The sequence below is a fragment of the Ornithorhynchus anatinus genome, chromosome 4 (genome assembly GCF_004115215.2).
Source record: "Ornithorhynchus anatinus isolate Pmale09 chromosome 4, mOrnAna1.pri.v4, whole genome shotgun sequence".
NCBI classification, from domain to species: domain Eukaryota; kingdom Metazoa; phylum Chordata; class Mammalia; order Monotremata; family Ornithorhynchidae; genus Ornithorhynchus; species Ornithorhynchus anatinus.
The window spans coordinates 24,828,162-25,341,327 of NC_041731.1; the positions used below are offsets into that span (position 1 = coordinate 24,828,162).

At 48.4% G+C, this 513,166-nt stretch overlaps 15 protein-coding genes, 4 long non-coding RNA genes and 1 other non-coding gene across 35 annotated transcripts; 9 read left to right on the forward strand and 11 right to left on the reverse strand.

The window, feature by feature from the left end:
- Nucleotides 1-1,732: 1,732 nt before the first annotated feature.
- Nucleotides 1,733-18,021, reverse strand: LOC103170228. The gene is made up of 3 exons (XR_486037.3): nucleotides 17,869-18,021; nucleotides 2,586-2,650; nucleotides 1,733-2,073 (listed from the first exon to the last, which is right to left on the reverse strand). It is a non-coding gene; the product is annotated as an uncharacterized LOC103170228 (long non-coding RNA).
- Nucleotides 18,022-36,072: 18,051 nt separating this feature from the next.
- Nucleotides 36,073-70,560, reverse strand: LOC114811075. Of its 2 annotated transcripts, XR_003758772.2 has the most exons (7): nucleotides 70,290-70,560; nucleotides 49,260-49,438; nucleotides 47,516-47,664; nucleotides 45,212-45,293; nucleotides 44,424-44,514; nucleotides 37,522-37,609; nucleotides 36,073-36,343 (listed from the first exon to the last, which is right to left on the reverse strand). It is a non-coding gene; the product is annotated as an uncharacterized LOC114811075 (long non-coding RNA). The 2 variants fall into 2 exon arrangements; XR_003758773.2 differs by lacking the exons at nucleotides 45,212-45,293; nucleotides 47,516-47,664.
- Nucleotides 70,561-70,703: 143 nt separating this feature from the next.
- Nucleotides 70,704-140,104, forward strand: NIBAN2 (niban apoptosis regulator 2). Of its 3 annotated transcripts, XM_029062968.2 has the most exons (15): nucleotides 75,921-76,108; nucleotides 106,043-106,173; nucleotides 108,308-108,384; nucleotides 115,873-116,001; nucleotides 116,495-116,600; nucleotides 117,215-117,382; nucleotides 125,896-126,011; nucleotides 127,286-127,390; nucleotides 128,785-128,947; nucleotides 130,021-130,208; nucleotides 131,436-131,591; nucleotides 133,638-133,754; nucleotides 134,845-134,952; nucleotides 135,850-135,961; nucleotides 136,531-140,104. In XM_029062968.2, exons 4-15 carry the CDS (start codon nucleotides 115,921-115,923, stop codon nucleotides 137,190-137,192), a joined length of 2,082 nt encoding a protein of 693 aa, XP_028918801.1. In that variant the 5' UTR covers nucleotides 75,921-76,108; nucleotides 106,043-106,173; nucleotides 108,308-108,384; nucleotides 115,873-115,920; the 3' UTR covers nucleotides 137,193-140,104. The 3 variants fall into 3 exon arrangements, with proteins under 3 accessions (XP_028918799.1, XP_028918800.1, XP_028918801.1); XM_029062966.2 differs by lacking the exons at nucleotides 75,921-76,108; nucleotides 108,308-108,384 and adding an exon at nucleotides 70,704-71,008; XM_029062967.1 differs by lacking the exon at nucleotides 108,308-108,384 and having other exon boundaries at nucleotides 75,909-76,108.
- Nucleotides 140,105-151,156: 11,052 nt separating this feature from the next.
- Nucleotides 151,157-191,146, reverse strand: LRSAM1 (leucine rich repeat and sterile alpha motif containing 1). Of its 2 annotated transcripts, none has more exons than XM_029062530.2 (25): nucleotides 191,058-191,146; nucleotides 185,852-185,955; nucleotides 184,284-184,340; nucleotides 181,984-182,028; nucleotides 181,176-181,253; nucleotides 178,595-178,663; nucleotides 177,269-177,353; nucleotides 176,661-176,782; nucleotides 175,531-175,621; nucleotides 174,552-174,679; nucleotides 173,805-173,834; nucleotides 171,691-171,813; nucleotides 170,029-170,168; nucleotides 169,820-169,864; nucleotides 168,922-168,992; nucleotides 168,262-168,361; nucleotides 164,319-164,406; nucleotides 163,806-163,880; nucleotides 162,254-162,334; nucleotides 156,673-156,768; nucleotides 155,714-155,812; nucleotides 154,266-154,397; nucleotides 153,539-153,620; nucleotides 153,138-153,286; nucleotides 151,157-152,889 (listed from the first exon to the last, which is right to left on the reverse strand). In XM_029062530.2, exons 2-25 carry the CDS (start codon nucleotides 185,921-185,923, stop codon nucleotides 152,764-152,766), a joined length of 2,184 nt encoding a protein of 727 aa, XP_028918363.1. In that variant the 5' UTR covers nucleotides 185,924-185,955; nucleotides 191,058-191,146; the 3' UTR covers nucleotides 151,157-152,763. The 2 variants fall into 2 exon arrangements, with proteins under 2 accessions (XP_028918363.1, XP_028918362.1); XM_029062529.2 differs by having other exon boundaries at nucleotides 185,852-186,021; nucleotides 191,058-191,131.
- Nucleotides 191,147-191,275: 129 nt separating this feature from the next.
- Nucleotides 191,276-195,524, forward strand: RPL12 (ribosomal protein L12). Its single transcript, XM_001515138.6, has 7 exons — nucleotides 191,276-191,435; nucleotides 192,417-192,490; nucleotides 193,138-193,236; nucleotides 193,588-193,669; nucleotides 194,189-194,275; nucleotides 195,272-195,384; nucleotides 195,479-195,524. Exons 1-7 carry the CDS (start codon nucleotides 191,399-191,401, stop codon nucleotides 195,482-195,484), a joined length of 498 nt encoding a protein of 165 aa, XP_001515188.2. The 5' UTR covers nucleotides 191,276-191,398; the 3' UTR covers nucleotides 195,485-195,524.
- On the forward strand, nucleotides 193,947-194,077 carry LOC114811867. The gene has a single exon (XR_003759563.1). It is a non-coding gene; the product is annotated as a small nucleolar RNA SNORA65 (small nucleolar RNA).
- Nucleotides 195,525-200,429: 4,905 nt separating the features above from the next.
- SLC31A2 (solute carrier family 31 member 2) lies at nucleotides 200,430-213,159 on the forward strand. The gene is made up of 4 exons (XM_029063334.2): nucleotides 200,430-200,772; nucleotides 207,795-207,861; nucleotides 211,600-211,786; nucleotides 212,260-213,159. Exons 1-4 carry the CDS (start codon nucleotides 200,767-200,769, stop codon nucleotides 212,426-212,428), a joined length of 429 nt encoding a protein of 142 aa, XP_028919167.1. The 5' UTR covers nucleotides 200,430-200,766; the 3' UTR covers nucleotides 212,429-213,159.
- A 2,735-nt stretch (nucleotides 213,160-215,894) lies between these two features.
- On the reverse strand, nucleotides 215,895-273,569 carry FKBP15 (FKBP prolyl isomerase family member 15). 3 transcript variants are annotated; one of them, XM_029062499.2, is made up of 30 exons: nucleotides 273,464-273,569; nucleotides 266,534-266,643; nucleotides 265,025-265,115; nucleotides 264,277-264,346; nucleotides 261,019-261,093; nucleotides 260,540-260,638; nucleotides 259,437-259,586; nucleotides 250,625-250,693; nucleotides 250,182-250,325; nucleotides 248,947-249,092; nucleotides 247,701-247,749; nucleotides 245,928-246,035; nucleotides 244,730-244,832; nucleotides 244,479-244,573; nucleotides 242,917-243,031; nucleotides 242,049-242,158; nucleotides 241,768-241,875; nucleotides 239,639-239,733; nucleotides 237,752-237,854; nucleotides 236,475-236,528; nucleotides 231,124-231,295; nucleotides 228,856-228,992; nucleotides 226,564-226,719; nucleotides 226,014-226,166; nucleotides 224,600-224,683; nucleotides 223,554-223,679; nucleotides 220,927-221,034; nucleotides 219,920-220,644; nucleotides 219,557-219,653; nucleotides 215,895-217,118 (listed from the first exon to the last, which is right to left on the reverse strand). In XM_029062499.2, the coding sequence occupies exons 1-30, from the start codon at nucleotides 273,505-273,507 to the stop codon at nucleotides 217,041-217,043; spliced, it is 3,774 nt and encodes a 1,257-aa protein (XP_028918332.1). In that variant the 5' UTR covers nucleotides 273,508-273,569; the 3' UTR covers nucleotides 215,895-217,040. The 3 variants fall into 3 exon arrangements, with proteins under 3 accessions (XP_028918332.1, XP_028918333.1, XP_028918334.1); XM_029062500.2 differs by lacking the exon at nucleotides 236,475-236,528; XM_029062501.2 differs by lacking the exons at nucleotides 244,479-244,573; nucleotides 244,730-244,832.
- Nucleotides 273,570-302,508: 28,939 nt separating this feature from the next.
- SLC31A1 (solute carrier family 31 member 1) lies at nucleotides 302,509-310,634 on the forward strand. 3 transcript variants are annotated; one of them, XM_029062746.2, is made up of 5 exons: nucleotides 302,509-302,528; nucleotides 306,030-306,208; nucleotides 306,578-306,650; nucleotides 308,588-308,756; nucleotides 309,669-309,870. In XM_029062746.2, the coding sequence occupies exons 2-5, from the start codon at nucleotides 306,083-306,085 to the stop codon at nucleotides 309,868-309,870; spliced, it is 570 nt and encodes a 189-aa protein (XP_028918579.1). In that variant the 5' UTR covers nucleotides 302,509-302,528; nucleotides 306,030-306,082. The 3 variants fall into 3 exon arrangements, with proteins under 3 accessions (XP_028918579.1, XP_007665502.1, XP_001506031.1); XM_007667312.4 differs by lacking the exon at nucleotides 302,509-302,528 and adding an exon at nucleotides 305,307-305,374 and having other exon boundaries at nucleotides 309,669-310,634; XM_001505981.6 differs by lacking the exon at nucleotides 302,509-302,528 and adding an exon at nucleotides 305,428-305,446.
- LOC120638322 lies at nucleotides 308,318-309,674 on the reverse strand. The gene is made up of 2 exons (XR_005659922.1): nucleotides 309,599-309,674; nucleotides 308,318-308,932 (listed from the first exon to the last, which is right to left on the reverse strand). It is a non-coding gene; the product is annotated as an uncharacterized LOC120638322 (long non-coding RNA).
- Nucleotides 310,635-323,540: 12,906 nt separating the features above from the next.
- CDC26 (cell division cycle 26) lies at nucleotides 323,541-331,132 on the reverse strand. Of its 4 annotated transcripts, none has more exons than XM_029062982.1 (3): nucleotides 331,109-331,132; nucleotides 328,083-328,194; nucleotides 323,541-323,876 (listed from the first exon to the last, which is right to left on the reverse strand). In XM_029062982.1, exons 2-3 carry the CDS (start codon nucleotides 328,161-328,163, stop codon nucleotides 323,700-323,702), a joined length of 258 nt encoding a protein of 85 aa, XP_028918815.1. In that variant the 5' UTR covers nucleotides 328,164-328,194; nucleotides 331,109-331,132; the 3' UTR covers nucleotides 323,541-323,699. The 4 variants fall into 4 exon arrangements, with proteins under 4 accessions (XP_028918815.1, XP_028918817.1, XP_028918816.1 ...); XM_029062984.2 differs by lacking the exon at nucleotides 331,109-331,132 and adding an exon at nucleotides 331,066-331,084; XM_029062983.2 differs by lacking the exon at nucleotides 331,109-331,132 and adding an exon at nucleotides 330,328-330,346.
- Nucleotides 331,133-331,739: 607 nt separating this feature from the next.
- PRPF4 (pre-mRNA processing factor 4) lies at nucleotides 331,740-348,772 on the forward strand. The gene is made up of 14 exons (XM_029063852.2): nucleotides 331,740-331,839; nucleotides 333,479-333,659; nucleotides 337,155-337,341; nucleotides 339,307-339,394; nucleotides 339,672-339,751; nucleotides 339,976-340,069; nucleotides 341,153-341,247; nucleotides 341,669-341,727; nucleotides 342,072-342,195; nucleotides 344,339-344,428; nucleotides 345,057-345,179; nucleotides 345,596-345,703; nucleotides 345,861-345,979; nucleotides 347,667-348,772. Exons 1-14 carry the CDS (start codon nucleotides 331,813-331,815, stop codon nucleotides 347,858-347,860), a joined length of 1,569 nt encoding a protein of 522 aa, XP_028919685.1. The 5' UTR covers nucleotides 331,740-331,812; the 3' UTR covers nucleotides 347,861-348,772.
- Nucleotides 348,773-352,729: 3,957 nt separating this feature from the next.
- Nucleotides 352,730-354,408, forward strand: RNF183 (ring finger protein 183). The gene has a single exon (XM_039911968.1). The coding sequence runs from the start codon at nucleotides 353,800-353,802 to the stop codon at nucleotides 354,406-354,408; it is 609 nt and encodes a 202-aa protein (XP_039767902.1). The 5' UTR covers nucleotides 352,730-353,799.
- An 8,518-nt stretch (nucleotides 354,409-362,926) lies between these two features.
- Nucleotides 362,927-389,831, reverse strand: WDR31 (WD repeat domain 31). 5 transcript variants are annotated; one of them, XM_029062877.2, is made up of 11 exons: nucleotides 389,811-389,831; nucleotides 379,758-379,830; nucleotides 377,881-378,008; nucleotides 373,993-374,117; nucleotides 371,549-371,631; nucleotides 369,261-369,405; nucleotides 369,037-369,149; nucleotides 367,083-367,150; nucleotides 365,387-365,528; nucleotides 364,867-365,029; nucleotides 362,927-363,141 (listed from the first exon to the last, which is right to left on the reverse strand). In XM_029062877.2, exons 3-11 carry the CDS (start codon nucleotides 377,994-377,996, stop codon nucleotides 362,981-362,983), a joined length of 1,116 nt encoding a protein of 371 aa, XP_028918710.1. In that variant the 5' UTR covers nucleotides 377,997-378,008; nucleotides 379,758-379,830; nucleotides 389,811-389,831; the 3' UTR covers nucleotides 362,927-362,980. The 5 variants fall into 5 exon arrangements, with proteins under 5 accessions (XP_028918710.1, XP_028918709.1, XP_028918712.1 ...); XM_029062876.2 differs by lacking the exon at nucleotides 389,811-389,831 and adding an exon at nucleotides 388,586-388,680; XM_029062879.2 differs by lacking the exon at nucleotides 389,811-389,831 and adding an exon at nucleotides 388,586-388,678 and having other exon boundaries at nucleotides 369,049-369,149.
- Nucleotides 389,832-390,461: 630 nt separating this feature from the next.
- Nucleotides 390,462-406,748, forward strand: BSPRY (B-box and SPRY domain containing). The gene is made up of 6 exons (XM_029062710.1): nucleotides 390,462-390,713; nucleotides 393,783-393,881; nucleotides 395,625-395,855; nucleotides 398,362-398,387; nucleotides 400,844-400,968; nucleotides 404,953-406,748. Exons 1-6 carry the CDS (start codon nucleotides 390,462-390,464, stop codon nucleotides 405,477-405,479), a joined length of 1,260 nt encoding a protein of 419 aa, XP_028918543.1. The 3' UTR covers nucleotides 405,480-406,748.
- A 2,265-nt stretch (nucleotides 406,749-409,013) lies between these two features.
- HDHD3 (haloacid dehalogenase like hydrolase domain containing 3) lies at nucleotides 409,014-413,334 on the reverse strand. The gene is made up of 2 exons (XM_007667313.3): nucleotides 413,165-413,334; nucleotides 409,014-410,007 (listed from the first exon to the last, which is right to left on the reverse strand). Exon 2 carries the CDS (start codon nucleotides 409,985-409,987, stop codon nucleotides 409,241-409,243), a length of 747 nt encoding a protein of 248 aa, XP_007665503.2. The 5' UTR covers nucleotides 409,988-410,007; nucleotides 413,165-413,334; the 3' UTR covers nucleotides 409,014-409,240.
- Nucleotides 413,335-422,910: 9,576 nt separating this feature from the next.
- Nucleotides 422,911-428,422, reverse strand: ALAD (aminolevulinate dehydratase). Its single transcript, XM_029063299.2, has 12 exons — nucleotides 428,317-428,422; nucleotides 426,292-426,431; nucleotides 425,916-425,966; nucleotides 425,525-425,621; nucleotides 425,162-425,297; nucleotides 424,830-424,913; nucleotides 424,636-424,724; nucleotides 424,385-424,440; nucleotides 424,143-424,230; nucleotides 423,845-423,931; nucleotides 423,572-423,701; nucleotides 422,911-423,081 (listed from the first exon to the last, which is right to left on the reverse strand). Exons 2-12 carry the CDS (start codon nucleotides 426,402-426,404, stop codon nucleotides 423,020-423,022), a joined length of 993 nt encoding a protein of 330 aa, XP_028919132.1. The 5' UTR covers nucleotides 426,405-426,431; nucleotides 428,317-428,422; the 3' UTR covers nucleotides 422,911-423,019.
- A 6,254-nt stretch (nucleotides 428,423-434,676) lies between these two features.
- On the reverse strand, nucleotides 434,677-442,607 carry POLE3 (DNA polymerase epsilon 3, accessory subunit). The gene is made up of 4 exons (XM_029063305.2): nucleotides 442,480-442,607; nucleotides 441,160-441,245; nucleotides 439,466-439,584; nucleotides 434,677-436,824 (listed from the first exon to the last, which is right to left on the reverse strand). Exons 1-4 carry the CDS (start codon nucleotides 442,543-442,545, stop codon nucleotides 436,652-436,654), a joined length of 444 nt encoding a protein of 147 aa, XP_028919138.1. The 5' UTR covers nucleotides 442,546-442,607; the 3' UTR covers nucleotides 434,677-436,651.
- A 1,443-nt stretch (nucleotides 442,608-444,050) lies between these two features.
- On the forward strand, nucleotides 444,051-463,351 carry C4H9orf43 (chromosome 4 C9orf43 homolog). The gene is made up of 11 exons (XM_039911743.1): nucleotides 444,051-444,074; nucleotides 447,136-447,308; nucleotides 448,135-448,170; nucleotides 448,282-448,450; nucleotides 451,487-451,577; nucleotides 452,051-452,175; nucleotides 453,518-453,611; nucleotides 454,590-454,756; nucleotides 459,620-459,794; nucleotides 462,308-462,401; nucleotides 462,744-463,351. Exons 2-11 carry the CDS (start codon nucleotides 447,140-447,142, stop codon nucleotides 463,061-463,063), a joined length of 1,440 nt encoding a protein of 479 aa, XP_039767677.1. The 5' UTR covers nucleotides 444,051-444,074; nucleotides 447,136-447,139; the 3' UTR covers nucleotides 463,064-463,351.
- A 5,028-nt stretch (nucleotides 463,352-468,379) lies between these two features.
- On the reverse strand, nucleotides 468,380-469,740 carry LOC120638361. Its single transcript, XR_005659982.1, has 2 exons — nucleotides 469,656-469,740; nucleotides 468,380-468,841 (listed from the first exon to the last, which is right to left on the reverse strand). It is a non-coding gene; the product is annotated as an uncharacterized LOC120638361 (long non-coding RNA).
- Nucleotides 469,741-513,166: the final 43,426 nt, after the last annotated feature.

Below are 513,166 nucleotides of genomic sequence, written 5' to 3' on the forward strand. Positions count from 1 at the left end.
GTGCTTAGAAGAGTGCTTGGTTCATAGTAATCTCTTAACAAATACCATTATTATTATTATAAGCACTTAGTATAGTGCTTGGCACACATTAAACACTTAACAAATACCATTATTATTAATAAACCAGTAGCTCAACTTAATGAATGGTTTAAGTACCTCAGGCACTCTTGTACAATCAGAAATTCCCCAAGTATAGAATCCATGGCAACCAGTGATTCCTAAATGTCTTTCCATAAATTAAAATATATAAACTTTATATAGTAGGAATACTTCATTTAACTGGATTTTTAACAGCAAATCACTTCCTACAATGCACAAACCTGCATTTCTCCATATGAAAAGTTCTATTTTTTCCTCAATGAAATAAGTAGTCATTCCAACTCAATATATTTTAGTTAGCATCTTGGTCAGTATTAACAAAAGCTAGAATTAATCCCACCTATTGGTTTTTTCTAATTATTTCTAGACATCATTCAAATCCCGTGGTAAATGCAGTTGATATTTGCCACAGTCATTAGGGGGATCAGTTATAGTAATAGTAATAATAGTGGTATTTGTTAAGCGCTTACTATGTACCAGCCACTGTACTGGGTGGTAGCGCTGGGGTGGATACAAGCAAATTGGGTTGAACTTAGTCTCTGTCCCACATGGAGGTCACAGTCTTAATCCTCATTTTACAGATGAGGTAATTGAGGGTAAGAGAAGTAAAGTGACTTATCCAAGGTCACACAGAAGACACATGGCAAAGCTGGAATTAATAATAATAATAATGTTGGTATTTGTTAAGCGCTTACTATGTGCCGAGCACTGTTCTAAGCACTGGAGTAGATACAGGGTAATCAGGTTGTCCTACGTGAGGCTCACAGTTAATCCCCATTTACAGATGAGGTAACTGAGGCACAGAGAAGTTAAGTGACTTGCCCACAGTCACACAGCTGACAAGTGGCAGAGCTGGGATTCAAACTCATGACCTCTGACTCCCAAGCCCGTGCTCTTTCCACTGAGCCACGCTGCTTCTCTATAACAATATGTAGTGAACATATCCTAGGCCATTTTACACATATGTCATTCACAATTGATAGAGAACAATACACTACACTTACCTGCTTTTCACAATGTCCTCCTCTAAAACTTTCTATTTGAAGCATCCTGATTCCTCAACAAAACAACTTTCATCTTTCTCCTTAAAAACTTTTTCCACCTACCGTTCAGAACATTTTCTTTCAAGTCACTTTTCTCATTTGAGTTCAAGGAAAACACATTCTCTCAATTTGGGTATGGCAAAATGGAAAGCAGTAATGAATGCTGAATTGTACTTTCCAAGCGCTTAGTACAGTGCTCTGCACACAGTAAGCGCTCAATATGAATGATGTATTCAACGGGAGTATTATATTCTCCAAAGCACTCAGTACAGTGCTGTGCACACAGTAAGCACTCAGTATAACTGAATGAATGAATGATAGGTACTTAAGGTATAGTAAACTGACAACTGCAATCACCTGAATCCAGAGAACACTGGTGACATTCATGTCAATACAATAGGAAGTTGAGAGGCAAAATAAATTCCTTAGACAGAGTTATCATGATATCATAAGTGAATGCTGTTTTAATCCTGAATGTAAATAGCTAGGATGTCTAAAAGAGCTCGGCAAGTAGGTGTCTTAATCCTGGCAAGCTGGAATGAGCACATCCGACTCTGTTCTTAATTTATTTTTAATTCTGTAGACAGAAATGCAAATGTAGGCCATTTTATTCAAAGTTATATTTTACCAACAAAACAGAACCAATAAGTAGACTGAAGAAACCATACATTTTTGCAGGAATCAGCTCTGGGTGATCATCCCAAAGCAACTCCCTACATCACATCACACCCAGGCTCTGGGGCAGTAAGCGCCATACTCCGTCTGCAATTTCCACATGGCCCAATTGATCAGTGGTGTTTAGTTGCTCTGTCTGCACAGTTCGAGCCAGTGATAATCATTCCACAGATGATCTCCTTCCGCTGCCTTCGACAGCCATGAGTCTGATCTCTTTGCGTGACAGCACGAGACTCTTCACATCGTATTAATAGCACTTGGGGGAGTACAATAAATCACAAGCAAATTTAGTCATAGATTCATTCAATAGTATTTATTGAGCGCTTACTATGCGTAGAGCACTGTACTAAGTTCTTGGATTGTACAAATCGGCAACAGATAGAGGCAGTCCCTGCCTATTGATGGGCTTACAGAATGGATAGTTTGTATTTTTGTGGTAACTGTTATAACAAAACATACTGAACTTTTTTATGAGTGGAGGGCTGTAAACTGAATGATGTTTTAGAGAGCTAAACTATGAGTCAAGTTAAGGTATGACAGAGAGTTGGGGGGGCGGGGGGGGCAAAACAAGTGAGGATGCTGCTACAGTACGTTCAGGGTCCACACTAGGATGGTTGCCATTTTCATGAAGAGAAAGAGGTGGATCTGGGAAATGGGGTGGAGAAAAAAAGCATGCAGGATTTAGTCTCATGCTTTTCAAATATCTTAGAAGTGTAAAGAAGAATTAAAATGTGGAAGAGAAGAGAATATACCAAGAAAACTACCAACCATTCAATAAGCACTCCTTTCAGGACGTTCACCATTTTCTCCCGGTTTGGAAGACTGGATTCTGTCTAATGACAAAAACGAGGAGAGTGACTCAAAGTTATTTCAATCACTTTCTCCAACTTTCAATTGTCCTTTGGGGAAAATGAGTATGAAAGAAAGTTTAGCATGGTGAAAATATGAATCTTAAAAATAATTACTTTACTTCCAACTTATACCTTATTATAATCATTACAGTGGATAATCAAGAAGTAAAGTCCCAATTTGGAGTTTTTATATATACACACATAATAATAATAATAATAATAATGGTTCTTAAGTGCCAAGCCCTGTTCTAAGCACTGGGGTAGAAACAAGTTAATCGGGGTTATGGATTATTACACATATACACAAACAACTTGATTGCCAAGCTGTTTCACATACAAATTGCCACTATCGTTTCAATTACAAAGGAGAAGCAAAAACTTTCCTCTGTACATCGGCTAAATGATCAAAAAGAATGATATACAATCTTAGCTTTGGAAACCCCACGTGTTCCATTAACCATTTTTGAAATAGAAAATCCTAGAAAAGCCAAACTGTTCCCCAAGGGAAATGCAGTTGTTACATTTTAAATAGTCCAGGATCGGTTTACTCTCCAAAGCCTTACTGAAGGCATATCTTTTCCAGGGGCCTTCCCTGATTAAGTCCTTCTTCCTCTTCTCCTACTCCCTTCTGCATTTCCCTGACTTGCTCCCTCTGTTCTTTCCCCCTCCCAGCACCAAGCACTTTTGTACAGATCTGTAATAATTTATTTACATTAATGCCTGTCTCATTCAATAGTATTTATTGAGCACTTACTATGAGCAGAGCACTGTACTAAGTGCTTGGAATGTACAATTCGGCAACATATAGAGACAATCCCTGCCCAGTGACGGGCTCACAGTCTCCCCCTACCTCAGACTGTAAACTCTTTGTGGGCAGGGAATGTGTCTGTTTTTTGTTTCAATGTACTCTCCCAAATGTTTAGTACAGTGCTCCACACAAAGTCCTCAATGAATATGATCAAAAGCTTACTGTATGCAGAGCCTTGTAATAATAATAATTGTGGTATTTGTTAATTGTTTACTACGTGCCAGGCACCATATTAAGGGCCAGAGTGGATACAAGCAAATCGAGTTGGACACAGTCCCTGTTCCACATGGGGCTCACAATCTCACTCCCCATTTTACAGTAATAATAATGATGGTATTTTGTTAAGTGCTTCCTATGTGCCAAGCACTGTTCTAAGCCCTGGGGTAGATACAAAGTGATCAGGTTGTCCCACGTGGGGCTCCAACTCTGAATCCCCATTTTACAGATGAGGTCACTGAGGCCCAGAGAAGTTAAGTGACTTGCCAAAGATAACAGAGCAGACAAGGGGCAGAGCTGGGATTAGAACCCATAACCTCCTGACTCCCAGGCCCAGGCTCTATCCACTACACTGAGGGCTTGGGGAAGTACACCACCACAGTAAATGGTGATATTAGTATAGTGCCTGGCAGATGGTAAGCGCTTAATGAATACCATAATTATTATTATGAATAAAAACTATTAAGTGTTCCAGTGTGATACTGCTTCTCCCAAGGTCCCCCTTGTTGAAGCCCGACTAACAGGTGAGCCAGGCCCTTCATTCATCCATTCAATGGGATGACTTACTGTGTGCAGAGCACTGTACTGAGCACTTGGAAAACACAGTTCGGCAACAGATAGAGGCGATCCCTACCCCACAAGCACTTAGTACAGTGCTCTTCACATACCAAGCGCTCAGTAAGAGCCCGGGCTTGGGAGTGAGAGGTCTTGGTTTCTGATCTAGGATCTGCCACTTGTCAACTGTGTGATTTTGGGCAAGTCACTTCACTTCTCTGAGCCTCAGTTTCCTCATCTGGAAAATGGGGATTAAGACTGTGAGCCCCATATGGGACAAGTTGATTACCTTGTACCCTCCCAGCGCTTAGGACAGTGCCTGGCATATAGTAATAATAATAATGTTGGTATTTGCTAAGCGCTTACTATGTGCAAAGCACTGTTCTAAGCGCTGGGGTAGATACAGGGTAATCAGGTTGTCCCCCGTGAGACTCACAGTTGATCTCCCCATTTTACAGATGAGGGAACTGAGGCACAGAGAAGTTAAATGATTTGCCCACAGTCACACAGCTGACAAGTGGCAGAGCAGGCAGTCAAACCCATGAACTCTGACTCCCAAGCCCGGGCTCTTTCCACTGAGCCACACTGCTTCTCTAAGTGTAATATAATAAGTGCTTAACAAATGCCATCATCACTATCATCAATAAATACAATTGAATGAATGAGCGAGCTCACAGCCTAGAATGGATGGGAATATCCGGGGCCAACTAATGTCCACTCCGGTTCTTTTGGGGGATAGGCGGGGGGTTGGTGAATCCTACTTTCCATGCACTTACTACAGTGCTCTGCACATAGTAAGCACTCAATAAATATGATTGAATAAATTGAATGATTTGTTTTGTTTTGTTGTCTGTCTCCCCCGTTTAGATTGTGAGCCCGTTGTTGGGCAGGGATTGTCTCCATCTGTTGCCGGATTGTAAACTCCAAGAGCTTAGTACAGTGCTCTGCACACAGTAAGCGCTCAATAAATACTATTGAATGAATGAATGAATGATCCCTGCCCACGAGGACTTTACGAACAGTGGGGAGGAGGAGACAGACAGGAAAGTAAAGTGGAGAAACAACGTGGCCTAATGGCAAGAGCACAGGCTTGGGAATCTGAGGACGTGGGTTCTAATATCTGCTCAGCCACTTGTCTGCTGTGTGACTTTGAGCAAGCCACTTAACTTCTCTGTGCCCATGGTGACCTCATCTGGAAAATGGGGATGAAAACTGTGAGCCCCATGTGGGACATCCCGATTACCTTCTATCTCCCCAGGCGCTTGGCACATAGTAAGCGCTTAATACCATAAAAGATTTTTTTTTAAACGCTGAGAACAGTGCTTAGCACATAGCAAGCACTTTACAAATACCATAATTAGAATTATCATCCTTTATTATTATTAATAAATTATGGGAAGTAAGGGAGTAGATGGATATATTGATGAGGCATTTTTATCACCTAAACTGCTGGCAGTAGGATGTACCCATTCCATATTTATCCAATCTTGTTGGAGCCATGGCCCCCTCAGGTCATGGGACCGGCGGAGATGCCCAACGGTGTTTTAATGGGAAATATGTGCAATAGTCTCTCTCAAAATTACAGATTCTCATAGAGGCAGTCTCATCAACAGTGTTCCCTTAGGACTGAGAGTCAAGTCGGGATCATGCGCCATAAAGCTTTCTAGGAGGAAAGCAAGCTGTCACCAAGTGACTGTCCAGTAGCAATCAATGATTATTCTGATGTTGAACCAGAATATCAGAATGCAGATCCCTTATCTTTGTTAAGTTTTGCCTCGGGCTGAAACCTTCTAATGAATTCTTTCCCTTCATTAGAAACAGAATTAAAAGCACTGTTTATCTGAAATGTTTTACTGTCATTCGCTAAGCAGCATGGCATAGCAGATAGAGCACAGGGCTAGGAGTCAGAAGGTCATGGGTGCTAATCCCAGCTCTGCCACTTGTCTGCTCTGTGGCCCTGGCCGGATAGAGCATGGGCCTGAGAGTCAGAAGGTCACAGGTGCTAATCCCGGCTCTGCCGCTCTTCGGCTCTATGGCCCTGGGCAAGTCACTTCACTTCTCACTGCCTCAGTTACCTCCTCTGTCAAACGGGGATTAAGACTGTGAGCCCCATGTGGGACGCGGACTGTGTCCAACCCAATTTGTTTGTATCTACCCCAGTGCTCAGAAGAGTGTTATGCACTTAGTAAGCACTTTACAAGTACCATGATTAGGAGTAGTAGTATTTCCTAGGCTCAATTATAAAAAAGTGTTCTATGACTGTTTCCACAATGTGAATTAAGGATTCCATTTTTTGTAGCTATTCTCTAAGTCCCTAAATTTTGAATAGAGCTAAGAGTACAAGTGGGAAACAGCGTGGCTCAGTAGAAAGAGCACGGGCTTTGGAGTCAGAGGTCATGGGTTCGAATCCCAGCTCGGCCACTTGTCAGCTCTGTGACTGTGGGCAAGTCACTTAACTTCTCGGTGCCTCAGTTACCTCATATGTAAAATGGGGATTAAGACCGTGAGCCCCACGTGGGACAACCTGATTCCCCTGTGTCTACCCCAGTGCTTAGAACAGTGCTCGGCACAAAGTAAGCACTTAAATACCAACATTATTAAGTGGGGTTGCTTGAAAGTAGAGAGCTAAGCCTTGCTTAGTAAAGAGCAATTACAGCCATTTTTCCTTGGTAAAGTAGGCTGGTCTAGGCCCAGGTGGAACTCCTGAGACCTGCTGGTGTTGGCAGCAGCAAGTTTTTCTCATCTGCTCTACTCGTTTCTGCTCCCCTTCACCAGCTCTGAAGGCAAATGGTTGTGCATGTCTAGGCTGGATTGGGAAGTGGGAGGAATCTGTGTGGGTGCTGCATGTTTAGTGGTGCTGTGCAGCATGGGCAGAAACTTACAGGAGTATGTGTGAAGAAGTGTGGACCATGAGGGGAAAGGAAAGGGTTGCGTTAGTGTGTTAAGGAGAGTGGGTAAAAGGGAGCAGGGATATGTAGGTGGGGAGGGCAAGGGTTGTATAGCTTGGCAAAGGTGTGAAAGTGTGGTTTCCAAGCCAATAGGTACAAGGATGCGTGAGTTTTGGTTGCCTTATACTTGGCCCATTATTATCCCACGACCTCCAGTCCCCTCTAAACTGTAAGTTTGTTATGGGCAGGGAATGTGTCTGTCCTATGGGTACTCTCCCAAGCACTGAGTATAGTGTTCTGCACATAGGAGGGACTCCATCATTCCGATTGATTGACTGAAGGTGCAGAACTGCAGGCACACTGGATTGAACACAGTTTCTGGTACAATACCTGCCTTCTATCCTCCCAGCCCACACCGCTAGAACTCCATTTCAGGCAGGAATTTGCACAACTCTGCTTCTCAGAGAGAAATAGGGGAGACCCTGATCTCCTCCTGATATTAAAAACCACGAACTTCTACAATGAGTCCAAAAGGGTCTCTTCTCTGGAGAGTGAGGCTGTGCGGTGACTGCAGTCAGGACTGTAGTTCCAGAGAGGCTTGACCCGTCTAAAGAATTAAGGGCCCAGGGTCTTCTCAGTCCCAGGCAAATCAGACAGAACTAGCTTCCTGCACAGAGCCCAGGCCCCTGTTCTCCCTTGAGTGGCACCCACCTCATCACTCTTCCTCCCCCCATTATTCATACATACATACACACACACACACACACACACACAGTGCCTTCTCTTTGGGGTAGCAATGCAATCCATTCAGTAAGGGGGAAAAACTGGGAGTTGAGTCTGCCCATATTGTAAGAGAGATGATCCTCAAGGCCAAGGAGAAGTACTGAGCAACTGTTCTGGAGAGATGCCCCTGGTCCCTGGAACCAAAACCACTGTTGGGTCTGAGAGCAGCAGCCTGCCTGGTGGCACTAATAGGGATTCTGGACAGCTGTGCCTATCACTACGCCTGGTGGCAACAGGTATTGGCCTGGAAGGCTACAGTCGCCTCTCTATAACCCCCGGGTGGCACTCATCTTTTTTATGGTGTTGGTGAAGCTCTCACTATAATAATACTTATGGTATTTGTTAAGTGCTTACTTGGTGCAAATCACTGTTCTAAGCACTGGGGTTGATACAAGGTAATCAGGTGGTCCCACATGAGGCTCACAGTCTTAATCCCCAGTTTACAGATGAGGTAACTGAGGCACAGAGACGTTAAGTGGCTTGCCCAAAGTCACAGAGCCGATAAGTGGTGAGGCGGGATTAGAACCCATGACCTCTGACTCTCAAGCCCTTGCTGTTCCTACTTAACCTCGCTGCTTCTCTGTGCTAGGCACTTGACTAAACACTGGGATTGGAAGAAGCTTACCAGCGTGGCTCAGTGGAAAGAGCCCAGGCTTGGGAGTCAGAGGTCATGGGTTCGAATCCCCGCTCTGCCACTTGTCAGCTGTGTGACTGTGGGCAAGTCACTTCTCTGCCTCAGTTACCTCATCTGTAAAATGGGGATTAAAACTGTGAGCTTCACATGGGACAACCTGATTACCCCATATCTACCCCAGCGCTTGGAACAGTGCTCTGCACAAAGTAAGTGCTTAACAAATACCAACATTATTATCAGTTTGGACGCAGTCCACGTCCCACATGGGACTCACAAGTCTTAATCCCCATTTTAGAGATGAGCTAACTGAGGCGGAGAGAAGTCAACTGACTTGCCCAAGGCCACCCAGAAGACAAGTGGGCGGTGTCGGGTTTAGGAGCCAGGTCCTTCTGACGCGCAAGCCAGGGTTGTAGCCACAAGGCGGCGCTGCTTCTCTCCTACATGGTGATTCTGGGCGGCTGCGCCTCTCTATCGCCACCTGGTGGCGCTTTGCTCAAACAGCGCCGGCTACCTCCTTACCTACCTCCGTCTCCTTTAGGTCGCCTCTGATTCCCTTTCTACGGCTTCACCCTCGCCTGGAACTCCCTCCCTGTCCAGATAGGCCAGACCACCACTCTCCCTTTCTTCAAAGCATTATTAAGGTCTTAATTCCTCCAGCAGGCCTTCGTTGATTAAGCCCTCTTTCCCCAAAGCTTCTTGGCCCTTCTGCATCGTCAACACCCTTGGATGAGTAACCTTTAGATACCCGATATTTGCCCTGCAGCGTTTATGTGCATATATGTGCACTCTGCATTCAGAAGTGCAGTGGGTGCGAGCACCGAGGGGGTAGTTAATAGTAATGATAATAATGATGATAAATAATAACTGTGGTATTTCTTTAGCACTTAAAATATGCCAGGTACTGTACTAAGCATTGGGGTAGATAAAAAAAGAATGGGTTGGATGCAGTCCTTGTCCTACGTGGAGCTCACAGTCTCAAGCCCCATTTGACAAATTAGGTAACTGAGGCACAGAGGAGTGAAGTGACTTGCCCATGGTGACACAGCAGACAAGTGGTGGAGCCAGAATTAGAACCCATTACCTTTAAACTCCCTGGTCTGTGCTCTAATAATAATAATGTTGGTATTTGTTAAGCACTTACTATGTGCAGAGCACTGTTCTAAGCGCTGGGGTGGATGCAGGGTAATTAGGTTGTCCCACGTGAGGCTCACACTTAATCCCCATTTTACAGATGAGGTAACTGAGGCACAGAGAACTTAAGTGACTTGCCCACAGTCACACAGCTGACAAGCGGCTGAGCCAGGATTCGAACACATGACCGCTGACTCCCAAGCCTGGGCTCTTTCCACTGAGCCACGCTGCTTCTCTATCCACTAAAGAGAGAATTAGGTGAAAACACACTGGTGATTATTGAGCATGGACTGTGTGCTGAGCACTGTAGGAAGTGCTGGAAGAGTGCGATACTGCGTTTTATGCTATTTGTTAAGTACTTACTATGTGCCAAACACTGTTCTAAGTGCTAGGGTAGATATGAGGTGATCAGATTGTCCCACGTGGGGCTCACAGTCTTAATCCCCATTTTACAGATGACTGCACTGAGGAACAGAGAAGTTAAGTGACTTACCCAAGGTCACACAGTACACAAGTTTTAGAGATGGGATCAGAACCCCCATAATAATAATAATAATGTTGGTATTTGTTAAGCGCTTACTATGTGCAGAGCACTGTTCTAAGTGCTGGGGTAGATACAGGGTCATCAGGTTGTCCCACATGTGGCTCACAGTCTTCATCCCCATTTTACAGATATGGTAACTAATGCACAGAGAAGTTAAGTGACTTGCCCACCACATCCTCTGACTTTCAAAGCCAGTGCTCTTGCCATTAGGCCATGCTGCTGTGGGCAGGCAATGTGTCTCCAGAGTACTCTCCAGAGTGCTTTGTACAGTGCTTTGCACACAATCACTCTATCATGTCTGGCTTTGTGAGACCTGGCATTGTGAGATCTGGTCCCCGAAGACTTGCCTGAGTGAGTGATTATGTAGACACGAGTCTCCCCATCCTGCCCTCTGTCACCTGCTAAGAATCACATGTGTTGGACACTTCAAACTCCAAGTGAGCCATTTGTCTGATAGAAAGAGAGAGATGGGGGGCAAAAAAAGTCTAGGTTACAAACATGAGTCTTCCCAAAATGTGGATTGCTCAGTAGAAGTGAGCTTTGATAATTGCAGCTATGCCATCGTGGCTTAGTGGAAAGAGCATGGGCTTGGGAGTCATAGATCATGGGTTCTAATCCCAGCGCCCCCACTTGTCAGCTGTGTGACTTTAGGCAAGTCACTTCAGTTCTCTGTGCCTCAGTTACCTAATCTGTAAAATGGAGATTAAGACTGTAAACCCCACATGGAACAATTCAATTACCCTGTATCCATCCCAGAACTTAGAACAGTGCTTGGTATATAGTAAGTGTGTGGCTCAAGAGAAGCAGCGTGGCTCAGAGCAGCAGCGTGGCTCGGAGCAGTAGCGTGGCTCAGTGGAAAGAGCCTGGGCTTTGGAGTCAGAGGTGATGCGTTCAACTCCCAGCTCTGCCACTTGTCAGCTGTGTGACTGTGGGCAAGTCACTTAACTTCTCTGTGCCTCAGTTACCTCATCTGTAAAATGGGGACTGTGAACCCCACATGGTACAACCTGATTCCCCTGTGTCTACCCCAGCACTTAGAACAGTGCTCTGCACATAGTAAGTGCTTAACAAATACCAACATTATTATTATCATTGCGATTATCTCTCAATCTGTGTCACTTAGTGGAAAAAACACAGGCTTGGGAGTCAGAGGATGTGGATTCTAATATCTCTGCCACTTGTCTGTGTGTCCTTGGGCAAGTCACTCAACTTCTCTGGGCCTCTGTTGCCTCATCTGTAAAATGGGGATTAAGACTGGGAGCCCCATGTGGGACAACCTGATTACCTTGCATCTATCTCAGTGCTTGGCGCATAGTAAGCACTTAAATATCATTCTTATTATTATTATTAAGCAGACTACTACATCCTGCAGCTCAAAACGCTTAGCTAACCCCATCTTCATATTCCCAAGTCTGTTAGTCATTCTCCAGGGACTGGATGCCCAGGACAATGAAAGACTGGACAGAATTCAGTTCCTGCACTCCTGCTCTAGAACTGAAGTCCACACAGCTCTGAACCTCAAAGAGGAACAGGGGTGACATGCTAATGTCACCCTGTCCTACTCCTGACACTAGACTTCTCCCTCCACCCACCCTCCAGAGACCGCCACTGTCAAGGCCACAAGCACCCCTCTCTGGGTCTGAAGATATGCAAGATGAGTCTGCAGACAGGACTGAGGGCAATGGGAGGTTTGATCCATCTAGAGAATTAAGGGCCCCGGCTCTTCTCCGTTCCACAGTCAGATCAGAAAGAACCAGTTACCTGCACAGTCCCAGTTCCCATTTCCAGTACCAGCCTCTGTGCTGGGGGGTGGCAGCCCCCTCCTCTATCTCTTCTCCTCCAGAGATGAACTTGGAAGCATGGAAATTCAAACACAAACATATTCACCATCCACAAACAACACCTTTCCTTAGAGGTGGCGGTGAGATTCCTGACTCCATCTCTCCATGATGATTAGAGTTGGGAAATGCATTGCTTTGCACACGGAAGGGGTCCCCAATTTGATAGGAGCTACCACTATCACACATGGAGGAGGTCCCCACTTGTGGACAGGGGTGTGCAGGGCTCCAGGGCTGCTCAGTTGGTCAAGCCAAAGCCATCTCCCTGCACCGAGCCCCAGTTCATGAGTCCAGAACCAGCTTTCTTTCTGACTTTGGCAGCCCCCTCCTCATTACTCTCCCCAAAGCTAACACTATCTTTCATGCATGCAAGCACACACACACACACTCCTCTGAGTGTGAGTGAATTACGGAGCTCCATCTTGCAATGGTGGGGTGCATTTGGGAATTGATGTGACTACCCAAGTGCAGGGGGATAAAATTCAAGGGTGGGGAGTTGTGATGAGCTGCAACTGTAGAGAGAGCAATAGCCAGTAGGATTCTCCCCTTGGTCATCCAGCCCCAACCTGCAGAGTTCTGGAGGAGATCTGTGGGGCCTTCCTCCTCCCAGGGCTTAGGACCAACTGGGCCCAGAATCAGGGGTCTTGGAACTCACCATCAATGCCTTCTCTGAAGATGGGGAAGAGGATCCTCGGTCTCATGGGAGAGAGGCGACCCGGGAACCATCTATCCAGCTAATTCATTCAATAGTATTTATTGAGTGCTTATTATGTGCAGAGCACTATAGTAAGCACTTGGAATGTACAAATCGGTAACAGATAAAAGTCAGTCCCTGCCCTTTGACGGGCTTACAGTGTAATCAGGAATGAATTATGAATTCTAATGAATTATGCCAGTTAATTTTCCCTGCACTGCACTAATCAGGTCATTGGGGAATTCGATTCTGCTGCTTTGGACACTTCTGCCGAGAGAAGATGGGTTGGGAAACATCAGTTTTCTAAAATCAAACAGGCCCTGACTCTGCAGAGAACAAGCCATGAAAATCAGGAAAAGTCCTCTGGCATCAGGTTCAAGATGTGGGTGACCAGGTGATGATGCATAGACTCTGACCGTGAATTCATTAGTGATGAGTTCCACTAGGGGAGTACAACAGACTCACAATTCCCCCAGGCTTTAACCACTTGATCAATCAGATTGATGGAATTTATTGGGCGCTTACTGTGTACAGAGCAATGGACTAAGAGCTTGGGAGAGGACAAGAGAACAGAGTCGGTAGACATGTTTCTTGCCCACAACGAGTTTACAGCTTAGAAGGATGGTCTAGAGTCAATCAGTGGGGTGAGTGCTTACTGTGTGCTGAGCACTGGACTGAGTGCATGGGAAAGAAAAATACAACGGAATGGGTAGACTTGTTTCCTGCCCACAGTGAGCTTACCCAGATGTCTGTGCAGAAAAGAGGATGAGACATTACATAGAAGTTCTCTTCAGCAAGGAGTAAGACTCTCATACCACCTTTCTGAATGCTTTTTTCCAGTGGTATTTGTTAAGCCCCTTATTATGTGCCAGACACTGTGTTAAGTGCTGGGGCAGATAGGAGCTGATCAGGTTGGACAAAGTCCATGTCCCAAAAGGGGCTCACAGTCTTAATCCCTATTTCAAGCTCATTGAGGGTAGTGAATTCAAGACTGGATTACCACTATCTACCCCTGAATTTAGTTCTGTAGTTGTAGTGGTATTTAAGTGCTTACCATGTACCATCCACTGTTTTAAGCATGGAAGTAGATACAACTTAATCAGGTTGTATACAGTCCAGGTCCCACGTGGGCCTGACAGTCCTTGTCCCCATTTTACCAATTAGGTGACTGAGGTAGAGGGTAGTGAAGTGACTTGCTCAAGGTCACACAGCATAGAAGCGGCAGAGCTGGGATCAGAAGCCAGGTCCTTCTGACCCCTGGACTCGGCCTCTCTCCATTAGGCCACACTGCTTAGCACCTAAATTCCATTATAATAACAAGAATGGCATGGCTTCAGCTACCAAGCCACTATGAATGACTCCCAAATCCATCTCTCCAACCATCTGCCGCGTGAGAGTGGGAAAAGCTTTTTCATTGCGAACAGTATCAAAGTCATCAATTATGCTTCCCTTCTATTATTTCCCCACTCTATAATTTATATTAATGTCTGTCTCCCCCTCTAAACTGTTAGCTCGTTGTGAGCGGGGAACCTGGCTTCCAACTAAGATGTACTGGACTCCTCTAAGTGCTTCGTACAGTGCTGGGCACACAGTAAGCACTCGATACCAATGATTGACTGATCTTATAATTATAACCATTATAACACTTCCACAAAGATTTGGATAGATTCTCTGCAGCACCCAGAAATACCGGCATCCAAAAAAACTGACCATAATTGGGATGTTGTGCAATTCAAAATTGGAAAAAAAAAAGTAATAGGAAGTCATGATATTAGTTCCACATGGGACAGGTACTCTGTCCAACTTGATTTGCTTACTTCCACCCCACTTCCTGGTACAGTGCCTGGCACATAGTAAGTGCTTATCTAATGTCCTTATTATTAATAATGGAAATAATAATAATAAAATGGTAATTCAATACCTCTTCCCCCTTCTTTTTATATTATGAGTTCCATGTGGGACAGGGACTGAGCCTGACCTGATAATCCTGAATCTACCCGGGGATTGGTACAGTGCTGGGCACATAGTGGGCATTTAACAAATGCTGCCATTATTGTTATGCAGGTGGGAATGGGAGCCAGCTGGTTTCTCAACAGATATTTGTCCTCTCTCTCCTTCCCCTGCCTCGTTAATTAGAGGAGGGTGATATGGCTACACAGACTGGACCTTGCCAAAGAGGCCACATGGGAGATGAATCAATTGGGTTTATTTTTCTATAGAAATGTTCTGGACCTGTCAACCCCCTCCTCAAATATCCTCAGTGGTTTCCCATCCATCTCCGTATCAAACAAAAACTCCTCACTATTGGCTTTAAACCTCTCCAACCCCTTGCCCCCTCCTACCTCACCTCCCTTCTCTCTTTCTACATTCCAGCCCACACGCTCCGCTCCTCTGGTGCTAACCTTCTCACTGTACCTCCATTTCCCTTATCTCACCACGGATCCCCTGGCCCAGAACACTTTAGTATAACCGAGTGATTCACTTGATTGATTTGAGCACTCTCCTCAAATCTGCCAATCACTATTCCTCCCTTCTAAGCCCTACCAAAGCTGTACTTCCTCCAAGAGGCCTTCCCAGACTAAGCCCCACTTTTCCTCAACTCCCACTCCCTTCTGTATCACCGTGACTGGCTCATCTTTGCTCTTTCCCCCCTCTCCCTGCCCCACAGCACTTATGTACATATCTATCATTTTATTTATATAGATTGATGTGTATTTGCTTGTATTGATGTATGCCCCCCACACCCCTAACACACACACACACACACAATGAGCCTGTGGTGGGCAGGAACTGGCTCAGTTCCTGCCTCAATATAGGAACTGCTATATCGTACCTCCCAAGCCCTCAGTAAAGTGCTCTGCTCACAGTAAGCTATCAGTAAAAATTAACAAATGAATTTTATGCAGGCCAATTTACCAAGCGCTTAGAAGAGTTCAACGGATCTGGTAGACAAGATCCCTGCCTTCGAGCATCTTACATGCTAGTAGGGGAGGGAGACAGTAAAGGAAAATTACAGGTAAGCAGGATATCTGGGGCACAGGTGCATTTGGGTGTGAGCACGCATGCACCCATGAATGCTCTTGAGTGCTTTCTCTGCATGGGTGTGTACTTGTATATTTTGAGTTGTCTGTTTTGGGGTGCTTGCCTATGTATATGCCCATGTATGGTGTCTCCATTCCCTGTGTGTGTGCTTGGTGAGAATTCCTTCTCATGGACCTGGGAATCAGGTTAGTGGTTCTAATCCCAGCCCTAACCCTTGGCTGCTGTGTGACCTTAGGCAACTCACTTCACTGTGTCTTATCTGTTAAAACGGCAATTAGGACAGAGAACCCCATCTGGGACAGGGACCGTGTCCAACCTGAATTGCTTGTATCCCCCCCACTCCTCACACCACTTGGTAAAGTGCCTGGCACATGGTGGGCACTTAAATACCACAATTAACCTTAACTCTGCCACTTGTCCACTGTGTGTTCTAGGGCAGATGACATTTTTGGGCCTCACTTGCCTCATCTGTCAAATGGGGATGGAGACTGGGGGCCCTGAATGGGACAGGGACTGTGTCCAATCCCAATTGCTGTGTCTTTTACCAAGCTCGTGCTGCAGTGCCTGACATGCTAACTGCTTAGCAAATACCACAGTTATTATTACGACTGCTATTAAAAACCAAGTTAGTAGACATATTCCCTGCCCACAAGGAGTTAACAGACTAGAGGGGGAGACGGACATGAATATAAATAAATGATGGACTTCCTGGCACTTAAGCACTTAATAGTAAGCAGAATAAGTTTGGAATTATTAGAAAAGGGGGAGGAGAAGCAGACACCCACAGAGATTGAGGCACACCACTAAGTCACAGAGTAAGTCACCTAAGTCGCTTCAATATGACAGATTGATTCACTAGACTGACAGGGTAGTGGAACCTGGGATAACCTCCAATCTGAGCCCCTGCCCACCTCCAAACCATGCGCCCCCTCCTTGTATCTTGGGCCTAGAGGGTCCTGCCTTCCGCCCTAGCCCTGCCCACCAAAGTCAATAGGGGCAGGGAGAAATCTGAGACCCTCCAGCCCATGGGAGCCACATTCCTCTAGAGATCCTCAGGATGGGTAGGGGGAGAGAGAAGGAGAAAAAGAGGGTGTCGTCACCCACTCTCCTTCAAGTGCCAGGACCCCTTACGCTGCCTGGGTGAGACTGAAGGAATGAGATCTGGAGGGTGGGAGGGTGCTAGGTTGTCACTCCACAAGTTAGAAGCTGGTGACATCTTCCTGCTTGGAGTACACAGCTGGTACCCCCACATTACAACCCTTCTGTGGAGCGGGGCCAGTTGCCAGTGGCTCAACAGTGACAAAAAACGTATACACTCTATTCCAAACAAATGCATTTGGGCTTACAGAGCCCAGGCCGCCAAGGGGACAGAGACGGGACAAGGAGAGGAGGGGGCCGGACCGTGCTATTGCTGTTGGTAGGATGCGGGAAAAGCACTTGGCATCTTCCCACTCTAGCACTTGCTGCTAGTCCTCTCAACCCCTCTTTCTGCTCATCCAGGAGGGATGGAAGACACGAGGTAGTCACACCCACATACAAACACACACACACCCCTAACTCATCCTGCCCCTATGGCCCGCATCCCCAGGGGGACCCCCCTCATGCGAGAAAGGGAGTCTGTACTCTTGAAGCCAAAAGTTAGGCAGGAAACTCCCAACGGATGGATCCGGCTAGAAGGAGGTCACACTGACTATAGAATTAAGGGCCCCAGGGCGACTTCACTCTGACTCTGAGGTCCATCCACGGAGTACTGATGCAGAACTCTACACTTCTGTTTCCATTACCCTCTACCCATCCAGAAAGGGGCGGCCCCTCTCACCCTGCTCTAGTTCCGGCCCTTGCTCTCACACAACATCAACACAAGTCACTCCAGAACTGTGAAAAACAAACCATTTGCCCTACCCTCCTCAGCAGCACCAGGACCATTGGTATAAGTAGGTAGAAAAAAACAACTGGTGGGGGGGGGGGGGAGGCTCTTAATCCTTCTACATCAACTACCAAGTCAACAACTTCCATGGCTGAACAAAAGATAAGTTAACCAAAGGGGGCATCTCAGGCTCTACTCACCAAACCTCCAGACAAACACACTGCATCTCCTCTCCAGAGCCTATGGCAAGCGTAGCCCACTGGCCCGACTTAGGAAAAATAAAGACCCAACCACCTCTGGGGCTTTAAAGAGGCACTGTCACTTGACCCATTGAAGGGCACTTCATGAAGAGATTGGGTTTCTGGGGGTGGGGTTGTAGGATCAGAGGAGGATTTGCAGCTGCCCATCATTAAAAGGATCTGGAAAAACAGCCTTAATTATACACACCTGCAACCCATTCATTTACTCTTTGAGGATGGGGTCTAATTCTCATCCAAGGCTTTCCCAGAGTTTAGTACAGCGCTTTGTACCAAGGAGGAGAGTCAATAAATGAGAATGAATTAATTAATTGCTCATTAAATGAACACAAGCTCTTCACTGAGGCCTTCCCAGTCCCTACTGTCCCCTCCATTCTGTTTCTCCTTTTTGTTCTTTGTTTCCTTTCTAATGATATTTAAGTGCTTTCTAAGAGCCAGCCACTTTGCTGGTCGCCGTGGTGAATACAAGTAAGTCAGGTTGGATACGGTCCCTGTCCTGCATTCATTTATTCATTCAGTCATGTTTATTGAGCACTTACTGTGTGCAGAGCACTGTACCAAGCCCTTGGAATGTACAATTAGGCAAGATAGAGGCAATCCCAGCCCAACAAAGGGCTCACAGTCCAAATTCCCCCATTTTACACATGAGATGACTGAAGTCCAGAGAAGTGATGCAGCTTGCCCAAGGTCACACAGCAGATGGGTGGTGGAGCCAGAGTTGGAATCCAGATTCTCTGGCTCCCAGGCCTGGGCCCTTTCCACTAGGCTGCGCTGCTTCTCTCCTTCCTCCTTCTGTCCCGCTCAGTTTCTGGGGAAGGACTGTTGGTGTAAGAAGTAAGTAGAGGAGGTCATCATCAGGCGGGCTCTTCATCCAGGAGCTTGGGGAGAGAGGAAGGAAAAGGCAGGGAGTCAGGGGAAAGACAGGAAGGAAGGGCAGGTCAGCTTTAAGGCTGGTCATTAGGGAGGCCACTGATGGCCCTTGCAGATCTTGAACTAACAGAGAATAATAATGATATTATTATAATGATATTTGTTAAGCACTTACTATGTGCCAAGCATTGTACTATGTACTTACTATGTGCCAAGCTGATGCCTGGGGCGTCACATGTCTCATGGAACACATTTTTATGATATTTGTTAAGCGTTTACTATGAGGTTCGACATAGTCCCTGTCTTCTTAGGGGCTCACAGTCTAAATAGGAAGGAAAACAGCTCCACTTCTTGCCCGAGTTCACCCAGTGGGCATTTGGCAGAGTCTGGCTTGGAACTCAGGTCTTTCGACTCCCAGGCCTGGGCTGTTTCCACAAGGCCACACTGCTTCTCGGAAGTCCACCTGAATCTTGAGCATTTCTCCAGTGGTATTCCCCTCTACGGTCAACAGAGGAACGAACTCTGCTTCCAAGCCTCAGAACTCAGTAATCAGAGTAAAGGAGTGGAGGGATTCTGGGCACGGAAAATAAAAATGATGGACAGGAAGGCGTTCGGTACTGACTCGTACCATATTGCCAGGTCAGCTGTGAATCCAATTAGGTTAGAGGTCAGATTGGACAAATGGCCATTCTACTGGCCACCTTGTCTGCAGTCCTGTGACTCACCCGAACCCCATAGCAGGTCTGCTGTGGGGTTCTCTGGGCTCCACTCCTAGAATGCCTTGGGATTGAGACATGCCACCCAAGGCCCCTCAGAATCTTAGAACTATAGAACAGGTTCCACTTTGAGCGTGCAGAGGAGGGACCAAGATGTCATGTGTCTGCTCACTGCACTTCTCTGTGCCTCAGTTATCTCATCTGTAACTGGCCAGCCTCATTATTCATTCATTCATTCAATAGTATTTATTGAGCGCTTACTATGTGCAGAGCACTGTACTAAGCGCTTGGAATGTACAAATCTGTGACAGATAGAGACAGTCCCTGCCTTTTGATGGGCTTACAGTCTAATCTTGGTGAACTCATTCGCTCTCATGGCTTTGACTACCATCTCTACGCAGATGACACGCAGATCTACATCTCCGCCCCTGTCCTCTCCCCCTCCCTTCAGGCTCGCATCTCCTCCTGCCTCCAGGACGTCTCCACCTGGATGTCGGCCCGCCACCTAAAACTCAACATGAGCAAGACTGAGCTCCTCATTTTCCCTCCCAAACCCGATCCTCTCCCAGACTTCCCTATCACCATGGATGGCACGACCATCCTTCCCGTCTCTCAGGCCCGCAATCTCGGTGTCATCCTTGACTCGTCTCTCTCATTCTCCCCACACATCCTATCCGTTACCAAGACCTGCCGGTTTCACCTTTACAATATCGCCAAGATCCGCCCTTTCCTCTCCACCCAAATGGCTACCTTACTGCTACGGGCTCTCGTTATATCCCGGCTAGACTACTGTGTCAACCTTCTCTCTGACCTCCCTTCCTCCTCTCTCGCCCCGCTCCAGTCTATTCTTCACTCCGCTGCTCGGCTCATCTTCCTGCAGAAACGATCTGGGCATGTCACTCCCCTTCTTAAATAACTCCAGTGGTTGCCTATCAACCTCCGCTCCAAACAAAAACTCTTCACTCTAGGCTTCAAGGCTCTACATCACCTTGCCCCTTCCTACCTCTCCTCCCTTCTCTCTTTCTACCGCCCACTCCGCACGCTCCGCTCCTCCGCCGCCCACCTCCTCACCGTCCCACGGTCTCGCCTATCCCACCGTCGACCCCTGGGCCACGTCCTCCCGGGGTCCTGGAATGCCCTCCCTCCTCACCTCCGCCAAACTAATTCTCTTCCCCTCTTCAAAACCCTACTTAAAACTCACCTCCTCCAAGAAACCTTCCCAGACTGAGCTCCCCTTCTCCCTCTACTCCCTCTACCACCCCCCCTTCACCTCTCTGCAGCTTAACCCTCTTTTCCCCCCATTTCCCTCTGCTCCTCCCCCTCTCCCTTCTCATCCCCTCAGCACTGTACTCGTCCGCTCAACTGTATACATTTTCATTACCCTATTTATTTTGTTAATGAAATGTACATCGCCTCGATTCTATTTAGTTGCCATTGTTTTTACAAGATGTTCTTCCCCTTGACTCTATTTATTGCCATTGTTCTTGTCTGTCCATCTCTCCCGATTAGACTGTAAGCCTGTCAAACGGCAGGGACTGTCTCTATCTGTTGCCGACTTGTTCATTCCAAGCACTTAGTACAGTGCTCTGCACATAGTAAGCGCTCAATAAATACTATTGAATGAATATTGAATGAATAATCGGGAGAGACGGACAGACAAGAACAATAGCAATAAATAGAATCAAGGGGATGAACATCTCATTAAAACAATAGCAAATAAATAGAATCAAGGTGATGTACATCTCATTAACAAAATAAATAGGGTAATAAAAATATATACAGTTGAGCGGATGAGTACAGTGCTGAGGGGATGGGAAGGGAGAGGGGGAGGAGCAGAGGGAAATGGGGGGAAAAGAGGATTTAGCTGCTAAGATGTGGGGGGTGGGAGTAGAGGGAGTAGAGGGAATAGATATAGATAGAGGGAATAGTAGAGGGAATATACTATCCAGTGACTGCATACTCAGTGCGTCAGACATTCTTAAACAAAGCACAGGAAGTGAAATTGCTTTGAAGTTGGAAGGAATTTTCTTTCAAAGTTTTTAGGTGGGTCTATAGTGTTATCATCAGTTTGCGTTCATAAAGCCATTCATCTAACCATGTCTATGTTCAATGGAATGAGTGTTGTATAGGTTTATATGCCAATTTTATATGTTTGTGATTTTAATATTAACTTTTATTTTAAACTATTTTATTGGATTTTATTGTGCGGTCTGTAGTTGCATTCTACTTTATTTTAGGTTTTTATTTTATTTAGCTATTTTATTAGTAAGCGCTTAACAAATGCCATCATTATTAGTACTAATTGTAGTAGTATGGTATGGCACTAGGCTTGTTTTGGGAGGCTGCTTGTCTCTACTGTCCCATGGTGGTACTAAGCGTTGCTCTGTAAAGCTGCACCTATCTCTCTTACCGCCCCCGGGTGGCAATAATGGTTTTTTTCATGGTGTTTCTGGAGCATGTACTATGTGCTAGGCACTGAACTAAGCGCTGGGGTAAGAGAGAAGCTCATCGGGTCGGACACATTCTACGTTCCACATGGGTGCCACAAATCTTAGCCCCCATTTTAAAGATGAGGTAACTGAGGCTCAGAGAAGTGAGTGATTTATCCCAAATCACCCAACGGAGAAGCCGAGCGGCCTGGATCAGGAGCCAGGTTCTTCTGTTGCGCAGGCCCGGCCTGTAGCCACCAGGCGGCGCTGCTTCTCTCCCACAAGGTGATTGATTCTGGGCGGCCCCCCCTCTATCGCCACCCGGTGGCACTTTGCTCCTACTGCGCCGGCTTCTTCCCTCGGCCTCGAGCTCCTCTGTGTCGCCTCCGACTCCTTTCCCACGGCCTCCCCCGACCTGTAACTCCCTCCCTCTCCACATAGGCCAGACCACCACTCCCTGCCTCCCCTCCTTCAAACACTAACAAGGTCGCAACTCCACTAAGAGGCCTTCGCCAATTAGGCCCTCTTCCCCCCTGCTCCTTCTCCCGTCTAGTAATAATAATGTTGGTATTTTTTAAGCGCTTACTACTATCACTACTACTAATAATAATAATAATGTTGATATTTGTTAAGCTCTTACTATGTGCAGAGCACTGTTCTAAGATACAGGGTAATCAGGTTGTCCCAAGTGAGGCTCACAGTCTTAATCCCCCCATTTTATTGATGAGGGAACTGAGGCACAGAGAAGTTAAGTGACTTGCCAACAGTCACATAGCTGACATGTGGCAGAGCCGGAATTCGAACCCATGACCTCTGACTCCCAAGCCCGTGCTCGTTGCACTGAACCACGCTGCTTCTCTTATGTGCCAACCACTGTTCTAAGCACTGGGGTAATAATAATGTTGGTATTTGTTAAGCACTTATTATGTGCAGAGCGCTGTTCTAAGCGCTGGGGTAGATACAGTGTAATCAGGTTGTCCCACATGAGGCTCACAGTTAATCCCCATTTTACAGATGAGGTAACTGAGGCACCGAGAAGTTAAGTGACTTGCCCACAGTCATACAGCTGACAAGTGGCAGAGTGGGGATTCAAACCCATGACCTCTGACTCTAAAGTCCAGGCTCTTTCCACTAAACCACGCTGCTTCTCAGATACAACGTAATCAGGTTGTCCCATGTGGGGCTCACAGTCTTCATCCCCATTTTACAGATGAGGTAACTGAGGCACAGAGAAGTTAAGTGACTTGCCCAAGGTCACACAGCTGACAATCGTCGGATCTGGGATTAGAACCCATGACCCGTGACTCCCAAGCCTGGGCTCTTTCCACCGAGCCACCTTCTGCATCGCCTACACTCTTTGGTCATTTGCTATTTTCCCTACAGCATTGATATGCCTATCTGTAAACTATGCACTATGTGCACAGAAATGTGGGTGGGTGTGAGCACAGATGGGGTAGTTAATAATAATAGTAATAAAGATAATAATAATAATAATTGTGGTATTTGGTAAGCACTTAATATGTGCCAGGCACTGTACTGAGCACTGGGATAGATAGAAACAAATAGGGTTGAATAGGGCTGACAGTCAATATTTCCAGCCATTCAAGAAACCAACAATTTAAGCAAAAAGCCTTCAAGCAGTGGAATGGATGGTTAGCAGAGACCAGGTTTCCAACTGTGGCCTAGAGTTGAGAGCCTCACTTTGTGGAGCAGGGGATCGACTGACCGTGGGAGAGACCGCCAGGTTGAGGGGGGAGGCTGAGGCAGGGGACCAGCATATGCCTTTTTGAAGGTACATCTCCTCCAAGAAGCCTTCCCTGATTAAACCCCCCTTTCCTCTTCTCCCATTCCCCTCTGCCTCACCCTGATTTGCTTCCTTTATTCATCCCTCCACCCCCCAGCCCCACAGTACTTAGATCTGTAATTTTATTTATATTAATGTCTGTCTTCTAGGTTGTAAGCCCGTTGTGGACAGGGAATGGGTTTAGTTATATTGTAATCTCCCAAGCGCTTAGTACAGTACTCTGCACACAGTGAGCACTCAATAAATACAACTGAATGAACTGAATGAAGCATGGCACCATGTGAACCACCAAACAACTGCTCCTCTTCCTCAATACCCCCCATCCCCAGCACTCATGTCTCTGCTAAGATAACAGAAGAACAAACCTAGTGAGCTGGTGGTGTTGGCAGACACAGGGAGAAGTGGTAGACATCCCCTGCCCATAATGAGCAAGAGTCTGGTGGCCTGAGAACAGGAAGGGCTGGAATCTCTGCCAGGGAAAGACCCCAGGTGAAACCAACTGTAGAAATCCACAAGGCCTGTCGGGGAGGGCAATGACTGCTGCCAAGTCAGAACCAGAAGGCTCTTTAAATAGCCTGCTTTGGAATTTTAGAGTAGCCCTGTGGGTCTCAGGGAAGAAGAGGGAGATAGAACCAACTGAAGGTTGGCGGGAGAACTCCAGGGATCAGAAGTCATTGACTAGGGAAGCTTCATGGCCTAATGGAAAGACCCGGGCCTGGGAGTCAGAGGACCTGGGTTCTAAACCCACCTCTGGCACTCGCTTCCTACATGACCTTAGGCAAGTCACTTGGTTTCCTCGTGTATAAAATGGGAATTCAATCCCTTTTCTCCCTACATTATGTGCCAGGTACTGTACCTGAGATAGATTCAAGCTAATCAGGTTTACACAATCCATGTCCCCTATGGGATTCACAATCAATCCCCATTTTACAGATGAAGCAACCCAGGCACAGAGAAGTAGAGTGACTTACCCAAGGTCACACAGCAGACACGTAGCACAGCCGGAACTAGAACTCAGGTCCTTCTGACTTAGAGGCCCATGAAACTATCCACTAGACCATGCCGCTTCCCCCTCCCAGTCTGTGAGCCCCACACAGGACAGGGACAACCTGATTATCCTGTATCTACCTCAGTGCTTATTACAGTGCTTGGCACACAGTAAGCTCTTAGTAAATACCATTCTTCTTCCTATTACCTAGATTCCCAACCCCAGTATTATAGTCCGATAGGAGACCCTGAAGCGGAGGGTCTTCCCTGCCTTCTCAGGGTCAGAAACCCCTCCAGTTGGGCCTAGGATGGGTCGGTTAGGGCTAGTAGACTGTAAACTCACTGTGGGCAGTTTGTGTCTGTTCTATTGTAGTCTCCCAATTGCGTAAGACAGTGCTCTGCACACAGTAAGTGCTGAATACATATGATGGATTGGCAGTAAGCGGGACTGGGGTCTCTGGAACCCTGGTGTGGTATCTGTGAGATGGGATGCAGGGAGGGGCTGCTCACTGCCACCCCCTATCACCAGACGGGACTCGGGAAGGGAGCTCTGAATGCAAGACAGCTGTAGAAATGGTTAATTGTTGGGTTTTGCAGGCTCTGTTCTTTCCTTAGACAATCAAGGAATTTGGGGTTTCTCAGCAGCGACTCTTTTATCATAAGAAGATACATATCAGCCGTCTCCCTGAAACATCTCTGGCCCCAAGGTTCTCGTGGAAGTTGGGGGTTGGGAGGGCATGCAGGGGAAGGGGGGAGGTGGAGAAGAGCGGAGACCCCTCAGGCCCCTTCCCCAGGCCTGCTTGGGAGCAAGAGTTGGGCAGGGCCTCTGTGCATGGAGCCTGGACATAGAGCATAAGGGTCTGGGGAAAGTGCTGAAGGATGTCCAGATGGGGTGTGGGTCCAGAAGGGATAAGAATATCTCTAGGTTCTGGAGGCAGCTCCGACTCCCAAAAGCTCTAGGTTCCCGCGGTGGCCCTGGCATCCTGGGGCTCCGGTGCCCCGAGGCTCTAGGTTTCCCGAGGCGCTCTGGACTCTGGTGGCTCTAGATTCCTGAGGTTCTAGATCACCGAGGTCCTAGACTCACGAGGTTCTAGATCACCGAGATGCTAGATTCATGAGGTTCTAGATTCCTGAGGTTCTAGATCACCGAGGTCCTTAGACTCGCGAGGTTCTAGATCACCGAGATGCTAGATTCATGAGGTTCTAGATTAACTAGGTTCTGGACCGCTGGGGTCCCCGCTCCAGATCCTGGAGGCTCTGGGACTCCGACTCTCCGAGGCTCTAGGTTCCCGAGGCGGTTCTGGCCTCTGGGGGCTCTAGATTCCTCAGGTTCTAGATCACCGAGGTTCTAGGTCACCGAGGTTCTAGACCCGTGAGGCTCTAGGTCAACGAGGTACTAGACGCGTGAGGTTCTAGATCATCGAGGTTCTAGACTGCTGGGGTCCTGGATCCTGATGCGGCTCCAACTCCCAAAAGCCCTAAGCTCCCGAGACGGCCCTGGCATCCTGGGGCTCCAGTACCCGAAGCTCTAGGTTCCCGAGGTGGCTCTGGCCGCTGGGGACTCTAGATTCCTGAGGTTCTAGATCACTGAAGTTCTAGACTTGCGAGGTTCTAGATCCCCGAGGTTCTAGGCTTGTGAGGTTCTGGATCACCGAGGTTCTAGGTGTCTGAGATCCCCGCTCCAGGTCCCGGGGGCTCTAGGTTCCCAAAGCAGTTCTGGCATTCTGGGACTCCGGCACTCCGAAACTCTAGGTTCCTGAGGCGGCTGCAGTGCCCCGAGGCTCTAGGTTGCTGAGACAGCTCCGACTCCCAAAAGCTCTAGGTTCCCGAGGTGGCCCTAGCATCCTGGGGCTCCGGTCACCCGAGGCTCTAGGTTCCCGGTACAGCTCTGGCTTCTGGGGGCTCTAGGTTCCTGAGGTTCTAGATTCCCGCGGTTCTAGACTCGGGAGGTTCTGGATCACTGGTTTCTAGGTGTCTGCGGTGTCTGCTCCAGGGCCCGGAGGCTTTAGGTTCCCAAGGCAGCTCCGGAATCCTGGGGCTCCAGCTCCCCGAGACTCTACGTTCCCTAGACGGCTCTGACTCCCAAAAGCTCTAGGTTCCCGAGGTGGCCCTGGCCTCCTGGGGCTCCGGTGCCCCGAGGCTCTAGGTTCCCGAGGCGGCTCTGGACTCTGGGGGCTCTAGATTCCTTAGGTTCTAGATCACCAAGATACGAGATTAACGAGGTTCTAGACCACTGGGGTCCCCGCTCCAGGTCCAGGAGGCTCTGGGACTCCGGCACTCGGAGACTCTAGTTCCCGAGGCGGCTACGGCGCCCCGAGGCTCTAGGTTCCCACGACGGCTGCGACTCCCCAAAGCTCTAGGTTCCCAGGGTGGCCCTGGCATCCTGGGGCACTGGTGCTCCGAGGCTCTAGGTTCCCGAGGCATCTCTGGCCTCTTGGGGCTCTAGATTCCTGAGGTTATAGATCACTGAGGTTCCCGATCGCCGAGGTTCTAGACTCGTGAGGTTCTGGATCACTGGCTTCTAGGTTCCCAAAGCGGCTCTGGCCTCTGGGGACTCTAGATTCCTGAGGTTCTAGATCCTCGCGGTTCTAGATTCGTGAGGTTCTAGGTCAACGAGGCTCTAGACTCGTGAGGTTCTAGGTCATCGAGGTTCTAGACTGCTGGGGTTCCCTAGACGGCTCTGACTCCCAAAAGCTTTAGGTTCCCGAGGCGGTTCTGGCTTCTGGGAACTCTAGATTCCTAAGGTTCTAGATCACTGAGGTTCTAGACCCGTGAGGTTCTGGATCACTGGCTTCTAGGTTCCCAAAGTGGCTCTGGCCTCTGGGGACTCTAGATTTCCGAGGTTCTAGACCCGTGGGGTTCTAGATCAGTGAGGTTCTAGATCGCCAAGCTCTGGATTCCCTAGGCAGTTCTGTCCTCTGGGGGTTCTTGGTTCCTGAGGTTCTAGATCGCCGAGGCTCTAGACCAGTGAGGTTCTAGATCGCCGGGAGGGGTCTAGATCAGTGCGGTTCTAGATTCGTGCGGTTCTAGATCACTGAGGTTCTAGAACAGTGAGGTTCTAGAACAGTGAGGCTCTAGATTTCCGGGGGTTCTAGATCAGTGATGTTCTAGACTCGTGAGGTTCTAGACTCGTGAGGTTCTACATTGTCGTTGTTCTAGATCACCGAGATTCTAGATCGGTGAGGTTCTAGACTAGTGAGGTTCTAGGTCGCCGAGGTTCTAGATTTGTGAGGTTCTGGTTTCGGTGAAGTTCTAGATCGCCGAGATTCTAGATCGCCGAGCCCTAGATCAGTGAGGTTCTAGACTCGTGAGGTTCTAGATCCGTGAGGTTCTAGATCCGTGAGATCGCTGATGTTCTAGATAGCCGAGGTTCTAGGCTCGTGAGGTTCTAGATTGCCGAGGTTCTAAATCACTGATGTTCTAGATCAGTGAAATTATAGGTCGCCGAGGTTCTAGATCGCCGAGGTTCTAGATGGCTGAGGTTCTAGATCAGTGAGGTTCTAGATCAGTGAGGTTCTAGATTCGTGAGGTTCTAGATCGCCGAGCTCCTGAGGCGGCTCTGGCATCCTGGGGCTCCGGTACCTGAAGCTCTAAGTCCCCGAGGCGGCTCTGGCCTCTGGGGGCTCTAGGTTACCAAGACGGTTCCGGTATCCTGGGGCTCTGGCACCCAGAGGCTCTAGGTTCCCAAGGCGGCTCCATTGCCCCGAGGCTCCAGGTTCCCGAGGCAGCTCTGGCATCTAGGTGCTCTAGGTTCCTGAGGTTCTAGGTCTCCGAGGTTCTAGGTGCCTGTGGTCCCCGCTCTAGGTCCCCAAGGCTCTAGGTTCCCAAGGCTAGCTAGGTCCGGTATCCTGGGGCTCCGGCACCCCGAGGGTCTAGGTTCCCAAAGCAGTTCTGGCACCTCGAGCCTCAAGGTTCCCGAGGCGTCTCTGGCACCTGGGGGATCTAGGTTCCTGAGGTTCCCAAGGCAGTTCCGGGATCCTGGGGCTCCAGCACTCCAAGGCTCAATGTTACCGAGGTGTCTCCGGCGCCTGAGGCTCTAGGTTCCCGAGGCGGCTCCGACTCCCAAAGGCTCTAGGTTCCCGAGGTGGCCCTGGCATCCTGGGGCTCCGGTGCACCGAGGTTCTAGGTTCCCGAGGCGGTTCTGGCCTCTGGGGCTCTAGATTCCTGAGGTTCTAGATCATCGAGGTTCTAGACTCGCAGGGTTCTAGATCAACGAGGTTCTAGACCGCTGAGTTTCTACCTCATCGAGGTTCTAGGCTCGTGGGTTCTGGATCGCCGGGGTGCTAGGTATCTGAGGTCCCCGCTCCAGGTTCCGATGCTCTAGGTTCCCAAGGCAGTTCTGGCATCCTGGGACTCTGGCACTCCGAGGCTCTAGGTTCCCGAGGCGGCTATAGCGCCTCGAGGCTCTAGGTTCCCAAGACGGCTCCGACTCCCAAAAGCTCTAGGTTCCCGGGGTGGTCCTGGCGTTCTGGGGCTCTGGTGCCCCGAGGCTCTGGCCGCTGGGGGCTCTAGATCCCCGAGGTTCTGGACTCATGAGGTTCTAGATCACCTAGGTTCTGGACATTCTTGATCACCGAGGTTCTACCTTCCCAAGGCAACTCTGGCATCCTGGGGCTCCAGCACCCCGAGGCTCTAGGTTCCAGAGACAGCGCTGACTTTCAAAAGCTCTAGGTTCCCGATGTGGCTCTGGAATCCTTGGGGCTCCGGTGCCCCAATGCTCTAGGTTCCCGAGGTGGCTTTGGGGTCTGGGTGTTCTAAGTTCCTGTGATTCTAGATCACCGAGGTTCTAGGTTCCTGGGGCCCCAGCTCCAGTCCCGGATGCTCTAGGTTCCCAAGGCATGTCTGGCATCCTGCAGCTCTGGCACCCGAGGCTCTAGGTTCCCGAGGCGGCTCCAGCATCTGGTGGCTCTAGGTCCCTGGGGCTCTAGATCACCGATGGTCTGGATGAGTGAGGTTCTAGATCACCGAGGTTCTAGACTCGTGGGGTTCTAGATCACCGGGGTTCTCAGAGGGCCGGAGATGTGTCTGGTCTACTTTTCCAAGCAGTTCCAGCATCCTGGAACTCCGGCGCTCCTAGGCTCAAGGTTCCCGAGGTGGCTCAGGCACCCCGAGGATCAAGGTTTCCGAGAGGGCTCCGACTCCCAAAAGCTCTAGCTTCTCGAGGTGGCTGTGGCATCCTGCGGCTCCAGTGCCACGAGGCTTTAGGTTTCCGAGGCGGCTCTGGCATCTGGGGGCTCAAGGTTCCTGAGGTTCTAGATCACCGAGGTTCTAGACTCGTGAGGTTCTAGATCACCTAGTTTCTGGACTGCTAAGGTTCTAGATCGCCAATATTCTTGGCTCGTGAGGTTCTGGGTCCCTGGGTTCTAGGTGTCTGCTGTCCTCGCTTCGGGTCCCAGAGGCTCTGGGTTCCCAAGGCAGCTCTAGTATCCTGGGGCTCCGGCACTCTGAGGCTCTAGGTTCCCGAGGCGGTTCCGACTCCCAAATGCTCTAGGTTCCCGAGGCGGCTCCGACTCTTAAATGCTCAAATGCCCGAGGTGGTTTTGGGCATCCTGGGGTTCCGGTGAACCGAGGCTCTACGTTCCCGAGGCGGCTCTGGCATCTGGGTGCTCTAGGTTTCTGAGCTTCTAGATCACCGAGGTTCTATACTCGTGAGGCTCTAGATCACTGGGCTTCTCGGAGTGCTGGAGGGTGTCTGAGATTCCCGCTCCAGGTCCCAGAGGCTCTAGGTTACCAAGGACAGTTCTGGCATCCTGGGACTCTGGCACTCCGAGGCTCAACTGCTGAGGTTCTGGATCACCGAAGCTCTAGATTCATGGGTTCTAGATCGCCGAGGCTCTAGACTTGTGTGGTTCTAGATCACTGGGTTTTAGGTGTCTGAGGTCCCCGCTCCAGGTCCCGGAGGCTCTAGGTTCCCAAGGCATCTCTGGCATCCTGGAGCTCCATTCATTCAATAGTATTTATTGAGCGCTTACTATGTGCAGAGCACTGTACTAAGCAATTGGAATGTACAAATCGGTAACAGATACAGTCCCTGCCCTATGATGGGCTTACAGTCTAATCGGGGGAGACAGACAGTCAAGAACAATAGCAGTGAATAGACTCAAGGGAATGAACATCTCATTAAGACAATAGCAAATAAATAGAATCAAGGCGATGTACATCTCATTAACAAAATAAATAGGGTAATGAAAATATATGCAGTTGAGCGGACGAGTACAGTGCTGAGGGGAGGGGAAGGGAGAGGGGGTGAAGCAGAGGGAAAGGGGGGAAAAGAGGGCTTAGCTGAGGAAAGGGGAAGGGGGGTAGAGGGGGAGCAGAGGAAGCAGAGGGAAAAGTGGAGCTCAGTATGGGAAGGCCTCTTGGAGGAGGTGGGCTTTAAGTAGGGTTTTGTAAAGGGGAAGAGAGTTTGCGAAGGTGAGGAGGGAGGGCATTCCAGGACCGCGGGAGGACGTGGCCCAGGGGTCGATGGCGGGACAGGCGAGAACGGGGGATGGTGAGGAGGTGGGTGGCAGAGGAGCGGAGCATGCGGGGTGAGCAGTACAAAGAGAGAAGGGAGGAGAGGTAGGAGGGGGCAAGGTGATGGAGAGCCTTGAAGCCTAGAGTGAGAAGTTTTGGTTTTGTGTGGAGGTTGATAGGCAACCAGTGGAGGTTTTTAAGAAGGGGAGTGACTTGCCCAGAGCGTTTCTGCAGGAAGATGAGCCAGGCAGCGGAGTGAAGAATAGACTGGAGTGGGGGAGAGACGGGAGGAAGGGAGATCAGAGAGCAGGCTTACATAGTAATCTAGCCGGGATATTGGTTACCGAGGCGGCTCTGGTATCCTGGGGCTCTCGCATCCCGAGGCTCTAGGTTCCCGAGGCTGCTGTGTCGCCCCGAGGCTCTAGGTTCCCGAGGCAGCTCCGGCGTCTGGGTGCGCTAGGTTCCTGAGGTTCTAGATCACCAAGGTTCTAGGTGCCTCAGGTCCCCTCTCCAGGTCCCAGAGGATCTAGGTTCCCAAGGCAGCTCCAGCATCCTGGGGATCTGGCAACCGGAAGCTTTAGGTTCCCCAAGGCTGCTCTGGCTCCCCAAGGCTATAGGTTCAATGTTCCCCTTCAACATTGCCAAGATCTGTCCCTTCCCCTCCACTCAAACTGCTACCACGTTAATACAATCACTCATCCTATCCTGATTCGTTTACTGCATCAGCTTCCTGTCTGACTTCCCAACCTTCTGCCTCTCCCCACTTCAGTCCATACTTCACTCTGCTGCCTGGATGATCTTTCTACAGAAACGTTCAGAACATGTCATCCCCCCCCCCTCAAAAATCTCCAGTGGTTGCCTATCAACTTCCGTATCAACCAAACACTCCTCATTATCTGCTTTAAAGCACTCCATCCCCTTGCCCCTTCCTGCCTCACCTCCCTTCTCTCCTTCTATATCGCAGCCGGCACATTCTGCTCCTCTGGTGCTAACCTTTTCACTGGGCCTCAATCTTGCCTGTCTCACCACCTACCCATGTCTTTTCTCTGGCTTGGGACGCCCTTCCTTCTCAGATCCCCCAAACAATCATCACTCTTCCCGGCTTCAAATCTCTATTGAAGGCTAACCTCCTCCAAGATGCTTTCTGGGGCTAAGTTCCCCTTTTCCTCAGCTCCTCCTCCCTTCCACTTCACCTCGACCTTTGCTCATCCTCCCTCCCTACCCCACGACATTTATGTATATATCTATATATCTATAATTCTATTTATTTATATTAACGCCTGTTTACTTTTTTAATGTCTGTCTCTCCCCACCCCCCAGCACCCCCCGACTGTAAACCCGTTGTGGGCAGGGATTGCCTCTCTTTATTGCTTTATTGTACTTTCCAAGCGCTTTGTACAGTGCCCTGTACCCAATAAGCGCTCAATAAATGCAATTGAATGAATAAATGAATGAAAGAATAGTGGAGTTGCATCTCCCTCTCTCGCCCCCTGGTGGCGTCCATCGTTATACTGGGTGGCTGCGCTTCTCTATTGCCGCCTGGTGGCAGAAACATATAGTACTGCAGTTAGCTTATTCTGTAAACAACAGAAGCTGCGCCTCTCTAAGGGCTGGGATAAAAAGAAGTTCAACAGGTGGGACACAGTCCACGTCCCACATGGGACTCACAAGCATTAATCCCCATTTTAGAGATGAGGTAACTAAGGCTCAGAGAAATAAACTGACTTGCCCAAGGTCTCCCAAAGGACAAGTGGCAGGGGCTGGATTAGGAGCCAGGTTCTTCTGACGCGCAGGACAGGGCTGTAGCCACGAGGCGGAGCTGCTTCTCTTCCAGATGGTGATTCTGGGCGGCCGCGCTTCTCTATCGCCACCTGGTGGCATTTTGCTCCTACTGCGCCGGCTTCCTCCCTGGACCTCCATTTCGCCTACGTTGCCTCCGACTCTTCTCCCCAGGCTTCCTTCTGCTGGTCTGGACCCCCCTCCCGCTCCCATAGGCCAGACGGCCACGCTCCCCCCTCGTCAAAGCATTATTATGGTGGCTACTTCGCCAAGAGTCCTTCTCTGATTAAGCCCTCTTTCCCCATTCTCGCTCCTTCGCCTTTGTGCATCATCTACACCTTTGCATCTTGTGATCTTTGGACATTTGCTATTTTCCCTGTAGCATTTATTTGCCTATTTGTAAACTATAAATCTTTTGTACAGAAATGCAGTGGTTGTGAGCACAGAGGGCGGTAGTTAATAATAATTTTAATAATAAAGGATAATTGTGGTATTTCTATAACACTTGAAATATGCCAAGCACTGTACTAAGCACTGTGGTAGATATAAGAAAATTGGGTTGGACACAGTCTTTGTTCCATGTGGAGCTCACAGTCTCAAACCCCATTATACAGATTAGGTAACTAGGCACAGAGGAGTGAAGTGACTCACTCGAGGCCTCACAGCAGACCAGTGGCAGACACGATTAGAACCCATTACCTTCTGACTCCCAGGCCCAAGTTCCATGCACTAAGGAGAGAATGAGTTGAAAACATACTGATAATTATTGATCATGTACTATGTGCAAAGCACTATAGGATGTGCTGGGGAATTACAATATTGAGGTATTATTAAGGTATTTGTCAGCCACCTACTATGTGCCAAGCACTGTTCTAAGCACTGGGGTAGATCCAAGGTAATCAGGTTGACCCATGTGGGGCTCACATTCTTAATGCCTATTTTACAGATGAAGTAACTGAGGCACAAAGAAGTTAAGTGACTTGCCCAATGTCACACAGTAGACATGTGGTGGAGCCGGAATTAGAACCCATGTCCTCTGACTCCCAAGCCCGTGCTCTTTCCACTAGGCCATGTTGTCATGGGCAGGGAATGTGTCTGTCTTACTGAACTCCTCCAAGCACTTAGTACAGTGGTCTGCACAATGTAAGCACTCCATCAGTCCGATTGATTGAAAGTGCAGAACCGCATGCTGGATAGAATTAAATTTCTACTCTAATACCTGCCGTCTGTCCTCCCAGTCCACACTCCTGATGACTTGAGCTCAGGTAGGAGTCTGCACAACTCTGATTCTCAGAGAGAAATAAGGTAGAGACACTGATAGATACCCCATCCTCCTCCTAAGAGTGGATCCCACAAACTTCTGCATAGAGCCCAAACAGGCCCCTTCTCTGGAGACTGAGGCTGTGAATTGACCCTGCAGACAGGACTACAGTTCCAGGGAGGCTTAACCCATCTATAGAATTAAGGACCCTGGGTCTTCTGAGTCCCAAGCAAGTCAGACAGAGCTAGCTTGCTGCACAGAGCCCAGGCCCCTGTTCTCCCATGAGTGGCAGCCACCTCATCACTCTTCTGTCAGCTGTGTGACTTTGGGCAAGTCACTTAACTTCTCTGTGCCTCAGTTACCTCATCTGTAAAATGGGGATTAAGACTGTGAGTCCCACGTGGGACAACCTGATTCCCCTGTGTCTACCCCAGCGCTTAGAACAGTGCTTGGCACATAGTAAGCGCTTAACAAATACCAACATTATTATCTTCTTCCCTGCTATTATTCACCCAAATACACACACACACACACACACATATATACCCCTTTCCCTTTGACCTAGCCATACAACCCACTCCGTAATAGGGGAAATCTGGGAGGTGACTCTGCCTACAGTGTAAGAGAGATGATTCTCGAGGCTAAGGAGAAGTTCTGAACTGTAGCTGCTCTGGGAAGATGCCCCTGGCCCCTGGAACCAGAACCACCCTCGGGTCTGAGAGCGGCAGCCTGCCCCCTGGTGGCACTAATAGGAATTCTGGGCACCTGCTTCTCTCTATCGCCCCCTAGAGAAAGCAGGCTCCCTGGTGGGACTAGGTAACCTTCAAGTGGAGCTGCACCTCTCTCTCGCCCCCTCGTGGCACTCATCATTATACTGGGAGGCTGCGCCTCTCTATCGCCGCCTGGTGGCAGGATAGAATGGTACTGCAGTAGGCTTGTTCTGTGAAGCTGTGTGTGCTTCTCTATCAGCCCCTCGTGGCTGTAGGCATTGGTCTGGGTAGCTGCGCCTCTCTAGCGCCCTCTGGTGCCCCCTCCCCCGGCAGAGAATCAATCTTCTTTTCCCCCGGGGGGAGTGGGGGCGTAATAATCACTTGTCATCCTGGGGGTCCTAATAATCCATTTTGGCCCGCAGGGGTCCCAGTTGGCCACATGGGCTCCCAGGAGTCCCAGTAACTCACTTGGGTGCCCAATAAGCCATTTGGGGCCCTGGGGTCCCAAATAACCCACTCGGGCCTACAGGGACCCCAATAATTCAGTTGGGCACTTGGGGGTCCCAATATCCCACTTTGGTGCCCAGTGGCCTCAATACTCCATTTGAGGCTCCAAGAGCCCCAATAACCAGACCCATGTCACTCCCCCTGCCACAGGTGGCATAATAACACACCTGAGTGCCTCGGGGGCCCCAGTGACTCACTCCAGCCCCTGAGGACCCCAAAGAACCAATTGCCAACCTGCCCGGGGTGCATAATAAATCACTTGGGCCTCCAAGGGGTGAAATAACCTACTTTGGCTCCCAGGGGCCATAATTATCCAAGCCCCCTAGTCCCATGATCCACTTGTGGCCCCAGGAGCCCCAGCAATCAATACTCACCATTGCTATCTGGGCCAATCCATCATTTTTACTGAATGCTTACTGTATGCAGAGCACTGAACAAAGCACTAGGGAGAGTACAGCATAACAAGCTTGAAGCCCGGTGTGCGCAGGGATTGTCTGTCTTTATTGCTGAATTGTACTTTCCAAGAGCTTGGTACAGTGCTCTGTAAAAAATACTATCGAATGAATGACTGAATGAACAATCATGACACACAGTGCTCTCCCACAGTGAGCTTAATGCTAGAGGGGGGAGACAGATATTATAATAAATTAATAAAAAATAAATAGCAGATATATATAGGGTTTGGGTGGAAAGATAAAGAGTTCTATTTTAGGTATATTGAGGTGTGGGAGACTCCAGAGACGAGGGAGACATCAGAGGCGAAGGAGATCCATGCTGCACTGTGAAGGTCCCCGTGGCCGTGGTTACTCCAAGAAGTTTGCATCCAGTGGAACAGCCGGTGGATGGTCGGTCTTGACCTAGTCAATTCTTTAGACACCTGACCTCTCCTCTCAGTTCCCCTGTGAACACAAGCAATGATTTGTCTAAAAGGATGATCCAAATGACAACCACGGTTTTAGGGTGGAAGAGCTAGAGCCCTTTATCCTGGGTAGTCTGAGCCAATGAAATCAAGACAAGTCCTTCAGGAGATAACAGTCGAGCTGGGGAGACAGGTACCTGTCATATTCTAGGACTTCTTCATACTGTTCGGTAATTTTAAGTGTTTAGGTGCTTAAGGTTAGTGAATGCCCAAGTCTTTAAGCTATAAAAGCACTAAAGTGACAGTTTGGGGTAGGGGGGAATAGGGTGGAGAGATGAAAGATTTATCATGCCTTGCCTCCCAGAGAAGAAGTCATCTGTCATCTCAGAAGATCCTTAAAGATGGAAGGCAGTGTTCTGCTGTATGAGAAGGTCTGGAGTCAAAGTAAAAACAGTAAGCAGGAGGAGAGTGAGCGAGCATGAGTGTGTGAAAGAACAGGAGAGGTCCAGTGAGTAGGTCACCTTAAGAGTGAGGTGTGTGGACTGAGTTGTAGGGGGAGAAGAGTGAGGTCAGGTAGTGGGTATCTGTGGGACTACCTGAGGTCTAAGGGAGTGGACACAGCATGAGAATAAAAGAGGATCTGACCTTAGGCGTCACCTACTGGTAAGAAGAGGGAGGCAGAGGAAGTGTCAGAGGAAGAGCAAAAAAGAGAGGCCAGAGGAGGAAGGCCAGAAGGGGGCTGTGTTGGGGAAAGTGAGAGTAAGTAGTGTTCCCAGATGAACAGGGTGGCTCATGGTGAGAGAAGCAGCTGAGAGTTCAAGAAAGACAGGACAGAACAGCATCCTGACAGATTTGGGGAGGAGGAGAAGCACAAGGAGGAGGAAGAGGAAGGAAGCAGAATGGCCTAGTGGACAGAGCATGGACTTGGGAGTTAGAAAGACCTGGTTTCCAATTCCAGCTTATCCAAATGTCAACCTTGGGCTAGTCACTTCACTTCTCTGTGCCTCAGTTGTCTCATCTGTAAAATGCGGATTAAGACTATGAGCCTCATGTGGGACAGGAACTGTCTCCAACCTGATTAGCTTGTGCCTACTCCAGCACTGAGAAAAGTGCTTTACACATAGTAAGCACTTAAATACCATCTTTATTGCTATTATTATTACTATTATTATGAGGAGGAGGAGCAGGAGGAGGAAGGGGAGCAGGAGGAGGGGGTACCTGGCAATCTGTAGTCTCAAAGGAGTGAAGGTCCATTTTTGAGGGATTGAGAAGGTCCTCGAGTCCAAGGTGAAGTGTTGAGCAGCTTCTGTTTAGAAAGTAATAGCCGGTCAGTTTTTCTCCCAAATCATCCCACTGAGAGGAGGGAGGGAGAGAGGGGGAAGAGGGATGGGCGGAGAGGGGCTTGGGGGTGAGGGACCGGGTGTCAGAGAACCCATCGCACACACAACACCTTCCTTTGTGGGGGCAATGTGAACCAATGCTCCATGGTTTAGTGGTGGGCAAGTCTGAGAATTGATTTGCCTGTACCCACACTGCAAAAGGATGGTCTTCAAGTCCAGGATGAAATGTTGAGCTGCTTCAGTTTAGAAAGTAATAGCCGGTCAGATTTTCCCTCTAGTTATCCTACCCAGAGGTGAGCAAGCGAGACGGGGGAGAAGAGACAGCGGCAAAGAGAAATGGCCTCCTAATCTCTCTCTCTCTCTCTCTCTCTCTCTCTCTCTCACACACACACACACACAGAGTCAGTGTTGACACTAATGTCCCACTCCCCTGGGAGTATGCCCTAACAGAAATGAAAGGGTTCCTCTATGGGAGCTAGAGCTGTGCAAGGCATTTCCAATGAGAGGATTTTTCACTATTATGCTCTATTATGCCCAACTCTTCATACCGGAGCCCTCTTCCCACCTGAGACTCCTTCCTCTCCCTCTCCCTCCTCCTCCTCCTGCAAATATCAGGCCTGAAGTGCTGGTATTTCTGAGACCAGAGATATCAAGCACCCTTGAACATTGCCCAGAAGTCAATTTCTAATACACTGCCTGCATTTTCAGGTGCCCAGCCAGTATGCTTGAATGTCAATGCAACTTATCTATTGCGATAAGTTGCATTGTGCCTCACTGTGTCTCTTCTCACTGAAACCCATCTCCCATCCCCTAACTGGAGGGGTTCCTCAAGAGTCAGTTCTTGTCCCCTTCTGTTCTCTATTTATACTCACTTCCTTGGTGAACTCATTCGCTCCCACAGTTTCAACTATCATCTCTATGCGGATGATACCCAACTCTACATCTCCTCCTCTGTTCTCTCTCCCTCCCTCCAGGCTTCCATCTCCTCCCGCCTTCAGGACATTTCCACCTGGATGTCCTCCTGCCACCTAAAACTCAACATGTCCAAAACTGAGCTCCTTATCTTCCCTCCCAAACCCTGTCCTCTCCCTTACTTTCCTATCACTGTGGACGGCACAGCCATCCTTCCCAACTCACAAGCCCACAACCTCAATGTCATCCTTGTCTCCACTCTCTCATTTTTACCACATATCCAACTTGTCACCAGCACCTGCCGGTCTCACTTTCACAACATCGCCAAGATCTGCCCTTCCCTCTCCATCCAAACCACTACCACGTTAGTACAATAGCTCATCATATCCCAACTGGATTACTGTGTCAGGCTCCTTTCTGATCTCCCAACCTCCTGTCTCTCCCCATTTCAGTCTATACTTCACTCTGCTCCCCGGATTATCTTTCTACAGAAATGTTCTGGGCGTGTCAACCCCCTCCTCAAAAAATCTCCAGTGGTTGCCTATCAACCAAAAACTCCTCTCTATTGGCTTCAGAGCTCTCCATCACCTTGCCCTCTCTGACCTCACCACCCTTCTCTCCTTCTACATCCCAACCTGAGCATTCTGCTCCTCTGTTGCTAACCCTCTCACTGTGCCTCATTCTCGCCTGGCCCACCGTCGACCCCTGGCCCACATCCTATCTCTGGCCTGGAATGCCCTCCCTCCTCAAATCCGCCAAACTACTATACTTCCCCCCCTTCAAAGCCCTTCTGAAAGCTCACCTCCTCTAGCAGGCCTTCCCAAACTAAGCCCCCGTTTTCCTCTGCTCCCCCCCATCGTCCCAACTCACTCTTTTTCCTGAATCCCCCTCCCCGCCCCATAGCACTTATGTATATATGTACATATTTATAATTCTATTTATTTTAATTAATGTTGTATATATATATAATTCCATTTATTTATATTGATGTTATTGATGCCTGTTTACTTGTTTTCATATTCATTCATTCATTCAATAGTATTTATTGAGCACTTACTATGTGCAGAGCACTGTACTAAGCGCTTGGAATGTCCAAATCCGTAACAGATAGAGACAGTCCCTGCCCTTTGACAGGCTTACAGTCTAATCAGGGGAGATGGACAGACAAGAACAATAGCCCTCCCCTCCTTCTAGGTGCTGACCCCTTTGTGGGCAAGGACTGTCTCTATTTTTTGCTGAATTGTATTTTCCAAGTGCTTAGTATAGTGCTCTGCACACAGTAAGTGCTCAATAAATACAATTGAATGAATGAATGAATCTCCTACTAAAATCCACATAACAATTTCTCAGCAGAGGGTGAAGTAGAAAGTGGCAACCCATGCCTTATTCCTGACAAAGAACCACCTAAATGGCTTCCCCAGAAGCCATTGTCAGACACAGAGGAGCCCCTTCTTTGGGGAATGAGGATGTGGAGGGGTACTCTCAAGGCAGGACTTTGACCTGTCAAGAAAATTAAGGGCCCTGGGTCTTCAGTCCCACCATCCAATCAAAAAGAACCTGTGTCCTGCACAGACACCCAAACATCATTTCCAGGACCAAATTCTGCATCCATAGGGGCAACCTTTGTTTTATGAACCCACCCAGCTAGCAACCAACCCCTAACATCATTCATGAGCACGTGTGCGTGCGCACACGCACACACACGCCATTTAAAAAACTATCGAGTGCTTACTGTATGCAGAGCACTGTTCTAAGATCTTGGGAGGATACAATACAACTCTGTCAGTAAATATAATTCCTGCCAGTAAGTGCTTGTGCCTACTCCAGCTCTCAGTACAGTGCTGGGCACATGGAAAATGCTTAAATACCATAAAAACGCACTTAGTACAGCAGTCTGTACACAGTAAGCACTCAATAAATACTACTGATGTTTGATGAAGATGCTTACAGTCCAGAGGAGCATCTTACAGGGCTCAAACTAAATCTCCATCAACAACAAGAGGGTATCCCCTTTTCAAAACATACTAAATAAATAGCAGATGCAGCAGACATTCCTTGGATTTCCATTCATTTCTTCCTTATATTTATCCCCATTAGCCACAGCAATGGTGAACAAACACTGGCCCCTCCTGTTGCAACGCTCCACAGCTAGGAAGATGGATTCTTCCGGAAAGCCAAATGGAACAGCAGCAATGGAAATGGGCTCAAAGCTAGCCATGATGGCTCCTCTGGGGGATGGGAATTGTCTCTCACCCACCACTTCTGCCTGAGGAGATGCACTCCTCACACAAACCCCACATTCTCCCCAGCCTATCACTGAGGTTTACTTCAGTCAGTCAATTGTATTTGTTGAGTCCTTACTGTGAGCAGAGCACTTTACTAAGTGCTTGGAACAGTAAAATATAACAGTAAACAGACACATTCCCTGCCCTCAACAAGGTTACTTTTGCCACTTCCTCAATGGGCTTTAGTGCCCAAGCAGTCACTATCGTTCTAAGAGTTCCACTGTTCATCCTGCCCCACGACTATATGGGTCTTTTGCAGGTTGATGCAGGTTTCTGAAGCATCCAGCCATCCCACTGGCCTTCCTGATAGCCTATGGCCTTGGACACTACATGACCACCAGCCCGAGGCCGTGCCCCTCAAAATGAGGGCTTGGCACCAAATATAGCCTGAAGGCATCGACTTGGAGCTTATTATTGGTGGACACCATGTCGATCACTGGGGTAGGATAATCCCATCAGGTAAGTCCCTGTTCCACATGGGACTCGCATTCTAAGAGGAAGAGAGCAGACATATCTTGGCTCCATTTTACAGAAGAGATAACTGAGGCACAAGGAGGTGAAGTGACTTAACCAGGGTCATATGCCAGAGCAAGTGTCAGGCTCAGAATTCAAACCCAAAGCCTCACAACACCGAATTTTATATTTCTCACCACGCAAGCGCACAAGTCGGTCAGTTTCTTCGACTGGGTATCAGCCAAGAGCTTGGGACCATACAATCCATCTCAACTACATGGCTTCCACCCTCCAGCAGCCTACAATCGAACAACAAGATGATCATAGTAATGATAATAATTGTGGTATTCCTTAAGTACTTACTTTGTGCCAGGCACCACATTAAGTGCTGGGATAAATACAAGATAACTGTGTTGGAAATAGTTCTTGTCCCACGTGGGGCTTACAGTTTTAATCCCCATTATACAAATGAAGTAACTGAGGCACAGAGAAGTTAAGTGATTTGCCCAAGATCCTACAGCAAACAAGAGGTAGAGCTGGATTGCCACCTAGGTTCTTCTGATGTTCGGGCCCATGCTTTATTCACCAGGCTGCGCTGCTTCTCACACTCCTATCACACACTCATCTAGCTTTAACATCTAAAACTGCATTCTTCAACCCAAAGAGGGCTCGTCATTGTCCCTTTCATTTCCCGCAGCTAATTCTTGCTGTTGTAGGCAGGGAATGGGTCTACCAGCTTTGTTGCATTGCACTCTCCCAAGCCCAGCTCCATGACTTGTCTGCTGTGTGACCTTGGGCAAGTTACTTCACTGTGCCTCACTTACCTCATCTGTAAAATGGGGATTGAAACTGTGAGCCCCCTGTGGGGCAGGGGCTATATCTAATGCCAGTGCTTAAGACAGTGCCCAACACATGGTAAGCACTTAACAGATACCATAATTATTACTATTATTATTTCAGTGCTCTGCATACAGTAAGTGTTCAGTAAATCCTACTAATATGGTCTACCAAAGGAGCAGATCTGGGACATCTTCAGTGAATTCCACATTCCAGAAGTTTCAGAAGAGAGGGGCAGAACTGTGACGGGGTTCACCCAGAGAGCCCCCACCACCAACATCCCAACACACCTGCTGAGGGGCAGGTTGTAGTTCTGTTCCCTCCATCTCGATGTCTGGAGCAGAGGCAGCCTGGCCTAGAGGATAGAACCCAGGCCTGGGAGTCAGAAGGACCTAGATTCTAATCCTGGCACCATCACTTATCTGCTATGTGACTTCAGGCAAGTCACTTCACTTCTCTGGGCCTCTGTTACTTCAACTGAAAAATAGGGTTTAAGACTGTGAGCCCCATGTGGAACAAGGACTTGGTCCAACCTGAATAGTTTGTATCTACCCAAGGGCTTAGTACAATGCCTGGCACACAGTAATAGCTTAGCAAATACCAAAAAAAGAAAAAGAAAATAGTATGTAGGACTTCACTCCCCTGAAATAAGCAGCTATGATCACCTCTGAAAGACAAAAGGAGGCTCTACTCTCTAGAAATCCAGGGGTGCAGGAAATGAACTACTGTTGGGAAGTTAGTTTCCAGGAGTAGTAATAGTAGTTCATCAGATCTGACACATTCCCCTCTAGAATGAAGCTCTTTAAAGGAAGGGAACACGTCTGCTAATTCTGTTATATTGTACTGTCCCAAGGGCTAGTACACTGCTCTGCAGCATATTAAATGCTGAATAAATTCATTTGACAGAATGACAGAGTGGCTGTTCCACATCTGCTAAGGGCCCTTGGGTAGTGCCCAAAAGACACCTGTCTGGAAAAGTACTTTTGACTTCAGGTGTGATCAGCAGGGAGAACTAACTTACTGGATGAGAGTGCAAGCCTGGCTTCACAGAGGTATTCATTCGTTCATTCAATCGTATATATTGAGCAGTTATTGTGTGCAGAGCACTGTACTATGCACTTGGGAAAGTACAATATAATAATAAACTGACACATTCCCTACCCAGACAGCTTAGAGTTCTAGAGGGGAGACAAACATTAATATAAATACATAACTTACAGATATGGACATAAGTGCTGTGGGGCTGGGAGGGGTGATGCATGAAGGGAACAAAACAGCGACACAGAAGGGAGAGGGACGAGAGAAAAGGAGGGCTTAGTCGGGGAAGGCCATTTGGCAGAATGGTGGCAGGATCCTAAGCCTACTTCATGAGGGATGTGGCATTTAGACTCAATTTCTTTTTTTTTAATGGTATTTGTTAAGCACTCACTCTGTGCCAGGCACTGTACTAAACACTAAGGTAGATACAAGTTCATCAGATCTGACACAGTCCCCATCCCACCTGGGGCTCGCAGTCTTAATCGCTGTTTTAGAGAAGAGGTAACTGAAGCCCAGAGAAGTGAAGTGATTTGCTTCACTCATGTCACTCAGCAGACCAGCGGTGGAGCCAGGATGAGAACTCATGTCCTTCCGAATTCCAGGCCTGTACTCTAACCACTAAACCACGCTGCTCTAGACATGTCACAGAATGAAGCAGGGGTTTCCGGTATTTGAAGCTGATATCACATTCAGTTTGTTTCCTCCTGGAGGAATCCACCATGTTAGTACACACCCGCCACATGAGGAAACACAAAGGAGTTTCACATTTCAAAAGCTTAGCAAAGTCACTTCATTTCCTCCATCTCCTCACTTTAACCACATCTGGACATGCAGGAGAGCCCCATCAACCTTACAACCCAATGGCACTGGCATCACAGTTCCCTCTACAGCTGACTACTCTTCAACAGTTCTGTCACTGTGCAGAGTGACAATTAGAAACACAACTCAGTGTTTACCAAAGGCATGAACAATTTCTTTTTTCCTCAGGATTTTGTGACCTGAGTGAGATGCCTCTGGACCCATTTTTCCACAACTTGAAAAAAAAGTATAGCTTTAAGTCAAAAGAGAAGGATCCCATCCTTGATTCTAAGGCAAGATAGATGGTGTAGTAGTTGATGCTGCCTGAGAAAACTTTCAGAATCCTCTCTGAGGGTCACCCACCCTGAGGGTTGGGGGGTAGAATGGGGTTTGAACACAAGAAAGAATGGGGGTTTGGACACAAGAAACTGTGTGATAGGCGGTGGTGTCTGCTTACCTTCTTGGCCTCTTGGGCTCCCTCAGGGAAAGCAGTGTTACCAGAGAGCAATGCAGGTTATCTAGTGCAAGGAGCCTCAGGGTGGTGGCACCTATGAGACAGGACATCCACTTAACCCTTGCTAGAAGCAACAGGTCTGCCCTTGAAGATCCTCTTTGGACCCTGGCAGGGGTATAATACCTCAATCTTCTTCCTGAATACTCTTTGAGTTTATCTTGGAAGGTCTTCCTCAATCAATCATATTTATTGAGCGCTAATTGTGCGCAGACCACTGTATTTACTGTTTAGAAGAGTAGAGTATAACAGACTTGGTGGACACGTTTCCTGCCCAAAACTTTCATTCATGCATTCGTTCATTTCATTGTATTTATTGAGTGCTCACTGTGTACAAAGCACTGTATTAAGCACTTGGGAGAGTACAATATAACACTAAACAGACACATTCCCTGCCCACAAGGAGCATACAGTCTAATTTCTAGCCAGAAGCCCCGAGCTGGAGAGAGTCCCCCTATTTTCACCGCAGCCTGGTAGCCCTGGCTAATTCCCACAGCCGTGTGGGGCAGACTGGTGACTGGGAAGGGGCACTGGGGGGAATGGGGCACTCTCCCCACCTGAGTGGAGAGCCACTTATAAGAAATAGCAACCTAACCACAAATTGCAGATACTAAGGCAAGTGATGAGGTATAAGATAAATGGGGAATGTGGTGGGGTGTCTAATATATGAGGTTTTTAGATCAGGCCTAAATGAGAAAAATCTGTGTATCAAAGGGAAAAGAAAAACTTCTTACCTTTCAAGTCCAGGTAATTGAATTTTTTTACCTCATTTAGTGTAATTATTGGCTGGTTCAGGTCCTTCCCTCTCTTCTTTCCCTCCACGTGACCATTAAAGACATTGAAACAGGATTAAAATTCTTTGAAAATTTGGTGAAACCGCCCTCTTCTCATCATCCCCCTCTATTTGGAGAGTGGGAGTCAGTTGCAGAGAGAGAACATACCCTTGTCTCTGATAAATAGAAACAGCATGGCTGTGGACTGAACTTGGGTCTGGGAATCAGAAGGAGATGGGTTCTAATTCTGACGTGTGTGTGTGCGCATGTGTTGGGGGTGGGGAGGGAAAATGTAACCTTGTCTCTGATAAAGAGAAGCAGCATGACCTAGTGGACAGAGCCCAGATCTAGGAATCAGAAGGATTTAGGTTCTAATCTCTGCTCTGCTGATTGCATGGTGTGTGATTTTGGGCAAGTCACTTCACTTCTCTGGGCCTCCATTTCCTCAATTGGAAAACTGGGATTACTTGTTCTCCCTCCTACCAAAACTGGGAGCCCCGTCTGGTACAGGGTCTATGCCCAACCAAACTAACCTATACCCAAGCACTTAGTACAGTCTTGACACATAGTAGGTGCTTCACTAATACCACTGAAAAACACCCTGCTTTGTCCCAATCCAGGTGCTGGCCATCTCGATGGATGAGTTCATAGAAGTCGAGATCTTCCTTGATGTGCTGGAGGCAGCCAATAAACAGGGTGTGTTTGTCTCCATCCTTCTTGACCAAAATGGAGTGATGCTTTGCTGAAGTTTAGTGAAATGTGCAACAGGACTCAGATTGTGGACATAATAATAATTATGGTATTTGTTAAGCGCTTACTATGTGCCGAGCACTGTTCTAAGTGCTGGGGTAGATATAAGGTAATCAGGTTGTCCCACGTAAAGCTCACAGTTTAATCCCCATTTTACGGCTGAGGTAACTGAGGCACAGAGAAGTTAAGTGACTTGCCCAAGGTCACACAACAGACAAGTGGCAGAGTCAGGATTAGAACCCACATCCTCTGACTCCCAAGCCTGTGCTCTTTCCACTGAGCCACGCTGCTTCTCAAAATAATGTTGGTATTTGTTAAGCAATTACTATGTGCAGAGCACTGTTCTAAGCACTGGGGTAGATACAGGGTAATCGGGTTGTCCCATGTGAGGCTCACAGTCTTAATCCCCATTTTACAGATGAGGGAACTGAGGCACAGAGAAGTTAAGTGACTTGCCCACAGTCACACAGCTGACAAGTGGCAGAGTCGGAATTCGAACCCATGACCTCTGAGCCATGCTGCTTCTCTACCTCAGGTAGGCATGGTCGTCGGAGACTGCAGGGGCCTGTCCCCAACTCTGACACTACCACTTTTTTTATGGTGTTTGTTAAGAGCTTACTATGTGCCAGGCACTGTTCTACACACTGAGGAAGATACGCTCATCAGGTTGGACACAGTCCCTGTCCTATATGGGGCTCACAGTTTTCATTCCTGTTCTGTAGATGAGGTACCTGAGTCCCAGAGAAGTGAAGTTTCTTGCCCAGGGTCACATAGCACACAAGCGGCAGAACTGGGATTAGAACCTAGGTCCTCCTGATTTACAGGCCAGGGCTCTCTCAGCTCTCTCCCTCCAACTTTTCCTTTTTCTTCTCCCCATACATCCCAGTTGGCGTGTTTCATTCTCCTCAACTAGGTGCCTTCAAGGGAAGCAGTGTGGTCTAGTGGACAGATCCCGGGTCTGGGAGTCAGAAGGTCCTGGGTTCTAATCCTGACTCTGCCACTTGTCTCCTTTGTGTCTTTGGGCAAATCACTTCATTTGTCTTTGCCTCAGTACCCTTATCTGTAAAATCAATCAATTGCATTTATTAAGAGCCTACTTTGTAAAATGGGGATGAAGACTTTGAGCCCCATGTGGGACACGGACTGTGTCTAAGCTGAGTACGGTGTCTGGAATATAGTAAGTGCTTAACAAATACCACACCTTGTTCTGCGGGGACTGGGTATCTCCTGAGGAGATAACTCAGAGGCTTTCCCTGACTAAGCCCTCATTTCCTCTTCTTCCACTCCCTTCTGCATCACGGATTTGCTCCCATTATTCAGCCCTCCTTCAGCCCCACAGAACCTACGTATATATCCGTAATTTATTGATTTATATAAGTGTCCATCTCCCACTTTAGAATGTAAGCTTGTTGTGGGCAGGGAACGTGTCTACTGCTTTTGTTCTATTGGACTCTTACTAGGGCTTAGTACGGTGCTCTGCATACCGTAAACGCTCAATAAATAAGATTGACTGACTGAGCTGCAAGATGGCAAGAGTCTCCATCATTGTCCCCTCTTTCCTCGAGACAGAACATTTCCGGCCGGAGCGTGGCAGGAGAGGTATACTGTACAAAATCCGACAGGCAATTCTCCGGGCGAATCCAGGAGAAGTTCACCACCTGAAACTGGAGAAATGGCTTGTCTGGAACAAACAGGTGAGTTTTGATGCCCATCCTACACTTTGCACCTCCGCTAGCAGAGCAAGTCTGAAAGTGAGTGTGTGGTGTTCAGGGCATCTAGACTGGAAGCTCCTTGCAGACAGGGAATGTGTCTGCCAACTCTGTTGTACTGTACTCTCCCAAGCGCTCAGGACAGCTCTCTGCATTCAGTAAGCACTCAGTAAATGCCAGTGATTCACTGATTGATTATAGACTGTCCCTCTAGACTGTAAGCTCATTACATTTCCAACCCATATCTGCTAATTCTGTCCCAGTGTACTCTCCCAAGCACTTAGTCTAGTGCACACAGAAAGCACTTAATAAATTCCTCTGATTGATTGGAAACTATCTCCTAGAATTTTCCTGTTGACATCTGCTTCTGGGCAGGAATTCCCGATGGGATACTGGTTTTTCGGGGGAAACCATCCCTGAGAATTGGGTTGACCCTGGGAAATAATTGAAGGGCAGGGTGTGAGGAGGGACACACAGATCCCCTGCCCTTTCCCCAACCTTGAATTTGCTGGACTGTCAGCTGGACAGCTTTTGTGCTTGCTATTTGTTAGTAAAGCCCCCACCAGTTGACTCTGTCCTGAGAGGTAGGTATGAGCACAAGGATTGTAAGCTCGTTGTGGACAGGGCATGTGTCTGTTATATTGTTGTACTGGACTCTCCCAAGCTCTTAGTACAGTGCTCTGCACACCATAAGTGCTCAACACACCTCTAAACCTTCCCTTCTGGAGGACTGTACCACCCATGGCCCCATCCTGACAGCAGGGCTTGTCTGGGCATTGACCTCTGTCCACATTAGAGAGATGAGCCTTAAGGCTGGAGAGATGCAAAGAGCAGTTTATGTAGAATGAGTAGAGTCAGTTAGATTCTCCCCTTGGCCTTCCTGCACTGATCTGGATGCTGCCAGGGAGTTGAGGCTTTAAGGCTTTACCCTCTTTGTTTTGTCCTCCCATCTGCACCCCTGTTGACTTGATCTCAGCTAGTAACCCACACAACTCTATTTCTCAGAGAGGAATAGGATGGACAAACTGATTGACACATGGCCCTCCTCCTGACATACAGCCCCAGGAGCTGCCACTGTCGGTCACAGAAGGGATCCTCTTCTGAGGGCTGAGGATGTCCAGGCTGACTCTGCAGACAGGACTGTGGGCACTTGGAGCTTTGTCCCAGCTATAGAATTAAGGGCCCTGGGTCTTCTCAGATCCATAACCAAGTCAGACAGAACCACTTCCCTGCACAGAGCCCTGGTTCCTGTTCCCAAAACTGACCTCTGAGATAGTGGCAGCCCCCTCCTAGTTATTCTTGTCCCCACCCAACATTCTTTCTCACACTTACATGAACTTCCCTTTGCAGAGGCAGGAAGGCCTTCTCAGTTGTAGGGCAAGTCTGGGAATTGACCTCCATGAGCCTACACTTCAGTGGAAGAGTCCTCCAGGCTGGGGAGATACACTGACCAGTGTATCTACGTATGTCTGTATGTCTCCCCCTACCCTTGGTCAACCTGTGCACCGCTGGGGGCAGGGAGAAGAGAAAGAATAGGACTCATGACTCACCCCCAAGTTCTGCAGTAATCCTCATGTAGAGCAGTGGAACATGATCTTGAGAGATGACTGGATTACTGATCCCGAGGTCCAGGTTCTCCTATCCTGCCCTCTGGAAAACAGCTGAGGTCCATGTTTGTTACCTGACATTTCAGTCTCATAGCTGGGAAGGAGAAATCAGCAGTTCCGAGCTGGAAAGAGATGGGTAGGGGGTTATAGGCAGCCTAATTTGGGGCAAACACTAGACTCCTCATCCCCTAAGACACTGACACTAATTCCAAGAGAGAATGTTCACAGACAGATGTAGCTAAATTGACAGCTACAATTTCCTACTTAGTCTTGCCCTGCTCCCCTTTGCCCCCAGACCCTCAATCCTGTTACTCTAGGAACTCCAGTACCCTCTAGACTGTGTTTGTTGTGGGTAGGGAATATGTCTGTCCTAGTGTACTCTCCCAAGCACTTAGTACAGTGCACTGCACACAGTAAGAGCTCCATCAATTCGATTGATTGAAGGTGCAGAGCTGCACATTGGATAGAATTCAGTTTCTAGTACAATACCTGCCTTCTGTCCTTCCAGCCCACATACCTGTTGACTTGATCTCAGGTAGGATTCTGCACAATTCTGCTTCTCAGAGACATATAGGGTGGAGACACTGATAAACATCTGCCCTCCTGATATTAGATCCCACGAGCTTCCTCGTTGAGCCCAGAAGGGTCCCTTCTCTGGGGACTGAGGCTCTGCAGTGACCCTTCAGACAGGTATATAGTCCCAGGGAGGCTTGACCCATCTATAGAATTAGGGGCCCTGGGTCTTCTCAGTCCCAGGCAAGTCAGACAGAACTAGTTTCCTGCACAGATGCCCTGGCCCTGTTCTCCAATGATGGCAACGGTCTCATAACTCTTCAAGCAGCTCAGTGGAAAGAGCCTGGGCTTGGGAGTCAGAGATCATGGGCTCGAATCCCAGCTCTGCCACTTGTCAGCTGTGTGACTGTGGGCAAGTCACTTAACTTCTCTGTGACTCAGTTACCTCATCTGTAAAATGGGGATTAACTGTGAGCCTCACGTGGGACAACATAATTATCCTGTATCTACCCCAGCGCTTAGAACAGTGCTCTGCACATAGTAAGCGCTTAACAAATACCAACATTATTATTATTCACACACACACACACGCACACACAAACACACACAGAGCCTTCCCTTTGGGGTAGCAATACAATAATGGGGAAAATCTGGGAGTTGACTCTGCCCACAGTTTAGGAGAGATGATCCTCGAGGGCAAGGAAAAGCACTGAACAGCTGCTATGGAGAGACCCCCCCGGACCCTGTAAGCAGAACTGTCTTCTGTCCTAAGAAGCAGCATTGCCTAGTGGATAGAGCAAGGGCTGGGAGTCAGAAGTTCATAGGTTCTAATCCCAGCTCTGCCACTGTCTGCTGAGTGACCTTGGGCAAGTCTCTTCACTCTCTGGGCTTCAGTTCCCTCATCTGTAAAATGGGGATGAAGACTGTGAGCCTCGTGTGGGCTCTATCTTGTATCTACCCCAGTGCATAGAACAGTGCCTGGCACCTAGTAAGTGCTTTACAAATACTATTATTACCATTACCATTATTATGAAGCCTGAGAAAAGCAGAAATGATTTCAAGGGAAGCAGGGAGTGATCCATAAGGAGCACTATCTTTCTCTCAAAGGCTGGACACCCTACAGATTGTACACTCTTAGTGGACAGGGAATGTATCTGTTATTCATTCATTCATTCATTCATTCAATTGTATTTATTGAGTGTTTACTGTGTGCAGAGCACTGTACTAAGCACTTGGGAAAGTGCAATACAACAATAAAATGACACATTCCCTGCTCACAATGAGCCTACAGTCTAGAGTAGGAGACAGATATCAATATTAATAAATAACAGATCTGTACATAAGTGCTGTGGGGCTGGGGGAGGGGAGAACAAAGGGAGCAAGTCAGGGTGACACAGAAGGGAGTGGGACAAGAGGAAAGTGGTGGGCTAATCTGGGAAGGCCTCTTGGAGGAGGTGTGCCTCCAATAACACTTGGCAGGTTGGAAGAGTCACTTAGTACCATGCTCTGTACACAGTGCTCAATTAGTACCACTGATTAATTGAAACATGCCTGTCTCTTCTGAAAGGCAGAGATTCAGCATGGCCTAGTGGAAAATGCACAGGCCTGGGAGACAGGAGACCTGGGTTCTAATCCCAGCTCTGCCATTTGCCTGCTGGGTGGAAGCAAATCGCTTCACTTCTCGGGGCCTCACTTTCTTCATCTGTAAAATGGAGATTCAGTATCTGTACTCCCTTCCTCTTAGACTCTGACACCAATGTGTCCAGTCTGCATATTGTCCCAGGGGCTCAGTAGAGTGCTTTGCACGTAGTAAGTCCCTCACAAATTCACAATTATTATTAGTATTATTGGCATCTTTTTAATCTTTTAATCTTTTTAAATGGAGAAAGGGTGTGGACTTGAGGTTAGGGGAGCCACTGACAATGTGTTTCATGTTTAAAATTGTCTCCTCTGTGGGATTATTATTATATTTGTTAAGTGTTTATTCCATATTAAGCACTTTTCTATATGCTGGGGTAGATACACGTTAACCAGGGTGGGCACAGTCCCTGTCCCACCCAGAGTTCACAGTTTAAGCAGGAAGAAGAATAGTTACTCCTCATTTTATAATCAATCAATCAGTTGTAATTGTTGAGCACTTACTATGTGCAGAGCACTGTGCTAAGTGCTTGGGAGAGCACAATGAATTAGCAGTCACGTCCTCTGCCCATAGCAAGTTGACAGTCTAGAGGGGGAGACATATTAGTATGAATAAATAGTTTACAGTTCAGGAAACAGAGGCCCAGAGAAGAGAAGTAACTTGCCCAAGGTCCCACAGCAGGCAAGTGGCAGAACAGGAATTAGAACCCAGGTCCTCTGACTCCCAGACCCGGGCTCTTTCCACTAGGCCAGGCTGCTTCTGGGATCACCTCAGTGTGCAAAGACCAACATGAAAAAATGACTTGATATCTTGTTTAAAAAAAAAACGAAAACCTGTCATTGCTTTGGAGAAGAGAAACCCAGAAAAACTGAAGAGAAACGCAGGCCATATTATTCCCCAGAGGGTCACCCATCGGAACAGACTCAGTCATTCGTATTTATAGAGTGCTATATGCAGAGCATTGTACTAAGCGCTTGGGAGAGTCCAATATAACAATATAGCAGACACTTTCCCTGCCCACAACAAGCTTATACTCTAGAGGTGGAGAAAGACATTAATATAAATAAGTTACAGAGTTGTACATAAGAGCTATGGGGCTGGTGAAGGGGTGGATGAAGGGGGATAAGAAATGTCTTTCTTCTTTGCCTGAAGGTCACCCAGCCTGGCTGGGACTCACAAGTCACTAATAAGCCCCCTAATTAGCCATGTTTGGCCCTCGGTTTGTGAAGATAAGCATTTTCCTCTAAGGGTGATCTGTTGTCTCCCTATCATCCCCCCAGCCCTCCCTTAACCTTAGGGCCAGGAGGCTTTCCATTGCAGAAGGGGTGACCCATATCGAGAAACATCTGGGGCTATATTTAGACCAGAGAGGCTGCCTCTGACTCCTGTTCTAAACATGGTTTGCTAAGGCTGGGAATTGGAACTCGAATTAAAGCCCTCCTCTCCCCATATCACTCCATCCAGAGCTGGTCTGTGGGAATTTAGGGTCTTGCTGAAGGGCTCTGTCAGAGAACTGGAATAGATGAAAGTTAGGAAAGGTTACGTACTGGGGGAAATCAATCACTGTGATGGAGTGTAGGGGAGAATCTCTAACCAAAATGGAACTTTGGGATTAAAGCCATTAGCCAGGGCTAACTCCAAAACACTCTTGGAATGAGCACTGATTCCTTCTCCAAGTGGCCAGATTCTCCACTTCAAAATTATTGCTTCCCCTAGCCAAAATTCTTAAATATTAAGTAAGTTTGAGAATGAGATTATACATTCTTCAGAGCCAGGGGCAGTGCCTTTCACTGTTGTGTGGCCTAGTAGATAGAGCAAGGGCCTGGGAGTCAGAGGATCTGGGTTCCTAATCCTGGCTCCGCCACTTGCCTGTTGTGTGAACTTGGGCGAATCTTTTCACTTCTCTGGACCTCAGTTCCCTCAACTGTAAAATGGGAATTCAATTTTTTTTTAACAGCATTTGTTAAACTCTTACTATGTGCCAGGGACTGTTCTAAGCCCTGGGGTAGATACAGGGTATTGGGTTGGATGTAGTCCATGTACCACATGGGGCTCACAGTCTTAATCCCCATTTTACAGATAAGATAGCTGAGGCCCGAAGAAGTGAAGACACTTGCACAAGGTCACCCAGCAGCCAAGTAGTGGAGGTGACATTAGAACCCAAGACCTTCTGGCTTCCAGGCCTGTGCTCTAGCCATTAGGCAACACTTCTTCTAATGCCTAGTCTCCTTCCTATTCAGCCTGTGAACCCCGTGGCTTAGTGGGAAGAGCAATGGCATGGGAGTCAGAGGCCTTGGGTTCTAATCCTGGATCTGCCACTTGTCCGCTGTGTGACCTTGGGCAAGCCACTTTACTTCTCTGAGCTTGTTACCTCATCTGTAAAAATGGGGATTAATAATAATAATGATGGTATTTGTTAAGCGCTTACTATATGTTGAGCACTGTTCTAAGCACTGGACTAGATATAGGGCAATCAGAATGACCCACGTGGGGCTCACATTTTTTAATCTCCATTTTTACAGATGAGGTAACTGAGGCACAGAGAAGTGAAGTGACTTGCCCAAGGTCACAGAGAAGAGAAGTGGCTGAGCTGGGATTAGAACCCATGACCTCTGACTCTCAAGCCCATGCTCCTTCCACTAAGCCATGCTGCTTCTAGACCGTGAGCCCCACTTGGGACAAACTGATCAGTTTGTATCTACCCCAGCACTTAGAACAGTGCTTTGCACATAATAAGCGCTTAACAAATATCATAATTATTATTATTGTTACCTGGGACCTGATTATCTAATAGGCAAACCCCCGCACTTAGAACAGTAACTGACACATAGTAAGTGCTTCACAAATACCACAATTCTTATGATTGTCCTATTGTATATATTTAGTTGGGCGGATAACCTATCATATAACTACAATTCCATGTCTCTTGCCTCCAGAACATCTCTACCTGGATGTCCCACTGGCACTTCAAATTCAAAATGTCAAAAACTGCACTAAACCCACTCCTCCTCCCTTTCCCATCTCTGCCAATTAACACCTTCAGCCTCCCTTGAACAGAAGCCTGAAATTCATTCATTCAATAGTATTTATTGAGCGCTTACTATGTGCAGAGCACTGTACTAAGCACTTGGAATGTACAAATCGGCAACAGATAGAGACAGTCCCTGCCCATTGATGGGCTTACAGTCTAATCGGGGGAGACAGGCAGACAAGAACAATGGCAATAAATAGAGTCAAGGGGAAGAGCATCTCATAAAAACAATGGCAAATAAATAGAATCAGGGTGATGTACATCTCATTAAACAAAACAAATAGGGTGATGAAGATATATACAGATGAGCGGACGAGTACAGTGCTGAGGGGGTGGGACGGGAGAGGAGGAGGAGGAGAGGGAAAGGGGGGAGAAGAGGGTTTAGCTGCGGAGAGGTGAAGGGGGAGTAGAGGGAGCAGAGGGAAAAAGGGGGGAGCTCAGTCTGGGAAGGCCTCTTGGAGGAGGTGAGCTTTAAGTAGGGATTTGAAGAGGGGAAGAGAATTAGATTGTTGGAGGTAAGGAGGGAGGGCATTCCAGGACCGCAGGAGGACATAGCCCAGGTGTCGACGGCGGGATAGGAGAGACCAAGGGACGGTGAGGAGGTGAGCAGCAGAGGAGCAGAGCGTGCGGGGTGGGCAGTAGAAAGAGAGAGGGAGAGGAGGTAGGAAGGGGCAAGGTGATGGAGAACCTTGAAGCCTAGAGTGAGGAGTTTTTGTTTTGAGCGGAGGTTGATAGGCAACCACTGGAGGTTTTTAAGAAGGGGAGTGACAAATCACAATATCATCCTGGACTCTTTGTCTTTCCTCCTCCTTTGTCTAATATCTCCTAGATCTATCTCTTCCTCTCCACCCAAACAGCTACCATCCTGCTTCGAGTTCTTCCATACTGGACAGGGAACATGTCTACCAACTGAGTTGTACTATATTCTCCCAAGTGCTTAGTACAGTGTCCTGCACACAGTAAGCACTCGATAAATGCCATTGCTGATGATATTGCAGCCAGACTACTGCATCAGCTTTTTTATTGGTCTCCCTCCCTCCAATCAATTATATTCACTGAGTTCTTACTGTGTGAAGAGCACTGTACTAAGCACTTGGGAAAATACAATGGAGTAGGCAGACATGTTCCCTGCCCACTAGGAGATCACAGTCTAGAGGGGAAGAAGGACATTAATATAAATAAATTATGGATACGGACATAAGTGCTGTGGGGTTGAGGGAGGGGCGGAAAAAGGGAGCAAATCCAAGTTGCAAGGGCAATGCAGAAGGGAGTGGGAGAAGAGGAAATGAGGGCTTAGTTGGGGAAGGTCTCTTGGAGGCCTCCTCAGTCTCTCCTACTCTCGCTACTCGCTCCTCTCACTAGTTTCCTACTGCAACCCAGCCCACACACTTCATTCCTCTAATACCAACCTTCTCATTGTACCTCCATCTTGTCTATCTTGCCACCAACCTCTCGCCCACATCCTGCTTCTGGCCTGGAACACCCTCCCTTCTCATGTCCGACAACGATTCTCCCCATCTTCAAAGTCATATTGAAAGCACATTGCCTCCCCTTTCTCCTGCCCTCCTCAACTCCCCTACTCCTCCCTGTCTCTCCTGCTTCAACCCTCCTTCCTTAACTAAGCTCTCTTTTCTTTTTCTTCAACTCCCTTCTGTGTCACACTAACTTGCTCTCTTTATTCATCCCTTCTTCCAGCTCCACAGCACTTATTTACATATCTCTTTATTTATTTACATTAATGTCTATCTCCCCCACGCCTCTAGATTGTAAACTTGTTGTGGGCAGCGAATGTGTCTGTTACATTGTACTCTCCCAAGAGCTTAGTACAGTGCTCTGCATATAGTAAGTGTTCAATAAATATGATTGACTGACGGCTCCTCCCCTAGCCTCCTCTCTTCCCCCTTCTCTTTCCCTTTCTCCTGCTCTACCCTTCTCCCCTATTTCTCCCTCTCTCTCTTGCTCTTACACTCTTCTGCTCCTCTCCTCATTCCTGTCTCCTCCTCTTCTTTCTCTCTCATTCAATCATTCAATCATACTTACTGAGCACTTACTATATGCAGAGCACTGCACTAAGCACTTGGGAGAGTACAACACCACGATAAACAGACACATTCCCTGTCCACAATGAGCTTACAGTCTAGAGCAGGGGAGACACACATCAATACAAATAAATAAGTTACAGATATGGGCATAAGCGCTGTGGGGCTGAGAGCGGGGACAAATCAAGGGAGCAAATCTCCCCTTCCCCAACAAACCATTCTGGAGGGGAGCCCCATGGTTGGAATATTATGGTGAGAAGCAGCATGGCTTAATGTGTGGCTTAGTAGAAAGAGCACAGGCTTGTCAATCAGATGACGTGGGTTCTAATCCCAGCTCCATCACCTGTCTGCTGTGTGACCTTGGACAAGTTACTTTACTTCTCTGTGCCTTAGTTACCTCATCTGTAAAATGGCGATTTAAAGTGTGAGCCCCACTTGGGACAACCTGATTACCCTGTATCCACTCCAGGGTTTAGAACAGTGCTTGGCACATAGTAAAGTGCTTAACAAATACTATAATTATTATTATTTTAGTATTTTATTGTGCGCTTACTATGTGCAGAGCACTGTACTAAGCACTTGGAATGTACAAATTGGTAACAGATAGAGACAGTCCCTGCCCTTTGATGGGCTTACAGTCTAAATGAGGGAGACGGACAGACAAGAACAATAGCAATAAATAGAATCGAGGGGATGAACATCTCATTAAAACAATAGCAAATAAATAGAATCAAGGCAAATAAATAGAATCATTATTATCATTAATGGATAAAGCACGGGTTCTATCATGAATGTAGTGGGTTCTAATCCGGCTCCACAGGTGCCTCATTTACCTCATCTGTAAAAAGGGGATTGAGACTCTGAGCCCCACATGGGATAGGGACTGTGACCAACTTGATTTGCTCGTATCCACCCCAGTGCTTAGTACAGTGCATAGCACATCGTGAGCGCTGAACCTAGCACACTTGCCCCCTTCAGAGTCCTACTGAAAGCTCAGCTTCTCCAGGAGGCCTTCCCAGACTAAGCCCCCTTTTTCAATCACATTTACTTAGCGCTTACTTGTGCAGAGCAGTGTACTAAGCACTTGGAAAGTAAAATTCAGCAACAAATAGAGACAATCCCTGCCCACAACAGGCTCACAGTCTACAAGCGGGGAGACAGACATCAAAACAAGTAAACAGGCATCAATACAAATAAATATATAGAGATATATACACATCATGAATAGAAATAAATAGAATTATAAATATATACATATATACACAAGTGCTGTGGGGTAGACAGGTGGGGTAGAGCAAAGGGAGCGAGTTGGGGTGATGGGGAGGGGAGGAGGGGCAGAGGGAAAGCAAGGGCTCAGTCTGGGAAGACCTTCTGAAGGAGGTGAGCTTTCAGTAGGGTTTTGAAGGAGGGGAAGTGTGCTAATTTGGCGGATTTGAGGAGGGAGGGCATTTCAGGCCAGAGGTAGGACGTGGGCCAGGGGTCGACAGTGGGACAGGTAAAAACAAGGCACAGTGAGAAGGTGAGCACCAGAGGAGCATAGTGTGCAGGCTGGCACGTAGAAGGAGAGAAGGGACAAGGTGATGGAGAGCTTTGAAGCCAATAGTGAGGAATTTTTGCTTGATACGGCAGTCGATAGGCAACCACTGGAGATTTTCATGGGGGGCGGCGGGGGTGACTTGCCCAGCACTTTTCTGTAGAAAGATAATCCGGGGAGCAGAGTGTAGTATAGACTGAAGTAGGAAGAGAGAGGAGGTTGGGAGATGAGAAAGGAGCCTGATTACTCCTGATTGTTGGGACAGGACGACTGTACTAAGGTGGTAGAAGTTTGGATGGAGAGGAAAGGGCAGATCTTGGTGATTTTGTGAAGGTGAGACCGGCAGGTTTTGGTGACGGGTTGGATATGTGCAGTGAATGAGAGAGCAGAGTCAAGGATGACACAAAGGTTGGGGACTTGTGAGAGGGGAAGAATGGTAGTGCTGTCCACAGTGATGGAAAAGTCAGGGAGAGGACCGGGTTTGGGAGGGAAGATAAGGAGCTCGGTCTTGGACATGTTAAGTTTTGGGTGGTGGGAGGACATCTAGGTGGAGATGTCCTGAAGGCAGGAGGAGCTGTGAGCCTGGAGGGCGGGAGAGAGAACAGGGGAGGAGATGTAGATTTGGATATCATCTGCGTACAGACGATAGTTGAAGCTGTGGGAGCAAATGAGTTCACCGGGGGGGTGAGTATAGATGGAGAACAGAAGGGGACCAAGAACTGACCCTTGAGGAACCCCTATAGTTAGTGGATGGGATGGGGAGGAGGAGCCCACCAAGGAGGGTGAAATGAACGGCCAGAGAGATAAGAGAACTAGGAGAAGACAGAGTCAGTGAAGCCAAGGTTGGATAGCAGGTTGAGAGGGGATGGTCGACAGTGTCAAAGGCAGCTGAAAGCTTGAGAAGAATAAGGATAGAGTAGGAGCCTTTGGATTTGACAAGAAGGTCATTAGTGACCTTTGAGAGGGCGCTTTCAGTGGAGTGGGGGGGACAGAAATCAGATTGGAGGGGGTCCAGGAAAGAGTTGGAGAAGAGGAATTCGAGGCAGCGAGTGTAGATGACTTGCTCCAGGAGTTTGGAAAGGAAGGATAGGAGGGAGATGGGCTGTGGGGTCAAGGGAGGTTTTTTCTAATTCCCATTTTACAGATGAGGTCACTGAGGCCCAGAGAAGTGAAGTGACTTGTCTAAGGTCACACAGGAGACAAGTGGTGGAGTTGGGATTAGAACCCAGGTCCTTCTGACTCCCACACCCATGCTCTACCTGCTAGACTATGCTGCTTCTCTTCAGATAAGGCTTGCAGCACGCTGGGGGGGTCCCAGAACAGTGAGGAGCCTGGGGGTGGTCGTGGCCAAGGGCACAGGACTTCAGCCTTTTGTGCAGCCACCTCCACCCAAGATCCAGAAAGATGTTGGAGAGTTCCAAGATCATGCCCTACGTAGAGGTGAGGGGACAGAAGCAGTGGCAGAGGCCATAGGCTGAATGTCTCAGGGGAGAAACGGTGACCTCAATATTGAAGTTTCTAAAATGAACACGAGGAGAGTGAAATGGTGTTGGACTAAGGGAGGGCAACAAATACAAACTTTCCAGAGGTGCCAAGATAATTCAATACCTCTCTGCCCCACATACAGTCAACTTGGCCCTGCTTGGCCAGGACCTGATAGAGTGGGAGAAAGGTGACAAGGATGTGGCAGCTTCCAGATGAAGCGAGACTGAGCGAGATTGAAAAGGTTAGGACCCTTTGGTGTGGAAAAGTACAGTTGAGAAGGGGCAGGACTGATGTACAAAGGGAGAACCCTTCTCGACTGTAAGCTCTCTGTGGGTAGGGAATGTGTCTGTTTATCATTATATTGTACTCTTCTCAGTGCTCCGCACACAGTAAGTGCTCAGTAAATACAATTAATTTACCCACTGAAGCTTGAAAGTTACAGGATCAGAACAAATTGAAAGGAAATATGTCTTCACCCAGTTACATAGAGGAGTGTGAACAGATGGAATGTGTTTTCACAAGAAGTCGTGCAGCTGAAAATATCACTAAGTCCAAAAAGGGCTTGGCTAGATGAATGGGTGAAAGATTCATGATGGATTACTAGGAGGGAAACTAAGGGTGTTGGCTGGCTCATCAGTCAATCAATCAATGGTATGTATTGAGCATTTACTTTGTGCAGAGCAGTCTACTAAGCTCTTGGTAGAGTACCCTACAAAAGAATTGGTTGACCTGCTCCTGTCCACAAGGAGCTTACAGTCTAGAAGGGCTCAGCACTAACAGTATGAATGTGTCCATGATGGAGACCTTTATGTCAAGCGCTCTGTGGCTACCGCTGGAGATAAGAAACACTGGAGATCCTGGATCGATCTGGGCGAGTAGCATGGGTCACTGAATAGTAAACATAATCCCAAACTCTCACAATAAAAAAAAAATAGTTTCAACCTTCTTCCTCACCATTTTTGTCAGGGCTATTAAGAACTACAAAATGGAGCCAAAATAGTTGTCATTTGCCCACAGACTCATTGATGACGGCGTTGAAGATAGGAAGGGGCCATACGGCCTAGCAGGAAATAATGGGCAGTTGGTAGATGTTTAGGATGAGACCACATGGTCAGAACATCCAGAAAGGATTTGAATAAGGATAAATCCTCCACAGAGCTCCCACTCTGTGGATGCTTCAGCTCTATTGTACTCTCCCAAGCACTGAGTACACGACTCTGCACAAAGTAAGTGCTCAGTAAATGCCACTAACTGATTGACTGAGTTGCCCCTTGGTCTTGATTGCCTCTCCCTTTCAGTGAATTGCCTTCATGTCTTCATCCCTCTCCTCCTGTTTACTTCCCCATTTCCCAGGTCCTCCAAAGCACTAGAGCAGGGAAGACGAAAGGGTGAGAGGACTTCAAGAAGACACTTTTATTTTTTCAGTGATAGTTGTTAAGCACTACTATGTGCCAGGCACTATAGTAAGTGCAGGTGTAGATACAAGGTAAACAGGTTAGACTCAGCCCATGTCCCACATGGGGCTTACAGCCTTAATCTCCATTTTACAGATGAGGAAAACCGAGTCCCAGAAAAGTTAAATCACTTGCCCAAGGTTACAAAGCAGACAAGTGGCAGAGCCAGTATTAGAACCCAGGTTCTCTGACTCTGGGCTTTTCACTAGGCCATACTGCTTCTCCTCCAGCACCAATAGGGTGGAGGCTGGTGGGGCTGACTACCAGAACCACTGGGGGTAGAAGAGCATGAGGGCGGGCTACTGATTTTGTAAATCTAACTGCAAAATGGCTGCCCCGCCCAAAAACTAACCCAGACTCCTCCAGTCATGCTGGGGTCTTAATCACTGAGATCTATCTGGGGAAAGAGCAGAGGGGCTAGTAAGGGTAGTGTGCTTCATTTGGAAATGACTCTGAGTCACTAGCATGTGAATGTCAAACCAGTGACCACAAGCCTCCCTACAGGAAGCCAGGCAGTTTGTCTTTGAAAAATAATTCTCAACCCTGGAGCAGAAGCCTTTCCTAATCAGCTAAGGATGCTATCAGAAACGAGATTACCAGAGACCTGAGTGCCAGAAGAGTAGTAATAAAGCACAAGTCCAGGAGACAAATAAAACAGCAGGGAAACAAGAGAAGCTGGGCAAGAGATGGAACTCCACCCAATCAGATCTTCCTGATCCTTAACACCCATTGACACTGACTGTCAATAATGCCTCTGTTCTCATCAATCAATCAATGGTATTTATTAAGTATTTACGTTGTGTAGAGTACTGAACTAAGTGCTTGAGAGTACAACAGGGTTAGTTGACAGGGTCTCTGCCCATAATGAGTTTAGAGTCAACTCTCTCACCTCCGTTCCTTTGGTCACGCCCTCCCCTGTGCCTAGAAAATCCTTCCCTCCACATCCGGCAGACCACTTCTCTCCCCATCTTCAAAGCCCTTCTGAATCAATCAACCAATCAAATGTATTTATTGAGTGCAGAGCACTGTTCTGAGCGATATGACAGAGTTGATAGACATAGTTCCTTCCCAAAAGGAGTTTACAATCTAGAATCTGAAATCACATCTTCTCCAGGAGGCCTTCCCTGATTAATCTTTCATTTCCCCACCGCATTTCTCCCTCCACTGCCACCTCTGCATCACCTAATCGCTTGGGCACTCCTCCACCTCAGGGACTTTACACTTAGGTGCATACTGTTATATCCTATTCTTTCCTGCTACTCATAATTTATTTTAGAGCCTGCCTTCTCCACCAGACTGTAAATTCCTTGAGGGCAGGGATTGTTTCTACCAACTCTTTTGTCCTCTCCAAGACACTCTAAGCAGGGCTCCGCTCATAGCTAATGCTCAGTAAATACTCTCCATTGATTGTGGGCAAACCCTAGTCTCGGTTCTGTTCATTTGCTTTAAAAAAGACTCTGCCTCTTAGGAGCTTAGAATCTACTCAGCAGAAACTCTGACAGAGCAAGCAGAATGACAAAACTTGTTCCAGTGCATTCCATGTAGTTTTATATACTTCTGTTGTTCTTTGTTTTGAGGGGGATTGTGATGTGGGGAGAGTGGGGTTGGAGTTGGGGATACATGTGGGGAAGGGGAGAGGCAGACAATGGGTACTAGGTGCCCCTGCCCTCTTTCTCCTCTCCTCCAACCCCTCTGCTCTGCTCTGGGGGGCGGAGAGGGGCAGGCCGCTGAGACAAGTCTGCTCCGTCAGGCTGCTGCAGCCACTTCCTGCTTGAGAATAATAATGATGGCATTTGTTTAGTGCTTACCAATGACTCAGGGCTGTAGGTGGCAATTCCCTTACAGGGAAGGGAGGGGAATGGAGAAGGAGGGGAGAAAGGGAAAGGAAAGATAGCAACTCCCACTCCTCCCAGAATGGAAAACAGTTGTTTTCCTGGCTTCCACACCTAGAAGTTCCCAAGCTAGTGTCCAGGCCATCACCAGAAAGAGAGAAGGAGGAGTACTTATTCATCACCCACTTGGGGCAGTGCACAGTGCTAGGAGCTTGGGAAGGACAGAATAACAAAGTAACCCATTCCCTGCCCACAAAGCACAAAACCCTACTTAGACTTTGTTCTCCCACTTGGACTGAAATCCCCATATGGGACAAGGACTGTGTCCAACCTGATTATCTTTTATCTACCCTAGTGCTTAGTACAGTGTTTGGCACATAGAAAACACCTAAATGCTATCATTTTCATGATGATGAAGATGATTACTATTATTATTACACTCTATTGGAGGAGACAAACTTAAAAATATTTGCAACTAGAGAGGTCTCTCCTCTAGACTGTAAACTCATTGTGGGCAGGAAACGTGTCGGCCAACTCTGTTGTACTGAACTCTCTTAAGTGCTTAGTACAGTGCTCTGCATATAGTAAGTGCTCAGTAAATACCATTGATTATGATGATGATAGTAAATAAGTAAATTGAGAAGACAGATTGGAGTGCTAAGGAGGGTGTAAACAAGTTCATAAGTGCTAGATCTGGGTGATCGCTTAAGGTCATGTCAACAGAAAAAGTCCATCCTGCCTTATGCCCGCTACCTTATCGCTGAACAGATCTCCCTAGGCCACTCTGACTCAACTCTCTTTCCCCACAGGGGGACTTGGAGAGGAAAAAAGAAGGAGGAAATGTCTGGAGCATCTTTTCTTACTCACCTGGTACCCATTGTTACTATTCTGGGAGAGCAAGCAGGAGGCTATGTCTTTAGCTGGGCTCAGTGTTGGCTTTGGGATTTAGTGAGGGAACTGGGAAGAACAGCGTGAAGAAGGAAGCAGGGACCTACTGGGAACCAAGAGTTTGGCTGGACTAAAGATTTCAGCAGAATGAGGAACAGCTGAGTCCAGGAGATGGGCAGGAGGAAGCAGCTGCAGGATTCAGTAAAAATCCAAATTGGAGGGTTGCGGTTTGCTGAGAAATGTTAAGTTTGAGCCCATGGTTTCTCTGGAGGGTCGTGCCGTGCTGCTCTCTGACAAAGGGGTGGGGGGTGTGGAGAGGGATTTGGGGGGAACAGAAGCTCTTCTTTCTTCACTGCTCTGATTTATGCCATTATCACATACTGCCCTGTAAATAATATTGGTAACTGGACCTAGGGTAGCCAAAGGCCTAAATCAAATGGGCTAAAGGGGAGGCTGCCTTAGATCCTCCTACTCTTAGGGGACCCAAGAAATAATAATGAATAATTGTGATTTTTTTTAAGCACTTACTCTGTGCCAAGCACTATATTAAGTGTTGAGGTACAGAAAATCAGGCTGGACACAGTCCCAATCCCACACAAGGGTCACAGCCTAAGTAGGAGGGAAAGTAGGTATTGAATCCCCATTTTATAGATGAGGAAACTAAGGTACAGAGAAGTAAAGTGACTTGCCCAAGATCACACAACATGCAGTTGCAGAGACAGGATTAGAACCCAGGTCCTCTGACTGGGCCATACTGCCTCCCAAATAATTAGTCAAGGGGACTCATCATAGCCAACCCCCACCACCCCACTCCTCAGGCTGAGAGCACTGTTGCAAAAAGGTAGTTCCAGCAACACTGAGGAAGGAGGCCAGGAAGGATGGAAGGAACTCCAAGACATGAGAAGGACAGAATTTGGCTCTGGAACAATTATAGTAAAATTTGTTAAGCCCTTACTATGTGTCAAGTGCTGTACTAAGCCCTGGTCTAGACACATGGGGTTCATAGTCCAAGTAGGAGGGAGAACAGATATTAAATCCTCATTTTGTAGATGAGGGGAATGGGCACAGAGGGCACAGAGAAGTGAAGTGACTTGCCCAAGGTCAGACAGCAGGCAAATGGAAGAGTCATGATTAGAACTCAGGTTCTTGGACTCCCAAGCTCAGTCTATTTCCACTAGGCCTCACTACTTCCATGCTGCTTGGACGTCTTAGAAGTGAACAGTCATCAGACAACAGTGGCATGTGCCTTTTCACAGGGTTGGCAGAGCTGGATGAATAGATGTTTGTAAAGTGCTCCAAGATCCAGAGATGAAAGATGGATGGTAAGTGGGAACAAGTGCTTATTCTGGGGCCTGTTTTCTCAGCTGGCTCCACCAGTGCAAAAATAGAGCTGGGTAAATCACTAGACCTCTAGGCCTCTGCTTTCCCCATCTGTAAAATGGGGATAATAATCCCCAGCCTCTCCCTATCTCTCAAGGATTTGGAAAACAGGGCAGGGCCGGGCAGGGTTGGCAGTTGCTGCTGAATAAATGGCCCAGTGGAGCTGCAGACCAGAGATGGAGGTCTGTAAAACACATGCAAAGAGACAAGTTTGAGGTAGGCAGTAGAGGAAGGCTGAGAAATACAGCCCTCCTTTTAGTACTTAAGGATCTGGGATATTTAGGCATTGCCCAGTTGGCCCTGATATTAATTCTAGGAAGTCTCTCCAGCCACTAAACTCACTGTGGGCAGGGACTGTGTCTACCAACTCTATGGTATTGAACTCACTCAAGCACTCAGTAAAGTGCTCTGCCCACAGTAACCACTCAATAAATACCATTGTTGATATAACACTATGGAGTAGAGTGGGGAGATCTGAGGAACAGAAACTCTGTTGCTTCAACATGTTATTTTCTTAGCTGGTTTCAAGTGGTTCTTTGTTACAGCAAACTCTAAACAAGCAGAAGCTGTGACAGACATGGTCCCACCCCATCAGAACCAGATCGTTGGTTTTTATCCTGGGATCAACTGATTATTTGATTAATTGGGAGTCCAGGGGGCCAATTCAGCCCTGTGACTCCAAGTTTCTCCTCTAGATAAGATTAGTTTCCTGTGAATAAATCTGAGTTTCTGGGGGAAAAAAAAGCATCTTGTGCCCTCATTTCTTCTTCTCCCACTCCCTTCTGTGTCCCTCTTATACTTGTATTTACACACTTTAATAGCCCCATCCTCAGCCACACAGCACTTATGTACATAGCCATAATTTATTCATTCATTCTCTCTTTCAATCATATTTCCTGAGCACTTACTGTTTGCAAAATTAATGTCTGTCTCCTCTTCTAGACTATAAGCTCACTGTGGGCAGGGAACGTGTCTACCAACTCTGTTATACTGCATCCTCCACAGCTCTTAGTACAGTAATATGAATGATTGATTATCGTGAGCTAAGTCAAGATTCAGCAGGCAGCAAGGGGGAGAAGTAGGAATTTAAGAAAGGGGTGGTAAAGGAGAGTACTCCAAGAGTTAGGAATTCCAAAAATAACCGGGTCCCAAGGCAGGAAATTGTTGCTCTTTGGGCATACAGATCATATCTTTGGTTTCTGGTATACCTTTCAAAATGCTTAGTATAGTTCTTTGCACACATAAAGTGCTTAAAAATTGGGATTTATTGATTGACTGTGAAAGGGTAGAGGAGGAAATTGACTCCTTTTGTAGTAGGGGAGATGGAATTTCCCAAGGGAACAATCAGGTAGGGGCTGGTGGGATTGGGAGGGAAAGGGTATCAGAGCCAGAGAGTATCTGTCCCATTAAAACCAATCTGTTAATCAATAAGAAGCAGCGAGGCCTAGTGGATAGAGAATGGGTCTGGTAAATCAGATCCCAATCTAATTCCAGCTCTGCCACTTGTATGCTGTGTGACCTTGGGCAAGTCATTTCACTTCTCTGTGTCTCAGTGACCTCATCTGTAAAAAGGGGATTAAGACTATGAGTCTCATGTGGGACAGGGACCGTACTGAACCTGATTAGCTTCTGTGCACCCCAGCTCTAGGTACAGTGTCTGGCACACAGTAACAAATACCATAAAAAAGGTATTAAACACTTGGAAGAGTACAATACAATAGAGTTGGTAGACCTGATCCCGGCCCACAAAGACCTTACAGTAAAAGGGAGAAGTCCCAGGACATGAAGAGTCACGCTGGGAGAGATCAGGAGGCCTGCATTGGGGCTAGGGTGGACCGTCCCCTGGTTTCATAATGGACACAAGTTTTCACACAGTTTGTTCCCTGTCTGGTATAGTTTCAGCACCCAGGCTTTTATGTCAGGTATTTTTCTTTTCAGCACTCAGCTTCCCTCACCCATGGCTCCTGCTGCAAAATTCCAAGATTTGGAAAGGCACCTGTGATATCTTCATGGAGTGTCCAGGATAACACATGTGACATCACAGGTATCTCCTTGTCCAGAATTTGCGAGGTCCATCAGTCATTACTCTGGCCAAGGCACAGTACTCTACAGGGGAAGGGTAGGAGGAAGGGAAGTGTACCCTCCAAGATCAAGTCCATAGCATTATGTGAGGCCTGAGGGCATGTCCAGCATGGCATAGTGACAAGAGCACGTGGCTGAGTCAGAGGACCTGGGTTCTAATCTGAACCTACCACTTGCTTGCTGTGTGCCCGTGGACAAAACTCACTTAACTTTTCTGAACCTCTATTTCCTCATCTGTAAAATAGGGATTCAGCATCTGTTCTCCCTCCTGCTTCAACTGTGAGCCCTGTGGGGCAGAGGGACAGTGTCCCACCTGATCATCTTCTACCTACCCCAGCTTAGTACAGTGCTTGGCGCATAGAAAGCGAACAAATACCACAGTTACTATTATCATCCCCAGACTCTGCCCCAGGTTCACAGAGAGAGCATGTGTGCCCCCCGATTGTGGACCAACTCCCCAGTCTTTGGCAGTGATGGCAGCCCTTGAAAGCTGCTGTTTCCGGGGAGGACTGGGCCCTTTGACGGAGGTCCCCTTTCTTTCTTCTTCATGAGAGTCCTCTGACCTTTCCAAGTCAACCTTTTCCACATGCTCAGTCCTTTGGGATAATGGAAGGGTTTTTTTTAATTTTTTTTCTTTTTAAATTCTCTGTCGATGTTCAGTTGTTTGGAATGTGACCACCCATGGAGAATTACTCTTGATTTTTTGGTCTGTGGAAGGCTGCTTTCCAGAGGCAGCTGGGTTGGTCCTGGGGAGGGAGGATGAGGGGAGAAACTCAGGGGGACAAGTCTCATCGCCTTACCCTGCTGTGGGAGGGTGGGGGGGGTGATGTATGGGCAATCTATGGGGAAGCCCTTGAAGCAGGTCTGTGCAGACTGCCAACTGAACCTTGACTCTAAGACCTCTTTCTTTTTAAGGTGGAGGAGAGACTGCTCACAGATGCAGTGTGGTCCAGAGGGAAGAGCATGGGCCAGAGCTCTAAGCCCCACTCTGCCACTTGCCTGCTGCGTGACTTTGGACAAGTCACTTAACTTCTCTGGATCTGTCACCTCATCTGTTCAATCAGGATTAAATACCTGGTTCTTCTTCCTATTAGACTGTGAACTCCATGTGGGAATGGGACTGCATTCAGCCTACTTATCTTGAATCAACCCAGCACTTAGGACAGTGCTTGGCACATAATAAGCACTTAAATACCAGTTTTATTATTACCTGCTGCTGCATCACCTGCTCAGGTGTTCCAGGTTCAGCCACACCCAGAAAACAGCTCTTGAAAGGGCCAGCTCAACAGGGAGAACAGCATTCTGCCTCTTATGAGGCAGGGAGTTGGCATCAACTTTTCATGTCTAGGATTGCCAAAAATGAGCTCCTCCTTGTTAACTCTTTTGGATTGGGGTTGCCCTAAGTAGGACAGGGTCTCAGATGTTCAGCTGAGCCCTCAATAGCTTCTGAACATCACTGTTACTTTTCACTTATCAGACAAATCAGGCCCTTTGCCCATCAGAACACATGCTATGGAAAGTATGAGTTTGATCAAAAGGGCTTGAGAAAAACAAGCCTGGGGTTCAGAGAAGAGGGGGCTGGTGTTCACAGGTCCTGACTTTGCTTCCATTATCATTGGGCCACTTCCCCATTCCCCTTCTCCCTCCCACATTCCACCACCCTTTCTTAGATGGAATCCAAGATAGGAATCAACTAGATAGGAAGCTCCTTCAGACCATAACTCTCTACTCTATTGTACAATAGAGTACTCCCCCAAGCTCTTAGTATAGCCCTCTGCATAAAGTAACTGCTCAATAAATACCACTGATTGATTGATCAACTCTATCCCCACATGTCTCCCTCTCATTCCCTGCCTCTCTGCTGACCAGATGTGGGACCAGGAGGTACTAATCAGCAACTAGATGTGCAAATGGACGGGGCCACATCTGCAAATCACCCATCTAAACGTGGTGAAAAGGTGCAACTCTCCCCCGCCCCCAGTCCTCACACTAACCAACCCTTCAGGTGCCTCTTGCACTCATGTACTTATTTATGCCCATCCTCAGCACCTAAGTCAATATGTATATGAGTGAACATTCAATTTCATTTATGCTGATTCCACTGCTTGTGAATATTTCTGTGTATCCCCCATTAGAGTGCCAGCTCCTTGTCGGTGGAAAATGCGTCTTGAGCTTCTGTCATGCTTCCCACCCACAGAGCACAGCATCTCTCATTCAGTAGGTGCTTAATAGACAGCATTAGCACTGATACTGCTACTAGTGCAGAACCATAGTTATACTGGGAGATGTAGACTGTAAGGTTATTGTGAGCAAAGAATGCATCTGTTATATTATTGTGTTGTAGTCTCCAAAACGCTTAGTACAGTGCTCTGCACACAGTAAGTGCTCAATAAATATGAATGATTGATGTAGACTTAGCACCCGGACTAACACAGAGGAGAACTAGCAGCCCCAAAGGCTGGTTGGTCACTAAGAGGCCCTGAACGGTGTGGGCTGGGGGTCTGTCCGGCTGAAAACACACAGTTTCAAAAGTTTCAGTGTTGCGGTTTCACGCCTGGAGAAACCAGGCGTTCGATTGGGTCTGACCCAGATGGGGGCCGGTCCCCAAAGTTTGGGTTTCCAAATTGTCTCTTCAACATCCTTGAACCTAATCCCAGATCCGCCCTCCTTGAGCCTGTTTGGCCTCCCCAAACTCAGGGTGAAGAAAGTGTATGCTCCAGCAAAGGCAAAGGTGGCAGCTTTCGGTTTGGCACCCTCCCTCCCTACAAATCTGGGTTTTACAAGGCACACCTTGGGACCGAGGTAGGACAAAGGCCAGATCCCTGAATAGGGAGAGGCCCGGCCAGAGGAGGAGGTGCTGTCATACTTACTGGAGAAATTTTAAAAATAAATAAATACAGTACACAAAAGGCCAACAAAGAGCCGCTTGTGTTGATGGCACGAGGGCTTTGCCAGGAACGGCAGACTTCCAGGTACATGTTGGCAGACTCCCCGGGCTGATATGGGTGGGGTTGGGGGTGGGAGGAAGGAAGAGTGAACACAGGCATGTCCCCTCCCGCCCCCCAATCCCATACCCGAATTGCAGACTCATCTCACCTCATCTCAAATGCAGGACCCATCTCAAATGCGGGGTCCTGCTGGCTCCAAGCCTGCCCGGTCCAGTTAGTCAAGGGAGATCAGGTGGGCTGTAGGGACGGCACTAAGTAGGTCCTCAAAAAGGAATTGGGTCTCCCTCGGCTGGGTAAGGGGGTGGGGGATGAAGAAAGAATGGGGGACGCTGAGACTCTGGCTTGATTTAAAAGAGGAAACAACATCTTCAGCCGAAGCAGTTCCCAAAGCACCCGGCCTGCCGGGCCCTCTCTTACCCGCCGAGAAAGCAGGGAGAGCCGGGGAAGGGGAAGGGGAAGGGGCCGTCCTGGAGGGAAGGGGCGGGTCCTGGAGGAGGGGGAATAGGAGGGAGCCGGCGGGGAAGGGGTCGGGTCTTGGAGGGGAAGGGGCGTGTCTAGGCTGGCCTGGGCGCGTCCCGAGTAGTCAGTCACCGTCCTCGGAGCCTCCTTGGGTGAGGAGGCAGCGGCGGCGGCGCTGGTAGAGGGTTGCCCGGGACAGCAGCTCAGAGGCCCGGGCTCGGGGGCAGCGCGCACTGCAGCGCATCGCACAGCCCCGCACCGGTCAGAGAAGGCGGCTGTGCACCCCGTCCATCCCAAGCGGCGGCGTCGGGGCTGGTGGCCGGGGGGATCCGGCTCCCCGTGTCCGCTCCGCCATGGGGGACGCGCTGTCCACGCACCTGGACGAGGGCCGGCGCCAGCACATCGCAGGTGAGCGGGGCCCTGGGCCGTCCGGGCCCACTGCAGGGCGAGCCCCAACGGGCAGAGCCGCTCCTCGGGCGCGGGTAGGGAGCCACCCCGATCCCATCCCACCCCACCCCCGGCTTCGGTGGGCAGCGGCTCGGGCTCATGGGGGGCACGGGCACCCACAGGCCCGAGCTCATTGTAAGCGCTCCCCCGGAGCTCCCTCCGGCCGGTCCTTTCTGATCTCCGGACGTGGATCTTTGATTTGCGGCGGCTGGTTTGCGGTTGGAAAAGCAGCCCGATTCTCGCCCCGGCTGCAGTTTCGACTTTCCCCGTTGCCCGCTGGAAGGGAAGGTTCCCTAATAATGATGATAGTATTTCTTAAGTGCTTACTATGTGCCAAGCACTATTCTAAGCGCTGGAGTAGATACAGGGTAGGCAGGTTGCCTCACGTGGGGCTCACAGTTATAATCCCTATTTTATAGATGAGGTAACAGAGGCACCGAGAAGTTAAACGGCTTGGCCAAGGTCACACAGCAGACAAGTGGCGGATTCGGGATTAGAACTCACGTCCTCTGATTCCCAAGCTCGGGCTCTTTCCACTATACCACACCGCTTCTCTCTCGCCCGAGCACCCCACCCTGTCTGAACATGCATCTCTCACGACGGCCCTCGGTGGCCCTCCTCCTCCTTGCCCCCTCCTCCTTCTCTTTCTCCGACCTCCTAAACTTTTCTCTCCCCGGCCATTCAGAATGCAACTTTAGTCTGTTACTTGATTTGGGGGTTCTGTTCTTGTGTGCATGTGTGAAAGAGGGAGAGAGAGAGATCCAGCTCTCATCGGAACCGCCTGGAGGGCAGGGAGGGGGCTTGCCTCACCCTGCCCAACCCCACTCACTGCCTCTTCACAAGCGCCTGTGGTAATGATGAGTAGGGAAGATCTTCTGCAGTCCTGCTCTAGGGACAGGCTGCTTCCTGCCTTGTGCAATGCCCTTAAAAGTGGATGCTTTGGGGGTCTGGGTTGGGAAGGTCACTCAATCGTATTTAATTGAGCGCTTACTGTTATGCAGAGCACTGTATACTGTGTGCAGAGCAAGTGCTTAGGAGAGTACACTATAGCAGAGTAGGTAGACACGTTCCTTGCCCACTATGGGCTTACAGTCTAGATGAGAAGACCTCAAAAAACTGAGTCCAGGGGGTGGATTTCCTCATCCCCTCCTCTCTCCACCCCCTCGAGGCTTTAAGGCAGCCCAGGGCAGGGTGGGCCTGGGAGTAGTGCTTTTCAGAAAGTAGAACCATTCAGAGATGTTGGGATAATAAACATTCCATGCCAGGCCTTGTTGGGACTGTGAGAAGGCCCTCCCCTATCTACCCACCCCAAGAGAAATACAATATCCTGGGCATACCTTGCCACATCCAGCTAAAGTTGGTAAACCCCAAAGCTGGAAGAGCTCTTTGGTGTCATTCACCAGCAAGGTGGCCAATTTGGGGAGTCTTTCCTCTAAGTCCAGATACCCGCCCCCGCAGTCAGGGAGGCTGTTGGAATCCTGCTTTATTTGGGATCTTTCCTCCTCTTCTGACTCCAGATCAACTAGGAGGCCAACTATTTCTCTTTCTCCCACCTCCCCCACCCCCCTTTTTCTCCTCTTGACAATAAGGGCCTGTGGGGCACTGTTCTTCAAGTGCTTTGCTGCTATTAATAACACCCTTTCAAATAACTTAAATTCCTGGTCCCAGTCAGACCTGGGGGGAGATTCTGAAGAGGTTGTAGAGGGTTGGGCAAGCCAAACTGTTAGAAAAGCATCTTGAGTAGAGAAGAGGGTACAGTTTCACCCAGGAACCCCGCTGTTGACCCCTGGCTTTCCTGAACTCTACCCTGCCCAGGAGCTGTGGACACATCACACCAGTGATTGACAGTTAAGAGTCCGGGTCCCTCATTGCTGCTCTGCCATTCAGCAGAACACCAGCACTCAAACGATAGCCGATCCCCTCTGATTCTCACAGACCATCTTTTCGAACATCCTTCGCCGTAGTGTCTCCGGATAGGTTTAGGTATGGTGTTTTGTAGTTTGGCTTTTAGAATGAATCTGACACACGTGTGATTAAGCAGGTGGAAGCCAATTGCAAGTCCTAGCAAAGGTCAGCAGGTTTCAAACTGATATTAATGTTCTGTTTATTTAGAACCTTTCATCTGCTGGATTTCAAAGTACTCGTGCAAGTGCGGGCTTGCTCACCCTTCACCAGCACTTCTCCAAGTGTTTACGGAACCAGGGCTAGATGAGACTTCCAAATGGGCATTCCTCACTGCCTCTCAAGCCCCTCAGCCAACTGGTGCACTCCAAACTCCAAGATGAAATTGTGTGTGTGTGTGTCCCTCTATAATCCAAGCTCCTTAAGGGCAGGAGGTAGGAGTTGTATGTGTTCTTTTCCGCTGTACAGTTGTGTTTTCTGGTAGCTTTCTGGAATTTGATTTTCACCCAGGATTTAGAGATACCCCATGGAAAGGGCAAAATGTGACTGTGGCATCTGTGAGTGTATGAAGCAGAGAGCAGTGCCTTCAGCATCTAGTGGAGCAGTTGGGTTGGTACACAGTGGCTTTGCCACCTGCGGTCTTTCTGTCCCAGGGGGTCAGGTAAATCTTGCAATTCATTGGAGTCTTTCTGTGCCAAGCAACCTAAATGCAGACTGAGTTCAGAGTGAGGTGGCTGGTGGATATCACACATCTTTTGGGAAAAAGGAAGAGGTCCTAGCGCCCTGGAAGCTCTGGAGGTGTGCCCCGGCACAGAAGTCCGTATGCCCAGAGGGTCTGCGAAACTCCAAATCAAAAGGGAAACCAAACCTGAGCATATTCAGTACACCCCTTGAGAAACAGCATGGCCTAGTATGGCCCTGCTAGTCAGAAGGAACTGGGTTCTGGTCCTGGCTCTGTCATTTATCTTGGACAAGTCACTTCACTTCTCTGTGACTCAGTTACCTTATCTGTAAAATGGGAATTAAGATCGTGAGCCCTTTGTGGGACAGGGACTATGTCCAACCTGATGATCGCATGTATACCCCAGCTCTTTAGAGCGGTGTCTGGCACATAGTAAGTGATTAACAAATACCATAAAAAAAAAAATGGGTGACACATTCCTTGATCTAGTCTTTACAGAGCCCTACCACTGAAATATGGAATGAAGCAACCTCTGCTGCCTTGGAAAGGTGCCTTAGAGAAGCAGCTAGGTCTAGTGGAAAAGAGCATGGGCCTGGAAGTCAGAGGGCCTGGGTTCTCATTCCAGGTCCACCACTTGTTTGCTTTGGTATTGAATAGGCCTATTGAATAGGTATGGCAAGTCACTTAACTGTAAACCTGTTCTCCCTCCTACTCAGACTATGAGCCCCATGTGGGATAGGCAGTGTGCCCTACCTGACTACCTTGCATCTACCCCAGCTCTTAGTACAGTGTTTGGCTCGTAATAAGCACTTAACAAATATTATTTTATAATTATAGTAGTGGGAAAGAGAACTAGCCCCATTGCACTGAGTGGCCACCAGTTGTTTGTGGCCTGTGGGATTGTGGGCTGATGGTTACAGGTTACCCCCAATCCAACCGTCATGCTGGAAGGAATGTGGTTACACCCCAACATTGTGTGGGGCATGTGGTGCCCTCTAAGGCCCCTCTGCTCCAACATGTGGAATGAAGGGGTCCTAGAAGTTCTCAGAGGAAAACTCCCACTGGCTGAGTTGGATGGATGACCTGAAGAAAATGAAGGGGCTGAGTAGTGGGAGGGCGAGGGTTCCCTGGCCTCTCCAGATGACTTAAAAAAAATTCCCATTTGTGGTGGAGCTTCCTATTTGGGTCCAAAGTAGGGTCTGATGATGGAGATGGGTCTGGGACTGCAGTCAAATTGTCTGGGCAGCCACTCCAGCCTCTCAAAGGTTGGAGCAGCTCTGAGAACAGGGCAGAGATTTGTCCCAACACAGCCGTTACCCTCCCGGGGTCGTTATGGGTCAAGTGTCATTAATGTTGGTATTTGTTAAGCGCTTACTATGTGCAGAGCACTGTTCTAAGCGCTGGGGGAGATACAGGGTCATCAGGTCGTCCCACGTGAGGCTCACAGTCTTCATCCCCATTTTACAGATGAGGGAACTGAGGCACAGAGAAATGAAGTGACTTGCCCACAGTCACACAGCTGACAGGTGGCAGAGCCGGGAGTCGAACCCATGACCTCTGACTCCCAAGCCCAGGCTCTTTCCACTGAGCCACGCTGTCATTGCCGGGAGAGGGTGGGGCCTTGAGGCCCTAAAGCCACAACTCTTTTCTAGCCCTGATGCTTGGGGAGAGAAGGTCTCATCTACCCTCATTCAGATGCCTACTCGCTAGACAGAAACTGGGAGGTCAAATGGGAGGTCAAATGAGTGAGGCACTAGTAACAGAAATACCTTGGGCCAGTGGAGCGAGAGCCTCCAAATCATCCCTCCAAATCACATGGATTGCACAAATGTATCCCTGCTCATTCTGCTTATTCATGTCTGAAACTTACCAACAATCTCCCTTTGACCACTGATGTTTGCCTTTGACATTGCCCCTTCCCCCTCTGGCGTCATCTCCTCATGACTCATTTCAGCTCGGGTCACCCCCCCCCCCCCCCCCCCCCCCCCCGCTTCATCCCGCAGCTTCAGACATTCCTAAGCTGGGTTTTCATACTGTCTCTTTCCCCTTGGCCCTTCCGCTCCCTCCCTGCAGGAGGAGGGGCTCCTGCAGACCATCCAGCTCAGTGAGCAGAGAGGAATCACATGGGAAAGCCCGTTTAGTTAAAGCCCTCCGGGCCCTGCCAGTCCTTTGTGCAGTCCTCCCGGACATGGAGATGGTGGTGGCAGGTGGGCCACTTGCATGGCTCTGCCTCCATCAGCAGTGCCAGGAGTCAGGTGCAGGAGGTTCTGGGGTTGGAGCTCAGGATTTGAGACACACATGTACACCTTAACCAGTGGATGTAATATACAAAAATCCACTGGCTGGGCTGTACCGACCCTTGCCTCTTCTGAAAGAGGACTGCCTGGAGCTAGAGCCAGTGAGATGAGGGAAGGTCTCCTGGTTTCTCTGACCTGTCCAGGGAATGTGGATGGATGGTGCATTTGCAGAGGGCATTGGTGAGTAATGGGGTGCTGCACAGAAAAGGGGGAAGAGTCAGCCAGTGATTAGGAAATGCCCTGAGCCTCCTCCCTCCCCCATATCGAAACTGCGGGTGCCTCCTATCTGCACTCCACCCCACCGTAGCTAGCAAGTACTGCAAGGCTGACCTGTTGGGCAAGGGACAGTGAATAATAATAATAATAATGTTGGTATTTGTTAAGCGCTTACTATGTGCAGAGCACTGTTCTAAGCGCTGGGGTAGACACGGGAATCAGGTTGTCCCACGTGGGGCTCACAGTCTTCATCCTCATTTTACAGATGAGGTAACTGAGGCACAGAGAAGTTAAGTGACTTGCCCACAGTCACACAGCTGACAGGTGGCAGAGCAGGGATTCGAACTCATGAGCTCTGACTCCAAAGCCCAGGCTCTTTCCACTGAGCCACGCTGCTTCACAGTGAAGCAGACAGGAGCCCAGGCAAACATGAAAATAGTCTTCCTTGCTTGAAGGAGGTAGAAATTTTAAAAACCCACAACAAACTACCATGTCCAGTGTGTTTGTCTCCACCCAATGTGCCACTGGGCAATGCCAAGTGAGTAGCTAGATGGTTTATGCAAATTGCCTTGTACCTCTTCAGGGTGCCTAGCAGGGCTGGGTCAATACCGTAACCCAGAGCCCCTGTCCACAGGAGCCCACCAAGCCCCCTCCCCCAACACCCGGCACACTCTCCTCCCTACACTTGCTGCTGCTATGCTGGGCTAAAAATAGCCCCGGTTATCCTGGGAAAGGAAGTGAGCTGCTCACATGGTGGTGGAGGTGGGGGGCGGGGGATGGCCTTGTACATGTGAGTTTGTGTGTGTGTGTGTGTGTGTACACGCACGTGTTCGCACGTGTGCATGCAAGAGAGGGAGCCAATTGGATAAGCAATCCGGCCCATTGGAGCCCAAGCCGGCTGCCACCACCCTCTGGTCTGGGATCTAGCCTGTTCTCACCCCAGCCTCGATGCTAAAACTCTGAGCAGGTTTTACTTAGTACATGGGCTCTGCCACCGGGAACTTCCCCTGGATTTTGGCATGCACTTCTCCCAACTGGTCCACAGGCAGTCAGCCTAAAAACCAGCTCTGACCACTGTGTCCAGCCCTGTCCAGCCTTTCCCTTCTATGGCTTCAAGTAGGGGTTCTTCTTTAGCTTGGGGAAAAATGACTTGCAGTGGCCCTCGTAGGGAAGGGCAGTCAGCAATCCTGTCACTGCTAACGGTGGCTGGGCTATTGTCTCAGGGTTGTTTATGGGGCTGGATAATAGCAGTATTTGATAAGTTGTTTGTGTTAAACACAGGGGCAGATGCCATACAGTCAGATGGGACACAGTCTCTATCCCTCATGGGACTCACAGTGTAAGCAGGAAACAGAACTTATCATTTAGTCTCCATTTTCCAGGTGAGGAAACTGAGGCACAAAGAAGTTATTTGCCCAGTCACCAAGTAGGCAGGTGACTAAGCTGGTATTAAAACCTGGGTCCCCTGACACCCAGACCTGTACTCTTTCCACGAGGTCATGTTACTTCCCAAATAGTGGAGTGGGTGCCAGGGTTGGGGTGGATGTTCGTGGATCTGCTTCTGCCCTCCCCACCCCCGCTGGGACAAGCACCCTCTGCTGGAAGATTAGGCAGCTCGGCTCCTAGGTCCCAACCTGCCTGTGCATCCTTTCCTCCACATCAGACAGCACCCTTCCTCTGGGTTTCAACCACCCACAGATCCTGCGAATGGGTGTTCCAGGTGTAGTGGGAGGAGTAGGAGAAGGAGGAAAAGGATATCTGAAGGATTCAGCAGGCTTGGCCAGGATCAGGCCCGAGCTTGTTATGGGGCAGTCACGTGTCTGGAATAGAATGAGGATGCCACAGCTCAGTCTTACCTGGTGAGGGAGGCTAGGAGGGCACCAAAGAGTTAATGCTCCCTGGAGAAGCACCCTACCTTCCAGGTTGAGTGATCAGCCAATAAGAGCTCACCCCTGGGGCCAGTTAGGCTTAATTGGCTGAGTGGTTGTCTCTGTCTCTTCAGAACCAGGTGGAGCTTATATCCCACTAAACAGGTTCGGCTCTCCCCAGCTCCATTGTAGCCATGCTGGGCAGGGGTAGGTAAACTCTTTTGGCATTAGTCCTCTGGCACACACCGTCCTTCTTGGGGTCAGTCCCTTACAGCACTCACTCTGCCTGAGCTTGGAGCGTAAGAGTGCTGACCACTACCGTTGTCCCTGAATTGCTCTGGAAGGGTCTATGGGGAATAATAATAATAATAATGCTGGCATTTGTTAAGCACTTACTATGTGCAGAGCCCTGTTCTAAGCGCTGGGGTAGGCACAGGGGAATCAGGTTGTCCCATGTGGGGCTCACAGTCTTAATCCCCATTTTACAGATGAGGTAACTGAGGCACAGAGAAGTTAAGTGACTTGCCCACAGTCACACAGCTGACAAGTGGCAGAGCTGGGATTTGAACTCATGACCTCTGACTCCAAAGCCCGTGCTCTTTCCACTGAGACACGCTGAGCATCTGCAGAAATGGGCCCAGGGGTGACCCTGATCCCCAGGTGAAGCCTCAGACAACTTCTGCTTGTAACACAAGTTCAAAAAGCAGCCCCCCAACTGAGCTTTCCATATGGAATCAAGAGAAACTTTGTCCCTGCCCCCAAAGTCATCGGACTTGGGAGGAGGCAGAGCCGGCGGTGGTGGCCCTGTGCACGGACTGGGTGGGTCCCACATGCACAAGGAGGTGTCTGGTCAGATGCTGGAAAAAAAGCCGCTTTCTGGCCTAGCTGTTTTTCTTTTCTTCCATATTTAGGATCGGTGGTGGGATGGGAGGAAGGAGCGGAGACATGGGGAGGGTGGGGCCGGTGGGAGACTAGGTGTATTGAAGTTGCTTGTGCTTGGAGAACATTTTTTTCATCACTTTAAAAAAGGTACTTTCCCATGTGGCTTTCCCCCTTCTCCTGTGGTGAGGACTCCCCTGGGGTGAGAGGAGGAGGATGGGGTTTCTAGCCTGTCTTTGCTTGTCAAAGGAGTCTCAGGTCCCTTTGCCACACTGGGAGTCCAGCATAGATTGCCACCTGAGCAGAGTCTGGGGCAGGATTTAAGGGACTACTAGTCCCCTAGTAGTAGTAGTAATAAATAATAATAATTATGGTATTTAAGTGCTTACTATGTACCAGGCCTGTTCTAAGCGCTAGGGTAGATATAAGATAATCAGGTTGGACACAGTCCCTGTCTCACACAGGGCTCACCGTCTTAATCCCCATTTTACAGATGAGGGAACTGAGGCACAGAGAAGTGAAGCAACTTGCCCAAGGTCACACAGCAGACAAGTGGCAGAGCTGGGATGAAAACCCATGACCTTCTGAGTCCCAGGCCTGTGCTGTATCCATTAGGCCATGCTGCTTCCCCCAGTAGTAAGCACCTATTTTCTGCATTGCAATGTACTAAGCACTGGGAAGAAGAAAACAGGTGAGAATTAAACAAAGCTGCTTGCCTCCAACCAACTCACAGTTTCAGACTAAGGGGGAGCTGGTGGTAGACACATAAGAATAGATGAAGAAATATAGGTGGCAAGTACTCGTATTATTATAAGAGTGTTATGGCTGGAGGAACAGTTTCAGGCTCCTTAAGGCTCAATTCAACAGTTCCCCACTGCAGCCTCAGCTTTCCCAATGTTCTAAATGCTTCAGAAGATCTTATGCTGCTGTAGGCTCTCCTCCCCGTTCTGCTTCCAGGCCAGAATGGGAGCTGATGAGGTTCCTGGTGGCAAGAGGTTGGGAGACCTCTCTGCCCCCCGGGGTGCAGTCTGGCATTAAGGAATCAGTTGGGGCTCAGCCCCCTCTCACCAAGGGGAGGCCTGAAGTCAGGGAAAGAAAGGGAGAAATCTTCCTCTTAAAATTGGTGGGAGTGGAGGGCAGAGTCAGAGTCAGGGGCACTCCTCCTTCTGACCTTTTTGGCTTCCCCTGCTGTGGTTGATGATAATAAAAATAATGATGATAATGGTATTTTGTTAAGGACTTACTGTGTGTCAAGCACAGTTCCAAGCATTTGGGGTAGGTACAAGCTAACCAGATTGGACACAGACCGAGTCCTACATGAGGCTCACGGTCTTAATCCCCATTTTACAGATGCAGTATCCGAGGCACAGAAAAGTGAAGTGACTTGCCCAAGGTCATATGGCAGACAGGTGATGAGGTGGGATTATAACCCAGATCCTTCTGAGTCCTAGGCCATGCTTCAGAAAGCTCCTTCCCTTCTTTCTGGATTGAAAGAGAGGGAATTGGTGGTGGAGGGGTGGGAGGGAGAGTCTTGTGGATGGAGGGGTGCTAGGCCGTTGTGTGTAGTGTATGCTCTTGCACACAGCAACTTTCTCTGGCCATTAAAATGGAAGTTGCTTCCCTTGTAGCCCAGGAGAAGCGTGGCCAGGATCCTGGTTGCAGTTAGTGTTTCCAGGTTGACCAATCCCCTCTTGGCAGCTTCCCGGGGTGGGGCCCGCCCTGTGGCTCTGCTACTGATGCCAGTCCCACCATGGGCTCCCACCAGGAGCCAAGGGGAAGGTGGGGAGGGCAGCCTAAACATTAAGGATTTTAGGAAGTTTGGCTTGCTCATCTGGCACTTCTGGGTGAGGTGTAAAATCGTGGGCGAAACCTCTATTCCCCAGTTCAGGCCAGGGTGGGGCAGGAATTTGGGAGTTCTGTCATAAAAATAAGTGCCAGCCACCAGGCCTGAGGCCTTGTGAGATCTGGACGGGAAGGGCCAACGAGAACATGAGTCGGTGTCGCCTTTTTGTCGTCTTCCTGTGTCTTCCTTTGGGGTTTCCTGAGAATCTGTGTGTTGAGGGATGTGGGTGAAGAGTGGTCAGAAGAGGAGACTAGGAGTGTTGTTACAGGTGTGGGGACCAGATGGAGAAAGTGGGATTGCCCAGTGGGACAGGGTGGGGGCCAGTGCAGGGTGGAGCGGTAAATTTTACAAAACCAAATTAGTGTTAAGAAGTGGCTTTTGAGCGTCTCTAAGGCTGTCCCCACATAGTTCACATCCAGAAGGCTGCAGAAATTCCCCATCTTCTGGAGCAAAGCCAGATGTGGGGTGAGGGGTGGAATGTCTGGCGGGGCCTGCCCCTGAACCCTTCTCCCGTTTGCCTTTAAGACATGGTGTTCACGGGTGGGTTTGCCGAACATTGAGTGACAGAATTCTGACTCACTGGTATGTATTCCTTTGTTTGGCTCCCTGGCTGGATCTGGAGCCTAGCAGTGGGAAACCAGGCAGGGAAGGCTCTTAGGCTCTACTGTCCCCAGCTGGTGGTTTTCCAAACTTAGACCATAAGGTTCCAGACACACTTGCCCCTCGCTAGGGCCACAGACTCATTACCTATGGCCTCATACCTCATCTTTGAAACCACTAGCCCTAGCTGCCACTCACTCTATCGTACTTTCCCAAGCACTCAGTATGGTTCTCTGCACCCATTAAGTTCAGAGAAGCAGTGTTGTCTGGTGGATAGAGCAAGGGGCTGGGAGTCAGAAGCACCTAGGTTATAATGCTGGCTCCACCACTTGCCTGCTGTGTGACCTTGGGCAAGTCACTTCACTTCTCTAGGTCTCAGTTCCTTCATCTGTAAAATGGGGATTAAAACTGTGAGCCCCATGAGGAACAGGGACTGTGTCCAACTTGATATAGCTTGTATCTGCCCCATTGCTGACTACAGCGCCTTGCTCGTAGGAAGTCTTTAACAAATACCTTTTTTTTTAAAAAAAGGGCTCAGTAAATGCTGTTCACTGGATGCAGAAGGCGTCAGCCCTTTGATTCGGTGTGTTCCTGAGACTGTCCGGGGAATGTCCTCCTGGATTTAGGATTGTGCCACACAGGGCGAGTCCAGGAACTGAGCCAATGGGGCCATTCATTCATTCATTCATTCGTATTTATTGAGTGCTTAGGATCCTTCCTTCTTAGTCTAGAGGTCTGTTTCCCTTCCCTCAACTCTCAGCCAAGCCTGTCTGGACCTTGGGGATCGACTGAGGGAGGGCAGGACTGGGGGCTCCAACATCAGATCGGGCAAAGGGACCAACAGAAGGAGTCTCTGCTCAGAGGTATGGCATGTGGTGTAAGGAGACCGGTGTCAGCAGGTAGTACAGATTCTGACTTCCCCTGCAACATACCACTGAGTCTGTGGACCGACTAGTCACCCCCTCTGGCTGATTCTGCAGATGGCTACAAAGTATCCCAGCACAGCAGCTGCTTACTTAGCTGAGGACTGGAAAATGCCAGCATGAGAACTGTGTCGGGACCCCCAACCCGGCCTCCATGCTCCGGGTGAAGAGTTGGCCACCTGTAAACTCCAGGCCAGAGTGATGAAACCGATAAACTGAGGTTTAAATCTGATCCAGAGCCTAGGGAAAATAAATCAGAGTTAGGGCAAAACAAGGGATGCCTGTACTCTGTGCTCCCAAGAAAGATGGTGCCCCTTTCCTGTGCTCTCTGCCTACCCGCCTCCTACCCAAATAATCTAGTTAAGCTCTCAGTTCGTGGGGCTGGTGCTGCCTCTTGGACCACGTGAATCCGATGGCTCATTCTGGAATCTGGCAGTGCCGTCTGTGTCGAACATTGAAGGCTCTCATGTGGAGGCTCTTGGAACAGCTACAGTTTCTCCTTTCAGGACGTTCCCTTCTCCTCCCACCCTCGGCCACAGTTGAGCCTGGGCCAAAAATCAGAATGAGGAAACTGAAATCCTCTTTCTTTCCTCTCAGTGGTACTCTTCATTTTCCACTTCCCAACATACCTGTTGAGCCTGTTTTGACCCAGCAGCCATATTTACTGAGGATCTACTGTGTGTTGGGTGCTGGACCGGGCCCTTGGGAACATGCATCGGAAATAAAAGATGTAGTCTTTGCCATCTCGCTGCCTCTTGTCTTCCAAAGGCAAGGGAGTTGAGATCGCCAGGTTCTCTACTCAGATATTATTCTGCCTCTCCCAGGCCCCTTAAAGCACAGGATATTAAATGATTTTTTGTATTGTCTCGTTATGCTGTCTGCCATCCCATTTTACAGGTAACAGCACATCAAACCAGAAAACTGTTGTTCTGACAGCCGAACTTTTCACCCACTACCCCACCCCCCGCTCCCTTTCAAAATTGTGTTTAAGCAGATTTTGATCTTCATGGGGGAAGGAAGAGCAGTTATTCCTGCTTATGAAATGTGCTGAGTGCAGGGTGGTATTCAGAGTTCTGAGGGATTGTTCTACCAGGGGAGGTATAAGGATGTAGTCAAAACCACCCCCTGGCCCCAAGATGGGAGGGGGCACTGAAGAGCGTGGCCTACTGGGTAGAGAGGATGGGCCTGGGAGTCAGAAGTTCCTGAGGTCTAATCCCAGCTATGCCACTTGTCTGTTGTGTAAACTTGGGCAAGTCATTTGACTTCTGTCCCTGTTACCTAACCTATAAAATGGGGATGAAGACTGAGAGCCCAATGTGGGACAGGGACTTTGTCCAACCCAATTATCTTGTATTTACCCTAGTGCTTAGTACAGTGCCTGGTGCACAGTAAGCACTTAAATGCCACAGTTATTAAGACAGACCCTAGAGAAAGCTGTAGCGGGTGCCTCCAGTGTGAAGAGCCAACCCCACTGCAACAAGACGAGTAAGCAGCATCTGCCCCTGCCAGAGGGAACTGTCTGTGGGCTCCTGGCCGCTCCAGGCAGGCCCGGCCCTGCCCTGCCTCTCATAGTTGGGAAATTAGGCTTCTTTCAGCTATTCTGCTTCAGTGGCCCAGGTCTTTGCCCAGGTGATAATGGAGAGACCCAATCTGTGACCCAAACTGCTTGACTGCAGCCCCAGCTTCTACCCCTCTAGTGTAGCTCAATTTCAGGTGGTCTGGATCCATCAACCTGCTTTCTTTTTGAAACAGAAGCACTGGAGATTTAAATTACATACAGAGGGAGTCTTCCTGAAAGTTGTCAAAATTATGCAATCTACTTTTCTAATATTTTTTTTTTAAAAGAGGATATATTTTCCTATGAGATATCTGAAATCTGGCCTGAACTTGGATGGGGGGATGGCTTCCTGGGCTCCCAGCAGGCCTGGGGAACGGCCTGTAAAATACCAAAAACTGGGGTGTCCCTTACTGCTGTATCCTACTATTCCGATCTCCCTGGACAACCGGGAGTACCACCAATATCCTTGGATTCTCAGCCATTTACAGCTGGATTAGGGAGTTTGGAGGACTCAGGGTAATGCTCTCCAAGAGTGCCCCAGTAGTGTGCTACCACCATCCTGTAACTCACTATTCCCCTCTCCCCCCACCCATCTCAGATCATCATGGGACGTACCCCTCTCCCCCCACCCATCTCAGATCATCATGGGACGCATCCTGGGTTTGACAAGCTAGTCTGGCGTCCTAAAAGATGGATGCAGAGGCTTGGAGGAGGGGCAGTCCTCTCCCTGCCTCCTCAACAATGGTAGCAAGTCTCTAAATGAATAGGTTCCATGGCCAGATTAGGAGGACAGCCCTGTTTATGATCAGATAACCAGTATTTACTTCGATAAGGATTTCAGTGCACAGTGGTTGTACAGCTGTACATCAAACAGGATCCAAGAATAGCTGCCTAGCCCTGATTAGGCACTTATCCCTAACGTATCCCAGGGCTAATCAGCCCCTTGAGCTCACTGCTGTGCCTCCTGCAGCTGCTTCTCTGTGAGTGCACAGGCATCCCCCAAATCTATTTTCCCCAGCCATTCCCATGGCTATCCCTCAGTTTTCCTGGGGAACACCAACTTCCTACGGACGCTAAGATGGAGACCTCTACTCAGGAATCTGGGCTTTCTCCTCCTGGCCCAAATCCTCTCTTCATTGACTGCGTTCCAGCTGATGTAACAAGGCATGACAGCCTATGCAAATGAGTTTTCCTGGCCCTAGTGTGGGAGGACTGAGGAATGAGCAGCCCATCTTTTCTTCAAGAAACTCCTGGATGTTTTCCCATTAACTCTGCTTGGGGTTAGCCTAGCTCGGACCGTGTCACTTCCTCTGGTGGAATTGGACACAAGTTGGGGGTGGAATCACAGTGTGTCAAATAGGGCAGTTGGCAGGGGGAGCTCCAGGGACTTGGGGGACCTGTTCTTTCAGGGGTTGGGTGTGGTGGGAAATTAGAGGGTGGGGTTGTGGGTGATGGGTATTGTGCATGGAGGACATACCTAATAAGTGACTTCAGGGCTTCACAGAGTCCCATTCCCATCTCCCTGATAAGGCAACCTCTTCAATATTCAAGGACTGGAAACTACCTCACTGGAGGGTGCTGGGAGATGCTTGACTCTTGCCAGGATGCCCATTGTGAATGGACAGGTGTGTTGGCCCCCTTCCCGTACCCCATATCCCTTTGCCTTATTTCTCATTGTTGTTTTGGGAAGAGCCCTCTGCAGAGGTTTGGACCCAACTTCATCATCAGCCCTCCATGCCTTTCCTGCTACCCACCCAGTGGTCTATCTTGGTCTGTGTTGCTGTCCTTTCTGGGTCGTGTGTGGGCTAGCCCCCCTTGGCCCTGTCATCTCTGACTGAAGTTCTGCTCCTTGGTCAGAGGAGAATCACTGTTTTCAGTCCAAGTTGCATGGAAGGGCATCCCCATATCCAGGAACAAGCACAGGACTGGGAGTCAGGAGACCTGGGTTCCAATCCCAGGTCCACCCGTTGCCTGTGTGAGCCTTGGCAAATTACTCAGCCTCTCTGTGCCTCAGTTTCTTTATATGTGAAATGGGGATTATAGCTGTTCTCCCTCCCCCTTAGGCTGTGAACCCCATGTGAGATGGGGACTGTGTCCTACCTCTTTATATTGCACTTGTCCCTACGTTTAGCACAGTTCTTGGCCCACAGTAGGTGCTTAAATCCTACACATTATTATTTGGATCTGCTGTTGGCTCACATGTCCTGGAAGTATCTCCAGCTTTCAAGCTCTTGCTGTTTGTCCAGCCAGGCTTGGTTTGAGAGTTCTCTCTTTGATTGCTTTGTGCTGCTGGTTAGCCCTTCCCAGGCTGCTGCTACAGAAAGTAGGATACTGAGACTAGTCTCTGTGACTTGTGAGGTAGGGGCTGGTTTGGCCCCTGTCCGAGTTGAGTGCGGTGAGTGCCTGGTAAAGGCATTAAACCCAAGGAGGCCGGTCAAGAGGTTGGAGTGAGGGAAAAAGTATGAAGTTGCAGTTTTCAGTAGGGCTAGCAGATTGAATTACAGTTTAAGGAGCATTTTACACAAAGTACTTTATAATTCATTATTCCTCTCAACAAATCGGTGAAAGCTAGTATTATCCCTGTTGTATGGAAAAGTAAACTGAGGGTCCAAGAAGTCTGATAAATCCAAGGTCACAGTACAGGTCAGCAGAGTTCCTGGGTCCCAATTTATGTTACTGGTTCCTATCCCTCTTCTACCTGAGCCCTTAGATCCGGGCTGCAAACCAACAACTCCATCCGAGAGCTGACCTCCCTGCCTCTTGGCTCTCCCCTTTCCAATCCTTACTTCACTTTGCTGCCGGGATCATTTTTCTAAAAAAACATTCAGTCCATGTTTCCCCACTCGTCAAGAACCTCCAGTGGTTGCTCATCTCACTTTGTATCAAACACATTAGCTTTAAGGCTCACCAGGGCCTTATCTTACCTTTCTGATTTCCTACTACAACCCAGCCCACACACTTCTCCTCTAATGCAACCTACTCACTGTGCCTCGATCCCGTCTATCTCACCGCGGACTCCTTGTCTTCATCTTCCTTCTGGTCTGGAACTCCTTCCCCCTTCATGTCTGACAGACTACCATTCTCTTCACTTTCTAAACCCTCATTTTCCTACCCGCCCTTTCTTCTGCATAACCTATGCACTTGGATTTCTAAGCACTATCCTCTAAGCACTTGTGATTCACTACACCCTCTAAGCACTTTCATTCATTCATTCAATACTATTTATTGAGTGCTTACTATGTGCACAGCACTGTACTAAGCACTTGGAATGTACAATTCGGCAACAGATAGAGACAATCCCTGCCCATTGATGGGCTTACAGTCTAACTGGGGGAGACAGACAGACAAAAACAATAGCAATAAATACAATCAAGGGGATGTACATCTCATTAACAAAATAAATAGGGTAATAAAAATATATACAAATGAGTGGAGGAGTACAGTATTGAGGGGAGGGGAAGGGAGAAGGGGAGGAGCAGAGGGAAAGGAGGGGAAAAGAAGGCTTAGCTGACAGGAGGTGAAGCGGGGGCAGAGAGGGAGCCTAGGGAAAAGGGGAAGCTCAGTCTGCGAAGGCCTCTTGGAAGAGGTGAGCTCTCAGTAGGGCTTTGAAGAGCGGAAGAGAGTTAGTTAGGCGGAGGTGAGGAGGGAGGGCATTCCAGGACAGTGGGAGGATGTGGCCCAGGGGTCGACGGCAGGATGGGCGAGAATGGGGGATGGTGAGGAGGTGGGTGGCAGAGGAGTGGAGTCTACGGGGTCGGCAGTAGAAAGGGAGAAGGGAGGAGAGGTAGGAGGGGGCAAGGTGATGGAGAGCCTCAGAGCCTAGAGTGAGAAGTTTTTGTTTCGTGCGGAGGTTGATAGGCAACCACTGGAGGTTTTTAAGAAGGGGAGTGACATGCCCAGAGCATTTCTGCAGGAAGATGAGCCGGTCAGCAGCGGAATGAAGAATAGACTGGAGCGGGGACAGACAGGAGGAAGGGAGATCAGAGAGAAGGCTGACACAATAATCCAGCCGGGATATTATGAGAGCCTGTACCAGTAAGATAGCTGTTTGGGTGAAGAGGAAAGGGCAGATCTTGGCAATATTATAAAGGTGAGACCGGCAGGTCTTGGTGATGGATTGGATGTGTGGGGTGAATGAGAGCCGAGTTAAGGATGACACCAAGGTTGCGGGCTAGAGAGACGGGAAGTATGGTCGTGCCATCCACAGTGATAGGGAAGTCAGGAAGAGGACAGGGCTTGGGAGGGAAGATAAGGAGCTCAGTTGTGGATATGTTGAGTTTTAGGTGGCAGGCAGACATCCAGGTAGAGACATCCTGGAGGCCGGAGGAGATATGAGCCTGAAGGGAGGAGGAGAGGACAGGGGCAGAGATGTAGATTTGTGTGTCATCTGCATAGAGATGATAGTTGAAGCCGTGAGAGCGAATGAGTTCACCAAGGGAGTGAGTGTAGATGGAGAACAGAAGAGGGCCAAGAACTGACCCTTGAGGAACTCCTACAGTTGGAGGAAGGGAGGGGGAGGAGGAGCCTGCGAAGGAGACCGAGAATGAACGACCAGAAAGATAAGAGGAGAACCAGGAGAGGACGGAGTCCATGAAGCCATTTGATACTCTCCCCATTCTCAGCCCCACAACACTAATATACATATTCTTTAACCCTGCCGTTTTTTTTAAACCCTGCCAGTTGCTCTATCTGTAATTTATTTTAATGTCTGTCTCCCTTTCTAGACTGTAAACTCCTTATGGGCAGGAATCATGCCTACACAATTGTATTCTTCCAAGCTCTGGTCTGCACACAGAAAGTGCTCAATTAATACCTTTGATTGATTGACAGCAGTTTCCCCTGAGCTGTCCCAGGACAAAGCCATCAGTGCTGGAATCCAGCACTAGATCTGATCTCTTGAATCTGCCCCAGTGCTAAGCACAGTGCTTGGTCTGCCATAATAATAAGTGCTTGGTGTCGTCGTTATTGTCAAGCAATGATATTTGAGTGGTTCAACCCAAGACAGTTGGCTGATTCATTTCTGCTGATTCGCAGTAGTTATGGGAGTGGGCGAGGCAGAATGCGAGCCCGCTGGGAGGGGCTGAGTAGGACCAGGCCAACCTGTCCCAGAAAGCGCCCCAGGAGGGCTGTTGGGGTTGTGTCCCAGGAGGTGGCACAGACACAAAGAGTAAAGAAGAAAGCGGAGGCCATCCTCAGAAAAAGCTCTTGCTCAATGGACAGGTGCTTATGCTTTTCAAAGTCCAGCAGTCTATTGTGGAAAATGGGGGAACACAAGTTGGAACAGATCGGAACATAACCGAAGCTCCCAGCGAGTTGGTGCTTCTGCTCATAGTTTTGGTGGATTCTAGACTCTAAGCTTGCTGCGGGCAGGACAAGGGTCTGCCAACTCTGTTGCATTGTCCTCCTAAGCGCTTACTACCATGCTCTGCACATAGAATGTACTCAATAAATGCAACTGATGATGAACTCATGACTCTGCTTAGCAGCAGTTGTGTCCCCAACCCCCACCATCTACTGGGACTGCCATTCCCAACACTGCCATTCTCTAGACTGTAAACTCATTGTGGGCAGGGAATGTGTCTGTTTATTGTTGTATTGTACTCTCCCAAGCGCTTACTACTGTGCTCTGCACACAGTAAGCGCTAAATAAATACAATTGATTGACTGAATGAATGAATTCCAAGCCTTCCAGTATTACCACCAGACCCTGGTATGGATCTCTGGGTCTGTGCCCGTTTGATAGTTGTTCCGTCACTCACCGGGTGGTGGAATGTGAGGATGGCATGGGTGGAGGAAAACCTGAGTCGGCTGACTCTTGGACCATAGGGGCGACTCTCTTCAGTGATGCGTCTCGGTGAACGTTTGGCATCGTCATTTCTCATCCCAGGCCAAACGTGGCCCAGTGGAAGGAGCATGGGCTCAGGAGTCAGGGATCTGGGTTCTGATTCTGGCTCCGTCACTTGCCTGCTTTATGACCTTGGGCAAGTCAGTTCTGTATCCTCAGTTTCCAGCACTTAGAACAGTGCTCTGCACATAGTAAGCGCTTAACAAATACCAACATTATTTCCTCTTTTGTAAAATGGGGATTTAATCTCTGTTCTACCTCACCTTAGACAGTGACTGTCTCTGACCTGATTATCTCATATCTACCCTAGCACTAAGTACAGTACTTGGCACATAGTTATCCCTGAACTAATACCACAGGTATTATTATTGTATGTGCCCAGTGAGAAAAGTGCTACCCTGTCAGAGCCGGCACCCATGACTCATTGTCACAAGGACCAACAAAGAGGCAGAGAATCGACCAATGCCAAAAGCAGCTTACAATCATCAATCAGTAACATCGATTGATCAAGCCTCTTCATTCACTGCCTGCTGGATGGCAGAAAGGTGTCAGAGAGCCTTAAAAGACTCTTCGAGAACCAAGAGTGACATCTCTTGACTATGTCATCGATCAACTGCTGGATCCGAATGAATGAACTGAACACCAGACTGATTCTCACTTAACGCCTTGTAAGCTCTCTCTCAAGAGAGGTAGACCATAAAGTGGCTAGCCAACAGAACTATGCAAGCATTTCAGAGACCGAGTTCCTGAAGCCTTAACCAGTCAGAGCTCCCTGGGTAGCTCCTTATTAGAATTCGATCTTCCAATGGATGTCAGTATTGATCCTGACCCCAGTCCAGGATCGCAGGTCCGGTCCAGTGAGAGCAGCTTAGACATCAAGGGGATAGTTGTCACGAAAGAAAGCAGTGCATCATGTAACACTCAGCAGCTCCTCTCAATGCAGAACGGTCATGATGTTGGAATCAGACCTGTGGCCTGAAGGCAGAGTTGATGGCACGCTTCACCAAGGAAGTGAAACTGGGCTGGGTAATTGGCTCAGCTTAGGTCAGCACGCTAGGGAATTGGGTATTCAGTCTGTTTCTGGCCTTGGACTACACCTGTGCCCCTTCTGGTCTTTCAGGTTAGAAGTTTTGTCTGAGGTCCTGGAGCTATTTTGCTGATGACTTGGTTCTCTATGGAATTGCATTTAATCAATCAGTCAATCAAGGGTATTTACTGAGCACTTACTGTTTGCAAAGCATTGTATGTGTATTCTCTCACAGTTCTTAGAATAGTACTCTGCCCAGCAAACACAATAAATATTATTACCACTTCTAAGCGCTTGAATGAATATAATAGAGTTGGTAGATAAGATCCTTGACCACAAGGAGCTTTTAGTCCTGATAGGGACACCGGAGTATAGGCTATGTGTGTAAGTGCTGAAGGGCTGAGGGTGGGGTGAATATCAAGTGCTTAAGGGGTACAGATCCAAGTGCAAAGGCCAAAGCAAGGATGGGGAATAAAACTGATGAGTACAGTGCTTTGCATACAGTGCTTAATAATGCGATTGAATGAATGAATGAAGATTTGGTTGGGGAAGGCCTTTTGGAGGAGATGCGATTTTAATAAGAGGAGTTGAAGGTGGGGAGAGTGGTGTGGTCTGTCTTATATGAAGTGGGAGGGAGTTCCAGGTGAGGGGGAGGATGAGGGCAAGGAGCCGGCAGCAAAATAGATGAATTCAAGGTACAGTGACTAGCTTGGCATTAGAGGAGCAGAATATGTGGAGTGGGTTGCAGTAAAGAATCAGCATAGTAGAGTAGGAGGGGGTGAGCTGATTGCCTTAAAACAGAGGCAAAGGAGTTACTGTTAAATCACCTCCTCCAAGAGGCCTTCCCAGACTGAGCTCCTCTTCCCCCTCTACTCCCTCTGCCATCCCCCCTTTACCTCTCCGCAGCTAAAGCCTCATTTTCCCCTTTTCCCTCTGCTCCTCCACCTCTCCCTTCCCATCCCCACAGCACTGTACTCGTCCGCTCAACTGTATATATTTTCGTTACCCTATTTATTTTGTTAATGAATTGTACATCGTCTTGATTCTATTTAGTTGCCATTGTTTTTACGAGATGTTCTTCCCCTTGACGCTGTTTAGTGCCATTGTTCTTGTCTGTCCGTCTCCCCCGATTAGACTGTAAGCCCGTCAAACGGCAGGGACTGTCCCTATCTGTTGCCGACTTGTTCATCCCAAGCGCTTAGTACAGTGCTCTGCACATAGTAAGCGCTCAATAAATACTATTGAATGAATGAATAGAAACAGGTTGATGCCCAAGATTTTGGACTCTGAAGAGTCAATGAATGCAGAGCTAGGATTTGGATGGTGAAGGCCATAGTGATGTACCAACAGACACTGAGAAGACACTGAGACCCATTAGTGACGGTGACGGTCCGCCTTTGTAGCTTGCTTTCTGATGAGGCATAGCGAGACAGAGTTGTAGAAAACCAGTTTAGTGAAAGGAAGCCCTTCTTCACCCAGCAGTGGGATGCACAGGTACAAAGTATTCCCACAAGAAACCATGCATTTGGAAATACCAGAGAGTTCAAGGGGGGCTGGGCTAGAGCCATAATGGGTTCTTGGAGGAGATGTTAGTGTTGAATGGTATTCCCCTAGCCTGAGGATGGCTGTTCAGGAGGGAAACTGGCACACAATTCCTCTGAGCATCCTGGTACCCTCATCGGAAGCAGAGCTCAGGGCCGGATAGCCCCTGGCTGACCTAGGAATGGCCTTCCTTGTGTTCTTCTGCTGTGAAGCGTTGGAAGGTGATGGTGTTTCAAATTCCAAACCAAATGAGAGGTGGTAATTATGTTTAAATGCTTACTGTGTGCCAGGTACTGTACTAACTGCTGGAGTAGATACAAGCTAATGAGGTCAGATATAATCCCTGTCCCATATGGAACACTCAGTAGTAATTCCCATTTTACAGATGAGATAACTGAGGCACAGAGAAATGAAGTGATTTGCCCAGGGTTACACAGCAGAGAAGTGGCAGATCTGGGATTAGAACCCAGGTGCTTCTGTCTCCCAGGCCCATGCTCTATCCACTTGGCCATGCTCAATCCCAACTTCGCTTTGATTGAGACCCCCAACTGGTCATGGACATTGCATTCCTCTTCACCTGTGAACTGTCCTCTACATCACGATCCTAGAGCAAAGTTTACCTGCACCTAACCAGCTACATGGGACAAAACATGGGCAAGGGGCAGGTGGACCCCGCCCTCCCCACGCCCCCACCAGACAACTGCCTGTGCTTTGCTGGAGGGTTGGGGGTGGGGCTGTAGGCTGGGTGGTGGGACTGTAGGCTGGGTGAGCAGGAGGTGCAGAGACTTGAGTTCACAGTAGTGGATGAGCAAACCAGAGATTCTGCACTGTGCTCTAAGTGTGGGGAGCAGTCTCTTCTTCCATCTGGCCTTCCAGGGTGCCTCTGGGTGGGGAGAGCTTCAGGTTAGGCCTGATTCTCTGGGGCCACTCTGGCAGTAGTATTTAGCGCCCGCTTGGTGCAGTTTACTGTACTTGGCCCTTGGGAAGTACAGAATAAAGAAGTGACCATTTCTCTGATCCCATGGAGCTTACACTCTAATTAGGAAGACAAATATATATATATGTGTATATGTACATATATATATGTATATATATATATATACACACACACACACACTAGAGGGGCTAAAATAAATTGATCAGATAGATGTATATGAGGGTGTAAATAAATTTACAGGTATTAGAGATGTCTAAAGGGATGATATGACTCAGTACACTGGGAATTTAATCAGGGAAAGCTTGTCAAGGGAGGTGAGATTTTATGAGGGCTTTGAATGTGGGGCGAGCCATGTTCTGGCCGATGTGGGGAGGGAAGGAGTTCTGGTGGGGGAAGTAATATGATCAAATGAATAGTAATATGAATGCTTGTCTCCCTCCTTAGAATGTGAGCTCATTGAGGGCAGGGAATATGGCTGTTTATTTTGTTCTGTTCTCCGAAGTGTTTAGTATGGTGCTCTGTACAGTAAACATTCAATAAGTGTGATCGACTGACTGACTGACGGGGGCTGGAGATGGAAGAGTTAAGCCAACTAGAAGGTTGACTTGGGAGGAGAAGATAGCAATTAGAGGAATGGAGCAGATAACCCCTTTCTCTCTTCTTTCCCCTCCTGCACTTGGTGGTGGGGCAGGGGCTGCCTGCTTCTTCTGGGTTCAAACCTCTGTGATCCAAGCAAACTGGTTACAGCAGGACCTTGGGAAGAGGAGGAACAGTGGATTGGAGAGGAAAAGTCTGGCTCTTTTAAAAATTAGAGGCCCTGCAGTCAGCTACTTGACAAGGTGTGAGAGTCAACTTCTAGCTGCGTGAAGAACGAGCTGGAGGGGGGGTTTGTAACTGGAATAAACTTTCCAGCTCAGATACAACACACAGTCCCCTCTGTTTCCCAACATTCCAGCCCCAGAGATTCGGTTTCCTGCTGGCAAAGCCAGCTCTGCCCCTGAGTTGGTCCTCTGGGTTTCCTCACTTCCAGGCAGGCTGGGTAGAGGAGAAGGATGGGTTCTGTGTGAGTAGTGGGTGTGGGGTGTTGGCGGGGTTGGGGGCGGGGTTGGGGCGGCCAGCAGGGGAGGAGGGAGCTGAGACGGAGCCCAGCTCTGGAGTAGTTCATTTTGCAGGAGGCCACGCGGAGGCTGATCACAAAAGGATTCAGTGTATGTGCCAAGGGTGACATCAGCGGGGCTGAGGCTCTGCAAGGTCCAGGACGGTGTTGAGACTTGCCTGAGCCGAGAGGAGCATCACCTGAGGCCTGGGAAGTGCCGGCAGGAGGAGCCTTGGATCTCCCTGCAGAGTGTCTGACAGCTCTGACCATTCATATGCAGGCCACTGTCTGGGGCCAAAGCTAATGAACTTTTCATTCAGTTCATTCATTCAGTCATATTTATTGATTGCTTACTGTGTGCAAAGCTGTACTAAACGCTAGGGAGAGTACAATATAACGATAAATAGACACAGTCCCTGCCCACAATGATTTTACAGTCTAGAGGCCACGCTTACAGTCTAGAGGACCAGTTTACCGCTTGCTGGACTGGGAGGGTTTGGGGTGTTGACTCTTCAGCCCTGGTCTGTGAGAAGACGCCCTTCCTCTTCTATCCCTGTTTAATCCTTAGGTCTCTGGCGCTGGAGTCGAGGACTACATATGTTGGGGGGTGGTGGTCTGGACAGTCTCGGGGGCCACTGCCCCACACACCCCTCAGAGGGGCTTGGCTGAATGGGAGATTGTTTTTAAGTGGACTCGGAGATGGCTTTAGTAATAGTAAAATGCTTAAGAAATACCACAATTATTATAAGTAGTAATAATATTTTTATGGTACTTTTTAAATGCTTACTGTCTCCCAGGCTCTGTACTAAGAACTGGAGTTGGTACAAGTTAACCGGGTTGGACACAGTCTCTGTCTCACATAAGACTCTTATTTTAATCCCAATTTTACAGATGCACAGGGAATTTAACATATGTACCCCTCAATCCCAGTGCCAGAGACCTAAAGATTAAACAGGGATAGAAGAGGAAGGGTGTCTTCTCACTGGCCGGTCCTGAAGAGCCAACACCCCAAACTGAGGCACAGAGAATTTAAATGACTTGCCCAAGGTCACACAGCATGCAAGTGCTGGAGCCAGGTTTAGAACCTGTGTCTTTCTGACTTCTAGGCCTGTGCTCTATCCATTAGGCCATGCTGCTTCTCAAGAGTTTATTGGGTGCAGAACCCATAATAAGTGCTGGGAAAGAGTACAGAGGTAAGAATTAGATGTGAACCCTGCCCCTGGAAGGGCTTAGAATAGCCTAATACCAGTTTGTTTAGATTGTTTGTTCAGTTTGTTTAGTCCAATAGAATAGGATTGATTATTCCTTTCCAAGAGGGCAGATATGCTAGAGCAGGGATTTCATCTTGGTACCAGAGCAGGGGATGGGGGGAATGAGCCCACCTGAGAAGGAGCTTGTGAGTCCCCGCTGAGGGAGAAGAGCTGGAACTCTGCAGAGACTGCCTTGCTGTGCTGTGGTTAGGCATGCCCCAACGCAGTGCAGGTCGGAAGTCCCAAGAAGAGAGTCCCACCCAAGTGGAAGGTGCAAGGCTGTGGCCCAAGGAAAGACCATTTTACAACCCTGTCCTGTTAGGTTGGCTTATTTTCCCCCTGAGGAAGTCCCGTCTTTGTGGCCAGTTAACTGAGTGAAGAGCTCAGCGTGGTGCCTTCCCTCCACTCCCCTGCAGAAGTAAGGAACTTGAAGGGAATCGCCTGGCAGTGAAAGTCAAAATCGGCTCACACCGGAATGTGTGAGGTGGGAGTGAGACAAGGCCACCTAGAGGTGCCTGGCTTTTCCGGTGACACAGGCAGAGAAGACTTAAACCCCCGAGGCGGTGATGAGAGTGGCTCTGGCCATGCCCTGATTCCCGTCCCACTCTGGCCCCAACACAATTAACGGCCAGAAATTTCATAGCAGTCTCATTTTCTTTTCTATAATGTGTATTTGGTTGCTAATTATTTAAGAACACATTATGGGCCAGGAGTAAGGTCTCTCAGAGTGTCCCAAGTGAATGTTCTCAGGATTGAGTTTGTCTTACCTGAGTGATTTTAAGTGTGTTCCTTCCTGATTGTTGGGGAGGAGGCTGTGACCCATCACTGCCCTGTACGGGGAGGGCTGGGGTTGGGGGGCAAGTCCATATCGCTATTGCTCTTGCTGCAGATTTGAACCACAGGGGTTGTGTGAGAGCAGCATCTGAGGGTCTGGCAGCAGCCCGAGTGCACAGAGATAGATCTCTGTGTCTGGAACAGCCCAGGGGTCCATGAGGGATGATGGGAGGGCAGGAAGAGGGAGGAAGCCATTGGAAATTCTGCTTGGCCAACAAGCAGCCCCTCTCGGGGGAAGCTAAGGGATGAAGGCAGTGGTCGTGGCTCAGTAGATATAGTGGTTTGAGGCCTCCCAGACTCAGAAGCCCAAGGCATCAGAGGAGTTCTGAGCTAGAGGAATTCTTTTAGAAGCAGTAGCACCTGAGCACCTCTCCTCCTAGAGCTGCCACCCCCTGAATTTTCTGGGCCTGGTCAGGGCTGCCTCTGGCAGCAGACCACGGGACTGCAGGATTCCTCTGAGAACCCTCTCCTAAGAGTGGTGAGGAGACTTCCCTCAGGTCTGCCTGAGCACTCAGCATGTCTAATTTGGGTCCATCAGGCTCTCTCTCGTCCCCTCAGAAAGCCAGGATGCAAGCTGGCCCGTGGATCAGGTGGTGTCTGTTTGGGTGGAGCCGGTGGGTGTTGCAGTGCTGTCAGATGTCAGGGGAGTGGTCTTCAGGGAGGGAACCTTTGTTTTCCCTCTGTGGGGAGATCAGAATTGACTTCATTCTACTCAGGAGACCTCAGAGGTGTGGACTGAGAGGGCAGGGTGTGACCCAGTGTCTCTCGGTCCAGCCTGTTAGGATGGCTTGAGTTTCTGGAAGCAAATATTCAACAATTCTCCCCTGCCTGGCTAGGCTCTGGTCCAGCATTCACCAAATCAGAATGGCGCTGAAAGGATTTTCAGCTCTCTGCCTGTCCCAGGATGGGTCTCCACCTCAGCCAGACTGAGGCCCAACATGGTGGGAAGCAGAAACACAGTAGCCGCTGTTATCTGAGGTGGGAGTGGGGAGATTCAGGTCACCTTTCGAGCTCTGGCTGGGTTACAGGGGGGCGGAGATCAGTTTTGGAAAGTGAAGCTGCCTTTCCCCTGCCTTGAGATTGATTGATTCAGACGGCGCTGCCCTCCCCACTGCTCTGTTGAGGAGCTGCAAAAGGGGGGTCTGGTGATCTGTCGTGTCTTATTAGGCCTTAGGTTTTCAGCATTTATATTAATGTCAGAGTCCCCCTCTGGACTGTAAACTTTGTTGTGGACAGGAAATGTGTCTGTTCTGTTGTACTCTCCCAAGTGCTTAGTACAGTGCTCTGCACACAGGAGGTGCTTAATAAGTTCAATTGACTGATAGTAGGGTTTCCGTGAAGTCGTGTTCTATCATTTTGAGTGTTCTGCCTTTCAGGATTTAAGTGCCTTGTGCATAAGCATCAGCGATCTGCCGACTTAGAATATGAGGAATTAAAGCTTTGATTGTTAAGGCTGCCACCTGTAGATCAAGTAGCTTGAGCTTTGTTCCAGTGGTTTATTACATGGTACTTCCAACAGAACTTGAAATTGCAGAGTTGGATACAGTGTATGCCTATCAAGGCTCTTGTTGTCGTATCGATTTCTGAGAACGGGATTTTTCAATGTCCGGGTTCTGCAGTGAGATGACTGTTCTTAAGTGGATACCAAGACCTTGTAGATCTCTTCCTAGAGAAGCAGTGAGGTCTAGTGGATAGAGCACGGGCCTGTAAAGGATCTGAGTTCTAATCCTGGCTCTACCACTGGTCTGCTGTGTGACCTTGGGAAGTGACGTTGCTTCTCTGTGCCTCAGTTACCTCATCTGTAAAACAGGGATTAAGATTGTGAGTCTGATATGGGAAAGGGACTGTGTCCAGTCCAATTAGCACTGTACTAAGTTCTGATAGATACAGTATAATCAGACACAGTCCCTGTCACACATGGGACTCACTAAGTAGGAGAGAGAACAGATAATAAATCCTGATTTTATGGATGCAGAAACTGAGGCCCAGAGAAGTGAAGTATCTTGCCCAAGGTTTCACAGCAGAAGCTGGGAATAGAACCTAAGTCACCTGACTCCTAAAACCAAGGGAACCTCCTAGAAAACCCACATTGCCCTCAAACACTCTCCCTGTCTCCCTCTGTCCTTGCAATCAGTACCTTCCCATCTTATCTGTGAGCTTTTAAGTTGGCTATCATGGCTGATGAAGGCAGGAGCAGAGAGAGCAGGGAACTGATTTGCCCCACCCACAAAGACACCTGGATTTCATGATATAGGTGGCTGCAGGATCCCAACTCCCGGCCCCTCTTTTGTTGTTATATTCTCCCAAGCATTTAGTACAGACGTTTGCACACAGTAAACTCTCAATAATAGTAATAATAACTAGAGTATTTGTTAATAAGAATAATGATGTTATTTGTTAAGCATTTACTATGTGCAGAGCACTGTTCTAAGCGCTGGGGTAGATACAGGGTAATCAGGTTGTCCCACGTGAGGCTCACAGTCTTAATCCCCATTTTACAGGTGAAGTAACTGAGGCACAGAGAAGTTAAGTGACTTGCCCAAAGTCACACAGCTGGCAAGTGGCAGATCCGGGATTCGATCCCATGACCTCTGACTCCCAAGCCCGGGCTCTTTCCACTGAGCCATGCTTACTATATGCCAGGCCCTGTTTTAAGAACTGGGGTGGACACACTCCCTGTCCCATGTTGGGCTCACAGTCTCAATCCCCATTTTACAGATGAGGTAACTGAGGCACAGAGAAGTGAAGAGACTGGCCTAAGGTCACACAGTGGCTGAGCCGGGATTAGAACCCATGACCTTATTACTTCCAGGCCTGTGCTCTATCCACTAGGCCATTGTACTGTTCTCTTCCAAGCATGTCCTGCAGTGCTCTGCACACACTAGGTGCTCATTAAATTCCACTGATTGAGTGGTAGTTTGGAGAGACAGCCTTCCCAGCACCATGCTTTTGTGGCTCTTGAAGCTACAGGGCAAGTTGTGGGGACTTGTATCAGCAGGCAGCAGCAGTGTGGCCTAGTGGTTAAAGCCCGGGCCTGGGAGTCAGAAGGACCTGGGTTCTAATCCCAGCTCTGCCTCTTGTCTGCTATGAAACCCTGGGTAAGTCACTTCACTCCTCTGTGCCTGTTACCTCATCTGTAAATTGGGAATAAGACTCTGAGCCCTATGTGAGACATGGACTGTGTCCAACCTAGTTAGCTCATATCTACCCTGGCGCTTAGAACAGTACCTGGCACATATTAAGTGCTTAACAAATACCATAAAAAAGAAATGAAAAGGGTCGGGTAAAGTACTAGGTGGGGGGGGGGGGGGGCGTGGGGTGTGTGTGTGTGTGTGTGTGTCTCTCTCTCTGACCTTCCCGGAAACAGGACTATTTTATTTTGGTTCACTAATCCCAAGACCAAACAAAGGATCTTGAGTTCAGCAAAAATATACCTTTCTGTGGCATGAATACACTGAGGTTTTGTGTTGCTAAATTATAGGCCTTTTAGGAACAGGTTTAGTTCTACTGGAGTCTGCCTTTTTGCATAAACAAGTGATTCAGGGCTAGATTCACAAGACCCAGTTACTTGAGAGGGCTGCAGATTTTGCTCAGGTCCTTCCCCCTCTGAGGGTCTGATTCAGCAGCAATTTGGGTTCTTCCGTCAAGTTTAAACTCATACTTAATTCACAGGCTTGGTATCCTGGCAGCCTTCATCCCGCTAGCAGAGGGTTGGGTTCGTGGTCCATTCCCAATCCCCCCTATGGCCTGGGGCCTGGGACCCTTCAGTGAAGATGCTTCAGAGATCCAAGTGCCTGGCCTGAGGCCTGGGTCCAGGTGCGTGTCTCTGGTCTGGGTTTGAGCCCCTTTGCCCTCCTGGCAGCAGAAGAGACTGAGTGGGGGAAGCTGTGGTCATGGCCTAGGTAGCCGCCAGATGATTGGTGCAGAAATTGGGGGTCCAGAAGCTAGATCTGCCTTGTCCTTTCCTTCTGCGTGATTATTATTGTTAGTAGTAGTAATAATAGTAATAGTAGTAATAATAACAATAATGGTGGTATTTAAGTACTTACTACGTGCCAGGCACTATACTAAGCGCCAGGGTGGATACAAGCAAATTGGATGGGACACAGTACCTGTCATTCATTCAGTTGTATTTATTGAGCACTTATTGTATGCAAAGCAGTATATTAAGTGCTTGGGAGAGTACAGTATAACAATAAACCGATAAATTCCCTGTCCCATGTGGGATGCTCAATCTCAATCCCCATTTCACAGATGAGGGAACTGAGCCCCAGAGAAGTGAAGTGATTTGCCCAAGGTTACAGAGCAGACAAGTGGCAGAGTTGGGATTAGAATCCATGAGCAGACGCGTGTTCTATCCACTATACCATGCTGCTTCCATTATCATTGTTGTCATTATTATTACTATTATATTTGTTAAGCAAGTCTATGTGTCAAGCACTGTGCTAACCACTAGGGTAGATACAATCAAGTTGGACACAGTCCTTGTCCTACTTAGGGCTCATAATTTAAATTGGAGGGAGAATAGATATTTAATCCCCATTTTACAATTGAGGAAATGGAGGCACAGAGAAGTTAAGTGATTTGCCCAAGGTCACAGAGCAAGCAATTTCGCAGAGCTGGGATTAGAACCCAGGACCTCTGACTCCCAGGCCTGGGATCTTTCCACTAGACCACACTGCTTCTCCACCTTTCCTTTCAGTTCTGTGATTTAACGGTAGCTGGGATTTCTTCCCCAAGTTCCTTACTCCTCATGTCTTTTCTGTGGCTTTTTCCCCCCTATTGTCTGTGCCCCACCCCCCTTACCTGGCTTGGAGACACATTTCCAAATTGCAGGGTTGGGGATGGCGGGACAAGGGAAGCAGGTTCCAGTTTCACCTGGGGAAGAGACTTATACCCAGGTCCTCGGTTTCCTGGAAACCATCAGTATGAGAGCCACCCTTGAGGGTGAAGGGGCCAGAGCGGATGCCCTGGTCCATCAGTCAGTCGTATTTATTGAGTACTTACTGTGTGCAGAGCATTGAACTAAGCACTTGGGAGGGTACAATATAACAGGCACACTCCCTGCCCACACTGAGCCTACAGTCTAAATGGCGAGGCAGATATTGATATAAATAAATACGTAATATAAAGCATGCTCCAAGCTGGTGCTTAGCCCAGGTCTCCTCCCCTTCTGGTCTACGTGGCCCGAATTCTGATGGCAGAGGAGAGTTAACCCCTTTCCTGAGGAACCTCCTGTCTGGGTTCTGGGTCCTCACAGGGTTCAGCCGCAAAGCAATACCACATCAGCCTGCTGGATCCCTTCAGGGTGAGCCAGGGGAGCCTCTGGGTTTGGCGGGGGGGGGGGGGTTGGAGGGAGAAGTTTTACATCTGACCTCCAGGGTCCCGATAGAGACCTGTTCCTTTTTCTGGGCTCCCCTCGGCGAAGAACTCTGATAACCAGGCAGTCTGGTTCCTGGGCCGTTGCTCCCACAGGTTGGGTCCACAGGGTTTCAGCCGGCAAACCTCCCCATGCTGAAACCTGTCCTGCAGGGCAGGACAGGGTGCCTCTTGGAGGTTTTGTTGTTTGGTGAGGTGTGACCTTGGGGAGCCAGGCCAGAGAAGGAAACCACTGTTCGCTCCGTCCTAAGGGCTTAGCTGTTCCTGAGGTGGGGCTCGACACATAGCTGCTCCAGCCGTAGGAGGAGAAAGGTTCTGGAGATTTAATGACAGCGATGCTAATGCGCAGAGTAACAGCCTGGAAATCTCAGGGTCCACACCTCCTGCAGGATGGCTAGGAATGTCCACTTAGACTGTGAGCCCCGTGGGACAGGGTCTCCATCCACCCTGATTAACTTGTGTCTACCCCCATGCGTAAAGCAGTGTTTGATGCATAGTAAGCACTCAACAAATACCATAATAATAATTTGTTTTAGTTGGCATCTCTCTCTTGGGTGTGTGGTGTTTTTGTTTGTTTGTTTTGGGTATTTATTCAGCACTTATTATGTGTACAACAGTCTTTTAAGCACTGGGGTAAGTCCAAGCTAATTTGGTCAGACAGTCTCTGTCCCGCATGGGGCTCACCGTCTCAATCCCCATTTTACAGTTGAGGAAACTGAGGCACAGAGAAGTTAAGTGACTTGTCCGAGGTCACACAGCAAGCAATTAGCAGAGCTGGGATTAGAACCCAGATCCTCCTACTCTCAGGCCCGTGCTCTTTCCACTAGGCCGCATTGCTTCACAGTCACTGGTTTATACTGAATGATGGGAGGAGGCAAGGATGACCAAGATATGCCAGGAGATGTTTCTTTGGTGGCTGTGCCTAGAGCTCTGGGCTGGCCCGCCTTTACCTGAATCTGAGCAGTTTTCAGGAAGGGGCAGCATGGTCGTAAATTTGCCTTGCTGGGGAATCCGAAATTATGAAGCCTTTTCCACTCACCAGCCTAGCTGTAGAGGCTGACATATCTTGGAGGGGATAGTTGGGAGGCTGGTGCCAAGAAAAAGAACTTCAGTTGCCCTGGCCTATGGTAGTCCCAGGAATCGGAGCACAGTAGGGGTGATGCCCACCTTCCTTCCCAGGGACTAGGAATGTGGAGGGTGAAGTAGCTGTGACTGCCCCATCCCCACCCCCACCCCTGGGCGGGGTTAGTGGGAGCTCCTTGCTCCACAGCAAGTGAGCTGCAGGCACAGAGCATCTGTCCTTCATAGTTCGTACAACATTGTGGACCGAGGGTAATTCACTGACTTTGGGAGATGAGCAGTGGTCAGCCCAGGCAGACAGTGACTAATGGTTGGGGGTGAACAGGATGGAAGATGGAGAAAACCCTCAGCTCTTCTGAAGACCCTTCTCATCGAGGAGATGTTTCTTGACTAAGCTTCGCCTTAATGGGTAGTACCCATCCAACAGTCATCTTGGATTAATTTACACTCATTCATATATCTGTTGATCTTTCACTCTTAATTAAAATGATTTATAATAATGCTCATATTCTTCTGAACAATCGTGGTATTGGTAAATGTCTTTTATCTTTCATTAAACTGTAAACTCCTTGAGGTCAGGGTTCATGTCCCCTTCCCAATTGTGTTCTCCTAAGCTCTTAGTACATTGCTCTGGAAACATTTGGCATTCAGTAAATACTCTTTTTATGGTATATAAGCACTTATTATGTGCTAGGCACTGAACTAAGCGCTGGGGTAGCTACAGGTTTATCTGGTTCATTCATTCATTCAATAGTATTTATTGAGCGCTTACTATGTGCAGAGCACTGTACTAAGCGCTTGGAATGAACAAGTCGGCAACAGATAGAGACAGTCCCTGCCGTTTGACGGGCTTACAGTCTAATCGGGGGAGACGGACAGACAAGAACAATGGCAATAAATAGAGTCAAGGGGAAGAACATCTCGTAAAAACAATGGCAACTAAATAGAATCAAGGCAATGTACAATTCATTAACAAAATAAATAGGGTAATGGAAATATATACAGTTGGACACAGTCCATGTTCCACGTCAGCTCACAGTTTTAATCCCCATTTTACAGATGAAGTAACTGAGGCAAAGAGAAGTTAAATGATTTGCCCAACATCACAAAACAGATAAGTGACGGAGCTGGGATTAGAACCCAGGCTTCTGACTCCCAGGTCCTTTCCACTAGGCCACTCTTGATTGATTGATTGATTGGATCAAAAGACAATGCTAATGTGCGCTGGTCAGCGGGTCCAGAGGGACTCTTTGGGCAATGAGCCATCCATTGGTTGAAGCACGGTCTTTCAGGGAGTGTCCAACCACTATGACAAAGGATTATTGCCTCTCCCTTGGTGACATTTTTGTGGAGAGGGACCAGCTGGGATGGTCGCAGAAGAAGGATCATCCTGAGCAATCCCAAAAGTATTTTTTGAGGGAGCGGCCCTCTCCGCCTTAACCACCTCTCGCCGGGAGTGTTGCTTTGCCATCCTCCCTTCAGAGGAAGCCGACCCAAGAGTAAAGGTGATGGTGTGGAAAGCGGGTGCCCTCCTGCAAACCCGCCCAGAGCTCTGGACCACACCAAAGTTGGGAATTGGCATCATACCTCACTCCCTGGGGGCAAGGGTGTCCCAGTGTGAACTGCCCAGAGGGCTTGGGCTGGAGAGACTGACTGGTGATCTCTCAGAAACTGGAGGTGGACAAAGGCTGCCATGATCGAACCAGATTTACCCATGATTTGCCTATCAGCAGTATTTGCTGAGGGCAGAGCCCTGTATTAAGCTCTTGGGAAAGTGCAACAGAAAAAAGACACATCTCCCTGACTTCGAAGAGTTGACAGTCAAAAGGTGGAGAGAGGCAAAAGTGACTTACAAAGAGGAGTCAAAGAAGCAGGGAGTTTTACAAATGTGTCAGGATGAAATGGCTGAATAATGAAGTGAAATTACAATATAATATTCTTATATACATAAATGATGAGGATGAGCATAAATTATACAAGTGTTGAGGGTGGCTGTTGGATTTGATGTGATTTAGGGATTGTGAATTAGGGTGGGCTTCCTAGATGGGGTGGAGCTTAGAAAGGCTTTGAAAATGAGTAGAACTGTAAACAGGCACATTTTAGTTTTCCTAGGCCGGAGAACAACATTGAGTGAGGGATCAGAGGAAGAAGAGTCAAGAGCAAGGAGCAGTTAGAAGATGATCTTAGCTCTCAGTCACACTGGGGACTTGGATTTGAGGGTTCCATTGGTGAGCTGGGTTTTTGGGACAAGCCCCAGCAGTACCTTTTCCAGCTCTGCTCCCTGCAGTTCTTGACTAGCTGTTGGGAGCCAGTGCTCTTCTCCCCCAACCCTGGCAGCTGCCCAGTATGGCCAGGAGCTGATGGAGGTGATCCCTAGGGCTAGAGGGAGGAGGGGACCTGGAGTTCTGCTCCCTGCTTCAGAAGGAAGTTCCCCAAAGTAGGAGACTCACAAGCATCACCCAGCTGGTGAGGACAGTCCCCTGCCTGCCCGGCCAGCATCTGGGGACCAGTTCAGAGCAACCCAGGGACCTCTGCTCCCCATCTCTTCTCAGAATCCCTACCCTCAGTAACAGCAAACTGAAATGGGCCAGGGGGCACCATGCTCAACATGGGGGGATAAGAGAACGCAGGCAACGGGAACAGTAGAGAACTGAGACTGGCAAAAGTGGCTCGGAAAATGACCTCCTTCCCTACTGTGCCTTAGTTACCTCATCTGTAAAATGGAGATTAAGAGTATGAGCCCATGTGGAACAGGGACTGTGTCCAACCTGAATAACTTGAATCTACCCCAGTGCTTAGAACAATGTTTGGCATATAGTAAGTGCTTAACAAGTACCATTATTAGTATTACTTACCAGGTTTGAATTGCTGCAGCAGAGAAGAGGAGGGGATGTTGTTCTCAGGTGATGTTGAGGTTTGCTGGTTGCTCTCGCCAGACAAGGGAGCCTCCCGGTCTGAGGGAAATGGTGGGGGCTAGGGAGAGATCTCGGGGCGGCCCCTCATCTAATCCCAGCAGTCAGTCCAGCCAGGATGTTGACTTCTCCCATCTGCCCTCGGGCTTACAGCCCCCTACATTTGCACAGTTCAGACCCTGCTTGTGGCCAAACTACCATCTAGCAGCCTTAAGAAGGGGCAGGCTCGTGGCCGTGTGAACTGGGATCCTTGGCTTCCTCAAATGTGCTTCTTGGCTTCCCGGAGATGCTGACCGAACTCCATGTTGTGCTCTTTATTTTCTAGAGAAAACTGGAAAGATCCTGAGAGAGTTTTTCCAGTTCTATGAGGCCCAGTATGGCGTCGCCCTCTTCAACAGTGTCCGCTATGAGATCGAGGGGAACGGGGGGCCGCAGACTCAGCTCCTCTGGCGAAAGGTAAGGGGAATGTGCCGCGGGCCTAGCCAGGATCACCCTCTGGATTCCGCTGGGTCGCAATCCAACCCACCTGGACCCAACTCCATCCCAGCTGTGGGGTCCCGGGCCAGAGCCCAGGATAAGCTTTGGATGGGACAGGGATGGTGTCTGAGCCGGTAGTACTGCATCTATACCTACCCCAGTGCTTGGCACACAATAAGCACCTCATTAATACCCCAATTATTCCTATTATTATTTCTATGCCCTGGTAACTGTCCCCGGTCAAAGTCAAGCCCTGCGTATGGATAGATGAACTAGAGTCTCTCCCCTTGCTTAGGGAGCCATCCCAGTCAGGATGCTAGAGAGACGGTTGTAGGGACTGGATTCTTCAGGTTCAGACTGGCCCTGAGTCATTCTTCACCCTTCAGACTAGGGGGAAACCAGCCTATCTCCTGAGGCCTGTGCCTCTGGATCCCTAATGGTGATGCCCTGGGGCACCCAACCCTGGATCTTCTTTGTCAGTATAGCGGGAGAACCAGCCTGGGCGTGCTGTGTCCATGGAGTCTACAGATGCAAGCTAATGAAGAAGCCGCATTTGAATGGAAATTGAAAAATGTCTACTCCCCCATGTGTCTCCCTAGAGATGCCAGGGTGCTGGCATAAGTTCAGGACCTGAGCCCACCACCTGCTAAACTCTGTCCAGAGACCTGACTTGTAGTTAGTTGAGCAGCCCTTCGTCCTCCGGGCCCCCCAAAGGGAGGTAGTCAGGAAGGGCTGAAAGGTGAAAAGGTGCTAGGGCAATTGAGTAAAGCTTCCTGTAGAAGGGCGACTCATATCCATGTGTTAGTAAGCATAAGGAGATGGCTCAATGGGACTCACACTACCTTGGGCTCACCTGGTTCAGGACCCATATGGCAACAGGACGGAGGATGTTACCAGTGAGGACGGAAACCTCCACATTAATTTCTCCCAAGCTGGGCTCAGCCAGAGGGATGTTCTTGCAAGGAATTGAGAGTGTGAACAGCTGGAGCCAGAACTGGCCCCAGGGAGCTGCAAGTGGAAGAACTGGGGCCTTCTGGGGTATCTGGTGGGGAGAGGCTGGCAGCTCCTGACCTAAGAAGGGAAGAAAGTCCAGCATCACCGCTTCCTCCCTGCAGCACTGGGGTGGACTGTGGACGGCCCTGAGGAAGCACTGGGATGGAATCCTGGGGCCAGTGGGTTGTCTACACCTGCTGTAGAGAGCTGGCCAGCCTGCCTCTGAGTGGCCGGGGCTACAGATGCTCACTGAGAGCAGGGGGCCAGTTGGGACTCAGCTGGTACTGGGAAGAAGTATCGCTGATGGCTTCACTGCGTCACTCCTGCAGAATGATTTTCGTGGTAGAGCCCCTTGGCTCTGTGAGAATTTGCTTTGATGCCCCAAAGAGGAGACATGGTGAAAGGCTGAAGAGTTCCTGGCTCACAGCATCTGCCCAGTGGCAGAAAACGCAGCTAGAATGCTGTGGTTCACCCCAGCCCTGAGCAGTTCTGGGTAGAGAGCTTTCTGCCACTCCTACGAGGTCCCATCTATAATCGTGTCGGTCACTGCAGCGGCCTAGCCCCACCTGCAGCCACTCCCACTGCAACTGAAGCCCCTTTCCTGTGGTCCCCACCCCAATTTTGAGCTCCCTCCACTGCCCTGCTCATTCAAATCCCTTCCTCCCTGACCCATCTCTCACTCCTCAGGTCACTGTGTTCTTCCCCAGCACTTGTCCCAACCCGTCTGAGGGTACAGGAATTTTGGTCTCATTTGCGGAGCATTTGCACCCCCCTTCCCCTGCCCAGGGTCCTCTGTGAGGTCTGCCAGCACTTCCACTTAGTCCCACTCTCCGCTTGACCAAGGAGACAGCGAGCCATCTGCTTTACAGATTCTGGGCTGCCATGAGCTGGGGTCTTAGCCAGCTTGGATTCTTGCCGCTCTCTGCTTTCCCACTGCACTTAGTCAACTCCGCCTCCGACTCCCCGCTGCCTAGATCTGTGGTGCTATCTGTTCTGATCTGTTCCGTGGGCGCCTCGATATCTGAAGCTTTCTTACTTCTCACGCCCTCCCCTTTTTGGAGTTCTCTTGCCTGAAGTTCCTCTTCTAGCTCTTACTGTCTTCTCTTCTTCCTTTCCTTAGTCTCTCCAATGCTGTCCTGCGACCATCTGCACTGGGTTTCCATCTGCCTTTAACCCTCGGCTAATCTCCCCCCATCGGTAAGAGTTGAGTGCTCCCCGCCTCCCCATTTCTGGTGTCTACCCCTTCCCTCTCTGCAACCCACCTGGGTCCCCTGGGGAAACTCCCATCACCCTTGGCGCCTTGCAGAAACTGCTTTCCAGCAGCCACGCATGGTCTCTGGTCTCCCCCAGGGACCTGCCTGATTTTTTTCCCTTCCACCCTAAGCACCCCATCCCTCCTGATCAGCTCCTTTGGGTTTCCCGGTTCCCGATCCCTGGACCATGTGCTGCTATCCTGCCCTTGGACGTGGCCCCACTTCCCTTCCTCCTCTCTGGGCACCTGCCCCCTCCAACCCCACTACCTCCACCCCACCAGGGTCCATGCTGGAGCCCAAGATGCCAGACCACAGTTATGCCCTAACTGGAAGAGCTGAGCTGTGCACCTTTCCCCCAACCTCCCCCGCTTCCCATCCTCAACCCCATCTCCCACTTGCTTCTGCTCCTGGCTCCCTGGGCTCTCTGCATTCTGGAATCACATCCCCAGTTCGGAGTTGGAGGAGCCCCTCCCAAAGGGTGTGTTCAGAGCTTCCTGCTGGGTAATGAACAGGATTCCAGGTCCCTGACGCTGTCTCCAGTCTCAACCTTTAGTGGATAACAACGATGGCATTTATTAAGTGCCAAGCAACTATACCAAACTCTGGGGTAGATACAAGATAATCAAGTTAGACATAGTCCCTGTTTCAAATGGGGCTCACAGTCTAAGAAGGAGGGAGAACAGGTTTGTAGCCCCCATTTTACAGTTGAGGCACAGAGAAGTTAGTGAATTTCCCAAGTTCCCACAGCAGAATATTGGCAGAGCTAGGATCAGAGTTCGGGTCTCCTGACTCCCAATTCTGTATGCCCTCCATAGGCCACCCTACCTCCCTGTTTGGCCCTGCTTTTTAGAATCCTCTGGAGAGGCCAGGCCACTGAGGTCCAGTGAGGTGGGCTGCCAGATCCCCTCCCTCCCCTGCAGTCACTGGGAAGCTGGGTGCTGACCTGCATGGGTCCCCAGGATTCTCCACTGCCTCCAGGCAGGATTTAAGGAGTGGGGATAGGGGGTGTGATGCTGCCAGCGGAGGGCACTTGTTCATGGACCGTAGGTCCCCTCACTGCTCTGGAAGCACAGTTTTGGTGGTAAACAGGGGCTGAGACTTCTTCTTCCCCTCTGGCCACAGAGGATGCAGTCCCCCGAAGTGCCCCTTTTCGTTGACAATTTTCGGGAAAAGGAATTCATTCTGACTCAGGCAGGAGTGTGATGTGATGTGATGGCTCAGCTCCCAGACTCCTCCCCAGGAAGGAAGGGGAACAAGAGGGCAGCGTCGGTTTTGGGGGAGGGGGGTGTTGAGGCCTGGGTGGGGCAAGCATGGAGAGGAATGGTTAAGGGATCTGTGTCTGTGGTTGCCTCCCCAGAGATTGAACCCTGAGACTAGTAGCCCCACTCCCAAGATGTGTGAGAGTTGGTCAGAGTGGGTGGCCGTGACTGGAGGGCAGAGCAGAATGTCTGTGCGGGGAGACCCAGGGGTGATGGGGATCCGATGGCAGGAGCTGAGATTGAAAGAAGTCCTTCCCATGCTCTCTACCAGCTTCACTCCATGGTGATTTTCCAGGTCAGTTGGAGGATCTGTTAAAGCAGGAGGGGAGGGCCTACCAGGGAGAGGGAGAGGGAGAGAGAGAGAGAGAGAGAGAAGACTGAAAGCTCTTCGTGGGCAGGAATCACCACACTCTTATGTAACTTTTCCAAGTGCTTAGTACAGTGCTTTCCACACAGCGCTCAATAAGGATGGTATTTAAGGGCTTACTGTATTTAAGGAACTGATGTAGAAGCAAGTTAATCAAGGTTGGACACCTTTCCTGTTCCACATGGGAATAATAGTCTAAGTAGGAAGGAGAACGGGTATTTGACCCCATTTTACATTTGAGGAAACTGAGGCTCAGAGAATCTATCAGTCTTATAATAATAATGTTGGTATTTGTTAAGCACTTACTATGTGCAGAGCACTGTTCTAAGCACTGGGGTAGATACAGGGTAATCAGGTTGTCCCATGTGAGGGTCACAGTCTTAATCCCCATTTTACAGATGAGGTCACTGAGGCACAGAGAAGTTAAGTGATTTGCCCACAGTCACACAGCTGACAAGTGGCAAAGCCAGGATTCTTATTTGCTTACTGTGTTCAGGGTACTATACTAAGCACTTGGGAGAGTACAGACAATATAACAGACACATTCCCTGCCCAAAGTTAAATGACCTAGGTTGCATCATAATGATAATAATTATTATGGTATTTAAGCGCTTAACTATGTGCTGGGAACTGTACTAATCGATGAGGTGAATACAAGCAGATAGGGTTGGACACAGTCCCTGTCCCACAAGGGCTCACAGTCTCAGTCCCCATTTTAGAGATGAGGTAACTGAGGCCCAAAGAAGTGAAGTGACTTGCCCAAGGTCACACAGCAGACAAGTGGCAGAGCTGAGATTAGAACCCAGATCCTATGACTCCCAGGCCCAGGCTCTTTCTACTAGGCCACACTACTTCTCATACATACGAATGATTTCTCTGATCTGCCGAGGCAGTCTATAAAACTCTCATTAGCTCCGGAAGTGCAAAGAGAATCAAAATAGTTATTTAATTGACTCCTTTATAATTAAGCACTGTTCTAAGTGTTTGGGCAAGTACCACAGAAGCAGTTAAGTAAATAACCTGACCTCAAGGAGCTTACGCTCTAATAGACTCTTCTTCTCCATCTATCCTAGAGAAGAGCACCGGGGTCATTGAAGTTTGAAAGCATCTTCCTCCTCCTTTCAGGGGCTGAGGCCATTGACACTCCTGGAGGTCTTGTTCCCAAGGTCTTGGGGCTGTCCAACCGATTTCTCAGAGGAACAGTACAGCCAGAGTTCTCCTAGACTCCAGGCACAGTCCCTGCGCTGGCCCCGAGGAGCTCGCATTGGCTGCTGAGCCCCGGGGCTGAGCTGGGCTTGGCTGTAGTTCAGACCTACTGCCCTGTCCAGGGGAGTTAGTTTAGCAACTGAGAAACAGTTTTAAGGGTCTGGATCCCCAGTAGTAGTAGTGGTGGTGGTGGTGATAGATGGAGGAAGCAGTGTGGTCTGGTGGAAAGAGCATGGGCCTGGGAATCAGAGGAACTGGGTTCTAATCCTGACCCTGCCACTTGCCCGCTTTGTGATATTGGGCAAGTCGCTTCACTGCTCTATGCCTGTTTCCTCAGCCGTAAAATGGGACTCAATACCTGTTCTCCCTCCTACTTGGATAGTAAACCCCATGTGGGACAGGGATTGTGTCTGACCTGATTGATTTATATCAACCCCAACGCTTAGAACAGTGCTGTAAGAAAAAAGTAAGAGTGCCTTTAGCTGTCTGTTTCATATCCGCTTCACCACAGGAGTAATGTTTTTTGTTTGGTTTTTTAATGGTATTTAAGTGTTTATTACATACTAGACCCTGAACTAAGCTCTAGAGTAGATACAAGCAAATCAGGTTGGACACAGTCCATGTCTCACGTGGGGCTCAAAGCCTTGATGGGGCTCAAACCCATTTTACAGATGAGGTAACAGAGAGGCAGAGTGATGAAGTGACTTGCTGAAGGTCACATAGACAAGTGGAAATGCCAGGCTTAGAATCCAGATATGTTTGATTCCCAGGCCTGTGCTCTATCCATTAGGCAACACTGCTTCTAGGGTTATTGGGTGATGCAGTCAGGGCAGTTAGCTTGGGGTATGTTTGAATGCCCCCAAACAGGGGATTGGGGGCAGTGAATCTTGATGTCTGTAGGATCCCCCAGCCTCTTTCCCAGACACACCTCCCTCCTCAGCCCTCAGGACCAGAGGGATGAGACTCTGCCTTGACTCTCCCGCTGCGCAGACCCATGCCAGAGCCCCAGGCTCCATCTGCCACCCAGGCCCATGACAAAGCTCCAGGTTCTATCTGCTGACCTGGGCTGGTAGGGGCAGGGGGACTTTAGTGGGTGTTAGGGTGGAGGTCGAGATGGAAACAGTGGCTTCTGGGTCTGATTCTGCATCCAGGGATATGTGGCTTTGCCTGGAGACCTGAGAGATGTATGTGTCATTGGAGAAGACAGAGCTCCCGGCAACCTCTGCCCTCTCCTCCCCCAACATAACCTACCCTCCTCCTTGCCATGTCTGGCTGCCCCCTCCCCATGCCTCTCACCCTGTCTGGGGGCTCAGGAAAGAGGGCAGATTGGAGGCCAAGAGAAACAAGCTTTCTTCCAGCCAGCTCGCTCCACCCAGATGAAGGTGGTCATTTCTCTCTACCACTAGCTTTAAGACCACCAGCTCTCTCCTCCTTATTCATCAGCTCTCCTCATCCACTCACATGCTACATTCCTCCCAAGCCCCTTTCTTGGCTGGACCTAACCTCTGACCCCTTGCTCCCCAGGGCCTGGAACTCTGCCCCCCAATACCTCCCACCACAAAAAAATCTTCCAGATCTCCCCACTTTCAAAATCCTACCTACAACAAGCATCCTGAATCTTATCACCCTTTGAGCCACTGTGTGTGTGTATGAGTTTGTGTGTGCATATGTGCCTATCAATACTTGACTGACCTTTCAATCTTATTCTGATTCCATTGCTGGTATGCATTTCTACATCTGTGAGTGTAGCTCCTTGTGGGCAAAGAAGGTGTCTCAGGCTTCTGTTGTTTTTCCCTAGCTCCAAGTTCAGTGTATTGCACCCCCGTGGGCACTTTTACCCATACAGAAAGTCCCTTCAGCTTTCTGCCCAGAAAGGTCAGAAGAGCCTTGTCAGGCTGGGGCCTGCGGGGGTCCCAAGTTGACCATCGCCTGGTGACTTTGGGAGCACCACTTTAGCCACCATTTGAGCACCACTCTTTAGCCATTGACAGTTTTTAGATTACCTCCATGAGGGACCTGCAGGAGCCCTCAGCCAGGTCCTCAGGGAGTGGGAGGCAGGAGCAGAGTCAGACTCCTTGGGAAAGAGATTGCATTCTGATGAAAGCTTCTGCCAGTGGGCTGCCCAGCATACCTGCTCCGGGCAGAGGAGAGAGGAAGCCGCCAACCTCAGCCCCGACCCCCTCGGCCAATATGGGCCGGACCCAACCCCTGAAGGACATCTGAAGTCTGGACCTCAAGAACACTTGGGGAGGATGGGTCAGCCCTGGTTCCCTTTCGGGTCTCCATTTTCCTCACCTTCTCAGGCCAGACTGACAGGGGGAGCTTCACCTGGCGGGGGCAGATCTGGTTCAGGTGGAGAGCTCTCAGTTGGGAGGCTGGAGACTTGAGATTTGGGCTTCAGCTCTGCCACTTTGTGGCCTTGGGCCAGACACGAAACCTCTCTGGGCCTTAATTTCTTCAGTTATGAAATGGGTATAATAATACATGCCCCTCCCTTCCTCCCAGGGATAATAGATGTGGAGATGTTTTGGCAGAGAAAGTGCTCTATAAATATGAGGGGAAGGAGGTACAGATAAACAGCATTATAAAGGATCCGGAGTGGTTTTCTAAAACTAAAAAGCACGGGAGAATTTTCCTTCGAATCAGCTAGCCTCTCTGGGGATGATAGAGTGTACTGAATCTAGGGTTCTCATTGCTTCTATTGTGGTGGTGTGTTGTTGTGCCTCCTGCTGCTGGGAAGTCGGAGGGGAATGAATTAGAAGTCAGATGGGGGCAAGGGCAGGGGGCTTAATGAGGACAAACAACGAGGAGGGGGATGGGGAGGGGGTGCCATTGGGCTGGGGGAAGGAGTAGGAGGGGGTTGGGGCCAATAATGACACCTTAGAGGGAGACTAGTCCCCACCCCCTCATAGCGAGACTCCAGTTACCAGATGTAGAGTCAGTCCTGCCCGTCTTAAAGTCTAAATTTAGACCTCCTCCCCCCTACCGACTCTTGTGTTCTAGGCTCCAAATTCCTTTTCCCTTTGGCGCAGCCCAAGTCTCAAGCTGCTGCCCTTTTTTGTAAATATTTTTATCCCCGGGTAGGAAGCCTGCACAAGGAGCCCCATTGTTCACACACAATGGGTGACATGAAGGAGCTTCAGACAGGATTGAAACTTCCCTCCCCTCCACCCCAAAGCAGTGAGCCAGTGAGCAGGGGGAGCTGCTTGGTTGTGTTGGGTTTGAGAAGGGCCCCATCAGCCCAGCCTCACCCTCTGGGCCTCCAGTGGCCTTTGGGGGGGCAGGGGGCTCCTGGGCAGGGAGCGACCTGCCTGGCCTCCACCCAGAGCCCCTGCCTCCAAGGTACTGCTGTCCGGCTGGGAAGTAGACAAGGTGGAGTAAGTTGCAGGAAAGGGTCCTGCCACTATCTGCAGCCTGTATCCCTCGCTTTCTCCCCACCAGGTCCAGACATAGGCACAGACACCAGGCCGGAGTTGGGGGCCAGAGGCAGAGGGGCTGGAGACCTTGCAGTCCCAGCTCTTCCAGGATCCACCACCTGTACGCAGGGCCCCATTGAAGCAGGGGGGAGGGGGAACTCATGGGTGGCAGTGGGAGAGCCTTATAGCATGCATGGGTTGTGATGGGGCTGTGTATATTGTCACCCTTATGCTGCAGTTGGCTCTGCATCTTTCTCTCCTGCCCCTCTGAACAGTAGGGGGGTCCAGGTCCACTGCTTCCTCTGTCTCCTCTGTCTCCCCAGTCTCCACTCCAGGAGTCTGCCAGCCCATAAGGCCAAAGCTTGTCCCAAGGGCTGAGCTCTGCACTCCGATTGGATTAGAGTAGTTGCTCCTGGAGGGCAAGAACCATGCCCTCCACCGTCTCCCCCCCCCCAACCCTTTTCCTGGCTAATGATGGAGGTGGGACAAGCACAGGGATAAAGTTACATTAAATCTGTGAGTTGGGAGCAGAAAAACACATAGGAGAAATATTGACTTTGAACCCCAGATGGGCTACATCAGTTCTGAGGAGAAAGGCCAAGTTTGGGGAGAAGGGGGCTGGGGATCCCCCCTGCTCAATTTGTCCAGAGTTGCCTCGAACACCTGTGGATGGGCCAAGGTCATACCCCAGGGATCCTGGTCTCCCAGCCTGTATTCCATCTCCATCCCCACCCACCTGATGGGGGAGAGCAGTGAAGGGAGGGCCTCCAGGTCCAGGGAGGTACTACATGTTCCGTGGATTTGGGCTCCAAACATGTCCAACTGGGAGGTAGGAAAGGCAGAGCAAGTTGGGGGATGGGTCCTGCCACTACTAGAAGCCTGTTTCCCTCCCCGAGCTTTGGATGCAGAGCCCCTGCCCAATGGCCCCAGGGGATGCTGGTCTTGACTGCCTGCCCTCAGCTGGCCCTGGGGGATGCCGGCCCCAGCCACCACTCTCCCCTTCCCACTCCCACCTTCCAATCCCAGGGAATACAGTTCCGGACTGCGTGTTGGCCCCAGGGGTATCGGCCCTGACTGCTACCTTCTCCTGCCTGCCCCTGCCTGCAGGCCCCAGTGGATACAGGTCTGGACTGCCTGTCAGCCCCAGGGGATACCCGCCTTGACTGTGTGGTGGTTCTTGGCAGGTGCCACTGGAGGAGCGGATCATCTTCTCCGGAAACCTCTTCCAGTACATGGAGGAGAACAAGAAGTGGCGGAACCGCTTCAGCGTTGTGCCGCACAACTATGGGCTGATGCTGTATGAGAACAAAATGGTGAGTTGTTCCTTCGGGGACTGATGCTCCTCTCTATGCCTGGGGAGGTAGACAGCAGGAATGGGACTCTGGGGATGCCAGCTCTTGCTTATCTGGACCGGGTTTTGGAAATCCTCTGTTAATCCTAAGCATTTCACAAATTATTTGGCCTAGAGACTTGGCTTTGTCCTTGGCCTGCCCCCACCCCTACTCTGGGGCTGTGGGGGGCTGAGGGGGACAACTGTGGAGGGGCCCTCATGCTGCCCGACTCTCCACCAGCTAGGGAAGCCAATATCCCTGAGGGAATGGGAAATGGCACCTGTCTTCCTAGAGCCTTGCTGGGCCACCCAGGGACTGACCCAGCCCAGTCAGTCAATTGCATTTATAGAGTACTTACTGTGTGCAGAGCACTGTACTAAACACTTGGGAGAGTATAATCAACAAAAACAGACACATTCCCTGCAGTACAACTTCTACCCATCCCACCCTGATTCTTTGTGTCCACACTTTCCAGGCCTATGACCGGCAGGTTCCACCCCAGGCCATCATCAACAGTGCTGGCTACAAAATCTTCACCACAGTGGACCACTACCTGGAGCTTATCAACCACAGCATGCCAGGTAGGCTAGGGTACCCATTGGGCCCCTGGACGAAGAGGAGAAGTATCCTGTACTGGCCCATGTGCAGCCCCTTTAGTCCTGGCAGGTGAAATGGGCCCTTCAGGGAATTCCAGTCACTTGCGTGCCCCTTCCCAGCCTCAGTTTGAGTTAATGGGGTGACCTGGTCCCAAGGTCACTGGCCCTCGACTCATGGGCTATGCTGGAATGTGGCATCCATCCTTTAGACTCCAGCAGCTTCCCCTGTCCTGGACCCCCAAGTCCCCAACCCATGGACGGGGTGCTGGGCAAGGGGTGGAGATCAGAGAGGGACTGCCGGTGCTACTGTCTGGGACTCACTCCCACCTTGCCCTTTTGGTATTGCTGCAGTCTCATCTTGCCCCAGCAGCTGGCCTTAAGTGGCCTCAGAAGCCCCTTGGGTTGTTGTGCTGACGGGGAAAGGACGGAGATGAGGGGTTTGCCGTCGGGCCACGGGTCACTTCTGAAGGCTAATTTGGTGGGCCGAGAGGCCAGGGCTGGGAGGAGCCTCTGGACCCTGGTCCCAGGGCTGTGGCCAAGCTAGGCAGCCAGCTTCTGCTTTTCCCTACTCACCCTGCCCCATATGTGTGTCTTACCAGGAGCCGGCCCCAAGCCGGGCACCGCCCCTATCCTGAAGTGCCCCACAGAGTTCCCCCTGATCCTCTGGCACCCCCACTCCCGCCACTACTACTTCTGCGTCATGACGGAGTCGGAGCAGCAGAAGTGGCAGGCTGTGTTCCAGGACTGCATCCGGCACTGCAATAACGGTGAGGGCCACCGAGGGGAGGGTGCCGGCTGCCAGGGGAGGGGCTGGCCGCAAGTGGAGGCAGGGTGGGGGTGCTTCAGTCCATCAGTTCTGCCGGGAAGGGCTCAGTCTGCCTAGGGCCCAGCTGAAGGGACAAACCCTGGGGCTGGATGGTGTCTGGTGGCTGGGGCTGGATGAAGACATTGTGTAGATTGGGGTTCAGACCCAAGCTGGGGTTGGGTGACCTGGTTCCCAGCTTTTGGAAAAGGAAGGTAAAGATAAAGGATGGAGTGGCTGTGAGGAGCCCTTGGGCTGCCACAGAGGGCAGAGACTCAGTGCTACTGACTGGTCTCTACCGCCGGGGCTGTGAGGAGCTGGGCTCAGAGGGTTCTAGAGGAAAACCCACTCCCTCCTCTTTCCCTCCTCCCTCTTTCCCTCCTTCTCCCTCTTTCCCTCTTTTTCCTCCTCCTTCCTTTTTCCTTCCTCCTTCTCCCTCTTTTCTTCCTCTCCTTTTTTTTAATTGTGGTATTTGATAAATGCTCATTATGTGCCAGGCACTGTACTAAGCAATGGAGTAGGTAGATACAAGCTAATCAGGTTGGATACAGTTCTTGACCCACATGTGGCTTAGAATCTTAATCTCCATTTTACAGATGAGGTAACCCTAGGCACAGAGACTTGTCCATGGTCACACAGAGAAGTGATGGAGTCAGGATTAGAACACAGTCCTTCTGCCTCCCAGGACCATGCTTTATCCACTAGGCCATGCTGTTCCCTCTTTTCCTCCTCTCCCTCTTCTCCCATCTCCTTCAACATGAGCTCCAGTCCATGGGACCAGGAAGCTTTCCTAGGAGGGCCCCATTGGCTATTGGTGTGACTGGATGAGAGTGTGGAGCTGAATAGCAGTGGGGCCAGTCAGGGGCAGGAGACCCTGTCCCGTTTGCAATCCCTGCCACACCTATTGCTTGGCCACTGGACAGTCAGACAGCCCAGGGTGTTCGCTGCCAGAGGGATTACATGAGTGCCCTCAGAAAGGGGCCCTGGCTGGGGAAACCCCAGCTACTGTTTTCCCCCTAGTTCCTTCTGCTTCCATCCCCCTCTGCCCAGTTCCCAGGGCAAAACCATCTCCAGATCTTGACTCTGCTGCTATGGTCACCTCTCAGGGCCCTTCCAGCAGCCAGTCCCAGGCAGACTTCTGGGCCAGTGATGGGTGGAGCAATGAATTGAAGAAGCAGAGAATGCGGCTTTTATAAATATTTAGAGGTTTGCAGCCTCTGATGCTTCTGAATTGGGTGTTGGGAGGGAAGGGTTAGACTTGGCTTTTTTTTCCATAGAATGCTTTTTTGCACGCGTTTGTGTGTGTGTTGGTAGTGGTTGTGGCGGGGTGCATTTTGTCCATGTCCCTCCCTAAAGTATATGCTTTACTTGGGCAGGAACCATCTTTGGTCCCGTCATAAACCCCAAGTAGTCTATCAACCATTTCTGGAACAAGTGGGGCTGGGCGCTTGGTTCCCTTAGGCCCTGGGATTGGTGACCCGGGTTGTTTGCCTGGCTGGTTTCAGGAAGGCCACTCTGGTCTGCCAGGGCCAGCTCTGTGTTGGCCTGGCCTCCTGGATATTGGCCCAGAGACCATCAGACCACAAGCAACACCATACCCTGGTCTACCCAGCCCAGGACTCTGCTCTCTAATAAGCATAAAAATAGTGGTATTTGGTAAAAAAAAAAAAAAAAAACCCTCTACTAAGCACTGGGGTAGATACAGGATCATCAGATCAGGTACAGTCTCTGCCTCACGTGGTACTCATAGTCTAAGAAATAAGGGGGAAGCAGGAATTTCCTGACTGGCTTTGAAAAGTTGTAGGACTTGTCCAAGGCCCCACAGCAGGTAAGTACAGGAGCCAGGAGTAGAACCCAGGTCCTCTAACTCCCAGGTGACCATGCTGCTTCAGAATGGCAGATGCTTGGAGGAATCAGGTCGTGGATTCCCATACCTTCAAAATTAGGGACATAGTCTCCCGCCTTGTCTCTCCCCTCTCCATTCCTGACTCTCCCTCCCAGTGCTTCATCATGGACTATTCCACATCCCTGAACATCCCTCCTCCAGCCCTGGCCATTTCCCACTCCCCCACCTCCCAGTGCTTGAGCATGGACCATCCCATATACCTGATCCTCCCCCCTCCATCCCTAACTCTGCCCTGATAGGCCCAGCAGGGTCGGCTCATCCATAGATCTGCCCAAACTCTGTGAAAGCTGCTGGTGTTCCTTCTGTCATGCCAGCTCACCCAGGGAACAGATTCCACATGCTTAACCCCTGTTGGGGAAAGACATGTTTCCTTGTTCATTCTGAAGCAGTCACCCTCCAGCTCCAATGGTTGCCCCTTGTTGAGGAAGATGGACTTTGGGGAACAGCAGTTGTCACCCTACTCAACCTGCTCCAATCTCCATTGGGGCAGGAGGTGTCGGGGAGGAGGTGTGTGTATATGTATGCACATGCATGGTCACGTACCTCATCAGTGCAAACAAGCAGAAGCTGTGGGCCAAGGGTGGTAGAGGCTGTTGTGGTGTGCTATCTTGAATTCTGGAGTCCATCAGGCCTAATTGCCTGGCTGGGCAGAAATCAGGAGCTTTAGTCCTGGCTCTTCACATTGGGCCAGCTGTGTATGGCTGAGGACTAGCCAATCAGGGGATGTTTTGCTGCTCACTTATCCATCCCCCCCCCCCCCCCGCCCACCCCCCACACCTCACTCCCACCCCTTTCCTGCCCGCTGCCAGTACACCCCAACAGTCACACTATCAGTTTGCTTCTGCAGGCTGAGCTGAGGCCCTGGGCCCATCTCTATCCCCTGACCTGTCCTGCTGCTACCCCTTGGCCAGTTCACAACTGCCTCCCTGGCTTGGGCTCGGCCTGGCTGGGTGTCGGTCAACCCTGCTGGGGTTGGTCCACCCATGTATGGGGAATCTGAATTCCTCTCCCACCTCGAGCCGGGCTCTCTGCCCACTCCACAAAGGCTAGCTGTTCTTGGTTTCCTGCAGGCCAGACTGGAGTGGGTGGGAGGCTCAGAACATGGATCTTGAGCTCGGCTGGGCAGTGCTGGTGCCCCCAGCTGGGTCCAGTCCCTGCTGACTGTCTGTCTCTCTCTGGGCTACTTGTTCCATGTCTACAGCCAGTGCTGGGATTAGAGGGTTAGAGGCCAGGGACTGTGGGGAAGGCAGGAAGCAGACCCCTGTCTGAGGGGGGAAGTCAACCCCCCTGGACAAAGAGTAGCCTTGGAGATTTGGCTCTTGCGAATCCCAAGGCAACCTCTGGACTCACCGGCTGACCTTCGATCCGGCTTCTCAATTTCTCTGGCCTGCAGCTTCCTCTCCGGGAAAGTATCCATGCTAGCCTTTGAAGCCCTGTTGGAAAGAAAGGAAACTGCTCTAAAGGACAGTTCAGGACTGTCCGGACCTTTGGCCTGTCTTTGGGAGAATGGCCAGAGTCATTGATATGAACCCTTCCACTTAGCAGGTGGGACAGGCTAATTTCCCAGCACGACCAGGGGCGGATGAATGGGTAGAGGGAGAATGGAGGTCTGCCCTTGACCTGCTCTAGCCACTCCTGCTTGGGTTTCCCTGTTAGCCCTGCCCCATTCCTCAGTCACCCACCCCTGCCCCATGCCAGGCTGTCTACCAGGGACGAGGCAAGGAGAGGGGGTGTGGGAGTGGCAGGAGCCCCTGCCTCCTCCCTCCTCTCAGCCCCCTTCCCTCACAGAAGACCTGCAACAGTTGGCAGAGAAGCCCACCACCCCCAAGTGATGGGCACAGCACTGGCAGCAGGGCAGCTGTGTGCAGGCCGCTCCCCTGGCATGGAAACAGACCACCTGGATGTGAAAGCAGGCCATGGGCCACAGCGCTGGCTCAGTGATGTGGGGAAGCAGACAGATCCCAGGAATGGTTCTGGCAGAGGACATATTTGCATCTCAGACTCTGAGGGCACTGAGTGGCTATAGCTGGGCCCAACTTAGCCAATAAATGGCTAACTCCACCCAGAAATCCAAGCAGAACTGGGGTCCCCCAAGCATTGATCCCTGAGCACTGTCCCCCTAGCACTGACTGACCAAAGGGGTGATGCATTCACGAGCCCAGGCACACACACTGGTGCACTGAAAACCAATGGGCTCCAAAGAGGTTTCTTGAAGGCTGGCTCCTCACCTGTGCCAACCGCTCAGGGTAAACCCATTCAGCCCTGGGCATTCATGAGGGAACACTAGCTACCTTTCTTCGCCATGACTGGGGAGATGAGGCCATCAGCTAAGGAGGTGTTTGTGGTGGAAGCAGAGATCGTATCCTGTCCGGGAATCTCCCTCCTGGGGAAGGGGCTTGCAGAGAAGCATCCTTTAGGGAGGGGAAGCTGACAGAGGGAAGTGGTGAAGTCCTCAGAGCTCGCCTGTGGCTACTCTGCAGTGGCTGTTTGTGCCGCCTGCTGCCCTTCCCCCCCAGTATCCCCACCTGTTTTATCCACCCAAACTCTTCTCTCCCACCATTCTGCCTCGCCCCCCACCCCCGTTCTGTTCCCCCACGCTATTTTTCTTCCAATCCTCCGCACCCCTCTGGGAATCCCAGAGGGAGGGACAGAGACCAATAGCACTACTACAGGGGAAACTGGTGATGAATCTGAGACCATAGTAGGGGGAAGGACCCCTCCACAGCAGCGGGGCCACAGTCACCCGACAGGATTCCCTCAGATGGGACTGCAGTGTGGGGAGGTGGGTTGTGGGGCCCTGTAGGACTGGGGCATGGGTGTAACCACCCACCCTGCCTCTCATGTGGCTGGAAGAAGGACAGGCACAGAGGCCCTAGGAATAACAACCCTTCCCAGGCAGAGAGCAAGGGGCCTTGGGGCTGCTGAGGGGCAGCTCTCCCCTGGCTGAGCCTTATTGTGTTTCCAGTGGAGTGGGGCATGGTGAACTGAAGGTTTGACCCGCTGTTGTTCCCAGGGGCTACCCTCCCCTCACCTCTCAGCTCCCTGCAGCAGCATCTCCACCTCTCCCTGGCAGTGACAGCGCCTCTGGGCACCCCTTCCTTCCTCTCTCCCTCCCTCCCTTCCTACAGATCCTAGACTGACTAGAGCTTGACCAGAACAGGGCTGGCCAGTGTTCCCGCCCATGTCTCGTATACTCCCCAACCCCCTGACCCCCCTTCCGATCCACCACCCCCTTGGAGTGGGGATAAATCCATCTCCCTTCCATCCAGCTGCCCTCCCTTGTCGCTCATTTGTTCAAGGACTGTGGGAAAGTTGTCCCCTCAGCTGCTCTGAGCCCCAAGCAGCCAGGGATCCCCGGCGGGGGCAGGGGACGGAGCGGCAGAGGGGGGGAGCTGTGGGGGCGGGGGGCGGAGTCCTGGGCCGGAAGCCTTCGCTCAGCTCAGCTTGGCAGGCGCTGGCTGCGGGACAACCCCATGCTGAGTCGGAGTCACATCCTGCTTCCCTACTGCTGGGGCCGAGCCAGCCGGGAGAACGGGGGTGGGCCGGCAGGGGCAGCTGGGGGAAGGGGAACAAGCAGGCTTGAGCTAGTCAACACTTTCAAGGGGCCCACCATAGGCTGGGAAGGGCACCCCAGCTGCTGTCAATTCAGAGGCAGAGATGAATGAGCTCCAGCCACCCCTCTGCCTGCCTGTGTGATCTGCCAGCCCCAGGCTCGGGGCTGACACTGTAGCCTGTTCATCCTACTGCCCGTAGGGAACAGGGGTGCCCTGATGAGTGGACCCTGTATCCCTGGGTGTGGGGCTGTTGGCGTGGGAGGGGGCCCGAGGGCCACATTGTCCCTCATAGAGGAGGCTCAGCGATTCTCCAAGCAGCCCGGGGCCCGGCCTGGTACTCGTCATGGGCATTGCCTGAGGCCAGGCCAGGGCCCACCCCAGCCTCTGTGGGGGCAGTCCTCTCCCTGAGTGATGTCAGGGAAGTGTGGGTGGTGGTCTTCTCTCTGCGGACTCATGTCCATGAAGATGATGGTCATTGTGGTCCTGATTGAGCACAGACTTTGTGCCAAACACAGTGCTCAGCCCAAGGATAGGTAGAAGACGATCAGTTTGGACAGTGTCCCTGTTCCATATGGGACTGACAGACTAAGGGGGTGGGAGAACAAGTATTTTAATCTCCATTTTACGGATGAGCAAACTAAGTCACAAAGCAGTGAGAAGCAGCTTGGCCTAGTGGAAAGAACACGGACCTGGGAGTTGGAGGACCTGGATTCTAGTCCCGGCTCTGCCAATTACTTGTGTGACCCTGGGCAAATCACCTTACTTCTCTTTGTCTCAATTTCCTCAACTGTAAAATGGGGATTTAATACCTATTCTTCTTCCTCCTACTTAAACCGTGTGCCCCATACAGAACAGGGACTGTGACCAACCTAGTTAACTTATACCTACCCCAGAACTTAGAATGATGTTTGGCATATAGTGAGTGCTTAACAGATACCATTTAAGAAAATTATATGATTTGCCCAAGGTGATGCGGTGCGTGTGCGATGGACCTAGGACTAGATTGGAGGTGACCTAAGGGTTCCCCTAGATCTGCCAGGAACGTGCACCCCCAACCCCCACTCCAGCTTGGTAATGTAGGACAAAAGGTAGGACCAGTCAGCATTTAGGACACCAGGATGAGGCAATGAGGGCCTGAATTCATCTGCTCTTAGGAGCTCAGGAATCTGGCCCTTTCCTGCCAGTACAGCTGTCCTGGTACTTGTACCAGGCCTGGCACTTCTGGAAGGAGAGGTCTGCCTTATCTAGGGGTGGCTTCACCCCCAGTTGTTCTCTTGATTTTTGTTTTTTAATGGTACTTGGATCAGTTACTTTTAAGTATCAGGCACTGTACTAAGCGTTGGGGTAGATCCAAGGTAATAAGGTTGGAAACAGTCACTCTCAGGTTGCATAGTTTGTCAGAGATATAGGATTTAATCCTCATTTTAAAGATGAGGTAACTGAGGCACAGAGACATTAAGTGATGTGCCCAAGGTCACACAGCAGACAAGTGTTGGAGCTGGGATTAGAACCCTGGTCCTCTGACTCCCAGGCCTGGATTCTTTCCATTAGGCCACTCTGATCCTGAGGCAGAAGCATTTCTGGAGAGGGAAGGAGGAAAGCGAAGGGGAACGAATTCTCACAAAGCAATCAAGTGGGAGTTGAGGTTTCTGAAATACGATTCTTTGTCTCCTGGTCTTGGGAAGTCAGGCTCAGGAAGGCCGATGGTCATGACTCACCCTAAACCAGATTTTCTTGGATTTTAACCACTTTCTCCCCTCGTTGGGTTTCCAGTAGGGCCCCCTTCCTGGGGCTGGCCCTGAGGCCCCACTTTCCTCTCAGCAGGATGGGATTGGAGGCCAGGGCTCAGAACCCAGGATCAGGCTGGTGGCCCAACTGTGTCCTCAGGCCTCAGAACTGAGCTGCAGCCTGGCAGTCCACATCCCATCCTTGGCTCCGGACACCTTGGGGAAGCTGTGTTGGGACTCTGGGCCTAGGAGAAAAGGGGAGAAGCAGGGAGAGATTCACTGGTGCATGATAGCAGCATAGTGAAAAGAGCACAGGCTTGAAAGTCAGACAACCTAAGCTGGTTCCACCACTTGCTGCCTGAGTGGTATGGGGCAAGTCACTTCACTTCTCTCTGCCTCAACTTCCTTATCTGTAAAATGGGGATTTGATACCTGTCTCCCTTGTACTTAATTAAGACTTTGAGCCCCTTGTGGGAAAGCATCTGTGTCCAACCCAATAAACTCGTATCTACCCCAGTGCTTAGAAAAGTTCTTGATACATAGTAAAGAAAGAGAATCAGTGTAGCCTAGTGGAAAGAGCATGAGCCTGGGAGTCAGAGAACTAATCCCAGCTTTTCCAATTGCTTGCTGTGTGACTTGGGCAAGTCATTTAACTTCTCTGTGCTTCAGTTTCCTCAGCTGTAAAATGGGCATTAAATCCTACTTAAACCGTGAGTTCCGTGTGGGGCAGGGACTGTGTCCAAACTGATAAACTAATATCTACCCTAGTGCTTAGAACAGTGCTTGACACATGGTAAGTGCTTAAATACAATTAAACTACAAATCCCATAATCATGATTTATTATTACCGGGTCAGCAGGGCACAGAGAAAGCATGGGGTCCTCAGAACCCCAAGTGGGGATTTTGGCAGGACCAGCCCCTGGCCCGGGGGCAATGCTGTACCCATTGCAGGCACCCAGAAAGTGTCAGGGAGAAGCCAGGCAGAGAACACGAGAGTCCTCAAGTGGCTGGGGGGAAGCCCGAGGTGGACCACTGGCTATCTTCTGGGATGAAGACCTTCTTGTTCTAAGAGCCCAGTGATGCCATTTATTTCCTCTTCTGGCAGCCGAGGCTTGGAAATAGCCAAGTAGAGGGTCAAAAGAGCCCAGATCCCAGCTCAATCTAGAAAGCTCCCTCCGCCACTCACTTCCCTTGTCCCTTTTCCCTGCCCATTTGTCTGGCTGTGGATCCCAAGAGTGCGGTGCTGACACCATGCTCTCCGCCCCCCATTCATCCTCTTTTCCACCCACAGGAATCCCTGAGCACTCCAAGGTGGAGGGCCCGGCCTTTACAGATGCCATTCGCATGTACCGTCAGTCCCAAGAACAGTATGGCACTTGGGAGATGCTGTGTGGGAATGAAGTCCAGGTAAGGAAGTACCTGAGCCGAACAGGACCCTGTAGCCAAGCAGCCTGAAATCGACTTGGCGGGTGGCGGCTGGGGCATCAGTCCATCACCCACTGACCTGGCCAGCAAAGAGGGCCAGGACCACCAGGGGTGGGAGATGGGAGCCTTCTCCCTGGGCCATATTCTACAAGTTGACAGCAAAGACCAGAGTCGCAGCTGAATCCTGTCTTCCACACCTGAATCAAGAGTGTGGGGAGCCTCCAGTCTCCCCCTTCTCCACTCTGTACCTCCCTCTTCTGCTCACCTCATCTTCACTGAAATGACCCTTGCATCAAACATAAACTCCTGGCCACTGGCTTCAAACTACCCCCTCCCACTGCCTCCATAAATGTCTACTCTCTTTACTCGCTGTTCCCTTGCTTGTTCTCTGCTCTGCCAAATTTCCCTTCTTACAGTAACTCATGCTCCAATCTCTCCAAAACTCCCTTCCCGTAAAATCCACCAGATCACATCCCTCCCTGTCATCAAAACTGAGCCCCATCTCCTCCAGGAAGTCTTCCCTGATTAATTCCCAACAGCCTCACTGCCTCCTAGCTTGTGAGCATGTACTCTCCTCCTCAGCATGTAGGTTCAATGTTTTTGCACCCAGTAGATGCCCAACAAATACTACTGAAAAAATAAACAGTCCCAACCCAAATCTCTGCTGGCCTGTAGCCACCACCTTTCCATCCTAAGATGGAGGCAGAGTAGCCGTCCCAGTCCCGGCTCTCCTGGTGGGAATAGATGTAATAATAATTATGGTATTTGTTAAGCGCTTACTAATAATAATAATAATAATAATGTTGGTATTTGTTAAGCGCTTACTATGTGCCGAGCACTGTTCTAAGCGCTGGGGTAAACATGGGAATCAGGTTGTCCCACGTGGGGCTCACAGTCTTAATCCCCATTTGACAGATGAGGCAGTTGAGACACAGAGAAGTTAAGTGACTTGCCCAAAGTCACACAACTGTCAAGTGGCGGAGCTGTGATTAGAACCCACGACCTCTGACTCCCAAGCCCATGCTCTTTCCACTGAGTCACGCTGCTCAGCAGTAGGGAGGGACAGGGACCTCTCCCCAACATCTGTACCTCTGTTTGACCAGAAAGTGGGAGAGACCACCCCCATTCCCTCCCTCGGTCCCCCCCACCCAAATACCACCCTCTTAGCACAAGTGGCGGGAGGGTGGAAAGCAGGCAGGGCTAGCCTGGGGCCGTGGGGAAGCCTGGCTGATGCCGTTGGTGCTTTGACCATTCAGATCTTAAGCAACCTGGTGATGGAGGAGCTGTGCCCAGAGCTGAAGAACACGATTGTCCCGAAGCTCAAGGGAAAACTCCAGGAGAGGCAGAGGCAGTGGATACAGGTGAGCCCACGCTGGTCAAGGTGGATGGGCCGGGGACCAAACCTGGCTGCCCGTGCTGGCTGGCATCTGCCCTCTCCAGGTCCCACTCATGCCCAAAAGCTGCTGTTTTCCCAGGTAGAGTGGAAGCAGCACCCCCAACCGGGCTCCCCTGGCTCTCCCCTCCCCTTGGTCTCGGGGCTACCTCATTCCCACTGACCCTAGCCTTGGAGCACCTCAGCTAGTTGGAGGGTCCCTGCTGCTCTCTAGGGCAGAGGAAGGGGGCAGCATGCCCTTCCACCCCCTGCCCGACTCTTAAAGCAGCTGAGAACATCTGGCCAGGGGACGGGGGACTGGGGGGAGCCGGCCACTTTCCAGTCAGTCTCTGTCATGGCTGGTGTAACTGGGGCAGACTGAAGCCAGGGCCAAGGGCCACTGGCCCTAGCCTATAACTGTGTTTTGTTAGGATGTAGTTTCAATCCGTCAATCAGTTGTATTTTTTCAGTGCTTACTATGTGCAGAGCAGTGTACTAAGTTCTTGGGAGAGTACAACATAAGAATTGGTAGACATGTTTTCTGCCCACAACGAGCTTACAGTCTAAAGGGGGAGTTTGACATTAATATAAATAAATGAATTATGGTTATGTCCATAAGTGCTGAGGGAGGGGTGCAAGTTCAAGGGCAGGGATGATACAGAAGGGATTGGAAAAAGAGGAAATGAGTTTCCAGATGCCTCCTGCAGTCTTTACTCCCTTCACCTCTTCTCTCCTGGAAGCTCCCTAGGGCAGGGCTGCAGCTCCCTGGTTTTGGAAACATTACTGCTGAGCAGTAGTCTATTGCCCAGCCCTTTTAGCGCCTCCTGGTAGCTCTAGATGCTCTCCTGGGCAGAGCTAACCTAACATCCACCAGGCTCTGCCTGGCCTTCACTCCAGGTAGATAGAACCTCAAGCCATCTTTGTTTATGTGGAATTACATTGCCTCAATATAATCATAATCACTTTGGTATTTAAGTGCTTGCTATGTGCTAAGAACTGGGGTAGATAACAGTGCAGTCAGATCAGACACTCCCCTGTCCCACATGGGGCTCACAGTCAAAGGAGAAGGGAGACAGGTGGAAACTGAGGCACAGAGAAATTAAGTGGCATGCCACAAGGTCACGCACCAGGCAAGTGGAAGAGCCAGGATCAGAATCAGGTCTCCCAACTCCCAGACCTGTGCTCTTTCCACTAGATCACATTGCTTCTCTGATTCCCCTAAACTCTGAGGGCCATATGGAGCTTGTACCCTAGGCTCTTGCACTGGCTTTCACATAGCCAGTGCATATAGCCTAAGCCTTGGGGAAAGGAGAGTAGGGAGGCCTGAAGGAAAGTGGGGAGAAGCGACACTACCTCCCTGCCCCACCCCGGTGTCTCCTGCAGATCTCAGATGCCGTGTACAGGATGGTGTATGAGCAAACCAAGGCCCACTTTGATGCAGTGGTAGCAAAGTGCGAGAGTGCCCGACCAGCGATGGAGAGCACCATCCGCACAGACATGGACCAGATCATCACGTCCAAGGAGCACCTGGCCAGCAAGATCAGAGGTTTGGCTGGCCCCCAGCCAGGAGACCCCGTCCCTAATCACCCAGTCCAGGGGAGGGAGGCGGCTGCCACGGTCAGCCCCGACCAGTGTGAAGGGTCAGGACAGAGTTGGAACCCCGATGGACCCAAATAGCTCCCCCCCTTTCTAAACAATTGGGCCCGTACCTGGGTGGATCATCCATTCTGTGGCTTATCCACAGCAGATTTCCCCACTCTCAACCACTGCCAGTCTGCCTCCCCTCTGACCTGCCTCCCCTCTGGTATGTACCAGTGGCTCAGTCTGTTTTTTTCCACTGTCTGGTTTGAACCAGGCCACATCACCCACCCCACCCCGCAAAAGAGTAGATAAGAAGAGAATCCTGCTGAACATTTTCACCTTAACCTTCTTTGTGCCCTCACAGAAATAAAAGATCACTCTTCAAAAGACTTTTGAAGGGGTAATTCTCTCTTCTCTCTTGGAAGGCAAACTGGGTACCTTACCTGGCCAGTGAAATCTGGGGCTGTTCTGGTGTTAGCAGAGCACAAGTAGGCACTTCTACAGAAGACCAAGCCTCTCCCCACTAGTGTCTGTAGTTTTCCCAGCTCTCCCTGAGGCTGGCCCTCTGCAAGCTGGGCCACAAGATGGCCAGTTCGTTTGGACCGGGAAGAAACTGATGCCCCTCCAGTGGAGTCTGTGTTTGAATGGGGACTCTCCTCTCCCCGCCCCATTGTTCCTGCCCTGTGGCACAGCCTCCTTCCTTCCCTGTCCTCCCAGCCTGTGCTGGACGGAGTGCTCAAGGGGGCCTGGAAACCCTTATTTGATCTTGCTGGTGGGGCCACGGCCAGCTGGGGGACCAGTGCTCCGTATCCAAGGCTGTGAAAACTGAGTCCAGCAGCTGCTGCATAAATGCGAATTTGGGCTACAAGGGCAATTATCTGGTTGATTGGTTCCAGGGGGACCCAGAATTATGTGGTTGGGGCTCCTGTGCTACAGAAAAACGTTTGACCCCACAACGGGCCAGGGGGACCAGAGGCCGAGGCCGCCACAGGGAGGCTGGGGCCAAGAGGTTGACCTGTCCCGTTGCTCCCCGACCAGCCTTCGTCCTCCCAAAAGCCGAGATCTCTGTGCGGAACCACGTGCAGCCGTACCTGGCCTCCATCCTGGAGGCCCTGATGATTCCCACCAGCCAGGGCTTCGCGGAGGTGCGCGACGTCTTCTTCAAGGACGTGACCGACATGAACATGAACATCATCAATGAGGGTGGCATGAACAGGCTGGGAGAGGTGAGACCACCGCCGGCTGCTGGAATCCTGCCCGAGCACAGGCCACAGGGACCAGAGTAGCCCCCGCCATGGGAATGGGAGTCTGAAAAGGGAAGATGGGGATCACCCATGCCCTGCTGCAGGGCAAAGCTGAGCCCCAAGTTAAGGGGTGGGAGGAGCACAGGTGGGGCTCATTTCCCAGGGATGGTGCTTGAGTCACCTTCCCCTCCCAGGATAGCACCGGGACCTCAGCAAACAGCCCTAGCCTGTGGATCAACACCCCCCCGCCCGCCCAAAGACCGCAGCAATTCTGGGGCTCCTGAATGGTGGGCAGGAGCAAGCTCTCCCCTGGGCAAGCTAATGAACTTTATTTTCCTTTCTCTGTGGGGGAGTTTGAGAGCATATGGGGTGAGGTTGGGTCCCCGACAGGCCAATGTCCCTCTAGACTCAGGCTTGTTGAGGGCACGGAATGTCTGTTATATTACTTTTCTAAGTGCTTGGTATAGTGCTCTGCACACAGTAAGTGCTCAATAAATACAATTGATTGGCTGACAGCTGCAAAACTGTCCTGACATGGGCCATGTCTGGCGCCTGGAGACCGGGCAGCCGGCACCCCAAGAGCACGTATCTGAAGGGGAGGTTACCTAGGCTGCGAGTCGATGGCCAGGAGCCAGAACCAGGCTTTTCTCTGTGCTTTACCATCGCCTGCTGTGCACCCCAACCTCTGGTGGAGACACCTGCCCTGCTCCGCCCACTGAAAAAAGCAACCTTCTCCCCTGGCTCCCTTCTCTGACACCTGCCCCTACCAGTTAACTGTGGGACTGAGAGATGGTGTGAAACTTGGGTCCACTTGTTTCAGAAGTTGATTCCCAAGTCCCACCCAACCACGGCCCTGGACAGCTTTGTGCTCAAGGGGCAACATTCTGCCCCTGCCAGTCTTCCCAGGGAGACCATCCTTCTCCCTCTGATCCCACCAGTCTCCCAGAGAGGACCCCTACTCCTCAATCCCTGACCCCCGTTGCCGCTGATGGAGCTGGAGATGTCATGATCTCCCAGAGGGCCAGGAAGGATTTCCTTTGCTCCCACCCATCACTCCCTCCTTGGTCAAAGTCTCCCAAGGGAGAGAAGCGTATCCCCTTCCCCACTAGGTGCCCCCTACAGTACTAATGGCTATGGTGGAAGAGCCCCACCTAGGAGCAGGGGGAGAGTTTCCCCTGGGCTCACCCCGTCTTCCCTTTGTCTCCCCAGTACATGGAGAAGCTGTCGCAGCTAGCCTACCACCCTGTCAAGATGCAGATCTGCTATGAGAGGATGGAGCAGCTGAAGCTGGAGGGGCTGCGTCAGCGGTTTGACGTCTCCAGCACGTCCGTGTTCAAGCAGAGAGCCCAGATCCACATGCGAGAGGTAAGGACACAGGCGTCTGCAGCACCAGGGCGGTCACAGCAAGGGGTAGACATGGGCAAGCTCTAGGGGGCCTCTGCTACTCCTCCCATGGGGGCCCAGAACCAATGCTTCCTAGACTGCCTCCCTGTTAGCCCCCTCCCCCTCTGGTGTAAACCCATGAGGCATCAGGTCCAGGCCAGGCCCTGCTCTCAGGCTCCTCCCCTAGGAAAGTGCCCACAAGTAGTCTCTGCCAGGCACCCGGGAGCCCTCCCTCACCCACCTCCCCTCACTTTGCCCCCTTCCTGGACCTACATCCCCCCTTTCCTAGACCTACGTTTTACTCCTGGATGCATGGGACCTATACTGGGAAGTTGCTGTGAAGCCCCAAACCTGGAGGGCCTGCCATGTGGGTCAGTGCAGCCATGTGAGACCAGCAAGAATGTGTAAAATGGGCGGAGGCTGTCTTGGGGAAGGAAGGGAGATGGTTGTGCCAGGAGGGTGGGTCATGGTGTGCTGTGGGCCAGGATCACGCACATTTGGTCCCTGAAGGAGGAGCTTCTCCCCAACCCAGGTTCCTTTCTGCCTTTGCCCTCCTGCCCCGGGGGCCTCTGCTGCTTCCCTTAGGCTGCTATCTTTGTCCGGCTTGTTTCCTGCCTGCCTCCGGTCTCCCTGGTCTCCTCTTCAGCCTGACAGGCTGTCCCGCCCCAGAGTCTCCCTCAGTCAGCTCTGCACTGCCCTGCCTCCTTCTTCCCAACCGTGGTCAAGCAATGAAAATTGAGCATGAGAGAGAGAGAGTGTGGATGTATGTGTTTGTACATACTCATTTACCCGCTCAGCCAGCTGAAGCCTCAGGGTGAGAAGACAATCTCCAGCCCCAGATCCAGTGAGTCTGTTTCACTCCTCTTCCAAGAATCGGTCAACCAATGGTATTTATTGAGTGCTTACTTTGTGCAGAGCACTGTACTGAGCAGTTGGGAGAGAACAAAACAATAGAGTTGGTAGCCATGAAGGTTACAGCCTAGTGAGGAAGACAGACATCAAACTAAAATGACCACTGGCATGATAAGTGCTGGGGTCAGTGGGAAAGGAGGGCACAGTCAGCCAGACCAATCCTCCCCTGTTCTGCTGAGGGGAAGACTTTTGTTGTCCTGGGCAGCAGGCAGAACTCTGGACAAGGGTAGAGGGAAGCTCTGGCCTGCAATCCCGTAGACATGCTATGGGATTCCAGGGGCCTTCCCTTTACCATCTGAGGAATGGGAATATTCTGGTTGCCAGTGGAGCTTGGAATCGGACCCCTAGAGCCCGCTCCCTCCCAGCCTGCCCCAGCTAACCCAGCACCCAGCATCTCCTCCGCCGTATCCATTGCCCTGCTGCCTTCTTGGTCCCACCCCGGCTTATCTGCTGAGAACAGTGGTTTATTGTGAGCCCAAGGATGGGCTAAGGAAAAAAGAGCTAGACAACCCCCCACCCCACATAAAGTGCAACAGAAGGGGAGATGGGCACACACCCACCCAGACACACCCACACATGGACTAAGGTGCTGGTTTTGATGGGAAGACCCTTCCCTGCTGGGCTTGGAAAGGGCCTGAGGTGTCTATTCTCAGTGAGCCGATGAATGGTAGTTACTGAGCACCTCCTGGGGGCCGAGCACTGGACTAAGCACTTGGGAGAGAACAGTGCAGTTCAGACTCTTGGACTCTGACTTGTGAGAACCCCAAAACTCTGCTCCTTTAGCTACCATACCCCACCATCATTATTTTGATTATTTGGGGGGCATTGGAGGCCATGCAGCAGAGCAGGCCTTGCTCCAGTCCCTGGCAGGGTTGAGGGCAGGGTGGGGGATAGATGGAGTTGGGGAGCAAGAGGGGAGCCTGTGGCAGGGAGCATGACTGGCCCACTTCCTGGCCCAGGAGATATGGCTTTTGAGAAGAGGTGGCTCTTACAGGGGTGAAGGGGCAGGAAGAAGGGAAGACAGAGGGACCCGGTGTGTCCTCAGCTTGGTCGGGGGGAGGGAGAGGTTGGTCCTTGGGGGCCATCTCCTTATTGCTGTGTTCTCTTGCCCCCCAGCAAATGGACAATGCAGTTTACACCTTTGAGACACTCTTGCACCAGGAACTGGCAAAAGATCTGAGCCCTGAAGAACTATGCAAGTCCATCCAGCGCATCCTGGAGAGGGTGCTGAAGGTGAGCGGGGCAGGGGGAGCTCCTGAAATGGATGCTGGAAGGTGGCGGGGCAGGGAGAGCCCCTGGAGCGGGTGCTGGAGGGGAGAGGGGAAGGGGGAGACCCCGGAGTGGGTGCTGGAGTGGTCAGGGTTGGGGAGCCAGTGGAGTGAGTGCTGGAGGTGGGCTGCACAAGAGATTCCCAGGCAGGGCCAGGAAGTGGGCAGGTCCTCAGGCTTCCCTCCTTCGTAGACTGGCATGCAGGGCTCTGTGGAGAAGGGTTACCTGAAGTTGAAGGCTTAGTGACAGGTTTCCCTCCACCGCTATCGCTCTCTGTGACAGAGGGACTCTCCTCTGCCCTGCTACCCCACCCTCCCCACAGGAAGCGTAGGGGGTGCCCCTGCTCACTTGGTCAGTCTCCCATTTAGCACAGCTGGGCTGATGGGTTTTCACCTGGGGCCCGGTGGAAAAGGAGCCAAGAGGTGGTCTGGGAGCCCCACTTTCGAGTCCTTCTGCTTCAGGATGGGCTCTGCTACTGAGGCCCTTGTGGGGGCAGAGTCAGGGCACCAGACCAAGAAAAGGATCCCCCTCCAGACTGCTGCCATTTGGGTTGGTGAGTTGGGGTGGAGTGTCCAGTGAGACAGAGGGCAGACTGGTGGCAACTTAAAGGTTTTGAGGCTACGGGCTGCCACGTTCACTGTAGACTTGGCCTAATGAAAAGAGCACAGGCCTGGGAGTCAGAGGACCTCGGTTCCACCACTACCTGATATGTGACCTTGGGCTACTCATTTCCCTTAATAGGGATTTAGAGTGTGAACCCCATGTGGGACATTGACTGTGTCCAACCTGATTAGTTTTTATCTACCCTTGTGCTTAGTACAGAGTCTGGCAGGAAATAAGCACTTAAGTATCATTAAAAAAATAAATAAAGCTGCTGAACCCAAGCCCCAGTGCACCTGAGGAAGACAGGGCTCCTGCCCGCTCCTTCCCTTCCTCGGCTGCCAGCCTCTCTGCCCTTCTTCCCAACCCCCACCTCCGGCTCCCATCATCTCTCTGCTCCAACCCCCGGCCCCAACCCCTGGGCTCTGACCGCACCCCTCCTGCTCTTCGGCAGAAATTTGACTATGACAGCAGCACGGTGAGGAAGAAGTTTTTCCGGGAGGCCTTGCTGCAGATCGCCGTCCCGTTCCTGCTGAAGAAACTGGCACCGACGTGCAGAGCTGTGAGTGGGAGGTCTGGCCCCCGCGGGCCAGGGTTGGGGGCTGGTGAGGAACCTGGTCGGGGTCAGGGGCTAGGGAGGGACCTGGTCTGAAGGACAGGACAGGCTGCGAGGTCCTGGTCCTGCATCTTGTCCAAAGCAGGCATTTCCAGGCCAGGCCGCTGCCACCCGGCTTGCCCAATGTGGGCTTGTGCGCTGGGAGCCGACCCTACCTGGTGCCGGCCTTTTAATAATAATAATAATAATAATGTTGGTATTTGTTAAGCACTTAATATGTGCAGAGCACTGTTCTAAGCACTGGGGTAGATACAGGGTAATCAGGTTGTCCCACGGGAGGCTCTCAGTCTTAACCCCCATTTTACAGATGAGGGAACTGAGGCAGAGAAGTTAAGTGACTTGCCCACAGTCACACAGCTGACAGGTGGCAGGGCTGGGATTCGAACCCATGACCTCTGACTCCCAAGCCCAGGCTCTTTTCACTGAGCCACACTGCTTCTTTTGCCTTTCAGGGTTTACCAACCCCCAAGGTGGGGAGAGGGGGAGGCAGCCAGGGTGGCAACCAGAGGTCCCTGCCTCATGAGTGCCAGTCCACCCCACAGTTCATCCCGTGCAGGGCTTCCAGGAGCCCTTCCCCAAGTTCCCAGCCTGCACCAGCACCCCATCTTCCACAGGTCCCTAGCCTCGTTCTCTTTCCGCCTGGATAAAGATTAGAAAAGAGCAGAGCGCACCACCCTGAAGGTCCTGGCCCTTGTTCAGACCCTGCCAGTAGACGGGGAGAGCCGGGGTGCACATCAAGGGTGCTGATTCGCTCTGCTCTAATCTGCCCCGGCCCCAAACTACACCACACTGCAGTGAAGCAATCCCCTCACCATGCTGACCTGGCCCGCTGTGCCCCTGCAGGAGCTGCCCCGCTTCCAGGAGCTGATCTTCGAGGACTTCTCCAGGTTCATCCTGGTGGAGAACACCTACGAGGAGGTGGTCCTGCAGTCCGTCATGAAGGATATCACACAGGGTGAGGGCCCCGGCCCCGGGGGGAAGCCTGTGATGTGGGCCGGCTCAGGCTTACTAAACCCGGGGACCTCTGGCTCCGGGAATGCCGAGCCCTGGTGTGCTGGCTCGTGTCAACCCTTGGGGTGCCTCCGGCCACCTACCTTGGGGAGAGGAGCAGGAGGGACTCCCCGTTGCGGGGGCAGTGATGGGGTGGGAGCTCCCAGTGCGGGGAAGGCAGTGAAGAGGAGGGTGGGGGTTCCCACCAACAGCTGACCCTTCTTGACCTCTTCGCCTCCACAGCCCGCAGGACCTCCCCACCGGGAGGGGGCAGAGGAGGAGGTGGCTTGGAACTCGGGGTCCCCTGGGGCTGAGCTGCTCTCCTCTGAGCCGCTTGAGCCCAGGGCTGTGCTAGGAGTTGCCCAAAATGAAGAAGGTTCCCCCCCGACCCTGGAACCAGATTAGCCTATGGGAGAGTTGAGCCCTTGCTAGTGGGCGGAAGCAGGGGTGGGAGGCCTGTGCTCACAGTGGCCGGGCCGGGACCCAACTGACCAGCCCCGACTCACCAGCCCCGGTCCCCTCTCGCCCTTCCAGCTGTGAAGGAGGCCGCGGTGCAGAGGAAGCACAACCTGTATCGGGACAGCGTGGTCCTGCACAACAGCGACCCTAACCTGCATCTGCTGGGTGAGGGCGTCCCCATCGACTGGGGCGAGAAGTGTGGGGCCGCTGAGTCGGAACCTGCGCCAGACCGGCGGCGCCGGGCCAAGCAGGTGGTGTCAGTCATCCACGACAACGACGAAGAGGGTGAGGGCCAATGCGAGGGAGCTACCCTGTCGTACGAGGCCCCCCACGAGGAGGCTTCCTCGGGGGAGGCCCCCGATGGGCTGGGGGTGCTCCGTGGGCTGCTGGGACAGGAGCCTCCGGAAGAGAGCCTGGCTGCCACCGAGTCACTACCCAATGGCACCGCCCCCCGGGAGGGCCCCTGGGCCGGAGAGCCCGGGCCACCGATGGATGCCAGCCAGGAAGAGGACAACCCCGCCCCAGCCCCAGTCCCAGTCAGCCCGCCCAGGAGCCCGAGGAAGGAGGCGGCAGCCGCTCCGTCCTCCCCTCATGCTGGGGCTCCCACAGACATCCCCCGGCCCGGCGACCAGGAGACAGGGGAGGGCATGGCGGGCCATAAAGCCCCCACTCAGGCATCCCCCAGCTACGTCCAGACGACCACAGAAGACAGCGCAGGGGTGCAGACTGAGTTCTAGGCCAGCCCCTCTCCCTCCTGCCCGCTCCCTCCCAGCATGGACCCTGGGAGGCGCTCGCAGCTCTCTTCTCCTGGACTCGGGGAGCTCGGGCCAGGCCAGAGCCAGCGGGCTAAATGGCTATCGGAATCTGGGGGACGGGCTGCACAGGGTGGGCAGAGGGCGGAAGGTGGATCGCATGCGATTAGGACTTGTTATTGCCTTGGGAAGGAGGGAAGGAGGGAAGGGCTGGGGGTGAAAATGGGCTCCAGATACAGCTGAAGCAGCCAGGTTAGAAGGGGTGGGTGTGTGTGTGTGTGTGTGGATGTGTGGGTGGATGTGTGCGCGTGCAGATAGGCACCAGTGTGGATGTTGATCTAGGTGCATGTTCCGGTAGATACGCCCCTGTGTGCACTGTGTGTGATAGTGTGCATGTATGTACAAGAGTATGGCTTTGTGTATGCAGAAGTGCATGCACTGGAGAGGTGTCTGTATGTGTCTGTGTGTTTGTGTTCGTGTGTCCATCCAGATGAGCTGTAAGTTGTCAGACATTTTATTTAGCTAAACCTTGGCTCGTGCTTTCTACGGACTAGGTCCCATAGACTCTCTGCCGCTGTAGGGTTAGGGTTGGGGAGGCCTGACTTCCTTCTACTCTTTTAGGTTTAGGTAGTTGATGGGGAGTGGTGCCGGCTGGGAGGGCTACCCCTCTGACCCTCCCACACCTCCCCCCATTCCAATTCCCTCCCCCCACCCAGAAACAGACCCTCTTTCTGTCAGCTCTGTCAGGTGACATGTGGGCTGACTCAGCCCTCAGGGGTATCCGTCCGTCCTGCATCGTCCAGTCTCCAACCAAGGGCAGAGAAGTGCCCCCTGGCACACAGAGGACAAGGTGGCCTCTGCCACAGGGAGAGGGCTAGAGCTCAGCTGGGCCCCCAGCCAGGGCATGGTGCAGCTGAGTTGGGAGAGACAGCAAATTACCCCAGACTCTCCCTGCCTCCCCTCTCCCTGGCAGAAGCTATAACCTTTGTAAGCATCAACTTCTTCCTTCCCCTACACCAGCCCAGGGCAAGAATCCCATGTGTTCCTGCCCTGGTACCCCCACCCCCATCTCATTCTGCCCCACTCCAGCTGCCCAACCTAGAGCACCCCCAGGCTTCCTAGATCCCCCCCAGCCCCCTCCTCAACCTCAGTCAGCCTCAGCAGGCCCCCAGCACAGCCCCATACCCTGGAGAGAAACGGGCCTTTCCAGATCAGAGCGGGCAGTTGCTGTTTTCACCTCCAGAGTGCTACATGTCTGCTTCCCTGTCCTTTCTCTCGTGCCGCCCTTGCCCCATTGCGGGGCCTAGGCTAAGGTCCGCTCACCTGCCAGGCTGGGAATCTTGTTGGCTTTTTGATTTTCCAGGGGGGAGAGTAGGCCAGGGACCACGGGCTCAGTGTGGTCTCTGTACCTATTTGCCTTCAGCAAAGAAGCAACAAGAGATTGGGGAGAGCAGTCAGGGGGAGCCCGCCCTCTCTCACCCTCTCCATTCTTAACATAAGCCCCCAGTCCTCCAGCACTGTGTTATGTCGAGCCTGAAGGCAGCCAGCCAGGGCCCTCCCTGGTCTGTAACGTTGTCATTCCTCTGCATTGGAGTTTGCCGGTCCAAAGGTGAAGTGAGGGAGGAAAGGAGACTGCCTGATCCCTCGAATTGAATCTTCACAAATTCCTCCCCCCACTGGAATCAAGGAAACCTGAAAGAGGCAGGAGCAGCCAGGGACAAGGCCCCATGAGGTGTGGGGGGAAGCATTTGAGGCATCGCTGGGGCGGACTGCCGTAGATGTGGGGGCAAAGTTGGCCAGGGAGAGGCCTGATTCATGGTGCCGTGTGCTGAAAGAATGTCTGGGGTTGGGGAGGGGCTTCCCTGTGGTGGTGTCTGAGACGGGAAGTTCCTGGATGTCCAGGAAGGAGTTTCACGGGGGAGGGAGGAGTGGATGTAGCGGAGAAGAGGGCTTGGGGGAAAAAGATCAGGATGTTTTATGTTGAAAGGTAGGGCTAGGGGAGAGTAAGGGAGCTTGGTGAGGAAGAGGAGAGGGGAGTTTTCACAGCTGCAAGGAGGATTTCTGAGGGTAGAGAAGTCACCATGGGAAGGGAGGTGGAGTAGGGATCTGTGCCCCAAGTGTGGGGGTGCTGGATGCGGGAGGCCTGTGTCCTTAGGAAGGAGGGCCCTTTTCCACCTTCCTCGTTCCCCAGGTCTCTGTCTTCAGACCTCGATCTCTGGTCCTTGGCTGTTCTAAATTGGGTGGGGCTTCTCCACCGTCCCACCCAAACTGAGGCTCCAGAGGAAGCCTGGCTGTCACCCTTGCCTTTTAGAGTCCATGTGTCTGGCTGCAGGGCTGATCTTGCCTGGGCATAGTGAGCGGTGCTGTTTTTCATTTTCGGGGTCTGGAGCGCTTGAGCAATTGCTCCTGCTCAGGACCGTTGCCGCTGGGCTGGCCTGCAGGATCCCTCACTAAGGAAGGGATGTGAATCTTACTCTAGAACCTTTGGAGAATTAGCCCTGGGCAGGCAGGCGGGCGGGACCCTCCCTAGACCCCAGCCCTGCCCTGGCTCCAGGGCTGACGGTCATCCTGGTCATTCCTTGTGCTCGCTTGTATTTCCTTTTCCACATAAACCATTCCCTTTGTTCCTTCATCTCCGTCCAGCCCATGCTCTGAGAAGTGAGCACGAGTGTAGTGGGACTTTTCCTGTATAGATCCCTTCTGTCTGTAAGGCGCAGGCATCTGTGCAAAGGCTTCCTTAAATGGGGTCTGGACTCCCCCCATCCCCACCTGCTGCCCCTCCAGTGCCTTATGTTGGGAACTTCTGTTTGCCTCTTCTGATATATATATATATCATCCTGAAAAATTATACAAATGTTTATGCTTATGCTAATTAATAAATGCTTTATTTAAAACCAGCCCATGGTCTGCTTCTGCCACAGAAAAGAAAGGTGTTGAAACCTGTCAGCTACCTGCTGCAGGGGAAGTCAGAAACTTCTTGTCTCTATGAGGGTGTGTTAATTATGGTATTTGACAAGTGCTTACTATGTGCTAAGCACTGTTCTAAGCACTGGGGTAGATACATGTTAATCAGGTTGGACAGTCCCTGTTCCACATGGGGCTCCAACTCTAAATCCCCATTTTACAGATGAGGTTACTGAGACCCAAAGGAAGTGAAATGACTTGACCAAGGTCACATAGCAGACATGTGGCAGAGCAGGGATTAGAACCCAGGTCCTTCTGACTCCCAGCCCTTACACTACGCACTAAGCCACGGCTTTGGGTTGTAACACCCCAGTGAGGCTACTGACCAAAATCCCTGCTTCCAGCCCCGGGCCCATACAGGAGTTTGCTCGACTTGTTGGGGGTCAGTGTATCCTGGGGTCCCCGGCCTCCAAAGCTCCTGCAGAAGAATTGCCTGGCTAAGGCATAGGGCATTCCTTTGAGAAATTGCCCACCCCCCATCTTGTGACTGAGGGCCTAACTGCGAGTGCTCATGGGAAGCAGCCGGGGCTGTGCCAGCCGCCCTGCTCTGGGCCAGGCTGATGGCTAGGCTCGGGGTGGGCTGGATCCCGGCCCCCCCACCTCCCCTCAGCAGAGGACCCCCCTCTGGGGGGGCTGGGGGGAAGGGCCTCAGCTCACAGGGTTCATGACCTTTTCCTCTATAGCTGCTGCAAAAAAAGCATTCACCTCTTCTCTCAGAGTTCACCTTTTAAATTGAACCACGGTCAGGATGTATGAATACATGGTCCAAGAGCAGAAGACCAGACCAGACTGGACCCACCTGCCACTGTCCCCTTGGTTCTGGACTTGGCCCTGAGCTGGGATATAGGTTCCTAAGTCTAGTCAAGGTGGCGGGGGCTGTAGTGGGGACTGTCCTGAGCTGCCGGGGGCTTACCTTCTCTCCCTCCTGAGTGAGAGCTGAGTGAGCCAGCCTGGACCGGAGAACCCTCTGCTGGGATCCGGGTAAGGGTGTGTGAGAGGCTGACCTGTGATCTGTTCTTCCTGGAGCCCAGGGGGTGGGGCAGGGTCAGGTGGAGGAGCAAGTGCTCAGTCAGTCATCATATTTATTGAGCACTTACTGTGTGCACAGTACTGTACTAAGCGCTTGGGGAGTTTGCTTCCGCGCTATCTGAGCTAAGGGCTCTAATCCCTGAACGTAGTGGGAACTCCAAGCTTTGACCATTCCTTCTTGTCCAGTTAAGGAAAGAGAACCACAAGCACCTGCACAGTCTGGTGGCCCAATATACTCCAGCTACACTGGGCAAGGCCTCTTTATCCTCAGCTGCCCGAGTCAGATGTTTGGGAAATGTTTGGCCTTACAGGCTTTTTTCCTTTGAGGTGTTCCTAGGAAATGGTGCCCTCTGCCTTTCAAAGTCTCCCTCGTCCTTTTCTCCCGACGCTTTCCAAATCCATCCGAATTACGGTCCCCACCCGAATTACGGTCCCAAACTCAGGCCCCTCCCTCTGCCCTCAGGTCACATAATGGGGGAGGATGAGAAGAATCTGGATGGAGAAATGAACTGGTTATCCTAGGAGGGCTGCACCCCTGGGCAGCGGATGCCGGGGGAGGGAAAAGGAGGGGAGGGTGCCAGGGCTTGTGTTCACACCTGCCCGGAGGTGGGGCAGCAAAGGGAAAAGGTCTTAACGTTGGGTGGGGCTGAGACAGGCCTGGGCCCCGGCACTAAGATTCCAGTGTGGGTTGGTAGAGCTGGAGCAGCAGGGCCATCCAGAGGCTGAGCCGAGCCAAGGAAGTAGGCTGGCAGCACTTATGCCATCAGTGGCTGGGGACTCTGGTGACTCAGCCCGGCAGCCAGAAATCACCTCCTGTCCTTGCCTTGGGCAGAAGCACACCTGGGCCTGTCCGGGAAAGGTGATTCTACAGGACTTCCTCCAGCAGCCCTGCCCAGTCAACATTTCTGAGAAATTCCTTTTCAGAGCAGTCTCAGTCCCCGACAAGTCAGGTGAGTCCATTTCCTGTTCTAACTGCAGTTGATGAAGTCTAACTTGTTCTCCCCGTCATAGTCTTAGGCACCATTAAGCAAGCCTGCCATCTTCTCCACCCAGGATGGGCTGTGCCACTGACTTTGGCCTTTTCCCCAGGGCTAAGACCTTCAACCCTACTATAGCAGGGAGGGCTGGGCTCCAGTGAAGAGCCCTTAGTTTCACTGTGTGAGTTCTGGGCAGTGAGTGGGCCAGAACCAGGATTCTGCCCCTGCCCTACCTGCACTGGAGAGGTATGTGCGTTCTTTGGTTGGGGCAGGAGGAAAGGTGGGGGGTGGAGTGAGTGAGTGAGTGAGAGAGAGAGAGAGAGAGAGTGTGTGTGTGTGTGTGTGTGAGTGTGTGAGAGATTAGAGAAGCAGCATGGCCAAGTGAATACAGCACAGGTCTGGCAGCCAGAAGGACTTGAGTTCTAATCCCTGCTCTGCCACTTGTCTGCTGTGTGCTGTTGTGTGACCATAGGCAAGTCACTTAATTTCTCTGTGCCTCAGTTACATCATCTGTAAAATGGGGATTAAGACTGTGAGCCTATATGGATACAATAGAACAGATCTAGGCCTTCAAACAGTGCTGGATGTAGTAAGGTTTCACACATACCATCCTTATTATTATTATTATTATTTATTATTATTTTGTGCAGGGCTAGGGTAGCAGGCTGAGATGGTAGCAGGAAAGGCACTAACTCAGTTAAGCACAAGCACTTTATGCAAAATGCATACCAAATGGGCACTCAAATACTCTCACAATTCTATTCTTCCTGATACTATTACTGCTGCAGAGGTGAGCAGCTCTGAGAAAAAGAAACTTGATTCCAACTGCAGTAGGAGGGATTTAGTTTAGAAACAGGGTCTCGATCGGTCTGCGAAAGTGTGTCTGGTGCTGCCCCCAACCAAAGGGATGGACCAGATGATCCCCACTGGGCCTGGTGGAGCATGTCTAGTCAGCTCATCTTCCCCACTGAGAAGCTCTGCGGCCTAGTGGAAAGAGCCCAGGCCTGGAAGTCAGGGGATCTGAATTCTAGTCCCAGCTTGGCCACTTGTCTGCTGTGTGAACTTGGCAAGTCCCTTAATTTCTCAGTGCTTCTGTTTCCCTCATGTGAAATTGGGATTCCATATTCGTTGTCCCTTCTCCTTAGAGGGTGAGCCCCTGGTGAGACAGGGACTGTGTCTGACCTGATTAGCTTGAATCTACCCCAGTGCTTAGTTTAGTGCCAGGCACACAGTATGCATTTAAGAAATACGATTATTGTCGCCAAGCATCCCACAGTGGGGAGACAGCCATTAAATCTCATCCCACCACCCAAAAACCAGGCAGCAGGACCCCCAAAGCTCCCCCTTGCATCCAGGGGAGTCTAGCATGGAGTCAAAATCAGTTGTAAGAGCAGGAGACTGGAGCCAGCACCCCTCCTTTGCAGCTGCCATCATGCTGACTGCCACTGCTTCTGCAGACACTTCCACTTTAGCCTGCTCCCCTCCCTGGTCAGGAGGTCAGCCGCAGCCCTATCAGAAACTGCTGTGGTGCAGCCCATGGCTGCGGTATAAGCGGGGCAGCCCTGGGGCAGGCCATCCCTCACCTGCCCGCACTGACCTCCACCATCTCTTCCTCTGCCCAGGATGCCATCTGGTGAGAGCCCAAGCCAGGGAAAGGGTAATTGTAACCCAAGGTCTCCGGGTTCAGATGATGACTCTGGAAGCCGTTCCCAGATACTTCTGGACTCACCTCAGGAGACATGGAGGGCCGCCTCTGGAGGTTCCGGCAACTCCAGCAGAGGCAGATGAGAAGCAGTGCGGCCTAGTGGATGGAGCACAGGCCTGGGAGTCAGAAGGACCAGTGTTCTAATCTCAGCTCTGCCACTTGTCTTCTGGCTGACCATGGGCAACTCACTTATCTTCTCAGTGCCTCAGTTATCTCATCTGTAAAATAGGGATTAAGACTGTGAGCCACATGTGGGACAGGGACTGTTTCCAACCTGATTAGCTTGTATCTCCTCCAATGCTTACCACAGTGCTTGACACATAGAAAGTGCTTAAAAAAAACAACAGAACAAAAAACCTTTGTCTTTCCCATGGCCCCAGGGAGACTGGTTCCTCTCCAGAACAGGTGTCCTGGTGAAGATGGCACCAGAGAAAGAGGCCCACCCTTGAGATAGGAGCAGAAGAGTAGAGAGGTGGGCAGGTGAGATCATCTGCTACATCCACCCACTTTCAGAGAGTGAGGGCCTCAGGGGCTGACTTCTGACATCGCTGACATTTCGCTGTCTGCTCTGGATGCGTGTGACACCATTTTATCCACCTGTTGCAGGGTGTCATACTGAAGCCAATCAAACCCCCCAACTTAGAATACTTTTCCAGGGAGATCCCTGAACTCCTTCTGGCTCCATAGCCATGGTTTTGACCCCTCACAGATCTTTATTTTTCTTATTGTATTTGTTAAGCGCTGACTGTGTACCAAGCACTATTGTAAGTACTGGGTAGAGACAAGATAATCAGGTTGGACACAGTCTCCACCCCACACAGAGCTCAAAGTCTAAATCAGAAGGAGGAGGATTTAATCCCCATTTTAACCAATGAGGTAATGGAGGCAGAGAAGTTAAATAACTTTCCCACGGTTACACAGCAGATGAGTGGCAGTGCCAGGACTAGAACCCAAATCCTCTCAATCCCAGGCCCGGGCTCTTCCCATTAAGCCATGGTGCCCTTTTTTTTAATGGTATTTACTAAGCATTAACTATGTGCCAGGCACTGTACTAAGTGCTGGGGTAAATACAAGCTAATCAGGTTGGAAACAGCCCTTGTCCCTCATAGGACTCACGATCTTAATTCCCATTTTACAGAGGAGGTAACTGGGCACAGAGAAGTTAAGTGACTTTCCCCAGGTCACACAAGAGATGAGTGGCAGAGCTAGGATTAAAAAAAATAAATAAATGTTGGTATTTGTTAAGCACTTACTATGTGCAGAGCACTGTTCTAAGCGCTGGGGTAGATACAGGGTAATCAGGTTGTCCCACGTAAGGCTCACAGTCTTCATCCCCATTTTACAGATGAGGGAACTGAGGCACAGAGAAGTTAAGTGACTTGCCCACAGTCAAACAGCTGACAAGTGGCAGAGCCAGGATTCGAACCCATGACATCTGACTCCCAAGCCCGGGCTCTTTCCACTGAGCCACGCTGCTCCAAGCCCAGGCTCTTTCCATTAAGCTGCCACTTGTCAGCTGGGTGACTTGGGGCAACTCACAACTTCTCTGTGCTCAGTTACATCATCTATAAAATGGGGATTAAGACTGAGATCTCCATTTGGGACAACCTAATTACCTTGTATCTACCCCAGCACTTAGAACAGTACTTGGCACATAGTAAGCGCTTAACAAATGCCATCAACGCTATTATTATTATTATTATGCTGCTTTTTTATGGTATTTGCTAAGCACTTACTCTGTGCCAGGCACTGTATTAAGTGCTGGGGTAAATTCAAGCTAATCAGGCTGGTTGCCTGTCCCTGTCCCATATAGAACTCATGCTCTTAATTCCCACTTTACAGATGAGTTAACTGGGGCACAGAGAAGTTAAGTGACTTTCCCAAGGACACACAGTATACAAGAGCCAGGATTAGAACCCAGGTTCTTCTGACTCCCAGGCCTGCACTCTATCCATTAAGCCATGCTTCTTCTCCGTGTTGCTTCGTAGGGCCTGGCGGGCAGAGGGGCACTTTCCAATTTTTAACCCCCACTGCCCCCTCTGGGGCGAGGGGGTAGGATGCACCTTGAGACAATTGCCTCATTTGCTTACCTCCTGCTTGGCTCAGTCCTGCTTGAGCCAAGCTTGGTAACCTTTGCTTCTCCAAAAGGTGAGAGTGAGAGAAGAGACGTAGTAGAAGAGCACTGTAGGAGATTCTGCAGCTGGTCCCCCGAAGGCACTGAGCTCGAGGGTCCTCAGACAGGTGGCTGCAGGATGGCGTTTATAGAAACAGGCCACTGTCTTGGGGGTCCGAAGCTATTAGATTTTGGGAAGCCCCAGAACACAAGTCTTTCCAAGTTTAAAACAAAATAATCATCATCTTGGCATCGAGGTGGTAACGTGCTATGGAGTTTGCCTTTTACCTAATATAAAGCCAAAGTGGGCGTATATTTCAGTGTTAAAATATAAAGAGTTTGAACTTAAAATATCTCACTTCTTTCCTTAGAACAAGCACACAGATCTAACAGAATGATAAGAGATGGCAGATGATTGATTTTATCATATGAGGGTTATGATTGGGAAGTTGTTTTAACAATATATTCTGATAAAGTAGATTTGTTTTACCCCAAACCTTAGTTCATATATTAGGTTAATGTTAATGGTATTTGTTAAGTGCTTACTATGTACCAGGCACTGTAAGTGCTGGGATAGATACAAGTCAATCAGGTTGGATACAGTCCCTGTCCCATATAGTGCTCATTGTCTTAATCCCCATTTTACAGATGAGGTAACTGAAGCACAGAGAAGTGAAGTGAGTTGTCTTAGGTCACACAGCAGACAAGTGGTGGAGCCAGGATTAGAACCGCAGGCCTGCTGACTCCCAGTCCCAAGCTCTATCCTCTAGGCTGCACTACTTCTCTGGTAGTGCCACTCGTGAGAAGGGACAGGGGCAAGCAGGGGATGGAGATTGAAGAAAATACCCCCAGGGATGTTTTATTTATACACGCATATATATTTTTCCATATATATAATCATAGATTTATTTTGCAGGGAATGGGGCAGGGCCCTTAGCGTAAGACTTTGGAATGCAGCCCTTAAAAGCCCCTGCATTAATCCGACCCTCGCAGGAAGCAAGTATGAAACACTAAGATGGCCACTGTAAGCACCATGATCCTGAGGCTCACCAAGCACAGGGGAGATGAATACTCCAAAGGGGAAAGGACAGGCATGCAAATGGACTGTGTTCCCAAGTCAGCCCCAGGGAGAGAATCACATCCACATCTGGCTGGCTTAATAGCGGCCCACAAAACACCAGACACAGGGCTGGGCGCATCCAGGCTACCCATCTCTACCTTCTCGGATGCCCGCCAGTCTGCTAACCATGATGTCTGCAGCTCTGGACATCTTTTTCAGTCCCTGTCCTGAGTGAGCAAGTAGATGAGAATCACAGTCCTGATGGACCAGGCCGGCCATGCGCTTGGCAATCAGGGGAGGCCGCTCTCGCCTGGGCCACAGGTGCGAGATGACAGGATCATTCTTCCTCTTGGTGTCTCAACTTTGCTAGAGCCTTGGACATCAGAGGAGGGGTGGGGAGGGAAAGCTCCCAGAACCAACCCTTCTAATCCAAAGCCAGAATCCCTGTTGCCTTCCCACTGCTCCTGTGTACACTGGCCCAGGGTTGAAAGCTTGTGGTCTTGGCAACCTTCCATGGCTGGACACCCTCAGGGCAACCCATTGAGTGAGGAGATGCTTTATAGGAATAATAATAATAATAATTACTATTATTATTATTATGGTATTTAAGTGCTTTCTATGTGCCAGGCATTGTACAAGCAAATCAGGTTGAATGCAGTCCCTGCCCCACATGGGGCTCAGTGTCAATCCCCATTTCACAGATGAGGTAACTGAGACCCAGAGATGTGAAGTGACTTGCCCAAGTTCAAACAGCAGACAAGTGGCAGAGGTGGGATTATTACCCATGACCTTCTGACTCCCAGGTCCATGCTCTATCCGCTACGCCATGCTGCTTGGGCCTCTCCGCTAAGTTTGTGCAGGAACCCCATGCTCGTTGTGGGCAGGGAATGTCTCTATTATATTGTATTGCACTCTCCCAAGCAACAAATGCCCAAATTCCATGGAATGGCGATGCTTGCTCTGGGTTCTGTTGGGCCCCTGACCAGCCATTCTAGAGGTGAGAAAAACACAGACCAGTTGTCTCCTTCATGAAGCCATGGTAGCCATTGGGTACTCTGTCAACACCATGGGGCAGAAGAGAGCCTGAAGGGAGAAAAACAGACCAGACCCTGGCTGGTACCGATCTGGGAACAGAAGAATGTTGGGGGAAATGGTGAGGGGCAGGGGTGCGCCCTCCATGCCAAATCCCCAGCTCCCACCCAGAGTGGGAAGGTGGGGAGAGGTGGTCCTTCTCAGGGACTCCACTGTGGACTTTCTTTCACTTGACCCCATTTCTGTTCTTTGAGGCCCAGGAGGAGTCCAAGGCCACCTGGTTCTGGGTGGCAAGAAAGGAAGAAGGTTAGCTAGAGTTCCACTCCCTCTTCTGAGATTGTCAGAGCCTCAGGTCTCTATTGCCCATTTCCAAAACCTCACTGGAGTCACTGGATGGAACAGTCCTGTTGGGGCCTCATCGTGAAGGGGAGGAGGGAGTGAGAGAAGAATCCTGTTTTGGGGCAAGAGTTAGGGGAAATGTTTGGCCAGTCAGTGAATAGTATTGACTGGGTGCTTACTGTGTGCAGAACACTATACTAAGCACTTGGGAGAGTACAATAGAACAGTATAACAGACATATTCCCTGTACACAACAAGCTTAAGGCCTGGGGGGAAACAAAGGTTAAGAGAAATAAAGAAAATTACAGATAAGTACATAAGTGCTGTGAGTCTGGGAGGGGGCAATAAATGGCCAGAGAAAACAATGTGCCCATTCACCCCTTTTCAGAGATGACTCCAGCTGATTGCTAACAGCACAGCTGGGCATCCTGCTGACTCTGGTTAAGCTGTTAACCCCGTGATGCCCTCCCTCCCAGATTGCCATTGAAAGACAGTTGCCAAGAGCATTCCCAGATATCCTACTGCCAACGAGCACGGGGATGCTGTGGATGGAGCCATCTTCTGGGCCCTTTAGAGAAAGGGAGAGGCTGAGGGATCACACAGGCTTTTCCTCATTCTATTTCTCACAGCCAGGATCTGACCCACACCATTCCTGAAAACACGTGACTCACTAAATCAAGACTTCCTGGTCTGGCTTGTTTTTGGCCGGTTCACTGGTTGAACTGGAGAACCCTTGAGAATCACTCGTGGCTTGAGTGGCTTCTAGGTCTCTGAAAGTCAGTGTCTTTGACTGGATAGATGCCCATAGAGCAGAGGGCTCTGGGGTGAGAACTTCACTCTCCGTTACTCTCCACTCCCACAACAAATGAGAGTGAAAACAGACGAAGACCCAGCCCAAACACAGCCCTCTGAGCTTCCAGAGAACGAGAGCCTTGGCAGTGGTGCCGAAGGGTGGACAGGGAAGTGTAAGGCTTGGGCAAAGATCAGATCCGGTGAGGTCATCGAGAGGCCTCAGTTAGTTCTTCTGTTACCTCATCTGTAAAATGGGGACTCTTAGCCCCATATGGAACAGAGACTGTGTCTAACCTGATTATTTTGTATTTACCCCAATGCTTAGTAGTGTCTGGCCCATAGTAAGTGCTTAACAAATACCATTTTTTGAAAAAAAGAAGAGAAAGCAGAGGGGAGAGGGATGTCTTCCCTGGGATTTCAGGACGGCCAGAGCCTGGTGCACAGCCTCCTGCTTGAGCCGCCTCCAACTCAAGGAGACAGCCTCTTGATCCTGTCAAGGAGTACCAGGGGAGCCAGGAGCCAAACACTAATTAAGGTGAGCATCTGACACTTCCCTTAACCCCCCCTTAAGGAACTTCCTGCAAGGCAATTTTTTGGCTGTGTCTCCCTATCTTCATTACTCATGTCTATTGCATGCCCAAGCTGAGCTTAGTTAGTTTTAAACCTTGGGAAATATACCTAGAAAAATGGAATAAAACAATCCCTGCCCCAGATCTCCCCGGGATGGGCAATGAGACATAGGAACAATAAGCTCTTGCCCAGTCAGCATTTTCACCAGGTTCTGCTTGGCAAGATTGCTCAGGGGGCCCAGATAAAAGGCAATACACAGCTTCCCCGAACCCATTTCAAAATCTCTGAAAGTGCTTCATCTACTTGTGTGGGGAAGAGGCTTTAAGTCACAATGGGGGGTGGGGGGCAGGCTATTCCCTCTCACCCACCGTTTCTCTCCCACTACATTTGACCCTTTACCCTCAATCCCTATTAGATTCTGTTCCCCAGTATCTCATGTGAGGCCAAGTCTGTCCCTCAGAGTTTGAGCTGGAAGGGGCCATGAGGGGTGCCTGGCACCCCTGCAAGGAGCTAGCATGTCATTGGACACACCAGGCTGTCCCACTTCATCCTGAGTTGATACTTCCCCCTCGTGGTCAGCCAGGTGCCTGGCGTAGTGAGCGGGCCAGTTGGGACGAGGGAGGCTGCAGCTGCTGCTTAGTTTCTGCCCTTTCGCCTGCCACCGCAGGCACCACAACTGAGCATGGGACCTGAGGCCAGAGGGGCTTCCAGCTCTCAGCTGGTGGGAGGATAATAATGATGATGGTATTTGTTAAACACTTACTATGTGCCAAGCACTGTTCTAAGCACTGGGGTAGATACAAGGTAATCAGGTTGCATCTTCATCCCCATTTTACAGGAGGTAAGTGAGGCACAGAGAAGTTATGTGACTTGCCCAAAGTCACACAGCTGAGAAGTGGCAGAGCTGGGATGAGAACCCATGACCTCTGAATCCCAAGTCCATGCTTTTTCCACTAAGCCACAGGGGTGTCTGGAACCCTGCAACTGTCCTGCCTGGAGGGGCCCCTTTATCCCAGGCTTGTGGTCACTCTATCCCTTCCCTGACCCTCCTATGAGAAAGAGGCCTCAAACCCTGCCAGGCAGTGGTTGAGGCTGCTTTCTCTAGGCCTACTGGGGTGGGGAGAGCCTGGCCCAGTCTCACTAGAGCCATCTGCTGTTGGTTGGTAGGTTGCTGGAACAGAAAAGGAAAACCATTCACCTTCGGCCCATATTGAGTGGAGCCTAGTGGACCCCCTGCCTCCATCTCCCTCCCTTGCCTCTCTTTCTCTCTCTCTCCTACCTCTGCCAGACTCACACCATGCTCCATTCCCAAGCCAGGCCCACCACATCCTGTGCCCTCTTCCCCACCACATACACACTCGGCATAGCCAAGGGAGGAGGATCAAAATTTATTTCTGTTTGGGTGGTTCCCCTTGCCCAAAATGCATGGAAAGGTTTCGTAGCCTGGCTAGGGGGAAGCAGAAGGGGAGGGAGATGATTACGGCCCTACAGGATGACAGATGGTGCCAGGCTGGGAGAAAAGCTTTCTGCCCAGAACTCCATTTGGGTCCTTAATAAGCCCCCTCAGCAGTGATGGGCCCAGGAGAAGAGCTCAGCTCAGACCCTGCCACTTCTGGTCAGTGCACCCAATGAAATGTTCACAGGCTGGATAACGGCCCCTGGAGGAACACCCCTGAACCACCTGGGTGCCCAGAAGAGCAAGGGCTGAGAGAACCCCAGTCTGCTCCCAAGTCAAGCCAATTCCTTGCCCGGGAAGTACTGCCACAACACTAGCTACTAGATGGAATTCCTTCTCATCTGGACCCTGCCCTGACTTTGACCTTTTGCCATTAGGCCCCTGGGCACCTTCCATCTGAGCAGTGACCACAGGGCCAGCTAGCTTCATCTGTAGTTGCTCTGAGTACCTGCAAGAGCCACTAGGCGCGGCCCTGGACCCAAATGGACTTAACCCCTCTCCTCCCTCTTGTCCACATTTTCCTTCCCCTCTTCCCCCCATCTCTTGGAAAGGGAGAACAATGACAAAGAGGAGAGAGGTCTTGCCTCATAGCATACAGGTCCCACAGCCTGGCCGCCAAGGCCCCCACAGAGGGTAGAGCCAGCCGGGATGACAGCAGCAGCACCAACCTGCTCCTTCTCCCTAACTGCTGCCCTACAAATGCTCTCCCTGCCCCATTCCCAAGCCTGGCGAGACTCAGGAGTGTTATTCTTTCCCTGCGCCATTTAGAAGCTAAGGCACTGACAGGAGAGGGTTGTGGCAAGGGTTGGCAGAGACTGGCAGAGAGAAAGCAGTACCAGACTTGTTCCATTAGGCCAGAAATTCTGATGGCAGAATGGACCCCACCCCAGCCTGCTTACTGCCCCTGGGAAGTACAGGGAGGGGGCATACAGCTCCTCAGAGCACAGAGTGGCAGGGCTCAGAGGGAGCCAGGAAACTCCAGCCCATCTTGTTTTGGTCAGGGGTGGGGGAGTGGAGTGGGCAAGAAGGAAGGAGGGGGGAATTGGTCGCAGGTGAGTAGTAGCCTCCCCCATGATTGGGTCAGCAGCACTTTAGGTGAGACCCCCAATTCATTGGGAATGAAAATCCCGGCCCTGTTCCTGCAGAACACAGCTCTCTGCTGCCACTACCAATGAGCCACTGCTCTGGGACTTCCACTTCTGGGTCCCAGCCCCTACCATCCAAGTGCAGCATATGGAAACGTTAGGCACACATGCTTTCTCTGGCAGAGGAGGGCTCAGAGATCAGATGCTATGCCGGAGCAGGACCGCACGCTATCCCATCCTGGCCTCGGATTCGGTGGGTTCAGAGCAGCCTTACGTTACCTAGGAAGTGAGCTGGATCTAGCTGCAGGGTCAGTACTCTATTCTGTGGGGAGCTCAATAAATACCGGGGCAGGGATGAAGATGAGGAGGGTGGCTGTGCTGGGCCCAGTGGGCGGGAGAGGTCTTCCTGCAGCCCAGGGGAGCTCGGGGTGGGCCTAGCCACTGTGGTAGAGGCGGATTCGCTGCACGATGTCCTGGCGGCACAGAGGACAGGTGCGCAGGGGCTCACAGCATAGCTGGCAGCAGCAGACATGGCCACAGTTTAAGAAGATCATCTGGGCCTGGAGAGAGAGGGAGAGAGAGAAAAGAAAAAGAGAAAAAGAGAGGGCTGCTGGTCAGGGCCCAGGGGGCAAAGCCCAGGGCAGGATCTGGGGTTCTGACATCCAAAGACTTCATCTTTAGCCCGCCCCACTATGGGGTCAAGAGGGTAGCCTGTGCAGAGGCTGGGGGAGAGGGAGGGAGTTGCGGCGCTTCCGTTCCCAGATTTAGGGGTGGAGAGACCCTACCCACCAGCCCAGCAAGCTCTTACCTCCCGCTCTAGGCACACCACACACTCGGAGGCTTGCGTGTCCAGCTGCTGGGGTGGAGCCGTAGGGGTCATCCCCACAGGAGGTTCCTCTTGTGAACCCCTTGGCTCTGGGGCACACGGAATCGCCACATCCTCAGACGCCAGCAACTCTGCGGGTCGCCATAAAGACAAGCTGAGAATCCTTGGGCCAAGAACACTTGACTCACCTCCCTGCCCTCTGGAGGGATAACGGACCAGCAGCTGAGAGCCCAGTCACTGAGGGGCCCGGATTCGTGGCCTGGAGGGTCCAAGCAGCATTCGGGTCAGGTCCGAAGAGTTCGATAGTATTGGGTGGTGAGACTACAGTAGGAACTGCTTGCCAGGGGTGAAAGGGGGAAGGATGATGAAGGGAGATGTGGTACCTGGTAGTGTTTTAGCCACAGCCAGCAGCTCCTGGGCTCTCCTGAGGATTGCGTGCTGCAGACCAGTTTCAGAAATGCCCATCTGCCACACAAGGAGCAGCTGATGAAATCCCAAAGAACTGAGGCGGCCACGAAGGAGATAGAGGGGGAAGGGGACCTTTTGGCAGGACGGGGGTCCCCTCCCCTCTGAACACACACAGATGGACTTCTCTAAGTCCCTGTTTCCACTGCTTTGGCAGGAGGACGGGGGGCTCCCACCTTGCCTCACTCAGGGGTGCCCTGGGTAACAGGAGTGGCCCAAGAGGGCCTTGAGGAGCCACCTGGGGACCAAACAGGGAAGAGCAGCTAAAACTATACACAAAGCACCGGGCATTCAGACCACGCCTCCGATCTGCTGTTCCTCCGGCCATCTGCTTCGGTTTCCACGGGAACCAGTAAACCTTTTGCAGGCAGACATGGGGATTCTCTGCCCATAGGGGTGGGAGCCCAGGGAACTGGTACCTGCACAGGTGGGACCAACGCCTGTGTTCTGGTCCAAATTAAATTTTGGGAACCTAATGATTTTGGAAAAGTATTTCTAAGGCAATTCCAAACCCGCCCCATCCCAGGACCCGCGCCTCTCAAAAATCATGACGAAGCCTGAGCAGGAAGCTCCCACAGACCAAAATGGATCGGACTGGACCAATTTGGCTGCTCACCCTTTCCTCTCCCTGCTCACGCTTCCTACCTTGGCCAGGTCGCCGGGGCTCATGCGGCTCAGTGTGTCCAACGAGATACGGTGGTGGGCAAAGATGGGCAGGTACTGCTCGCCTGACAGGTCTACCAGCAGGTTCACCAGTTGCTGCTCCAAGCCCTCTTCCTGCCACATATGATCATCAGTCAGCACCCAGGGCCCCTTGTACTGACCCTACCTGAGGCTTTGACAAGGGTGAGTCAGGAAGACTCTTTTGGGGAAGGGGGAGAGAACAGCTTTCACTGACCTCCCGATCCCGATCCGAGTTGGAGTTGGCAAAATACCATTTTATTCATTCATTCATTCATTCAATTTTAGAAAGGTGTAGGATCAGTTGGGCCTTTAGGATGGCACTTTTGGGGGCTTTCCTTCAAAACTCTTAGAAGACAGGCATTCAGGCCAGAGAATGTAACGTTACTGTGGGCAGGGATCGAGTCTACCAACTACTACATTGTACTCTCCCAAGTGCTTGGCACCCAGAAACAGCATGGCCTGGTGGAAAGAATATAGGCCTAAGAGTCAGAGGATCTGGGTTCTAATCCCAGTTCCATGATTTGCCTGTGGTGGGATCTTGGGCTTAACTTCTCTGTGCCTTAGTTGCCTCATTTGTAAAATGGGAAACCCAAGCACTTTGTACAGTGCTCTGCATATAGTAAGCACTCAATCATTACGATTGGTTACTCCCTCTTACTTAAGACTGTGAACCCCATGTTGAACAGGGACTGTGCCCAACCTGATTACCTTGTAGCTACCTACTGCTTAGTGCAGGGCCTGGCACACAATCAGCACTTAAAAAAAAAAACAAAACCCTAGCAATCCAGCCTAAGCACCAGCAGGGTTACCTTTCCTTCACCGAATAGCAGGACCCCAAGGCCTTCAATCAGCAGTAGGAGAGTTTTATGTGTCATAAAAAAGAAAAGTCACTTTTTGGGCCAAGAAGGGGCAAAGCATTGCTGGTGATTCATTCTTCACAGCAGTTATGAAAATCAGACCACGGGACCAGGGGAGAATCAGGTGGGAATCAGGTGGTAGACTAGAGTCAAATGGAGTCTGCTGGGAAACACTAGTCAATTTGCTTGAGACAAAAAATCGCCTAATCAAATGAAGAGCTGCAGGGGAGCAGTGACTGTGAGGGCTAAGCTTGACAGAGAGAAAGGGCCAGCACTGTCGGTGAGGGAAGTGGAATTTCTGAAAGTGATTTGCCAGGTTGTCTCATACGGCAGAGGAGCTTCCAGATATAACTAAACTCTGGTTTAGTTCAGCGGGGATACTAAGACCTGATCCTAAACCAATTACAGTCTCAGGATTCAGCCCGGAGACAGAAAAGTTTTGCCAACTTTCAAAGGGGTTGTTGAAACCAGAAGAAAGTGGCCAGGGGAAGCCAAACTCTCCATTCTCTTAGCCTGAATTGCCTAACTGCCTTCGTCCCTTTTCTTTCTTACCTGCAGCTTCAGGGACAAGGGCTTCTGGTCCAACAGGCGCTGATATTGTATCAGCCAGTAGTTTTCCTGCTTCGTTTCACTTTTTGCCTCCAATTCCAACTACCAGGAAAGAAACAATCTACATTAGTTTGGAGTCAGGAAACAGCACTGTCTTCAAGAGAAAAGCACTATGGAATGTTAAAAACCTGTGCAGGATTTCTGTGAGGAATGTAAGTCTGAAAAAGATTTGCAAACTCGACCTACTTGGAGCTAGGGTGGGGACCTAAAGCCTGAAATCCTAAGAAAGTCAGGTGATTCCCACCTCCAGAGAGGATAACTAGCCTCCCTTGAGCTCAGCTCTACCACAAGTCCCAACACCAGAAGGGACAACCAGGCATGTGCCATCATATCACCCCCCTCTAAATGAGGTTGGGGTGCCTCCCAGCCCCATCAGATGCTGGACTGGACCCAGTCACAGTATGCTGGGGATCAACTTAATAGAGCCCCAAATTTTAATCCCTAATAGGACTCCAACATCTACTGAATCTCAAATACAGGAGATTTTTCACTCAAGGATAACATATACTAGCAGAAACATAGATCCACTTCAAATTTCTGGAGAAGATAGCACCATTCTGGGAATGTAGAATAAAAACTGGAAATCAGGGTTTAGTTTCATTTTTGAAAAACAATCTGTGGCAGGAAAGAAAAAATGAAGCCTCCAGGCAATTTCTTTCTTCCAAACAATCATTTCAGATAGGTGGGTGTCCAACCTACAGGAAACCCTGCACCTGCTTTACTCCTAGCGGCAGAGCTTGACTACTGCCTCAGGACACAGCAGCAATCAGCTCTGGCTCCTGCTAAAATCTGTGCCCTTGATCCCCAAAATTTCAATTTTGGGCAGTGAGTACAGTTTTCTGCACATAGAACATGCTCAGTAAATACCACTGGCTTTCTTGACAACCCAATCAGTCATTTACCAAGATTTCTTGCAGCTCCTCTTCTCGTTGCTTTTTCTCTTTGAGCAGTTGCTGCAGCAGGTTGCTGAGGGCACGACGTTGTTCTGAAATCACCTCCTACAACACAAATCCCCCTCGATTTTCAGGCTGCAGTCAGAAATCCTAGGCTCTTACCTGTCTTTCTGTCCCTGCCGTAGCAAGGTCAGAGTTCCCCACTTGCACCCTGTGGTGGTTGGGAGACCTCTAGGAGCAAGTCAGAACCCTCCCCTGGTGCTTACTGATAGAGAGTTCCTCAAGAGCCCTTTCCAAGCATGGGGGAGACTACCCATGCTCAGGCACTTTGGACGCTTCCCTGGAAGACCTCCCTTTAACCCCCTATCCTAAGATGAAAAGAGAATGTGGACTTCAACTCTACTGAACTCTTCTAAGCCCTTCATATAACATTCTGCTCACAGTTAGTGCTAAATGCAAGTCAGAAAGAACCGATCTGATTTCAGGTGAAGTTCCCCCTCAGTTCTTCGGCAGAGTTGAGCTTCACCTTCTTCAAGGTAAGGCCTGGGAACAAGTTTCTGATGGTTCAGTGCCTAGGAAGGGGTTGGTGGGGCCACTTCCCTTCCTTTTGGCTGCCACTCCCAGAGTAGGGAATGTAGGGAAATGCCAGAGAATGCCAAACCTTCAGGGCAGCAATAATCATTTTCATTCAATAGGCTGCACAGATTCTGGCCATATGCAAATTAGATGGAAGCCCTCTACAAATCCTGCTGAGGCCTTCCTATTTCATACCTCTGCCTCAGTAGGGCCACCCAGTAGTCAACAATTGATCTAAATGTGAAAAATCAAACCATCATGATCCATCTGTGATGAGAAACACACTCAAACAGTTACACGTAGCAAGCAAGACTACAAAAATGGCCCCAATCTCTTCCTCGAGCACTTTTAATTGGCACAATTGGCTTAACTAAGCCTCAGAGGTCAGCTTGCTTAAGAAGCATTGACTTTCAAACTGTTCCAGGCACCCCTTCAGCAATCCACTTCCACAGGAACAAACAGGTCAGGGAGACAAGGTTAAAGGCAGAAAGGTGAGGTAGCAGTCTACCGCTTCCTCTATTGGAGGAAGGACAGAAGAACATAAGGAATACCAAACGGGGCTAGGGGGATAGTGCAAAGGTCCATCCAGTTCAGTATTCTATCTCCAACACGGCCAATATACAGTATTAAGAAGGACAACGGAATCATGACCTTCGTGACATTCACCCTCATGTTTTGGACGTACTCATATCCCTAATTTTTTCCTCGATTAGCTCTTTGTAGATATAGTGTCCATCCTTCTACTTAACTGTCACCAGCCTTCTAACATCTGTAACTTCTCTCTCTAACATCTCTTCCATTCCTGCTAGTAACCCATTATGGACTTGGTCCATGAAGTTATTCAATGCTTCTTGAACCTACCAGCACAACTTACTGTGGGAACGCAAATTCCAGATGCTTACCATATGCTGGTGAAGAAGTCTTTTTTTTTAACTTGTTCTGAAGCTACAAGCTTCAGTAGCTGTCCACTCATTTTAGTGGTGTGTTATTTGGTGAAAAACAATTATACTCTCCCCCCCACCCCCTTTCAGGAATTTGATAGTTTCAATCGGGCCCTCTCGCAGTTTCTACCCACTTGTTTCAAAAAATGCCAGAAGTCTTTCTGCCAATAGATTGGGTTTCCTTAGTGCTCAGTGATCTTAATCTTAAATTACAGATTCTAACAATTTACCCCCGGTTGACATAAGACTCACCCATTTATTATTCTCAGGGACTCATCTGGAACTCTTTCTGTAAATTGGAGTTATACTGATGACCCATCAGTACTCCACTTCAGTAGTACCCACCTTTGCCTCCCTGAATCCCACAGCATTTATATACATATCCATAATTTATTTAAAGACTGTCTCCTCATCTAGACTGCAAGGTCACTGGGGCTAGGGAATCTACCAACTCTGTTATACTTTACTCTCCCAGGTCCTTAGTACAGTGCTCTGCATGCAGTAAGAGCTCAGTAAATACCACTGATTGATTGCTAGGAGTTCCACAACTTCCCTTCAAATTCCTTTGTAACTCTAGGCTGGATGCCATTTAGATGTGATGATTTCTGAATATTTAGTTTATCAACTTGTTTCAAATTATCTGATGTGTTTGCCATGATTCAATCTAGTTCCTCTGATCTGCCTGGTAATAAAACCATCATGGTTCTGAGAACCTACCCAAACTCTTCCTCAGTAAAGACCAGACTAAAAAATTTGCTTGTGCTCCCAGCTGGGTCCTTTTCATCCCAGAGTGTTCCTTACATCTCTTGACTATTAAAGGGGCCCACTAACTCCCTGCCAGCTTCCTGCTTTTGGTAGATTTGAAAAACGTTTCATCTTTAACTCTGGCATCCCTTGCAAGGAACTCATCAAACTCCTTTTTTGGCCTGCAACTTCCTGTGCTCTTGACCCTCCACTCTTTATGGGCTTTCCTGTTCTTACTCGAGAATGTTTTCCATTTATCAAAGGGTGATTTTTTTTTCCTTTTTCCCCTCTGATGCTCTCTGATTTTTCAGTTAAACAATCAAACAGAAAGTCAGCTTGGCTGTTTTGGGTCTGCAGTACCCCATCAGCCCAAGCGCCCAGAATGGAATTTAAAAAAAAAATTACCCTCCAGGTACTTTGTGGTTTACATCTGTTTCACCAATCCCTTGCAACTTTTTCCCAATTTAAGGTTTACATTCTTCCTTAGTTTCCTTTTATGAAACAGAATATCCTTGTACTGTTTACTTAGCACTCCCAATCCAACCCCACAGAATTTACATACATATCTTTAAATTACATATTATAAATTATTTATTCATATAAATGTCCATCTCCCCCTCTAAACTCATTGCTTGCTATTGTCTGGGAACATTGTACTGTATTGTAATCTGTTGTATTGTGCACTCCCAAGTGCCTAGTACAATGCTGTGCACATGGCAGGCACTTAGTAAATCAACCACTGATTGATTGATTTCTGGGTTTTTTTGGCCTTCCCTCCCACCAAGGGAATTACACTGAATAAAACTATGGCCTCTACTGCGGAGTGGCTCTCTAACAACCCATCTGCACCAGGTCCATCCCCAATTTAGAATCAAATCCCATGTATTTTCTTTCCTTCTGAGTTCTGGGACCAATGTTCCTTTCTCTTTTCCCTTATACTATGGTTGGAGGCTCCTCTAGACTGTAAGCTGTAGACTGTAGACTGTGGGCAGGAAATGTGTCTGTTATACTGTTATATTGTACCCTCCCAAGCACTTAGTACAGTGCTCTACACACAACAAGTACTCAATAAATACAATTGACTGACTGATTCCTTCATATAGCAGGGCCAGGGAGCTGCCTGGCCATGGGGGAGGAGGGAAAGAGGAGTCAGATTTGAGGAACAGATGTTCCTGTGCTTCCAGGACTGAGTGTGAACAGCGGGCCTGGGAAATGCGGCCTTGGGATCCTCACTCAGTCCTCCATCTCAGAAATTCAGGCCCAGCCCAAGTGTGATAAGGGAGGCCCAGGTCTAGTTGTTTTACCCAAGTAGCATGGCCTAGTGGATAGAGCAGAAGGACCTGGATGCTAATCTTGGCTCTGCCACTTGGCTGTGACTTGGGCAAGTCACTTCATTTCTCTGTCTCAGTTACCTCATCTGTAAAATGGGGATTAAGACTGTGAGCCCAATGTTGGACAGGGACTGTATCCACCCCAATTACCTTATATCTACCCTAGTGCTTAGTAAAGTGCCTGGCACGTGGTAAACCGTTAACAAATACACTATTATTATTATTATTATTTAGGGATGAGGCCCTTAGGCCTCATAATGCTCCCTACAGTCTGCAAGTTGCTTGCCCTAGAAGTATTGGGGAGTGGCACCTGCATGTCCCCTATGCCAACCCATAATTTAGAGGGAACATGATCTGGGATTACCCATTCCAGAAGACAGCCACTTATCCTAGACACTCCTAATAATAAGAAACAGAAGAAGAAGAATTGCGGTATTAGTTAAGCACTTATGATGTGCCAAGCACTGTACTAAGCACTGGGGAAACATACAAGATAAGCAGATTCCACATGGGCCTCACAATCTAAGTAGGAGGAAGAACACGTATTGAATCCTCATTATGCAGACAAGAGAACTGAGGCACAGAGAAGTGAAGTGATTTCCCCAAAGTCACACAGCAGAAAGGTGGCAGAGCTGGGATTTGAACCCAGGTCCTCTAATTCCCAGGTCTGGGATCTTTTCACTAGGCCATGGTGCTTCCCAACTTCCTGAAGAATTACTCAATTAATCTCAGAGAGGATAACTGAGGCCGCCCAGGACTCTTATCTGACCTAGTTTCACGGCTTCCCCAGTCTAACAAGCCTTACTCTCTTTTCTCATCTTGGTCTACAGTCTTTAGAACACTCTTTTGACCTTATTTTTGTTGCTTAAGAATGGAATTTCCTCCCAAGGAAGTACTGTGGCATTCATTCCTCTAGTCTGGCAAGATTTTTAAATTATTCTTCTTGATCTTGTCCTTCACAATCCAGGTTAAAACGTCCCCCTGCCTTCCCACTCCTGCCTTTCCTAGAGAGTTTACAGCCTGGCAGCACTGTATCCCTTTAGTTTTCTTTCCACCAGCTCAGTCTCAGAGATGCCAATTATGTCAAAATTCTGACTAGCTACCAAGCATACCAACTCACCCACTGTATTTTTTTAGGCTTCTTGCTGCAACTTTTTTTTGGCCAACTTCCACATTAGTCAGTTTTCCCTATTGATTTACCCGCCTCAGTTTCTTCAAATGCCCACTGAGTACCCTCCCAAACCCCCAGCACTCCCATATGCTGCAGCCCCCTCCCCGCCAGGAGCCACGATCATCAGGGTCTTGGGCTTTTTGGCCCCTACTAGAACGTGAACACTCTGTGGGTCTTAAAAAGGCAGAGTGATGCTGAAAGGGCACAAGGGAAGAGATTTTGAAAAACACAAGTCACAACTGAACATCCCACGTCCTCCTCTCTGGGGAGACCTCGCAGAAATGACATCTCTCCTCACCCCTCCCCTCCAGATGGCAGGATGGCAAAGAGCGAGTAGAAGCAGCAGCAGCAGCAGCAGCAGCAGCAGTAACAGCCTTGGAAGCGTGATTCAGAGAAGTAGCACCCCTCGTGGCAGCTCCCTCTTAAAACCAAGAGAACGCAAGATCAAACCCCCCTGAGGTGAGGTCTCTGAGATGAGAGACTCTCCCCAAACCCAGCTCCAGGCCCCTCCTACCCACTGGCTTAATCCCACGGATCCTCCTGAGCTGGGTTTAATGACACTTGGGATCTTCACTGCTTCCATACCCTGGCAGAATCAGCCCACTCAGAGTCATGTGAGCAACATTTTGAGGGCTGGGGAAGGAATTTAAGCTCAGAAATTCTTGATGTCCTTTTCACGGGCTGTGCCACAAACGAGTTGTGAGGCCAGACAAAGCAAAAGGGGAATCAAAGGAGGCCAAGAGAACACGTCTCCCAGACGAGACTCATCAGAGGTCAGGGGAGGGGGAGGAGGGAAGGGTGGAGCAATCATGAAGAGCCCTACATACCTGCAGTGCCTCTGTGTCCAGTTCTTGCCTCTTTAACTCCAGTTGTGTCAACTGCAATAACTCAGTTTCTATTAACTTAATCTAAACAGAAGATGAGACATTTTTTACTTACATTTACCAATGACTGATTTACTCGGCTGCATTCTGACACCTGAACGACCCTTCCGGGAGAGGCGGGGATTAGTGAGGTGGATGGTAGGGCCTTTACTAAACCTTCCAGGACCTGAGCTGCAAGAAGGCAGTCTCTCGATCACTGAGGCCAGAGAGGAGATGACTGCCCTGCCCCAGCAGCACCCCCGTTCACAAGGTCACAAAGCCTGGCGCTGATCTTTCACCTCTTCCCTACTTGCCAAATCCTCCTTGGCCCCTCTGTGCCTTATAAGTATTCCCATGCGGCTGCCGAGATCATGCAGCCGGCCGCACCCAAAGCAGATTCACTTTGCTCAAACTTAGCAACTCAAGGAGGGGTTAAGGAACCAAAATAGAATGGCTGGGCAGATCAGAACTGCCAGGCCCTAAACTGCCCTAAGCCGAGCCCCTCTTAAATCCAGAAAGAGGAATCTCTGCGCTCTCAGCCAATTGGGCAAGTCACGGGGCTTGACCAATGTCAGCTCAGGTGTTTCCTACTGGTTGCTACCGACCTAGCCACGTTTTCACACAAATGCACTTCATGTTTGGCAATATGGATTTTAAAAAAATAAGAGAGAGAAACATAAAAGGCGGGTTGGTTACAGTAAAAAAGAAGAATAAATAAAAGAACCTCATGCAAGTATGCAAAGTTATAATATGCTTAATGAAAATGCAAAGGGATTTCCCCCAGCTAGACCCAGCTCACAGTACCCAACATCAGAGCAGGCAACGCCTACTCTGTAGTAGGAGGGCAGAGGCTCGGCCCCAGACAGGGATCCTTGTGGATGTTCCACATTCAGTGTTAATGGCTTGGGGACCTGGGCTTTTCATTAGGCTTCATCACTAGATGGTATGAATGATGGTGGATTTTGCTTTTCTGCCATTTACCAGGAAGTTCCCCTAACCCCACCTAGGAGATGACAGGCAGCCAGCCCCCACTCGCATGGAAGAAGAGAGGATATTGAGACAAAAAGGAAGCTGGGCCAAAGGGACCGGGTGAATCGATCTCAAATCGACCCCTTTTTCTTTTAAATTCAGGAGCAATTCAGGTGGGTGGGTGGCAGTGTAAATGGATGGGGCATTGGAGAGAGAGCGAGAAGACCAGGAGAGAAAGAGAGTGCAGAGCAAGAGTGAAGGCCTCCTGGCCTCTCTGGCTCTACCCAAGTCATTGCTCTCTCAATCACCAGACCACATGGAACCTGGATCACGTTATCAGAGCAGTCCTGGATAGATGCGGTCTATAATCCCAAGAGCTTCAGGCTTCTTCCGTTTGGTACTTAGGATCCACTCCAAATCTGACACTAGTCAGTGTTCCAGTCAGACCATCAAAGAACAAAACACATTTCTAAAGACGGGAACCTCTGTGTGTTACATTTCTGAATGTAACTGAAAAGCAGTTTACCTTGGGTACACCGGAACTCACCTGGTTCCTGATCTGTCTGTGCATGAGGTCCTTCTTTACTTGCAAGGCTTCAAAGGCTGCCTTCTGCATTGCGCTCTGAGAATGGAGATTGCATTCTGCTTAGCTCGGCCAGAGAGAGCAGGCCCTAAACATCATTATGGCATCCCCTCGGCAGTTTGGGATGGGGCCCCAGCATCCTACGGATTCTCCCATTTGGGAAGGACAAAGGGGTAGTTTTTCTCGGTTTTGTTCCCACCACCTGGCCTCCCCTACCTCCAGCCCCTCATCAGCTTATGATTCAGAGATCCAGTGCAAATTCCCCAGGAAGAAATTGTCAGGAAGCTGACAGAGGCCATCGATCCCATCCAGACATAGTCTTAAGAAGGAGGACTTCTTTTGAGAAACGGGCTGGCTCTGCAAACCTGGCCCCCTAACCATTTGAACTCCAATGGCTGGCTAGGAAATCCCTCTGCGTTTCCTGAGGGCTTCCTTCCAGTCCCCATGTAAGTGCTGCCTTTTGGATTCCAAACCCACCTCCTCTAAGATCTGGCTGATAGCCTTGTTCTGATCCATCTGCTGCCAAGCCAGAATCTGTTGGAAACGCTCATCCATTTCTGCCATGCTGCAAGAGAAACAACAACTGAGGCTTTGCTCCACCTCTCCCTCGTTGGCCCCATCAAAAAGGACCGAGAGGAGATGAGACACGTGGAAATGCAATCTAGGTCAGTGCTACCAACCAGCAAAAGCACCGAAGGCCTATCTAGCTACACTCATGAGGAGAGGTGGTTAAAAGTTCAACTGATGCTATAATTTTGTAGCTGTCTAAAAGGACGTTTGAGAATCCCACCTGTCACCCCTAATTTGGTAGGCCATTTCAGCACCATACTTCAAGGATCTAGAGTAGCAGCCCTAAGCACCATGAGTCAGACCCCACTGTACCTTCAGGAATAACCCAGGCTTTTGGAAAGCTGCAGGAAGAAGGGGCAAGAGATTGGCTACTCCTAGGGGGATGATGGGACTGTGCAACTTGGGGCCATGGAAGTAGTGAGGTTTTCACTCCATTTAGTCTGCAGAAAAAGGGGAAGAACCACCCTGAGCCTCCTTGGTAATTGTAGGAGAGGGGCTTCTTTGCCCCAATGCCAAAACACAGATGTAGCGTGGCTCAGTGGAAAGAGCACGGGCTTTGGAGTCAGGGCTCATGAGTTCGAATCCCAGCTCTGCCACTTGTCGGCTGTGTGACTGTGGGCGAGTCACTTAACTTCTCTGTGCCTCAGTTCCCTCATCTGTAAAATGGGGATTAAGACTGTGAGCCCCACGTGGGACAACCTGATTCCCCTTTGTCTACCCCAGCGCTTAGAACAGTGCTCGGCACATAGTAAGCGCTTAACAAATACCAACATTATTATTATTAGATGTGGAGAGGAAGCCAACTTTACCCCACTACCCAGATATCTGCTATGCTACCCAAGGCAAGCTACCCAGTCATCAGCAGCTGCCAAGCAGTGATCTGTGCATGCTTCTAGTTGTTTGTTGCTGAGGTGAGGGATTCAATGTGAGCCATCATAAAAAGTAAGTCAGTGGATGTGGAGGAGGATGCCACATCAGGTTGGCAGGCACCTCCTCTAATCCTTAGTGAGAGGCAGCCTGTTGTACCACAAGCACCTGAAAATTCTGAAATAAAATCATTTCCCCCCGTTTCCTTAATTACTAAGGAATTCACACTGATTAATATTTTCCCTTACAAAATAAGCATTTGTAATTATGGTACCTGTCAAGCCCTTACTATGTGCCAAGCACTGTACTAAGCACTGGGGGAGATCCAAGATAATCAGGTTGGACACAGTCCCGGTCCCACATAGGGCTCATAGTCTAAGTAAGAGGGAGTAGTGGTTAACTTCCATTTTACAGATCAGGAAACTGAGGGACAGAGAAACTGGGTGACTTGCCTAAGGTCAAACAGCAAGCAAGTGGCAGAGTCAGAATTAGAACCTAGATCCTTTGACTCCTAGATCCGTGCTCCGGAAAGCACGGACCGGGAAGAGATGGAACACTTTGCTTCTACATCCTAAACACATATAGAGCTGTCTCAGGTACTGAGAGTTAAAAAACATTCTAACCATAAGGCTGCCACCCTGGTGGCCGGGGGCTTTCCAGAAGAGGAGGGGGAGTGTTGTAATTGTGGTTCCTTTTCAATTTTGGCTCTGTCTCAGTCTTCTGCTCCAAACAAGCCACACGATGCTGGCAGTCTGTCTCCCCATTTTCAGTCCTGAAGCTGTGGAGTGTGCTTAGGCTGTGATTGTTCCAAATGGCATCCTTAAAATGGTTTCCTCTAAGCCCTTTGCTTTTATTTTCCTCACTACAGCTTGCCCTTTGACAGCTGTTTGGACAGCCCATGATCTTCCATTCTCTTTGCACGTTCCACTCAGTAAAACAGTGTTGCAGTGGGCTTAGCTTCAGTCCTAGTACATTAAATTTGTTCAAGGACTTTATTGTCTTAACAAGTAATAATAATAATTATGGTATTTGTTAAGCGCTTACTACGTGTCAATCACTGTTCTAAGCGCTGGGGTAGATACAGGGTAATCAGGTTGTCCCACGTGGGGCTCCCACTTTTAATCCCCATTTTACAGATGAGGTAACTTAAGCGCAGAGAAGTTAAGTGACTTGCCCAGGGTCCCACAGCAGACAAGTGACGGAGGCGGGACTGGAACCCAGGAAGGCCCACAAATCAAGTTTATGGAGCCAGATGTGACATTTGTAGCGGATCCAGGCCCAAGTCTTATAACCATATAGAAGGCTAAAAAGCATTTACAGCCCTGTAGACCTTCAGTTCGGTCTGAAACCTCATACCACACATTGCTGCCACACTCTGTCAATGACCCAAAGGAAACACAGGCCTTCTTGATTTTCTACTTCCTTATCTACTGTTACATTTATGGAAAAGGTGCTGTCTAGGTAACAGAATTTTGGGGACCATTTGGCCAATGCAGACCTTTGCTTGTGTGTAAGGTTTTCAGGTGCAGGCTAATTCATTACCTCTGTTTTCTTCAGACTACCGGCACTTTATAGTACTCAATTACCTCTTCAAAACAGAGTACAGTAATCTACAGATTTCCTTAGATGTAGGGACACTAGGGAATAGTAATTCACATTTAGCAATTACTAAATGGCTGTACAGTAATCTACAGATTTCCTTAGATGTAGGAACACTAGGGAATAGTAATTCACATTTAGCAATTACTAAATGGCTGTTTCTAGGATTTTCATTGAACTGGAAAAGTTGTCTAGAATAGCAGAAGCAAATTGAACTCTGGTGTCCGGGTATCTTGTTGAAATCTCCAGCAAGGCTGGCTAGAAGAAATTGAACAGGACTAGGCCTAATACACAACCAAGCTTTATCCCATTGGTAATGGGGAATAGGTCAGACAGGGCACTTCCAACTTTAACAAGACCCACGAAGCTGTCAGGGAGCAGTCTCAGGATCTTGTCCAACTTCTCAGGTCATGCAATATAGACTATGCTTTACAGATGAAGAAACTAAACTAAGGATAAACTGACTTGTCCCAAATCACACAATGGTGGAACCTACCTACAGTAAACCAAATAGCAAGTGGAAAGGAATCATGAAATCTGTCCATATCAATGATACCAATGATATCTGTCTCATTACCCAATTAACATTAAGAGGATTTTACAATAGAACTCTGAGTTTCAACATTTAAATGTTGTAAAGCATTATGCTGAAAGCAAATATCCTGCCTCCTCATTAGTCCAAAAGGTGGCCTGATGGTCAGTTTGTACCCCGGGAGTTCTGCTCAGTCCCTCTGCCCTTCTGCCTGGATTTTGGGTACTGCCATCAAGAGGGACTGCTGCCCCCACCCAAAAATGGCAGTAGAGTGGGAGATGGGGCTGAGCATACAAAATCCAAAATGCTTTCAATCTGCCAAATATGCCAATGTCACAATTTTCCTGGTGGAAACCAGGGAAACTAGGTGCTTTGCACCTAAGACAAACCCTTTTAACATTGACATTTTGTGTTGGGTTTGACCCAAATCTTCAAGGGGCAAACCAAATTCTTCTATAGGAAATCTCTAGTCAAAAAATACACTCTCTAGGCATGGCCAGTGGGAAGAGAAGCATCATGGCCTAGTGAAAAGAGCATGGGTTCTAATCCTGGGAGTGAGAAGGACCTGGGTTCTAATCCTGGCTCCACCACTTGTCCGCTGGGTAACCCTGGGCAAGACACAACTTCTCTCTGACTCAGTTACCTCATCCGAAAATGGGGATTAAGACTGTGAACCCCATGTGGGACAGGGACTGTATCCAACCTGATTAGCTTGTATCTACCCCAGTCAGTGCCTGGCACTTAATAAGCACTTAACAAATATCATGCTAGTCAATGAATTCCAGCTCTAGGTTGCATTCCTCCCATCCATTCAACTCTCTAGTAAGCCTCCATTGCTCCCATCCTCCTTACCTGGAACATGCTTGTTTGACCAGGTTTTGTCGCTGAGACTCATAGGACATCTGGATAAGCCTGTTCTTGCAGCTCTCAGTCAGCATTTGCTGCATGGCAGCTGAGAAAACAAAAAGGGACCACTTAGTCTCCTTTCATGAAGAGATTGGAGCTCTCACTTAGTCTTTCCTATTCCCTTTTAAAGGGTCCACATATACCCCTTCTGAATTGTTTCGGGTCACCTTGCAAGAATTTTAAAAGGCAATTTGGGTATAAAAATTCCACATGGTTCTCTCTCATTTATCTAGAACCAAACCTCCTTCCCCCAGACAACTCTTCTTCCTTCTAATACTCCCTTTACTGCTCAGCTAAGACTATTACAGACTCTCTCTTGCCCTCCTCCTTTCTCCTGTCACCTTCTGGGGCCCCTATACCTTCCTCTAACCCCTCCACTTACTGGTTATGGTCTACCGGTAACTCACCTGATCTGTTCCCCTCAAAAAGCAGACTAATTGTTAAATCCCATACACTCAGTAAGAAGGAAAGAAAGAAGGAATAATCAATGGCTTTGTTAGGGGTCAACAGTCTTTAGAGTAGATATTTTTTACTCATCAGTGCTGTTTTTGCACGGTTTCCCACAAGTACCCCCATCACCTATCAACTGCCATCCCCAAGACTCACAAGCAATTTCTCTTCTGCGCAGATTTTCAGTCTCCTCCTGGGTTATGGCCATTAGCTGCTCCATCCTTATTCTAGTAGACAACACAAAAGTCAGTCAAAGAAAATGAAGATATATTTCAGATTTCAATCACTTAGATAGCTATTTCTCAAGATCTCCAACATATTGCCTCAGCTAATTGAGATGTTCATGGATCCCTTTCAAAGGCTGAGGGACTAGAGAGTGAGCATCCAAGGGGGCATTGTCCCATAGGATTGCATCATTAATATCACAGCCTGGTGAGCAAACAAATGATGGCAGCAGTGACCCCTGGAATATGTCTTCTATAAGCTCGTCGGTTCACTGAAGGATATTGCCCTAAGAGTGCACTAACAGTTTAATCTGCTAGTGACTACAGGTCGAATTGCCAGAGAAGCACTCATAGTGAGTATTCCCAGGGCCCTCATGTTGGATGGGGGAACCCGCTGAAATCCTAAGGACCATGTCTGTGACCCAGTAGTCCTGTCCATGGAAATCAAAAGAGTTCTGAAGCAGTGCATGAAAGCAGTTCTTACTTGGGCATTCAGGACTTGAGAGTTTAAGTAAATTTCCAGCATGCAAGCTCTAGCCCCAGAACCTAAATCTAAAACTTGAAACTCCTTTTTCCTTGCATGTTCGGTCACCTAGCCCCTCCCGCAAGGGTGATAATCAATCGATTAATCAATTAAATTTACTGAGCACACACTGTGTGCAGAGCACTGTACTAAGCACTTGGGAGAGTACAATGTAACAGAGTCAGTAGACAATAACGACCATGATACACTTCCCATGCCAGAGCCCTGAGAATGCTTATTCTGGCCCTGCTAGTGAAAGCATGAGCAAGTCAGAGAACAAAATCTTTTTTAGAAGCTGGATGCTTACCTTTCATTTTCTAGTGATTTCAAGATTTCTGAACTTTTCTTTTGTCTGTGGAGGAAAACAACAGATTTTTTAACAACCAGAAAGCCCCTTTCAACCAAAAATAAGATTGCATCCTGCCATTCCTGCATGATTCTACTGTTGGAGGAGGACCCCATAGCCAGTAAAGAGGAAATAACGAGTTGGGCGCTGGGAGGGAGAAGTTATCTCACCGCTGATTTTCCTCCAGCAGTTTCTGAATCCGACTGGAGATGTTCTGCTCAGTTTGCTTTAGTTGCTCCTGTAGCCGCAAGCGCTCCCCCTCGAGATACCGCTGATGCTCGCTCAAGCCCTTGTCTAGCCGAACCTGTTCCTGGAAAGGGAAGCCCGGTTCTTGGAGTGTGGTCACTCAAAGTTGCAAGTCCTTGCAGTTCTCTCTCATCACTTTAAAATCAGCTACAACCCCTCTATGGGTCCATGAAACTGGATGCCAATTAGGGGAGAGGAAGGTAGAAACATACAAAAGCCTGCTAGTTTTCGGGGGGGCGGTGGGGGAGCCTGTACTTCTGCCACTTAGCAGGGAGACAAAGCAGGGCAAGATGGCTGTGGAAAGAGTGAGATTAGTTCTACGTGGTTCTGTGGTGGCCCTGAGTGTCATGGCAACAGCTACTACAAACTAAGCTACTCATCCAAGGCCCCAAAGGGAAGAGAAGGGAACTCTTTGGGAAGATTGAGGATGCTGTACCAGGACCATCCCAGCTCAAGTCCCTCACACCCCTTTGGTGTGAACTAGGCATATTGTTAGACTAAATGGCTGAACTTCTGACCTAACTAGCAACCACAATTAAACCAACCTATTTCATTTAGCCAATACCAGACACCACCTTCAGTAAACAGGCTTATATTTTACTGATCTATCCTTCTCCCAGAGCAAAGCACATAACTCAGGGGAACAGGATCTCCCAAGAGTCAACAGTAGTTAGAGGTTGAGGACATGAACTCTGGGGGAAAGAAGCTTAAATGTAATGAGCATCCTGATTGCTCACTGGCCCCAGTACTGCTTAAGTTCCAAGAACATAAGAATCCCAAACTGGGAACAATGTCATTCCTGAGTCAGACCCACCGTTGCCCTCCTTTGCTGAATAACCTGTCTCCAACAGAGGCAACAGGGCTTTTAGAAGAACTGTGTGATGAGTGTCCTTTTTGAAATCCATCTTAAAATATCAACTAACCTTTCTAATTTTTCCCTCCCATCCTACCTTTTAGTAACCATGGACTTCTCGTCCACGAATTTAATGAAACTCTTTTTGACTCTGCTAATATTTTCTTCCTGAACAACTTCCTGGGTAACAAATTCCATCTGCTTACCAACTACGGTGTTCGCTTTGAACTGACCACCTACAGGCCTCAAAGGGTGTCCTCCCCCCTCCCCCGAGTGTTGTTGCTAAGAAATCTGGTGAACAGGGAAATGCACTCACCCTGTCGGCACCCTTCATGATTCTTTCCATCCTACCACTTCCAAGATCTTGTCCTGCCAGACTGGAGTTCTAACTTGCAATTAATCCCCACATGGAACTGCTCCTTCCACCCTGAGCACGGAGGGTCTGACAAGTGAGCTGTCAATTGGGACATATGAGTGAGACAATGGATATTGGAAACCAAAGGGATAGTGTGGCACAGGGGAGAGAGAATAAGCACTTCAGAGGTGGAAAGGGCAAAGATGGGACCAGCTGAGGGAAAAAACCAAACCCTGCAGAATAGGAGTCTTGTGCTTTCTCCAACTCTTCTCCAACAAGGCTCTGGACTAGATTATAGTACCTTGGAGAAAGCTCAAGGCCATGTGCACCAAGCACCACTGTAGAGGACTCCTGACCACAGGCTTGGAACAGACATACCTCTTTGACAGTCTGCAGTATTTCATCCTTCTGACTGAGGCTCTGCTGGAGGAGCTGGGCGTGCTCCCGCTGCCCAATATCCAGGCGTCGCTCAAATTCCAGTTTTTCCAGCATTTTTTGTTCCTGGGGACAGAAATCCAAATGGTTGATCCAAGTAAATAAGCCTAGCTCACTATCAGGTCTTTTTCACTCTTGGAAAACAGAATGCCACTAAGCAGTAGAAGGCAAACCACACCCCAGACAGGTTCAACAGGCCAAGAGACTGTGCAGCCCACAAGGCCTGCAAAATCCCCATGGCACACAGAAAAGAAACTGAAATCCTGCTGGGGTCAAAAGCCAAGACCCAAATGATGCCGGAACACATTTATGAGACTTAAGGGGCCTTTATGGAAACAGGACTGAGAAATAGAAACCTTTCTGCTTCAGTCTGTGCAAATTCACTGGGAAAACAACCCCATCATCTGGGTTGGTCCTACTTTGCCCCAAGAGTAAACAAGAGCAGGGAAAAGCCCTAGAGAGGAGTAGGCCTACATATTTAAATCTAGCCTCCACAGAATTTTTAGACAGAATTAAAAGCCCATAGAATTAGATCTGATTAGTTCTGTCCCTTTCTAGTTGTCCATCAGCTAATTTTAGTTTAAATCTGGTCTACAGCAGGACACCTCCTCTACTCTGGCATCTGCAGAGGAGCAGGTTTGAAGCTATCCAACAGCCTGTGTAAGAGGATGTCGTGACCATCTGTCACCCTCCCTCCTATATAGGTTCCTCCCAACTCCTCCAGTCTACTTCCCGCTCCCTCCTGATTTCCTTTCCTGCCTTCTAACCACTCCAGTTCTCCACAAAACGCATAACAATACTATGAATAGTAACAGCGTATGTTATGCTTGTACATATGCTTTTTCCCTTTTCCTTCGTTATCCTCTTAGACTGTAAATTTGTTGTGGGCAGGGAATGTGTCTTCCAACACTGTTATACTGTACTCTCTGAAGTGATAAATACAGAGCTCTACATAGTAAGCACTCAATAAATACCATTGATTGATATTCAACAGATGACCTCTCCTCCGCCTTTAAAGCCCTATTAAAAGCACATCTCCACCAAGATACCTTCCCCGACTGACCCCTCATTTCGTTTTCTCCCACTCCCTTCTACCTCACCCTTGCACTTGAATTTGCATCCTTTATTCACCCTCAGCTCCACAACACTTATGTATACACCTGTAATTTATTTTATGTCTGTCCCCCCATCTAGGCTGTAAGCTTACTGAGGGAAGGGAATGTGTCTAACATCTCTAATATTGTACTCTCCCAAAGACTTACTACAGTGCTCTCCACACAGTAAACACTTAATCAATATGACTGATTTTATGTTTTCCAAAGCACTTTCATAATGTTCACAACATTCCTGTAAGGTAGGGAGAGTTAGGTATTATCTCCATTTTACAGATGAAGAAACTGAGGTACAGAGTAACTAAATGATTTGTCTGAAGTCCCACAGCAGTCTGGTGGCAAACTGTGATAAGAACCTACGTCTCCTGACTTCTAGATCCATGGCTTTGGTCTACAAAAATAGGGGGGATGAAAGAGTGACTAGACACGGAATGGGAGAGGGGAAGGAGAAAGTCTGCCAGACTAAGGTAGGTAAAAATATATGCAAAGCCAACTGAGTCTGCAGAGGTCACTGGAAAGAAAAGTCACTGGAAAGAAAATAAATGACATATAGCTATGGATTCTCCTGCAAACTTTCCCAATGTGAAGAGCAAAGAGCAATGGGCAAGGAGTCCAAAAAAGCCATTCTACTACTTTTAGGGTTAGTTTTCTTCTCCTCACCTCAATCAATCAATGGTAGTTATTGAACCCTTACTGTGTGCAAAGCACTGGACTAATGTACTATGGACATTTGGAGGTCAAATGATTGATCACAAAATGATGTGTTTTTAGCCCCTTGGGAAAAAAGGGGGTTATAAAGCCAAACATTACTGATAATTTTTTTTCCAAAGAGAAAAAGGAATAGTGATTGGTTCCCTGTGTTGTTCCCTGTCTTTCCCTTTGAACGATAATAATAATGATGAACTTCTAAACAATTATAGAGGCAGAAAAAGGAGTTTGCCTTACCTTCCTCTTTTCATAATCTGAGAATTTGTTCTGAAAAATAAAAACAGCAGCTGTTAGGGAAGAATTCTTAAGGGGATCTCAGAAAAAGGATTTAAGCACCAGTCGCTTGGCAGCCTTAGAGATTCAAAGAATATGACAAGGTAGTAGTAGTCATACTTTCATTCAATTGTAATTCATTTGTTCGTATTTATTGAGCACTTACTGTGTGCAGAGCACTGTACTTAAGCACTTACTGTCTACAGAATACTGTATTAAGCACTGGGAGAGAATATACAGATGGGAATTACACATGATCCCTGTCCCTCGGCAGGGTTCACAATTTAACAGTGTGTTAATTCTCCAAAGACCTAGAGGCAGCTCTGCAGAGGATGGGAAAATCCCAAATGGGTTGCAGAAGCGAAGGGTACTGGGCCCTGATTCTCAGGAGCAAAAGCACTGTTGGCCCTCTCCTGAAGAAGCAGGAGTAGAGTCAGCAACCCAACCGAGGACACTCGGTAACCAGGGGGATTGTCCCCCACTCTGTTTGAAAGCCCCTCACTTTTGGTACGGTTCCTGTGCTGCATCTCTCTTTGGAGCCTTCCTGCAGAATGCTTACAAAACTGAAGCCTACATCTACCTCCGTGAACACCTCGAACAACAAACAAATGACAAGAGAATCACGCAACCCTTATTCGGCTAATCCCACAGACCCCAGAAGTATCTATAGAAGGACACGGTGTCTGTCTGAGCCATGGAGATGATCCTTACCTGCCACTCTGTTTCCTCCCTTGCATATCTACTTGTGAGTCCATCCGTGCTTTCTATGGACATCTCTCCTCCATCTCTTTCCAGAGGCAGCAGGTACTGGGAAGGGGGATAATATTCAAGCCCAGATTCTGGAAGAGACCAGAGGCAAGTTTGTCAGCATAGCCAGTAGGAGGGCTCTCCCTGGGGGAAAGCTCTGGATTCAAGTCAGCGTGAAGACCAGGGAAGAGGTGGTAAACACCCATCAGTAGCATCCTGAGCCAGTTAAGAAAAAGGGCCAGGGCAAATAGAGGAGGTTGTACACACGTGCATGCACACACACATACTCACTCTCTCTCTCTCCCCCTTCGAGAAAGCATGCTACCCTCTTTCTGGGTTCGAAGATCTAATGCCCATCCTCGGATATAGGTGACCATTCCAGATCTGTAGCCTCATTACCATTATGAAATCCCAAATTAGAAGCCCAGATGCACCCTGACCATTCTCTCCTGACAGCCTCTTAAGTGGTAGGGATACTTATGGACAGAATACCCAAGTCTCCAGAGCAGCGGCCACTCTGCTAAAGACCCCAGATGGCTGCAGTGTCTGCTCCCTGTATGGACATGGCCATGTTATACCCACCTCCCACTGGTGCACCTGTGATAAAGCATGACAACTGAATAAGTGGGCGTTGGCCATGTTCCTCTTTCCCTGAGATAAAACCCTTACAGAAAAAAGCATTCTGATCCCAAAATACGGAAAATGTTCAGCCCTGGAAAAAGTCTTGGCCCAGGCAAGTTTTCTACTTCTCCTTTGGCTTTATGGGAACAACCACCAGCTAGGGATAGAGGAGAAAAAAATGCAGACTCTGCCACCCATATCTCCTTCATATACTGCCCTCCCCACTAACTTGAATACCCAAGGTATTCCTGGGTTCAGCTCTCTCAGAGGCAGCAGTCTCCCAGCCCAATGGGAATAAAAACTGTATGTTCTTGGGCTTTACCTTTACACAGGAACTGCTGAATGGCTTCTGTTCCAGCACTGCAGACAGTCCCCGGAGGATAAATCATGCCTGGAGTGTCAAGCGTCAGACACTACAGAATATCAAAAGAAAAGCTTTCATCAAAAGCAAAAAGGGACTCCACCGCTCAGGGTGGGTGGCTGTCAGGGAGGGCATCCATCGCAATGTTCCTCCCAGCAACCTTTCAGGTCACTGGCAGAGACTGAATCCTGGGATGGACTAGCCAATGGTCTGAACCAGTGGGGCACTGCTTAGTTCTTAGGGTTTCTATTGAGAGCCGATATTTAAAGTCCTCAAGGTTTTCTCAAACCTCGAGAAATTCTAATCTAAACTAGGTAGGGCATTTGGAAATAGGCTTTGTAAATTTACTTTTGTTTTAAAAACAAGTCAACAAAAAATCCACAGGATAATATCTACTCTGAGCACTCCAGTACCCCCAGCCCTGCCATTTCTCATTGGCCCAAATCCTCCGTTGAAGCCAGTAAATGCCAACAACACCTCCATCAGTCTTGATGGACCCTGGGGCATAACTGATACCTGTTACTGAAGCAATCACCCTTGGGAGCCCATGAACAACTTGCATGATAATCCCAAATTGACTTCTGAAGTGATACCATTACTGAGAGCCACCCCCTGGGACCCACAGTCCTGTTACTGGTTGGCCCTAGGTGCCTAATATGGCTCTTATGGACGGATTTATTCATTAGGGCTAATTATGACTAAGTCTAGAATGCAAGGGAGTGAGAGGCCAGGATGATGCTGAAATCAACATTTCACTGATGCCAATGTTACCCAGTGCCAACCTGATAACAATGGTGCTCATGAAATCTTCATGTGAGCATCAGCATAATGTCACCTCACTCCCCTACCCAGTCCCTCCAAACCATTAAGTGGGACTTGGTGCGGCTCAACACCAACCGAGGATTTTCGATTTTGGGGTGCTAAGGTTGATCCTCAATGATCTGGATTTGATGGTCCAGATCCAGATCCTGGTCCATCTTTTGATGGATCCTCTCCTTTTCAGAGTGACCCAATTCTCCAACCCAATGGGCAGTGGCCTATGACCTCATCAGAGAGGCCGAAGGCCAAAAGCCAGCTGGCTGTCTATGTACCTCCAGGGTGCGAACGTGAGCCAGCATCTGGGGCAGTCTCTGAATCGGGTTCTCACTAACGTCGAGAGTACGCAAGCTTCGGAGCTCTCCGAGAGTGTCGGGCAGGTCCTTCAGTTTATTATCTGGAAAAGATCCCCAAGAACATGGTTAACAGCACCTACCCTCAACTGCTTTATTAACTGTCAGTTGGATTTCTGGGGCTGCAGGATAGTTTCTTATCACATCTTCTAACAGAGTGAGCCAGCTGCAAGCCAGACTATCCAGACCCTCAGCTAAACAGGTAGCAGCCAGCTGCTGCTGTCACCTTAGCTTACAAGCAGGCCCTGTTCTTCTCCCACTGGCAAGACTGCAGGATGGAAAAGCAAGTTACATCAGGTTGACTCAATCTCCTTTCCTCCTCCCTCAGGAACATCCCAAGTCTCCCGGCTCTCTACCAACTGAACCCAAGGGGCCTGACATCAGATCTGGTCTGTTACCTGGTCCTTAATGTTAGTTCCTGTCTGAGCAGAATTCTGGGACTGTTCCCTGCTGCAATGAAACTTGATGACACTGATGACTGCATAATACTTGGATTCTAAAACTATGGGCATAAGGCCCAGTCTGCATACCTTTCACATTGAGGGTCTGGAGCTGGGCCAGGTCACCAATAGATTGGGGAAGAAATTTCAACTGATTTTTTTCAACATTTAAGACCTAGGGCAGAGAGAAAAAGAAAAGGCAGACCACAAAACACAGGATTCCCTACAGAGTTACATGGCAGTGTTCCCCGAAGGAAAAGCACAGATATTTCTGGAAAGGACCCTTTATAGATCACATCAACAGAAACTGTCTACCCAGGCCATTTGCTTTTGTTCCTTGCAAAGCAGACTGCTACATATGGGTTACTTCTCTGCTCACTTCCTCTTTTTTTAATCGTATCTGTTGAGCACATACTATGTGCCAGGCACTTTACTAAACACTGGGGTAGATTTAAGCAAATGAGGTTGGACACAATCCATGTCCCACAGGGGGGGACTCACAGTTTTAATCCCTATTTCACTGTGAGGTAACTGAGGCCCAGAGAAGTTAAATGATTTGCCCAAAGTCAGAGAGTAGACAAGTGGTGGAGGTGGGATTAGAACCCAGATACTCTCACCTAAGGCCCGTGTTCTTTCCACTAGGCCATGCTGCTTCCTCCAGTTGTGGGCAAAAGAAAATGAAAAATAACCAAACCAATCACTTTTGAACCCTGCTACCACCTTCAGGGAAAAAAAAAAGACCAAGTAGGAAGGAAACCTGGGTCTCTTTTAGTGTCTCTCAAATATGAATAAAAACTACAAATATACTAGTCTTCTACCTGGAGCTTTTCCAACTTTAAGAGAGCAAATTAAATACACTTCAAGGAAGAAGCAGCCCTACTGATATTCACAGAGCCTACTTGAAAATGACTACATACTTCATTCATACTGGTTTATACCACCCATTAAGGATTCTGCAGCTGAGTGCCTATATTCACTGCTGAAATCCCAGCAGGGTTTGACTGATCATTTTAGATCAATGCCCCAAATCAAAAGTGTTTTTAAAGATGTTTGCAACAAAGTAGATGATGCTTACTGTGGCTGGAGTCAAGCACATCAGAGGTCATGACTCTGAAGGGCCTCACAATTATAGAGATGCCAAGAATGGAGACCAGAACTCATGGAATGGAGTGGGCAAAAGAACCAGACTGAAATAGCTTAGAATCTATGAGGGCTAGAAGTTAAGGGCACTGTTCTGACTCACTCCAGGCCCTGGGGCAGTTGTGACTGAGGAGCATCAGTGAAATGAGGGTTCCTCAGGGGGAAAAATACCAGAGGTGATCAATCACCATTTTGTCTGACTGAAACAGAAATGTTCTGAAGCCTGAGGCTTTCAGGTTGATTCAAGCCACTGTAATATTTGAACCCTGCACATACCTGAAGGGTGGTCAACTGTCCGATGTCAGCTGGAAGGGCTGTAAGTTGATTGTCATGAAGGTCCAAAACCTGCATGACAAAGAACACTCCATCAGGGATGGAGAAGCTCAAAGCAAAACCATGAAGACACTGCTAGCTTCGTCATCGAACCTACACTGCAGAAAGGGGTTTGACACTAATCCCAAAGCACTGCATGAAAGAAGGATCACCAAAGAGACCTCAGGAAGCAGAGCTAGAGTTTTAGCTCTTAGGAAATCCTTGGAATTTTAGCTGTTTCAAAATGTAAAATTCACTGTCGAGGATGTGGAACACACATTTCTCCTTTAATTATTTTGTCATGAAATGCTGCCTCAGAGAAAAAATGATAAAAATTAAGCTTCCACCAAATGTTGCACAGGCCAGAACAATCGCTCCTTAAATGGTATCAAGGTGCCAGGGCTAGTTCTAGTGAAGATCAGTTTGGTTTGCTGGACTGCTTTTGTTCCTGGAATGGAGTTTTAGGAATTTGCCCATAGAAAATAATGCTCAAACCAAAAAAACACTCTCCATTTTTGCTGTTTTCTTAACATTTTGACTGCCTGAATAGACTGATGGCACTATACAAACCCCTTCTGGTTCTACATCAGTCAGTGTAGTGCATTTAATAATAATGTTGGTATTTGTTAAGCACTTACTATGTGCAGAGCACTGTTCTAAGCGCTGGGGTAGATTCAGTGTAATCAGGTTGTCCCACATGAGGCTCGCAGTTAATCCCCACTTTACAGATGAGGTAACTGAGGCACAGAGAAGTTAAGCGACTTGCTCATGGTCACACAGCTGACAAGTGGCAATGGGTGAACTGTCTGTGCCTCAGTATCGCTTCTGCCAATAATAGAATCAATATGCTCTTTGGAACAGGGTATCTGGAAGAGTCTAGTACTATTAAAAGTGTCAAATATTTTCTTCCGGGGCATTTCCCTTTCCACCACTCTGAATAGCATTCCTGGAGTACCCAGCACCTGAGGTCAGTTTTTGCTTATCACTTCAATGACTGTCATTTTTCTTCTCCCTCCAAAAGTTGGTCAAGTGTTTAGTTAGCAAATGGCATCATTTGCAACCACAAGAAAGAAGTCACAATAGCTATGCCATTTATTACCATGTGCTAAACTGGAGTAGATACAAGACACTCAGCTCAGACACAATCCCAGTCTCCCATGGGGCTCCTATCTAGGAGAGAGAGAGAGAAAACAGGTATCTTACCTGCATGTTATAGATGGGAAAACCGAGGTAAGTTATTAATGACTTGCTTAAGGTCATAGAACAGGTCAGGGGCAGAACTGGGATTAAAACCCAAGTCTTCTAACTCCTAAACACATGCTCTTTCTACTAGGCCAAGCTGAAACCCTTGTCATCTAGGTGTTGTCAATTGTGACTTCAAAAAATAAAAACTAAATGAAAACCCGAAATTTGCAATATATTTTTATCTAAATGTTGAAAAAAAATCCATAGTTTTCCTGAATTGCATTTTTTAAATCCTTCAAAAATCCACCCTCTATTTACAGTCTATAGCTGTGGCAATTTGAAAAATCAGTGAGAGTCAGCCATAACCTTGGGTCAAAAGTGAGTAAGCTTCCTTTAATAAGGTGGTGGTGCAGCAATCTCGGCTTCCAGCTGGCTGCAGCAGGGCCAGTGTTCAGAGCCAAGAGGTACCTGGTTTTAAAAGGAAGGGAAGGAAAAACTGAGGAAGGAAGAAAAACCAAGGAATGGTGAGTTTTGTTTTTTCTTTGTGGAGGCAAGCAGAAAGTATGTCTTGTGATCACTGAAGGCTTCTTGTGTACACAGTGCGGCTGGGACTATGGGATCCCACGTTGGCCTTTTCAGTCACACATGCACTCTCATGATAATGTTGTCTTGTTTTTGTTTCGTTCTGTTCTGCTCTGCCGTCTGTCTCCTCCGATTAGACTGTGAGCCTGTCACTGGGCAGGGATTGTCTCTATCTGTTGTCGAATTGTACATTCCAAGCGCTTAGTACAGTGCTCTGCACATAGTAAGCACTCAATAAATACTACTGAATGAATGAATGCACTCATCACTGAAGGGGTGTCTTCTTCAGATATGAAGGGCCACTCCATATCTGACCACTGAAGCAGTGCACGGGCTAAAAGACACTGAGAACCACAGGTCTTAGTGAAGCAGCGATACCTACCGCAGCCTGCTCTCTAGGAAAATGATCAGTTTATAGATTATGCAAACCCCTTCCCTCATTCTCCCGTAACTTCTCCTTCCTCTGCCTGACTTTTACCTGATCCTTAGCACTTTAGCCCTTGAGTATACACCTCAATCCCATCAGTGTAACTCTTCCTTACATGCGCTAATAAAAGAGCTGGGGAGAGAAGAGGTTGAAACTACAAGCTAAGATTTCTTATTTGGATTATCCCATGATTGCAATGACCCACATTATATCAAGAGTAGGCTGGTGACAAATACAAGAATGGACCTTGCTGTTGCCAGCCAAATACTCTGAGGAATAAAGAAAAAGGGCTTTGGTCAGGGGACAGCAATGAGGTTCCACAGAAGTATCACCAAAAGCGGCCAAACTTACTTTGATCGTCACAAGGCTCAGGAGGCTGCAGGATTTAGGAAGAAGAGACGTGAGGTAATTCGAGTGAATGATCAACACCTATTAGGAAAGAATTGTGAAAAGCATTATGGCTTGAAAATCAGGTAAATTATCAGCTTTCAGGCTAGTTTCTGTTGTTTTCTCCGAAGACTACTTCACTGAGTCCCTGGAGCCAGGTTCCTTCCTAAGCAACCTTTGTCTTTGATCTGGTTTTCCCTGACTGCTCCTGAAGTGTTTGGGAGTGAATGAATGAGCGAGGGAGAGGTGGGAATCAGACTGGGTTCATTAGCAGAATTATTCAATATTCACTCAATAGTACTTATTGAGCGCTTACTATGTGCAAAGCACTGTACTAAGCGCTTGGAATGTACAAATCAGTAACAGATAGAGACAGTCCCTTGCCCTTTGACGGGCTTACAGTCTAATCGGGAGAGACAGACAGACAAGAACAATGGCAATAAATAGAATCAAGGGGAAGAACATCTCATTAAAACAATAGCAAATCAGGTAGCTGCTTTTGGGGCCCTCCCAGCATCCTTAGCAAAGAAAAGGCCAGGAGCGGAGAGGTTGGGGGCAGGGATCAGAGAGGGACTGAATTCCCATTCTGGCCACCTAAAGAGAGGCAGTTTGATTGAATGCCTCTTCCCTTTACACTTCAGAATGGGATCCCTAAATATAGTTGCAATGACACTTTTTTAATGCCTCTGGTAAGGATCAAGAGGAACGCAGCCTCAAAATCAGAAATGGTGAAAGAAAGAATCTCCACCCAAACATATAAGCCCCTACTTACCTTCTTCTGCAGCACCTTGCATGTTGCAAAAACCCCAAATGGAATCTAATGAAAAGAAACACCATTTTACCACATCATTGTCCCATTTCCTCCCAAAGATTTTATAATCATTGTTCTGAGTATATAGAGTCGTAGTAGTCATGGTATGTTCTAAGGGATTGGGAGGTACAACAGAACACAAGACCCATTCCTTGCACACCAGGAGTTTGCTCTCTACTGGGAGAGACCAAGAAATATTCACAAGCAGTGGAACCAGAAGGATTGAAATGGAATGATTAGTCAAATACACACACACACACACACACAACACACACATATGTGCTGAGGGTGGGCATAAATAAATAAAGCTCAAGAGGAAGCTGAAAGGTGGATAAGATTCAGGGTTCTGGGTAGAGTAGGTGTGCAGTGATGATACCGGCCTCTGATGTAGCGTGGCTTTTGATGAACCATGGCAATATACTCAAGAGAAAGAAAATGAGGAGGAACGTTTGAAGGAATATATGCTTCTGTTTGGATTCCCAGCTATCCACAAGTCATACATTTTAAAGGTCTAGCTGAACATACCTACAATCATGCTGGGTTTTCTGTCAGGGCAATTTATGAGGTTCAGGTTTACAAACAGGAGCAAGCTTAAAGTGCATGTGCAGAGGATATGTTAAAGAAATGAGAGGGATTTCAGAGTGAGCCAAGAATAGGCAAAAGGCATGTATAGTTGGATAGAAGCAGCGTGGCTCAGTGGAAAGAGCATGGGCTTTGGAGTCAGAGGTCATGGGTTCGAATCCCAGCTCGGCCACTTGTCAGCTGTGTGACTTTGGGCAAGTTACTTAACTTCTTGGTGCCTCAGTTACCTCATCTGTAAAATGGGGATTAAGACTGTGAGCCCCATGTGGGACAACCTGATTCCCCTGTGTCTACCCCAGCGCTTAGAACAGTGCTTGGCACATAGTAAGCACTTAACAAATACCAACATTATTAACATTATAGCTGGACACAAAAGTCACCAGACCAGAAAGCATTCAGCATGTTTAGAGACTTCAATATAAGCTGGATTCACGACTAGAAGCTGGGTCTTTGGGAGTGATTGTTATGCCCTGGTGCTTTCTATCCTCCTGGAAGCTGCAAATCAACCAATCAGTCAATTACTGAGCACTTACTATATGCAGAACACTGTACTAAGTGCTTGGTAGAGTACAAAGCAACAGAAGTTAGTAAATGATTGAGTTGTTCAAGTTAGAGAAGGCTTTGGTACTATCCACAGTCATCTATAGGTAGCCCCCAGATATCCCTTTGGGCCCAATGGTGCCACCACAATTCTGCTTTCCCCTCAAACACTACAGGAGGAGGCCCAAAGAAGCCCAAAACCAAAGGGGGGAAGGAATGAAGGCGGGACAAAGGGGAGAAGGGAGGAAGTGCAGGCCACTCCATCTCTTGGGGCACAATTCAACCCAGCCTTTCTGGTGCCAGTGCCCTGCCACTCTCAGTCCCTGCCCAGACCACCCGGGTAGAGCCTGTGGCCCTGGAATCCAGGTCAGGGCAGTGGAACCACTAAATCCAGAATTCAGGCTGAACCCAAAGAGAAATAGAAGCCTTTCATGTGGTGAGGCACTGAATACGGTGTGGTTTTTAATTTGGCAAGATTTGGTTTGTGGAGAGCAAGTTTAGCCCCCACAGGTCTCTACAATCCCAGTCTGAGCCGGGCCCACCTTTAAAGGTCTGGGAAAAAATGACAGTTAGATGACATCACTTGAAGAGACAGGCCCAGAGGCCTCATCGATTAACTACCACACATATTCTGGGGTCCCCTGACATCATTCCAACCCAAACTGACTTACCTCCTGCAAAATCTTTTTTCAAGAAAGCGAGAAATGAGGGGTAGTGTTTGGGGGATGTGGCATTGGGCCCATACACAGAGAGCTGGGAGAGCCATGAATGCGAGGCCTGCAGCTAGTTCTACACCACTTTGGAGAGCCCTGCCTCTCATCTTTACCACACAGAGCAGGGGTCTTCTATGTACTTTTCCCTCAGACTACTCTTGCTTTCTCCACATTAAAATCTGTGCTATTTTTTGTGAATAAATTCTTGAGTGACTTTTAAAAATTTAGACCTTCTTTAGCTTATTTTTATTTTCTCTCTTCCATTGAATTTTTATGGCCCTTGCAAAAAAGAAAATTGATTTTTTTTTTCTGTAACTCTGTATAGTGCTTAAAACGCAGGAGAGAGTCAATCAATATTGACTAATACTAGTATCATAAGAACAAATTAGGTCAGCTAAAATTCACACAATAAATATCAAGTATTACCTCTGAGAGCTCACATTTTGATATGTCAAGAATATCATCTGCACCAGCTTCTTTTGCCTGAGAGAAAAAAATCCACAAAATAAGCCACTTTGCATGCATTCAAAATACTTCATCATATATTTTTAATGATTGTGAAAAGTTACAAAACCAGGGATAAAGTTCAATAAGAATAAATAGAGAGAGGAAAAATGATGACAATCAAAAAATGGGGAATACATGGTCTTGAAAAATTAGAGTTGGGAAAAGAAAAATCTAGAAGAATACTGAACCAAAAGTTGAATATGAATTCATTTTGAAGTCCTTTGGTTTCATCAATCAGATGCATCAACAGAAGTAGATTAAAGAGGAACTGGAAAAAATTGCAGTGACCATCCAAGAAGCTGAATTGATAAATTAGAGATTATTAAATCCCAGAATCATGTGATGGCCATTTGAGAGTGCTAAAGGAATTTGGAAGGGAAATTCTTGACACAGGTGTAAAACTTTACAAAGGGAAAAAGTACTAGAAAATGGCATTTTGCCAACAAAACTCCCATATATAAAAAGAGACACTATATGGCAACCTGAGAATTATCTCCTTAGAGTACATCAAGACAATATAACAGACACATTCCCTGTCCTCAGTGAGCCTGATCTCTCAGATACAGTGCTTGGAATGGTTTTGTTTATTATCTTTCTAAAGGAGCTAGAAGAAGTTGAGTGCAGGGAAATCTCCATATCTGCCAACATTATGTTGAAATGCCAGGAAGGTGGGATAAACTGAAAGCAGATCTCATAAGCTGAATGCCATAAAGTGGTAAATGAGCTTCAGCATAAATAAATATACCAAGGGAAAATAATCCAACTCCACAATGATGACTTCTAAGCTATTAGTCACAGTTAGGAAAGAGATCTCAGGCGCTGCTCTTTTAAATTACAAGAATAATAATGTTACTTATTAAGCACTTACTATGTGTCACACATTGTGATAATCACTGAGGTAGATATGCGATAATCAGATCACATTCTGTCCCAATCTGAGAGGGAAGGTATCTCATCCCCATTACACAGAACAGAATGCTGAGGCACAGAGAGGTTAAGTGGTACACAGCAGACAAGTGGTAGAGCACTGGTTCTTCTGACTTCCAGCCCCATGCCCTTTCCACTATGCCACGCCATTCAATGTCCATTAGTAGCCTAACATTAAGCAACGATAACCAGGGGAAAGGAAAGGCGAGAGGTAGTTTTCCCAATCAGTGGTATTTACTGAGTGCTTACTATGTGCGAGGCACTGGACTAAGCTCTTGGGAGAGTACAATACAACAGAATTAGCAGACATGTTCCTTGCCCTTAATGAGCTTAAAGCAGTTCTGGTTGCCACATTTTAGCATGGGCATAATAGAGCTGGAAAAGGTACAAGTAAGAACAATCAGAGAATTTACCTATGAGGACAAACTGAAATAGTTAGACCCCCTTTAGTATGGAAAGGCAAATGTTAAGACAGAACAAAGCCTGCAAGATGATGTTCACTGAACACCCACTAATAAAAGGTATTACTAGGTAACAAAAGATACAACAGGTACACTCACCACGCACATCTGGTATTCGAGACGTTTCCGAGCCTCCTCACTTGGTTTCTTTTTACGAAAGAAGAGCGGCATCTTTCTCTTTTCACAAATGTCCTTTTTCCACACTGGATCAAGATTAGTGAAATTGAGTGCGGTTAGAGGCAGATGAGGCATTGCAGTTTCAAGCAAAACTGTAAGGGAGAAAACGCTTTCTATTTTTCTCTACCCTAGGCTAAGAGATTAATTTCTCGGCTTAAGAAATAAAGCACTTGTCTGTCACTGTTGTCCGCAAAACCAAAATGACTTTTTTTCTCCTAAATGTGATAAAACCGGTTGGATTATCAGCACATGGTTCTGCTCGTTTTCAAATGTCTTGGAGTAGCACCACTATTGTTTTTCCGGTACAGACCTGGTTTTACAAGGCCTAGACATCTCAAACAGGCAAATAACATTTTGACTAACAAAAACTGAAGAAAAAGTGGAGTTGCTCTGAAGGGCCTAAAATGAGATGCTTCAAAGGCCTGCCGATAGGTGGGGGTGGGTTTCTGGCACTGCTGATTTAGTCTCAGACTAGTCCACACCTTTAACCAACTCAAAGTATGTTAAAGAAGCGTGGCCTAGTAGATAGAGCATGGGCCCAGGAGTCCAGAGGACCTGGGTTTTTAACCCAGCTCTGCCACTTATCTGCTGTGGGATCTAGGCAAGTAACTTAACCGAGCCTCATTATTTTCATCTGTAAAATGGGGATTAAAACTGTGAGCCCTATTTGGGACATTGACTATGTCCAACTTGATTAACTTGTATCTACCCCAACATTGAGTACAGTGCCTGGCACATAGTAAATGCTTAACAAATACCATTTTTTTAAAAAAGAGAATATCACCCCATTATACTACCCCTTGATTTTGGTAATAATAATAATGTTGGTATTTGTTAAGCGCTTACTATGTGCCAAGCACTGTTCTAAGCACTGGGGTAGGTACAAGGTAATCAGGTTGTCCGTCATGGGGCTCACACTTTTAATCCCCATTTTGCAGATGAGGTAACTGAGGCACAGAGAAGTTAAATGATTTGCACAGAGAAGTTAAGTGACTTGCCCAAGGTCACACAGCGGACAAGGGGCAGAGCCGGAATAAGAACCTATGTCCTCTGACTCCCAAACCTGCGCTCTTTAGCACACTGCATTTCTTCCATCCTTATGGAACTAATACAAATGTGTCCTTTCCCTCCTTGCTTTTTAAAGGATGTAGTGACAAAGGGCTGCATGGAGCCCACAAATGAATTCCAAACTTTGTGGAGACAAAACAAGCTAACAATCCTTCATTCATTCATTCAATCTTATTTATGGAGTGCTTACTGTATGCAAAGCACTGTACTAAGAGTTTGAGAGAGTTGAATACAGCAACAAACAGACACATTCCCTGCCCACAGCGAGCTCACAGTGTTCCCACCTTCTAGTTAACACCAGGGAAACACATCCTATGATGGCAGGGTCAAATTTGTGGCGGTGGAGAAAATCACAGTTGGTTTCCACCGGGAAGATGCAGTCTATACTGATAGTAAGTTCATTACTTGGACTCCCTACTGCCTCTTCTCCCATCTACCCAAATGCCAGAACAAGCTTTGAAGTCAAGCAGCAATCAACTAACTGGTTTTGAAATTCCAAATACTATGCTCGGCCATTCTATTGCTTGCCGCTAACCACCATGGGCCCCGGACTGTCAGTTGATCATTGCTTGACTTCAAAGCATGTTCTGGAAATTGGGCAGACGGGAGAAGAGGCAGTAGGGGGCCAAGTAATGAACTTAATATCAGTATAGACTGCATCTTCCAAGTGGAAACCATAAAAATTAATTAATTCATTCATTAGTATTTATTGAGGACTTACTGTGTGCAGAGTACTGTACTAAGCACTTGGAATGTACAATTCAGCAACAGATAGAGACAATCCCTGCCCATTGATGGGCTCACAGTCTAATGGGGGAAACAGACAGCAAAGCAAAACAAAACAGAACAGAACAAAAACAAGACATCATCAAGATAAATAGAATCAAGGAGATATACACCTCATTGACAAAATAAATAGGGTAATAAATAATATGTACAAATGAGCACAGTGCTAAGGGGAGGGGAAGGGGGAAGAGCAAAGGGCGGGGGGAGGGGAGGGGGAGCAGAGGGAAGGGGGGGGTCAGTCTGGGAAGGCCTCCTGGAGGAAGTAAGCTCTCAGTAGGGCTTTTAAGAGGGGAAGATAATTAGTTTGGCAGAGATGAGGAGAGACGGCACTCCAGGCCAGCAGTAGGATGTGGGCCAGAGGTCGACAGCAGGACAGGCGTGAACGGAGGACCTTGAGGAGGTTAGCAGCAGAGGAGCGGAGCGTACGGGGTGGCCAGTAGAAAGAGAGAAGGAAGGTGAGGTAGGAGGGGGCAAGGTGATTGAGAGTTTTGACAAAAACTCCTCACTCTAGGCTTCAAGGCTCTCCATCATCTTGCCCCTTCCTACCTCTCCTCCCTTCTCTTTCTACTGCCCACCCCGCACGCTCCGCTCCTCTGCTGCCCACCTCCTCACCGTCCCTCGGTCTCGCCTATCCCGCCATCGACCCCTGGGCCACATCCTCCCTCAGTCCTGGAATGCCTTCCTTCCTCACCTCCGACAATCTAATTCTCTTCCCCTCTTCAAATCCCTACTTAAAGCTCACCTCCTCCAAGATGCCTTCCCAGACTGAGCTCCCCCCTTTTTTCCCTCTGCTCCCTCTACCCCCCCTTCAACTCTCCGCAGCTAAACCCTCTTCTCCCCACTTTCCCTCTCCTCCTCCCTCTCTCCCGTCTCACCCCCTCAGCACTGTACTAGCCCGCTCAACTGTATATATCTTCATCACCCTATTTATTTTGTTTAATGAGATGTACATCACCCTGATTCTATTTATTTGCCATTGTTTTTATGAGATGTTCTTCCCCTTGACTCTATTTATTGCCATTGTTCTTGTCTGCCTGTCTCCCCCGATTAGACTGTAAGCCCGTCAAAGGGCAGGGACTGTCTCTATCTGTTGCCCATTTGTACATTCCAAGCGCTTAGTACAGTGCTCTACACATAGTAAGTGCTCAATAAATACTATTGAATGAATGAAAGGATAGGCAACCACTGGAGGTTTTTGAGGAGGGGAGTGACGTGCCAGAACGTTTCTGTAGGAAGATGATCCGGGCAGTGGAATGAAGAATAGACTGGAGTGGAGAGAGACAGGAGGAAGGGAGATCTGAGAGGAAGCTGATACAATAATCCAGCCGGGATATTAAAAGAGTTTGTACCAGTACGATAGCCGTTTGGATGGAGAGGAAAGGGTGGGTCTTGGTGATATTGTAAAGGTGCGACCAGCAGGCATTGGTGACGACTTGGATGTGTGGGGTGAATGACAGAGCCGTGTCAATGTCAGCAGGATAGCAGTTTGGATGGAGAGGAAAAGGCGGATCTTGGCAATATGGATCTTGGCAATATTGCGAAGGTGAGACCAGCAGGTGTTGGTGAGGGATTGGATGTGTGGAGTGAATGAGAGAAACCATACAATGCAACAATAAAGAGTGACAGTCCCTACCCACAACATCTCACAGTCAATGATATCTTTGGCTTGAGAGGCAGGGGCATGAAGTTGCTCTATTCATTCTGCTGTTTGTAAAATAGAGCTGTCCCTCCATATTCGAATGGGATTCCATTGATGTTGACGTTCACCTCTGGGGTAAGCATAGTTGCAAAGGCCACTCTTTATTGTTGAAATGTACTTTCCCAAGCGCTTAGTACAGTGCTCTGCACATAGCTAATAAACACTTAGCTTAATAAACACGATTGAATGACCTCATTACCGCCCCCACCGAAGTGTCTAACCCCAGAAGTGTGGTGGCCCAATGAACCGCCCGAGGGGCCGGAGAAGGTAGGATCACGAAAGTCCCTGCCAGGTGTCTTGGCGACTGTAGCAGCGTGGCTCAGTGGAAAGAGCCCAGACTTGGGAGTCAGAGGTCATGGGTTCGAATCCTGGCTCTGCCACTTGGCAGCTGTGTGACTGTGGGCAAGTCACTTCACTTCTCTGTGCCTCAGTTACCTCATCTGTAAAATGGGGAATAACTATGAGCCTCACGTGGGACCACCTGATTATCCTGTATCTACCCCAGCGCTTAGAACAGGGCTCTGCACATAGTAAGCGCTTAACAAATACCAACATTATTATTATTATTATTCTTTCTCTGGCCACAGAGATGCTCCGCGGGGACCCGCCTGCCCGCCTCGCTTTCCTGCAAGTTGCGGGAGGAGGAACGGAGAAAGAAAAAAGGGGAGCTGGGAGAACGGGGAAGAACAAGGAAGGGGAAGTGGGGATGAAGACAAGATGGGGATTAAGAGTGTGAGCCCAATGTGGGGCAGGGACTGTGTCCAACCAGACTACCTAGTATCTACCCTAGAGCTTTGAACAGTGCTTTTCATTCATTCATTCAATCATATTTATTGAGCACTTAGTGGGTGCAGAGCACTGTACTATGCACCTGGAAAGTACAATTCAGCTACAAATAGAGTCAATCCCCGCCCAACAACGGGCTCACAGTCTAGAAGGGGAGAGACAGACATCAAAACAAGTAAACAGACATCAATATAAATAAATAGAATTGGAGATCTATACACCTCCTTAATAAAATAAATAGAATAAACACGTACATACACACATACACAAGTGTTGTGGGGAGGGGAAGGGGGAAGAGCAGAGGGCGGGAGGAGGGGCGATGGTGGGGGAGGAGGAGCAGAGGAAAAGGGGGGGGCTCAGTCTGGGAAGGCGTCCTGGAGGAGGTGAGCTCTCAGTAGGGCTTTGAAGAGGGGGGAAGAGAGCTAGTTTGGCGTATTTGAGGAGGGAGGGCATTCCAGGCCAGAGGGAGGACGTGGGCCAGGGGTTGAGTGAGGAGGTTAGCGGAGGCAGAGGAGCGGAGTGTAGGGGGTGGGCTGTAGAGGAGAAGGGAGGTGAGGTAGGAGGGGGCCAGGAGATGGAGACCTTTGAAGCCAAGAGTGAGGGGCTTTTGCCTGATAGCTTGGCACACAGCAAGCACCATAATTATTACGACTATTATTATCACAAGAAGAAGAAGAGGGACCCCTGTGCCTACGGATAAGCCGGTTTGGGGAAAGGTCCCCCAGGACCAGCCGGGGTCTCGTCCGGCAATGAGCCTCAACAGTCCTTCCCGGCCCATCGGCCACCCACCTGACACACTTCGGTGCGGATGAGGGAGACCGAGGCAGACCTCCAGTCCAGGCCCAGTCCCGGCCCGGCCCCGAGGAGGCCGGAGGGCGCCGCTACTGACCGCAGTAGGGTCGGGCCCGCCCCGCCGCCGGCTCCTGCCCACAGCCAACATGGCAGGAGCGGCGTCGCCGCTGCTCTCGCGAGACTTGTCCCTCTATATCCGTCGGGTTGCGGGCGGTTTCCGGCCTCTCGGCTCCTTGCTCGCGGGAGGTGGAGGTGCAACTTCTCGGTCGTCCCGAATCCGGGTTCATCCGACACCGACACCGGCCCCGCCGCTCCGGAACCGGCCCGCCGACGCCGCCATGCCCCCCAAGTTCGACCCCAACGAGATCAAAGTCGGTGCGTCACGGGGTGCGGGAGGAATCTAGAGTGGACGGATGCCCCCCCCAGCCCCGGCCACCCTGCCCTCTGGACCTTCACCTCTCCGCAGCTAAACCCTCTTCTCCCCCCTTTCCCTCCCCTCCTGACCCCTCCCGTCCCACCCCCTCAGCACTGTACCCGCCCGCTCAACTGTATATGTCTTTATCACCCTATTTATTTTGTTTAATGAGATGTACATCACCTTGATTCTATTTAGTTGCCATTGTTTTTTCGAGATGTTCTTCCCCTCGGCTCTAGTTATCGCCATTGTTCTTGTCTGTCTGTCTCCCCCGATTAGACTGTAAGCCCGTCAAAGGGCAGGAACTGTCTCTATCTGTTGCCGACTTGTTCATCCCAAGCGCTTAGTCCAGGCTCTGCACATAGTAAGCGCTCAATAAATACTATTGAGTGAATGAATTGAATGAACAGTTGGACAGTCGCCGCCCAGGCCGCCTCGCAGGCCCCGGCTCGACCTCCTTCCCTGTCCCCCTATCCCGCGGACAGCCGCCGAGGCCCCACCCGGCCTTGCTCCGCCTCTCCGACCCCGCACCATCCTGCGTTTGGGGAGCAGAGACCGGCCAAGGGCATGGCGCTGCCCCGCGGGACCATTCATTCAATAGTACTTAATGAGCGCTTACTATGTGCAGAGCACTGTACTGAACGCTTGGAATGTTCAAATCGGCAACCGAGAGAATCCTTGCCCATTGATGGGCTCACACTCTAATCGGGGGAGACAGATAAAAACAATAGCAATAAATAGAATCAAGGGGATGTACATCTCAACAAAATAAGGTAGTAAAAATATATACAAATGAGCGGACGAGCACAGTGAGCCCGCCCTTTTGCCGTCGAGGAATCCGGGGACCCAGAGGAGAGAGGAGGGGAGCGCCTCGTTGAGTGCGCTGGTATATCCCGCTTGGCTGCACGTGAGTCATGATTGTCTCTCTCTTTTGTCCTTAGTATTCCTGAGATGCACAGGTGGGGAAGTCGGTGCTACATCTGCCCTGGCTCCAAAGATTGGACCGCTGGGCTTGGTAAGTTGACAGCCATCATTATTCAGAAATGGGGTGTGCACAAGATAGCTAGTACCTGTCCCACGTGGGGAGAAAGGGCAGCCTTTCAACCCGATTTACAGATAAGGAAACCGAGGCACCAAGAGATTGTGACTCGCCCGGGATCACGTAGCAGGCGACGGCCGGGATTCCTAGTTCCCTGTGCCCGTTCCACTAGGCCCATGATTGCTTTGTTCATGTAAGCTTGGTCAACGGTTTGCTGGGTGTCTTTCTGAGGGATACAATCCAAATTATTTTGGAACCATAAGCTTTTAAAGCTTCTGTCAACTGGTGAAGTGGGCTTGCGTATACGTTAAAATGATTTAGTGGTATCGAGTGCTTACTCGGTGCAGAGCCCTGTGCAAAACACCTGGGAATCTACAATATGATTTGGTAGGTGTAACCCCTACCTATAACGAGCTTACAATCTCTACTGAGAGAGAGATGTTAAAAAAAAATCAATTACTGATAGGGGGAATGGGGTAAATTTGTCTACAGGAAACTGGAGAAGCTTCAAAACCCAGAACCAAACACCTCCTATGCCATGTTTTTTCCTAGGTGTACAGGGAGGGGGAGTATAGTTTGTGCTTTGTGACTGTACCTAACCATATCTGTCTTTATTTCTCTAGTCTCCCAAAAAAGTTGGTGATGACATAGCAAAAGCAACTGGTGACTGGAAGGGATTGAGGATCACAGTTAAACTTACCATCCAAAACAGACAGGCTCAGGTACTCTTCTCTCTGACCTTGGGTGAAGGGGGGGAAGCAGCTGGAGGCAGTGGTATGTGACTAACTCAAGAGGGCAGCCACCCGCCACCACCGCCACTATACCTGTCTTAAATCCAAGTGACTGGTATTTACCAGTGGTAGGCTTAGAAGAATCTCCAGCTGTAGGAAGCAGGCCTCTCCTGGCTCATGGAGAGCTCTGTGCCGAAAGGCTGGTAACACGACCAGAGCTTTTCAGTTATTTTGGATGGTCTGAATTGGACCTGGTAAATGATGATTACCACACTCCGGTGCTTGATTGATTGGGCCCGGAGTTCAACAGGTGCCTTAACTAATCTTTTTGTCTTGCTTCAGATTGAGGTGGTGCCCTCTGCCTCGGCCCTGATTATCAAAGCCCTTAAAGAACCACCACGTGACAGAAAGAAGCAAAAAAACAGTAAGTTTTCTCCCCAATGAATTGGGCTATGAGAGTTTATGAGATACCCAGACTGGATGGCTGTATATACACCACACTGCACACTGAATGTGTTCCCAGTTAAGGACAGAGGTGCCAAGGTGGGGTGCAGGGAGGGGCATATTTCTTTGATCTGTATGGGGATCAGTGGAAGGGCAAAGTTCTTCAAGGACTTGGTGGATGGCTTAGACCCTTGGGAAGGATCACTTACCTGCCCTTCGAAATGAATGTCACAGATACTGTTTTTTTCATTTAGCCACCCGCCACTGTGCCTAATCACTAATAACGTTGGTGGGCACAATCCAGTGGTGAGCTGATATAAAACCCCAGCTTAGGAAACAGGGTTATTCTGCTTGTGGATGACTCTGTGCCGAAAGCATGGGAACAACCCATGGTGAAACCAATAAATTGGTGAAGGGGTGCAGTCCACTTGCTGGGATCTTTCACCATGTGAGTGGCATTCTAGGGTCTAACTGATGGGCTGTGGTTTCTTTTCTGCAGTCAAACACAGTGGCAATGTCAGCTTTGACGAAATTGTCAGTATTGCTCGTCAGATGAGGCATCGATCCTTGGCCAGGGACCTTTCTGGTAAGTTAGACAACTCCTGTTCCTCAGAGCTAATAAATAACTGGACTTTGTTAAGCACTGGGGTTGATCCAAGGTAATTAGCTTGGAGGTGTTCCCTGTCACTCATCGAGTTAGTCTAACAGTGATTCTTGTTACCACTATCCATGATGGTTCCCTTATCCTCAAAGCCTTCCCTGATTTATCAGTTGCTTCCCTTACCTTTTATTACAATATCCCTCTCCTGCACTGGGCTGTGGTCTAGGTGGGAGATAATACTTATAATCATAGTATTCAGGTGCTTGCTGTGTGCCAGGCACTGTGCTAGGTGCTGGGATGGATACAGGCAAATCAGGTCTGACAGAGCCCCTGCCCCACCCGGGGCTCACAGTCTGAGGTCACTGAGGCCCCAAGTGAAGTGACTTGCCTAAGTTCCTTCAAGTCAAGGACTGTGTCTGCTAACTCTTGAAATGTAGTCTCCCAAACAATGCAGTACTCTGCGCTCTAAAAAATGTTTAACTCCTTCCTTAATCCCCCTGCTCCCAACATCTTTCCCAAAGTGACCTGACCAGTATTTTAAAGATGAAGTTGGAAAACGTCTGTCATGATCTCCAGTCCCTCCCTCCTGTCCCCTCTTCAACTCCTCCATCTTTACATTAGTTAAAATCACATCTCCAAGACAATTTCCCCAATTTTAAAACCTCCTGTCTGCATTGCCTATGCACTTGACCCTGTAACCTTTAACCATGAGTAATGGAAAGTTGAAACTGTCTACACTGCATGACTTAAAACTGAGCTTGTACTTGTCGTGGCTCAGACCTCAAGCTGGCAGAACAGGCAGGTCTTATAAATATATGAAGATCTGCTCTGTTCTGAATACAGGAAAATGCACAAGCCCTGTCCTCCAGGGCTTAGAAGGCTACTGCAGCACATAAGGTGAATCACAGTGACAGGCTCTGCTTGGATTTTGGGTGAGTGAGCCACCTGCAACTTTGACGCCTCTTTCCTTCTAAATCCTAGGAACTATTAAGGAGATCTTGGGCACAGCCCAGTCTGTGGGCTGCAACATTGATGGTCGGCACCCCCATGATGTCATCGATGACATCAACAGCGGTGCTGTGGAGTGTCCAGCTGTAAGTTTTCCCCTAAATGTTCAGTTGGGGTTTTAGGGTCAGAGACCATGTTGTGCTGTTTAACTAATTGGCTTCTTATTTTTATTTTCTACAGAGTTAAAGCAGCAGGGAAGAGTGGCAATAAATGAACATTTGACAGCTGTTGGACTCTTCATTTTTCACACCCTGGAACCATGCTGCCACAATAGAAACAAATCAGCCGTGCCAGCCTGGCTTCAACTTGTGTGATCTGGTTGGTTAGGATATAGCCTGCTGGCCAGGGCAGGTCCCATCCATTTTAAGTAGGAGGGAAAACAGGTATTGAATGCACATTTAAAGAAGGAGGTAACTGAGGCACAGAGAAGTGAAGTGAGGCACAGAGAAGGGAAGTGACTTGCCCAAGGTCACAGCAATTGGCAGAGCTGGGATTAGAACCCAGACCCGTGCTCCTCCTGGAAAGTGTCCCTCCCTCTCCCTTGCTGCCTTTGGTCAGATGGTTTAAAGCAGTGACTCCATCTGAGCACCATTTCACTGGGTGGCATGCTCAGGAGCAAATTTAGGTGAGAGGGCCAGAAAAAAGCAGGCACTGGGCAATACTGGTATTTTGTACCATATCTTATTATCATTTACAGATGGTGCAAAATGTGTAGCTATCCCCCATTTGGCTTTTCTGTAATAAGTCATTTGAAGGGAGAAAGTGACTGCTTGCTGATTGTTTTCTTGTTTCGGTGTGCTATTGGGTCCCCCAACCTCAGGTCTGTGTTTGAATTGCTGGTGCAGATGTCTCTAAAATATTTTAGCACCACTAATCAGAAAAATATGCTCTGAGGGTGTTTGGATTATTTCTATAGTATTCTGTATGTATCAGGACAAATGACCAGACTCGGTTCAGGAAACCTTGTAGTGCTACTTAGCAGCTAGTAATGCATTAATATGTAGGTTTCCTGTATTTTAGCCCATCCCTTTTCACATGCCAAATGGGGAAGCATCTCCCACCCCCTGATTCCCCAGCTGTTGACCCTGAAGGCTCATCTCTCATAAACCCAACCCTCTTGCCAGTGGGTATGTTTAGGTGGGAAACTGAGAGGATCCTGAGAGGTCGAGATAACAGGACCAATAAATAGCTCAAAGAGCAGGGAACAGCTAAATCTTGAACCCACTTAAGGTAGCCATTTTGGTTTTATTAAAACTGACCTAAATCCTAGTAGAAAATAAGGAAATGGGAATCTGCATGTGCAAATGACTAGAACCAAAATGTATTCCGATATTTCCAACCTGAATGTACCTCTCATCAATCGGTAAACCTGTGGGATTCAGAGGCTGAAAGCCTGGATTTCTAACTGCCTGCTTAGCAGTTAGAGAAGCAGCGTGGCTCAGTGGAAAGAGCACGGGCTTTGGAGTCAGGGCTCATGAGTTCGAATCCCAGCTCTGCCACTTGTCGGCTGTGTGACTGTGGGCAAGTCACTTCACTTCTCTGTGCCTCAGTTCCCTCATCTGTAAAATGGGGATGAAAACTGTGAGCCCCATGTGGGACAACCTGATTCCCCTATGTCTACCCCAGTGCTTAGAACAGTGCTCGGCACATAGTAAGCGCTTAACAAATACCAACAGTTCTTCACATAATCCCTTGTGCTCATCTTACACTTTGTTTTAGTGGAGCAGACATGTCTTTTGTACCCTTCCCAAGTGCTGTGTACAAGTGCACATGTAAGCCCTTCAATAAATACTACTGATAGCATCGGAGGTCCTGCTTTACAAAACTTTAAGCCCTCAGTGTGGACGGAATGGACCACTTGATCTCAGAGCTTATCCACCAACCAATGCCACCAGTGTCCCAAGTGTTTTAGACAGAGCCTTTCTTAGCTCTTTACACTGACTCCTTTTGGCACTTCACTTATCCAGTCCCATAGCTTCAACTACTTTATCAAGCGTGTGCATGCACAGCACCGATAAGTGTTTAGGAGAGTATAACATTGTAGGCACATTGACTGCCCATAAGGAGCTTACAGTCTAGAGAGACCAGCTGCTACTATAAATGAATCACAGGTATATGCATAAATGCTGAAGCTGGGTGAATTTCAAGCGTTGAAGGGAGGAAGACTGGGAAAAGGGCTTAAGGGAGGGATCCTTGGAGGTGATGTGATCAAGAGATGGAGTTCTGGTGTAGATGGAGGTTGTAGGAAAGGTTAGTAACCTGGTGCTAGGTTAGAAAAGGGTATGGGACTGGGCTATAGTAGGAAAGGTGAGGTGAAGTAGAAGGGGGCAAGCTAGAGTGCTTTAAAGCTGGTGGTGTGGTTTCTATTTGTTGTAGAGAGAGATGGGTGATCACAGGAGGTTCTTGAGTCAGGAAATGGACTAAATGGTGTTTTAAAGAAATCTGGATAGCAGGGTGAGGAAAGGGCTGGAGAAAGGAAGCAGATAACGTAGACAGGTAATGCTTTGGTTTAGCAGAGTAGCAGTTTAGATGGAGAACCAAGGGTTTGGGCAATGTGAAAGGAAAACCAACAGGATTTGGTCATGTGGCTTGAATGAGAGATGTCTATGATGCCAAGGCTACAGGCTTGTGAGATAGGATGATGGGCTATCATCTATGGTGATACCGTTTCTCATCTGCGGTGATGGGAAAGATGATTTTGGTGGGATGATGTTTTAGACATACATTTTGAGATATTAACAGGACATCCAGGCAGAGATGTCTTAAGTCAAAAGGAAATGCAAGTCTTCCCTCTTCAGCTCACATTTCACTTGTTCCCATTGCCTTTAAGGGAGTCAATCGGCCCCCCTGCCCTCCTCCCCCACTGATTATCTTCTCTTCATTTCACTCTCTGCTTCATTCAACAGCCTCTTGCTCATTCCTTTCTCCTTGCTTGGAACTCCCACTTGAAATCCTACAGACCTCAGGTCTCACCATCTCCAAGACCCTTCTGAAATTACATTTTCATTCATTCATTGGATAGTATTAATTGAGCGCTTACTATGTGCAGAGCACTGTACTAAGCACTTGGAATGTACAATTCGGCAATAGAGACGATCGCTGCCCATTGACGCGCTTACAGTCTAATTGGAGGAGACAGACAAAAACAATAGCAATAAATAGAATCAAAGGGATGTACATCTCAAATATATACAGATGAGCACAGTGATGAAGGGAGGGCGAGGAGCAGAGGGAAAGGGGTGGGGGGGCAGAGAGGCAGCAGAGGGAAAGGGGAAGCTCAGCTCTTGGAGGAGGTGAGCACTCAGTAGGACTGTGAAGAGGGGAAGAGAGTTTGGCGGAGGTGTGGAGGGAGGACATTCCAGGACAGCGGGAGGATGTAGGCCAGGGGTCGACGGTGGGATAGACATGAACAGGGGACAATGAGGAGGTGGGTGGCAGAGGAGTGGCGTCTACTGGGTCGGCGGTAGAAAGAGAGAAGGGAGGAGAGGTAGGAGGGGGCAAGGTGATGGAGAGCCTTGAAGCCTAAAGTGAGAAGTTTGTTTCGTGCCGAGGTCGATAGGCAACCACTGGAGTTTAAGAAGGAGAGTGACATGCCCAAAGCGTTTCTGCAGGAAGATGAGCTGGACAGTGGAATGTAGAATAGACTGGAACGGGGAGAGACAGGAGGAAGGGAGATCAGAGAGGCTGACACAATAATCCAGCTGGGATATTATGAGAGCTTGTACCAGTAAGATAGCCATTTGGGTGGAGAGGAAAGGGCAGATTTTAGCGATTATTATAAAGGTGAAACCAGCAGGTCTTGGTGACGGATTGGATGTGTGGGGTGAATGAGAGAGCCCAGTCAAGGATGACACTAAGGTTGTGGGCTTGAGAGACGGGAAGGATGGTCGTACCATCCACAGTGACAGGGAAGTCAGGAAGAGGACAGGACTTGGGAGGGAAGATAAGGAGCTCAGTTTGGGCATTTCCAAGACGCCTTCCCCACTTAATCCCCAATCTTCCCAACTGCCAGCTCAGCATTTCAGTGCTACCCAAGCCCTTGCTTATTCACAACTGCCTGAAGCATTTATCCAATTTCTTAAGAGAAGCAGCGTGGCTCAGTGGAAAGAGCATGGGCTTTGGAGTCAGAGGTCATGAGTTTGAATCCCAGCCCTGCCACTTGTCAGCTGTGTGACTGTGGGCAAGTCACTTAACTTCTCTGTGCCTCAGTTCCCTCATCTGTAAAATGGGGATGAAGACTGAGCCCCACATGGGACAGGACAACCTGCTTCCCCTGTGTCTACCCCAGCGCTTAGAACAGTGCTTGGCACATAGTAAGTGCTTAACAAATACCAACATTATTATTCAACACCAAGTCTTATACATAACCTCTTTTCCTTCTTCCTATCCATAAATTATTTGTGTCTCCCCTTCTAGATTGTAAATTTATCTTGACTGTAAACACTTTTTATGGTATTAAGTGCTTACTGTGTGTCAAGCACTACTCCAAATGCTGGGACAGATATAAATGAGGTTAGACACAGTCTCTGTCTCACAAAGGGCTCACGGTCTAAATATGAGGAAATTGAAGCACAGAGGGGTTAAATGACTTGCTTAAGGTCACACAGCAGGCAAAGGGTGGAGCTGGTATTAGAACTCAGGCCCTCCGACTTTTCCCACTAGGCCACGCTGTAGCTGCTGCTTACTAACTCTGTTATAGGGTACTTTCCCAAAGGCTTAGTGCAGTGCTCGGCAAATACCATTTATTGATTGATTCCTTGAGGGCAGGGGTCACAACTATTCACTACTACTATCCCAGGAGATTAGTGTGGTTCTCTGATCTAGTAGGCCCTCAATAAATTGATTGCTTGATGTCCGAAAAGGATTGGTTCTTGATTTCCTGAAGAGGATACGAATAAATTTTCTCCAACTCCATCCCCGAGCAGCCCAAGCCCAAGGGGTTTCTCGGCGGGGCGAGCGTGAACCCGTGCCTGTCGCATGGTCTCCGGCCTTCGCCTGACCAGCTCAGCCTTAGCCGGCGCTGCCACAAATCAATCAATCAATCAATCAATGTTCCCCGCGGGTCAGGCAGAAACGGTGGAGCAGAAGGGGCGGGTCCGGGGGCGGGGATAGGGGCGGGCCACGTTCCCGTGGCCGAGAAAGGGGAGAGCCGCGGCCTGCCCCGCCGTGGATCAGGGAGCAGAGCAGAGCCGCGATCCGGACCGGTCCTCCGACCAGCCGAGCACCTTCTAAGGCCGCGCCGGGCCTGCGGCAGGGGACTTGCTCGGAAGGGCGGAAAGCCCGGCCTGCCGAGCTCCTGGCCTGGGGCGCCCAGGCCCCAACTGCCAGCGGACCGCGCCCGCCGCTGCCCTGCCCTGCTCTGCCCTGCCCTGTCCACGGCCCGGGACCCCGGTGACCCCAGCCTCCGGGGCTGCCGGAGCCTCCCACAAACAACCCGGGATTGGCTTGAGCCGGGAGAAGGGTCCGAGATGCAGGTGAGTTGGGTGAGGGGAAGGGGAAGGTTTTCTTTCTGCGGGGGGGCGGCCCGGGTCACCGGTGGCACCGCGGGCCCGAGGAAGCTCCGCGACGCCCTGATCCGGGCCCAGCTCTCCGTCCTTGCCTCCTAGCCCCCGGCTTCAGTGCTTGGCCAGAGCACACATAATTATTATTATTATTCTTAAAGTATCAGGCAAACCACATCCCTTCGCCGGGTCCTTCCCCGTTCTTTGCCCCCTTAGTCGTAGAACTTCTACCTATTAAGCGCTTTCTTGGGGCAGAGCCCGAGGAGAGAGTACACAGATGTACCTTTCCAGGGCACCTGGAGCAACCGCTCTCTGGAAGACTTTTTAAGCTGGGGAAACACACATGATATAGGTGCTGAGGGTTCCCTGTGGCCAGCAATAATGATGATGTTAATGAAGCGTTTACTACGTGCCAAACACTGTGCTAAGCTTTGGGAGAGAAACAAGATAATCAGGTCAGACACAGTTCCTGCCCCTCAGCGGGGATCACCGTTCAAGAGGGAGGGAGAAAGGGGGTATTTTATCCCCATTTTATAAATGCGGAAACTGAGGCTCGAGAAGTGATTTGCTAAATGTCACATAGCAGCCAAGTGGTAGAGCTGAGATTAGAACCCAGGTCTTCTGATTTCCAATCCATGTTCTTTTCACCAAGTCACACAGTAACTGAAGAATACACTGAAACAGAGATTAGGTAGAAAATGACCCAACCTGTATGCTTGATCCCTTTGGAAGGCAAAGTCAGAATAGAGCTAGAGAAGATACCTGGCTTAGTGGTTAGAGCATGGGCCTGAGATTCAGAAGGATGTGGCTTCTAATTCCTGCTCCAGCACTTGTCTGCTGTGTAACCTTGGGCAAGTCACTTCTCTGGGCTTCAGTTTCCTCATCTGTCAAATGGGGATTAAGACTGTGAGCCCCACTTGGGACAGGAACTGTGTCCACCCTGATGAGCTTGTATCCATCCACCCCAGGGGTTGGTACAGTGCCTGGCGCATAGTGAGCGCATAACAAATACCACAGGTATTGTTTTAATTATTAATTGTTATTAATTATTACCAAGAAGGACCACCAGGCTGACCATGGGGGAGAAACCTTACGGTGTAAGATATACATAGTCAAGACTCTTGAGTCTGGAAAGAAGCAGGCTGAGAGGGGACAGTGCTGAAGTGATTAAGTTTCCGAAAGCTGCGGACAAGATGAACTTTGTTTTGTTATCTCTGAATCCCATCCCCAAGAAGGTTAGGCAATCCTTGAAGCTTGAGGTGATGAGCTCAAAAGGAGTTAATGGACACAGTTTTTCACCCAGCCAGGGGTAGGCATGGAGAATTTGTTCCTTTGACAAATTCTTAGATTGGGATGGAGACCATATCTAATTCTCACCTGAGTATTCTCATACGGTACTTAGAATGGTGCATTGCACCCAGTAAGCACTTAATAAATAATATTACTACTACTATATATAAATAATATTACTACTACTATATTATATTGGGGATTCAATACCTGATCTCCCTACTATTTAGATGATGAGCCTTATGGGGGACAAGGACTGCAACTAACCTGATTAATTTGTATCTACCCCAGTGCTTTGGAACAGTACTTGACACAGAGTAGGCACTTAAGTATAATAATATTGGTAATAATTATAATTATAAAAAGCTGTGCAACTGAAAACTCCAGCAGGGTCTAGAGGGCTTTGGCTCCAAAGACCAGCTGTCCATGCTGGCTCACTGGAGGGCAAGTTAGAGGTATAGGAGGGAAACTTTAGGGTTGTTGGGTGGTCTGTCCTTAAACCATGAAAATGGTTGTTCAGGAGGACACTCGTAGGCTTACTTGTGGTCTTACAAGTATTGGGGCAGAAAGCAACTCCCTCTCTCCCTCCCACCCGAATCCCCAATTTTTGAAGGCTGATTTGGTCAGATGCTATGACAAGTGAAAATTGATCTGAAGCCTTTCTGACTTCTGGGTCGGACTTGTTCTGGTGGGAGGGAGAAGTCAATTGATGGTATTTAAAAGAAAGCCTAGATAGGAGACTCCCTGCTTCGGTTTGAGAAGCCTGCTGCACTTATCTCCTGTGGACATTTCAGATAAGCCTCTCCCTTTATTAGGGAGATTGGGAAGGAGAGAGACACAACAACCCTAGCTGATAGATTTGGGTGTCCAGGTGATTTTGCTTATATTCAAGCAGAACCAGATGAGCTGAAATTTTTCTGAAATTCCCTTTAGGCAAAGTAAGGCCAACAGAGCCTCCTTGCCCTGTGATCAGTCATTGTTGCAACACTTCCACCCAGTTGCAGTGTGAGTTCCTCTTTCTTGGATGGGACTGGGTCGTGGTTTGCCTCGTGATACTGGTCACCAATTGCACCATGAATCTCTCTGAACTCTGACAGGGTCTCAGGAAGCGCGGCAGAACAAAGCTGTGGGGCCAGGCGGAGCGGTTTGGGCAAAAATTGTCTCAGGGATGAGGTTGGCATGGCACTCCTCTGTCTGGGCTGGCCAGGTGGGAGCTCTGTCTGCCACAGACTAAGCTGCTTTAATCTTCCACGGGACCTGACACAGTCTTAAAACATGTTGGTTACCAACATGTTGGTTACCCAGGGCAGAAATGAAATATGCTTCTGCGGTAAGCACCCCTGAGGCTGACCCCATCCCATTAGCCTGGTGCTCTGGGGAAGATGGGAAGAGGAGAGGGAGGCTGGCTGAAAGCACCTTGAAAGGCAGATCTGGCAGTGAGGGCCCAAGCCTGAAACAACATTGGGCTAGGGCTGATCCTGGAGCAGGAAGAGAAGCTCGGTTACCTTGTGAGTGGGAGGGAGTCTGGCGGTTGGGATGTTCAGACCAAGCTCCTCTCCAGAAAGAAATTCCAAGGCTAGGACCACCCACCACCCCCTTGAGCTAAATGTGAAGCAGGATCTGTACTCAGCTCCAGAAACCTCTCCCCTTGTAAGTGTGTGTTGGTTGTGCTGCCCCCCACGGCCAGCAGGCCTGGCTGTCAGACTGGATTTTAATGGGAGAGACTGGAGCCTTCCCAGCCCCCACCCTAGACAAGTGCTGTATATCACATCATGTGAGGAGAGCCCTGTGCTTAGAGGGTAGAGGTGGGGGGGGGGGGGTGAATGCCCTTTGAACAGCTGACACCAAAATCTACACAGTTTCTTGGAATGCAAGCAGCCCTGGGCTCCCCCAGTTCCACCAGTTAGGACTGGGTGACAACCCTTCATACCTGGAATTCAGTTTTAACCATGTGCAGTAGCAAGCATGATATGTCATCTGGGTGTTGGCTTTCTTTCAGTTCAAAGCACCAGCATGGCCTAGTGGAAAGAGCACAGGGTGTCAGAAGGCCTGGGTTCAAATTCTGGCTCTGCATCTTACTTGCAGTGTGACCTTAGACAAGTCACTTTCCTTCTCTGGGCTTCAGTTTCCTAATCTGTAAAATGGGGATTCAGCACTTATTCTCCCTCGTACTTAGACCTCATACTATGTGGAGCAGAGACCGTGTCCGAATTGATTACTCTGTATCTACCCCAGCCCTTAGAAAAATGCATAATACATAGCATTCAACAAATCCCATTATTATTATTACACAAGCCTCTGTCCTGCTCTGCCTCCAGCACACCCCTTGGAAAGCTGCCCTGCCTGGGCATTAATGGATGTCCTTCGCTGCTGCGTGGCATGTGTTAATAATAATAATAATAATGTTGGTATTTGTTAAGCACTTACTATGTGCCAAGCACCGTTCTAAGCGTTGGGGTAGACACAGGGGAATCAGGTTGTTCCACGTGGGGCTCACAGTCTTAATCCCCATTTTACAGATGAGGTAACTGAGGCACCAAGAAGTTAAGTGACTTGCCCAAAGTCACACAGCTGACAAGTGGCCGACCAGGGATTCGAACCCATGACCTCTGACTCCAAAGCCCGTGCTCTTTCCACTGAGCCACGCATGTAGGTGGCTGGCAACCCTCTCCCTTCACCAACCTTCTCTCTCTGGGTCCAGGGAGGGGAGGGTGGATGATTATCTAATTTTATATGGGTGGATGGTTGGCCTAAGGGTCGGGGAGGAGGAATGGGGTGGCAGAGGCTGCCTAGACTCTGGCTGTCTTCAAAATGCCCAGGGGGCATTGAGGAACCCATCCTTTGAGCTCCTTTCCATTTTGGTAAATGCCTGGGCAGGCAGGGGACAGTTCCAAGCACTCCAGGAGAGGCTGTGCTGAACCGGCAAGGCAGAGGCCACATCAACCAGAACCAACCAGGAGGAGTTTTGCCAAGGGCCATTCTCCCTTTTCCTTTGTCATTTCCCTTTTTTCTTTTAAAAAACATTTCGGCTGGAAGGCTGGGTTTGGGGTCAAAGGTTGACACCCCCGTCTTGTTCTTTTAGCTAGGGCTGGTCTGAGGGTGAGGAAGGGAGACCAGCCAGCAACCAGGGGAGGGGGTTGGTGGTGGGACCAGAAATCGTGACTGGGGTCTGAAACACTCATCCTCCTTTGGTGTCCCTCTGCGGCTGCTGCTTTGGGGTGAACATCCCCCAGGCGGTAGTTGGGGCTGGCTGGAGTGGGACTCTGCACTGTCAGGGCACTGGGACACCCAGCAAGCTGGAGAGACAACAGGAAGTCCAGAGTTGGGTGGAGCAGGAGGAAACCACACCAGCACATGGCATCCGTTCACAGAGAGAGGAGATGCCATATGCTGCGCACCTTTGGGAGCGACTTTTTAGGCCAGGGGATTTAAGGCGGTTCTGCTATCAGTCCTTCCCTAATGTTGGTCCTGCCTAGAGTCCCTTATTTATTTATTTTTAAATTTTATTTTATGGTGTTTAAGTGCTTACTATATGTCAATCACTGTTTCTACGGGCTGGGATAGATAGAAGTTAATCAGGCTGGATACAGTCCTTCTCCCACCTGGGACTCACAGTCAAGTAGGAAGGATAACAGGTATTGAATCCCTATTTGGTAGTTGAGGAAACTGAGGAAGATTACGGGGCCTTGTTCCAGCCCTGACACTTCCCTTGCCCCAACAGACTGATGACTGACAGTTCATCTACTGCTTGGAGGTCTGGCTCTTTACCACCTGAGGGAAATGGTTTTTCGCGTCAGGTGGTTGGGGGGGGGCGGGATTCAGTGAAGTGTTCTGAGTCAGGTTCTCTGCTAACAAGCAGGTCCTCCTTATGGGGCCAGGAGGCTCTGCCCCTTTTCTGAATGGTTTGCTTAAAGTAACATTTAGCACTTTACAGCATTTGTTGGCAGAAAAAAGGCCTTGATCACTTAGAGAATGCTAACTGTGCTGCCTCCTGAACTCAGACTGGGGAGGCCTCCTGGCTCCGGGAGGGTGAGAGGGGTGCTCAGTAGGTCAAACTGGGCAAAGATGGAAATGATTCAGGTGACATATGTCTGACACCCCCTTCAGGGCCTGCCGTTTTCCTGCTGGCCTCCTTTGATGGTGTCCCCAGCTGAAATCTGGTGCTTCTTTTGATGCCGGCAGTACTCTGTTGGATGTGTTTTCAGCTGGTGAGGGTGACAGTCCTGATGCTTCTTGTCTCGGTTGAACCTCTGTGGGTCTGGAGAGCGGTAACATGGGGCTCCACCAGCCCACCCACCCTTTTTCTACCTTTCCTACCTCTCTCTGGACTGTAAACCCAGTGTGGGCAGGGAATGCACCTATTATGTTGTATTGCACATCCCCAAGTTATTAGTACAGTGCTCTGTGCACAGTAAGCCCTCAATAAAACTGACTCCCTTGTGGCTGGACGTAAGAGGGATGTGGAAGGCAGAGTCAGCAGAAGGTGCCTAGGGAGGTCAAGTTAGTTCTCACGACAATCAACCAGCCTGGGCATGGCAGCACTCCCAGCCCTCATCTGTCCACGCCTGGCAGCAAGGTCAGGGCTCACTGTGACCTCTTGGGTGGTATTTTTCCTAGGAACTGACTTCTTATTGTGTATGCCCTCAGGAGACAGCTGGCTCAATGACTACATCTAAGCCAATCACCTCAGGACATATATCTGGCATCTTAAACAGCCAGCCCTCAAATTAAAACAGGGATAGGCCTGTTGGACTTAGTAGTAGTAATCTGCTTCTTGTGCACCCACTGAGGCCATGCTCTTTACTAAAAACTTGGGAAAGTACAAGGGAAACAATAGATACATTCCTCGCTCACAAAAAGCTTCCTCTCAGGCAGGGAGGTGTGTCCCTCACCCTTGTCCCAGGGACAGATTTGAGTCTCTTCCACCCTCTCCCATCCAGGCAGATGGATTTGCCCCAGGCGGATCCTGCTCTTCCCAGGCAGAGCCAGCTTAAGGGGAGGGTCTCTTCGGGTCCTGGGATCACCTTGGCCAATAGGGAAGGAGCCCTACCTTTCTCCCCTTGCTTCCCACTCTCATGGGTCCAAAGGAACCTGGCACGGGGGTGCTTTACCCTCCTGGATTGGGTCCCAGGACCACCCACGGGGCTGCAGATCAGTTCCAAGGCATGCCTGGAAGACTGGGTCCTGGGGGGCCCCTGCTCACTGAGGGTGACATGGGGCAAGAGGCTTCACTCTCCTGCAGATTTCAGCGGGCTTCCAGCCCTTCCCTGGGGTTTGGGAGGCACCAGAGAAAGCCCAGGATCAGGACTTACCTAGCGATTTCAGTGGTTTTTAATTTTAATTTGATGGGACCCTCCCTGGTTTGTTTGGAGGGACTGCAGAGTTTGAATGCAACATGGGGAGCTGTGACCGGGCTGTGGAATTGGGTCTGTGGATTTGGGTCTGGAGTGATTCAATCCCAAAGAGATCTGTTCTTCCTGGCAGGAACCCTGGTCTGCGCCTGTAGATCAGCCCCTGAGATCCAGGAGAGATTGGATTGGTTATTTGCTCTGCTCTCCCTCCTCACACCTTCTTTGTCCTTGGGAAAGGCCCAGCTAAAGGCCCATCAAGAAGCATGCTGGAGAGGTCGGGTGTCGGGGAAGAAGGCAGGGGAAGAGAGAAGGAATCCGAGACCTGACCCTAACTCAAACTTTGTTCTCTCTTAGATGCACTTCATCTTCTCGGATCAGGTGGTGCTATTGTTTGACTTCTGGAATGTCCACAGTCCTGCAGGTGAGGCATCCTCCCTGTCTTTACCTCCTCTCCCCTGTTGCGTTTAGCCCCCGATGAAAGATAAATCAGTGACCCTGTGAAACCTTGCCTTTAGCTCACTTAGTGTAGGTTTAGCCAAATTCTGATTTTTCTAGGGGCCAATTTTTGTAGGCCCTTTGCTTCTTCTTTGTCCTGCTGCCCATTTCCCACTTGCCATCAGATTGTGGGGAAAAGGAACAAAATTAATGTCTGAGCATTTGGCTGTCCATATGCTGCTCTGGATGATGGGGAGTTGGAGAACAGTGACCTTGGGTATACATGGATGTCTTTTGTAAAAGAGGATGACGTTGTGTAAGTCTTTGTGTGTGGCTGAAAAGGCTGATTGATGGTTGATTTCCCCCCCCCCCTCCCACCCAAGGGCACATGTAAATATTGGCCTTGACTGTGTCACTGTGCTGGTATTTGTAGCACTGGGTGCTCTGCTCGATTTCTGATTTGTCTAAAAGGATCAAAATTTTCCTGAAAGTTTTGCTCTTCACCTGATGGAATAAAATGGTAACTGTTCCTGTGTGTTTGTGTGGTTGTGTGTGTGTGCGCACACATGTGCATACACGCATGTATTTGTGCCTTTGGGGTGTTCTTTCTGAGGGGCTACCCTGGGCCTCAAAGTTTCCCAAGGCAAGTGTGCTGCCCCTTGCCAGGGAAAATCTTCCGCAATTAATTCCCAGCCCACCAAGTCATATTAAGGCAAGAGTTACTCCTAGCACTTTGGTATTTATTTATACCTGTTCTTAAAACTGGTGGAGTAATGTTTATTCAGCAGTGCATTCAATAATTTATTCTGCTTTTGGTATTTGTTCATATTTTTATGCCTGACTCCCCTGTTAGAGTGTAAGCTCCTGTGGGCAGGGAATGTTGTCTTGTACTTTCCCAAGTAATTAGTATACACTGATACGGTTCCTCGATAAGTAGCATTATTACTACTCAGAAATCCATAAGCCAGTACGGACAGTAATTTCTACTGATGTTACTTTTTATGCTAATAGGAACTATGGCTTAATGATAGACAAAAATATTCCTGAAGAAATAAATATTCACAGATGCTCTAGTAGTAATGCACTTAGTACAGTGCCTTGCACACAGTAAGTGCTTAACAAATACCATGATTACTGAGTGTGACGCACTGCATTTAGAGTTTGGAATAAGACACATTCCCTACCCATAAGGAAATCGAGTAGTGGAGAGAAACATGCCAAATATTTACAAATAGTGGGAGCAGTAGGAAGAATGAGCATCCGATGGGGGAGTGGAATGACTAAGCCAGAATGAATGTACAATTTAATATTCATATCTACAAAAATAGGTATGACTACATAAACCCCAGAAGTGGCTGTTGGGTTGATACGGACTTGAAGGTGTTAGGATTGAATTGAGGAAGGCTTGCTGAAGCAACTGAGATTTTTGAAAGAGGAGGGCTGAGGTCTGACACAGTGGTGGAGGAAAGTCAGTAGAAAAGTCTATCAGATGACAATAAGGCAATATATTATATGAATCCCTTACCTAAGTGGTTTACCGAGCTGTAAAGCAATAAACCCCATGGATTCTATAGTTCAAGTGTCACCATAGTAGGACACATTGAAGAATGGAACACCCTACTGTGGTTTGGACAAAAGGGATGAGACTGTTGTCCTCTGCCTGGGACTTAGGGCTCTTATTTTGAAAAGAGGACCACCATGACCCTAGTCCTATTCCCTAAAAGATGCTTATGATTGGCAGAGTACCTAAATTGTTTTCTGGTGTTACCTGATTTGACCGGTTGGATAAATATTTCAGATCAATGATTAAATGTCGATTATTGCTGCATTCCCTTGAAGGGGCCTTGGCCCTAAAAGGGTTTGTTTTCCCAAGTTATCTGTAGTTTCCCTCTGTCCCTGAGACTCACCACTTGTTCCTCTGACCAAAATGTTCTTTTGGCCGTTACAGTCTCCTTTGTCCTCCTACCCCGCCTGATATTGTGTCCCTGAGATCTCAGTGAAATTGTTCTGTGTTTTTCGGGTCAATGAACTGCTTCTTTCTCTCAGCCTGTGGCTTGACTGGTGTTTTGTCAGGCCCGTGGCTCAGTAGCCTGAAGTGTGAAATGTCCAGCTTCCTTGCTAGCTTTGAGCCAAGCAGGGAAGATGTCACTTCAGGGGTGTCAAGGACACAAGTCCCAGGAATCCTGCCTGCAGGGAAGGAAGTGGTACCCTGGAGGTACTTTGAAGGGGTGGCAGGGCGCATTGGCATGGTGGGTTGTGGAGGGAGGAGGGAGTAGGGGAAGCTCGGTGAGTAGCTGGGGTGTCTGAGGCTATCTGGTCTGAAAAGGGTGGATGGCTTTTCTTTGAGGAAAGGGGACTATGTCATCATCTTTTTACTGTGGTACTCATTAAGTGCTTACTATGTGCCCAATACTGTACTAAGCACTGGAGTAGATACAAGATAATTAAGTTGGGCACAGTCCCTGTCCCACATTGGGCGCTCAGTCTAAAGCCTTCTGCCTCCTATCTTCCTCCCAGAAGTTGATCTGCAAATTCTTAATTGACTCAACAAAGGGTGAAGCCTCAGGAGACAGGACTGTCTCAGGGCAGAGAGATCCTCAAAAGTTCCCATTCTCTGCTCCTTTGACCTCTGTTGATCTTCTGCCCCAGACCTTGCTTTTTCCCTCCGTTCCTCCTTTCCCTAGCACCTCTCTGGGTACTGGCAGATGGATTTCTGGTGGATTTAAAGGGATAGATTCCAGAGGGAGAATTCCTAACTCAGGTGGGTTCTAAACTGGGTTCTAATCCCGGCTCTAATTCTGGCTCTGCCACAGTGTCTGCTGTGTGACCTTGGACAGGTCACTTCACTTCTCTGTGCCTGTTACCTCATCTGTAAAATGGGGATAAGTGTGTGAGCCCCTTGTGGGTCAGGGACTGCATCCAATCTGATTGTCTTGTATCTACCCCAGTGCTTCGAACATTGCTGGGAAGAGAGTAAGAGCTTAACAAGTACCATTATTATTATTATTAGGTGTGTTGCTGGCTGCATGCTAAGACAGGGTCCCCCTGAGGCCTTTTGGTCACCTCCACCTTGGGACAGACCCCGGATCAGTTCTGGACTAGCTGTTGCACAAGCGTCACCCAGAATGGCAGACATTCCCACAACCCAGCCCAGTGCCTTCTCAGGAAGAAGGCAAAGAATACACCTTCATTCAGTCTCTTCAGCCAACAGGCACACTGAACTGATTGCAGGGCCCATGGCTGGCTGTAACTCCCAAACTTTCAGTGCCCCCCCAGTTACCCCCTGCAATGGATCCTCCACCCCAGGGCTCCAGAGTAGAGGATGTCTGGGTGGTGGGCCCGGACCCAGCTTGAAAGGAGGGGTGCCTGCTGTACATCTGGCTGGCTCCCAGCACTCCACTGAATGCCCTATGGGCAAGGAATGTGTCTGTTAGACTGTACTATCCCAAGCGCTTAGTACAGTGCTGTGCATACAGTAAGCACCCAAATAAATACGATTGACAGCCTGACTGTGCTCGGATGAGTGGGAGGGGAAAGGGCGAGCTGCTTTCTGGCCAAGAATCAGGAATCCCAGCAGGGTTCCTCAGAGACGAGCCTGTGTGCGTACGTGCGTGTGTGTGTGTGTGTGTGTGTGTGCAAGTGGGAGAGGCTGCCCTGGTGACCACTTCTTGCACCACTGCCACAACCACGGCATTTGGGCTTCAGGCTGGATTTCTCTCCACAGGGCTGGTGCTCTCGGTGCTGGTTGTTCTGCTTTTAGCCGTGTTGTATGAAAGCATCAAAGTCAGCAAAGCCAAACTGCTCCATCGAGCCCTGCTCAGCTTCCCCAGAAAACTTAGCCAGCAGCTGATCGAGGACTCAGAAGGAGAGTCCATTGCCTCAGACCTGGCTCAGAACCACATCACAAGCAGGTAAGAGGAGGAGATGGCTTTTTTGGCACCTGCTCTGTGGGATGGCTCACACTCAGTCAATAGTATTTGTTGAGTGCTGTGTGCCGAGCACTGGACTAAGCACTTAGGAGAATCCAACTCCTGGAAAAGTGCTTTGAATTGACTCTGATGCTCAGGGTCTTTCCAGGAACCCACCCACAACTGTAGTTCACTGGTTGTTGCCCTCTCTAGACACCTCCACTCTCCACTTGTGTGAATCCCTCTGAATTTCCCCACCTTGTCTCTCCCCTGCACTGGCCCCCGCCCCTGAACAGCATTCTGAACACTGAGTACAGCAGTAATACCCCCACCGGACTTTCTGTGGAAGAACCCCCTGGCCTCCCTCTTCCAAGCTGTGTCCCAGGCTCCTCCCTACTCCCTTCCTCCCCACCCCAAGCCCCAACAGGGGATGTCCCTCACCGTGCCTTCAGCTAACGAGTGGTTTGTGTGTCTAGGTGGTTTCTGTGTCATTTTGGCCAGTCGCTGCTCCACGTCGTCCAGGTGGTCATCGGCTACTTTGTGATGCTGGCTGTGATGTCCTACAACACCTGGATCTTCCTGGGAGTGATCCTGGGCTCTGCGGTGGGCTACTTTGTGGCCTACCCTCTCCTTAGAGAGAGGTAGAGGCCTTGGGGCCTCCAAAGAAGTGGCAGATGTCTCACGCTCAGGAGCCCCTACCCTCTTTCCCCACAGCTCACCGCTGTGCTTGGACCTGCCCTACGTCTGCCCGCTTCTAGCATTGTTGCCCTGAAGGTGTGGCCATCCTTCCCCTACACCCCATCCTCACCGGCCCACCCACCAACCCTAGAGAAGCCTGTTGGACTCAAGCCAGCCACCCTGGTCAATCGCCACTCCCACATCGGGAGATGCAGTGATCCAGATGGGGGGCAGGCCCCCGTGGATGTGGTTCCCTCCGCCTACTCTCCCTCTCCCTGTGAGGCAGAATTTGAAGTTGTCCCGGCCATTGCCTAAGATCTGGTTGAAAGTTGGTGAGGTGTGTTCTCTCCATTGGGTTTTTAGCAACAGGCTGACAGGAGATGGGATTCTGGCCCAACTCTGCCCTTTGCCACTGTGCCTTACCCTAAGGGTCTGTTCTGCAAGGGATAAACCCCCAGGGTTGGTGAGGAGGGGGAACAGACCAGCTCCTTCCACTGCTCACACTTCTGCCTTCGAGCCTTCAGGGAGCCAGATCGATGCTGGGTCTGGGATAAAACAAGACTGACTCTTCTATACCAAAAGTGGAGTGTATCTGGAATCCAAAAAGCTTCTAGTCTGTTGCTGGTGTGAGAGTGGATCTGTATTTTGGTACCTGACAGCTTTTGTGTATTAAAAATGACAAGACTTTTAACAGAAAAGCTTCCTTAGTCTTGATGGCCATCTGGGTCCAAACCCCCAACCCCTGAATGGCAATTGCCTCTGTGATCCACGGCATCCAGCTCCTGCCCCCAGAAGATGTGATTTGGCCTTTGGAATGCAGGGCACTCCCTCGCTGGTCCCCCTGGCTGAGACCTCCTGTACCCCATCCCTCCTCAGCCACCCTGGGCCCATTTAGTGGGAGAGCTTGGTAACTAAGACGAATTGGAGCAAGTGCAGTGGCTGAAAGAGAAAGTAAGGGGAGGAGGAGGAATTTCAGCAAGGGGTGTAGGACCCCAGGTCCATCACTCTGCAAGATCAGTTGCTTGTTCTTCCTCCTGCCTTCGCCTCTGGGGAACACAGTGATGGGTTGTGGGGGGTGTCAGCAGCCCTGTGAGAGTGGGACTACAACTTGGCACCCCCAGTGCCAGTGCCCCTTCCATCCAGAATTCACATGCTGGCCATCAGGTCATTTTCCTCGTCTGTTTCAAACAGAAACAGAAATGGGTTCTACTCATGGGAATAGGAACAGTGACATTCTCTACTCTCCCAAGCAATTAGTACAGTGCTCTGCAGATGGTAGGTGCTCAAATGTGATTGGCATCCTTATTAAAAAAAAAAGCACAAACTAAGTGCACAGTGTGGTATTTGTTAAGCGCTTACTATATGCCAGGCACTGTACTAAGTGCTGGGGTAGAGATAAGTTAATCGGGTTGGACACAGTCCATGTCCCACATGGGGCGCACAGTCTGAATCCCCATTTTAGATGAGGGAACTGAGGCCCAGAGAAATGGAGTTGACTTACCCAAGGTCACACAGCAGACAAGTGGTGGTCAGGATTAGAACCCAAGTCCTTCTGACTCCCAGCCCCATGCCCTATTCACCAGGCCTTGCTGCAGCACAGAGCACTATAAGAATATGAAATAATTAAAACACTGACCCTGTTCTTAGTTTCCAGTCATATAATAATTGTAGGTACAGGTATTACCAAGTGCAATTACTACATTTGTTCTCTGCCACTTGGTTTTTTTGTTTTTGTTTTAAACACTTTTCTAACACTACTTGCGGCACTCGGGCAGAGAAAAAAAAAATTGGGGGAAACAGGAACAGCAGCATGACCTGGTGGAAAGAGCCCGGGCCTGGGAGTCAGAGGAGGCAGATTCTAATCCTGGCTCTGCCATGTGCCCTTGGGTAAATCACGTAAGTTCTCTGGGCCTCAGTTTCCTCATCTGCAAAAATGGGGATTTATGCCTGTTCTCCCGTGCTCCTTAGACTGTTAGCCCTGTGTCTGACCTGATTATCTCGTATCTAACCCAACACTTAGTATAGCACTTGGCACTATAGTAAGCACTTAACTACCACAATTATTAATTGTATTAGCTGGAGAGCAGAAAAAGTAGTTGAGAACTGCTTTGCTGACTCCTTCAGAGACTGGAATACTGGGAAGGAGCCCACGACCACTCTGTTCACACCTGGGTGACTAGAGAGGGAAAAAAGCTGGTAACTTCATCTAGACAGTTATCTTCTAATTTTGTTGGAAGGCCCAACTCTGATTATTCAAGGGCTGATGATCCATACTCTGGTTTACTTACCAGGCCCTTCACCTCTCCTGCCCCATCTTTTGTCATTCCACCCCAGCACTAAGTGGTTATGAAGCAAGAAGAGGTGAACCACATACCAATCTGTTTTGCTGTTCTGTTTAGCAGCTTGAGTAATAGGTTTAGTGAAGAGAGTTAAAATTACCAAAATCATCTGGGGATATCACTGACCCAAGCTTTAGGAGCCTGTTCCTTCACTGAACACCACCATCTCCATTAGACCAAAAAATATTTGAAGGTCATGTAAATACCTGTGTAACTTAATGCTTGCCTGAATCTCTATAACATCACTGACATTTCAGATTGAAAGGTCTAAGATGCCTTAACCCCTGTTTAACTTTGGACAGTTCCCAGCCCTATTTGAAATGGCCAAAGAGCAGAATTTCTCCAGGAAAGAGCAAGTAGAGAGAAGGGGAGTTGGGGGGGGGGGCAGGAGGCGGCGGGCATGGCCAAACCAAAGACAGTGTGGGATTTGGGCTGCACTGTGTTTGAGGCCTACCTGACTCACCAACAGTCCTGTCCCTACTTCCCAACAACCACCACTCTAAGGCAGTGATGCAGTATAGTACCAGTGGTATGGGGTGAGCTCCCTTCTGCTATATGTCAGGCGATGCAGAGTGGAGAGACTGAAGTCATTCTGCACCCTCAAGGCAGAGCGGGCTGGTCCCTGCCAGACCTTGGGACACGGCCTTGGCAGGGAAATGGTGAAAGAACCAGGGTGTTGGGTGAGTCAAACTCTGAGAGTTCTGAATTTTCCAAGAACAATTTCTGCTGCCCAGGCAGGCTTCTGCCCATCTAAGGTTGAGCGTGTGGCTTTACTGACACGGGGCAGGGGCTTGGGCATGGAGAACAGATCCTTTCTTGGAGAGCTGTTGTTTGCAGGGTAAGTCAGAAGAAAATGGAGCCTCCAATGCAAAGATAAAGTTGATGAATGGGTCTCTAAAACAAAAAGGGCAACCCCTCCCAAACAACCCACCCCCTAGTAAACGGACCGGTTTAAGATTAACTGGTTTGCTGGCAATTTAAAACGTGTCGACTGCCCAAGATGGACTCCAAATCCCATCATTTCCTGTAGTCCTGGCCAGGGGGCAAAATGCCCAGAATTAGTTAGTTCTGTATTGTTCCATGGGCCACAGAGATGAGGGAGAATCATTGCTGAGTTTTTATTTCAGGTTTGTTCGTTGAAATATCCATTTTCATACAATCTTGTCACCTTTAAGGCAGAGAAAACACATCTATCTGGAGGCCTCACACTGGACTGCTAGTCTAGAGGGGATGGTTCATGGGTGAAGCACATAAAAGATGGTACAATTTCCACCGCAAGGCCCTCACGAGAAGAGCTGGCTGCCTGGGGGTAAGGTCACTGTTGAGGGAGGGATGGGTGGATTAGATAATGGGATTCTCAGTGTAATCTCTTTTTGGCCTCAATCTTGGAACCGGCAAGGGGTAAGAAAGGTCAAGTCGGACAGTGGGGGCTCAGCATAAGTGCAGGGAGGAGCCTTGGTCTGATTATGAACATAAACTGATTAGCATGAGCAGAAGGTGGTTCCAGGGCTGGGCTGCAAAGGCCACTGAATGTGTCAATGTGGAGGGAAGGCAGTTCCCTCAAAATCTCAAATCTTCCCCTTCCCTGGCTTGTGCTGTGCAGAGTGGGGCTTGGGCCGGCAGAGATTCTTACCGGGCCCTGCTCCTTCCAAAGGCCAGCAACTATGAGATGAGAAGAGGTCCATCCCAACGCAGTCCAGCTGGAGGGGTGGCACTGTTGGTCAAAAATAAATCCAAAACAACGGATTCCTTCCTCTTCACCTCTGAGGCCGCTACAGATGACATCATGAGGTGTTTTTGTTCTGAGAAGGGGGAGGAAAGGAGAGAGCACCTCCACCGGAGATGGGTAGTGGAGAGCCAACAGGACTTCTGAAGCACTAACTTCCTACCTGCCATGCCCAGGGAAGGGAATGAGCAAACTTTCTGAGCAGCACTGGCTGCTCAAGATCAGAACTCCATTTTCTTCCTTCTTTTGAAGTTTCTCCTTACCCACATACACAGAAAACTTGGAGTGCCAAGGACCACCTGGGGAACCTAGAAGAACACAATGCTCTGGGGTGAATGCACTCCCAGTGCTCAGCAGGGCGGCCTTGAAACTTTGACCCCAGAGGGCTCAAGGGGGATTTGGCCCTGACCCTGTTGCCAGCCCAGAGCCAAGGCTGGCTGTGCAAACCATGCTCAAAGAGGAGGGAGGCAGAGGAAGGGCCAGCTCAGAGACATCCTGACTCTCTCCCAAATCTTCATCCCAGCCAGTCAAGGTCATCGTCATCATCATCGTCCCCAAAAAGAGGTGCTGGGGGTGGGTGTCCCTTTAGACTCTGACAAAACAGAAAAGATCCATAAGTTTCTCTAACTCCATTAGTGCTAAACCCCATATATCAATATTTTCATTTGCTCTTCCATTTGCCTGCTATGTGACCTTGGACAACTCACTTAACTTCTCTGTGCCTCAGCTTCCTCAACTGTAAAATGGGGATTCCATACCCATTCTTATCCCTATTTTGATTGTGAGCCCCATTTAGGACAGGAACTATGTCCCACCTGATCATCACATATCTACTCCAGTGCTTATAACAATGCTTGACACATACTAAGTGCTTAATAAATATCACAATTACTATCATCATCAAAAGTACGAATTGGTTGACATGATGATATGGCTCAGGGTGCTGAGAAATTAACTGCAGAAAGCTTGCTGGACAAGGTGGGATTTTAGGAGGGATCTGAAAGTGGGGAGGGCTGTGTGAGAGCGAAGAAGGGGGTTCCAAACTGGGGAAAAAAGTGTGAAGTGCAGGGGAAGAGGAGGGAGAGTCAAGAGTGAGGCCCAGCTAGGAGGCTGGCTTGAGAGGAACAGAGACAATAAGTTGAGGAGTAGAGGGAGAAGAGAGTAGAGTGGTAAGGAGGGCCCTGATGGTGGAATGCCTCGAAACCAGTTAGTTGTGAGGAGTTTTATTTGGATGTGGAGAGAAGCCAGTGGAAGGTTTTTTGGAGAGGAGAGATCTGGGCCGAGTGACGCTTCAGGAAGATGATCTATAGCAGTGTGGAATTGCTGGGGGAGGGGGGCTACACATAGCGGGGGAAGCTGGCTGAGTTTAGAAGCTGCAGGGCCCCAAGTCATTCCTGACCTGCCGACCAAAGCTCCTGACCCACTCTGCCCCCCTCACAGACAAGAAACAGCTCAGGAACGGAGCTGGGCCTAAAGGGAGCGGAACAGACCCCAAGGAGTGGCACTCCTCTCCAATGTCCTTGGGTTTTTATATTTTTCTCTCTCTCTTTCTCAGGACTATGTTTAGCCCTGAGGCAGTCTTAGCAACTGGAATGAGCCAGGCTGGGAAGAGCAATATGCCTCATGCAAGGCCCAGGGCTTTGCAATTTCTGTCCAAATGGAAAATTTTAATGACCCTTCCTGACCTGGCAGCCAGTTCCTCTGTTCCTGCACCAGTCACGAGGGGAAGCCTGCACCTGCTGGGGGCGGTGCAAGGCTCCCCCGAACTTCTGAGCTTATCAGTTCTGCACCGCCCTCATTTCCTCATCTCCCATTCCCTCTGTGTCAGTCACTCAATCAATTGATTGTATTTAATGAGCACTTACTGTGTGCAGAGCACTGTACTAAGCACTTGGGAACCTATAACAGAGTAGGTAGATCTATTCCCTACCCACAACGAGCTGACAGTCTAGAGGGGGAGACAGGCATTAATATAAATTACAAATATGTACGAAAGTGCTATGGGGCTGAGTGGGCAGGGTGAATAATAATAATAATAATGTTGGTATTTGTTAAGTGCTTACTATGTGCAGAGTACTGTTCTAAGCACTGGGGTAGACACAGAGAAATCAGGTTGTCCCATGTGGGGCTCACAGTCCTAATCCCCATTTTACAGATGAGGTAACTGAGGCACAGAGAAGTGAAGTGACTTGTCCACAGTCAGCTGACAAGTGGCAGAGCTGGGATTTGAACTCATGACCTCTGACTCCAAAGCCCGTGCTCTTTCCACTGAGCCACACTGCGGGAGCAAATCAGGGTGATGCAGAAGGGAAGGGGAAAAGAGGAAACAAGGACTTAATCAGGGAAGGACTCTTGGAGATGTGCCTTCAATAAGGCTTTGAAGGTGGATAGAGTAATTGTCTGTTGGATATGAAGTAGGACAGTGTTCCAGGCCAGAGGCAGGATGTGGGAGAGAGGTCGGAGGCTACAGAGACAAGACTGAGGTGGAGTGAGTAGGCTGGATGAGAGAAGTGAAGTATGAGGCTGGACTGTAATAGGACACCAGCAAGGTGAGGTAGGAGGGAGCAAAGTGATTGAGTCACTCTTGGACTTGCTCCCTATATTCACCCCTCCCTCAGCCCCATGGCACTTAGTACACAGCCCTAACATATATATAAATGTCTGCCTCCCCTTCTAGACTGTAAACCCGTTGTGGGCAGGGAATGTGCCTACCAACTCTGTTATACTGCACTCTCCCCAACACTTAGCACAGAGCTCTGAACAAAGTAACCGTTCAAAAAATACGATCAATTGGTTGATTGATTGATTGCCTTAAGAATGGGGGAACACCGCTGAGGGCTAGTGAGGATGGGGCCCACCGCTGTCTGGCCAGGGCTGCCCCCTTCAGTCACCAACCTAGCTCCTCCTACACGATGCAGGACAAAGGGCCCAGTAAGCAGACCAACAAGACTGTAGCTTCCTCTCATAAAAACGGCGCTCCACAGGGGAAGTGGGAAGGCTGAGATGAGGAAGAGCACCGTGATTCCTTACCACTTCATCTTCATCCTCATCCGTGAGCCTTGCTGCTGGCCTGGGGGTTTTCAGGGCACCCCTTGCAAACATGTTGTCCCCTTCATCACCTGAGAAACTGGAAAAAAAATGATTCATCAGGGGTTGGGCCTCACTCCAAAGAGGAGAAAGCCAACTGGTAGGCCCCAGCATTGGTCAGGGGCTGGTAACCAGTGGCAGTAGTCGCTTGTGTCCGATGGACACTGGGGCTGAAAGGACCTATGGCAACCGGGTTGGGCCTGGCTGAGTGCTGCCAACTCTGCAGGGAAGAAAGGACCCAGAGGAACAAATTTCCTGAGAAATGTCCGATATGCCACTGCCCCCCCGAGACCAGGGAAGACCCACCCAGAGCTCTGCTGCTGCTCCTCCTCCTGGCCGGATTTAGATCCCACTGGAAGCTCCACAGCACTGGGGGAAGCATCCAATTCTGGCTTGGAGGCAGTGGCTGTCACACTATGGAGAATGTCTTCACTTTTCAGGAGCTGCTGTGGGGGCTCTCCCCCGAGACTCGCAGATGCCTCCGTCACCAGATCCCCCTCTGCCCTCCTAAGCGCTGCTGGGCTGTTTGGAGCGTGGGCTGCTCTGCTCTCCTGCAGCTTGGGGCCTGGACTGGCCACCCCATCCCAGACCTCTCCTGGTAAATTTTGGCTTGGTGTCGGCTGGCTGGATACCAGCTTCTCCACACGTTGGACTGCCACCGCCAGAGGGTCTTCAGGAATGGGTGGTCTTGGTGGAAGAGAGGTTGGGGGACCTGAGGCTACCTGGGATGGGATGCAAGCTGACTCCTGGGGGACTTCCTCCTCCTCCTCCTGTCCCTCCAAGATCTTCTCTGCCTTGGAGGTCCCGCTGCTCTGGGGAACCTCCTCCTCACTCCACATGCCATTCTGGGTGGCAAAGACATGAGGCTCGTTGGCAGGCTCCGAACAAGCTGCTAACTCCACCCCACGCTCAGGGCTAAGGCTTGGGGCTCCTTCTTCCCCAGGTGGCTTCTGTGGCTTGTCTTCTTCCTCTTCGCTGCTGCTCTCCCGCTCCCTCTGCGGCTGCTGATTCAACAGCTGCAGCGTCACCATCTTAGGGCAGAAAAGGAGGATCAATTAACTGAAGGGAGGCCTTCAGGAAGCCAGGGCTTTGTGCTCAAGCTCCTCTGTTTTCTTCACCCTGGAAGGCTCACCTGGCCAATCAGTACTGCCCCCTCCCAGACAGTATGTTCACACCTGTCCAGATAAAGCCAGTTCTGGCTTAAGGGACCCCAGGCAAATCAATACTTTGGGCCTCTTCCCAAGAAAAAAAGCAGCAAGTTCCCCATGGAATTCGACGAATTCCGCCTACTCCCCACCGGTCACTGGGCGTACCTTGATGGTGTTCATGACAACACCCAAGACGGTCCTGCCACTGTAGGATTCTTCCAACTCAAATTCCCCCCGCAGAGACTGAAACACCTGATTCATGATCTTCTTTACCTGGGGGAGGGGACGGGAAGAGGAGAAATAAGATCAAGGATCCCCAAAACGCATCATCACCGAGCTTGGATAGCTAAACTGTCTAACTGGCCCTTAGTGGCAGAGAGAAAACCAGACAGCTAGCTCAGGGCTAAACAACTAGGTGAGCCAGCATTCCTCATCGCCTGAACTCTAGCCTTACTGGCCTTTAAGATCTGATTTGGTGCCCAGAGGGAAACAAACTGTGGGGTTTTGGTGCAGGTACAGCAAGGAATGTATTTGTTTTAGAAACACAGAGGCAAGTCTGTTTGCCCTGGGCTTGGGGCCACAGCTGCTGTTCTCCAAGAGTGTATTTAGTAAGAAGGGGCATGACGTAGCTGGGGAAGATTGGGCAAGTCACATCACTTCCCTGTGCCTTAGTGTCCTCATCTGAAAGGGGGCTTCAATATCTGTCCTCCCTCCTACTTAGACTGTGAGCCCCGTGTGGGACAGGGATTGTGCCCGACCAGCTCATCTTCTATCTGCCCTAGCATTAACACAGTGCTTGGCACACACTTACGAGACACCCAATATTTGAGCACCCTGATCATCATAGAGCCTTGTCCTGCTCAGGCACCGCCTGCAAGTTTCAGGAATGTGAATCGGGCTTAGGCTCAGCTCAGGCACAAGGGACAGCCCCACTCCATGAATTAGGAAAACCAGACACTGGCACATACAGGAAGGGGGAACCGCCAATTCGTCAGACAGACAAATGCTTCAGTTGTGTGGAAGTCCTAGCAGTAAAGGAGAGACGAGTGCATATCTCCATCAGCTGAGCAAAAGCATCCGTGACTGTCAGGATAGGTAGAGGCCCCACAGTCTCTGAGCTCAGCTTGGTTGGGACAGGCCTGACCAAGGTGCTGTACTTTTGGCCTATGAAGGGCTCTATATTTAGCAAGGTTTGCCGGCGTGTCTGCCCTGCTGTGCATATTGCCAAAGACAGAACCAGATCGGTTGCAGAGCCTGTCGGCTAGCTGGGCCACATGAAAACCTGCTATGTCAAAGCCCTCCTTCCCTTTGATGAGATAGAGAGCCAGTGGGAACAGGACCGGGCCTTGGGCAATACAGGCCGGGGTGAGGGTCTGTAACCTCAGACTCTCTCACGGTTCGGGTGGAGGGGAATATGGTCAGGCAAATATGGGCTGCTGTCACCTGCTTCCCTCTGATCTTTTCTTGCAAGATAATCTTTCTTCTCTTGGGGGTATAAGTGTGGGAGAAAGAGGGAAGTGGGCACCTGGGAGGCAGCAAGGCACTCTAGGGGCATCACAACAGATGCCAGAAGAGATAGCAGTTTTCAGAGCCCAAACTTTTCCAGGTGTGCCTGGGATAGGAAGCAGGTACCAATCACCAATGGTAAAAGGAAATGATTCCTACAATTCAGACAAAATGGCTACATCCCAATCAATCATATTTATTGAGCGCTTACTGTGTGCAGAGTATTGTATTAAAAATTTGGGAGAATACGACATAACAGAGTTGGCAGACTTGTTTTCTGCCTCTGGACTAAGCTCATTGTGGACAGGGAGTGTGCCTGTTATATTGTACTCTCCCAAACGCTCAGTACAATGCTCTGCAAACAGTAAGCACTAAATAAATATAATTAGTGACTGACTACCCACAATGAGCTCACAGTCTAGAAGGGGATATAGGCATTAATAGAACCAAATAAATTACAGATATGTATTTGAGTGCTGTAGGGGTGAGGGAGGGGTGAATAAAGGTAGCTACCCAAGTGCAAGGGCAACTCAGAGGGAGTAGGAGAAGAGGAAATGAGAGCTTAGTCAGGCAAAGCCTCTTGGAGGAGATGTGCTTTTAATGAGGTTTTGAAGAGTGATCATTTGTCGGATATGAAGAGGGAGGGAGTTCCAGGCCAGAAGCAAGATGTGAGCAAGAGATCGGTGGTAGGATATGAGAGATCGTGGTACAGTGAGTAGGTTGGCATTAGAGGAGCGAAGTGCGCGGGCTGGGTTGTAGTAGGAAATCAAGGGAGTAATGTAGAAAGGGGCGAGATGATTGAGTGCTTTAAAAGTCTATGGTAAGGACTTTCTGTTTGATGAGGAGGTGGATGGGGGACCACTGCACATATCTGTAATTTATTTATTTATACTAATATCTGCCTCCCCCTCTAGACCGTAAGCTGGTTGTGGGCAGGGAATGTGTCTGTTTATTGTTAAATTTGACTCTCCCAAGCACTTAATATAGTGTTCTGCACACAGTAAGTGCTCAATAAATACGACCGATACGACTGATGCTGGACATTCTCACCACGAACTTCCTAGGGAATTCATTAGAATGCCCACAGGCCCCTCTCGTTTGAGCTGCCCTGAGTCTTTAGGGCTCAACGTTCTCCGAGGGTTTGGGTAAGGGACGAGGATGGCCACTACCCATGAAGATGGCGATACAGCAATACCAATGACAACACAACTGATCTGTACCCTCTCTTCTGGGTTGACGCAGAAACTCCTGCCCCACTCCCACTTTGGGTTGTGGTGCCTTCTCACCTTCTCTGTAGGAGTTGGGTCCACAGCGCTATTCCCAGTTCCTAGGGCCTTCTGCTCCTCCAATTCCTGGATGCGTTGCTCATAGTGTGCCTTCAGGGCAGATGTTTGAGCCTGCAGGGCCGTGCACTGCAAAGGGAATGGGAGGTACAAATGGCCTCTGGAACATGGATCCCCAGAGGCAAGGAGAAACCAGAGGAATGGGGATTGTACCCGCTGATATCGACACTGTAGGTCCAGCTGAGACCGGACTTTGTCAGAGTCATTTCAAACAACAAGGAATTTTGGAAGAGTCTGTTTGCAGTGAAGAATTGTTCTTTCAAAATGCAAGGAGCCAGGAAACCACAAAATTTAAATCTACATGGTTTGGATCAAAACTATTTTTATTATGGAAAAATGAGGCAGAGCAGGGGGAGGACCATTTTTTTCAAATACCATGCTCTTAAGTCAAACAATATTTTCTTAATTAGGCTGCACTGTATTACCAGAGCTTCCTCTCAAGGATAGCTCTCAGGCATTAGAGTAAGTTGGTTATAACCCAGTCACAACTATCGGCTAGGGATGCCTTCAACACTTACAATCGCCATCAATACCCAATCATTCCCCTTGCAGAGAATGGCATTATAATGCTCCTCTGTCTTGCATTCTAACATCTAAACAATTTGCCTGGGTGAAAAGGCTCATGAGGATTTTTTTTTAATGTTTTTTGTTAAGCACTTACTATGTCCCAAACACTGTCCTTAGTGCTGGGATAGATACAAGCTAATCAGGTTGACACTGTCTATGTCCCACATGGGGCTCACACCCTTAATCCTCATTTTACAGAAGAGATAACTGAATTGCAGAGAAGTGAAGTGAGTTGCCTAAGGTCATACAACAGACAAGCAGTGGATCCAGGATTAGAACCCTGGTCCTTCTGATTCCACGCCCATGCTCCATCCACTAGGCCATGCTGCTTCCTCTTGGGAACAGCCCTAAGGGTTAGGATGGGCAAGTAAACTCATACTGGACTTTAAGGGGCAGCTATGCCTAGCCCAAGGAACATTTACCTTTTCCTCCATCTGCTCTGCTTGCTCTTGTAATTCAAATAGCTTCTTCTCATCCACACCCCGGGTCTGTTTTAGGGAGGAGAGCTGGAACAAAACAGCAACAATACACCAATACTGATATCAAACATTCTGAGAAGAAACGCTCGCTGGTCCAAACTATCCAGGGCAATGAATTCTCCTGATCTTAAAGTTAGCAGTCCTCTGCCTCACGTATCCAAACTGGGCTGGTAAAGCAATAAGTGTACCCCACAATTTACCCAGACAACAATCTTATGCATTGTCCCAAAGGATACTGCAGAGGAAATGGGCTGTAATCCCACAGGAGATGTGATATTATTCATATTCATGTCTGTCTCCTGCTCTAGACTGTAAGCTCATTATGTGCCAGGAACGTGTCTGCTAATTCTGTTGTAATGTATTCTCCCAAGTGCTTGGTATAGTGCTCTACACATAGTAAGCACTAAATATGACTGAGTGGGTATCTCAGTTCCCACATGGCCCACAGCTCCCACTACCAGAGTTGCCACCTGATGAGAAGAATTTTTATAATGGCATAGAAAAAAAATACCGACTTCCTGATATAATTTTACAAAGTGCAAAATTGTGTACTGATATAATTTTACAAAATGTAAGGTGGTAATTGGGCACCCATTAAAGCATTCATTTGGCCTACATCTAGGCAATGCCAAGTTCCTAGCAAACAGACAGAACTCCGCAAGGCATGCAAACCCGGGAGCAGAAAGAGAGGGGCATTGGGGGCAACTCAAAATTGTCTAGAAACCAAGTGCCTAGAAACCACTGCTTCTGTCTCTTTGCCTTTCTCCTCTACTACCCTAGTGGGGTGGCTGCCTAGAAATCTAGTTACGAGCTTCACAGACAGTTGGTGACTCTGAAGTTGGCTGACCTTCAGTCTCCATGGAAAACTCTTCTTCAAAGTCCCAACCTTGCTCTTTAATCACTATCGAGAACAAGTTAAGAGCAAGTTAGAAGCCAAAGGTATTACTGGGTCACCAGCTAACCATTCTGCTTAGTGAGCTCCTCCTCTCTTCTCTAGAATGAGAATTTAATTCATTATATAAATTAAAATGGGCCCAAATAAATTAGCCACACTTCCAAGCATCGAATTGCCAGTATTAAAGACAGAATACTGGCTCAGATTCTTACCTAGAACACATCACGTCGAAGCCAAGAAAGGATTCCAATAAAAATGACAGTGCTAGCCAAAACTCATTAAATAGAAAGGCTAATGTCAAATTTGTAGGTTATAAACATTCTCAGAGGTTATTAGATTTCTTTATAACCCATTTATGAGATCGGGATAATGTTCGTCGCTTCAGCCTCGGGTAGGAATGGAGGCTGGTTCTGTGCTGGTTTTCGCTATATACAGGCCATTTCCCTGGGGCGGGGAGTGTACCTTTTCCTGCAGGTGATTGAGCTTCTGTTGGTTGGCATCTCTCTGCTCGCATGCCTCCTGGTACTGTTGCAGGTGCTGCTCTTTGACCGAGGCCACCAGGCGCTCGCACTTGGCTTCCCACTGGGATGTAAGCTCAGCCTGCACTTGGGACAACTGGCCCACCAAAGAAACGAGAGACATCAGTCCAAAGCTGGGGGACCTCCATGCACTCTGCACAAGGCGATGGCGTATGCCCATCTAGTCTCTCAGTGAGGCAACGATTCCTCACCCCATCTTCTGTCAATCTCAGAAAAGTTTATCTTTCTTCTTCATAGCTCCATGCTCGAGACCCTTCTTTTCCCACTGCAGATCCTTTTGCCCAATCCCTGAGAGGAAGCAAGAGATCTGGGGCTGAAAGGTATTCCACTACCTCAACTTTTCTGCTCTCCCAGGTCTTTAGTCCTCCTTGAGGACTGAGTGCCCTTTCATGTGTCCAGGGGGACTGCAGAGCCCACTCTGATACCTTGAGGGGATGGACTCTCTTAACCAGCAACCCCCCATTCCCTCCTACCTGTTCTGCAGCGGCTTGGTCAGTTGAGACTCGAGCTTTTTTCAGGAGGTGTCGAAGTTTGTGTAACTCCTCCTGGTGAGACTTGCGAATCTCGTCCAACTCCTCTTCTGCCTGGCATCGGTCCTGAACTGATTTCTTTTTCCTGTCTGCTAGGTTCTGAGGAAGAAGAGGAGAGCCTTTATTTCCCTTGCCTCACTAAAGATTAAAAGGCCACAGCTGCCAATCACCCTGGGATCAGGGTCTGGCAGAGAAGCGGGTAAGGCTGGTGTTTACAGTGACTGAAATGTAATTGACCCAGTTTTGTGACTATGTAAAATCCTGGTATTTCCATCCCCCTTCTGGAATATGGACAGCAGCTCTGACTGTTGCATCTTAGGGGAACATAATAAAGTAGAAAGTGAAACAGAGGTGGGTAACCAGGATCATTAGAGTGAAGCAGTGTAGCCTAGTGGATAGAGTATAGGCCTGGAAGTCAGAAGGCTGTGGGTTTTAATCCCAGCTCTGCCAACTTGTTTACTGTGTGATCTTGGGCAAGTTACTTCACTTTCCCGGGCCTCTGCGACCTCATCTGTTAAGTAGGTATTAAACCTGTGAGCCCCACATGGGCCAAGGACTGTGTCAAACCTTATATCTACCCCTGTGCTTAGTAAAATGCCTGGTACATGGTAAAAAATACCATTAAAAAAAATTTTTTTAAAGAGCTTTGAGCAGCAGGGGTGGCAATTATAAGCGAGCAGGCTTTGGGAGTGTGGAGGGGAGGTGACCAGCCAGCCAATGGACATAGCCTAGGGCCTTGGAGAGGAGTAAAATGGAAGAGGTTGCACTGCGGCTGCTGGTGACCCAAGAGACGAGAGGGGCTGGGATGGGAGTATCCCCACCAGCCAACCCAATTACTTAGGAACAACCCATTCCTCCCCACTCCCAACCCCACAGCACTTGCATACATAGCTGTAATTTATTCATTTATTATTAATGCCTGCCTCCCCAGCTCTAGACTGTAAACTCGCTGTGGGAAGGGAATGTGTCTGTTTATTGTTGTATTATACTCTCCCAAGTGCTTATTACAGTGCTCTGCACACAATAAGCACTCAATAAATATGAATGAATGAATTAATGTACTAGGCCCTTTTCCTTCTTCTTCCTATCTGTGGTTTAAGTTCGTGTTTGACTCCCCAACTAGACTGCATGCTGTCTGGGCAGGGATCATGTCTAGCAATCAACGACTGGTATTTATGGAGCACTTCCTGTATGCAAAGACAGTAAGACAGAACAATCAATGAGTGGAATTTAAAAAGGAAAGAGTAAGTAGACATGATCCCTACCCTCAAGGAGCTCATAATCTAGTTGGGAAGACTGCATTAAAATAAATTACAGGTTAGGGAAGCAACCAAGTATAAAGATATGTACATAAGTGTTTTGGGGGTAAGTTACCTAAGGGTCTAAGGGGGTACTCAAGTACATAGGTGGCACAGTAGGGAGGGAAAATTAGATGGAGAGATGACATACTAGTCAGGGAAGGCTTCCTAGAGGAAATGTGATTTTAGGAGAGCTTTAAAGACGGGGAGAGTAATGATCTGCCAGATAGGAAGGGGGAGGCAGTTCCAGGAAGAAGGGAGAACAAGAGCAAGGGGTCATGAGATCGAGGCAGGGTGGTTAGTTCGGTATTAGAGGAGGAAAATGTGCAGCCTAGTGAATTGGGAGAGGTGGGAGAGAGGCAGAGTAGCCCAGTGGAAAGAGCATGAGCCTGGGAGTCAGAAGACCTGGGTTCTAATCCCACCTCTGCCACATGTCTGCTGTGTGCCCTTGGGCAAGTCATTTAACTTTTCTCTGTGCTTCAGTTACCTCATCTGTAAAATGGTGATTAAATCTTATTCCCTCCTACTCAAGCTGTGAGACCCATGTGGGACAGGGACTATGTCCAACCTGACTAACTTGTATCTACCTTAGTGCTTAGAACAGTGCTTGGCACGTAGTATGTGCTTCACATGTACCATTATTATTATTATGATTGGGGAGATGCCCATTAATCATATTTTAATTGTATTATATTACACTTAATACAGTGCTCTGGGCACAGTAGATGCTCAATAAATACTACTGAGTGATTGGCTGACCTTCAGTCTCCATGGAAAACAGCTTTCCCTACTGCTGAACTTGGCTTTTATGCCAAAAACCAAAAATTCAGTGTTCAAAAGAGAGCAGATAAGGACATCACCCTTCATCACCCATTCCTGGCTTTTGGAGTGCATTTGATATTTGAGTCAAAACACCAAGGCCGGCAGCTGATCTCACCTTTTCTAGAAGCTCTTTCTCTACTCTCAAGTCAGTCAGCTCCTCCTCTAAGGACGTCACTTTTAAGTCCAGCTGCCGGCGGCTCTGTTTTTCAGCTTTGTATTTGGACTGCGTTTGTTCGGAGGTTTCTTGGAGCTCTGAAACAAGAAAGGAGACATGCTTGGCAGCAGCACAATAGACTGGATGACTGAAAAACCTAAAAAAAATTAGCCCATGGCTACACAGGGGACTCCAGAGGACAACAATCAATGCTGAGCACTTACTGTATGTGGAACATTTTGCTAAGCAAGATACAGTAGAGTTGGTATTATTGTTACGTGCTTACTATGTGTTAAGCACTATTCCGAGCACTGGGGTAGATACAAGTTAATCAGGTTGGCTACAGTTTCTGTCCCACATGGGGCTCAGAGTCTATGTAGGAAGAAGAAAAGGCAGCAAATCCCCACTTTACAGATGAGGAAACTGAGGCCCAGAAAAAGTGAGTGACTTACCCAAGGGCAAAAAGCAGTCAACTGGCAGAACTGGGATTAGAACACAGATCCTCTGATTACCAGGCCCGCGCTCGTTCCATAAAGCCACACTGCTCCTCTGCTATACAAAATCCCTGCTTTAAAGCTTATACTCCAGAGAGCATCAACTAAGTTCCCTGGTGCACTAAACTACTCCTTCATTCATTCAACATCATCCAGCTCTCCCTAGCTTTTGGATTTTCAAGTCATCCACTGGATGAGGTTTTTATTTTTTATACTCCTATCCCTCCAGATATCCCAGCAACCCCTTAGCAGTTGTGAATATCTGCTAATTATCTGTTAATACACATACATGTTTCTGCCCTTTAATTCACTTGGAAGACTACACTTTTGGAGAAGAAGCATGGCCTAGTGGGTATAGTACAGGCCTAGGAGTCAGAAGGACCTGGGTTCTAATCACGGCCCTGCCACTTGTCTGCTGTGGGACCTTGGGAAAGCCCCTTAACTTCTCTGTGCCAGAGTTGCCTCATCTGTAAAATAGACAGTAAGACTGTGAGCCTTTTGTGGGACAGGGACTGTGTCCAACCTGATTATCTTGAATCTACCCCAGGCTTAAAACAGTGCCTGTCACATAGTAACAGCTTAACAGATACCATTAATATTGTATAAATGCTTGGCTAGAGTCACTTGGGTCTTCTGTTTATTCTATTTCTGTTTCCCTTGCCTTCCCCATGAGACAGCAAGCTCTTTGAGGGCAGAACCCATTTTAAGGTGATCTTCCTTTCTGCACTGTGGGAGTTGATACATTCTGTTGCTGACAGACTCCCAGCTATATAGTGACCTTGAAGAAAGGTTCCAGTATTTACTCTGCTCTAGTAAGAGAAGGCTACAAAAGAGAAAAGACTTTCTCACCAACTTACCTAACCTTCAGTGGATCACTATCTTAACTCCTTCACATGTAAAATAGGAAAAACGCTCTTGATTTCCTTGAGCAAACCTACCATCAAAGCCCCCAATTAATCAATCACTCTCCAGTGCTCCAGCTACTACCTGGGAGTGATGGGTGCTTATGGGCAACAAGTCCATCTGGGGCCTAGGACACTGAAACATTAACATCCAGAGACATGTCTGACTGGCTCATTGACAAACACCTGGAGTAGAAAGCCCACCCATGGAAACACCACTTCTTTCCTAACTTAAGACACACCAAGAAGAAACTGATTTTCTAAAGGAATTTGGTCTGAGATTAGTTCAGATTACTGAAAGCTTGGATGGGCCATTATAAAATTGCATTTGGTCACCTCAGACAGGAGAAGCAGCGTGGCCTAGTGAAAGAACACAGGTCTGGAGGTCAGATGATGTGGGTTCTATTCCCGGCTCTGGCACATGTTCACTGTATGATCTTCGATAAGTCATTTCATTTCTCTGTACCTCAGTTCCCTCTTCTGTAAAATGAGAACTAAAACTGTGAGCTCCATGTGGAACAGAGACTGTGTCCAACCTGACTACCAGGGCTTAGAACAATGTGTGGTACAAAGCAAGAGCTTAACAATACCACAATTATTACTCTTAACAATTCTGATCAGTCACATTTTCCAAAATTATTCAAACCAGCCTCAGTGCAATTAATCAATTATGCAGTCAATACACTCACTGTTGCAGGGTAGGGACTGCAAAATGGCACGGAAATTTTGATTCCAAAGTAGAGAGAGGAGGGACAGCCCACGCCATCCGCCAGATCAGGATTTAAGAGGAACGTCAGGCCCTCCTGCAGCTCTTAGCAACAAGTAGACAGTACCTGTGAGTTGAGCCTGCAGTTTACCGAGCTGGGAACCATGAAGCTCAGCTTCCTTCCGAGTTTCGCTCAGCTGGAGCTCTAATTCCGTCTCCTTCTTCTGGTGAGCAGTCAGTTTGAGCTGCAGATGAGAAAGCTGAGCGGTGGCTGCAGCCAGTTCTTCCGTCACCTTGGCCTAGATAAGAAGGGAAGAGTCAGAAGGCAGTTTAGTTACTGGAACATTCGTTCCAGGAGGGATGGCAAACCTTAACCCAATAACTTTAACCCAACAACCTCTGGGAAGTAGGACCCTAAACCTTCGACTGGCATAAACTGAACAGACGAGTAACTGCCTCATCATTCATGAGGAGGTAGCGTTTGGGAGGATGGACAGGTCCCAGAATGCATTGCTTTTTAAAAAGGAGCTACCATGAAAATAAACAATACCGTATAAAGGGAGATTGGGGCTTCTCGGAAGAAAGGTGTTCTATGGTAGGGAGCGGCATTCCAACCAGATGAACTTTCTTAGCTAGTTTTTAACTGACTAATGTGCTTTGAAAATCATGGTTTTGGTTTTGCCATGATAACATTAATTAACCCACTCCGTCTTCTAGGTAATTTCTCATTAAAATCTGATTTGGAAAAAAAACCCAACAACATTACTTAACGACGTGGGTTACCAGTAGGACAGGGCAAGGGAAAAGAGTCAAATGGAAAATACAATCAGCCCAAACCAAATGGTGGACTAGCTAACAGGAATTGCTACAAGGTCTTAAAATTCATTTCAAATGGAACTGGAAAGTCCAAGAACGCTGCAGAACCAAAAAGAAAAAAAAGAGAGAGAGGCAGGAGTTAAGATTCTGGCCTGATGGCCCAAGGCTACCAGCAGATGGCAATATTTATACTGAGAAGCCCACTCGACTTTCCCTGCTATTTTCCCTAACACAGTATATGGCTTGGTCCACTGTAGCACATTTATGAATAATGGTGATGATTCCTAAGGGTGCCGTTCAGGAACGTGAGGCAGGAATAAAGCCAAATATACAGTCAAGCAACAAATGGGGTTACAATCCCCAAACTGCTTCAAAAGGGTAAAGCCTAGACTGAGTCATGCAGGCAAGCAGTCAAGAGTTCCGGAATCAGTTTAGAGAACTGAAGAGCAGAGGCAAAGAAGCTAACAGGGCAATGCAGGAAGCCACACTGAAGAAGGAAGTCTAAAGGGCTTCGACCCTGGTTTGAGAAGCAGTGTGGCCTAGTGGAATAAGCACAGGTCTGGGAGTCAGGTGACCTGGGCTCTAATCCCGACTCTACCACTTCCCGTGGGCCAGTCCCTTAATTTCTCTAGGCCTCAAGTTCCCCAACTGTAAAATGGAGATTCAGTACCTCTTCTCTTTCCTACTTGGACTGTGAGCCCCTTGTGGGAAAAGGACTGTGACTGACCTGATTAACTTGTATCCACCCCAGCGCTTAAAACAGTGCTTTGACAGATAGTAAGCACTTAAAAATAATAATAATAGTAATGAAAATAAAAGAGGCCCAGGCTGGGACTAATCCCAGTTTTGTCACTTGTCTGCTGTATGACATTGAGCAAGTTGCTTATCTTTTCTGTGCCTCAGTTTCCTCATCTGTAAAGTGGGGATTAAATACCTTTTTCTTTCTCCCCCTTAGACTGTGAGCCTCAAGTGTGCCAGGAACTGTATCTCATGTGCATACACTTTATCTACTTCAGCATTTAGTACAGTGCTTCACACAGAGTAAGCTCTTAAATACCATAATTATTATTCTTATGCCCAGGGCAACTTAGCATTTTTATCTCCTTCTGGGCCTTATAGACACAAACATTTGCCAACAAGAAAAGGAAATTCTGGGATCATCTGTGTAAATCTGTGTTACCAAAAGAAGACAAGCACACCCAATTTACTTGTATCTACCCCAGGGTTTAGTACAGCACATGGCACCTAGTAAGTGCTTAACAACTACCACAAATATTGCTATTATTATTTTGACATCCAGTTTGGGTCTCCGCATTCCTCTCAGGTTGATGCTATTAGCCTCAAAGATGACAGGCACCTGGGCCTAGTATGAAACCCTCAGAAAATGTGGGACATATCACAAGTCTTGGCTTACTCTTCTTTTCTTCACACACCTCTTGCCTTGGGACTGACCTGAGGCTATCCGGGACAGCAGAAGGGTGAGGAGCAGCAGGAGCCCGTTACTGGGCAGGGATGTCTCTATCTGTTGCCGAATTATAAATTCCAGGCACTTAGTACAGTGCTCTGCACATTGTAAGTGCTCAATAAATACCACTGAATGAATGAACCCTGGCAGCCCCCTGGCACTGACCTCATGTGGAAAGCTATGCCCCTCAAGCAGGCCTGGCTCTACCGCATTGGCAAACTAGGTCATTGCTATTTGGGTAGGGGAGCCTCTTTCCGATTTGCACTATTTACCTCATCATCCAACTTGACTTGAGGGGATGATGTTTTAGGAAGATGATTTAGGCTGTAAAGCGTAGTAGAGACTGATGAGGGGAGAGGTGGACAAATACCAATGAGGCAGTTCATGTAATAATTTACTTGGGAGATGATCAAAACTTGAATTGGGATGAAGGTTGTTTGGGTGGAAAGAAAGGAGCTGATCTGAAAAATGTTGTGGAAAAAGAACCAGCAGGAGTTAGCAATAGCTAGAAAGTGAGGTTTAAAAGATGGTGAATGGTGTGGAGTGGAGGATGGCTGTGGGCTTCTGGGAAAGGGTGGATGATACTGAATCCCCATTTTATAGATGAAGGAACTGAGGCCCAGAGGAGTGAAGTGACTTCCCCCAGGTCACCCAGCAGACAAGTGGCAGATCTGAGATTAGAAGCCAGGTCCCCAATCTGGTTGGTTTCAAAGCTGGCCTCGCTCAGTCGGTACCTGCTCACACACAGCAGTGCTCAGGCAACACAAGCAAGTACCTGTGAAAGTGAGTTGGCAACTTTTTTTTGTTCATTTGTTTGTTTTTTAATGCTATTTGTTAAGCACTTACTAAGCACTGGCATAGGTACAAGCTAATTAGGTTGGACACAGTCCATGTCCCTTAAGGGGATCACAGTCAATCTCCATTTTACAGATGAGGTAGCTGAGGCCCAGAGAAGTCAAGTAATAATAATAATGGTATTTGTTAAGTGCTTACTATGTGCCAAGCACTGTTCTAAGTGCTGGGGTAGGTATAAAGTAATCAGGTTGTCCCACGTAGGGCTTACAGTCTTAATCCCTATTTTATAGATGAGATGACTGAGGCACAGAGAAGTTAAGAGGCTTGCCCAAGATTACCCAGCAGACAAGTGACAGAGCCAGGATTAGTTCCCACGTCCTCTGACTCCCAAGCCCGTACTCTTGCCACTAAGCCATGCTGCTTCTCAAGTGACTTGCCCAAGGTCACACAGCAGATAAAGTGGAGGATCCAGGATTAGAACCCAGAACCTTCTGACTCCCAGCCTCTTGCTTTATTCACTAATGTACTTCTGCTGTAAATCCAAGACAGAATGTGCTGCCTCCTGACTGCGACTGCACCACCAGAGTCTTCATCCTGACTTTGTCTCCCAGCAAGCCCTGACTCCTACATGCATCGGCCACTGTGACCCAGCAGGCAGACTGTTCAAAACATGCTAGAGGCCCCCAATGCCTACCAGTGGCAGATGACTGCAGGCTGCCATACTGTGGCCAGGCCTTCCCCATCTTCGGGATTGAGGTAGAGATGGGTAACACAGAGGCTTGCAAACGGATGTCCAAACCCACGAGAAGCATCATAGCCTGTTGATTCTCTACTTGTTCTCCCTCCTACTTAGACTAGGAGCCCCATGTGAGACCTGGTTATCTTTTATCTACCCCGGCACTCAGTACAGTGCTTGGCACAAAAAATGCGCTTAACATACTATAATTATTATTATTACTACAACGAATGGTAAAAAACACAGACCACAAATGTTCAAAAAATAAAACTATATGAATAGGTACGATAATTTCAACCAGGTTCCCTTCTGGCCCCACCTCTACCCCTTAGTCTGTTCTACTTTGTAAACTCTCTCCAAAGTATGCTGTATAGACAACTGGAGCCAACTGTTTATTTCCAGGAAAGTCCAGGGCTTTGTGAGACTCGTGCTAAGCTACCTTTGGAGTTCCAGCCCTTGTCTCAGTAAGGGAGGAAGGGCAGTGGTGACATTACCACAGAACTATTAGGCAGCATGGTCCAGTGGACAGAGCATAAGCCTGGGAGCCAGAGGACTTGTCTGCTGTGTGTGGCTTTGGCCAAGTAACTTCACTTCTCTGGGACTCAGTTTCCTCATCTGTAAAATGGAAATTCAATACTGTTCACCCTCCTGCTTAGATTGAGAGCCTCATGAGGGACAGGGACTAATTCTTTTATATCTATCCCAGTGCTTAATATAGTGCTTAGCACATAGGAAGTATTTAAATTCTTTATTATTAATGCAGTTCCTACCCTTTCATCAGAATGTATGGATACAACACACCACCACAAAAGCAGAGAAACTCACTTGGGCCTCCACTTCACTGGGGAAATTTGAGTGGAAACACTTAGGGTTGATATTTAGCTTAAAATCAGTAACAACACATGGAAAATATTTTGCCTCCACTGGGAAAAGTGTACAAATGACACTGCAAAAAAAACCAACAATCACTGACACATTGCCACTGCTGTTCCTTTGTCCTTGGAGGGGCAGGCTTCAGAGACCTCCTTGATCTCTGCACTCTCCCTTTTATACTTCTTTTCACCACTGAAAGAGGTAACTGACCCCTTATCTTTGCACTGCAAAGAAAAAAATCTATTTCTAGAGGTTGCACTCTGCTCCTTAACCTATATGCTTACTAGGAAAATGGGGGAATTGGAGGGAGTAGGCTGATGATGTCAGAGGGGGCATGGAGGCAAGAGGAGAAGGAGCCAGCCTAGGGAGGCAGGGCTCTAACCCAAGAAAGCTGCAGCAGAGGTGAAGGACTCAGGGATGTATGAGAAGGCACCTGGTAACTCCATGCAGAGGACCTAGGCATTTTCTCCTTATACAGTGAGCTTACTGGTTCAAACTTGCATCCCTGAGGCCCGCCTAGGTTCAAAGTAAGACTGACCACATGAAGGCCACCCTGGCCATCAAGGCCCCCGGAGGGCACTCTCTGTCCCTGCCAAATGACCTTCAAAGGACAAGCCCGACCAGTTGCCAAGAACAATAATTAGAACACCTCTGGGGTTACTCCAAACTGAAGGCCAGAAAAAAACCCACAAAGCTCTACAGACCTCTCTAGGGGTACAAGTGGCATTTTAGGGAGCACAAAGAAGTGAGCACATGCAAAAGCAAGCAAGAAACAAAAATGCCAACCACCTACACAGTGCATGGGTTGCCTCACTTGGTCCCACCCCTGTTCTGCTGATGTCGTGGGCTGGGAAGAGAAAAGCATGACAGGGGAAAAAAAACCAAGAGTTCAGAAAAGCAAGTGGGAAAGTGTTGGAGTCAGAAAAGAAAAATTAGGTGTCAGTGGATTTAAAGAGGTGGAAATACAAACTGTCTTTACTTTTGCTTTGGGGGTGCATTTTGAGACCAGAGAGTATAAGGTAAATCTGAACAAAGGGAAACTAGTTCTATAATATAAAAAGTGAGGGCTAGGTTTCAGACCCCAAAAAGTACAAATCAGGATACTGAGAGAGACTACAGCACAGAAAACCTTTCACAAGCTAGTATGCCAGAGTCAAGCTCTCTCGATTAAAGCTCCGTATCCCAAGGAAGAGTTTGTCTCCAACTTTTTTTGTATGCAAAGTTTAACAGTCTCCAATATCACTCCTGCTTCCAAATATGAAAGTAAGCCTGACCCACACTCAGCCAATGTCATCCAACCTCCATACAGTCTGGGCATGATGTTTGATTTCCAAATGACACCATTTAAAAGAAAAAATCTAAACATTTTACATCAGTCGCTATAAGAAACAAACAAAAACCTGTAAGTGCTCTGTTACTTACAAGAACGGAATATAGAGAAACACCTCACTGTTCAATGGCATGTTCTGACAGTGTGTTTGTCAATCTGTACTTCACAGGAATATGTCACGGGAAAGACACAGTTAACTTTCCATAGTCTCAGAGGTGACCATTAACAAAGCTTTATAAGTTGTGAAGAACTAATGTTGCAAGAGAGACTGTATCTTGTATATTTTTTAATCATGAATAAATATGCAAAGCTTAAGGGCCACTGACTCCCCAAACTGGTTATAAGGTCAACGTGAAAGATCAAATCTGAAATAAAAAGGCCACTGCAGAAAGTGGGGTACTCCTTGAGTAACTACTGTGTAGAAAACATTTTCATCCATGTATGCAAGCTCAACCAGATATCACACAACTGTTACTTGATTGGCTTGTTCTGGGCCAAGGAACCAAAACAAGAAACTATTATGTTTGTTATTTTCCTCCAACAGCTGAGAGAAGGACTGTTCTGAGCCAAAGTGTCCCAGAGCACTTCACATAAATCTGGAAAAAGCATTCATTAGACTCTGGAAATACTCTGGCTTTTTGAAAGATGGTCAAAATTCGGCTCAGAATATGGGAAATTAATGGACATATCCTTTGGTTACACATCTTATTCCTTTGTAGTCCCCACCCTGGAGACTTTACCTTCTCTTTCTCAGCATGCAGTACTCGGGCCTGGGTGTTTTCTGTGGTTGTTTGAAGTGTGTTGTTCCTCTTCTCCATCAGCAGGTTACTCTGCTCAACATATCTGTGAAACACACACAGGAACAATAATAATACTGATAAGTGATAATGGTAATGACTATGTAACTAATCAAGTGTTTACTAGGTGTCAAGGACTGGTCTAAGCACAGAGAGAGATACAAGTTAATCAGGTCAGACACAGTCTCTGTCCCACATGGAGCTCACGATCTAAGTAGGAGAGAGAACAGGTAATGACTCCCCATTTCACAGAAGAGGAAACAGGCACAGAGAAGATGGGAATCAGAAGGATCTGGGTTCTGCCACTTGCCTCTGTGTGACATTGGGCAAGTCACTTCTCTGTGCCTCGGTTACCTCATCTGTACCACAGGGACTAAAACCGTGAGCCCCTTGTGGAACACTGACTATGTTCAATCTGATTAGCTTATATCTACCCCCAGCACTGAGTACAGTGCCTGACACATAGTAAGTGCTTAACGAATACCATAAAAAAAAAGAACCCACATCTAAGGTCACCCAGCAGGCAACGTTATAAAGAAGGCAAGCAGGCTATCAATGAAAACAGCACCACCATCCTATTTCACAAGACCACATCCCGGCATTATCCTCTACTCATCTCTCTCATTCTCTCATGTGGTGTCCTTCAACCCACATATTCAATCTGTCACCAAATCGCGTCTGTTCTAACTTCACAACATTGCTAAAATCTGCCCTTTTCTCTCCATCCAAACTGCAACTATGCTGATCCAATCACTTATCCTATCCTGCCGGACTACTTTATCTGCCTCCTTGCTGACCTCCCGGCTTCCTATCAGTCCCCACTCCAGTCCATATTTCACTCTGTTGCCCAGATCATTTTTCTAAAAAAACATTCAGTTCACATCCCCCCACTTCCCAACAATAATAATGTTGGTATTTGTTAAGTGCTTACTATGTGCAGAGCACTGTTCTAAGCGCTGGGGTAGACACAGGGGAATCAGGTTGTCCCACGTGGGGCTCAGTCTTAATCCCCATTTCACAGATGACGGAACTGAGGCACCGAGAAGTTAAGTGACTTGCCCACAGTCACACAGCTGACAAGTGGCAGAGCTGGGATTCGAACTCATGAGCCCTGACTCCAAAGCCCGTGCTCTTTCCACTGCGTGGTTGTCCATCCACCTCATCATCAAACAGCAATTCCTATCCATAGGCTTTAAAGCACTCAATCAGTTCGCTCCCTTCTACCATACCTCACTGATTTCCTACTACAGCCCAGTCCTCTACCTTTGCTCTAGCGCCAGGTTGCTCAATGGGGCTCCATCTCATCTACCTCGCCACCAACCCCTTTCCCACATCCTCCTTCTACCCTGGAACTCTCTCGGCCTTCATATTTGCCGGATGACCATACTCCCCACCTTCGAAGGTCACATCACCTCGAAGAGGCCTTCCCTGATTAAGACTTCTTTCTCTTGATTCCCTCCTTCCTTGTGTTGCCTATGCACTTGGGTCAGTACTCTTTGAGCACTTGCTATTCACCCCATCCTCAGCCCTACAGCAGTTATATACCTATCTGTAATTTATTTTTTATATTAATATGTTTCTCTCCCTCTAGATTGTAAGCTACTTGTGGGCAGGGAACATACCTACCAACTCTGCTGTATTGTAAATAGCAATGACTAATGGGGTGACCAGTGCAGCCCTGATAGAAAGAGGATCTACTTGTGGTCAAAATGGATTCTCAAAAGCTAAGGTGAGCTGTGAAAGCCCCTCACCTCTTGTTCTTCCTAAGTCAGCATGTTAATTTGGATATTTAAAGAGTCTTTGTAGCAAATACTCTGCACTCCCCATTACCTCTGATTGCGTTCAATTAGTTCACTGATCTTGTCATTCTGCTCTTCAATTCGGTTGCTTTTTTCAAGTATCTCTTGCTTCAGTCTTTCATTTTCCTAAGTTCAAAAGAGGCACACATGCCAATTGATTTCTTCACAAGTGAAATAGGTTAGATACAAGAAAATCATTGGAATGCACACTAGACAAAGCTAGTCTAATCAAGTAGGTTTTGAGATAAGCAACAAGCTTATGTATTTTTGCATCTATGACACCATATTAATTCATTCATTCAATAGTATTTATTGAGCACTTACTATGTGCAGAGCACTGTACTAAGCGCTTGAGATGAACAGGTCGGCAACAGATAGAGACAGTCCCTGCCGTTTGACGGGCTTACAGTCTAATCGGGGGAGATGGACATACAAGAACAATGGCAATAGAGTCGAGGGGAAGAACATCTCGTAAAAACAATGGCAACTAAATAGAATCAAGGCGATGTACAATTCATTAACAAAATAAATAGGGTAATGGAAATATATACAGTTGAGCGGACGAGTACAGTGCTGTGGGGAGGGGAAGGGAGAGGTGGAGGAGCAGAGGGAAATGGGGAAAAGAGGGTTTAGCTGCGGAGAGGTGAAGGGGGGGTGGTAGAGGGAGTAGAGGGAGAAGGGAGCTCAGTCTGGGAAGGCCTCTTGGAGAAGGTGAGTTTTAAGTAGGGTTTTGAAGAGGGGAAGAGAATCAGTTTGGCGGAGGTGAGGAGGGAGGGTGTTCCAGGACCGCGGGAGGACGTGGCCCAGGGGTCGACGGTGGGATAGGCGAGACCGAGGGACGGTGAGGAGGTGGGCGGCAGAGGAGCGGAGCGTGCGGGGTGGGTGGTAGAAAGAGAGAAGGGAGGAGAGGTAGGAAGGGGCAAGGTGATGGAGAGCCTTGAAGCCTAGAGTGAGGAAACAACCCATTTAGAACTTCATAATAAGCAGTGATTTATGCTGTATTTAAAGTCACTAATAGCTAGTAGAATAAAATAGGTAAGGGAAACAGCTGAATGACGTAATGAAGAGAAGCTCCTCCAATGTTACCAACAAATTGTTTAGATTTAGATTTTATTTAGACTTTCCAGTTATCATCCAAGCAAAATGCAACTTCAGGGAAAGCAAAATAAGATTTCGGAGAAAGCGGAGAGCTCTAATTGGCTGCAATTCTGTGCTCAGTTCAGGCAATGATGAGATCATTTATCTCAGAATTTAGTTTTTGTCCACATTAGCAGCTATCCTACTCCCAATTTCAGTCAAGGCTGACAACTTTTGTTTTTTGTTTCTGTTTGTTTTTTAATGGTTCCTCACAGAAGCAGCAGAGAATGAGTGGGACATGGATGATGGAGGCAAATCTGCCACGCTTATTTGGGATTGAGGGGGAGAAGTAATTTATTTCACCACCAGAACTTTTTGAACCAGCCCAAGCCACCCTTTGCTGCTGAATGAAACGCAGAACGGAAGGTCTAGAGCACCAAAATGACAAATCAGGACTCTGGCTTATCTCACCTACCCCAGGAAGTCCAGTCCAGTTTAGACCCATTCCATTAGCAGGCCAAGGAAGAAGCAGTCCAACTTCTCTACTTAGGGGCTGGTCTCTCCCAGCTGCCTCTTTTGCTCAGGGACAGTTTAGTCTATAGTGCAGGTAGGGGTTGTGTATGTGTGCATGTGGGGGGGGGGGGGGGTTGTGGATATGGAGATATGGGTGGATGGGTGTGTGTGTAACTCTTCTTATTCTGAATTCTTATCTTTCGCTCCCTTTCTCTCACACTGTGTCCAGTCTATTTGCTCTACTTTGAGATACCTTTTCCTCTCTGGTCTCTGGCCCATTATACACCTTTCTTGTTTTTTAAATTCTTCCTCCTGGAAGCTCACCCTCCTGCTCAGACTCAACACTGGTCCCAATAATTCCTAGTCTACACTGTACTAAAAAGTACATCACTGATTTAAAAGTGAGTCAACTACCTGCTCCCCAAAACTGGAATTACTTTAGTCTGCCTACATATGTATATGCTTCAGGGGACACGACACTGATAAAATTCAAGAACCCAGACAAGAGGCAGCTGTTGTAAAAAAAGACAGCAAGCCTGAAACACCTCCCCTCTTCTCCAGCACCCTCACCTGAATGATCCTCTGGATGTTGCTCATGATCATACTGGTTTCCATAGTAACTGAAACACCAGGCAGCAGCAAGGAGTTACCAATAGCTTGTTTATGTAACTCTTCCACCTTAAGAGGAAGATCAGAAGGGACCTTAAGTAAGTGTCAACAAAAACTGGCAGCTTTTGAGACAACAAAAAGAAATCGGACTCCAGAGCTTGAATGAGGGGCAGACCACTTGCTGAGGAACCCCCAAAAACTATTAAGGGGTGGTCACCCACAACAGAATCCAATCCAATCACCTTGGAAGTGAGATGATCCATTTTATCAGCCACTTTGCCAACAGCCATTCGAATTTCAGTGTTGTGCTGCCGAGCCTCCGTCATTAGAAATGAAGCAACATCACCTGATCCTAAAATAAAAACAAATGGAAAAAAAATGAATAGTGGGACTGCCCTGGAACCCAAGCCAAGCACAATCATTAGAAAACATAGTTGCACAGGAAGAAGTAGAGGGCTGGGAAAGAGTGTGTTGGCAACTGAATAATGCTTATGAGACAACTGCTGGTTGTTCGAATTTCTAGGGTGTTTTTATTTTTAGAGGGCTTTCTAAATGATGGACAAGCCTCGGTCCTGAAATATCAGAAAGGGTAGCTAATGCTTTCAGCTGCTGACGACAGAAAAAGATGCTAGAGTTTGAGTTCCTATAAGGCTTATGGCTTAGCCAGCAGGGAGATAACTGGAATCCCTCCCTTCACTTCATCCTTGCGGAGTACAGAAAACACAGTATTATTTTTCCCATTTGGGTGAGGTAGAAAGGAAGGCCCAGGAAAGGTCAAGTCATTTTTTTCAAGATGGCCCAGGGAGTGGGTAGCAGAACAAGGCCAAAGCCTAGGTGTTTTCCCAAACATGATGAACGTAATGAGTTCTCAGATGATCCATTTTATCAGCCACTGTGCCAACAGCCATTCAAATTTCAGTGTTGTGCTGCCAAGCCTGATAATCATTGAATAATAAACCATCTGATCAGACACAGAAAGGCCAGGGAAGTCAAGCTGCAGTGTCATCCTCACAACATGAGAGAGAGTTTTCAAAACCTAGAAAAAAGCTTTGTTCTTTTTTTTTTTTAAGTTCAGGTTTAGATTTTTTTCAACACAACTCCAGTGCTCACCTTGAAAATGTGGAGCCTGGGAGAGCGGTGTTGGGTACATCTGTCCGACAGGCTGCAGCTGGGAGGTGGCCGGGGTCGTCTGGGGATAAGCGTAGGCTTGTATACCTGCATAGGGCTAAGAGGACTCTGAGTGAGTTAAAGGGAAGAGCCACATTTAACACCTTTTCAGGCTCAAACCTCGAAGGATACCTTTCAACAGTTCCCTAGGCGCATAATCCCGGTGGATCACCAAGTTGAGTGAGGGAATGGAAGGAAGCAGGACTGCCCAGCCATGCTACATGAAGCCAACTAGGTAAAATCCTGAGTTGGGACTGGGAAATTGCTGAGTCCTCCCAGGGAATTCTGTAGGACAGCTCAGTTGCAGCAGGTGGCACCCTTTCCCTCTGCAATGGACCTGTGGAGGAAAATGGAAGCCCTGCCCTAGAAGCAGGAGACTAGGTCACATGGTCTTTTCACCCTCTAATTGCACATAAACTGTGTGATTAAACCAAGCTAAAATGTTTTGGAAAGATTCCAAGTTGGATTAAAAAAGAGGAGGGGATTTATAAATTTCAAATTTTCCAGTTAAATGGTACACACATAATAATAATTGTGGCACTGTTCTAAGTGCTGGGGGAGATGCAAGGTGATTGGGTTAGACACAAGTCCCTGTCCCACATGGGCCTCACAGGCTAAAACCTCATTTTACTGATGAGGTAACTGAGGCCCACAGAAGTGACCTGACTTGCCCAAGGTCACAAACAGCAGATGAGTGGTGGAGCTGGGATTAGAATCCAAGCCCTTCTGACTCCCAGGCTTGTGCTCTATCCACTAAGCCATGCTGCTTCTCCATAATTTCTCCTCTCTCATCACTAGGCTACCAAAATAAGAGAGATCAGGAACTCAAAACACCTATAGCTGACAAATTCATTGCTTCCATCCCTGTAGAGTTTGTGTACAGTGAGGAGTTGGGATTTCAGCAATAGCTCCTGATGGTTTCTCCTACTGAAACTGATGGACAAGACTCAGTCCTGAGACTTCAGAAAAAGTGGCCAATGCTTTCAGCTGCTGGATGACAGGAAAAGATTCTAGAGTTCCAGTTCCTATGTGGCTTAGGGCTTACCCAACAAGGAGACAACTGGAATCCCTCCTTAGAAATCAAGCAGCATGGAAGCAGTATGGCCTCGTGGAAGGAGCACGGGCTTAGAAATCGGAAGTCCTGAGTTCTGATCCTGGCTCTGTCACCTATCTGCTGGTGACCTTGGGCAAGTCACTAAATTTCTCTGTGCTTAATTTCCTCAGCTGCAAAATGGGGATTCAATACCTATTTTCTCTCCTACTTAGACTGGGAACCCCATTCAGGTCAGGGAATATGTCCAACCTAACTATCTCGTATCTACCCCAGGATTTAGAACAGTGTTTGACACATAGTAGGTGCTTAGATACCACACCCATCTTGCTTAGGGAAATTGTTAGGTGTTAATGACTAAAGGAGGGGTAAAACCAGATTGACTGAAACTGAAGTGACAGAACCAAACCTATAACTCTGTTTCAAGTCAATATGGCTGTGATCTTCTCGATACCTGGAAGGACTGGGCATTTCCATGGGACTGGATCGCCGCAACTGGCATTAAGGCAGTGGAAGGCACTTGGAGCCCAGGAACGGAGGCCTGAGGTGCTGAAATCAAGTGAGAGATTTTCTAGTTTTTATTTCGGGCAGCAATTTATGACGGAAGCCCCAGGGACACACTCAGGAAAATAGATCTAGAGCGAATGCAGAGGGGCTTAAAAGATGGTTGGTCCAGAAATTCGGAGATGCAGAGAACTTCTTTACCTTGTAATGTTCTCTGTGGCAGTGTCGAGTGAGCTGGCTGAGAAGAGGACTGGATCAGTGGAGCAGCCATGGACTGCCCTGCCCCTCGCAGAACATTCGGGTCCTGAAACAGTTTCCACAAGTCCTCATTAACTTGAGCTGGCTAATAATAAACACAATAATTATGGCATTTGTAAAGCACTATGTGTGAGGCACTGTACTAAACGCTGGGGTAGATACAAGCAAATCGGGTTGGACACATTCCCTGTCCCACATGGGGCTCACAGTCTCAATCCCCATTTTACAGATGAGGGAATTTATGCCCAGAGAAGTGAAGTGATTTGCCAAAATTCACACAGCAGATAAGTGGCAGAGCTGGGATTAGAACCCATGACCTTCTGACTTCCAGGCCCACGCTCTATCCTCTACACCTCCTAATCAAGTCTTTCTAATCTCCAAAGCACAGGCAATTTTGCTAGAATCGCTGCTTCTCTGAATTTTTTGGTAAACACTGCATTGGAAAGGGTATCTTCCTAACTGGACAAGTCACTGTGGACCTCAGTTTCCTCATCTGTAAAATGGGGGTGCAATACTTGTCCTCCCTCCCCCTTAGATTTCTGAGCCTCATTTGGGATAGGGACTGTGTCTGATCTGATTACCTTATCTCTACTCTACTCCAGCACTTAGAGTGCTGGGCACACAGAAAGCACTTGCTAAATGCCACTATTCTTCTTCTTCTTATTATTATTATGTTACAAAGTCTCTCTGAAGCCAGAGCTCAGAATTTCCTGGCAGTCCTTGCCCCAGGGTGATCAGAGGATCAATCCAAAACTTTATTCATTCATTCAGTCATATTTACTAAGCCCTTACTGTGAGCAGAGTACTGTTCTAAGCACTTGGAAAGTACAATTCTGCAACAAAGAGAGACAATGGCTGCCCACAATGGGCTCACAGTCTAGAAGGGAGGAGAACCCAGGCGCATGGCAGGTACTTTGACTTCTTCAAAAAGCTGTTCCGATTAAGCGCTGGGCACTCAGACTTCCTTATGGTCCCCAAAGAAAAGGACAAATGGTTCTAGAATTGATATTCTGTGCATGTGCCCTCAATCCCAGGTACAGAGGTAGCAGTACATGCTTTTTGGGTTGAGACTCCCGCAGCCTATCTGGCCAGGATCAACTTGTCTGGCTCTAATGCAGGGTCCCAACAGCCCGGGGGGTACCTCCATCTCCGAGTCACTGGAGTCCACTTGGGGAGACAGGAAGGGGAGCATGGGCTGCCCCATTTTAGCCATCCGAGAGATCAGCTTTGTTTTGGCCACATCAGGATTCTGGAGGAAGACAAATCGTTCTGTTCATGAACTACGTCTTTCAGCAGTTTCCTCGGCTGCTTTGTCCTCCCCAGTCGACACCCTTCTCTCTGCTTACTGGTTCATCAGGCCCCGATATACTCTTCATGACTTTCTTAGTACCACACTAACCCTCTACTACCAGTTCTAATTTGCCTATCTACCTTCCCCCTCCCTCCCTACTGAGGGAATCCATACACTAGCTGGGACAGTGGGTCCATGGTCCCTTTGTCCCCAGAGGTGGCCCTGATCTTTCAGGCCTCAGTCTCCTGGACTCTGGGCTGCCCCAGCAACCTATATTCACTGCAGTCAATGGTAGCTCAGACAGCAGACTTGCCAACAGGCAACTAGTGGCTCCTTTAACAGTTAGGGTGACTCACACAGACTGGGCCAGGGGACAGGCTCACTTTACCATCAGTCAATTAATTAATTAATCCATCCATCTGAGAAGCAGCATGAGCCTGGGGTCCCGACCTCTGACTCCCAAGCCCGGGCTCTTTCCACTAAGCCACACTGCTTCTCTATTATTTTATTGCTACTATGCAATTTATTTATTTATTTATTGCTATCATGCAATCAATCAATGATATTTACTGGAGGCTTACTGTGCGTGGAGCACTGTATTAAGCCCTTGGGCAAGTACAACAATAATAATAATAATGATGATGGTATTTGTTAAGCGCTTACTATGTGCCAAGCACCGTTCTAAGAGCTGGGGTAGATACAAGGTAATCAGGTTGTCCCAAGTGGGACTCACAGTCTTCATCCTCATTTTATAGATGAGGGAATTGAGGCTCAGAGAAGTTAAGTAGTGACTTGCCCAAGGTCACACAGCAGACAAGTAGCAGAGCCGGGACATTAGAGTTGGTGGACACATTCTCTGCCCTAAAGGAGCTTACGGTCTATAAGAGCAGAGACAGAAACTCCTCATTTTCCCATCCAAACCCTGTCCTCCCTGAGATTTTCCCATCACTATACTCACAGCCACCCTTTGCACTTGAATAAATACCAACTTACTTACCTTTGTATTTAAACACTTATTTATTCTCATATAAAGTTTTCCCACTCTCTTTTCCTTATCTGTACACTGCTTTCTATCTGCCTTCCGCATAAGATTGTAAAGGTAGGGAATGTGCTTTTTATCTCTGCAGTGCACGACTCATAGTAGGTGCTCAATAAATAGCAGTGATTAACTGACAGTGGGGAAGAAAAGAGCCAGGAGGCAGAAAGCTAAAAAATGGTGGGCAGCAAGTGGGGCAAGTATTCACTCATTAGAATTTATTGAGCACCTGAGCAAGGATTCTAATGTCTTTGAGGGCTGTGCTTGTGTGTCTTGCTATTGGAGTACTCTCCAGGTGCTTAACACAATGCTTTGCACTCAATAAAAACCATGAATGATTGATCAACTGCTAGGTGTTTGGCCAAGTCCAATAATACTGAATAGTAATTTATTAACTGAAGTATTTGTTAAGACAGCCCCTGCTCTTGAGGGACTTACAATTTAATGGAAGATGGAAAAGGGAAGATTCAGGAGGAGGAAATCTGGAAAAAGGTTACATTTACAAACAAGTCTCTGTATTTTCACGTGCATTTATCAGTCAATAGACTTGCATAGAGAGAGTTCATTCAGATTACCATAACACTTACTGCAAGCTGTTCACTGATGGAGTTTGACTTGTTTCGGACAGCAGGCTCTCTGCAAAGAAACACCACAATCATTAGACTAGGGGACCCCTCTGACACCCAAGTCCAAATTACAAGGAAGTTTTGAACATTTTCAGGAGAAAAAGCCCTATGTGAGAACTTTTACTACTTCTGGATAAAAAGTCAAGTCCGGCTATGTAAAGTCAGAAGTTTCAAATAAAAAGGTTGAACACAAGGTATTTTTCCTCATGAAAACATTTCCCTCAACTCCACTTCACCCAGATCCTGAGGGTTGCCCAATCTCACCTTGTCTAAATGGTTATAGTTGAAACACCATAGTCAGTGTTTAATCAATCAACCATCCATACTGAGCGCTTACTGTGTGCAGAGCACTGTACTAAGTGTTTGGGAGAGTACAATATAACAGAGCTGGTGACTTAACCAGTGGGACTGGGCCCAACGACAAACTAGTTAAATAGCAATTCTGACAAGTAACCGAGGCATTTATCACATACTCCTAGATGGCAATAGGAAGTCTGACTACCCACGGTGCCCATGGCACTAAAGAAGACATCTAGTCCTGCTGCTGGTCCAGTGAAAAGAACACAGCTCTGGGCATCAGGACACCTGGGTTCTAGTCCTAGTTCAGCAAGTAAAGGAAGATCACCTAGGGGATTCTGTGAGGTAGACAGCCTAGCAGGAGTACTGGAAAATGGCTGGTCACCAAAGATGGAGATCTGCAGTTGCTATCAAGATAACTGCCTGCTGGGTGATGGGGCTATGGCACAGTGACTCTATGCCTTTATACATTTTTTTTTAAAGTAAGTGCCCTTCAGCATGTGCTGCACCCCTGCACCCCTTCTTGCTTGTTACACTCTGCTTAACCATTAGAACTATAAGCAATTTCTTTGGGCGGGTTCTAGGTGCTGAAGTCTAAGAACCAAAACCTGTCCTTCTTGGCAGGTGACTCCATCACCATCAGAAAACACCCGTATTTTACCAATGGCAAAGCTGTACGAGGTACACATCTTGTGCCCCTATTTAGCAGAACATGACTACCCAAACAGAAATGAAACCTGGCAGTGGTACAGCTGCATTTTCCATATACAATAGAAGAGGATTTATTCTTGCACGTGGAAGTGCCCAAAACTCTGGGTATCCAAAATGAGGGAAGGCCTTTGGCTCTGATTCTCTCGAAGACACTCAGAGTTTGACAGAAGAGAAATTTGCTACAGGTCTGAATTCTTACCCTGGTTTGAAAGGCACTGAAGGGGATGGTAGTACAACAGGATCCGTACAGAGTCTGTTGGTGCTGGGTGATGGAGAAGGAGATGCAGAATCTCGAGAACAAATACTGCTCTGCCCATCGGAGCCAGGATCTTTGGCAAACTTCACCTAAGGAAAGAGGGTTCAGCTCGGTTGGACAGTTGGAACATTCTCCCAAAGTTCGCTCAAGAGACTCACTGTGGTTTGTTGAGCACCATTAGCCATAACCTGCAGAAGCGCAATGGAGAGAGTAGCAGGCAGGAGGCAGGGTGCCTGGGAGGCAGTGTCCCAAAGGAGGTCGAATCTCAATGGAGGTGTGCCTTGGCAAAGGGCCCAGGAGAGGGGAAGAGGCGGGATTTCGAGGCAGGATGCCAGCACAAGAAACAGCACCGAACAGAGGTTTTGGAGTGGGAAGGAGGACTGCCTCCTCGGGGCAAGGATCTGAAAAAGTGGGGAGGGAAGAAAAGTGGGAAGGGAGGTAGGGAACAAAAGTTATTTCTAAGGGTGCCTGATGGTCAGGAGCATATCTCTGTGTAGTGTGAGAAGCAGCAAGGCCTAATGGAAAGAGCACAGGCCTGAGAGTCAGAGGACCTGGGTTCTAGCCCCTACACTGCAAATTGTCTGCTGCTTGACTTTCTCTGGCCTCAGCTTCCTCATTTGTAAAATATTCTCCTTTCTACTTGGACTGTTAGCCCCATATGGGATGGGGGCTTCGCCTGCCCAGAGAACTTGTATCTACCTCATAGTAGTACTGCACATAGTAACCTCCTAAATACTACAATTATTATTAGCTAGAGGGCAAGTGGACCTGCCTGGACCAACAGCCTGGCTCTCTCTGCTGCTTCCAGACCTGGCTAGAATCTTGCAAGCTTTTTAAAAAAATTTGTCCCCACTTCCAAAAGCTCCAGAGAAGGGTGGTTGAATTTGGAGCTGGTGGCCTAGCTTTGTTCAACAAACTCAGGTCCAAGCGCAGACACAAAGTAATAAAGAAGCTCTGCATCTCCTCCGAGATATTCTGGTTTTGCCACAACTTGGCGAGTACTGTAAGGTAATAAAGCAAAATATGTCTCTACAGAGCAAAAATTCCAAGCTCTCGTTTAGGAGGCGAGGCACTTCATTTTTACTTCAGAGACTGATTTTAAGGTCGTCTTTCCCACAAGACCAATACACAAAAGTGGCCAAAGAATGACCAGGTTAAAAGGACACTGCAGAACTCACCCGCCTGACCTCCACTTCAAATGCCAAGACCGCATCTGAAGGGATTCGGCCACCTAGCCCTTCTGATCCATAAGCCCACGCCGGAGGGATGATGAGAAATCTTTTTCCCCCTTTCTTCATGCCCAGCATTCCATCCTCCCAGCCCTGAGGAGATCAGAAACACAAGGTTACAAGTCTTCCAGCATGTGCCACTTCAACACCGCCCAGAAACCCTCCGGACACCAGTATTCAACCACACAGGACCTCAAGAGAGCCTCTTTCTCATCCCTCCGCTACAGACCGGATAGTTCCTACAGAATACTCATCAGTCTTCTATAATTCAATCCTGTAGTCATCCATTTTCACTTCAAGTTGTGTCCCTAGACTGCCCAGTAGGACCTGGGGTTTGGAACGAGTAATAGTCTGAGCCGCGTAAAAAACTGAGAAATGCTCAAGGCTTTTACCTTAATGACTTTCCTGGATCCCAGCTTCAGACGAAGCAATTTATCCTTGTTAGTGGTGGAGTCAAACACCTGCACAAAAGTAAGGTAGTGGGGCCAGTTAATTAGGAATTGCCAGGAAATGGGAATGTGCAGTTCCTGGGTTTGAAAATAGTCAGGATTTTTATGATATGATATGAAGCAGCATAGTCTAAAGGAAAGAGTTTGGGAGTCCGGAGAACCTGGATTCTAATCCCAGATCTGCCACCTCCCTGCTGTGTGACCATGGGCAAGTCACTTCACTTCTCTGAGCCACAGTTCCCTCAACTGTAAAATTGGAATTGCAAACTTGTTCTCTAACCTGCTTAACGTCTAACTATCCCAGCACTGAGTATAGTGCGCAGCATGTAGAAAGCACTTAATAAGTACCACAATTATTACATTAATCTGCCTAACAGATATTTGTGAATAGGTTGCAAAAATTGGGATTGAAATTTCTTGAAAATCAGCCTCAAATGATGGGTGGGATTAAATGACTTCCTGGCGCATCTACCTCATTAGTTGTACTAGCCACTCAGCTCTACGATGTGGAGTAGTTGAAGGGCCAGGCTTGCTACACAGCAGTCTAGCAGGGCACTGGGCAGAAAAAAATACCTGGACTACATGCGGTAGGGAGGATCCATTAAATAGTTGATGAGCCGCGATCAAAGGGAATGTGATAGTGATAGTGACTGGATCTAAGTGTCTTACTTTTACGAAAAAAGGCAGACATTAGTTCTGATCACAAATCAATCCATATATAATAATAATAATAATTTTTAAAACGGTATTTGTTAAGTGCTTTTCTATGTGTCAGGCACTGTACTAAGCGATGGGGTGGATACAAAAAGCAAATCACGTTGGACACAGTCCCTATCCCACGTGGGGCTCACACATTCAGTGCCCATTTTAAAGATGAGGTAACTGAGGCACAAGGTTACAAGTCTTCCAGCATGTGCCACTTCAACACCGCCCAGAAACCCTCCGGACACCAGTATTCAACCACACAGGACCTCAAGAGAGCCTCTTTCTCATCCCTCTGCTACAGACCGGATAGTTCCTACAGAATACTCATCAATCTTCTATAATTCAATCCTGTAGTCATCCATTTTCACTTCAAGTTGTGTCCCTAGACTGAAGTGAAGTGAAGTGACTTGCCCAAGGTCACTTAGTAGACAAGTGGCAGAGCTGGGAATAGAAATAAGGACATTCTGACTCCCAGGACCATACTTTATTTACTATGCCTTGCTGCTTCTCTACCCATTCTATGTGACATTTTTAACTATAATGCTCTAACCTGGTGGAATTATGGTGCAAAACCCTGCAAACTGGTTTTCACACATTTTTCTTAGCCCGATTCATTCATTCATTCAATAGTATTTATTGAGCGCTTACTATGTGCAGAGCACTGTACTAAGCGCTTGGAATGAACAAGTCAGCAACAGATAGAGACAGTCCCTGCCGTTTGACGGGCACAGTCTAAACGGGGGAGGCGGACAGACAAGAACAATGGCAATAGAGTCAAGGGGAAGAACATCTCGTAGAAACAATGGCAACTAAATAGAATCGAGGCGATGTACAATTCATTAACAAAATAAATAGGGTAATGAAAATATATACAGTTGAGCAGACGAGTACAGTGCTGAGGGGATGGGAAGGAAGAGGGGGAGGAGCAGAGGGAAATGGGGAGAAAAGAGGGTTAAGCTGCGGAGAGGTGGGGGGGGGTGGTAGAGGGAGTAGAGGGAGAAGGGGAGCTCAGTCTGGGAAGGACTCTTGGAGGAGGTGAGTTTTAAGTAGGGTTTTGAAGAGGGGAAGAGAATCAGTTTGGCGGAGGTGAGGAGGGAGGGTGTTCCAGGACCGCGGGAGGACGTGGCCCAGGGGTCGACGGCGGGATAGGTGAGACCGAGGGACGGTGAGGAGGTGGGCGGCTGAGGAGCGGAACATGCGGGGTGGGCAGTAGAAAGAGAGAAGGGAGGAGAGGTAGGAAGGGGCAAGGTGATGGAGAGCCTTGAAGCCTAGAGTGAGGAGTTTTTGTTTGGAGCGGAGGTTGATAGGCAACCATTGGAGGTGTTTAAGAAGGGGAGTGACATGCCCAGATCGTTTCTGCAGGAAGATGAGCCGGGCAGCGGAGTGAAGAATAGACTGGAGCGGGACGAGAGAGGAGGAAGGGAGATCAGAGAGAAGGCTGACACAGTAGTCTAGCCGGGATATAACAAGAGCCCGTAGCAGTAAGGTAGCCGTTTGGGTGGAGAGGAAAGGGCGGATCTTGGCGATATTGTAAAGGTGAAACCAGCAGGTCTCGGTAACGGATAGGATGTGTCGGGTGAACGAGAGAGACGAGTCAAGGATGACACCGAGATTGCGGGCCCGAGAGACGGGAAGGATGCTGTCCAACCACGTGCCGTGCCATCCACGGTGATAGAGAAGTCTGGGAGAGGACCGGGTTTGGGAGGGAAGATGAGGAGCTCAGTCTTGCTCATGTTGAGTTTTAGGTGGCGGGCCGACATCCAGGTGGAGACGTCCTGGAGGCGGGAGGAGATGCGAGCCTGAAGGGAGGGGGAGAGGACAGGGGCGGAGATGTAGATCTGCGTGTCATCTGCGTAGAGATGGTAGTCAAAGCCGTGAGAGCGAATGAGTTCACCGAGGGAGTGAGTGTAAATGGAGAAAAGAAGAGGGCCGAGAAGTGACCCTTGAGGAACTCCAACAGTTAAAGGATGGGAGGGGGAGGAGGCGCCAGCGAAGGAGACCGAGAATGACTGGCCAGAGAGATAAGAGGAGAACCAGGAGAGGATGGAGTCCGTGAAGCCAAGGTGAGAGATGGTATGGAGGAGGAGGGGATGGTCGACAGTTTCAAAGGCAGCAGAGAGGTCAAGGAGGATTAGAATGGAGTAGGAGCCATTGGATTTGGCAAGAAGGAGGTCATGGGTGACCTTAGAGAGAGCAGTCTCGGTAGAGTGGAGGATACAATTAGAGGTAGGGTGGATACAATTCCAGGAACAGAACATTCCTTGTCGTTAAGACCTGCCTGGCAATTCGTGAATCAATATTTGACTGAGGCTCATTTATTCATTCAATCATATTTATTGAACGCTTACTATGTGCAGAGCACTGTACTAAGCACTAGGAATGTACAATTTGTCAACAGATAGAGACAACCCCTGCCCAACAATGGACTCATAGTCTAAAAGGGGGAGACAGATAGCAAAATAAAACAAGTAGTCAGGCATCAATACCATCAAAATAGATAAACAGAATCATAGATATAGACACATCATTAATAGAGTAATATATAATATATATAAATATACACAAGTGCTGTGGAGAGGGGAAGGAGTAGAGAGCAGAGGGAGTATGGGGAATGAGGAGGGAAGGAGGGGCAGAGGGAAAGGGAGGGCTCAGTCTAGGAAGGCCTCCTGGAGGTGAGCTCTGAGTAGGGCTTTGAAGAGGGGAAGAGAGTTAGTTTGGCAGATGTGAGGAGGGAGGGCATTCCAGGTCAGTGGTAGGACATGAGCCAGGGGTCGACGGTGGGACAGGGGAGAACGAGGGACTGTGAGTAGGTTAGCGGTGGCAGAGAAGAGGAGTGTACAGGATGGGCAGGAGAAAGAGAAAAGGGCGGTTAGGTAGGAGGGGGCCAGGTGATAGAGAGTTTTGAAGTCGAGTGAGTTTTTGTTTCATGTGAAGGTTAATAGGCAACAACTGGAGGTTTTTGAGGCAAGTGACATGCCCAGAGCATTTCTGTAGGAAGATGATCCAGGCAGCAGAGTCAAGTATAGACTAAAGTGAGGAGAGACAGGAGGATGGGAAATCAGAGACAAGGCTGATGCAATAATCCAGTTGGGATATTATGAGAGATTGTACCAGCAAGGTAGCAGTTTGGATGGAGAGGAAAGGGAGGATCTTGGCGAAGTTGTGAAGGTGAGACCAGCAGGTTTTAGTGAAGGACTGGATGTGTGCGGTGAGTGCCGTTCAATTATCCAGTCTAAGTGTCTCTGCCCCAGGCATTTAGCACAGTGTTTTGGCACATAGAGAGCACCGAATAATCCTGTTTGTGTACCCAAAGATATTGAGTTGGGTCCCTAGATGGTAGCTTTGGCATGTTAATTAGACATTTTGACTTCTCTTTGTTTTGCAGACTCTGACCTACATCAGCTGTTCTCTTACAATGAGGAGAGTACAGGGAAAAATGTTTTTCTACTCACAAGAATTTGAAAATTTAGCATGAAAATTAACATTTGCATCAGGGGTGGTGCTCTAAACTTGGGTTAGGCGTTTCACTAAATTTCTTCCCTGTCACTTAACCAACAGAGCCTCCTATTTATTTGATCCAAAGGAGTTATCTCAGGCAGACTGTTTACACACTTGCAGTGCATAAGGCTACTTTTTACCTTATAATTCAGTACTGGATTCCCACATTCCTTCCAACTTTCCACTGACAGAAATTTCAAGTAAGTCTTCCCACTTCTTCTTACTTACCCTTCGCCACACACACCTAGGTCTCCTTAACTTCCTCCACCCCATCCAGGTGACTCATGCAGATAGTTCTTGCCTCCAGAATCCCTTCATTCCATTTGATGGCCCTATTAAAATCCATTCTCTCTTCTCTTACTTGCTAAAAAGAGCCCTTTTTCTCTCATTTGCCCTCAATTCTGCACCACTCCCTCTAGTGTTTCTGTTATTCTATGCAAAACGACTTACTGTTTTTTCATTCATTCATTCATACTTACTGAGCACTTACTGTGTGCAAAGCACTGTATTAAATGCTGGGGAGAGTACAACAGACATATTCCCTCCCCTCAATGAGCTCAGTCTATCATGCTGCCCATAACACACTACTATTTACAAAGCAGAGTGGCTAAGTGGTAAGAGCTCTGGTCTGGGAGTCAGAGGACCTGAGTTCTAACCCTGGCTTTGCCACTTGTCTGTAGTGTGATCTTGAGCAAGTCACTTAACTTCTCTGGGCCTCAGTTTTCTCATCTATTAAACGGGAATGAAATATATACCTTCTCCTTCCCACTTACACCAGAAGTCAGATGAGGGACACAGACTGTCCAACCTGATTATTCTGTTTCCACCCCACACTTAATATAGTGTTTGGTGCATGGTAAGCACCTAGTAAATGTCACAATGATTACTATGCAGAGCATAGATTAAATTTCCAATCTTGAGAATATCTAAGAACCCTCTGGAGGTGGCACTTGGTCGTACAGAAACATGAATCCTTTGGAAAAAATACTGAGTGCGGGTCCCCAGTTGGAGAGACCAAAGGGCTGCAAACTGGTCCAAAAGGCTGAGTTATTCCACAATAATAATAATAATAATGTTGGTATTTGTTAAGCGCTTTACTATGTGCAGAACACTGTTCTAAGCGCTGGGGTAATAATAATAATGTTGGTATTTGTTAAGCACTTACTATGTGCAGAGCACTGTTCTAAGCGCTGGGGCAGACACAGGGGAATCAGGTTGTCCCACGTGGGGCTCACAGTCTTAATCCCCATTTTACAGATGAGGTAACTGAGGCCCAGAGAAGTTAAGTGACTTGCCCACAGTCACACAGAATCAGATTGTCCCACGTGGGGCTCACAGTCTTAATCCCCATTGTACAGATGAGGTAACTGAGGCACAGAGAAGTTAACTGACTTGCCACAGTCACACAGCTGACAAGTGGCAGAGCCGGGATTCAAACTCATGACCCCTGACTCCAAAGCCCGTGCTCTTTCCACTGAGCCACGCTGCTTCCACAAGTACTCTGGTCTTGCCACAACAACCTATAAGTAGGTGGAATAATAATAATAATAATAACTGTGGTGTTTGTTAAGCACTTACTATGTGCCAAGCACTGTACTAAGTGCTATACTAAGTGCAGGTCCCACATGAGGCTCACAGTCTAAGTATGAAGGAGAACAGGTACTGAATCCCATTTTGCAGATCAGGAAACTGAGGCAAAGCGTTATAAAGTGACTTGCTCAAGGTTACACAAGCAGTCAAGTGGCAGAGTTGGGATAAGAACTCAGGTCCTCTGACTCCCAGGCCCAAGCTCTTTTCACCAGGCCACGATGCTTCTAGGAAGCAGAATGATCAGCTCCCTCTAAAAACCAATGGGGGTGGTGGGAGGTAGGGGGCAGAGGGAAAAGACAGCAGGACCAAGTTAAGACTGATGTAAGGGTGTCACTTAAGGTTTTTGCCCAGGGAGCAGTGAAAACAAAAGGCAGAGCTAAAATGGAGAAATGGACACTGAGGCCAGGAAGAAAGGGGAAGAATGAAAAAGAGAAAGAAATGGGAATAGAAGGAGAACAGGGAACTGGAGCAGCAAAGGGAATTCTTTTCCAATTAGGGAAAAGGAATGGTGATGTGGGAAAAACACCAGGGAAAACCTATGCCCCTCTTAAATGCCACTCCATGTGCCCCAGATATTCAACTCATCCTAGAAAATCCCTCCCCTCCAACCCTCTCCATAGGGTGCTCTTGCAGAGACCCCCACTCACAGTTCTTCAGAAGAGAGTCAAGATCCTGGTTATTACTCAAAGGCAGCAGGGGTGCACTGGTGACTAGATGGTGTAATGCAGACTTTAGCCCTCTCCCTAGGACTTTTCTTCTACCACACTTTAGCTACAAAAAATGGCAGTCAGTCAATCGTATTTATTGAGCGCTTACTGTGTGCAGAGCACTTTACTAAGCATTTGTGAGAGTATGATATAATAGTGAACAGACCCATTCCCTACCCATAACGAGCCTACAGAATGATAAATTTGCTCTTTTCGATCCAAAAATCATGAGATTAAGTTATACTTGCAACTTCTGTTCTTGATCCACAAGTTATATTCTTCCAAATATAACAAAGTAACACTCAGAAACTAGGCCGTTTCAGTCTGTCCCCAGTTTCCGAACTGGCAGGATGGATCTCTGGATACTTTTGTCTTTAGCTGGGAATGGCAGTTGAGAAACATTGTGCCTCCCAAACCCCTGGGCCCTAGGCTGCTTCTCTCAGTGCCCGACAATGCCTCTTCCACCTGAACAAAGACCCTGGGGTATTTTTATTACCCTATTTAGTTAATGAGATGTACATGCCCTTGATTCTATTTATTGCTATTGTTTTTGTCTGTCTCCCCCGATTAGACTGTAAGCCCGTCAATGGGCAGGGATTGTCTCTATCTGTTTCCGAATTGTACATTCCAAGCGCTTAGTACAGTGTTCTGCACATAGTAAGCGCTCACTAAATACTATTGAATGAATGAATGAATGAGGAGGCCTGGGTTTCCAGAATGAGTTGCAGGGCCCTGGAACTCCCACAATTTATCAAAAAATCAATGGTACTTATTGAGCCCTTACTGGATACAGAGAACTGGATAAAGTGCTTGGAAAAGAACAATACTATAGAGTTAGTAGACAATATTCTCTGTCCACAACATGCTTTCAGACTAGAGGGGGAGACAGATATTAACATAAAGAAATTACGGATATGTATATAAGTGCTGCTGAATGGGGACTGGGTGACTATCAAGTGTTTAAAGGGTACAGATCCAAGTACCTAAGTGATTAGTCCTCTAGACTGTAAGCCTGTTGAGGGCAGGGACTGTCTGTTTATTGTTACACTGTACTCTCCCAAGCGCTTAGTAAAGTGCTCTGCACATGGTAAGCATTCTATAAATATGACTGACTGGCATACTGATTGATGCAGAAGAGAGAAGAAGAGGAGCCACAACACTTGTGTATAAAGATACATATTTATTCTATTAAGTTTAATGATATATATATAATTTTATTTATTTATACTGATGCTATTAATGCCTGTTTACTTGTTTTGATGTCTGTCTCCCCATTCTAGACTGTGAGCCCGTTGTTTGGTAGGGATTATCTCTATCTGTTGCTGAACTGTACTTTCCAAGCACATAAGTACAGTGCTCTTCACACAGTAAGTGCTCAATAAATACGATAGAATGAATGAATGAATGAATGAATGGATGAATGAGATAAGGGCTTTGTCAAGGAAGGCCTCTTGGAGATGTGATTTTAATAAGGCTTTGAAGGTAGGGAGAGTGGTCATCTGTCCTGTATGAAGGGTGAGGGAGCCCCGAGCCAGGAGAGCATGGGCAAGGTGGTTGGTGGTGAGAAAGATGGGACTGAAGTACATTGAGCAGGTAGCCATTACAGGAGCAAATTGTTTGGGCTCTTTAGTAGCAGGAACTCAGGAGTGTAAGGTAGGAGGGAGAGAGCTGATTGAGTGCTTTGAGGCCAGTGGTAAGGGGTTTCTATTGGAAGCAGCCTGGCCTAGTGGATATGGCACAGGCCTGGGAGTCAGAGGACCTGGATTCTAATCCCAGTTCCACAAGTCTGCTGTGTGACCTTGGGCAAGTCAGTTCACTTCGCTGTGCCTCAGTTACCTCATCTGTAAAATGGGGACTAGGACTATGTCCAACCTGATTATCTTATATCTACCTCATAGCTTAGTACAGTGCCTGGCACATAGTAAGCACTAACAAATACCATCAAAAAAAATGCAGCATTTGAGGAGCTTTAGAAGCCTTTCCAGTGAGCCACGCACTCTCTCTCCTCCCTGATGCCTCCTTCTTGGAGGACAGAAACCAGGAGAGGGTCCTGACTGTCCACTTGACTTCCTGGTTTGTCCAGCCACAGGCTGGATCATTCCTGCGTAGCCAAAGAAATGAGGCCCTCCTGCGAATCTTCTGATCTCCAGATTTTACTTCCCCAAGAACAGGAAAGACAACTCCATGCCCTTGACAATTCAGAATCGCAAGATTATTCTTTCCACCAGCCATTCAGGAGTGAAAGTTCTCTGTACCTGGCCCAGTCCATGATTCTGGAAGAGCCAGCCCGTGTAGGCCACCTCCAAAGAATCTCCTGCTTCCACCGCCACTCCCTCTCCGACCAGGAGATCTTGGGACAGCACGGTGTCCAAGGAGGAATTACTGTTACATTTGGCAATGCAGATCTGCAAGGAAAAAAACATCCCTTGTGAGTGTGGGCCTCTTTTCTGACAGCTGCTTACCTAAGAAAGCAAACTTAACCCTTGGAGGCAGCAAATGCCAAAGTTACCCCATGTACGAAACGGTGACAGTCTAATAACCTTGAAGATCTACAATGGCAAATGAAGCCATGTAATTTAGGGGTTGATTATCCAGGACTTTGCTCCTCCCCTGCCTTATCACTGGAGAATGTGTCAACCAACTGATATATTGCATTCTGCCATTGCAGTAAACAATACCATTAATTGACTGTTCATTACCCCAACACTTGCAGTGGAGGGAGAAAAAAGGAAGGGAAGCAGTGTGGCCTAATGGAGAGAGCATGGCCTGGGAAGAGTAGAACCTGGGCAAGTCACTTCACTTCTCCTAGCCTCAGTTACCTCATCTATCAAATGGGAACTAAGACTGTGAGCCCCAGGTGGACGGGGACTGTGTCCAACCTGATTACCTCGTATCTACGCCAGCACTTAGAACAATGTCTGGCACAAAGTAAGTGCTTCACAAATACCATTAAAACAAAAAGTCAATGCTAGAGCTAGGGCCACACTAAGCCCAAGAGTTCTCTGCACATAGTAAACCCTCAATAAATACGACTGATTGAATGAATGCTTACTTCCACTTCAGGAAGTACTGACAATCATGCAGGAGAGACAAGAAGCAGGAAAGTCATCTTTTGAACACATTGCTGATTTTGAATATTTTTAAAGACAGTGTTTCGAAGCTCGGCACCGCAGGCAGAAAGTGTTTTAGAAATCCCTTGAAATTGCTCTCCAAGTCTGAACCATCAGCTGGGAGGTCAGACTACTCCTCACTTCCACAAGATGAAAACACATGATGAGTTCTGCTTTTTTATGTTTTGCTGAGTTCATAGGCTATCAAAGCTGCGCCAATCCCTCCCGAAACGAGCAAAAGGTCGTACCTGTTTACTGAAATCCCCTGCAGTCTTTTCTGACTCAAACATGATGGACCAGTTTTGTCTTTGGTCATCATAAAAGGTGCTGTAATTATTGGGCTGAACCTGAGGAAAGAAGAAATATTGGGACAAAAGTAATTGGCAACAGAATACTGCTCAAGGAAGTGAACAGCATTGAAGAGAAGGACCTTGCTAAGGGAATTCAGACCCCTCTCAGTGAAAACTCCACATCACAAGGCCTCTCCAGCGCTTGTGCGCAGGGAGCAGTGGCCAGGTCTTCCTCCTCTCTCTGCTGAGCAGAGATCCTCTACAGAATTCTGTGGACACAGGAGGGCAAAGGTTGTCTTCTCTTCCTTCTCCTCCACCACCATATCCACCACTAGTTGACCAACTAATGCCTCCATCCCAGTGGGGCCCAGGCCTGCACTGCCCCAGAAGTCTACCCTGGGGCACCTGACTGAACAGTTCCATCCCAAGTCCCTTACCGTCAGCTCAAAATTTGGGTGGATCCTGGCCGTGGTGACTGGCTGCTGCTGACTGATATAAATGAGGATCCTATACTGGAGTCCACCAAGAGATGGAATGGAAAAGAAGAGAAAGACAGAGAGAATAGTTACCAGAAAAACTCTCGTCGGCAGATTCCAATGGATGAGTCTGGCCAGGATAATAATACCATCTTGTTTCACGAATAGTGCTTTGATTCTTCCAAAGCACTTCCACACTGGTGATATGATTTTATGCTCACAACATCTCTTGGAAGTAGAAGTGATTGACTGATTGATAGATAGAGGGGGGTAGGGATTATTATCCCAATTTTACCAATGAGGACTTTGAAGTCCAGACACGTTGAGTGACTTGCACAAGGTTGTGCAGCAGGCTAGGGGCAGACCTGGGAATAAAAGCCACATCTCCTGCCTCCAGGTCCTATGCTTTTTCCACTCTGAACTCGGTTTTCCCCTTTGCTCTAGGATGGTTCCTTTTTCCATCCTAATTCATTCCCCTTTCCCACTCTCGCTTCTACATGTTTTTTCAAACCTGTCCATAGGCCCAAGCAACCTACTTCTCATTTAAGATCCTCCCCAAGAAATCTCCTCCTGAGCCCCAGCACAAACTGGAACATATGCTCTGGCCAATCACTTCCTCACTCAAAATAAGGGTACAATATTTTCACCCTTCAAAGATGAAAAACATCCACGCACACCATCCACAATCCCCTTTAATAATAATGTTGGTATTTGTTAAGCGCTTACTATGTGCAGAGCACTGTTCTAAGCTCTGGGGTAGATACAGGGTAATCAGGTTGTCCCACATGAGGCTCACAGTCTTCATCCCAATTTTATAGATGAGATAACTGAGGCACAGAGAAGTTAAGTGACTTGCCCACAGTCACACAGCTGACAAGGGGCAGGACTCTGTAGATGGCAGTTTTGTCCAAGCACTTTCCCAACATCTCTGAGAGATGCTGTTCGCAGAGCCGACATTATCACATTTCCATCTACTAAATGGGAAAACTGAGGCTCAGAGAGGGTAAGCAGTTTGCCTCCTGTAATTGGGTAGTGGCAGAGCCAGGGCCAACTGATTCTCAGTCCATCCCTCTTTTCATCAGGTCACCACATTTAATGCTTCCAAAGGGAGTGGTCTACTTTTACTAGATAACTCAGATTGCTTAATAGAACCAAAACACATCCACAGCTCTTCTACTAGGCACTGTTCATCTAAAAAAGGACATCATGAATCATCCAGCTTCCATTCACTCCTCCCTACCTCACCCCATCCTGGCTGCCATTGTCACTGATTACTTTCCTGATTAGAGAAGCAGTTTGGCTTAACGGAAAGAGCACAGGCTTGGGAGTCAGAGGTCGTGGATTCTAATCCCAGCTCTGCCACTGGTCAGTTGTGTGACTGTGGGTGAGTCGCTTGACTTCTCTGTGCCTCAGTTACCTCATCTATAAAATGGGGATTAAGACTGTGAGCTCCATGTGGGGTAACCTGATTACCTTGTATCTACCCCAGCGCTTTAGAGAAGCAGCGTGGCTCAGTGGAAAGAGCACGGGCTTTGGAGTCAGAGGTCATGAGTTCGAATCCCAGCTCTGCCACTTGTCAGCTGTGTGACTGTGGGCAAGTCACTTAACTTCTCTGTGCCTCAGTTACCTCATCTGTAAAATGGGGATTAAGACTGTGAGCCCCACATGGGACAACCTGATTCCCCTGTGTCTACCCCAGCGCTCAGAACAGTGCTCAGCACATAGTAAGCGCTTAACAAATACCAACATTATTATTAGAACAGTGTTTGGCACATAGTAAGTGCTTAACAAAAGCCATCATCATCATTTCCTCACTGCATATTCGTGGAGGTCAGCTAGTTCCAGACTAAAACTAGGTGGGCTGCAGAGAACAGAAAACTGAACTAAGTTTTCAAAGGCTGCTACTCTCCACCTGGACTGCTCAGTGTAATTATTTAATTTTGTTAAATAACTTCTGTTCTTGCTTCTAAGAATAATAATAATTATGGCATTTAAGCGCTTATTATGTGCCAAGCACTGTTCTAAGGGCTGGAGTAGATATAAGTTAATCAGGTTGGACACAGTCCCTGTCCCACATCGGGCTCACATTCTTAATCCCCATTTTTTAAAGACGAGGTAACTTTGGCCCAGAAAAGTGAAGTATCTTGCCCAAGGTCACACAGCAGACCCATGGCAGAGCTGGGATTAGAACGCAGGTCCTTCTGACTCCCGGGCCCGTGCTCTACCCACTAAGTCATGCTGCTTTTCTTACACATGATTTCCTGATACATCACTGGATGCTGCTCTTTTACAAAGTCAAGGTAGTTCCACATGCTACCATTCCCCAAGGCCTGGAATTTCCAAGCCATCATTTCCAGACTTCTGGGGAAGCAGAGATGACCTTGTGGAAAGAATACGGGCCTGGGAGTCAGAGGACCTAGGTTCTCATTCCGTCTCCACCACTTATTCAGTATGTCACCTGGGCTAGTCACTGAACTTCCCTATGCCTCAGTTCCCTCAACTGCAGAATGGGAATTCAATACCTGTTCTCCTTCCTACTTAGACTGTGAGCTTCATGTGGGACCTGATTGTCTTGTATCTACTTCAGTGCTCAGCACACTGTTCGACACACAGAAGGTGCTAAACAAATACCACATTCGTTTTCATCACTACTGCCTTGAGTTTAGATTCATCAACATGTACCAAAACAGAAGTTCTGGATTCATTTCTCTGGCCACCTCTTCTTCTTTCCTGCTAAAGACATATGCAAAATCTCCACCAGAGCTACAAGGGCCCACCTAGTCATCACAGTGGAGGTTTTTTGGCAGGGTGAAATCACCTCATTTTTAACTCACCTTCCAATTATGCGGATCTTTTTAGAATTTGACCCATTCCCCAAACTCCTCCTGTGGCTCCTCCCTAGTCATAAGAGTGGATGGCAAAGCATGACTCACCACAAGCCAGAGTGTTGGTTTTACTCTACAAATCAGTCCCTCATCACAAGACACACTACAGGGTGTCTGTTCTTGGGCACTCTCTAAAGAGAGGGGTTTGGATTCAGTCACAACATTTGTTCCTGAAAAGAGGCTCACTCACCAACTCCTCCAGAGCAAATTGGAGAAGGACCATCGGCAGAAATGCAAGAAAGAGTTTCAAAAAGCACACCTTGGAAAGAGGTAGTGTGGTGCTGTGCCAGATATTTAGGTTTCATGCACAAGAGAGGATTGGGATTGCTCTCACCTCTTTGGCAGTGTGGTTCCCCAGGACTGCCGCCCCAAATTTCCCCTGCTTCACATACTGACCATTCAGGCTGAAAAGACAAAAAAAAATCAGCTGCAATTACTTCCACAGAGTTGATGGGATCAAGGGAAGGTGGTCTTGGCCCACAAAAATAAGATCAGTGAGCCTTTAGAAAGGAAGCTAGAGGGCTTCCCACAATTTAATGCTACTATCTACAATTCCAATGTTTTCATTCTTGGCAATTCATTATTCTTACGAATGAAAGCGATCGGGTTTGGGGGTTTATAAGGGCCAAAGCCAAATGATTCAGCTCTATCCAGGATTAAAGTAAGTGGGATCACTGGTGTTTCTCGCACTCCTTTTCACTTCTGACCTTTGCAGAGGGTTGCCCTGAAAACCAGTTTTGGGAAACATTACGTACTTTCTGGACCTCAAGAAATCCACTAACTAACAAGGATAAACAAGGGATACAAGTTCACAATGGGCAGGCAATCGCAGTCTGCCTCTCCATTACCTGGTGAGAGAGAGAAAGAAATAGTATTTATTAAATGCTTACTGTGTGCAGATCATTCTACAAAGCATTTGGAAAGAATACACAGATGGGAATCAGACACAGTTCCTGTTCCTCGGCTGACTCACAGTCTAAAAAAGGGGGAGGAGGGGACTGGTGAAAGACACACAGGAAAGCCGAAACAAAACACTGTAGCAACGCAGAGAAAAAAAAAACTCTTCTAATTACTGTACTTACTACCGATAGGCGTGGACCGCTGTTGCAACGAGGACCATGGGAGCTCCTGAAGGAGCTGCACCTGGGAGAGTTTTCTGCGAAGTCTGATTTGCTGGGGATTCAATTGGAAGCGAAAGCTGTCAGTCATTTCATACTTGATACTTTTGGCATTAAACATCCATGTCTAATTATTGATGTGCTACGTTAAACTTGGGCCCGAATCAGCTTCGGCAATAAGGATTGGCACTTTTAGTTGTCAGAAGCGTAGCCAAGAGGAGTACTTTCCTGCCTTTTTGGTTTTGAGACTTGGCAAGACCCAAAGAACCAAGCAGTTGTCTGAGGGAGCACACCCCCTACCCAAGCTTCATTAGTCCTTTGAAGGAAAGTTATTGAACATGAAATCAACGTGCCAGTATTCAAACTCTGCTGGGCACACTTGGGACATCACCAAGGTGCGTGTCCATCCATCCATGTTTGTGTCTGTCTGTCTCTCCTCTCTCCCTCCTTCCCCCCCACCATGCAGCCATAGTGAAGAAGTTGGGATGAAGCACTTTTCCCACCCTACACCCTCTATTTCGGGGCAGGCTAGAAGGTTAGCTCTCCCACACCTCTGCATTTCATCACTCACTGCCCTTTTGCGGGTAAAAGGAAGGAAGGGGAGATAAAGGAGCAGTTTAAGAGGAATTACTCTTGAAACCCATCCTGACCCCAAACTCAGTAACAAATTTGAGAAGCAGCACAGCCAAGAGGATAGAGCATAGGTCTGGGAGTCTGAAGGACCTGAGATCTAACCTCGGCTCTACCATTTGCCCTCTGTGACCCTGGGCATGTCACTTTGTTCTCTGGTCCTCAATTACCTGATCTGTAAAAATGGGATTAATACTGTGAACCCCATGTGGGACATGGACTGCATCCCATCTGATATGCTTGTAATCACCCCACTGCTTAGTTTAGTACCTGGAACAAAGTAAGCGCTTAACAAATACCATTAATTTAAAAAAAAAAAAAAGAAACTAGAGTTAAAGGTGTGGGGTGAACAGGGCCAGAAGCCACGTTAGTGTCATCTCTGGTCCCTACTAATCCCTTTGTGAAAGCTCATCCAATTATTTATATGAAGAAGTTAAGACTGCCAAGTGGATTGGCATGTTTAATAATTTGCATATGACTGTATAAGCTAATAAAACTTTAACAGCCCTCCCTTCAGAGTTGGAATTGGTTGATTTTCTTCTTTCCCCTTCCCTCACAGTCTCGCACTCTTCCTCAAACGAGAAGGGTGACTGCCAAGAGAAGGGGGAGGGAGGACAGCATGGGCCAAAAGCATTCCCACTGAGCCACAAGCTGAAAAACAGTGTTTTAGGATCACTGCTACCGCTAAAGCTAAGTCGCCAAGCAAATGCATAGTAGCTTGTTGTGGGCAGGGAACATGACTACCAACTCTGTTATAGTGTACTCTCCCAAGCGCTTGGCACAGTGCTCTGCACAAAGTAAGCACTCAATAAATACCACTGGTCAACTGACTTCTGGACTTACCAGTTGCTGCTTGTCCTTTCTTGGGCTGTTTAGGTGCCGTGTATTGGAAAAATTCATTTCCATGGCCTGCTGCAGCCTGATCCAGTCCAAACAGAGAGGCCAATTTGGCCCTGTGAAACAGAAAAGAAAGGTGCTTACCAGATTTTATACGGACCCGTGCAAAACATGCCCTAAGCCGAAGAGGGCTACCGAAAAGCATAACTGTCTTACTGCCTTACCCGCTTTCTTCCTCAGGTCTCTAAAATGGCTCCCAGTTACCTTAAAGTTCAAAATCAAGGCCCTCCAGCAGCTGGCCTGTCCTACGACCTACACTTCATCTTCTGCTACTTTTCCACCTCCACTCTGCTTTAGCCAGATGAACCCCTTGTTCCCTGCTCTCCCCTCCCCCGCCCCCACCAATCTCTGTCCCCTCTCTTTAATATCTGGACTTCGGCAGAGGACAGCTTCCTCTGCTGGTACTGCCTCCCGATTCCTTCTTATCCTTAAACACCGTATAGATTTACCTTCTGTAAGCTCATCCTCTAGATTCCCCACTCGCTGTGGGCAGGGAATGTATCTATCAACTCTGTTATATTGTATTCTCCCAAGCATTTAACACAGTGCTCTGTACACAGTAAGTGCTCAATAAATACCACTGTCCGATCGACTGATTCATCTTCTTTTGGAAACCCTTCTGGACTGAGTGAATGTTGGCTTCCAATTTATCCCCTGTACCCTACTAATATCCAAAAACCCACTCGCTTTCCAACTAAACGGGCACGGTCCGTGTACCTGCCCTTTTTATACATCACCTAATGCAGATCTTTATATATTTCACCACCTTTATAACTACTGTATCTTTTGTCTGCCATGCCTTTTATCCTTAAGATTATATGCAAGGACCAAATGCTTTGAATTTCTTTAAAATCTCCACTGCACCTAACACAGGATCCTGCCCAAGATAAGTGCTCAATAAGTAAGTGACTTTAGCTGTGCTGTGCTTTTTCTGTTTCTTCTCTTCCATGCAGGTTTATTGGCCTGCCACATCCTCTGCTATTAATCCTCTTTGGTTCCTCTGTTTTTTCCCCATGTTCTTTCCCAAACCTTAAACAGCCTTTCAGGGTTCATCCACGAAGCTACTTTCCTCTGACCCATCCAAATCCCAGTTCTGGACCCACCTTCTTCAAAAATAACCTTCTTAATTTATAGAAGTAACACATTGGGCTTTTCTTGTGCATTTTATATATACCTAAATGGGTTTCAGTACTTAATTTGGAAGTTAATTTTCTTAGCTCTTCATTGTCCGTCTGTCTTTATTAAATCATTAAGCCCGAGGGCAGAATTGTGTCCTGTTTTATATTCACTCTCAATATGCTAAGTAAATAACAATAAATAATAATAATAATAAACTGTGGTACTTATTAAACACTTACTATGAGCCATACACTGAATTTAGAGCTGAGGTGGATAGAAGGTAATCAGGTCAATGCGCAGTCCCTGTCCCACATGGGGTTCACAGTTTAAGTAGAGGGATGCCAGGCATTTCTTCCTCTTTTGAAAAAGGAGGAAAGAGGTACAGAAAGTTAAGTGACTTGCCATAGGTCACAAGGCAGGAAAATGGCAGAGGCAGGATTAGAACACAGGACCTCTGACTCCCAGGCCAAGGCACTTTCCACTGGGTCATGCTTCTCAGCAAGAATGAACGGTATCCCGAATTTCACAATTCCATGCTTCACATGTGAGCTAAACAGTGCTCATCAGCCAAGGTTATTTGCCAAAATAGTGGGAGGGGGTTCCCATTATTCAGGGCTGAGGCTAACTTGGTTCCCCTTCGCCCTTCCCCATCCTGTAGCTGACTGAAATGGATGCGTATTCCAGGCCCAGCTCCACCCCTTCTTACTGTTATGCCTTTAGGTCCCATGCCCAAGGTTTATAAGAAAGGATTAGTAGTGGATGAGGTCTTTCAAAGGACTTTCTATTGGCATTATCAAGGTATTATCACAAAATCTTCTTCCTTAACTAAGGAATTAGTTGATAATGGTAAGAATGGATAAGACTATCCCAGCCTATTGTAATAAACTCTTGGCAAACTTCTTCCTCCTACCTAAGCATTTACTCATCTGCCTATCCATTTCTACTATCTATCAATTATTTTGTGTCTATCTCCACCCCTAGACTGTCAGCTTCTGGAAAACAGGGTGCTTGTCTTGTAACTCTATTGTATTCTTCTATGGTATCCGCTAAGCGCCTATGATATGCTAGGCACCAAAAAGCAGCATGGCGTAATGGATAGAGCACGGGCCTGGGAATCAGAAGGTCATGGGTTCTAACCCCAGATCCGCCACTTGTCTGCTATGTGAACTTGGGTAAGTCACATCGCTTCTCTGTGCCGCAGTTACCCTCATCTGTAAAATGGGGATTAAGATTACGAATCCTATGTGGGGCAGGGGCTATGTCCAATCTGATTATCTTGTATCTACTCCAGCACTTAGAACAATGCGCTTAAGTAATACTGTAAAAAGAAAATAAAATCTGTAAAATGGGGACTAAAACAGGGTGACAGGGTCTGTTTCCAGTCACCTTGTATCTAACCCACTACAGTGCCTGGCGCACAATAAGTGCTTAACAAATACCACAATTATTATTGTTATAAATTCAGCAGTAATTCTAAAGTAATTGCCTTTTCTAGTAGTTAACGTATTTACTCAGTGCCTACTGGATCAATTCACTGTATCAAGCCCTAGAGAAAGTATAACAGAAGCATGACACATGTTCCCTGCCCATAAGGAGCTTACATCTAACTAGGAGAGATAGCTGTATCAATTTCTGCAAATGGGGTACACAGAATAAATTGACTTTCCAGTAGATCACACATATGAACAAATGGGGCTGAGGGAGTGCCTAAATAAATATGTAACAGCTAGAGGGGCTGATGGGGTGATGTGACTTCTGGGAGTTCTGGAAGTTAATGGTGTAAGCCTTGTTGGAGGAGGTAGGAATTAATGAGGGCTTTGAAGGTTGTAAAGGCTGTCGGATTAGTATTGGCAGGGAGGGGTGGAGGGAAGGGGGGTGGGGCCTTACCTTATTATAACTTAAGGGACCGGACAAGACAACCTAATGCTTCACTAACTGACAAGCTAATAAAATCGGCTAATTTTGCTTTCTGGCAAACCACTGTCAGATGTCTTGCACCCTGAATCCTAAAGAAACACTACTGATTTCCTGACTATCCTTTCGGAGGGGCAAATGTTAAAAAGCCCTACCTTCTGGGGCAGAAATCTCAAATCACAATCCTGTACCTAAAATACGAATAGTAACCCAAGTTAGAGAGTTCTATCCCTTGGTATTAGGTTCAAATAGCATCAATCATATTTATTAAGTACTTATTATGTGAATGTGAATGTGTCTGTTTATTGTTATATTCTTCCAAGTGCTCAGTACAGTGCTTTGCACACAGTAAGAGCTCAATAAATACAAGTGACTGATTGCAGAGCACAGTACTAAGTGCTAGGGAGAGTACAATACTACCAAATTAGCAGACACGTTCCCTACCCAGAATGAACTCACAGTCTAGAGCAATTAATTAATTATATTTGCTAAGGGCTTACTATGTGCCAAGCACTGTTCTAAGCGCTGGGGTAGATACAAGGTAATCAGGTTGTGTCACCTGGGGCTCACTGTCTTAATCCCCATTTCACAAATGAGGTAACTGAGGCCCAGAGAAGGTAACTGACTTGCCCAAAGTCACACAGCTGATAAGTGGCGGAGCGAGGATTAGAACCCATGATCTCTGCAGCATGGCTCAGTGGAAAGAGCCCGGGCTTGGGAGTCAGAGGTCATGGGTTCTAATCCCGGCTCCGCTGCTTGCCAGCTGGGTGACTTTGGGCAAGTCACTTAACTTCTCTGGACTTCAGTTATCTCATCTGTAAAATGGGGATAAAAACTGTGAGCCCCACGGGGCACAACCTGATCACCTTGTATCCCCTCCAGCGCTTAGAACAGTGCTTTGCACATAGTAAGCGCTTAACAAATACCACCATTTTTTTTTTATTTATCTCTGAGTCCCAAGCCAGTGCCCTTTCCACTATGTCACGCTGCTTCTCCAAAGCCATGAAGAATGTGTTCCAGAAACTCTCCCATTTCAGATAATGGCCTATGAAAGCCAGCCTTTTGCCATAAAGGCTGCCAAAGTGGACCTGAATCCTTGCACAGGATAGTTGTCGACTGCATGTAGCATTTCTGTGCTCTTATTTTGTGATACTTTTACCATCTGAAAGAGAAGACAGTAGGTAAATAGGCACGCCCTCACTAAAATGGAAGAAAAGCAAATACATCTTTGCCTCTGAATCCCGTGGAAGGAGGCAACCTAAGGGAGCTCAAACTAGTAGTGGACTCTAGCCATGCACCCTCTGGGAGGAGGAACAGAAAAGCAGTTGAGAAACTGCAATCATCCAAGTCATGTGCTACTTCCTCTGACAGGAGCCATATGCAGTAAGTACTTCCTGCATTCCCAACCTCAAAACTCCAGGAAGCCCCTAATCAGAAAAGGGAACAATCTCAACTAAACTCAGCACAAACAAGCCCCCTCCTGATGGTGAATACATATGTTATTCACAGAGAGTACCAGAATTGTTAGAACTAGAGAAAAGGGTGGATGTAAAATGTATCCCATTTCAGAGCACACTACAAATGTCTCGAAGGTGTTGAGTGTAAGAAACTGAAAAAGGGAAACTCAAAAGTGTATTTTGAAATCAATGATTTTCAATACGTTTGGGGATTCTGGGGCCCTACATCGTTCCAAACACAAAATCCTTCAGGTCACCCGTTTCTTAGTTTCTCTTCAATCTGTACTGATGGACAAATTAACTTTGGTTTTAGTTCTTTAATGAATTAACACTTGAATTTCATATTACATTTTAAAGTCCAAGCTTGTATTTGCCAGCTGTTTTCCCTCTATATTATCTTCTCTAGGACAGTGACCATAGTCTGTAGTCTACAAACGCCCCCATACATGAGGGGACCCTGCAAAATAAACGAACAGTAATGTTGTAAGGGATGGGCACAGCATTACGGGCAGCGGAAGAGAACGGAGATCCTTTAGCTATAACTATCACATCAACACTGCAAAACTCAGTGACAACTTTTGATCAAGTGTCAGGCTCAGAGAGGTCAGGAAGGATCAGAAAAGAAACAGAACAGGGGGCAAGGCTTTGGAGTCAGGGCTCATGAGTTCGAATCCCAGCTCTGCCACTTGTCGGCTGTGTGACTGTGGGCAAGTCACTTAACTTCTCTGTGCCTCAGTTCCCTCATCTGTAAAATGGGGATTAAGACTGTGAGCCCCACGTGGGACAACCTGATTCCCCTGTGTCTACCCCAGCGCTTAGAACAGTGCTTGGCACATAGTAAGCGCTTAACAAATACCAACATTATTATTATCACTCTCTCAGAGCATTTCTAGACCGTGAGCCCGTTGTTGGGTAGGGATTGCTGCTATCTGCTGCCGAACTGTACTTTCCAAGCGCTTAGGACAGTGCCCTCTACACAGTAAGCGCTCAACAACTACGACTGAATGAAAAGGGTTGAGGCCCGGCCGTGTTACCTCGGACCAATCACAACTTCTCTGCGCTTCGGTTTCCTCATCTGTCAAACGGGGAGAAAATACCTGTAGTCCCTCCCTCTTAGACCCTGTGCCCCTTGTGTCAAGGGACTGGATCCAAGCTGATTACCCACGCCAGCGCTTGTGGTATATAAGCGCTTACCAAACATCACTAGTATCGAATGGAAACGACAGTTATGCTAAACCAAAGGGGAGAGAGCCAGGATGGGGCCGTGAGATGAAGGCACGGGGAGTCCTGGGCGTTGGTTGGGAGGGGGTTGGGGGGCCAGGGTCGTGGCAGCGCTGGGGGCCCCAGGCCCGGGGGGGCAGAGGGAGAAGGGGTCGGCAGCGTGGCTCAGTGGAAAGAACACGGGCTTGGGAGTCAGAGGTCATGGGTTCTAATCCCGCCTCTGCCGTTTGCCTGCTGTGTGACGTTGGGCAAGTCACTTCACTTCTCTGAGCCTCAGTTCCCTCATCTGTAAAATGGGGATCAAGACTGTGAGCCCCACGTGGGACAACCTGATCACCCTGTAACCCCCCAGCGCTTAAAACAGTGCTTTGCACATAGTGCTTAACAAATGCTACCATTATTATTATTCTCTGGGCCTCATTCATTCACTCAATAGTATTTATTGAGCGCTTACTATGTGCAGAGCACTGTACTAAGCGCTTGGAATGAACAAGTCGGCAACAGATAGAGACAGTCCCTGCCGTTTGACGGGCTTACAGTTTAATCGGGGGCCTCAGGGATTACTGTGAAGGCTGTGAACCCCACGTGGGACAAACTGATGATCCTGTATCTCCCCCAGCGCTTAGAACAGTGTCCGGCACTTACCCAGCGCTTAACAAATACCAACAGTACTACTATCAGCAAAGAGAGGGGATGCTCCCGGGAGGGCCCGGGGGAAGGAGGGCCGGGCAAGTCCCTTCACTTCTCTGGGCCTCAGTTCCCTCATCTGTAAAATGGGGATGAAGGCCGTGAGCCTCACGTGGGACCACCTGATGCCCTTGTTATCAAACCCCAGGGCTTAGAGCAAGGCTTGGCACATAGTGAGCGCCCCACAAATACCAACATTAGTTGGGAAGCAGCGTGGCTCCGTGGAAAGAGCCTGGGCTTCGGAGTCAGGGGTTATGGGTTCGACTCCCGGCTCTGCCGCTTGTCAGCTGGGTGACTGGGGGCAGGTCACTTTGCTGGGCCTCAGTGCCCTCATCTGTAAAAGGGGGATTAACTGTGAGCCTCACGTGGGACCACCTGATGACCCTGTATCTCCCCCAGCGCTTGGAACAGTGCTCTGCCCAGAGGAAGCGCTTAACAAATACCAACATTCTTGTTATTGTTTAATGGTCTCACTCACCCGCCGCTGGGTGAGAGGAAGTCGGCGTCGTCCTCGTCGGCCATCCCGAACCTCGCCGAGGCCCCCGTCGCGAAACTGTCACCACGGCCGCGCTGCTTTCCGGCCGGGCCGGGCCGCGGGGCGGGAGGGCGGGAGGGCGGGAGGGCGGGGGCCCACCGCGGGGGCGGGAGGGGGGTCACGTGACGCGAAGGACAGCCAATGAGGCCTCGCCGCCTCAGGCTGGGCCACTCAGAGGGAGAAGGGGGCGGGAGGGGCGGGAGCGCTCGGACGCCATTGGCTGGGGGGCGGGGAGGGGGCGGGGCCTGGCGGGAGCCGGCGGCCGACACGTCGGGACCGACGGGGACAGGGAGAAGGGAGAGCAGGGACGGCGGTTGGGAGGCGGCGGCGGCGGTGGTGGCGGTGGTGAGTGGACCAGCCTCCTCCCTGCTCTTCCATTTCCTCCGAGCGGCCGCGATCCCCCCTCCCCCTGCTCCATCCCCGGGGACCTTGCCCCCTGCTGCCCTCCGCCCGGGACCCGGCCGCCTTTGCCCCCCACTCCCACCTCCCCTCCCCTCCCCGTTTCTGCCCCGGGCCTAGAGCTGAGAGCAGCCACGTGAGGGTGGCGGTGGTAGTTGCGTGCGTGTGTGGGTGTGTGTGTGTGTGTGTGGGTGGGTGGAGGGGAGCGCATTATGCAGTTTAAGCGCCTACTACGTGCCTGGCCGGGGTAGATTCAAGCCAAGCCAGGGTGGACCCGATCCCCGTCCCGTGTAGAGCTCTCGGCCTTGAGCCCCATTTTATCGATGAGGCGGCGGGGGAGTGAAGTGACTTGCCCAAGGTCACCCGGCAGACAAGTAGCGGGAGGCGGGATTAGAACTCGGGGCCTCCGAGGCCCCTACTCTTTCCAGCAGGCTGCTAATAATAATAACTGGTATGTGTTCGTCCCAGGTCTCTATCCGTTGCCGATTTGTCCATTCCAAATTAGTACTTAGTACAGTGCTCTGCACATGGTAAGCGCTCAATAGATACTATTGAATTGAATGACCGAAGGAAGGAACGGTACAAGCAAATCGGGTTGGACGCGGCCCTTGTTTCATTCAGGCGTGTTTATTGAGCGCTTATTGTCCGTACTAAGCGCTTGGAATATACAATTCGGGAAGAGGTAGAGACCATCCCTGCCCAACGACGGGCTCGTAGTCTAAAAGGGGGAGACAGCAAAACAAGTTGTCCTAAATAGAATCATAGACATCTGCACATCAGTAATAAAAGTGGAATAAATATGTACAAATCTGCACGAGGGCTGTGGGGAAGGGAAGGGGTAGAGCAGAGGGAGGGAGTAGGGGGGATGGGGAGGGCAGGAGGGGCAGAGGAAAAGGGGGGACTCAGTCTGGGAAGGCCTCCTGGAGGAGGTGAGCTCTCAGTAGGGCTTTGAAGACGGGAAGGAAGAGAGTTAGTTTGGCGGAGGTGAGGAGGGAGGACGTGAGCCAGGGGTCGACGGTGGGACAGGGGAGAACGAGGCCCAGTGAGGAGGTGAGAGGCAGAGGAGCGGAGCGGAGTGGAGGGGGTGGGCAGTAGAAAGAAGGAAGGTGACGTAGGAGGGGGCAAGGTGACGGCAAGGTGACGGAGAGCTTTGAAGCCAAGAGTGAGGAGTTTTTGCTTCGTGCGAAGGACGATAGGCAGCCACTGGAGGTTTTTGAGGAGGGGAGTGACATGCCCACAGCGTTTCTGTAGCCAGTCGCAATCCCCATTTTACTGATAAGGTGACTGAGGCCCAGAGAAACTGTTCTCGTGCCCAAGGTCACACAGCAGGCAGCAGTGGAGCCGGGATTAGAATCCATGACCTTCTGATTCCCAGGCCCGTGCTCTATCCACTACTCCATGCTGCTTCTTTGTTGGGTAGGAGTAGGGAGGGCTTGGAAGACCACCCTTTTGACCCAAGACGGTCCCGAGAGTGGGCTTCATTGGGCTAAAATGATGGGCCAACCCAGGGATGGTTGATGGTCCACCGACGGAAGGGCTTGCAGGCGGCGGTTGGCCCTCGGGGGTCCATGAAGTCCCTGCGGCCCCTGAGCGTGGGGGAGTCCGTCTGGGGTCTCCCGGAGAGTGGGGTCTGCAAGGCGCCCCTCCGGCACATTGCCGAGCTCTCCCGCCTCAACTTCTCCCTCTGGACCTGGGTGGTGGAAAGCGGACATTTTTTAGTCGCTGATTCCCGGGGCAACGGGCCTAAAAAGGAGCACTCATCAGACATCTAGGCTGTACCTGCCCCCTCGACTGCCTCCTTGAAACTTCGCCTTGTTCCCCTCTTCTGCGTTGACCTCTTATTCTTTTCCACCATTGTTTAGGGCAGGAACGGGCAACCGGTGTCTCCTTTGGTCCGTCACCACCCGAAAGATTGAGCTTTCTTCCACTCCCCTTTCTATTCCTTAGGTTCATTCATTCCGTTGTATTTATTGAGCGCTTACTGTGTGCAGAGCACTGTTCTAGGCGCTTGGAAAGTACAATTCGGCAACAACTGGCAACAGTTAGGTCTTTATTTAGGGATCGTTTACCCCTCTCCTCCTGAAACGAATGTCTGGAGACTGCTGTCTTTGGATTTTAGAGGATTCCGGGGATACTGATAACCGGAAACTTTGCACGGTTTCTTCTGTGCTAAAACGAACTGCTTCGGCTTTCTAGTCCCTCCTTCTGGGGTGTGGTGTATTAAACTATTTGGGCATCAGTGGCTGATTGCATTTTCAGCTTCCTGCGGAGCAATGAACTAAGCGCTGGGAAAGAGTGTTCAAGTGGAAATTAGACGAGGACTCCCTCTGTCACCCCACACATCCAGTCCATCACCAATGCCCGCCGGTCTCACCTTTACAATATCGCCATGATCTACCCTTTCCTCTCCATCCAAACGGCTATTTTACTGGTACAAGCTCTCGTAATATCCCGGCTGGATTATTATGTCAGCTTTCTCTCTGCTCTCCCTTCCTCCTGTCTCTCCCCACTGCAGTTTATTCTTCATTCAGTTGCCCGGATCATCTTCCTGCAGAAACGCCCTGGGCATGTCACTCCCCTCTTTAAAATCCTCCAGTGGTTGCCTCTCAACCTCCACACGAAACAAAAACTTCTCACTCTGGGCTTCAAGGCTCTCCATCACCTTGCCCCCTCCTACCTTCTCTCTTTCTGCTGCCCACCCCGCACACTCCGCCCCTCTGCCACTCACCTCCTCCTTTCCCCCGTTCACACCTGTCCCGCCCCTCGATCTCTGGCCCATGTCCTACCGCTGTCTTGGAATGCCCTCCCTCCTCACCTTTCATTCAATAGTATTTATTGAGTGCTTACTATGTGCAGAGCACTGTACTAAGCGCTTGGGATGAACAAGTCGGCAACAGAGACAGTCCCTGCCGTTTGACGGGTTTACAGTCTAATCTAATCGGGGGAGACGGACAGACAAGAACAATGGCAATAAATAGAGTCAAGGGGAAGAACATCTCGTAAGAACAATGGCAACTAAATAGAATCAAGCCAAACTAACTCTCTTCCCCTCTTCAAAGCCCTACTGAGAGCTCACTTCCTCGAAGAGGGCTTCCCAGACTGAGCTTTCCCTTTTCCCTCTGCTCTTTCTGCTCCCTCTTTGCTCCCCCTTCACCTCCCCTCGGCTAAGCCCCCTTCCCCCCTTTTCCACTGCTCCTCCCCCTCTCCTTTCCCCTCCCCTCAGCACTGTGCTCATTTGTATTTGTTTTTATGACCCTATTTATTTTGTTAATGAGGTGTGTACATCCCCTTGATTCTATTTATCATGATTAAGTTGTCTTGTTTTTGTCCGTCTGTCTCCCCCATTAGACTGTAAGCCCATCAATGAGCAAGGATGGTCTCTATCAGTTGCCGAATTGTACATTCCAAGCGCTTAGTACAGTGCTCTGCACATAGTAAGCACTCAATAAATACTATTGAATGAATGAATGAGGGGCTCGCAGTCTGTGAATTGGAGACGAGGAAATGATAATGCTTGGAAATTACTCTGTTCGGGATTCTTCATGACTAGAAATACAACGTGGCCTAGTGAAAAGGGCACGGACCAGGAAGTCAGAGAACCTGGGTTCTCATCCCGATTCTATCTCTTGCCTGCCGTGTGACCTTGGGCAATCACTTAAACTTCTGTGTCTCAGTTTCCTCATCTGTAAAATGGGGATTCAATTCCTCTTCCCTTAGACTTAGATGAATAATGTTGGTATTTGTTGAGCGCTTTCTATGTGCAGAGCACGGTTCTAAGCGCCGGGGTAGACACAAGGGAATCAGGATGCCCCACGTGGGGCTCACAGTCTTAATCCCCATTTTACAGATGAGGTAACTGAGGCCCAGAGAAGTTAAGTGACTTGCCCAAAGTCACAGCTGACAAGTGGCAGAGCAGGGATTCGAACCCATAACCTCCGACTCCAAAGCCCGTGCTCTTTCCACTGAACCACGCTGCTTCTCACCTGTGATTGTGAGCCCCATGGGGACAGGGCCTGTGTCTGATCTGATTATCCTGTGCCTAGGGTTGACACACAGAAAGTGCTTAACAAAGACCACAAATATCATCACCCCGCCCTCATTTTCCAAGGTGGGATAACTGAGGCAGAGAATGGATCTCTCGGTGATGAACCTTCTTAATCTTGTTCAGGATCTGGAGGGAGGGTGAAAGGGGCTTTTGTAAATGGGATCAGGGTAGTTGAGTGCCGGAGGGAAAACAACTCTTCATACAGGAGAGTTGGTTGACGGGGATCTCGGCCTGCCCTGGAGGAGTTTACAGTCTCGTGGGGAGGGGAGGGGCGGAGCTAAAGGCGGTGTCCCCTTGATTGATCGATCGATTGATGCCTGGATATATGGGACCGGACGGGGACAGAGTCTGCCTTTGAGCGGTGTAGCGAGACAGCGGCGGCGGGAGGAGCAGTGAGTAGAGGAGCCCCGTCTTTGCTCTTCCCCTTTCTTCTAGCGGCCTCGATCCCCCTCACCCCCCATTCCCCGGGCCCTGCTCCACCCCTAGGGGCTTTGCCCTGTGCCCCCCGTCCTGGACACGGCTGCCCCGGGGCCGGGTTTCGGCTGAGTTCCTTCCTTTGCCGGGTGCTGTGGAGGGAAGGCTGGGGGGCGGGGGGAATGTCCTCATGACCCTGTGGGGGTGGGGGTTTTTACGGTATTTGTTAAAAGCCCTGGGACAGGTTCAAGCTAAACAGGTTGGACACAGTCCCTGTCCTGTAATAATAATTATGGTATTTGTTAAGCGCTTACTATGTGCCAGGCACTGTACTAATTGCTGGGATGGATACAAGCGAATTAGGTTGGAGACTGTCCCTGTCCCACACAGAGTTCACAGTATCGATCCCCATTTTCTAGATGAGGTAACTGAGGCACAGAGAAGTTAGGTGATTTGCCCAAGGTCACACAGTAGATAAGTGGCAGAGCCGTGACCTTCTGACTCTTAGGACTGTGCAGTAGCCACTGCACCATGCTATAGAGCTCACAGTCTTGAACCCTATTTTGCAGGTGAGTTAATGGGGAATTGAAGTGACTTGCCCAAGGTCACACAGCAGACAAGTGGCGTAGGCGGGATTAGAACTCGGGTCCTCTGACTCCCAGGCCCAGACTCTTTTTACAAAATGAAACAACTGGAGTAGAGTGGAAATCACAGTGATGAGTCTGCTCAGTCCCTCATTCAGGTTTTGGGATGAGTTTGAACCAGGGCCTGGGTAAATTGGATTAGTTCTAGTAATGCAGAGATCTGGTGCAGCAGCTCCATAACATCACTGTAATGAGATCATCTCAGGAAATGCATCTGCCCACTCTGTTCATTCAATTCATTGACAGATTAGACTATCTTCCTCAAACACAGTGAGAGAGTTTTATACAGGGGCCCCAGTCTCACAGTGGTGTTGCAATATCCCGTTTACAAGACTTTTTTCCAGGCCTTTTCGAGTGTATCATTGTTATGATTCTAAAGCTTCTGTTCACATTGAGAGGCCAAAAAACAGTACCAATGTCCCATTTTCTTTCACATGGCTGGTTGAATGCTCTAAATTGCTCTAAATCCTACTTAACACGTTTTATATATATATATATATAAAACGTGTTGAGTATATATATATATATATATAAATACATATCCAGGAGACAAGGGTGACAGCCCCCCCCCCCCCCCCCCCCCCCCCCCGCTCCCAACAACACCATTTCCAATCAGGAGAGCCTGGCAAGGTTAAGGTCTTGCTGCAAATCAGGTGATTTATTTATGTGGATTGGAAATGAAAAATAGCCCTTAAAGGGATTCACTGCCTTGCCGATACAGTCCTGATTTTCCCAGGGGAATGGAGACAATAACACTATCTCAGGAACCTACATGAGTTCCAAAATTCAGGGAAGATGGGTCATGAAGAAGCTTCTGACTGGTGGTGGGTAAATTGGAATATTGACTGACTTGGGGGTCCTAGGTGATACTTAACCTTTTCCCCCCTGCCCCTTCATGGACATTTCAGTAAATTCTTTTCAGGGAGGAATGTAGGTGTGCACATGCTCAAGGGAAAAACAAATGTTCTTGAGTGGTTGAAGATGAGGGGAGAAAGAGATCCTTTACAGACTCCTTTACCCTTTTCTTATCAATGCAACATCAGTAGTCAGGAGAGAAAGAAAAGGTTCATTCGTGGTATTGAGCTCTTACTAGGGACAGAGCACTAAGAGCTTGGGAGAGTACAAGCGTGGCTCACTGGAAAGAGCACGGGCTTTGGAGTCAGAGGTCATGGGTTCGAACTCCGGCTCTGCCACTTGCCAGCTGTGTGACTTTGGGCAAGTCACTTAACTTCTCGGTGCCTCAGTTCCCTCATCTGTAAAATGGGGATTAAGACTGTGAGCCCCACGTGGGACAACCTGATTCCCCTGTGTCTACCCCAGCGCTTAGAACAGTGCTCGGCACATAGTAAGTGCTTAACAAATACCAACATTATTATTATTATTACAATACAATGATAAATAGACACATTCCCTGCCCACTTAATGTTTGGTGGGGGGATGACCAATCCCTCCATTATTATCCCTCCTATTAGAGATGCAGCGTGGCTCAATGGAAAGAGCCCGGGCTTTGGAGTCAGAGGTCATGGGTTCTAATCCTGGTTCTGCCGCTTGTCAGCTGTGTGACTTTGGGCAAGACACTTAACTTCTCTGTTCCTCAGTTCCCTCATCTGGAAAATGGGGATTGAGACAGTGAGCCTCACTTGGAACAGGACTTGTGTCCAACCCAATTTGCTTATGTTCACCCCAGTGTTTAGTATAGTGCCTGGCACAAAGTGAGTACTTAGCACATACATTTATTATTGCTATCATAATGATGATGATGATGGCATTTGTTAAGCACTTACTATGTGCAAAACACTGTTCTAAGCGCTGGAGGGGATACAAGGTGATCAGTTTTCTTTAACTGGGTGCTGAGCACTTGACTGTTCACCAGGTCGCCCAAAAGAAGAGGGAAGAGGCAATCCTTGCCCTTGAGGAGATTATAATGTAATGGGGGGAAGGAGCAGAAACAGATTGCCAAGTGCACAGTAGGTGAGAGAGTGGAGGTATAAATAAGGTAACTATTGGAGTGGCATGAGCAGAAAGGGAGTGAAGGCCATTCATCTGGGAAGCCCTCTGGAAGCCAAAGCCTGTAGGAGGTTGTTGAAGGTTGGGAGGGAGGTGGTTTGACAGCCCTGAGAAGGGGTGGGCAAGCATTTCAGGTTTGGGGAAAGCCAGTGGGTCGGAAGTGGTGAGTCTCAAGCAGAAGACAGATGGGGACTGGTAGTTTGGGACTTTTTACCTCAGAAGAGAAGCAGTGTGGCCTAGTGGAAAGAGCATGGACCTGGGAGTCAGGACCTGGGTTCTAATCCTGGCTCTGCCAGTTGTATGATGGATGACCCATGAACAAATCATTTCTGTGCCTCAGTTCACTCATGCGGAATGGAGATTCCATATCTGTTCTCCTCTTACGCAGTCCGAGCCAAATGTGGGACCTGATTATTTTCTTTCTGCCTTAGTACTCAGTACAGTCTTTGGCACAGAGTATGGTCTTAACAAGTACCATTAAAAATACCACAGTTACTGGAAGTTATTAGAGAACTGGCATGAGATGATGCGTATGTTAGATATGTAATTGCAAAGCTGTTCAAAGTCTATTTATGCACCCTAGGCATTGAACAGCCCTTTAATTGATCCATGCGTGTTCCATTAACCTAATTATCATTCACTAAATGGTCTTCATTAATTAAAATATTCCTGGCAACCTAAATTCCATGAGACTTTTGAGTGTTGTTTAATTATATTTCAGTTTTTAAAAGCTCTGCACAAACAAAATGGTATGTAGAGGCCTTCCTAACTTCATGTGCAAATTCTACCTCCTGCCCTTGGGCACCTCTTTCCCAAGCAATTCATAAGCTGGCAAACATTACTACTTTATATATACCTTGAACAAAGGGAAGTTCTGAATGATGGGATCTTGTCTTCCTTTTTGCCCATCTCTGGGGTTAAAAGGGAATACAATCAAAGTTTTATGCTCTCCCACTATATGTTTGGCTGCCCAGTTAATTCCCTTTAAAAAGCTCCTTAAAGTGGCAGCACAGTCTACTAGGTAAAATCCTGCAGTGTTAGCATGAAAACTCTTGATTAGGCCAGTGCTTTCCCCTTTCGGAATTTTAATTGTCACTGCTCAAATACAGGAGTAATTCTCATGATGATCTAGCCGTAAGAATGGGCCAAAGCTGGGGCTGGCAACCTTTTTATTTTCCAGAAGAGTCAAGCAAAAATGAAACTTTATGGAACAGTTGATGTACACAGAGCCATACAATTCATATCCCCGACCATGGGGCAGGTGACTTTATTAGGGAAAGGGGAGAAGGGAAGGAGGGAGAGTGGACGGGGGAGGGAGTCAGCGCCCTTCAGAGAGCCCCTCAGCAGTACACAGCACCATGTCGGTCAGAGAGGACCACTGGATGGGCAAATGGGTGCTCACTCCCAGAAGGCCACATCCCAGCTGCCATGGTTGAGGGCTGGAGAGGCCCCTGAGGAGAGTCACTGCTCTGAGTGGAGATTCCTCACCCAGGTCCTCCATCCAGGGAGGAACTTTCTACCTCCCTCTTTGGTCAGAGGGAGGAATGCCCCTTCCTCCCTGTCCCAGGGTGTCCCACAACTCTTTAGGCCAGCCTTTCTCTGTCTCTCCTCCCACTCCTGCCCGCAACCCATGATTTCTCCCCTTCCCCTCTTACTTCTGAAGAGTTATCGAGCCAGGAGGCCCAGATAATTTTTCTACAAAAATATTCAGTCCATGTTTTCCCACTCCTCAACAACCTCCAGTGGTTGCCCATCCAACTCAGCATCAAACAGAAACTCTTTACCATCGGCTTTAGAGCATTCATCACCTTGCTATTTTCCTACTACAACCCAGCCCACACACTCATCTCTCTAGTGGCAACCTACTTACCTCAGTCCAACCTCCATCTCATCTATCTCGCCTCTGACCTCGCCCATGTCCTGCTTCTGGCCTGGAACACCCTCTCTTCATATCTGATGGACAATTGCTCTCCCCGCCTTCAAAGCCTTATTGAAGGCACATCTCCAAGAGGCTTTCCCTGACAGCCCTATTTCCTTTTCTCGCACTCCCTTTTATATCACTCTTGTCTTACTCCATTTATTCACCATCCCTCAACCCCACAGCACTTATCCATAATTTATGTTAATGTTTGTTTCCCCTTCTAGACTATAATATTATTGTGTCTGTTATATTGTTATTGTACTCTACCAAGCACTTAGAGTGCTGCACACAGTAAGCGCTCAATAAATATGACTGAATTGAGTGGGGAGGGAAGGGGCATGATGAGAGAAGAGGAGGGAAGCAGAGGCCACATTCCAGCTCCTACCCGGCCCATGGGGTGGATTCACAGTTATCTTGAATACTGGCAGGAGCAGTGGAGTAAGGAAGGGGCAGAGGGATATGGTAGGACCAATGTTTGCCTCACCTGACTGACAAGGTTGGGGAAGGGGTGATGGTAGTGGGAACTTCCCAGACTTGGTGCCGGGGGGAGCAGGTGGGAGTGAGCTAGCCCCTACCCTGGCACTCTCCCATCTGTTGCTTAGCCCCCTCAGTGGCTGGCACAGGCCACTCTTGGGTCACTGCATGTGTGGTGTTCTCGCCCTGTCATCTGGGGTTGCAGGGAGCCACCATCTTGGTACATCAGTCAGTCAGTCAGTTGTATTTATTGAGTGCTTACTGTTTGCAGAGCACTGTACTGAATGTCAAGCACTAGTTAGTTGATGGTGTCAGAAGCAGCATGGCCTAGTGGAAAGAGCATGGGCTATTATTATTACAGTCCTTGCACCACATGTGGCTCACAGTCTAAGCAGAAGGGAGAGCAGTCATTGAATCCCCATTTTACATATGAGAAAACTGAGGTACAGAGAAGTTAAGTTACCTGCCCAAGGTCATATTGCAGGCAAGTAACTGAGATGGAATTAGAACCCAGGTCCTCAGACTTCCAGGCCCAGATTCTTTCCACTGGACCACACAGTTTCTCTTACTCTGGGGCTGAGGATAGTGTGAATAAATGTTACAAACTGTTTTGCCTAAGTATGTTCATTCAACCATCCAGTTATATTTATTTAGCGCTTACTGTATGCAGAGCACTGTACTTAGGGCTTGGGAGAGTACAGTACAACAATAAACACATTCCCTGCCCACGACAAGCTTACGGCCTGGTCCCAGGTGTGTTGCACAGGCAGGGGAAGTAATCAGTAGGGCAAGGGAGAAGGAAGGGAAACAGCCAAATCTTGTACTGAGCACAGAACCACTAGCCACCAAAGAGGAAGGAAAACAGGGCAGAAAGCAGGAACGGGGAGACTCTAGATTTCACAGCACCACAGAGAGCCAGTCCAGCAAAGATGTAGGACCAAGATGGGGACTAAATGGGCCGAGAGAGGGATTGGGCCAGGAAAAAAAGCCTGGTGGGCTGGAGGGGCCAAAGCCTCACCAAGTGATGGCCCCTGTGGATGGGCAGCAGGGCCACGCATACACTGAAGACTCCATGAAGACATTGAGAAAGTGGTTCAAGTGGGGCCTACATATTTTTTTTTTTGTATTTTAGCTAGCTAATATTCTGTGGAGTTGTGCTATTTTGTTAAGTGCCTACTATGTGCCAATCTCTGTACTAAACACTGGGGTAGATACAGGATAATCAGGACCAGGTGTTGACTCCCCATTTCTCAGATGAGGTAACTCAGTCCCAGAGCAGTTGGGTGACTTGCCCAAGGTCACCCAGCTGGCAAGAGGCAGAACCAGGATTGGAACTCATGTCATCTGACTCCCAGGGCCATGCTCTTGCCAATGGGCTATGCTGCTCTACACTCTGATTAAAAAGGCAGCAGACTTGGTGAGGCCCTTCCAATTTTGAAACTATAGAAAGACCTTTACAGAGGACTTGAAGGAACCTGCAAAGCAGGAAGCTGGAGTTTGCTGGGGGTGGATCTTTGTCCCAAAACTTAAAGTGTCTTTAGTGGACACGTTGGGGTCTAATAGGTAAGAGATGTGAAGTTCACAGTAATCTACTAAGGAAAGGTGAAAAATCCTCCTACTGGTTCAGTGCAGGAAGGGCCTAAGCAAAAACAAAAGGCATCTTGAGAAATGGAGTGTGGTGCAGTTGAAGTGGCCAGTCCCTGTTGGACATGGGCCCTTACACTATTGCATAACTTACCCTCCCTTTGTGTTTGTGTTTGCTTGCTGTATCCAGTTAGAGTAGTTGCATGTTGGCCAGGTAAACACATTGATCTCCAAAGACCTTTGAGAGGAATTCAGCTGTAACACTCGATCACATTGTGTAAAAGGATGGGATGGGTCAAGGAAATAGGAGCTTCTGGTTGCTTAGCCTCAGAAGCCACAGATACCCCTCCTCTTTCCCAGTTACCACAGTGGAGTTGAGTGGGGAGTCGTTTTCTGTGGTAACAAAATTCTTAGAGGAATAGCACAAGCAGTGAGCCCAGTTCTGCACAGAATATGAGATTTTAAACCGTTCTTGATCTTAAATGTTAACTCACAAGATTGTGGTTGAAGAGTGTGAGTCCCTGTGGGACAGGGATTGGGTCCAACCTGATTAACTTGTACCTTTCCTAAGCACTTAGTACCGTGATTTGCACACAGTAAATGCTCAACTGCCATTGATGATCTACCCCAGCAGTTAGAACAGCACCTAACATATAGTAAGTGCTTATCGATATTGAAAAGAGTGCCACGGGAAAGGAGTTAACTAGATCAAGAGCTCACTTTTTTTTTCAAGTGGTATAGTTATAGTATTGAATGCCCATTGAAGGTAATGCACTGCACTAAGAACAAGACACAGTCCCTGCATATAAGGCGCTTACATGGACAGGCAGATATAGAATTAAAGTTGAATGTTTAATCAGCTATATGTATATATTTACCCAAGTGCTGAGAAGGGACATGAATGCAAAAGGTAACCGAAGGGTTGAGAAGATTCAGGGACTTATTCATAGGGAAAGCCTTTTGGGAGAAAGAGTGAGTGATTTTTAGGGGGGCTTTGAAGATGTGAGGGGTTGAGGTCTGGAGGATTTGTGCTTGGATGAGAGAGGTTCCAGACCCTGGAGAAATGTTAACAAGGGGTCAGGGGCCAGCAGTATGAAAGTAAGGTACTGCCTAGGAGGTGGACTAGGGAGGACAAGGTGGCAAGCAGAAGAGTAGTAAGTGAGGCGAATCAGTTGGTACAGTGGAGAAAGTTGGCGGAGAGCCCTGGAGCCATTGGTCTTTTGCTTGATATGAGGGAGACCATATGGAGGCATTCACCCTCATTTTTAGGAGTGGGGAGTGGTTCAGGCAGCAGTGCGGAGCCTGGACTGAAGCGGGCAGAGGCTGAAGGTGGGGAGACCAGCAAATAAGCCGCTACAGTCTTTCAACTGTGGTAGGATGAGTGTGTGAGCCAGAATAGCAGCTGTATATTTCCTCAGATATTCTTTGAGGAAAAATCCACACCTTTTGGTCGTAGATTGCAAGTGAGAATGACAGGGGAGTTTTGTTGTTTTCCGTGGTATTAAGAGCTTACTCTGTGTTCAGCACTGGAGTAGATAGATAGGGAATTGGGAGATTCCATCTTAGGGAAGAAGGTGGTCTGGTCAGTGGGAATAAGAAGAAGTTAGGCCTTGGATATGTTGAGTTTGAGATGTCACCAAGCCATCCATGTGGACGTGTCTGGGAAGCAACAGGCAGTGCGGGATTAGATAGCAAAGGAGAGTTGGGGAATGGAGGGGTAGGCCTAGTGGAAAGAGCATAGGTGTGGGAGCCAGAGGATTTGGGTTCTAATTTGGGTTTGGAATTGGATTTGGGTTTGAGAAGCAGTGTGGCTCAGTGGAAAGAGCACGGGCTTTGGAGTCAGGGCTCATGAGTTCGAATCCCAGCTCTGCCACTTGTCAGCTGTGTGACTGTGGGCAAGTCACTTAACTTCTCTGTGCCTCAGTTCCCTCATCTGTAAAATGGGGATTAAGACTGTGAGCCCCACGTGGGACAACCTGATTCCCCTGTGTCTACCCCAGCGCTTAGAACAGTGCTCGGCACATAGTAAGCGCTTAACAAATACCAACATTATTATTATTATTATTAATCCTGGCTCTGCCATTGTCTGCTATGTGACCTTGGGTAAGTCCCTTCACGTCTGTGCCTTAGTTTTCTAATCTGTAAAAAGGGAAGTCAATCCTACTCCCTCCCACCTACACTAAACCCCACGTGGGACCTGATTATCTTGGATCAACCCCAGTCCTTAGTACAGTGCTTGGCTCATAAGTAAGCACTTAACATACTATTAATTGTTATTTATTACTATTATTTTCTGTCTGCTTTGAGTTTGAACATTTTAGAAGGGTCAGTTTCCCTTGACACTGTCGACCATCCCCTTCTCTTCAACACTTTATCCTACCTAGTTTCACAGACTCCATCCTCTCCTGGTTCTCCTCTTATCTCTTTGGCAGTTCATTCTCCTCTGCAGGCTCATCCTCCCCCTCACATCCACTAACTGTAGGAGTTGCTCAAGGGTCAGTTCTTGGCCCCCTTCTGTTTTCCATCTATATTCGTTCCCTTGGTGAGCTCATTTGCTCCCACGGCTTCAACTAACATCTCTATGCAGATAACACCCAAATCTACATCTCCTCCCCTGTTCTCTCCCCTTCCCTCCAGGCTCGTATTTCCTCCTGCCTCCAGGATGTCTCCACCTGGATGTCTGCCCACTCCCTAAAACTCAACATGTCCAAGACTGAGCTCCGTATCTTCCCTCCCAAACCCTGTCCTCTCTCTGACTTCCCTGTCACTGTGCACGGCACGACCATCCTTCCCATCTCACAGGCCTGCAACCTTGGTGTTATCCTTGACTCTGCTCTCTCATTCACCACACATACAATCCGTCACCAACACCTGCCAGTCTCACCTTCACAATATCACCAGGATCCTCCCTTTCCTCTCCACCCAAACAGCTATCGTACTGGAACAAGCTCTCATAATGTCCCGACTGGATTATTGTGTCAGCCTTCTCTCTGATCTTCTCCTGTCTCTCCCCACTCCAGTCTATTCTTCATTCTGCTGCCCGGATTGTCTTTCTAAAGAAATGCTCTGGGCATGTCACTCCCCTTCTCAAAAACCTTCAGTGGTTGCAACCTTCAGTGGTTGCCTATCAACCTTCACATAAAACAAAAACTCCTCACTCTTGGTTTCAAAGCTCTCCATCACTGTGTCCCCTCCTACCACACCTCCCTTCTCTCTTTCTACAGCCCACCCCCTACACTCCGCTCTTCTGCCGCTCACCTCCTCACGGTGCCTCATTCTCGCCTGTCCCACCATCGACCCCTGGCCCGCGTCCTACCACTGACCTGGAATGCCCTCCTTCCTTGCATCCCCCAAATTAGCTGTCTTCCCCTCTTCAAAACTCTACTGAGAGCTCACCTCCTCCAGGAGACCTTCCCAGAAACAGCCCTCCCTTTCCCTCTGCCCCATCTCCTCATTCCTCCTATTCCCTCCCTCTGCTCTTCCCCCTTCCCCTCCCCACAGCACTTGTGCATATTTGTATATATTATTTATTACTCTATTTTATTAATCTACATATGTCTATGATTCTATTTATCTTGGTGGTATTGATGCTTGACTACTTGTTTTGTTTTGTTTTCTGTCTTCCCCGTTTAGACTGTGAGCCCGTTGTTGGGCAGGGATTGTCTCTATCTGTTGCCAAATTGTACATTCCAAGTACTTAGTACAGTGCTCTGCACATAGTAAGCGCTCAATAAATACAATTGAATGAATGAATGAAATTTTAACTGTTCACCCTGGCACATGGTTGGACCATAGAATCTGCTATTCAGGTCTCTGGTGGAAAGGGTTCATCTGGTGTGCCTGTCCATTCTCTTTTCACCCAGGATGTTCTCTCTGCCTGTGGGTAGGTTGGGGAGGATGAGGACCTGGCAGATCCTATTCAAAGGAGAAACCTGAGAATTGGATCTTGGAAAGACAGCCTAGAAATTGGTCTCTGCTGTCTTCTTTAGGATGAGCGGAGTATTTCTCTCTAAACTAAAGAGGAGGTGAAGCACTTTAATCATCTGTAATTCCTTAGAATGGTTCGTCTGCCTTTTGTGGGCATAAAAATATAGCTTGAGGTTTTTCTGATTGATTGCTACTTAAGGAAAGCTATCTGGTAGCCTCTTTAAGTGATTCATTTCAGACTAAGAACTAAAGGAGAATATGCTAGAGGGAAGCAGTATGGCTTAGTGGCCAGAGCATGGGCCTGGGAGTCAGAAGAACCTGGGGCCAGGTAACATGTTTGCTAATTTTGTTGTATTGTACTCTCCCAAGCGCTTAGTACAGTGCTCTGCACATGGTAAGTGCTCAATAGAAAACATTGATTGATTCTAGTCCCGGCTCCATCACTTGTCTGCTCTGTGACCTTGGGGTCAAAGTTACTTAACTAAACTCTGCCTCAGTTACTTCATCTGTAAAATGGGGATTAAAATTATGAGCCCCATGTGGGACTCAGGGGAAAATGCTAGAAGGAAGCAGCATGGCCTGGTGGATAGAACCTGAGCCTGGAAGTCAGAAGGACCTGGATTCTAATCCCAGCTCTGCCACTTGTCTGCTATGTGTCCTTGGGCAAGTCACTTCACTCCCATGAAATGGGGATTGACTGAGCCCCATGGGATGTGGACTGTGTTCAACCTGATTAAGTATCTACCCCAGTGCTTAGTACAGTGCCTGGCTCATAATAAGCATTTAACAAGTACCATTTATAAAAAAAATTTAGTCCACAGGCCATTTCTGCCTCTTCTGCCACCAGTGGACTTCAGCTGCCCGGATTATCTTTCTAAGCATTCACCTCAGCCCCTTTTCCTGCAAGCCCTGGGCCCCTTTCCCTCTCCCTCCCACAACGCCCCCCCCCCACCCTCCCAGCACCCTTCCTTTATTCATAGGTGGTAATAAATAATAATAATAATGATAGCTTGAATTTGTATAATGCTTTTATTTTTCCAAAGTGCTTTCACATCAATTATCTCATTTTTACCTCACAACATTCCAGTTAGGTAAGGAGAGATAGGTATCATTATCCCCATTTTAATAGACCAAGAGCGAGGTACAGGGAGGTTAAGTGAGTTTGCCTGAGGTCACTCGGCAACCCAGCAGCAGATCCTGGAACTATCAAGAACTCAGGTTTCTCAACTCCAAGACCCTTTCTCTTTTCACTAGCTCACATTGCAAATGGAGAGGAAGTCTTTCCACTTCCACCTGAAGAATTGAAGTCAGAAGGCGAGTTTGTGTTACTGAGGGTGATGATGAGGGTGGACTCTTTCAGACCTAAAAGATTTAGAAACATCATTTAAAATATGGTGAGCCTTCCTTTCTCTAGCCTCTAGCCTTTCTGCTTCTAGTAACATTTGGAAGAAATAGAACCTACCGGTGCTAGACCAAACATACAAGGCATGCTCTCTGATAATGTAAGATCAGAACTGAACAGCTCTAAAAAATTGATTCATCATATTTTGTTCATTTCAACCCTATGGGCCATGGGTATAAATAATGATAATTGAATAAGTGAATGATTTACAGTAATCGTGAATGATTAATTGAAAGGAAATTATCTGTTTTGGTTTGGGTTTGGGTTTTTTTTGGAAGGATCTGGGTTATAATACTGGTCTGCCACTTTTGTCTGCTGTGTGACTTTGGGCAAGTCACTTATTCTGTGTCTGCTACTTCATCTATAAAATGAGGATTAGCCCCATGTGGCACATGGACTGAGTCTAACCTGATTACCTTGTTATTTACCCCAGCGCTTAGAAAAGTGCCTGGTGCATAGTTAAGTGCTTAACAAATACCATTAAAAAAAGTGGGGGGAATATAAGTAAACATTTAAACATTGAAAGGAAATTATCTGGTTTGTTTTCCTGATTCAAATACATTCAAAATAGAAATTTTGCTATTGGGCATGATTTAAGTATTTATCAATCAATGGTATTTATTGAGCACTTACTATGCACAGATCACCAAACTAAATGCTTGGGAACGTTCAGCAGAACTGGGGACATTTTCCCAGCCCATAACGAGCTCACACTAGCCTCAAGTAGCTTACATGTCACCAGCTAGAGCTCCCCTCATGGGTAGCCTATGCCACAAGTTCTTATGAATGCCACAAGTTCTTATGACTTCTCTGCCAAGGATTAGGTCTTGGAAACTTCAGATCCCAGCATGCAGCCTGCCCAGAGAGACCACCCACTTGAAGATGCACGCTAAGACCTGCAGGTCCAGTAGTTGCCATCTCTACATTCAAAATTATGGGCTTCTGCTCTAGAGTGTTTCACAACCAGGCGAGGCCCTTGGACAGCTGCCAACTGCCCTTGCAAATTAGAGAAGGCCCCAGCGGTGTCTTCAGCTCAGCCCCTTCCCGGAACTCCGGGATCTTTTCCTTTAGGGACTTCCACGTTAAGGAAGCACCTTTGGACCCGAAAGTTTTGTGGGGGTGGGTGTGAGGTCCCCGAGGAAGACCTGTTTTGGCATTGGACCTTAGCAGTACCCAGCCAGAGGTATCGCTTGGGGCTACACCCCCTTTTGGTGTTATTAAGTTCCTGAGTTATCCTGGAGGGGACATCACAAACCATTCAGGATTTGGCAGGTAGCACGTTCCATTCTTCTCACCCCGGTATTCATGGGGAAGCAGCAGTGGACCAGAGCAACTGAGAAATGGGCTCGTTGAATGTAGATGGGTTCAGAGGTAGTGTAAGTGGAAAGAGGTCGCTCTAATTTAGCCCTTAATGATGAAGTGTCCTGGGGGTGGACGAGCAACTGAGAAATGGGCTCGTTGAATGTAGGTGGGTTCAGAGGTAGTGTAAGTGGAAAGAGGTCGCTCTAATTTAGCCCTTAATGATGAAGTGTCCTGGGGGTGGACTAGTGTCATGAGATGAGGAGTCCCAAGCACTTTGTTGTAAACTTAAGCCGTCTCTCCTTGCCAGTTTGGGATGGTGCCTGTCAGTCCACATTCTTTGGTTGATTTGGTTCATCACTCAACTGGAGGATGAGCTCTTTCGGGAATTTCACCGGGAACTGGGCCGTGGGTCTGTACGAGGAGGCCAGTGAAAGTTAGTGATGAAAATCGGTATCGACCACCTGGCTGCGGGGTAGTTAATACACTCAGTTTTCCTATAGTGTGCAGGTTACATTCCTAATGATCAGGAAAACTCGTGGTAGAGAGTGTGCGCCTTAATTGTTTCCTTTGGACATCATCGTGTTCTTCCAGATCAGTGAGCATTGCGGAAAGTACCTCCTCTAATTCCCAAACAGCATTCCACCCAAAAATACAAAGTGAAAACACATGTTATAGAATTGACTATAGGTGCAAATATTTAGCAAGGGAGAAGGTCACCATAGTCACTCGGCTGGAAGTTGAAAAGAACGTGGAGATACTGTTGAAGGATTTGGTCTGATTGCCTCTCTTTGTCAGTAGTATTTATTGAGCACTCGCTGTGTGCAGAGCACGGTCCTGAGCTCTTGGGAGAGTACCATACAACAGAGATGGTAAAATAATAACTATGGTACTTGTTAAGTGCTTACTATGTACCACACACTATTCTAAGTTCCGACCAGCACTTATAATAGTTTGGATATGGTCCCTGTCCTATTTGGGGCTCATGCTCTTAATCCCCATTTGACAGATGAGGGAAATGAGGCACAGAGAAGTTAAGTGATTTACCCAAGGTCATGCAGCAGACAAGTGGCAGAGCCAGGACAAGAACCCATGACCTTCTGAATCCCAGGCCCATTCTCTGTACACTAGGCCCTACTGCACATTCCCTGCCCAACAAGCTTACAATCTGTCTACAGTCCATAGAAATTAGTACCTCCAACTCTTGTGTAATCAGAAATCAGGAAAATATTTTAGGATTTGTCATGGGAGAGAAGTGGGAAAAAATTATCCAAGGAGAGAGGATGGAGAAAAGGTGGTGCCCTAGACTAAGCCCCGGTAGTGTCTTGTCACCAGTAAAGGGCATCCGAGGAGCACTACGTCCGGTTGGGGTCAGTGCCAGAAGCTCTGAGGAAATGTGTCAGCACCAGGGACAGTCAGAAGCCATTAACAATTTCAGTGTTTAATCCTGGCCTGCCATGCCAAATGCTGAGTTAGGGTTGGGAGGATCTCCCTTTGTTGTAGCTTTTATAATTCCCAGAAGGTACTGCTTGAGGACATGCCCATAGGATCAAGTGAAGTTGCTGTTCTTTCTTGTCTGTGAATACTCGCTGTCAGTTTGGGCTCCAAACCCATAAATGAGATCCTTCTATCAGACTCATCTTGCAAAATAGTTGTTTATTACCCATAACTGCAGCCAGGGAGGTGTAATGATGGGGCTGAAGTAGAAGGGCCTCAGTCCAGAGGGAGAGGGAAGCCTCTTCTTTATAGGTTTGCTTTTGGCCTTCTGACAGAGGGGGTGCTACTGCCCTATGGCAACTCTTTGGGTGCTGTTTTTGTTCCTGCCACTTGATTCATTCTTCCTGTCCCTGGTTAGGGTTTGCTCTTCAAATAGCTTGGGGCGCACATGGTTCTTCAGGTTAGAACTTCGTTCTCGATTTTCCATGTGGCCCGGAGAAGTCATATGCTATAGAAAGGCAGAGGTTACTGTCTTGTCAGCAATTACTGTTTCTTACCTTGTTCCTTCAGAATTCTTTGTTTGCTGTCCTGTCTGTTCCCTGTATGAGGTGGTTCCTGTCTTCCTTTGGTGGTGGTAGTTTCACTATTCAGACTGAAAGCTTTTGGTGGGGGTTTGATGCTGTTAACACCCCTCCCTACCAACACACACATTCACACACAAAACTTAACTGGGTGACTTTCCTCACTATGAATCTTTTGCAGAGGTTGAAGATCTGCCCTCTTCTGAGTAGAGTACAGTGACTCGAGATTGCAGCCAGGCCTTAGAAAAGGGAGGGCCAAGAGCTGAGGAGAAGAGTTTCTGCTGGGAGGTAGAAATTAGGTTGAGGAATGGAGCCTAAAGACAAATTGGGAAATACCACAAGTCCAAATGTGGAGTCACTTGAAGCACAAATACCAGTTCAGCTTGAGGTGCTGGTTGTTAATGCCGTTATCAGATATCATTATAGCTTCTATTAAGCACCCACGTTCCCATGACACATCGCCTGTATTTTACTTGACCAATGCCTGGTCCTCCTGCATTTCTGGGCAGCGGCGATGACTTTACGTGCATCCTAAGTGATGCCAATTGGAAAGAGGAAATGGTATCTGTGGTGGTTTGGGAACCATGCGAATACTTATTAAGCTTGTTCAATCCTGGTTGCTGGCATTGGTCCCCCGTATATAGGAGATTAAAGGCAACAGAGCCAGGTCCTTGTTGGCAGACAGGGTGTGTCTGATAGGGAAGAAGATAAGGAGTGGAGGGAGATGAGGAAGGCTCACGCATCCCTCCCCTGCCCAGCCACGATTGAACCATCAAGGGAGAGGAGCTAGAAAAGGGAATGAGAGAGGACATCTTGGGACACTTGGATGTTTTTTGAGCCAGGGACTTTCCCCCTCTTACTCCTCTGTCCCTTTGCTACCCACCAACCTATTGACCATCTGCTTGGCAGGATAAGCCCTCTGCCCTGCTGAGGTTTGGGAGAAGCCAGTCGGGAGAAGTAATCTAATACATGGAGTACTCTGCGAGGAGTTAGGAGACCCAAGCTGTGTGGTCTTGGGCAAGTCAATTATCTGCTTTGTGTCTTTTTTTTTTTAAATGGGGGGAAGCACATCTGGCCTTTATATTTCTCATGGAGGTGTTGCAAGGGGTAAGATTATACTTGTGAAAGTATTCTGAGTTGAGGAGGACTGGCCTAGTGCAGAGTTACCCAAACACAGAGCCATAGGCCATATACAGACCTGAATCATAATAGTGGTGCGAGAGCCCCCCTCGGTACTCACTGGGGCCCTTGGATCCCACGCCCCATCTCCTCCACATATAAATGGCTCCCAGAGGTTGTGAGCAGTGAGAGGGTTGCACCTGGGCTTGTGGTGCCATTTTTAATTGATGCAGGATCAGGGCTGGGGTGTAGCTTTGGAAGCCCCAGATTGCAAACAGACATCTCCACACAACCCCCCCTCTGCTCTTTGTTTTAAGATGGTTCCCATTTTCCAATGTGGGTGGGGCAGTGGTGGTAGGGTTTCTCTATTCAGACTTGGAAAAACTTTGATGCTTCTAACAACCTCTCCCAAAATTAGCTGGGCATTTGTTTTTATGGCATTAAGCGCTTACTATGTGTCAGGCACTATTCCAAGCACTGGGGTAGATACAAGGTAATCAGGTTGGACACAGTCCCCGTCCCCCATGAGGCTCACAGTCGTAATCCCTGGCTCACAGTCTTAGTCCCCGTTTCACAGATGAGGGAACTGAGACACAGAGAAGTGAAATGATTTGCCCAAGGTCACACAGAAGGCAAGTGGTAGAGCTAGGATTAGAACAAACATCCTCTGACTCCCAGGCCCAGGTTTTTTCATATTGGCCAAGCTGTTCCTCACAGGAAAGTCCGATTGCCGGGACCTATGGACAGTCATAAACTACTCAGTCAACCAACCATCCAATCAGTGACATTTATTGAGAATTTACTGTATGCAGAACATTATACTAAGCAGTTTAGGAGAGTACAGTCGTTGCTAGAAACGATCCCTGCCCTCAAGGAATTCACAGTCTGTGCCGCTGGCATTCGGACAGCTTTTCCTTCCTTGATGTGCCAGAAAAAGTTACATTTTCCCCAACTGAGGCTCCTACTTAGGGTTTCCTGAATTCCTTTCATGACTTGGGCTTTTCAGGGCCTGGCCCTTCCTGAATAAAGATTCTCTTCTTTTAAACTTCAGAAGTTAGGAAACAGAATGGCTCGTTTTCCTGTGAAGTACAGAGAATTCACAGAATTTGCGACTACCAATGGAATCCAGGGCTTGGCTTGTTTGCAAAACCCAGCCTCCCCTCCCTGCTGTCAGCAGGTCACTGCTCCTTCCTGCCGGGAACGTGAGCCGTCCTCCGTCCCGAGAGTCTCCCCTCCTTGGACCAGAAGTATAGTCGATTGGCTGCCGCCCTCTCTTCCTCCACCCCCCCAAACTAGAAAAGCCCTCACTGGCTGCAGGTCCTGTTTTCTGTGTCATGGTGATCACCCGAAGATGTGGACGTGCCTAGAATTAAAGCGGGGCCTGCTTAACTGCGGGAGTCGGCCATCTCGTGACTTGAAATCATTAGATAGATTTGTCATGAACTGCTGAATTCAGACTGGGCGCCAAGGAATCACTGGCCTCACCGGCCTCACCGATCTGGTTGGTCTGCCATGCTTGTGCCCATGATGGACGGTTGTTTCTTCCCTTCACCTTTGTACAGGAGGCTGTGGACCAGTTTGGGTCATCCTCATCCCGGGCAGTTATGACTTCCTTCCCTGCTTCCCTTCCTTTCTTTGGAGGGAGAAGAGGACAGTCTGATGGTGAGGCTGAGTTCAACCAAACCTGAAATTCTAAGGAGGAAACCAGAATGCTGCAGTGAGCTTTTTGGTATTGCCTTCCAGAGATGGCAGGATTTGGCTACACCAGGGCTGGAAAGTAGTGAGGGAGGTAGCAGGTGGCAGTGGTGAGAGTGGATGTAGCTATTTTGTTTCTTCTCCCTCTGCACCGCCCCCAACACACACACACACACACACGAAGAAGGTGGTACCACAGCACAGCCTTCCTCCCACTTCTGCCCCTTTCCCTCTCCCCCTTCTTCTTGCTTCTCTCTTGAGGACAGGGTCGCATCTTTCTTTTGGCTGCTCCCCAAGTGTCCAAATTAGAGTCTGTCCCCCAACTAAACACTCAATACATACTATTGATGCTGACTGATACTAATACCCCAAGAATATGGGGCCAGCAGAGACCTTGAAGAGGTGATAAAACAGGCCCATAATAGTCACTGAATGGTCTGAGCCTTTTCAACCTTGTGTAATTAACTCTTGTTAGTTTAGGTTCCGAATATACAGAAAATGCCCTGCCCTAGAGGAAAGGGCATGGGCCTGGGAATTGGTGGACCTGGGTTTTAATTGTGTCTCCTTCCACTCATCTGCTGTGTGACCTTGGGAAAGTCACTTGATTTCTCTGTGCCCCTGTTTCCATATGTACAGTGGGGATTAAATACCACATCTCCTTCCCAACTAGACTGGGCTCCCTGTGGGACAGGGACTGTCCAACCCAATTGTCTTGGGATCTATCCCAGCACTTAGTAAGTGCTTTTTTTTTCAATCAGAGCTATAAAATGGGAGGGGAGGGGAGAACAAGGTGGAACCACATACAGTGACCTTGAACTGAGATCTGGGAACAAAGTGTGTTCTTTATCTAAATCTGATTAGGACCAAGCTTCAGCTCCTTTGTTTTTTTTTTTTCCCTTCTAACCCAAATGGTCTTTGGCACAAATGCCCTCCCAAATTGTACACCGCTTTTGCTTTCCCCCACTTGCAGCTTGAAGTAAAGGTTCTTGGTTCCTTTGCAGTCTTAGCCCTCAGCTCCCTAATTACTTATGTTCTATCAGAATTAAGTTGTCTGTCTCATTCTTCCGAGGACTTCTAAAGCCAGGTTACATTGCTTGTTCATTGAGATCATTTTCATCAGCCTCATAAAGGAAGGCACCTGAAATTACATTTTAAATGTAATTGTTTGAAGTAGTTTTGACCTGTATAACTTCTGATGTCTGGCAAGTCAGCTCCTTCTGGGAAAAGCATCCCTTTTGAAGAAGACTGACCGAAGCTATTAGTTGGTTTTATGTGAAATTCAGCAGGTGAGTCTTTGCATTTTGGTGTTCTGTTGCAAGCTCCCACTTGGCCTTCTTTTTCTCTGTATTAAATGCTGGATAGATTATTATTATTTCTTTTTTTAAATTTTCGTGAGGAGTTGAGGGGGAAGTTCATTCATATCTGTGGCAATGGTAGGCAGGGGCCCAAAATTCCTTTAGCCATGTACTGTACTGTACTAAACTCTTGATGGTTTCATTGAACTGCCTACCCTTTTAGTAGAGCTGTCGTATTCCCTCCACCTTCTTCTGGAGCTGCTGACAGGAGATGAGATGCTCACTGTGGGCAGGGATTGTGTCTGTTTATTGTTGTACTCTCCCAAACGCTTGGTACAGTGCTTCTAACAGTTAGTGCTCAGTAAATACAATTGAATAAATGAAAACCAGGCAGGAAGCCCAAAGAGGAAAAAGCTAAAAGCAAAGGGACTCTAGAGTATTACCTGAATGGCTGAACTTGAAGTATTTCTGGAGGAGTAAAAGTAAATGACCGTCTCAGTTTGCCTGTTGCCTTTTTCCTGGACTCTAGTCTTGTTTCCTCAGCTGTCTAGACCCCTCCCGCTACTGACGCACTACCCTTGGTAACAAATGCCCACTATTTTATAACCTCCACTGGCATCACTCTCCAGTTTTCACCTGTAAACCCATTTTGTCCTCTTTATCACTGAATTCTCCCCCCCCACTTCTTGCTAACCCTATTCAATTCCTTTGCATTAAAGCCTTACACCCCTTTTATTTCTTTGTCAGTTCAAGGTGTGTACCTAAGTAGAAATCTTCCCATCCAGTTTGTGGTAGCATTACCCGTGGAGAGTCTTTTTCTCTATCTTACCAAAAGTTTTAGCAGAAGTAAATGACCACAGCTCAAACTCTGAGAGGGGAGGAGGGGCTTATGGATTTATTTCTGCCCTGTTTATGTTTCTGCAGAAGAACATGATCCTAATCATCTTATTCAGGAATGAAAACTTTCTTCCCCTCCCCCGACCCGGGAATAATGTGGAGAGGAGAGGAAGTCTCCAGGGGAGCTGTCTGAAGCTCCTGATTTCATGTTTTTGTCTGAAAAGATCAAAGATCCCACCAGATTCTTTCTCCACTCCTCCATGTACAGTGTAATCTCCATAGCCTCTCCCCTGTCCAATTCCTTATTCAGCATTGTGCAGTACTGTAACAGGAAAACTCAAGCTGGGATGGAGTTTGAACTAAACCCAGTAATCTCAGGTAAAATTAATTTAGGTCTGAGGCCTAAAAAGGAGCTCTGGAAAATTAGGAGCAGGGAGTAAAACATATATATGTCTTAGTATGTATATAGTATGTGTGTGTGTGTGTGTATGTATGGATAAGGATATGGATGGATAATAATTTATGGTATTTAAGTGTTTACTATGTGCCAGGCTCTGTACTAAGCACTGAGGTGGATACAAGCAAATCGGGTTGAACGGTCCCTGTCCCATATGGGGCTAACTGTATTAATCCCCATTTTACAGATGAGGGAACTGACCCAGAGAAGTGAAATGACTTGCCCAAAGTGACACAGTAGACAAGTGGTGGAGCCAGGATTAGAACCCATGACCTTCTGACTCCCCGGCCCATGTTCTATTCTCTGCGCCATGATGCTTCTCAAAAAAATGGAACACCTCATGAATTTAAAGAAGGCACTGGCAGGGGAAAGATTGGAACCTGGGTCGCTGTGAAGAGTCCTGGTGGCTTTTTGGTACTCAGGGGCACTTGGCTGGGAGGGCTGAAGCACAACCAGCCTCCTCCACCCCTTCCTTCCTTTTCCCTCACTTACTGCAAAAGTTCAAGCTACTGCAGCTGCAAAAAACCCTAAGCCCTTCTTCCCATTTCCTTTACCCCAGTTTGCTGCTAGGGTTCTCCGGAAATGACTGTGAATGAAGGAATGGTTTTTGTATGGGAGGGAGTGAAGACACTTCTGCCCGTTAGTAAGCATCTGTGTGTTGGTCCTATATCTCCCTAATCTCAAGTGAGGCCTGGAATTCTTCTTGTCTCCAGTAAAAGGGCTTTAAGAAAGGGGCGGGCTCACTTTTGGTCCAGAAATTACACAACCCTCGGCTATTGGAGCTGAGTCCATCTAGGAAAGGAGCTTGATGAGGTGGCCAGGTTACAGCTCCATCCAGGCCAGCGGTTGGGGAAAAGTTTGGCTATAGGCTCAGTGACACCGACTAAGAACAGAAGTAATAAGCAATACCTGTGGGTTGGATTTGACTCCATACTTCTCTGCATGATTAAGGGGACCAGTAGGGGTGACTTGTATAGGTAATATTCACATTTGGAGAAATGCAAAATTGCAGGCCTGAGATTAGTGGGATTTGTTATTATTTAAGTATCCAGTTGCCTGTCCCTTCATACACGTCAATAGATACAGAATTGAGCCCCTGAGCCTAGAACACTGAAAAATGTTCAGTCAACAGTAGTAAGGGTTGAGGGACCAGATTTAGAGCAGGACAGGCTATGACTTTGGAATCAGTGTGCATAGGAAGATATTTTCCTCTGATCAGTGTTGTATGATTGATATTGTTATTGTTTTCAATTTCTGGGTGGCCTTTCCTCATCTGAATCCTCTTAAGCTGGGAACCTGGCTTCTTTATAGGGTTAGGACAGTGCTCGAGGCTACTAGTGGGTTTGGTTGTAGAAACAGGAGCAACACAGAAACAGAATAGAAAAGGCAATTGCTGCTGAAGAAATGGAAAGGGAGAGAGACCAGAAGCACCCCCTGTCTCCCAGCTGCACCCAGAAGGGGTGGGGAAACAAAGTTTGGGGACTCCAGGATAGGAAAGGCCACAAGCAGTTACTCGGTACATAATAAATTTATCATGTAATTGACATCAAGCTTCCTCCAACTGGGACTTTGTAACTGGGCATCGTTGGCATTTCATTAGTTTCATTAGTTTTCATTAGTTTTGTAGTAATGATAGGCTGGGGCCCCAAGACCTAGATTTAAAGTCCTGGGGTTCAGTTAAGCAAGAACCCCAACATTTTGTTAACATTTTCTGGTTTTCTCCAGGGTAGGTTCTGGTGATTTTCTGGTAAAGCCAAGGTCCACTGCTATGGAGTCAGGGATTGGAATATTTTCCCTGCCATTAGCCAAATTGCCCTGGGGTGGCTTCTAAGTGCAGGACTTGGTGAGAGCTTGTGGGTGGAAGGGGAAAAGAGGCTTTTCTGAGCCTTTGCTGGGAAGTTTCCTGGAGGATGGGAGCTTTGAGTGGGGGGTGGGGGAGGTTATGTGATGATGATTATTATTATTATTAACATGGGAAACAGCTTGGCCTAATAGAAAGAGCATGGGTTCGAGAGCCAGAGGACTTGGGTTCTGATGCCGGCTCTGTCACTTGCCTGCTATGTGCCATTGGGCAAGTCTCTTAATTACCCCGGGCCTCAGTTTCCTCAACTGTAAAGTGGAAATTCAAAACCTGTTCTCCTTTCTACGTGTATGGCGAGCCCCATGTGGGATAGGGACTGTCCAATCGAACTTGTAGCTACCCCAGGGCTTAGAACCGTCCTTGATACTTGGTAAGCCCTTAACGAATACCATTTAAAAAAATAAAAAAGGTTCAGGTCCAGCCCAAGTTTTGTGAAGTTCCAGGAGCCTGGTTTTCCCGAACCAAGCTCAAAAGAAGCCCATAGTGCCGGAACTTTTTGTCTGGCATAAAAGTAAAGGCAAATTTAAAAGGTTTGCATTCCAGCCCATCACATTTAATGGTAAAACAGCCAGGCTTCGGAGAGTATAAATTTCCACTGGAGACTTGGAGGCAGGAAAGTGTTCCTTGGTTCAAACTGAAAGCTGAGCCCTGGGGGCTGTCACCAACTTCTTGCTTAAAGTTAGCCAGGCAAACACCGGTGTGTGTGTGTGTGGGGGGGGGTGCTCCATAAATTACACTGGATTGGTGGGTTGTAGAGGTGTAGGGATAGAGAGAGATTGTGAGAAGTAGGAGAGGTGACTGGGGGGATTATCATTCTCTGCCTCATCCCCACCCGTCACTCTCTCAACACATCCCATTCACTTGCAGGACTACCCTCACCCGCCAACCAGCCATGACATTTCCCGAGGCACCCCAACCCATGCACACTTGTGAACATGGGTGAAAACACAGCCTGGCAACAGGTTTGAGGCCTGGGGATCTGGTTAGAACTAACACCCGGTTGGGATCAGGATTGATGATGTGAGCAAGACCAGGAGAAAGGAGAGTAGAGAGACGAATAACCCTTGGAAACCACCTCTTAGGCAAGAGGAGGCACATGTTGTTGTTACTCACACGTGGTTAGTGTGAGTAACACAGTGTGTGACTAAGACCCACAGCAGAAAAATATGTAGCTTTGGTAATACTCGGCCAATGAGTACAGTATTGATACAAGTCCTGCCTACGAAATGTTCCTATTTCATCATGAGCTGAGAAGTGGCCCTGGGTGCCTTTGAGATGGTTTCTGCCCCTTTGAGATCCTTGAATCCAGTACCAAGAAAGAGGCAGCCCGAATCAAGTTGGGAACATATTAGTTCCGGAGAAGAAATAGTTAAAGGTGGTGGTGGCATCAGCCGGTATTCAAAGGAAATGAAAGGAAAGAGAAACAGCAAGGTGATCTCACAACCACCAGGAGATAAAAAACATTCTCTCTGGCCAACAATGTTGCCATGACTGTGGACTTTGTCTGATATCCAAATTCCAGTTTGGAGATTTACTCTGGAAGAAGCTGATCTTGGGATTTTGCAAGATTAAAAATATTGGAAATAAAAGCCCTCTACCTGTTAATATCAGTGAGTACAATGTTCACGTTATAAATGGTTAGAGAGGGAATAGGAAGGGAGAGTGTTTCTGTGCATGTTTCTCTCTTCACTGTGGAGTACGGTTTATTTTGCCTTCTAACCCCAGTACATGTTTTTAATTTTCTTCTTTTCTGAAACATAACTGCATTTGGGATCCAGAACTTTAGATTTTAGTGGAGTGCAGGAGCATTTTAAATTGTACCTGAAATACCAGCCTTGAACACCATGTAGCTGCCACTAGGTGATCCTTGCACAGTGTTCAGTTTCAGGAAAGCCATTGTGTGATGACAAAGGAAAGGATTTGGGTCTGCCTCCCGTCCAAGTTCCTTGTGCATTTGAATGTGAAGTGTATTGGACATAGATGGCACTTTGTTCTTCCAGTTGCTTGTTCTGGAAAGTTTCCTGAGATTTACACATGCAAATGCCCAAATACCAGATCTCCCAGTCTCAAAAATTTCATCACTCTGGGCTTGTATTTGGTGTTCCTGACCGAGTGAGCAAACGATATTTCGTGATCGTTGAAAACATGGCTGGTCTCCCAGAGAATAACTGTGCTTTGGAAGAGGGACTAGGAAGAAATGAGGGCCGGAAGGGCTGAACTCAACAGCCAGTGGTGATTATAGCTTTGGTTCTTTTTCTTTACTAGTAATATCTATATAGATATATTTTCATTTGTCCCTCATACTGAAAAATGATGCCACTGATCGTGGAATTGACCTGGACGGATCTACGGCTGAAGTGATTGCTTTGGGACCGACAGTCCCAACATTACCGGGCACACAAAGATGATCTTTTGTTGTGTTCTGTGTTTGTTGTACGCAGTGCCTGTTGCTGTTTAAGTGACTTCCTCAAGGTCAATACATTGCCAGATATCCAAAGTATACTACCTTTTCCCAGTCCTTTGCAAATGATGTGTATTAAAAATATATTTCAGTACCTCTGTTAAATGAAGGCTAAGAAATCTATTTGCAAACATCTGAAAAAACTCCCAGCCTGGCAATTTTTTCATCACTTGGGACACCTTTAGTAAACTCACCCTTTGCCCTTCCCCGCCACTCCTTCCCCAGTCTAGTTCTCCTGCCCCCATTTTCAGTTGCCAGTTGTCCACCTGGTTAATATAAAAAAATACAGCCTTGGATGTGTTTATCTAATGTTTGAGACGCCACCTCTTTTTCTAGTTCATCCTCAGGGATAGGGGACAAATAACAAATAGCATATGGGCCACGTGAAAAAAAAAGTGCCTTTTTTCCCCCCAAATGGTATTTAAGCACTTACTATGTGCCAGGCACTGTACTAAGCACCCAGCACCCCCGTACTCAGGAGAGGACAGGGCATGAGTAAAAAGAATTGAGCCTGCAGAGACGTTTCTCCACAAAATCAGCATGATGTTGACCATCTAAGTCAGAATTCTAAGGTGCCATTTCATTCATCCCCTCATCCATTCATGCTTCCCCCAGCATCCCAGACTGGGTTTTTAACCCCCCAAAACCCCATTATCCTTTTCTAACTGGTGCCTGGGTCTAGCTGGCTCCCAGATGATCATCTGTCATGTGGCCCTGAGCCCCTGGAGGGACAGCTGTGTTTCTGAAGGGGGCAGGAGCAGGGGGCTGCAACTGCAGCCTCAGGAATGGCCTGGGAAGTCAGGAGGCCACCTAATTGCACCCAAACCTGAGGAAGATATGTCCCACCCCTGAGGCTGACAACAACAAACTGAGAAATGTGTTTCCTGCCCCAGAAACTAGAGATGGAGGCTGGTGGTTTCACTCTTTATTTCAGGTCACTGGCCTGGGTCTGAATCTTGAAGATGGGTCATTACTAGTCATAAAGCTGGATTTTCAAGGTTCATTATGTAACACAGCATCTTATTGCGTAAATTTTCTTTGTTTTTATGACATTTGTTAAGAGCTTACTATGTGCCAGACACTGTACTAAGTGCTGAGGTGGATACCTGGAAATCGGGTTGGACACTGTCCATGGCCCACATGAGGCCACCAGTCTTAGTCCCCATTTTATAGAACTTAGGCACAGAGAAGTGAAGTGACTTGCCCAAGGTCACACAGCAGACAAGTGTCAGAGCTGGGATTAGAACCCAGGTCCATCTGACTCCTAGGTCCATGCTCTCTCCACTCGGCCCATGCTGGCCTTTAAAGTCATATCCGTACCTCAGTTGGGCCTTTGATCTGCTGGAAGCAAGAACTGGATCTTTATCCCTTAGTCTCCATTCAGACATCTTGAATACTGCTGCTGTCGAATTCCACGCTCAGCAGCTCTGAGATGTGCATCAGACTGGGGCTCTCAGAATGACTGAGGAATCCTGCTCCCACCAACTCCGAACTTCTGTGAATGGTCTAGTGCGGTTGGGGGATGAAGGGATGACACAACGTTGAACTCCTTCGGGAACCTTCTCCTCCGCCTCTGTGGCTCTTGGGAGTGGTTTAGCTTCAATCCACTGGCTTGGCTGTCTTGTCCCCGGCCCCCTATCTTAACTTCATTTGGGGGCGAGTTACTATAAAAATCCAGATAACGCCATGTTAAGGCAACAGACAAGCTCTCTGTAACCTTGTGGGGCCAAGAACGTGGCTGCCTGGATTTATTTAATTTGGAATAATCTGATTGGATGGAGTTAGACGTGTGCTTTTTTTGTGCTTTGGGCTCCGGTGCATTCTGGAAATTGAGGCATGCATTCAAGTTCTCAGTATTCTGGTCGCCTGGGGCAGGGATGGACCTTTTTCTGAAGAGATATCTGTTTTGATCAAATGCAGGGCTGACAATTAGGAGAATCAATTGGAGAAGTTGCCCTGAGCCAGCTGTCATTGAAGCTGAACAAGCTTGAGCAGGTGACCAAGGCTCGTTGGATCTGGAAGCAGTCATCTGGGGAGCAGAAAGAGCTTTGAATCCTTGAGGAAGAGGTTTAAAAGTCTTAACATGTACTCGAGTTTAATGGGCAGAGCTTGAGCCCATTAAAATGGGGAGGTTTTGGAACCAAGGGAAGCAGCATGGCCTAGAGGATAAGCATAGGCCTGGGATCCTGGGTTCTAATCCTAGTCCACTATCTGCCTGCTGTTTGACCTGGAGCTAGTCACTTAACTTCTGTTGCAGTTTCCTTAACTGCAATATGAGGAATCAGTATCTGTCCTCCATGCTCAGACTGTGGGCCCCATGTGGGACAGGAACTATGTCCGGCCTGACTGACTTATATCTATCCCAGTGCTTAATGCAGTGTTTGTTACATGATATTAAAAATAAAGGGACAGGACTTCTGAATTCTCAAGGTCTAGTCCTTTGATTTTGTATGATTTTGCAATCTTATCCACCACGAACCTTTCCCTGTGTCTCTTTCTACAGGGGATTTCCATCTGACAATTAATTCTTCTAATAGCATTTTTCAAGAAAGCCATTAAATAGCCTCTTAAATGCTACATGTCTCTAGTTTGGAAAAGTGTTTTCTTGCTTAGAATGCTGGCCTCACACCTTTCTTTCCTACCCTTAAAGGAATCTGCTGTTGAAGTTCAACGATTTCTGTCAGGATTGAACACACTACCGACATGGATCACATGGATCACATGGATCACATGAATCACATGAATCACATGAATCACACAACACCACCTCCCCATCACATGCCAACGACAGGCTCCCATGGCCATGGCGGTGGGGGGGACATGATGATGGTGAGTGATCCAAAGTTGTCAACATTGATTCTCCTCGCCCCGCTCCCACAGTCGGTGCAGGAAGAAGTGTCAAAGAGCAGCCAGACATGGGACCATCAGCCCCACCTACCTCAATTTCTAGCTCTGGGAAGAGGACAGAAGCTGGCTTCTGTCAGCCAGTCTTGTCCTGCTGGGGTGGCGTGTAAGGCTGGAAAGTTGAGAGCTAGTGATTGGGACAAGGCGTACTAAGATTGGCCACTGCCTTGTTGAAATTTGGTCTACAAGCAAGAAGTATGATGAGAAATTTCAGAGGTTTTACCATTGCATTCTTGATCTGAGATTCTTTAGTTCTTCTGCTCTGACTCAAATTAATTTTGTTTGTTTTCACAGCCCATGACCTTCTATTTCGGTTTTAAAAATGTGGAGCTGCTCTTTTCTGGCCTTCTGATCAATACTGCTGGAGGTAAGTCATTGAGTGGTATTGGAAGTGGGGGATGTGTTTCCAAGGAGGTTGGTAGGGGGGAGACCCTGCTTTAATGCACAGTCAAGAGACCTGACTTCTTCCATCTTCAGTTTGGCTCATTATTGTACTCTGGGCCAATCTTCTCCCCTTTATCTCTTCCCCTACCCCCCCACCCCAACCTAACCTCCATCTCTCTGCCCTCATTTTCCCACCCAAAACGTGAGGCTATAGTACTTGCCAAAAAAAGGCTCTCAGAGCTGTTTTAAGCGAGAGAAGTACTCTTAAAATCTACCCCAGTTCTAATTTACTTATTAGCCAATAGCCAACCCTATTTCTCTAACCTTTCATCTAGAACAGTAGCTCTCCCTGGATTAAAAATCCCTGTGTTGTTTTTCCACAATGATTATTGTCAAATAAGAGTCTGTAAGAAGGTGATTTCTTGTCCATTCCCTGCCCCCAGGGTGTAGTTAAATTAAGGTTTGACCTGCTCAAGCCAGATTCTAATCAAGTTTAGATGTCATTTCTGAGGGCAGGGGTCAGGTAGCATGTCTTGGGCCAGGCCAGGGGCAGGGAGAAGAGACCGGCTAACTGCCCTTTCTCACCCAAGTCTGCTGCACCAGGGTCATTTTTCGTCTGGGTTATGTTCACTCTTCTGCTTCAACTGTGCTTTTACACATTAAGGAGCCAGGCTCACTGGGGAAACCCATCAGGGGGACAGGAGCATGTTGGGAAGTCAGATAGGCTAACTCCCAGAGAAAGTGGGGAAGAATGTCAGCTGGTCACCACCAGGCCTTTTGACTTCCCTGCCTTTCCCAGCCCCCTTTGCCGATTCAGCCTTTGGGTTCTAGCTAGTAATCCTGCCATCATCCTCTTCCTAAGCACTGAAAAGTTCCTTTGGGATGATTTGGGCAAGTTAAGGTCCACCCAGAGGCCAGTTAACGTTCCAAAGGAACACTGCTTCTACACTGCCTCTGTATTGGGAATGAGAGTCTGGGTGGGGCTGACCATTGGTTCAGTTGGTTCAGTTTCAACAAGGTTCTAACAGCTCTACTTAAATAAAGTCATTCATTCAGTAGTATTTATTGAGCGCTTGCTCTGTGCAGAGCACTGTATTAAGCACTTGAAATTCATTCAATACTATTTATTGAGCGCTTACTATGTGTAGAGCACTGTACTAAGCACTTGGAATGTACAAATCGGCAACAGATAGAGACCGTCCCTGCCCCTTGACGGGCTTACAGTCTAATGGGGGAGACAGAAGAGCAAAACAGAACAAAACAAAAACAAGACAACATTATCATGATAAATAGAATCAAGGGGATGTACACCTCATTAACAAAATAAATAGGGTAATAAATAAATGATGCATGAGAGAAGTTTGCCGACCCTTGAAAATATTGCTTATTCCCACCTTGCTATATTTGAATACGTTGCCTTCGGGAAAAAATGTTAGCCATTCTCAAATCATCTTTTAATCAAGGCCTTCTCTTCAGCTCCTTTTACCGCACAAATACCAGGCTTCTCTCAGTGTGTCAGAGTAATGTAAGGCCACCATATAATCTGACCAATGGATATTTTTCTCCACAGACTCCCCCTATTTTCATCCAAAGGCAGGTTTGTTGAAGGAAGAAGGTGTTTTATCAAAGCAGTATCTCCCATCTCCAAAGTAATTTCTAAATGCAGGGAATTTAATGCTTGTATCTATAACTACCATTCTGTAATTCTTCCTCTAGAACCTCCCACATCAAGCTTTAAATATGCAGGTTTAATACATGAAGCCTTTAAGAATAATTGGAATGTACAATTAAATGATACATGAGTGTAAACAACCTTGCTTCTGGGTTGCTTGTGGTTGGATGGGCCAGCCCAGTCTTGACTACGGATTTAAACACCGCATTGGCCGGTTCCAACTTTTGTCCCATTCCTTCTCCCACCAGAAATGGCCGGGGCTTTCATAGCTGTGTTCTTGCTAGCCATGTTCTACGAGGGTCTGAAGATAGCCCGCGAGAGCCTGCTCCGCAAGTCCCAAGTCAGCATCCGCTACAACTCCATGCCTGTGCCGGGACCCAATGGGACCATCCTCATGGAGACGCACAAAACTGTTGGGTAAGCCTCCTGGGGCTTCAGTGGGAGATCCAGCTCAACACACACAGGGATCTGGCCTGTCCTCCATCGAAGTCGGAGACGGCGACTGGCTGAGATTGGCCACAGTCTAGATCTTGGCAGTGCTTATCTGTGGAGGTTTGGGGTGGAATCACATCCCAGGGACACTGACCACTCATCTGTCAGCAAGAGAAGGGGGTAACGCTTTTTACAAATGTGAAGACTGACTCCCCCCTTCCCTAAAATTAGCAAAACCTATGCTTCCCATGGGTGTCGCTTGAAGACGTTAGTCACTTTTCATATTCAGAGTAGGAGAGTGAAAGGTAAGACCCTCAAGGGTACACCAGCCTTATGAACCTCCACCAGCGATAGTTCTTCACAGCCCAAATAAATGGGGGTCTGTGGTGTTTCACTGCCATGATAGGCACAGGCCACTGGAACTTAGTCATTTTACGAGTTTTGCTTCCTTTCAATCTAAGACAGTAGGAGGACTAAGCCCTGGGATGGATACAAACAATAGAGAGTCAGAGTCCCTGACCCATGTGGACTAATAGTCTAATTGGGATAAGGCTGGCGTCCCTCAGCCAGGTGGAAAATGGGAAAACAAGTTTAGGGGCATGGGGGTCAGGTATCGGACTGACCAGAGAGACCATGGGGTAACCAACCCGCATTTCTCTTGGCCCTGGACCTCACTTACCCATGTCCCATTCCCCTGGCCTGGGGGAAGGGGCAGAGACCTATAAGGGTCAGCGGAGGAGAGGTGAGGAGGGGCAAAAGTCAGGTGGTATGGCTCAAGCCAGGCCGGGAAGTTGAGGGGGCGGCCAGCTGGCTGAACTTTCTCTCACCAAAGCCTGCTGCGCCATGTCCTTTTGAAGACCAGGCCGGTCTTAATTGTCGTCCTTGGTTGTTCTCCAGGCAGCAGATGCTGAGCTTCCCTCACCTCCTGCAGACCGTACTGCATATCATCCAGGTGGTCATCAGCTACTTCCTCATGCTCATCTTCATGACGTACAACGGCTACCTGTGCATTGCCGTGGCAGCCGGGGCTGGCACCGGTTACTTCCTCTTCAGCTGGAAGAAGGCAGTGGTGGTGGACATCACAGAACACTGCCATTGATTTCTGACATTAGGGTGGAGCCTCAGCTGCCGTGGGAAACAGTAAGAAAGCAGGGGTGGTATGGTACAGGGGAGAGTATGTCTTTACCTTTCCTGTCTGCCCCTGCATATACTCATATACATATACACACACACACATCATAACAAGGGGGCTCTGCCACCCACCTCCAATTTGGGCCAGTGCCAATCCCAGACTGACTCCTGCTGCTGGGCCTTCAGCCAAGATTCCCCACCCTCTACCCAGGGGATTGGGGCAAGAAGTCACACTCATCTTAGATCCAGGTTTTGTTCTTCATTCTTCCCTAATCAAGGTAGCCTTATGTTCTAATGACTACACTGCCTTTTTAATCTTTTTTTAAAAAACAAAACACAGACAGCCAGTGTTTTTGGCCAGAGATGGCAGGAAATATACCTGGGAGAGTGATGGAAATTGGGAGAAACTTCTGTCCACCCTCTGCCCTGAGCCAATACCTGTCCCTAGTTGAAACACTGTAGAAAATGCCTCCCTAATGGAGAGCTCGATGAAGAGGGCAAGCTTGTCCTGTCTGTGAGGCGTGATTCCAGGAATAGGGGATAGGATGGGTGAGAAAGACTCCGTAAAGTGTGTAGCATGTAACACTCTTCTCTTGGGCAATCTCAGGCCAGATCATCAAGTCCCATTCCCACCTGCCTGCCTCTTGGTATGATCAATCGTCAAATGTATTGACAATCGACTACGGGAAATAGTAATAGAAAACTTTTTAAATAAACTGTTGACATTGTTCATTGTTTGTGCCATTCGTTGGTCATGACAAGAAAGATGAATTCCTCCAACCCACTGCCCAGGCCTCTTCTAGCTTAGAAGAGGAGCTGGCAGCCTGTGGGGTGACAGAGTTAGGGCCTCCTAGCCGTGGGGACGGGCGGCAAGGCTGCTGGGATCTGAGAGGGCAGAATTTAGTTTGAGGCATGGTGTGCAGGCTCTAACTTGCACTGGAGTATACAGGGATACTCTACTTCCCACTATGATATGAAGGAAATAAGTTGAAATTCAAAATGGTAGACCTCCAAGGACTTTAACAACTGGCCTGTCCCAAGCTGGGTGTCCTCTCTTCTCCACCCACTCCCACCCCCCAGGGGAGGGGGTTTCCTAACCAGATAGTAGGACTGCTGCTAGTATAATTTGGAAGTGACTAGGCAGGCTTATTCACCAGCTTAGGGTACAGTTGAGGAGGCTTCGTTGAGGAGAACACTGCCAATCATCCTCAGACATCAAGACCCAGAGCAGAATCAAAGCAGCTCACTTGGAGTCTAATCATTCAATCATATTTATTGAGCGCTTACTATGTGCCGAGCACTGGACTAAGTGCTTGGGAAAGTACAATACAATGAAAGACACATTCCCTGCCCACAATGAGCTTACAGCCTTGAGGACAGGAGCTGGAGTCACAATGAAGAGCCAAGTTTTGAGCCCCAAGTGGCCAGGTTCACCTCATGGCTATTTCAGGAGCGGAAACAGGTGCTCTGTCTCAGATTGACTGTTGACCCTATTCCATGCTCTCCCTGCGAGATGCTTGGCATCAGAAGAGAAGCCAAAGATTGCTCTTGCTCCCCACTACTGGTGCTTACTTAGTTGCTGCTGCATCTGTTTTTCTTTTTTTATGGTATTTGATAAGTGCTTACTATGTGCCAGCCACTGTACTAAGTGCTGGGGTAGAGTCGAGATAATCAGGTCGGACATAGTGTGTCCCACATGGGGCTCACAGACTTAATCCCCATTTTACAGATGAGGTAACCTAGGCTCTGAGAAGTTAAATGACTTGCCCAAGGTCATACAGCAGGCAATTATTTTGTACTGTGTCATACTGTAAGAGCTTAGTACAATGTTTGGCACCTAGAAAATGCTTAATAAATATCATTTAAAACAAAAAAGATGCAGAGCTGGGATTAGGACCCAGGTCCTTCTATTTCCCAGGCCCATGCTCTACCCACTAAGCCATACTGTTTGTGTTCTTGTGCTGCCAGAGGAAGGATAGTGAGCAGAACAGATGGGCTGCCTTGGCTCCCACAAGTCTCCCAGTGGGGATTTCCACTCCTGAACCAAGTCACAAAATGGTGGTGCTAGTGCCATATGGTTAAAACTTGAACCTCTGCATAAGCATGGATGTGAGTGGCACCATGTTGGTGTGTTGACCCACCGAATGCAATCAAGAAATCAAGAACATGAACCCCACATGGAACAGGGACTTTTGCTTGTATCCATTCAATTGTATTATTGAGTGCTATTCTGTGCAGAGCAGGGTACTAAGCGCTTGGGAGAGTACAATACAACAGTAAACACCCCAGCTTTTAGTACAGTGCCTGACACATGGTAAATGCTTTACAAATATTATTATTATTATTAGGACCGTTCTACCAACCAAGCACAGCATCAGGTAAGCACTTTAATGGAGATGTTTTGGGCAGAGAGGAGCAGAACATTGAATTCACTCATTCATTTAATCATTTATTGAACGCTTACTGTGTGCAGAGCACTGTACTAAGCTCCAAAGATAGAGCAGCTAATTTTGTTCCCACAGTAGCCGCATATTCTCCACATCCCAGTGCTAAAGCTAGGATGGAAAAAAAAAACCTTAGAACCCAGGAGTGGGACATATACCAAGGCCTGGAAGGAGTCATTTTGTCCATCCCACTGGCTTTGAGCAAGGTGACACCCAAAAGATCTAGCAGACTGATAGTGAAAAGCTTTCCTTCAAAGGGCCTCTTGTTCCTTTAATCTTCCTGAATTAAACTTCCTGAATCCCGCTGGCCCTAGGCCCTTTTTACTCTAGCTCCTCACACCCTCAAGGACTGGAGTTGATTATTGTTAGAGTCCTGAGCTTCTGGTGTCCCCTTTGCAGCTTTTCAACAAGTGACCCTGCTCCTTCTATTCAAATTGGAGACTTGTTAGTCAAATAACTCCAGGAACTGACTGCCAACCAGGAATTCCCAGTTAACTGAGCCTGACCTGTTGACTATCAAAAGCCTCATCAAGTTGAATTTGCTTTTATCACCTTCCTGCCTCAGGAGATTGTATTGTTAAAAACTGAGTTTTCTGATGGCTTTGGCCAGAATTGTTTGAAGTGTTGATGTTGGGATTACTGCTCTCTGATCTCCAAGGTTGCCTCTTCCCCTTTTTGTCTGAGAATGAATGAGCAAAGCTTAAGAAGGGACATAGTCCCACCAGGGTCTCAGATAAATTGAAATAGAGTCGAAGGAGTAGCCACAGCGCACCTTACCAACCCCTCCCCCATTGTATTATGTAGTCCAGATTGTGATGTGAGCTTCTGGGGACCCTTCAGGAAACCCTCTACTCATTTTCAGCCAATAATAGTTCCTGCTCCATTGAAAGGTGCCTTACACTAGCCCTGGAAGTAGATGAGTCTTGGATTTGCAGCAGGCCTCATTTATGTAAATGCTGTAGTCACTGGACTGGGTTTCCGCCTAAAGAGAGTTACCTACAATGGAAAGTGCTGGACTTCATAATTGAACCCAACTTTTTATAGCTCAAGGCCAGGCAGCCTCCTGGCTTTGATCAAAGGGTATGAGTTACTGCCCATCCTGTAGTCAATCCATCAGTGGTATTCATTAGCACTTATTGTGTGTAGAGCACTGAAGTAAATGCTGGGGATGGTACAATAAAACAGTTGGCAAGCACATTCCCTGCTCACAATGAGCTTATAGTCCAACAACTTTTTGGACCTTTCTTTTGAGCACTGGTACTTGTATTTCCTTGTGAATGCTAGCTGGATTCTGGTATGACTCCCATTTGGGATACCGGATTCCTTGGAAGGGCCTTGATTTTTGTAGCACCATGTGAGCTGAACTGCATCTCCACAAGGCAATTAACATAAATTGTTTCCTGCTTTGTTCTCCCCCCCCACCCTCCCAGCCCCACTTAATAAGTGTGTGGTATTTATTAAGCTCTGTTGACGTAGTGGAAAGAGCATGGGCCCGGATGTTACAGGACTGGGTCCCAGCTCAGTTAATTGCTTGCTGTGTGACCTAAGGCAAGTTACTATACTTTTCTCTGTGCCTTGGTCTGCTACTTGCTTGCTGTGTCACTTTGGGCAAGTCACTTCTCTGTGCCTCAATTTCCTCAACTGTAAAATGGGGATTCAATACCTGTTATTCCCCCTAATTAGACTGAGCCCCATGTGGGACAGGGAGTGTGTCTGATGCGATTAACTTGTATCAACCCCAGCTCTCAGACCAGTGCTTGACAAATAGTAAGTGCTCAACAAAATACCATAACAATAATACTTTAAGTGATTACTATGTGCCAGGCAGTGTACTAAGCACTGGGGAAGATACAATATAAGTAGATCCTGTCTGTTCTTAGTCCAAACTACCTCCCCCATGAACTTCATGATCCAGGCTAACAAACTTGATGTCTGCTGTGGTGTTAGGTATTCTCAGGTATCCAGGGCAAAGGAGGCAAAATGCAGTTACTTTGCTTCTCCAGGGAAAAAACAGCTAAAAACTAGAAAGTGCTATGCATTTCCAATGCTCAGGCTGGAGAAAGTTGGCCTGGATTTAAACTCTGGTGTAAATCCAAGCAGTGTCTTGGAAGTAATAAATTCTCCATCCTCCCAACAATCCAGATTGAACTGGGCTTCTCACAAATGTAAATAAGCAGTTTATTTTGCCACTCCTGAATTCTATAGACCTCAGTTTTTGGTTTGTCAGTTTTGCTAATTCGTAGAAGCAATCTATGATTACTAGCCTGTCTCCCCGTATGTGTGCTTCTGGAACTGCCTGAGTCATTCACAGGATTTTGATGCAACTCTTATTTTGAGTTAACAGATCTTTTCAAAGGGTCAGAATACCATGGGTCTGGGAGTCAAATTCAAAGGACCTGAATTAATAATAATAATAATAATGTTGGTATTTGTTAAGTGCTTACTATGTGCAGAGCATTGTTCTAAGCGCTGGGGTAGACACAGGGGAATCAGGTTGTCCCACGTGGGGCTCACAGTTTTCATCCCCATTTTCCAGATGAGGGAACTGAGGCACAGAGAAGTTAAGTGACTTGCCCACAGTCACACAGCTGACAATAATAATAATAATGTTGGTATTTGTTAAGCGCTTACTATGTGCCGAGCCTGAGTCATTCACAGGATTTTGATGCAACTCTTATTTTGAGTTAACAGATCTTTTCAAAGGGTCAGAATACCATGGGTCTGGGAGTCAAATTCAAAGGACCCGAATTAATAATAATAATAATGTTGGTATTTGTTAAGCGCTTACTATGTGCAGAGCACTGTTCTAAGTGCTGGGGTAGACATAGGGGAATCAGGTTGTCCCACGTGGGGCTCACAGTCTTAATCCCCATTTTACAGATGAGGTAACTGAGGCACAGAGAAGTTAAGTGACTTGCCCGCAGTCACACAGCCAACAAGTGGCAGAGCTGGGATTTGAACTCATGACCTCTGACTCCAAAGCCCGTGCTCTTTTCCACTGAGCCACGCTGCTTCTCTTCTAAGTCCTGGCTCTGCCACTTGTCCACCATGTGACCTTAGGTAAGTCACTTTACCTTTCTGGGCCTCAGTTACCTCATCTGTAAAATGGGGATTAAGACTGTGAGCCATCGTGTGGTACAAGGACTGTGTCCAACCCAATTTCCTTGTATGCCTGGCACATAGTAAGCACTTAACAAATGCCACAATCATAATTATTATATCTTCCTTTGTGCGGCTCTGTAGAATAGGCTGAAAAAACCTAGACTGAGTACAATAAGTACACAGCTCAAATTTATTCCATTGGCCATGGGGCAATTCCATTCATTTATTCAGTTGAATTTATTGAGTGCTTAATGTGTGCAGAGCAATGTACTGAGTGCTTAGGAGAGTACAATACAACAGTAAACAAACACATTCCCTGCTCACAACAAGTTTACAGTCCGGGGGGCTGATCCTCCAATTCTGAAGTAGCCAGCCATTTCATCGTTGAGTAATGTTAAGGTCTTGATTAACTTCTCAGGGCAAATAGATCTCTTCCCCTATATTTGACATACTGCATAGATTCAGGCGAAACTGAAGGTCTGAAGATCAGTAGAGAGAAGGATCATAGCCTAGTGAAAAGAGGTGTGGGCCTGGGTGTGTAGACCTGAATTCTAATTCTGGCTCTGCCACGTGCCTGCTGTGTGACCTTGGGTAAGTCACTTAAGTTCTCTGTTCAAGTTTCCTCATCTGTAAAAAAGGGATTCAGTACCTATTCTCCATCCTATGTAGACTGAACCCCATTTGGGACCTAATTATCCTGTATCTACCCCAGCGCTTATTGTCACAATTATCATCAATTGTACTTCCCACCCTTTATCATGGATTTTGGGACCTGGATCTTACATAAATGCTGTTTCCAATGTGAATTTAACAATTCCATTTTAGTGCCATATTGTGACAAGACAGGGTCACAAAGTCCTGGACGACTACTTAAGCAGTGTCCATATCATCACACCTTCCGTGGTTAGGACACAAGAATAGAGGACATCTAACTGCTCTAAATTTAACTAAAATGGGGAAACTTAAGAAGGTGGACAGAAGAAATTTTTGAGACATGATCTAGCGCACAGGACAAGTCAGCCAGGAGTGCCGTCATCAAAGACGGGGTGACTCTTAGGGAGCATTTTCAGAAAATCATGAAATTGAAAGGGAGAAATGAAAATGCCAGATGCTGAGTAATAAATCAGCAGTGCTCTAAGGGACAATCCTGATAAGGAGTAGAAGGGATTATTGGTCACACTTTGATCTTATTGACATACACTGATTAAAATCTTAGTGTCATCATCAAATCTGAAGGGTAACTAGATATCTACTGTATAGAGGCACAATCAGCTGGGGTCATTTGCTCACTGTTAAGTCCTTTTAGCAGCAGAGTTAGAAACTTAGAAATGGTTTTGTTTAGCTAGCTGCAAATCCCACTTTCTTTTCAATTTTTCAGGCACGCACTTCATCTGCTAGTGGTTCTTTCAAGCTGTAGTTGCAGCATTGGAAAATAAACATGACTTGGTTTTACAGGTTTTCTGGACCTCCCACAGGGTCATGCAAGAGTCCATCCTGGAAAAATTGAGTCTATGTAGGACAGGAAGATAAACACAAAGGGAAAACCATGTCAGATTTGTCTTCTCTGGAATAAGCCTGGCCTGAGATTTATATGATAATCTAATTGGCTAGTGATCCCTTAGCCCACCTTTCTAGAAAGGCACATAAATAACTGTGTTGAGTGTCTTGGCAACCGAAGTTGGTGACTACATGCAAACCTAGCCATTACCTCCCTCCCCACGCCTTCCGATCCACATTAGAGGATCAGATAAGCAGCATGGCCCAGTCAAAAGAGCACAGGCTTGGGAGTCAGAAACCCGGTTCTAATTCCAACTCTGCCACTTGACTGCTGCGAGACCTTGGGCAAATCACTGAACTATCTGTGCCTCAGTTACCTCATCTGTAAAATGGAGATTAAGACTGTGAGCCCCACATGGGACATGGATAACGTCCAACCTGATTCGCTTGCATCTATACCAGTGCTTAGTAGTGTCTGGCACATAGCAAGTGCTTAAATAACATTTAAAAAAAAATCCACCAATCTCCTCCAGCCTACAAGTGGTTTTGATTTCACAATTGGCCCAAGGATAGGGATGATTTCTAGGAAGTCAGATTTCTTTCCCAAACCCAGGGACACTCCAATGCTGACCAGCCATGTCAAGCCAGCATGTGCCCCCTCTTAGTTAACCACACATGCAAGGGAAAGCAAGCCCAACACAGGAAGGTATGGGACCAAATCACGTGCTGAACACAGGGATTCTCCTTTCATCAAGCAATTCCTTCAGACAGCCAGTACTAGGGCAATAAACAGTCCTCTGTTTGCAGCAGTGGGTGTGGCTGCCCTCTCTGGTAAAGCAGTAGTAAAATGCAGATTTGATCATCCCTACAGCCACAGGAAACCAGTATTAGTATTCCTAAAACTTGCAAGGCGCAAGGCGTGGGTTTTAATCCGCTTCTCAGAGATTTAAATGGACCCTAACATTCTCCCACAGTCTTTCAAGGCTCTTCCCAAAACAAGAGGTCCAGAACCACACGCTAGCAGAGTTAGGACTCCTGTCCCACCAGTTAGGTTACCTGAAGGAGTGGGTTCCCTCTCCCCAGGATGTGGATACTATATGACATTTAAGAATGCTCAGTCTAGATGGGCATTGTCTGTGGCACTGAACAAAACACAGGGACTGTGTCTGTTATATTCTACTGTCCCAAGCGCATAGTACAGCACTCTGCACACCATAACAGCTCAATAAATACAACTGACTGACACAGGCACCTTGTCCACCTGCCTCGGAACCGAAACTACTAAACTCGACACACTACCGTGGCAGCTTCAGCTACAGTTGACAGAACTAACTCCCTTCATCCTCACCGGTATTTATCGAATGCTTTGTGTGTAGAGCACTATACTAAGAGCTTCCATCTCAGCCCCACACTTGTCACCAGCATTGTAGGGTCACCAGATGGGTTCTTTCCAAATGCTTTTTCCCCAGAGTCTCTGAGGGCCAGATGTGTTCAGTGTTTTGTTTGTATTTTGGTTTTTTATGGTATTTGTTAAGCAGATATAAGATACTCTGGTTGGACATAGACTCTTCCCACATGGGACTCACGGTATAAGTAGTAGGGAGTAGGATTTTATCCCCACTTTACAGAGGTGAAAACTGATTTGCCCAAGGTCAGACAGAGCCAGGATTTCTTACTCTCAAGCCCATGGTGTTTCCGTTAGGCCCTGCTGCCTCCTAGAAGTCCAAGAGTTAAAGTCTAGAGTCCCTTGAGCGAGTATGAGGGTGGTGTGGCCAGACAAAAAGGTGCAGGTAAACTTCCGTCAACTTTTGGAAGTAGAAGGCTCGAGGGCTTCTTGTTCTAGTTAACCTTGACTGACTGGCTGAGCGTTGGCAGCAATCTGATAACAATAGTAATAATAATAATAATAGCAGCATTTATTAAGCACTTACTATGTGCCATGAACTCTACTAAGCCCTGGGGTGGATACAAGCAAATTGGGTTGGGCACAGTTCCTGTGTCACACAGGGCTCACAGTCCCCATTTTACAGATGAGGTAACTGGGGCCCAGAGAAGTGAAGTGACTTACCCAAGGTCACCCAGCAGACAAGTGACAGAGCTGAGGTTAGAACTCAGGTTCTTTTGACTCCCAGGCCCAGGACCTATCCACTAGGCCACACTGCTGCTCATGCTGCCGAACCCCTGTCCAGGTGCAGAGCTGGGGTGGGGCGCAGCAAGAATGAGTCGAGTGAGGGAAACACGGGTGTTATTTGATTTGGGGGTTGACAAGAAGGACATAGTAGTAAGAGCATCTGGGTCTTTTATCTGCCTCTAATCCTTCATGGACAAAGCCTGTGAATTTAAGATATAAGCAATGCAGTTTGCAGTGAGGAAATGAACTGGAGACACACTAATGGGAGAAATTTCCCTCATAGAAACAAATTCATTATTCTTCATGTGTAAACATGCACACTAGCAAATGAAACATACTAGGATACACATTAGGGCACTTTTCCAAATCTCCCAAGATCTTTTGGAACACCTCCATTACCCCATAGGAACTACCTTCTCCATACCTTCCCAGAGGATGGCCAAGATCTCTAAGACAATTCAGAGCTCAGGGCCAGCACCTGGGAATGGCATGGTGGGAACGGTTTCATGCTCTCTCCATTGGATGCTGTCTACCTAGGGAGGCCCTATCAAATCTGAGTCTTGGCCCAGTCCTCTTCTTCCCCATGACTCTTCACTGTCTTTCGTGGTTTTCTGCCAACTCTGTTGTATAGTACTCTCCCAGGTGCTTAGTACAGTATTCTGCACAAAATAAGTGATCAACAAATACCACTGATTGACTGATTCTACCAAGCTCACTGAAGGTCTCACTTTATTCCCTGGAAGAGATTTTGGGCCCAAAGCCTTATACTGTTTCTAATAATAATAATAATGGCATTTTTAAGCACTTACTATGTGCAAAGCACTGTTCTAAACCCTGGGGGGGATATAAGGCGATCAAGTGGTCCCACGTGGGGCTCACAGTCTTAGCCCCCATTTTACAAATGAGGTAACTGAGGCACAGAGAAGTTAAGTGACTTGGCCAAAGTCACCCAGCTGACAAGTGGCAGAGTAGGAATTAGAACCCATGACCTCTGACTCCCAAACCTGGGCTCTTTCCACTGAGCAACACTGCTTCTCTAGACCTCACAGAGTTCCTAACCCCTTCATGGTTGTAGAAGGAGGGCCAATTCCACTACTCCACCAGGGGAAAGTGTGCCGAAAATTTCCTCCATCGGCCTCCCAGAGTCCTCTAGGCCTTGACCATGTTGTAAGTGAGCTGGGAACCCCTTCCCCACCACTTTACTAACTTAGGTTGTGAAACCCCTTGAACACGGTTTCTGGGGACTCCTGCCATTGCACCCTTGTGCCTACCTATGCTTTTATTGGACATTTTCCTTGCCCCTCCATTCTACCTCCATTTTCCTTGCCCCTCCATCCAGTTCTACCTCCCCTGTGTCCCCTTGCTCCTCCATCAAGAACAAATTCAAAAGAAGAACTGCACCAAAAGAGAAAAGTCAATTTGACTTCTGTGCCTTCTCTATTTGACATTATGCCTTATTCTATAGATGTCCTTGTTAATATTGTTCATTTTAAATTGTAAGTTCCCTGAGAGCAGTAGTATTGTTACCGTTTTTCTGTTTAGAGCCTTATAGTTCCCTGATCATAAAGTAGAATAAATACTTTAATTCTGTTTTCGTCAATCTTGTGAGATTCATGTTTCGTTACCTTTAGTATCAACTTCCAGTGAAGATACTGAATTAATCTTGTTAGGAAGAAGAAAGGAGAGAAGTCCAAAAAAAACTCAACACGAGAATATGTCATTTTAGAAAATGCAGCTGAAAGAATGCAGCTGAAGTAAAATAGGCAAAAATAAATATACAAACAAAAGGTGAGGTTTCAAACCACAAAATACACTGCCTGGTTAACTGCCAGGTGAAAAGAGGCCACTGTGGGGAAAAGTCATTCCTTCCTTCACAAATGGAAACCTCATCTGAATGAGGAGAAGGAAGTCCACAAAGAAATAAAAAGGTCAGGAACAAAGGGGAAATTAAGAGGGAGAAAAAGGAGTATTGCCAAAGCTAACAACAAAAGATTTTTCAAATATATCCGAAGAAGGAAGCTGGCTAGGGAATCAGTGGGGCCATTTGATGACTGTGCAATAAAAGTTGCCTTTGGGCATGAAAAGGAGATGGCTGAGAAGCTCAATAAATTCTCCAGTTCACTCTGCCCAGGAACTGAACATTCCCTCATCCAGTCTGTTTTTGGTAACAGACAGGTCAGGGAAACTGGATTAAACTGTGACCATGCCCAGTTTCAGACCAAACTTACAGAAGTTAACAAATCACCAAAGCTGAATGGCACCCAATCAAACCTTCTGAAGGAACTGGTTGGAAAGTTGAGGAATTCCTGGTGAAAACATGCAACCTACCATTACAAAAGACCAATGAACCAGACTGGCAAATCATCAAAATAATGCCCCTAAAAAGAAGGGATCCAGGGACAGTTCTAGAAATTATAAACAAGTGAATCTCACTTCTCTAACTGGAAAATTAGTTGAAGGGCAGGACTCATGCCTACCAACCTGACTGTACTAACCTTTCCCAAACACTTTCAGTGTTCTACACATATTGAGTGCTCAATAAAGACTATTGATTAATTGATTAAAATCTGTAATTAAGTTTTGGGTCAGTAATGGGATAAAGGGCAACCTAGATGCTGAGAAGAAAAATTTTCCCTCACTCAAACTTTTGGAGTTCTGTGAAGGGGTCAATAGGTATCTGGACAAAGGAAAACATAATGTATTAAGATTTTTTTAAAAAGTCTCTGACAAGGTTTAGTATAAATAAACTGAGTTGTCATGGTTATTGCTTATTTGGATTATTTTTCCTAAGGGGTGCTTACCTTTTGCTTGCTCGTTTTGTAAATTCATCTGCCATTTTGGGGCCCACTCTATTCTCAGTTTATCTCAGTTTGTCCCCCCTCTACCCAGGTTTCACCCCCTGGAGGATTTCCTCCTCAACCCCTCTTACTTACTGAAGCAATGGGACACCAAAAAGTAAGTGTTTGGTCCTCACTGTATCTCCTGTCTTTTAGCAAATTTTCTCTTCAGTGAATCTACATGGGTTATACGTGTGAGCCAGGAAGTCTGGACTACCTGTGATCTGCAGCCTGGGTTCATGTTAAACTGAAATCTGCTGCCCTCTTGGTTGCCCCTGGTCAGCTTATCTCGTAGGCACTTCAACTCATTGGAAATGGAGGCTACACCCTGGAAGGGTGGAACATAGGAGGAGCAAGATTATGACTTAGAGAACATGATTTAGAGAAGCAGCATGGCCTCAAGTGGCTACAGCATGGACCTGGGGGTCAGAAGGATCTGGGTTCTATTCCTGGCTCTATCACTTGTCTGTGTGACTTTGAGCAAGTCACATTACTTCTCTGCGCCTCGGTTACCTCATCCGCAAAATGGGGATTAAGACTGAGCCCCATGTGACTGTGGACTGTGGCCAATCTAATTAGTTTTTATCTGCCCCAGTGCTTAGTACAGTGCCTGGCACAAAGGAAGTCCTTAATAAATACCATAAATAAAAAGTTGGGTGTGGTTGTTGGGGAGATCTAATAGATAAAGACGAAAAAGGGACAGGGGTTGTCAATAAACAAGAGTTAGGGCCACATCTCTAGCCAGCGTCTGGTCCTAGCCAGGCTGATATCCCAGTTGACTAATTCAAAACCTCATTTGTTTCGTTAACTGGCTCTGGCACTCTTCATCCCGCTGGGTGTCAATGACATTTTTAAAACGCCAAGAAAGCTGAAAAAACTGAATCCTAACTATCTCGCATCCTTAAAAAGCCAGTGGTTTTCACTAGATCCTCCTGGTGAGCTGGTGGGGCCAGATCAACCCTCCAGCTCTTTTAGGGGGGAAAGAGTAGGAAACGGTCAGTGTGGAAACCCTGTTTCTCCTCCTTCTCCTCCTCCTTCTCAGCTGCTCAGATATCCAGGGGACATGGACACTACCATACCTGGGGAAAAGAAAACTCCAGGTACGGTACCCATCTCTTTTCCCTTTCTCTCCCACACCCACTGGACTAGTTTCTACAAGACCTGGCACCCAGATCCTCCTGCCTATTTGAGTCTGCAGGATACTCTGCCTTCCCTGAAAGCACATTGCATCAGTGATCGGAAAGGCCCCAGGTCTTCTGGCCTCTGAAAAGAAGCGTAGCCTCATGGAAAGAGCCTGGGACTGGGAATCAGAGAACCTGGGTTCTTACCTCGGCTCTGCCACTTGCTTGATGTGTGATGCTGGGCAGGTCACTTGAATTCTCCGGACCTCAGTTTCCTCATCTGCAAAATGGGGATTCAATACTTGTTCTCCCCACTACTTAGACTGAGCCCCATGGAGGCTGGGGATGGTATATCTACCCCAGTGCTTTGTACAGTATTTGGTACATACTGTTTTTATCATTATTGTTGTTAGATGTTCTGCTTTTGACATCTGCAGGCAGTCCAGTCAATCTCTTCAGATTTTTGGTTCAATGCAAGGTTTCTTATATTTTCCTCTTTGGCTCCATCAAGTTTTCCAAAATACTTTTATTTTGAAGGAAAAGGGCAGCTGCCCTGCTGAACTTCTGGAAACAAGAATCAAATGCTCCAGACCTTAGCTGGTGTTCAAATTCTGCCCTCCCGGTCCTCAAACACACAAGTGAAACACTTGTTGCGAGCCTCAGAGCTAAAACTCAAAGTTCCCGAACTGGGATGAGCGGTTGTTCGGTTTGGGCTGAGGTTTGTAGCCGATCCGGTCGTTGATCATCTGCTCTCTGCTCTTGTGGTCACTGCTCAGTCCGATGGCTCCTTCTCCATCGCTGGCCCCGACCACGTCCACCTCCTCCCTCTGTTTCTTGCGCATCTGAAAGAAAGGGGGGATTAGGTGCAAGCCAGCACTCTGGGGCCCACCTCACGGCACACGGATCAACAAGGGATTGACAAAGGTTAACCCTGAGCCCCCTGGATTAGGGTCTCCATCAGACGGGAACAGGTTTCTACTGGGTCAGCACAAACAGGTAACATCTGGTGGGAACGGGCAGGAAAAAGGAACCTAGCAATCAAATGTTTGCCCAACTGAGGTTTGAGGGCTGAGGGAAGACCAGCGGAACCAGGACAGGACTTGCCCAAGGTCACACAGCAGACAAGAGGCGGAGCTGGGATTAGAACCCAGCTTCTTGAACTGGTTGTGGTCTTGACACCAACGCACGCTACCCACACTGGGCTGACTTGACTACAGGGCAGGGTAGTATGCTGGGGGATTTGCCAAAGCTTGCTGGACTGTTCCTAAGGAGGTCTACCTCCCCTGTTAATTGTACACGTTTATTGGCCACGCTGACTCAGGCAGCCAGCTGTCTCACTGGAATCAAAGTTCCACTGATTATCTTAATGAGACTCTTTACGAAGCTTCCAACTGCCTGTAAGGCTCACCCTCAATAGGGGGCTGGCATGGTGAGACTTTTTTAAAAACAGAAAAATGATCAGTCAATGGTATTCATTGAGCATTTACTCTGTGCAGAGGGCTGTACTAAATGCTTGGGAGAGTACAATACAAAGGACTGGGCAGACACATTCCCTGCCCACAAGTATTTGATCAAGTAATGGTATTTGTTGAGCACTTACTATGTGCAGAGCACTGTACTAAGCATTTGGAGGAATATGACAGTTAATACAACAAGAAGCTTACAGTTTAGAGAGTGAGCTTACACCTAGGGAATGATGGTGATGTTTAAAACAAGTTTTAGCCCTTAAGGAGTCTGCAAGTGTTCAGTTAATCAATTTTTAAATATGTGGCTGAAGCTATGGATAATAAAACATGCTCATTCACTGCAGCAGTCATCTCTTTAGAACTCACTTGAAATATTAAACAAAGAAGAACTTGAATTCCTGCAGCACCTTTCCTCTGAAGAGTTCAAAGCTCTTGATTCTTCTATGCTCAGGAGGCAAGCAGAGCAAGGGTCTGGGAGTCAGAAGAACCTAAGTTCTAATCCTGGCTCCACCACTTGTCTGTGTGACCTCGGGCAGGTCACTTCACTTCTCCGTTAAAATGGGGGTTAAGATTGCAAGCCCCCTCATGTGGGACCTGGACTGCGTCCCCAACCTGATTAACTTGCATCTGCCCCAGTGCTTAATTCAGTGCCTGGCACATAGTAAACACTTAAATGCCATAAAAAAGAGAAGCTGAGGGCCGGCTGCAAGCTCCCGCAGCTCCCGGCTGTCCCGGGCAGCCGAGTCTAAACGTGGGGAAAGCGTGGGGAGGCTTGGGGACCCCCGCTAGACCTCCTTTCTACCTGTATAACCATTGAGAAAACCAGGGTCCCAGGAGGGCATGAAACACCAAACTGGCCACACGGCTGGAGAGGGAGGCTTAGGCTGTAGGACGGGAAGTTGCCGAGGCACTTATTACCTTGGCCTCGTGAAAAACCCATGGTGCAAAACTGTCTTCATGCACTGTCCTTCCCGGAGGGGGTAAGCGCCACCCAGGCTGTTCTGGAACGAGCGAGCGTAAGCGGGGCGGGTCAAAGTCCATCGGCAGGCATGGAGGCAATTATAGGCGATGGGGCCCTCGAGGGGACTCAGCCCTCCTCAGACACACATGCTGGGGAAGGGGAAGGGAGAGTGGGAATGGCATAGAAGAGCCACGGGAAGAGAGAGAGTAGAAAGGGAGAAGCAGCGTGGTTTAGTGGCTAGAGCACGGGCCTGGGAGCCAGAAGGTCATGGGTTCTAATCCCTGCACTGCCACATGTCTGCTGTGTGACCTTGAGCAAATCTATTCACTTCTCTGAGCCTCTGTTCCCTCATCTGTAAAATGAGGATTAAGAGTGTGAGCCCTGTGTGGGACAGGGAATGTGTCCAACCTGACTAACTTGAATCTACCCCAGCATTTAGAACAATGCTTATCACATAGTAAATGCTTAACAAGTACCATAATAACTATTATTACAGCCACGACGGGAAGAAAAAGAGCAGAAACAGGAGTGAGAAACTCAAGACAAGGGAGGAGAAGGAGGGGGAAGAGGAGGAGGAGAAAGGGGAAGAGGAGGGGTGGGGGGGGTAGAGGAGGAGATTTTCTCCTGAGACATTGCTCCCTCTTACTGAACAAATATGGCAATAACAACCCCGAGGACGGAGTCTTTGCCTACCTCTGGTCTTCACCATGCCCGTCTTCCTCCACAGTCAATCTATTAGCCGATCGATGGAACTTCTTGAGCACTTACAACATGCAAAGCACTCTATTAAGCACTTGGGAGAATACAACGGAGCTGGCAGATATGATCTCTGCCCACAGGGAGTTTACAGATAAGACACATTCATGTTGCAAAGGAGTTTTAGAAAAGCAGCATGGGTGGCATGGCCTAGTGTAAAGAGCCCAGGCCTGGAAGTCAGCGGGACATGCATTCTAATCCTGGCTTTACCACTTGTCCGCTGTGTGTGACCCTGGGCAAGTCACTTCACTTCTCTGCGCCTCAGTTACCTCATCTGTAAAATGGGAATTAAGTCTGTGATCCCCATCTGGGACAGGGATAAGCGTGATCATCTACCCCAGTGTTTAGTACAGTTCCTGGCACACAGTGATTAACAACAACAGAAGTCCCCAGACCATCTTATAAAGCAGCAGTTGTGTGGGAGCAGCAATGCTGAGCCTGGGAATGGTGAGACTCCTGGATCTCCCCTCTTCTCCATTCTCTCCTGCCCCACCACTGCCGATTCCTCCTTTCTCCTCCTGGTATCCTCTTTTGAGGGTCTCCCTCTTTCTTCCTCCCCTTCTTTCCCAATTCTTTCTCCTCATCGGTTCCTTCCCAAATGGAGCTGTTGGTGAAGTCGAGGGCAAATCAGCATAGGGCCATGGGGCAGAGCAGATGAGAGAGAGATGTAGGGCAGCCTGGTTAGATGGGAAGACAGGGGCCTGGCAGCGGAGGGCAAAGTATCACAAAGGGAAAGGGACTGTCAATACATGCGATGCCAGCAAAAAAAATCAAATGAAAAGAGGACTGGGAGTTAGCCAGGTTCCTTCCAGGCTAGTGGCATGAAATCGATAAATCAATGGCATTTACTGAGCGCCTACTGTGGGCAGAGCACTATACTAAGTGCTTGGGGAAGTACAATATCCTCCCAAGTGCTTAGAGCAGTGCTCTGCCCACAGTAAGGGCTCAATAAATGCCACTAACTGACTAATTGATAAGTATGTTCCCTTCCCGTGAGGAAAAGCTGCAAGGGAAGCACCGTGGCCTAGTGGAAAGAGCATAAGCTCTGCCACTTACCTGCCGGATGACCTTGGACAAGTCACTTCATGTCCTCAAATATAAAATGGGGACTTGAGAACTGTTTGCCCTCCCACTTAAACAGTGTAAGGCACCATGTAGAGCAGGGACTGTGTCCATCCTGACAATCTCGTACCTACCTCATACTCAGATGCATAACAAGCGCCTACCAAATGGCTTTATTATTACAAATAATAATTATTAAATGATATTATTAATAATAATAACTGTGGCATTTGTTAATTGTAAGCACTTACTATGAGCCAAATACCGTTCTCTAAGCACTGGGGTAGATACAAGGTAATCAGGTTGGACACAATCCCTGTCCCACATGGAGTTCACAGTCTTCATCCCCATTTTATAGATGAGGTAACTGAGATCCAGAGAAGTGAAGCGACTGGCTCAAGTTCACACAACAGATGTGTAATAATAATTGTCATATTTGTTAAACTCTTATTATAAGCCCAAGCACTGTTCTAAGTGCAGGGGTAGATACAAGGTAGTCAGGGCTGACACAGTCCCCAACCTACACGGGTCTCATAGTCTTAATCGTCATTTTCCAGATGAGGAACTGAGGTCCAGAGAAGTGAAGTGACTTGCCCAAGGTCACAGAGCAGACATGTGTCAGAGTCTGGATTAGAATCCAGGTTCTCTAACTCCCAGGCCCATGCTCTTTCCACTAGGCCACGCTGAAGATAATTGGTGGGTTTGGCTCCCCTGCAGAATGCCCACTCCTTGGCGGCCCTGCTGGCTCGGGCTCCCTGAGCCCCTCGGCCTGGCTTCTGCTGGGGCCCAGGTTTCAGCCTCACCTCCAGGTCCTTCCGAATGCTCTCAAACTCCTCGATGTCATCCAGCTTCAGCTCTAGGCGGGTGGGCTTCCGGCGCAGCATCCTGGAACTGCAGCCTGTCCGCTCCTGCACGCTGAAAAACAGGAGCCACGGCACTTGTGTCACCGTGGGGCTTGGGCTGGGCACCACCCCTGCCCAAAACACCTCTGCCCGGGGCCCTCCGGCTGCTCATTTCTGTCCATTGGTCCCAGCTACCAGACCTCCGCTCCCTCTGCTCACGTGCCCCTCTGTGTTTGAGGTCAGATCTCTCAGGGCTTTCCTGAGAAGTCAGTCCCGATCAAAGCTGAGAAGAGTGGCTTCCCATTAGCCCAAATTAGGGAGAAGGCCAGTGAGCGGGCTACCTCCAACGGTTCCTACCTGCCAAGCCTTGTGGACCCAGGACCAGGAGGCAGGAGACCAGGAGGCCAGTTCCAGCAGGCCGCCTGCCTAACTGGTAATCTTGGACAAGTCACTTAACCTCTTGGGGCCTGCGTCTCCTCATCTGTAAAAGGGGAATCAAATATTGGTTCTACCTCCCTCTTGGAGAATGGGGCAGAGGCTGTGTTCGATCTGACACGCCTTCTATCTATCTCTGTGCTTGTCACAGGGCTTGACCCATACTAAGTGCTTGATAAAGTCCATCGGTATTATTTCAGCTGCGATAGGAAGTCGTCTTTCCTTCCTTTTTCCTGGGGAATCCCGGCCATTATCGAGTACCTCTTCAGATCTAGGAAAGCGATGCTTCCGCCCAGCAGAAGCCTTGCTGTGACAACTCTTGTGTTAGTTTTACAACAGGTCTGAACTGAACTGCCGGCAAGTGCACTCATTCCTACCTTCCCCCTCTGAGACAGAGCAAACAATCAAAGCAGGCACCTCAGGCTCTTGGACATTCATCACATTCACCCATTATGATAACTGTGGGAGTTAAGTCCTAAGTGTCACGCACTGTATTGAGCGCCCGGGGTAAATGCAAGATAACCAGGTCCCATGTGAGGCCCACAATCCAAGTATTATTATGGTACTTGTTAAGCACTTACTATGCGCCAAGCACTCTTCTAAATGCTGGGATAGATGCAAGTTAATCCTGTTGGACTCAGTCCTTATCCCACATGGAGCTCCCAGTCAACTAGGAGGTAGAATAGCAGCATGGAAAGCAGTATGGCCTAGTGGATAGAGCCCAGGCCTGGGAGTTAGAGACCTGGGCTCTAATCCCGGGTGCGCCTCTGGTCTGCTGCGTGACCTTGGGCAAGTTGCTTAACTTCACTGTGTCTCAGTTACCTCATCTGTCAAATGAGGTAACTAAGAGAAGCAGCTTGGCTCAGGGGAAAGAGCACAGGTTGGGAGTCAAAGGTGGGTTCTAATCCCGGCTCTGCCACTTGTCAGCTGTGTGACAGTAGGCAAGTCACTTCACTTCTCGGTGCCTCAGTTACCTCATCTGTAAAATGGGGATTAAGACTGTGAGCCTCCTGTGAGACAACCTGATTACCCTGTATCTACACCAGCGCTTAGAACAGTGCTCAGCACATAGTAAGCACTTAGCAAATACCAAATTTATTATTATTATGAGGATTAAGACTGAGAGCCCAACTGTGTCCAACCTTATACCCAATTTAGAACTTAATATCATGCCTGACACAGAGTAAGCACTTAAGTTCCCTCTAAACTGTAAGCTCATCATGGGCAGGGAATGAGTCTGCTAATTCTGTTGTCCTGTAGAGCAGTGCTCTGCACATAGTAAGCACTCAATAAACACCACGGATGGATGGATTAAAAAAAAAAATTAAAAAGCGACTGGTATGGAACCCCCATTTGACAGACGAGGGAACTGAAGCACAGAGAAGTTAAGTGACTTGTTCAAAGTCACACAGCAGACAAGTTGAAGAGCCAGGATGAGAACCCAAATCCCCTGACTCCCAGACCCGAGCTCTCTTTACCATGCCACACCTAGCGGATCAATCAACGGGATTCACTGAGCCCTTCCTGTTTGCAGAGCACTATATTAAGCGCTTAGGAGAGAACGGTGAAAGAGCGTTGGGAGACACGTTCCCGGCGGGTAGGAGGCTCACAGTCTAGAGGGGATGGAGGCCCATTCCCCGAAGACCATCGACCTGGGCCATTCGTGCATTCATTCCTATGTATTGGGCGCTTACGGTGTGCAGGGCACCGTACTAAGCGCTTGGTAAAGTACAAGAGAGCAACAACAAAGGTGGACCACCCCCGTTCTCACCTATCCCGCCGTCGACCCCTGGGCCACGTCCTCCCGCCGTCCTGGAATGCCCTCCCTCCTCACCTCCGACAAACTAATTCTCTTCCCCTCTTCAAAACCCTACCTAGAGCTCACCTCCTCCAAGAGGCCTTCCCAGGCTGAGCTCCCCTTTTCCCTCTGCTCCCTCTCTACCCCCCTTCACCTCCCCTCAGCTAAGCCCCCTTTTCCCCCCTTTCCCTCTGCTCCTCCCCCCAGGACTGTACTCATCCGCTCAACTGTTTACATTTTCATTACCCTATTTATTTGTTAATGAGATGTACATCACCTTGATTCTATTATTTTGTTAATGAGATGTACATCGCCTTGATTCCATTATTTTGTTAATGAGATGTACATCCCCATGATTCTATTTATTTGCTATTGTTTTACTGAGATGTTCATCCCCTCGATTCTATTTATTGCTATTGAAATTGTCTGTCCGTCTCCCCCGATTAGACTGTAAGCCCGTCAAACGGCAGGGACCGTCTCTATCTGTTACCGACTTGTTCATTCCAAGTGCTTAGTCCAGTGCTCTGCACATAGTAAGCGCTCAAGAAATACTACTGAATGAATGAAGGCGCTCTCAGCCAGCTGCCCGTCCTGGCTGGGCCGGTCCCGGCCCGGTCCTTGAGCCCCTGGAGGAGAGATGTTTGTTTAGGATGAACCCCCGCCGGTCCGGGTCCGGAAGCGGGAGGGAACGTGCGGGGCCCGGCCACCCACCCGGCCCGGGCCGCAGCCCGCCCGCTCCCGCCGCGGCACCTACCGCTCCTCCGCAGGGACTACAACTCCCGGCCTGCCCCGCGCCCCCTCCCGCCTCGCCTCCATCTCCCGGCAGGCCCCGCGCCTCGCCCCGCCCGCAGACTACAGCTCCCGGCCTGCCCCGCGCCGCCCCCTCCCGCCTCGCCTGTATCTCCCGGCCTGCCCCGCACCCCCCCACCCCCCGCCTCGCCTGTATCTCCCGGCCTGCCCCGCGCCCCCTCCCGCCTCGCCTCTATCTCCCAGCAGGCCCCGCGCCTCTCCCCGCCCGCAGACTACATCTCCCGGCCTACCCCGCGCCGCCCCCTCCCGCCTCGCCTGTATCTCCCGGCCTGCCCCGCGCCCCCTCCCGCCTCCATCTCCCGGCCTGCCCCGCGCCCCCCCTCCCGCCTCGCCTCCATCTCCCGGCAGGCCCCGCGCCTCTCCCCGCCCGCAGACTACATCTCCCGGCCTGCCCCGCGCCCCCTCCCGCCTCGCCTCTATCCCCCGGCCTGCCCCGCGCCCCCCCTTCCCGCCTCATCTCCCTCTCCCGGCCTGCCCCGCGCCCCCCCCCCTCCGCCTCGCCTCTATCTCCCGGCAGGCCCCGCGCCTCTCCCCGCCCGCAGACTACAGCTCCCGGCCTGCCCCGCGCCCCGGCCCCTGCGAGGTGGGGCGGGCGCTTCCGGTCTGCCGAGCGGGTCGGGGAGCCCGGGTGGCCCGCGTCGTCCGTCCATGGCGTCTTCGCGAGCGTCGTCCACGGTGCGGGCCCGGCCCTCGGCCGCAGGGCAGAGCGGGGAGGGAGCGGCGGGGAGGGTGGGCCCGGCCGCCCCGCGGGCCCGGAGGGAGAAGCAGCGCGGCTTAGGGGAAGGAGCCCCGGCGTGGGAGGCCGAGGGCGGGGCTTCTCATCCCCGCCCTGCCAGTTATTCATGCAATAGTATTTATTAATAATAATAATGTTGGTATTTGTTAAGCGCTTACTAGGTGCCGAGCACTGTCCTAAGCGCTGGGGGAGACCCAGGGGAATCAGGTTGTCCCACGTGGGGCTCACAGTCTTCATCCCCATTTTACAGATGCGGGAACTGAGGCCCAGAGAAGTGAAGTGACTTGCCCACAGTCACCCAGCTGACAAGTGGCAGAGCTGGGATTCGAACCCATGACCTCTGACTCCAAAGCCCGGGCTCTTTCCACTGAGCCACGCGGCTTCTCTGAGCGCTTATTGAGCGCTTACTATTTGCAGAGCACCGTTCTAAGCGCGGGGGGGCGGATACAAGGTGATCAGGTTGTCGTGTGGGGCTCATCGTTTTCATCCCCATTTTAATAGGAATAATAATAGTGATGGTATTCGTTAAGCGCTTACTATGTGCAGAGCACTGTTCAAGACGCTGGGGTAGATATAGGGTAATCAGATTGTCCCACATGAGGCCCAAAGTCTTAATCCCCATTTGACAGATGAGGGAACTGAGGCACAGAGAAGTGAAGTGACTTGCCCACAGTCACACAGCTGACAAGTGGTGGAGCTGGGATTCGAACCCATGACCTCTGACTCCAAAGTCCAGGCTCTTTCCACTAAACCACGCTGCTTCTCAGATACAACATAATCAGGTTGTCCTATGTAGGCCTCACAGTCTTCATCCCCATTTTACAGATGAGGTAACTGAGGCACAGAGAAGTGAAATGACTTGTCCACAGTCACACAGCTGACAAGTGGCAGAGCCGGGATTCGAACCCATGACCTCTGACTCCCAAACCCAGGCTCTGAGCCACGCTGCGAGCCCCAAGTGGGATCGCCTGATTCCCTTGGATCTCCCCCAGCTCTCAGATCAGTGCTTGGCACATAGTAAGTGCTTAACAAACACCATTATCATTATTACTATAAGCACGGGGACCCGGAGGGTCGGTGGTGTTACAGGAGCCCGCTGCGTGCTGGGAACGTGTCTACAACTCCATTGTAGTTGCATCTCCAAGCGCTTAATACAGAGCTCTGCACAGAGCAAACCCTCAATACCATGGATGATCAGGAGCTGAAAGCTGCAAAAGGACAAGAATAATAATAATGGTATTTGTTACACACCAACTATGTGCAGAGCTCTATTCTGAGTGCTGGGGTAGATAGAAGACAATCAGGTTGACCCATGGGGGGCTCACAGTTTTAATCCTCATTTTACAGATGAGGTAACTGAGGCACAGATAAATAGAGTGACTTGCCCAAGGTAACACAGCAGAGAAGTGAAGGAGCCTGGATTAAAACCCATGTGCTATGACTCCCAAGCCTGTGTTCTTTCCGTAAGAAGCAGTTTAAGCCTGCAGGGCTGAAGTCCTCGGGCAAGTTATACCTCTTGGACTTCATTTCGGAGGGAAATTCTGTAACACTTGTCTTTTTGGCTCTTTGTCTTTGCAGCCCGCAAAAACCTCCAGAATGCCGGAGGATAACCCCGTCACGGTGGTGAAGAAGGCCCACATCTTTTACGGCAGTTTGGAAGAGAAGGAGAGGGAGCGCCTTGCCAAGGGGGAGTCTGGATTGTTGGGGAAAGAAGGTGTTAAAGCAGCAATCGAGGCAGGAAATATTAATATAACCACTGGTAAGGCTTCTCTTTGGACTGTTCTTCGGCATCTGACATGTATCACCTTGCTGGGCAGCGGCAACACTGACACGAACCCTTGAGTTAATAGTAATTGAGATATATGTTAAAGACTTACTATGTTCCCGGCACCTTACTAAGTGCTGGGGTAGTTACAGCGTCATTGGGTCGGACACAGCCCGTGTCCCATTTGGGGTTCCCAGTCTTAATTCCCGTCTTACAGAAGAAGTAACTGAGGCACAGAGAAATGAGGTGATTTGCCCAAGGTCACAAAGTATGAGTGGTAGAGCCTGGATTGGAACCCAGGACCTTCTGACTACCACTGTCCACTAGGCCAAGCTGCTTTCCTTAGGCCTCTGAATATAACAACTGTCACTTTTTTTTAACGGTATTTATTGTGCTTACTGTGTGTCAAGCACTGGTTCTAAATGCTGGGGTAGGTGCAAGTTAATTAGGCTGGCTGCAGGCTCTGTCCCACATGAGGCTCACAGTCAAGTAGGAGGGAATACAGACCTTGAATCCATGTTCTGCAGTTGAGGAAACTGAGGCCAAGAGAAGTACATCAAGTAGGTGGCCGAGCCAGGATTAGAACCCAGGTCCTCTAGCCCGCGGGCCTATGCTTTATCCACTAGGCCAGGCTGCTTCTGATCACATTTTATAAGTTTATGTGTGAAGAGAGATTGAAATTCCAGCAGTGGAAAAGTCCAGTCTGGCTTCAGAACCCAGGCCCAGCCCCGTTTGATGAGCCCCTAGCGCCACTTTGTGACCGGGCTACTCCTGGTGCTAACTGCTGGTGTTATTTATCCCCTCAGCATATACTCATGGGCAGAGAGCACTTACCTCTAGCTCTTCATCCTGTGGAGGGGGAAATGAATTCTCGTAGCTGCAGGAGTCGTGGGCAGTAGCACAGCTATACTGTATACGTGTGTGTTCTTTCCAAGAGCTTAGTACAGTGCCCTGCATTTGGGTGGCCAGTAAATGCAATTACTGCTGCGAGTGAGACCGAACTGAACTCAGGGCCAGAGGGCAAGTATGGTGGCAGAGCCAAGGTGTCATTTTCCTGGTTAACTCCCAGCAGAGAGAGAATGGATAAGGCTGGTGATATCCTCTCCCAGAGTAATAGCCTGGATCTTGGGGAGGTGACCCTTTCATCCATTCAGTTGTATTTATTGAGCGCTTACTGTGTGCAGAGCACTGGACTAAGTGCTTGGAAAGTACAGTTCAGCAACAGAGCTCACAGTCTAGAAGGGGGAGACAGATGACAAAACAAAACAAGTAGGCATCAATAGCATCAGAATAGATAAATAGAACCATAGATAAATGCACATCATTAATAAAATAAAGCAGTAAATATGTACAAATATATACAGATGCTGTGGGGAGGGAAAGGGGGTAGAGCAGAGGGAGGGAGGAGGAGAGGGAAAGGGACAGCTTATTCTGGGAAGGCCTCCTGAAGGAGGTGAGCACCCAGTAGGGCCTTGAAGAGGGGAAGAGAGTTTGGTGAATGTGAAGTGAGAGAGCATTCCAGGTCAGAGGTAGGACGTGGGCCAGGAGTCAGTGGGCCATGCCTGATTCCCTGATTCCCAGATTCCCACGAGGCACAGTGAGGAGGTTAGCAGCAGAGGAGTGGAGTGTATGGGGTGGGCAGTAGGAGGAGAGAAGGGAGGGTGAGGTAGGAGGGGGCAAGGTGATGGAGAGGTTTGAAGCCAAGATTGAGGAGTTTTTGTTTCGTGCGGAGGTTGATAGGTAACCACTGGAGATTTTTGAGGAGGGAAGTGACATGCCCAGAGCGTTTCTGCAGAAAGATATTCTGGGCAGCAGGTGCAGTATAGACTGAAGCAGGGAGAGAGGTAGGAGGATGTGAGATCAGAAAGGAGGCTGACCTTGGTCAGCATCTGTGAGATTGGGCTGTGCTTGCCACATTAGGGGCCTTTGGAGTGGAGTTCTCCAGAAGCAGCATGGCCTACTAGAGCAAGGGCCTGGGAGTTAGGAGACCTATGTTTTAATGTTGACGCCACCACTTTCCTGCTGTGTGACCTTGGACGAGTCACTTACCTTCCTCACCTATAGAATAGATATTAGCTATCTGTTCTCCCTCCCACTTAGATTGTGAACCTCATGTGAGCCAGAGACTGTCTCTGATTTGTATATATTGTATCTACCCCTGTCCTTGGCACATAGTAAGTGTTTAACAGATACTATTATTGTTGTTATTGTCTCACCATTCTCACATCTGAATTTTTTTCCGGTGTCCACCCTCCCTTCCAACCCTTTTTGTCCTCCCTAGGAAAACCCTCTCAAATCATTAGAATCGCAACCACAATTGCAAATCGTGGTGGAACTTGGAACTGGGATTTGTTTGCCTCCCAGATGGGCAGACAAAACACAGTTCTGGAGGCTCAGTTTAGGGGTATTTGTTAAGCGCTTACTATAGGCAAGGCACTATACTAAGGTATTGGGGTGAATACCAGCAAGTCGGTTTGGACACGGTCCCTGTCCCGCAAAAGGCCCACAGTCTTTATTCCCATTTTACAAGTGAGGAAATTGAGTATCCCCAAGTTGCATGAATGTTTGCTTAGTTTTCCCCTTTCCTTCCAGTGAGTTTGTTTTGATGTCAACTGTACCAGACAAAACTCTGCCTGTGAGATGCCACTTTTCCCAAGTCCTGTCTGTTGGTCTTGATGCCTGCTGTCGATGTCCTCCCCCCACCCCCCATTGAAGCTCAGTTTGGTAGGAGTGGGGCGGCATTCCCAGCCACACCTGGACCACATTTGAAGTTGACTTTGGAGAGGTCAAAGAGGACCTTTTTATCCTTCTGGATCCAGGAAGTAAAGCATTCTGAGAAACAGCCTGGCTTAATGGATAGAGCATGGGCTTGGAAGTTAGAAGAACTTGGATTCTAATCCCGGCTGTGGCACTTGTCTGCCGTGTGATCTTGGGCTAGCCACTTCACTTCTGTGTGCCACAGTTACCTTATCTGTAAAATAGGGATTAAGATGTAAACTTTTTGTGGGACAAGGACTGTGTCCAATCTGACTAGCTTGGAACTACCCCAGCGCATAGTACAGTGTCTGGCACATAGTAAGTGTTTAACAAATACCATAAAGGAAAAAATAAGAGTACCCAAACTGGGTGCTTCCTGATCCTCATGAGGCTGTAGGGCACCCTTTAATGGGGTTATGCCAATGGGTTGGCTGCATCCTTCAGCCTCATTGGGTAGCTGTTGGGTTTGGGAGGATGGTGCCGGAAAAGATAGTTTGGGGAGAGATGTGAGCGAGCTTGTGTAGCACCTCCCTCCATCCCCCCACAATCAAGTGTCTGACACGTTCAGTAGAAGCAGCAGCCAGATTCCCCTCCCCGCAGACTCTGAAAGCAAGAAGCCATCTCTGCAGCCTTCCCAGCGGTCAGCGAGTCCAAGTTCAGGCCCGATGTCTGTGTCTCTTGGCTGGCGAAATCGGCCATCCAGGTGACCGTGCTTCCTTGTTGCTTCTGTAGGGGAGGTCTTTGAAATCGAAGAGCACATCAGCGAGCGGCAGGCTGAAGTGCTGGCCGAGTTTGAGCGCCGGAAGCGGGCCCGGCAGATCAACGTCTCCACCGATGACTCGGAAGTCAAGGCTTGCCTGCGAGCCCTCGGCGAGCCCATCACGCTCTTTGGAGAAGGCCCTGCTGAGAGGAGAGAGAGGTGAGCGGCCAGCCCTCCGGGGACTTTTCCGACCCCTGAAACCTGCGTATAAGCTGTGTCCCTCTTCCAGTCCTAGGACTCACAATGGCTGTGTGGAAACTACTGCCAGCCAAATGGCTGGGTGTTAGCTACACGTGGTCTTCAGTTGTTATGTCTCTTAGTTGGGCCCTAGTGGGGCAGGTCTTCCATATCCACTTAGGGATCCTAAACCCAGTGGTACGGTCTGTCATCTGAGCAACCAAACTGAACTCATTTCAGGGATGGGAAAAGTCCATAAAGAAGCTCACTGGGGTTCATACGTCTTCCTTGATTTATCCTGTTGATCTTGGGGGATGAAGGGGATACACACTTTAGATCTATCATTTTCCTGCCTAAATTTTAACAGGGCTCAGTGAAGAATGAACTCTCTTTCCCCAGATGGCAGTCTCGTTTCTGCTTTACTCCACGTCTGGGACTCCACATCTGGGGAGCAGGAGGGAACCATGGGATTTTTAGCCCCTGCCTTATTCCTATCCTCCCCTTCCCACTTTTATCAAATTGTTCATTTCTTTATGGTCTCCTCCCTACCCCCTGCCCTGGTCAGTCAGTCAGTAAAGGGTACCTACCCTCCTTTCCACCATTCCCTTCCACCTTCCCTACCACCTGCAATTTAAAAAAAATCGCATTGCTAAATGTTAGTGATGATTTTGTTTCTGGCAAATAAAGTGGAAGACTGAGATCCTCCCGTATTTGTTTGGGAAGTGTATATCACTATGGTTATTAACAGTCACAATGTGTCTGTGGTTAGCTGGAGTTTGGAATTGGATGAGAGTTCTCCAGAGTGATCATTTTTTAAAAGACCCTTCTGGAAAATAATTTTTATTGGAAGAGGCTTTAAGCCCACTTTGGGTTCCTGGGATGGGTTGCTTGTATGTGTGCAGGGCGTAAACAATCGACTCTTACTGGCCATCTCTGGGAAGTGGAAACACTGCTTTCTTTGGGGGGGTAGAGGAGGGTGGCCCCTGAAGGAGGTCATCATATTTATTGAGCGCTTCCTGTACTAAGCACTTGGGTGAGTACCATATGACAACATAACAGAACTGATAGAAACGTTCCTTGCTCAGAATGAGCTTACCAGGGTCATCTTTCCCCACCATTTTCTGTCTGCCCTGAGGGGAAGTAGGTTATGGAGGTAGAAGTGGAAGGAGGGGCTGTAGATTAGACTGTAAATTCATTATGGGCAGGGAATGTGTATGCCAGTGCCCTTGTAGTGTACTCTCCCAAGCCTTTAGAACAGTGATCTGCACACAGTAAGTGCTCGGTAAAAACCATTTATTGATTAGAGGCTATTTTGTTGCCCTGATGTATTAGCTCCGAAGAGGCCGTGGTGGTGAGCAGGCATAAGGAGCGGGGGGTCTGGCTGCAGGGAGTGGTGGGCTGGGCATCCTGGAAGCCAGTAGTTGGCACAGGCCAGAGGGGAGGCTGCTTCAGGCTGGTATTGGATCATGGCAACAATGGGGAAGAGGAAAAAGCGGGGAAGGAAATTCTGGGGAACTCATGCTGGTCACCTGGAAGATCAACTTGTAGTGGGTAGAGAACATGTCTTTCAACTCTGTTTTATGGTACTCTCCAAAGTGCTTAATGCGGTCTTCTGCACACGGTAAGCACTCAATAAATACCATTGATTCATTGCTTGTTTGATTTATGTGAGAGAAGCATTTGAAGGGCTTCAGTCAGCCTGGGGATCCCAAGCTCCAACTCACCTGAGAATGGTTTGGGGCCAAGAAGGACCCTTGCTGAGTTGGGTCCTGCTTTTGGGAGTTGGGAAGCAGTGATCCTGGCAAGGCTGGATGTCTGGGCAAGCCTGGCAGGCCCAGGATTGGATGGCTCAGGGGCAACTTGGCGTGGGCTTTGGTTTTTTGGGGTCGATCGGTATTCTTGTCTCCTGCAACCCAAGGAGCCCAATCCCGGTCTGCTTCCAACCAGGTTAAGAAACATCCTCTCAGTGGTTGGAACCGATGCCTTAAAAAAGACCAAAAAAGATGATGAAAGGTCCAAGAAGTCTCGAGAAGAGGTAACGCGCTCCTGCAGATGGTCTTTGACCTGCCCCAGTAATTGGGAGGTGGGATGAGGGAATTCCTCTGAGACTCCATTTGCTGAACCTCTGCTCTGGCAAACTCAGCGGGTTCCGCTGGCAGTTGTCTGGAAGAGGTCCCTAAAGGGCAAGGGTTGAGGTGGGCCCTGCCTGAGAGATGCTTGAGTCCTGAGGTGGAACGGAGGGAAGAATGGCGGGAGGGCGGGAGGGCGGGCTGACCTGCTCAGGGTTCAGCCCCTCTGTTCTGTTCCCTCAGTATCAACAGACCTGGTACCACGAAGGGCCCAATAGCTTGAAGACTGCCAGGCTCTGGATCGCCAATTATTCGCTGCCCAGGTAAGGAGCTGATCAGGTGGGACTGTTTTCATTTCTCCTGTGGTGGGATGTCTGCCTCTCTTGGGCAGGCATCGAGTTAAGTGTGGTCTGTGTCTTGTCTTTCTACTCCTTGCCTGGAGCAGTGTTGACCCCAGTTTTCACTTGCTTAGTTCAGCACCTAGCCCAGTTCCCAGGGGCCAGTTAGTGCCGGTGATGAAAGGCCTGGCTCTTGTTCCCTATCCCAGGGCAATGAAACGCTTGGAAGAAGCCCGTCTTCACAAAGAGATTCCAGAGACATCTAGGACCTCCCAGAAGCAAGAGCTACACAAAGCCCTTCGGGTAAGACACTCCCTAGGTACCACGACTTGTCAATATTTTAATGTCCCTTCTCCCCGGGAGAATTTAAGCTCCATGTGGACAGGGAACATAATAATAATAACTGGTATTTGTGAAGCACTTACTATGTGTTAAGCACCGGGGTGGATGCAGGATAATCGGGTCAGGCACAGTTGGGGTCCCACATGGGGGCTCAACCTAAGGAGGACAGAGAACAAGTAGTGAATCCCCATTTTACAGATGAAGTAATTGAGGTTAAGAGAAATGTAGTGACCTGCTCACGGTCACACAGCAGGCAAGCGGCAGAACTTGGGATTAGAACCCAGGTCATCTGATTCCCAGGTCTGGGCTCTTCCTTCAAACCATGCCCCTTGAGTGTCTCGGGTGTTTAGCTTACATCTGCCCCAGCCTGGCACGTAACATTTAACAGCACCACAGTTATTATCGTTTTCATCATTATTATATCGTCATCTTCTTGTGCTTTAGCTGTACTTTCTCAAGTGCAGGGCACTGAATGGTCACCCCATGACTTCCATTGTTAGCATTACCAGCAGAACCATGATGCTGAGCCCTGGCCTGGCGTGGCCATCTTTGACTCTCATTCTTCCCCAGTAAATAAGCGGAAGACACCAGTTCATTCCCAGCTCAGCCCGACACTGTTGACAGAGGGGCACGGCCACAGCTGGGCCAGCTGCCGCATTGGGCTTGGCAGACACCACCCCTCCCCGCCTCCTTCTCCCCCCTTCCCTGATCCGCTCTGGGGCTCTGCATGTGGGAGAAGCATCTCAACTGAGCAGGACTCCGACCCTGGGTCGCCCCCAGCTCATTCCCCCTGTAGACTGCAAGCTCATAATGGGCAGGGAATGTTTCTGTTTATTGTTATATAGTACTCTCCCAAGTGCTTAGTACAGTGCTGTGTACACAATAAGTGCTCAGTAAATACAATTGAATGAATGACACTATATGAAGGAGGACAGTGGGCACTCCAAGGACCCTGAAGGGCCGATGTTGCTGGTCCCCAGCAGAGGTCCCAAGCCCTACCTCTTTTGGGGTGACCGTGGTAACTGCCATCTGCTTCGCTTTCAGTCCCTGAACAATTTCTGCAGCCAGATCGGAGATGATCGACCCATCTCATACTGTCACTTCAGTCCCAACTCCAAAATGCTGGCCACTGCTTGCTGGTAAGCGTCCTTGCGAGGGGTCCCCTTTGGGTCAGCCACCTCTTTTCAAGGTTCCCACCAAGCCTACTTGCCAGGCGTGACCTTGCCCTGGGTGGTTCTTGGACCAGAAACCTCGAAGACCTGTGACGGAGCCCCAGCAGGCACACCCCTGCTGCCTGCCGGCCATCTCCCTTCCTCCTCTCCGCACCCCAGTGAGGTCATGCTTGGACTGTAGAGGGGCAGGGGAGAAAAATGAACCAAGCATACCTGCTTTTCTCCTTCTCCTCCTTCCCTGTTCTCTTCCTCCCCCAAATGCAGAGGGATTTTCCCACTTGGACTGCACGCACGTTTGGGAAGAGAAAACGTCCTTCCCACAGCGTTTCCGAGGCCCTTCTTTCCTCCCAAGCCCCCTGGCTGAGTGGCTCCTCTTTCTGTTTGACAGGAGCGGGCTGTGCAAGCTCTGGTCCATTCCCGATTGCAACCTGATTCACACGCTGAGAGGTAGGGGGCTGCTGGACCGTTGGACTCCGAAAACTGAGTTGCCTGCCATATCTGGAGGCTGGGCTGGGATTCTAGATTTCGGGGGCTCTTCTGTATCTCCAGCTCTGCCCTCCGCTCGCTTGGTGATTCAAGAGCTGATGCTGTTCCCTTACCAGGCTTGACTTTTCCCCAGCTACAGGATTGGGGGGGATGTGTCCAGGGAGGGAGAGGGGCATACTGGCATTGACTGGGGGCCTTTGGGCTGGTGGTCCGCCTGTCCACCCATCTCAGGGCTTGCAGTGACCCTTCCAGGGCGTGGGCATCATCATCATCTTTCATCGTCATTCACTGGGCTAATTCTTCAGGGCACAACACGAACGTGGGAGCTGTCGTATTCCACCCGAAGGCTACCGTCTCTCTGGATAAGAAAGACGTCAACCTGGCCTCCTGTGCGGCTGACGGGTCGGTGAAGCTCTGGAGCCTGGACAGGTGAGGGCATCTCAGAAATCCCATCTAGACTGTAAGCTCATTGTGGCCAGGGAATGTGTCCGTTATATTGTTACAGTGTACTCTCTCAAACTCTTAGTACAGTGCCCTGTGCTTGCCCAGTAAATTCGATTGGCTGACTGATAAGCAGGGTGATGGGGCTTCCTTGGCGTTTCGTCACCCCTCAGAATGGAGCGCGAAAAGAGTGAAGCAGGATACTCTCTCAGTTGCTCTGTCTCTGCCACCCGATTGGTCAGCACCTGGGTTTCTCTCTCCCGGGTCCCCCCCAGCTCCGTGCTGCCACCTGCCCCTGGTAGCAAGTGGGGCAGAGGCTCCTGGGGCCGGACAGAGTATCCAGATTAGGATTTGAGTTGAAAACAGCATGGCTCAGTGGATAGAGCCACAGGCCTGGAAGTCGGAAGGTCATGGGTTCTAATTCCGTCTCTGCCACTTGTCTGCTGGGTGAACTTGGGCAAGTCAGCTTCATTTCTGGGCCTCAGATACCTCATCCATAAAATGGGGATTGAGACTCTGAGCCCCACATGAGACAGAGAGTGTGTCCAAACCGATTTGCTTGTACCCACCTCAGCGCTTAGTAAAGTGCCTGGCAGATAGGGCTTATCAAATACCACAATTATTATTGTTGCTCATCGTTATTAATAAAAACCCCTTTATGGCTGTCTAAGAATAAGCTTCCTGGCTGGCATTGGTAATTGGTGCCAGTCTCGGGGGAGCGAGAGAAGAGCGGTATGTCTGAAAGCATTGCCCAGGCAGTACAGGCTCCATGGAGCCAGCACCCTCCCTGGTCAGAATGACTGGTGCCAAGGAGTGATTTCTTGGTTGTCTTTGTGCAGAGTGTGAGTTCCAAAGCTGGCTGGGGCCCTGGTACACAGTTGCTGGGAGAAATCTGAACCCAATTGCCTGGCAGGATGCATTCCCCCCAGTGATTTTTCTTGTTTCCATTAGAATTGAGCCAGCCGTGTAGGGCTTCTCGCAGTGAGTTTTAATTGGCTTTGAGAAAAGTGCAGCAAATTTACTCCCTTGGAGGTTCAAATGGGCCCAAACCTAGATGGCAACAAAGTTTCCTTTTTAACTTGTGGTTTCTCTAGGGTGAGTGTCGATTGCCTTTCATTCACTAGTTTTTCCAGGCTTTTTTTTGAGGGGTGTTGGGGGGGGTGGGATTTTTAATGGCCCCCGAAAGAGGCGACCCCCGGCATCTGTTTTCAAGCTTATTGTTGAGTGTGGACTTCTGAACACACTGAGCTGTTAGGGAAGGACTCTTCCTCAAAATCCTCCTTCAGGGAATGGCCACCGAATCTTCCTTCCACTGCCTTGGGTTTTCCACTCAGAATGCCAGCAGTGTTTGTGTGGTGTGGGATCTACTCGCTGAATCGACCCTGTTATTGGGCACTAGTTCCCCCTCACCGCCTGCTTCCTAGATTGTAAGCTTATTATGGGCAGGGAATGTTTCTGCTAATTCTGTTGTACTTTTCAAAGTGCTTAGAACAGTGCTCTGCACGTAGTAAGCACTCAATAAATATACCACTGACTGGTTGACTTGGGAGAAGGTAATTCTCCTTCAGATTAAAACCTATCTCAAGAAGGGTGAGGGCAGGGGCTGGAGAAGATCTGGGAGTTTTGGAGGGTTGAAGCGTGGGGATTGTAATCAGTCAGTCAGTGGTATTTACTGGGTGCTGGCTGTGCACGGAGCACTGTACAAAGTGCTTGGGTTGACACCGTGCAGTCAGTACAATACAGTTAGCATGATTGTAGAAGAGAGCTGCTTCCCTGGATGGAAACTTGAAGAAGAATTGTTAGAGTAGTGGGTTCGACCAAGGTCCCCAGTAATTTCCCACCTTTATTACCAAATTAGAAATCGAAGACTAGCGGACTCATTTGGTTGTGTTTATTGCACGCTTACTGTGGGCGGAGCACTGTACTCGGTGAATCAACCCTGTTTTTGGATCTACACAGTACATCAGAAAGATGGGGATTAAAACTGTGAGCTCTATGTGGACATGGACTGTGTCCAACCTGATTAGCCTGTATTTCCCCCAGCACTTAGTCCGCTGCCTAGCACATAGTAAGCGCTTAACAAATACTATTTTCAAAACAAAAACAATACATATGCTTGGCTGTCTTGCAGTGATGAACCCGTGGCAGACATTGAAGGCCACACAGTGCGTGTGGCCCGGGTGATGTGGCATCCATCGGGACGTTTCCTTGGCACCACCTGGTAAGGTTTTTGGCCCTTCACAACCCAGGCAGGTCCATGACCACCCTAAATCCCAGGCCGTCATCTGGTCTGTTTAAGTTTAGTGATGTGGTTCCCTTTGGCTCTTTCCAGCTTGATGGCCCAGTGACTGAAACAGTGAGGGAGGGCTCCCTTGAGTCTTTGCTTAATGGTTGCCCGAGGTTTCCATCTGTCTGCTTAAATGGATCGTTGTTCCGGTCCAATATTACCTTTCCCCTAAAGGTTGACATTCCCTGAATTTTCCCCTCTCAAGTTTTGTCTCATCTTCACACTCCCGTTGCCAGGCGTGTGTGGCACATCGGGTAGGAGGGTGAGAGGGGAATGACCGAAAGGAGAAGGCTTTCTTGTGTGGACTTACAGGAATTAATGCCAGCACTATTCCAGAGTGACCACCATGGGTCTCTAGTCCCCTCCCTCCCTCCACTCCTCTCCATTAGGTCCTTGCCCTGGGAGGTCTTGGAGAGCAGAGGGCAGTGGGGAGAGAATCACAGAGCCACTTGGGCTGGAAGCACGTGGTGCTCAGTTAGGAGTGTCTGTCCAGGCCTGGCCATGCTAGCCGCGGAGCTGGGGTCCCAGCCAATGCTAACCCCGCTCCCCCTTGGATTTGCAGCTACGACCACTCCTGGCGCCTGTGGGACCTGGAGGCCCAGGAGGAGATCCTACACCAAGAAGGGCACAGCATGGGTGTGTATGACATCGCCTTCCACCAGGATGGTTCTCTGGCGGGCACTGGGTGAGTCCCTCCTCCTGGACCGGGGTCTGGAGAGGAACCTTCCACTCAGCTGGGGAGGATGGTCATCACAGGGGAGATTCTCAGAGTCAGAGAGGGCCTTGAGGTCATCTCTAGTTCTCCCTCCAAGCAGGTCTGCCCACACGGAGATGTCTCCGTGCTTCTCAAACCTCCCTGGGCAGTGTGGTGGTCTGGTCGGGACATTCTTCTCCAAGTCCCACTCTGGCTTCTTCTGCGGCAGTTCAGGCCTGTCCTGCCTTCTGCTTTCTACGGCGGGAACAGAGCAGCGGCCCTGCCTTCCCCTTCCCTCGGGTCGCCTGTGGTCAGAAGGCGAACGCGATCCCCGGTGCGCTCGGTCCCACTGCTGGTTTCAGCAAGGATCGGTCTTTTAATTGAGATCCTGTCTGTCTTCCCCACAGGGGGCTGGATGCGTTTGGCCGGGTCTGGGACCTGCGCACTGGGCGCTGTATCATGTTCCTGGAGGGCCACCTGAAAGAAATCTATGGCATCAACTTCTCCCCAAATGGGTACGGCAACCTCGCCAGGCTGGGGGTCGGGAGCGGGGAGTGGCACTGGGGGAAGAGAGGGTCGGACCGAGGGGTGGGGGTGGGTGTGGACCAGTCATCCTGGGGGGAGATGCACAGTCCTTGCTTCCAACCCTGGCCCTGTCTCTCCCCACCCCAGATACCACATCGCAACTGGCAGCGGGGACAACACCTGCAAAGTGTGGGACCTACGGCAGCGGCGCTGTGTGTACACCATCCCTGCCCACCAGAATTTGGTCACCGGGGTCAAGTTTGAACGTAAGTCCCTCCCCCCCGGGGGTAGTAGTACAAGTAATAATAGTAAAAGTAATAGTAGGAGTAGCAGTGGTTTTCACTAGTTCCCTGTACTGAGCATTTGAAAATACATGACACATTCTCTGCCCACAAAAATCTTCCCCCCTAATGGGAAAGACATACAAAGAAAAAAAACCACTCCGTGCTGAGGCCGGATGTAAAAATCCCTCCGAATTGCAGCAAAGCAGCATGGCCTGGAAGAAAGGGCCACGGGCCTGAGAGTCAGAGGACTTGGGTTCTAATCCTGGCTCCGCCACTTGTCTACTCTGCGACTTTCAAATCACTTCATTCCTCTGTGCCTCAATTACCTCATCCACAAAAAGGGGATTAAGACCGAGTCCTGTGTAGAACAGGGTCTGTGTCCAACCTGGATTATCTTATATCTGCCCCAGCACTTAGAATAATACCTGGCACATGGGAATTGTTTAACAAATCCCATATTTTTCCTTAAAAGAACCCAAAAAACAAAGACTTGGAACCATTCTGCTTTCTCTTCCTGAGGCTGGGCTCTTTCCGAAAGCGAGACAGTTTTCTTAGTGTGCCATCTTGGTCCCCCTCCAGAATGATCCAAATAAAAGGGGTTCCCCTTGTTCCTTCACTGCTCACTTGTCAGATGCATAATGGAGCACAATGCATTGCAGTCCACTTCTAAGCCAAGTGGATGCCCTAGCACGATACACAAAGCAACTTGGATTTCTCCAGGCTCCTTGCTTCGGCGTCACAGAATGTTTGTGTACCACACTTTGAAAACAACAGAAAATGAGAGCTCTTTCCCCTGGAGCCACTCTGCGGAACTGGTAGCCTTTCTCTTCCCTCTTTGTTAGCAGAGATGCTGTAGAAGAACCCCTGCTGCTAGCCTTTTGAGCCGCCTGGCGCCTTGGGTTTCTGGCCCTTCTGTGAAATCAGTCATCAGTTTATGGTATTTACTGAGCACTTACTGTGTGCAGAGCACTGTACTAAGCATTTGGAAAATACAGTGCAACAGAGTTGGTAGATACGTTCCCTGGCCACAACGAGCTTATGGCCCAGGGTGGATAGGTAAGGGATCTTTTGGGTGGAGGGAAGAGGGGCTGCTTGAGGACCACAGCACTTATGCCCCTATCTGCAGTCTGTTTATATTAATATCTGTCTCCTCCTCTAGACTATAAGCTCGTTGTGGGCGGGGAATGTGTCTGTTATGTTGTTGTACTCTCCCATGCGCTTAGTACAATGGGAAGCAGCGTGACTTAGTGGCTAGACAGCTAGACTAATCCTGGCTCCACCACTTGTCTGCTATGTGACCTCGGGCAAGTCCCTTCACTTCTCAGTGCCTCTTTTCCCTCATCTGTCAAATGGAGATTAACAGTGTGAGCCCCATGTGGGATGGACTGTGTCCAACCTGATTAGCTTGTGATCTACCCCAGCTCTTAGAATAGTGCTTGGCCCATAGTAAGTGCTTACCATGTACCATTATTATTTATTAGTAAGCACTCAATATATGACAGTTATTAGGAGGGGAGTCAGATTAGTCTTGTGGCCAAAGATTGGGTCTGAATGGAGTTTGTCAGCAAGGCAACAGGGAGATAGTCCCAGGCAAGATTAGGCTCAGGTTCCATCTCTTACTTCACCCAACCTTGCCCCTTCTCACTTCCTCCCCCCACCCCCCCCACAGCTATCCATGGGAATTTCCTCCTCACCGGAGCCTATGATAACACTGCCAAGGTCTGGACGCACCCCGGCTGGTCCCCGCTCAAGACCTTGGCTGGCCACGAGGGCAAAGTGATGGGCCTAGACATCTCTCCCGATGGGCAGCTTATCGCCACCTGCTCCTACGACCGGACCTTCAAGCTGTGGCTGTCGGAGTAGGCCTGGAGCCCCACCAATCAGCGGGCTGGTGACCCTGCAGCCCCGCGGGTCCTCTGCAGCCATCTCTGCCAGACGAAGAGAGCAGGCTGGGGTCCCACGGGTCTTCTTCCCTGGGCAGCGGGTCGGGTCCTGTGCCACCCGACCCCCTCAGGTAGAGGCGACATGTCTCATTTGGGGATGACAGGAGGTGCCCGGGCGTGGACCGTGTCGAGTTTATTTTTTGTACTTGTTTTGTAAGCAGATTCTCCCTGCGCCTTTTGTGGGAGTGCCCTAGACACTCCTTCCCTCCGGAACCAGCCCTCGGAATAGGAACGAGCTTTTCAATCCCTTCTTAGAGAACCCTTTCCAGCTGAGCCCCTGAAACACACTGGGGAGCTTCCTGGCCTCGGTTGCCACCCTAGGACGGGTCCCAGGGGTGAGGCAGTGTGAGGATCAGCATCCTGGCCCCTGGCCTGGCGCCCCAGTAGTTCACCTCCCTGCTTTTGCCTTGGGAGGAAAAGCTCAAGCAGCAGAGCCTAATTTGCAGTTTTGTAAAACCATGTAGCCTGCTGTCTTCCGACCTTGGGGCTAGAAGAGGAAATGGCTGCTGCAGTCATTGGCCGCCCATCTTTCTCTCCACGGCTGAGGTGGCTCCCCTGCTCTGGGCTTCCCCTGTTCTGTCTGGTAGGCAGGCACCCGGCAGTCTCCACGTGGCTGACCTGTTAGCTGTAAAGCAGGCAAGATCTCTCCATTGGGGCCAGCTGGAATCCTGAAACGCCTGGCTGAGAGAGAGAATTTGCTTATCCTCTTGGTTCAAAACCTGGCTCGAGTGCTCTGTTAACCTGTTGGGGGACTGTTTTCCAAAATGGAGAGAAAATGACAAATTACAGACAGGGCTCCTGAACAATAAACAGTTGCTCACGTCATTTGCCATTTTGAGTATTAAATTTATTTTTGTTCCAGTTGCCCCTATAAAATAATGAGAAGGAAGGGTGTGCTGCATGCAGCCCCCTAAGGAACAGTGAAGCTTCTTGAGAGCAGGGACCAAGGAGAATGGTTCACCAACGTCTTTGGTTTCGACTTCAATCCGTGGAATTTTCGGAACCTTGCCGTGGGCTGAGCACTATACCAAAGGTGTAGGAATGTACGGTGGAGGTACAAGGGTCACTAGCTGCCTGCAGGACCTTTACAGTCTAACAAGCTTAATTCTGCTCTCTCTGGGATTAGAAGCCAGCCTCACAGCTGGAATTTCAAACCAGTCAAGAGGAGCCATGAAGAGGTAAGGTGAAAATCTCACTGCAGCTTTGTACAGTAGATGGAACCACCTGGTTGAGCTGGCTAACTGGGCTCCAGCTTCCTAATTCTGTCTTGTATTTTACAAGCCCCCAAAAAGGGAGACTGCTTAAACGGAGCCCTTGCTGTGGGTAGAAACAGGCCTGTGGGTGCCCCCTTAGAACTCATTCAAACTAATCATATTTATTGAACACTTACTGTGTGCAAGGCACTGTAGTAATTGCTTGGGAAAGTACAGTATGGCCGGGTTGGTAAGCACATACCATGCCCACAATAAGTTTACAGTCCAGATGGGGAGGCAGACAGTGATATAAGTAAATAAATTACGAATCCGTACATAAAAGTGCTGTGGGTTGAGGGAGGGGTGAAGAAAGGAAAAATATCCAAATGAGAGGGTGAAGCAGCAGGGAGTGGGAGAAGAGGAAATGAGCCAGCTTCGGGGAGGTAAATTTGAAGGAACGTGAGGTGCTTTCACTGCAATCATCAGCAGAGTTATTGAGTGCCCCCAAGGTGCATGGCACAGGAATAGGCACTTGGGGGCCCACCTAGGATTGGTTGGGCCCAGAGCATGCCCTTAGGAAGACATGACTTCACAAGTTTCTTGCACCTTTAAGGAGCAAAGGCTTTGGAGTTACTGACTTTTAATGCAGTGCTTAAAGAGGTATCTTCAGAAGTGCTTTCTAACAGTGCCATGTAGGAAAACCAGGCTGAGGGGGCATAAATGTAGAACTGTCCCTCTGTACTTATCTGTCTCCCCACCCCCAGCTGCCATAAATGCATAAGAGCCGAGGTGGTAGCTGGGAGTATGGGACTGAGGAGGAAAAAAAAGAAATTGGGGAAGGCCTCCAGGAGGAGGTGTGATTTCAGAAGGACTTTGAAGATGGGAAGAGCAGTGGCCTGGCACATTTGAAGGGGAAGGCACAAGGAAGGTCATGAATGAGGATTCAGAGGTGGGAAAGTTGGGCATGAGGCACAGTGAGAAGGTGAGCTTGGGAGAGAACAACTATGAGCTAGGATACAGGGAGAAAAGGAAGTGGATAATAAGTAATTGTGCCTTTCCTCGGTACATAGTAAGTGCTTAACAAATACAATCATTATTATTATTAACATTAATAGTAGTAGTAGCCTCATCAATAGCATTTATTGAATCGTGTGTGCAGAGCACTGTACTAAGAAGTTGGGAAAGTACGAGTGTCATTAGACCCGTTCCCTGCCCCCAACAAGCTTAAGGTAGTAGTAGTAGAAATTGTATTTTTTGAGCACTAAGTAGAGAACACTATACTAAGTGGTTGGAGAGAATACATAGATGGGAATTAGGCGCAGTCTCTGTCCCTTGGGGTTCTCAAAATCTTAAGAGGGGAGAGAGCTGATAGAGTGCCTTAGAGACATTGGCCAGGAGCTTCTTTCTGATGGGGAGAGATGGGCAAGCATTGAAGGTTTTTGAGGAGTGGGGAGAGGTGTGCAGAGTGACATTTTAGGAAAATGAGCCAGGCGGCAGAGTGAGGTATGGACTGGCGAGGGTAGAAACTGGAGGCTGATGGAGTAGTCATCCATCAGAGAAGCAGCGTGGCTCAGTGGAAAGAGCACGGGCTTTGGAGTCAGAGGTCATGAGTTCGAATCCTGGCTCTGCCACTTGCCAGCTGTGTGACTGTGGGCAAGTCACTTAACTTCTCTGGGCCTCAGTTACCTCATCTGTAAAATGGGGATTAAGACTGTGAACCCCATGTGGGACAACCTGATTCCCCTGTGTCTACCCCAGCGCTTAGAACAGTGCTCTGCACATAGTAAGCGCTTAACAAATACCAACATTATTATTATTATTATAGTCAAGCCATGATATGACTAAGTGTCTAGACCAGGGTGATGGCCATTTGGATGAAGAGAAGGGACCAGATCCAAGAAATGATATGGAGGAAAAATGAGGACTTAGCAGCAGACAGAAAGTTGAAAGCGTAAAGGGTCAAGAATAATGGCAATCTTGTGGGCTATATAGACAGGGAGAGTGGTGTTGGGGTTCAACTACGAGGGGAGAATTGAGGTGGAAGTAAGGATTTGGGTGGGAACATGAGTTCAGCCTAGGACATATTGGGACATTGCCAGTTAACGGATGAAAGGTTAAAGCAGAACCAGCAGAAGAGACAGTGGCAGAGTGGTAAGAGAACTAGAAAGCAGCATGGCTCAGTGAATAAAGCACAGTCATGAGAGTCAGAAGCACTTGGGTTCTAGTCCCGGCTCCACTACTTGTCTGTTGTGTAACCTTGGGCAAGTCACTTAACTTTTCTGTGCTTTAGATACCTCATCTGTTAAATGGGGATTAAGACTGTGAGCCCCATGTAGGACATGGACTGTTTCCAACCTGATTAGCTTGTATCTACATCTACCCCAGCACTTAATACAGTGTCTGGCACATAGTAAGCGCTTAAAAAATACCATTAGAAAAAAAGAGCTGTCAGTAACACCAAGGTTAGGTAGTTTTCAGGAGGAGAAAGTGGTCTACAGTGTCATGGGTTCCTGAGAGGCCAGAGAGGATTAGGATAGATTAGAGATCAGTTAATCAGTTAGTGGTACCTAGCACTTACTGTGTGCAGAACACTATATTAACTGCTTGGGAGAGTACAATGCAACAGTTGGTAGACATGTTCCTTTCCCACAACCAGTTTACAGTCTAGAGGGGGAGACAGATGTTTGATATAAATGAATAATTTATAGATAGGTACTTAAGTGTTGTATGGCTGAGGGGTGGGATGAATATCAAGTGCCCAAATTATACCAATTCAAATGCACAGGCGATGTAGAAGGGAAATAGAGCCAGGGAAAATAGACCTTAATCCGGGAAGGCTTCTTGGAAATCAATAGACTTGGCAAGAAGGAGCGCATTGGTGACCTTGGTGAGGGCAGATTCAATAGAGTGATTGATTGAGTGAGCAAAAGGGGCAGAAACCAGATTGTAGTGGATCTATGTAAAACTGAAACTCAGGGTTGCAAGCGTGAAGGCTTCCACACACTTCACACTCCATCCCTCTCCATCCTGTCCTTTCCACATCCTGTTCCTTCTCCTGCACCCCTCCTCAAAGAAAATAAAAAGACCCCAGTTTTTTTTTTCCCTATGGCATTTCGATAGATGTTAAAGGCTGGTCAGGTGGAAGGGAGGGACAAAGAGAGATTGGAGAGCACCAACGGTTTCCAGCTCTTTGCAGATGTTCCTAGCTCTGCCGCTTCGAATCAGGTCCCCCTTGACAGGCTGAGTTCTGACTCGACCCATCCCTGGTGGTCAGCACTGTGGGGAGCAGAACCAGTCAGGGGCAGTAAGGCCTCTGATGGAAGGGAGGGGAAGGAGAAGGAGTGGTACTGATGCTTAGACCAGGTATGATTTTTTTTTTAAATGGTATTTAAGTGCTCACTATGTGCCACGCACTGTTCTAAACACTGAGGTAGATAGAAGGTAATCAGGTTGGACACAGTCCCTGTCCTCCGTGGGACTCATAATCCTCATTTTACAGATGAGGTAACTGAGGCCCAAAGAAGTGAAGTGACTTCCCTAAAGTCACAACAGACAAGTGCCAGAGCTGTGATTAGAACCCAGGTTCTTCTGACTCCTGGGCCTGGGCTCTATCCACTAGACCATTCTGCTTCTCAGAGTGTTGAGAGCTACTTGCCCATTCTAGGCTGCAGACCCGTCTGGAAAAGAGCAAGACCATAGACCCTAACATGGAGAAGCCCTCCTGAAACCCAAAGGCCCTTGGGCCTATCCTGGCTTCTTACGCTGTTTCCATTCAATGCAAAGAGTCTTGACACCTTTCTGCTCTGTTGCCTCTTCCCTCCTCCTCTTTCCAGTCTCATTCCTTTCTCCTGCCTGGGCTTCTCTTTCTCCATTTGCAGAGAGGGCACTGAATCTGCAAGGCAAGGAGCTGAATTTGGGGGTTGGTCCCCCAGATCTGGGGCTGGTTTGTTCCCTTTGAATTACCTCCCCTGTTTTTCAAAACTTGTGGAAGCCTTAAAATCAGTTATTGTCTTTGTTGGCTTGCCTGCCTGCTTTTTCTGATTTGGGAGAAAAATTGTCTGATCCTGAGGGAGGTTAACCCTCCTCTTGGTGAGAGGGGGTTGTGGAAGGGGGTGTAAAGAGGAGGAGGAGAAATTAGGAGGAAGGTGTGGGTGGTGGAAGCAGAAGAGATTGATCCGTGAAGGAGAATAGTGGGACTGAGTGCAAAGATGGGGTCTGTATTTCTGGGAGTGCGCAGGGAGAATGGATGTCAGGTTGCCTGTTGTGGGGGAGAGGTCTGTGTATTTGAAGAGTATATGTATATGTGAGCTAGTAAGTCTGAAGTGTGAGTGTGTGCACACACACCTCATGTAAGGAATGAGGGTGTGTCTGGGTTGGGTGTCTGGAGTGCAGGCTGGAGTTGCTATGTGGAGAGGGTGGGGAGGGGCTGGCTGCCCAGATCTTTCACAAACTACAGAGCACTCGCTGGTTACCAAGCATAGCTCTCCAAACAGGCCAGTTGGTCCAGGGCAAGGGGAAGGCTCCACTCCTCTGGGTCCCTGAGGCCAGGGCAGGCTGGACCGGTGCCTGGTGAAGTCCGAGCCTGGAGGCTCCCCAGCGGTTCCCACAGGTGGCCTGGGCTGGTGATGGACAGGCTTGGAACGATGCCACCCCCGCTGTCACTGCCATGAACGGTGCTCCGGACCGGACCGCACCAACTGCAGCCCCAGCAGAGCCGGCGGAGTCTTCACAGCCTCCGGGTCTCATCCCCGAGTGCCCCATCTGCTACGCTGCCTATGACAATGCCTTCCAGAGACCTCTGCTCCTCCCGTGTGCTCACACCTTCTGCCTGGAGTGCCTGGCTCGACTCTGCCTCTTCCTGAAACAAGCGCAGCTTTTCCCCTGCCCCCTGTGCAGGACGCCTGTCTTGGTGCCCACCGGAGGGGTCCCCAGGCTCCCAACCGACACGGATGTGGTGGTCCGGCTCCCTCCCTGGATGCAGACCCTGCCTGACATCTGGCTGGAGGGACACCGTCTATGCTGGGTCAGGCCCACCAGCCCACCGGCAGCCAGCCCAGAGATGCTGGTCACCCTGGAGCTATTGACCCACCGTCCCCCGCTCCTGCAGCGACCCCAGCCTGGCGAGCTGGTGGCTGTCCATCAGGGCCACAGGCTCCCCGGGGGCAGGGAGCTAGGCCAGCTTCTCTGGAAGTGGAAGGTCACCCTGCTCTGGATCCTGCTCATTCTGACCTTGCTGGTCATCGTGCCCACGTACCTGTATGGGTTTCACAAGTGACCCCGGAGCTTCAAGGTAACTTCGGGCAACCAAGGCTATATGGGGGCTTGTTCATGCTGCTAGTCCACGGTGGGTGAGGGGGCTGCCTGGAGATTTCCTCTCCCTGGCCAGATCCTGTCTGCCCCAGCCCTGGACCAAGCCAAGCCTCACAGCTTTGTCAGAGGACAAGAACTTGGAGATGGCCCAAGGGCTTTACTCAGGTGAATTGTGAAATAGGGCTAGGAGGAGAGGGAAAGGAGATTAGAGTGGGAGACAGTTATTGATGGACTTGGGGCTATTAGGCATCAAGCTCGAATGTCCTGGACAGTATGCTTGGCCCCAACTGTCTGGGGGTGGGCATCGACCAGTCCTCTGTTCCTTTCCCCAAAGCCCATATCGCCTGGTGGCAGTAGGACCCTCATGCCAAAGCTAAATTCTGCGAGTCCCCAGTTAGCCTAAGCCCCAGCCACTTTATAGTCAAGAGAGCCTGGCCAGGGCCTGTTCATTCTAGTTCCTTGCTAGTTCTTTCCTAAAAGGCAAGAGATTCTGTAAAGAATAATATTTCTGGCAAGGGAGAGAGCCTCTCACTTTAACGTGCCTTAGATTTCTACAGAAATTGTCCTGAAAATAGATGAATCAAAAAATAGTACATTCCCCAAAACCCAAATTTGCTAAAACTGGACAAGTCACTTGGCTTCTCTGTGCCTCAGTTACCACACCTGTAAAATGGGGATTAAGACTGTGAACCCTATGTGGTACTGGACTGTGTCCAACCTGATTAGCTTGTAACTCCCAGTGCTTAGTATAGTGCCTGGCATATCGTAAGTGCTTAACAAATCCCTCTTGAGAAAACAACAAAAAAAAACCCTCAGTACCCTGCTTGCCCACAGAGCCCTCGGAGTGAACAGATGGTCCACCAACATGGCACGGGGTGGCACAGAGTAGGCACAGGGCAGGCATGGGATGGACATGAGAAGGGCCCAACCAGACATGGGGCAGGTGCAAGGAGGCCTTGGGGCAGTCACATAGGATCGAGTCAGAGTTCGGATGCCCCCGGGCTCACCTAATTCTTTCTGAATTCCAGGTTACCCCAGGTGTATAGTGCTTCAGACCAGTTGGCAGGCAAAGAACAAATGTCTGACAAAGGTCTTCTTCCTGCTATGCCAACATCTCATTTCCTGTTCCTGCTATCGGGATTTAAATGAGCGATTGTGCCTACAGTGTTTTCTGTGACCCTTGGAAGTCCTCCTGCCTGGGTGGGACATTCATAGCTGTGGAGTTCCCTCTTGCGACTCTGAAGAGGTCACTTTCTTTGGGCATAACTGCTTGGAAAATTGTGGGGTTTGAGGCCCTACTGGGGATACAGGTGGCTGGACCCAGGAGAGCGAGAGAGCTCAACTAGGGAGAATAATGGGTCTCCGTTTCAGCTTGCAAAACAGATTTCTCCACTAGTCCGATTCCGCAAGTTGGCTTCTCTTTCTAACTCTCAGCTTTGTGTTACCGATTTCCCATCGGCCCTTCCTCCAGGCTGAGAAGTGAGAGGAAACAGCAGTCTCAGGAGGCTCCAGCCGGGTCCCCCTTACCAAATTGCCGAGGCCTGAGGCTCGGGAGAGAAGCTGCCCAACCCCCAAACCATCGTTCTCCTGCTCGGGAAAGGAGAGAAAGCAGCAGCAGCAATGGCCATGGCAAGCAGCAGCCGCAGTGGCCTTTAGAGCGTTGGAAAGGCTGTGGCTGAGACTGGGACAAATGTGGCTGTGAATTCTGAGCTGCAAGGTGCCTGAAACCCTGCTCTTTTAGCCACAGCACCCTACTGCACTATTTGGATTTATCACTGCCTTTGTCTTTTACATTGTTTTCACGTTATAGAGCTTTAACTTTCCTTATGTGTCTGTTGCCAACCTCCTTGTCCCTGCTTTATTCTTAGATTGGGAGGCCTTTGGAGATCAGGGACTGTGGCTAATCGTCACTTGGGTATTTTTTTTTCCTACTGTTTAGCACGGTGTTTGCACACAGTAGGTGCTTAATAAAATACCATCTACTACAACTCCTATTAGTACTACTGCTTGTGGGCAGGACTGGCTGCTTTCTCTGGTTTTCCCAGGCCCCCAACCAACCCCCAACCACTCTCTCCTCTCCTCCCACTCCCCTCCCCTGGGGACACAAAACGGTACATGACACTGCCCTCCCTTTTGCTCCCCAGAGAAGCCTGGCTGAAGGGTAAGGGAACATTGGAGATAGAGCCGCTTCCAAGGCAGAGGGGCATTGTCTTGAAGTTACCCTACTTCCATGCCCAATGGCAAAAAGGGCTACAGCTCACTAACCCTGTTCTTCCACCCATTAACCCTGCTTAAATCAGCCACCACATTTGTCGAGGACAGGATCTTGCACGAGCATAGCCCTTCCGCTGGCCCTGCTTGAGGGCTTCTGGGACACTTGGTTTTGAACTCAGAAGCTTGACAGGTTGGCAGGCTCAGCCACAGCTGGAGAATGGGCGAGGAGCCAGGGGGTGAGGTGGAGAACCCCTTGCTCAAGCTACCAGCGCTCATTTTAATTGGAGATCAGGCAGTCTAGGCCCCAGCTCTACTATCACTGGTCTCTCTCCTGGCTCAGTCCACCCCTCGGGGAGAGACTAAAGTTCCCACATTCTCTAAGGTGTCCAACTGTAACTAGGTGGCCAAAGTTCAACCAGCAATAATTTTCCAGCGGATGGGGTCCCCAGGGTTCACAGACCATGGCCCAAAGTCCCAGGGAATCCCTGGGCCTGTCTTGTTTGAACCACCCCAGAGCATGCACAAGACCCAGAATCACAGAACAATGGACGATGGAATTTATTAAGTGCTAATCAGATTAGACACAGTTGCTATCCCAAATGGGGCTCACAGTCTATGAGAGAGGGAGAACGTGTATTTCATTCCCATTTTACAGATGAGTAAACTGAGGCAGAGAAGATAAGTGACTTGACCAAGGTCACACAGCAGGCAAGCAGGGGAGCTGAGATTAGAACCTGGGTCTCCTGACTCCCAAGTCTGTGCTTTTTCCATTACAGCATTCTGCCTTCCCATGAACTTCTACCATAGATCCATGAAAAATTCCTGGAATTATTTCCCATACATCTCATCAAATTTCTTCCTTCTCTTTTTTAAAATGCTATTTGTTAAATGCTTATTATTATTGTTATTATGGTATTTGTTAAGTGCTTACTATGTGCCAGTAACTGTACTATCTGCTGGGGTAGATTCAAGGAAATCAGGTTGGACACAGTCCCTGTCCCACATAGACATCACAGTCTTAATCCCCATTTTACAGATGAGGTAACTGAGGCACAGAGAATTAAGAGATTTGCCCAAGGTCACACAGCAGACAGGTGGCGGGGCCGGGTTTAAAACCCAGGTCCTCTGACTACCAGACCCATGCTCTATCCACTAGGCCATGCTATTTCTCAGCTACTTTTCCTTAACATTGGCCTGCCTACATCCAAATCTTTCCTATTCTTTCTGATCATCTTTGTCTCCATCCTCCCAACCTCCCAGAATTTCTAAACTGCTCTTTCCCCATCGATGTGGCAGTGTTGCCTAACAGCAAGTCATCAGTGCCAAGCTACCAGAGTCCTCTGGACAGTGAAGAACCCCTGGGTCCTTATCAAGAGGCCCAGTAACACTACTGTGCTCTCCCAAGGGCTTAGTACAATGCTTTGTACAATGCAGTGTTGCCTGAGAAGCAGTGTGGCCTAGTGGATAGAGCACAGGCCTGGGAGTCAGGAGGAGCCAGGAGTCAGAAGCCACTTGTCTGTTGTGGGATCTTGGGCAAGTCACTTCACTTCTCTGGGCCTCAGTTCCCTCATCTGTATAATGGGGATTAAGACTCTGAGTCCCTTGTGGGACAGGGCCTCTGTCCAACCCGATTTGCTTGTATCCACCCCAGGGCTCACTACATTGCCTGGCACATAGTAAGCACTTAACAAATGCCACTAGTACCAGGTCTTGTTTCTATTTCATTCATTCAATAGTATTTATTGAGCGCTTACCATTTGCAGAGCACTGTACTAAGCGCTTGGAATGTACAATTTGGCAACAGATAGAGACAATCCCTGCCCACTGACGGGCTTAAAGTCTAATCGGGGGGGGACAGTCGGACAAACAAGACAACTTAATCAAGATAAATAGAATCAAGGGGATGTATACCTCATTAACAAAATAAATAGGGTCAAAAAATACACACAAATAAGCACAGTGCTGAGGGGAGGGGAAGGGGAGAGGGGGAGGAGCAGAGGGAAAGGGGGGAAGGGGCTTTAGCTGAGGGGAGGTGAAGGGGGGGGCAGAGAGGGAGCAGAGGAAGCAGAGGGAAAAGGGGAAGCTCAGTCTGGTAAGGCCTCTTGGAGGAGGTGAGCTCTCAGTAGGGCTTTGAAGAGGGGAAGAGAGTTAGTGTGGCGGATGCGAGGAGGGAGGGCATTCCAGGACAGCGGTAGCACATGGACCAAGGGTCGATGGCGGGATAGGCATGAACGGGGGATGGTGAGGAGAGCAGCGGGGCATGTGGGGTGGGCAGTAGAAAGAGAGAAGGGAGAGGTAGGCGGGGGCAAGGTGATGGAGAGCCTTGAAGCCTAGAGTGAGAAGTTTTTGTTTCGTGCGGAGGTTGATAGGTAACCACTGGAAGATTTTAAGGAGAGGAGTGACATGCCCAGAGCGTTTCTGCAGGGAGATGATCCGGGCAGGGGAGTGAAGAATAGACTGGAGCAGGGAGAGACAGGAGGAAGGGAGATCAGAGAGAAGGCTGACACAATAATCCAGCCGGGTTATTATGAGAGCTTGTTCCAGTAAAATAGCCGTTGGGGTGGAAAGGGCGGATCTTGGCGATATTGTAAAGGTGAGACCGGCAGCTCTTGGTAACGGATTGGATGTGTGGGGTGAATGAGAGAGCCGAGTCAAGGATGACACTTAAGGTTGTGGGCTTGAGAGACGGGAAGGATGGTCATACCATCCACAGTGACAGGGAAGTGAGGTAGAGGACAGGGCTTGGGAGGGAAAATAAGGAGCTCAGTTTCAGACATTTTGAGTTTTAGGTGGTGGGCAGACATCCAGATGGAGGCGTCCTGGGGGCAGGAGGAGATAGCCTGAAGGGAGGGGGAGAGAACAGGGGAGGAGATGTAGATTTGTGAGTCATCTGCATAGAGATGATAGTTGAAGCCGTGGGAGCGAATGAGTTCACCAAGAGAGTGAGTGAAGATGGAGAACAGAAGAGGGCCAAGAACTGACCCTTGAGGAACCCCTACAGTTAGAGGATGGGAGAGGGAGGAGGAGCCCGTGAAGGAGACTGAGAATGAACGGCCAGAAAGATAAGAGGAGAACGAGGAGAGGACAGAGTCCATGAAGCCAAGGTGAGATACAGTGTGGAGGAGAAGGGGATCGTCGACAGTGTCGAAGGCAGCTGAGAGGTCGAGGAGGATTAGGATAGAGTAGGAGCCACTGGATTTGGCAAGAAGGAGGTCATGGGTGACCTTTGAGAGAGCAGTCTCTGTATCCAACACTCAGTGCCACTGCTATGCATAGATAGCTGCCAGAATAATATCATTCTGCTTTTCATCCAATTAGGATGACGGCAATGGGATGCCTTTGGATTAAGATCCTTATAATTAGGTTTTTTTTAGTGGTACTGTTAAGTGCTTACTATGTGCCAGGCACTGTAGTGAGCCCTGGGGTAGATACAAGATAAGGTTGGACCCAGCTCATATCCCACCTGGGGCTTACAGTCTAAATTCTCATTTTACAGGCAGCCACATCTGGTTTCCAGAGCGGTTCCCCCAGTGACATCTGTGAATCACACTCGATGCCATGGGGCAGGGCAGGAATGCCAACAGTGAGCTCCTACAATGAGCAAAGCTCCTCTGGGTGGCACATCCCAGGAGAATTGGGTGGCAGCAGTGTAGCCAAGTATGGACAACTGAGAAGGGGAGTCCCTGGGAGCCCAGAGAGCAGAAAAAGTGACTTGAATACACTGTAAAGGCCAGTCTCAAATGATTCAGGACCCAGGAAAGGCTGCTGGGAAACAAGTGCAACAGATGAGCCCATCCAGCAGAAATCTGGAGAGGAATGGCTCTCCCAAGATGCCTCTGTTCAAAAACTGAGGCAGACGTTGCAGCAAGGGGGGCTCCAACCCACCAGTGCAGCAAGGAACCCTGCTCACTTGTAAGCAATGTTGGGGAGAGCATCAGTTTCTCAATGGCCTTCTCAGAAACACTTGCATACATGGATCGGGTCTCACTGAGGACCGACTGCTTGAAATTTCTGAGTTTAAGAATGTTTTGGTTGGGGTGCATTTTCTGTTCTCTGACTGTAATTGTTCTGCTTTTGAATTTCTAGGCTTATTTAAGTTCTATGTGGTTCCTCTCTAAAGTATTGAAGATGATGCAATAGAAGGTGAGATTTTTATCATTCTGTGTGGGTGTGGCTGATTAAACTGATGAAGGACCACCAATTCTTTCCACAGCTCTGCATTGTCAGATTGTCCCCTATTGTTGCATCATGCTCTTCACAGTGTCTAGGGCTATTTTCGTTTCCATCTCTGTGTTGTGATCATCTCAGAATCTCTGTTTGAAGCGACTTTCCTCAGTTTTTTATTCTTTTCTGTTTGCCAGGCTGGTGTAACCTTAGCTGGTCTTCAGGCTCTTTTCCAGCTGACCACAACTGTGTCATGCTCACTGTTTACCATTTTGCTTCACTGTCTTTAAAATGTCTTTTTTTGGTCCACTGTGTTGACAATTTGTCCATTTCACCTCTTCCTGTAGTAGGCTGTTTGGGTATCCTCTGATGTCTCTTCTCATATGGTCCTTCAAATGGTGTGATTTACAGGCATGGCTTGGATGCTGATGGACTGTGATCCAGAACCCCTTGGTTCCTGTCTTGTCATTTGATGGTAAGGATGGATGAAAAATGGAATCGATGAAATTGTTGTAAAAGTTAAATGTGGAATCAGTGAAGAAATACCATGCAAAAGGTTGATTACTATCATTTTCACTATTGACCTTCAGTTAGATGCTATGTTGCGGGCCACAACCTGTCAGTTCCCAAAGGACAGTCTAGCTTTCTTGTTTTACTTTTTTATCTCTGTCCAGTGATGCCAGGATAGGCAATTTGCTGCCTCGGTAGCAGAACCCAGTGACAACTCTGTGGTGTTGATACAGATCCTTGGCTAGGTGCAAGACTTGAAGGCTGCAGGTTAGTATAGAACTGATCTTCTTCCTATTAATTTGCTAGTCCATGGCACTTGACACAAAAAAATCCATTCACAATCAGTGAAATAACTGTTTGTGTCTGTGTGAATGTTTTTAAACAAATTGTGGGCATAAGAGCTACAGGATGGGATAGGATGGATGACTGATTGAAGGTGGCCTTTTGATGATGCTCTTGGTTTTGTTGAGTTGGTACAGTTTCCCAATCAATCGATCAATCCATCAATGGTATTTATTGAGCATTTATTGACCCCAACTTCCAGATTCTTTATTTCACTGAGTACAGCTGTGTAAAATGGGCTGACCAAGACTAGTTCACCATCTAATACACTTATTTATTCCACTGGCAGATGTGGAAAGGATCAGAGAAGACCCCTACATTTCTATCCTAGCCAGTCATGTCATCCAGGGGTAATCTTAGATCTTGATAAACTTTTCACAGCAGCCAAACATATTGTAGGAGTTGCTAGAGCCCAACCCAGACCTACAAATGATGTAAAAGGCTCTCTTAAGGTCAACAAACACCACAGTTAGGCTTTGAGGTTATACTTCTCCCTTAACTTTCATACTGAAAAAATCAAGTTTACAGGGTTCTTCTGCCATCTGAAGTAAACTGTGTGAGGACTCCAGCTAGGAGCTTTCCAGCAACAAAAGAACAATGAAATCCCAAGAGAGTTTCTAAACTTACATCAATCAGTCAGTGGTATTTATTGAGCACTTACTATGTGCAGAGCACTTTACTCATGGCTTAAGAGAGTTCAATCCCCTGCCTTCTTGAAGATGGTGATGTTGATGATGTTGGCATCCTGGATCACCAATCCAGGGTTCCATAGGTTGGGGAACACTTACCTTGCCCCATTTGAAGATTTCAGGAGAAATGCCATTGGGTCTAGGAGTTTTGCCATTGTTGTGACTCCCACTAGGGTGGTGAATTCAAAATGTTTGAGGAAGAAACCTGTATTTCCCTCACAGTGCTTGCAAGCATGGTGGGGGTCAGCTGTAGCTCCAAATCTTTCAGAGTGAGAAGTAGTGTCTCATGGGAACAGTGTAAAAACTGGGGACCAGAGCAGAACACTGAGCAGATGGTAGGGATGGAAGTGCATAAGTGCGCGCCTATTTGATGAGGTGTGGCTGGTTTACAGGATAGTTTCGTTTTCTCTTCTGGCCAGGCGGGGCCGCTCAGGATCAGTTAGAAATGTAAGGAGGACTGAGGCTGAGAGTCCTATCTCCATCAGAGAACTAAGAGGAGTTCCTCGAGCCAAAGGGCCAGTATAGTTTGGGTAGTCACAAAGAAAGAACTCGCTGACACGAAAAACAGATTCCAGTTTTGCCCAAGGTCATCCTTTTATCAGTGAGCGTCTTTGAGCATCAGAACTTTGCTACTTCTTGCAGTTCCAGTCCCTTGTGGTTATTGATCCTGAGTAAGTGAATTCCGGAGTTGAAACTGGCACAGAGGACAGAGGAGGGGTCACAGGCAGACAATGAAGCCAGAGGGCCCGATCCGTCCAGAGACAGGGTGGAAAGGCAGGCTGGAAAAGAAAGGAGAAATCGTTTGTTGTTATGAGATGTTCTAAGAGATTAAAAAGAGTGGGTTTCTTGGGGTTTATTTTTTGGACCAGGGAGACAAGAAGATAAAGATGTAAATGGCTCAGGGCAGTAGGAGAGGAAATCAAATCTCAGGGCTGAATTTAGTAAAGAGCAGAGAAGAACTGGGGGCCAGGACACGGCTCTTCCTCTTGTCACCCTGGTAGAATCCACTCTAGAAGGCTGCCTCAGTTACTGAGCTGTCCCATGTCTGCCTCCATCTGGGGAGAATCTGGGGATTGGCCAGCTGCTTGGCCCATGAGAATTAGTCACTTCCCTTTCCCTCCTGTGACCAGTTTCCACATAGACGAGTGGCTTCGCCCTGGGCACACAACTGTTCCCACCAGTGAACTCTCTTTGGTTCTTTGCCAGTATTTATTGCCTTTTGGAGACTTTATTCTCCCATGGCATTCTAATCAAATAAGCCTAAAAGATTACTAGCCCATGGAAATAGTGCATCAGCCCACCCTCTTTTGAAAAGGTTTACAAGGAATATCTTTGTGTGTGTGTGTGTACATCATTGTCTTTAGAGATAGGAAGCACTGCTACTGACAAGGTTGCAATCCATGTGGGCCCATGTGACTTAAAAGCTGGGCATATATCCAGTTGTCCTTTTCATAGCAGTGGCCAGAAAGACTGGATTAAATCCTTTCTGGTTATGCTGCTGTTTGTGGAGCCTGTTGCCATGGTGACCCTAACTCTTCACCTGACTGCAAAAAGATTGGGTCTTCTAGGTGATCTCCGCTGGAGGGGTTTCGGTTTAGGAACCATCATTATTGAGATTTCACCTCCAGGTGCACTAGATGTCCAGAACAGGTTGTGCTACCTCCAGTAAATTAGGGTGGCCACAGTTCCTGGAATATTTTTCTCTCCTGCCCTTGAGTAGCACAATCTAACAGCCATCTGAAAACTTCAGCCCTATTGTTTGGCAGGGGAAAGGCCCTAGAGCCAGCCGATGGGCACAGATTTGTTCTGGAAATGGACTCCAAGTGGTACTTGAATGTGCACGACACAGGCAGTGGTTTTGAGCATACCATATTCCATCAGACTGGAGGTGGAATCTGCGGTGAAAGATAATATGTGCTCTGGCTCTGAGCAAGGGCTTTTATTACTTAGCTGCAGAGAATGGTGTTGAAACTGCTCCCATCACGAGCAAGACTAAATACTTTGGTCCTTGGGGCAAGTTGGATAAGCTTGGCTTCCTCATTAGGAGGGAAGAGAGGGTGATGGCATAGAGACTACAGGGCCTCCCTTCTTCTACACACACTGGAACACAGGGGAGTGCTCAGGGACTGTTCAGGAAGTGTCACACTTGGGCCAGCTGTGGGGCTCATGTTACCGTAGTCACTTAGGCCCCTGGCTTCTTGTGAGGGCTCTAGAGCCAAGTGTTGTCCACTGACCCCTCGGGAGTAGTGTGGTATGGAGTTCCACACCCTCAAGTCATGAATGGGGGAAGGGGCAGATAGCTCCTTAAGATGCTGTCCTTAGGGAAGAGCAAAAGTTGATTAGCTTGTGGTCAGGCAGAGAACAAAACATTTGGAAACCTGATTGGATGGCTTTTTGAGCCCTGGTCTGAGCTAGCATTCTGCTTTTCGCATCAGAGCAGGAAGAGGGTGAGAGAAGAGAGTTCTCACAGGCCTTTTGAGGGACGTTCACAGAGGGACTCTCACCTCCAGTGTCCTGATTCCAAACCTTCACTTTGGAGTCATGGGAGGAAGTGGCAATTGCTGAAGTCACCCCTGGGCCCCGGGGCAGAAAGATACAGGATGCCACAGCCTGGATGTGTCCCTTGAACTCCTGCACTCGATCTCTGGTCTGCCTGAGGTCCCACAGCTGTAAAGTAATCACACAAAGTTGAAAAGACAGGAAATGTTCCTACTGCTCTTTTGGGCCTCTTAAACACTTCTTTACCGTAATCAGTCATGGCACAGTGGTGGGTGTCCCGGACCCAGAAGGAGGGTCAGGACACAGGGGAACCTAAAGATTACTTTGCTACCCCATCACAGCCCTACAGATATGATAAAGGGTCCTGGGGGAGTCTTGTAGTTAGTTAGGATAACCCTCAGATTTCCCACCCGAACAATCCGACATCCTGGTCTTGTTTGAGACCCTAGGACCCCTTCTCGATCCTTCCTCAAAATGTTTTGACACTGCACACTTTGGGGGGACCCTCAGCGCCTGCCTTCTTACTGTGGCTTCGCAGCCATCCCCTTCACAGCCATTGCTGCAGCTGAGACAGTTGTGCCCATCCGGACTGACGTCACAGTGAGTCTGGATATGCTGCTTTGCCGGAAAGGAATGTGCCACCTGCAGGCCCCGAGTGTCCCAAAGTCTGGAAGGAAATGGAGGGCGGGTGGATTGAGAGCAATGAATGAAAACATCAATCCCTGGGTTCCATGGCTGGCAATCTCATACCAACATCCTCGCCTGAGAGACCATGGGAGGAATTGTTAGGTGCGATCTCTTGAGGTGCCCAGTGAGCCAATGTAATACTTCCTGAGATTGTATGTGGAAGCACTCTGTGAATTTCACTCATTTCATTGCTCCTTTTTTTTTTTGTGAGTGTAATTCTCCCCTCCTGTCAAGTGCCTCAGGCAAACCTATAATACCTGTGGTATTCATTAAACACTTACTATGTGCCAAACACTATACTAAGTGGGGGGGTGGATACAAGATAATCAGGTCAGAAACAGTCCCACATGGAGCTCACAGACTAAGTAGGAGGGAGAAAAGGCATTGAATCTCCATATCACAGATAAGAAAACTGATCCCAGAGAAGTTAAGTGGTTTGCCCACTTCTGGAGGACCACTTCACTAGTTTTAGTAAGCTTTTGCGGGCAGTACAGAAAACACTTTATGTTTCGTCTGCCATGGGAGAGTTGCCAGGTACTGCAAATTAGCCCCTTTCCATTGCATCTTCTGGCTGGCATGCTCAAGGCTGAGGAAGAAGGAGGTCTGAGAGGTGTTAGCATGTTGTTCTTCCAGTTGCCATGGCTCCTAGAAGCTCCTTCCCCCAGCAGATTATTATTACTATTATTATTATTACTATTATTATCACATATGGCTAGCAACCCCTTCCCTCTGTTGAGAGCAGTGTGGCCTTGTGGAAAGGGCACAGGTCTGATAGTCAAAAGACCTATGTTCTAATCCTGGCTCCACCGTGTCTGCTTGGGTGACCTGAGGCAAGTCACTTCACTTCTCTGTGCCTCAGTTGCCTTATCTGTGAAATGGGGATTAAGAATTTGAGCCCACGTGGGACATGGACCGTGTCTGACCTGATTAGCTTGAATCTACCCTAGCACTTAGTGCAGTGTCTGGAATATAGTAAGCATTTACCAAATACCATTAAGAAAAAAATGGGTTCCAGAGTTCTGATGCTATAGGAGTTGGAGCTGACCCACTCTTGTCAGGCACAATGGGGACTCAATCATCTAGCCCCGCAGAGTCAGTATTTTGCCCACCTATATATTAGGGCCAAATTGGGAGTGACTATTCTAATCTGTGTAGAAAACAATACGCAATTTCACCCATCAGACCTGAGACTCCAGAACTGGGCAGGGACCTTGAAAAATGGCAGGAACTATTCATACAAAGGCCCTGTTCTATTCAAATGTGTAATTAATAAGGATGGAAACCAAGTGACATATTCTTCAAGGTAATTCTGTCCGATATGCATGGCTCTAATCTGACAATGAGACACATTTTTGTGTGAGGTGGGTAAGGAAACCCTAGGGCTCCAGGAGAGTATTATGCTAATAATCAGATACCAGAAAGATTCTATCCAATCTGTGGAGTTTTCATGGTCCCTCCCATCTCCCTTGCCTACTTTCCACCTCACCGAGTGTGAGAATAAGAGTTTTTTTACATGCTTAGTCAAGTATCTTACCTGATGGTTTTATCTTCAGAGGTCTGGAGGATATATGGCTCCCCAGGCATCCAGCAGAGGTGAGTGACCTAGAGAAACAAAACTCTTTTCAAACCTTTCTGAGTCACCAAATGAAGCATCCCCCATGTCAATCTGGGCTTGTGGGACAGTGAAGGAAAGTGTAGACTGCTATCTTCAGTGATGGAAAAGTCAGGAGGACAAGGTTTGAGTGGTAAGATGAGAAGTTCTGTTTTGCACATGTTGCCTTCTTGATGCTCTGAGCTCAGAACAGTTTTCAAAATCAGAACATTTAGATGAGAGGGTCTTGCTCCATGGACACCAGAGGGGATGCTGAGGGACATGAAATGCACTTCTCACATCTCTCCCTCGTCTCTTCCTGATGCGTGAATCCAATTCTCTTTCCACCTTGACGAATCACATTCTCAATCAATTAATCAATCCATGGTATTTACTAAGCACTTACTGTGTGCAAAGCACTGTACTAAACAAGAACTTGAGTGAGTACAAGACAAGAGAGTTGGTAGACATGTTCCCTGCCCAGAAGGAGGGCACACAGTAAGCACTTAACAAGTGCCTTTATTATTAAGGAGCTTACAGTCTAGCGAGGGAGACAGATATTATGGCTATGTACATAAGTGCTGTAGGGCTGAGGGTGGGGTGAAAATCAAGTGCTTAAAGGGTACAAATCCAAGTGCAGAGATGATGCAGAAGGGAGAGGAAGTAGAGGAAATGAGGGCTTAGTGTTGAAGGAGATATGATTTTAATAAGGCTTTGAAGGTGGGGAGAGTGATAATCTGTCATATATAATGGGAGAGGGAGTTCCCGGCCAGAGGCACAATGTAGGCAAGGGGTTGGCAATGAGAAAGACATGACTGGGGTACAGTTAGTGGGTTGGCGTTAGAGAAGCAAAGTGAACATGCTGGGTTGTATTAGGAAATCAGCCAGGTAAGATAGGAGGGGCAAGGTGATTGAGGGCTCTAAAGCTGATGGTAAGGAGGTGTTTGATGCGGAGGTCAATGGCCAACCGTCTGATGTTCTTGAGGAGTGGGGACACATGAACTGAATGATTTTGTAGAAAAGTGATCTGGACAACAGAGTGAAGTATGGATTGAAATGGGGAGACACAGGAGGCAGGGAGGTCAGGAAGGAGGCTGATGTAGTCGTCAAGATGAGCAAGGATATGTGTTTGGACCAGCGTTGTAAATTGTTTGGATGGAGAGGAAAGGGCAGATTTTAGCAATGTTGTGAAGGTAGAACTGACAGGATTTGGTGACAGATAGAATATGTGGGTTAATGAAAGAGAGGAGTCGGGGATAATGACAAAGTAACGGGCTTGTGGAACAGTGAAGAAAGATGTAGACTGCTGTCTACAGTGATGAGAAAATCAGGAGAACAGGGTTTGGGTGGGAAGATGAGAAGTTCAGTTTTGGACATGTTGCCCTCCTGATGCCCTGAGCTCAGAACAGTTTTCAAAATCAGAATATTAGGTGAGAAGGTTGAATTCTAGCCTTTAAAGGGAAGTGAGCAAAGGAGCAGCAGATTTTTCTTACATTCTGTCTCCCCAAACAGAAACTGACCAATCTAGCCAGTGGGACACCACTCTACAGGAGGATCAGCGTGGCTCAGTGGAAAGAGCCTGGGCTTCGGAGTCAGAGGTTATGGGTTCGACTCCCAGCTCTGCCACTTGTCAGCTCTGTGACCTTGGGCAAGTCACTTAACTTCTCGGTGCCTCAGTTACCTCATCTGTAAAATGGGGATTAACTGTGAGCCTCACGTGGGACAACCTGATTACCCTGTATCACCCCCAGCGCTTAGAACAGTGCTCTGCACATAGTAAGCGCTTAACAAATACCAACATTATTATTACATTCGAACATGAGGAAATGTGCTTCTTCTCTGCATAGCACTAGACATCATCCATCGTACCAGAGAGGGGAGATTTCACTTCACAGACCTTGCTTCTTACCAGATTCCTTGAGATGGATGCTTTCTGCAGGCATTCCCCGGTCTTAATGTCCCATTTACACAAGGTGTTGTCCCGAGAGCCAGTGCACAACTGCAGAGAGTCTTCAGAAACCATTTAGAGGGAGGGGAGATTCCATAAGATTAAATTCAGAAACCAACTGATTGTATTACCACATGTACACACTGGTAAAAAGGTTTGGGATGATAACATACCTGGGCTCACAGCTAATCCAGTAACCACCAGATCATGGCCTGGAAACCGCTGGGTTGGTTGTGAGCTTCCATTGATATCCCACATCATCACTGACTTATCTCGAGATGCGCTGAAGAATTGGTTCGATTCAAAAACACAGGCAACCTGCTCAGGAAACGGCCCAAAGAAACAGCTTTTGAGTGCTAGCTCCAGTGAATTTGAAAGAGAGAAGACAGTATCATAGGGTCTTTTTAAAACCATTGAGAGAATCTGGACTTGGTGAGGGAAAACTCTAAAGCATAGAGGTCAGTCTTCTCACAGGGTGAGGCAGGGCAAACATCCTCACACCACAGGGTGAGTGGACCTACCCTCCCCCAAGCGCCAGGAATGGCCAAAATGCTGAGCACTTGAAAATTCCAGGTTAGCAGAACTGCTCTGAGGAAGCAAATCAGCCTCATAACCCATGACTCATACATCTCCGCATCTTGGATGAGTTCAGATGCAGATCATTGTGTAGAAGCATTCGTGTTGTTACAAAAACCTTTTTGCTGATTTGAAGGATGCTGGGAAGGGTGAGGAAGAGACAGACCTGGGAGAGTTTGTGAAGATTGAGGGAACCTAACTCATGGGAGAGCACAGAACAGAAGGAAAATAGGGACCCGGTCCTCAAATGTGAGGAGAAGGCACTAGAAGCAGTGTGGCCTACTGGATAGAGCTCAGGCCTGGGAGTCAAAAGGACCTGGGTTCTAAACCCAGCTCCGCTACTTGTCTGCCTTGTGACCATGGGCAATTCACTTAACTTCTCTGTGCCTCCATTACTTCATTTGTAAAATGGGGATTAAGACTTTGAGGCCCATGTGGGACAGGGACTGTGTCCAACTTGATTAGCTTTGATCCACCCCAGTGCTTAGTACAGTGCCTGGCATATAATAAGCACTTAACAAACACCATTAAAAAAAGTCACTGGTTTTCTTTCATTTGGTCCATAAGCTATTAGTTTTCTGCCCCCTGTCCCTGAGGACGAACTAGAAAAAGAGGTGAGGTCTTAAACATTAGATCAATACATTTGAGGCTGTATTTTTTATATTAACCAGGCAGGGTCAGACAACTGAAAATGGCCAGGAGAGCTGGACTGGAAGGAGTGGCTGGAAGAGATGAAGGTCCCCCAAGTGATGAAAATATTGCCACACTGGAAGTTTTTCAGATTTAATAATGATAATAATAATAATAATGTTGGTATTTGTTAAGCGCTTACTATGTGCACAGCACTGTTCTAAGTGCTGGGACAGACACAGGGGAATCAGGTTGTGCCACATGGGGCTCACAGTCTTAATCCCCACTTTACAGATGAGGTAACTGAGGCACAGAGAAGTGCCCATAGTCACACAGCTGACAAGTGGCAGAGCCGGGATTCGAACCCATGACCTCTGACTCCAAAGCCCGTGCTCTTTCCACTGAGCCACGCTGCTTGATAATTGTGGTATTTGTTAAGCACTTACTATGTGCCAGGCACTGTACTAAGCACTGGGGTAGATATAAGATAATCGGGTTGGACACAGTCCTTGTCCTTCATAGGGTTCCCAGTCTCAAGCCCCCTTTACAGATGAAGTAACTGAGACATAGAGAAATTAAGTGACTTGCCCAAAGTCACACAGCAGACAAGTGGGGGAGCAAGGATCTGTCTGCAAATAAATAGATTTATGAGCCTTCATTTAATAGAGCTATTGAAATGTATTTTATGTACAAGACACATATAAAGGACTGGGAAAAGCTCTTATACTTGGGGACATTTGGCACTGTGTGCAAGTCCCTTAAACTTCTCTGCACCTCAGTTTCCTCATCTGTAAAATGGAGATTCAATTCCTGTTCTCCCTTCTACTTAATGTGAGCCTCTAGAGGGACAGAGACTGAATCTAAGCTGATTCTCTTATATCGATCTGAGCACTTAGTACAGTGATTGGCACACAGTAAGCACTTAACCAATACCACAGTTATTATTATCATTTGGCAGAGAAGGGGCAAAGTGGTTTATTCAGAAATTAAGTCTGCCAGGAAGGAGAGCTGTACAGTCTGGTCTCCTGCTGAAAATCAATGTAGTCTGAGCATAAGCAGGGAGGGAAATAACAGTGGCCAAGAGTGTTGGCTATTTGGCTTCTGGGGCAGGGGAGCCGAGATCAATAACAACTTCGATATTTTTCTGGTTCATTAAGCAATCACAATTGTTAGATAAAATTTACCACTTCTTTGTTTATCTCATCTTCTGATAAAGAGACAAGTACAATCTGCAACTCCAAACATCTGCTATTACCTTGGTCACTTCCTGTTCGTGTCCCATGAACCTCTTCACCACACCTCCAGATCTCCAATTACAGGCCACGACAGTCTGGAGAGTTATTAGATCACTTTAGTTCAATCACCCATCAAATAGACAGTAAAGTGATTGGCTTAGACTTCTATTTTGATCTTCTCCCTGGCCTGGTTCCTCACCAAGATCAGGCTTCAGAAAGGTGGATATGATTTTCCGGACCCAACCCATTCTGGCCAGGGAGTTTCCAGGCTCAAACTCCAAATGGTAAGGGAAAATTCCATTCAACCTGCCCGAGCCCTGAATTTTTAAAGTTCTACTGGTGTTAAAGGGGCATGGCTCCTTGAAATCACCAAGCACATCTGGCTGGGTCCACAACACTCCCACAACTTGAACCTGCCACTGGGGACAGTAATTGCAGATCTGTTAAAAATCCTCCTTGGTTTTGGCTCTATCCCCTCAAGGGGAGGCATAGTTAAAATAAAGAAGAACATTTAACTGTGCATTTAGCTCCCCTTCTGCCCCTTCTGCTTAGTGCCCAGTGTCTAGCCTACAAAAGGATGAATGCAGTCAATTAATCAGTGAAATCTATTGAGTGCTTCCTGTGTGCAATATAACAGAGTTGGTAGCCAAGTACCCAGCCCATAAAGAGTTTACAGTCTACAGGGATACAGGAAGCCAGAGGGAGGGTGTTGTCTGACCCTCCCAAATTTGACTGGGCTCAGCATCTTAGCAGGGCTGGCCTGGCCCCAAAGCCTAGCAGGGTCCAATCAAGGTCCCAAGCAGAACTTCGGTGGAACAGGACTGAGGTAAAAATATTCCAGTTTTGCTCCACCTCAATTTCCCTGAGCATTCAACTGAGCCTGACCGTGCCTTGCTTTCCAGGGATGGAGGGAGATGACACTAGGGGAAGGGCCCAGCCCAACCCAGCCCTCCACTCTCTCAGTTCCAGTGACAGTTGTGGTATTGGTTAAGTTCTTACTATGTGCCAAGCACTGCCAAGCCAAGCACCAAGCAAGGCTTGGGTGGATTCAAACAAATTGGGTTAGACACACTCCCTGATCCACATAAAGCTCACAGTCTTAGTCCCCATTTTATAGATGAGGTAACTGAGGCACAGAGAAGTGAAGGGACTCACCCAAGGTCACATGGCGGACAAATGGTGGACCTGGGATTAGGTAGGATATGTACATTGCATCTATTCCAGTGCTAAATGCAGTTCTTGGCACAAAGTGTTTAGTATTATTATTACCACTGTTGTTATGAGCCACTTGCTGCTCTATGCCAACTCTTCTGGCCATCCCAGCCTCAGTGGGTCAACCACTGAGACGCTTGGTTGCTGCAGCATTCGTGGCAGACTAGGGCAGAATGTGGGCTAGGAGCCAGAGCTTTGCCACTTGGCCCACGGCCTTGCTGACATTCCTTATGCCTGCTCCAAGAGCCCTCGCCCAGTCAGCCGCGCACTTCGTCCAATCATTATAACTCATTTCACACTTCGTCTCTGAAGTCTCCTGCTACTGAGAACTTTGTCCTGTGCCTACTGCAGGACCCCAATCCCCCACCAGTCCTCTTGGGAGGGTTTTCTCCAAGCCTGGCTGGCCTCTGGGCTCTGTGATCACCTTGCTTCCACCTACCTTGCCTCCCTCATTTCCTACCATAACCCAGCCTGAAAAGTTTGCTCCTCTAATGTCATCCTACTCACTGTACCTCGATCTTGTCTATCTTGCCACCGACCCCTTACCCACATCCCGCCTCTGGCCTGGAACACCCTCCCTCTTAATAGCTGACAGACAATCACTCTCCCCACCTTCAAAACCTTATTAAAAGCACTAAGAGGCCTTCCCCAACTAAGTCCTCAATTCTTCTGCTCCCATTCCATTCTGAATCATCTTGGCACTTGGATTTGCACTCTTTTTTTCACCCCACTCTCAGCCCCACTGCACTTATGTACATATCCTTGATTTATTTATATTAATGTCTGTCTCTCCATCTAGACTGTCAGCTGATTGTGGGCAGGGAACATGTCTACCAATTCTGCTATTTAGTATTCTCCCAGACACTTAATACAATGCTTTGCACAGTAAGCATTCGATATATAGTACTGATTGACTGGGGGAAGGAGATGTTTCTCAGAGATGTAGGCAGGATTTGGGCAGTGAAGGAAGACCGCCCCTTTCTGCATCCCCTTCTCGGCTGTATGTCCCCTAACCACTGCCTCCCAATTTCACCCCAGTTGAGAGACATTCTTCACCTAGTGAAGGACATTCCCATTTCCTAGACAAAGTCTGAAAAGCCAAAATTTGAAATTCCTCATTAACTTGCTTCAAAATCGCAGTGATGCTGCACTTCGACTTCTCAACTCTTTTCCAGCGCTCCTCCCTCCGCCAACCCGCCTGGCCCCAACCCTCTGGCTCAGTTAACAGTTAGAATGAGAGTTCTGGCCTTATCTTTTCCTCCAGATACACAGAGGTCTACATCCAGCACAGTGACTGAGGTGACAGCAGCAGTGTGGGCTTGGCTGAACTCTTGAACTGCTCTACCGGCTGGCCTTGCTTCCACATATCCATTGGTCCTGCAGAAGAAGGTTTGAGAATGGCAATAGATTTCCCATAATACTCACCTTTCTCATCATACCCACCCTCTGGACTGACTTTGTGGTGAAGTCCAGAGATAGTTTTTGCTTCTTAAAAAAAATACAAAGATACATAGATATGAAGAGGTGAAAGCACAGCTCCTAATTTTCCTTCTTAAATTCTCACCTTGACCTCACTTTCCCTTCACAGCTGACATCACCAACATCCTTCCAATCTCTGAAACCTCTAACTGATATTATCCTTGAGTCCTCCCTTTCTTTATCTCCCATATTCATTCTCTTACCAAATCCTGCTGGTTCTTCATCCACAACATTTCCAGAATCTGCCCTTTCCTCTCCATTCAAACAGCCATCACACTGGCCAAAGCACGCAAATCCCAGCCTCTGTCTCCTCGCTGATCTCCCTGATTCCACCTGACTTCTCTTCCCCTCCAGTTCATACTTCACTCTGACCTGTCCTTTTTCCTAAAACATGATTCTGCACATCCCTCACCCTCCTCAAAAACCTCCAATGGTTGCCTATTTCTCCCCACCTCAACAGAAACGCCTGACCATTGACTTTAAAGCACTAAAACAGTTCTCTCCCTTCTATTTTTCCTCTCTCTTCTCCCGCTACACCCCAGTTCACACTATTCATTCCTCACAAGATCGCCTTCTCCTTGTGCCTCGGTCTCACCTCTCCATCTGCCAACCTCTTTCTTGTACTATTATACCTGCCTGGAACTCCTTTCCCCTACAAGTCTTGTCTGCTGTGTGATCTTGGGCATGTCATTTCACTACTCTGTGTCTCAGTTACTTCATCTGTAAAATGAGGATTAATACTGTGAGCCCCATGTAGCCCATGGATATGGACAGTGTACAACCTGATTAGCTTGTATCTACCCCAGTGTTTAGTACAGAGCCTGGTATATTGTAAGTTCTGAACAAATACCATAAAAAGTCTGTCAGACAACTGTTCTCCCCATCTTGAAAACCCTTTTGAAATCACATCTCCTTCAAGAGGCCTTCCCTGATTAATCTTTCACCTCCCCACCTTATATTTCCTTTTCTGCCACTATAGCACTTCTATGCCACCTAAACTCTTTATATCTTTATATTCTATTTCTTGCTCCTAGCTACAATATATTTGGCAGTGACAGCAGAGCTGGGAGAAGCAGCTGAAGTAATAGTAGGGGGAACTAGAAGCAGGAGGACAATGGAGTCCAGAAGATGTTTTGGAGACCAGGAATATGATGGGATCGGAAGGGGAAAGGGAAGTAGGTCTGGGACCTGTGGAGTGAGTGGCTGAGGAAAAGAGAGGAGATGGGCCTAAGATGAGGAAGGGATTGGCTGGGGAAGAACAGAGGGGCTTGTGGATAAATGGAGGGTTGGGGAGGGGAAGGGAACGATGAAGGGGGACAAGCAGACTCTGGAGTAAGGAGGAGGTTTGGAGGTGAATATAGGACTTGGGAAGGGAGAGAAGAAGGGTCTGAGTGGAAGAATGCGGTTTCAGCTGCAGTTGAACCTGCGGTTCAGGTGAATGGAGAGTAGGCAAGAAGACTGGACTGGAAAGCTTGGGGACGAATAAGCAAAAGCAGGAGGGGCAGGAGGTAGGGATAATCAAACCTACAGTGCTTGCTAGTGGGAGAATGTAGGATTTGCAGTCACTCAGAAAACGTCCAGACTGTCTGAACAAAAGGAATCTGAAAAGGCTAAATCCTAAGCAGTTAAACAAAGGTCCACTCTATTTTTAAGGGGCTAATGGAGCTGACCTATTTGGGCCACTGTACTCATTTTGTCAACTTTCTACTTGGAAACCCTTTTTCTGTGCTTGTCCTTGGGTACTACCCATTACAAAGAGTGCTGAGGCTCTCAACTTAAAACTTTAAAGACTTAATTAGGCTATTAGTATTATTAAAGTCCAAATGTAAAGAAATCGCCTTCCACTCTTCTTTTTGTTTCCGTAACAAACAGGCTCTACATTTCTCCCTAAACATATCTTCCTCCTCACCAAGAGAAGCAGCGTGGCGTAATGGTTCGAACATGGGCCTGAGTGTCAGAAGGACCTGGGTTCTAATCCCAGCATTTCCATGTCTGCTGTATGTCCTAGGGAAAGTAATTTCTCTTCTCTGTGCCTCAGTTCCCTCATCTGTAAAATGGGGATTAAAACCGTGAGCCCCAGGGACTGTTTCCAACCTGATAATCTTGTATTCACCCCAGTGCTTAGAACAGTGCCTGGCACCTACTAAGCACCTAATGAATGCCATGGAGAAAGAGAAAAAAACTGCTTGAAGCAGTTCTGAGAAAATGATTCCTGGCAAGCTCTAAGGGGCTCTTGAGAGAGAAACTCGAGAGGGGGAGGGGTCAGGTCAGTTAGAGCTAAAATCAGCTTTAGCATTAGGGAAGGGGACAGAGATGTCATTTAGAAAAGGGCAATGTCCACTTTTTTTTGGGGGGGTATGGTATCTGTTAAGTGTTTACTAAGTGCCAGCCATTATACTAAGCACTGAGGGTAGATACAAGCAAATCAGGTTGGACACAGTCCCTGTCCCACATGGGGCTCAAAGTCTTAATCCCCATTTTACAGGTGAGGAAACTAAGGCACAGAGAAGTGAAGTGACTTGCTCAAGGTTACACAGAAGATAGGTGGTAGAGACAGGATTAGAACCCAGGTCCTTCTGACTCCCAGGCCCATGCTCTATCTACTAGGCCCCACTGCTTCACCTGTTCACGAGCAACTCCAATGCTAGTATCTACTGACTGATTGATTCTTGAATGCTCCCACTTCAATCTCTAATGTGAGAGGCTGGTTTATGAACAATATCATCAGTCAATCCATGGTATTTATTAAGCACTTACTATGTGCAGCACACTGTACTAAGGACTTGGGAGAGGACAATATAACAGAGCTGGTAGACACGATGCCTGCCTGCAAGGAGCTTGTCATCTACTGGGGGGAGTCAGATAATAGAGAAGCAGCATGGCTCAGTGAAAAGAGCACGGGCTTGGGAGTCAGAGGTCATGGGTTCAAATCCCAGCTCAGCCGCTTGTCAGCTGTTTGACTTTGAGCATGTCACTTAACTTCTCTGTGCCTCAGTTACTTCATCTGTAAAATGGGGATTAAGATTGTGAGCCCCATGTGGGACAACCTGATCACCTTGTACCCTCTCCAGTGCTTAGAACAGTGTTTTGCACATAGTAAGCGCTTAACAAATGCTATTATTATTATTATATTAGGATTAAGGATAGGGAAATTTAGATTGTTTTCACTAGGAAAAAACAAGCCCACTACTTTTTCTCTCTAGCATCTACATAGACAAGGAAGAGTTATTGCCAATGGAATCCATTAGGGTGGGATTTTTCATCTTCTTCAAATGCTTTCTAGTCGTTTCTAACCTATAGTGACTCCATGGACACACCCTCTTTAGAACACCCCACTGTCATAAAGTCATTCTGGTACCTGTATCCATAGAGTTTTCTTGGTATAGATACAGAAGTGGTTTACCATTACCTTCTTTCATACAGTAAAACATGAGTCTTTGACATTGTCTTTGATCAATGTTTTGATCACTTGATTGTCTGCTTTTGACTCTTTCCCATGCTGCTGCTGCCCAACACAGGTGAATTGTCTTTGATGTTTCAACTTAGACCTTTCCATTATGGGTAACTCTAAATGGCATAGCTCTAAGTTTCATCAGAGTATGCAAACTGTCCTGCCACGATAAGGCGTCAATTCATAGGAGAGAGGGTGGGATTATCGTACCTGTATATGGAGGTGTCGTGTTGGATCTTACTCTGCAGCTTCCCCATTGTAGCATACCACTCAGTCAACAGATTTGTCAGCGCAGCAAGAAGAATTTGGAAGTTCAGTGTCAGCATGCCTGGAGGTCTCTGGAAGTTAAGTGGCCAAAATGTGAACAACAATTCTTCAATCTAAATCCCCAAATTGTTCAACAATTTGGGTCCTGAGGTAGGTGGCCAGGAGATGCAGGGGAGATTCTGTTTTCCACTCCTGCCCTGCCCCATCCACAATTTTCTTCCTTCCTCCCCATTGCACATATCCACATTCAATCAATGGTATTTACTGAGTGCTTTCTCTGTGCAGAGCACTGCACTAAGCGATTGTGAGAATCCAATACCTGGTAGACGTGATCCTTGCCCTCAAGGGGCTTCCACACAATCACAAGCTATCTGCTCCCCACACTTCTATTTTCCAGATGCCCATGGGGAACCGAGTAAGCATCTAGAGTGCTCTCCCAGGGTGGCTAAGTGTGAAAGGCAGAGCTAGCTGCTGTCTGCCAAAAAGAGCTGGGTCACCTCTCAGACTGGTTACATTCATTTGCCGCCCACTTTTCCATCTCTCACCTACAAGGAGTTGGCATCTCACAGAGTTCTGTTCGGGGGGCCCCTACTCTGTTCATTCTGCACCAGATCTCGGGGGAATCCATTCGCTCCCAACGGTCTCAGCAACCACTTCTCATGTGGACAACTCTCAAATCTACCCTCACCAGCCCTGACCTCTCTCCAGACATAAAATCTTTTAGGACATCCCCTAGCCCCCTCTCCTCTGTGTTGATGCCTCACTTGGCTGTGGACCCCTTAAAGCACTTCGATACTCACTCCAGACTGACAGCATCTGTCCCTATCCTAACACTCTACTAGTAATTTCCCCTTTCTGAAATTTATTTTATTGTCTGTCTCCTCCTGTAAACTGTCAGCTCCTTGTAGACAGGAATTGCATCTACTTACTCTGTGTTTTGTACTTTCCCAAGCGCTTAGTTCTGTGTTCTGCACACAGTAAGCACTCGGTAAATACCACTGATTGCTAGATTGACTGCCATCTTCACTACTTTCTTATTCCTCTATTTTGTCTTTGAATTCTCTTGCCCTTATCGATTATGTCCTTGCTCTTCCTCCTGTTTCTGCTGCTTGTTAATAATTTATGGAACTTTACTTTCTGGGACTTATTAAGCGCTTATTATGTGCCAAGCATTGTTCTAAGTGCTGAAGTAGATACAAGTTAATCAGGTTGGACATGGTTCCTGTCCCACATGGGGCTCAAAGTCTTCATCCCCATTTTACAGGTGAGGTAACTGAGGCACAGAGAAGTGATTTGCCCAAGGTCACACAGCTCATCAGTGATGGAGCCAGGATTAGAACCCACAACCTCTGACTCCCAAGCCCGGGCTCTTTCCATTGAGCCACGCTGCTTCTTTAAGTGACTTGCTCAAGACCATACAGCAAACAAAAGGCAGAGCCGGAATTAGAAACCAGGTCCTCTGACTCCCTGGCCCATGCACCTTTCCTTTAGGCCACACTGCTTCTACAATTTTTGTCTGTCACCCCCATTAGATTATAAAATCCCTGAGGGTAGGAACTGCGCTCAGAAGTCTATACACTGTAGGCTGGCTGATTGATTCAGTACTATTGAAAATTCAAAAGGAAAAAATGGAGATGCAGTTCTATGGTGTAGTTATTTTAAACTGAGGTGATTTACCAAATGCTATAATGGGATTGGTCTCATTTTGAGATGATGTGATTGGATTGGGTTCTTAGCTAACAGTTTTTCAGGCAGCATCCTTTCCCTGAAAAGCATTCATACAGTTCTACCACAAAAATGTCCACTCTGAGATTACTCACCTACAAAAAGTGTGTGGTGGATGGATATACTGAAGGATTTCCAGTCCTTGGTCTGACAGCTCTTTGTTGTTCACTGCAATTAGCAAGACAATAACCACAGTTATTCCCCTCCAACCCCCCTCCCCCCACTCTAACCATAGGTTTGCATATAGAGAAGATTGACAAGGTAACCAAGCTTTTTATTTAATTAGGGAGTTTGACCATTTTTTCAAGCCAGTGAAACATACAAACATGCAAACCATTCAGATTAATTAATCATTCATTCAATAGTATTTATTGAGTGCTTACTATGTGCAGAGCACTGTACTAAGCGCTAGGAATGTACAATTCGGCAACAGATAGAGGCAATCCCTGCCCAATGACGGGTTCACAGTCTAAATAGGGAAGACAGACCGCAAAGCAAAACAGACCAAAACAAAACAAGACAACATCATCAAGATAAATAGAATCATGAAGATATACACCTCATTAACAAAATAAATAGGGTAATTATGAATCTCCTAATCCGGGGGACAAAATCCAGTGGAGCTATTAGAGGTAATAATTCTGAACAATAGGTAGGATGTACAACTCTATCTAAGCAAGCTTAAAACCATTCCCAAGTCATTGTCTTCCTCTCAAATAGGTTTCTTTTCTCATGCCTGCTCTAGTTCCACAGTGAGGACAATTTTGTTTATTTGAAGAAAATGGGGCTTTTTGCCAGAATAAACACCTGAAAGGCTAGTAAGAACTGTGCCAAGATGACCAAGGCCTGGGATCCTGCAATCCCAGCATATGAGAGAGGATAACACACCAGATATGCCAGCCTCGTACCCCCTCGTACCCCTACCTCTGGCTGCCGACACCAGTTTAAGAGCAGAGAAGAATGATAGCATTAAAGAAGTGTGAGAAAAGTAATAATATAATAATAATAATAATAATAATGGTGGAATTTGTTAAGCTCTTACCATGTGCTGAGTGTTGTGCTAAGCACTGGGGTAGCTTAATACATTCCATCTGACAGTGCCGGTCCAAGATGGGGTTTACAATCTAAAGGGGAGGTAATTAAATCCCCATTTTACAAATGGGGAAACTGAGACCCAGAGAGGTTAAGTAACTGGCAAGTGGTAAAATGGGAATTAGAACCCAATCCTGTGATCATTCCACTTGACCACGCTACTTCTCAATGGTGAAAGTGAAAGATGAGTGAAAGATGACTCATGAGCAGAAGGAAACTCACTTGGGGACAAGTGCTGGCTCATTCACTTAGGGAGTAAAATACTTTGGCATAATCTCAAACAAATTGTTCTGAGCAAGTGTGCTACAGAGATCTGGGGATTACAGTGAACCGCAAGCTAAACAGGAATTTAGTTGGCAACAGATAGCCAAATAATCTTCCCTTATAGCTGTAAACTCCAAACTCTAAGCCCTTACCCAAAGCTTGTTTTGGGCAGGGATTGTGTCTAGCATCTCTGTTGTACTGTACTCTCCCAAGCACTTAGCACAGTGCTCTGTACACAGTAAGTGCTCAATAAATATCATTTTTTGATCATCATCACTCAACAAATGAGTACTGAAGCACCCCACTACAGTCCATACTTTGCTTCCCCGATCATTTTTCTAAAAAAAAGTTCAGTCTATATTTCCCTGTTCCTCAAGAACCTCCTTGGGTTGCCCATCCACCTTCACATCAAAGAGAAACTCCTTACCTTCAGCTTTAAAATATCCAATCAGCTTGCCCTCTCCTTCCTCATCTCACTGCTCTCTTACTACAATCTAGCCCACATACTTCACTCCTTTTATGCCAACTTACTCTTTGTACCTTGATTTCATCTGTTTCACCGATCTCACCACTGACCCCCTTGCTTTACATCCACCTTCTGTCCTGAAACTCGCTCAATAAATACCATTGATTGATTGACTGATTGAAGCTGAAAGGGCAAGTGAGATGGATGATAAGTTTTTTTTGTGTGTGTGTATTTGTGGGGTTTTTTTGTGGTATTTGGTTAAGTTCTTGCTATGTGCCAAGTACTGTACTAAGTCCTGGAATAGATACAAATTAATCAGGTTGGACACAACCACCCACACACCCACACACATACACCGCCCCCCTTCCCCGCAGTCTAAGTTGGAGGGAGAACAGGTAATGGAATCTCCATTTTACAAATAAGGAGACTGAGGCTGAAAAGTAAGTGACTTGGCCAAGATCACACAGCAGGTAAATGGCAGAGTTGGGATTAGAAAACAGGTTCTCTGCCTCCCAGGCCTGGGCTCTTTCTACTACTAATAATAATAATGTTGGTATTTGTTAAGCGCTTACTATGTGCCGAGCACTGTTCTAAGCGCTGGGGTAGACACAGGGGAATCAGGATGTCCCACGTGGGGCTCACACTCTTAATCCCCATTTTACAGATGAGGTAACTGAGGCACAGAGAAGTTAAGTGACTTGCCCACAGTCACACAGCTGACAAGTGGCAGAGCTGGGATTCGAACTCATGACCTCTGACTCCAAAGCCCGGGCTCTTTCCACTGAGCCACGCTGCTCCTCAGCGTGGAGCCACTTTGCCTATACTATACTTATATATATATATATATATACTATAGTATACTATACTATAGTATATATATATATACTATACTATACTGCCTATACTAGGCCACTTTGCTTCCCTTGGGTGAATAAAAAGAAACCCAGCCACTTTGCAAGGTGACCAGGGCTGGTCAGGCCCGTTTGGTTTCAACACAAAAGATAAACATGAACTGGTAGCTTTTATTTTTAGAATTTACTTAGTATTTATCAAACTGAGGTTGTCGTCATCAGAAACCAACCTGGCAAAAACCCTCAACCTAATTTTTGGCAGCTCTTAAATGGCTTCTTCAATCTCTTCTCTGTTGTTGGTAAATAAATGACTCAAAATGCCCACACATTTCCCCTCCAACTAAAGCCCATGAAAGGAGAGTTATTATTCAAAACCCAGCAATTTCTAATTACCATTAATATCAATCTTCCAGGCAGCACTGTCATCTAATTGTTTGCTCTATAAAAACTTCCATTCCCTTTCATTACATTCGATTAATTGAATCTTTTTGGATGTATGTCATCCTTCAGTACTACTTAGCAGTGTGAGCCAATGGAAAGAGCCCAGGCCTGGGAATCAGAGGATCTGGGTTCTAATACCGGCTCCACCACTTACCTGCTGTGTGACCTTGGGCAAGTCACTTAACTTCTCTGTGCCTCGGTTCCTTCATCTGCAAAGTGGGGATTCAATACCTGCTCTCCCTCCTAGTTAGACTATGAGCCCCATGTGGGATCTGATGATCTTTGTATCCACGCCAGCACTTAGTACAGTGCTTGGCACATTATAAGCGTTTAACAACCACCACTATTATTACTACTATTATGACTCACACCCTGAAATTATCATAAAGACAAAACTGTTAGGTCATCTGAGGCTCTGTGACAAAGTTCTTTAAAAGGAGGTTCTGGAGACTTTGAGCCTCAGGTAAGACAGGGACTGTGTCCAACCTGATTTGCTTATATCTACCTCAGCACTTAGTACAGTACTTGGCACATAGGAAGTGCTTAAGAAATATTATTATAATAATTATATTATGAAACATTCTACTTTTGGGTTTGAACTCAAATTCAAACTTTGTGAACCTCGGGTGAGAGTAATGATGGCACACTCAGGTAGGAGCACTAATTGGGGTTAGCAAGCAATCTATGGTATTTGAGCGTTTATTGCGTGCAGAGCACAGCATTAAGCACTTGGGAGAGTATAATACACTAGAGTTGTTAGGCACAATCCCTGGCCACAAAGAGATTACAGTCCAGAGAATTGGTGTTAGCCTCCACCCCACCTCCTGGTCCCTCTGTTCCCTTGGCCTCTCCCCTTCTCCCTTTAGTCCCATTTCCCTCCCCCTTACTTTGCCTTCCACTTTCACATTCCTGTGAAGTCCTTCTGCAAAGGATAGAGTGACCTATTTGGAGCTGATTCAAGACTCCTGTTTCAGCCTCAGTCTTGGCCTGGGTTTGAGTGGCAGTGTCATTCTGCTGTAGGTCTAATCCTTCCTCTGCAACTCCTACCTTATTAATCTCACAGTTCCCCTCACTGGGTTTCTCCTGGAACGTCATCATTAGTCCTTATTTTTCTCCCTCTAGTAGTAATAGTAGTAGAAGCAGGAATATAATTTATATAGCATTTAGTAAGTGCAACCTTCACAACATCTCTAGAATCTATCCTTTCCTCTCCATCCAAATTTATTCATTCAATTGTATTATTTATTGAGCACTTACTTTGTGCAGAGCACTGTACTAAGTGCTTGGGGGAGTACCATTCGACAGAATTGGTAGGTACATTCCCTAACCAACCAATCAATCAGTGGTATGTATTGAGCACTCACTATGTCCAGAGCACCGTATTAAGTGCTTGGGAGAGTATAATAAAACACAGTTTTATTCCCTTATTCCCTGTAGTTTTTTTTTCCCTGACCACAAGTCTAGAAATCAATTGTTAGTATTTATTAAAAGTCTACTGTGTGCAAAGCACCATACTAAGCACTTCAGAAATAATTTATCGTGATTATGTTGTCTTGTTTTTGTCCGTCTGTCTCCCCCAAATAGACTGTGAGCCCGTCACTGGGAGGGATTGTCTCTATCTGTTGCCGAATTGTACATTCCAAGCTTTTTAGTAAAGTGCTCTGCACATAGTAAGTACTCATTAAATACTACTGAATGAATGAATGAACCACTGAGGATAATCTAATAATAATACTAAGGATAATAATCTTGGTATTTGTTAAGCTCTTACTGCTTGCCAAATACTGTGCTAAGCATTGGGGCAGATACAATACAATCAGGTCAGACACATTTTCTGTCCCACTTGGGGCTCACAGTTTCTTTTATCCTCGTTTACAGATGAGGAAACTGAAGCACAAAAATGCTAAGCGACTTGCCCAAGATCACACAGTACGCAAATGGCAGCACTAGGATTAGTTAAAGTCAGCCTCTGCTGCTATACTATGAGGTCCTGGAGGTCAGGGAGTGTGTCTACAAATTCTATTATACTCTCTCAAGTGCTTACTACTCCACTCTGAACATAGTTGGTGCTCAAAAAAGTTTACAGAGGGACATTTGTAAGTGCTACAGTTGTCAATGGCAAAAGGACAGAAGATTAAATAGGTGTAAATGAGTTCAAGATAAGAATAGGCATAATTGCTAAGGGATATGTGCTTAAGTGCTAAAAAGTGGTTGTTGAATGGATGCAACCTGAAAAAGTGGAGCTTAATCTAGAAATGTTTCCCGGAGGAGGTGAGGTTTTAGGAGGCCTTTGGAGGTGGGAAGAGCTGTGGTGGGGTGGATTTGAAGTGGGAGGGAGTTCCAGTCAGGAAAAAGGGCATGAGCAAGGAGTTGGAGGTCAGAGAGTCAAGAGAGGCACAGTAGGATGGCTAACTTGGAAGGAAAAAAGAATGAAAGCTGGGGTAATAGTGGGAGAAGAGAGTTTATAAGTAAGAGTGAGTGAGCTGATGGAGTGACTTTGAAGAGTGTAGTCTCAGAGGAGTGAACAGAGTGGAAGTGTGGTGGTTCATGAAAGAGGTTAGAAGAAAGTGAAGGCAGCAGGTATATATAAACCATTCAGTGTATTCTTAATTTCTTTTAATGGTATTTCTTAAATTCTTACCATATGCCAGAAAGTATACTGAGCGCTGGGGTAGATACAAGCTAATAGGTTGGGCAATGTCCATGTCCCACATGAGGCTCACGGTCTTAATGATCCCCATTTTACAGATGAAGTGACCTAGGCACAAAGAAGTTGTGACTTGCCCAAGGTCACACAGCAGATAAGGGGTGGAGCTGGGATTAGAACCAGGTCCTCTGACCCCCTAGTCTGTGCTCTTCCCAGCAGACCACACTGCTTCTCCACACTGCTTTTGAACAGAAATAGGAGCAGGGAGAAATAGGGTGATAGCTGGAGGCAGTGTGTTCCAGAGAAAACTGTTTTTAGAATAGGAGAAATGTGAGAATGTTTGAAGGCAAAGGGGATGATGGATCCATTACAAAGTGAACGGTTGAATTAATCAATCAATCAATGGTATTTTCTGAGCACTTACAATGTAGTGGTTAGGGAGAGAAGAAAAGTGGGAGTGTTTTCAGAAAGTGAGAGAAGATGCGGTCAATAAATGCCATTGACTCTTTTTAACAGTATTTGTTAAATGTTTACTATGTGTCAGGCACTGTACTAATTGCTGGGGTAGATACAAGTTTATCAGGTTGGAGACCATCTGTGTCCTACCAGGAGCTCACAGTTTAAGTTGGAGGGAGGAGGATTTAATCCCCATTTTACAGATGAGGTAACTGAGGCCCAGAAAAGTTAAGTGATTTGCCCAAAGTTACACAGCAAGCAATTGGCAGAGTCAGAATTGGAACCCAGGTCCTTTGACTCGCAGACCCGTGTTCTTTCCAACAGTTCAAGCTGTCTCTCAATCGAATGATTGCTGGCATGGGTAGGAGGGGGTAGTTTCTGAGAGCAAATAGGAAAACTCCTCTTGAGTCATGAGATAATGTTCTGCTACATGTTGGGTGCTACTGCCAAACCACGTAGCTGTCCTAACTCGAGGCTCCTCTGCCTTTGGGAACCCACGTACTCTACAAACCAGTCACCACCTCCAAGCCCAATTCACCATTCCTGAGTCTAACACATGTCTCACCTCCTCCAGAAGGGCAACGTCAGTATTTAATTGCCATTGGATTTTAAAATCTTCAAAGGCAGGGACCGTGACTCTTTGATTATACGATCCGAAGGGCCCAGTATAGAGCACTGCACAATCGGCCCTCTTCACTCACAGAGCAGGCACCCAATACAATGCTCTCCAACTAGCATATGCTCAGTACAATGCTTTTCACCGGTTACAGGCTAGGAACACTGTAGACACTCCTGAAATACTGGCAAATTGATTGTCATTCCATAAATTAAATGTCACTCCATAAATACTAATGTCAGGCATGAGAAGCAGCATGGCATAGTGGATAGAGCCCGGGCCTGGGAGTCAGAAGTTCATGGGTTCCAAAACCAGCTCTACCACTTTCATTCATTCATTCATTCATTCATTCGATCATATTTATTGAGCACTTACTGTGTGCTGAGCACTGAACTAACCACTTGGAAAGTAAAATACAACAATAGAGACAATCCCTGCCCACAGTGGGCTTACAGTCGGGGGGCGGGGGTGGAGACATATCAAAACAAGTAAACAGACATCAATATAAATAGAATTATAGATACATGCATATATACGTAAGTGCTGTGGGGTGGGGAGAGGAGGGGAAGAGCAAAGGGAGCGAGTGGAGGTGATGCTGAAGGGAGGGGAGCTGAGGAAAAAGGGGCTTAGTCTGGAAATGCCTCTTGGAGGAGGTGTGCTTTCAATAGGGCTTTAAAGGGGATAAGACTGATTGTCTGGTGGATTTGAGGAGGGAGGGCGTTCCAGGCCAGAGGGAGGATGAGGCCCAGGGGCCAGTGGTGAGACAGGCAAGACTGAGGCCCAGTAAGAAGGTTAGCACCAGAGGAGCAGACTTTACCGGCTGGATGTAGGAGAGAAGGGAGGTGAGGCAGGAAGGGGCCAGGTGATGGAGTGCTTTAAAGCGGATAATGAGGAGTTTTTGTTTGATATGGAGGTTGATAGGCAACCACTGGAGGTTTTTGAAGAGGCGGGTGACATGACCAGGACGTTTCTGTAGAAAGATAATCTGGGCAGTGGAGTCAAGTAAGGATTGAAGTGGGAAGAGGCAGGAGGTTGGGAGGTCTGAAAGGAGGCTGGTGCAATAATCCTGTCAGGATAGGATGAGTGATTGTACTAATGTGGTAGCAGTCTGGATGGAGAGGAAAGGGCTCTGCTGTGTGGGCTTGTCTGCTGTGTGACCTTGGGCAGGTCACCTCACTTCTCTGGGCCTAAATTACCTCATCTGTAAAATGGGGATTAAGACTGTGAGGCCCATGTGGGACATAGAGTATGTCCAACCTGATGATCTTGTATCTACCCCAGCACTTAGTACAGTGCTTGGCACAGAGTAAGCGATTAACAAGGGCCACAATTATTATTATTATTGTTCTGTATCCCAGGGATTGGATGGGGTCAGGCACCTTTTAGACTTCTTTTTGGTGATCTGGATGAGGAAACGTGTTGTAGTTTCCCAAGCGTTTAGTGCAGTGTTCTGCACACAGTAAGCACTCAATAAATACGAATGAATGAAAAGCTCTCAAGTAAAAGTCACAATCTGGCCATCGGCGAGGCCCATTTTAGGGAAAAAATGTCGCAGCCTTCCCCGCTCGGTCCTATTCCTCCAACCCAGCTGGCCGGCCACTTTCCAAACTCATCAGTAGCACCGTGGCTTAGTGGAAAGAGCCCGGGTTGGGGAGTCGGATGTCACATAGAGCCCGGGCTCTATCCACTGCTCCACGCTGCTTCTCATGCCTGACTCCCCAGGAGGCTGGAGTTTCTAATCCCACCCCTGCCACTTGTCGGCCCTGCGACTTCGGGCAGGTCACTTCACCGGACCTCAGTTCCCTCATCTGTAAAATGGGGACGAAGCCTGTGGCCCTTTGTGGGACACCCCGATGACCTTGTCTCTACCCCAGCGCAGAGAACAGTGCTTGGCTCTTAGGAAGCGGTTAACAAATGTCATCATTATTACTATGGCATCATCACCACCACCATCCCCAGCAGCTGCCCACCTGGCCCGAGAACCCCAGATGGACCGAGCCCTGCGCCGGCCCTTGCCCCGCGACCCAGAGCGAAGGGGAGCCCCGGCAGGTCCTCCCCCACCCCCTGAGGACACGCCCCTCTATACCTACCGACGGCGGTTGGGCTGGGCCTCGGGACGGCGGGCCGGGGTAGGTGCGGGCCGGGAGGGGCGTCGAGGGCGGCCGCCTCCTTCCCTCCTTCCCGCCTCCCGCCTCCCGCCTCCCGCCTCCCGCCTCCCGCTCCGTGGGCTCAGCGCGGCGCGGGAGCCCCGCCTCCCCCCATCCCCCCCGCCGGCCCCTAGCTGCGCGGCCCCTAGCAACGCGGCCCCTAGCAACACGGTCCCTAGCAACGCGCCTCCCGTTGCCGGGGCGACGGTGTCACCGCCAAAGACCTCCGGGCGCCGTCCTATACCCGCTGGCCGAGGCGAATCTAAACCTTCAATCTACGGCTTAGCCGAAGGAGCCCGGCCTGGGGAATCAGAGGTTGGGGGTTCTAATTCTCCTCCGGCCCGTATCAGCCCTGTGACCTTGGGCAAGTCGCTCAACTTCTTTGGGCCTCAGTTCCCTCATCAGTAAAATGGGGATGAAGACTGTGAGCCCCACGGGGGACAACCCGGTCAGCGTGGCTCAGTGGAAAGGGCACGGGCTGAAGGGGCAGAGGGCATGGGTTCTAATCCCCGCTCCGCCACCTGTCAGCGGTGTGACTTTGGGCAAGTCACTTGACTTCTCGGTGCTTCAGTTACCTCATCTGTAAAATGGGGATGAAGACTGTGAGCCCCATAGAGGACAAGCTGATGAACCTGTAGGCCCCCCAGCGCTTAGAACAGTGCTTGGCACATAGTAAGCGCTTAATAAATACCATCGTTATTATTATTACCTTGTATTTACCCTAGCGCTTAGAACATTGTTCGGCACAGAGTAAGCGCTTAACAAATACCATCTTTATCATCATTATTTACCTCAGCGCTAAGAACAGTGCTTGGCACATAGTAAGTATTTAACAAATGCCATCATCACTATTATTATTATTACCTTGTAGTTACCCCAGGGCTTAGAACTGGGCTTGGCACATAGTAAGCGCTTAACAAATACCATCATCATCATCATTATTTCCCCCAGCGCTTAGAACTGGGCTTGGCACATAGTAAGCGCTTAACAAATACCATCATCATCATCATTATTTCCCCCAGCGCTTAGAACAGTGCTTGGCACATTGTAAGCGCTTGACAAATACCATCATTATTATTATTATTGTTAACTTGTATCTCCCCCAGCGCTTAGAACAGTGCTTGGCTCATTGGAAGCGCTTAACAAATACCATCATTATTATTCTTACCTTGTATCTCCCCCAGCGCTTAGAACAGGGCTTGGCACGTAGTAAGCGTTTAACAATCCCGTCATTATGATTACTTAAACGACAAGAGGCAGCGGGGGCCGGGGAAGGGGGCGCCCCCTGGCGGGAGCGGGGGGACGGGCGGGAAGGGGAGCGGCCCCGTGGGGCTGCGGAGGGCGGAGGGGGCGGGGCCAGCGGAGGGGAGGGGCCAGAGGAGAGGAGGGGGGCAGAAGAGGGGAGGGGGCGGGGCCAGAAGGGAGCAGGGGCGGGGTCAGAGCAGGGGGCGGGGCCAGAGGAGAGGAGGGCGGGGGCAGATGAGAGGAGGGGGGCGAGGCCAGAGGGGCAGGGGGTGGGGTCATAGGGGAGGGGAGGGGCCAGAGGGGCGGGGCTAGAGGGGAGGAGGGGCGTGGTCAGAGGTGGGGAGGGCGAGGGCAGAGGGGAGGAGGGGCGGGGCCAGATGAGAGAAGGGGCGGGGCCAGAGGAGAGGCGGGGAGGGGCCAGAGGGGGCGGGGTCAGGTGAGGGGCGGGGTCGGAGGGGAGGAGGGGGCGGGACCCGAGGAGGCGGGTGGGCGCGGCCCTGACCTCGGCCCCGCCCCCCGCAGCACCTGAGACAGGTGGCAGCGCCGAGCGGCCGGGAGCCGCGTCGCGGGAGCCATGTCCGTGGCCCTCGACGGGCCGCCGGCGGCGGGGAGCGAGAGGCCGGAGCGCCGGGGCCCGGACCCCGAGCCGGAGCCGGAGCCGGAGCCGGAGCCGGAGCCGGCGCGGCGGTGCCCGGAGCACGGGCTGGAGCTCCGCTGGTTCTGCGGCACGGAGCGGCGGCTCGTCTGCTCCGGCTGCACCGGCCTGGGCGGCCGCTGCCGGGGCCACCGCGTCCGCGCGGCGCGGGAGCGGGCGGAGCAGCTGCGGGTGAGCCGGACGCGGGGAGCCCCCACCGGACCCGGACCGGCCTCCCGGGGACCGGGGCCTCGGCCGCTCGGGCTCGCTCCGTCTGTCGTCTGTCTGTCTGTCTGTCTGTCTGTCTATCTGTCTGTCTGGGTGGGTGGGTGTCTCTGGGTGTCTGGGAGTGGGGAGGAGGAGGGTGTGAAGTTCAGCGGCGGGGGAAGGGCCGTGGGGCCCGCCTCGGGGGGCAGCGGGCTGGGGAACCGGCCGCCGAGCGTCGGTTGGCCGGGCCGGTCATTCAATCGCATCGAGTGAGCGCTTACCGCCCGCACAGCGCTGTCCTGAGCCCTTGGAGAGTAGAGTTCGGCGGTAAAGAGAGAAGCAGCGTGGCTTAGCGGAAAGAGCCCGGGCTTCGGACTCAGAGGTCGTGGGTTCTAATCCCCGCGTCGCCACTTACTTACTTTACGGACTCTGGGCCCGTCGCTTCGCTTCTCTGGACCTCCGTGGCCTCATCTGGAAAATGGGGATGAAGACTGGGAGCCCCACGCGGGGGGGGGGGACCCGTTGACCCTCTATCTACCCCAGCGCTTAGAACGGTACTTGGCACATAGTAAGGGCTTAACAGATACCATCGTTGTTATTGTTAATCCCTCCCCACAACGGGCTTACAGTCTAGAGGGGGAGGTCGACATCAAAACGGGTAAACGGGCATCGATATAAATAAATAGGATTATAGATATATACACGTATGCATAAGTGCCGTGGGGCCGGCGGAGGGGGGAGAGCAGTGGAAGCGAGTCGAGGTGACGTAGAAGGGAGGAGAGGAGCTGAGGAAAAGGGGGCTCAGTCTGGGAAGGCCTCTTGGGGGAGGTGAGCCTTCAGTAGCGCTTTGAAGGGGGGAAGAGTGATTGTTTGACGGATCTGAGGCGGGAGGGCGTTCCAGGCCAGAGGTAGGAGGTAGGGTTAGCACACCGGCGGCCTGAGCTGATCCTGGGCATTCCTTCATTCGATCGTATTTATTGAGCACTTACTGCCTGCAGAGCATTGTACTAAGCGCTTGGAAAGTACAATTTGGCAATAAAAAGAGACAGTCCCTGCCCATAGAGCTTACAGTCTAGAAGTATAATAATTATGGTATTTGTCAAGCACTTACTATACACCAGACACTGTTCTAAGCCCTGGGGTAGGTCCAAGATAACTGGGTTGGACACAGTCCCCAGCCCACCTAAGGCTCACAGTCCTAATCCCCATTTTACAGATGAGGGAACTAAGGTCCAGAGAAATGAAGTGACTTACACAAGGTCACACAGCAGATACGTGGCGGAGCAGAGATTAGAACCCATGACCTTCTGACTCCCAGGCCCGTGCTCTATCCGCTAGGCCATGCTGCTTTTTACGCAAGACCTGGGCGGAAGAGGGAGCGCCATGCGGAGACAGGGGAAAGTGGGAGCTATGGGGATCCTAACCACAGCTTCTGGGGAAGAGATGAGCATTTCCTCCTCTTCTCCCTTTCCCCTTCCTTTGGTCACAATCGCCCAGGGCAGCAGCGGAACCAAGGGTTCCTGGCTGATATAGCTCCCCTGGCCTCGGAGCAGCTGGTATTTGGAGGATGTGGTCTGCAGTACGATTTGGCAACCCCCGCCGCCCTCCACAACTATGATCAGGTCCTGGAAAGTGCTGATGGGTTAGGCCTTGGCCTCTGCAGTGAGCCCTCTTTCCCAGCCAGGGAACTGTGTGGGCCCCAGAGCCAGGGGCACTGCCCCTTTGGGAATACTCAAATGACCTGTAGCCCATCTTGCTCCCCCAGTCTGTGGACCCAGCTTCCATCTGGGATCCCAGGAGCTGCTCCTGGGACTTTGCTAAATAAACCTGCTCTCTAACAACTCTGGGTGCCTTTGACTGCCCCATTTGTTGCAGTGGGTGGTCACTAAATAGCAAACAATTCACTGCCCAGTAGCAGAGTGTGAGACTTGGGGGTGGGGGGAAGAAGGGGAAGTGCCACCGTGCCCAATCAAATTTTCACATCTGTGGCGCAGGCTGACTCCCCCTCCCGCCATGGGTGTTACCTGTGTAATGATGGACTTTCTGCTCCGGGAGGAGGCATTAGAGAGAGAAGCAGCGTGGCCTAGAGGAAAGAGCATGGCCCTGGGAGTCAGAAGACCTGTGTTCTAATCCCAGCTCTACCGCTTATCTGTGTGACAGGATCTGAGTTCTAATTCTGGTTCTACCACTTGTGTGTGTGACCTTGGGCGAATCAGTTAAAGCTTGATGTAGGCTATGACTGTGTCTGTTATATGGTTGTGTTGTACTCTCTCAAGCACTTAGTGCAGTACTCTTCACAGAATAAGCACTCATTAGATATGAATGATCGACTTAACTTCTCTAGGCCTCATCTATAAAATGGAAGATTTAGAATGTGAGCTCTATGTGGATCAAGGACTGTGTCCAACCTGATTATCTTGTCTCTACCCCAGTGCTTAGAACACTGCAAGGTGCAGAGTGCTTAATGAATTGTACATCGCCTTGATTCTATTTAGTTGCCATTGTTTTTACGAGATGTTCTTCCCCTTGACGCTGTTTAGTGCCATTGTTCTTGTCTGTCCGTCTCCCCCTATTAGACTGTAAGCCCATCAAACGGCAGGGACTGTCTCTATCTGTTGCCGACTTGTTCATCCCAAGCGCTTAGTACAGTGCTCTGCACATAGTAAGCGCTCAATAAATACTATTGAATGAATGAATCATTTATGGAACCTGTGTCCCTCTACTCCTCTCCTTCCTTACCTTACAGCAACCACCTTTGGTCCACTAGTGGAAATGGAGATACTGGGGCTGTGCCCTTGAGGTTATTTGAGCCGTGGCATTTGCTACTTGTTCCCCACCCTCAGCAAGGGCCCGGTCACCAGTCCTGTTGAAGATCCAGGGCCGCCGCCCCTCCACGCCTCCCCCGCATAAATGCGATTGAATGAATGAATCAGTGAGGTCTGAAGAAGGTCACCTTTTCACTTTGTTCTTGGTGCCTGAGCGGGTGACAGGAAGGGCCTCACTGGGAATGGCCCTTCCTGACCCTTCCCAGTGCAAGTGTTGTTTCTGTTTCAGAACAAGATCGTGGATCAATGTGAGAAACTGCAGCTGCAGAGTGCGAGCATCACCAAGTACATGGCCGACGTCCTGCCGGGAAAGAAGCAGAGTGCAGCGGTGATTGTCCCTCCCTTCAGAAGAGTGGTCTGGCTTCCGGGTCTTTCACCAGCATAGGGATTTAGAACTCCTGGGTTCTGATCCCAGCTTTACCCCTTAAAGGAACTCCTCCTAAGCCATGTTTTGGGGCTACTTTCAGACTATCAGCAATAGTCAGGAAAGGCCTGGTAGGGCTTGTGAAAACTGAAAGGAGGCCAGAAAGGAGATTTCTTTGGAGCCTAGTGACCAGGAGGATGTCACGCTTTCCCATGCCTTCGGCCTCTCTTACCTCTTGTAGTCAGTGGTTCTGTTTTGCTTGGTTGTCTATCTCCCCCGTTTAGACTGTGAGCCCATTGTTGGGCAGGGATTCTCTCTATCTGCTGCTGAATTGTACATTCCAAGTGCTTAGTACAGTTCTGTGCACATAGTAAGCGCTCAGTAAATACTATTGAATGAATGAATCAATGAGAGAGAAGGAATGGGTGTGTCCTGAGGGTGAGTGGGTTATTTCCCCCCCCCGCTCTCTTCCTCATTTCCACAGAGAATAATCTCTCCTGGAACACTGGTAGTGAAGGATTGCCCAAAGGACGAATACCAGGAGGAAAAGAACACAAGTACCATTCTTTTTTTTTTTTAATGTATTTGCTAAGTGCTTACTACGTCAGGCACTGTGCCAAGTGCTGGGATTGATACAAGTTAATCAGGTCGGACACGGTATTGAAGTCAGAGGGAAAACAAGTATTGAATCCCCATTTTACAGTTGAGGAAACTGAGGCATAGGGAGGTTAAGTAACTTGCCTAAGGTCACACAGCAAACAATTGGCAGAGCTGGAATTAGACCCGGGTCCTCTGACTCCTCTGTGCCCTTTCCACTAGGCTAGCTACCATTAGTTGGAAAGTTGTACTACAACGTAGTGCATGGGGATGTCCCAGAGGAAAGTGACTTCTAGTGGAAACCTTAAAGAATGAATTATAGGGCCAGCGTGAAAACAGCTTCCAAAGGTGCTGGCCTGGGCTTGATTAAGAGTGCTGGAGGCCCGGATTAGTGCCCCTCATAATGTAACGTGATGGAAAAGTCCCAGAAAGGGACTTGAGAGTAGGATGGAGAAGAAATGCCCTGGGGGAATGAGAGAAGTCCTTTCTCTTCCATCCTAATTTCTACCTGGCTCTAGGCCAAGCCCTTCCTCTCCCACCTGACCCTAAAAGGCCCCCAGGCCCAGAGCCAATCCCACAACCCAGCAGAAGTAAAGGACTTCCAGGAGCTGCTCAATCCGCCGTGGCCGACTCCAGGGCCCTAGAGATGGGGACCGGAGCTACTGGTCTGCTGCCCAGGGTTAATCTGGCCCCACGTTGGCTTTCGTAGGAAGAGGAGATCTGCCTTTCACAGGTTGGCTATTGGTGGAACCAGCTAGTGAGGGGTGTCCCGTTAAGGAGCACCCCAAGGTTCACAGAAAAGTTCTTTGCCCAGGGCTGCCCCGGGGTTGGTGATTCCAGCTTGGGATCACAGGAAAACTCACTGATCTAACAGGTTAACTCAGCTGGCCAAGTTCCTCTTTGGGTTTGGGTCCCGCTGGGTTTCCATCCCAACTCCTGGGGTTTCACTTGGGCCTGTCCCAGTCCATGACCCCCGGGAGGGGAGCAAACCAGCCCTAAGGGACCGGAGGCTCTTCCAGTCCTGACACGAGCTCAAATGAAAACTATGTTTGGGAGCGGGGGACATTGGGCGTGTCCCCCACCCCTGATTCCCCCTGCCTTCGCCAACAGAGCTCAGCTAGCGGGGCCCGGGAGGTGGTGATCCAGCGGCTGACCTTGCTGCGCAGCGTGTGCGAGAGTGAGGAGCAGCGGTTGCTGGAGCAGGTGCACGCCGAGGAGGAGCGAGCCCACCAGAGCATCCTGACACAGCGGGCCCACTGGAGCGAGTCCTTGCAGAAGCTGGAGGCCCTGCGGACCAGCCTGGTGGGGCTGCTTACCCACCTGGACGACTTCAGCCTTGTCGTAAGTCGGCCTGCGGCAGGGGGCGGGGGACACTCACTGGTGGTGTCTGGTGGGACTCCTGGGGGGAGCTGGGACCCCTCCTTTTCTCTCCAGCTCGGAGTTGCTGAGGATGGTGCAAGCTGCTGTTTGTGGATGACAGTTAGACTTCCTTATTGCTCCTTTTGCATTGGCAGCCCCTGGCATATATGATGGAGCATAGCAGGCAAACCCATCCCCCCTGCTCCCATCCTTCCTGGGCTGGTAATCCTTCTGTGGAGTTTTATACAGCTGAGCTGACTCCCCTGTTTCTCTCATTTTATAGCCATTCCTCCATTTGCAGCGTGGTAACTGGGGTTGTAGCTTAGGACAGGGTGCAGAACTTGGAAATGGTGGCCCAAATCTGGGCGTGGTGCTGGACTATGACCAGGGCCCCTTCCAGAACCTTGTGTTGTGGGTCTCGCCTCTCCTCTTGCTCTCTGTCAGTCACCTTGGCAAACACGGCAGATTGGCTCCATTTCCAGGAGAGTGTCATGGCTGGGGGTGGAAATGAAAATGAGTGGTTGGGGGAACCTTAGTCTCATTCCTGCACAGATAGCCCAGGTGTTCTCAGGGAATGGGCTGCATGTGGGTAAGTGGGTGGGGAAAGAAGGTTCCTGATCCCATTTCTAGCCCCAGAAGTGGCAGGAAATCCTCCAGCCCAAGCAATGTCTGAGGGAGTTGAGGGGGTGTCAGTCCCTCCCCTTGGATGGCAAGCCCTAGCCTCTACTGGTCAGGGCAATGTGGCCAGCAGACATTACAGTTCTCTTAGGAGGTGACTTAGATCTGCAGAGGTCAAAAAAGGTCACAATGTAGACAGATTTCTCATCGATTTGTCTCTGCTGATTCCTGCTCGGTGCTTTGCTTTTCGACCATCTCCGAGTCTGCTCCTGGATCCAGGAGCAAGAGTTCTTCTCTGAGGGAAGGGGACTGGGTGTGAAGGAGAGAAAATTCTGGGAGATGCCAGTTGGCTGGCATTGGTTTGACTTGGGAACTTAATTTGTAGCTGTGCAGAGTAAACCCAGAAGGAGACTGGGGTGTTTGCACTGGGAAGCAGCATGGCCTAGTGGAAAGCTCTCAGGTCTGGGATTCAGGAGACCTGAGTTCTAATCCCAGCTCTGCCACTTGCCTGATGTGTGAACTTCTCTGTGCCTCAGTTTCCTCAAATGTAAAATAGAGATTCAGCACCTGCTTTCCCTCCCCCTGCTTTCCCTCCGCTATGTAGATGTAAGCCCCCATGGGAAAAAGGACTGTGTCCAACCTGATCACCTTGAATCTACTGTTTAGAACAGTGCTTGGTACATAGTAAGTGCTTAAGAAATAACATTATTATTAGATCAGAGGCCTCAAGGGAACTGGACTTTGCCTTTTTTCAGGGAGGCAAGGAATAATCCCAAACTCGCCATGAGTGGGGCCATGCAACACAAGACCAATCTCCAGCAGACTCAACCCTAGGCTTTAACATCCTAGGAAATGAGCTAGAGCTTGGCAAAATGTGACTGCCACAAGGCCCTATGGATGTATGAGGAGGCTGTTGGTGGCCCTGCCCAGGGCTCTGGGGCTAGAGGTCACCAATGGAAGGGACCTGGCAGAATGAAGTTTTTTGGATGTGGAATGTCAAAGAATGGATTACAGCCCCATGGTTGGGGAGGCAGGGTGATTCCAGGAATAATGGCCCAGCAGCCAACCAGCTGGCCCATATCGTTTCTAACCCTACCAACCCTGAAATCCACTCTCTGACCACGACCTTCTAACCTACCTTCTCACCCACAAAGCTGTTCTTTCTCCCACAAAGGCTTTGGAGCTCTAGAACTCTTCTATTTTCCCCCAGGCCATCATGCCCCTCATGGATCTTCTTAACCAACATCCTGCATCTGAATGCACAAATCCATGCCCTCACACTGCCTTCTCTGCCTAACTCAGTTACCTCCCACTTCTCCCCAGCCACTGACCCTACATCCGTTGATCCTGCATCACCTACCCTCAGCCCTGGATCGCCTCCACGTTATACTTTCTGAGCTCGAGCTGCAAAGCACGGTTGGTGAAAATCCAGGCAGAAGGACCTGGGTTCTAATCCCAGGTCTGTCACTTCTCTGCTATGTGACCTTGGGCAAATCATTTCACTTCTCTGGGCCTCAGTTACCTCATGTGCAAAATGGGGATTGACTACGAGCTGTATCCAACCTGATTATCTTGTGTCTACCCCAGCGCTTAGTAAAGTGCCTGGCACAGAGTGAGTGCTTAACAAAGACCATTAAAAAAATGTGGTGGTTAAGTGGGGATATTAAGAGGAGAGATTAGAAATTAATCAGGAAAGGTTTCCTGGAGCTGTGATTTCAGAAGAGGTTGGAAAATGAGGAGAGCTGAGGTCAGTGGCTTCTTTCCCCCCAGCCAGTGGGCTGTATCAAATTCCCCCCACCCTGCCGCCCTTCCCCCTGTAGAACTCTGAGAAGGTGAAAGGGGCCTAATGCTCGTTTGTTTCTTTTGACAGCAGGCGGAACGGGAGATTTTTGAGAGGTGAGTCATGGCAGTTACCACTTGCTTTGACCTGGGTTGTCTTCACAGGGAGGTCGGGGCAGGACTCCTGTGGGGGAGATATATACAGGTCAGCCTGATGGTTTTGAGGTGTCTGGTAGGAGACCATTCTCTCCCACTATGCCACATGATGGGGCTGGAGGCAAAGGGTCTTTAGACTCCCAGGGGAGCACCAACTTGGGAACTTCAGGACACTACTCCCCTTCCTGGATCCCAGGGCCCCAGGCCTGACCCCCTGCTATGATCAGCTGAAACAGGTCTGTCTCTGGGCGATTTGAGGGGTATCGTCCGGGGGTAGAGAGGCAAGAGTCGACAATCTCGGGTGGTGAGGACTCATTTGGGTGATGGAACAGGCTTCGGGGAAACGCACTGGCCGATTAGGTGACGTCTCTGGAGAAACTGGAAGAAGCTGTTCCAGTGACCAGTCAGTTTCCTAGCTGCTGTTACCTGAACAGGTGACACAGCCAACTGGTCTAACTGGTTTTCTGGTTCCAAACAGCTCTGCCCCAACTGGGCCGGGGGGGGTGGGGAGGTGTGGTCCAACCCCCATTTCTCACTGTTTGACTGGAAGAACTGCCCCCTCAGGGACTTGGGCATAGCTGTGCTTCAAGGCGAGCCCCACATGGGACAGGGACAGAGATTGATTGGTTACTTTGTATCCATCTGAGTGCTTAGCACATCACTATTACCAGGAGGCTCATCCCAGGCTTGGCTAGTCAGAGTCCCAGCAGAACCCAGTGTACCAGGCTCCTTGGTGCAGTTCGAGGATGGGGAGAGCTGCTCACACCTGGAGAACAAAGCAGCTTTGTTTCCTAGAAACTGAGCAGGAAAATCCACTGTGCACTCATCCTGGACTCATTGTTCGGTGGCTGTAACCCTGTGCCCGGGGTTGATTTCCCCCATCGGACACACTGGTAGCCAGACACTGTGGGCACTGCAGGACCTGGTCACCGGATGGAGGCTGACCAGGATTTCTGTGTCCCCAACCCCGACATTCCCCTGGGTAGAGGCCAGCAAGTCCAAAAGTCCTGCTCTCGGTTGTGGGTGGGAGAGTGGCTGAAGTAACATTAAGAAGGCCAGTGTGTCAGCCCCTGCAGGAGAGATAGGCAGTTCATTCCTCCCCTGCCACTGCCTTCCCCCATGCCTAAGGCAGCCCTGCTTCTGCCCCCACCCCTGGGTGCCATGGCTGCTTTGATGTCTCAAGGTTTCTGATATGGGATTGCTATGAGTCAGGCAGTGAGTGGCGGTTGGGAGGTGGTCATTGAGGAAAGGGCTTGAAACAAGGTTGCTGGCAAGCAGAGGGGCTGTCTGCTTTCCTCTTTGTTCGCCCCTCTGCTTGCCTATTGCCACCCCGATGGCCCTCGGGAGGGGAACTGCCCAGGATTGGGAGAGAATGAGAGAATGTGCCCAGGTCCTGTCTAAGTCTGTGCCTGGTGGGCTATCTATTGTTTCTTCTCCCAAATCTTTGACTACTGTTACCCATCCCTTTCCCCAGCCACACCTATCTGTCCCAGTTAGAGCTCCAGGAAAATGCTGTCCCTTTTTCCTGGATGCGTGGACAGAATATCATTTCTTAATCCAAGATAATTTAAAATATATTTGTTAAGCATTTACTATGTTCCAGGCACTGTACTAAGACCTGGGGTAGATACAAAATCATCAGGTTGTACACAGTCCATTTCCCACATGGGGCTCATGATCTTAATCCCCATTTTACAGATGAGGTAACTGAGGCACAGAGAAGTGAAGTGACTTGCCCAAAGTAGACAGGTGGCAAAGCCGGGATTAGAACACAGGTCCTTCAGATTCCCAGGCCCGTGTTTTATCCGCCAGGCCACGCTGCTTCACAGAATAGTAAGGGATGGGGATCCTGACCCACCTCCCCTGATTCTCAGTGGATCTGAGAGGCATCCACTCCGTCAGCCCTAAATCACAGGAGGTAGGTGGAAATCTGGTTCTGCCCCCAACCCTGTGGGGTAGCTCCACCTGCATGGGTCACCTGGTGAGAGTGGGATTCTGGGTACCCCAGTGCAGCCTCATGATGAACCCCTTCAGTTCTGGTTTACTGGTTGTGGGGTGGAGCCAGACTCCCAGTGCTTCCTGGCCACTCAGCACTGAGTGATAATCGGTCCTGTCCTTCAGGACTGAGGGATTTCTGCTCTGGACCCCCGTGGCAGGGTGACAAGTCGGCTCAAGCTGGCATCCCCCAAATTGGTTGCCGCTTGTCTGTGACTGACAATCCTCCCACTTTGGAACCTTGAATTGGTTGTATTTACTGAGTGCTTCAGTGTGCAGAGCATTGCACTAAGAGTACAATGTAACATATTTCCTGATCACAACGATCTTACAATCTAGAGGAATTCCAGCAACCAAACCTTCCTGCTGACATGCCATCCGAGCTGTAAATTTGTCACTGACCTTCTGTTTTCCCTCGCTAGGTCGGAAGAAGCAGAGGGAATCTTGGTCCCACAGGAGTCTGAGAAGTTAAATTTTAATCAGAAATGTGTTCAGAGCCCAGTACTCAGCCAGCTATGGGCATCCGCTGTCCTCTTCTGCCTGCCAGGTGAGGGATCCTCAGAGCTCCGGGTACTCAGCGTCGCCGAGGGAAGATCATTTTGCCCATTTTGTGGTTCTGGCATCAAGCAGATTTGATGTCAAACTGCTGGGAAGCTTTATTTCCCAGATTTGTATGTGAAGGTGCTGTGGGATGGCCTGGCCACAGGTCGATCTGGCCAGAAAATCCATTAACCTGCCAGAGGGGATAGCAAGTGTTGTCAAAGCCTCGATTGGCATGGCTGAATGTGGAGCCCTTCCCTGGCAGTCTCCCCTCCTCTCACCACCTCTGAAATGAGCAAGGCTAGGGTGGGCTCTTGGAAGTTCCTTTAATTCCCCTGCACTGCTCTGACTGGCTCTGAGCCAGCCAAGAGAGCAACACAGTGGAAGTGAAGAAACTCCCATTCCTCGAACCCTCACCCCTCACCCCCCTCCCAAATTTCTTCCCAGAACTTCTGGTTTGGCCGGGGATCCCCGCAAATTCCTCTTCTAGGCAGCTGGCCCTCTAAATCCAGTCTTGGCATGAAGTCTTGTTTTGGGCCTTTTTAGATTAGAGGTTGATTATCCTTAACGTCTTCATCACCATCAATGGTATTTATTGAGCATTTACTATATTCAGAGTACTGTTCTAAGCACTTGCGAAAGTTCTATACAACAGAGTTGATAGACATTTCCAGGCCACAGTGAGTTTACAGCATAGAGAATTAGGTTTCAGTTGCTTTAATCTAGGTGATTTTTTTTCAGGGAAACAGGCTTCTGGCCCAAATTGGCTCATGAATGGGAATTGGGGATCCCTACTGAGGGGAAGAGCCTAAATTCTTGGATCCCTGGAAGGTGTCCGCTTGAAGGTTTCTAACTGTGGTGTGTGCTAAGCTCTTTTTCACTCCACACCTTTCCAGCCAGAAATCAACACTTGATCATTTTGTTCATCCTTGGGTACAGTGGCTGCCAGGGGAAGGCATGGGAGCCCAACCCATTTGCCCCCCACCCCCGGCCCTCCCACTGCCTTCTGCACTTTTTCTTTTCTTTCCCCATCATCCCTCTGCCCCACTACTGAGCCAGGGGCGACGCAGATTTTTAGAGCTCGGCTTGCCGCCATTAGCTCTATTCCTGCACACACCATCCTGAGGAAATAGCTGTATTTATATTTAAATTTATATTTAGCTTTTCATGGGTCCATATCCTTTGTCAGGTGCATTGTAGATGGTTGCTTAATTCTTTAACTAACTTGATTGCTTTCTGTGCCCACTTTAACCTCAGCTCCCTCTCCACAGAGGGATACTGCAAAAAAAAAATTCCCTCACCTAAAGCAGTTACTTCTTCCTTAACTTGCTATATCTGGGTCTTCTCCCTTCCCCATCGGTTTACCCCTGCTCTCAGCTTCATACTCTGTGCAGCAGCCCCCCGTGTCTATCTTCCTGTCAGCTCTAAAGGCTGGTAAAGTGGAAGGCCCTAAATCCGCCCTTTCATTTCTCTTTTTCTTTTTTTATGGTATTTGTTAAGCACAGACTATGTACCATACATTGTACTAAGCACTGGGGTAGATACAAGGTAACCAGATTGGACACAGTCCACGTGCCAAATGGACCTCACAGTCCTAATCCCCATTTTAATGCTGAGGTAACTAAGGCACAGAAAAGTGAAGTGACTTGCCCAAGTCACACACCAGACAGGTGGCAGAGCCAGGATTAGAACCTAAATCCTGACTCCCAGGCCCATGCTCTGTCCACTAGGCTATGCTGCTTCTCCCACTGAATTTCCAGGAAGAGGAAGGTGAATCACTAAACCCCACCCAGAAAGAGCTTGCGCCCTCTTTGCATTTCTGCAGTGAGGGTTAGGGAGAGTGAAAGCAGGTTAGGTGGTGGTCAGAGTGAGGAATCTTCCTAGTTTTCTAACTGTGGAAGCTTTAGCTGCTGGGAGAGAGGCCTTGAGCCCTGTTGTAGTGGATAGAGCACAAGCCTGGGAGTCAGAAAGTCATGGGTTCTAATCCTGGCTTCACCACTTATTTGCTATATGATCTTGGACAAGTTACTTCACTTCTCTGTGCCTGTTACCTCATATGTAAAATGGGAGTTGAGACTGTGAGCCTCACATGGGAGAGGGATTGTTTCCAACCCGATTTGCTTGTATCCATCCCAGTGCTTAGTACAGTGCCTGGTGCATAGTAAGGGCTCAACAAATACCCTAATTATCATTATTATTATCCTCATCTGTGAAAGGAGAGGGTGGAGCCAGCCTTTCTGGCATTGAGACACTTCCTACCTCTAACCGCAGTGCCCAGCCAGGCAGCCACCATGCTGGAAAGAGTGGTCAAAATCTGGGAGGAAGTGATATGCAAAGAGGAGAATAGGTAAGAGAAGACTAATGACAGCCCTGTCTAAGGGACAGTGAAATACTTTCATATCTCCTTAGCCTTATTCCATCTACAAGTTAATTATTTTAGTACCTGTCTGCCTCATTAGATTGTAAATTCCTTGAGGACAGGGTATCTTAAGATACAGTGCTCTGCATAGAGGAGGTGCTCAATAATACTATTGATGATGATGATGTTGATGAATGAAAAAGCAAGACACCTGAAGAAGGAAGGAAAAACACCTTAAAGGGTGGAAGAAGGAATGAGTTAGTGTCAGGAAAAGAAAGAATGAAAGTTTAGAACAAAGGCTCATGAATCTTTCTTTGTCTTTATTGAAGATATGAAGATTCATGTATCCAAATTAGGTTTCATAGCTCATCACTCAGAGGGTTTGAATCAAATTTCAGTAAACCACACAGGATGCTTTAGACCAAATTTATAAGCTGATGGTGGAGCCTCCTGTCAGTACTAACAGAAGAGCTCTGGTCTGAGACTTAAGGACTGAGAACCTGCATAGAGGAATTGATTCTAGTGCCATTCATACTTTCTCATCCCTGCCACTCGTGTTCCCCTGGGGCACTGTATGCACTGAGTGAATCGGTGGGCGGGGTGAATTGCAAAGTGCATGTTCTGGTCCTCGCCCACCTTAGCTGGGACAAGAACCCAGGCCTCTTGGTTATCAGAGCAGTATTCTCCCGCCAACCCCCCTCCACCCCCCACCCACACAGTGGGCCAACAGCAGAGCTAAACTGATAAACTAGAGGTAAACAAATCACTAAATGGCATTCACCTAGGAATTCTATCAGAACGCAGAGGGAAAGTTGCGGAACATCTTAAATGAATGCACCACCACTTATTACAAAGTAGGAGTGCCTAGTGTGTGTAGAATACTGTAACAGGTGGAAGGATGCAGTAAAAATTGAAGACCCAGTTCCTACTTTAAAGAAGCTTATAATCTAGTGAAGGAGCTCACAATCCATTTGTAAGAAAGGTTCAAGAGGTGATCCTGGGAATTTTAGACTTCTCTACCTAGAAAATTGGTAGACTCTAATTCAGTTTAAAAATTACAACCTGTTAGGAGAAAAAAATGATTTCTGAAGACACCTTTATTGCATGCTGTGCCCAGTTTTTTATTATTAATTATTACTATTATTACTGCCCTTTAAAAAGGATGTGGAAATATGGGAGGGTCCAGAGAAGATCACCATAGGTAATAAAAGGGATGAAAATACTGTCCTAAGTGGAAAGGTTGCAAGACTTTTATCCTGAGGGGCAGTGTCTCTGAGGGGGCTGGCCAGCTGTTCTCCATGCCCACAGAGGACCCAAAATTGGGTAGTGGATTTAAATTGCAGCATGGGGGCGTTGAGTTGGACACAAGGCAAAATTGTGCTGTAACACTAGGACAGGCTATCAAGGAAGGTTTTAGTGCCCTCATCTCTGGAGATCTTTTGAAAAATATAGAAGAATCTGTCTGGGAGGTGTATTGATTGACTTGCTAAAAGACAGGGGGTTGGAGCCAGTGACAACTGGAGAACCCTTCCAGTTGCAGGAATCTGGTTTGATCACTCTTTTAATAGGGGCTGGGGGGAAGGGACCTGGGAAGCAGGGCGGGCTCTCACTGAACAGCTGGCTTCTCAACAGGCACCGAGGATGTCCATGTGGATGAGAAGACCATCAGCCCCTTCCTGACCCTGTCAGAGGACAGGCGGACCCTGACTTTTAACCCCAAGAAGACGAAGGTCTACCCAGACGGGCCCGAGCGGTTTGACCACTGGCCTAATGCCCTGGCCTCCAGCTCCTACCAAAGTGGGCTCCACGCCTGGCTGGTGAGTGTGGGACAGAGCTGTGCCTACAAGGTGGGTGTGTCCTCGGGCCTCCTGCCCCGCAAGGGCTCTGGCAACGACACCCGTCTGGGCCACAATGCCTTCTCCTGGGTCTTCTCCCGCTATGACAAGGAGTTCCGCTTCTCACATGATGGCCAGCACAAGCCCCTGGAGCTGCTTCAGTGCCCAGCTCGGGTTGGGGTGCTGCTGGACCTGGCGGCGGGGGAGCTGCTGTTCTATGAGCCCGGCTCCTGTGCCATCCTGCACTCCCACCGAGCCCCCTTGGCTGGACCCCTCTTCCCTGTCTTCGCCGTGGCTGACCAGAGCATTTCAATAGTCCACTGAATGGGCAACGGCAACACTTCTACTGATTCTTTCCCTTTTCTCTCTTTCTCCCTCCCTCCAGACCCCAGTGCCTGACTGGTCTGGTGCTGCCTAGCCCTCTCCCACCCTGGGTTTTCTGTGGAAATTTGGCCTGTGGGATCCAACCCCAGGTTGGTTACTACTAGGGCTGGAAGGTGTGGGTCACTGAGCAGATGCCAAAGCTGCCATCTCAGCTCCACCTCGCCACTGTTGGGGGGCCAAGGGGAGGTTGCTGCTCCCTTCTGGGCTTCAAATTTCACCCGCATAAAATGGAGAGAAGGCTTGACCCTTCCCCAGAATGGTACAGTAACCTTGAGACTTGCTCCTTGAATAGTGAGTCCCACACTTCCCTGCTTGGTCTTGCTATTGAGTGGGCCTCCCTGCAGCCAGATCCTCCCCTTCCTGACGATCGGCTTCCTGGTAACAAGCTGCCAGGTGGTGCCCCCTTCTAATTAGTGTCCCTTTCGCTTTGGGAGCCAGGATTAATCTCGATAGATTCCTACCCAGCACCAGGCTTTGGGTGATTGTTGGTCATACCCTCAGCTACAGCTAGGGGCTGGCATTGGGCCTGCCTGCTTGATCCACCTCCTCCTGGATTCCCTGGGCATTACCTGTTCCCTCTCCTTTGCCAATGTCATGGACTTCCTGCAGGTCCCGCACCTGGAGGGGAAGCTCTTGTGCACTCGTGCACGCGCGCTCTCTCTCTCTCCCTCTCCCTCTCTCCCTTTCCCTGGCCACACTATACTCCTTTCATAGCATATTCATCTCTCCACTTCCGATTCTGCTTCCTGCCCAAATCAACCGGCCAACCACATCCGGCTTCTAGGGCCTGCCAGGGCCAGTGTGAAGGACCGCTCTTGAGAACGGGATGTGGAATGCAGACAAGAAACACAACCATCGTGGCGGCTACTTGCCTCAGTTTTCTCCAGACCCTGCTCTAAGCTCAACCTCTGTCAGGGCCTCCCGGCCCCCCCGCCTCTCCAGAGCCGACTCCACATCTGCACTCTAGCTTCTTGCAACTGTTGCTGTGGGGGTGCCAGTTGCTTCTACCTCGTTTGCTCTACGAGTAGCTGTTCTGATCTCCCAGCGAGTCACTGTGAACTTGGCTTCCCAAGCACAGCCAGGAAGGAGAGCAGGGAACTTTGGAAGGGAGAGGGACTGGGGCTGGTTGTACTGGAGAGAGGACAGTTGGGTGGTTCCTATGGAAAGTGGCTGTGGAGAGTTGCTAAATTATTAAATACTTGGAAAGAATTTCTTTGGGTTTTATCTTTCCTTCTTTAAATGGTAAAGGAATCTTGCATCTTTTCCTCTCACCCAAGCCAAGGGGGAAGGGGGTGGTATTGTCTGCATCTCTGAGATCTTCCCCAGAAGTCAGTCACATTGGTTAAACGCTGAAATGTGAAAGGGCTGGGGAGCCTGGATAAGAGAGTTGGTTAATACAGTACTCTGCACAGAGTAGGTGCTCAATAAATACCGTTGATTGAGATGAGTGGCTGGGGCAAGATCCAACCAACGCTCCTGACAGCAGTTGTGTGTACAGGGAGGGTGACTTTGTTTCCACTCAGTGGTCTCTGCTGAGACCTACTAAGTGCTAAGTCCTGTACTAATTAGAGAAGCAGCATGGCTAAGTGGATAAAGCATTAGCCTGGGAGTCAGAAGGTGGGTTCCAATCCCACATCTATTACATCTGCTGTGTGACCTTAGGCAATTCACTTAACTTCTCTGGGCCTCAGCTACTTCATCTGAAAAATGGGGATTAAGAGTGTGAGCCCCATATGGGAAGAACTGTGTCCAACCTGTATCTTGTACCTATCCCAGCACTTGTATCTACCCCAGCACTTAGAAGAGTGCTTGGCACATAGTAAGCACTCAACAAGCACTTACTATCATTATCATTTTTATTATTATCAATAATCATTATTATTATTAACAACTGCCTGGGAGAGTACAGTAGGAGCAAATGATAAATTCCTCGCCCTAAAGGAGCTTACATTTGAATGAGAGAGTCAGATAAAAATGATTTATCAATGGTGGTAGTAGAAGGAAGAACAAGGATGTGGCTCTGACCCCACCAGGAGTTGCTTGACTGGAGTGGAGCTCTATCGGCCTGAGCGTCGTCAGCCTCTTGTACACATAACGGGTCTGTCAGCTCTGTAACTACGAAGATCAGGGACTTGGTGTTTCTCTAGCCGAGGGCCCTCTGGAGAGTACTGGGGTGCTGTGGAGTCCAGGGACCACTTCAGTTCTGGGAGTCAAATCCCAGTGGGGCCAATGACTCAGTGTGATCGAGAGCTGATCACATAACTTGTCTCGATTCCTCCTCTTCAGTAAGGTAGTGGAAGAGTAATGGCATTAATTAGAGTGCCCACTGTGGGCCAAGCACTGGGCTAAGAATTTGGGAAAGTAAAAGAGAAGCGCAAATCACATTTCCTGCCCAATATTGCTTTCACTCTGACATAAGAGGCCTACCCCCATTAGGCTGACACTCATAGCTCAGTCAGGAATGGAAATTAATTCCCTGCCTCTTTGAGGACAAGTCTGAGGCAAACAAAATATTTGGAAAGAGAATTTTTTTTTTGTCTTTACCTCTTTAAATGGATCTTGCCTCTCTTCCTTTCACCCACCCATGCTGGGAAGCAGAGCGGCCTAGTGGATAGAGCAGGGTCGGGGAGTCAGAAAGATGCAGGTTCTAATCCTGGCTCTACCATGTTTCTGCTGGGTGACCTTGGGCAAGTCATTTCACTTCTCTGTAGTAAAATCTGTAAAATGGGGATTAAGAATGTGAGCTTCATGTGGGACATAGACTGTGTCCAATCCAATCTGATTGCCTTGTATCTTCCCCAGTGCTTCGTACAGTGCCTGGCACACAGTAAATGCTTAACAAATACCATTTCAGAAAAAAAAAGGGAGCCAGGGAGGCCAAGGAGAATAAGAGGTGACTGCAGCAAGGAACTCCTCTTCACCTAGGAGTACTGACTTTATACTAGTCAAGGAAACCTGGAGGGCCGGGAAGAACCAAGAACAGAGAAAAGCTGGAGGCTGGGTGAGAGGAGCTGCCAGTGGTAGTGACCCCTGCTCCAAAAGTGTGGTAAGGCAAGCAAGACCCCTCCCACACCACGTCACTTGGAAAAGAGCAGCAGGAAAAGTCCCTGTTTTGGGGATTCAGCCTCTGGTTCGCAGTCATATAGGGCAGGAGAGAGATGAGGCTGGCTAGACCTCCTCACCCTCACCCATCTTCTGATCTATCTTAAGTCCATTCTGACTAGTATCCAAACTGGGGAGCAAGTCGCCGGGCCCGCAGGCCGAACCAGATGTGGCTGCAGAGAGTTAGTGGCCGGGGCCTGGCCTGCCTGATTAGTTGAGGTTCCGCCGGTGAGCTCAGACGCAGGACCTGGACTAGGCACGGAGCGACCCTCTCTTCCTCCCTCCCCAGCCCCGACCTGAGCCACCAGCTGGCAAACTGCTGGTGTTTGGGGGTGTTCAAGGTGTTTAAGGGATTCACACGGGTAGAAGAAAGCACAAACAGAGGTAAAATTTTTCAATTTTCCTGGCTTGGAGTGTAGGTGCTCCCACAGGCTTCAGGAAACTGTCCTGAGCTGCAGGGTGGCACTGAGGGTGCATGTCTAACTCTGGGGAGAGTTGGTGGGTCTTTTAAAAGGTAGTTTTAGCCGCGTCAGCTTGCCGTACCCCCATGGCTCCCTGCTCTAAATGTCTTCGGCACCGCCCAGTTCCTGCGTACGTCGTCAGTGACTCAGGTTTGAGCTCTCCAGGTGGTCGAGAGCAGTCAGGAGATGGGGAAGGGTGGGTAGGATGTGGTCTGAGGGCACGGCTCCCGTCCCGGGGGAGGGCGGCTCCGACCCCTTCACCAGGAAGCTGTGCATGCCAGCCCGCCGGGCGGCCTGGTAATCATTCAGGAGATGGTCCCCTATGTGGGCGGCTTGCGTGGGGGAAACATGAGCGCGGCGCAGGGCCTCTTGGAAGATGCGCAGGTCTGGTTTGGCCCAGCCTGCCGCCTCGGAGGTCAGCACAAATTCAAAGTGCTGCCGTAGGCCGCACTGGGCCAGGATCTCCTCCAGCCGTCGGTCAAAGTTGGAGATGACGGCCAGGCGCAGGCCCCGCTCCCGGCACCGCTGCAGGGTCCACGCAGCCCCTGCCACCACCTCCCAGTTGCCAGCGCTGCAGAAGTCTCGATAGAGTCTGTCAGCAATGGGATCGGTGGCTGCGGCATCGGAGACCCCGGCCAACAGGAAAGTCCGCCGGACCACGTCTGTCCACCACTGGCGGGAGCTCAGGCCCCGGTTCAGGCCATAGTTGGGGTAGTCCTGGCTCTGGGCTTTATAGGCCTGGTGGAAGGCCTGGCTGAGGGCTGCCGGCTCCAGCTGCAGCCCGTGGGCTCGGGCCTGGATCGCATACTCTTCGCCCACTGGTCGGCGAAGCCGCAGCAGCGTGTCCTTCACATCCCATGTGAGCAGCCGCAGCGTGGATGCCATGAGGTGCGGGTGGCGGCTCCCTGCAACACAACCGGCAACCCGTGAGTCAAAACATTTAGCCTTCCGCGGGTTCCTTGCTTTTTTTTCATTTTAATCGTTTTTGTTAAGGGCTTACTCTGTGCTGGGCACTGTACTAAACACTGGGGTGGGTATGAGGTAATCAGGTTTGGACACAGTCCATGTCCCACACGGGGCTCACAGTTTCAATCCCTGTTATATAGGTGAGGTAACTGAGGCACAGAGAAGTGAAGTGACTTGCCCAAGGCCACCCAGCAGACAGGTGGAGGAGCTGGGATTAGACCCCAGGTCCTCGCTGTACCCCACGGGCCTGGGAGGAAGGATCAGGGTCCTCCTTATCCTCATCGACAGTATTTATTGAACGCTTACTGAGGGCAGGGCACTGTCCTAAGCGTCTGGGCAAGGGAGTCGGTAGACACATTTCCTGCCCACAGCGAGTTTATAGTCTAGAGGGTCTGCTAAGACCAAGCAGGAGCAAACATGCTGCAATCAGATGGGATCTGCCCTCTTGCCCTGCCTCCTTGAAGACACAGGGCCGGTGAATACAATGGTTAATGTGTCTTGCCCGCAGGATCAGTCTAAGGCAATGAAGGAGTCCAAGGGTCTACTACATGATCAAAATTCTCAGACTCACACAATGCAACTCAAACTAAGGTGGCTGGGAAACTTGATGCTGAAATAATGCATTTCCAAACTAAAGCTAAGGTGCTCCAAAGAGCACAGATGGGTCAAATTGGTTATGCAAAGTGGGTGGGAGGTAAGTGAAGAACAGGATTTACCCAGCATTCCTCTGGGGTGGGATTCATTCTGATGACACAAAGTTGGAACCAGAGGCACTGAAAACCACTAACCATGACCAATGGCACTGAACAAACACTCTAAGGTCTCCAGGACTGCGGTTACTGCTTCAACAATCATGCTGATTTAAATTGGAGAGGGCAGAGTCCAGAAAATTACTTCCTGGAAAAGTTATCCCCAAGGAGGGGTTTCCAGTGGACTAGGCAGGTGAAGAGAATGGTTGAACAGGCCTCGGTTTGTTGTTTTTCCTGTAGAGGAGTAGAAGATCACAAGCTCTGCTTCCCTGCAGCTTGAAGGCCCAGTTTTGCTCAAGCTCCTTGGCTTTGGGTTTGGATTGGGTCTTGGTCTTCCTTGATGGAAGGTCTCTGCCTCTGGGGGATGGTACCAGACCTTATAGACTGATCCAGGGTCATGCCCAGTCCCAAGATCCCTGATCCGTTCCCTGCCTCTTGAGGACGGGGCACTTAAATCTCTGTAACACATGACCAAGCAGGGCTTGGGCAGCACCAAAGCACTGAGTGTGCAGAAACTGCCACTGGGGCACTTGGAAACAATATGCCATTCTGAAGTCCTTGCAACCTGGGGCTTTTGGGGGCTACCCCAGTGCCCCGTGAGAGTCCTGGCTGCATCAGTCCCGAAACTGAGCCAGTCTGGCATGACTTCAGAGAGTAAAACAAGGGGTGTGTCTGACCTCATTAACTTATCTACTCCCAGCCCTTGGAAGAGTGCTTGATGCATCCTAAGTGCTTAACTAATATTATAAAAATGGGGGGAGTTGACTAGTATTCACCTGCGGGGCTAGTCTAACACAAAGCATTTCAAACATTTTTATCACCCAAAATAAGGAAGGCACTGATCTCCGTAACACAACCCAAAATACAATTGGGACTCTGGGCAGAGGTACCCTTCTTTTATCACCAGTCCCTCCTTTTCTCCTGGGGCTCCCTTGGGTTGCTGTGACCAGTGGTCCCAGGGAATAATTCTCTCCTGCACACGTTTTCCACAGTCTCATATCTTCCATTCCTGGTATTCCTCATTCCTAATAGATGGCTGAGCCCACGATTCCCCTAACCCTTTCTGTGTGGGCCCCTCCATGCCAGCCCAGGGAAAGAAAGTGAAGTTGGGACAGTGGCTTTGCCAGCCCTCTTCTTCTCTCCCCAGTTGGGAAGCAGCATGGCCTAGTGGAAAGAGCATGGGTCTGGGAGTCAGAGAACCTGGGTTCTAATCCTGACTCCATCACCTTTCTGCTGTGTGACCTTGGACAAGTCATTTAACTTCTGTGCCTCAATTGCCTCATCTGAAAAATGGGGATTAAATCCCCCTCTCTCCAGTTCAGACTTTGAGCCCCATGTGGGATAGGGACTGTGTCCAATCTGAATACCTTTTATCTACCCCAGTCCTGAGAACAGTGCTTGACATATAGTAAGTGCCTAAAACAATAATAATAATAAATTAGACAGAAAATTCCTCAAGGGAAGGGACTGTATTGTTTACTATTGGTGTGTGGACCCAAGTACCTCAAGGGCCAGCAGTGTGTTTTTTTTAAAATGACATTTAAGGACTTATTAACCATGTGCCAAACACTGTATTAAGTGTTTGAGTAGATACAGTATAATCAGGTTGGACCCAGTCCCTGCCCCACACTGGGCTCACAGTCTAAGGAAATCAGTCCTAAGGACCTACTGGATAGAACATGGGCCCGGGAGTCAGAAGGACCTGGGTTCTGGTCCCCGCTCCACCGCTTGTCTCCCGAGTGACCTTGGCCAAGTCACTTCACTTTTCTGCCTCAGTTACCTCATCTGTAAAATGAGGATTAAGACTATGAGCCCCACATGGGTCATGGTCCGTGTCCAGCCTGGTTACCTTGTATCTACCCTAGGGCTTAGAGCTAAAAAGAAAAAAAAGGAAATCCTGATTCTCTCTCTTCCATCTCCCACTGAGGGAGAGAGAAGGGAGAAAGCGGCTGCGGGCGAGGATAGCAAAGACGAGTGCTGACCGCTGGAGGCAATAGGGGGTGGGAGGGGGCGCCGTAAGCCTGGGGGGTTGGGGCTCACCCTTCCACCTCTTCCCCCGCCCCGGGGTCACCCCGGCGAGCAGCGAGGGACGGCGCCAAGGAGGAGGGACACGGGCTGGGGGGGGCCACCCCAAGCTTCAACCCCTCGTGTCCCGTGGCGACGAGGCCAGTTGGGGGAGCGGCGCCTCCGGGGACGAGCCCTGACCGGGGGGGCGCGGGGGGATCCGAGCCCGGGCGGGGATCCCAGGAGGCGCGTCCTTGGCGCGGCCGGGGAGAAGCGGGGGCAGCTCACACCGCGATCCCTCTTGCTGCTGCTCCTGCTGGCGAAGCCCCACTCGGCCGCGCACCTTGGATGGATGGATGGATGGATGGATGGGACCACCGCGGCGCAGAGGCGGGGAGAAGGGATCCCGGGAGGGCCCGGGACCGCAGGCCGAGGCGGACACCGCCGGGACGGCCGAACCGGAGCAAGGGTCACAGCGCTCGGGCTGCAGCCGCCGCCGACAACCGACAGCCAACAGCCAACAGCCAACAGCGGCACTGCGCAAACTCGGAGGCCCAACCTTTCCCCAAAGGGGCGGGAGGGGGGCGGGAGGAGCCAAATTCGCCTCCCCCGCCCCCTCGGACACCGGCCCGAAGCCCGGCCCGAGGCGGCGGGGGCGGGGCCTGGGCAGGGGGCGGGGACAATGGATAATAATAATAATATTGGTACTTGTTAAGCGCTTACTATGTGCAGAGCACTGTTTTAAGAGGTACAGGGTAATCAGGTCGTCCCACGTGAGGCTCACAGTTAATCCCCATTTTACAGATGAGGTAACTGAGGCCCAGAAAAGTGACTTGCCCACACTCACACATCTGACAGGTGGCAGAGCTGGGAACCGAACCCATGACCTCTGATTCCAAAGCCCAGGCTCTTTCCACTGAGCCACGCTGCTTCCAGGGGCGGGGGAAAGAACAAGAAGAAGGATAATGGTATTTGTGAAGCGCTTATTATGTGCCAAGCGCTGCCCTAAGCACTGGGGGTAAATACAAGGTCATCAGGTTGTCCCACGTGGGGCTCTCAGTCTCCGTCCCCATTTTAATAAGAATAATAACAGTGATGGTATTTGTTAAGCGCTATGTGCCAAGCGCGGTTCTAAGCGCTGAGGTTGATACAAGGTAATCAGGTTGCCTCACATGAGGCTCACAGTCTTTGGCTCGTGGAAAAGAGCCCGGGCTTGGGAGTTGGAAAAAAAAATTGGTATTTGTTAAGCGCTTACTATGTGCAGAGCACTGTTTTAAGCACTGGGGTAGATACAGGGTTATTAGGTTGTCCCACTTGAGGCTCACAGTTAATCCCCATTTTACAGATGAGGTAATTGAGGCACAGAGAAGTTAAGTGACTTGCCCATGGTCACACAGCAGACAAGTGGCAGAGCCGGGAATAGAACCCATGCCCTGCTGATTCCCAGGTCCAGGGCTCTCTCCACTATGCCACGCTGCTTCTCAGCTTAGCGAGCCCACAGCCAGGTACCTCCTCTTACGCTGATAATAATAACAATGAAGGTATTTGTTAAGCACTTATTATGGGCCAAGCACTGTTCTAAGCACTGGTGTTAAGCACCAGGTAATCAATCAGCTTGCCCCCCATGGGGCTCACAGTCTTAGTCCTCATTTTCCAGATGAGGTAACTGAGGCACAGAGAAGTAAAGGGGCTTGCCCAAAGTCACACAGCTTACAAATGGCAGTAGGGATTAGAACCCTCTGATTCCCAAGCCCATGCTCTTTCCACTAAGCCACGCTGCTTCTATAATAATAATCATTATATAGTGTTTGTTAAGCGTTTTCTATGTACCAGGCACAGTTGTAAGCACTGCAATGGATATAAGCAAATCAGATTGGACACAGTCCCTGTCCCATGTGGAGGTCTCAGTCTCAATCCCCATTTTACAGAGGAGGGAACTGAGGCCCAGAGAAGTGAAGTGACTTGTCCGAGATCACACAGCAGACAAGTGGCAGAGCTGGGATTAGAGCCCATGACCTGACTCCCAGGCCAGTGCTCTATTCCCTGTGCCATGCTGCTTCTTTCCTAGAATAATAATAATGATGGTATTTGTTGCCTGCCTCCCCTCCTAGAGAGTAAGCTCGTTGCGGGCAGGGAATGTGCGACAAACTCTGTTGCATTGTACTTTCCCAAGGGGTTGGTATCGTGCTCTACACACAGTAAGCGCTCAGTAAATATGATTGATTGATTGATCGAGTCAGAAGGCCTGGTTTCTAATCCTGTCCAGGCCACATTCCTGTGTGCCTGGGCAATCAGTTGTTTTTATTGAACACTTACCTTGTTAAGAGCACCTGTACTAAGTGCTTGGGAGACTACAAGAGACCCCTTCCTGGCCCACCCTTCACTACTAGGTAACTATCTTTTAATTATATATAATTTATTTATATTAAATATCTCTCCCTCTAGACTGTAAGATCAGTGTGGTCAGGGGACATGTTTGCCAACTCTGTTGTGTTGTATTCTTGCAAGCGCTCAGTACAGTATTCTGTATTTATGTAGATTAATGTCTGTCTTCTGCTCTAGGTTAAGAGCTCACTGTGGGCAGAGAATGGGTCTGTTGCATTGAACTCTCCCAAATGCTTAGTACAGTGCTTTGCACACAGTAAGCACTCAATATATTTGATTGAATGAATGAATGCTTTGCACATAGTAAGCACTCGTTTCCATTGTTGATGATTCATTTATTCAATTTAATCATATTTATTGAGCACTTATATGCAGAACACTGTACTAAGCACTTGGGAAAGCGCACTACAACAATGAATAGTGACATTCCCTTCCCACAACAAGTTTACAGTTTGGGCCCGGGAAGACAGACATCAATACAAATAAAAGTGCTGTGGGGCTGGGAGGGGGGAAAGAGCAAAGGGAGCAAGTCAGGACGAGGCAGAAGGGAGTGGAGATGAGGAACAGTGGGGCTTAGTAGTCACTTGACTTCCATAATTTAAGGAAGCAATGTGGCTAAGTGTAAGAGTATGGGCCTGGTAATCAAAGGACCTGGATTCTAATCCCAGCTCTGCCTCTTGTCTGCTGTATAACACTGGGTAAATCACTTCACTTCTCTGGGTCTCAATTACCTCATCTGTAAAATGGGGATTAAGACTGTGAGGGCCCCTGTGCGATATGGATTATGTCCAACCTGATTATCTTGAATCTACCCCAGCATTTGGACCAGTGCCTGGCATGTAATAAGCACTTAACAAATATTATTAAAAAACAACAAAACTTTATGCCTATTTCCTCGTCTATAAAATGGAAGTTAAATTCCTGTTCTCTTTCCCTCTTAGACTGTAAGCCCCATGTGGAATAAGGACTGTCTAATCTGATTACACCTACCCCAGCATTTAGCACTATGTCTGGCATAGAATAAGCATTTATAATAGTAATGGTGTTCACTAAGCGCTTACTGTGAACTAATCTTAGTAGATAATCAAGTCAGATTCAGCCTCTGTCCCTCTTGGGATTCACAGTCAAAGTGGGACAGAGAACAGATACTGAATCCCCATTTTACAGATGAAGAAATGAGTCATAGAGAAGTTACACAACTTGCCCAAGGTCCATAGGCCCATAGCAGGCAAAGCATTAGAGCCAGGATTAGATCCAGGTCCTCTGTCTTCCAGGCTTCTGCTCTTTCCACTAGGCCACATTACCACAGTTTTTATTATGGGCCCGTCCAGTGGAGATCATACTGGAGAAGAGGTCCTGGGAAGGGGCAGTCTTTTCTCTCTGGCCTCCACAGCCAAAAGCAAGACCCCATAGGATGCCCCTAGGCCATTCTGCTTTCTCCCCCGCATTAGACTGTGAGCCCATCACTGGGCAGGGATTGTCTCTATCTGTTGCCGAATTGTACATTCCAAGCGCTTAATACAGTGCTCTGCATATAGTAAACGCTCAATAAATACTATTGAATGAATGAATTCAGGTGGCGGGATGGAGCCTCAAATATCGATGAGTCATCTGGCCACCTGGTCCCTAAGGCCCCTGTGGCAAGGGGACTGGCCCCATCCTTCCCCAATATGGATGGCCGTGAGATTGACATATCCCTTATGTCTCCGAGCTGGTATCTGACTAGATCGTATAGGACTGGTCCTGGTTGGTGAAGTAACAGAGAGCCCAGGCCTGAGGGCAACTTTGGTACTGCTCTTATATATGGATTTTTATGATATTTGTTCAATGTTTACTCCGTGTCAGTACCATACTAAGCACTGGGGTCGATATAAGGTAATCAAGTTGGACACAGTCCAAGGTCCCACGTGGGGCTCACAGTCTTAATCCCCATTTTACAGATGAGGTAACTGAGGCACAGAGAAGTGACTTGCCCACGGTCATGTAGCAGACAGGTGGCGAAGCCAGAATTAGAACCCAAGTCCTTCTGACCCACGGGGCCAGTGTTGTATCCACTAGAGCAAGCTGCTGCTTCTGTCAACGAGAAGCACTGAAGGGTGGAGACATACCAATGTCCCTAACTTTTTCAGACCTTACCAAAATGGTTTTCTTTGGCACAGGCACCTTCCTTCTAGCTTGTCCAGTCTCTGGTTCAAAACCCCCGCTGAGATCATTCAATCAATCATTGCTATTTATTGAGCACTTACTATAAGCAGAACACTGTTCTAAACCCTTGCAGGATACAACAGAATTAGCAGGTGTTGTTCTAGTTGCTGGCCTTTGCACTTTGGCTTGGTCCCTGAGGGAGTGTGAGTAAATGGCCTTCTTTGTGCCTAGGGCTGGCAGATTAAAAATGCTGGATTATGGAAGGTTATGGGGGGTGGGGCATGGGAGATGAGGAGGGATAATGTGATCTTTAGAACGTGGAGAAAGGCTCCGTGAAACAGGTTTGGTGAAATTAGTTGAATTTCCCAGAAATGGGTGTGGGGAGGGGAGGGGCAGGGTGGGGTGGCAAGCACAGAATTGCAGATAAGATTTAAATTCACGGAAATGCACTGTGATGACAAGCATTCCACCGGCAGGCCTTGATCTCACATTTGCTTTCCAATTCTCCTTAACATGGATTTTAAAAAAAGGACTTCATTAGGCTTGAAAAAATTCAAAGAAAAGTGCCTTAAATTTTAAAGAATTTAGGTTCATGATTGATCACCAGAGGGGAAAGTTGGGGGACTTTCTGGTCAGTCCCTGACTATGAGGATGGGGTTTCAAGACAAAAATTAATTAACACAGTTTCTGGAAGAATTCTCTCAGAGCCCAAATCTTGAGCTGGATGGACCATGGGACTGACAAAGTTGGAGTTGTGTTCTATTTACTTTCCCATAAAACTTTATAACAGGTGCCTTGGTATTGCAGGCTACATACACTAAAGTGTGAATGGTACCACTCCCCAGCAGTTCTTAAAATGCCCTTTCCCATTCAGGCTCCACTTTTAAAAAAGCAGAGTCATCAATAAATACCTTCTCCATTCTCTGGTGTGTTTGTTGTGAGATGCCCACCCTCTCTTTCTTGTCAAAAGTCCACAATCCTTTTGATTTTGCTCCCAAAGGGTCACCTCTAAGGTCACATCTCTTCCAAGAGGCCATCCCCAAGTAAGCCCTCTTTCCCCAGGCTCCCCCTCCTTTCTGTGGTCAATGGGCTTGGACCTGTGACCTTAGGGCATTCATTTGGTATTCAACCCACCCTCAGCCCCACAGCACTTATGTGCATATTTTAAAATTATATATTATAAATAATTGTCTGACTCTGCCCCTAGTTTGTAAACTTATAGTGGGCAGTGTGTCTACCAATTGGTTTTTATTTATGATATTTGTTCAGTGCTTACTTGATGCCAAGCACTGTACCAAGCACCACACATCCAATCCCCAACACCTGCCGGTCTCACCTTCACAATATCGCCAAGATCTGCCCTTTCCTCTTCATCCAAACTGCTACCTTGCTGGTACAAGCTCTCATAATATCCCAACTGGATTATTATGTCAGCCTCCTCACTGATCTCCCATCCTCCTGTCTCTCCTGCTCCAGTTTATTCTTCATTCCGCTGCCCGGATCATCTTCCTACAGAAACACTGTGGGCATGTCACTCCTCTCCTCAAAAACCTCCAGTGGTTGCCTATCAATCTTCGCATGAAACAAAAACTCCTCACTCTTGGCTTCTAAGCTCTCCATCACCTGGCCCCTCCTACCTCACTTCCCTTCTGTCCTTCTACAGCCCACCCCGTACACTCCACTCCTCTGCCGCTCCCCTCCTCACGGTCCCTCGTTCATGCCTGTCCCACCATTGACCCATGTCCTACGTCCCGTCCTACCACTGACCTGGAAGCCCTCCCTCCTCACACCCGCCAAACTTTCTTCAAAGTCCTACTGAGAGCTCACCTCCTCCAGGAGGCCTTCCCAGGCTGAGCCCTCCCTTTCCCTCTGCTCCTCCTCCCCTCCCCATTCGCCCTTCTTCCACCCTCTGCTCTTCCCCCTTCCCCTCCCCACAACACTGTGCATATTTGCATATATTATGTATTCTATTAATTTTGTTAATGATGTGTATATATCTATGATTCTATTTATCTTGATGATATTTACATCAGACTACTTGTTTTGTTGTCTGTCTCCCCTGTTTAAACTATGAGCCCATTACTGGGCAGGGTCTGTCTCTATCTGTTGCTGAATAGTACATTCCAAGCGCTTAGAACAGTGCTGTGCACATAGTAAGCGCTCAATAAATATGATTGAATGAATGAATGAATGAACCAAGCGCTGGGGTAGATACAAACTAATCAGGTTGGACAGAGTCCATGTCCCACGTGGGGCTCAGCCTTAATTCCCATTTTACAGATAAGGTAATTGAGGCACAGAGAAGTGAAGTGACTTGCCCACAGTGGAGCTGGTATTTAAACCCAGGTCCTTCTGACTCTAGCATGGTTTAGTGGATAGAGCATTGGCCCTGGGAGTCAGAAGGTCATGGGTTCTACACCCGGCTCAGCCACTTGTCTTTTGTGTGACCTTGAGCAAGTCATTTCACTTCTCTGTGCCTCAGTGACCTTCTCTGTAAAATGGGGATTGAGACTGTGAACCCCATGTGGGACAGGGACTGTGTCCAACCCGATTTGCTTGCTTGCTGGGTTAGACTAACCCAGCGCTTAGTATAGGGCCAGACACATAGTAAGCACTTAACAAATACCATAATTATTATTATGATTATTAAGGCCTGTGCCCTATCCATTAGGGCACACAGTAAGTTCTCAATCAATGCCATTAATCATTTGAAGGGGAAAAAAGTATGTTTTACTTTGGGTTTGTGGAGGGCACTGCTGCTCACCTCTGCTGCTTCTCTCACTTCCTGGGCTACTCCACTAGCAGTCAAACTCCTCCTCCTCTTTCTTTTTTCCTCCCTTCCTCCTCCCTTCCCTGCGCACCCAGTGTCCCTGCTGCTGGTGTGAAGGGAGGGGCAGAGAAGCATGTTCAGTGGGGACAGAAAAACTGCATGGGACCTGGAGAGGTGGGCTGCTGGATAAGGCAAAGATTCATTCTAAAGTAGCATGGGCCTGGGAGTCAGAAGATTATGAGTTCTAATGCTGGCCCCACCCCTTGTCGACTGAGTGACTTTGGGCAAATCACTTCACTTCCCTGTGCCTCAGTTCCCTCATCTGTAAAATGGAGATTAAGACTTTGAGCCCCGTGAGGGACAGGGACGGTGTCCAACCCAATTACCTTGCAGCTACCCCAGCACTTAGAATGGTGCCTGGAACATAGTAAGTGCTTACCTAATACCTTAATTATTACTATACTAAATCCTCTTCCATTGATATCACTGCCATCTAGCTGCACCAGCCCTCATTTAGGGATCTGGCCAAATAACATCTCATCCCTACTCTGTGAGGGCTTGGATGATGCCGCTGGTTGGCATTAATCATCTGCAATCCCCATAGGGGAAGAATTCTGGCTCATGAAACAGCATCTGGATAAGACTCAGCATGAATATCCTTCCCTACAGTCTGGCAAGGTTGGACCCCCTCCACAGGGAACTGGAGCATTTCCCTGGGAGCGGAGGTAAGAAATTCGATGACCAAACTTCACTCCTTCATCCTGCTCACTAGAACTATCACACAGCACGCTGATTATCCTAGGAATGTCCAGCTTCTGGCCACTCTGTACCATGGTCTGGCATGACTGTGGTGGTGGGCTGGGCCTATTAGGTCAGTAATTCTCAGTGTTGTCTGTGACCACAGTGCTTCTGCTGCTCCCACACACTTGTTTGCCAGGGGGAGTCCCCATCCACTCTTGACCTCGGTCCAGGGGACTCCTGGTGTCCTCCTAGACCAGGACTATGCCACGCTTGTGGTGACATGGGTCATTGGAGCGATAGGCAAATACCACCCTGGGCAGAGGGGTGTGAGGCTGGACCACTGGAGAGCCACTTTGGCGACTGAATGAGGGCCACAGTGCCTCTCCCACCCCGCACACTTAAAGCACAGACAGGGTTGTAGAACCTCTATCTGCAAAACCCAGGGTCCAGGCCACCCCCTGCAGCATGGCAGGGAGCTGCTGTTGAGGTACCAATTTGCCACAGTGATCCTGCTTGGGCACAAACAACACTGAAAGGCCTCAAGCATCCTCAGACTCAGGAGGGCTGGGAGCTCAGGGAACGTACAATAGGTAGGAAAGCATGGATGATGGCAGAAATGGTCTGAACCTCTCCGAACCCAGTCAGACTCAGTTCTCCTCCCCAAGAACTGTGAGAGGGAAAGAGCTACCTCCTACCCTTTGGGAGCAGAATCCAGCTCGGAATCACCCCCACTCCCCCTCAAATGAAGGGAAAGGTCCCCGGCTTGCGTCCCCACGTCTCCCCCTCCCCAGCCGCCTCTATCCCAACAACCCCCACCCTTCCCCAACAGGCAGAGAGGAGGTCAGGCAGACGCAAGGTTCATTCTCACAACTGTTTCCTATCCCAGAGGCAGAAAGAGTAAGGAATTCAGGGGAGGAAAATGAAATCGGAACCCAAGTATAAATTAAGGGAAGCAAGTAGTAGGCAGAAGGCCAAATTCCCACTTCAAAGAGATGTCACTGACTTTTAAACACTAGAAAAAGGAATGTTAATAAGGTAAAAGTGTGAGTCACCTTCTAATGAAGCCATAAATTCCCCTCCTGCTCCTTTCCCTTTCCAGAAGGCCAGGGGAGTGGGAAGAGGTGCACAGGGCTCTGAAGATGTGGCTCGGAGAAAATCGACATTAGTCCAAGTCATTGTAAAAGTCCCCACCTTCATTTAAGACATGGAACCTTGTCTGGGTGTTTCTCCCACAGGTGAGCAACATCTTACTCCGGCTCTCCAGATAAACCCCATCCCTCAGGCCCTGAATAAATCAGGCTGACTAGTCTCTTTTAGCACTATAAACAGTACAGCCAGGCAGGTGACTCCCAGACCCAGCCTATTGGCCAGCCACAGACCCACCCACCTTTCACACCACAAAGGAGCTAACAGGCCTCTGACCTTGGCACTTGAGCCGCAAACAGCCCCGCGTGCCAGGGTCACGTTTGCTCGGCCTCTGGCTTCCCTCCAATTCCTAAAGGAAGTCTCTGGAACTTCTTTCCCTCCTTACCAACCAATCCTTCTGGAAGGCCCCACCTGGGCGAAGCTGGGTAGCTGCATGGGCCTCAGGCCCCAGGGGCACCCTCCCAACCTCAATGGACTGGCAGGAGATCCCGCCGCTTCTGCTGGGGAGGGAGGAAGGGAAGAAGAAGGTTTCAGCAGCTCCTCCCAGCTCCCCAAAGTATGATGCACTTAGGGCTGAAACTAGTGCCCTTGAGGCAGGGGAATCCCTGGCCCAGGCAGACAAGGGGTTCTAGCTTCACCCAGTTCCCAGCCCAGACATCGGGCAGGGGTGGAGCAGGGGCAGGCGAGAAGACGTCATTCCCCCACAGTCACGCAGAGCAAGCAGGACGAAGCCCAGTGCTGGCAGGGCCGTTCACCCCTCCCTCCAGCTCCTGGCCTGACCCTTTCTTCCCCCCCTCCAGGGCCCGAGCTGCCCTGAAGGGGGTCGCCGAAGGCCAGCCATGCTGGGCCAGTGGAACCGACTCCCCACCGCTGAGAGCAGGCACGGGGCACGAGGCACAGGGTGGGGCATAGGGGCACAGTTTCACTAGCAGCGTTTACTTTGGTTCTCCTATCTTTAAGGCCCCCCAGATTTTTAAAAATTAAAGTTCTACTTCTTGCACTTCCTGTCCATCACGCCTCCTTGAGCCAGTGCAGGAGCTGGGGCGTGTAGTAGGTGATGATGATATCGGCACCTAGGACAGGAGAGCAAGAAAGGAAGGGAGGTCAGGGCGGCCGAGGACCGATTCACCCGGCTCCCAGTCCTGCCTGCTGACAGCCCCTAGAGAGGTGGTGGGTGGTGCGATGGTTAGAACTCAGCCATTCCGGACCATCGGGTGCTGCAGCCAATCAAAAGTCCACTCGGGGGACTTCCGTCACCCACTACAGATCTTGGGGAGCAAGGCGGATCCTGGTCAAAGTGGAAGAGGGTCTGGCCCCGGTCTCCTGCCCCATACTCGCTCTGGGTTTGTTTCCAGATGCGTTAGAGCCTTTTCCCTCCATCTTGCAGCTGAGGCTCCGGTGGGGTTGGGGGCATGGGAGGGAACTCAACCCAGCAGAGGTCCAGGGGCACAGGACATAGGGCCCAGCCTCCCTGTGCTTCATAGTTCCCATCTGGGGAGCGGGGATGGCAGCCAGTTTTCCTGACTGCTCTCCAACCCAGGCGCCACCCCCAGCTCCACTCACCTGCTCTGCGGAAAGATGTCATGGCCTCCATGACTGCAGCCTTGAGGTCAAAGGCCTTGGCCTGGGCACCGTGCCACAGCATGGCAAACTCCCCGGACACGTGATACACAGCTAATGGGAGCGCAGGGTGCTGGGGAGTGGAAGCAGCAGCATGAGCCGGAGAAGAGGAGGGGAGGAGACCCGAAACTCAGCTGTATTCATTGAACCCTGAGGTTCCTCCACCAAGCTCCCAGGATCCATCCACATCGCACCCCAGTCAGGGGCCCATCTCACCTTATCCTTCACCTCCCGCACGATGTCCAGGTAGGGCATCCCAGGCTTCACCATCAGCAAATCTGCCCCCTCCCGCACATCCCGGTCCTGGGGGGCAAGGCAGGGAGGATGTGGGCTCAGGGCTCATACCCCAACTAGTCCCTTGGGAATGGCGGAAAAAGGGGGTGGAGGTCAAGGTTTGAGGAGAGGGAGGAGATGGGGGAGGAGATGGACGTGGGAAAATGACCTGGTAGGGGGAAAGGGGAGAAGTGGGGAAGGCAGGCAGAATGACTAGAGTAACTAGGATGGGTTCACTTACAACAGCTCGCAGGGCCAGACCGCGGGCTCCTGGGGGCAGCTGGTAGCAGCGTCTGTCTCCAAAAGCTGGGCTGGATTGGGCTGCATCCCTGCAAGGCAGAGGCCAGCCAGGGGGTTAGAGTGTGCTGAATGGGATGCCCAGGCTAAGGCTTCACCCGCACCAAGAGCGCCGGGACCACCTCTCCCGCCTCCCACTCCTTCCCCAAGGATGGCCTCCCTCTCTCCAAGATCTGCTCCATATACCTGAAGGGGCCATAGAAGCAGGAGGCGAATTTGGCACTGTAGCTCAGCACAGACACCTGGGAGAGACAGATACCTTCAAATTGGCCCTTGGTAAAGCCCTCTACCCTCAGTTCTTCCCAAGGGACCCAGCCCCCACTAGCCTTGGACAGAGCTGGGAGGCTCCGTGGCCAAGTCCTGGACTCAGGGCAAGGGTCCTGGCATTTTCTAGTCACCCCCAGTCCTCCGAAATGGCACTGCTTGGACCCCCTTACCTGGTTGCCAAGCCCATTGGCAATCAGAGCCTCCTTGATAGCAGCAATGCGCCCATCCATCATATCTGATGGAGCAACCACCTGGCAGCCTGAAAGCAGGAAATGAAACTGTCCTGAACTCACCCCCCCCCAACCCCCCACCATGTCTCGAGACCCAGGAATCCATTCCCTTCCTCCCTCAGCCCCTGGCTCACCTGCCTTGGCATAAGCCAGTGCCACCTCTGCCAGCCGCCGGCTGCTGTCTTCAGCGCGGATGGAGCCGTCCTTCCTCAAGAGCCCTGCAGGGACAGCATCTCAGGTCAGTGGGCATCCTGGCCGCCCCTTCTCTTCCTCATGCCCCACTAGATGGCACAGACTTCAAAGCTCCCAGCGGGTCTTGCCCCCAATCTCCAGGGATGGCATCAGTGACAGAGACAATCCCCCAAGGGAAGGGGGGTGGGAGATGGGGTGAGGGGCAGAAGGGATGAAGCCAAGGAAAGGGGTGAGGGCCAAGAAGCTTGGGTGGAAAAGACAAAAGGAGTCTCACCACAATGACCATGGGAGGTGTAGGGGCACAAGCATACGTCACAGGCCACCAACAGCTCAGGGAAGGCTGCCCGCAGGGTCCGGATGGCCTGGATAGCTGGGGTGTCCTCTGCGTCTGCTGCTGAACCCCGCTCATCCTGCACGGGTACAAGGGGATGGGCATCTGTCACTGGTCTTCCCCAAAACAATTCCCAGACAGGATTGCACCTCTGGGAAGTCACTCCCCACAACACCTCCTTAACCCTTCCCTATCACAGCAACCACCTCCTCTCCACCCTGGAGAGCACTCTCCCCTTGGACCCCTCCCGACACCCCAGCATTGATCCCGCCCAGGCATCTGACCCTCCCAGATAGCGCTCCTCACCTTGGTGACCTTGGTAGGGACCCCAAAGATCAAGACGCACCTCAAGCCCTGGGCCACCAGGGGCCGCAGCATCTCTTCCAGCTTTTTCACCCCATACCTGGGGAGGGAATGGGTCGGTGGTTCAGACAGGCAGGCCACAGTCAATCGGGTTCCCTCCCTCTCCTGCCCAAAGCTTTATCCCACCGGCTCAGACTGATGCTAAGCCTGATTCCTGGGGCCCTAGAGTCTAGAAGGGAAGGGACTTTCTGCTCCAGGAGCAGATTCAGGGGGCAGGCTTCCAGGGAGACTGATCTCCAGGCTCCCAGGTAGGCACGCTGGGTTGGAAAGCCCAATTGGCTTCTCTCCTGGAAATCCATGACCCTCCCCGCCTCCTTTCCACAATTTGACGTACCTGGCCACTCCAGGGAGGCTGGCGATCGGTTGCACGGCATCAGGGCTGTCACTGCAGGAAGGAGAGAGGAAAGATCTGGGAATCACAAAGCTCAGGAGGTACTGGGGATAAGGCCTTGGAAAGAACCACCTCCAAGGCTAAAGGAAAGGGTGACAGAGAGTCTGGCACAGGGAATGGGGAAGGAAGACGCTGAGAGTTCAGTGTGCCCATGGGTCCAAACCTATGCCTGAGGCGAGGTGGCACCATGCCAGAGATTGGCAGAGAACTAACACAGGATTTCCCTGGATGGTGGCAGTGGGTGGGAATGACAGAGAAAGCCCAGCATCAACATGGAGATGTCAATGGGCTGAGGTTCAGGTCCTCTTAGGGAACTCACGTGACGAAGACAGGGTAGATGAGGTTGGAGGCATCAAAGGTGGTGGCAGCTGCCTGCCAGCTGCGCAGCAGCGGGTGGAAGTAACCGCTGTGAAGCATGGACTCGGGCTGCATGGCAGGGGTGGGAGCTCAGCAAGGTTCCTGAGGAAGAAGAGTCCCCATGGTAACCGTAGGGATTTAGCGCCCCAGTTTCCCAGCCCCTCCTTGGCCCCCTTGGCAAAAGTTGAGCGTGCCAGGAGGACAGTAGTGATTAGTGGGGCAAGTGTTGCTTCCCCACACACCCATTCTCACTCTTGCCACTCTCTTCAGGAGAAATGGGACTGGGTGAGCTCTGGCTCTAAGCCAGGGAGGTGCCTCAGGGCGGGCAATTTCCAGCTCACAGCCAACCCCAGGGAGACCTTATCTGAAACCCCAGGCCCCGGAGGAGCCTGCTCAATGGCTTATGTGGTTTCTTTTATCCCCAGAAACATCAGGTCCCAAATAACAGCCACACCCATCCACACTCACAGCACCTACACATGCCCGGCCCACCTCCCTGGCTGCCACCACACACTCTGTGAAGACCATCACTTTTCCCGGCACACGTCCATGCTGCCTCCCCAAGCCCTACACTGGCTATGACAGCTTCTAACCCAATGTTGATCTTCCAACCTGGACTTATAGCTGTCGGCCAAAAGTCCTGGGGCCAGGGAGGCAAGCCGGTGGGCTGATGGAGGGCTGAAGGAGTTAAATGCTGTAGATGGAGCTGCCTTGGCCTCCAGTCCACACTTCCCTATCCAGCAACTCTCCTGCCAATAAGATTCCTTAGCCTATCCCAACCCTTCCCCGGGAGCAGGAGGCATAAAGGGAACAGGGCGAAAGGTTTGCCTTGGAGAACCTGGCTGGCTCCCGAGATGCAAGTGTTGGGAGGCAACGTTTCAGTGGGCCCTTCAAGCTGGCAAGACGAGGCAGCCGCCAGCTGTGCCCCTGTTTTCTGTCCCCAGCCCCCGGCCTTTCAAGCCAAGAAAGACCCCCCCAAAGGCAGCCTTTATCAAGTACACAGTAGGATACACAATATAACAGCCCTTATCACAGTAATCATATTAATAACAACGATTTAAAATAGTGGTATGTATATTAAGCACTTACTGTGTGCCAAGAACTGTACCAAACGCAGAGATAGATACAATGCGATCAGATCAGACACAGTCCCTAACCCATGTGGGGCTCACAGTCTTAAGGGAGACCCAAAGCTTCAACCTCCTCCTCTACAGAGACAGCTGCAAATAAGAGGCAAAATGCTTATCTTTTCTCCAGCTCATCCCTAGAGATAATGTAGGTGGTTGGGGCGGGGGAGGGGGAGAAAAAAGGCAAGACTTGAATAATTCACAAAGTAGATAAAAAAATCTCCGGAATATGCGCGAGGAATTGGGCTTCCTTCCCTTTTCCCCTTAGCGATGGGCACTCAGCAGAGCCTCTGGGCCAAGAGGCTCTGGGGGATAAGAAGGCACCAGCACCAACCTTCCTGGTGAAGCAGTACCTGGGTCACAATCGAGGGGCGGAGAGAGGTGGGCCCTCTCGTTCCCCACCCCAGGCCGGACGTCCTGCCCCGCTGACGGCGGGGCGGGGAGGGGAGTCCAAAGGTCCGGCCGGGACTGTCCATTTCCCTATGTGACCCGGGACAGGGTCGTGCCTCTCGGTTGGGCTGGGGGGGGTGGCGCCCCTGGCAGGGCGGAGACCCCCGGCCCAGTCCGGCCCGGGAGCCCGGGTGAACCTGCCCTACCGCCGCCCCTGCCAGGGGTCACCAGCCGAGAAAGGCGCCACCGGAGCGGCGGGGGAGCAGATGGGGGGCGCACGGCGGGTACCGGACGGGGGGAGCCGCGGACCGGCGGGGACCCCCCGCCGCAGGGCACGGAGTCCGGCCGCGGGGCCCGCACAAGGACACTCGAGGCCGAGCGGGCGGCGGGGCCGGAGCCCGGCCGGACCCCGGGACCCTGGGAGCGGCCGAGGGGTCCGCGCAGCCCCGGGTCATCCCCCGCTCGCTCACCCGCGGCCGGGCCGATCCGGGCCGATCCCTGGGCTGAGCCGGGCCGTGCTGTGCGCTGCGCTGCGCTGCGCTGCTGCGGCGGCGGCGGCGGCGGCTCCTGCGACAACTGAGCTCGGCTCCGCGACGTCCCCGGCCCGCGGCCACCCCACGTGGGCAGAAGGGGCGGAGCCCGCCCGCTCCGGCCCCACCTCCTCCCCTTTCCTTCCCTCCCCTCCCCTTCCCTCTCCTCCCCTCTCCTCCCCTCCCCTCCCCTCCCCTCCCCTCCCCTCCCCTCCCCTCCCCTCCCCTCCCTTCCCCTCCCTTCCCCTCCCCGGCCGGCCTTCTCTCCCCCCCTCTCCGCAGGAGAGGTCGCTGCGCGCGTTTCTCAGCTCTGGGACTCCGGGCCAGCCACTTCACCTCTCCGGGCCTCGGTGACCTCATCCGGAGAATGGGGAATCCGGAGCCCCACGGGAGACAACCTCATTAGAGGTTGAGGAGTGCGTGGCACCTAGTAAGCGCTTAAGGAATAACACTAATAATGATGTTGGTATTTGTTCAGCGCTTACTCTGTGCAGAGCACTGTTCTAAGCGCTGGGGGAGATACGGGGTCATCGGGTTGCCCGCCTGAGGCTCACAGTCAATCCCCATTTTACAGATGAGGTAACAGGCGCAGAGAAGTGAAGTGACTTGCCCGCAGTCACACAGCTGACTAGTGGCAGAGTCGGGATTCGAACCCATGACCTCTGACTCCGAAGCCCAGGCCCTCTCCACTGAGCCACGCGGCTTCTCGTTATTTTTATTATTAATGAACTGGTGGGCTCCCAGGGCCCAAAGGGTGGGGGAGGCCTGGCCCCTCAGCGGGAGGCCCCGGGTGGGAGGGGCGGCACACGGTGCGGCCGAAGGAGAAGGAGGGGCCGCCCGGAGAAAGCTTTGGGTCAGACTCCTGGATCGGGGCTCCAAGGGTTGCGAAAACTGACCCCTTTCCATCTTGCGGTCCCTCTAGACTGTAAGCGTGTTATGGGCAGGGAACGTAGCTGCTAATTTTGTTGTACTTTACCCTCCCAAGCGTTTAGTACAGTGCTGTGGACATAGTAAACGGCTAAGAAATACTATTGATTGACTAGATTATAAACTCGTAACGGGCAGGGATCGTGTCTGCTAACTCTGTTGTATTGTTCATTCATTCATTCATTCAATAGTATTTATTGAGCGCTTACTATGTGCAGAGCACTGTACTAAGCGCTTGGGATGAACAAGTCGGCAACAGATAGAGACAGTCCCTGCCGTTTGACGGGCTTACAGTCTAATCGGGGGAGATGGACAGACAAGAACAATGGCAATAAATAGAGTCAAGGGGAAGAACATCTCGTAAAAACAATGGCAACTAAATAGAATCAATTTAGAATCAATCAATTCAATGGAATAGGCTCTCCATTACATATATAGAGCCCTGGAGACTCCGCATGAACGTTTGCAAATATTGTGCTCTCCCAAGCGTTTACTGCAGTGCTGTGCACATAGTAAATGCTCAATAAATACCACTAATTGAGTGATTGATCGATTGATTATGAGGCGCAGGGCTAAAAGCAAACAAGCCCCTACTGCACTTTCAGCCAAAATATCTTGCCCCCCACGGGGCCTGATCCAGAGCGGCAGATGGGCGGGGAGCAATCACATTCATGTCTACTGTCAATAAGTTCATATGTTCCCTGATTTGATTAAAATAGATATGTATTTTCCCTCATGAACGTATTCAACATACACATGTCTCCTTTTTAATGTTTTGTGCTTCTAGTGACTGCTAGCTCAGAAGGGCAAGTGGCCTAAACTGTTTCTATTCTTACCCAATCCCTCTGGCCTGAGTGGAATCTGCCAACTACAAGGAGAGAGATTTTCCATCTACACCCAGCTCCAAGGTACGTCCTCATGTCTGCTCTGTGAGCCATCTCTGTGGCATCCATTTTTCCTTGTAATAATAATAATAATAATTGTGGTATCTGTTAAGTGCTATGTGCCAGGCACTGTACTAAAACACTGGGGTAGATACAGGGTTAATTGGGTTGGACACAGTCCCTGTTCCACATAGAGCTCACAGTCTTAATCCCCATTTTACAGTTGAAGTAATTGAGGCACAGGGAATAATAATAATGATGGTATTTGTTAAGCACGTACTATGTGCAAAGCACTGTCCTAAGAGCTGGAGTAGATACAGGGTAATCAGGTTGTCCCATAATAATGTTGGTATTTGTTAAGCGCTTACTATGTGCCGAGCACTGTTCTAAGCGCTGGGGTAGACATAGGGGAATCGGGTTGTCCCACGTGGGGCTCACAGTCTTCATCCCCATTTTACAGTTGAGGGAACGGAGGCACAGAGAAGTTAAGTGACTTGCCCACAGTCACACAGCCGACAAGTGGCAGAGCTGGGATTCGAACTCATGAGCCCTGACTCCAAAGCCCGTGCTCTTTCCACTGAGCCACGCTGCATGAGGGGCTCACAGTCTTAATCCCCATTTTACAGATAAGGTAACTGAGGCACAGAGAAATTAAGTGACTTGTCCAAAGTCACACAGCTGACAAGGGGCAGAGGTGGGATTAGAACCCATGACCTCTGACTCCCAAGCTCGGGCTCTTTCCACTGTGCCATGCTGCTTCCCCAGCATGGCTTCACTTCCAAGGAAGTGAAGTGATTTGCCCACGGTCACACAGTACTCTAGTGGCAGAGTCAGGATTAGAACCCAGGTCCATCTGACTCCCAGGCCTGTGCTCTATCCACTAGGCCATGCTGCTTCTTTGATGATGATGATGATGGTAGTAGTATTTAAGTGCTTACTATGTGTCAAGTACTGTACTAAGTACTGGGGCAGATACTAGATAATCAGGTCCCACATGGGCCTCACAGTCCAAGTAGGAGGAAGAACAAGTGTTAAATCCCCATTTAGCAGATGAGGGACCTGAGGCACAGAGCACAAGTACCTAGTTTTACAAGTGGCACATGGGAACTGGAAGTCCAAGGTGATGCAGCAAAGTGGCAAATGCAGGATTAGAACCCAGGGCCTCTGACTCCTCATGCTGAAACCATGGTCCAACTTGATCTCTATTAGACATCCATACCTGGGGGAGGGCTCCTATTCTCCAGCGTCCAAACTCTTCTGCCGCAGCAGCTCACCTGCCAGTGTGAACAGTGCACCAGGCCTAAGAAAAGGTTGATACCTCATAGCATCCTTCTTGCCACTTCCTTTATACCATTCTCCCATGCCACTCTCCCCGACCCTTGTTCCCTACTGCTGGCATGACCTTCCCACTCAGTTTTCTTCTTCAAAGTCATTCTCCTTTTGCAAAGCTCCTGTCTGGAGTGCTTTCCTTCCCAGCTGGGTTCAAGATTCACAAATCTTGAATTATTGCTTTCTTCTCCAGCTTGTTGCACCATCTCATGATTGCTTATAGTTTAAACATCCTTCTGCAAGTTGTCTGCTTTGGTATCTGTTTTAAGATTGGAAGTTTCCAGAGAACAGACATTGGGTTTCTTTACAGTACTCCGTAGAGTTGGATATGCATGTGGGTGCCCAGTAGATCCTATTGGCTAAGGATCTAGTCATCTCTTCCTCAGGCAAAACATACTTAAATTATCTTACAGAATAATTTATCTTTCTTTTAAGACCTTCAGAAAAGGAGATTAACTCATTCTAATGGTGACACGGTTTTGCAAAGTTTTCAATTACCCTCCCATGGAGTTCAACTTCCACTTTACCCATTTCTTGGCTTTCCCTCTACCTCACGTTTTCCTTGGATGGAGGCTGCTAAGTCTGAACCTCTCACTGCCCAAAGTGGGCGTGGAGAGCTTTTTGAAGGGGTGGAAAAACTAAGTAACTATTACTCACTCATATTTTAACTGTCTTCACTTTATGTTAAACAATCTCAGTACTAAAAACAAGATTATTATAATCTGTTTCTTGCATCAAAGATCTCTAATCCACTACCTTGTCATAGAATACTTTATTCATTTGACAGAACGTGTTCTTCACAAAGTCCTGCATATCCTTTTCCAATACTGTCCCATGGAATCATTTTTTTTTTCCTAGATAGGTTATATTTTCATGCTAAGTCTCTGGGGCTCTCCATTACATATATAGAGCCCCGGAGACTCCGCATGAACGTTTGCAAATAATAATAATAATAGTATTTGTTAAACACTTACTATGGGACACACATTTTTGCTAAGCATAGGGTAGGAACAATCAGGGACAGTCCCTATCTCACATGAGACTCAGTCCAAGAGGGAGAACAGGTCTTTAATCCCCATTTTACAAATGAGGACACTGAGGCCTAGAGAAATCGACTTGCCCAAGATCATAGTTCAAAGCTAGGATTAGAGTAGGTCTTCTGATTCCCGGTCCCTTGATCTTTTCCAGGGGCCATGCTTATTTCTTATTTGTATGCTTATCTGAATATTCAATTACTTGTTTAGTTGTTTCATCCTGATGCTTGTACTGCTTTCTGTCTTATCCTTCCTCTACCCTGAGGGCAGAGATCATTTCTATTATTTCTAGTGTACTTTCCCCAGGCTTAGTACAGTGCTCAGCACACAGTACATGCTCAATAAATACTATCAATTGATACCTCTAAGTACCATTCATCTTCCCCTTTAATTGTAAACTCCTTGAAGTCGGGTAATGTTTTACAACTGTTGTACTCTCTTAGCATTCAGTGGGTGCTCAATAAGTACCACAGATAGATTAGCATACGTTTATCATCAAGGCATACAAGAGCCAGCCAGTCAATCCAGCGGTGGTAATTACTGAGCACTTACTGTGTGCAGAGCACTGTACTAAGTGCTTGGAAGAGGGACATATAAAAGAGTTGGTAGACATGATTCTTCCCCTAAAGGGGTTTACAGTCTAGTGAGGGAGCACTGCCTTCTCCATTTAATATACAAGTCTCATCCATCTTGACTGTTCAGGCACCTCACCAGTTCTCCATAAATTTTCAAAAATGTTGTAAGACCCTGAGTCAATTCCTTGAGTAACTGAGGTTACTGGCTGACAGATTTGAATACACCTGCCTATTTATATAATCCCTCTAGCTTTCCCCCTGCTCCAGCTTGTTTGAAATATTTCAGGATTTCAAGTATTTAATTTCTTGCCCATTCAGTTCACAGGCCATTTTGAGGGGGGAAGGGATGTCAGTACCAAAGGCTCACATACAACTGAGGTGAAAAATAGCTTCACGAAAGCACTGCCTTATTGGGATGATTGATCAGTGATATTTATTGAGTGCTTACTGGGTGCTGAGTACTGTAATAAATGCTTGAGAGAGCACAATACAACAGTTAACAGTCATGATCCCTGCCCACAGAGGTTTGTGTAGAGGATAATTGTCAACTGCCATTTTTCCTTCTGCTACTAAAGACCAATAGGCTGTTGTTCCTGATATATCAAAACATTTTATTTGTCTTTTGCCAAATAAGGAATATGGTATAACTTGTTTTCACCTTGCAATCCCCCCCACCCCATGCTGAGCTATTTCTTCTTCTTCTAACTCTTTTTGCGGTTCTCAAGGATCTTCCTTGGTAAGAGAATCAGCCCTGGAGAGGGACCAGCCCTTATATGAAACATGCATTTTGAATTTCTTTTTATAAATCAAAGCAATAAATGAAATGAAATGGTTACCTCATCTATAAAATGGGGGTTAAGATTGTGGGATAGGGACTGTGTCCAAACTGATTACCTTGTATCTGCCCCAGTGCTGAGTACAGTGCCTGGCACATAGTAAGCACTTTAAAAAAGAAAAAAAGGAAAACAAATATAGTCTATGGAAAGCTTTCTCATATTGGAGCAGCAACTTCTGGCTGAGGAGTGGCAAAAATCTGAGCGGTGCTATTTGCAGTAAGGATGGCTGTTGCTGGGCTCTTTGGAAACCAAGGCCTGTGGTTTCTGGGTGTTCCCAGAGAACATATGCTTTGTGGGCCTCCACTCCCCAAACATGCTCTACTACAAGGGTCTCTTCCTGGTTCACCACCCCAAAGCCAGAGTTCTGAAATTTCCTTACCACTACAGAATATACAGGTTCAGTGCCAGCTATGAAAAAAAAAAAAAGTTTTCAGGACTGGGAAGCAAAGAGAGCTGCCCATAGTCAAAACTCCTCTGAGGGTTCCCCCAACCCCCTACAACTCTTGTTGAGAAACTGGGACTGGGGCTCCTGAATTTCTGACTTTTAAAAGCACCTATATTTGGCTGCACTTCTTCTACAGTAAAATACTTTTTATTGTAATTCATTCCCAAAGAACACGACTCAACTAAAGGCCAAAGGCAAGATGGGCTTAGGCTAGTGACGTATTTTTTGTTTTTCAGCATTTCTCTGCAATTAGTCATTAGGAGCATACAATTTAGGGCAAATGTTAAGTTTTTATTAGATTTTTATTTATATAAAAAAAACAAATTACTATCATCAGAACATAGGGTAAAAATGAGATTCTTCCATCTTACCATTGGAGAATAAGTGAACATTATGCCAAAACTTTATATCTCTTTACTATACTCTTGCCAGAGGGGAAAAGGCAACTCAGGAAATACAGGAGACTGGGCAGGAATATCTACTGCAGCTGGAATTAGGATCCAGGCATTTTTAGTCCCAGGTTCCTACCTAGTTTTACAAGTGGCACATGGGAACTGGAATGTATTTACAACTGTGAGTCTCTTTCCTAAACAAAGCAACAGTCTAGCTGTGGTCTTCTGGGAATAACTCCAAAACTGATATGAACACTGCTCGGGGATAATTGTATGGAAAGTCAAAAGCAACCAAAGATTTACATCCCAGAAACTTTACAAAGCAGCAAGAGGAAGGGAACTTACTCTGGGAAATGAGATTCCCCGAACACCATCAAATTTGGCTTAAGTTGTGGTGGTTTTCCATGCTGTGTTTTCAAAGGCATGAGTGGAATCAAACTACTGGATAAACTCTGGCTTTCCGGGACTAAACAGGATGAGTCTTGGGAAACAAAGGAAACAGTGTAATTTCTTAATAGAAAGTGAGGGCACTGGGGGCCTAGAGGAAGAAATGAGTTCTAGGAGATAGGATGGAGATAGGTGAGACAATTGCTCCCCTTCTGTGCACAAGCCCTCTGACACCCCTCGAGGGGCAGGGACTACGTTTACTTCCCACCTGCGTATTTTTTTTTCCAAGAACTTAGCATGGTGCTCTGCAAGGAGTAAGCATTTAATAAATATTACTACTACCACATCCAGCATGACTGCACATCTGCCCGTGTGCCCTGGTTCACACTTAAAGAGCATATCTGTCTAGGAATCTCTGGGATGTGGTTTCTGGCCCTTGAGCAGGACCGCCCTACTCACACAATCATCTGGGTAAAAAGGCTTCTGGGTGCAGTTACGAATACGGCCTCCAATGTGGCTTGCTGAGCCTCCCCTTTACAAGGGTGAGCCTAGACAGATGAGACGATCTGGGGTAGGAGCACGAGTTTCTCTTACCCATTAGCCTGGGAAGTGTACCAAGGAAAAAATGAACGGAGAGTTTACTCAATAAGGGAAGGTAGGAAGCAGAAGATGGGGACGCCAGGTCCTATTGTATAGTATGGAAAGCTTGGGTCTGTTTCCAAGCCTTACATTAGAAGCACACAAATGGTGCTACACACACTCTGAAAAGGAGGCAGAAGGGGAAAAGGAATCGAACACTAAAATTACTTTTTGATGTTAGGATGACCATTTAACATTTGACCCTTGGGCAGCAGAGTAAATGGAAAAGGGGTGCAAAGTGGGAAAGTATGGGCTGGGAAAGATGACTATGCCAACCAGCAATGGAATCCTCAACCCTAAAAATCTAGAAGAGAACTGCAAGAACAAAAAGCAGGGCTTTGCTGAGAGATTTTTAAATGAGTCCAGGCAACAGCCAAGAGAACCTCATTCTTCCCCCAAACCTATCTGGTGACCTGAATCCAGTTCTCCAGGCCCTTTCTTTCATAAGCGCTCCCTGCATAGAGCCAGCATTTCTTTCAGAGGCTTGGGTGACTCAGGTGACACAGGAGGGAAATAGGATAGATGGGATGGCTATATATATTCCTGCCAAACTGGAAAGATTGGGCTAGGCAATTTTAGTAGCAGGTCAGAATCCAGAGAGTCAAAGAGAATCACTGGGTTATGCAAATCAGGGCTTAAGGGGTCCCCAACCAGGGGGTAGGAGGGGCAGTGGGGTGGGTGTTCTGGTGCTGGGGCAATTTCAAAGAGTTCTTCTGGGGTTTCTCATGCTGTCCAGTACCAGAACAATCATAGCCCAGGGGCAATGAGCAATGGAGGGAGAGTAGAAGCTGACCACAAGCTGTCTACTACCCTTTTCCCTATCCAGGTCAATTGTCTACTTCATCATCATCATTCTGTTCTTCTTCCTCCATTCTCTCATCATCCTCATCGTTGTCCTCCTCCCGGTTCTTGTCTTGTTCTTCGGAGTCCAACTTTTTGTCCTTGTCCTTCTTCTTTTGCTCAGAAGCTTCCTTTTTACCTTTCTGCTCTCGCCGGTACGCTGAAGGAGGAATGAGGAGATTACTGGAAGGAGGGAATGGATCTAGCATGATGTTACCAAGTGCCACAATATTTATGAAGTTCCTACCTGTGCAGGATTATACGCTAGACAAAGTGGGAGTATAAAAGGGAACAAACTGTGGCCCTTGGTTCCAGGAGCATTTACTTAATTAACCTAAGGGTCCATCAGACGCTGGTGGGAGGAGGGAGGACAGGAAGCTGGAGGTGCGTGAGAGGCAGTTGGAGATGACCAACTAATAAAAGCTACAAGCAACTGATTGATTTTTTGGAGCGCCTGTCTGCAGAGCCACTGCATTAAGTGCTTGGGGGCACACAATAGCCAGCACACATGATCCCTGCCCTGAAGAAGCTTACAATCTAGGGGAGAGATAGACTAAAATAATTTACAGACCTGAGGAAAATGTTGAAGGTTACATCTGTGAGTTACTGTTTACAGTTGTGCTACAGAAGTGCCACAGGTGGTTGTGTGAGTAGACAAGTTCACAGTTGGAGCCAAAGTGCTGAAGTGGTAGTTAGGGGATATAACCTAGGAATAAGAAATTCATCAGGGAAGGCTTCCTGGAGGCAATGAGAAGGGCTTTGAAGATGGGGAGAGCTGTCATTTGGTGGATTTGAATCTGAGGAAGGCTCTGCGCAAGAAGTCGGTAGAGACAACAGTGATGCACAGTGAGAGTAGGTTAGCTTGAGGGGAATGAAGAGTGCAAATTGGGGTGTTGTAGGAAAAGAGAGTCGCTAAAATAGGAGGGAGAAAGCTGATTAAGTGATATGAAGCCAATGACTGGGAGTTTCTGCTTAACATGAAGAGACGTGGGTAACAATGAAGTTTTTTGAGAATCAGGCAGAGGAGAGGAAAGATGAGTTCAATTTTGGACATGTTGAGCTTGATGTGATGGCAGGAGACCCATATAATGAAGTCCTGGAGGCAGAAAAAAAAGTGGGATTGCATAGAAGGGGACACGTCTGGGAGTCATCCACACAGAGGCAGAAGTGGAAGCCATAAGTAGATGAGCTTCCCAAGGGAGTGAGCATAATGTTAGAAGAAGATACCCTTAGGTGGGAGATGTGAGGCAGAAGAAGAGTTGGTGGAAGAGCCCAAGAAGGATCAGCCAGAGTGGTAATAGGAGAACGAGGAGATCTGTGACAGTAAAACCAAGCTTACAAAGTGTTTACAGGAGAAAGGAACGGCCCACCGTATCAAAGACAGCAGAGATCAAAGAGGATTAGGATACAGGACAGTCCCCTGGATTTGACAGGGACAGTGTGGAAGGCTAGTGAAAAACCCAAGTCTTGGGGTGTCTACCACAAGATCTCTTCCCCCACCATTCCTCCTCCTCCTGCCCACACCAGATTTCTTGTTTTTCCTAAATGTTGAAATGACTAGAGTGGGTGGAATGGCCATGATTTTAGGGGGAGGAGAGTGGGACAATCTGGGCAGGCATCCTAAAGGTGGTGGGTTTTCAGTGGCTCTTCACTCTGTTGCAGCGGCAGCGGCACTGAACAGCCCTCCAACTTCAACCGTTTACTGCTCAGAAACCTGAGGACATTTGGGCTCCTTTGAACTCTCAGTAACATTTCCCTAATGTGAAATGATATCTGAATAAAGGTGGTTTACTAAATATCTCTAATAGGCGCAAACCATTTTAGTCCAATAGTTCCAAGAGGCTTAGGGGAAGCAGCGTGGCCTAGTGGAAACATGGGTCTGGAAGTCAGAAGGGCCTGGGTTCTAATCCCCACTCTGCCACTTGTCTGCTGTGTCACCTTGGTCAATTCACTTCACTTCTCTGTGCCTCCATTCCCTCATCTGTAAAATGGGGAGACTATGAGCCCCATATAGGACATGGTCTTTGTCCAACCTGATTACTCTGTATCTACCCCAGTGCTTAAAACAGGACCAGGCACATAGTAAGCGCTTAGCAATACCATTAACAAAAAAGTAAATAAAAAATGTGGCCCTTTCCCTTACTCTTAAGTTTTATATATAGTTCCTCTTGATCCTCCCCCTTGTCCCCCTCCTTCCACACTTTGTGCCTCTCCCACTCCCCCTTCCTTTCTCATTTTTAATTTCCACAGAATCTTTGTTGGGTACCTCCTGTATGCAAAACACTGCTTTCCTTCTCTTCCTCCCAAGAGATGGGGCTCAGAGCCACTACTGGGGTCCTTTACTGTTTCCCAGGCATCAGCTGTTTTCTGAGCCAGCTAGGGTGGGGAACAAAGTGGTGCCACATTTACTCCTGCTTGGGGTCATGGTAGCATGACAAAATAGCATAAAATTTGATGCCTCATCTTCTACCTTGGGATCTCAGATCACAACCTAACCATCAGTTCTTCCTTCCTTTTAAAGTCACAGTGGAACAAAAGAGGTGATACGAGCACATAAATTCTATTCTACTGAGGGAGATTTTAACAGAAGGTGGAATGAAATGACTTTGTCTAGAGTCACACAGTGGACCAGTGACGGAGCTACCTGAACTTCAGCCTCCTGATTACAAGTCACATCTAGTTCTCAATTCTATATTTCAGTGCCTTGCAAGATGACTTTCTACACAGATAACCTTAAGTCGGGGTAAAGTAATCAAGAATTACTTTGCAAAAATTGCTGAGGAAAATATTGGGACAGTTACCTTCTAGAGCTTCTTTCAAAGGAGACATAAACCGCTGGAACTCCATTTCTTCCATGGCTGAGAGCACATCACCTGCATTTAGGGTCTTCCGTTTCCCTTTCATTGCAAAATTGTTTGCACTTGATAAGGAGAAAAGAGCAATCAGAGCCTTAGCAAACCATGCTTCAGCAACAGAGGCAATGCCTGCTTGCTGTAAGTAGGGAATGTGTTTACTAACTCTGTTGTATTATACTCACTCACTTAGTACAGTGTTCTGCACACAGTAAGTTCTCAGCAAATACAAATGAGTGATTGACTGGAAAGTGCTGATTGCTGCAGAAGCAGCTTGGTGGTCTAACTTCTGGAGACAAGTTTGCAGTCTAAAGAATGTTGGTGTTATTTGGGATTGTTAAAGGAGATCAAGGAAACTTTAGCTACTGTAGGAATTCTTGACTACAGATCCAGTGGGTCCAAGGAACACTCCTTTTAAAAAAAAAAAATGGCTGAACCACTGACAGAACTGATTTCTTCACAGTCCTTTTGAGTGGCAGGGGGATGGGCTGATTCACCCTCTCTGATCTCAGGTATAGGCAAACTTCAGACTTAGGACACAAATGGTTCCTGAAACAAATTGCACCGAATTGTGTACTCAATCAACTAGAGAGCTATAGGAATTATTTAGAGTCAGAAATAGGATAGCCAACTTTTACTTTACTGGAAGTAAAAGGCTCATGGTGACTTTCTGGTAATCGGCTTGCTCCCTTCCTGGCCAGCCTCTTCTGCTCTAACCTTGCCTCCTTCTTTAAACCTTGCTTGTTCATCCACCCACAGCCCTCCAACCCTATCACAGATTTGTTTCCCTACTTCCCTGCAGCTCCCATGCATCCCCCACTCACACTCCCATAGCTAGTGCCATACGCAAATCTGGTGTTGTAAAGCCTAATGTGATATAGTGTAAAACTCAAACAGGAAGGGTCCCCTTCACATTGTAAATGATTGAAGTGACTGCCTCAGGCACACTGTTGGGGGAGATGGTCAGAATTTAAAAAGCACCTGTCAGCCAGGGGAAAGGCCAAAACCCAATTCCCCTGTCGGGGTGGGGGAGGCATGGCTTTGTGTGTGTGTGTGTCGGGGCAGGGGGATGGTGGGGGTGATGGGTGAGGGGGTCCCCGGGGAAAACTGCCCTATTCTGGGTAAAAGGGTTTTTTGTGGGTTCTGGCATGGCAACATTCAAAATGCTGGGTGTGCAGTATCACAAAGACATCATAGGAAGCAGCGTGGCTCAGTGGAAAGAGCACGGGATTGGGAGTCAGAGGTCATGGGTTCGAATCCCAGCTCCGCCACTTGGCAGCTGGGTGTCTGTGGGCAAGTCACTTAACTTCTCTGTGCCTCAGTTCCCTCATCTGTAAAATGGGGATTAAGACTGTGAGCCTTACGTGGGACAACCTGATTACCCTGTATCTACTCCAGTGCTTAGAACAGTGCTCTGCACATAGTAAGCGCTTAACAAATACCAACATTATTATTATCATATAGAACAGAGGGGAGGGAGTGGAAGATTTAAGCCGGCCCTGGAAACAGCTTGTGATTTACAGAAGGCAGCGGGTGTCGCTCATCTTAAATCAAGGGATTCCTGCACAGTATTTTGTCACACCCTGGCCTCACTCCAGTCCAACCTCCCCAGGGTCTGCGCTCCCACCCCCTCGGTCTCTCACCAAGACGTCGCATAGAGCACGAACACACTGGCTGCCCGACTGATGGCACTCCGGGCTTCTTTGGAGATGTTGACGCCGTCGGGGAGCTGTGGGGGATGACAGGAGGGAACTCGTTTAGGGAGAGAGGTGCCAACTTGTCCCTGGGAATGCAGGGGTGGGAAGGGGGCCCAGAAGAGATGGGTCTTTGGTGGGGGGAGGGGAGACAGCCTGAGGGTTGGGCCATTTAGGAAACAAGGAATAGATCTGTGTGTGTCAGGAGATCGGGTACTAATCCCGACTCTGCCACTTGCCTGCTGGATGACTGTGGGTAAGTCCCTTAACCTTCCCATGGCTCAGTTTCCTCATCTTTAAGAATGGGGATATGGTACCTGTTCGCCCCCTTTAGACTGGGAGCTCCATGTAAGTCAGGGACCATGTTCAACCTGATAGTAGTAAGAGTATTAAGTACTTACTATGTGCAGGGCACTCTATTACAAGTTGGGAAAGAATATACAGGTGGGAGTTAGATCCGGTCACAATTTGCTTATTATTATCCCTACATCATAATAATAAGAGCGGCATTCAAATGCTTACTATGTGCCAAGCACTGTTCTAAGCGCTGGGGTTGTCCCACATGGGGGCTCAGACTTAATTCCCATTTTACAGTCGAGGAAACTGAGGCCCAGAGAAGTTAGGTGACTTGCCCAAAGTCACACAGCTGACAAGCACCCGCAGCTGCCGTTTTTAAACAAATAACGATGGTATTTGGTAAGCACGGACTGTGTGCCAGACACTGTTCTAAGCGCTGCGGTACATAGAAACTAATCCATTATCATTGTTATGCCGGACCCGATTTTGGATCCTTCCCGCGTGGCGGGTGAAGAGGTTTGGAAGTCCGGCTCAGGCGGCTCAGGGGAAACAATAGCTTCCAGACTGAAACCCCAGCCTGGGCGCTCGTTGTGGGCCGGGAATGGGTCTGTCTGTTGTGGTAATCTACTCTCCCAAGCGTTCAGTCCAGTGCTTCGCACACAGTAAGCCCACAGAGCACGGGCCCGGGAGACCGACGGTCCTGGGTTCTAGTCCCAGCTCGGCCACTTGTCTGCTGTGTGACCTGGGGCACGTCGCGGCACTGGGCCTCAGTTCCCTCCTCTGTAAAGTGAGGCCGAGAGGCCCACGTGGGACAACCCTGCCTACCTTGTACCTACCCCTGCGCTTAGCACATAGTAAGCACTTAACAAATACTGTCAGTGATAATAATAACAAATCCGATCGAACGAAGGAGCCCGCGAGGGAGGGAGGGAGGGAGGGCGGCCTCGTTGGCGGCCAGGCCGGGTTGCTCACCGCCTCCTTGATGATCCTGGTGATGACGGCGTTGGGCAGGTTCAAGTCTTCCGGCTTCTCCGCCATGGCGTCTCTGTTGGAACCCGGGCGGGAGATGCGGAGGGGTGCTGCGGGGGCCGATCCCGCCCGAGCCCGGGCCCCCTCTAGCCTCGCCGCCCTCCGCTCCCTCCCTCCTTCCCTCCCGCCTCGGCCAATCGGCGGGCGCAGCGGCTGCAGAAGGCCCGGCGGCGGGCGGCCGTTGGCCCGGCTGCCGTCCAGTCCTACCTCGTCCCGTCCCGTCCCGTCCCGTCCCGCTCGGGGGGGCGGGGCTGGAGTCAAGATGGGGTGCAGGCGGAGAGGCCGTGGGAGGTCGCAGCCTCCCTCCTCGCCGGGCTTTCCCCGGTGAGTGGCCAGCGGGGGACCTCCCCTGCCCCGGCTCACTCCCCACCCGGCCTCCCCCCCTTTTGTTGTTGGTATTTGTTAAGCGCTTACTCTGTGCAGAGCACTGCTCTTAGCGCTGGGGGAGATACTGAGCTTCGCCGTTTCCCTCTGCTGCCCCTCTACCCCCCCTTCACCTCCCCTCAGCTAAGCCCCCTTTTCCTCTGCTCCTCCTCCTCCTCTCCCCTCAACACTGTGCTCGTCCGCTCATTTGTATATATGTTTTATTACCCTATTTCTTTTGTTAATGAGATGTACATCCCCTTGATTCTATTTATTGCTATGGTTTTAATGAGATGTACACCCCCTTGATTCTATTTATTGCTATTGTTTTTGTCTGTCTGTCTCTCCCGATTAGACTGTAAGCCCGTCAGTGGGCAGGGACTGCCTCTACCCAAATCCATCTGGGTGGATTTGCACATTCCAAACGCGTAGTACAGTGCTTGGCACAGAGTAAGCACTCAATAAATACTATTGAATGAATGAATGATACGGGGTCATCAGGTGGTCCCACGTGAGGCTCACAATCCCCAGCCGCATTTTACAGATGAGGTAACTGAGGCCCAGAGAAGTGAAGTGAAGTGACTTGCCCACAGCCACAGCTGACAAGGGGCAGAGGGGGATTCGAATCCATGACCTCTGACTCCCAAGCCCGGGCTCTTTCCACTGAGCCACGCTGCAATTCTCCTCCTTAACACTCGAGTGCCCCACTTAGCGCTCCTTTCCACCCAGATGTAAACAGCGTGGCTTAGTGGAAAGAGCATGGGCTTGGGAGTCATTCGTTCATTCAGTAGTATTTATTGAGCGCTTACTATGTGCAGACCACTGTACTAAGCGATTGGAATGTACGATTCGGCAACAGAGACAATCCCTGCCCAACGACGGGCTCACAGCCTAAATGGGGGAGACAGGCAGCAAAGCAAAAGAGAACAAAACAAGCACAAGACAGCATCATCAAGATAAATAGAATCGAGGGGATGTACACCTCATTAACAAAATAAATAGGGTAATAAATATATACAAATGAGCACAGTGCTGAGGGGAAGGGAGAAGAGCAGAGGGCAAGGTAAGAAGGGAGGGGGAGCAGAGGGAAAGGAGGGGTTCAGTCTGGGAAGGCTGGGGAGTCAGAAGTCATGGGTTCGAGTCCCCACCACCACTTGTCAGCTGTGTGACTTAAGGTAAGTCACTTCACTTCCTTATGCCTCCATTATCTCATCTGGAAAATGGGGATTAAGACTGTGAGCACCATGTGGGACAACCTGATCACCTTGTAGAGAAGCAGCTGGCTCAGTGGAAAGAACACCGGCTTGGGAGTCAGAGGTCATGGGTTCTAATTCCGGCTCCGCCACTTGTCTGGGCAAATCACTTAACTTCTCTGTGCCTCAGTTACCTCATCTGTAAAAATGGGGATTAAAAATGTGAGCCCCACGTGGGACAATCTGATTACCCTGTTATCTACCCCAGTGCTTAGAACAGAGCTCTGTACATAGTAATCGCTTAAGAAATACCATAATTATTCTCCCCCAATTAGACTGTAAGCCCGTCAAACGGCAGGGACTCTATCTGTTGCCAACTTGTTCATTCCAAGCGCTTAGTACAGTGCTCTGCACATAGTAAACGCTCAATAAATACTATTGAATGAATGAATGAATTGTATCCTCCCCAGCGCTCAGAACAGTGCTTGGCACATAGTAAACGCTTAACAAATACCAAAATTATGATTCATATTATTATTATTGTATCTGTCCCAGCCCTTAGAACCGTGCTTGACACATAGTAAGCGCTTAACAAATACCATCATCATCAGCACCACCCACAGCCCCGTCTAAATCTTACTATCCTTATCATTATTATTATTATTATTATTATTATTAAGTGCCGTCGACTCATTCCCGATTCAGAGCGACCCCCTGGATGTACTTTCCCCAGAGCATCCTGTCCTCTGCCAGAATCCGCAAGTTTTCTAACGGTTCTTACTATCCTACCCCTAGCCAAAGCCCTTTCCAAATCTCACTCTCCTCCCTCTAGCCACTGCCCCCTCCACATCTCAATATCTTATCCCTTCCCACCGCCCCTTCCACATCTCAACATCCTACCCCTACCCAACCCTCTCTCCAAATCCCAATATCCTACTCTTAGCCAACTTGCCCTTAAATCTCAAAACCTTGCCCTACGCAACGTCCCCTCCAAATCTCACTATCCTACCCCTAGCCTCTGCCCCCTTCAAATCCCAATAACCTACTCCTAGCCAACTCTCCCTTCAATCTCAATACCCAACCCCACCTCTAAATCTCAATACCCTACTCCTAGCCAATGTCCCCTTCAAATCTCAATATCTTACCCCTACACAACGCCCCCTCAAAACTCCCAGTGTTCTGCCCTAATCCAGCCCTCCCTCCAACCCCTGGTGACCTGCCTCCATCAATCAATTGTATTTGTTGAGCACTTACTGTGTGCAAGAGCACTGTACTAAGCACTTGGGAGAGTACGGTACAACAGAGTTGGTATATATGATTTCTGCCCACAAGAAGCATACAGTCTAGAAGGGGAGACAATCATTAAAATAGATAAAATAGATAAATCATTTAGATAAATTTGCAGATAGGTACTTAAGTGCTTTGGGGCTGAGGGTGGGGTGGATAAGGGGTGCAAATCCAAGTGCAAGGGCAACTCAGAAGGGAATGGGAGAAGAGGAAATGAGGGCTTAGTCAGGGAAGGCTTCCTGGAGGAGATGTAATTTTAATAAGGCTTTGAAAGTGGGAAGAGTGATTGTCGGATATGAAGGGGGCGGGAGTTCCAGGCCAGAGGCAGGATGTGGGTGAGAATTTGGTCGTGAGATAGTTGAGATTAAGGTACAGTGAATAGGTTGGCAATAGAGGACCAAAGTGTGAGGGCTGGGTTGTAGTAAGGAAATCAGGTAGATAAGGTAGGAGGGGCCAAGGTGATTGAGTGCTTTAAAGTTGATGGAAAGGAGTTGTTGAGGAGTAGGGGAACATGGACTAAATGGCTTTGTAGAAAAATGAACTGGGCAGCAGAGTGAAATAAGGACTGGAGTGGAGAGAGCCAGGAGGCAGGGAGGTCAGCAAGGAGGTTGATGCAATAGTCAAGGCAAAATAGGATAAGTGCTTGGATTAGCATAACAGCAGTTTGGATAAAGAGGAAAAGACAGGTTTCACTAATGTCATGAAGGTTGAACCAACATGATTCAAGGATAGACTGAATATGCGGTTTGAATGAGAGAGATGAGTCGAAGATAATGCCAAGGTTATGGGCTTGTGAGATAGGGAGGGTGGCGATGATGTCTCTAGTGATGGGAAAGTCAGGGGGAAGACAGGATTTGGGTAGGAAGAAGAGAAGTTCTGTTTGGACCTGCTAAGTTTGAGGAGACCACTGGACATCCAAGTAGAGATGTCCTAGAGGCAGGAGAAAATATGAGACTGCAGAGAGGAGAAAGATCAGGACTCGAGATGTAGATTTGGGAGTCATCTTGTGACTCCTTCGCATTGACTCTTCCAAACTCCTTAATATTCCTCTCCCTTCTACCCAGCGCACTTCGAGTAGGGAACATGTCCACTAACACTGTTGTATTATACTCTCCCAAGGGCGTAGTACAGTGGTCTGCACACAGTAAGTACTCAATAAATATGATTGATTGATTGACTGATGTGACTTCCCCTCTCCCCCAACTCCCATGCTCCTTTGACATCCTCTTCCTTCTCTAGGAGCTATGCTCCTTATTCTTCTTAAAAATCTTAAAAATTTCACCTTCAGGCTGTCCAGATTTGTCTCAAGGCTGTATGTTCTTCCTCACAGATTCTTCCCACTGCAAATTTCTTCGTGTATCTTATTTAGTGTTCATCATATTTATCATTGTAAAGATCTGCTTAATATAGTCTAGCACTGATGAAACCACCTTCTGGCTCCTCTAGATCATCTTAGCCACCCATTCTTGATTCTAATATTATAGTTCTATCTAGAGAAAATGGTAACCTCTAAATCTCTTTAGCTTCATGGAAGACTTTCCCACTAGTCCAACTTCCTTGTGTTCATTTAATTCCCTGTCCATCTGATATTGCTCCCTCTTTAGCACTTGCTACTTTGAAGCTGACTGTACACATCTGATATATGTTGTCCCAGTTAAGGCCCAGGCTGCATATGTTTCCCTAGGCAATGCACTTAGCCTGCTAGCTTCTTATTTCCTCCAAAGCTGTTCTGTTTGTGTGCTGGTTTCTGTTTCAGGCTGATGGAGGCGATGGCAGAGGTGGATGTCAGCCGGTGGGACGAGAGTACCTGTGGCTGCAATCTTTGCCAACACCCCCACTGCTGGGAGACCCGCCACAGGATCGCAAGGGGCCGTCCTCGCCTCCTGAGGGAGCAGCCCTCCCTGGGTCGGTTTCTCACGGAAAATGAAGGTGATGTGGTGCCTGGCTTCCATTGGATAAAGGTTTCTATCCCAGTCAGGCAGACCGTGGTTTCCTTGGTTTTATGAGAAGCAGCATGGCATAGTGGATGGAGCACAGGCCTGGGAGTCAGAAGGTCCTGGGTTCTAATCCTGGCTCCACCACTTGTCTGCTGTGTGGCCGTGGGCAAGTCATTTCACTTCTCTGTGCTTCAGTTACCTCATCTGTAAAATGGGGATTGAGACTGTGAGCCCCACGTTGCTCTTATATATATATATGCTCGCATATACCGCCTACAAATACCATTATTATTATTACTAGTGGTTTCCCAAAAGCCTTTTCTCACCTCACCCACTCTTTCCTCATGTGGCTTTCCTTCCTTACTATTACCATCCCTCTGACTCATTTGAGCTCTTGTGATGTTTAGAAAAGTGTTCAGTGTTTGATATTCTTTGCATGGTATAGGAGGTCTCTAGTTCTTTTTACACATCTCCTAATAAGAAAGTGCTAGGGAAAATTAATAAATAATCAGATTTGACCCAGGAAAAGAATCGCAGAGAAGCTAAAGGGAGAACCTGGAACCTGTGTGGCATGACGAAAAAAGGAGGAATTCTTCTCAAGTCATTTTCTCTGCCCCTGTTTTTGGAATGTTTTCCCAGTCCAGGTCTGCGAACAGCAGAAGTTGAGTACCAGAAGAAAACAATGAGTATAAAGGAGGACTTGAGATTTACTGGAAATCATGATTGATGAAATTGAATTCCATTGTGTTGAAAGGGAACTATTGTGCCTAAAAAGTGGCCAAGCATGTGCGTCTCACCTCTTGTGTTCTTCTCAACAGTGTCATCCAGTCCCTTCATTCTACCTGGAGTGGAGGGTTGGTCTCTATCTTCTCAGATTCAGTGTGGTGAATTTTGTCAGAAATAAGTATTGGGTCCTTCTGGTAGGAACACAAAATCTACCTCACCTGCCTCTCTCATTTCTTCAGATGAACTTCCGACACTGACGATCACAAACTTCCCCAGCTACTGCTTCCTGGCCAAGGGAGTCTCCCGCCCCACTTTCTCAGCCCTCAACCTCTTCAAGTCTCACCCTTTCTTTTCCTTCTTGAGTGAAAACTTGGAGCAGAACAAGCTTAACTACTATTTGGAAGGCAGGTAAATTATTTTGGAAACAACAGGAATTTGTCTTCTGAAACCCTTAAATTTCTACAGAGGTACCCTACAAAGCAGCTTAAAAAGGAAGCACTGACTTGGTCATGTTATTGCACCTGCCATGAGGAGCTATGCGTAATCATTTTTCCTGAAATGCAGTGATGAGCAGGATTGAGGCGAGGGAGATGCCCATTTTTTGTGCACTGCAGTTGGAATGTCTGATGGAAATGTGAATGATCAGTATCTGCAGAGGCAGTGAAACAGTGAGTTGGTCCAAAGGAAGAACTGGGGACCCCTGATGCAGCTGCTGCTTTTACAAGGAACAGCACTCCCAAAACCTGCAAGTGGGGCCTGTCGAGTTGCCTTATCATGGTTTGAGCTCTCCATATTTCATTTGTCTAGTTCTTGGTGATTTCCCTCAGTCAAGGACAGGGCTGCCGGGTCTCCAGCTCTAGGAAATGGGCGGGACACTTTGCCCCTCCCCTCAGGCCTGAAACTAAAGTCTATCTCAGCCCCAACACTTAGAGTCTCTCAACTGTAAGCTCCTTTCTAGATTGTAAGCTCTCTGTGGGTAGAGATGTCCACCAACTCTGGTATATTATACTCTCCCAAGCGCTTAGTACTGTGCTCTGCAAACAGTAAGCACTCAATGAATACAACTGAATGAATGAATGAATGATTGATTCCATGTTCCCTTTCTCCTGCTCCTCCCTGGTGTTCCTGGTGGACCTGTCGTGGCAAGTTCAAGGGTTAGCAGGCCAGTCCAGGTAGAGAAACTAAAGGAAAAAGTGAGAAAGTCCTCCTCCTCTGGGTTGTGCCCGGTGATCAGTCAATCAATGGTATTTATTGAGCACTTGCTTGCTTTGTGCAGATCACTGTACTAAGTGCTTGGGAGAGTTCAGTACAGTTGGCAGACACGATCCTCACCCTCAAGGAGCTTACAGCCTAATAAGGGAGTTTCTTTTAGGAAATGACTTGCAGACTGGCACTGATGCCCTGGTGTGGCTGTGGGAAGTGACAGTGCTAGGGCAAGGTGGCTCCCTCCAGGCCCTGTGGAAAGGCAATCATTCCCATTTCACAGCTGAGCAAGCAGGACCAGAGAGGGTGATGGAGTTTTTTAAAACCCATTTTATGTCTCTAAATTAAGGTGGGCCAAAAACAGCCTATGGGTCATGCAGGGGGACGATGAAGCCATTTCATTTATGACCTCAGTGGCCACAGTGGCTCCTGCGTGGTTCTGAGTGTGCCGTCTGAGCCTCAGGAACCTCCCAGCCCCAAGCCCTAGAATCTGACAAGAAGCTCTGAGACTATGGCCAATGAGTCTTGTTGTGGACAACTGGAATAGGCTCGGGGCTAGTTAGGAGCTGACTTCCTCCAAAGTTCAGCCGCTTCTACCTATTTAACCTTCCCACTGCTTCTCTTCTATTCCAACCAACCAATCTGTGTATCTATCAGTGGAATTTATTGAGCACCTACTCTGGGTAGAGCACTGCACTAAGCACTTGGAAGAATACAATAGAATTAGTAGTTGTGATCTTTGCTCTTACAGACCTTGTGATCTAAATGGGGAGTCTAACATTAAATTACAGATGAGAGGAAGTAATAGAGTACGTAAAATAGGTATATGGATGCTACAATGGGTTAGGCGTACTTAAGTGCATAGGTGACATGTAAGTGCTGATGTAGGATTTGGGGGATATATGTTAGGGATATTAGAAATTTGTCAGGGAAGGCCTTCTGGAGTAGATGTGATTTTGGAGGGACTTTGAAGATGGGGCTGTTTTATATGGAGGAAGGAAGTTGCAGGGAGAACATAAGAAAGAGATCAATATCGGGAAACACAATGAGACACTTTGTGAAGGCTATCTGGAGAGGAATGAAAAACCACAATCTGTGTGTAGTGGGAGAAGAGAGTTGATAAGTAGGAGGAAGAGAGCTGAATGAATGTCTGAAAACCAATTGTCAGGAGTCTCTGCTTGATGTGGAAAGGTGTGGTCAGCCATTGGAGGCCTTTGAGTGAGGAGACGTGGGGAAATGGGTACAGAATGGCATTTTAGAAAAATTATCTGAATGAACTCTGGATTGGAGAGGGGAGAGATTGGAGGCAGGGAGACCAGAGCATTGGTCATCCTGGGATTTGAAAAGTGCCTGGACCAGCATGAGGGCTTGGTAGATTGGAAGGAAGGGGCAGGTCCTGGAAGTGCCATGAAAGAGGCATAATAATAATGAGGATGGTATTATTATTGCCATTATTATTAATAATAATAATTGTGGTATTTGTTAGGTGCTTGCTTTGTGTCAAGCACTGTACTAAGCGTTGGGGTAGGTACAAGAAAATCAGGTCCCACATGGGGTTCATAGTCTGAGTAGGAGGGAGAACAGGTATTGGATCTCCATTTTACAGATGAGGGAACTGAAGTGAAGAAGTGAAGTTACTTTTTTAAGATCACGCAGCAGACAAGTGATAGAGCTAGGATTAAAACACAGGTCCTCTGATGACAGAATGAAGCAACAGACTGAATATGGAGGTTGAAAGAGAGGGAGAAGTCCAGGGTGACATCAAGGTTATAGGTTTGAGATTGGGGAGGATGATGGTTTTGTCAGCTCTGGTGGGAAAGTTCTGTGAGGGAGATGATTTAGGAGGGAAGATGAGGGAATAAAAAGGGCAAATGGCTTGTCAAGCAATGTAACTGCTCATTCCTGCTCTAGACCTGGATAGGGTACCCTTAAAAATGATATTCCAGGGGGTTTTAGATATCAAATACAAGTGAACCCTGTAAAAAAAAGTCCAAGTTCGTACCACAGAACACATGATGCCACATCATCTCAAACTTGTGGATACTTATGCATTGTGTAATGTGTATAGGCAGCTAATCTTGAACTCAGAACCCTTCCCCGGGCTACATTTCAGTCAGCACACTACCCTACCCCACCTTGGTTTTAGGAAGAGATCCTCTTGGCTTCTTCCTGAAGCCTTCCCATCCGTGAGCTCGGCCTCTTTCTTTTTCAAAAAATTCAGATTGGTTGTGTGTGTTTCAGTTTAGAAGATGTTCATTTCCCAAAATACAACTCTCCGAAGGATTCCCTTGTCTTCTATGCCCACCAGCATGCCATGCACCCTGCTGCCCAGGTGAGTCACTCACTTCATGTTGCTGACAGGACCCTCTTGGGTTGGATTTTTTCTGAAACTGGCTTTTGAAGCACAGACAGGAGCACAATGGCCTCCATCTGGTCACCCACAGCTTGATGGTAGCCTTGTGAGCAAATGCAGGACACCTGTGGAGGCCGTGACTAAAAAAGCCCTGTCTCCTGGAGATTTGCCACTTCCGTTTGGCCAAGGAAGTTACTCTGTTCAGTAACCCTGAACAGTTGCTGGGTTTGGGGGAAGAGGAAATGGAGGCACCACTCAAACAAACTAGTCAAATGTAGTGAGGAAGTTGCAATCTCCTCTGAAGTCCAATAATTACATCCTAACCCTTTGGGGAGATGGGTGGGGTTCGTAATTTAGTGCCAACCCCGGTGATGGGTACCACACCTAACTAGGTCTCCCATGGCCCAGCTGGGGGCTGGCAGGGCTTTAATAGTTTCTAGTCTGTGTCTTAGTTAACAGTGCAGAGTCTGAATGAGACAGCGCTCCCCAAGAGCTTGGATACTGGGAATCTGGTTGTTGTGTGGGTTCCAAATGTGCAGCAAAAGAACCAGAAGCTGGGAAGCCAGATGGCGTCAGAGTAAGTACCTCATTTGGATCTATAGGGGACCCCCAGCTCCATTCCTTCCCCATCACATTCCTGGAGTTCCTCTCTGTAGGCCTAGCTCTGGGGAAAAGGTTTTTCTGGCAGGGGTCTGAGATCCCCTTTTCCAAAACTCTGCAGGGTCCAAGAAATTCCCTGTTGGCTTCCCCAAAGTAATAGTATTTATTAAGTGCTTACTGTGTGCAGAGCACTGTATTTAGCACCGGGAAAGATATACAGGTGAGAATTATATGTGGACTCTGTCCCTCAAGGCTGGGACACAAGGCCAGGCTTCTGAGCCCGGCTCCTTGGCGGATGGACTAGATAGCTGAGCCTTCCAATTCTGATCTCTAATAATTTTGGTATTTGATAAGCACTTACTATATGCCAGACACTTACCACTGGGGTGGTTACAAGTAAATAGGTTTTAGACACAGTTCCTATCCCACGTGGGGCTCAGTCTCAATCCCCATTGTACAGATGAGGTAACTGAGGCATAGAAATTAAGTGACTTGCCCAAGGTCACATAGCAGACAAGTGATGGAGCCGAGATGAGAATCCATGACCTTCTGACTCCCAGGCCCATGCTCTATCCACCACACCACAGTCATTAACAGGGAGCAAAAACAAATCCTGTTGAAACAACTGTCTCTCCCATCTCCTTCACCTTGGGACAGCAGCAGTCACCCAGAAAGGCTGCCTATTGGGACACCCCCTTGCTTTGTCCCTCCCCCTCCCCCATCCCTGGAGTAGAGTGTGGAGAGTTCCTCACTGAGGGGCCCGGGGAGGAGAGAGAGAGAGAGAGAGAGAAAAGGAGGGAAGGAGGGAGGCATGGCTAGTGAGGGAGAAAAATGCTAAGTGACTGTCTTGGGGATATTGGTGCCTCCAGGCACTGACCAACTGCATTGAAGGTGTTAGTTAGTCCTAGACTATAAGCTCATTGTGGACAGGAAATTGTACAATTGTTGTACCCTCTCAAGTGCTTAGTACAGTGTTCTGCACACAGTAAGCACTCAATAAATTCCATTGATTGATCGATTGATTAGGAAAGAAAAAATCAGGGTCTTGGACAATGGACTTTGCTTTTACCTTATGTTTTGTTCTGTAGCCAATCTGGGCCACAGCTTCGGCTCCTGGGGCTGACTGTCAGTGTATAATTCAGGGATGATCAATATTTTTGAGGCATTTGTTTCCCCATCAGCTGCTGATGGGGTTTGAAACGAATGGGCAGCACTTTCCGAACAACCCTTGCACTGATATTTGAGGCTGAGAAGAGTGTTGTGCAGGGTCTCGATCATTTCCTAAAATTCACCAGATACTTTATGTGTGGTTTATGAAGCCTGAGCCATGTCAGCCAGAAGCAAGTTTCAGAAATGAAATCCAGGAAACTCATTTTGGGCCAAGAATACAGATGTGGAGAACTCTCTAAGAATGTAAGTATTTTGTTTGGTGTCCTTGGGCCATGTTGTACCCCCAGACCTTTCCCTGCTTCTAGTGAGACAATGGAGGGATCCCGGAAATAGTTCTCTCCAAGGGAAAATATTTAACATAGTTCCTGTTCCAAGTCCCCCAAGCCCCAGGTGACTTATTTTCCCTATTGGAGGTGCTCTTTGGTGAAGCCTTGAGACTGTCCTGGGGGTGTTTAGGTTGTGTGTGTACATGTATGTATGTAGGGGACTGTCATCTCTTTGAGGGCAGGGCCTGTAACTACCAACTCCTTTGTATTGTACTCTTCCAAGTGCTTAGTGCAATGCTCTGCACACAATAAGCACTCAATAAATACCATTGATGATGATGAGTACATGCCATGGAGTGTGAGTGTGTGTGAATGTGTTTTATTGTTGTACTTTCCCAGGCACTTAGTAAGCACTCAATAAATGCCATTGATGATAATAATAATAATAATGTTGGTATTTGTTAAGCACTTACTATGTGCCGAGCACTGTTCTAAGCGCTGGGGTAGACATAGGGGAATCAGGTTGTCCCTCGTGGGGCTCACAGTCTTAATCCCCATTTTACAGATGAGGGAACTGAGGCACAGAGAAGTTAAGTGACTTGCCCACAGTCACATAGCCGACAAGTGGCAGAGCTGGGATTCGAACTCATGAGCCCTGACTCCAAAGCCCATGCTCTTTCCACTGAGCCACCAAAATCTCATGATGATGATGGAACTGTTGCTCTCTCTAAGATGAGGATTTAAGAGCAAAGAGATGTAGAGTTGGGAGTGGGAGGGATAGCACAGGGTGGAAGGGGCCACAGGGTGAGGGAGTGGGGTGCAGAAAGTTTAGAAGGCCCCAGGGATTACTGAAGCACAAAGTGGGCTGGGTTGGTCCTGGGGGGTTAAGGAAAGGGAGAAGGTCACCAGGACTGATGGAAAAGTGATGGAACCATTTTTCTTATTGCCCCTGCAGAAAAAGAAGTCCAATAAAAGCCCCACTGGTGGCCAGCCGTATCAAGTTCACTTCACACCGCACCACCTGACAGCATCTCCCAAAACTTCCCCCTGTGGGGCAGTGAAGCTGGATCCATCATTGGCTGGCTGGGCCCTCCCGCCCCTCTGTGGAACTCTGGCTTCAGGGTAAGCGTGGCAGAGGATTGGCTGGAGAGCAGATCTCTTTCTTGGTGTTAGGGTTCAGTGCTGTAGGCAGAGAGAGGTTCCTGCTCCAGAAGCCAAGGGGCTGCTGGGGCAGTTTCTAAAGGATGGGGAAAGAGTAGGGGCTGGACACTGAGGTGGGGAAAGTGAGAGAGAAGCTTTTGCTTAGCATTTTGGTGTGACACCATGAAAGAACCAGTTTAGACCCCTGTTTTTAACACCCCTGCCTGCTCCCTGCAGTAAGGCATAGCTTCATGGAAGACAGGTGTAGCCTTCATCTTGAGCCACAATCCATCCAGGGGTTTCCGTTGTCTCTTTTCCTGGCTACCTTGTATATGGGCAGGCCTCAGCCCCTCTGAGTACCTTCCTCTGTATTCTGCAGGGGTGGAGAGTTGGAGTTAGAGGATCAGGGCCCCTCTAAAGCACTGTTGCATTGGTTAGGAAGAGAGGGTCCCCTCCACAGTGTAAAGGACAAGTGCTTAAAAAGCCCCATCATTTCCCGCCTTATCCTTTAACCAAGAGGTCTGTGCAATAGAGGAGGTAATGGCTGATAAGACCCAGATTGGAGAGCTAAAACAGCACCTACAAGGACATAATCATATTTACCCCCGTAGGCACTCAACAAATATTCATAATAATAATGACAATTAGGAGCGGCCCCTTTGTGCTGAGACGTACGTTTCCTAAACAGTGCTCGGCACATAGTAAGCGCTTAACAAATACCAACATTAAATTGAAGAAGAGGTGGACCTGCTGGACAACAGGGGTTCTCCTCTTCCTTCTCCTGCTCCTCCTCCTCGTCCTCCTTCTCCACCTCCTTTGAAGCACCATGCTGATGTTTTACCCAAGTACTTAGATCGACAAACCCTTGATGAGCAGAGAAGCATCGCTCTAATTGACCCCTTTCTCACATCCTTCCTCTAGCCTGGAACTCCCTTCCCCTTCATATCTGTCAAACTACCACTCTTCTCATCTACAAAGCACTGCTAAAATCCCATCTTCTCCAAGAGGCCATCCCTGACTAAACCTTCATCTCCCCATATTCACCATCCCTTCTGAGTCACCTATGCACTTGGATCTGTACCCCTTAATAATAGTATGGTTCTTGATAAATGCTTACTATGTGCCAAGCACTGTTCACAGTCCCTGTCCTACATGGAGGCTCACCCTCTTAATCCCCATTTAACAGATGAGGTAACTGAGGCCTTGGGAAGTGAAGTATCTTGCCCAAGGTCAAGTGATGTGACTTGCCCAGCAGACAAGTGGCAGATCCAGGATTAGAATCCTGATCCTTCTTACTGCCAGGCCCGTGCACTATTTACTAAGCCACACAGCTGGGCAGGGACAAGGTTGGCGAATGCACACAAGCCTTAGTCTATAAGTTATTGTAGTATCAATCGATTTATTGAGTGCTTACTTCATTCATTCAATTGTATTTATTGAGCGCTTACTATGTGCAGAGCACATATGCAGAGCACTGTATCAAGCACTTGGGAGAGTACAACAGAGTTGGTACGCATGTTCCCTGGTTAATAGTCATCCCACTCCTTCAGCACTTAGGTACATAATTGTGTTGGTTTTTTTAATGGTATTTGTTAAGCAATTACTATGTGCCAGGCCCTGTACTAAGCACTGGGATACATACAAGTTAATCAGATTAGACGCTGTGCATGTTCATTCAATAGTATTTATTGAGCGCTTACTATGTGCAGAGCACTGTACTAAGTGCTTGGAATGAACAAGTCGGCAACAGATAGAGACAGTCCCTGCCCGTTTGACGCGCTTACAGTCTAATCGGGGGAGACGGACAGACAAGAACAATGGCAATAAATAGAGTCAAGGGGAAGAACATCTCGTAAAAACCGATGGCAACTAAATAGAATCAAGGCGATGTACATTTCATTAACAAAATAAATAGGGTAATGAAAATATATACAGTTGAGTGGACGAGTACAGTGCTGAGAGGATGGGAAGGGAGAGGGGGAGGAGCAGAGGGTAAGGGGGGAAAAGAGGGTTTAGCTGCGGAGAGGTGAAGGGGTGGTGGTAGAGGGAGTAGAGGGAGAAGAGGAGCTCAGTCTGGGTACATGTGAGCCCACATGGGGCTCACAGTCTTAATCCCTATTTCACAGATGAGGTCACTGAAGCCGTGAGAAGTGAAGTGGCTTACCCAAGGTTCCACAGCAGATAAGGGGCAGAACTGGGGTTAGAACCCGGGTCCTTCTAACTCCCAGGCCTGTGCTCTATCCACTAAGTTCTGTTAAGCACTTACTTGGTGTCAAGCACTGTACTAAGTGCTGAGTTAGAAGCAAGATGATAATAGTAATAATAATAATAATGATAATAGTAATAATTGGGGTATTTGTTAAGTGCTAACTAAATGCCAAGCACTATCCTAAGAGCTGAGGGAGACAGAAGCTAATCAGGTCCTACCTGGAGCTCACAGTCTAAGTAAGAGGGAGAACAGGTATTGAATCCCCAATTTAGCTGATGAGGGAACTGAGGGACAGAGAAGTTAAGTGACTTGCCCAAATTCACAGAGCAGACAAATAGCAGAACTGGGATTAGAACTCAGGGCCTCTGACTCCCAGGCCCATGCTCTTGCCAATAGGCCATACCGCTTCCTTTCGTATCCTTTATGCTCCCATTTTGTCTACCTGAAATTTATTTTAATATCTGTCTCCCTGTCTAGATTGTAAGCTCCTTGTGGGCAAAGATCCTATCTACCAACTCCATTGCATTGTACTCTACTAAGTACTTAGTACAGTACTCTCCCAAGCAGTTAGTACAGTGCTCTGCACATAGTAAGCACTCAATAAATACAATAGAATGAGTATTCTACATACAGCGCTCAATAAGTTCCAATGATTGACTGATTGATTGTGTGTCAGAGGTTGAAAAACATGGTTGGGGATGAGCTTTGCAGCATTCTTCCCAGAAGTCTGAATGTGTTCTGGAGTAGAGGCCAGATGGAGGGAACCCAGTCTGGAGAGGTGTGAGAGGGGCTTTCCTTCAGTCATCCTTCAATCAGTCAATCAGTAGTATTTATTGAGCATCTATTCCAGGCAGAGCACTGCACTAAGCACTTGGGAGAGTACAGTTGAGTTAATGGACATGACCTTGCCTTAAAGGAGCTTACAGTCTAGCAGAAAATTCAGATACTGAAATGAATTACAGATAAAAGGAAGTAATAAAGTGTTCCCGGGTGTGAAAATACCCAAATGTATAGTGGATTCCGATGTGTCAGGTAGTGGGGGCAATAGGGGGCGGAGATGAGAGATAGTCAGGGAAGGCCTTCTGGAAGAGATGTGATTTCATAAGTGCTGTGAAGATGGGGAGAGGAGTGGTCTGAGGCATATGAAGTGGGAGGGAGTTCCAGGCATCAAAGAAGGTGTGAGCAGTCCTCATAGCTTCTCGTGGGATTTGGGGAATTCATGAAACCCCTCTAGCATCACACTGCTTTCACATCACCCCATTTCTATGGCAGGCCAGCTAGGCCTAGTCAAGTGGGGCTGCCCAAGGAGGCAATTTTTGGGTAGCTGCTTTGAAGACATGAATTCATTGCCAATCTTGCAGAAAGGCCCAGAATTGGACAGCAGAAGCAGGCTGAGCACTGACCCAGGAACTACACCACGCTCCCTGTGCTGTGGAGTTTCAGTGCCTCTTAATCTTTTTTTAATGACATTTATTATTAGTAATTATAATAATAATGGTATTTGTTAAGCGCTTACTATGTGCCAAGCTTTGTTCTAAGTGCTGGAGTAGATACAAGGTAATCAGGTTGTCCCACATGGGGCCTATTTTACAGATGAGGTAACTGAGGCCCAGAGAAGTTAAACAACTTGCCCAAAGTCACACAGTTGACAAGGAGTGGAGCTAGGATTAGAACCCATGACCTCTGACTTCCAAGCCCGTGCTCTTTCCACCAAGCCACATATATGCCAGGCACACTACTAAGCACTGGGGAAGATATAAATTACTCAGGTTGGACATAGTCTCTGTCCCATGTACGGCTCACAGTGTTAATTCCCATTTTACAGATGAGGTAACTGAGGCACAGAGAAATGAAGTGACTTGCCAAGGTCATACAGTAGACAGGTGGCAGAGGCAGGATTAGAACCCTAGCCCTTCTGACTCCCAAGTCCTTACTTTGTCCACTAGCCCACGGAACTTCTCTATACCCTTGTAAGGGAGTTGTTTGGGCTTCTCCCATAGTGTCTCTGACGTATTGTCTCTGATGCCTCAAGACACTCCCAGAGCTTCTCCAAAGCCCCCAAACATTTCCTAGCCGGTGTCTATCAAGCCCAAGTTAATAGTTTGGGGCTGCTTTAAGACCTGGACCACTGGCATAAAGCTGGGCCCTTGCAAGGATGCAAGGGGGGTGGCTAGCACAGTAATGGTCAGGTAAGTCTGGTTGCCCATTCTTGTGTTCTTGGGGCCTCAGGAGGGTGGGGGGGCATTTCTCATTCATTCATTTGTATTTACTGAGTGCCTACTGTGTGCCGAGCACTTTACTAAGCGCTTGGGAGAGTATAATAGAACAATAAACAGACACATTCTCTACCCATAATAAGCTCACAGGCTAGAGGAGCACACAGACAAATAATATCAATAAATACATTATATAGCTGTTCTCACCTGGACTTAGACTTCCCCATGTGGGGCAGGGACTCTGTCCAACCTGATTACCTTGATTCTACCCCAGTGCTTAAAACAGTGTTTGACACATAGTAAGTGCTTAACAAATACCACAATGATTCTGAGTGTGCTGTGTGTTTCACCCTGTCACATGGAATGGGCAGTTTGAAAGAGAGCTGCTGCTGACCTCTTTGGCCTTTCTTGTGCCCTCAGGTCTTTGGCTGGAGAAAGGAAAGCCAGGGCTCCCTGGAAGATGAAGCTGGAGCCTCTGGGCAGGATACTTGGAAAGCCGTTGAAGGAGCATCCAGCCCAGCTGGAGGGCTGTAGAGGGGCTTTACTCAGACAGAAGGAGAAGATGACTCTCTCTGGATACAGAATGACTCTACAGGTTAGAAAGGAGTAGGGAGAACTAAGAGGAAGATTCATATGCATCTGAGTAGGCACACCTTTTCCCCAACCCTGGTTCAGAGAACAGGCAGCAGTCAGGTAGGGCCTGAGGCACTTAGAATGAGAGAAGTCTGGGTGTAATCACCTGGACAGTACTTCTCTTCTTTCCCTTCCTCCTCTTCCTTCTCCTCTGCTTTTTCTTCCTCCTCTTCCACTCAATTCTTCTTCACCTCCTCTTCCTCCACATCCTCCTTCTCTTCCTCCTCCTATTTCTCCTCCTCCACCTCCTCCTTCACCTCTTCTTCCTTTTCCTTCTCCACCTCTTCCTTCTCCATCTCCACTTCTTCTTTCTCCTCCTTCTCCTCCTCTTCTTCCTCTCCTCGTCCTCTTCCTCCTCCTCGTCCTCCTCCTTCTCTTCCTCCTTTTCTTCCTCCTCCTCCCAGTACCCCATCTGCCAGGTCCTGGGACTCTCTGTTTTCTGTCGGAGGTATCAGGTGTCAGGTGTGGGACAGGGAGGGAATATTGTTCCTAGAGTTGATTGGGTTGCTGTGTTTTCTGCCTTCATCTGAGCAGCAGGCTTCCAGGCTGGGGTTCAGATGGGTGGGACTTAGTTTCCTAATGGCATCTACTTGAACTGTCTGTTGGGCCAGGGGGGAATGGGACAGGGAGGGGAACAGACCTTATTTCAGGGAGATAATCAGGTCAGACACAGAACTCTCAGTCTTAGGGGAGGAAGGACAAATATTTAATTTCCATTTTACAGATGAGAATACTGAGTCAAAGAGAATCAAAGTGTCTGGCCCAAGATTGCAGAGTAGACAAGTGGCAGAGCAGAATTAGAACCCAGGTCCTCTGATTCCCCAGGCCCGTGTGCTTTCCACTAGGCCACACAACTTCTCACATCTGTGAAATCAGTTACACTGAGCTTCTGTTGCTGCCCTGGGACCAAGTCGAGGGCCAGCTAACACCACCGAGGCCAGCTAATACCACCCACCCCATCAACCCCAGGATTTGTGTTGGGTGCAAGAAGCCTCAGTGGTCTGGGCAGCTGCTGGCTTATCTCTCAGCCTTGCTTCTTTGGGAGGGGGAGTTGGGGGAGAGAGGAAGGGGAAGGGCATGGGAGGGGATGTGAGAAGGCAGTCTAGAGAAAACTTGTTTTCCCATTTGAAGGTCTTTGGAAGCTGGGTTGCAGTGTTTGGATCCACATCAAAAGGGATGTTTCTCTTGCTTCTCCAGAGACCATTGATAAATGTGGGAGAGACCAGGGTCAAGGAAGGCTTAGGGTTTGGTCCCTCCAGGGCTGGGCATATCCCTCAGAATTGCAGGCACTGCCCTCACCCTCTGCAACAGAAAGGGGACTTTAGCTTCACAAAGATGTGCCAGGTTCTGATAAAGCATTGCTCATTCTCTTTTGGCTTCCCATCTTCTTGGGAGCTGGAGTCAAAGGGAGCCACAAATGGGACCTGGAATTATTCAGGGAGGTGGCTGCACTCGGCCCAGCCCCTCTGACTCTGGCCTCCCCATGTCCTGCTCTGTGGGGCTATAGCAATCATTTGGCCGGGGCCTCACACTGCATTTAACCCACGGCAGGCTTGGGGATGGAATTGAGGCAAGTGAGTTTGTTTTTTGAGATCTAATGTCTCAGCCTGGCCCTTCCAGGGTAGAGTGGGTGAAAGAGGAAGTGTCGGGGAAGGGACTGTCTGGGCCCCCTGTTCCCGAATGGAGTTTTAGGTGAGTGCCCCCAGTTCCACATTGTATTAGTGTGGCTCTGGGTTCGGAGCTTGGCGTATGTCATCTGTGTTCCCCTCCAGGTGTCAGCTCTTCCCCCTGCCTGGGATTGTAGTTAAAGAAGAGTTTTAGGGTCCACCCTCCCTCCTACCCACGGTCCAGGCCGGGTGCTCCCAGCAGGAATTTTTCCCCAGGCGCACAGCAGAGTTGCCTCTTGTCCCTGTGTGATCCTGATCCAGTGGGGCTGACTGTGACCCTGGCCCAGTGCCCAGAGGCTGCCTTGTGGCTGACCTTGCTCCTTCCTTGGGTTCTCAGCTGGGGCTTGGGCACACTGGATGGTTGTGGCCTGGATGGGAGTCTTTCTGGACTCCAGGTAGGGTTGTGGCCTCAGAGCTCCTCAGCTCTCAGTCAGAGCAGAGAACCAGGTGAAGGCAGCTGTCAGACTTGCCCCAGAGGAGCCTGGGACCTGATGTCCTCAAACTGGTGGTCAGTGGTAAGGACAGACGGGGTCAGGGGGAGATTTCTTCTGGGCTCCTCTGGGCCTGACACCTGAGTGGAATGGGCTCAGACCTCAGGTTTGGAGGCCTGAGCAGCAGGGGAAGGTGGAGACCCCACTCTTGGGGTGATGGTTTGTGGATCGGAGGCACCTCCAGTCAGAGCAGTGTAGGGTCATCCCTGACTCCAACCTCAGACCTCATCATGCCTAAACCACCTGCCGGGAGTACTTAAGAAAAAGTCCATTTGGCTTCCAGTGTACCATCTGGGACAGAGGATGTGGGTTTGCAGGATCCCAAGGAGGAGCTTTGGACATCTCTGAAGAGGAAGTCCATGATGGGGCATCTCATTTCCTTTGGTGACTCTCCGCATCCTCCCCTGGGTGGTAAGTCGTTGGTCGGTGGGTGCTCAGGGTGGGGAGGATGGAGCCTCCAGGGGCAGGAAAAGGCCTTCCTCAATCAATCAGCGGTATTTATTGAGTATTTACTATGTGTGGAGCACTGTACTGAGCTCTAGGGAAGTACAATACATCACAGTTGGTAGGCATATTTCCTGCTCCTAATGAACTTACAGTCTAGGGGGGAAACATATTAATATAAATATGTACCTCCCCGGGCAAACCATGGCCTCCTGCTGGACACTGGGAGTGGTCCGGCTCCCACCCTTTCCTCGTGGGGACTCCATTGGAGGCCAGAAGTCTGGTGCAATGCTTGGCCTCTTCACTCAGGGTCTGATAGATTCAAGTGCTCATCTTGGAAAGGGAAGAATCAACGTGGTGTCTGGGCCCGGCAGATGACCAGGCAAGAAGAGGCCCAGAGGGCTCAAAGACCTAGCGAATTGAAGATGAGGAGCCTGAATTTGCAGATGGGGAAGGTCCGCCAGGCCCTACAGAGAGATTGGGAAATGACCAACCCTCCCCACTCACCTCTCACAACCTCTCCGACGCACAACAAGATGTCATCGGAACTGGAGGTGGACAATGCCATGCTGGCCAGCCCTGAACCAAGACAGGCTGAGCTGCCCTCCTGCAATGAGACTGAGTCCTGAGTGCACTGTGTGGAGAACGTGGGATTCATGCCCTGGAGCTCCAGAGAGTAGGGGAGAGTCTCATCTCACTCTGGGATCCTGGCTCTCCCTTTTCCCACCTGGCTCCCCTTTATCCCACCTGGCTCCCCATACTCCCTCCTGGCTCCCCCTAGTTCCAACTAGCCCCTGGGCTTGCAGCCCGGAGGAGGGAGGGGCCCCTGAATCTGGAACAGTTGATGTTCCCTGGCCCCAGAGTCTTCACCAGGAATGGCTGTTACAACTCTGTGGGAATAAAATGACTACTCATCAGGTCTGCTGTTTTAGTTTGGGGCTTGAGAGGGAGGGATTTCCTGCAGTGGGAATCTGTGTCAGTTTAACCTATTCAATTACTTTGAGGCCCAGAATGGCTAAACAGGTGGCCGATTCCCAGACCTCTAGTTCCTGCCGAGCTGTGTGTGGCAAGGAAATATTGTTGGGACTAAGGTGGGGAAGACTTTGGACCAGCTTTTGAGTTCACTCCTACCACTGCTGCAAAGCCTAGGATTCCAGAGGTAAACCGGTCCCCTATCCTCTTTATTTAATGGTATTAGTTGAGCACTTACTATGTGCCAGGCACTGTATTTAGCACCGGGGTAGATACAAGCAAATTGGGTTGGACACAGTCCCTGACCCTATGGGGCTCACAGACTTAATCCCCATTTTACAGATGAGTTAACTGTGGTTCAAAGAAGAGAAGTGACTTGCTCAAGATCATACAGCAGACAAGTGGTGGAGCTGGGATTAGAATGAAGGTCCTCTGACTCCCAGGCCCAGGCTCTTTTCACTAGGCCACACTGCTTCTCAGTATTACACAGATGAACTCGAGACCTTCGGTCACCTCATCCTATTGTACATTTGTACATATCCCCCCCCCCCCACACACACATTTGTAGATACATTTGTCATACAGCCCCCACAGGCACATGGATGCACACTCATGGCCACACATCTACATGTGTATAGACTAACACTAACAAATTAACTCCTTTCTCATCAAAATAGTGCTCTGAGAGACTGAAGCTCCTCTGTGAGGATGCTAGAATTGAGAATCAATCATATTTATTAATCACTTTATATACTAAGTGCTGTAGTGAATACAATATAACAACATTTATAGAGAGAATTGCTTAGAGTCCTGCAGAGATGTGAATTTTCCCAACAGTCAAAAGGGATTCATTCCTCACCTGGCCACAAAGCAAGCACTCAAAAATACCATCATACCACATCATGCATCATCCCCATTTTACAGAGGAGGTTTTTTCCCAGGATCTAGGAGCATTGAGTCTTTCCTTGCTGTATGTAAGAAGTTAGTATGTTAGGAGTTAAGCAGCTTGCCCCAAGTCACTCAGAAGAGAAGCAGCAGAGGAGGAATTAAGACCCACATGCTCCGACTCCCAAGCCTGTGCTTTTGCCACTAGGCCATGCTGTTTCTCCACTTTACTTTCCTGTCTGCCTCCCCCCAACTTTTTGTAAAGTCCTTGTGGGGAGGGATCAGGTCTGTCAACTGCATTGTAGCCTCCCAAACACTTAGGAATATGCTTAAAGGTTACAAATCCAGTTGCCTGGGTCACACAGAAGGGAAAGGAATTGGGCAGGGGCATGGAGGGGGTGGGGTGGCAGGTGACCTTAATCCAGGACAAGAAAAAAAAGCCCCTTTCATTTGTAGCTTCATTTATTTACTTACATGACGTAGGATCACTAGTTAGATTAAAGGATTCATTAGAGAAATTGTCTAAAACTGTCTTTGGTGGCATATTGATGAATAAGTTTCAGCATCTACAATATATTAGCAATTTTTAGGGGTTGTTTTACTATCTAAAGGAAGAATTAATCGGATTTAAACGAATAGGTAGGAAAGGAGTTTTTTTTTCTTTCTTTTCCAATTGGGGTACTATGTGAGGACGGGGAATCTACTTGTCAGAGAGACAGCATTGGCTCTGCCCACTGGGTCACAGAGGTGCCGATCTGTCCTCCCGGTGTCTCCTTGGGTCTCTCGGGCACCGACCTGACCTCTCGGTGACTTCTTGGGTCACTCGGGCACTGACCTGACCTCTCGGTGACACCTTGGGTCATTTGGGCACCAACCTGTCCTCCAGGTGACTCCTTTGGCCACTCAGGCACCAAATTTATCTGTGCCTGGCCCAGTGGGTCACTGAGCCCCTGACTAACCAGCCGAGAGGTTTCCTTGAGGGGCGAGCAGAGAGGGCACAGGAGAGAAGAAGGAGAAAGGGGCTTTGTCACTAATGGGAGTCGGGGCAAAGAATAAGTTCTAGTAGTAAGTATATAAGGGGAAAAAAAATGACGCCAGAGAAACAGAAAATACTAGCTCGATCACTGAACCCACTCTCCTTGAGGACTCTGACGGGATTTGCCTCTCAAACACGCTGGCTGGGTTTTCATTCATTCATTTGATCATATTTATTGAGTGCTTACTGTGTGCAGAGCGTTGTACTAAGCGCTTGGAAAGTACAATTGGGCAACAGATGGAGACAATCCCTACCCAACAGCAGGCTCACGGTCTAGAAGGGGGAGGCAGACAACCAAAAAAAACACAAGTAGACAGGCATCAACACCATCAAAATAGATCAATAGAATTGAATTATAGGTATATACACATCATTAATAAAATGAATAGAGTAATAAATATGTCCAAATATACACAAGTGCTGAGGGGAGGGGAACGGGGATAGAGCAGAGGGAGGGAGTAGGGGCGATTGGGGTGGGGGAAGAGGAGCAGAGGAAAAGGGGAGGCTCAGTCTGGGAAGGCCTCCTGGAAGAGGTGAATTCTCAGTAGAGCTTTGAAGAGGAGAAGAGAGCTAGTTTTTCAACGATGATGTGGTCCCCTTTCACTCCTAGAAGCCCGAAATGATGACTGAAAAGGGATCCAAAGGGAAGCGCTTTTCTCATAAGTTTTTTCGGGCTGCCCGCTCAGGCGCCTGGAAGTCTGAGGAGAAAATGCGCATACAGGAAAAAGAGGGACTGACAGGTGGCTTAGTGGCAAGAGCACGGGCTTGGGAGCCGGAGGATGTGGGTTCTAATTCCTGTTCTGCCACTTGTCTGCTGTGTGACTTTAGGTAAGCCTCTTGACTTCTCAGTGCTCTCAGTTACCTCATCTGTAAAATGGGGGTTAAGTCTGTGAGCCCCATGAGGAACAACCTGATTACCTTGGATCTACCCAGGCGCTTAGAGCAGGGCTTGGCACGCCGTCAGCGCTTAACACGTACCATGATGATGATTATTAATGATAATTTCTTATTTCCCAAAGAAGCTCTAAGTTTTTGACCTCTAGGTAAGTCTTCTTTCTGAAGACTTCTTTTTAAGCCAATCTGGCATTTCTTGTTTTTCCGTTACCTACTAGAAGAAAGGCAAATCGATCAAACTGTCATGTTTTCTGACAGAACTTTCCCGAAGCCTAATCACATTGATTTTTTTCCTACTTTAATTTGAATCCTATGGAAAACGAAGGATCTCCCCCAGAGGAAGATCGGATAGAGTTCCGCGGCAGCAGGCTCAATATTGCCTCTATTGCCACCAGAAAAGTCCACAATTTCCCATTCGTTTAGGAATGGCACGTCATCTAGGAAACCTGAGGAGGTTTTTGGGTTTTTTTTCTTTCCCGTTCTTTAAGCGGGCGAAGAAGGCGGGGAGAAGCCAATCAGCCAGTCAGTCGGCCAGTCCTCCCTGCAGTCAGAGCCCCAGCGCGGGCAATCCTTGGCTCCGCTCCCCGCTCGCTTCCCTCAGGCCCCGACTCCGCCCTCAGGCCGAGTTTCTCTGTGTGGAGCGGCCAGAGCTGACAGTCGGAGGCCGCAGCGGCTGGTAACAATAAGAATAAATGTTGGTATTTGTCAAGCGCTTACTACGTGCAGAGCACTGTTTGAGCGCTGGGGTAGATACAAGGGAATGAGGTCCCACGTGAGCCTCATAGTCTTCATCCCCGTTTTACAGATGAGGTAAGCGAGGGCACAGAGAAGTTAGGCGGCTTGCTTAAATCACACAGCAGACGGGCTTACAGTCTAATCGGGGGAGACAGAAACGGTAGCAGTAAATAGAATCAAGGGGATGTACATCTTATTAACAAAATATATAGGGTAATAAAATTATTTTCAGATGAGCAGATGAGCACAGTGCTGAGGGGAGGGGAAGGGAGGGGGGAGGAGGAGACGGAAAGGGGGGGGAAGGGGACTTAGCTGAGGGGAGGTGAAGGGGGGAGCAGAGAGGGAGCAGAGGGAAAAGGGGAAGCCCAGTCTGGGAAGGCCCCTTGGAGGAGGTGAGCTCTCAGTGGATTAGGGAAGCAGCGTGGCTCAGTGGAAAGAGCCTGGGCTTTGGAGTCAGAGGTCATGGGTTGGACTCCCGGCTCTGCCACTTGTCAGCTGTGTGACTGTGGGCAAGTCACTTCACTTCTCTGTGCCTCAGTTACCTAATCTGTAAAATGGGGATTAACTGTGAGCCTCACGTGGGATGACCTGATTACCCTGTATCCTCCCCAGCGCTTAGAACAGTGCTCTACACATAGTAAGTGCTTAACAAATACCAATATTATCATTATTATTATCACACAGGGGAGGAGCAGGGGAAAGGGGCTTTGTTGCTAAAGGGAGTCGGGGACAAAGAATAAGGGCCAGCGGTAAGTATATAGGGGGAAAAAAATGATGCCAGAGAAACAGAAAATACTAGCTCGATCACTGAACCCCCTCTCCTTGAAGGCTCTGACGGGATTTGCCTCTCCCACCCACCCACCGGGGTTTCAGCCATTCTGTGGCTCCCTTTCACTTCTAGAAGCCCGAAATGGTGACTGAAAAGGGATCCAAAGGGAAGCGCTTTTCCTCCCAGTTTTTTTCACTCTGCCCACTCAGGCGCCTGGAAGTCTGAGGAGAAAAGGCACGTAGAGGCAAAATGGGGCCTGCCAGCGTGGCTCAGTAGCAAGACCCTGGGCTTGGGAGTCGGAGGACGTGGGTGGGTTCTCATCCCTGCTCCGCCACTCGTCTGCTGTGCGACCTTAGGCAAGCCCCTTAACTTCTCTGTGTCCTCAGTTACCTCATCTGGAAAATGGGGATGAAAACTGTGAGCCCCACGTGGGGCAACCTGATTCCCTTGGATCGACCCAGGCGCTCAGAGCACTGTCAGGGCTTAACAAGTACCATTATTATTATTATTTATTTTCCAAAGAAGCTGTAACTTTTTGATCTCTAGGTAAGTCATCTTTGTGAAGATTTCTTGTTTTTCCATTACTTGGTAGAAGAAAGGCAAATCGATTGAATCATCCTTTTTTCTACAGAACTTTCCCAAAGCCTTATCACATTGATTTTTTCCTATTTTAATTGGAATCCTATAAAAAACGAACGATCTCCCCCAAAGGAAGTGCGGGCAAAGGAGTTGCGCCACAGCAGGCTCAAAATTGCATCTATTGCCCGAGACAAATCCACCATTTCCCATCCATTCGTGAGGTTAGATGCACGCCGTTGAGGAGGGTTTTTTTTCGGTTTTTATTCTTTCCAGTTCCTTCAGCGGGCGAAGAAGGCGGGGAGAAGTCAGTCAGTCGGTCAGTCCTCTCTGCAGTCAGAGCCCCTGCATGGGGTATCCTTGACTCTGCTCCCCGCTCGCTTCCCTCAGGCCCCGACTCCACCCTCAGGCCGAGTTTCTCTGTGTGGAGCGGCCACAGTCGGACAGTCGGGGGCGGTGGTGGCGGCGGCGGCTGCTCCTGGTGAGGCCCGAGGTGATGAGAGCGGCTCGGGAAAAGCTGCTGGCTCACTCGAAGTTGGTCTGAGGGGTGGGGGGGGGCCGCAGGTTCAAGAAGAAGAGGAAAAAGTTTGAAAACAGTAATATGAAAAGAGAAAAGAAAAAAATATAAGCATTAGCCGACATGAACTCAAAGATACCGTGAACCCTTCCCCTGACAGACTGATTTGACTCCTTTGGCTTTTCAAAGATTCCAAGTGATTTTAAGGAATTGTATGGCTCTAGAACTATATTCAAAATTATTCCCTCACAGTGCCCCTCCGCCTTTTTGGGGGGAGTGTGTGTGTGTGTGTGTGTGTGTGTGTGTGTGTGTATTTTAGAGGGTGCGGAGTGGTGTCGTTGAAATGTGAACATATTCTCAGCAAGGACAAAACCACTCAACTGCCCGTCCTGATTTTGGGGGGGGGGGGGGCGAGAAATTGACGTAGAAACCGAAAGTTCTTAGGAAGCAAGACCCGTTTTTGCGGGAGGGATGAACCGAAGGTTCAACCGTCTCTGAAATGAAGGCCAGCGGGTGGGGCTTGTTTCCCCCAAACCATTTGTGAAAAATGTGAATTCCAACTGCTCAGTTGGGTCACTCGGATAGCTGTGTCCTGAAGGAAATTCATTTCAGAGAGAGCGGGGCCTGAGGGGAGGATGAGGGCTCGAGTTGGGCTGTGGACCCCGGGGTCTGTTTGAGAAGAGAAAGGGTGGCGGGGTATCTCTAAAAGAAAGAAATCCTTGACCTCAACTCCCGGCCGGCGCGGAAGTTGGAATCCCGTACTAGTCAGATCCGCCTCTGAAAGGTGCATTTCTAGCCCCTAGATGGATATAAAGAGAGAGAAAGTAAACGACTTACCTGGATCCTCTAGCAGGCTGAATGAATACTGGGTTTTGAAAAGCAATTCCTGCTGTTCCCTAGAGAAGCCCTGTTGTCACTTTGTGTTCAAACCGAGGTCTGGCCTTCCTTTCAGAAATTTCAAGTGCCCACTTCACCCCAAGGCTCCGGGAGAGGAGGAGAGAGCACCAGAGGAGGAAGGAGGAGACTCGAACGTCCCGCCCACACCTGCACCAACCAAACCGGGAGCCTTAAGCATGGGAGTCGATCTGTCCATCGAGGGGAAAAAAAAAAAAGTATCTCCTCATATCCTAACCCTAACCCAAACAAACTGGGAAACCTATACTGCTCATATCACATGATCTGAACTCTAAGAAGCCGCTCTCCCATTTTTATATTCAAGATGGAAAAAGTATTTGGACTTTTCCTCACAGGATATATCCCCAATCCATTTTCAGGGGAAAGAACTCTGCTGGTTAGGATGTCCTTAAAATTCAGCCAGGGGAGAGATAGGAGAGACCGGGAGCCTTTACTTAGGAAGCAATAATGAGGAAAATAAAAGAGACATTAAATACATAGTACTGTTAGGCTATTGAAAAGTCGAAGCAAAACAGAGCTTACTGTAAATTTCCAAGGGAAATTTAGCTCACGTCTCCTTAAAAAGAGAGAATAAACTATCTTAGGTAGGACGAGGCTCCTTGATTTAGAACAGTTCACTCTCCTGACTATTTGGATTGGGTTTATATTCCCTGTGAGGTTTGGCTTTAGTTTAACAAGAGAGGCAAGAAAATTCTTGCACGCCCTCGAGTGGTGTGATTCTGAAGGAAATCTGGAAAAGAATTGCCGCTGCATCTTGTGAAAAAGGTGGTAGAGTCTGTGCTCCTGGGCTCAAACCCAGGTTGATATTTTTCAGAGACTCAACCTGCCCACTTCTGCGAGTGCCCCATCCAGCAAGCATCCAGCCCGGCAGAGGTGCAGCCTCAGACATCGGCAGCAGTCGATACGACGGAAAGGTGAGGAGGACTAGATGAAAAGATGCAGTTGGCAGCAAAGGTAAGAGAGGAGAGGGAAGGGTTTGGGGGTGGGGTGAGTGAGGTCTAGAGTGATTTCGAGGCCTGCCAAAGAGAAGGGCAATCTCAGCAGTTGTCAGAAGTGAGAAGAGGGATGCTCCCAGTCACGTGCTGCAGGTTGGAATCCTTGCCAGTGGAACAGCGTTTTATCCCTGGGCACAATAATCCAGAGAAATGAAAGACCAGAAAGTCAAGCTTGCCCCACCCATTGAGGGCAGTGAGAGATTCCTTGACTCGCCCCTTGGGGAATATTGGACAAAGGTTGCCCGGCTGACTGTGGATCACTGTGCCTCCACAGAGAACACTAATGGAGGGATTTTCTTTTTCTCCCACAGGTCTGTAGCCTGAATTCCAAACCTCCACTTGGCTCGGCTTCTCCCAGAATATAGGAGGAATGAAGACGGCGTTGAGAGAAGACCTTCGCTCCAGCTCAAGCGGCAAGGGGTGGATAAAGGCAAAACCCTTCTAGGCTCCGAACCGATTCCCAGCAGCACTGTAAGCTAAGTCTTTGTGGCCAGGAAGACAGAGGTAAAACACAAATAGTTTTCATTACATAAACAATCTCCTGTATGGATCGATAGACCGAAGGTTTTCATGGCCGGAAAAGATGCTATGGGGTTCAAAAAGGGTGGATTTCTGCTCTGGGCGAAACCTTTCCTGCTTATTTGTCTACGTAAGGATTTATAGGCCTTCAAAGAAAATAGATGAGGAGGGAAAGGAGAGATTTGCTGGATGCAGAGACATCTCCTGTGCCTGAGTCCCTTCCTCCTGAATCTCCTGCTTCATTTCCTCTTCCTAAAGTTTTTGAGGGCTGAAAAGGCAATATATATGGGTTGCAAATAAGGAGAATTTTGCTTCATGCAGAACTTGTGCTTATTGGAGGTCTTCAAGGCTTCAAGAGAGAATCTTTGTGGATCCTAAAGGAGAAATTGGCTTCTTGCAGATACATCTCCTGTTCATTACTGCACCTCAGGCCTCTGAAGTCTTTGACCTGAACATGAATGAGGGAACATTTGAGGTGCAAAAGGAGAAATTTGCCTCATGCAAAAATCTCCTGCTTGGATTTCTCTACCTAAGGTCTTCAAGGCCAGAAAAGAGAATATTTAAGGTCAGAAAGGAGAAAATTGCTTCCTGGAAACCATCTCTAGTTTCTCTTTCTCTACCTAAGGTTTTGGAGGCCTCGAAAGAGGGTACTTGAGGTGAAAAAGGAGAAAGTTAGTTTCATGGACGCAATCTCCAGTTTAGGTTTCTTGGAGGTCTTCAGGGCCTCCGAGGAGACTATTTCAAGTGAAAGAGGAGAAATTTGCTTTATGCAAACCATTTCCTGGTTGCAGTTTTCTAACTAAAACTGTTCAAGGCCTGAAAATCTGTATCATCTGAAAGGAGAATTTTTCTTCCTGCAAAAACTTCCCAGCTTATTTGTTCAGCTTAAGGCTATAAGGCCTTCAGAATTACCTAGGAGGTGAAAAATGATCCATTTGCCTCATACCTCCCATTATCCAGCTCTTAGTTCTAGAAGGTCTTCAAGGCCTAGCAAGAGAATGATTTAGGTGAAAAAGGAGAAATTTTCTTCACATCATAGATACATCTCCCATTCCTTTCTCCACTTGAAACCTTCAAGGTTTTGGAACGGAGAATGAGTAGAGTATAGTTGAGGGTCAAAAGGAGAAATTTGCTTCATGAAAACCATATCCAAGTTGTATTTCTCTGGCTATGGTCTTCAAGGCCAGAAAGCGAATTTGCGGTGTAAAAGGAGCAATGTGCTTCATGGGAAAAAACTCCAGTTTTTTGTCTCTAAGGCCTTCAAGGCCTCCAAAGAGAATATTTGAGGTGAAAAGGGAGAAATTTGCTTAATATAAACAGTCTCCTGCTTTCTTTCTCTAACGAGGGTCTTCAAGGCCTGAGAAAATTGTATATGGCATTAAAAAGAGAATGTTGCTTCATGCAAAAACTGTCCTGCTTATTTTTCAACCCATGGTCTTCAAGGCCATCAGAAAGAATATATAAGATGAAAAGGGTGAATTTGCATCCTGCAAACCATCTCCAGTTCTTAGGTCTCCATATAAGGTCTTCAAGGCCTATTTTAGGTGGGAGAAATTTGCTTCATGCAGATACACTTCCTGTGCATTCCCCCACCTCAGACCTTCAAAGTCTTTGAATTGAGAAGGAAAAGAGACTATGTGAAGTGCGAAAGGAGAGGGCTGCTTCACACAAACCACCTCCAGCTTGTATTTCTCTTTACAGTATCTTCAAGGCCTTAAAAGGGAATGTTTTAGGTGAAAAAAGGGAGAAATTTGCTTCTTGCAGATACAGTTTCTGTTCGTTCCCCCCAGCTCAGACCTTAAAGGCCTTTGAATTGAGAGTGACTAGAGGACATGTGAGGTGCAAAAGGAGGAGTTTGCTTCATGCGAACCACCTCTAGCTTGGATTTCTCTATGTAGGGACTTCTAGGCTTTAAAAGAAAGTATTTGAGGTGCCACAGTAGAACTATATCTTGCCTTGATTTATCTTGCTAAGGTCTTCAAGGCCTTCTTGCTAAGGTCTTCAAGGCCTCCAAAGAGAATATTTGAGGTGAGACAAAGAGAAATTTGCTTCAGGCAAGGAATCTCCAGGTTTTATGTCCTTTCCTGAGGTGTTCAAGGCCATGAAAGAAAACATTTGCGGGGAAGGTGGAGAAATTAGCTTTCTGTGTAGAATCTCTGGGCTTTATTTCTCTAAGGTCTTCAAGGCCTGAAAAGAAAGTATTTAAGGCTTAAAAGGAGAAATTTGCATCATGAAAACAAGCTCCTGCTTTCATTTATAAACCCAAAAACCTGAAAAGAGAATATTTGAGGCAGAAGAGGAGAAATTTGCTTCATGCAAATAATCTCCTACTTTTATATCTCTACCTAAGGTCTTCAAGGCCTCAGAAGAAAATATTTGAGGCTGAAAAGGAGAAATTTGTTTCAGGCTAGCCACCTACCACTTGGGAGTCTCTACCGAGGGTCTTCAAGACCCAAAAAGAGAATATTTGTGTCCAATAAGTATAAGTTTTCTTCCTGCAAGCCATTTCCTGCTTTTGCTTCTCTTCCTAAGGGCTGGAAAGACTAACATATAGTATTAAAGAAAGAAAGATTTGCCTCCTAGATTAACTCACCTCATCATTTTTCTATCAAGGTCTTCAAGACCTGAAGAGAAAATATATGAAGTGGAAAAGGAGAACTCTGCTTCATGCAGAAACATCTCCTATGCATTACTCCATGTAAGCTTTCAAGGCCTTTTCCAAGACAATTCATCAAGAATGTTGGTGATGGAAAGGAGAAATTTGCTTCATGCAAAAAAGTCTCCTTTTATTTCTCTACCTGAGGTCTTCAGAGCCTGAAAAGAGAAGATTTGAAGTGAGAAAGGAGAAGTCTGCTTCACGCAGAAGTATCTCCTGTGGGTTACTTCACTTGAGGACTTCAAGGCCTGGGAACTGAGAATATCTGAGGTGAAAAAAGGAGAAATTTGCTTCATGCAAAAAACCTTCTGCTTTTGTATTTCTCCCTAAGGTCTTCAAGACCTAAAAATAAAATGTTTGTGATGAAAAAGGAGTTTTCTGAATGGCATCTCCTTCTATTGTTTCTCTCCCTAAGGTCTTCAAGACCTTAAAAGAGACTATTTCCAGAGGTCAAAGGAGAAATTTCCTTCATACAAATACTACTTCCTGTGCATTCCTCCACCTTAGGCCTTCAAGGCCTTTTAATTGAGAACGAATAGAGAATCTCTGAGGTACAAAAGGAGGAATATGCTTCATGCAAACCGTGTCCAGCTTTTCCTTCTCTGTCCAAGGTTTTCAAGGGCTCAGAAGAGATTATTTGAGGTGAAGGAGAAATTGCTTCATGCAAACCATCCCCAGCTTATCCTTCCTTATCTAAGGAGTTCAGTGCCCCAAAAGAAAACATTGGCAGTGTAAATGGAGAAATTGGCCTCATCTGTACAATCTCCGGCTTTTATTTTTCTGAGGTCTTCAGGCCGCTCAAGCAAACATTTGAGGCTTAAAAGGAGGAATTAGCTTCATGAACCCTATCTCCTTGCTTTTATGCATCTACCTAAGGTCTCCAAGGCCTGAATTAAGAATATTTGAGGCAAAAAATGAGAAATTTGCTTCATGCAGATACACTCCCTGTTCATTCCCCCACTTAAGGCCTTCAAGGCCTTTGAATTGAGAGTGACTAGAGGATAAGAGAGGTGCAAAAGGTGATGTTTCCTTCATGTGAACCATCTCCAGCTTGTATTTATACAGGGTCTTCAAGGCCTTAAAATAAGTATTTCAGGTGCAACAGGAGAAATTTATCTTGCTTTGATTTATCTGGTGAAGGTCTGCAAAGCTTCCAAAGAGAATATTTGAGGCAGGGCAATGAGAACTTTGCTTCATGCAAACAATCTCCAGCTTTTATGTCCTTTTCTAAGGTGTTCAAGGCCATGAAAGAGGACATTTTTGCGGTGACAGTGGAGAAATTAGCTTTCTGCGTACAATCTCCAGGCTTTATTTCTCTAAGGTTTTCAAGGCCTCAAAAGAAAGTATTTAAGACTTAAAAGGAGAAATTTTCATCATAAAAACAAGCTCCTGCTTTCATTTATTGACCCAATGACCTGAAAAGAGAATATTTGAGGTAGAGGGAGAGAAATTTGCTTCAAGCAAACAATCCCCTACTTTAACTTATCTACCTAAGTTCTTCAAGGCCTCAAAAGAAAATATGTAAGGCTTAAAAGGAGAAATTTGCAAGATAAAAACAAGCTCCTGCTTTCATTTATCTCCCTAAAGACATGAAAAAATATTTGAGGTGGAAGAGGAGAAGGTTGCTTCATGCAAACTATCTCTTACTTTTATTTCTCTACTTAAGGTCTTCAAGGCCTCAAAAGAAAATATTTAGAGCTTAAAAGGAGAAATTTGGTTCAGGTAAGCCTCCCAGTACGTTGGTTTCTCTAGCAAAGGTCTTCAAGACCCAAAAAGAGAATATGTTTCCAAAAGGTACAAGTTTTCTTCCTTCAAACCATCTCCTGCTTTTGCTTCTCTTCCTAAGGGCTGGAAAGACTTATATATAGGATTAGAGAAGGAAAAGTTTGCCTCCTAGAAAAACTCACTTCATCATTTCTCTACCTATGGTCTTCAAGACCTGAAGAGAAAACATATGAAGTGGCAAAGGCGAAGTCTGCTTCATGCAGAAACATCTCCTGTGCTTTACTCCGCATGGGCCTTCAAGAACAATTCATCGAGAATGTTGGTAGTGAAAAGGAAAAATTTGCTTCATACGAGAAAATCTCCTTTTATTTCTCTAGCAAAGGCTTTCAGGACCTGAAAAGCGAAGATTTGAAGTGAGAAAGGAGAAGTCTGCTTCACGCAGAAACGTCTCCTGTGTATTATTTCAGTTGAGGCCTTCAAGGCCTTTTCCAAGACAATTCATTGAGAATGTTTGTGGAGGAAAGGAGAAATTTGTTTCATCTAAACAAATCTCCTTTTATTTCTCTACCTCAGATCTTCAGGGCCTGAAGAGAGAAGATTTGACGTGAAGAAGGAGAAGTCTGCTTCACGCAGAATTATCTCCAGTGTGTTACTCCACTTGAGGCCTTCAAGGCCTGTGAATCAAGAGTATCTGAGGTGAAAAAAGGAGAAATTTGCTTCATGCACGAAACCTTCTGCTTTTATATTTCTCCCTAAGGTCTTCAAGACCTGAAAAGAAAATGTTTGTGTTGAAAAAGGAGTTTTCTTGATGCCATCTCCTGCTATTGTTTCTCTCCCAAAGGTCTTCAAGACCATAAAAGCAATATTTCCAGTGGTCAGTGGAGAAATTTCCTTCATGCAGATACTACTTCCTGTGCATTACTTCATCTCAGGCCTTCAAGGCCTTTTAATTGAGAATGAATAGAGACTATGTGAAGTGTGAAAGGAGAGGATTGCTTCATGTGAACCAAGTCTAGGTTGTATTTCTCTATACAGTGTCTTCAAGGCCTTAACAGGGAATGTTTTAGGTGAAAAAAGGGAGAAATTTTCTTCATGCAAAAACGCTTTCTGTTCATCCCTCACCTCAGGCCTTTGAAGGACTTCGAACTGAGAGTGACTAGAGGATATGTGAGGTGTGAAAGGAGGAGATTGCTTCACGTGACCTATCTCCAACTTGTATTTCTCTATACAGGGTCTTCAAGGCCTTAAAATAAAATATTTGCGGTGCCACAGGAGAAATTTATCTTGCCTTGCTTTATCTGCCGAAGGGCCTCAAGGCCTCCAAAGAGAATATTTGAGGTGGGGCAATGAGAAATTTGCTATATGCAAACAATCTCCAGCTTTTATGCCCTTTTCTAAGGTATTCAAGTCCACGAAAGAGGACATTTCGGGTGACAGTGGAGAAATTAGCTTTCTGCATACAATTTCCAGTCTTTATTTCTCTAAAGTCTTCAAGGCCTCAAAAGAAAGTATTTAAGGCTTAAAAGGAGATATTTGCATCATGAAAACAAGCTCCTGCTTTCATTTATCATTCCAAAGATCTGAAAAGAACGTATTTGAGGTGGAGGGGGAGAAATTTGCTTCATGCAAACAATCTCCTCCTTTCATTTTTCTACCTAAGGTCTTCAAGGCCTCAAAAGAAAATATTTAAGGCTGAAAAAGAGAAATTCGCTTCAGGCAAACCACCTACCACTTCGGTTTCTCTACCGAAGGTCTTCAAGACCCAAAAAGAGAATATCTGTGTCCAATAAATACAAGTTTCCTTCCTGCAAGCCATTTCCTGCTTTTGCTTCTCTTCCTAGGGGCTGGAAAGACTAATATATAGGATTAAAGAGGAAATATTTGCCTCCTAGAATAACTCACCTCATCATTTCTTTACCTACAGTCTTCAAGACCTGAAGAGAAAACATATGAAATGGAAAAGGAGAAGTCTGCTTCATGCAGAAACATCTCCTATGTGTTATTCCACTTAAGCCTTCAAGGCCTTTTCCAAGACAATTCATCAAGAATGTTGGTGATGGAAAGGAGAAATTTGCTTCGTGCAAACAAATCTCCTTTTATTTCTCTACCTTAGATCTTCAGGGCCTGAAGAGAGAAGATTTGAAGTGAGGAAAGAGAAGTCTGCTTCATGCAGAAATGTCTCCTGTGTGTTACTCCACTTGAGGCCTTCAAGGCCTTTTCCAAGACAATTCATTGAGAATGTTGGTGGTGGAAAGGAGAAATTGGCTTCGTGCAAACAAATCTCCTTTTATTTCTCTACCTCAGGTCTTCAAGGCCTGAAAAGAGAAGATTTGAAGTGAGGAAGGAGAAGTCTGCTTCACGCAGAAATATCTCCTGTGCGTTACTCCACTTGAGGCCTTCAAGGCCTGTGAATTGAGAGTATCTTAGTTGAAAAATGGAGAAATTTGCATCATGCAAAAAACCTCTGCTTTTGTATTTCTCCCTAAGGTCTTCAAGACCTGAAAAGAAAATGTTTGTGATGAAAAAGGAGTTTTCTTGATGCCATCTCCTGCTATTGTTTCTCTTCCTAAGGTCTTCAAGACTTAAAAAAGACTATTTCCAGTGGTCAGTGGAGAAATTTTCTTCCTGCAAATGCTATTCCCTGTGCATTACTCCACCTCAGGCCTTTGGGGCCTTTTAATTGAGAACGAATAGAGAATCGCCGAGGTGCAAAAGGAGAAATTTGCTTCATGCAAACTGTGTCCAGCTTTTCCTTCTCTGTCTAAGGTTTTCAAGGCCTCAGAGGAGACTATTTGAGGTGAAGAAGGACAAATTTGCTTCATGCAAACAATCTCCAGCTTTCTTTCCTTATCTAAGGAGTTTAATGCCCTAAAAGAGAACATTGGCAGTGTAAATGGAGAAATTGGCCTCATCCGTACAATCTCCAGCTTTCCTTTCTCTGAGGTCTTCAAGCCTCCTAAGGAAACGTTTGAGGCTTAAAAGGAGGAAATGGCTCCATGACCAATATTTGAGGCTTAAAAGGAGGAATTGGCTCCATAAAAACCATCTTCTAGCAGCGTGGACGGAGCGTGGGCTTGGGAGTCAGAGGTCATGGGTTCGAATTCTGACTCCACCACTTGTCAGCGGTATGACTTTGGGCAAATCACCTAACTTCTCTGTGCCTCAGTGACCTCATCTGTAAAATGGGGATTAAGATTGTGAGCCCCACATGGGACAATCTGATTACCTTGTATCCCCACTAGGCTTAGAACACTGCTTGGCTTGTAGTACGCACTTAACAAATACTATCGTTATTTATCCCCATAAGGTCTTCAAGGCCTGAAAAAGGAATACTTGAGGCGAAAAAGGAAAAGCAAATTTGCTGCATGCTAACAATCTCCCACTTTTCGTTCTCTACCGAAGGTCTTCTAGATCTCTAAAGAGAATCTAGGAGATGAAGATGCAGAAATTTGCTTCATGAAAACCATCTCCTCCTTTCTTTCCTTTCCCTCAGGTCCTCAAGACCTGAAAAAAGAGCCTTTGAGGTTTAAGGGAAGAAATTTGCTTCATGCAAACCATGTTCCGCTTTCATTTCTCTATCTGAGGTCTTCATATCTTCATGCACACAAATTGGCTTCATGCAGTTGCTCTCCTAAGGATCTCTCTAAGGTCCTAAAGGCCTGAAGAAAAAATATGTGAACTGGAAAAGGAGACATTGGCTCCATGCAGAAACACCACCTGTGCATTAGTCCATTTCAGACCTTGAAGGCTTGTTAGTAAAGAACAAAGAGAGACTATATTGTTTGAAAAAGGAGAAATTTGCTTCATTATACTGTCTCCCACTTTTGCTTCTCTACCCTAAGGTCTTCAAGGCCAGTTAAGGGACTATTTGGGTTGAAAAAGAGAAATTCTACTTAACTGGACAAATTTCCTTTTTGTTACTCCCCTCTCGCTTTTAAAGTGCTCTAATTGAGAATGAGGAGATAATATCGGATGGGTGAGGGAAATTATTTGCTTCATGGCATAAAATATCCCCTTGTTTCTCTACCTCTGGTTTTCAAGGCCTGTAAAAAGAGAATGCATATGAGCTGGCAAAGGAAAAGTTTGGCTTCATGCAAAAGATGTTAGTGTTTGTTACGCCACCTAAGGCCTTCAAGGCCTAAAATTGAGAATTTAGAGAGAATATACAAGGTGGAAAAGGAGAAACATACTTCATGCAAACAGCCTCCTGTTTGAATTGGTCTACCTAAGGTCTTCAGGGCATGAAAGGAGGATATACAAGATTAAAAAAGGAGAAATTTGCTTCCTGCAAAAGCTCACCTGATCCTCTTTCTACCTTAAGGTCTTCAAGGCCTGAAGTGAAAATAGATGATCTGGAAAAGAAGTGAGCTTCATGCAGACACATCTCCTGGTCATTGGTCCACCTCAAGCCTTCAAGGCCTTTGAAGTGAAAGTGAGTTGAGCTTATTTGAGGTGAAAAAGGAGAAGGTTGCTTCATGCCAACAGCCCCCTGCTTTTACTTCTCTACCACGGGTCTTCAAGACCTCAAAAAAGAGAATATTGGAGGGGGAGAAAGAGAAATTTGCTTTACTCAAAAACCCTCCCATCAGTGTGTCTGCCTCAGATCTACTGAAGAGAAAATGAATATGTGAATTGGATAGGGAGAAATGTAACTTCCTACACTAATGTCTCCTGAACCTAGGCCTACCAGCCGCCTTGCAGGCCTTTTAATTGAAAACGAATAAGGCATACTTGAGGTGGAAAAGGAGAAATTTGCTTAATGCAAAAAGCTCCTGCTTTGATTTCTCTTTCTTAAGGTTTTCAAGGCCTCAGAATAGAAGCTATGGGATGAAAAGGGAGAAATTTATGTCCTGCAAACTGTCTCTCACTTTTGTTTCTCCACTTGTGGTCTTTGAAGCCTTTGAATTGAGGGTGAATCAAGATGATTCAAAGTGAGAAAGGAGAAATCTCCAAGGAGCAAAACATGTCCAGCTTTATTTCACTAGCCCTGGTCTTCAATTCCTTGAAAAGACAATATTTACAGTGAATGGGGAGAAATTTGCCTCTTGTAAAAATGATCGCACTAATTTGTCTACCTACAGTCTTTAAGGCCTTGAAAAGAGACTATTTGAGGTAGGAAGGGAGAAATTTGCTTCATGCATAAAAATCTCCTGTTTTTCTCTATTTTTCTCTACCTAAGGTCTTCAATACCTGAAAAGAGACTATCTTGAGGTAGAAAAGGAGAAATGTCCATGCCAGAATTTCTCTAACCTAAACCCTTCAAGACCCGCATAAACAGTATATGAAGTAGAATAGGAGTCATTTGCTTCATGCCAAAAAGGTCTCCCGTTTATTTCTCTCCCCTTGTCCTCTAAGGCCTGCAAAGAGAACATTTAAGGAGTGGAAGAAGACATAGCCCAACTGCAAATTTCCTCTCTCTTTACTTTTTTAACCTCGTCCTTAAAGTCCTTGTGTTCTTTGCCAGAGAAAACATGCTCAACTTGGAGTGAAAAGGAGAAATTTTCTTGCTTCAAATTTTACCCCTTTATTTTGCCATGAAAGACTTTTCCTTCCAAAGCCTTTTCATTAGGAGAGAAAAGAAAAATATTTGGGACAAAAGGAAAAGGTAAAACTTTCTTCATGTAAACAACCCTCCTGCTTATTATCCCCCCCACCCTTAGGCCTTCAAGGCCCTTTCATTTTAGAATTGAGAAGAAGTGCTCCTCTTCTCCCTCTACTCCCTCTACCACCCCCCCTTCACCTCTCCGCAGCTAAACCCTCTTTTCTCCCTTTCCCTCTGCTCCTCCCCCTCTCCCTTCCCATCCCCTCAGCACTGTACTCGTCCGCTCAACTGTATATATTTCCATTACCCTATTTATTTTGTTAATGAATTGTACATTGCCTTGATTCTATTTAGTTGCCATTGTTTTTACGAGATGTTCTTCCCCTTGACTCTATTTATTGCCATTGTTCTTGTCTGTCCGTCTCCCCCGATTAAACTGTAAGCCCGTCAAATGGCAGGGACTGTCTCTATCTGTTGCCGACTTGTTCATTCCAAGTGCTTAGTACAGTGCTCTGCACATAGTAAGCGCTCAATAAATACTATTGAATGAATGAATGAATGAATGAAGTGCTTCATGCCAGTCAATTGTGAATCTCTTCTGTACCCCCGGCTGAGTCTCGAGTCTCTGGTCCAGAGTATTGGAGGGTGATGAATAAAAATTTGAGGTGGAGGAGGAGGAGGAGGGATTTTTGCATCATGCCAAATTCTTGAAAAACTTAGCTTTGTGTAAAACAGCCTCTCCTCCGATGACCTCCTGCCTTGGGTCTTCAAGGCCCAGGGGCGAGTAGGAGAGGTAGCTTCATGACAAAATCTCCTGTTTGATTCATCATCTCCCATCTGGGTATTCTGGTCTTTGTGGTGGTCAGTGGAGGCCGGCCCGGGGGGGTCGGGGGGAACGGTGCTGGGGTGGGTTGAGGGGTGGGGCGGGATGCAGGAGGGGAACCCGAAAGAAACTTAGCAGGGGCAAATGGGAGGAGGTTCTCTTCTTGCAGAATCTCCTGTAATACAATGTATTACATTGTAATACATGGTCCAATTGTCCAAGAAATCCCCAGTTGGTCTTTTAGGGCTGTACTTCTGGACCAAGAGATTATTATCCTCATAGACAATCTGGGCTACTTCTCTTGTGAGCCTTCCTGTTTCAGAGAGGCTAGAGCTTCTCCAGTTGGGCCGTGTAGGGTCATTTTCCATGTTAAGAAATTGTCTGGTTTTATCAGGGGATATCTTTCAAAGTTCTGTAGTATTTTGTCAGGATTTCAATTTCTAACCTGTACTACAACAGCACACCAGAGATAACTCCATGTCCTTGTCCTAAGTCCTGGTTGACCAACTCAATGTTCAGTGGAATATTATTTTTCTCTGACTCAACTGATATAAAACACCTCTAAGATTTATGCAGCACATCACATTTCCTGACATTTAAAAAGTCAGTAAAATAGCTAAAAAAAATAAAAATAAATATAAAACACAACTACAGGCCGCACAATAAAACACAATAAAATAGTTTAAAATAAAGGTTATTACTAAAATCACTAACATATAAAAGAATTTACATATAAATCTATATAACACTCATTCCATTGAATGTAGATGTCTGGGATACCTTGGGATTAAAAACAACAAAAAAAACCACATGCATTTGAAGACCAAAATGGCAAGGTTTATCTCTCTGCCTTTTCTAACAGGATTAGATGAATGGCTTTATGAATGCAAATTGACTATAACAATGTAGACCCCCACAAAAACTTCCAGGGAAAATTCCGTCCAACTTCAAAGCAGTTTCACTGCTCGTGCTTTGTTTAAGATTGTCTGACCCACTGAGTATTTTGTCCTCAAGGTTTTGAATCTGTACAGATTTTGGGGGCTGCTACTCTGGACTGGAACTTTCCTGGATGAGGTAGGTGCAGAGGTAAGTCAGGCCAGAAGGGAGAAGTGGGTTCAAGGATATCCTTGGGGTGGCCCTGGGAGCTGGCAAGTGTTGCCTTGACGACTGTCAGTGCATTTACACCTGCTTTAGCTTTTCCACTTCAAAATCTTTCGGTAGGATTTTTGTTCCCCACACGCAGTGAGGAGAGAATCGGAGTTCCTAAATCCGGGGAAGAAATGAGGTTAAGGAGCAGCGGATCAAGAAGGAGAATTCACAGGATTGTGCCCGCCGTTGGAGGCATGGCCACTGCCCCTGCGGCCCCTTATTGTAGCAGGGGAGAAGCAGGGGCAGTCTGGTGAGAGGGGAGCAGGGGAGGAGGGAGGTGGCAGACCAAGCCTGCCTGAGGAGGGGGGACGGAGGGTGTGAGCCCACTGCGGCACTGCCATAGGTGCCCCGTGATCCTCAGTGGGAGGCCCACTGCAGGGGGACAGTGGCAGTGCAGGGGAGGGAGTGGCAGGGAAGAGGGGGTTGCTGGGGACCCCTTCTCTAACTTTTCCCCTCTCCGCCTCCCCTCCTTTTTCTCCAGCCACTTCCATTTCTCCTCCTTCCCTGTCTTCCCCAAAATAAAAGGAAAAAATATTGTTTCAACAGCACCCCAACATTTGAGGACCCAGTGGCTCCACCCAAGCCAGCTCTGACTTCTTCCTGGACTCTCAACGCCCCAAGGGAAACCATCCTGAAGCATTCCTGCTCTCACCCTAAGGACCCCAGCCCTCCAGCCAAGCCAGCTCCAACTTCTTCCCGGACTCTCAACACTCCGAGGGAAAGCATCTTGAAGCACTCCTGACTCCACCCCAACCCCACACAATCCCAGACCCAAGCCACAGGATGTCTTCTGGGGCCTGAGGTTGTCTCTGATGACCCTGTCCACCTTCCCTCCCTCCCACCCCCCTCAAATCCTGGCCACCCCTCCCTCCATCACTGCAGCCCCCGCCCCACCCACACACATACAGCTCGTCAGCTCCCACCTCTCCCCCTTGCAGATATTCAAAGGAAAGCTATTCTTCCCCAAAACACTATCCTAGTGAATAAAAGTTGTTAAAATCCCATCTCACATCTGATTGTCTTTCTTGGTTTGTAGATTGGGTCTTTTGGTTCAAAGAGATGGTGTCTGCACAGGAGAATCAAGACAGCACTCATCTGCACCTTGTACTTGTCTATCCAGGGTCTTCAAGTTCTTAAAAGAGAATATCTGTGGTACCACAGGAGAAGTTTTCTTCACGGGAACCACCCGCATTGGTGGCTACAGCCTGGGCCCTCACATCATTAGGACCAGGCTTCTAATCCAGCCCCTGCCACGTCTCAGCTGGGTAACCTTGGGCAAGTCACTTCATTCCTCTGAACCTCAGTTTCCCCATCTTCACATGGGGATTAAGATTTGTGAGTCCCATGTGGGATGTGGACTGTGTCCAACCTGTTGAGCCTCTCTGTATCCCAACCCATAGAGAGGCAGAGCTTCTGTTGTTTACAGAAAAAGCTTACTGCAGTACCATACTTTCCCCTGGGTCCCTGCCTTTTCCCTCCTCTCTCCCCAGGCGCCTGGATAAAAAGCCCCCCAATGTTGGCCTACTCTACTTACTTTTTACTCCAACAGTCCTTCTTGGAAGCTGAATGGGACAGAAGCAAGGAGGAGAGAAGCAGCGTGGCCTAGTGGAAAGGGCAAGGGCCTGGGAGTCAGAGGACCTGGGTTCCAACTCCCAGTCCACTATCCGTCTGCTGTGTGACCCAGGGCAAATTTCTTCACTTCTCTGGACCTCAGTCATCTCATTTGTAAAATGGGGATCAAGAGTGTGAGCCCCATGTGGGACAGAAACCGTGTCCAACCCTACTATCTTGTATTCACCGTGGCATCCAGCACAGTGGCTGACACATAGTAGGCGCTTAACAAATATTATTAAAAAGGGAACCAAAAACAAAAAGGAGAGACAGAGTGGAAGGGGCAGTGGGGCCTGACTATTTGTTTTGTTTTGTTGTCTGTCTCCCCCGTTTAGAATGTGAGCCCGTTGTTGGGCAGGGATTGTCTCTATCTGTTGCCAAATTGTACACTCCAAGCACTTAGTACAGTGCTCTGCACACAGTAAGCGCTCAATGAATATGATTGAATGAATGAATGAATGAATGACTGGAGAGGCCTGAGCTTGAGTTCATTCATTGGTTGATTAATTAATTCATTATTATTTATTGACTATCCTCCTGGGTGCAAAGCACTGTACTAAGCTCTGGGAAAGATCTGGATGAGAATTAGACCCCATCTTCATGGAGTAAGTGAATGGGTTGTAGGTGTGTATAATTAAGGCTATTTTTCCAGATCCTTTCAATATTGGGCAGCTGCAAATCCTCTTCTCTTTAATAGCCTTCTGCCTCTTTCTTTTCTGATCCTATAACCCCACCCTCAGAAACCCAATTTCTCCATTAGGTGACCTTCAATCAGGCAAGTGGTACTGTCCCATTAATGCTCCAGAGGTGTATGGGCCTTTATTTTTCCTATGTAGTGCCTGTGGTCTGTACTTGCTGTAAGCTGTGGAGAGGAGACATCATGTGTTTCTCTGGGGTGAGTAGGGCTGGTGATGCCCCCTTGCTTGGCTTGTCTTTTGTTCAGTTGTGGTAGTTGTTGGTGTGGTAGTTCAGGGGTGGTAATTGTGGTAGTTCTGGGGTGGTAATTCAGCTGTGGTATTTGATGTATTGGATTAAGAGCCCCCCAGATTTAGTTATCTCTACCTCCTCCTTATACCAGCGGTCCTGGTGGTGTGGCAGGGGGTAGGGCAAATGGTTTGGTTTTGATGGCTAAGGAGTGACTTGTCTCGATGCTTTTAGGGGGCTACTTGAGGTTGGGCTAATTGATGTTGCTTATATTAGTAATGGAGTGACTTGTGGCAGGAGTTGATTTTACATGGATGAGTCAGCAATGATTTAAGTTGCTTAGGGTGAGGGTATTGGTGACTTTATTGATTATGGTGATCTGAGGCTTGGAAGGAAGGGGTCTCAAGGGTTTAAATTTGAGGGATGCAGAGGGGATACCCAAGTCTAGGATAATAATCACAATAGTGATAGTATTTAAGTGCTTAGTATATGTCAAGCACTGTTTTAAGCACTGGGGGAGATACAAGGTAATCAGGTTGTCCTACGTGGGGCTTACATTTTTAATCGCCCTTTTAGACATGAGGTAATTGAGCCATAGAGAAGTTAAGTGACCTACCTAAAGTCACACAGCTATTGACTGAAATAGTGGTGGTGACTACTGGGGGAGGGGGCTCTAGTTGGGTGCTGTACTCACCCAAGTGCTTAGGACAGTGATGTGCCCACAGTAAGTGCTCTATAAATGACTTAATTTGTATATTAATAAAAATAATGGTATTTAAGTGCTTTATTAAAAGGCCAGGTACTTTACCAAGCGCTGGGGTGGACACAGCTAAGTACTGATAGCAGTGATTAGAATTGATAATCTAGGGTTGGGCTAATTGATAATCTTGTACCAAGTTAACCATGAGGGGGTGGAGAAAGTTGGAGTGTGTGTGTGTATGTGAGAGAGAGAGAGAGAGAGAGAGAACGAGAGAGAGACCAGGACTGCAGTCAGTGTCAACTGCATTAATAATAATAATTGTGGTTTTTAAGTGCTTATTATGTGCCAAGCACTTGTCTGAGTGTTGGGTAGGTACAAGGTAATCAGGTTGGACACAATCTTTGTCCCATGTGGGGCTAATATTCTTAATCCCCATTTTTACAGATGGGGGCACAGAGAGGTAAAGTGACTTGCCCAAGGTCACACAGTAGGCAAGTGGCAGAGTTGGGATTAGAACTCACGACCTTCTGACTCCCAGAACTGGGGCTCATTGCAGGGAGCTGGCTTTGGTTTGATCAACTGAGGAGACCTGGAGCCCTGCACATCCCTGCTCACAAGTGGGGACCCCCTCCATGTGTGATAATGGTAGCTTCTATCAAATTGGGGACTCCCGTGTCCACAGCAATGCATTTCCCAACTCTAATCCTTGTGGAGAGATGGAGCCAGGAACTGTGCTGCCACCTCTAAGGGAAGGTGTTGTTTGTGGGTGGTGAATATGTTTGTGTTTGAATTTGCATGCTTCAAAGTTCATCTCTGGAGGAGAAGAGAGAGGAGGGGGCTGCCACCACCAGCACAGAGGCTGGTACTGGAAATGGCAACGGGGACTCTGTGCAGGGAACAGGTTCTGTCTGACCCAGCTGTGGAACGGACAAGACCCGAGGCCCTTAATTCTCTAGATGGATCAAACCTACCTTTGTCCCCTAGTCCTGTCTGCAGGCTCATTTTGCACAGCTTCAGGCCCAGAGAAGGGATGCTTGTGGCCTTGAGAGGGGTGGCTTCTGTTGGGGAGGGGGGTGGGAGAAAAGTCTAGTGTCAGCAATAGGACAGGGTGGCATTAGCATGTCACCCCTGTTTCTCTCTGACGATCAGAGCCATGCAGACTTCAGTTAAAGAGTAATTCAGCAGGAGTGCAGGGACTGAATTCTGTCCAGTCATTAGTTCTTCTGGGCATCCAATCCCTGGCATATGACTAACGGACTAGAGAATATGAAGATGGTGTTAGTTAAGGGTTTTGAGCTGCAGGATGTAGCAGTCTGCTTAATAATAATAATGATAATTATAGTATAGTATAAGTATAGTATGTGCCAAGCACTGTTCTAAGCATTGAGGAAGATACAAAGTAATCAGGTTGTCCCACATGGGGCTCACAGTCTTAATCCCCATTTTACAGATGAGGTCACACAACAGACAAGTGGTAGAGATGGGATTAGAACTCACATTCTCTGACTCCCAAGCCTGTGCTCTTTCCACTAAGCCATGTTGCTTGGAAGATGGTAATGATGGTATCTGTTAAGCACTTACTGTGTGCCAAGCACTGTTCTAAACATTGAGGTAGATACAAGGTAATTGGTTGTTCCATGTGGGGCTCACAGTCTTATTCCTCCCCATTTTACAGATGAGGTAACTGAGGCACAGAGAAGTTAAATGACTTGCCTAAAGTCACCCAGCTGACACGTGGCAGAGCTGGGATTAGAACTCACGACCTCCGACTCCAAAGCCCGGGATCTTTCCACTAAGACACGCTGGCATAGCTGCAATTGTCAAACCTCACCTCTACTGGTCAATCCATGTTTTTGGAAGACTTGTGTTTGTAATCTAGAATGTTTTCACCCCCCATCTCTCCCTTTCTATCAGCCAAATGGCTGTCCTGGAGTCTGAAGTGTCCAACAGATGTGACTCTTAGCTGGAGATGGAGGGTAGGACAGGGAGACTTGTGCCTCCATAGTCACTCTTTCAAGTGAGTCTTCTGGGACCAGATCTCACAACGCCAGATATGATGGAGTGCTTACCGTGTCCAAAGCACTGCACAAAGTGCTTGGGAGAGTACAATAGGACAGACGCATTCCCTGCCCACAACAACAAGGCCTAGTGGCAAGAGCACGGGTTTGGGAGTCAAAGGATGTGGGTTCTAATCCCATCTCTGCCACTTGTCTACAGTGTGACCTTGGGCAAGTCCCTTAACTTCTTTGTTTCTCAGTTACCTCATCTGTAAAATGGGGATTAAGACTGTGAACCCCTCGTGGGACAATCTGATCACCTTGTATCTACCCTAGGGCTTAGAACAGTGCTTGGCACATAGTAAGTGCTTTACGAATAGCATAATAACTCAGTATCGTACTTCTCCAGCACGTCCTATGGTGCTCAGCATATAGTAAATGCTCAATAATCACTAATATGTTTTCACCTCATTCTCTCCTTAGTGGATAGAGCACCGGCCTGGGAGTTAAAAGGAAAAGGGTCCTATTCTTGGCTCCACCATTTTCGGCTCTGTGGTCTTGGGCAAATCACTTCACTCCTCTGTGCCTCAGTTACCTAATTTGTAATAATAATAATAATAATGTTGGTATTTGTTAAGCGATTACTATGTGCCGAGCACTGTTCTAAGCGCTGGGGAAGACAGGGGAATCAGGTTGTCCCACGTGGGGCTCACAGTCTTGATCCCCATTTTACAGATGAGGGAACTGAGGCACAGAGAAGTTAAGTGACTTGCCCACAGTCACACAGCCGACAAGTGGCAGAGCTGGGATTCAAACTCATGAGCCCTGACTCCAAAGCCCATGCTCTTTCCACTGAGCCACGCTGCTTCTTTGTTTAATGGGTCTTGAGACTGTGAGCTGCAAGTGGGACAAGGACTGCGTCCACCCTAATTTTTTTGTAACTACCCCAACGTTTAGTACAGTGCCTGGCATATTTTAAGTGCCAAAGAAATACCACAATCATTATTTATCATTATTATTATTATTACTATTAACTACTCCCTCTGTGCTCACACCCACTGCACTTCAGTACACAGAGTGCATAGTTTACAGATATGCACATAAATGCTGCAGGGCAAATAGTGCATGTCTAAAAGTGACAAATAGAAGGGTGTAGACGACCATGCAGAAGGGTGAAGAAGCAGGGTGGGGCGGAAGAGGGCTTAATCAGAGAAGGCTTCTTGGCGGAGTTGCTACCTTAATAATGCTCTGAAGAAGGGGAGAGTGGTAGTCTGGCCTGTGAGGAGAGGGAGGGTGTTCCAGGCCAGAGGCGACATAGGCGAGATGGAAGCTCAAGGAGGAAGCCGGCGCTGTTGGAGCAAAGTGCCACGAGGTGGCGATAGAGAGGCGCGGCCGCCCAGAATCACCATCTGGGGAGAAGCAGCGCCGCCTTGTGGCTACAACCCCGTCCTGCGCGTCAGAAGGACCTGGCTCCTAAACCAGACCCTGCCACTTGTCTTCTGCGTGACCTTGGGCAAGTAATTTCACTTCTCTGAGCCTCACTTACCTCATCTCTAAAATGGGGTATAAGATCTGTGAGTCCCATGTGGGTCGTGAACTGTGTCCAAACTGTTGAGCTTCTTCCTATCCCAGAGCTTAGTAAAGTGTCTGGCACATAGGGAGAGCTTCACAAACACCGTAAAAAAGATCAGCGCCACCGGGCGTGATAGAGAGGCGAAGACTCACAGAACAATAGCTAGTATCACCATGGGGCTAGAGCGAAGGGCAGCCTCCCACGTCAACGCCTGTTGCTACCAGGCGGCGATAGGCTCCGCTGCCCAGGATTCCTATTAGTGCCACCAGGGGGCAGGCTGCTGCTCTCAGACCAGAGGGTGGATCTGGTTCCAGGGACAAAGGGCATTTCTGCAGAGCAGCTGCTCGGTGCCATTCCTCGGCCTCGAGGATCATCTCTTTTAAGCTGTGGGCAGATTCAACGCCCGGATTTTCCCCCTTAATGAATGGACTGCATTGCTACCCCAAAGAGAAGGCTGTATGTGTGTGTGTGTGTGTGTGTGTGTGTGTGAATAATAGGGGGGAAGAAGAGTGATGAGGCAGATGCCACTCATGGGTGAACAGGGGCCTGGGCTTTGTGCAGGAAGCTAGTTCTGTCAGATTTGCCTGGGTCTGAGAGGACCCAGGGTCCTTAATTCTATAGATGGGTCATGCCTGTCTGAAACTACAGTCCTGTCTGCAGGGTCACTGCACAGCCTCACTCTCCAGAGAAGGGACCCTTTTGGGCTCATTGTGGAAGTTTGTGGTTTCTATTATCAGGAGGAGATGAAGGTGTCTGAGAAAGCACTCTGCTTTCTGAGAAGCTGAGTTGTGCAGATTACTGCCTGAGATCGAGTTCATAGGGTTGTGGCCTGGCAGCATAGAAGGCAGGTTCTCTGCCAGGAACTGAATTATATCCAGTGTGCGTGCAGTTCTGCACCTTCAGTCAATCAATTGGATTGATGGAGTGCCTCCTGTGTGCAGAGCACTGTGCTAAGTGCTTGGGAGAGTACCCGTAGGACAGATACATTCCCTGCCCACAACAAGCTTAGAGGTTAGAGGGGACTGGAGTAACAGAATTGGGGATCTGGAGGTAACGGGGATCTTGGGGAAGTCTTAGGAGGACATTGCAGCAGTCAGGTTTGCTCCAAACTAGGCTGTCTAAAACCCCCTACCTGTCTCTTTTCTGCTCTGATATTGCTGGTTTCTTCCTCTCAGCCCCAAGACTGAAATGTTTGGTAACAAACAGTGTTCTCAGGTTTTTACAGAGGGCAGGATAGGAGATCCAGGATCTAGGGATCAGTAATCCTGTCATCTCTCAAGATTAGTTCCACAGTTCTAGATGAGGATTACTGCAGAACCTGGTGGTGACATGAGTCCTTCTCTTTCTCCCCTCTCATCACCCAGCAATGCACAGGATGACCAAGCTTAGACTGTCCAACTATTGATCTCTCCAAAGACACTTGGTCAGTGTGTCTCCCTGGTCTAGAGGACTGTCCCACTGAAGTGCGGGCTCATGGAGGTCAATTCCCAGACTTGACCCACCCCTGAGAAGGCCTTGCTTCCCCTGCCAAGGGAAGGTCATGAATGTATGAGAGAATGTTGGGCGGGGGAAAGAATACTGAGGAGCAGGCTGCCACTAGCTCAGAGGTCGGTTTTGGGAACAGAGGCCGGGGCTCTGTGCAGGGAACTGGTTCTGTCTGACTCTACTGTGGGTCTGAGAAGACCCAGGGCCCTTGATTCTGTAGCAGAGTCAAACCTCCGTGTGCCCATAGTGCTGTGTGCAGGGTCACCTTGCACAGCCTCAGCCCACATCCCTTCTGTGACTGACCATGGCAGGTTCTGGGCATCTAGGTCAGGAGGAGGACCATGTGTCAATCAGTGTGTCCATCCTATTCCTTGCTGAGAAACAGAGTTATGTGGGTTCCTAGCTGAGATCATGTCAGCAGATGGGAGGACAAAGCAAGGTTTTGCTTAGAAACTGAGTTCTATATAGTGTGAGATTCTGGACCTCCAGTGTCTGGAGAACAAGCCCCTTCTGGAAATCTGAGGAGAGGATGGGCAAATGTTAGTAAAGCAGAGTGTGGCAGCAGTTGTCTGGATATCCACCTAAACATATTAGGCAGTCGGGGAAGAGTGGTAAAAAAGTGTTGGCAAAACAACGTTATCCTGTGCTTTTCCCACATACCCACCCACCCAGCTCTGAGCACTGTTTTTTCTTACAACAGATGTGGTCCTGGTTAGACCCTTGGGGTCGTGAATACCAGTGCCTAAAGACCAAGGTCCATGGCTAAACATGTCCACTGACTGGGACCAGTGCCACCTCACTCCCTTGAGACCAAGGTTCCTCTGCCCATCCCCAGAGGAGGCCTGAGTAAGTCCTGAGAACATCCTCCACCCCCCATTCTATGTCCAGTCTGTTCAACACCCTACAGCCATGACCCCCAAGAAGCACATTGCTCAGGGCAGGATGGCCAAGGGAAGAATCAAGGACTACTACTCCTTGTACAGAAACTTCTCTAAGCATCTCTTCAGCCTTGAGGCTCATCTCTCTAATGTGGACAGCGGTCAATGCCCAGACATGCCGTGCTGTCAAGATGGTGCCATGGGTATCACAGTCCTCCCAAAGGGAAGGTAGGTGTGTGTGTTTGTGTGTGTGTGTGTGTGTGTGTGTGTGTGTGGTAATTGTGGGTAGGGAATGTGAGTTGGTTGTAGCATTGTACTCTCCCAAGCACTTAGAACAATGCTTGGCACATCGTAATAAGTCAATAAATACAATTGAATGTGTGTGTGTGTATGATAGAGTTATCTTAAAGGGGGAGAATAGTGGGGAAGGGGCTGCCACATCCAGCACAGGGGCTGGGGCTCTGTGTAGGGCACAGGTGCTGTCTGACTTGACTGGGTGACCGAGAAGACTCAGGACCTTTAATTCTGTAGATAGGCCCAACCTTCCTATACCCCGTCCTATCAGCAGGGTCACCCTGCATAGCCTCAGCCCCACAAAGGAATGAATACTTGTCAGACAAGGAAGCTTTGTGATGGCCAGTCGTGGCTTCTGGACATCTATGTCAGGAGGACACGGTGTTGATTACTGTTTCCACTCTATTTGTCTTTGAGACGCAGAGTGGTGTGGGCTCCTGAGACCAAGTCCCCAGAGGTGCAGGTGGGAGAGCAAAAGGTAGATAATGTCCTAGAAAGAGCTCGATTCATTTGGCAGTTCTGGACTTGCAGTCCTTGTGAAATGAGCTTCTCCTGGGAATCTGAGGAGTGGGCGGTGGGCCCGTGTTAGTAGGGCAGAGTGGAGCAGTCAGCTTAGCTGCAGGTATCTGAGTGTTCACCTAACCGTGTAGGGCAAAGTGCTGGAGAAATCAATCAATCAGTGGTGTTTATTGAGCACTTACTATGTGCAGAAAACTGTTCTAAGCCCCTGGGGGAGAGTACAATACTTTCCCAGACACTTTCCCTGTCCATAATGTCTGTCTCCCCTTATCTAATAATAATAATAATGATGGCATTTGTTAGGTGCTTACTATGTGCTGAGCACTGTTCTAAGGTACAAGGTAATTAGGTGGTCCCACGTGGGGCTCACAATCTTAATCCCCATTTTACAAATGAGGTAACTGAGGCACAGAGAAGTTAAGTGACTTGCCTAGAGTCACACACCTGACAAGTGGCAGAGCAGGCGTTAGAACCCAAGACCTCTGACTCCCAAGCCCAGGTTCTTTCCACTAAACCACCCTGCTTCTCTAGCTACATTGCTTCTCTACTAGGTCCACCCTAGTTTAGTGTGTCCACCCTCTTCCTCTCTGAGATGCAGAGCCTTGTGGACTTCAATTCTAGAGTAATTCAACAGGGGTGTGGGAAGAAAGGAACAAAAGGTTGAATTATCTCCAGTCTACAATTGTGCTGGGCCTCCAATTCTAGAATGAACTTTTCTTGGACTAAAGGAGTTAGGAATCTGAGGATGGGGTGGGTTAAGGGTTTAGAGCTGCAGGATGTAGCTGTCTGCTTAGCTGCTATTATCAAACCTCACTTCCCCTGGGCAATCCATTTTTGGGGGGAGACTCATGTTTGCAAGACTAGATTTTTTTCAGCCTTCTATCTCTCCCTTTCTTTCAGACAAATGGTTCTCCTGGAGACCAAATTGTCTGACAGATGTGATTCTTAGCTGCTGGAGTGCAGGGCGGGGAGACTTGTTCTTTAACAGTCACTCATGCAGGCGTGTCTTTCAGGGCTTCCAGGGATGTCTGTCTCCCCCTTTAGGCTGTAAGCTTCTTGTGGGAGGGGAACATGTCTGTCAACTCTATTGTACTCTCCCAAGCAATCAATCAACCATTGGTATTTATTGAGCCCTTACTGCAGGCAGAGCACTGGACAAAGTGTTTGGGAGAGGACAATAATTTGGTAGACGTAGACCCATATATGATAATGCTTTGGACGGAACTCCTCACTGGCCACTGAATACACTCCATGAAAAGCCCCCCAGTTCTGTTGACCATCGGCATGTCCGGATAGGTCATGTAAAGGCCCGACTATAAATAGGCTGCTTAGAAAAGTTTCTATAAACTTGTTGGCTTGTGCTAGCAGTTCCTGGCATTTGAGAGGTAAAGGCAGTGCATGGACTGTTTCCAACCCTATTAGTCTGTATCTCATTCCAGCACTTAATACAGTGCCTGGCACATGATAAGTGCTTAACAAATACCATACAAAAAAAAAAATGTTTCCGAAATACGGTCGCTGAAGGAACAGGAGCACAGAGAAGTGAGGTGACTTCCCTAAGGTCAAATGGCAGACAAGTGGCAGAGCTGGGATTAGAACTCATGCCCTTCTGAGTTCCAGGCCTGTGCCTTATCCCCTAGGCCATTCTGCTTCTCTTCAGCACAGCATAGCCTCTCTATGCTGTGCTTCTTCTCCCCCCGTCTGCCCTGAAGATTTCCTTTTGACCCTCTCATTTCAGCTTCTGTCAGTCCACTTACCTCTGCTGGTTGTGGAGCTTCTGTGCCCTTAGTCCGCCACCTCCGGAGACTGGACCACATCCATCTGTTTTGTTTCTGGACCTGACCTCAGACCAGTCCTGTCCGGTTCCCTGAATTCATTCATTCATTCATTCATTCATTCATTCATTCATTCATTCATTCATCCACATTTATTCATTCATTCAATCGTATTTTTTGAGCACTTACTTTGTGCAGAGCACTGTACTAAGTGCTTGGAAAGTACAATTTGGCAGTAAAGACAACCCCTACCCAGCAACCCACAGTCCCCACAGTCTAGAAGGTGGGGAGACAGACTACAAAACAAAACAAGTAGACAGGCATCAATAGCATCAAAATAAAAAAATAGAATTATAGATATAAACACATCATTAATAAAATAAATATAATAAATATGTACATATATACATAAGTGCTGTGGGGCGGGGAGGGGGCAGAGCAGAGGGAGGGAGTATGGGTGATGGGGAGGAGAGGAGGAGTAGAAGAAGAGGGCGGCTCAGTCTGGGAAGGCCTCCTGGAGGAGATGAGCTTTCGTTAGGGCTTTAAATGGGGAAAGTGAGCTAGTTAGGCAGATGTGAGGAGGGAGACCATTCCAGGCCAGCGGTAGGACATGGGCCAGGGGTCGATGGCAGGACAGGCGAGAAGGAGGGACTGTGAGGAGGTTAACGACAGAGGAGCGGAGTGTATGGGCTGAGCTGGAGAAAGAGAGAAGGGAGGTGAACTCCTCCATCACTTCTGCCCAGCAGGCTTCTGATAGGATGGGATGGCCCTGAGCAGTGCTCTCTGCCTCTGCTCCACCATTCAATCCTCTGTTTTCCCCTCATTTCCCAAAGCTCAAAGGCCCTGTGATCATCGTACCTCTAGAAGTCATGGTTCCACAAACTAAATGGAGCTTAAGCTCATTCAGAAACTTCAGAATTTAATAAGCAAATGACTTTATCCTGTTCCAGGCAGGTGCTTGTCCAAACTTCGTTAGTTTCTACTGTATCCTTGATTTGGATAACTGGTTGTTTAAAATAGCCATGCACTACTCATCTCGAGAAGCAGCATGGTGTAATGGAAAAAACACAGGTCTGAGGGTCAGAGGACATTGGTTCTAACCCCATCTCTGCCACTTTTCTGCTGTGTGACCTTGGGCAAGTCACTTACCTTCTCTGTGCCTCACTTTCCTCATCTAAAATTGGGGTTAATTCCCATTCTCTCCTACTTAAACTGTGAGCCTTTTGCAGGACAGGGACTGAATCCAAATTGATAACCTTGTATCTACCCCAGCCTCTCCACCCAAACGGCTACCTTACTATTACGGGCTCTCGTTATATCCCGGCTAGACTACTGTGTCAGCCTTCTCTCTGACCTCCCTTCCTCCTCTCTCGCCCCGCTCCGGTCTATTCTTCACTCCGCTGCCCAGCTCATCTTCCTGCAGAAACGATCTGGGCATGTCACTCCCCTTCTTAAACAACTCCAGTGGTTGCCTATCGACCTCCGCTCCAAACAAAAACTCCTCACTCTAGGCTTCAAGGCTCTCCATCACCTTGCCCCTTCCTACCTCTCCTCCCTTCTCTCTTTCTACCGCCCACCCCGCACGCTCCGCTCCTCTGCCGCCCACCTCCTCGCCGTCCCTCGGTCTCGCCTATCCCGCCGTCGACCCCTGGGTCACGTCCTCCCGCGGTCCTGGAACGCCCTCCCTCCTCACCTCCACCAAACTGATTCTCTTTCCCTCTTCAAAACCTTACTTAAAAATCACCTCCTCCTAGAGGCGTTCCCAGACTGAGCTCCTCTTCCCCCTCTACTCCCTCTGCCATCCCCCCTTTACTTCTCCGCAGCTAAAGCCTCATTTTCCCCTTTTCCCTCTGCTCCTCCACCTCTCCCTTCCCATCCCCACAGCACTGTACTCGTCCGCTCAACTGTATATATTTCCATTACCCTATTTATTTTGTTAATGAATTGTACATCGCCTTGATTCTATTTAGTTGCCATTGTTTTTATGAGATGTTCTTCCCCTTGACGCTGTTTAGTGCCATTGTTCTTGTCTGTCCGTCTCCCCCGATTAGACTGTAAGCCCGTCAAACGGCAGGGACTGTCTCTATCTGTTGCCGACTTGTTCATCCCAAGCGCTTAGTACAGTGCTCTGCACATAGTAAGCGCTCAATAAATACTATTGAAAAAAAAACAAAACAGTGTTCGACATATAGTAAGCATTTAACAAATACCATAATAATACTCATTATTATTACCTTCTCTGTGCTTCAGTTTCTTCATCTGGAAAATGGGGATAAGAGAACCTCCCTCCTAATCAATCAATTGATAGCGTCTTTGATGTGAGAGCACTGTAATGAGGACTTGTGAGAGAACTTGTGGCAGATGTAGAAAACAGGATTCAGGTCCCTCCAAGAAGCTTCCGATATGGGAGATGGAAACAGAATAACTTACATAAAAGAGGAAGAAGAGCTGAAGTAGCAGAGTATGTAAATCAAGCTTTTCAAAAGTGAAATAGGAGGCCGTAAGTGCAGAAGTACTGAGATATCTATTTACATTCAGGTCTGCCTCCCTCTCTAGACTATAAGCTCACTGTGGGCAGGGAGCATGTCTACCAAATCTGTTATATTGGACTCTCCCAACTGCTTGTACAGTGTTCTGTCCATAGTAAGGGTTCAATAAGCATGGCTCAGTGGAAAAAGCCTGGGCTTTGGAGTCAGAGGTCATGGGTTTGAATCCCGGCTCCACCACTTGTCAGCTGTGTGACTGTGGGCAAGTCACTTAACTTCTCTGTGCCTCAGTTACCTCATCTGTAAAATGGGGATTAAGACTGTGAGCCCCACGTGGGACAATCTGATTCCCTTGTGTCTACCCCAATGCTTAGAACAGTGCTCTGCACATAGTAAGCGCTTAACAAATACCAACATTATTATTATTATTATAAATACCAATCATTTGATTGACTGATTGATGTTAGTCAAGAGGTTGTAACAAGGGGAGGAAAAAAAAAGGAATGGAGCAAAGCAATCCAGAGGAGGTGGGGTTTCAGAAGAGCTTTGAAAAGGAGCGACCTGGAGTCTAATGGATTTGAAGATGGGGATGGGGAGCAAGGGGGAAAGGGCAAGCCAGGATCCAAGGTGGGAGAGTTGGACAGTTCTAATGCCAGCTCCACCATTTTTCTGCTGTGTGACTTTGGGCAAGTCACTTCACTTCTCTGCGCCTCAATTACCTCATCTGTAAAATGGAATTGAGACTGTGAGCCCTAGGTGGGACAGGAACTGTGTCCAACCCGATTTGCTTATCTCTACCCAAGGGCTTACTATAGTGCATGGAACATAGTAAGTGTTTAATAAATACCACAATTATTATTATCTGCTAGAATGGTTCAAAGCCAGTGGTCAGGAGTTTCTGTTTGATGCAGAGGGGACTGGGGAACCATGGGAGATTTTGGAGGATCAGAGAGATGTGTGCAAAACAGAATTTTGATAAGATGATCTGAGCAGCAGAGTGAAGTCTAGACTGGAGTGGGGAGAGGCTAGATGCAAGAAGATCAGTGAGAAGACTGATACAGTGGTTTAATTAGCTAGTGACTTCCACCTGCCTAGGCTAGGGTGATGTTGTTTGGATGGAGAGGAAGGGGAGGATCTGAAAAATGTTGTGTGGGACAGGGGGGAAATGACAGGTTTTCGCTACTGACGGGCTATGAGAGTCAAAACAGTGTGAGGAGTCGAGGACAGTGGCATGGTTGTGGGCTTAGAGATGAGAGGGTGACAGTGTTGACAAATGTAATGGAAAAGTAAGGTGAAGGAGAGGATTTTAACCGGGAAGAAGTTCAGTTGGAAAGTAAGAGCCTCATGTAGAACTGGGTCTGTGCCCAATCTGGTAATCCTGCCTCTATGCTAATGCTTAGCATACTGCATGACACAAGGTAAAGGCTTAATAAATGCCATCATTATCATCTCCACCATTATTATCATCATTAAGCAGCCATGGATAACACACTGGCCTGGGAGTCAGAAGGACCTAGGTTCTAGTCTTTGTCCTTAGGCAATTCACTTCACTTCTCTGGGCCTCAGCTACCTCATCTGTAAACTGAATCGAGACTGTGACCCCATGTGGGACATGGACTGAGTTCAACCTGATGAGCTTGTCGAAGTACAGAGTACAGTGCTTGGCATATACTAAGTGCTTAACACGTTCCTTAAAAAAGTGAATTATACCGTATTGAGTGCCTCCTTGTATTCAGAGTCCTCTACTAGGCACTAGCTGTGGGCAGAGCACTGTACCAGGTGTTTGGAAACATTAAATAATAGTAGAAAACTGGATAATGAGCTCTCTACTCTAAAAGACATTATCCCCCTGCACCTTGAGATTTACTTTAAACAAGGTTTATGACATGTTCAAGGGATGGGATGGGGGTAGGATTTAGGTTTTCTTCCGTCCTGGGACAATCTTTGGGCACTGAACAACTACTCAGAGATTGTGCCTGGGCTGTGCTGTGAATCAATCAATCAGTGGTATTTATTGAGCACTTACTGTGTGCAGAGCACTGTAATAAGCACTTGGGAGAGTACAATGCAAGAGAGACCATAGACACATTTCCTGCCCACAGCGAATGAATGAATGAATGAATCACTGGCATGCATTGTAAATGTTAACATTGAACTCAGGGGCAGCAGATTTCAAGTGAGCTTGGGATTCAATAGGAATAGGATTCAATTTTCTCCTCTCCATAACCTATTTTAATGGCTGTCTGTGCCTGTAGACTGTCAGCTCCTTGTGGGCAGAGATCTTGCCTATCAACTCTGTTGTGCTGTACTCTTCCAAGCACTTAGTACACTCTCCCAAGCACTTAGTACAATGCTGCGCACACCAAAGGCGCCCATGTCCCAGTGGATAAAGCCCAGGTCTGGGAGTCAGAGGATTTAGGTTCTAATCCTGGCTCTGTCACATGTCTGTTGTGTGATCTGCAGCAAGTCACTTCACTTCTCTGGACCTCAGTTCATCTGTACAATCAATCAATCAATCGTATTTATTGAGCACTTACTGAGTGCAGAGCACTACACTAAATTCTTGGGAGAATATAATAGAACAATGTATCAGACACATTCCCTGCCCACAGTGAAATTACAGTCTAAAGGGTTGGGGATTAAGATTGGTAGCCCTATGTGGGATATTAATTGTGTCCAACCTGATGAGCTTGTAGCGTGGTCTAGTGGAAAGAGCATGGGCCTGGGAGTCAGAGGACGTGGGTTCTAATTCCAGCTCCACCAAATGTCTGCGGTGTGACTTTAGGCAAGTCACTTAGCTTCTCGGTGCCTCAGTTCCCTCATCTGTAAATTGGGATTAAGATTGAGAACCCCATAAGAAAAAAGGATTGTGTCCAACCCAAGTACTAAGACTGTGAGCCCCATGTGGGACAGGCACTGTATAGACCCGATTTGCTTGTATCCACCACAGCGCTTAGTACAGTGCCTGACACACAGTAAGCACTTAAGAAATACCACATTATTATTATTATCACCCCAGTGCTTAAAACAGTCCACAGTACATAGTAAGCTCTTAACGAATACCATTATAAAAAATTAATCAGTGGTTAAGAAATGTAGATCTCTGCAGTCTTCTGAGATGCCAGCACAGCCCTGCACTCAACTCGGGCAATTTCCAAAGAACTATTTCAGAAGCACAGGTCTCCCAAAGGTCAGGGAGGGTGGATAGAGTGTCCCGGGGCAGCTATGCATTCCATTCCATGGCTGCCATGGCCTTTCCATCGCTCCTCTCCTCTGCTGCAAGTTGGGACAAGGCGGAGCAGGTGGTTGGCTTGGGCTGCATTTGAAAGCCTGGGCCTCCTGAGCAGCTCTAAGGGAGTGGGGCAGCCCTTGGTGGGGGCTGCCCTATGGGGGTCACCATATGGGGGCTGCCGGGTTGGACCAAAAACCCCCTGTGCAGAATCTGTTTATGAGATGACCCAAGTCCATGGAAGTTTCATGCCAAGAGATGAATTTGAGATGCCAAGAGATGAATTTCTCTGAGCTCAAGGCAGAGTTGCCCTTCCATGCCAACAGTCCCAGCTTCTGTTGAAATTCTCTGTCTGGTGGCTTAAGCAGTTTGTAAGAAAGGTGTCCCAGTAATTAAGAAGATAATCATGTGTAACATGGGGCTCCCTTCCCATCTCATTTATCTAATCCCCATTTTACAGATGAGGGAACTGAGGCACAGAGAGGCTAAATGACTTGTCCAAGGTCACACAGTAGACACATGGGGGACCTCTGAAAGAAGGTGGAGACAGCAACGGTGGTTGTCTCTGAACCCGAGGCAGAGTTGATCTCTGACACTCCTCCTCCCCCAGGATGCCTCCACCTACAAAGTGAAAAGGTACTCTAACTGCCCACTCCAGCTTCACAGAACCACAGAAACAAAAAGGCCTTAGCACAATGCTCTGCCCACAGTAAGCTCTCATTAAGTACCATGGGCAGCAAAGGAAATAGAGGAAAGCTGATGAGGAGCAACGTGGCCTAATGTACAAAGCAAAGTCTGGGCGTCAGGGTCCCTGGGTTCTAATCCCAGTTCCACCATATACCTGCTGGGTGACTTTGGGCAAATCATTTATTATTATAATCAACATATAATATTAATTAATGTTAATAACAATTGTGGTATTTGTTAAGCACTTACTATTTGCTAAGCACTGTACTAAGCCCTGGGGTGGATCCAAGCAGATTAGGTTGGACATAGTCCCTGTCTCACCTGGGGCTCAAAGTCTTAATCCCCATTCTACAGATGGGGTACCTAAGGCACAGGGAAGTTAAGTGACTTGCCCAAAGTCACACAGCAGACAAGTGGCAGAACTGGGATTAGGACCCAGACCCTTCTGACTTAGGTCAGTGCTCTCTCCACTAGGCCATGCCGCTTTCTAACTGCTGTATTCCTCAGTTTCCTCAGCTCTGAAAGGGGAATTAAGTACCCCTTAGGTGGTGAGCCCAGTGGGGAACAGGGACGAATTCTACTGTATCTCTCCCAGAACTTAGAATAGTCCTTGACATGGAGTAAACACTTAACAAATACCATAATTAGGAAACGCTTATTCTGACTTCAACTAGGAAATAGATGTGAGTGCTGAGCATTGTCCTCAGTTGCCTCTGTAATTGATTGTTACAACTGCATGTTCTAGCATTGATCCCCATAAGCAACATGTGCTGAATAACTGTGCTTGGCTAGAACTGCAGAATACTTCCCCAATTACAGTTACAAGGGACTAAACATGTTAGTGGAATTTTAATGGCTTCTATTGGTACTGTTTCAGCAAACCCTTGAATTAACCCATTAGCCTCTGGAGCCTGACTCAAAGGACATTGGGAAAGAGGAAGGAACAATTTCACAAATGGCGTTTCATTCTCAATTTCCCAACATGAAGGCAAGGAAAAAGCTTAACCTGAAAGACTAATTTTTTTTTTAATTTTGTGGTATTTGTTAAGCGCTTACTATGTTAGGCACTGTTCTAAGTGCTGGGGTGGAGAGGGGACACCATCTATGTCCCACATGGGGCTCACAGTCTTAATCCCCATTTTACAGATGAGGAAACTGAGGCACAGAGAAGTTAAGTGACTTAACCAGAGTCTCACAGCAGACAAGTTGCAGAGTTGGGATTAGAACCCAGGTCTTTCTGACTCCCAAGGCCATGCTCTATCCAATAAGCCATGCTGCTTCTCAATTAGCTTCCTAAATATTTACTAATAGTAACAATCATAATAAAAACTGTGGTATTGTTTTGGGCTTACTATGTAACAAAAACTATATCAAGTGCTGGAGTAGATATAAGATTATCAGATACAGGAGGGAGAACACATATTGAATCTCATTTTACAGAACAGAAAACCTGGCACAGAGAAATGAAGTGACTTGCTCAAGGTCACAGAGCAGGCAAGTGTCAGAGTCAGGATTCAAACCCAGGTCCTCTAACTCCCAGGTCTGTACTTTTTCCACTAGGCCATGCTGCTTCCTAATTCCGCATTGGTATCGTGTCTTCTAATTTTTGTTGTATGCTTTCAAGTGCCCAGTTCAAAGTTTAGCATGCAGTTAACACCCAGTAAAAGTCTCTGCATACCAATTAATCAATCATATTTATTGAGCGTTTACTGTAGTTCAATATAACAATATAATAGACACATTCCCTGCCCACATGTGTGCAACATACAGTAGAAACTCAATGAACACTGTTGAATATGAGGTTGACAGCAAATAAACAATATGACTCTTTGTAACAGTAATAATAATAATATTTTTTAAGATTTTAATATGTGCCAAGCACTGTTTTAAGCACTGGAGTAAGTACAAGTCACTCTAATTGGACACAGTTCCTATCCCACATGGGGCTGGCAGACTCAGTGAGATGGAGAAGAGTTCTTGACAAGAGCTGGGAAAATTAGCATGACCTACTGAATAGAGCCCGGGCCTGGTAGTTAGAAGGACCTGGGTTCTAATCCCAGCTGTGGCACTTGTCTGCTGTGTGATCTTGGGGAAGTCACTTTGCTTCTCTGTGCCTCAGTTCCTTCATCTATAAAATGGAGATGTGAGCCCCATATGGGACATGGATTGAGTTCAAACTGATTGGCTTATATCTACCCCAGCACTTACTACAGTGCCAGGCACATTGTAAGTGCTTAACATATATTTAAAAAAAAAATCTGATGTCCTAGGTCTACTCGCCAACTCCCTCAACTTTAGTGAATTAAATCCTCATAGGTCCAGCATTTAATGATAAATCAGCTGCAGAAATCAACCAAAACTGAAATTCCCTCTTTGAAAAACCACTGAAAATCCCTCAACCAGTCCAGACCAGCTATAGGTCACCCCACTGGGCAACCAGCCATGCTGCCTCCCTCAGAACTTGCAATGGATTTCCTCCTCCTCCTTTTCCTCCTCTTCCTTTTCCTCCTCCTCCTCCTCCTTTTCCTTCTCCTCCTGCTCCTTTTTCCTTTCCTCCTCTTTCTTGCTACCGAGTAGATACCTTTCCTTTCCTGCCTTTCTCCACCCAAGTGGGAAAGAGAACAACATGCAGACCACCAGGCCACCACAAACCCCCCAGAAGACTGGTGGCGACTACAGTGGTCCCTGTGGGTCCAGCTGTGCTTTGGACTCTGAGCCCCAGGGAGCTGAAATTCTGCTCTTCTAGTTACAGGACCATGCTGTTTTCACTGTGTGTATTTTTGTTGTGTTTCATTTATTTATCACTCCTAATGTGTCTGTCTCCAGGCCCTTTGCCTCATTTAGACTGGGAGCCCCCTGAGGGACAGAGAAGCAGCGTGGCCTAGGGAAAGAACATCGGCCTGAGAGTCAGAGGACCTGGGTTGTAATCCCAGCTCCACCACTAGGCAAGTCATTTCATTTCTCTGGGCCTCAGTTCCCGCATCTATAAAATGGGGATTAAGACTGTGAGTCTATCTGGGACATGGACTGTATCCAACCTGATTGCCTTACATCTACCCCAGCACTTAGAACAGTGCCTGGCACATAGTAAGCACTTAACAAATACCATTAAAAAAATGAACAGCAAAAAGAACAGTAAAGAACTTCTGATTTCAGCCCCTCCCCACTGCTATTTTATAATTGTGCTGGAGATCTTCATTTAGGTAGTTCCCAACACCTGAGAGGAATAAGACAGACCTCATAATGAGAGGATCAATTTTCTACAAAAATATTCAGAACATGTTTCCCCAACCTCAAGAAACTCCAGTGGTTGCCCATCCACTTGCACATCAAGCAAAAACTCACCATTGACTTTAAAGCACTCAGTCACCTTGCCCCCTCCTATCTCACCTCGCTACTCTCCTACTACAACCCAGCAAAGTGTGTGCACTTCACTCCTCTAATGCTAACCTTGCTAAACGCTGCCTCAATTTTGTCTATCTTGCTGCTGAACCCTTGCCCACATTCTGCCTTTGGCTTAGAACATCCTCCCTCCTCATTCTGATAGAAAATTTCTTTCTCCAAAGCCTTACTGAAGATACATCTCTTTCAAGAAGTCTTCCCTGACTAAGCCCTCCTTTTCTGTTCTCCCACTCGCTTCTGCATTGCACTGACTTGCTCCCTTTATTGATCCCCCCTCACAGTCCCACAACACTTATGTACATATCTGTAATTTATTTAATTATATTATTCATTCATTCAATCAATCGTATTTATTGAGCGCTTACTGTGTGCAGAGCACTGTACTAAGTACTTGGACTGTACAATTTGGCAAGAGAGACAATCCCTGCCCAAAATCGGGCTCACAGTCTAAAAGACAGACATCCAAACAAGACAAGTAGTCAGGCATCAATACCCCCAAGATAATTAATTACTTTTTCCCTCTGTAGACTTTAAGCTCGTAGTGTGCAGGAAATGTGTTTGTTCCAAGTACTGCACACAGTAAGTGCTCAATAAATATAATTGAATGAATGAATGAGAACAGTTTTACACAGGTGTGTTCACTGACAATAGGTGTAGGAGTGGAATTTCACAATTAGTTAGCAAAGAGCAGGCAGACAGCAACAGCAGGTCCATTTCTACAGAAATCATTTCAAATTTCCAAAGAGGTTGGAGGGAGGGGCAACTGCTGGAGAAGCTTGCACAATAGATACAGAGTTGCCCAATAATCAGTTTGGGCAAGGAGAGAACAGAGAAATGAGGGATTGTAGTTCATTCAGTGGAATTTATTGAGCCCTCACTGTGTACAGAGCACTGTACTAAGCACTTGGTGTCATACAATACAACGGAGGTGGCAGTCACATTCCCTGCCCACAACGAGCTTACAGTCTAGATGGGCAGCCTTCTAATCAATTTATTTGGTATTTATTGAGCACTTACTATGTGCAGAACACTGAACTAAGTCCTTGGGTGAGGGCAATACAACAGAGTTGGCAGATTCATTCCCTTTCCACAATGAGTTTACAGTCTAGTTGGGGAGACTGACATTAATAGAAATAATTTATAATTTATAATAAAGATATATGCATAAATGCTGTGGGATTGAGGGAGGTGCAAATATCAATTGTCAAAGGGTCACAGATCAGCTCAAAGTGCATAGATGATGCAGAAGGGACAGCAAGCTGCAGAAAGGAGGGCTTAATTGGGGAAGGCTTCTTGCAGGAGATGTGACCTTAATAAGGAGGGGAAAATAGTGGTCTGGCATATTTGGAGGGGGAGGGAGTTCCAGGCTAGGGGGAGGACATCGGAAAGGGGTTGGTGGCAAGATAGCTGAGATCAGGGCTCATTGAGTAAGCTGGAGCTAGAGGAGCAGAGTCTGTAGCTGGGCTGTAGTGAGAGATCAGGGAAGTGAGTGTTGTGTGTGGAATCCTGCCCTCTCCCCACGGTGGGCAAGCCCTGGGAGAAGCACATCAGAAGCAGTGCAGCCAAGTGGATAGAGCCCGGGCTGGAAGTCAGAAGGACCTGGGTTCTAATGCTGGCTCTGCCACCTGTTTTCAGCGTGACTTTGGGCAAGTCACTTCACTTTTTTGAGCCTCAGTTTCCTCATCTGTAAAATGAGGATTAATAATAATGTTGGTATTTGTTAAGCACTTACTATGTGCAGAGCACTGTTCTAAGCACTGGGGGAGATACAGGGTATTCAGGTTGTCCCACTTGAGGCTCACAGTTAATCTCCATTTTACAGATGAGGTAACTGAGGCACAGAGAAGTTAAGTGACTAGCCCACAGTCACATAGCTGACGAGTGGCAGAGCCAGGATTCGAACCCATGACCTCTGGCTCCCAAGCCCGGGCTCTTTCCACTGAGCCATGCTGCTTCCCTAAGCAGCCTGATTAAGACTGTGACCCCAATGTGGAACAGGGACTGTGTCCAACCCAGTTATTTTGAATCTACCCCAGTGCTTAGAACATTGCCTGGAACATAATAAGTGATTAACAAATATTATAATAATAATAATCAGAGATTTAAAGTGAAAATAAATTGTCAAAGGTGCAAAGAAAATGTGAATAAAGTCCTGTTCAAGAGACGCTGAATGGTCTAGTGGGTAGAGCAAGGGCCTGGGAGTCAAAAGGACCTGGGTTTTTATTCCAGCTCTGCCCCCTGTCTGCTGTGTGACCTTGGGCAAGTCACTTCACCTCTCTGTGCTTCAGTTACCTCATCTGTAAAATGGGGACTAAGATCACGAGCCTTATGTAGGACATGGACTGTGTCCAACCTGATGAGCTTGTAACCAACCCAGTGCTTACTGCACTGCTTGGCACATAGTAAACGCTTAGCAAATACCATAAAAAAATAGAATTATAAAGGATGTGAAGACGGGGAAAACAGTTCTCATAAACTCCTGAATCCCGATTATACATACCAAATTTTCGTAAAATATTTGTTTCAAATAACTGTGTTTAATCACCCTGAACCACCTTTTTTAAATGAATCTCGACTAAATCAGTGAATTTGTTAGAAAATGATAGAAACTCCAGTGTTTGAAAACCATCTACAGTACAATGGCCTAGTCGATAGAGTTCAGGCCTGGGAGTCAGGACAACTGTGGGCAGGGAATATATCTGTTTATTGTTATGTTGTGCTTTCCCAAAAGCTTAGTACAGTGCTCTGCACAAGACAGGTGCTCAATAAATATGATTCAATGAATGAATGGCTTAGCAAATGCCTAAAAAAAGGATTGAGCATTTACTGTGTGCAGAGCAATGTACTAAGCACTTGGAATGAACAATTCGTCAATGGATAGAGACAATCCCTGCCTAAACGACAGGCTCACACAGTAAATGCTCAATAAATAGCAATGATTGATTGCCTGTAGACTGTCCCTGTAGACTGTAAGATCGTTGTGAACAGGGAATGTTTGTACCAACTCTGTTATACTGTAAACTCCCAAGGGCTTAATAGAGTGCTTTGCATACAATAAGCACTCAACAAATACCTTTTATTGATTGAATGACTACTGTCTGCCCCTCTAGACTACAAGCTCATTGGGAGCAGGGAATGTGACAACCAACTCTGTAGTATTATAATCTTCCAAGGGCATAATGCAGGCCTCTGTACACAGCAAACGTTCAATAAATATCATCGATTGGTTGACTACAGACCATCCCTCTAGACTGTAAACTCACGGCAAGCAGGGAACAAGTCTACCAACTCTGTTATATTGTAATCTTCTAAAGGTTTAGTACAGTGCTCTGCATACGACAAGTGCTCAGTAAATACCACCGATGGATGGATTGACGGGGCCTGACGAGCCTCAGTTAGGCTCAAAAGCAACATCCAGGACTGGGTTGAGATTTCTTTTGGCTCAGTTTCAGGTCCAAGTCCCCATTCCAGTCTGAGGCCACCTCTGCTGCTCTCTGTTTGCCAAGCAGAGGGGCGGGCACAAAGCCAGGCTCTCTCCATCAAGGCAAGCCTTTGTTCTCTTACTTCTGCCCTGAGTTGCTTAAAGACATGCTAATGGAATAAGCCACTCATATGGGGCCTGACCGGCTTTGGAGAACTGGGTTTAAAGGTGGAAGTGGGGAGTGTTTACTGAGATTGTTTTTTCTGGACTAGTCCCAGAATTGGGTGCTGTTGTGGAGAGGTGGGCAGCTGTTTTGTCAGACTTCTCCTCTCTCTCCACGCCTGCCCCCATGATCTGGGGTTGCGTTACATTCCTTCCCCAAACTCGTTTTTCTTCATACCCAAATGTTATTTTCAATAAATTTGTTTGACTTTGCTCACCTCAAAGTCCACTAAAACTTCTTTTGATTTTGTGCATGAGAAACAAAAGGTCCTTTTAGATACTGAAAACCTAGCAAGAGGAGGAGGAGGGGAAGGAGAAGTCAACTGGATTTTCTGGATTTAATGTCCGGTTTCCACAGCTGAGGAAGAAGCCCCCAAACCACCATGGGATCAGTCCTGACCAGGACTATTCTGTGGCCAGCCAGATCCAGGCTCTGGACCACAATTGCTGGTGGTCAGCTGGACCTTTCAGAGGGTTCCGTGACCCCCTTCTTTCTGCTGTGGCTGCTTAGTAAATACCACTGATTGATTAATTTAGTGATAGATGGCCTGTAGTGTGAAAATAGGGGAAGCAGCAGCTAAAGCCCAAGCCTGGGAGTCAAGGACCTGGTTCGAATCCCAGCTCTGCCACTTGTCTGCTCTGTGACCTAGGGCAAGCCACTTAACTTCTCTGTCTCCCTGTTACCTCATCTGTATAATGGAAATTAAGGTTGTTAGCCCTATGTGGGACAAGGGACGGTGTCCAACCTAATTAACTTATATCTACCCCAGTGCTTAATATGGTATCTGGCACATAGTAAGCACTTAATAAATACATTTTTAAAAAAATTGCCTTCAAAGAGTCAATCAAGGTGCCTCTTTGTGCACGAACATTTTTAAGTAGACAAACTTGCCCTACTTGGAGTTTCTGAGAGACTTGAATGATTGAATGAAGATGGCGGTTTCAGTCATCGAATTTCTCAGCACGGTTACCACGTCCTCTTTCTTGAGCTATGTTAGCTATCACCAGATACCCTAGAAGAAAGGCAGGAAAAAACAGGTCCAACAGAGTTTCTCAGACCTTCCGAGATAATCACATACCAATAAAGGCTTTAAATCAGCCTTGTCTCAAGCCAGATGATAGCCCGCTGATCCGGAAATCAGAGTGGCCTAGTGTCTAGAACCCAGGCCTGGGAGCCAGAAAGACCTGTCTTCTAATCCCGGCTCTGCCATTTGTCTGCTGTGTGACCATGAGCAAGTCACTTCACTTCTCTGGGCTTCAGTTCCCTCATCTGTAAAATGGGGATTAAGACTGTGAGCCTCATGTGGGACTGGGATGATGTCCAACCTGATTTGCTTGTATCCACCCCAGTGCTTAGGACAGTGTCTGGCACATAGTAAGCACTTAACAAAAACTAGTATTATTATTATTATCTTGGGCCTTGTACATTTGTGTCCTCGATTCTATCCTCAAACAACAACCATGACGAGTGATGTCTTTGAATTTCATCCCCAGGGCCTTCTTAGCTTAAGGGACTTCCTAGATGCATTAGACTGGGTTCCTTAAACTGTAAGCTGGTTGAAGTTGGGGAACGTATCTATCAATTCTGTTATATTGTACTTTCCCTAGCACTTAGTACGGTGTTCTGCACACAGTAAGTGCTTAGAAAATTCCACTGATGGATAGATTGTCTTACTGGGGGAGAGAGTTGGGAGGAATCTTGTCCTCCCTCTATCTTCCCCTCCACCCCCATACCCCTGATGAGGAAAGGGCTCTCCCTCTCCCCACCACTTCTGACCCCTTTGGCAGAGTGTGCACTAAATGAAAGTACCCAGGCCTGAGAGTCAAAGGAGCTGGGTTTGAATGCTGCCTCCACTACTTGCCTGTTTTGAGTCCTTAGGCAAGTCACTTAACTTCTTTGTGTCTCAGTTTTCTTATCTGTAAAATGGGTATTAAATACCCATTTTCTCTACTAAGACTGGGAGCCCCACGTGGTACAGGGACTGTGTCTGATCTCATTATCTTGCATCTACCCAGAACTTATTACAGTGCTTGGCACATAGTAAGTGTTTAACAAATCTTATTATAATGATGATGATTATAAATTAAGGCTCCCATGTAAGAAAGAAAGTAAAAGCCAAAATAGAAAAAGCAGAATTGAGGCTACTTACCCAAGAAGCTGGAATGTTTTTGTGGTGCTCAGCTATACAAAGAACATTCAGTGTGGGTGATAGGTGTGAAAGAAATCAATCAATCATTTATTGAGCACTTACTATGTGCAACACACTATACTAAGCACTTGGGAGAGTACAATACAGCAGAATCAGCAGACCCATTCCCTGCATCTTCTCCAGAGCCAATAACCTGCTGTTCACATGCTCTGGATAGCACCTGCACACTGAGGGAGTCCAGTAAATAGAAACTATAATAATAATAATACTGTTGGTATTTGTTAAGCGCTTAATATGTGCCAAGTACTGTTCTAAGCGCTGGGGTAGATACAAGGTAATCAGGTTGTCCCTCGTGGGGCTCACAGTCTTCATCCCCATTTGACAGATGAGGTCACTGAGGCATAGATAAATTAAGTGATTTACCCTAGGTCACACAGTAGACAAGTGGCAGAGCTGGGATTAGCACCCATGACCTCTGACGCCCAAGTCCATGCTCTTTTCACTAAGCCATGCTGCTTCTCATAATTATGGTATTTGTTAAGTGCTTACTATGTTCCAAGCACTGTCCTAAGTGCTGGGGTACATACAAGATAATCAGGTTGTCCCACATGGAGCTCACAATCTTAATACCTATTTGACAGATAAGGTAACTGAGACACAAAATAGTTAAGTGTCTTGCCCTAGGTCACACAGCAGACAAGTGATAGAGTCGGGTTTAGAATCCATGTCCTCTGACTCCCAACCCTGTGCTCTTTCCACTAAGCCATGCTGCTGCTATCATGGGGTTTAGTTTTAGAGATAGGTTTAGGTTAGGGTTAGCTCTAGGTTTGGGATTAGAATTAGGGTTAGGGCAAGGGCAAGGGTAAGGGTCAGGGTTAGGGCCAGGTTTAGGGCTAGGGCTGGGGAAGATTTAGGAAATGGTGGATGACTAGTGCTAGGGCTAGTATTAGGCTTAGTTTTAAAGTAAGGGTTTTGATTATGGTTAGAGTTGGGGTTACAGTTAGGATTACAATTAAAGTTAGGGTTAGTGTCAGGGTAGACTTCGGTAGAAGTTTAGTGTGAGGGCTAAAAGGAAGTAAAATGCACCTCCCATGCCAAAGTGAATATTACCATTGTTTTTACTGACTGCCTACCTTGTGCAGAGCATTGTATTGGGTAGTCAATGCATCCAAGACCCTGTATTAGATGCATATTTTATGGAGAACTCTGTACTGAGCACCTATTCTACTGGATACCTACTGGGTGGAGGGCAGTGCATATAGGCAATTGGAAGAGTAGAGTCAAAGTAGGAGATCGAGAAGTAGTATGCTCTAGTGGACAAAGCAAGGACCTGGGAGTCAGAAGAACCTGGATGCCAATACCAGCGCCACTACTTGTCTGCCTTCTGACCACAGACAAATTGCTTCACTTCTCTGGGCCTCAGTTCCCTCATCTGTAAAATGAGACTTTGAGTCCAATGTGGGACGTGGACATGGTCTGTGGACATGGACCTGATTAGCGTGTATCTACCCCAGCATTTAGTACATCACCTGGCACATAGTAAGTGCTTCACAGATATCATTAAAAGAAAAGAGGGGGGCCAGCATTCAACAAATATCATTAAAAAAGGTCGGGGGGAATTTTCCATTCAATGTGGGAGATACACAGACAAGAAATGTAACCAGAGGGTGGGAAGAAGAAAAACATAGGCACCAGTGATACCGTCAGGAATATGGAAAACTGAAAAAGATGAATAAAGAAGTTAACATTTTGAGCTCTATATAAGCCCTGAGGGTGTTGTTAGAATGGCAGGACTAGCAGAGGAGGAACTGTAGATGGAAAAGCCCATTTTTGCAATCCTTAGCCCTTGCTGATATCTGAAATGAATGGGAGATCAAAGTCTTCAAGACGAAATTTGGGTCTCACTTCTTGCCCACATCCTGCCTCTGGCCTGGAATGCCCTCCCTCAAATCAAAGCCTCATTGAAAGGCACACTTTCTCCAAGATGCCTTCCCAGCCTAATCCCGCCTTTTGTCTTCTCCCACTTCCTTCTGCATCGCCCTGGCTTATTCCCTTTGTTTAACTGCCCTCCCAGCCCCACAGCACTTAGGTACATATCTGCAATTTATTTATCTGTATTAATGTCTGTCTCTCCCTCTAGACTGTAAGCTCATCGTGGAAAGGAAATATGTCTATTTATTGTTATATTGTACTCTCCCAAGCGCTTAGTACAGTGGTCTGCACACAGTAAGTGCTCAATAAATATGATTGAATGAATAAATATGATCAAATCATAATAACAATAATAACAATAATATTGGATAGGCACTTACTATGTGCCAAACACTGTATTAAGCACTAGGGGAGATACAAGATAATCAGGTCGGATACAGTCCCTATCTCAAGTGGGATTTCAAAGCATTATTAAAGTCACATCTCCTCCAAGAGGCCTTCCCCAAGTAAGCCCATTTTCCCGGCTCACTCTCCTTTCTGTGTTGTCTCTGCACTTGGATCTGTGGACTTTGGACTTTTAAGATTCACCGCCCCCCCAGCCCCACAGCACTTATGTACATATTTTTATTGGCCTAATGGATAGACCCCCGTCCTGGGAATCAGAAGGACCTGAGTGCTAATCCCGACTCCACCAGTTCTCTGCTGGGTGACCTTAGGAAAGTCACTTCACTTTGCTGTG

Excerpts from the sequence above, each read along its gene's own strand:
- NIBAN2 (XM_029062966.2), top strand. The coding sequence starts at position 70,954 with ATGGGGGACGCGCTGTCCACGCACCTGGACGAGGGCCGGCGCCAGCAC. Across the intron at positions 71,009-106,042 it reads CCGGCGCCAGCACATCGCAG|AGAAAACTGGAAAGATCCTG; the intron begins GTGAGCGGGGCC and ends TTTATTTTCTAG. Across the intron at positions 116,002-116,494 it reads TGCTGTATGAGAACAAAATG|GCCTATGACCGGCAGGTTCC; the intron begins GTGAGTTGTTCC and ends CACACTTTCCAG.
- LRSAM1 (XM_029062529.2), bottom strand. The coding sequence starts at position 186,004 with ATGCCTCATCTGCCTCTAACCGCACTCAATTTCACTAATCTTGATCCA. Across the intron at positions 176,783-177,268 it reads CCAGACCCTCAATGTGAAAG|ATAATAAACTGAAGGACCTG; the intron begins GTATGCAGACTG and ends GATCTTTTCCAG. Across the intron at positions 155,813-156,672 it reads AGGAGCTGCAAGAAATCTTG|TTGGAATTGGAGGCAAAAAG; the intron begins GTAAATGACTGA and ends CTTTCCTGGTAG.
- RPL12 (XM_001515138.6), top strand. The coding sequence starts at position 191,399 with ATGCCCCCCAAGTTCGACCCCAACGAGATCAAAGTCG. Across the intron at positions 191,436-192,416 it reads CCCCAACGAGATCAAAGTCG|TATTCCTGAGATGCACAGGT; the intron begins GTGCGTCACGGG and ends TTTTGTCCTTAG. Across the intron at positions 194,276-195,271 it reads CTTGGCCAGGGACCTTTCTG|GAACTATTAAGGAGATCTTG; the intron begins GTAAGTTAGACA and ends TCTAAATCCTAG.
- SLC31A2 (XM_029063334.2), top strand. Across the intron at positions 207,862-211,599 it reads GAATGTCCACAGTCCTGCAG|GGCTGGTGCTCTCGGTGCTG; the intron begins GTGAGGCATCCT and ends TTCTCTCCACAG. Across the intron at positions 211,787-212,259 it reads CAGAACCACATCACAAGCAG|GTGGTTTCTGTGTCATTTTG; the intron begins GTAAGAGGAGGA and ends TTGTGTGTCTAG.
- FKBP15 (XM_029062499.2), bottom strand. The coding sequence starts at position 273,507 with ATGGCCGACGAGGACGACGCCGACTTCCTCTCACCCAGCGGCGG. Across the intron at positions 246,036-247,700 it reads CCATCAGTGAACAGCTTGCA|AATCCTGATGTGGCCAAAAC; the intron begins GTAAGTGTTATG and ends GTCTTCCTCCAG. Across the intron at positions 231,296-236,474 it reads TGAGGCAACCCATGCACTGT|GCCAAGGTGACGGAAGAACT; the intron begins GTAGGTGGTTGG and ends CTTCTTATCTAG.
- SLC31A1 (XM_029062746.2), top strand. The coding sequence starts at position 306,083 with ATGGATCACATGGATCACATGGATCACATGAATCACATGAATCACATG. Across the intron at positions 306,209-306,577 it reads GTGGGGGGGACATGATGATG|CCCATGACCTTCTATTTCGG; the intron begins GTGAGTGATCCA and ends TTGTTTTCACAG. Across the intron at positions 308,757-309,668 it reads GAGACGCACAAAACTGTTGG|GCAGCAGATGCTGAGCTTCC; the intron begins GTAAGCCTCCTG and ends GTTGTTCTCCAG.
- CDC26 (XM_029062982.1), bottom strand. The coding sequence starts at position 328,163 with ATGCTGCGCCGGAAGCCCACCCGCCTAGAGCTGAAGCTGGATGACATC. Across the intron at positions 323,877-328,082 it reads GCATTCGGAAGGACCTGGAG|ATGCGCAAGAAACAGAGGGA; the intron begins GTGAGGCTGAAA and ends CCTTTCTTTCAG.
- PRPF4 (XM_029063852.2), top strand. The coding sequence starts at position 331,813 with ATGGCGTCTTCGCGAGCGTCGTCCACG. Across the intron at positions 339,395-339,671 it reads CCAAGAAGTCTCGAGAAGAG|TATCAACAGACCTGGTACCA; the intron begins GTAACGCGCTCC and ends CTGTTCCCTCAG. Across the intron at positions 339,752-339,975 it reads GCCAATTATTCGCTGCCCAG|GGCAATGAAACGCTTGGAAG; the intron begins GTAAGGAGCTGA and ends TCCCTATCCCAG.
- RNF183 (XM_039911968.1), top strand. The coding sequence starts at position 353,800 with ATGAACGGTGCTCCGGACCGGACCGCACCAACTGCAGCCCCAGCAGAG.
- WDR31 (XM_029062877.2), bottom strand. The coding sequence starts at position 377,996 with ATGCTGACACTGAACTTCCAAATTCTTCTTGCTGCGCTGACAAATCTG. Across the intron at positions 367,151-369,036 it reads GGAATCTGGTAAGAAGCAAG|GTCACTCACCTCTGCTGGAT; the intron begins GTCTGTGAAGTG and ends TTGTTTCTCTAG. Across the intron at positions 365,030-365,386 it reads GGGATGGCTGCGAAGCCACA|CTGTGGGACCTCAGGCAGAC; the intron begins GTAAGAAGGCAG and ends ATTACTTTACAG.
- BSPRY (XM_029062710.1), top strand. The coding sequence starts at position 390,462 with ATGTCCGTGGCCCTCGACGGGCCGCCGGCGGCGGGGAGCGAGAGGCCG. Across the intron at positions 393,882-395,624 it reads GAAAGAAGCAGAGTGCAGCG|AGCTCAGCTAGCGGGGCCCG; the intron begins GTGATTGTCCCT and ends CTTCGCCAACAG. Across the intron at positions 398,388-400,843 it reads GAACGGGAGATTTTTGAGAG|GTCGGAAGAAGCAGAGGGAA; the intron begins GTGAGTCATGGC and ends TTCCCTCGCTAG.
- HDHD3 (XM_007667313.3), bottom strand. The coding sequence starts at position 409,987 with ATGGCATCCACGCTGCGGCTGCTCACATGGGATGTGAAGGACACGCTG.
- ALAD (XM_029063299.2), bottom strand. The coding sequence starts at position 426,404 with ATGCAGCCCGAGTCCATGCTTCACAGCGGTTACTTCCACCCGCTGCTG. Across the intron at positions 425,298-425,524 it reads TCCCTACCAAGGTCACCAAG|GATGAGCGGGGTTCAGCAGC; the intron begins GTGAGGAGCGCT and ends GTACCCGTGCAG. Across the intron at positions 424,231-424,384 it reads TGCTTCTATGGCCCCTTCAG|GGATGCAGCCCAATCCAGCC; the intron begins GTATATGGAGCA and ends TCTGCCTTGCAG.
- POLE3 (XM_029063305.2), bottom strand. The coding sequence starts at position 442,545 with ATGGCGGAGAAGCCGGAAGACTTGAACCTGCCCAACGCCGTCATCACC. Across the intron at positions 441,246-442,479 it reads CCAGGATCATCAAGGAGGCG|CTCCCCGACGGCGTCAACAT; the intron begins GTGAGCAACCCG and ends CATCCCCCACAG. Across the intron at positions 439,585-441,159 it reads GTGCTCTATGCGACGTCTTG|TGCAAACAATTTTGCAATGA; the intron begins GTGAGAGACCGA and ends CTCCTTATCAAG.
- C4H9orf43 (XM_039911743.1), top strand. The coding sequence starts at position 447,140 with ATGGAGGCGATGGCAGAGGTGGATGTCAGCCGGTGGGACGAGAGTACC. Across the intron at positions 453,612-454,589 it reads GTGGAGAACTCTCTAAGAAT|AAAAAGAAGTCCAATAAAAG; the intron begins GTAAGTATTTTG and ends TTGCCCCTGCAG. Across the intron at positions 454,757-459,619 it reads TGTGGAACTCTGGCTTCAGG|GTCTTTGGCTGGAGAAAGGA; the intron begins GTAAGCGTGGCA and ends TTGTGCCCTCAG.